We start from the raw sequence: 576,716 nt of genomic DNA, 5'->3' as shown, positions 1-576,716 counted from the left end.
GAAGGTTCACGGTCTTAGAAAACAAGACTTAGAAAATCAATCCATACTGTGACTGACACCACTGCTTCTCAGTAACAAGAAGTGGAACTATTTGTGTATTCAATTCCTCAGTCAGGTCCCCCCTGTGATGAAAACAGCTACTCATAAACATCCGTTTAGAATTCTAATGATTATTGTTATTATTTAGATTACACATTATAATTGGCTTTCCTGCCTGACCAGAGAGGTCCATCAGCTTGCCACCACGTGGAGCTCATGTTGAGTAGATCTTCATAAATATTCTAATATTCACCGTTTTAAAACCTTATTCTGATGAAACACTGGAACCAAACAGAATTAGCTGATTACCTCAATCCAAATAAGGTCATATTCAGGAAGCAAAAACCAGATCAAGGTACGATGATTGCTCTGATCTTTTAAATGCGAAATCTTCTTTTTAAGGCATGTTGTCATGTTTCACACTTGAAAACAATACCTCAGCTGGGAATCTCATTTTTTTTTCTTTTTTTTTAAGAATTTGTTTATTGAAGCTATTCATGAAAAAAAAATTCAAATTTTTGGAAAATATGAATGTAATGAGGAAGAAATGAGTCGGGAAATCGGATTAATTCTTTGCATTCTTTGCAATTCTTTGCAGTATAGTGTGCAATTTGTGAAAGTTCATGACGGTGAGCAGAGGAGGTTGAGCTGTCAGAGATGAAAGTGCTGCATCTCACTGTGGGGCTGTCAGCCTGTTACCAGATGTCACTTCATCTTCTCTCGCCCACATGGTTTCCAGCCTCCACCGGACCGCTGCCACATACACACACCTGTTAACACATTAAAACTGCAGAGGGCGAGATGAATATATAGAGAAAGAAAATGGAATGGAAAGTAACAGTAGGACAGAGCGAGATGGAGTGGCAGAATAATCAAAAACAGACACCCCACTGTATTTGAATTCCGACTTAAATGCAATGTATCGTGTATAAAATGAGTTCCTCAGTGCAACAATATAGTCTCACTGTTCTGATCACTCTATTCCCCAGAGGACGCTAAAACAAAAAATCCACTCGCACAGACTGCTTTCCCTCAATTATTCATTTCATGCTTGCGGATGCTGTAAAGTTGCCATGAATCTCCTGGAAAACCTGAAGATAATTCTCAATAAAAGTAAAAAAAATCGGTTGAAACAGTGTTCCCTGAGCAGCGGAGGGAAGTGTAATTTGAAACAGATTTAGGAAGTCTTTGATTTTATGTCAAGATAAACAGGAATTTGACATAAAACAGTGCACCGTACTGGCCTATTTGTCTGTTGGCCTATACTCACAACAATTCAGTTCAGTTCAATTGAGTCATTCTTTATTATTCCCTGAAGGGAAATTGTATTGCTGCAGTGATAATTATTATTACAGATATGCTATTGTTATAGAGGGGCAACTAAATTAATTAGAACTCAGCTGACAAACGTGTAGAAAGCTGAAGCGTAGCAGAGAGGAAGGTGCGGTAGATGTCTTCAGAGGTTGCGACCGGTGGGTTGGGGTGTTGTTTTTGTCGCTTGGCAACGACTTAGCTGATGAGTACACATGCAGCGTTGACAGGTAACACAGCTGAACTCCCGCTGAAGAAAACATGGACAGAAAGCACAGTCAGCTGCTCCAATACGTTAAGAATTTTCCTGTTGCCATTTTTATGCATCATAACGGTTGAAAAAAAACAAACAAAAAAAAGGGCTGTTTTTTTCTGGATTTGACTCTTCACACAGATGACTCACATGATATCCAGTATGTGTCCTTATTTAATGATTAATACCCCAACTACTGATAATCATAGACATAATGCATCGGTATATTATGAGCACCTGCTTTATGCTATCTGGGGTTATGGGGGTGTGAATCCCATCATAGCCGAGACTGGACAATAAGCTGGCTACACTCTGGTTAGGTTATCAGCCCATCTGTGGGGGGGGGGGCAAAGGGTAAACCGTGCAGAAAGACCTCGTCCTTATTGAGTTAAAATGAGCTTTTTGTTGCTATCAGTTACAGCATTAGACTAAGCTGAAAGCAAGGAGAATTTAAGCTAATATAAACTTCTTTATTTTGAAACATTTCACTTCCTTATTTTACTCCCGTCTCCCAAAGACAGACACCTGTTTGCAGCTACAGTTCCAGCTACATTTAGCTTTTAGCTATAAACTGAAGTCAACAGTGTCAAATTTGTGTAACTTGCATCAGCCAGTTTAAATGTAGCCTGTTGAAGTTTTGGATCCACAACAATCTGGATATGTTTGCATGGAGATCAAAAAGAGAGACAACAGGTTATGAAGTATTTTGTGTTTGACTGCAAAGAGAGAGGCTGAGGGCGCATATAGTCATAGTTGAAGACAGGAAAGGAGCATAGAGAGGGAGAGTACTGATCAAGAACTGAGTCAGATATGGAAATGGTAATTTTGCTCATATTTAAGCAGGCTGTGAAGTCAGAATGTAAGAGCAATCTTACAGTAAACACAAAATCAGCAGTAAGCTTAAATCCAATCATACCTGATTGTTTTGTTTTTTTTCTTTTATTTCCTGTCTAAAACTATATCTTGATGTCGACTGATGTGGAGTTAAAATCGATAGAGGAGTCTCAAAGAAATAAGAAGAAGAAAAGAGAGAGCTTTAGGAGGGTCTCTCAACCTTCGTGCGTCAATCTTTTTCCTATTTATAGAGGCTTTGTAGTTTGCTCCTCAGCTTTGAGCTGGCTCTCTTAGCCCGTCATTGTCTCTCTAACTATCTCTCAAGGTGTGCGACTGTCTCTCTCACACTCCCTCTTTTAAATTTCTATCCTTGTTAACACAAAGAGTGAGAGGAGAGATTCTGTCCATCAGGTCCTCTCCTCTCCTCTCCTCTCCTCTCCTCTCCTCTCCTCTCCTCTCCTGCTCCTTCTCTACCAAACTGACTCACAAACAAGGAAACGCACGAGGCATTTGTGCACTTGGCTTAGAGTCTGCCAAAAAAATGAAGGGCAGAAATAGACCGAGAGAAAGGAAACTAAATGGAAACCTCTCGGGTATATTTGTGGAATTGTAGAGCCTTGGATGCTGACAGCCCTTTATATAGCTTTCATTCTTCTGTCTTGCCAAAGGAGCGGTTTATATTCTGAGGCAGGCTCTGTGTGGGGGGACTAAATCAATTCCAAATTATTGCTCCTCTCAATAACTGATGGCCATGTCTGGGCGGAGGAGAAATGATTAATGATGATACTATGGACAATGTGAGTAAGACACACACTGAGACATTATCGGCTGTGTGCCGGCAGACACACACACACACACACACACACACATACACACGCACACACACTCTCATACACACTGAAGATCTGTGTGTCTGTTGTAACTGGCAGTGATTACTAAAGGGACAGAGACATCACTGCTCACTTTTGTGATCATGAGTAGTGTTGGGAGTGTGTGTGTGTGTGTGTGTGTGGGTTGGAATAAAATCAATAAGGAGGTGAGAGAAGTTGGAAATCATAGGTCAGAACACATTACAATCAAGATACGGTGTGTAGGCTGTAATTAGAATGCCTTCACAGTACTGTGACAGCTCATGTGCGACCCGGGAGGAAAACACCTCTGAAGTAGCTTTTACTGTTTCAATTTTCAGCGGATTGAAGCGTAAAACTTATTTCGCAGACATACAGTAGTTGATTAAAGTTGACTGATGAAATTTGTTGTCAGATATCAGAGTTCTAGCTGTTGTAATAGGCAGTATTTGTTGGACACTATTCTTGTCACGCCCATGGACTCTCGTTTTTAGTTTCATGTTTTAGGTTATGTTTTTGTTTTCAGTCCAGGTTTAGTTTTTAGTCATGTTTTAGTTTCCCTGCACTCAGTTCATTAGTTTCACTCACTTCACCTGTGTTATTTCCCTCAGCTGCACTCACTCTCCAATCACTCTCACTCCCTATTTAGTTTCCAGTCTCCCCCCTTAGTTTGCCGGATCTTCGTTGCCATTCATGCCTGCCTTGTCGTCTCACCCATGCTACCAGTTTTGTCCAAAGTTAAGTACTTATTTATTCCATGCCATGTCCTTTTGTTTGTTTTGTTCATAGCTATGTTTTTCTCCGGCTCAGCTGCGTTTTATGTTGATACTTTGTTTTTTTTGTATAATAAACCAAGCCTTTGTTTTTGAAAGTCCGCATCCGTGTCCTCCATCCTCACCCACTTCTGACAATTCTCAAGCAAAAAAAAGAAAAAAAACAATATATTATGTTTATAATAATTGTTTCCTCAAACAGGTAATTGAAAATAATACACACCATGATGTCCGGGTTCTTGGGATTTTTCTTTTTTTCCGCTCCATTTGTTTTCTTTTTTGCGTTCGTTAAATTTCTGATTATTGATTCTATCATCTCCAGTTATTTTCCATCTCTCTTCATTTCTTGTTGTCTCAGCCCCCCTTGTTTCTAATAAAGGAGGGAGGGGGCTTGTGTACAACAGCAGCTCTCTGGGTGTACATAGGTAGAGGGATGTCTTTAAACCAAATGCTAGCATCAGCTTACTAACAAAATCCTAAAGATAGCAGGTTTGTTACCTTACTTTCACCCTTGGTCTTCATATTTACTTTCTTTACCCCAATACTGTACTTTTCTACTCATCAGAATACTTGCTTTCAGAATGATCATGATCAGGCTGGTGGAGATGAACAATCTGAGCAGGTTAGGCTTTTGTCTTCACAGAACAAATTATTTGAAAATGGAAAATAAAATAGCACTCTTTTAGGCTGTGTAATGAGGACTTTAAACCTCTGTGGTTTGATTGGCGCATTTCATTGCACACCATCCCTGAGTTGGTCAGTTTTCAATGCGAGCATTCAGTCGTCTGAAAATATAAATCCAGCTACTATTGAAAAATAAGAAGGTCTTCTTACGGTTATTTAGGTACAGACGGGGGTCCGGTCGAATAGTCCTATTTTGCTTAAGAACCTTCCTAACTGAGTGAAATGACCTGAAAGTATTTGAACAGCAGCCAAAATAAGAGCTGTTGAATTCTCTAAAAGCTAAGGAAAGGAGCTTCTGCATGGTTGATTTTTCTAAGTCCTTAGAAATGTTTTCCACCCGTGATGCTTTTTTCTTCAAGGTCGAGGAAAAAAGCTTCGGAAACTATGATAGGAGGTCATTTTTTTTTACTCTTTGATCAGACCCTAGAAATCTCACTGTACTTGTTATCTGCATGAACAAACAGTTCATGGTTCAGGCTTAATAAAAAAAGTTTCAACATGTCGGACAGTTTTTTTTTTTTTTTTTTTTAAAACTCCCAACATTAATTAAATGATGTGTATTCATCTTAAAACTGAATATTTGAACTTTTTACAATAACAATTGCTTTGTGCATTAAAAGTTTTGATGCCACCCTACACCTTCGTCTTATTTAGTATTCACTGATATTTGACTATGGAAATCACCCTGGTCTCTTTCCCACTACTCAGCTGGCTTAAGCTGCCACCTCAGACCCAGACTCTGCAGCTCGACCCCGTCAGTAAACTGTTATCAATGCGTTTCTAATGGTAAATAAACCCTGTGCCCAACCACCAACTCTAAAAAGCCTGAGCCTAGAAGTTGGCAGGGTTGGTTCCTGTGGTTTGTTATGCCACACTGGTACATTGCAGTGGAAATGTTACTCCATGGCATTGCCTGCTTGTTTTGCTCATGGTATGCCAGATGGACATGCCGACAGAGTCCAAAACTTTTCTATTTGTGGGGAAAATGTATGCATTCCTCTGTCTGCTGAGGATGCACAGAGTGTGTAGGCCAATCTTGCCAGCTGACATCACTTTTCAACAGATAATAAACTTCCAGCTTTATGACATTTAACCTCTTGTATTGGCATTCATTGACTTTCGTAGAAGATAAAATGCACAGAAGCCATCGAATGCTAACTTCAACTACTATAGCTGAAAGGAAGGGATTTCGTTGGTTTTCCACGTCAGCGTTATCGGTGTCAGGTGTCACCTTGGCTTTTGCTTCTGCAATAAGTCGACACAGCACTCGTCGTGTGGAGGCGTACCCCACTCAGGAGGTTGAGTGATTGTCCATGTTTACACGGCACATTGCGTTGCTCAAAGGAATCCTGCGGAACAACAAAGCCAATAAGAAGCTGAATTTCTACCAGATTATACTGACAGCTTTATGTCGTTTTCTCTTTTTGATAGTTATGCCATTCCATGTATAAATGCAGTTAGCTACTGGACACCAAAGTAACTCCAACGCAGTGTCGCAGCACTTTGTCAAATAGCCACACACCAAATGTTGGGTGGGATGAAAATACACACAAGACTGTCAAGCTTACAACCGAGTTTGACTATTATAGTGTATTTATCAAAATATGCTTTTACTGAATGACTGGCTGCCGAGTCTAGTCGCCTTGGTGAAACACACAAAATATGTTGGATGCATGAGCCACATAATAATTAGAATTATGTGACATCCCACATAATTATATTTCCTTGAGAAAATACAATTAATTTATGTATTTTTGTATGTAGTTTTGGCTGAAAAATATATCTGAACTTTTTTTTTTCTCTACAACGTGGGTGTTTAAAGTTTTTCTTTTGGTTTACTTATTTGTTTATTGCCTCAGAGCATAAAAGGGGCTAACGTGCAGATATACACCTCGGCTTATTTGCCTGTGCTGCGTTTTCGTTTAAGAAAAGTTAACTACTAATTTGCCTCAAAATAGCAGATAGCAACAGCTTCTGTTTTAGCTATTTGTGTGATGGTTTTAGGCCTGAAACCCTATCAGCGATAACAGGAAGCAACTATTGTCCTAGTGCGTCTCTTATAAAAGACAGGCAAGATACATGAAAGGCAAGACGAAGTACAGTCTTAAATCACTACTTGTACTCGCATGTATTTATCTCAGCCTTCTAACTGACCAGCGCACACACAGAACATCCAAAAAGATGGCTCCAAATAACTACTTGCACTCATACATTTAGGCAGAAATGTATCAACACACTTAGTCACAAATCTTACATCTTCATACAAAGGGCTACTGTCACACTCACAGCCCAAATAGCTGTTTTCTGTTGTTGGTCATTCATCCCAAAACATACACTTACCCACGCTGACAAAGACTTCTATCTTTTATTATCTTGCCGTACAACAAAGCTCAAATTCATGTGTGCTTTCTGTCTCACTCATAATCTTCCTCGTAGCACTCAGGCTGCACCCTGGGGAGCCATCTCAAAACAGTAAGCGCAGCCCCGTGCAGGCATAAAGTGTGCCGCTTCATGGTGCGCTCACACACACGCACACACACACCCTCACACTCCCTGATGCACTTGATAGCTGGTGATAGTAGCCATTGTGAGAGGCAATGCTCCCCATCTCTGTGTTGTGTTTTTATTACATTAGTTGCTGCGATTTTATCCCCTTCTGTCTCTTTCTTCAGTCCCTCACTTCTCTCCTTTATATTGCTCCATTTCTTTATCTGTCGATCTTCATCCCTGTTCCTCTGTCCTTCCCACTCTTTCGCTTGTGGTTTAGTGCTTGCCGTGTTTACTCTCCAAAGCAGTTTCAGAAACCAGGGGAAATTATACCTTTAACCTGGGCCGAGTTTCTCTCCAAATTATGGACACTGATTTGTGTCTTCTTTATTTGTTCAACAGAGCCTGAGGCTCAGTGCAGCTCAACACTGCCATCCAGTGATGGTTTAATCCACTGATGTGTAACAGGAAAAATGAGAGCATATTTTTGCTTTTTGTTATGCATGTGTGGACGTCTTATTTCACAGTTTGAGACACAGACAGTGATGATTGCACGATTGTCTCCACTTGTTTCTGTATGATAAGAGGCTGTTGCAGAGAGAGTATTGAAGCATGAGGGAGATTAACTGTTATATGTGTCATAATCGTGGCCGACATTGTGAATGCGGCTGGTAAAAAGAAAATAGATAAATAAGTCAGAGTTAGTACATTTGTGTAAAAAGCTCAAGGTGACTGAGTCACGGGTCTTTCTGTCCCTCTCTCTGTGGCTGTTTACGTTACTCTGGGCAGAGCGTTGTGCAGCACAGTGGCGGCCCGCGGCTGGTTTGATGAAGGAATGCCCCAGCCATCTGCTGCACATTAGAATTAGACCTCCTGCCCAATTCAATTAGCAGCCCAAAGCTAGTGCCACTGATTGTGCAGAGGGAGAACGAGTACAAGTCAGCCACTGGTCCACCGTGGAGGGTGGACTAGGCAGAGGGGATGCGGTGGACAAGGAGTGAAAAAAACAGAATACAAAACAAATCAAATATTTCTGAAGAAATTCCTGTTAGAAATGAACCACGAGTGAAAGTTATTTGACAAGTCGATAGAAACTGAAAGATGAATGCCTGCTGGTGCACTTGCCTAAGGTCATGCCAGATGTTTATCACCCCAGGGCTAACCCCATACGGGATCATGATGAAAAAACTGCTCCCAAATTCTCAGGGACTTTGAAGCTTCATGCTTTTTAATCTCGCAAATCACGTCTGCTATAACTGGACCCAAGCATTGGTGCAGATTTCTGCCAACGGTTGGAGTAAAATAAAAGGAATGGACTAGACTGATGAGGGAAAATGTACCCGCAGATAAACATCTCTTTCACCTTCACAACATTTAAACATCAGGCAGAACAAAATGAGTGTGGTGCATGTGGTTTTTACCCAGTATTTTGAAAAATATGAAATAAAGAAAAAAAGGGACATTCGCATGTTAGGATATGCCAGGGTAAATAGTTACTGGCCTTCTAAAAACCCAGAAGATCGGTTAATATGACGATGTCATGAGTTGGACATCTATTATAATCAGTGATTCAAAGCTTTGTGATGCTTTTGATCAAAAATGTTTTTGAGCTTTTGTTGATTTGTCCTTCTTGGATAACAACAGATAATTGCAATGGCATCCTGCCGATGAATTACTCATGTTGTGAGGCAGAACATGAGGACTTTTCTAAAAGTATGTGTAGATGTGTGTATTCTTAGGTTCTGGATTAGGAATGTGTTGGGTTGTGGTGATGCTTAAGGTTGGAAAGAGTCCCCAAAACATTGATATAATTCAATTTAATGTCCTGCATATTTTTTAAACTGAAGCCCAACTGTGATGGGTCCTAACCATAAACTTAGGGTGAATTAGTGAATTAGACAAAAAGGGAATGAACAGGGGTCTCACACAAGACCTGAGCATAGCACAGAGATCCTGCAACTTATTCCTCCACCACCTCTACATCTTCATCATACAGTCTCTGTTGTATCACTGACATCTGCACACCAAGGCATTTATGCCTTATGTTCACGTCAGAGGATCAGAAGCATCGGGGTTATACACATTCATGGTTTACAGGCTGCATCTGGGTTGACTGTTCCCTGAAGTAATGGAAAAACTACTTTGTGTGTTAATGTTGGACGATCAGACATACAAACACACCTACATGTGATGGTAACAGTGGCTTACATAGCCACACAATATACTGTATACAACATGTGCAAATACACAAATGTAGGTGTACACAAACCTGTCTGTCTAATCTGGCTAATCTCCACAAAATCCGCATACATTTAGTTTGGGGAAAGCAGGACACAAGAACCCAGTGGAATATAGTTTCTCATCTGTTCAAGATGCTGTCAGATACTCTCAGAGCCCTTGGAGACATAATGCACAAAAACATTGACTCATATAAACAGTGTTCTGTGTGAATATGTTCCCAATTATCTGCTGCATATTTCTCTGATTTTTAACTCATGCCAGACTGGCATCTTTGGTAAAAGCAGACTTTAAAACAATTGCAGGATTGTATACTTTACTCACAAGCGAATATCGAGCACTGCAGCATAGGTCGCAAACATCATTTGCCATTTCTCGTTTTTGCCTCATATATTAGTCTGCAAGCTTGTGTGTGTTAGTATATTCGAATGTGCTTCTGCTTTGCGAGTTCAGGTAGGTCAACATGTCAACTCCCTTTTCTTTTTGTCTCTCACCTGTTCCTCACACCACAAAAAAGCCTCTCTACACCGTGTTGTGCTAGCATGCCCTCAGGCAGGTACCACACTAACAAAGACAAACTCACACATATAACAAATTTTCAAAAGTAACAAATACACAACAGGCAGGGAACCTCAAAATATATCATTACTCTTTAAAGACCACAGAAAAACCGACAAGAGGGATACGAAGCCCTATAAATGAGGCAGACCCCGAAAGGTTTGCTTTGGTGTTTTACTCTCATCAACAGAGTATTAGCAGATAATGCTGCAGCACACAGCTAGCCTTCCTGTGCGAGGGAACAGGCACACATAGACACAGACGGTGAACAGCATGGCAGTAATGACTGTTTCTCTTTTCTCTGTGAGCTCATGTGTGTGCAATTTCCATCTCCCCATTGTTTTGTCTGCAAGCTAGATTCCGCCATGACAACGGTATTATGGGTAAGCAGGCAAAGCCTTGGCCTGGTGTGCTTAAGTATCCAGATCGATATACGTATTACAATACTTGTGATTCATCAGTGTGTGTGTGTTTGTGTGAGGAAGTTAAAATCAGGACACACCAAGCTAAACATATGTGAAGAGAGGTCCACGTCAATAAGTTTGTGCCTATACTGTTGCTAAGGCTGCTCTCTCTCTCTCTCTCTCTCTCTCTCTCTCTCTCTCATATATATATATTTATGAATATATATATATATATGAATATAAATAATCTGAAATTGATAAAGCACTACATTTTGTAATTTTTCACATGAGCCAAAACCAGATGCTCTTATTATTTTGTAGCATCCATTTTTTTAACCTCTTTGCCCAGAAAATTAAGAGCATTCCACACTTTTTTTTTTTTCTCTTTTTGACATTCTAATCACGAGTGGCAAAATTGGACAGTCTCTTTAGAAGATACAATTGTGCCCACTGGGGTTTCATTATTTCACTGGCGGACAACTGCTACAACTTCACCACAAAACACCAACAAACCGAGAGCAAAATAACAAGTAGACAACCATAAGCATTGTGCAGTTTAATTTGATTAAGATAAAAGGTTAAAGAGGTTTACTCTGTTTACAATAACCTCCTAAAGGCAGCTTTGCTTTAATCATATCCCATAAGCAGTTTACAGCAGTTCGGACAATCTACTCTTTTCGGCAAGCTCGTGAGGATTGTTGTCTACTAGAGTTAGGATGTTTTCAAAACTAATGAATATACGGGTATAAAATGAATGAATGAACCAAGTCTTCATAGGCGATATGTGCAGTATATGTGTGCTTTTAAAACATAGGACACTGGACAGATAAATCAAGACGTTTCAGCCTCATCCATTCATGCTAAGCTGACATGTGAGGTCAAGTACTACATTGCTCGACCGCCATCTCACTCAAGGGCCTCTCTCCTCTTCCGCCCTTGCTCTCCCTTATTCTTCCTTATTCTCTTTGACTTTCCTCGACTGCCTTTTCATGCCTCTTGCTCTCTGGATCAGATTCAGACAATACGCACTTCATGCCACAGCAAAGCTAGCTTACATTCACTCCTGAGCCAGTAGTTGCTTTTTTTTTTTTTTTTTTTTTAAGGATTATTATTTTAATTTTATTTAAGTGTAACGCATATTTGCACACATATTGTACGCACAACTTTATTGTTTTTCATGCAGAAAACACACAAAGGGCAAAAGCAGGCCATTACTCACCACACACACACACACACTCAGCTCTACCACTGTGTCCTTTTTGCCCTGTCTAAAATGTATTGTTTAGGTAAATGAGTCAGTGCACCCAGCAGGGGAATCAGCATGAATAAGAACCTGAATGCATTACGCCATTACTCTTCTCTCACTTCCTCGTTGCCTCTCTCTGCCCCTCTCCCACTTTCTCTCTGTGTGGCCTCTGCCTCGCTCAGCACCCACAGTCCTTGAGAGCTCAAATTGACATTGGAGACCTGGTTATTAATATGTGGGTAGTGGATGCTTTTTTTTTTTTTGTGAGACTGCGTGTGTCTCTGCATGCACATGTAGGGGACAGTGACAGAGGGCTCTTGTCGGTCATGTGCACTTGATATTGTGAGATTCTGTTTTTGAGTGAAAGATGAAGATGTGTTTTGAATGCGAGCGTGCGTGCGTGCATGTGCCCCCATGCAGACAGACAGACTAGGGCTCTCTAATTAGAGTGAAGCAGTCTGACTCAGAACAGGAGGAGAGAATACAAGAAAGGTTGCCTTTCTGCACACCTGCTGAAAGCATTACACTGTGCTCGTGTGTGTCCTGCTGCCTGATTGTGCTCACATGTACGTGCCCTTGTGTACATCGCCGCTTGTATTTCAACCCTCCACCTGGGTACAGCTCACCCTCTCACTTCTCTTTGTTCCTTTTTCATTTCACCAGCTCCCTGCTTGTGTGTATGAGTGTTTGCCTGTGTGTGTGTGTGTGTGTGTGTGTGTGTGTGTGTGCGTGTGTGTGTGTGTGTGTGTGCGTGTGTCTGTGTGTGTGTGTGAAAGAGAGGGTGCATTCGTCAGGTGTCACCCAGTGAGTCTGATCCCCGCAGAAAGCTGCCCCTACTGTTGGCATAGCGACGGCTGCAGCACTGTGAGACACCGCTGCCATGGTTTCCAGGCACGCCAAGCAGGGGGCAGAGGACGGATGCTGCATTGCCTTGTTCACTTCCATCTTCGCTGAGTATGTGTATGTGTGTGTCTGTGAGAAGGTCCCCTTCCTCTTGCACGCCTCTCCGTAAAAATTTTCTCTGAAAATGTGCAGGGAGACATGTTCTTCATCTTTCTAGTTTACTTCACAGTGTGTTATTATGGGTTAGGAAGTGTGCATATGCATCTCTATTTGTCAGGTCTTTGTTGCAAGGCATAAACCATGTGTCTGTGTGTTTGCTAGCTGGTTTTATTTGTTTACCTACGAATGAATGTAAAAGCTATATTGTGCTCAGAGCCTTTGAGCTCTCCTCCGGGCAGTGGTAACCTATGAATATAATGAAATCTCTACATAGAGAAAATTCCATTAGAGTGTAAGAACCCTTTGTGTGTGTGTAACTGTCTTTTAGCATATGCAGAAATAATGCTCTATTATTGTATTGAATCAAAATCATCAGTAAACATGAGTTTAGGCTTCCAGGATATTCATTTTTTTCAATCAAACTTGTTTTCTGATAAATGTCAGACCGTATCTGAACATATTTTTGAAATCAGTTACAGGCTTAATTATTTACAGAGAGTAATAGAGACAGAACTGGATACCCGATCTACTGTCATGTATTTGAAGTTTTCCTTGACTGTAGAAAAAAAACAAAAAGAAAACCTATCAAAAATATTTGTGTTTTTTATATTGCTTTGTTATCTCCTACAGGGCTTTTAATGATGTTGTAATTGTGTAGCCTCCATCCACCCAGCACAGCACAGCCACCGTAATCTCAACAACATCGGAAAGGGTCACGAAACAAATTTTATTAATACTCATGGGAACTTTTTCTCCCTTCTTTTTTTTTGCATCCCACTCAGCATGACTTTAGAAGTAATCTTCTTGAGAGGGAGGATCTTTTGTGTCTCCTCCGCATTTTCTGTCTTTTGCAGAATAGGCTAGAATTGTCATTTGTTACCTTATTAGTGTCTCTTCTAGCAGAAGCCATTAGGTTTTTTTTACCGATTACTTTCTCCTACCTAAACCTAAATTGTGTTTTATATCCTGATCCAAGCCACGTAGTTTTGATACCTAAAACTTTCCACATCACTTCCAATCTATACTGTAAATTTTCAATGCCTAAATATAACCAAGTAGTATTTAATGTGTAAACCCAAGGATTCACATTTTGATAAACTATCCAATTACTTCATAATACCAAAACCTTATTACTTTTTAATACCTAACTATCTAGCTTGAATACCTAAACCTCACCAATGACCTACTTTTTGATGTCTAAACTTAACCACAAGGTTTAATGTCTAACAATTAACCCTAACCCTACCACACAACAATTACTTTGTATTGGCAGAACCTAAGCAAACAGCAACTTAAAAAAAGGCATAAGTTTAGAAATGATTATGCTGAGCGATTTCCTGCATGACAGTCGTGTGTGCAGTGGTGTCACGGAACCCCTCCAGCTTTCAACAATGAATTTTGTCTCATATCCTTTCACGAGAGAGCTTCACAAAATGCTGCGACACTGTATTAGTTTTTTGTGTACTGGAGCATAAAAAAGAAATGAGAAATCTGTATTCCAATATTGTTTAGAGATGAATATGGATACAGTTCTTCTATTCTTAAGCTGTATGACTGCACGACAGCTCATTTTCTGCAGGGACTGAAATTTGAAATGGCGCCTTTAAAAAAAAAATAAACAAGTGACCTGGTCGTCAGTGTGACTAATAATGGATGTTGCTAACCAAACGAGTTGCGTCTTTAAACCAGTGAGGAGCTTTTTGTGCTCGTTGGGTGGTGAAAGCTCCTGCCTAAAGCTATGGCAGCTGGCTTGAGGTTATCTGAGCCCTCCTGCTACCCTGGTGCCTGATAAATGTTTCTGTCACTCCCTTTCTATCGTTGGCTCTGTGGTTTTCATCGTCTCTTGCTCCCTCCCTACTGCTCTTTTCCCATTTACTGCTCATTTATACAACTTTTTTATTTGGCTGTGGAACTGTTGTCTAAATGAAATTCTTGTTCCCTGCAGCAATAAAATGCACCGTGTTCACGGCTCCCGTGCTTTCATATTTCAGTTTAAGCGCACGCATAATGTGCCTTATTTTCAGTTCAGATTTTAAGTTGTTGATGACAGTGATGCTGAAATACTGGGCTGTGATGTCTGTCAGAGGAGCCCGACTTTTTCCATCTAAAAGTCATTAGTGAACATTATTTGCTCATTTGATTTAGCAAGGGATTGTCTTCCCTTCTTCCCTGCTTTTTTATGCGGTTATGGGCAAGAGAGGCTTTCTCATCAACGTGCTTGGTGAACATGGTGCTCTGCTACAAGATTGCATGTGCTATAGATCCAAACTGCACTGCAGACATTAGTCTACAAAATATTAACACCTATTAGAATCAAGCTAACTGACTCTTGTCCTAAGAGATGAAGCGATCAACTGTGTTTTGGGGTATTTTTCAATTTAACTTTGCTCTATTCTTGGTTCATGCGACACCGGTACAGACTGAAACTAAAGTTTGTCAGTCTTATCTCTGTGATGGACATCTGGTTGCAATGTCTTTGCCTTCATTTTCTTCCTGACGTCCTTTCATAATTTGGTTTCCTTTTCTTTGTGCCTTTACTTCTGCCGCCCTACCTTAATCTCTGTCTGTCACTCTTCATCTCCCTTTCTTCTTTATTCTTCCAGAACATTTTCCAAGAAGAGGATGTCTGGAACCAGCTGCTCACAAGATAAGACTTTGATAACATTACCTTTGCTTGGAAAACCCATCGCGATTGTCACTTTGAAAGCCTTCAGAAGTCAGAAATAATAGTGAAAACTTTGACAAACACAAACACTAAATCCATACAAATGGCCTATTTGGAGATCAAGAAGTCCATATTCTCTTCAGTTTTAAAAAAGTTTATTTAGATTTGGATCAGATAATGCAGAACCACTGATATTTCTTTATTTATAATAAAGGAAAAGCATAATTTTTGGTGAACCCTGTGCTTATAGATAAACATTAGTTGAAGGTTCCCACCTGAATGCTACATTTACTGAGTGTGCCAGAGGAAAAGGACTGCTCATCTTTGTCAATTTTAGCCTTTATCATCAGATTGAATCAGATATTCAGGAACAGCAAGTCTGTGCCATCTCAGCATGAGGACTCAGAGTGTACATAAGCACATAATATTCACCTCATAGATGACATTTATTTAGCTTTCATCAGAGGAGAACTTTTGATGCGCTGGCACATTCACATCTGAAAAAAAGGGTTCCTCGAGGACATATGTGACCTGTATTTAACTGATCCTCACTCACCTCTTGCTGATCAACGAAGATACACAGCAAGACAATAACCCCTGCATAAATTTTCACAATCATCTGTCATTTGATGATGTTTATCTGATGTGTGGGATCATAAGAATGAGCAGTCCAGAGCCATGCCAAAGCATGTAATTGATCCATCAGCCCACCACAGGACACTATGTCACATATGTGTTTCACCAAGACATGAAAACTGTTAAGGCACAACTTTTAAAGACACATCAAAATTCATGCATGGAAACCTGACAAGTGAAAGAAAGCACTCCAGAGAAAAAAGGACGAAATAGACGGTTTGAAATGATTCTGATTATTTCAAAGGAGGCGAAAGATCAGTTAAAACTCCTATTTCACACCAAGGCAAGGCAAATTGTGGCATTAGACACGTTTGTGTTACTCTAGAAAAGCCCTAACCCCATACTAACCCTAACCCTAACCCTATAAAAGCAGTAAAGCATAGTTATCTATTAATGCATTGGACTTTCCAGTAAAGTTGTTCTCATTCACTTATTTTTCTATTTTTTTGGCTGAATATTTTATGCTAGAAGTTTGTGAACGGGAGTCCAAGAGACGGTAGTTTCACAAAATGTCTATTTATTTATGCTGTCTTTTGTCAAACTTTTTCTGTCTCTTGCTAACTTTTTCTATCCAGCTTAAATTACAGTATTTTTCATCTTTGTTGTCACTCTCCCGTTGTGCTATTAACAGTTATTGTGGCTTTTTGTGGCACATCTTCATCCTCCCAACACTGAATATGCACCACAAAGTGTTGCTTTGTGCTTTGTCTCCATAGCAATTAAGAAAAACCAAGATTTTGAATTATGGAAACTCACACCATATACTGTATTTTGAATCAAGAAGGAAAGCAAATTACAGGCCTGAAGCTTTTCTAAAAAGGGAAAAAGGGAAAGGCTCAGTTTGAAATTACCATTGCAAGACTCTAGCATATATCTGATCTTCATTATCACTTCCCTTTCGCTCATGTTTCGATGCTATTTAAAGGTTCACAGGTTTCAGTTTGCGATGTCAGTAAAAGCTGGCCAGGGCAAGTTGGAATGACACTGAATTACAGAAGTTTGAGAGGGTGGAAGTTAATTGGGTGAAAGAATCATCTGACGAACGAAAGTGTAATAGATTAGGAGCAAATAAATGTTAATAAACAGCCGGGGAAAAAAGCAAGAATTGTAGAAAAGCTGCAATTTTCTATATCTCTGAAACCTTAAACAATCTCTGCATGACTTTCCACCGCTGCTTTTTAATTAAAATTAAAAGCTGAAGTCAGTGGTGTGATGGAAGTAGAGGCTGCAGATAAACTGAGTTTACACATTCAGCAGGTCTGTGCAGTGGAAAACTAAAGCACTAACGCAGTGTCTCTGCCTAACATTTGTTATCCACCTTATCAACTTTTCTGGCTTCAACACCCATTACATCGTTGGCCTGTTTAACAGCAGCCAGAGATGAGTTTTTGAGTCGGAGCACAGCCGATGAAAATATGCTCCACTCCTTTCATTGCTTTAACTTCCAAAGGTAAAGGACTGCTAAGCTTAGACTGTCGCTTTATTCATTCAGTCTGATATTACACTCGCGGGCAGAAGATTCGATTTTGTCTCCACCTTTCTCCAGTGACATGTCTTCAGCCTCTTTCAGGCAAAACTGAGTCTGTGTCAGCCAGCGTACCCTTCGTACACTGAAAGTGATTTTAAAGTGAATAACCATCAGCTTTGTGAGAATATCTGTTACCTGCATAGATCATTTGAAGGTTAATAAGCAATAATAGATGAGAAGGTAACCAGATATAAGAGAAGAGTCCATAATAAGGCAAAGATGTCCATGTTTAATGAAAGGTTGTTCCACCTCAGGGCATTATTTTTGTAGTCACAACCTCCAAGAAAAGATGGAAGATGTGTTCCTAACCTCACATGATGAATTACTGAGGCAATCAAGAAGATATCTATGAAAGCATTTGACACAACTTTAACCCTCAGATTAATGTGGCCACATGTTATAGTTCCGTCAAGTTATATCTCCCAAGGTGGAGATACATTATCACGGATGGTTTTTTTCTGCTCGTCTGTCAGTAATATTTCAGTAAAACTACCATCCTGAGTTACATGAAAGTTAGTGTCTGGGTGGAACATTTAACCCCTATTGCCGCATATATGCTACAAACCGTTTGACTCAATCGACCAGCTGAGATGGCATCTTTATTCCCCCAATGCCGGTTAGTCCATATCCACTACGGACCTAGGAACCTTTGACAAGCACTTGTTTCTAGTGGGGCCGCAAAGTGACGGACTTATTTCCTGTTGCAGATTTATATAAATAAATGTGTAAAAAAAAAAAAAAAGGGTGAATAAAAAAAATATTGTTTTTTCACTGTTATATTACTGTTTTGTTGTTATCTTATTATTGACCATCATGCCTGGTGTTGCAAATAAGCAACATACCAAATTACATACCAAACATGCCAAATTGACTCCAAATTGACCAGGATGCCTGTTGTCGCAAATTTGCAACATACCAAAATTTCTATTTATTTTTTGTGCAAAGGTGAAATTAATAATCTCAGCATTATTTACCATCTACTTAAAGGCTAAAACACACACAAAACATTTTTTTTTTATATACAGCTATATAAATTCAGGCGTTAAGGGGTTAAAAAATAAGAACCCCATTCACGTCTGGAGTGGATCCTGATCGCTTTGCAAAAGAGGCTACTGGCCTCGGCAGGATAGTCCCCTCCAGTTTTTTCCCCATTGCACCTTTTCATGGCAAAAGAAGCAAACTGAGTTATGATGTGATTAACATTATACCGTTGACATACGGAAAATAGTTACTTAAAATACATTTAAACATGTCAGTCTGATTGAAATCCTATGAAATCGCACACATAGATATTTTGAATAGTTGAATTTTCTACTCTGCATGTAAACTTTGTGACTGTCTTACATCCGATCAACACTCTTACGTCATCTAGTTAGGCACACGTTTTGGCCAGTGATTTATTTGCAACAGGCTACAGAATCAGCTCTCTTGACTGTTTAACTCAATCCAACATGTATCCTTTCTCTTTATTCTTACCATTTTCCTCATTGCAGAACAGTACTAAAGACATCAAACTGTGAAATATTTGTTTATGAGCAAAAAGCATAAACGAGGCCGAAAGGGCCCGTTGTTTTGATTACACCATTGCGCACTCCTCCGCCAGCTGAGCGTTTGTTGGCAGCTTTTCCTCCACTTTATGATCCAGATCATCTCAAACCATCTCTAGTTTGTTTAGGTCCGGTGAATGTTGAGGCCAAGTGTTCTGATGCAGCTCTCCGTCACTTCGTTGTTTGGATAAATAGCTCTCATGCAGATTGGAAGTGGGTTATTGGTCATCGCTCTCTTGTACAACAATTGACGGTTCCACTAAGTGCAAATGAGATGTTGCCGTGGGCCACAGCAATAGCTGGTTAGGTGTTGCCTTGAATTTTAACCAGCAAAGCCCCGTACACATCGCAGCATCACCACCACGCTTTTCATGGCAACTACCTGTTATTCTATACACACCCACAACAACTGCTGGAATATGTCGATTTAGACCCTGAAAGCAAAAGTTCAAATTCACACAAGTTAAATGTCTCTTCCTTATTCTTCCTTCTCCCTTCTACACAACACCGAATCATAGAATTACATATCAGCTACGTCAGAAACTTCCATTAGAAGAGCTGTGGTCAGTCTTTGATAATAGATCTTTTTTTTGTTTTTTGTTTTTTTGTGGTAAACCTGTGAGTCTGAATTTGGCTAAAATGACCTGGGTAACACTGAGCAGCTTGTCATCACTCTCTTTATTCGCCGACAGGAGTCACTGACTGGTATTCAATTCAATCGATGCAAGCAACAGCCAGCACATCAGTCTGTCACATGCATGTCAATTAATTAACCCTGTTTGTTTGTGTCACTAGAGCTTTTCAAAGCTCTTAGTTTGACAGGCAAACAGACATCATCAATCACCATTACAGCTTTGTCTTTTCCTTTTTGTGTGTGTGTGTGTGTGTAGCTCTCTCACCCATTCTGAAGACCCATTACGGATTTTAACTGGGATTAGCTGTGATGAGTGTTGGGTATGTTTTACGGATGCTTTAGTCTTATCGGAGCAATCAACACCCCTGCTTTGCATGTATTCACCGTTGAAAGGATTTGCATCAGTTCGACAGCTGCACTTTGTACAATATTGAAGTATTCAAAATATCTGTTTATACTTGGCAGCCAACCACAGTGCTTTACTCGTCACTGGCACAGGTAGAAAATGAGGATGATGATATAGCGGATGACTGAAGATGCATAATTAATCATGAAAGTTAATAATAACTGATGATTATGACAGTTACAATTATGTAAATTATCTAAACCTGAAACAGCTGAATTAGTCATGCATAAGTTTATGATCAGGTGTTCTGTGCCGTCCAGTCCTTTTTATACCATTTATTTCTCATGTGTTCAGTCTTATTTAAATTCATGCGTAAGAGCTACTGTGACACATCAGTGTAGCTGCGCACGTGTCAGAAATGTGTCATATTTCAGTTCTCTTTTGCTTAGAAGAACTCCTAAAATAAAAGTGAAGTGTTTCTATTCTTGAATTAAAATGCAAGTTTCTGAAACAATGTTTTACATCTCTTGGAGGTTGTTTGAAAGTTTTTTTCTTGGTTCTTAAGCAATTCTTTTTGGTTGTTTATTTCTCTTTCTGGTTATTCTATGTGGACTCATTGTCTTGTGCAATTTTGCGGTTGTTTAGATTGTGTTTGTTTTCATTTTGTGTTTAATTATGGTAATTTTGTATGTCTTTGTAGCCCTTTAGTGGCTTGGTGGTTGTTTTGTGTTTTTTTTTTGTTTGTTTGTTTCTTTGGTGAAATGATAAATTCTTCCAAAACAAATATATCTATTAATTGCCTCTTAATGTGCATTCAACCTGCTGGCTTTTTATACATGACAAACCTGAGAAAACAACCCTATCAACTCACAGGGGTCACATGTGCCATAGCTAATGACTTTAGCAACACATTATAGGCTTTTTCTCTCAATATTTTTACTAATTGACCACATGTGCCTTAATTATGCTATCACAGGGCAGTCGGTGGCGTAGTGGGTTAAGCAGCCGCCCCATGAACAGATGCTACGGTCCTCGCTGCAGCTGGCCCCGGTTCGAGTCCCGCACCGGACGGCCCTTTGCTGCGTGTCTTCCCCATCTCTCTGCCCTCTGCTTCCTGTCTCTCTCCAACTGTCTATTGATTAAAGGCATAAAAAAAAGCCCAAAAAACAAACAAAAAAAAAAATTATGCTATCACAACTTACAATTCTGCCGCTAAGAGTTGCTTTAGTGTTTGAGAAGAGTCAGATTGAAGCTGCAGGCAAGCTTTGGAAATAGAAAGCGCAAATTTATATATTCACAGATCCACACATGTACTAAATGAAGTAAAAGTCCGGAATTACATCTAAGCCATGGCAGTATTACTTTTGTGGCAAAAAACTTTTTAAACTCATCTCAGATCATAAATATTTAGTAGTTATACATTTTTAAAGTTAGTTTCTGGAAAGGAACTTTAAACCACAGAATTGGAGATTCGTGTTTGTTTTATTTATAAGCCCTTTTTCACATGTTGGTTGCGATTTATCTGCACAGAAGACATTCTCATTAACTCACTTTTGTTCCTCCTTGGTAATTCACACACGCAAGATGTTAGCGGCTCAGCCGTGCATTGGTGTGTGTGCGTACACATGTCCAGCCGGATTCGCAGAATCGGCCGACTAACGACGGCACCATTGGTTATACATATAGAATGGCGTATACGGCAATGCCGTCATGCCCTCACACATGTAGTCTATTTTGCCTCTTACCGTCTGGTGTATTAGCAGGGATCATCTTCAGCCCCGACTTACTGTCACACATAAGATGACGCAAAACAAAGATGCATCAGTCCCAACTTGAAAGGCGTATGTGAAAAGGCCTACTGAGGATTCTCCAGCCTTCCTGGACATGCCTTGGATCCTTGTCTAAATAATTCAGGAGTAGCAGGACAACTGTCATACCACCGCCAAACATGAATATCAGTGAGAAGAGACTTAAACTTGTTGACATTATTTATAGATAGATATTATTTACACAATTTGAACATTTGTCGGTATTGTCATTGCATGTTAAAATTACTGGCCCTTTGAGAGTGCAATTATGTGTTAAATGTGGTGTAAAATAGATGTTGATGCGTTACTACTTGCTGGATAAACGGAAATGTTGTGCCAATGTGATTCTGTGCAACAAAAAAACTGATTTGGCTCCCCATTTACTGTGCTGGAACAAATCTATGAGAGTATAAGCCTGTTTATCCAGCTGGCCTGCTGGTGGTAAGCTAGTGACAAAGAGTTGTCATATCTTGAAGAGCAGAGTGAAATAGTGCCGGTGCTCAGTAACAAGGCCTTGACTGTACAGTGGATGTATCTGTTAAAAGAATTCTGCCTGCGTGCTATTTTTACCCTGTACACAGCTATGAATATGCGCTGATTTCTAAAGTGTATCTTCTTGAATTATCACTGCCTTAATGAAACATTCCCACTTCTTTTATGTGAAGGGCTCAGGCAATCAGCAGATGAGATTGAGTTCTTCTACACTGATAGAGATGCAGTATCATCTAATCAAACTCATGGATTCAATTAGAAATTCCCTGCTTGCCTTTTCATGTAAAAGTTACAGACTTGGAAACTTCTTTAGAGATTTACATACTGTTCTTGAATACATTTCGAACTGGGTTTCGAACACACATTTTGTGCACTTTCATTCTCCAAATCAAAAATTGCTGCTGTTTAGTACTTAACAGGAAACGCAAACCCCATTACTGGATCGACTGGAGCTACGGCTGATCGATGTTCAGCTGTGTTGATCCCTCTGTTTCCCTGCAGATTTCCAGCTTTTCTTTAAGCAGTAAGCACTGGTCCAGGATCAGTATCAATGTGGGGTTTGGTGCAGGGCCAAGTTTTGAGAGGATTAATGGGGGGTGTGTATTTGTGTGTCTGTGTGTATCTGAATGTACGTGTGATGATTACCACCGACACATGATTCTGGCTTACCACTGACTCACCGGGGAGCTCTTGCTACTTTGTGTGTGTGTTGTAATGTGTGAGATACAGAACTGTGTACTTGTGTGCAGGCAGGTTTGCTTGGGGATTGATGAGAAGAGGTGATGGTGGTGTGTGCATCGTCGAACCAACATGGGTTTAACAAGGTCGTAATTTTGTCCAGCAGCTGAACATGAACCTATGTTTCTTTCCCTGGAGACCTCAGCAAAATGTACCACTGCCACCCCCACACACACAAACAATACTTCCTTTTCAAACTTCTTCAAACTTTAGTACAGTCTCTGTATTAATAACAGTCACACAGGGATGAGAACACCGACACGAATATATTAGGTTTATTAGGTTTCTTCTTGTCATGGTTGATTTGAGACAGTCCTCCTCCCTAAAATGTCCCCATGGGTTGTTTGTTCACAGAGGCAATAATGGCCTATAATTATATAATTGCATTGAATGAATATGTAATCTCTTGGTGTTTTTTTTTTTTAACCAAACCAAGAACTTCCTATTCCTACGTAAGAGAAATTTGTGGCTTGTTAAGCGAAACACTTCGGTGTGGGAATGCTCATACGAGTCGTATTTCCTTCCAGCTGCATGTAGGTGCAGTAGTTTTAGAGCATGCCATTATTGCTTGCACAACCCCAATTCCAAAAAAGGTTGGGCCCTGTGTGAGATGTAAGTAAGAACATAATAGATTGATAGACAATAGAACATGGGAAACATATCAGCAGATCTAATTTGTTATTAAAATTTCAAATTCATGGCGGCACCACATCTTAAAAAGTCTCTCAGAATTAAAAAATGGACAGATTTTCAGAATTCTACAACGGTGTTGTGTAGCGATTGCAGTTCCTCAATGAAAAATGCAAATACTGATTATCCAGTCATCTACAGTACGTTTTACGTTCAAAATTTCCGGGGGACATCTCTGTGTGAAAGGGACAAAGCAGAAAATCTTAAAATACTGCCTTTGGGCAGCTCTGCATTAAAAACAGACATGATTCTGTCATGGAAACCACAGTGTTGGCTCAGGAACACTTCAAGAAATCATTGTCTGTGAATACGGTGCATCGTTCCATCCACAAATGCAGGTTAAAGAAGATGATTCCATATATAAACATGATCCAGAAGTGCTGCCATCTTCTCTGGAATCGACTGAGGCAAAAAGGAAAACTGTTCTGTGGTCAGACTCGTTGAAATTTGATATTTTATTTGGAAATCATGGACGCTGCACCTTCCCGGTCCACCAGACTAAAGATCAGTGGGACCATCCAGCTTGTTATTAGCATTCACTTCAAAAGTCGATTCTCTCACGATATGTGGGTGCATTAGTGCTTTTAAAACTGACAGCATGCACATCTGGAAAGTTTTTTCACAATGTTTACAGGTTTTAGGCATCATTTAAAAAAATGACAAATTCAAGATGAGTAAATATTTTTCGACATTTGACATGTTTATTTTATATTTATTGTGGATAAAATATTGGTTTATGAGATTTGCAAATCATTGCAAAGTGTCTTTTCTGTTTTGGAAATGGGGTTGTATTTAAAAATCTATTTAAGATGACCAAATGAACAATTTGATTGTTTAGATTAGTTACTAAATATGTGATGGTAGTGGATCATTAGCTAAGACTTACAGTATACAAAATCCACAAAAAAAAATATCCCCGAAGCCTGAGTTATACTAATTATCCCTATTTTAAGTCTTGTAAGTTCCTTCTAAGTTCTTAACTTAAATTTGGTAGATTTTGTTCAGTATGAAGTTTTGAAATTCGTTTGGAGGTCACTTGGATATGGTTATGATACACCACAAGCTGTCAAACACACTCACGTTTAATACACACACCCACCTCTGAGTTGCCAGCTGTTGACAAGCTCAGAATATAGTCTCTGTCAACAGAAAAAGTCATTTTGATGCAGGAGACTGCTGTCCAAGGACTGGCCTACTTCAGCAGGCTTTGGCCTGGTTAGGGAGATATCTGACTACACTTTGAACTGGAAAAGAGCGAAGGTGGATTTGCCTCCCACAAGCCCATCATCTGCGCTCCCTAGTATGACAGCCACGCTGTGTATGGGTGTGCATGTGTGCATGTTCTGTGTGTCTGTGCCCCGTAAGCTGCGTGGAGCAGGTTTTGATGAGAGCAAAGTGACACTGTGGCCCAGGAGTCCTGAGCACTGATTGAAATGTGTGCCAGCGATGGTTGTTTCTTTTCACTTTTTCTTTCACGCACAATGTTCCCTGGCTCTCTTCAGGTATGCATGCAAATAAACACTGTGCATATTTAATGACGAAAAACAGTGTTTAAAAAATAGAATAACATATTCACCTGATCATTTGTTGAACATAGAATCCTACTTCCACATGTAGTTGCAAGTATTTCCAGATTCAGCTTTTGAAATGAGTATCTTACCAATCTCTGATGTGACGGCCCGAGCTCATAACAAAATATGAAATAGCTACTGTATGTTCGTATTTTTGGCAGTTTTCTCAAACGGCCTTTGAAAGCCTAAAGCAGCATATGAGCCTATCTTGTGCCAGAAAATCAGGTCTTTATCCTTATACACAACAGCTTAACATATTCATAGTACCGTCAAATGGATGATAATATATTATGGAAAACTAACAACAAAAAAACTAAATTTAAAAAATGCATATTCTTCACTGTTTTAGTTCATTCATATTTTTGCATGGTGCACCATTTGTATATACTTCGCTGTCACTTGCGGAAGTTAAGGGTTCAGAGTTAAGCATACATGGTTTGGGTCGCACATTTAACCTCTACAGACTATAATAGAGCGTTACCATTTCTAACCAAAGACTGTGACACTATTACATCGTAGACATGTGGACTAATATACCTATTACGCATTTTCTGGTGAGACTGGGCTTGATATGAGTAGTAGAATCTAAGTGTACATACGTTATATGTCAAGTAGGGCATGTATCCACTATAAACACAAACAGCATGAACACTCAGGCTGCCAAGAACAGGGCTTACACAGCAGACCGTGACTTCCTGGGTGGATGCCCACATAGACTGCACAGATTGACACACAGTTCACATACCCATTATGCTCCTCCTGCTGCAGTGCAAGCTGGCTGAAGTGATGCATGATTTGAGACCAGTCTTTGAAGTCCACTGAGGCAGGGAATGGGAAGTGATGGATTTATGTGTCATGACATCCTTTACTGGCACACTGCCCTTTTCAGTAACCCCGGCTCATCTCAGGTCACACTGCAAATTCTAATCACATATTTTCATAGATGGCAACCTAGTATTATTCATCCTTCTCCTTCTATTCTTTATTTCTGTTAATTCTGTTACTTTTTTGTCCCTACTAGTATTAATGATGATGATGATAGTAATAATAATAATAATCATGATGGTAAAAAATAAAAGTCTTATCTAGAGTTAATGGGGTGAGCAGGAATGACCTGTAACGTTCTTTGTTGTGACCGAGCTGAAGAAGCCTCTAACTGAACCCACTTTCCTTACTGCTATGTTATGTTGAGTTTGTGCTGCATTTCGCATTATTTTTAGTAACTTGTGCAGCTCCCGTTTTTGCATAATCAGTTCCAGGGGCTTAGAGCCATCCTTTGTTCAGCTTCCATGAGTCAGAATCTGATGCTGTTGCCCCAACAGTTGGCTCCAAAGCAGATTGCACTCCAGCACAGACTTATACAAGATATTTGAAAGATTTTGCAGCAGCATTTTACTGCATATATTGAAGTATCTTTCTCAAGAAGTAGAGTCTGCTTTGTCCCTATATCTAATCAGCCTCAGGCCCCATCCACACGTAGCCGGGTATCTGCTAAAACGAATATATTTTTCTACGTTTGGACCTGTCATCCACATGAAAACGCATAAAAACGCATCGTAAACGAATGTTTTTAAAAACTCCGGGCAAAGTGAAGATTTTTGAAAACTCCGTTTATGCAGCTGCGTGTAGACAGAGATAACCGGGGTTTTGCGTTTTCGAACGTCACAATATGCGCCAAAACAACAACAAATCTGCTTTAAAGTCTAAAGTGCGACCTTTGTTTACTGAAGAAGCATGGATGCCTTGAGAACTGTGGTGGTTATTATTGTGCAGGCGCTGTTTACTGCCTTGATTTTACACGCCCAAGTCGTAGGCTACTCCCAGAGGAATGGCGTGACAATTTCTCATGTCCCGGTGTCCTCACTCCTCTCGCTGTCGGAATTATTACGTCCTCATATCGAGGGGCAGTCCACTGTCATGCGATCACCTAGTGTGCTCAAAAAAGTTGCATGCACACTTTATTATTTAGCTGACTAGGGCAGATTGCGCAAAACAGCAAATGCATTTGGGTTGTCAAGACAGGTGAAAACGCAGATGTTCGGTTATGTGTGGAAGGTGTTTTTTTCGAAAACGAGGTAATGTGGATACAGATTATTTTATAAACGGAGGGGGGGAAACATTCGGTTTTAAAAAATACCAGGCTACGTGTGTACATAGCTTCAGTGTTCCATTCCCAGTTCAGTCTGTTGCACAGTATATGAGAACACCCAGGTATTTGTAGTCTTCCACCACCTTAGCCTCTTTCCCAGGATGGAAATAGTGTTTAGCTGATTCCTGGTCCTCCTAAAATCAACAATCATCTCCTTTGTCTTGTTTACATTGAAGATGAGGGGATTGTCCCCACACCATGCGACAGAGTGGTCAGCCAGTTCCCTGTAGTCAGCCACTTATCACCAAACAGTACAGTCACCTGTGATGCTCTTGTGCTGCTGCCCACACTCTCAGGCATACAACCTCTGAGTCTCACAAACTGTGGTCTCTTTTTGAAGTACAATAGTCAATAATCCAGGCAATTTTGGAGAAATCCAGCTCCATTTTTAGGAGCTTCTCACGTAACAGTACAGAATGAATTGCATTTAAAAGACTGGAGAAATAAAAGAACACGATCCTCGGAGTGCTGCCTGGTTTGCCCGGATGAGGGTGGACTCATTGAAGCAGTTAGATGATGGCATCTATAACCGCAACGCAAGGGCATTAAGCAAACTGTCGTGGATCTTAAAAGGTGTTCACTTGCCCACTGAGGTGAGTCAATAACATTCCCTCCACAATTTTCAGAATGTGGGGTGTTAGGGCAGCTGGTCTGTAGTCATAATGGAAAGATGGATACGATTTTAAAGGTGCCAGAACAAGGCTGTTTTCTTCTGACTCAGGCTGACAGTGTAGAGTTGTGACAGGGAAGTTATGGGAAAAGTGAGGGTGTAAGGTCTTTTTTAGCTGGAGGCAGGTGAAGAAAGTACTGAGTGTTGTTCTGAACTGAACCTGTGATCTTTTTCATCCCTGACCACACATCTTTCACATTATTTTTGTGGAGCTTTTTTGTTCCGTACACCTTCTTTCTCTCTCTTATCTTCCCTTTCAACAGTTTCCGTACCTCATCAATAACCCACTGTCTCCCTCCCAAAAGGCTGTCTTCTTTATGTTCAACAGCTTTTCCAGGTCACTTGTGATCCAGGGCTTGTTATTGTGTAAACATGTCATTGTCCTTATGGGGATGATGGCTGCAGCCAGAGAGAGCACATTTATCCTATCTTAGCCTCTCTACATTGGCTCCCTGTTAAATTTAGGATATTATTTAGGATTGTTTTTCTCACATGCAAAGCCCTTAACGATCTAGTTCTTTACTACTTAGAATATGTCATTGTTCCATAGCGACCCATGAGCTCAGAGCTCTTGCGTTTTTTATTAGTCCCAGAATTTCCAAGACCAGAATGGGAGGCAAAATCTTTAGTTTTCAGGCTCCCCTTCTGTGGAACAAGCTCCCAGTTTAGGTCTGGGATTCAAACTCACTTTCTGCTTTTAGATCTGTCAGGTCTTTTAGGTCTATTTTACATTTCACGTTCAATAAAGACGGTGACTTTGAAAAGGGAGTTGAGAGAGCAGAAGCAGAGCCTAGACAACAGCCCACCAAACATTATGGTTAATCTACTTTGAAAATGGAACTTTGAATTTTCAAGTTCCCAATAAGAAAAATCAACTAGAACGTTAAGCTTAATTGCTGATTTATAAAGTGCAAGGAACTTTACCAGCCCTGACTGCAATTTGGCTGCCCTGCAATAAAAAAGTGGTGCTTGTAACATTGACAAACTGTTTATCAGTACTTTAACTAATTTGTCTCATGAAATCAGCTGCACTAATAGTGCCGTCTAACCACAGTGAACATATTTCTCAGCTAGTATGCACAAAATACAGTATGAAGTATCGTTATCAACTCGTTTGCTAATAACAGCAAGCATAGTCAGGGAGCAAATCCTGTTGGTTTTTCCACTTGCTGTTGGAACACCCAAACTGTGACTATGTTGACCCAGATCCAACTTCCAAGGCAAATATAAGCAGCATGTAGTATACTTTTGCTGATCAGTTAATGAGGGAATGTAACTCAACCCAATTTACCAATAAAGTACACTTTTATCTACTTACCTGGCCACTGCTGGGTCTTTGCATTGTGTTGAGAAGACATAATCCTCTTGCTTATGATATATGTTACTGAAAAAGTTTAACACTAAACCTTTCACTTACACTGCCAAGAAGTTTGACCCAGCCTGAACGGTGTGTTCAGACATTTCTTAATCCATGTTTCTTTTGGTCACTGTCCAAATTCCGTTTGAATGTGGTAAGAGTTCAGTTGATAAATGTAGAGCACCCCCTTCCTATCATCATGACAAATTGACCTCATCAAGTCAACACTTGTGAGAAAATCTTCAAGATTAATCTTCTTTAGATACCAACCAATATATGCAATATATCATTTTTACTCTACCTTTGGACCTGAATTTGCACTCTGTCACACTCCCTCCAGCTTCATATTCGAACTAACCTGAACCTACAACATGATCCAAAGCGCTCTGGTGGTCCCAGCCTGACAGACCCAGCAGGAACACATTGTCGTCAAGGGGCAGATATGCTTCACAGAAGTCTCCAACTAGACATTACTCTCTTTTGACATCGTGAACTGAACTTGGGGCAAAAACAGCACTGGGAGAGTAACAGGGCACAGTAGCCACTGAGAATGCACTCAGCCTACTGCTGAGGGCACAGCTTTGTCTGCACTGTCACAAGGACCAGATGGCTTTGAGCACAGTCCTAAAGCTTCACTCTTTCTTCTCAGCGAAATCTATCCATACTGCTGGCAAAGTTTGAGTCACAGTGTCAGCTAATATACTGGGAAAAGTTTATCTCCATATCATACAGGATTGCCAGTGAAGCCACATCCTACTGTAAACGTACCTGAAACACAGAAAAAGATTAAGAGCTCACCAGCTGTTGTCCAATACCCAGCTCTTATTATTGCCCTATCACACAGTCTAAGTTAATCAAATCATTCGGACACACGGAAAAAGCTCTCGCAGGGGATTGGTGCTAGCAGCAGACAAATTTACATCTTTATTCTGACCTTCGAATCTCCAGTCAGACCTTCTGCAACATAACAGAACTCTGCTGGGAAACAGATTTGCCTCCACAAACACACAACCATGCACACTTCCTGGTACAGAGAGTCAAAGAGATAGTGACAGAAGATGAAGGCTTGGTAACAGGAAAATGTGTGCCTAATGCCCCACAGGGGAGCTAGCTGTGATCAAAAATTTATCAAAGGGAGGATAAAACTTGAAACAGCACACTTGAAACGATCTCATCAGTTTGTACCTGATCATAAAATCTTTTCTTTTTATTTTATTTTTTTATTTATTTATTTTTTTTACTTCTTTGGAAGGTATTGCAACAATGAAGGACAGTCGTGGGTTGTCACTTTCCCCGATTTTACACCATAAGATTTGCCATTGTTTAAAAGCCCATCATCTTTCAAAGTATTCATGCCAGCTGCTGTCAGCTTTCTCTCTGCAGGGCTGCCCTAATGGCTGTGTAGTTTAGGATGAACTTGCAAGCAGTTGCTGTCGGTGCTTTCACAGCAATGTAAAGAAATGTCATCTCTCTTTTTGTGCCCCATCTGTCTACACATCGAAACAAATATAAGTGAACCAACCCCTTTAAAGCTCATGGTAGCTGGACTAACTTCTCTCCTGCCCTTTCACATGACCCAAGACTTGTTCAAACAACGGGAGTTCAATTCTGTTTGACTCTGCTCTTGTCTTTCCTTCTGCCCTCATAGAAGCTACTGTGCTGAACTTTGCTAAGAGGACGGCTCTCTTTTGGCAAACTGAATTACAGTACTGTAGGTCAGCAGTTTGCTTGAGTATTCCAACTCAACCAAAGTGATTTACTGTTCTTTGGACAGCAAAGTACAAAAAAAGTTTAGCTCCCTTTAGAGAAGGTAGATGCCAAATAAGACACAGTTCAGACATTATCTTAATATTCATTGCAGCACTAAAATAAACATAAATATCCCTTGCCAACGCTAAATTTGGAATGCACAGAGGAGTTGCACAATACTTAAACACCACCGCTGTCACTGCATCTGCCATTTAACGTGTTTCTGTCTCCTTGCCTGTCTGTCAACATGGCGGCTCTTCAGCTTGCAATGAGTTGGGAACTTGTCTCCGCATGCCCATGAGCCTCTGCCTCTGTTTATAAACGCAGGTCATAACAGATAGATGAATAGTTGTGCATTAACACATGCAGAGCACACACTGGCTAAATTATTTATGCAGCTGTAGTAGTTGTTCCTCATCTCTGCTTCTTCTTCATCTGTCGGTGCTGTGAAAAGCAGATGGTGTATTTTGAAGTTGCAGCCATGTGTGAAGATGGATGGATGGATGGATGGATGGTTGGATGGATGGATGGATGAGATGTGGTCTCAGACCATACATTTCTGTCCTTTTATCTGTCATGTCTCTCAGGTGTCTGTGTGTTTTTCTTTTTTTTAATTATTTTTTTAACAAGCGATCATTTTTGTACATGTTTATGAATATGCATCCTCATAAATGTACCTGTGAAAGTGTGTGTGTGTTTGCTTGCCTGGGTTTGTGCATCTAGATTCAGACAAAGACCCAGCCAGAGTCCATTGGCTGGGCAGGAGTGCGTGCAGCGTAGTAATGAGAGCGTCATTAGTTTGACTGGGAGGCTCCTCCACTATTAGCTAATGGATTCTCAGCCATCTGCTCTTACAAGCTCCACTAGTTACTCATTTCCACCCCGATCGGAGTTTGCAGGGATGTCTTTCCTCTCTCAGCGTGGAGGCTCCAGAAGTAGCCAAGCCCTTCCAGCTGCATGCTTCAACTCCTGTCGGTTTGTCTGGCTAACTGTTAAGCAGTCATCTGTCTGTTTCCATAGTTGCTTTTGATCCTCAGGCAGCACCTTTGCTATGTCTTTTTTCAATCGATCAAGATTTTCCGACATCTTCTCCTGACGAGACTGCGTATGAATTTTTAACAGATGATAATTTAAGCCTCATGTTTTTTTTAAAATAGCACAGAGACATGCAATATATCAAAAGCTGAAACTGAGAAAAGGTTTTAAATATATTTTTAGAATGAGATACCATACCGGCAAAAAAAAAAAAAAATTGAAATGAAAAGAGAAATCACTAACTTTCTCAACTAATTCGGTTTACTGGCTAAACCACACAGAGACAAACAACCATGCATACTCACTGCTAGGGTCAAATACAATCAACCCTTGGACGGTGGGAGAAAGACAGAATAACCGTAGAGAACCAACACATTCACAATGTTTTTTTGGGAGGGGGGTTTTAGACTTAGTTATATTTGTGCTGTTCTGCCATTTCTTTAAGTAGTCTTCAGGAATTGTTTTCCAGTCTTCTTAAAGGTAATATCACAGCTCTTCTTTGATGTCGGCTGCCTTTTGTTCCGTTCTCTGTCCAGATGATCCCACGCTACTTCAATAATGTTGAGGTCCGGGCTCTGGGGAGGATTCATCCCTCCATAAGACCTGTTGCCACTGATTTTCAGTCCACTTCTTGTATCGTTCGGCATACCTCAGCCTTTTCTCCCTTTTTCCCTTCCTTAAGATCGGCTTCTTGACAGCCACCCTTCCATGGAGACCATTTCTGATGAGGCTTCAGTGAACTGTTGATGGATCAACTGAAGATCTGGATGCATCTCCTGGGTCTTTGCAGGATTCATCTCCTATTTCTTGAGATCATCACTTTCAGTTACAGCTCATCTGCAGTACATTCATTTAAACAGACATGAATTCTCTAAAGAAAGCATTAACAAAAAAGTATACATGAACAAGACCACAAAAACAGCTGCCTATAGGAAAAAGCTTGTTGAAGATGGAATGAGTCAAAGTGGAAACCGCCCAGTGATGTAGTTATTATTTAAATGGTTCTTTAATCATTGGCAGCACCACGATATACACACATCCGTACTTAAGAGGAGATGAACCCTTTCAGTATCAATATTGTCATTCCACAGTTAAACACCCAGCATCTGTGATGGTATTTAAGTCCATTGGTGCACATGGCATGAATAACTTGGACATCTTTGAAGACACCATTAACGCTGTTTTGGGGCAACATATGCCACCCTTATGTTGTCTTTTATGGGGGATGTTTGTCTTTTTTTCCAGCTAAAATAAACAAAACGGATAATTTTATAATGATTCATAGTAAAACAGTTTTGGGGCCAGACTGAACTGCCAGCACTCTCAGTGTTTGGCTCTTTATTAAATGAAAAGACATGACAAAGAAGGCCTTGAACTGTTGAGCACCTGAAATCCTTCGGTCAAGCAGGAAAATATTTAGCTTTCCAGAACAACATAAGCTGCTCCCCTCAGATAAGATCTCTATGAATAAGATTACATCCCCGTGAGCTGTTTGTTTTTTGTTTTTTGAAAAATTGCCCTCACTTAACCTTTCTTTGTCTGACATTGAGAAAGTACCCCAGGGTTACCGTGAGCAAGACCAAGTGTGCTTGAAATGTCTATTATAATGAATACATTCAGGAAAGCTGTAGGAAAGAGCAGTTGTGCAAAGGTAAAGAAAGTGGCAATGCACCCAAAAAAGCCTTTTTAAAACAGGGGGAAACGACATGCTACAGGAAGAGACGATGTGTGACCTATCTTGTCAGCTTCACAGGGAGCTGACCCGTTTCTTCCTCTCAGGCTGGAACCAGAAATAGGTTGTGGGCCCATCACTGGTGGGTCTCCACAGGACGTGAGCTGTAATAGATTTTAAACAGAATGGCTCCCAGGGCAAGATAATAAACTTACCACCCCTGATCCATTTGGAAAATGTGCATGAAAAATCGGTCTATTTACCTGATTTGTGCCACTTACACTACTCCACTCTGTTCACTCTCTTCTGTGCTTTTAGTCAGTTGCTAAGTGGCTTTTATGCAAGTTAGGTTTATTTGCATCAGCTCAGTCCAACTGTATGAACCATTTACCTGAAAAGAATGTGAGAAAATGTACAATTAGCTCTATTAAAGCTCCAGTTTTTTTTTTTTGCTCTCACCACTACAGGGCAGACGAGCTCAAATTAGGAACTCCTGATGTCAACAAATTCTCTTTTAAATTCAGCTCCAACCGAACCGTAACATTACTCTGAGCGAAATTTCTGATGACATGCGTCGCCTTTAAGTTTGTTTGTTTCATTTGCAAACGGAGGAAATTTCAGATGATTTTCATTTTGTCATATTTACTTTCTGAGAGACTTCGTTGCGTTCTAAAGCTTGTATTTCACCCAAAACCACGACCTCTGAGTAGCTTTGGTGTCTAACGCAAACAGTGGGCTTCATTTCTCCAAATCTAGCCAAAAAGACATTGAAAAGAAAGCAAAGAATGGTCTCAGATGGGCTATTATCCAGCAGATGCTCCAGTAGTCTGGGTCTGGGGAATTTTAGATCCACTTCTTTAGCTTTCCAAAATGTTAAATAAGAAGTTGAGAAACGTGGTGATTATATGTTAGTTTTTTCTTTGTTTGTTTTAAACCAAGGTAACACTGTTTTACTCTGGCCAGCTGGATTGTATTGACACATGGTAGATGGTCAATTGAAGACGGTATCATGCAATCCAGATCTTCAACATGACACATGAATATTCAGTATATGAGCAGCCAATCTGTCACGCTGGCTGGTCAGTCATGAGCTCAGTGTAAATGTGTCTGTTTGATTAATAGTGTCTATTTGTTTCTATCAGCCTGTATTCCCAGTCCCCCCAGTTCCTCCCTCTCTTTCTTTATCTCTTATACTGTCCATCCATTTCACATTTACCATGAATATCACAACATCTGTCGTCGAGGGGCCTTTCCAAGAAATTACACATTATCACCATTCGCTTTGACACAGACGTGTTGGAGCATTTATCACACCTATCAGGATGCGTCATCAACACATGATCTCATCCTTTGTCTCTGGAGGGGGGTGGGGGGGGCTGCATCTCATGCAGAACACACATACATGCACGCAGCACAGACTGCCAAACATCTCGACGCATGTGTCAAGTTTATGGCACACTCTCACACATGCATTGGCTTCCACACGTTTCCTGCAGATAGAACAAATCTTCTCTCTCCTGGGTTTCTCAGCCTGCTGGTTTAGCATGGCTCCCTTGGGCACAGTCGAATGCCATCCCATTTAATTGAATGGATCTCATCATTTGCACTGGGCCTTCTTCTCTCTAATCAGTTTTAAGAGCTCCTTTGCTTTCCGCCACCCTCACGCTTGAAGGGAATGTCGCGCTGCGTGCGTGTGTTTCAAACAGATTGGGTGAGTTAAGCGAGGAGGATAAAAGCACCAATGCGAATCATCTTGTTGACACAAAGTCTAAGAAAGTAAGTGACAGAGAGATGAGAAAGTGGCACACCCTGACAGGCAAAGAGTGACAAAAAAAACACCTCTAAGTGTTGTTGCAGTCAAGGGAAGGGTTTTGCAGTTTTCCCTGAATTAAAGGGGCCTAACTGTAGACGATTTTTGCTGTTCAGTATAGGATAGGATATCAGTTGCAGCATCTTAGTTCCTACAGGACAGGAATGTTTGCTGAACAGTATCTTGTGGTTTCTGTAGAGTGTTGTGGCTCAATTTCTCCATTTTCTGGGATATTATATTTCTAGTCTTTAAAGTTTGAACCTGCCGGAGACTTTCTTTGTGGAGTTTACATGTTCCCCTTGTTCCTGTCTGGGTTGCCTCGAGGGTACTACGGTCTGCTTCCCCAGTCCAAAGTCATGCAGTGTTAGGCTAATTGGACTTAGTCGTAGACGTGCATGATTGTCTGTCTCTCTGTGTTAGCCCTGTGATGGACTGGCAAACCCTCCACGTTGTACCCCACCCAAAAGGCTGTAGCTTATTATTGAATGTTCCCGTTCTATGAACCATGCAAGATTCATGGCCCTCGAGTTCTGACAAGTACATAAAGTTGGATCACTGTCAAAGATACTGTAAATATGATCCACATACATCAGCAGGATGCTTGGTTTTATCTGGTGGGATGCTCTACCGCTTGTTTCACGGCGATAAAAAGAATAAAAAAGAACCTGCTAACTCAGACTGGGATCAAGTCATTTAACACATTCAGACGTTGAGCAGCATTTGCATGGTTGTGAATTATCGATGTGTCATTTTCAAGACCGATGAATTGTGACCTTTTTTCTTTTTAATACGAGGGCAAAGTCTGTTTCTGCTTTCTTTAGAGGCTGAGATAATGTTTTTAGACTGTCCAGAGGCTTTGTGGAATGAAGTCATGGGCCTGAATGAGGTCGGATTACTTTCCTTCTCTGCTTTGTTTAGTTTAAAATTCAAGAAAATGCATCGCTTAAGTATTTTCTGACTGAACTACTTCAGGTAAGCTTTTTTATTTTTCAATGCTTTTTTTTCTTCCTTCCCTCACTTCACTATCGACTCTCTACCCTTTTCTTCAGTGCTATAACATTCACATGTTGTATGCAGATCCATCTTTACCCTGATGTATTTTTCTCTCTGAGGGCCCACGGTCAAGTCACAGACTGGCACGCTCGGCTGGAGGACGTGATGGTGACACTTTACAGAGTTTCAGTGTTTTAAATAGACCCTTGAGATAATGCACAGACATATGCATACAAATATAAAGCCTCAGACTCTTCTGAACTGAGTTAACACATCACATAGCAGACAGGAATGGTAGCACTAATTGCCACTGCTTACTGATGCTTTCTAGTGGCAGTATGCCTGTGACGAAGCAGCAGACGTTTGATGTTACCCCAACTGGCTGCTGATACAGAGTCATCACATCCACTATAGCTTAACTCTCTTTATTCCCACATGGCCATCTTCACAGTCTCCTCTTTCTCTTTCTAACTATTTGTCACTCTTCGCTAACTCCATATGCTGTGTTATGAAGAGGAAATTGGGTGGGAATGTATGGGAAAAAACCTAAAGATAGGAAGATTAACCTCCTTTTTTATGGATATGCATGTGCGCGTGTAAATCTACTATCCACGCCAAAATAAGCTCCCATCTCTCTAAGCATATTATGTTTCGCCAGCTTAACCTCTACCTACATCTTCACCTTATCTTATTCCTCCCTTTTATCTTCGAGCCTTTTATAAGGACTCTTTGCCCTTGCTTTGTCATTCCACGCTTGAGAAGTGCATCACTACATATGCACAGGGATCGTGTGCGTGTGTGCGATGTTCCCTTTGGTTCCCGCAATAATTCTGTATGCTTTTAGCTTGTTCTAGCTTCCCAGTGTGACTCAGCCTCACATGTCTATTTGTGTCTTTCTCCATCTCTGCCTTTTCCACGTCTTCGTCTTGGATGGCCTCATTTGTTTTCATTCTACAACCATTTTTTTTATGCTGCCTATTCTCTCTGTTCTACTTGTTCTCCCACTCCACATTGTCCATTTTACGTTCTCCCCTCTTGCTCCTTTGTCTGTCCCTCCATCTTTGTTGTGTATTTTAACTCCTTATCTCACTTTCTCCCTATTCCGTGCTCTCTTTCTCCCCTCCCCTCTTCCATGCCTGCCATCTCTTCTTTCATTTTCTGACTCAACACCTTGCTTTCTGCATGTCTATTTCTGGTGCCTATCTTTCTCTCCCCATGCCAGCATCACCTCCCCCTGGTTCTCATTATCTGTCTCCCTCTCTTCCTCTCTCTTGTCTCTGTCTCTGCTTAGATTCCTTCTATTCCCGAACCTATACCACCCACATGTGCATGTGTGCTCGCATAAATCTGCACAAACATATACCTGCGCATACACACGCACACTAACACACGCATATAAAGATGCATTCTTAGACAAGTCATTTTCTTCGTTTTCAACCGCTGGGAACATGACAAACACCCTTAAACTGCTTGTTAAAAAGAAAAGTCATGGCAATATCACAACAAGATCGCCAGAGATGGCCTCACCCCCTCCCTTAAACTCATTTCTAGGACTTCTCCTGATAGAGCTGCTGGCAGCGATGGCTCATTATACAAAAAGCGATTTCTATTAGCAGCATCTATCAACTCTTAAGTATCATATTATACCCTCCCTTTTGATATGAAATCCTCATGCAACTGCAGATATAATAAAGAAAGAGATCCGAGGAACGAACAACATGCCAGTAAAGTAAAGCATCTCTTTCCTAAAATGTCTTTTCTTAAATCGAACTTTGGGAGCAGACAGTGGAAAGATAAAAATAAATTAATCAGTGATGTGAAAAACTAAACTGTGTTGTTGAGACTAAGCCTTTAATGCTTTTTTTTCCCCTATTGCTGCTCTTGATCTTCTTTTTAACTCATATTTCTTCTCAGTAATGATCCCACTTAATGCAGTTTGCAGGGGGGGGAAAAAACAGAGCAGATGCTCTTTAGGAAAAAAAAGCTTTTCAATTCTAACACATTCTACTTTTTGTTATTCTGCTACTTAACAAATGCACCAGTCTTCAGTATTTTGTGAAAATGTATCCACACCTTCGCCTCCTTTCGCTCTCTGTTTGCCCTCCATTTTGTCGAAACAGTGTTACTCTGCCATTGTTTTTTGTCCCTTAAAGTCAATCATAAACTCTCCTGATTTAGAAAAAATGGTGCATATGTTCCTTGAAGCAGTACGTTGAGTGACATCACTTATGATTTCTGCCACTGGAATGTACTACAACCTGCTCAGCAGGACGTTGGCAGGACTTCACTGATGTCCGTAACAAGTTGCTGTTGACTCTTGCTGCGACAGTCTGAATGAGATGTAAATAAGGCTTCCTGGGAACATCCCCTTTTGGTCTTCTGTCACCTGTCCGTGTAGGGGAGGATCAGGACTCTGGGTTTCATGTGACATGCATGTTGCGCCTGTCCACATACATAAACTGGTTTTTCAGTCGGTGCGAATCAAAATCCAAAACAATACAAAGCCAGCTATTTCTAAAGTAACCCGAAAGATAAATGCATCTGTGCTTGTGGCTGTGTGTATGGTTCAGTGGGTTTGACTGCTGTGTGGGAGAGCAGGGTTTGATCTTTGGGTATGCGTGTATCTTTGGAGAGTAGATAAGGGAATATATTTCAATGTCACGACATTGAGTGTCGCTCAAGTAACGTCCTCGAATCTAAAAGGGAACCGTGCACAGTGAGGTCTGGCAGATGTTCTGAGGGGGTGTTTTTCGAGCACGTACAAGGGAGCTTTTCTGTTTGCTTGGATAGAATCTGCCAGGAAGAAGCGTTTGTATCTTTCTTCTAATCAACCTGCATCTATAGAACTGCTTTTATGAACTAACTACTACAGTCGATCGTGTAATCGAATGCATTAAAACAATTGGTTGTTTTAACAGAAGTAGTAGTTTCACTGCTGCTCGTCAGTGAAAAGCAAACTAACACATCACTGACATACAGTTTGAACTAATCCACTAAGTGCTGATGTGGTTTTGGTGGCTGTTTTTGATGGTGTTTATTTTTAAAGCCATGTACTCAGACAGGGGTTTGGATCAATCAGCTAATTCCAAAGTTATTTCGCTATAGCCTGATACAAATGTTGCTACTTAGCATATTCATGAGATCACCCCATCATATTTACACTCCTTGTTTCTGTCCTAATCTGGTCACATATACTGTATCTCAATGCCCCTGAATTGCAAATAAAGCTGTTCTCATTTTTCTCTTTCTGTCGTCAGAAGCACCCATTTAAAACTACAAGTTAAACCCTTAATTTGAAGGCATTTTTAAGGTGAATGTGCTGCTCTTATAGCCAGTATTTTTGGAACTGCAGCCCCATCTGACAAAAGAACTTCCACCCAAGTTAGACAGTTGCTGTCCTCACATTTCAGCTATATTTAAATGGAAAGTAATAATTCAGACAGAGAGTTAGAAAGGGCAAAGCATTCTCCAGTACATGCTGCAGCCCCCCTGACAACTAAGGCTTCAGTGCACACGTGCGAGCATCTCACAGACGCTGCTGCAGCTTTTCTTTGCAGCTGAGTGAGCAGAGTGGAAAGCTGAGAGAGATGTTCCTGCAGCGGGAGAGAGACCTTGCTCTTGTGGGGCAAGATTGAAGATGTTGCTCTGAAAAAAACACTTGATTTGTCACTTGTTGCTTTTTTGAGGGGAGAAAAAGGTCATTGAGGGGTGTCACTTCCTGCGGGCTGCTGTGAGTGCCACATGCTCAGGGTGAGTCGTGCAGGTGCCACTCCAAACTATGCTTCCCCAATCTTTTACCCTCTGTTGGCATAGAAAACCCAAATGCCATGCCATTCACACCTGATTACTGCACTTCTCCACTGCTACTGTTTACTATCTCATGTGCTGTGCTGGCAGTCCAGTTTGTAAGCACTTTCAGTGGAAATAAGCGAAAGCCACCTAAAAATATTGCTTGATGTTCCTATATGTTGACACATGCCTATTGGCTTAAGCGTGATTTCGTCACGTTGCGTTTGCATTCTGCCTTGTGGCAGGCTTTTTCATCTGTTTGCTCCCATGTTTTTCTCTGTACTCACGTGATGTGATCTCTGCTGAATTTCCAATGCGCATTGATCTTGAAACTACTGAAAAGTAGCCAACGTGAGGTTATACAGTAGCAGTTACGCTGCTACCATGTGTAAATTCTGTTGTGCAAAGAGTTCAGAGGACCGGTTTATTAGGTCTTATTAAAAAAATAATAATAATAATTCCTACACGGTGGGAGATTTGTTGGGAACTTGATGTAAACACAATGCATCAGCGTGTGCAATGCAAATCAAGTGAATTATGTAATAGATGTAATTGGTTTTGTCCTTGCAGCCTTATCAGCATAAGTTTTATTTTAATAACTGCCTTGACTCTGTGGATGTGATAGTGAAGTTAGATTTGACAGATTAGACAAGTTTGCGTCACTAATTTCTATTCAAATTGAGACGATATGAGTTTGAAAAGATTAATGATTAACATTGCAAAATTGCATCTGGCCTGGCAAAGATCACTGGCTGTCAGGCACTGACAGGCATCTCCTCAGATATGACATAATCTTCCAGTTATGCCCTGAGATGAAGGGAATTCCTGCATTCAGAATTCAGCAGCCAGACTCCTAACTGGTACCAGAAAAAGACAAAGTGTCAACCTCTGTTCTTGCATCGCTCCACTGACTCCCGATTAGGTAAAGAATTGATTTTGGATGTTTTTAAAGCTTTCCACGGGCTGGTACCTGAGTATATTTCTGAACTCCTCTGCCCTTGCTCTAGCTTCAGACCTCTTAGATCCTCTGAAAAACTGCTTTTAGCTGTTCTCAGGTCGAGGTTAGTTAATAAGGGAGGTAATGCCTTTGCAGTGGCTGTAGAGCAGTTAAATGTGCCCTCACTATTGACAGTTTTGCAACACAGCTGAAGACATAATTGTTTTCCTGGGCCCTAATTGCATTTAACACTCTTAGTATTTTATTGTTTTGTTTCTTACTTTCTTTTTTCTTTTTACATGATTTTAATTAGTCACTGCTTATCTGTTTAGTTTTTCTGCGGTTGTTATGAATGTGCTTTATAGATAAATTTGACTCTCCATTTACCTCCTCGAAATGTGTTTCCAGTCAGGGCAACTAGCTCTTCTGCTAAATGAAAAGCACTAGCACTGTAGCCCACCCCACCACTCTCTGGCAACACTACGGAACCTGTGTTTGTTTGCATCAATCCGGTAAGTGAAAATGTGTCTGATTCACATTTTCTTTTTTGCGGCATTTCAAAAGATCACCTCAGATTTGTTTCACTAGTGAATGGAAACCCGGCTACAGGCAGATATTTCATCCTATAATCTATCAAGATTTTTGAAAGTGCCAGCCTTTTACCTGACAGTTACCACAGCCTTTTTTCCCTGCTGGTTCTGGGAAACAAACCATCTGCTGCCCTCACTTTTCAACACTTATCTTTGTTCTACTTGATCCTTGAATAGATTCCCGGTGGCTGAATTACATTACAATAAATCTTGAAAAGAGCAAGACCTTTCCACCCGTGAAATGGTTTTTTAAAGCTCAGGTTGCACAGGTACTAGCGGAAACAACTGTTCTAAAAAAAAAAACAATCCCCCTTTTACATTTTTAAACTCCAGTCAAACTTGTCTATTCTATTTCATGTTTTGTTTCATACCGAGATGGTTAACAGAAATATTAGAGCGACTGTGAAAATGATTGAAAATGTAGAGAACAAAACACTGTGGCAGGTCCCTTACTGTGTAATCAAACAAATTTACACAGCCTTTATAGCCTTTCACAGTGTAATGAGCGCATCTAAAATTATCATCAAGAGAATGCAATTTGCTTTATTTTGCTATTCAGGCCAGGATTACAATTTCTTTTTGGCAGTAGACCCACAGGGATTTTTTTATCACTAATATAGTCTTTTGTTCAGGAAAAAAAGAAAAAAGATAAAAGTTCAGGCAGAAACAGCAAGTTACCGGTTAAACAGCATATTCTTGTAAAGCTAATAAGCTGTGCAGCTTCTGTTATTATTGATTCATTTTATCCAGCAAACGATATTGCACCTCCAGTATGATTTATATATGGTTTATACTCTACTTTATACTGAAAAGTTTGTCATTCTGTACACTTGCCGCTAACCGTACAAACAATATACTGGTAAAAAAAAATGTGTCACCGTCTCCATATTCGCAAAACCGGCTTGGAGACGACAAGATTGTCATCTTGCTGAGTGAAATGCTGGTGGTACTGGTTTTGGGTAGATCGTACAAAGCTTAATGGCAGGAAAAACCTTCCAAGGCCAAAGCTACAAACAAAGCAGACAGGCCTTGTCATCAGGAGTCTTGACAAAGATGCTGACACACATAAATCAGCAACTAGCTGATGAAAGATGAGCAAGCAGACAAAGAGCCAGTTTGCCTTAAGTGGTTGGTTGAAACCAAAAGAGAACTAGAAGAGTGTGAATATTAGGCATGGAATGCTCCCACTTCTCTATAGCACTTGGATGATGTGCAATTTTGGCACAAAAACTTTGATGGCGTATAAGTTTCTCAGTGTGGTGTCGACATCTTGTTGCACTGCCCTCAAGTGACCACAAAAAAAGTGATAAAGCATAAAACTGACAAAAACTTTGCTTGTCAGACCAACTTTACCTCGTCACCTGGTCTCACATCTTAGGCTTTGCTTTTTATGTGCCCCATCAAGGCCTAGATTGTACAGGAGTTTGAGGAACTGAAGAACGAAAAACAACCAACATGGAGACGGTAAAGGAGGTTTGTATGTGATTGATGCTGACATCATGACAGAAAAAGCAACAGTTGCAGTATTTAGGATGGTATTCAAGAACATGCTTGATATCTGGTCACATTTGCCCCCACACTACCTTGATCTCCCAACCTCCATATTGGGTCTTGCGTGCACGTAGTATTGATGTCTGAGGACATACAAATCCAAAGCTCCCAAAAAATGCGGGTTCCTTGACGTAACCAACATAAAGTCGTGAACATTTAATGAAAAGCAACTATATTCTCACTCTCACCTCCGTGGTTGGGATATATAGACATACTTTGTTGTTTGAACAGGACATTAACAGGTCAGTTCAGGAAAGCCAGAAAAAAAAAGAAAAAATAATCATCTTCTTCATCCAGTGCAGAAAAGAAAGAGGATAAGTGCCTCTGTGTGTTGCACAGTTCAAACAGAGATGTGGTCGCACTGCTTTATCGTGAGAAGAGAATATAAGGTAACATTTTGGAGACACAGAGAGGGAGAGAAGGTATAGAGCTCCTTCAAAACATCGAGAGATTTATGTGATGAAAAGAGACGGACAGAGTGATAGATTGAGACAGAAGTGGTATGTCGACTGAAATTGAAAGTGGAGTATCTGTAGCACTTTGGAAAATACACACTCCCCCCTATCAGACAATCTGGTTGACTGCATTTGTGTGAGTAGGTGTGTGTGGGGGGCATCTCTCCTCCACCTGTGTCTTGTTGCCCATCAGAGCTATCTGCCTCCTCCTGCCCCCCTCTCCCTGTTTAGCCCTCACACATCATTACCTGGAAGCCCCACAGTTTTTTTTTTCCCAGAGTCCTTCCTTTCTTCAAAGCCTCTTATCCTGCACAAAAGCATTCCTCCCCACTGGACAGAGGGGGGAGTTGCAGGTTGATGAGTCAGAGGCAGGTGCCTGATAGCCAGCCAGCAACCTGATGAAATTTCTCATCCACTACACCCAGTGTTTTCTTCCCATCCACCACTTCTGTCTCTGGTTTACTGAGGTCCAGTGCTGCTCACTGGAGATATCAGGACCCAAAGAGTAAAGCCAACCCCCCCCGAACTCTCTTCCTCTCTTCCTCTGCTGCTCTTCTAATCATTCTAGTCCGTCTCCTCTTTTTTTCTGTCCCTGTCATTCTTCATTCCTTTCTATAAATGCACCTGAACATTCGTCTTTCCCTTTTTTTCTTTTCACTTGATCCTCCCTCTCTGCAGGCGTTTACCCAGAATCCTCAACCAGCACACCCACCACTTTCACCACTCACAAAACGTAAAAGAAAAACAGAATTTGGAGCAGCCAAATGTTCCCTCTTACTCTTGCCCGTGCTTACACAGATGCACACGGGCTCATAAATGCATGAGCTCAGAGAGGACAAAGCTGTGCTTGTTTATATGCCTTGCTCCTTTTTCATGTTCCTGTTTTTTCATCCAGCATTCGTCTTGTGTGGTTCACCTTCGGGACAGCAGCTCTAATCTGTTCTCTCCTTTTTCAGTTTGTTTGGTAGAGTTCCTTTGAGCTCCTATCAGATTGGTTTGCTATAGCCTGCACTTTGAACCTGGCTGTTGTTGAATGTGTTTTCTTTGTGTTTGCCCCCTTTTTGCTGTGGCAGTCTCGTGCCCGTGGTGACACGGTTCACAACTGCAAACATAGAGAAGCGCATGTATAAACAACTGCTGTATGAGCTCTGTCTGCCACTACCACAATTTCCATTAACCTTTTTTGTTATTCCTCTCCTTTTCCGTACGCTGTGCTCATCATCTGAGCCCTCTCCTGCCATTTTCTGTTGTAGTTTTTGCTACAATATTGATCAGCCTCGAAGTTCTCAGTGCTTGACAGCCATCAATATACTTCTATTTGATTTAGGAAAGTTTGGCCTTCTTTTCTGATGAGATTATGATTATCTAATACATATCTGATATGATATCATGATGTAATTATCAAATTAAGATATCATGATACTGCACGTCAGTCTGATGCGGAAGCTCGGGTCATATTGTGTCTCTCTTTTAGTCTTGAGAATTTCTACATTTTTTCTACTGTTTTTCAATTAAAACAAAAACCTTTTCTGATAAATTTCTCCATGCTGGTTTGGATTCTGTGGTATTTAACAGATTTGTGTTGTGGTCATTTTTAACATTTACTATGGTAAGAAAGCTGTTGGAGCTGCTGGTGCAGTGCTAATTGAGGTTTCCAAAGCCCAAGCAAGCATCTTCAAATCCAGATGAGTCGAAGAGGAGACCTCTAGGATGTAGGGCAGGACAGAAACAGAGAGCAAGGAGGAAGAAAACTGAATCACTTTTTCAAGTTTCTCTTCCTCAAACAATATTGTTATGGTGTGAAAAGTTTGCCATTCTGTACACATGCGTGCTATATAGAAATCCAAAATAGCTTCAAAGAGACATCTTCTCTCGCTGTTTATATATCACCAATTACAGCTTTGTCGCAGTATGCCCCCCTGCAGTTATCTCATTCTGCACATCTTTATTAGCTCATATTAGATTATAAAACTCAAGCCAGTGACAGTTCATTACACTTCAAAGTCTCTTATAGTCTAATAATACTACTGTTCAATAATAATGCAAGACAAGATTAAAAAAAATAGAAATAAAGAAATTGTACTCGTGCACCAAATTCTCGTTTTAAATCAATTCTCTCAGATTCAGCTGAATGTCTTAACAATTTTGTCAAGGTGTGATGAAGTCAATTTTATAAATATATATGATAAATACTTTATACATAATGCAGCACGATGGATGCGCTGAAGCCCCTAGAGGATGGCATGAACTGAACAATTGGAAGAAAACAGGAGCCCAAGGACCAGAGGGAGGATTTGGCCCATAAGCACCTCGAATTTCTTTGTCATGAAAATTAATTTTCTTGGTCTCTCGGTTTCTTGGCAGACAAAGGTGTACAGCATTGACAAAGAGCTGACAATAACGAAGCAGAAAAGCATACGCATTTTTAGCTTAGTTATTGTCAAAATGCTGTTTCCAGCTTCCTGTGCCACAAGGCCCAAACAGTGGGAGAATCCTGCACGAGTGCACATCGTGGTCAAGTGAGAACCCGCTCAGCGTTATGATATTCACTCATGCACACACACAACCCAGAAATCTCTTTTCAATCAATTCTCAAGAACAAATGAAAACACGCCGTAGCTCCTGTGCACACATACACACATGAACGCATCCATTTTGCTCTGCATCCATTCACCGCACTCATCCGCTCAGCACCACTCATGTCTTCCCTCTTTTCCTCTGTTCCATTTCCCCACCTCTAATTGCTCCACCAGTTTCTCTTCCTTCAAATTCATTGCCTTTCATGCCTTCCATCTCTTATCGCAGTGACTCGATATTTATCTCTGCACTGTTGTCTCCCTGATCACCTGTTCCCCTCCGCCTGCTCCCAGCTGTGTTTGTACATCGGAGCTTGTGCACTGAGATGAGATGGCTCTAACAGCTGAGACACAGCCACCAATCTATCTATAAATCAATCACGCTATCACCTGCTGGCACTTCTGTATTTGTGTTTGTGTGTGTGCTTGTATTCATTGGCAAGCCTTTCATTTGCCTCTATTTTTCCTTAATGTCTTCTCTTACCCTTCTAGTCAGCTCTAACTAGAGTTTGTGGAGTAGTTTAGTCTCTTTACAGCAGTGTGCCATCCACTTTGCTCTTGCATGTCTTCCTATGTGAACATACGTGCCAGTGCATGAGAAGACGTATTAGTATATAGATACATGTGTGAGTATGATTGCATGTGCCTTCTTGAGTGCTTCTCCCTTCAGATGGACTTGTTCATTCCCCCACTGTCACTCTTATTTGTCGAAAGGCTCAATCCCAAAAGGCCTCTAACAGTTTTACTTGTCAAATGTTTGTTTGCATTTCCTCTCTGTCTATCCCCGCTGTGCGGTTGGTCTTATTCCCGTTGGAAGTTGCCGTGATTCACTGCTTGGTTTGCAGTGAAGCAAAGTGCAAATGCTGATGTGAGGGGACAAACAAAGCAAGACTAAAGTAATATGACATGGATAAAATACATGGACAGTGGGTGGGGTGGTTCAAGGCTTTTTGCACAGTTTTGTATGAGTTGCTTCAAGGCGTCTAAGTTAAGATTCACCTTCTGATCTTTTTGTTTTGGACTGAGTCTCTGCCGCTCCAATGCAACACTGAGTGTTTGGGTGGAGTCAAATACTGCACCTTTAAAGCCAAATCAGACTGTGTGGTGGCGAGGTACCATGACCCATGTAGCCATACGGTGTTCAGCGCACGTCTTCTGTTTAAAGAACAGAACCATCTAAAAAAAGTGCATTGTGTGGTTTGCAGACATGCAGGTATTGAGGAAAGCTGAGTGATTAAACTCGTCTGTTCTTTTTCTGGTGCCGTGCAATATCAAAGGTGTTACAGGATTCATTTTGCGCGTTGACAATTTATTCTATTGGGATTCTTTGGTCTGCAACATCTTAGTTTATCAGGATTTTTGACTTTGGACGCAATTGTTCTGTTTTAATATTTCACACTGTGGTTATGACAACTTTTTAGATGAGGAGTTATTTGGACATGACAGAATGGAAGCCTGACAAGTATGGAAGTGTCGCCACATGTTTCAGAGTGCATGCAGTTTGTCAAAGTGACTGGATATTGTGTAGAAATTATTTTATTCCAAAGGATTTCCAAAGAAAGCAAATTAAAGCTGGTGTAGTTTCTTTCTTGTGAGAACAAAGCACAAAGACTATAGCCAGGATTAATAGCGTAATACATAAAGAGCTGGGACATTTAAGTGGCTTGATACATTTCGTTGACAGCTTGGCTCACATTAGAAATGGAACAAACTGACAGCCAAACAAATCACCAGCATGTTTGTGTATTTTGCATGATTAAATGATGGAAGGAGTATTAAATCAAACTTAGCTTGCCTCGCAGACTCACTGGCTTGAAGACACTTTTTTCTCAACACAGTAATGATTTCTTCGCATGAGTGAGCTTTTAATGTTTAAAACACAACTACGCAGCCTCATTGCTGTGTCGGTCAACATCTGCTGTCATCCTTCTTCAGACCAACAGACAGCAGTGATCGCAAACCACCACCGAAGCTCTCGCTCGGGTGGATGAATATCATGTTCTGTTTGTACTTAGTCAAAATAGTGACATTATTCCTTGTTTGTAATATTTAGTTTTCATTTGTATTCTATACATAACTAGAAAAATGCACCACATCTATACAGCAGTTTTCCAGTCTTGTTGACCACTCAAACTGCTTTATATTACACACCAGTCACACCTTCAAACATACAATCAGGCAGCTCGTTTCTGTATTGATTGAGCTGATGACTGGCTTTACCTTCTGAGCCACAGTCATCCATATTGTCTCCTCACTGTCCTCTGCTCGGTGTTTTCAGATAATACTGTCACTCTGGAGCCCTAATCCGGTGCATTTTAAAGAGAAGTGCATGATCGCTGCTGGAGAGCTGTTGTGACCTTGAAATCTTTGTTTGGTGCCAAGAAAGCCAAAAAAACGTCTATTTCAGTCAGGACCGAGCAGTGAACCTATAGTAACCCTTTAAAATAGCTGATATTTGACATTATGGCTCTGCTCTGGGGCCTCCCTGGCCCTTAATTGTCACTTTGAGACACAAAGCTGCTTGATGCAATCCAGCTGTGTATTGCCAGGTATGCTGTCGTGGCAGTAACTGACCCACTGGCTTTTCTAATATTCAAGAGTGATGGGATACGTGAGTTTACAGTGATGGTTCATCAACCCATACCAGATAACGAGGTTGGTGATGCAGGGGGTGGTCACCTGACTCCCAGCATGGCACTCATGTTTGAGTCCAGCCTTGGCTTTTTTCCCTCTTCCTTATTTTCCTTTATTTCAGTCTTTACTTTGAATTCCTTTGACATATTACTAAACCCTGGATTAAGCTTAGGCAATAATAGTACTTGGTTAAGGTCAGAAAAACATTGTGGTTTGGCTTACAATGCACAATAAATCAATCTTATTACAGATCTTATTACCATAGCAACATATCCCTCAACTTTTACATCAACAGCTTGGAAGACTCCGCATGTACAGAAGTAATGATTGGTGTGAATGCTGCACATCTAAAACCACCACAAAGGGCTCCTGAAAGAAAGTCAATATGTGACTAGAGGGAGAATAAAGAAGTGGGTTTAGTGGGAAAAAAAGTTTGGAGGGGGTTGATGAGGATGGGAGTGGGATCTTAAGTTAGGCTTTGGAAGAATGATGATGGCAGACAAGGAAATAAATGGGGACACGTGGAGTGTTGGGAGTTTCTTGGAAAGTTTGAGTGGAATGAAGACATTGAAGAGTGGAAGGGTGGAAGAAGGGAAAAGTTGAGAATGATGGAGGGGGAAGAGAGGGAAGATGGGGGTACAGGCTGGGGAGTAGGGAGTAAACAGCCATGAGGGATGCCTTTGTGTTGTGTGGTCTGGACCAGTACCATCATCATTTTGTCTTCCTTTCCCTCTTCCTTGGCCTCTCCTCTGCTGTCTTTTGTGTTTCTTCTGATGAAGTCAAAGATTGAAACTGGTCCACTCATCATCTCAGTGGTCATTATCCTTATTCACCCACTTGTACTTCTTGTTCAGCTTCTCAGCGCTCCATGTCCCGACGCAGCGGTCTAGAGCCAAACATCTGCTTTTCCACTTTAGTTTGCTATTCTTCAGCACAACCATCTCTGTCTTTTTCCCATATTACCTCCCCCAGCTTCTCCCCCCTTCCCTTTGTAGTCCTCTACAGGCCCTTGAAGCTGTGACTGTGTTCTTGCAGCATTGTGAAGTTCTTCTGTATATCCCTGATAACTTTTTGTCAGAGACATCGAGGTGGATGCTACATCCTGCTTAAACATGTTAAAACGTTGCACTGCTGATTTTTCAATTTTGTGTTTCCTCAGAGAATTGCACGCCTCACACTGTTCAGGTCAGTGGATGCATTGTTCATAGCCCACATCTCAGTAGAGGTTTGCGTGCAGGGCAAGTATTTCTCCCTCCTCTGTATAATCTGACTGTGTAGGTTGGCTTTTTCTGCTCCTGGCTGTTTATTTTTACTCCTCTCTTTTGGTCAAGCCAACTGCAGCTTCTGCTCACCTGTGGGGAGCAGCTGCAGAAGTGTCACTGATGGTTTTCTGTACTCTGACAATGTCTTTGGTATAGTGACTATTCTTTGTCCTAAACTCAAAGGAAATAACTATATCAATAAAGAAAATTTTAGATGTTTTTAGAGGGAAGGAGCTAGATTTTAATAGGGAAATTACATTGGGGTTTTTTTTCATGGAACTATCTATTTTTTAACTTTTTAAATGTCTGTGAACTTTGAGCAGAGGAGCAGAACCGTTTCTAAATGTCATGAGGCTGTGACACTCGTAATTATATTCACATGTCTTAATTTGCTGATTAGCAACATGTTCTTTTGTGTGCTATTCTGAGCTAAATTGCGCTGATCCTTGTGGACTGCTTTGGACATTATTGAAATGAGCTGTTTGGGCCTGTGGTCGTAGATCAGTGCAGTTTTTGGAGGGAACCCAAATGGATACTCCCATAGGCGCTGGTTGTGATTTTTTTTGACCACATGTAAATTTGCCCAGATAGTTCATAGGCATGTGTTTTTAATCGAGTCTGTATTCCATGATGGTAACCTCATTCAAACGCCATTTTCTGTTGTTGGAAACTTAGAGAAAAGTCAAACTTTTTGTGGTTAATAAGAGCAGAAAGAATGAAGAGACAGTTTTCCACTTGTTGTCATACAGTTCTTTTTTTCATGTATTGTGAATGTTTTTTGTTGCAGCAGAAATCTGCATACAACAGAGCCTCGTTAAATCTCGTGAACTTTTACTTTTCTCTCCATTTGCAAGGCCTCCGGATTCATACTGCAGCTGTACTGTAGACAGATCTTCTCAAATGTTCATACTAAAAGAAAACAAGCTTGTCACACTTTGCTAAGTAGAACCATGTTTAGTTTCACAGAAGATTGCTGGGGACAACTGAAGTTACTGTCACTCAATGCTTTTGATTCATGCATTTCTCATACAGGGTAGCTATCAAATAAACGTGGAAGGAAAACAACTCACTATAGTCATATACAGACACAACAGGCTGAGCATAATATGTTACTTTCTTGCTGACTATATGCTGACAAACTGAATTTCTCTTTGGGCAGGTTCCCACGATATGTGTAAACCAAAGAAAACACACAAGAAAATGGTCTTCTTTTGAAGATAAGATGTGAAAAGACTGCTTCTAAGCTCCCAAGCAAGTATCTGTCTGCCCTTGTGTGCCTGACCCCAGGTGGTCCATGTGTACATGTGTGAGTGTGAGCACCTAACAACACGTATACACTCTGCCAGACACCTGCTGCCTGGTCTGTTTCACGCTCACTTCTGCCATGCATTATTGCATTTATACACTTAGTTTCTAAATTCTCTCACAAACAGTAATTTAGAAGAAGTTTGTATAAGTAATCCTAGACTTTCTATTCTATTTCACCCATTCTTCTCACATCTCCAAATCCCCCCACCTCCCCCCTTCCCTCACCCCGCTATCTCTTTTCCCTTTTTCTCATTACACTTTACATCTCTCTTTCATTCTCCCATCCATGTTACCCCCTCGTCCTTTCATCTGTCTCTGTCTCTATTCTGTGCCTTCATCTCATATCTTCTCTGTCTTTCCCTCTCCTGTCCAGATTTTATCCCTCCCCTCTCATCCCTCTTGTGTCATCTCATCCCACTTTACGTTCACCATTTCAACCATTTCCCAATCTGTCAGTTTAGTGATTTTTACTGACTGTTTTTTAGGGACTATTTTCTCTAAACAGTGCACAAAAATGTCCCTTTCAACTTTCCTACTGCCATTTATGCCTTAAAAATGTTACTTTTTGTACAATTTGGCTAAAAACAGCCAGATCTTGTGGAGCTGGAAAGAGGAAAAAAGAAAAAGAGGGTAGACCATACAGGGAGTAATTGTAAGAATAAAACAGGCTTTAAGAAGAAGGGAGATTTGTCTGGAAGGAGCCAGTGAACCTGACCTGTTTTTTTTTTTTTTTAAAAGGTTCAGTTTAGACAACACGCATGCGCCTCCATGGCCTCCAGCTACACAGACCCCACACCCTTCCTGGGCCCACAGTTTCCCTGTCACACCTCTTCATCGTCATCCTTAACTTCAGTCATGGATCTCAACACAACCTCGTCATCTCCCCCCACATCAGACACCCTGAGACCTCCTCTGCCTCCCCTACCAGACTGTCTGTCTCCAGCAGTCAGGTGGCCGAACGGCTATGTGGGTTTCGACAGTTCCTGTTTGACCTTTGCCTGAATCAGGAGAAAGATGCAGTGCTGTTGAAGACATTTTGTCTTGTTCTGGTACCCAAATAAACTTACCCCTCAGAGACCACAGACAGATGCCCAAATATCCAAGATCATGAAAGTCCTGGAGAGACTCGGATCACCTTTTGCTTAGTGTGTGTGTGTGTGTGTGTGTGTGTGTGTGTGTGTGTGTGTGTGTGTGTGTGTGTGTGTGTGTGTGTGTGTGTGTGTGTGTGTGTGTATTACTTTTGTGGTTGTGCACAACTGGTTAGAGTAGAGCTCGGCAGTTTTATCACATTGAATATCACTTTCATCTGTTCGATTTTTCGGTGCCAGGTGCACAGCGCTTAGTGCACAGGTAGGAGGCAAGGCGCACATGTGTGGGAGGTTCATTCAAATGAGGCATCATAGAGTGAGTTGTTAGTATTTTAAGGAAATGTGTCTTAGATTGTGGTGAGAAGAGATAATGTTATGATGTTAAAAACTGGATTTGCAGATGTCTGAGTGAAAAGCAACCAGAAGAGAGTATGAAGTAGTTACTTTCATAAGCATGCACACTTGCGCTGTGAATGTGTTGCACAGTATTTGCCATTGTATTCACACATTTGCACACTCATTGATCTTCCAGACTTTTTACTACAGGAGAAAGCTGACTGAAAAATCCAGGAGTTTGGAAGCGATCGTTGCAGACATCTGTGTTCCCACACAGACTCATCCAGAACAGAACATTTCTGGAATATTCCATGGTTTTGTACTGAAGTGCGGAGCTAACATGGTGATCAAAAAAAGGCTTTTTTTAAGTAGGACAGAGCAACACTGTAAAAGGTTTTAAGATTTTTAAATTTATCTTCAGCGTCGCTCTTGCAATACCATCTCCTTATATATTCACCATGTCCATTAAACAGCACGTACACGTGAACATAAACTACCTTTTGCGCAGGCTGCCGCACACCTCTCACTTGTCAGCTAAACAACACTTTGGACAAGCTGTCCTCTCTCCCAGCGTGAGACGCAGCCATGCAAAGATCACAGAGTACTTATGCATGTGTCACTTTTCTCGATGTGAGTGTGAGTGCATCTGCTTCCATCCAGCCTCATGGCGTCTGAATAACCTCCATCTCGGCTTCTCTACAATTAGAGGGAAAATAACGTGTTGCTCCAAGGCACTGCAATTAGGCTGAGTCACATCAGTGCCGGACAGCTCTGATGGAGGGCTATTAGAGAGCCAGAGAGGATGGAGGCACTCCTCACCCTCCACCTTAACCACCATTGCCATCAACCCCATCCCATCCCACACCACAACCCCAACCACATGGCTTCTCAAGCCTTTTCCTCAACATCCGTCACCATTACCACCAAATTTCATTATCCACCAAAGAGGAAACTTCTGCTTGCAGGAATCGTTCAAACCCGGCAGCTGTCTGCCTGCCATTTTTCCCTCCTCTCTTCTCTGCATCTGTCTCATTTCCTGCCACAGACTCATATATATTTCGGGATAAGTGCTCTCCATGAATCTTACACCTGCGTTCTCTCTTGTCTTTCATCGCCTTTTCCAACTTTCTATCCCTCACCCACTCTTTCCCTCTGTTCATCTGCACATCTATTCATCTTCCTCTCTACCCTCTGTGAGTGCTTCACTCTTTCTTCCTTCCAATTCTCGCACTTCTTTTAATAGCCCAATTTCTCTTATTCTCCCCTTATCTTCTCCAATTTGATGCATTTCACCTGGCTTGAATAATTTGCCTCCACCACTGCTCCTCCTCCTTCCTTACTCTTATACACCAATTTTATGTTCTCCAAAACCTCCATTTGTCCCTGAAAATGAGTGTTTTGTGTTCTGTCCTCTCTGGACCCTGTAAATATTATTAGTTACCGAACCTTTTTTTTTTTTAATAAGCACAGGGAGAGACCTGTCCTTTGGTAATCACTGTTCTTGTTCTGCTATAATTAATTACTCTCAGGTGGTAACATGTTAGTGTGACAAAAACCCAGATGAAAAATGTTTTTTTTGTGATTTTGAATTCATATAGCATGAGCTAAAATAGTCTTCTGATTTGCAATTCATGTATGCAAATATTGCTTTTAAAGGAAAGCCTTACTGCTTTTAATTGTTCATCTACAAGTATAACAGGCAAAAAAGAGCAAATGTAGAGAAAATTTTAATAAGTGCAAGGTTTGGTGTTAATTAACACGTTTGTCGGTGACTCGGCTGTAAAGTGCACAAACGGAGGAGGTTAATCAAATCATCATACAGTAAATAGAGTTATATTCATCTTAATTCCCTCTTGGGCTGCTGAAAATAAGTTATTAATTCAAGCAGATAAACACCTGTTTGATGACAGCTGTAAAGCACTTAGTCGTGTTGAAAAGGAGGTGGAAAAGCAAACATTAGGTCCTTCGATAGTGACCACGGATAATGGTGATATACATGAGTAACATCGTAAGGAAAAATAGCTCTTTCAATCATTTATTGAAAAACAAAACTAATAGATGAAATATGTTTATGAGAAATTCTTTGGTGGATTTGCTGGTGTGCTTTGGATCATCATCCTTAACTGTCCAACATCTCATTTCAGAGAGATGGCCCCATATCCTCTTCAAGCACTCGGTGATACTGTATGTTGGATAATTTATATTTGAATTGATGCCTGCAAGCTATGCAGTCCCTGAGACAGTAAAACACCACAAGCTATTCCAGGGCCGCCACCACGCTTCACAGCTGGGATGATATATTCGTCTCAGAAAAAGATGTTCTTGTTCTATATCAGACATCCCAACTATTTCTGAAATAAAACCATTCTGTCTTTGATTGGTCATCTGTCTGTCCAGTGCACATCTTTAAAGAACGCCTGATCTTTACCTCTATGTTCAAATCTTAGCTTTAGCTTTAATCTTCTTTTTGAAGACTTTTCCAAGCTTTTTCTATCTTGGCATCACCTCACCCATGTATACATTCATATTGCGCAGGTTAAACTTGAAAACAAGTCCCATACGTGGGAGTCGGATGTTTATCCATCCCCTCCAACTTCCCGTGGTTTTTGGTGCTTATTGAAAAGCCAGCACTGTAGAATGAGGTTATCCTAGCACTTCTTATTTTCTCGTCCTTTTTCTCTATCACACACATTTACACAGAGATGGACTTGTGAAGTCAACATGGAATTTGATTTCTTGCCCAAGAACACTTTGGGAAGCCGTGAATCAAACCAGCAAACTTCTGATTGGTAGACAACTGCTCATTCGTCTGAGGTGCAATCGGAGGAAGTACTATGTGCAATGAAAACTGACTTGAGGGCTCTTCACCGAGCGTGTGACAAGTGTGGAATTGATAAGGATGAAGACTTTGTATAATTAAACATCTGAGTAAACACAAATGATTTTCACAGCTGCATTTCAAGTAATCACATTGGTCCAAACAACAATCACTGAGACATCAAAACCTTTTTTTAAAAACAGCTTTAAGAAACCTTTCTTGTAGAATTTTTTTTTACTAATCCAGTGCATCTTCCATGTTCACTCTCAGATGAACAAATACTGTTATTTTTGATCCACACCTCTCATTATCTTTTGCCATATGCAGCCGTTAATTATTCCGAAACACGAATAGATGTTGATATGTAAGGAAAACTCTTTAGCTCTTTGAATTCACTAACCTTTGCACTTAGTTCTCTTCTCTCAACTCTCATCTTCTGAAAACAAGCACCATTCACAGGCCAAGTTTAAACAGCAGGTGCAACTGGTTGCTTGGTAACACAATGAAAAACACGTTTTTTTCTCTCCCAGTCTCTCACTCTGAGTCTCCATCAACGGTCCAGACCACTTCTGATCAGCAGGTCAGGGTGGAGAGCCAAACAGAAAAGAGAACCAGCGGTGTGTTCGTGCCAGCGGGTGGGAAACACCAGCTGTGCTCTCTGGATGACATTAACTTCACCCGCACCTGACAACGTAATCAGGTGGTGGAGACCGCCATGGACAGAAAGCGATATTTGTTGAGGCAGAAGACTATTTAGTTCAGATACAAAACAACTCAACAAAATAGGAGAGTTTAAGTGCTTTCACCTCCGTTTGTGTTTGATCCATAATTAATGTTCTTATGCTTGAGGGTGTACTAATTGTATACAAGAGTTTCATGTTATGAAATATCTTTCCCTCCGTGTGCTAATGGAGCTACTAATAATGTTTACAATTGTAGTAATTGTTGTCGAGTGCAGGTGTGTGCAAATAAAAACGTGCCTTAGTTGTTGGAATATATTTTTTCCAGGCATGCACGGGGCCACCTGGTGGAGGGAGGACTCATCTATCTGGACATTACAGCTTTTGGAGCAGATGGGAGTGCCCTTGCTCATGTAACTCCTGCTGACTCTTCTCTCCTGCACTCTGAGGTATCGACACTCAGTCCATCTCACTTAAGGTTCCACTTTTTCCCTTTTGAGCTCAATTAGGCCAATTTTAGCCCTATTTTGCGAATAGCCATAATTTCTCTGAATGTCAGTATGCATTACACTCATTACATTACACGTAAAGTGATGGCCTTGAAAGTTCTTAAGTGCACTTTGATAGAATATTACATTACAGTCTTACAAAGCATTACATTTTAAAACTTTTCTTTTATATTTTTTCCCTATATGTGGATCGTTAATCAGCAAGTTAGACTCTTAGCAGTTCACTAGAACTCCTGATGGGGAGAAAAAAAACACATGAAACCTGCAGTTATTAACAAGAGCTTGGCACTTTAATCACTGCAGGGTTTCAGAGGATGATAATTACAGTTAATTTTATTTCTATTATTACTAATATTAGTGGGTGTAGGAGCAGTGGTAACAAAATAGCTCACAGCCACAGCCTTTCAAACTGAGCTGTAATTGGGAGGCTTCATTTTCTTCAAGGGTTCAGATCTCATTCTGCATCGAATCAAAAATACTAATTATATCATTCTGCCATTACATTGCTTTTCCTCTATTGTGTCCTAAAAACTATTCGTCCCAACAAACAGTACACAGGTTTTTGTAATTCTGGTAATTGTAACTGTCCCATTTAATTAGTAGAGGCTAATGTTCATTTTAACAACCCTTTTATTATCTGCACCCCCTGTCCTTCTTTTACCCTCATTCACCTACTGTTTCAATGTCTCTGTGCATTTCACCATGGTTACACCGGGTAATGTCCTTGTTCCTCTTATCTGACATTTCATACTCCTCCATCACCCTTTACCATCCGCCTTTCCATCTCGCCACACAGGAATTACCCTGATTATGATTATAGCTGTGATGGTAATGATAACCGCTGCAAAATTGCGCTGTCTTGCTCATATCCAACACCCTGGAGATTATGATTGACTGAAAGGCTGCTGGCAAATGTTTCTCCCATCTCGTTTTTTTCTGCTTTCCTCAATCTCTCTTTGTTTCTCTCTTTCTTGCTTTTTTTTTGTGGTATTTGGCTTTTTGTACTTTTGTTCTCTGTCCACTGATTTGTCTCTCCCTTCCCAGCTCACCTTTTGTCTCTTTTCAGTCTTTTTCAATTTTCTGCCTGTCTTTCATCTCTGCTCTTATGCTCTTTTCAACCTTTCCTGGTCCATCTTACCTCCACCACTCGTCTCCAGCTCTCTCTTTTTTTCTTTTTCAGCCCTTATTTGTTCTCTTCTTCTCTCCAGCCTGCTTACTCCTCTGCCACAGAGGAACAAGATTAATTTGCTTTCTGCATTCAGGCAATGATTAGAGTAACCTTGCTACTTGAATAGATGAAGTGGACAACATGAAATGGCTGTGTTTGGCTGTGAAATGGCTGTGTTTTTTTCGGGGGAGAAATATATATATATTTGTCCTTTCTTATTCATGTTCAGTTCTTTGTTTCCTTCTCTAATTTCCAGAACAACATTGGAATCTTTGCATTACTTTAACAATGATACAAATGAATATACACAAGATGTTCCAGATGTGTAATACCTCAATGAACCCAAAATTAGGGAGTTTAGAAGAAGAGGGAAATCTGCTGAAGATGACCTGATTCACACCGACTTTTAATAGTATTACTCTTTCCCATCTTCATTTTTTTAATTGGGATTAACCACCTCTTTAACCTCAGATAAACTATCTCACACAGTCCTAAATGACAATTGAGATACAGTCACATGTATTTGATAATGTGCAGTGCAAATTCTGTGCAGTGTCTTACAAATGTCAAATTAAAAACAAAAACCAATCTTGTAATTTAGCTTCCACCCAATCCCAAAGTTATTTTGACTGTGTGAAATTATTTCAATCTTTGTAACCCTGAACCTTGAGGAAAATTGCCATAAAGGAAAAAACACACCATTTCAGTAATCACAGCAATTTATTTAGACTGTTTTTTAAAACTACGCTGTAATTCTTCTTCTTTTTGTCTGACATACTTCCAAAATAAACCATAGTTATCCTGAGCTTTGCTATTTTGGTTTCTAAGCTCAACTTCCTTTAATGCTACAGTTTATTGACATCAGAGCAGCCGGTGATTTTGTGTCTACCATAGCAGTATAAAAATTATTTACGCCGGGGTCAGACCTCATAAGCTAGGGGTCATCGTAAGCTTGGAGACAGAGGTGTGGCAAGAGGCGCCATGCTAAAAACAAATCCTGACCAGTGGGCTCTTAGCCCTTAAACTCTGATTGCTTTGCCTCAGCTAACTTTGTACTAATCTTTTTTTCTGCCTCCCCTTCCTTCAGGTAGATAAGCAGTCATAGATGGTATAGAAAAAACTATTTCTTGGCAGCATTACTTAATTTTCCTCTAATGCTGTTACCCTTAATGAACATTATATCAAACTGATTGGCCTAACCATATGAACAGGCCACCTACCACTGGCCTCATAGTTTCTGAAATTAAACCCTAACTTGAAAGTCTGTTCTTGATCCCACTCTTGATGACTTTGATCCAACCTCCCCTTTTTCCCCCCTAAAATCCCTGGAAAAAGAAATGCTGCATATCTACTATGAGATGATTTGCACAGAAAATATCTTGTCTAAGAGTTTTGGTCAGGATTCAGAGCACAACGCAGCACAGGAACGGCACAGGTGAAAGGGACCGATGATCTTCTCATGACCCAAAATGTTTGACTTATGTCCTGTTAGACATCAGTGCTGAATTGGACCACTGATTGCAACATCCTATAACACAGACTAGATCATACTATTGGGATTACAGGAAAAGGATTATGCTGGTTCAATCATATTTATAATAAAAAGATTCCAATGTGTTCATATCAATGAGTCTTCTGCTGAGACCAAAGTTACTTGTGGAGTTCCACAGAGCTATGTTCAGGTGCTGGTACTTATAGTTCGGATCTTCTCTTTCATGTGATTTGTGTCTGTATTTATTATTTTTTTCTTTTTAAAGTATTATTTTTTTAAATGAAAATTGCTTCCATGATTATTGTTGTAAATTGGTCCGAACTGATTGTACTTTTTTGTTTCATTAAACATTGATTGAATGAAAAAGTCTTTGCCATTTTTCTATATCAAGATGGAAGGCGCAAGATATCTGGGATTCTAACAACTCAATAACCACACACATAGAGCCAAGCAAATTAAGAGGAAAAATGTATGTATGACCTATATGTTCAGAATTGAGTTTTTCTCACATGTCTACAACACAAGGTTATGGTGTGGCAGAGTATGATATGATACTCTAAAAGTAAATTAATCGGACAAATAAAACAAGAAATTAGTCTAAACTGTTTTTATGAAGCTCTCATAGTCATCGTTTCATTTGAGGGTAGCAGACAAATGCTAATAACCACATGACAACCTGTTGAGTCTTACCAGAAAATGTGTTATAGGTACATCTGTCCTCATCTCCAACATGTGTCACAATCCATGGTTAGAAATTGTAAGATGGCAGCGGATCCTTAGTGTGCTGCATACACGACAATGTCTATGATGGGAATCCACTACCCAAAATAATAAGATTGAAGTGAGAGCGTAGTAGAAAAGTGAAAGGACTTTGGAAAGGGGTGTGTGCGATGGGTGGACACCAACTTCGTCCCTTCCACCTATTTATTAACATTTGTAACCACATCAACAGTCTACGGTGTCATTGATGTCACGACAGCTACATAATCGTGTAGTAAGACGTCTCCTTATTTAATTAAGGAAAAGACTCAGGATAAAAAAGATAGTCATACAATTTGAAAGATTTATATGAAAGACAACAACAACATTGAAAATAGAGAAATCTCCATATTAATACCCTCATTCGTGTGAACAAAGCTTAAACATAGATTAACCACCATGTTTTTTTGTACCATTGATTCCTTTTGTGCATTCTTTCTGGAAAAAATTTCAAGTTAAATCACAACAGGTGAACTCGGAATGTACAAAATAGTGCAGTACATTGAACTAACATGTTTAGATTGTAATGTTAACCAATTTAGTTTAAGAAATACAATGCACATTTTTATCAAGTGTAGTTTAGTTAGTGTGTGAACATCAGTTTCAGAGTAAAAACTACCTAAAACCAAAAACATAGTGACCTGGCTGCATTCATGAATAAGTGACCATTTTCTTCTGAACCTTCCTCACTGTATTCTACTTCTCCTGCTTCCTCTCTTGTCTTTCCGCTCTTTCTGCTCTTTCTTCATGCTTGTCCCTCCAGACCTGTGATGATATCAGTTGAATATTTGAATATCAGTGCCTTGTCAGTAGTCCCATTTATCTTTGCTTGTAATCTTCTGCTTTCACGTCATCTGTCCTAGTTCAATAACACAGAAATCTTGATATGAGCACGATATTCTTTGGAGGATTTTCACATAATGGTGTTGTTGATCGGATTATAAAGAACGCAGCAGCCTTTGATTCACATTTCCACAAACAAATCTGATGACTAAATTTAACAACTCAATAAAAAGTACTATATTTCCCCCATAGTTATAGACCGCTGTGTCACGACAAAGGCCAATGAGAGTAAAAATATAGAAAGTTTATGTGAAATGTATACTTTAGGATGTTTTTTTTTTGGGTCTGGTTGAATGGATATTGAACCTCTGTTATCTCATTTGAATTAGTGTTTGTGTGTGTGTAAATACAAACTATTGAATTACCATCGTATCATCAAACAGACTAAATATTTCATGCATTGAACAGGTGTTTTGCACACTTGGTAGAAATTTGCAGTGTTGCTTCTATGGTCATCCTTTCTTTCTCCTTTAGCTGTTACATGGGCACTGATGAGCTTTACCACACTCTTTTTTTTTTGGTTGTCAGTGACAGCAGTGATAAAGATTTTTAGTCTGGTTTGTCGCCGTTGGTCTGGAAGTGACAAGGTGACACAGGTCTCTTGGGCATTTTCTCACGATGGCATGTTATTTATGGTGTCTATTTTTCACTGTTTTTTTTCCCTTTTTTTATTTTCGTCATCCTAATTAAGTGCTAATGTTGTGAGAATTAACTTCAGACAACATCTGGCAAGATATTACTGCAAAAATAGACTTTTTTTAGGGATCGATCCGAAACAGGTTTACAGAGGAGGCGAACAGCTTTTTGCTCTAATTAAAGTGAACTCTATTCCCCAGACTACCGAATGAAGTGTTGTCAGGCTGTCTCCCTGTGTATCTCAAGATGATGTCTGACTGGTGTTCCCATGCAGCAATGATTATAGTTCTGCGAGCAGTTCACCCATTGCATGTTCTAAAAAAGAAAGTCATTAAAGGATTTATGAAGCTGCTCTTGCTGCCTTTTGCAATCAGGCCCATGCAACGAAACCTTGCCACCCTTATTCACTATTTCAGAGGTTTTTGTCCTCATACAGTTGTTAACTTTATTATAGAGCAAAATTGGATTTTATATTTATACTTGTTTGTTTGAACACTTTTCCAAATGAGGTTTTTGTACATCCTGCAGCATCAAAATTGGTTAATTAAGGTCATGCTTCGGCCTTTTTGGGCCTTTTTCAGGTCTCTTGTGAGAAGAACGTTGTTTCAGGGATATCAACGGGATAATTTTCCACCCATTTTCTTGTTGCACAGATGTGAGGCAGTGGCTCTCCCATGAGATTCTCTCAATGAAGCCCCTTTTGCACATGCACTGCGTTTCATTTATGTGGTCGCAACTGAACATGACAGTGTCATGTTTGAATTCTCCTCATCATGCTTGGGGGTTAATTTGACATATAATCAGCTCTGATGGATCATGTTAATATCTCAATACAGTAAAGCACCGTGGTTTTATTAACAGTAATCAACTGCAGGACAGATCATATTTCATCATATATTCATCCATATAAACAGAAAAGTAACCAATGTGTGACTGTATGTCATTAATGTTATGCAGCTCTTGTGTGGAAAAGACTTGCCAATGGTACCAAAAGATATGCACAACTACAAAATGCACCCGTATGAAACGGAACCAAAAATCTACACTTGTGTCTAATTTTACAGCACTATTACAAAGGATACATTGAATGAAAACATCACCCTTCTGGCATCATATGTTTTTGTCATGTTATGTCATGGATAAAGATGAAGATAAGAATAAAATGTGATCTGATAAACTTTCCAAGGGCTAAAAATGAATACAGCACATTTATAACAAAGTGAACATATGCTATCACAAAAGGAAAACATGTAATAGCTAACCGATGTTTTAAAAAAGGGAACATACTTCTCAGTATTTGATATCTTGTTTGATCGATGCAATAAATTAGTTCTTACTTTGGTAGCAGCACATCGAACACAGATTTAAGAGCATATGATGTATCATTCAAAATTTCCAGTGCTGCCAATTGCACAGATATTCCTTTCTTTTATTTTATTTCTTAAGCTTAATGTATATGACACGTGGGATTTATTCTCCAAAATATCACGGTTCAGAGGAGAATCCAGAAATTCCTAGAAAAACAGAAGTAATCACATCAGGCCAGTAGGTGGCAGTAATGTCTCCATTAATGACACCAAAAGAAATACAAGACAAGAACAATCTGAGCATTAATTTTAGCGCGCTGAATCTTCTTTGGCGGTGACTTCTATACCAAAACAATGGTGGCTATTTTTGTTTACCTGGATAATTTAGCCTCAGCCTTTCTAGAGGGCGGCCCCAAGTGAACTTATGAAACCAAAATATTTAATGAGAGCCAGACATCTGTGGGTGACTGCAAGGTTGTACAGCGCTGGAAACATACTTTTAGCCCAAGAAAAGCTAGCCAGAAATTCACACCCACAACATGTGCATTCAATTAATTTTTTTTCCTATTCATTTTTATTTATATAGCGCCAAATACAACAAATGTCATCTCAAGGCACTTAAATAATAAAGTCCAATTCAAGCCAATTGGAATTCAATTCATTGTAATCATAATTATTTACAAAATAATCCAATTCATTCATATAGAGCCAATTCAAAAACAATTTCCTAGCTAAGGAAACCAACAGATTGCACCGAAACTTGTCTTCAGTCCTGAGCGTGCCTGAGGTGACTGTGGAAAGGAACGACTCCCTTTTAACAGGAAGAAACCTCTGGCAGAACCAGACTCAGGAAGGGTGGCCATCCGCCTCCACCAGCTGGGGTTTGAGAAGACAGAAAAGAGGGGAAAAAACACTGTAACACCATTCAAAGGATACCTGTTGGAATAGGGAAACACAAGTTAATGACCACAATAATGTCACATGTACATAATATCATTTGAGAAATTAAACGGGGGAAAAAGAGAGCAAAGTGAGGAAAGGTGTGACAGATGAGGCCCCCCAGCAGTCTAGGCCTATAGCAGCTTAACTTAGCTTAGCTTTCAGGATCACCTGAGCCATCCCTAACTATAAGGTTTATCAAAAAGGAAAGTTTTAAGCCTGGTCTTAAAAGTGGAAAGGGTGTCTGCTTCCCAGATATTTACTGGCAGCTTATTCCACAAGAGAGGGGCCTGATAACTGAAGGCTCTGCCTCCCATTCTACTTTTAGAAACTCTGGGAACCTCAAATAAACCTTCAGTTTGGGAGCGAAGTGCTCTGTTAGGAAAATATCTTAGAATGAGATCTTTAAGATATGATGGAGCTCGGTCATTAAGAGCTTTATATGTGAGGAGAAGATTGCATACAAGAATAGTGACCAAGTAGGCTGAGACGTCACTGAGCCTCCAAAACGCCTGTTTGGTTTGTACTGAAGGATACACTAAAGATAGAGTTAGAAAATGGAGGCAAACCTAGGATGAAGTATCGAGCATTACACCGGTCAACAAACCGTTTAATTTCGGAGTGCTAAAATGATCTGGAAAAAGTTTGTAAATGAAATATACTTCCACTCCATGAGGGATTTCATCAATGCTACCCGTTCCTTTTAAAGAGCCACCATTTTTAATTTGCTTAAACAAACATGTGATTCGGTTTTAATCCCATAGAGTCAGTTTGATATGCACCTCCAAGCAGAATGTAGAGAATAATAATACATTTAATCAGAAAGTAAGGAAAGGGTGTTTGGTTTTGGAAACCAGTAAAGTTGGCACACTTTTGTGGTTTGACATTTCTGCTACGGTTGAAATCGCATACACGGGAAACTGGTCTATCTTTCTTTCTGTTGTTGATTTTACAATTTGTTTTGTACATAACTTGCTACTAATTTATTACTGTGATGCTCACAGACACTATGATGAATGGGGCAATGGATTTTGGTTTAATAAGTGGCTGAAGTCAATCGATTTTGATATTTCAAATGACAGATTGATGAACAAGGCAGATTGCGTCTATGGATGCGTTTATGTGTGTTATTTCTCAGTGTACCTATGAGATGGTTTGTTCTATTAATTCTGTGTAAAAGGACTTACTGGAAAGAATGGGTCTTTTTTAGAGCTCTACAATGTGCTGCACTCCTCTAACGGGACACGTTTTTTGCACATATTTGAAAATAATATCTAAAAAGCTCATGTATGTTGTCTCCCCACACACTGCGCAGCAAATGCCCTGAAGCATCAACCCACAGCATCAGCTCCACACCAAACATTTGGGCCAGTCAATCCTGCACATTACCAACAATCAATGTAAGAGGTCCTCATCCACTGTGCTCTGATCTGTCTTTGCTGTGTTTGCCGTTTCTCGGTTTTATGAATCAGGCCCAGTTTGAAATTCTTTTAGGAACACAGCATGCGGTGTAGCTAAAAGCCACCCTGCAGCTGGAGGAGAAAAAGCTTCTCTGCACCAAACTCCACTCTCTGCACACTGCTGTCAGCCTACCACTTTGCCACATGCTATTGCAAATCAATACTAGTACATTACTATAGAAGCAACATGGATCGCCACACCACTCATGGCTTTTGTGTATACGATTGTATATTTGTTTTTTTCTTCAAGTGCGTGAATGGGCTTTCATTAGAGCTGATGACACTCCTTCAAAAAGGAATTGTTTTTGAAGGCAGAATGTCAGACAGAAAATATAAAGTATGTAAAAGCTAATCAGGTAAATTAACGATCGTTCAGCTTTTATATTGTCAACAAGAACCTTCCATCAGGTCTGCAACAGTCCAACCATACAAGCCTCCAATCATAACGTGAAAGATGGACAATTATGTGTCAAAGGGATCCATTTGGAAAATACCAGTCCAGTCTAGCAACAAAATGTGTCAAAGCCTGTTTGTCCTCCTGTCCATAATGTCACCGTGTCAGAGTAAAGGTCCAGAAATTGGGAAATGGAAACATTTTTCAGATTTATTAATATTACACCTCGATCATGTTTTTATTTATATCTCGACCTTACCTTGTATTTTTTCCTGCCTAAGCAATCGTTGCTGACTGCAAGTAGACAGAAAATTGTAAAGCTGTTGAATAATATCGGGTCAGATGGGACTAGAACTTGGAAGACAGTCAATGCTATAATGCCAACAACCGCATCATCCTGCCTCCTTATAAGTGTTTTGAAACATCTTATGGTTGTGCAATATCACATTTGTGACAGTTTCACGTAACCGTTAAATTTTTAAGGATAATGGGGGGCAAAATATTATAATTTTACCATTTCTGAGCCTTTATTGTGAAACTGCTATGTTTTGTGCTGCTTAAAGTCAAGTTTATCTATAAAGCACTTTTAAAACAGCTGCGGTTCACCAAAGCAGGGTGTATGGAGAATAGCAATTTAAGTAGCACAGATATGAAATAAAAGATAAGAGCTTTAAAACAATACGAATAAATAAAAGCAATTTAAAAAAAAGAACGGATCTATACAGTGGACCAAGCCCGTTCAACGCCTTAGAAACCAATAAGAAAACCTTAAGAGCCATCTTAAGACACACTGTGGACCAACATATCTTTTACGCTTTCTGGTGTGAGACTGCTATTAAAATGGTTCTTAATGTGTGCAAATATTATTTTCTTCCATGTTTGTGTAGCCGTGCGTCTGCATCCCCTCGGCAATACATACTGTTACACATTCAAAAAAATCACGAGGCTGTCTACTGAGGAAATTGATTTACTCTCTAAGAAATTAGAATGAGGGAAACTGGAACCAAAGAGGGAAATGAAACAAGATTAGATTGAGCTGTGGGCTCTTGTAGCTTTCACCAGTCAGACTCCTGTTAAAAACCGGGGCTCTGTTTGCACATTAAAGCTGCTGTTTCTCCACCAAGACGGACAGAAAAATAGAAACATACCTGCTAAAAGCAAGCGGAACCATTAAAATAATTATAGAGCAGAAGGAAATAGACTGCACCACAGACTGTATGAAATAAGTTCCTTTTGCACATAATCTCTGTGAATTATATCTCTGTGACTGCACGAACATTAAATATGAATGGTCTCAGATGGCCACCCCTTTGTTGCTGATCTCCAATGAATGGAGCACTTTACAAAGATGCCATTTGTCACAGTTATTTGGTATCATTTGGAATTTGCTCCCCTGCTAAAAGTAACTCCCATCCAGCTGGATCTTTTTTCAGGACCCTAATGCGAACAAAATGAACTCGAAGGCATAAGCAATTCTTATTTGTTGATCTCAAGGTAATAATTAAAGCTATTTTCATTCAGTGTTACTTCACCCTGGAATTGATAACCGATCTCCATAAACCAATATCAGCATTTTGAGATTGAGAATGTGCAACCTGTGAGGCGTTTGGGTGCAATCAGGTAAACATCACATGGAGGGCAAAATATTCAGAATACACAGGCCAAAGTAAATTATTGAAATCATTGGCTAATCATTTTCAACCAGTCATTTAGCTTCTTGGTAGTTTTGAAAATGAAATGACACTGCACCCAGTCACTAGCGCACAGGTACACAGAGTCCTCACCCTGAAAACAGGATACACACAAAATTAAAGGTTCTGTCTGGAACCAAAAATGGTTACACCAAGTGATGGCGTTGAAGAACCACTTTTAATGCCACATTAGAACCATTAAGCGAGATGCTCTTTGAAGTGGTCCTCCAAAGAAGTTTAGCAAAAATGAAAAACCATTTTCAAGAAAGTTCTTTGAGAACTCAACTGATTGAATAAGGAAACCTCAGTCAAATGGTTCTTTGGAAAACTCAAACTAACTGTATGAAATAAAAAGGTTCTTTATGCTTTTTTAAAAAAAATAATTTTCTATTTATCCTTGAAACATTTTTAAGGAAGTGCATTGCCATCATTTTTGACTGTTTATTGACTTTATGCTTCCGTTGCATTGAATGCTACAAAATAAAAGGTCAACACACCCCAACAGGCTCATTTACATTAGACTCGTTTACAGTGAAGAATCACCTCATTCAAACAAAAGCCACTGGAGTACCCAGCTGCACTAATCATAAAATTAATGTCCAAAGCCCTCAAATATAATTTTTCAAATACAATACGATGGATCTGCTCAAAGGCCTATTTAAAAGACAACGGATGCAATTTGTGCTTAATTACTGCTTCAATTATTCCGTTGAAAAAAGGATAAAGAGATTTGGATTCTGACTTACTGACCTTAATTACCATTATGAATAATTATCCCTACCTTTCTACAGTTAGATCCTCTCATCCTTTTCAGTCAGATTTTTTCCTTCAGAAGTCAAGAGGCAGCTGCAAATGAAGTATCTGTAAAGAGACATTTTAGTCAGTAGTTTTTGGAGATAAGCTAGTGATTCTGTGATAACTGAAAGTATGCAGATTGTGTTTTTCTCACCGCTTTATTTCTTTGACTCTCTTGTCTTTGGTTCGTGTTGCTTTCAACTTCTTTTGACCTAAAACGTGTGACACCTCAGGTCCTCGCCACTCAAACAACCCTGGAAACGGATTCTTTCTTCACTTGTTCGGTGGAAACGGCTATTGTGACTATTGTGTTCCATTTTCTTGTGTGTGAAGGAGCTGAGTGGTGAAGACCACCAATTATATGCTACAAATATGCAATAAAAGCATCACATTGTCGGTCATTAATTCTGCGATTTGAAAGGCAGATCTGACTTGCAGTCTGCTCTGTGACCACTTGATAAGTTTCATCAAGTCATAAAGCCTGTGTTTAACTGTTGCTGGTTTCATAGAGAGTAATAAATTAAAAAGAGCTAAGCCATGTAAGGTGCCGATGGCCATGGTGAAACTACATTTGACTGATTCGTCAGCTTTAAGCCCCGCAGCTTGTGTCTGGAAGCCGGGATCTCTTCAAATCACAAACTGACTGACACTTTTACTTCATGTAACTTGTGACTTTTTGTTGGAGTCTGCAAGGAAAGGCAGTGTGGTGGAGAATGACTCATCGTTCAGCTCCCTGATCGAGCAAGTCGGGAGGAACCTGCGCATTGGGCTCTATTTGATCCCAGAGGGAGAACCTTTCAGGTAGAATCTTTTTCTTGCTGCTCATTGTGTCCCATATTAGCTGTTATATCATATTTTCCTCCCCTTTCCCCTTCTGCTCTTCTTTTTCGAGAATCTGTGCTTTCTCTTATTTTGCACCTCTCTAACCTGCAGTCCTCAATGAGTGCATTAACACAGATGAATAGCCGTGCTTGTACAACTGCAATTAGGGCAGAAAATTTCCTCTGCTAATGTGTTTTGGCTTGGTACTCACCATGAATGTACACCAGCTTTCAAGCCTTCGAAACACGGGATTTTGTGAGGGGGCACTGTATGATTCACACTGTAGAGCTTCTAGGCTAAAGTGCTGCAGCATTTAATGGTGCTCAGTTTCTCTGTTGTGTGTGTAAATTGATGTCTTAGCAGGAGAGGGTTTCATGCAGGTTTTGTGTCTTTATGACACATTTTGGATACAGTCCAGGCTTTCAGGGTCCATCCATCCATTTTCTATACCCACTTAATCTGATTCAGAGTCCCGGGGAGGGGGGCAATCCCAGCTACCATTGGGCAACAGGCAGCAGGTTACACCTTGGACAGATCGCAGACACAAACAACCTTGGACACTCACTCTCAAACCTTGGGTCAATTTAGAGTCATCAATTAACCTAACATGCATGTTTTTGGGTGGAGGGAGGAAGCAAACTCTACACAGAAAGGCCCCAGTCGGGATTTGAACCAGGAACCATCTTACTGTGAGGAAACAGTGATTACCTTCATACCACCATGAAGCCTGGCTTTCAGTTGTTTTGTTTTTTGTTGTCATGGGTTGTAAATATGATGTCTGGCTTCGCATGTCATATCCCTGTGACATTTTGATAAGAGCACGCTTCAGATTTTTTCCTTGCAAATTGTTTGCAAAGCTGACACCAATTTAAAGGTACTACATCATTCCTGTGAGGCCCATTGTGCTATGTCTTGTTCATTTTTTAATCTTAGTTTGTTTCCTTTGATTATTTCTCTGTTTCTGTTTAAGTCTGTATTTGCCACATGGCGGGATTGGCAAACAGTCGCCGTCAGCTCTCTGTATGGCGGTGGATTACTATAAATCTCTCGTTTTACTTTGACTTTGACCCGTACTTTTTGTATCATGTTTTGCTCGCCAACAAAAAAAAAAAAGGGTATAAGAAGGACAAATCTAAACCAAATTTGGCTGTGCCCTTGGAGGAAGATGAGAGAGAGGAGAGGAGAACTGGGGTCAATGATGAGGTCACAGAAATAAGATGAGGCCCAGACTACTCGGGTTTATGCTGTTTCCTCTTTTTCTCTCTATGCCATGGCCAGACCAGGCCATAAGGATGGTGTATGCAGTATTTATGCCTTTGAAACACCCTTAATATTTTAGTTCAATGTAATAATATCATTTTAATTATGTAAAAAAAAGATTAAATGGATAGACACAAGAGTTCTTACATCCCTTGGCCCATGTAATTATTCCCTGCAGTAGCTTTCAGAAGCTCCTCAATATTATGTTGAGGACATCGGGTCGTGTCTCACCATGAATCACCATGTTAATGGCAGATTGACGCTTGGTGTGTGGAGTGAACAAGGTCTAGCAAGCTGGGTGATGCTGTAGCTAAAACCCGGGGCTCTCTGTAATTGGAAATGACAGGCTCGATGCTATATCAGAATGGGTCAATTGTCTGCAGCACACATTTTTCTTCCTTCATTCTCATCGCCGTCTCCCAGACATGCATATGTGCACTTTCTTTCTCACAAAACACCTCATTGCTTCTGTCTTTTTCAGTTATACACACACACACACAGACATGGTCTGGTTGTAATTAGTGGCACAGGGTAATGGTCACACATTATGCCTCTAATTGGGCTGGCAGGCACCATTACCCAGGGCTAATCACCATTCTCTGGGTGACGAGGCATCCTGAACCTCTGACCACGAGCTGCTCGCAGGATCTGTATCACATCGCCAGAGCTCAGCGAGCCCTACTACACCAATTAACCAGCCTAACTCACTGACTCAAACGGAACTGTATTCGACAGACTCTTCTTAACTGTTTTTATTCGTGGTGCTATTGAGCTATTTTTGTTTTTAAATCTTGAAAGTATCCTTGAATAGTACCCGGTCAGCTTCACCACCTCTGATCACTTCTAAGTGTGCCACAAAGACGTCCTGCTGATGTCCAAAGCTTTCGTCAGCATGTTGCGCTGGTATCTCCCAGCTGAGCGCCACTAAAGTCTGCTCATCTTTGCTCTCTGACAAAATGGGGCCTTTAAAAGCCCGATGAATTACATCTGGCCCACCAGAGCCTTTAGGCCCGCCAACCTGTGAGAGGAGCAGGAAGAGGATTCCAGTCTGGAATGAAGGCAGTAACCTGAACATAGCTGAACAGGAACAGAGAGCTTTATTTAGCTTTCCACATCAGGAGGCTTTCATTTTCATGCCCATTAAACATGACCTGAGTTTAATTGCATTTGCAAGCTTCTCGACCAGACCTCATTTCACATTTGGGGTTTTGCAGCTCTATTCCACAATGGTTGATTTAGCTTGGGCTGCTGCAATATCAGAAACAGCTGCATTCCCTTTGTTGTTCTCATTATTTCATTTGCTTGATTTTAATATTTTTGGATGCTTTTTGGAAAATGTATATTCGTGCAAACATCAATGTTCATTGATCGGTCACTTAGAAACAATTTTGTGACTTTCTATTCATTACTACTTAAGTGCCAACCTGATTAAAGTTAGTTGAGAAGTTTGTAGGGTCTTCTGTCCCAGCATGGGTTCATCTGTGAAATAATAATAATTTTCTTCGACATACAGAGCCCTCTCCATGGTGCAGGGGTAGGTGATAAATTGATTCTGAAGTAACTATGCTAATGTAACTGTTCTTCAACTATGTCTCTGGGCTTCCTGCAGCATATTATGACGGAGGTGAGCAATATTGCCTGAAAGAAAAGCAGCCTTGTCTAAAGTCAGAGGTAATTATTTCACGTTTATGATCTGTAACATTAACCTTCAGGGGGAAACAGCAGAGACACTTTATCACACGGTGAAGGCCATGCTATTAATGAGCGAAGCCACAGTCATAAAGTAACCAAACTGCTTAATGTATGAGACCTGATTTAGCTCAGAAGATGGTCATGATTGATCAAATATGTGTTCATGCAATAGAAATCATCTCTGCTGAATGCAATGATGAGAGTTAAAAACAGGGACTGTAATGGATGACTCCAGACAGTAGTGTTAAAGCGAGAAAAATTAAAAATAAAAAATTCTCGGAAGCCGTGTTTTTTGAGACTTAGAAAACAGATCATAAACCTTATGTCTAATTAAAATGCTTTCCAAACATCTTCAAGATGTGTTTTCTTGACCTTTTCAGCTCCTTACAGCTGTGGTTATTGTATATTTATCAACATAAGTCTTGGCTCTCGAGTCTAACACAGTTCACACTTTTCTCATATCCTCCCACCACGCATCCATCATTCATGCCAGATTGAACTATTTTTTCATCCCTGACTTTATTTTTTCAACGAGGCAACCAGCGAAAAATCTATAAACTGTTGTAATAAACATCCCGAGAACTATCTCGCAAGAAAGAGGTGACATATGAAATCAGGATTTTAGTAGAGCAAAGCAACTGTCTGTAAACACTTCAATGCTTTTGGGCGCTAAAGTCAAATTTAAGGGGAAACATCCTCTGGAGTGAATGCTCTCACAGACTCTTAACCATAGACTGTTAAACTGGGCTTTCGGTTTAAGATCAGAATGTCCGCGACCTCCCCGTGTTTACACCGTCACGCCAATATAGCACTGTTGCTATTTTCGCTAACTTGACTTACGTATTTCTATGTAAATTAAGTTTCACACCTCTGATCACCTCAGAACACTCAACCAACCCCAACACCAGCTTTAGTAGTTTTGGACCTCAAGTTGACCCATATTTTAAAAATACTTGTGTTTACATATACTTAGCCTTCATGGGTTGCTTTTAAGTAACAATACTTATTTCACCAACCGACAACAGAAAGAGTAAAATATGTAAATGAGAGCAGCTTTATAAGGAAGTGAGCTGTGTTGATATGCAGTATATGTGAGCATGGGAATTAGTAAACCGATATAAGGAGTAGCAGGCCCAAAGGAGTGTACAAATGCTAACTTTCACTGCTGACATAAGTATGTACACACAATGACTATTCGATCTCCGCTGCACATAAAATCATGTTACAACACGTTAAAAAACCAAACTAATGTTTAGTAGTGGTGTTCAGCATCCAGCCAAACTAGCTCGTGGCACCAACTGCTTTTTCACAGGAGTATATAAAAAAAAAAATGCAATTCAGACAGAATTATTCAATTTCAGAAGTGCACACAGATAATGAGCCTTGTGTTGACCAAATTACTATGAAACCAATGATGTGTTGCCAAATACTAACATTTGAAAGCCTGAACAATTTAGTGACACCTCGCAAGTTGGTTCCTTGAATTTTTAAGGTGTAAAACCCTGGCTGTTAAAATCCATTATTTTGAGACTGCCATTACTTGCGGTTAAATGGTGGGAATGCTCAGCCATGTCAGTTAAAGGCAGCATGCTCACTCATAATAAAAAGACTTGTCAGAGTTTGGCTGAAAAGCCATGGAATGAAAATGCGTTTGACAGTGATTCAACACGAGCTTGGCCATGTCTGTGAGTCTTTGTCACATCTTTGTGGGGAATCTTTTTAGCATTTTGAAAGATAAGTCTTACAGATACAATCACAAATGACAAAATGATTTCCCTGCAGTTATTGTTGCGGACAAGTAGATGTCCTTTTCAGAGGTCAAAGCAGACAAAATGTTAAGATCATCCATCAGAATTTTTAATCTCTAAACGTCTGACTTTTCCATTACTAGGAAAAAAGTCTACTCTGTCATCATCCATCCACAGACTTTCTGTCTTTTCCTTTCTTACGGAGTCTCTGAATTAAAAGGACATGACATAGATCAAGTTCCATGGCTACCCCCTGCACTGATCGAGGCAGTGATCCGGGCCATCGTGGTCTTCCAGGGCAAAGGGCCCACTTGGGCAGAGGCCAAAAGCCAGCTATGAAAGAGGCAGCGGCAGCGCAGGATGAAGGGATGAATAAGGGAGGGAAATTGAAGGGTAGATGCAGGGAGACAGAGTCATTTGAACTTAACAGAAAGCAGCTTGGGAGTATGGCAAAGAAATACAGAGAAAACAAGAGAACCACAAACCGATTGTGAACCGTCGCAGCACGAACTGAGAGGGGGAAGTAAAACTACTGTTTTCTTTGTAGTGGCATCTGAAAAGCCATCAGACAGTATTTTTAACCTGGGGTTTATCTGATCAAATTAGTGCTGCATTGAACTCCACATCTAGGCAGGTTTTTGATGCATTGAAAGTGTCAAGAGTTGAAGCTCAGAATGTTTCACTGTACAGCAAAGAGGCAGTTTTATTTACTGCTTTCATTCGAGGTACAGAGACATGTATTAAATATTGTTAATTCCAGTCCATGCGGCTACCAGCCGGTTACTTTTATCTGTTTGTCTCCCAGTCTGTCAAAAATCTTCTTTTCTACCCCCTTGCTTGTGCATTTTGGATAGTCGCTGGAGAAAAGTCACAGTAAAGATGCTGGGTTTCAAAGTCACTTATGTACAAAGATATCACCATGAGCTTCTCTTCTAATTAGAAGTAGAGGAGTGGTTTGTGGAAAACAATTTTTCTCAAGTGCTGTAAAGTATAATGAAGTTCATTTGCAAACAGGTGAAATGTCTCCCTTCAGACTCACTGAGCTCATTTTTTCAACTCGATTATCACAGTCCTGTAGCAACAGAGCTGCTGGACAGAAAGAAACACTGTAGAAGGGCATAAGACAGAAAATAGAAAGCAGTGGGGTGGTTTGTGGGGATCTTATAGAAGGCCACAAAACAATGAAAGATTTCTTGCTTTATGAGAACTGCTTAAATTAGGAAAAATAATTAAACTGGTAGATATAACAGAGAGTGGCACAGATTTTCCAGTCTTCACTGCTGTGTGTGTGTGTGTGTGTGTGTGTGTGTGTGTGTGTGTGTGTGTGTGTGTGCGTGTGTGTGTGTGTGAGCGCGCCCTTGAAGTTTTTGCTGTTGAATTGAATCCAGTAAACAAAGACAATGACCTTCCCAAACTAAAATTGTGAAAGGCGAGAACAGCCAGACCATGCACTCTGACGTATTCTCCATTGAGTCATCGGTCAATACATTTATGGAGAGATTTATAAAGATTTATAGACTAAGTTTATCTCTAGCCCTGTTTGCAGATGCATGGAAAGGCACATTTAAAGAATTAAAAAGGGCATCCACTGTTGGGGTTTGACTTTGGTCCTCTTGCTAGGGCTGAACGATCTATCGTTTTCGACCGAAAATCGCGATCTCAGACAACACGATTTTGCGATCGTCAAAGCTGCGGTTTTTTTTTTGGTGCATAATTTTTTTTTTTTTTTGAAAACATGCCGTCGGCAGGTTTTCAAAATTCCGAGTCTAAAGTCGGAAAATTCGAACTGATACAACTTTCAGGTCCCTCCCCCAACCTCTAACAAGCTCCGAATCGCCCCCCAAACCCCTCCCCCTCTGTGGACGAGGTTGTGCACGTGAGTTCACACCAGTGTGAGCGCACACAAGCTGGGGCAGACTCACGCTCAGCAGCGTGTGCACAAGCTGTGATTGACAGGTAGGATTCCTCCACCCTAACTTGATTGGTTAAAAACAGCCGGGAGCGCTCGATTTTTGCAAGCACGATTACAGGCTTCAGAGGGAGCTACAGATTTCGTTATTTTTCCTAAACAGACTATTTAATATTCTACTTCCAGAATCCCATGACAGTTCAAGCTAATATGACTAAAAAAAAGTTGCCGACCGCAGCTATTTTTTCGGGCTTTTTATGCCTTTAATGTTAGGACAGTTTGAGAGAGACAGGAAGCAGGGGGCAGAAATAGGGGAAAGACACGCAGCACAGGGCCGCCCGGTGCGGGAGTCGAACCGGGGCCAGCCGCATTGAATTAATTTACACTGAAACTTGATTTAAAGAAAATAAATCGTGGTTGAAATCGAAATCGCAATCTCTGCCAGAAAAATCGCAATTTCAATTTTTTCTTAAAATCGTTCAGCCCTACCTCTTGCTGTTCTTTTTTACAGACTTCACTCGTGTCAAGAATAGAAAATAAAGCCTTAAAGGATAAGATCGGTTTTTTGACATTGGGCCCTTGATTTCACATTATAACATGATGTTCTACTCACCCCTGCTTGTTGTTGGTCATTTGGAGCTGTTCCGAAGATATTCGCGAGGCGTCTGGCTGCTCTCTTGAGATATTCGGCCATGAAACGGTTTCCTATGGGCAAGCTTATACAGGCACAAACTATGCTGTTTATAATTTATTAATTACTCTACACTAGCACTGATAACGTGGAGGTGCGTCGCTTACTTAAAAAAATCCGGGTTACTGTAATTTTGAATTTTTGTCGTAAAGTGGGTGTTACTGACGTCATCGTCGTGCTACTGCCACAGACAGCCCACAGACCTGCTGCCTATTTATTCATTCGGCTAAAATTCAAAATTAGTAACCCGGATTTTTTTAAGTAAGCGACGCACCTCCACGTTATCAGTGCTAGTGTACAGTAATTAATAAATTATAAACAGCATAGTTTGTGCCTGTATAAGCTTGCCCATAGGAAACCGTTTCATGGCCGAATATCTCAAGAGAGCAGCCAGACGCCTCGCGAATATCTTCGGAACAGCTCCAAATGACCAACAACAAGCAGGGGTGAGTAGAACATCATGTTATAATGTGAAATCAAGGGCCCAATGTCAAAAAAACGATCTTATCCTTTAAAGAGCCCTTTGCACACTCATTTACCAGTACTTCATTTCATTTTTTATAAGAGTAGGTTTATATGCTCTATTCTTCATACTGTTCTTTGCTGTTGCACCTCTTGTCACCTTCTGTGTAAAATGCTTTGTTGTAGCTCCTGTCTGTGTAAGGTCATCCTCCTGAAAGGCCCAGTCTGCTCCGACTGGTCCGACGATTGGTCAAAAATGGTGGCAGGACAGACACATATTCTTTTAGACGTGTGACACACCATTCATTATTTTTAGACGTGTCATTCTGTGTCAAATCTATTTGGCCCTTTTTGAACTGTTTAGATAACCCGCAAACATCTGGCTGTTGTGTGCCGTGGGAAAGGGTTTAAATGGCAATCAATCCAGTGACAAATGACTCAGCGGTAGTCAAGGGTATTTATTGGCACAGGCTTCGATAGGCAGTGTACACAACACCTGGGTGCACACGTAGCCCATAGCAGAATTTATTACGCAGAACATGTTCAGTGTCTTGCTCATGATGATGTTCAGCTGCCATATGTCGCTGCATGATGATGTTGTTCTGCAGTGTCTTTCATGATAACCTATACATGTTGATTTGATTGCTTATAATTATGAAGAGGGGTAGAGGAAGGAAGGCGATTACAAGAGACCACAGGAATCCACATCTGTCTAATGTAATGTTAGACATTTCTTAAATTTTTCTATTATGCTCACTCTCAAATAGTTATGGTTGGGAGTAAAATTTTTAAAAAAAAGGTGTTTCAAATTAACATACATGGTTATGTGTAGATGTTCCTAAATACATTGTTTGGGGTAGAAAAATATACAAGGTTAGGGCTTAAATGTTAAATCCCTTTCTGGGAAAGTGACGCCCTCCGTATACCCTGACTCATGATCCACATGATATAAATGCTTGATTTTGGTCCCTTTTTTGAAAGGTATCTTTAGGATTGGCTGAGTGGTGGAAAGGAGGAAGCTTAGACTCAAAACGTCTCCTGTGTTTGATTTAATATTTGTTTCAGTAGTAAAGAAATGTGTGCTTTTCTGAATGTATGTGCTGTAGAGGAAAAATCCATCACCAACACTAGGCCCCCGGCTATGGGACTTCAGTACTTGCTGCTTTTTCAGGAGGCTGTACCCCAGAGTTTAAACCAGTGAGACACACAAAATGACGACCGAAAGGATAGCCTGGAGCCTTCTCTCTTAGGATGCTTGAATTATTGAGGAAAACCCAGTTCTCCCATATTACAGTCAAATGCATATCATATTGAGCTAAACACATCACTGTGAGAATGTGCATTTATCTTTTTACCCTGAATGTGGGACATCTCCTGAAAAACTGTTATTATGTTGAGTGATTTTATGTATGTACGGATGATCTAAGGAACACTCAATACATGCATTAAATAAAGTCCCCAAAAAGTTCTGATGTTCCCCCCTTTGGATGGTGAAAGAATCGGACATTTTTCGAGGGACTAAAGGGGGAACCTTCGCTGGAGGTTCGATTTACATCTCATTCCAAACATTTCACCAAGACCAAACAACAAGTTATGGACATCAGTAAATCCCTGTCAACGTCCTGCTGAGAACGTTGGTAACAAGAACTAAGAACAGACGTTGCAAATGTCCAGGGAACCTCCCTTGTTCGCTGGGTTATGGATGAAAATAAACTGTTTTGTTGGGAAAATCTCAATAAGAGTTTAAGATGAGTTTCCTCCATTTTGGTAATTTTGTTTTGATTATTTCTGATGTCGATTGTGGCCACCATATCTTAACCTTGTAGCACCCACAGTTGCATATATGCAACAAGCTTTTTATTTATTTACATTATATTTTTATTTATATTTTTATTTACATTACATTATTTGATTTTTTTAAATTTACATACATTATTTACATTCATGTGTAATATTTTTTTACATTACGTTTTATGTGCCGACAGTTATCACAGCAATCATTTTCTTGGGTCAGTGAATTACACTCTGCTTTGCGGTGGTCTGTTCTAGTTCGTTCTGGTCTCGTTTTGGTGTGGTCTGCTTTGTCCACCTTTCACAGCGGTAATGGGAGGTCAGGTCTCCAAATTGTATTATTATGATTATTTTTTTTGCATTTTTGTATTAGCTTCATGTGCACATTTTTGATTTACATTACATTTTTATTTACATTACATTTTTTGCATTTTATATGTGCTTCACTTTTTCACAACAAAGATCTGTGAAATCTGTTTGATTTGTTGTTGAATGGAAAGTTTATGATGGTTGCGTTCCGCACTTTGTATTAAGAATGTTCAATAAAGGTCTATTATATACATTTATTGTGGTAGCAGCAGTTACTGGTGAACTTTCACTATACCTTTTTTGCCAAACGATCTGCAGAGAATGACTTGGTTTTGTGAACAAAATTAATCAGGAAAGGCCACAGTTGCAAATATGCAACATTGCCTAAAAATAGCCCAATTCCAAAAATATTGGTTTATTCCCACCCAAAAAGATGCAAGAAGAGCCAAAATGATTTTTTTTCAATGATTACTCATATTCTTGGGTGCTACAAGGTTAAAATGTTTCACATTAGTCAGAAGGCAAGAATCTATAGACGCTTGTGTATAAAGAGATACCCACTGACCTTGGGGCTTCATCAGCCCTTTAAATGGTAATATTCATGTACATATTACACATTTTCTTGTGAGACTGAGCTGTACCCACCCTAAGTTTCTGTGAGGGTGGGTTCTCTCTGAAACTGAAAGCCAAACACTCGCGGGCAAAAGAAAACTAATTTGACCTGGTTGCTTCTTCTCAGTCCTGCTGGGTAGGTTGATTTATTTATCTATTTTTGTTTCAGTCAAAGTAATGAATTAGTCTGATAATTTCAGAAGTCATTCTCTGAAATGATGGTCCAACAGAGCCTGCAGGATGCAGTGTAATGCCATGCATTAATGTTGCTGTAGGCTTGTCTCCCGGAAGGTAGTAGTGCTTAATATCTTAATATCACTCCGTTTATGTGTGTGTTGGGTATGGAGGATAAACATGCTGCTACTGGTAAAGGGAAAGTAGCTCAGCTTGTTTTAGTCAGTGTTTATGGTTTTTTAAGTGCGGGCAAGTTATACATAGAAGCCACTTAAATTTTAACAAGATGGTAGCTATGACTTCACCAGCTGAGGAATGAATGAATTAATAATCTAAGTTACAAGGAATAAATAAGAAGTGCAAGTTGAGAAGGCAACCTAAATGTCAGAGAGAGGGGGCGTTCTTTCTAGCGAGCACTCAACACCCTAATGCAAGATTTTGTCTTCCTATTTTAGCTTCTGGTGAGGATTGTATAAATGATATTGATGAGCTAATGTGTTGTAAGTTCATTAAGTGTTCACAGACCAGGGTTTGTCTTCCTAAACAGCAGGACCTTTGTGTTACGCTGCAGCCGAAAATGTGCTTTCACTCTAGTTTTTAAATTTCACTTTGTGTTGCATGATGCTGCTACAATGTTCGTGTTGAACTAGTATGTGTGAGTTAGTGAGCAACAAATGGAAAAATATTTCCAGAGTGCTTCGAGGGGGGAGTGGAAACTCTTGCCGATTCAGTCCGTTGACATGATGTTGCACTTTAGGCAGTCACCCGTGTTGCCTTCCATGTCCATCGACCTCCCGTGGTTTTTCACTACACTTTCCTCTTTTCCTCTTAAAAGCAGCTAAGCCCGAAGCATTAACAGGTTGTGGAAAGTGATCAGTGTATTGAAAACATGTTGCCCAACATGAGAACACAGGTCCAGGATTTTGTAATGAAAACCAGATTATCTTGAATTGTTATCAGCCGTGACTCTGGGGCGAAGTGCATTATGGTTATCTATGAGGAAGTCTATTTATATTTGAAGTGATTTATTTTGACTGGATATCAGATAAGACGTCAGTTGAGGAAAGTCGGGCAGAGCTACAAAGAGAGTTTAGAGCAGTTAAGATATCCTTCCTGTTTTCCAAAAGTACTCTGACTTCTGTTTTTCTACAACTGAAGCAAAGTCTTTGTAAAGTTAACTTTTTTCATGTCCTCTCCTCTTTTCTTGCAAGGAGAAGTTGGCTCATTTAGATATTCAGAATGGTCCATAGAATTGATTGAAGGTTTTCAAGGTTTTTTCTTTATAGCCAAAAAATAAATACATAAATAGGTGAATAAGAATGTGATTTACAATTGCCTTTTGGCATTTCTTCTAAATTATAGATTGTGAGGATTTCTTATGACTTTAAGTGCTTTATGCTCCTTACCCAATGAGAAAGCTGGCTTCAACTGATACATGTGCTATCAAAAAGAGTTAGGCTAAAGGAGAATGAGCATATAAGTCACCTCGCTATTTTTCCATTGTGTCACTCCTTTTTTAAAAAGCCCTGTGTCTCCACAGGACACCTTCGCTCCCTTTCTCATTGCTTTCCCCTGGTCAGTTTCTTCCCAGTGTGTGCCATACAGTCACTTTCTTCCTCTTTGGTCTCTCTGACCTTTTACTTCCTCCCTCTCTTCAGCTTCATTGCTCTGGCTTCATTCAGCTGCCAGTTCACAGTGTAGCCACAGCGTGACATTCAGGGACAATTGAATTGTGGCACTTATAGATTGCGGCTGCAGCATTTCAGAGTGACGTGTTTGTCTGATGGCAGAGTCATCTGTTTGTTCACATTTGCCAGTAATCAATAACACTCTGTTTCTTTGTTCGACCATTTACTCATCCATTATGGTAAGAAGGACTTTTATGAGTAAAACTTAAATCAGATTAAATAAAAGCACTGCGTGCACAGAATTAAAGTTAATACCTAAATCAAAGAGTGCAAAGATGGCAGGAGAATGAAACAAGGGTAAAAACTGTACAGGCAGTTAAATTACTAAAAATATGTTACATTTCATCATACTTGATTTATTTCTTAATCCTATGATTTTATACATTCTCTATACGTTCTTTAATCTTTTTCTTTTTCTTTTTTAAATAAAATTAAGTATACTTTCAGTCAGGTGAAAAGTACAAGTGCACCCTCCTTTACAGAGGTTATATGTATCAAGACATATTGTAAAGGTCCATTAGACGTCAACAGGTCCTAAGATTATGTTAATAGATCCTAAAAGATGAACAGCAGCACATATTAAACATATTAAACTGTGCCATTTTTTATTCAACTACATTGATGCAAAAGGCATAAGCAGTTTGTGAAAAAGTCCACTGTTACAGCTTCCATAGAAATTAAGAGTAAGTGGCATCCAGGTGCTGCTAATCAAAAGCATTTGATTAATTGATCATCAGCAAGTGTGAGTACCTCTAGAAAGGCAAGTGTTTTGACACTTTGGTGGTCTGAAGCATTCAGGTGGGTGTTCAACACAATGCGAAATAGGGGAAGACATCAGCACTGATCTCGGAGAAGCAGTTGCTGCTGCCCATTAATCTGAGAAGATTTTAAAAAAAAATGTGTAGTTTGTCATTCTACAGTTAGAATGAATGAATCACTGACTCCTGGAATAATAACTTTTGGAGATATGAGACCGGAGTGGTGATCTTTGGTCTCGATACACAGCACCACCTCTGGTGAAAACCAAACACAGTCTATCAGCACAAACACCTGATGCCAACTGTCAAGCACGGTGGTGGAGGGCTGATGATTTGGGCTTGTTTTGCAGTCATAGGACCTGGACAGCATGCAGTCCATGCAGTGACTTCAGCCATGAACACCTCTGTGTACCAAGGTATTCTGGAGTCAAATGTGAGGCCATCTGTCTGAGAGCGGAAGCTTGGCTGATATTGAGTCATACAACAGGATGATTATCCCAAACACAGCAGCAAATTTACAAGTAATGTCTGAAAAAAAAAAATTCAATATGTTGCAATTACCCAGTCAAAGCCCAGACCTCAACCTGATTGATATTTCGTAGAGACCTTAAAGATAGTTGTGCATTAACAAATGCATGTAAACCTAAATTAACTATAGCGTCGTTGTAAAAAAACAGTGGGCCAAAACTGATTTTGTCATAAAGACAACAAATACTTCCACAAGTTATTTAATCATAAGGCGTACTTGTTTTTTACCCACCCTGCTTCTGCATTTCAGCTTAGTTTTTTTGTTAAGTATATAATAACACATTGTAATATGTCACGTATTGTTCATCTACGGTCTTAAAAAAAATGTTTATTATTAACATTTTGTAATAGTTAGAGCCTTAGAATATGAAGGTGTGCTTCATTTGTACTTCTATCATATTTAAGGTAACGCAGGTGTATTTCCAATACAAGAGCAACATGAGAACTGCAGACGCCCTCAGAATCAGCCGATACCTGATGTTGTGGTTGTGGTTGTGTCATTTTCATTGCATTGGACACCTACATACCTCATTCATTTTCACACCAGCTGAACGATTTATTTTTTCATCTGTCTTTTTTGGTTTTTAAAAGATCCTTTTTGTCCCATTTAGTGCTGACACGGTTTCAGTTGCAAAGATCATGTATGGTTTTTAGAAACATCTCCAAAATCTGCGGTTGCCATTTCATTTTTCTACAAAAACAGTTATGTATTATCTCAGCTTTTTGTTTGATGTCCTCTTTGTCACACAGCGAGGGTGTACAGCACTTTAAAAGCCAACCCCCCCCCCCAAAAACCACAATCTTTTTCCAACCCCTACAAAGTTGTTTTAATGCAAAACCAATCAGTTATAAAGAACAAAACCAAAAAACCCAAAATGCTCTCATGTGGTACAAAAGTCTGTTCTGTCCAAGACAAAACAAAGTGAAACAAATGCAGTTCTTAAAGTGGAGACAAACTGGAGTTTTATTTCACCCTGTAAATGTGAAACCAGCCCAGATTGGATTTTTTTCTAACTTAATCTGGTTGACTCAAACACAACTCCCATATAAATTTGAATGATGCCTTTTTAGTGAGCTGTATGATGGTTACTATTTGCTTTATATCAAATGTTGAAGGAATTTCAATATTGTGCTCATAGAGTGTCCAAATAAAGATTCATTTTGAAAAGCTGGTTTAAAATAGCATTGTGATGAACTTGCTGTGAATTTTAAATGACAACATGATGATGACATACCATTTTATGGTAGATGCCATATGATCATCGACATGAATTCCCAGGATATGTGTGATGTGGGTCAAGCTTCATATTTAAGGACATGTGGCATTCCTGAAGCTTGTCAATTCAAAGCAGGGTCAGGAAATGTAAATGAAATAATAAAAGAATATGAATCATGATGATATCAGCGTTCTTAATATATTGCTAACGATTGGTCAGAGCTGTATCTGCTCTTTTGTAGGAACATTAATCAAAAACGGGGAAAAGATCAACTAAAGAGAGGCTGGCCTGACAGAAAGGTCAGCATGTAAGGAGTTAGAATGAAAGTAAGAAAGAGTGAAAAGACAAATGTGAGGGGAGACGCAGGGGGAAGTAAGGGAGACAAAAGAAATCATGGGGGAGATGTGGACTGGCCGAAGATAAAGAGAGTTTTCTAGTGATTACAACAATACCAGCAGAGGCCAGAGACAAATAGGGAAGGGAGAGGTGAGGAGGATTAATTTTGATTAATTGTGGACACAGTGTTAAATGGCACAATATAAAACAGTAACAGCCATAAAACTTGGTCAATTTTTACACAAAATGAAAATGCACGAAAAGTCACAAGCTGAGTTTTCAAAGTGTTAACCTTTACAGGGTTTTGTAGAAGTGCACTGTGAAGGTGGAGACCTGACTGGAGCAGTGAGTAATTTCCACTGCAGCAATGCTGACGGATGGACTGAAGGAACCTTATTTCAGCCTATAAATATTTTATTCTCAGATCCTCCAAACTATTAGCTGCTTCCCCTTTGTTCCTCTCCTCTGTCTTCACACCTTTCTTTCACCTCGTTCAACCTTTTCCAAGCTCTCTACTGGGACCAAATTTAGAACAGCTTTGCTTTTGTTCTTTGTCAGCGTTTTCATAAAGTTACTGAAACAAAGCTTTGCCAGTTCCAGCCTGAACCTGGATCTGTATAAACAAACCCAAGCAGGGCTGGCGTGGGACCAAGCCTGGGAGTTTTGCTTGCAAGACAACCCAACTTCTTCCAGTTTTAGGGAAATTGGATGAGTTCATCATCATCTCTGTTGTTATCCTGTAGTTCTGTTTTGTTTTAAGTTGTTAAAATGGCAACTTATACACATTAGCATAAATTCCTCTAAAAGCCGTTTCGGTCCAAAATGATTCCAGTGCTGGTTAATGGCTGTTACTGAACTACTGATGAAACAACCTATTATTTATTGAGATTATGTTAAGATTTCAAAGAAGCACATGATATTTATACACGTGAATGTTTTCCAAATTTATATAAATTTATATAAACAGCTATGACCTGTGGGGTTCCCCAGGGGTCAATCCTGGGACCCCTATTGTTCAATCTGTACATGCTTCCATTCGGCCAGCCAATGTGCAGCTATAATGTGTCCTACCACAACTATGCAGATGAAACTCAGATCTACGTGTCACTGACGGCAGGAGAACACGGGCCTGTAGATACATTGTGTCACTGCATCGAACAGATCAGTGTGTGGATGCAAAACAATTTTCTCCAGCTAAACTGAAATCATTGTCTGTGGCCTACAGAAACAAAGAGAAAGTGTTATCAGTCACCTTGAGACTCTTTCTCTAAAACCTAATAATCGGATTAGAAATCTAGGGGGACTCTGAACTTTAACAGCCACATTAAATAGATAACATCAACAGCTTTTTACCATCTAAAAAACAAATTCACAACTAAAATAGTAGTACATACAGATTTTTCCGAAATATCGTTTGCAGTATGCACAATGCAAACTATATCAAAATCTGCAGCATGCAAATATACTCATATGGTGGAAGATTTGGAAAAATTCTCCATTATGCATCTAACCGTGTCACCACAGTGATCTCAGTAACTGAAGTACTGGCAGACAGACTTCTCTTGCATCATGAGCAAAAGGTGATGATAATAACACAAATACACTATAGTTGATTATGAAATTTGTATGTTTAAAATGTGTTGGATTGTAATAATGTTTTTGTTTAGAGAGCATATCGATAGTACCGAGCTAATAATCTGTCAGTAGTTGTCTTCGGATGCATTTGGTGTCGGTGAGAGTGAATGGTCCACATCACGTACTGTTGTGGTGTAACTGTAACGTGTTTGTCATAAAGAAACAAGTCCTTCCAGTACACCACAGCAGTAACTGCATCCTAATGCAATAAAAGTGTAAAACGAGCTCTAACACCATGGAAATAAAGTTCACAGCTCCTTCAGATTCTGAGGTGAAGCGTAAACTGCTTTTCACCATGAATGAATGCAAAACAAGCAAATGGAGATTGATTGTGATAAATATGATTTGTTACACAACACCAGCTGGAAACCACTGTCTTCATACATCAATTTAACAATCATGTAGACATGTGCTGCTTTCTTAAGAAGATGACTAAACCTTAACTTAAAAAAAATAGGAGGAAGTCTGACTTATTAGCAAATATTTTATGAACACAAATAACACAGAATTATTCATTGCTGCATCTAATAGGCTTGGCTCTGCAGTGCAGAGATGACAACACACCGGGAGCAGAAACCTCTGCTGTCTGCCTGTTTCGGAAGTTATTAGCATCTGGTTTTTAGGCTGGTTTTGCTGGTCCGCTTCCTCATCTGGAGCAGTCTACTCCCACACCTGTCTCCACAAACTCATCACTGAAATGAGGTGTTTCTGGAGGAAGGCCCGGGTGGACACTTGGCACAAATGTAAATATTACCCACAGGAACCAAGACAGCTTTTATATGAACCATGAATTTGTTCAGTTGTGTTTTTAAAAATCTGAAAATATTCTTCCTTTTGCCCAATTTCATCCAATTTCTTCTCATTTCTTTGTCTTCAGATCTACACGGGAGAAGAAGATTCTACTCCTCTGGGTTTCCGTCATCCTAAGTGTCCTTTCCACCACATGCCGGGCCTATTCACTGTATTCTGATGAACATTTGAAATATTTAAGATATGTATTTATGTATATACTTTTCAGGTGGTCAGGTCTAGGTTCAGCAACGTTGTGTGCCCAAAAATTAAGATCAGCTGACTACCTGAATATACTGAATGACCAGGTTTTTCCATTAATAGATTTTTTTCCCTCCCTGATGGCACAGGTATAGTCAAAGAAGACATTGTCAGAATACATCAGGCTCAAATAGTGAGAAAATGGTTCAGGGAGCATGAAACATCTTTATCACACATGGGCTGGCCACCACAGAGTCCATACCTTAACCCCATTGGGAATCTTTGGGATGTGCCAAAGAAGGCTCTCTGCTCGATCCAACTCTGCCATCATCAATACTCGAGAAAAAGATAATGCATCTCTGAACAGAAATAAATGCTGTGAGGTTGCTCAAGCTCGTCCAGGTGATGCCATGAAAGCTCAAAGCTAAGATATGAGTGCGTATGACCGTTGGATTGAGGTGTTGGACTTCAGATGTTTTCTAATATTCCCAAATATTCTGAAGTTTTAATTTTTTCTTTTCTGGAGGGAGCTTAAAAGATTGTTCACTTGGTTCAGGTTGAGCCAATCTGTTTGCGTTTCTTTCACCTGAGTAACGTCTAATTTATCAGGCTAACGGAGTGCTGTGCGTCAGCGCAGTGACAGAAAGCATTACGTCCCGTTTGAGTTGTTCAATGGCATGATCAAGCAATTGTCAAGAGATGAATATTAACAGTGCGACTGGACCAGCATAATGCATCAACATGAGCAGAAATGCGACCAGTCAGCAACTTTCATGAAAAGTTGTGCAGTTTTGTTGAAGCTTCGAAAACATTACTCTTTAAAAAGCAACTGAACCGTTGGGAGGAACTCCTCAACTCTCACTACCTTTGCAGTGCAGTAATGCATCAAACGGCTGGTAAGTTATGTTCCTTTCAGCTGTCTGGAGGATCTGCTCTGATCTCAGGTCACTCTCTTACGTGAATTCATATTTATCTTACGTTAAGTGTTTGAACCAACCCTTATTACACCCTTTCACATGAGAGAAGCCTGTTCAACTGTTACCTACTGAAAGATTTCTCATTACTTACACAACTAAATGTTCTTGTATGTGGCACATAATAAGCAGTACATACTGTGTACTGCTTATTATGTGAAGTATGTTGTTTTGAACACAGCCGGTGTCGATGCTGATGCTTTTACACGTACTGCTACGTTTTTCAATGTTAATGCTTTTGGTCGACCCTTTTTAGGACTGAAGTATTTTATTCAGTCATTAAAAATCTACTGAGGGTGTTTCAAGCATCTGGTAATCCTTAGCCACTGAGTAAAAAAAAAACTAGGACAGTGCTCCAGAGCTGTAAACCCTGCGCAACCCTCACCTCTCCATCCACTTCCTTCACACGGTAACTTTGAGACAGAAACCTTTGCTTGGTTATCAGGTTTGCATTGTTGGAGGATCTTATTGTTTCACCCCTTTGGAATATTCTGCACCCCTTGTATGTATAAAGCCGAGGTGAAGACAGATGTGAGGGTGTATGTTTGTCCTCGTGTCATCATTATGCTTTTTCCGGCGGCTGAAAAGTTTTGCTTTATTATCATTCTGAGAGTTGAGAATAACTGTATCCTTTTTTCTGTTTGATTTTGAAAACATTCCCCTGCTGTGTGTATGTATTATGTTCGTGTGATGATGAATACACGTCTTCTCCTCTGCTTTTTTCTGACAACTGAGAGGATCTATTCACAGCTGCTTCAATGAGGAGCGAGTGTGTGGGTTTGTGGATATCTGTCACTCAGCTCCCGTTGCTTTATTCCATCAGTCTGAATTAGATTTGGCAAAGTTGAGCTTAATATTCTTGTGATCACAGGAGGATTTTGCTGCTGCTGCAAAAAGTCTTTTCTCTTTAGTTTACAGCAGACTCTATCTTTATCTCGTCTTAATGATATCGAGATTCATGACTTGTTTTAACTTGGTGAGTTTGACAAAGAAGTTCCCTGTTAAGTTTCCTTTCTCAAAACATTCATTAAGTCTTTCTGTCCTATCTATACATTTCTTTCTACTATGTACCTTTCTCATATTTTCTCTCCCCGCAGCACTTTTTTCATCCACTTATCCATCCATTTCTCTTTCTTATTTTACAACAGTCTGCCTATCATTCTGCAATAAGCTGGAAGAGATGTTGGCTGATGGTTTTTCTCTCTGCATCAGAAATGCTTCTCCTTGTGCGTCATCTCCTTCAGCTTCAACAGCCTCAGCTCTCGCTTTGTGGAACTGCCTGCTCTCCACTTCTCGACAAGCTGTGAGTGTCAGCTGTTATCCCATCAGTCCCTGTTTCTGCTTCTGTCTTGTTGTTTTACGCCATCCATTTGGCTGTGTCTCTTTCTCTCTGTCTCTGCTTCTGGCTGTCTGGCTCAGCCCTCCCACCCACGCATTCTCCTCAATAGCCACCGTTTGATTGACTCTGGTAGCTGAAATGCCTATCAGAGACTGAGGCAATGGCGCAGCGCTGTGACCGCTGTAATAGTCTATTGTTAAGGTTTTGTTGAGAACTCTTATCAACTTTCCGTTACACAAATGTTTCATACGTCACTTGAAAATTCATTTTTCTTTGAAAAGTACCATCACAGGCTCACCAGTCGAGCTGCAGAACTCCTGATCGGTGCTCTGCCTCCCGGAGAGTACCCCACAGAGTCCCTGCTGCAGGTGACTCAGGCCTCTGACATGAGCAAACATTTAATTCCTTCAGAGTTCAGAGGTTTGTGTCAACACCTTTGCTCTACCTTAAACCCCGGAGTCTTACTAGCCTTTTTAGATGCAGTTTTGCATGATGTTTTTGGGTTGTCCATCCTTCTCAGTCTTCAGCATCACAGGAACTGCTTATCAAATTTGGCACAAACTCTGTAGAATGAACAAAAGGTTTGTTTTTTTATTCTCAGGTCAGGCCACTGCGACCCCCACAAAACCAACAAATCCTTCAATTGAAATGAGCATATTGGATGTTTGTTTATACCCTGAAATATGACTCCAAATGGCCTCCTGTAAAGAACCACCATTACAGGGTGCAGGAGGGAGATACAAATCAGTTGAGTGTTTCTACACTGGAGCAGACGTCATTCTCAGGTTTATCATTTAACCAACCATGAAATCTTCAGAAGAAGGAAGGAACCAGTCACCTTCATGTGGCGGGAGATCGAGACCAACATATGACAACTACAACACTTTACTAAGACAAATTTGCTTTGGTTTAATAGCATCATTTGGTCAATCAAAACTACTTTTTTAGGGATAGAAAACGAACATAGTTAGGACTAAGATACATTATTTTTACCAACTGACAGTCACCATTGAGAATGCCATTTTTTCACTTCACATGCCGTTCATCCGTTGGTTGCGAATTCTACTAACGTCATTATAGATTTCTTTTTTTCTGCCGGCTCGATTTGGGGAGGAAGAATTTCCACAAAACAATAAAAAAAAATGTTTAATGTCATTCAAGAATCCATTCTCTAACTATAAAAGAATTTCTCAAAACTGTCTATTTGAATTAAAGGATAAAGTGAGAAAGCGATGACATTTTAAAATCCAAAACTTTAACAGCAAACTTCACTGTTACATCACCTTAAAAAAAAAAATAGAATCACATTCTGCACCATAACTCAGGTACAGATTAATGTTAAGTGCAGCTTGACTGGTTGGCAGAGGCATATGGCTGCAAAGTGGCAATTCTAGCTTCTTGCAAGTGTATCTTTTAGGCTAAAGTCATTTATACATAACAAAATGTTTTATAAATATTTGATTGATTTGGCTTGTTTTCGACAAATCTCACAGTCCCTGTATCAACCCACTGTTCCCCTGCTCCCTTGTGCTCATCAGCATGATTTGCAGCTATTTATTTTAACAGTGGAGACCTGACTGTCACTTTCTATGGTTTGTTGCTTTTCTGACACGCCTTTCTGTAACTGGGGAAATGCCACCGTTGTACATCAAGCAATTTGTTTATTTGGGGAAGTCAGTTTTTATTGTCTTTGCTTTGATTCATTTTCCTCTCTCCATTTCCTCCCTTTTCTTTGTCTCAGATGCATTACATTTGGAGTAGGCTGTGTACGAGTAGCAAAGGCCCAAATGTCAGCATCTCGACTGCTGCTGCATGAGAAAAATTGACTCATGACTGTATCCAAACTGTATTTTCTAACAAGGCAACATCCGAAATAAATCATTTTATGCTCATTTAGGAAGACACAATTCTGCTCAATGTTTGCACACAAACACAGTTTGGGTTTTGTCTTACACCTTACACACACACACTGTACCTAATCATAACTGGTTTATACTCCTCGTGTGTAGTGTTTTGGCAGAGGATGTGCAAACATAGCTCTTTTGATTCTTTTCATCACTTTAAAGCTACACTTGAAATGCCTGGATGTATGAAACAAGACTTCTGCACTCTGTAATATATTTGAACATCATGGACTTAATTATTTGGATTAATTCATTAGATCTCTCATTAAGCTGCTAAAAACATGCAAAAGAATGGATGGGAGATCTTATGGCTCTGTTGCTCTGTATTGTAATTGCAAAATCCAGGGTTCATTTACTGCGGGGGACCTTTGTTGAATGATAAAACTATCGAGCCTCTCAGATTTCCAATCTTAGACAGCACTGTTACAATCGAATGATGGGAAATTCCCAAAAAATGAATGAACAAAACTCATTGAAAGCACAATTACAATGAATTTATCAAGCTTTATGAAATTCTTTATAATTGGGTACAGTCACAGTTTTGGCTCAGGAGAACGGATTGTGCAGTAATCTGAAGGCCAGCTGTTTGCTCTCAAGCTTCTCACAGTCCTGTAACAGGACGTTTGGAGGTGGGGGACCCAAACCCAAAGACGCAGACAGGCGACAGCTGGATGAGAAATGAAATGGACTTTATATCAAACGACAACCAAAAGAAGCACCGCTGTGGCAGGGAGTTGAAATGCAGAAATCCTAAACACAGAGACGAGCGAGGCAGGAACTTAACACAACAATAAACAATGACTACGATCTGGCATTGAGCAAAGCATACCTTGCAGAACTGAAACCGAGTGAAGATAAAACTAATACAATGCAGGTGTGAAGAAATCTATAACTGAACCCAAGTATGAAACAAAGACAGGAAGCAAACTGAGTGGAAAACACACCCAGGGGGTGGCCAAGGGTGGCTATGGCCGCCATTTACTTCAAATTGTGTTGGGTTGACATTCCACTACCACAACTAATGGTGAAGACTTTTAAAAGGCTGCTCATATACTTATAGAGCTAGAGTTTCATCAAAAAACTAATTTGTCCTTCAACCAATCAAACCTTTTTTTTTTTTTACTGTTTCTATACAAGTTGAATGTAGCAGAAAGTGCTTTGAAGTAGAAAAGCTAAAAAACTATAAAGGAAGCACTAAAAACATCTGCAATCTTCTCTCCCCAACCCCACCCTGTCCAACTTCCAACCCACTTCCAAGCAAGTAAAACCAGGTAAAAGTCACAGATTAATAGAAAAATAACATTTGAGCCGGTCAATGCGTATCTGTTGATGTCTTATGTGCTTTGAATAGAAGATCATATTCTTGCTTTTATCAATATTTCAGAAAGCATGACATCTGAAACTGCTCCTGCTCTCAGTTGACCGACCGAGGGTTGCATAAACACAGTCTACTTCGACATGGCAGTCATGTCTGCATATGTAAGTGAGCAGGACCATGAAATTAACTTTGTACCCTACAGCTATGTGCCACACAATGAAAGAAAAAAAACAAAGATTATGAGTCATCAGTTTCTGTGCTATCAGAATGAGAATAATTGTCTCAGCTTGGCCAGATTTTTAATTTTCTATTTTTGACTTGTTTATTTTTTGCACCTTGTGCTGCCCCACTTGGACTTGCACGTTTTCGCCAGAGGGTGGCAGTATTGCGACAAAAACAACGTAAACAAAGGTCAATCTGCAGCCGAAACGTAGCGGTGCGAGTAAAGAGTAAAGAGAACATATGCCTGTGAGTATTGTGAATATGTAGTGGTGTATGTTGCCGTTATTGCTGTTTCTATAAGTTGACAGCTCTTTTATACTTTTGTTGTTATGACGATGCTAATTCGTTAGCCCGTTTATGGGGTTTTACATTATTAGTTAGCATTAAGCTAGCGGACTTTATTTGTTATTATAATGGAAGTGAAATGCTGTTCAAGCTGTTGAATATACATAGAGATGCATAACAATATGTACACAAAAATGTGATACTATAATACTTTTCTTTTGTTGTATGTATTTCAGTTTTACAGTAACCTTCAATTGGAGGTAATAAACCTTTGAAGAAAACAACTTTGCCTCTCATTGGAGAACTGTTCACTATCTGCCAAACTAACACAATCAACCTACGTTCAGGGAGGGCAGAATAGTAAAAAGGCATCTTCTCATCACACTCGGCTGAAATCGGATTGCTACACAGCAAGTGTTTAAAGCATCAAAGAAGACATCTCAATCATGGCAACTCCTGCAGATGATAACAAAGAGTATACAATGGAGACAAGGTCAAAAGTATCCAGTTCTCTGCACTCCAGTCAAGTCACCTCATCATCTGTCGCTGTTGCCAGGGCACGAGCAAAGGCTGAGGCTGCACGAGTGAAACTTTCCTTTGCACACAAGGAAGCAAACATCTTGAAGAAACAAGCTGAACAGCTCAAAAAGAAAGCTGAGTTAGATGCAGATCTGCATGTGCTCAAATCAGAGAAAGAAGCGGCGGCAGCACAAGCTGAGGCTCAAGCTTGGGAAGACTCCGCACAGGAAGCCGGAGACCCACCACAGCCACAACTTGTCGAGATGCCACAGATTGATCCAGCCCAACGCACTCAAGAGTATGTGCAGCAACACGCAGAATTGAATTCTGGTCTGCAAGCTCATCATGACGACCATCCAGATCCTCCATCTGCATCAGCACCACAGCCAGCCATAGACAACACTAAAGCAACTACAGACTACAAAGACCCGAGCGGTTACCAGGGCAGTGAGCACAGCAAGGAAGAGTTTAAACCTTTGCCATTCCTATCATCTGACCCAAGACGGAAGGTTGGAGTGAGCATGTCACAACACCAGTATGCTGTAAGTCCCAAGCGAGAGTTTGACAGTAGGAATTATGGTCCTTATGTAAAAAAGTCTATCAATGACAGCCAGCTTTATCATCCTGGGCACAACGTATCTACACCAAGACCTCATAATGTCCATCCTACAGACACCTCAGACCTGGCAAAATATTTGATGAGAAGAGAGATGGTCAGTTCTGGGTTGCTGAAATTTGATGATCAACCCGAAAATTACTGGGCATGGAAAACCTCTTTTCAGTCTGCAGTCTGGGATCTGCATCTGTTACCACAAGAAGAGTTGGACCTGCTTGCAAAATGGCTTGGACCACAATCTGCTGCTCAAGCAAGAAGAATCAGAGCAGCGTACGTCCACAACCCTGGGGAGGGTCTCAACATGGTGTGGCAGCGACTGGAGGAATGTTTCGGTGCACCAGAAATCATAGAGCATGCACTGTTAAAGAGAGTTGAAGACTTTCCTAAGTTGACAAACAAAGACAACCAACGTCTGAGAGACCTAGGAGATCTTCTTCTGGAGCTACAAGCAGCAAAACAGAACGGCTATCTGCCCGGCCTGTCTCATCTAGATACAGCACACGGGGTCAACCCTATTCTGTCAAAACTCACCTACAACCTGCAGGAGAAGTGGGTTACTGTGGCTTCAAGATACAAGAGAGACCATGGTGTGCCCTATCCTCCATTCACATACTTCGTCAGCTTCATCAGGGAAGAAGCCAAGATTCGCAATGACCCTAGCTTTGCCTGTGTTACAACCTTCAGCCTGAGAACAGAAAAACCAGCAGCTCCAAAGCAGAAATGTCAGTTGCCAATCTCTGTCAGGAAAACGGATGTGTCATCACCAGGGGGAGCTAGTCAAGATACTCCCACTGACAAGAGCATCATGGACCCTGATAAACAGTGTCCACTACATTGTAAACCGCATCCACTGAGAAAGTGTCGTCTGTTCAGAAGTAAGAGTCTGGAAGAAAGAAGATCTCTCCTGAAAGACAAACATATCTGTTTTAGATGCTGTTCTTCTATTAACCACATGGCTAGAGACTGCAATGTGCCAATAAAGTGCAGAGAATGTGAAAGTGAAACACATACCACAGCACTTCATCCTGAACCTCTCATTTTGAAGTGGAAAGGTTCTGCTGCTTCAGAAGATCATGGCGGGGAGCAAAGGGAACTAGCAGCCATGGATGTGACATCAAAGTGTACTGAAATATGTGGAAATTTAACTGGCTCCAGATCATGTTCTAAAATATGTCTGGTGAGAGTGTATCCTGATGGACAGTCAGAAAGGGCAGTCAAAATGTACGCTGTGCTTGATGAACAAAGCAACCGCTCACTTGCAAAGACAGACTTTTTCAACCTTTTCAGTATTGATGGACACTTAGAACCATATACCTTGAAGACATGTTCAGGAGTCATGGATGTGACAGGGAGACGAGCAAACAACTTCATCATCGAGTCCTTGGATGGCATGACACGGCTCTCCCTTCCCACTCTCATCGAATGTGACATGATACCTGATGATAGAGCCGAAATCCCAGCTCCTGAAGTTGCTGTCCACTATTCCCATCTCAAGCCAGTAGCAGGCAAAATCCCGGAAATCGATCCACAAGCAGAAATACTCATCCTCCTTGGCAGAGACATTCTCAGTGTACACAAGGTCAGGGAGCAGCACAATGGACTTCACAATGAACCATACGCTCAACGTCTGGACCTGGGGTGGGTCATTGTTGGTGAGGTGTGTCTGGGAGCCGCACATAAGACATTTCAAACCACTGTCTACAAGACCAACATTCTACACAATGGACGAGCTTCACTTTTGGGTCCATGCACCAACACCATTCAGGTTAAAGAGAGGCTCAGCTGTCACACTCCAAGCCTGAATCTTCAGGGCTCTGTGTCTAATCTAGTCAGAGAGACTGATGATCTTGGGTGCCAAGTATTTCAGAAAACAGAACACGACGACAACCTTGACCTGTCAATTGAAGATAGGATTTTTCTGAAAACGCTGGATCAACAAACTTACAAGGATGAAGCAAACACGTGGGTTGCCCCCTTACCTTTTCGATCACCACGGAACCGTCTTCCAAACAACCGACCTCAAGCTGAGAAGCGTCTGTCATCTGTGAGGCGCAATCTAGATAAGAAACCTCAGATGAAAATAGATTTCATCAGCTTCATGCAAAAGATATTTGATGCCAATCAAGCAGAGCCAGCTCCACAGCTAACAGAAGGCCAGGAATGTTGGTACCTACCCTTATTCGGCGTTTACCATCCACGTAAGCCAGAACAGATAAGAGTAGTGTTCGATTCCAGTGCTAAACATGAAGGACTTTCTCTTAATGATGTGCTCCTTTGTGGTCCTGATCTGAACAACACCCTTCTCGGGGTCCTGATCCGTTTTCGCAAAGAACCAGTTGCAGTTACTGCTGATGTGCAGCAGATGTTTTATTGCTTCACAGTATGCGAGGAACATAGAGATTTTTTAAGGTTCTTGTGGTATGAAGACAATGATCTGCAGAAACCAGTGAAAGAGTTTCGCATGACGGTTCATGTATTTGGCAACAGTCCGTCGCCAGCGGTTGCTATTTACTGCCTACGACGAGCTGCTTCAGAGTCAACGGAGTCCACTCCTGAGGCAAGAGAGTTTGTCATGCGCAACTTTTACGTGGATGATGCACTTGCATCGTTTCCCACTGAAACAGATGCTATTAAGGTCTTGCAGTCATCTCAAGAAATGCTAGCTGAGTCAAACATCAGACTACACAAGATAGCATCCAACAGCAGCAGTGTCATGCAAGCATTCCCCACAGAAGACTGGGCCAAAGGTGTTAAAGACTTCGATTTTGGAGGAGAATCACCGTCCCTACAAAGAAGCCTAGGTCTCAGCTGGAACCTAGTGACAGACAGCTTCACCTTCTGTGTTTCTTCAGAAGAGAAACCTTTGACAAAAAGGGGCATTCTCTCCACAGTGAACAGTCTATTTGATCCCTTAGGGTTTGTGGCACCAGTTACTGTGGGGGGAAGGAACATAATGAGAGAGCTTTCTGTTGAACAATATGACTGGGATGCTCCACTTCCAACAGCAAAACAAGAACAATGGAAACTCTGGAGGAACTCCATGAAAGAGCTGGAGCAGCTTGATATCCCAAGACCTTATGTTCCTGTTTCATTAGCTACACAGACTCAGTACAGAGAACTTTGTGTGTTTTCAGATGCCTCTGACATTGCTATAGCAGCTGTAGCTTACTTGAGAACTGTCTCCATGACAGGAGAGTGTCACGTGGGCTTCGTCATGGGAAAGTCCAAACTGACACCGCGTCCTGCACATACAGTTCCTCGTCTCGAACTCTGTGCTGCCGTTTTGGCAGTGGAGATGGTAGACTTCATCAAGGGTGAAATGGACATTGATATTCACTCAGTGAAGTTCTACACAGATAGTAAAATTGTGCTAGGTTACATTAACAACACGTCACGCCGATTCTATGTCTATGTCTCCAACAGAATCACACGAATCAGGAAGTCTTCTCATCCACATCAGTGGCATTACATCAACACTGAACAAAACCCTGCTGACCACGGGACTCGGCCACTAGCTGCTACAGACCTCAAGGGCACCAACTGGTTTTCTGGGCCATCGTTTCTGTCAAAGCCACAGCAAGAGAACACTGCTCCTAACAACAACTTTGAGCTGATACATCCAGACCAAGATCAAGAAATCCGTCCTGAGGTTACAGCCATCAGTACAAAGGTGACATTAGTGCCAAATGTGCTTGGGGCACAGAGGTTCGAAAGGTTCTCCTCGTGGAAGTCACTGGTACGGGCTATTTCCAGATTGATCAAAAGAGTCAGGAGCAAGGTAAAGGTTCCTGATAGTGATGGCAGTAGAGAAGAGGAGAGTGTACAAGCAACAGTTGTGATCATCAGGTCAACACAGCAAGAGGTCTTCTTTAAGGAGATAGAACATCTTATCAAAGGTGATCCAATCCCAAGACAAAGCCCTCTTGTGAGGCTGTCTCCATTTCTGGACCAAGAAGGACTACTGAGAGTTGGGGGTCGCACATCCTCAGCAGACATGTGCTTTGATGATAAACATCCTTTGATCATTCCAAAGACTCACACAGCCACACTGTTGGTGAGACATTATCATGATCAAGTTGCACATCAGGGACGCCATTTTACAGAAGGCGCCTTGAGGTCAGCCGGACTATGGCTAATTGGGGGAAAGAGACTTGTTTCTACTGTTATACACAAATGTGTCACTTGCAAAAGACTCAGAGGTAAACTAGAGGAACAGAAAATGTCGGAGTTGCCAGCAAACAGACTGTCAGTGTCACCACCTTTCACACATGTTGGAGTGGACGTCTTTGGCCCATGGACAGTGACCTCTCGAAGAACAAGAGGAGGCCACGCAGAGAGCAAGCGGTGGGCAGTCATATTTACCTGTTTGAGCACCAGGGCGGTGCATATTGAAGTCCTGGAAAACATGACTACAGCAAGCTTTATCAACGGTCTCAGACGGTTCACAGCAATCAGAGGACCCATTAAAACACTCCGATCAGATCGGGGAACGAATTTTATTGGGGCATGTAAGGAACTCAACCTTGACACAGAAGATCCTGATCTGAAGACACACCTCCATGATAGCAAATGTACCTGGATCTTTAATCCTCCTCACTCCTCTCATATGGGTGGAGTGTGGGAGAGAATGATAGGGATCGCTCGACGCATTCTGGATGCTCTTCTCCTTAAAACCAACACATCCCACTTGACACATGAGGTGCTCACTACTTTGATGGCAGAAGTCACCGCCATCATGAACTCAAGACCACTGGTTCCAGTATCTTCTGACTCTGAAGCTCCAGCAGTTCTTACTCCATCTATGTTGCTGACACAAAAAGCAGAAACTCTGTCTGCACCCGAAGGTGATTTTGATGTAAATGACCTCTCTATTAAGCACTGGAGAAAGGTTCAAGGCCTTGCCGACGCCTTTTGGAAGAGGTGGAGACAAGAATACTTGGTAACGCTTCAACCAAGGAAAAAGTGGCATACTGACAGATGCAACCTGCAAGTAGGCGATGTTGTCCTACTGAAAGATTCCCAAGCCAGAAGAACTGAGTGGCCCACTGGACTAATTGTCAAGACTGTACCCAGCCAAGATGGTAGAGTACGCAAGGTGGAAGTGAGGGTAGTTAAGCAAGGTGTTCCTAAGGTGTATTTGCGACCTATCTCAGAGATTATATTACTTTTTCCTAAAGGTAATGTGTAGTGGTATAAAGCATTATACCAGGCGGGGAGTGTGCTGCCCCACTTGGACTTGCACGTTTTCGCCAGAGGGTGGCAGTATTGCGACAAAAACAACGTAAACAAAGGTCAATCTGCAGCCGAAACGTAGCGGTGCGAGTAAAGAGTAAAGAGAACATATGCCTGTGAGTATTGTGAATATGTAGTGGTGTATGTTGCCGTTATTGCTGTTTCTATAAGTTGACAGCTCTTTTATACTTTTGTTGTTATGACGATGCTAATTCGTTAGCCCGTTTATGGGGTTTTACATTATTAGTTAGCATTAAGCTAGCGGACTTTATTTGTTATTATAATGGAAGTGAAATGCTGTTCAAGCTGTTGAATATACATAGAGATGCATAACAATATGTACACAAAAATGTGATACTATAATACTTTTCTTTTGTTGTATGTATTTCAGTTTTACAGTAACCTTCAATTGGAGGTAATAAACCTTTGAAGAAAACAACTTTGCCTCTCATTGGAGAACTGTTCACTATCTGCCAAACTAACACAATCAACCTACGTTCAGGGAGGGCAGAATACACCTCCACTGGAAAATTCTTGAGAAGGTTTAACAGGGTTCATATACTTTATAACAAACCTTTGGACATAGTGGATATTAAAGGTGTTTTTGCTTTTAAGACTGATTAATTAGATTGATGTTTGAGTAGAGAATATTTCTTGACTGCCATTCTGTCCAGGGAGTACCTTGCTTCTATGCTGGTGGCAGCTGGGATAAGCTGCAGCCCCTCCCTGACCCTGAACAAGATAAGGTGGGTATAAAAAAGAAATTAATGAAGAGTATTACTGAGATTTGAGTGGACTTTGATCAAGAGAGGCATTATCACATCAGTTCATTTGGGATTTTCCTTGTATATGAAACCATAGATTCTGGCAATGTTAGCATGTATCATCAGCTTATCTTTTTCATTCCCAGATGTTTGGGTTGCTCCTTGCCAGCAACTACCTTTCTTTCTCATGGATGTCTGATTTGGACAAGCACAAACTTCACAATCAGACCTTGAGTTCTCTCCTCTGTGCAACAGAAACTTTCTCACCGCCATACTGCAGGCGGTCTAGCAGCAGATGTGGAAAAACCACACATCTTTGCAATTATGTGTTCGCATTGTCTCAAGGCCCAAATTAAAAACTCATATAAACATAAGAACACATTCACAGCAATACAAAACAGAATTCCCATTTGCCCCTATATGCCCCCCAGGGAGTGAAAACCATCATGAATGACCTTCCCCATAGGTTATTTTATTTTTATTTTTTTTCCCCGTCCACACAGCATCCTTCTGGAAATGACTATATTTCAACAGATGGTTTGGAACATTGTCTATGGCTTCAATGTGTCTGACTTTGAGATCAAAGCCTCACTTTATACTCAAGGAAACCATAGCAGCTTTTTGCCAAATCTGCCATCAAATGGGCAGCCGTCAGTCCACAGGACAAGTTGACAATAAAAACGACCGAATGATGCAGGGAAGTTGTGGATTTTGTTATGGCACTGATAAGTGAATTGAATTTACATGGTGGATTTCTTTTTTCTCATTAGTAGTCTAGTCTACACCACAAATATAGGCTGAGCTCAAACAGAAAGGTCCTTTCATATTCTGTCAGACTAAAGGCCAATTAGACTAATGGATAATGACGATCTAACTCAAATACTTGAGACTGAACATACTCATGGCCTTTGTTGAAATGTCTTTCTTTCCACTTCCATCCCTTCTGTCACTGTCTGCACTTTGCAGAAGAGAAAATTCACTCACCCTTGGTGTGTTGTGTTACATTACAAATGTACACTACTACACACTTTTTTACAGACAAGTAACAAATGAAGACAAACAACGTGATGAAGTGTCATAGAAAGATATTGGGGCACCATGTGCCATGCAAGCAGCATTAATTTGCTCTGGCATTGATTCTACAAGTGTCTGGAACTCTATTAAGGAGATGGAGCGTCATTCTGAAAAAAAGATATTCCCTCATTTGGTGTAGAGCTCTGACTGGACTGGCATATCGATCCAAAATCTAGCACAGGTGTTCAGTTTGGTTGAGATCTGGTGACTGTGAAGGCCACCTAATAGGATTGACATCATTTTCACACTCATTGTTACTGACCCCATGCACCCTATGGATTGGCGAATGGTCATCCTGGAAGAACCAACTCACAGCATAGGATGATGGTGATCGCTGTGAGCAGCTCTGTATTGATTTGAAGTGACCCTGCATTTCGGTGACTAACAGATCCAAACATTGCTGCCAAAATGCCCCCTTACAGCATAACAGAGCCACTGTATCTCCTCCATGGTGGGGGTCTAGGGTTCAGGTTTTTCCTTTCACATGCCACCTCTTCTGTACAGTATGATTCATTGCTTATTGTAGACTAGCATATTGTAATCTTTATGCATTTGTGGTTCGATAATATATGCCTTTTCAGGACAGTAAATAGGAGCAGACATGTGGACGGTCACGTGAGCTGCACCTTTAAGCAATGCAGTAATATTATAAAGGTTCTGCCTTACAGTGCTCTGCTTTAGATTAATCTAAACGTGTATTTGGGTCTTAAAGCTTAGAGTCCACTGATATATATTTTTTTTTTCGTGGAAAGCGCACTGCGGCTGCACCTTAATGACAGAGGCCATTTCAGTCCCCCCGCTGTGACCATCATGGTCACAGAGTGCTAGCACCACCAAGTGGACAATGAGATAATTGCAGCCTTGGAACTGCAGTCGGTGGAGCTCTGACGAACAGTGAGGGTCAGTTAATCACTCGTAAAAACACACAGAGAGACTCACGTCCACCTGCCTAACTTGTAACATTTCTAAACACTAATTCAGAGAAGATTAAGGCAGCTGGGGCACGCCAGTTAAAATACTGCCACTTATTTTAGAGTGAGCTGAAGATGTGAAGCCATATGAATAAATCCGCTTGGTAAAAACATTTACCTAAGCCCACCATTATATATTAGTGGATGCAAGTACTTAGTAATTTTGATTACTTTTTAAAAGTAACATTGCGGTTAACTTTATTAGTATTTTTGAATGTTTCAGTTCTGCTGCATATATTTCTATCAGGGCAAACTATGATTAGGTAGATTATGAGGATGCTCATCCTTATAATTCCCAAGTGGTTTTCTTCTACAAGCAACTATGAAAGTTGGAAGTTCTGATTTAGTATTTTATTGATAGGTAATTAAGAGGTAGTGTTACGATTTTTAAGCAAATGTGTATTAAAGTTACAGTCAATTTCAAAATATTTGAAAGTTTTTCCTTGTGCCACATGCTGTCAGCAAAGGTAAAATAAGATTGATGGAGCCTCAGATTTCTTACGTTAGCTGACAGCACTGATGGATGGGACACACCAAGGTCAGCTTATTCAAATAAAAGTAAACTCTTCTACTCCTCTACTCTTCATTTTAAATTCAACTTTTTTTTTGTACAATCTAACTTTTTTTCTTTTCAATCACTGTGGAATTTTGGCAGGACAGACCAATTAAAATGACAGAATTAAGATCACAGAATGCTGTCAAACAGAAACTGTGTGTTTGTGCATGTCTTTTCATCCCCTGTGAAGCAGGAGAAAAAATAATCCAAAACTTGGAGATGATCTGATCAGGTTTGGTAAGGTTCCTTTAGCTGCATCTCGTGTATCACAGCTGTGAAAGAAGGTACCACACTAGAGCTTCTCTACACGCATAATCACACATACTGCAGCTGCTCAGAGCTTTGACATGTTCCTCTGACATCATGTTCGAAAACTGACAACTTTCAAGGCTACTTAATTCACTCTTTCCCAAACCCCAACATATTCTCACTCCTACCAGCTGTTCCCTCAGTCTCTGCCTCCTTTGTCTCTCACCTCATAAAGTGGGCAGACATAGACTAGAATGAAGAAGCGCTTGAATCAATGATACTGAAACTGCTGCTCTTTGGAGGATGTATCTCGCATTAAAACGGGACTCAAGGAGCCACCGCGGAGCCAGGATTAAAACAGAAAGGAAACAATTCTTTCTAATTTTTCATCTACAATTAAACCTCTCTATTCTTAGTATTTTCTATTTTTTATGTTTTTTTTCCACATTCGACATACTGTCTGTTTACTGCTCTTTAAGAACTAGTTTCTCATGTGTTGCACCGCAGGTTATACAGCATGTTGTTCATCTGTATTCTAATCAGAAAGCTGGCTGTCTTTGTACTTCGAAATATGGTTTGTTATTAAAGGTGGATTTATCAATCACTCTGCTTGGCGGCACGGACACACATTTATTGTCCTTGTTATACACAAACACACACACACACAGATGGGGCTTTGGCAGCATTCCAGCTGTGATCCTTAAAAAAAAACAAAAAAAAAAAACCACCCCTTTCTGCTTCATTATCACTGGACCTTTCCTTACAGTGTGCAAGCTACACAGGGTGCTGTCAGGCTGGGTCGAGGAGGTTGAAAAGATTTTGCCTCCAAGTGAGTGTGTGGATGTGTGAGTCCACTGAGCTCGGGTTGCCCAGGGCCATTCTTGTTTATGTTCAAATGTCTGTTTCTGGCCTCATTATGCCTGAAAACGTGCATTCAGACACACGTGTATGTTTGTCAGCGTGTATCTGTGAGTGGCTTTTCATGAGGTGGGGCATACCTTGGCCCTCAGTGGCTGAACAAAGCCAGTGTCTGTGGACTAATCGTGGTGTAATAAGCAAAGTATATCTTCCAAGGCCTACTCTACTTTCCTAAAAAAGACCCTGAGCTCATTGTGCTCTAGCCAGCAGCTTATTACTGCCTAATGTACTGTGTGTGCATTTTCGTGTGAGTCTGTGTGTGTTGTTTGTACTTTTATTGAGATATTGGATTGCTATTAGGGCTGCTGCCTCCAGCTGGGCTTCTTTATTCTATTGACTATTTGTAAGCTGAACAACTCTGTTTCTCTGGTTCTTCGCTCATCTACACTCCTTTTATTCTCGTTTAAGTAAGTGATGGTGTATATCTTCTGCCTCATCTGGTCTGAACAGGCCATCTGTCCTGCTTATTTATCCCTTCCATCCCTTTCATTTCCAACCCTCCTTGGCAAGGCAGCCTTTCATTAGTTATGAGATCACAAACTCATGGTTTTTCATTTTGGCCTGCCTTCCAATCTGTCTCCAGTCATTTTGCATCTGTGTTCCACACAAGACATTGTTTGGTATGTCACCCCACTATACGTTTGAATGGCATCCCTAGATGCTTTCATTCCTCTATTTCACACAAAGCTTATCGCCTACTCTGTCAACATTCAAATTGTATTTGAGCAGAAAAACTAAGAAGGCCATCAGACATTGTTGAGAAAAATGCTTCTGTTATTGGTCACTTTCACTATTCAAACCACAGAGGGATGTTTCTTTGTGTTTTCCTACAGGATTAAATTTTTTTTTTTATTATTACTTAATCTATTCAAGTCTGGACTTCTGTATGAATATAGAAGTTTGAGTTTTGAGTGAGTTTGGAGGGTTGTGCACCTTTTAGTCCAAAGATGTACAGGTACACTCTCATTTTACGTGGGTATCAAATGGGAGTGAAATACTGTACAATGATATCCTCCAACAAGTTTTAGTGGTAGGCTTAATTTGCTGAGATGATTGTGTTCCTGTTGCGTGAAGAATGAAAAACACAGGCGCCTACCAACCCCTCTGCTTGTTTTATTGTAACAATAACAGAAATAAGAAATAACCTGGAAGCGATATCATGTGAGATCATAAACATACAGCTTTTCCTAGATTCAGAATGTACCATGTGATACCAAACAAACTCGCAATATTACCTGCAGAAAAGAAGAATTCATTCATTTTTTTCCCAGCGCCTCTTTTATCTATTCCTGATTTGACAGCTAGAAAGTTTAGGCACATCCATGCAAATAATGAAGGTGAAGGTAAAGGATATTTTTATGCTAATATGCATTTCTCCTGAGCTGAAAAAGAGACGGAATAAAAATGAGCCTGTTCAAACAAATCATTTCTAATGAAGCTTCACAGACAAGAAGTCTGGAGTCAGTCAGCATTGTGTGAGAGAAGGCCTGTACTTCCCCGCTGGAAAGGACTCTACACTCCTGTGAGGGACGGAGAGACAAACAAGAGAAGAAAGTGAGCCGGGAGGAAGACAGATTCAGTAATGCGAGAGGGAAGCCATTGGGGAAGGAGTGGGTGAGTTCAAGGTTGTATTCAGACTTAAAGATTGTCCCCCCTGAAAGACCATACACAGACTTCCTCAGGGTTTTGTCTATGTGGTCTCTGGTCTGAGATTGAAGCGAGGAGGGGTATAACAATATCCTGGATTCAAATTCAGATAAGCTTATTCTGGTTGGGAGAAAAATATCCTACTTGGGAGGCTGGAAGCTTTAGCTGAAATAACCTGAATATGGAAATATTTTACAATCCCAAATTAGGAAAATGTGTGATTATATGGAAAATGCAAATAAATAGCACTGATACCACTTCAATGACATCAAACATAATTCAGAAATTCTCTACCTTGTCATTTCAGATTCTAGTTAGATTTTTCATCAGAATCAGTCAAACCTGCAGGTTTTACATCACCACATTCATGACAAAAAACATGTTTCCATCGTCTGCACACGAAACCCCAGACTGCTGCAGATACACCTGCACATACTCAATTTGTCTTATTTTGCTTCCTTGTACAACTGAGTACAACCTAAGAAAAAGGTAAGACAGTATCGATAATGTATAAATTGCAGGTATTCTTACATATACTTTAACTTTAATATCATAACAGTGTGTTCTGTGTCATACATCATTTTTTGTATTTTACGCCTGCAGCACGTTCCAAAAGAACTCGGGGACGGGGTCAATTGAGACCAGCAATAGGGTAAATAAAAAAAAGAAGGAAAAAAAAAAAGAATTTTCTCAAACGGGATGTCAACAGGTGATTGTAATCATGGTTTGGTGTGAAAGCAGTATTTATGTGTCTTTGAGAAACTAAAAAAAAGGCAGAAGAGCTCCATTTAGTCAACAAATAAGAGGAAAATCATTGAAATATCTACAAACAATGTTTCTCAGAAAAGACAGGAAAGGATTTTTACATTTCTCCCCCTTCAGTGCATGATATCATCAAATGATTCTGTGCATATAGGACAAGACTGCCAGCCTGAACTGGACACCTGTGATCTTCAGTCCCTCAGATGGCACTGAAGCAATAAGTGTTATTCATCAATGGTTTATATAACCACATGAGCAATGGATTCCTATGGAAAACCTTTGTCAAGCACTACAACACATAGTTACATTCATAAATGCCACGTAAAACTCAGGGCTCAGAAGATTCTGGGATAGACCATTACACAGCGGAGTTGTGTATTGTGGTCAGGCCAATCAGTTTAATTACTGAAACAGCACTCGTAAATAAGTTTTACAACAACTTAAAACAGCCTGTTGGTGTGCCAGTGAAAGCCATAATAAAGCTTATTTATGAGTTCTGACTGTTTCAGTCATCACGTTTTTTTTATTTTAATTTTTTTTACTGTTGTTTAACAGACTGATCGGTGTTCAAGATAATTTTTTGGAAGAAATGGATGCTGTAGGTCCATACCAGAGATGAAAAAGACCATCCAGTAACACGTCCAAAAGCCAGGCTCTGTGATAGTATGACTTTTTATCAGTGTTCTTGGTAAGGCTAATTTATACTTCTGTGATGGCAGCATTATTGCAGAAAAATTCATTGCGATTTTACAGCAACGCATGACCACAGCTTATCTAGGAACGGCCATACATTTTCAACATTTCAATGGTATTTAATGTTGAGCCACATTCTGCATACATAATTTACCAAGGCATGGATGAGGACCAAGAGGGATACAGGCACTGGACTGACCTGTTTTTAGTAAATGTGTTGCAGTTGAAACGCACTCTATGTGCAGTGAAATAAAAGGTAATGCGAAGTAACAGCAAATTATAAAATCTTTGCATTTTACAAACTGTTCTGCCCCAACTTTTTTCAGATTTTTTGGGGTTGTAAGCTATTTATTTTTTATCATGATTTTTATGAATTTGGTCCGTGCAGTTAGTTAGTTATTCTTTCAATGGAGGGCAACCTAGTATGACTTTCCTTTGACTCGTTGTCTACATTAATGCCATTGCATATTTATGCCGAATAAGCTTAAGGTTTTTAAATGTTTGAGTTCAGAAAATAATTTCAAATGACTTATTAATGCATCATTTACCTTGTAGCCTACACCGTTACGTGTGTTATACAACAAGTGTCAAATCCCCTTCCTTCTAAACTTGAAAATGTCAACGTAATGTAAGCTAGCGCACTCGAATATTGTTTTAAAAAAAACCTGAAAATCACCACAAACTCCACCATCAAAAGCCACATCGCACATGCTTGGTGTGCTCGTGAGCGTGAGCGCTCGTGAGCGACCTGCCCAACTTCTTCTGCCCAGAGTGGTGTAAAAAGAGAGCAGCGATGGTAGCGACACTCCCTCAATGTGGAAGTCACGTGGGTCACGGAGACGCCAATAGTTCCAAACAAGGGGCGCAGCTCCGTTGATCTCAATTGCTCGTTAAAAGTTAAGTTAATGAAATAACAGCATTTTAAACATTTTTTTACATTTCTAAGCATTAGCTATCTGAGGTATACTCTTAGACAAAGTTATTTTTACATTTGGTTTGCATGAAATGTCGATATTGATGTTAAAAATGTAATGGATTTATGGACCTAGCTGAAAGCTGGTATTGGAGGCAAACGTGAGGTAATTAACTGATAATGTCACTAAAGTCTTTTAACTTTTTATTGTCAGGTGACATTATGTAAAGTTGTTTTGATTGTTAGGTTTTAAAACATTACCAAAATACTATATAGGCCTATAGTAATAATACATTTAATACATTTTTGGTATTTCTGACGTATTTTCTCCAGTAAATTGATGAAATTACAAAAAAATTTGGCATTGTGAGGCATTAGCTGACTGGTCTTTAATTAAGGAAGTTTTTTCAGCATGACTTTGCAGCTGTGATGATGAATTTATGAATTTCTCTGTTGTCAGGGAGGTCAGCAGATGTGGTGGTCGCTGCTGTCATGGATCAACCCTCATTAGGACTTCAACACATTTCTAAAATGTCCAAACCCTTAAATTTGATCAAATACAGTTCATTGTTGCAGATTAATCTACCCAACAGTATAAATAGCAGTAAAATAACTTCTTTATTAAGGCTTGTTTTACATTTTCAATGAAGACATTTTATAATAAAATGTTTGGTTGAAATCTGGTTGTTTTTTTGCACAACTGACACTTTTATTTTGTTATTTAATATGGTTTTAAACAGAAAAAAGTTTTTAGATTCATATTTTAATCAATTAGTTCATATTTTACAATAGTTTTCTGGCTTGAAGCACAACAAACAGGGTTACGGATGTTTGTTTCACATGTATTCAGTTCACATGAGATTTATAGAAAAATGATGTCTTCTACAGAAAAGAAGAATTGATCCCGGCTCATCAGTCAAAGCACTTTATTGGTCGCCGCTAGGGCTGTCACGTGGTTCATGTAAGCCTCAATAGTTCCAAACTTCACAGCGCTGTCAGTCAGTTTGAACGGGTTTTAGCGGAACGGAGCACAACTTTAACAACTTTCGGTAAATATTGACCAATAAAGTGCATTGATCACTTAACTGACGATGTATTTTATCTACGTTTTTCTTTTTTGGAGCAGCAGAGACACATTTTTCACTGTTTTAAATCGTTGTCACAATTGACATCACCTCTGATCTTGTTTGACATCACAAAAGTTTATATAGGCCTGACATTTTTGCTGCTTTTTCACAGTTCGTCAGGAGTTTATCTGAAGAAACACGTCGAGTTTTTGAAGCATCTTTGCAAGTCACAGCCAACGGTTTTCACATCGCCTAACGAAACAACACTTAATTACTACCTTAAATAGTAATTTTGACAAGCACTTAGAAACAACACTTACTTATTATCTTAAAAAGTCATTTTGATTTTAAGTACTTAAAGATAAGCAAAATGAGTCGAACCAAGAAATCATCTCCTCCACTTCAGTGGTGTGACATGGTAGACGACGATTTGCCCGAGGGTTTCTACACATGTACCATTACTTTTGGCAGTGGCGAAAGTAATGAGGAACCCACCAACCTGTTGGAAAAACAACCATCCCAGGTCCCCGAGGATTCCCCGTCTCCTCTAACATCAAATGACGAAGTGGAAGAATCATCCCAGGTCCCTGCTCCAGCTGTGCCTCCTCACGTCTTGGAGGTCCAGCTCCTGCAGGATCATCACCAGGCCTCCGTAGTTCGTCGGGTCAAGTGGAAGTTACCAGTTTCACAAACCGAGGAGATTCCATCTGACGCCTCTGCTGCCGACCAAGATTACGGATCGGAGAAATTCCACAACTCTTACCAGCAGAAGAATGACAAGATAAACTAGCTCTACCATCGGATGGATATTCTAAAGACAAAGCTGATGAAGAAAAACTTCTTTCTAACAAGAGAGACAGACAGAAGAGTCGCAGCAGAGAGCGTCCTCTCCCTGACCGAGGAAAAGCTAAACAACCTGGAAAACTCTTTGACCTGTGAGCGTCATCTCCGGCAGAAGTGCGAGCAGGAGCTCAAACAGTGCAACCAAGTTATTGCAGAACTGAGTGAACCTTTAAAACCAGCAGTAACAGAAACTGAATACCAGGCAGTTCTGAAGGAGGTCGAAAACCTGAAAGAACAACTGAAAGAACAGACTGCCGCCAACATTAATCTGGCCTCCAAACTAACAACACAGGAGGAGGCAACAAAGACTCAAGAGAAGAAGGTGGCAGATCTCATGAAGGCTTTTATTCAATCTTTCATCATCAAGCCAGAAGAACAAAGAGAGCTGGACATCATCCCACAACTCCATTTAGATCAGATCATTGTTCCACCAAAGATCGCAACTGTAAAAGAGTTGGCTTCACAAGAAGTATTGAATCTAGAAGTGGAGGAAGTTACCAAAACAGAACCACAAAAGATCCCTGACGAACCAAAGGAGAACGTTACATCAAAGAAGTGTCAGCGCAAGAACACGAAGACGCCAAAAACCATTCTAAAGAGCGAACAGCCTGAAGGCATCCAAGAACCACAAGACACAGAGGACATTCCATCACCCATCGATGTCTAGGAAACAAAGATCTCCGCACCCGTGGAGGAGGAAACAGAACCAGAAACGGCCTCTGCAGACACACAGGAAGTGGTTCCATTAGACTTGGCTCATCAGGCTGGATCGGACACGGTGCCAGAACTGGTGAGTCAAGTCGAAGTGGAATTAGTCCAACAGTCAAAAGATGTCTCAGAGCCGCCCAAAGGAAATGTTTCCACTGAAAAACCAAATCCAAGAAAGACTTGTCATCGTCACTGAAATGGAACCAGCCTCTAAACATCCAGAGGACTGTGAAACATCAGCAGCCTTACATCCCACAGAAGACACAGCAGTTCCAGAACAACTCGTGGACCAATGTGAGCCCTCAGAAGAAAGAGCAGAGGTGCCTTCAGCGTGGAGGAAGTTAAAGAAATACATGACGCCAAAACACCGCCGCCAGTACAAAGAGAAAACCATCGAGAGAGAAAGACACAGCAGCGTTTAGAACTCACACACAAGCCTCGTCAACAGCTTGTCAACCTCAAATGAATATAAAACCTTCTCCATACATCAGATTATATCATCAATAAAATATGATTCAAATTCATATAACTTTTGTTCATCTGTATCTTTTCATCCTGAACAACTGCACTGCCTGAAAGCATCAGTGCATTGTTCTCACAGCTGTTAACAGCATTAATGTTAAAGAGGGAGAGCCAAGAAAAAGAAACGGAACAGATAAGAAAGAAACAATCAGAGAAAACAATGAAAAATCACCTGCTACACCTGTGAAAACCAAACAGAAAACAATCCACGGCTTTTGTGGGGAATCAAGCCTTAGAGCCACCAGGAGCGGCAGAAGAGCAGAGAACAAACACACAAACAAAAAGGCACAAGCAGCAGGAATCACATATAACACATCTGTGGATATAGATTACCTCAAACCACAGGACAACGCAACTGCTTAGCAAGCATGCTACTGGGCTAAGATTAAGATCTGATTTATTGGTCATGTATACATACAGAATTTGTCCTCTGCTTTTAACCCATCCAGGTTGGCACATGTTGACACACACACACAGAGACAGATGCCAACCTGGAGCAGTGGGCAGCCATGAAGCGCCTGGGGAGCATGGTGCCTTGCTCAAGGGCACCTCAGCTGTGACAAGGAGGCGGACTGACACCCCTCCAGCTATCAGTTCCACCAATCCTTGAATGGTGAGAGTGGGAATTGAACTACCAACCTTGGACAACTATTGGACAACCGACTCTAACCACTGAGCCACGGCCGCACACTAATGAATGTGTGTGTGAGTGTGTGTGCATGAACATGCGATATACATGGCACAGGTCCCACATGATATCCGTGCTTAATTATGAGTGTATAATAGGGTCACAAGCACAGAACCCGGGAAGCCCACTGCAGGGACCCAGAGGACTGCAGAGGAAGGCAAGGCATCTTTTTTTATATAAAGCAACTCAATGTGCTTTACATAAAGACAAGGCATTTAAAATAACAGCATAAAGCAGCATAAAAACAAGCATTTAAAGAGAAAAAATAGAATAAAAATCAGTTAAAAGCCATCAAAGAAGAGGGGAAAAAGAAAAATATAAACTCAACCATAAGCACACAGTATTTTAGTAATGTTTTAAAACCTAACAATCAAAACAACTTTACAGACAACTTTACATAATGTCACCTGATAATAAAAAGTTACTGGACTTGAGTGAAATTATCACGTTAATTAGGTACCTCACGTTAGCCTCCGTTACTAGCTTTCAGTTAGGTCCATAAATCCATTACATTTTTAACATCAACATCGACATTTCATGCAAATCAAATGAACAAATAACTTTGTCTAAGAGTATACTTCAGATAGCTAATGCTTAGAAATGTAAAAAAAAAAAAAAAACGTTTAAAATGCTGGCGACTCCCTGACCCACGTGACTTCCGCATTCCTTTCTTTCAATAGAAGTCTATGGGAGTGTCGCCCATGTCGCCACTCTCTGAACGCACCCAGAGTGGTGTCTCTGAACGCACTGTTACACCACTCTGGCCTTGTCCTGTAGGGTTACCCAGACAACCAACCGTTACCATAGCGACATATACACGGAGCGGTAGGTTTGACTAAACTGCTGTAGTTTGACTGTGTGAAAACATGATGATTTGCTAGCTTCCAAACCCTGCCATTGCTGCTTTCAGCTCGCCTGAAACACCAAATAGTCATTTACATCCCATCTAACGTTAAGGTAAAATAAAACCAACAGTATTTTGCTAATTCGATAACTGCTCCATACTTGCAAAGCTACAAAAACTTAAAAAAATTTGGACGAAAAGAACGATGCTTTAAAGCCGAAAACTAAAAGTATCGTTGTAGTTTAAAACGTTATAGTTCAAAATTATAACCTGGTGTCTCCTGTCACAGTATCAGTAGCTACAAAGAAAGAAGAGATCTTGGAGGCTAAGACTGTGAAAGAAATGGAGGAGGAAGAGGAAAGCACAATGGCCATCCGGCAGGTAAATTTGTCAGTCACAGCAATTTTTATTTTTGTCTTTAAATTTGACCACTCCTATTTTCTCGTGCGTCTCTCGTCTCTCTTTGGACCCATCTTTTCATATTCCTATCTGTTGGTAGTTGTTTATCGATTGTGTGGCTATTTCTGGTGTGACTGAGGAGTCATGGAAGTCAGAAGAAAATATCAAGTCCCTGGATCAATTTATCATGGACATCTCTATCACATCTGTGGTAGTTTATGTGCACATCTCAAAGGGGCTTCGGGTGGAATACAGTATGCCTTTACAGGTATTTACCTCTTCAGTTCAGTAATTTTATCATTTAGCCTAGTCTAGGTTGTGATCCTTAAATAAAGAGATTTCTACTACCTTTTTCTTTATTCATGTGGGTTATTTTGTAATTTAATGTGATGTAAAGGCTGGATATTTGTTGATTTACCCCAGTTTGTGAAATATAGATAAATGAAAATACCCAGACTGCAATGCTTAGCTGTTTCGTCTATTGTCTGATCAATTGGAGTGCTCTCCTCTACTTTTTTATGTTCTGCTGATTAATTTCCCACTGTACATCACTTTTCCCCCTTTCTCTTCACCACTGCATCAAAATATTTATTTTATAGGAGAAGGTGGTTGAGGATCTTTACTATTTTACCCGCATACCAGGGGCCATAATAACCGAAGAAACGTTTGATGGAGCCGTAAATTTCGGCAAAGTGAGAGGCGATTCCCTCCAGAGGCTGCTTCACGATATGACCTGTTTGCATGCCCCCCCAATTGCTCTCCTTGCATACAAGGAGCATAACATCAAGGATGACGATACCAAAAGCATGCACTTCTTCATTGCCTCCATAACAGGTTGGTGCCTCAGAGGAAAGGAGATAATTTGGTTAGCCATTTCTGCACCTAGATATATTACACTAGCATTAGTTGTTAAGAAAGACTTCTCACTGTCTCTTCGTCATCAGGTATTACTGTGTAATATTTTACACAATTCTATTCTTGAACAGATGACTTGTGTCAAAAGTCAGGCAAAACAGTTCTATACATCCCAGTGGAAGCCCTACGGTTCAGTCCTGAGGAGGCCAGCAAGGACAAGAAGCTGGTCAAGAGAATGGAGAGTAAGTTTGAAAAGCTGTTTATGTGTGTATGTATAGAGGGATCTCTCGTATTTGTTTCCACCTGTACTTCCTCTTCCCTCCACTCTGTTATTCTACCCTCTTTTAGTCATCATGATCCACTGGACTGATCAGATCAAGGAGATTCTGAATGCCCAAGAAATGGTAGAGATGAAAGACAACTGCGGTCCGCTGCAGGAGATAGCCTTCTGGAAGAGTCGCTCGACCAAGCTGTCTGACATCAGCCAGCAGCTACAAAAGCCACAAGTCAAGCACATCCAGAACATCTTGCTACAAGCTAAATCTCTGTATGTGCAGCGGTTTTGCCAACTGGCCAAGGAAATACAGGTATTGTAACGTTGCTCAGTTTTGTCTTTGCAAAGGTGTAATACAAATAATATTTTATTAGAATTAAAGAACAGAACTGAGTATTGGAGCCCCCAAAATAGACATTTACTGATTGATGGTGTACACACAATGCAAAACTGGACTGTTCATAACCAGTGCTGTTCTAACTACAAGTATTTTAGCAAGACAGTCAGAAAATGTTGACATAATATCTTTTGCTAACATGACTGAATTGTTTAAATAGAACTAATAATCAGGCCTGTTCTCATTTGACCTCAGTGTGTTTGTGTGGTGCCCAGGAATGCTCTCTGCAGGCCCAGTCCAACCTGACCTTCCTGTCCATACTGAGGGAGCCCTGTGAAGAGCTTTCCCAGCTCGAGCCAGGACAGATTGCCTCAAAGCTGCGGCACATTGTCATTCTCATTCGCATCATCTGGGTCAACTCCCCCCATTATAACACCACTGAGAGAATCACTGGGCTCTTCTGCCAGGTACCTGGATATTAATGGTTCCAAGCATGGTGGGGTGTGTGCTTGATCTAGGTTTCTTTACTTGACCGGATATTTGTCCATCCCTTTGTTACTTTATTACAATTTCAAATCCTGTTCATATACACACGCTGACAGCTGCTTTTGTGACCATTGGACAGTCAATTGCCTCATGTTGATGTTGTTTTTTTAATAGAAGTCTGACCTTGTTTTGCTCCCTCACCTCCGGCAAAGCTAAATTTAAGGAATTTTTTAAATCAAGAAAGAGGACAAATAAACTTGAATTAGACACCCATCACTTAAATGAACAGATGTTTGTGTTCTTCGACGTTTCAGATGAGTTACAACATCATCCACTTGTGCACACAAAAGATTTCTCTGGACAGGATTTTCAAGGACTTTCAGTTATCAAGCAAGCAAGTCCTCCACGACTGTATGCAGTGCTGCCTGTCCTGGAAGGAAATGTATAAGCATGTCTCACAGCTTCATCATAAGTAAGAGAAATTGAACCAGAATGCAATATTTTTTTATTTTAAATGTTGGAATTCACTACTTTAGATGTATAAAACTGAATATGTATTAGTGATGGCAAAGTTAAAGTCAGACTGGCCAAAATTTTCAATTAAGAAACAGACTGACAAACAACCTAAATTTACCACCTGGATTTAACAAGGTAAAGAGGTAAGAGGCTGCAGCGATGCAGTGATTAATGTGTTTTTGCTGTCGGAAAAGTTATTTAACCCTAACTGATGCAGTGAGTAGCTTCTCATGCAAAGAAAACAGCTAAGGAGAGGCACCATACACGTGCAGTAGTTTGCTGTGTGTGTGCTGTTGTGTTTTTCCCGCTGAACTGTGCAGCTGTAGGATTTTTTTTCCCGGTTCAATAAAAGTGAAAAGACATCTTGAACATTTGTGCTTCCCATCCCCACCTGCTGTCAGTGTAACAGCTTTTCTGTGATTCTCCCCTATCAGGTATTCTCACAAAGGTTGGGTCCTGGACCAAACAAGGTTCTTTGTGGTGATTGATACTTTTATTAAGAGGCTCAGAGATCTGCTTGAGGTGAATATTTCTCTCAATAACATATACAGACTGAAGGACAAAGTAGCATTTTTATACTATATTTGTGATGTTTGATGTCAGGATGTTGAAATTCATGTCAGTCAGGTGACCCCCTCCCCTCTCTCTCCCATTGGACAGCTGCTGGAGCTATTACAATTATTTCATGTAATAAGGTAGTACTGTATGCTGACAATAATTAATTTTTTTTTTTGTTGTTCCCAATAAATCAACCCTGCTATGCAAAAGAACAGTACCTGAAGACAGTTTACAAAGATGGTGTCTCCATCTTTCAGGAGCTCCTCTGTAACCAAATCTGTTTCATGAAAGAGGTTAGGTTGCTGTGAAATGGCTGCTGTATTCTCAAAGCGTCCTCGGCTTCTCTGAAATTATCAGTCGTCCTTAATTGTTAGTATTGCTTAATTTAATGAAGTATCTCACATGAGCACAATGGCCCTTACTGTTGCTGTTGACCAGATCTCTTTGTGGATAAGGTTCTCTCTCCAAGCATCAGTGGGATATGATGCCAAAAAGAGTTCACACTGTCATCTATTATCCGTTGATACAGATTGTTTTGATTTATCTCAGGTTTGTGACTGCCAGCAACAGTTTGCCCGCTGGGAGGATGGTCAGAAGAGAGATCTGCCTTGCTTTAGAGGTTGTAAGGGACCAGGGTTCACTCGCACATTACTGGAGATTGAGGGCAACTTCCACCATAGGCTGCAGAACCTGCGTTCGGTTGACAAGGCCATCCTTGATATCAAAGATATCACATGGAACAATGAATTCAACAGGTCGATCTTCTGCTTTTAACACTTTGAGATCACAGCTAAAAATGATAGTATGTATCCATTTAGCATAGATACAATTTTGCTGAGCTAAAGATATTAATTTTGTCTATTTTTGATGGAATCAATGTCGAGCTTCTGTGCACCGATTAGATGACACAAGCAGGAAGTCAGATATTCACAGTTAATCTGGTCAGTTTTCAAAACATTAAAAGTCAGTGACTCGCAGGAAACAAATGAGAAACACAGGGTGTTGTGACGACACATATGTTTTGTTTTTTTTAGGGACAAACCCTCAAAGAAAAAGGCATGAAAATGTTTTAGTAATTAGATATCATTAAAGAGAAAGCCACGCTCACAAAATGCTTAATAATAGGAAAGATTTTCTGAAGTAATCTGTACAGTTACTGTTTCGTGTACCTACTTTTTTAAAGTATATGCTCAGATTTTAGATACTTTTTTAGCATTCATTTATATTTTTCTCTGCTCCTGTGGATCTTAGTGTAGGTGTGTTGACACGTGTCTGGACTGATGATGTCGCGTGATTTTGTGGTATTCATCAACTGTTTTTGTGTGTGTGTGTGTGTGTGTGTGTGTGTGTGTGTGTGTGTGTGTGTATGTGTGTGCTCATGTCTGGGTTTATACAGGTTTGGTACATTTGTGAAAGATTTGGAAATGAGGATACAGAACCTGATCATTTCTGTTTTTGATACCGTGAATACAGTTCAGGAAGGAATTTGGCTTCTGCACGTTTTTCAGCCTATGTCTTCTCGTGAGGTGTCTCATAAACACACACACACACATACATCTTTTACTACATAGCAGTTCCTGTATCGTTGGCTTGGTTATAGGTTATCCTTGCTAAAGTGTATCACATTTGAGAGCCTCCAGATTTCTTTCATGTTTCCATCAGTGCAAAGCCTAATTAACCTGTTCCTTCTTCTTTTTGGCTGCTAAACTTTCATCTCTCTTGTTGTGTTTCATGTGATGTCCTCCATCACAGGCCATTAAGCGCTTCTTAGAAGGGAAGGCAGAGGACGTGTACGCCATATTCAATAGAGAGCTCAAAATGGTAAACAAGGTGCTGAACGAGAGGAAACAGTCTTCTCCTGAACATATACCAAAGATTATAAGCCAGACCTTTTGGGCAAGGGCTCTAAAGCATCGTTTAGAAAGTCCCATGGAGGTAAGTCCATCAGGCTGTGCATAATCTAATACTTTTTAATTGGTACAACACATGGACTGATTAATGCCATCACATGGCCATTATGAAAAGTAAGGAGCCCTCCCTGTTGACCTGTTTGCTTGACTTCTTTGTCTTTTTTTCCCCTCCAGGCGCTTCAGAATGCATCCTTTATGCCAAACTCTCCCACCCGCAAACATGTAGTTTCTGCCTCTGTTCAGACAGTCCAAATTTTGGATGAGATTGTTCGGACAAACTTCAATGAGTGGAGTCAGAAGTTGGACAGACAGTTGCTAAAGAAACTGGAGCAGCCACTCCTGGTCCGCTGCAAGGACACGCCGGCTAAGCTGGATATCAATTTTGACAAGTGAGTCAACGCCAGCAAACAAAAAAAACAAAAGATACCAGTCTTTTTTGGCTATGAGTTGTTTGCTTCCTGGTTGGTGTTGTGTTATCTGTGCAGCAACATCAAATGATAAATAAACTTTACCATCAGTTAATTACAAATACATGCACATGCTATAAATACAGAAATGCTTTTGCAGAGAAAGTTCATGTAGCTTTCTCAGTTTTTTTTGGGACATTTTTTACATCCAATATTATTATAAAATGCTTTTGAAATGATACGGTTACCATGTTTGTCATATTCTAATCATGTGCATGTTATCCTTTTTTTTCCCCAGATGATTTTAGATCTATGTGGCTTGTTCAAACTAATTCTGACCACTCAGCGCACATTTTAAGCAAACTGCAAAACACTAAACAACACTGAAAAGCGCCTACATTTCTATCATCTATCTGGTTTTTCCTCCACTTCACCTAACTTTAATTGATTGTGGATTAGATTAGATTTGCATGAACCAATCACTGGCAAGCAAAGCTGGAGAAGGTTTTGACATTTTTTCTTCACTTGGCACTATTTGGCTTATTGGTACAGAGCAGAGCAGAATTGTCCACCTCAAAGGTCCGTGGCACGTACTCATTTTCATGATTTCCTCTTCTTTTTTTTTTAATGTGTTTTCTCGTCCAGATACCTGTTGAGTTTGTTTTCGGAGATACATTACTGGGTTCGACTGAAGTATGAGATCCCCCATTGTGTATCTGACATGTACCAGAGCAGGGAGGACATCAGGGTCCTCAGAGAGAGAGTGCTGCTGCTCAGCAGGAACTACAACAGGTCTGACACACAATTCATTTTTGCATCTATTAGCTGACATTACAGAATACAAATAATCACAAGCCAACTCAGCATTGTCATCACTTGTTAGATAATCTTGCCAGTTCCAGTACTGTTCATTGAGAAAACCAAACACAAATACAGTTGTGTACTCTTTGTGTATGTGTTGTTTGTATACGTTTCAGGATTTTTGGGATGTTGTCTCCTGATGAGTTGGGTCTGTTTCGGGAGCAAGTTTATTTCATTGATAAGAAGATTCGACCAGGTCTGAGCAAACTCCTGTGGTTGACTAAAGTAGCTTCAAACCTCTTCATCAATGACTGTCTCCTGCACGTTGACAAGGTTGAGACACACACTTCATCACTTACAAATCCTGCCATTTGAGTTGTATGGAATAATGAGTACAGTTTTGATGGAAGTATGAACAGGACTAACTGCGACCTATTTTGGGGGGCAGTAATAAAACCTCTTCTCACTGAGCATCTCTTCGTGTCCCCCTCCACTCTCCTCATAATGACACTCCAGGTTCAGTTGACAGTTGATGGTTACAAAGTCTCCAATCTATCCATCTCTAACCTCTGCCGGAAGATTAGTGAAACGTTGCTGGTAAAATTAGATGGCAAGACTGTGTACAGGTAACAACAGCTTTGTGATTTCTCCTTTGTTGCATGGTGTGACCATACTGTAAATGCAAAAATAATCAACCGAGTAATTATTATTATTTACTGTGTCATGAGCTGATACTTCTGACATGTTTCGTATATTTAGCATTCATTGCATGTCATTTGTGTAACAGTAATTAAGTGGGTGAAGTATTTTTCATTTAATTTTACACCTCACATCACTGTACTTTAGGAACTTGGAGTTTGAGGATGACCAGAGGGCTCACCAGCAGAGCTGTACCCAAATACTGCGCTCGGCACACCAGGATATTGTGGATATCATGACCCAGATCCACAGCATCTTTGCTAATGATGGCGCTGAGGTCTGAGCTGTGTTTTTCTGTCTTTAAAGATTGTTGGTGCACAAAGAAAACTGTAATCTGGTACTTCTATACAACACATTATTTTAGATTTATTAGCTGTGATATGATGTTGGGCATGGAAAATTGTGACAGTCGGTTAGATGAAGTTCCTTTGGTAGTTTCCAACTTTTAAAAAAAAAAAAAATCTGGTGTAGAAAGATTTAGTCCACTTTTTGCTTTTAAATGATAGTACATCTGAAATTTCCACGACTGCTTTGTGTGTAAATGTATGCTCTTGTGTTTAAGGTCCAAGAACACTGGGTCACCTACGTAGAGAAGGTGGACCAAATGGTAGAGGAATCTCTCAGAAGTAACATCAGGGACTCCGTGAAGAAGCTATTAAGAGCCATCAATGGTGATGGCAAGACATCACCCACCCCCTTGTTTAAAGTCCTTGTAGCACTGCACCAGACACCTACCCAAACTGCACCAAAGGTACCACCAACCCCTTTTCAGCAAATTTGACCATATAATGATGATTTGTCGACTTCATGTCTAGACGTGTCCATGTAGATTAGAGTGTTTGAAAGGCACAGTTTTATCACATGAACTTGCATTTGTTTCGCTGATCTACAAAAACATGGAACTGGCTCCATTCTATTAGGATACACCTTCATTAATACTGTCAATTTGCTGCAATCAACTGTACAAGTGTGTTTTAAACTGAGATTTTCTCATTGACAGGGCAACACTCGCTGTTTTAAAATAGAGCGCCACATGTCCTGATCAGACAGCAAAGAACAGACACAAACATAGGCACATGCAGGGCTCTTTTCCAATTGTTATCAGACTGAAACAAGCACAAATCTTTGGTTCTCTCATTTGCTCTTTTTTCGCCATCTCCTCTGTTTAAAAAGTAAAAAACAACTATTATTATATCTGTTTTGCAGGTGGAGCTCATCCCTACTCTGAGCAACCTCGTTCAGACAGTGAACATTTTGCCTCAACTCGTCAGTGCCATCTCAGAATTTAAACGACTCCCTGAACTTATGTCTTGCAAAGGGTCTGAGAGGAATCCCATACACATCAGCATAGGTTGGAGCTTCTTCTTAAAATGTTCATGAGTTATGTACAGTATGTGAACATGCCTGTCTGCCTCCACTTTTATATCCGGTGTCACACTGGTTCTTTTTGACCCTTCAGAGCAAGACGAGGGGATAAAAAAGACTCAGGCTGCAGTGAAGGCAGGGATGATGGCCAATGCCAGCCAGCTGAAGGCCTATTTGAAGAGCTGGGACAAATACTGTGCCATTTGGGTGATGAACAAGGACTCCTTCATACAACACTACGAGACACAGAACAAACCAGCATCTTTATTCGATGAAGACATACAAAGGTACATCGTTCTTCATCATAAAAAACTAATCTGGTCCTTACCAGACTTTAAAATTAGGTACAACTCAGATCAATGAAGGTACATATGTTTACACTGTGTCATTATTTATTTAACAAAAACTGGGCTAGATGGAGAAGCAGAGTGGGAAAAACTAAGTACACCTTTACTGTTCCCATAGGATTTAGGGGGGTAAGTAGCAGCCAGGTGCTGCTAATCAAATGCACTTGATTACATAACCATTAGCAAGAGCGAGCACCTCTATAAAAGTAGAAATGTTGACAGTTTGCTTGTCTGCAGTATTCTGGTGTGTGTTAACACAATGCCAAGGGGCAAAAACATCCACAATTATGTTAGTCGTTGCTGCCCATTAATCTGGGCCCATTTCCAAACAATTTGGAGTCAGGTTTCCCAGGAGTGGATGTCCCAGCAAGCTCACGCAGAGGTGAGACTGTGCTATGCCCAGATAAATTAAATAGCTACATGTCTAACACTGCAGGCCTTAATTAGCAAGTTAAATGGTAAAGTTCACGATACTACAATTAGAAAAAGACTGAACAAGTGTGGCTTGTTTCGATTCTTGCGACATAAAACTTAATTTTGGCAACACATTCTTTAAAAGAATGTTGAATACAACCATAAATCACACATGCACATTAATCTGTTGTAATGTACATCCTCTGATTCTTTCTCAGATACTCCGAGAATGCCAAAAGTGTTCAAGAGGAAGAGACATTGTTTAACATCCAGTTTGTGAGGCTGGACTGTTCACCACTCAAGTCCTCCTTGGTGCAACACTGCATTGAGTGGCAAACCAAGTTCACACAGCTTCTTAGTCAGATTGCCAGCACCCAGCTAAAAGAACTTTATGACTCCATGCAAGACAATGCCAACAGGTGAGGCGTAAAGTTCAGGAACATTATTTTGTGATGATTTCATTTTTCTATTGTCTTTTATTCTGTAACTCTGTAGACACTTTCTTGAAAAGACGATAACTCACAAATGGATTTCATGATCTGAATCACTTTTAGCAACACCGCTGTTGAAGAAATGCTTCAGTTGACTGGAACCAATTGGCAATAATCAACAGATGACAAACTCTATGTTAGGCAGGATGCTGGATTTAGTTTGACAGTTATATTAACTTCTAAACAGTTATGACACAACATCAATACACATCAATAACTTCTTCTTCATATCATATAAGATACATATAAGATGTATAATATATTACCAATACTGTTCTCTCTCAACAAGTTTTAGCATGTACAAGAGATGATCTTTTTACAAGATCAAAGGGATTGATTTAGCTTACACTTTAATTGCTGATGGATGAAAAAGATGATGGGAAATCTAGAAAAGATATGCAAAACTTTTTGCACTGCAGATGGTCTTGCTCATTGTTGTGTCAATTTCTGTGTCTATGTCCAGGCTGAGACAGCCTCCCCAGACACTGACGGGGCTTGGTGAGAGCCTGAAGCTTTTGGGGACTCTCCAGGACAATTTGGCTAAGACAGAAGCTCAGATTCCTCTTATCCATGAACAGTTTGCTATACTGGACAAGTATGAAGTCCTGGTGGAAAAGAACGTAAGTGCCTTGTTCAAGGTCCAAGTATATAAAGTATATAATGGACAGTGGCCTTAAGTGCAGACCCCAAACTTTAATTTGGAGGTATTAATAAAAGGGATTTGGAATAACAGGTCTTTAATATAAAGAACATATGGGTTTCCTTCTTTGTGATACTTTGTCAGGATTTTTCTGCAGCTGTCTTCAGTTGTTGGTTGTTTGTCCTCAGCAAGTAAAATGCTGCTTGATTGACTCGGCCATGGCGTAATTTTCCACCTCTTTACGTTTAAGAGCTTCTGGGTTGCCTTTTTTCAATTTGGTTCGGATTATTGTCGGTCTGTAAAGCTCCACCCAATCATCTTTATTACACTCCATATAATCTGACACTATATCCCATCTTCTTTTTGTTTCTGCTTGCTCTCTTTTGGATTTGTTTCGCTTATACAGCCGAAGGATGACCTGTTTAATTGGCATTAAGAACTCCTTTGACTGGTTGTGTTAGACGTTGTAGATGTTCACCTGATGAAGACTTACGAAAAGGAATGACCCACATTCCTCCTTTAAACAGAAGGCCTTTTCACTCACGCCTTTAAAGCCAAGACTGATGCACCTTTGTTGTGCATTGGTGTCTTGTGTGAAAGACACAGAGATGGCATGGTGGGTCTAAGTTGACCCGCCGCAGAAATGCCTCTGAGCCAGAAGGGGAGGAAGAAACAAAGGGATCCACAGATGGAAAAATTGTTATTTTTGAGATTAACTGTGAATGTGAATAACCTCAAAAAAGGAGAGATTCTTCCCTTTGATCATGTCTTTATAATCGAACTGTAACTTGAATATATTTTGGTAAACTGCTAAAATAACTAAAACCACCAGTGTAAAAAATGTTAACGTGTTTATATTTTGGGTGAGCATCAAAAGGTTTTACAGTGTAGCAGCCCTTTTTGGTCAGAATTCGCTGTGACACCTTGAATCCACACAGCCACTCTATGGCAGCAGTCCATCTGGGATATTTGTGTGGCAGCATTTATGCAGCATCATAATCATGCAACATAATCCATTTGCATTTTCAGAAGCAGATCAGTATAATTTGGCAGAAATTGACAGCCATTTTTCATTGTGAAACAATTGTAGATTAATTGCTCTCCTGGTGTTTGCATAGCTAAAATGTCTATCAAGTGTGACAGAGGGAGAAATATTCAATTTTCACACTTGATTTAAATACAAGTGGCTGGAGTCAGCAAAAACGCATCTCTTCTTATCAAGGCCACGTTGTTAAATTCTTTCCTTGAAGTGAGATAATGAAAAATGTCGTGTTTTATGCACCTTGTGGGTTACTGTATTTATCTGCACATGAATGAACATTCAGAAAACTGAATTATTTCTTACCATCATCTCGATCCTGTCTGTCTCATTTGGTTTGCGCACAGGTTGAAGAAATGCGTGAGGGGCTGGATGAGGAGTGGGTGTGGTTCCAGCAAGTGTTGATTGACAGTGACATTATGCTGCAGAAACACAAGGAACAGTTCAAGAACAATCTCATCCTCTCCTCTGAGGAGTTCAAGAAGAAGATTGAGAGCACTGTGCAGGAGTTCAGCACCGGAGGTCTCACACACTCAGCTCTTACTCACTCTTTCAAACACTCACCATCATGGATTGTGCCCTTTACCGTTCCCCTCAGTGTTGTCTGCTCTTTAATGAATGAATTGTGAATGATTTATATGAAGCCTCTTTGGGAAGGACACAACCTTTAAAAAGATATTCATTGTGTAATTTGTCTTCTTTTCGTTTTTGAGTGTAGACATGCCGGTGTGTCTTTGTTTACTTGTCTTTCATTTTTGCATTTGCACATCCAGGTCCATTTCACAGTACTCTGGGGACTGACTTGGCCTTGAAACGAATAGCAGAACATTGCAGACAACTCGAGACCCTAAAACAGGAGGAGAACACCATCATGGATGGGCTGGGCTTCTTCAAAATTGAACAGCCCCCCTCCAAAATGATCCAGATGCTGGAAAAGGTCTGAAGCAACATTAGGAACATAGTCCTTCCATGCTGTAGCACATTGAACTCTTATCCAATGGGGGTTACTGTGGAAATTGTTGCTCAGCTCATATGATAGATGGTGATAGCAACTTGTACTTACAGCAGAAAGCCTAAAAAGCCAGATTGAACTCTAGTATGCTGTGATGGAATCATTTTGATTGCATGTCCCTTCCTGTATCTCTATGTGCTGTGCAGGACATAGATCAACTGCAACAGGTTTGGGAAATCACGCAGGAATGGAATGGCAATTGGAACGACTGGAAGAGTGGTCAGCTTGCTACGCTTCAGACGGATATAATGGAGAGCACAGCTCAGGACATGTTCAAAAAACTCCACATACTCCAGAGAGATCTCAAGGTCAGTTTTGCCCTATGTGACTCAATCAAAAATCTGCAGATTATGGCTTTCTACTACAATGCTAGTCATGGTTTGCCGGTTAGAAAAAACATTTGCACAAAATATAATCTGTATAGTGCAATATTTAGCAATACTTTGGTTATGGTCTGTGTTGCGAATTTAGTGAATGTAGCAATTTGATATGGATACGTAGCAAATTATTACTTTCATACCAACAAACACCACTTTTACATTAACAGCTACATGTACAAATGCAGGTGATAATATCACGAAATGCTCCAGTGCCTAATAATAATGACCCCGGCAGCAATCGAATTTACTTTACACAAAAGTGAGAACGTTGCCTTTGATTGTTTGCAGGATAAGAATTGGGCCATCGTGGACTTTTCCAAGAGGAAGGTTGACCAGTTAAAGCAGATGATCCCTCTTATTGCTGATCTGAGGAACCCGGCCTTAAGAGACAGGTACTGACTGACTTGGAATCACACTATGTGTCTCTGTTTACTGTTATTTTGCAGTAGATACTCTACACGTCACAAGACAACAACATGTCAGTCAAACAGATAGATAGATAGATAGATAGATAGATAGATAGATAGATAGATAGATAGATAGATAAATAATAACGCACAAATATAGATAGATAGATAGATAGATAGATAGATAGATAGATAGATAGATAGATAGATAGATAGATAATAACGCACAAATACAGATAGATAGATAGATAGATAGATAGATAATAACGCACAAATACAGATAGATAGATAGATAGATAGATAGATAGATAGATAGATAGATAGATAGATAGATAGATAATAACGCACAAATACGTGGCCTAAATGCTTTTTTTCCAAACAGTGCCTGTAACACGGCTGGTAAAAAAAAAAGACAGTAGCCTACCTGGAAAAGTCATTGATTGCCTTCTTCATCTTCCTCCTGCGCACTAAAACCGCCAAAGTCATCTTCTTCAGTGTCTGATTTGAACAGCCTCAGAATTAGACCACCGTGAACTATCCGTTAATTCTATTGGTCTAATGTTACGAGGCAAAATGTTTTTGCGAGGTGCTGTTGTTTTCCCTTTCCTCCCCCTGACTGCTGGGGATGGGTGCTGAGGAGATTGGTAGGGGAGCAGGGTGGTTTGGAGACACATTATCAATACAGTCAAACCTGTTGAAGAAGTGGTTAAACTGGTCTGCTCTCTCTGTGTCTCCCTGTGCGGTGCTGCGGCTCTTCTTACAGCCTGTGACGGTGTTCATCCCCTCCCAGACCTCTTTTAGGTTGTTTTGTTGGAGTTTCTGCTCCACCTTTCTGCTCTTATAATGCACTTATGATAGTAATGTGGTTTGATCTTAGCTTATGTCCTCCAAATATTATTCATGCAAACTTTACAGTTCCTTACCACCTATATTTAACGAAATTCAATCACCAAAGAAAATTACACCCCAAACAATTTAAGAACATATATATGTTGTATGTATTTTTTCTTTTCTTTAATTTCTTATTATATTAATCTGGTGTTGTGACAGGCCGACTACATGTCTTATGTTTGAAAAAGGATTAAGTCACATGTGCCTTTATCATTTTCCAGAGCTTATTTCCCAGTGGACCATCCAGACCTTTGCTGTATTTAGTCCTCTGCCTTCAAAAATTGTCTCTCATTTCAATACATGAGCTTTGCTCATAAAGACAAACTGAAAACTGAAATGAAAATCCATCTCATTTGCTTTGTCCTGTCTATCTCGTCAATTTGCACTGCCAAAAAAATGTATTAGTCGTGGCTTCCTGGACGCACTCTTCTTGTAACATAAATGTAAATAGACAGAATTAGGTCTGACACTACTCCACATAACAACTGAGAGGAAGCTGTAAAAAGAAAAACAAAAAAAAAGAAACTTGAGGACTGTGGGGATTTTAAAAAGAGGCATGTTGAGAAAGATGGCAACTGATAAAAAGAGAGTAATTACTTTCTGGTCGTTATCAAACATAGCTAAGTTCCCAGGGTCTCAGACTTGAACGTGATTCAGCCGAAGATGAACAGCCAGAAAGTGTCGGTTGGCTTCTTTCCCTCTAGTACAACCTCCATCTTTCTCCTCTAAGCACCATCTGTTAGTTTACCAGTGATTCTCTGACAATTCACAGTGAAACATCTGTAATGCCCAGATATCTTTATATTCATATGTAAGCAACTACCCTAGTTTTCTTTACTTTCCTTGGCAGGAAAAGAACACACCACTTTAGTGCATTAGTGATACCATAGAGCCATGCTTTCCTTCAGTAAGCAGTGCCAAAGCCTCCATGATGCAGTTTTTAAATCTGTACAAACAGTGTGTGAAGCTATAAAGCAGTTTAACTGTGTTTTTCAAGTTTGCTGTTGTTACTTCAAAGTTGTCTTAGAGCTTTGATTTTACAGTAAACATGACACTGGCAGATTATAAATGATGTGGTATTTTATTATAGATACAATATGTGTGATTTGCTTTGCTATTTGTCACCTGGCAGACACTAGTATTTTGCACTTACTTTTTTTCTTCCAATGATTAGCAGGGTTGCTTCAGAGTAAGACTAACCAGACTTTCAAATGTCACCTTCTTCCAGACACTGGAAGCAGATCTGTGAGGAGCTGCAGAGCTCTTTTGAGCCAACCAGCGCTGAATTTACCCTGGAAAAGATCATAACTCTGGGCCTGGACGATTATGCTGAAAAAATATCCGAGATTTCTGGAGCCGCCAGCAAGGAACTGTCCATTGAACAGGTCCAGTATTTTACTTGTTTGTGCTTTCCCTCGTTGGGCAGTTTTGTTACTTACCTGACCCCGTGCATTCTTGTGTCTGGCTGAGGAATTTGGTTTGCCAAATCAGAAGCTTGAGACTTAATAGCTTGAACAGCAGCCATGCCTGCAGCTCAGCCTTCGCCCTCTTCATGCTGCCAGCAGTCTCTCTCCACTCCTTCACTCTACATCACAATATTCACAGAGGTTATAGCAGTGCAGTTTTTATGGCCAAGTTTATGCATATAAAAGCATGGAGCAATTAGCACATACGATTATCATGTAATTAGTAGCCGATTTACTTAATCAGCTGGATATTGCTCCGTTAGAAACTGGGACTGCTTTCTAAGAATTGTGAGCAAATGGGAGCCTAAAAAAATCCTGCCGTTATCACAATGTGATAACACAGAGTGGTCGTTCATGGCAAAGTAAACGTGAGCGTATTTGCAATTGACAGATTTACAATGTCATGGCAAGTGTCAAGAACATTATGAACTTTCTGTTTAGGCTTGACATCTGATGCCTCGTTTCGAGGTACCTGCGTGTTTTGGCGTGCGAGTCAACCGACAAAACTGCATCTTCTTTTTTTCCCACTACAGAATTAGCTTTGAGTATATAAGAGAGACCTCACTGAATACAAGAAAGCTGGAAAAATTAAGTAGCTTACAGTCAAAATGTTTGACTGTTTTCTTAACACATTTAGGAGAAACTTTAGACGATAATGTCTTGTGATAACATCAACGAAAAGAAATGCATTTCGTTAGGTTGAAAATTAGGGGACATAACCTGATCTATAATGTAAATAATCTACATAATCCACACATTAAGTGTAAACTAGGCGTTACAGTCTCAGTATTGTATTTGTATCTTGGGTCTTTTTGGGTTTTTTTTTGGTAGGAATTTATTAAGGAAAGTGTTTCATAGAGTTTCTAAACTTCACCCTGATCGTCAACTCACAAAAATGCACACATTTTTAAGGGAGTCTGGGGACCTTCATTGGCACGCACTATGTGTAAAATATCGCTCACTGTTGTAACCCTTCATATCCTTGGTGGGGACTTCATATCCTCACTGTAGAATACAAAGGAGGAGTCCCCACTTTTCTGAAATGAGACACTCTGGCTGCATCGATATTTGATGCTTGCAGACTGTGGTTTGTGGAGTAAACCAAATGTACACATGAATGTGTTTTTTTTTTTTTTTTAAGGAAGTGCTATCTGTTGGTGACAGCAGCAATTACACCCCGGGTGAAAGGGAAAACCTTTTCTATGAGTCTCAGTAAACAGATATAGAGCGCACAAAATTACTGGAAGAAAGAGACATCTTCAGACTGAAGATTAATTTCAGTGAAAAAGTTGTCCTCCTTTCACCCTTTTGCAGGTCCCTCTTCTCATTGCACAGCAGCTTATCTCAGGAAAAGGTGTTTGAGTATTAGATTCTTTTCCACTTGCACTTGTCATCCGATGTTAAAATGTTCACTGCAAGCGTAATGGTCTTTGAGCCACAGGTGTGTTTATATCTATTCCAAGAATAGTTGCCAACAACCTCATCATGTCCCAGTCCCCCAAGGTAATCTGCAACAGTTTCTCCCAAGTGCTTCTTGACATGTTGTTGCCACAATTTGGATAAGTGCAAGCCTTTACCCCTCTTACGCTTTCAGTTGTCCAACTGTGTAATGTTACTTATAACCCCGGACAGTTCTATCTGCTCACATTCATACGTAGACTGTTTACTTCCTGCTACAACCCACCTCCCACAACATGTCAAAGTGGGTTCTTTTGTCCTTAAGGATCTGCTTTTTCAGAGTGTCGTCAGCCCCAACCCTAACCCTGCGTTTGATATTCCAGGGTCTGAACAACATTACCCAGACCTGGGAGGAAACATTCCTGGACATAGAGCCCTACAAAAATGAAGGCCACTTCCGGCTGAGGTGAGACGGCCAGTCTTTAATGCAGTGTTATTTACAGGTTATAACTGTATCCCATACAGAGATTTAAATTTCACTTTGAATCTATATGTCTTTACCTGCATCCCTTGAGCCCACAGTTATTTACTGTCATCCAGTCCGAGACATGTTCCCATTACTGGAACTATTTTCTGAGTGTAGAGAAGTTACAGTCAGTGAAAGTATGTTCCTGTACATTAAAAGGGAGCTGTGTTCACTTTTTTTCCCCACACTTTTTTGTTAGCATGTGCCTTTGAGTGTATTCTCGTCTGTGCAGCTTGGAGCAGAAGCAGATTAGTATTTGCCACTTCTACACACATTTGACTTGGGTCTGAATGTTGATTTAACACTTTACCACTGCACTCAATAGCCAGATTGGTTGTTTGACTGATTGAAAGAAGGCTTTAGTTTTTTCACAACATTAAAAAGGGAAAAAGATCCAGCATTTTGCATTCTTCTTGTCAACCTTCAAAGCACTTGCCACTTTTTCTCTGGCAATACTTTGAGCAAATATCAAGATAAGCAGCCAGTTTCTGCTGAGCATCGTACTAAGAGCGGTCTTAGAAATATGGATTCAGACAGCTGACATGAATTAAGACAGCCAGCAATAAAACTTTTGAACCAATTCTGTAAACTACTGGGCAGGGAGTAAGATTAACTTACCCCAGGATTCCACCAAATGCGGCTCATTAATGTCTCATCAGTGACAATCTGCCTCTGGTGTTACCCCTGGTGTCATATGAAGCCACGTGGAGACTGGAACAAAACCACATCCCTGACGAAATCATTGTCGAGCCTTGCTTAGTCGCTGCACTGAATAAAAACACAACACAATAAAGCTAAAAAAAAAAGATGGCATTTATTCCAGAAGGGATGCAAGTTTGTAATAAAAGTACAGGTTTACGTGATAAACATGGAATTTTTCACCACTAACATCTAATTCAAGCTAATGGTCACTGGTCACTGGTCATGTTTTCCCGCCCTCTCTCTTTCTCTTCCAGAGGCACTGAGGAAGTTTTCCAGACACTGGACGACAACCAGATTTTTTTATCTACAATGAAGGCATCGCGGTTTGTTAAAGCTTTTGAGACGGACGTGGATCGGTGGGAACGACAGCTGTCCCATGTGCTGGAAGTCATTGAAATGGTCCTTACTGTGCAACGCAACTGGATTTATTTGGAGGTACATGAATCACACACACACACTGAAATAGTACTAAATTCACGAGTTAGTGTTTCTTGTTGTTGTTGTTGTTTGATAACTACTGTGTCTGAATATTTAAGATAATGAAAATTGAAATGTATGTTTACCATATATTACTGTCTGCATGTAAAGGAAACGCATGTGGCTGAATGTGTTTTTTTTTTCTGCTTTTAAGCCATCTTGTATTGGCTTTTTCACTTATGTTTGTAGCCTGTCATAGAGTATGTCCTTCTTCTTTCTCTAATTTGATATTTTCCATCACTTCAGAACATTTTCCAAGGAAAGGATATCAGAGATCAGCTTCCTCATGAGTGTAAAGAGTTTGAAGGCATTAGTGCTAACTGGAAAACCATCATGGACCGTATGCACAAGAATAACAACGCCTTGAAGGGAACGCACCATCCCGGTATGACAACCTATTTGACGTTTCTTTAAAGAACCTCACTACACATTCGGACCCTAAAATAAATATTTGAAACGTGTCTCATATTTCATCTGCATCCTTCATGCTAGATGCAACTTTTAATTCAAAAAAAGATATGCAATGTAGATAGCAAGTAAACAGACAAAAGGCTTCTTAGTAATCCAATGACATTAAAAGATAATATTTTCAGCAGTCTATGACCAACTCATCCATGTTTCAGGCTTACTTGAGACGATGTCGGAGATGAGTGAGAGACTGGAGGAAATCCTGAAGGCCTTGGACATGTATCTCGAAACCAAGAGGCAGATCTTCCCGAGATTCTATTTCCTTTCCAATGATGATGTGCTGGAGATCTTGGGACAGTCACAGAACCCAGAAGCCATGCAGCCTCACTTGAAAAAGTGTTTTGACAACATCAAGAGCCTGAAAATTGTGAAGGCAGGAAACTTAGATAAAGCCCATAATAATCAGAAAACCACTCGCAGAGACATATTATGTGATCACTGCCCAGTGCTGCTATGATCGATAAGGAAATTGAACTTAGAAAATGAAATAATTCACTCTTATGTGACTGTTGTTTCTTTACCACAATCTCTTGGCTTTGACAGTTATTTTAATCTGTTAGGACTAATTGGATACAAAATACAAGAACGCCAAGATTTAGGCTGTGTTTCATGTATGGAAATTCATTCGTCAGGCGTGTACGGAAAGCTTTTTGATGCAAATTAGCGTAGATTAATGTTTGATAAACAAAGCTTCCACTGTGTTACGTTTGTATTTTATAGTTGGGCATTAAACGAAGAGCTGACGGGATGTTCTCTGCTGACGGAGAGTTTATTACTTTTCAAGCGGCAGTGCCACTGGACAAAGTCGTCGAGGTACAGCTTTAAAATTACATCAATTTCTTTTGGAGATGAATGTGACTGAGCTTATGATATTACTGGTGTTGATGAACACAGTACAACTAATAATTATAGGGGAATGTGCGCACCATTTTGCTTTGTGTGACTTTAGGTTTGGCTGTGTGATATCGAGAGGACGATGCGTAGCACACTGAAGATGTGTCTGAACGACTGCCTTGCCGCTCTGAAGAAGTTAACAGGCCCAAGAGACAAATGGGTTAGACAGTGGCCAGGACAGGTACGCTTATCTTTAGCTTTTCTCTCTTAAACTGCCCATCCTTCTTTTTTATCCTCAGACATATGATATCTTATTGGTTGAATGTCACTGATGCAGTGACATGATTGTGACTTATAGTTGACAGAGTGGATTTTAAAACCACTTTGTTATCTGCATCAATTATTTTGGTCTGTCCTCTGTGCAGAGCCTTGTATACGACACAGTACTTTTGCAATATCTTCCTTTACACTATAGAGTACCCTATCTTTCAGTTGTTAGGTCTTTGTGTGTCAGGGCATAATAAAAACTTGTCCTTACCTTACAATGATGTAAATGCACCCTCAGATGAACAATAACAGATGAAATTTGACACTTTGTCATTATTTATTTAACAAAAACTGAACCAAAATGAGAAGCAACGTGGGAAAAACTTAGAACACCCCTCCATTCAGTCATTTGTACAACTGCCAATGGCAGCCGTCACATCATTGCAGAAGAATTCTGGCCCACTCTTCTTTAAAGCATTGCTTCAGTGCTTTGAGGTTCTCATGTATACCTCTCTTATGGTCTTAAGCTTCTCCAAAAGCTTGAGGTCTGGCCTTTCTGACACCAAGGTTATTTTTTGTGCTTGGGATCATTGCACTGTTTCATGATCAAATCATGGCCGAGCTGAAGCAGTTGGACATATGGCCTCTCATTAAACTAGAATGCTTTGGTACACACAGGAGTTTATGGTCAACGCAATGCAAAGCCAAAACCATCATTCTTCCACCTCCACCCTGCTCAACAGTTGGTATGAGGTGTTTGGTTTTCATTTAACATGATGCTGCACACTAGGACCAGACATCTGGGGCATTGTTCCAGAAGTCTTGTGGTTTGTTCAGATAAATTCTACCATTTAACATGCTAACTGAGGTTTGAAGTGTCTGATATTTCAGTTTCACTGAGCATTGTACAGTCTGACCTTGGGGGGAATTTGCTGGATTGTCCACTCCAGGAAAGATTAGCAGCTTGAATGTTTTCCACTTGTGGATATTTTTTTTTTCACCGTAGAGTAATGAACTCCAAATAGTTTGATGAGCAGCAGCAGGTGCTTTTCTAAGGTCATGAATGTCGTTCTTGCTCACACACAACAAATTCGCAAACTGCCAAGCCTTCTGCTTTTATAGAGGTGCTCACACTTGCTTATGCTCAATTAATCCAGAGCATTTGTTTAGCAGCACCTGGCTCCTACATACTGTTTTAATTTCTTTGAAAGCAGTAAAGATGTGCTTTGTTTTTTTGCATGCTGGTTCTGCATCGTGTGCTATTTTTTTAGTAGTAGGTAAAGGTAAACACACAGTGTAATATGTAATTTAGTATTGTTCATCTGAAGTTGCACTTGCCGGATTTTTAGACCTTATGAGGACCAGATGGTTTTTACTATGTTCTGATATGCAAAACCTTTTAATGACAACAGGCTGTACTGATTTCATAGAATCACTGTAACTCCTCATTTAGCTTACAGATAAAGTTTTTTCCTGAATTTCTACTCTTCCTTTTTCAGATGATCATCACAGCCAGTCAGATCAAGTGGACCTCTGATATCACTAAATCCCTAATCATTGGCAAGGAAAGAGCTGACAAGTCCTCCCTGAAGTCAATGAAGAAAAAACAGGTTTTGTGTGAACTTGCCATCGGGATTTGCTGAGACACCCACATGTTCATCAAAATGTTTGTCTATTAAAGTCAAAGTTATTGATCAGGCTTCTGCTAAACTCTTCTGCATTTCCTGCTACTATTTTTGCCAGATCTCTATGCTTAAATGCTACTCAGAGATCATCCGTGACAATCTGCCCAAAGTCCTGCGTCTGAAGATCGTGGGACTTGTCACAATAGAAGTTCATGCTCGGGATGTCATTGATAAGCTTGCCAAGGCTGGATGCAATGATGTCAATGCCTTCGAATGGCTCTGCCAGCTGCGACTATACTGGGAGAAGGATAAGGTAAGATGGTAGGCAACCTGTGATAGGACACGTGGGTTTTCATTACTGTCCGAAACAGCTGTACTGAACGTTTCTTCCATGTTTCAGGCGCTCTTTAGATTTAGATTTCTTCATTTAGAGCTACTCTAAAACTACTTTATTACCTTCAAATTTTGAGTTTGGTTGGTCCAACAGCTCCCCTTGCCTGATTATTCAAACTGAGAGTGTGACTCTGCTGAAGGTCAGACACTAACGACTCAAATACTTCGCACAACCTAAACTAAAAAAAAACAGAATATCTTTTTTATAGATCATACAAACAAAGTTTAACCTTTAGTCTTGATGCGTAATATTGTAGAAAGCATGTTTTATATCTGATGCTCTCATTAGCTTATTTATTACACTTTTTAACATGAATAATATTGTCAAAAGGCCAAGTATCAGTCAAATAACTGCTAAATTATTTAGCTTGGTTTCAGATTGTTTGTTTATTTTTGTAGAGTATGAATTCAACAATAGTTACACTAGTTTGGTGTTTCCCTGAACAGGTTCACTGTCATAGGAAGTGGAAATCCAATTATCACCAGTGGCAGGTGGTACACAGAAAGGGAAAGAGTAAGAAATTATTGGAAAGATACATTTCATATCAATAGGAATTATAGTTAATAATCAGTGTAACACTGAGGTGTAATTAGACCAGCAGCTGCTGGTGTCTGCTAGTCTGGGGCGCCCACGTCAGATCAGCTGGATCCACCACCTGTACTGGCATTACACAGATTGTCCACATTATTAATCTACCTCTACTTACCATCTGAGGTCAGCAAGAGATCAGCTTAGTACTGCTGTGGTAAGTCAAACAGAGACCAAGACAACATGCATTTAACTTCTCCGTTTCATCTCCCCGCAGGAAGATAATGACTGCATTATCCGACAGACCAACACACATTTCAAGTATGGCTACGAGTACCTGGGTAACTCGGGACGCCTCGTCATCACCCCGCTCACTGACAGGTCATGATCAATTAGTGCATTATCTGATAGCAGTCAAGTTATTTTGTAAACATTCATTTCTTGATTTGTATTTTTGAATGTGTAATTGCAATGCTAGTTTTGATCTGGTGACACAAACATTCTCGAGACTGTGGACAGGTTCGTACTTTGATTAGGATCTCATTTATTAAAATGTGAACTGAATCCCACCGGAGCAGAAGGAAGATTGTAATAGTGTTTTACTTAAATATAACTGCTACATGACTCCTTTTTTCAAGTTAGTGTGTTTATTAATAGTTAATGTTAATGTTTGCTATAGTTTTGGTTCACTTTGGTTCGCTTTGCATACATTTACTTCTATGATCAGCATAAAGACCAGAGTCATGCCTTATATTTCTATTTTGTGTAGTTATAAAGCTAAACATATAACAGTTATGCAATCTTTTCCTTTAATTAAATTTTTTTTGTGCTGTATTTAGATTTTTTTCGTTGATATCGCTTAAATTCCCCAAAAATTCCAGTCTTGTTTGCATCCATACAGTGAGTGAAGTTAGTCATGTCAGTTGCTGCCTCTACCCAGGTGTTACATGACCTTGACCACAGCACTCCATCTCCACCGAGGAGGCTCTCCTAAAGGCCCTGCTGGTACGGGGAAGACAGAGACCGTTAAGGATTTGGGCAAAGCTCTGGGAACGTACGTCATCGTTGTCAACTGCTCTGAAGGACTGGATTACAAATCAATGGGACGCATGTACTCAGGCCTGGCACAGGTGGGGAGGATTTCAACCACAGCTACACTACCTCTGTGTACCTCATTGTTGGGTAAAACAGTGGTTTAAAGATGACATGAAAAGCATTTTGTATCATGTAAAAACACTGAAACAAGGCATTTATTTTTTTCTGGGCATTTAAAATGATAATAATGTCAACCCACATGTGAAGTGGTATATCGGTAGTTCTCATACATCGAGCACTATAAGTTGTTTATCAGATCCAGACGCATACCCGGGCGGATGTAAAAGCATTCAAGTGTACTTTATTTATTGCATTGTGTATTTTAAGTTAAAACACTATCTTTGAACTAAAACTTTGTCTGTGATAGGTAAGACGTTCGGTAACCTTTTTTGACTGGATCAGTTGATAATGCACATGTTTTTACCAAGTCCATGAATAAAACACATGGCAAAATGAATAATATCTTTGATACGGAAAAGCTGCATGCATACATTTTTTTTTTTTTTTTTTTTAAGGCTGGACAACGGTTAAAATTTTTAATCTAATTAATCACATGATTTCCCTGATTAATCGCATTTCCAAATCCAAAAATGAATTCAAAAGTAGTGTATAGCTTTTAGCATTTAGTTTTATTTTAAATGTGCTGCCATATACATGAAAGTGCCATAACATGTGTTGTGCAAACACACTTTTAACATCAGCATTTTTATGTAGTTTTTATGTAGAAGCCTCGCTCCACTGTCTGTTTCGTTAAATGACTTGCTGCTATCAGTTGTGTGTTTTGCCTTTAAGTGATATTTTAGACTGGAACTACTACGGTGAGAAGACAATTCAACTTGTCAGTGTTTACTGATGACTTTGGTTCTGTTGACCCCGCTGTCTGGAAAAACTTTAAAATGAAAATGGCCAAGTAAAAGTTCCGTACCCTTCTCCATGTTTGGTGGATATGCCAATTACTTTCTTTTCCGGTTCCGTAGTAGACAGCAACAGACTTTTACAAAATAAAATAAATAATAAAACCTGCGCTAATGCGCGATAAAATATTTATCGGCGTTAACAGCTCACTGGCATCAGGCATTTTTCCCAAGTCACTAAAGACAGCTGCCATTAAGCCACTCCTAAAGAAGAGAACTCTAGACACCTCTAGGATGAACAACTATAGACCTGTCTCTAATCTCTCTTTTATATCTAAGAGTATTGAGAAAGTTGTATTTAACCAGCTCAACGACTTTCTGAATGAAAGTGGAAGTCTTGATAACTTTCAATCAGGCTTCAGACGTCATCACAGCACTGAAACAGCTCTGGTCAAAGTGTTAAACAACATTAGGTTGAATACTGATTCTGGTAATGTTTCAGTCCTGGTTCTGTTGGACCTCAGCGCTGCGTTTGATACTGTAGATCACAGAATCCTGTTGCACAGGCTGGAAAACTGGGTTGGACTTTCTGGAGCGGTCCTTAACTGGTTCAGGTCCTACTTAGAAGGCCGGAGTTATTTTGTTACAATTGGCAGCTATGAATCTGAGCGAGTGGCCATGACTTGTGGAGTCCCCCAGGGGTCAATTCTTGGACCTCTTCTGTTTGACTTGTACATGCTCCCTTTGGGTCAGATATTGCAGAACTTTAACATCAATTATCACAGTTATGCAGACGATACACAACTTTAATGTGTCTCTGTCACCGGACGACTGCAGCCCAGCAGACGTACTGTGTCAGTGTCTGGAGGAAGTAAACACCTGGATGAGAGAGAATTTTCTACAATTAAATGAAGACAAAACTGAGATCATTCTGTTTGGGAGCAAAGAGAAGAGGGTCAGCGTTGGTAAATATCTTGAGACTCGGGACCTTACAATCACTGACCAAGTTCGTAACCTCAGAGTGTTGATAGACTCAGATCTGACTTTCAGCAGCCACATCAAAGCTGTCACCAAGGCAGCTTTTTACCACCTCAGAAACATCAACAGAATTAAAGGTTTCCTCTCCCAAAAAGACCAGGAGAAACTCATCCATGCATTCATCTCCAGTAGACTCCATTACTGTAATGCTCTTTTAACTGGACTTCCCAAAAAGAGCATTAAACATCTGCAGCTCATCCAGAACGCTGCTGCTAGAGTTTTAACCCGGACTAAGAGATCTGAACACATCACACCAGTTTTAAAATCTTTACACTGGCTTCCAGTCAGTCACAGAATAGATTATAAAAGTCTGCTGATGGTTTACAAATCCCAGAACGGTTTAGGCCCAAAATACATCTGTGATATCTTCAGAGAATATAAACCCAGCAGAGTTCTTATATCCAAGGACTCAGGTCAGCTGGTCCAGTCCAGAGTCCAGACTAAACATGGAGAAGCAGCATTTAGCTGTTATGCTGCAAATAAGTGGAACAAACTGCCAGTGGAGATTAAACTTTCACCAAATGTAGACATTTTTAAATCCAGGTTAAAGACATTTCTGTTCTCATGTGTCTGCATGCTATCTTTTAACTTATCTAGACTGTTGCTTGTTTTTAAATTAATTTAAATTATTTTATTTGTTTCTCTTTATATTCTTTTATGTATTTTAATGCTTCTTCCACTCCCTCCTGCAATGCTTTTATTTTATGTAAAGCACTTTGAATTGTTTTGTACATGAAATGTGCTATATAAATAAATTTGATTTGATTTGATTTGATAAATAATTAGCGTGTTAACGCGATAATAACGAGTTAACTCGCCCAGCCCTAATTTTTTTTTCTAGAATCTCACTTTTTAAATGTAATCTGTCAGTGTGTTTTTTTTCCGTCTCGAACAGACAGGAGCGTGGGGGTGCTTCGATGAGTTCAACCGTATCAACATTGAAGTGTTGTCAGTGGTCGCCCAGCAGATCCTTTCCATTCTTTCGGCCCTCTCAGCTGCAGAGCCTTGGTTCCATTTTGGAGGACTGAACATACGTCTCGTTCCAACATGTGGCATCTTTATCACCATGAATCCTGGTACATCAGAATAGCTGTGCAAATGTAGTCATAGTCAAAGCACTTTATGTCACCAAATGTTTGAGATTAATCTGCATAACAAGAATAGACAAAAGAGAAGAGATCAATACTGTATTGCAAAGTTAGAGACATTTTGGAATACATTGATAAATTCCTCTGTGTTTTACTCAAGGGTATGCTGGTCGCACTGAGCTTCCTGACAACCTCAAGTCCATGTTCAGACCCATCTCCATGGTGGTGCCGGATTCTACTCTAATTGCTGAAATCCTGCTGTTTGGAGAGGGCTTCGACAACTGCAAGGTGCTGACACTGGATGGACATTTTGTACTGACTGTGTGTTGTTCAGTGCAACTTTCCCCTAATGTGAGACGGCCGGTTGCTGGTTGTAGGTGTGACAGTTGGAAACAATCTTGTGATTTCTCTGTTTATTTATCAGCAGAGACTTAATTGGGAGTCCCAAGTTAGGGTTACAGGACAACTTCATTTATCATAGGAAGTGTTATTCACTGGACTGTGAGATGAAAACTGTTCACAGTGTATTGATTGTCAATAGTCCTGTGGCAAAATGAAGGCTAAGGTGGAGTAACTGTCTGAACTCAGTGCTGTTCTCCTGTCTGTCTCTCAGGAAGTGACACACAAACTACCAGGTGATGTGTCAGTAAGGATCGATTCACACTTTTTTAGTCGGCCTGGGTCATTTTATTTCAAAGTGTGTGAAATCACTTGGTCAGTGGCAAAGTAGATGACTGTGCCCTCCCAGTTTGGAAATAGCACAGAGAGTACCAGTCAGATTGCTGTGTGATGCTCACATCTGTTTATAAAGTCAAAGAGATAAGAGATGATTCTCTTTGTTTGTTCTGTAGAAGATCGTTTCTAAAGCTGAGCAGTGAGCTAGTTACTAAATCTGCAGCAGGTGGAGCTGAGCTACAGTTACCTTGGCCTCTGACTATGAGATAACCTCTTTTCAACTGTATATATCCTACCTCTCAGCAGCAAGGTTGTGTCTTTATCTCAGTTTCAACCAATTCTGACTATATCTGGATTTTTTACCCTGTACACAGTTCTGAATACACACTGATTTTAAGTTTATCTTGCTTCATCGTAACAGCTTGCTTCATCGTAACAGCTTTAATGAAACATCCTAACTTGTTTTTGTTCAGGCAAAATGAGATTGCGTTCTGATCATGATCTAAATAAATCTAAAATGGATTTGATCATTGCTTGTTTTACTAAAGTAGTTTGTGACCACAACATTTAACACACCTGTGACTATGTGCTTAGATTTAACCCGACACAGGATGATCATTCGAATGGGGGTGACAGAGATAGTGAGCATTTAACCCATTTAGGCCTAAGACGCCTGGAAAAGAATGCCTGTAAAACCTATGGGCGATTTCAGAAAGACCCCCTAAAACCTGAAGTTTTTCTGGAAATTCAGCAATTGTGTCAACGCCTACTAAATGATTGATTTCTCAGCCTCTGTAGTAGATAGAAACAAAATTCAAAAGGTATTTGAGAGCTTACACCTGTGGCTTTCTTTGGAAATTGAGTTTATTTACATACACCTTCACGAAAATAGAAAATGTAAAAAGTAAAGTGCAGGAACAGCACTATTTTCAATTAAAAAAACAGTAATAAAATAAAATAAAAAGTAAAGTAAACAGCGCTATTTTCAATTAGAAAACAATAATAAAATTAAATTAAATTAAATTTCATTTTATATTTAAATTATTTATTTATCTATTTATTTTATCGCCAGTAATCTCTTCGTACTGGCAGCACAAGGAGTCCCATGCCTATACACATTCCAATAAACGTTTTCATCTCCGGCACAGTTACGTGTGACCACCTTGCCATCTTTGCTCGAGCTGGAGTCTGAAGTAGCTGGTCACTGTATCCATTCGTCTCGGAAACGAGATGCGCCCAAAGCTCCTCAGTAAAAATATGATTAAATGCCTGCAACGGTGTGGCATCTGCAGGTAAAGGACGACTTTCACCCCTGGTGTGCGGTTGAAATCTCTCCGTCGATTACGGTGGTAATTCTCAGTCTTCCACTCACATTCAAACCCTTCAAAATCATCCTCAAACATATGTGCTGGCCATAAATCTCCATCAATTGGGTCAGCACGTTCTTCAGCATCATCAAAGCCAAGAAACTCCTCACAATCACTCCCATCTGAAATGTCTTCCCACTGAAAGTCCTCCGTGCTTGGTTCGATGAAACTTAACTTAACTTTTTTTTTTTTTTCTCTATGTAACTTAACATCAAAACAATGACACGAGGAACATGACGACACTCTCACGTGTCTATTATAATGCATTTAATTGGCGCAGAGGTCAATAATTGGTGCAAAACAACCTTATACATGAAAAAAGACGTGTACGCTTTCCCGGCCTTAAAGGTAGAATAACGCAACAGCGCCCCCGGCTTTAAAGGTAGAAATGCGAATGCTTTCCCGGCCTCAATGGGTTAATGGGCAGGATTGACACAGAGTGATGAGAGGACGGGATGATGATCTGTGGAATTCTGAGCAGAATGTGTTTACAAAGATCTGAACACTTACCATGAACTACATTGACTTGAACTTGACTTTGCTAACAGGCTTATTTCTACTGTAAATTGTAATAAATTGTAATCTTTCTTCCCCTTTTCTCTCTCTCTCTCTCTCTGTGTCTTTGTTGCTTCCTTCATTGTGCTTATAGCTTCTGGCTAAAAAGGTTTTCACACTGTACTCTCTGGCAGTGCAACAGCTATCTAAACAGGACCACTATGACTTTGGCCTTCGGGCTCTCACCTCTTTGCTTCGCTATGCTGGAAGGAAGCGCCGCTCTTCTCCCAATTTTCCTGATGAGGAGGTAGGTCCCATTTTCCCTTTTACTGTCTCTCTCTTGTTTAACACACAAATATCAACACGAATGAAAGTACTAGACGGTGTTCATATATTCCTAGAAGGGATTAAAATCTTCACAGTTTTTTTAGGTTTTTCATAAAAGCAATTGTCAGGTGTCCATATGAAGACTGAAACAGGTTTGTACTGCTTCCTTCTTGTTCTTCCTGTTTAAATGAACTATTAAGATATTACTTTCTCATATTCTTCCAATGTGTCTGAATGGGGACAAATCCACTGTAACAGCCCAAGTCATTTAGATGAAGTAGGCATCTCTCAAAGATGGTCTTTTAAATGTGACGTTGCTGTTACATCACTCAGCAGTTTAACATATTGCAACCTGGGGCTTCTAAAACTTGAGAGTTTTCTGGAAAACTTCAAAGTTATTGAACAAAAACTTTCACTTTTCAGCCTCAGCCAGGTTAAACCTTCCTAAATTGTAACTTACTGTCCTTTGCCTGATGATTATTTAAATATTTTTTACAAAATGATCAAAATAGTCTATTTTGATAAAACCACTCATGTGTGACGTCAGGTCCTATTAATTAATCAATGACTCTGGAGGATCTTTAACTTCCTTCCTCAGTTCAACTAAGCGATCCTGAATCATGAATGACTCCGCCTTTGCATCTTTGCTCTCAGATCCTTCTAATGGCTATGAAGGACATGAACATTGCTAAGCTGACTGCCACTGACCTCCCACTGTTCAATGGGATCACCCAGGACTTGTTCCCTGCTGTGGAAACACCCATTATAGACAATTGCAAGGTAAGTTGATTAAGGCAAGTGGGTTGAGATTAGCATTCTTGTAGAATCGTGATGTTTGATGTGATTGCATGACATTGTTTCCTCTTGCTTTTATATGCAAAGCAACCAGAAGATCATTTTCTCAGCAAGTAAACCAAAAGACTGCTTCCAGACAAAATCATAGCTGGAGTATATGCTACCTGAGTATCTTCAGTAAAGTTGTATAGGTCTCATTGATTAGGCTGGAATTCCTCTTTGCTTTATCTCATAGAATTGGTTTCAGTCATCTGTTCTGATAGCCTCCTCAGGTCATTCATTTTGTTTTCCATGTGAAGAGGAGACACCTTTCTGTTTCCACCCTTCCTGCTCTATGGCCCAACCCACTTCATCATTTCTTTGTGTACATTAATTGAGTTAGATGTGTTGAATTGTCAAACTGCTGCATGAATACAGCAACATTAACGCTAAGTCTGTCACATTGAACACATATTAAACTATGGTAATGCTTACAATAAGAATAAGTACAATAAGTAGAATAAAACAGCGAAAGACAGTTATTGGTCAACGAAGAATTCCTAAGCCAACTTACCCTGGAACATTATGATCAGGGGACTCTTCATTTTCACTAATTACGGCATCACCAAACACTTGACTGTTTTCTTCTGCTGTTCTTTGATTGCAGTTAAAGGACGCCATAGAGGTGGAGCTTCGGCAGAGCAGTTTGCAGGTGACTCCTTTTGCAATGACCAAAGTCATCCAACTTTATGAGACCAAAAACTCTCGACACTCGTCCATGCTGGTGGGCAAGACAGGGAGTGCTAAGAGTGTTACCTGGAGGACTCTGCAGAAAACTCTCACTGCCCTGCACCACAAGAAAGAGCCGGGCTTTCAGCTGGTTCAGGTGTGTGTGGAAGGAAAAGAAGACTGTGTTGTATTTCGCCCAATAATATTGCTTTAATCCAGATGAATTATTATTTTTTTATTTACAGAAAGATGTTCCATTCAAATCATCTGTTTTTAATTTGAAACATAGCTGACCAGCTGTAATTATGAGCTGGAGCTGTTATGCCCTTGTTGTTGTCCTTTGTGCCTCTGCGCCTGTCGCACAACAGGTGTATCCTCTGAACCCGAAGTCAATGAGCCTGGGAGAGCTGTATGGAGAAAATGACCTTTCTACTAATGAGTGGACTGATGGAGCGCTGTCCTCCCTCATGAGATCAGCTTGTGCAGGTACCACTATCCAAATGAATAAATGAATGAATAAATAGATAAGCACACCCTGAAGGGATGATCGTACCTCTGCCCATATACACTCCATTGTCATGCCTCGACTCCATGTGAAGTGGATCTACATTTATGTACTGCCAAAGGCCATTCTTTCAGTTATGCTGCTGCAGCCGCTTGCTTGGGATTTACTGATTTCCAAGCAGATATGGATTCCACTTATCATGATGGCAGCAGACCCACAGTAATCTATTTGCCCTCATTGTAATCCTTCTTTTAAATTCTAACTTAACAAGCAAAAACCCTGGGCAGAAAAGTGAGATGGACGGCCACTGGCCCTTTTTCGGCATGCTTTTAGGTTTTATTAAAGTTATCAGGAGAGTGCTTGCATACAGCACTTGCTTTGTTTATTTGTGTGTGTGTGTGTGTGTGTGTGTGTGTGTGTGTGTGTGTGTGTGTGTGTGTGTGTGCGTGCATGTATCATACTTAAGTCGTTTTTTGAGGCATAAATCTCCAAGTTGAAAGTCATTGTTTATCTATTTTTTTTGTCTTAAAAATGCATCAGGCACAATGTTGAATTTGAAACTATATGAGTTTTTCACGCATGTCATCCCTCCACCTTTAAGATGAGAAGCCAGATGAGAAGTGGATTGTGTTCGATGGGCCTGTTGACACACTGTGGATTGAGAGTATGAACTCTGTTATGGATGACAACAAGGTGCTCACACTCATAAATGGAGAGAGAATCTCCATGCCCGAGCAGGTGAGAACTGAGTAGGAAACCACAAAAAGGTCCACAAACCACATTCTGACTTCATGAGATGAAAAGCGCAGACGATGATAGTAGCAAAACAGCATGTAATGGCTCCATTCTATTTGAGTGATCCAGGGAATAGACAATGGGCCTCATGCAAGAAGCGTTCGTACGCACAGATTTGTTCTTAAATCGTCCGTACGAGTGATTTAAGAGAATTTGCGCATTCACCAATCTTTTCGTATTTTACGTTTTCTTTCAGGTACGAACAGAATTTACGAGTGATCCAGAGCTGTCGTAGGAGTTTCGTAAAATAGTCCGCTGTTATTCAAATCACGTTTGCTTGACTAATGGATTGTATATTTAATTACTTTGAAGAAAACATAAATAAATATATACATTATACCCAACAATGATGCTGACATTATTCTGTTTGACTTCAAATATGCACTAATCGAAGGTTAATTTGAATCTGTATATAACGGGAAGCGTAACCAGCGGCTGACTTGCGACTTTTGGATGCCTCAGCGCGTCAGGCTCTTGGAAGAGAGCGTGTGGAGACAGACGAATGGCTGAGATCGCGATTCAGATTGCCAAGGACTGTGCTGCTGCAAATATGCAGCTTAATTGCTAGAGCCACAACTCCAGAGAGAAACACGCCGATCAAACCCAATTCCACCACACGTCCAGGACCTCACCACCCTTGGATTTTTGGCCACGGGAACCTTTCAGAGGGAGATTGGAGACAGATCGGGGGTGTCCCAGTCCTCTGTGAGTCGTGCGCTCCCCTTGGTCATCAAAGCTCTCATCAGTTTATCAACCATGGTACATCAAATTCCCATAAACCGCTGTCCAACAAGTGCAAATTAAGAGGGACTTTCATGCCGTGGCTGGACTGCCAATCATAATTGGAGCACGAGACATATACGCATCAAAACACCCGTGCCGTTGTGGAGCGCACTGCTGAAGGCCAGGTGGGTGTGTCTCGATACAGCTGGGGGGCAAAATAGCCCAGAGGAGGCATGCCAGATTTGCGCAATATTGCCATGAACGAGGGTCTCCTACAACCTGAACCAGCCCAGGCAGACAAGAAGCTGTGGTGCCAGAAGACCCCCCTCATGGACCACCCCATCAAAGTGCCATCATGATGAGGCAACAACTGATTGCACGGCTTTAGTTGCAGTCATCGATCGCCTGCCCATGGCAAGACGTTTTTTTTTAAGCCATTTTCATATCAAACCATTTATTTTTTTATTTCGCTGACATGGTATTAACAGCACTCGTAATTGCTTCCAATTTCTTCACTTTAGCAGGTCCCGTCCACTGCTGACACTGCTAAAAATGACAGATTTTCCTTTTTGGATCTCTGAAAGCAGAACTTTAATCTCAGAGCCCGTATTCTCAGCACTCAACACTTCCTGGCACAGGAGAGAGGAAGCACAGCCTTATATGGTATCATTTAGGGCGTGGAGTATGCAAATCTACTATCCTCGTGCACGTGAACTTAAGATACGCACAGGTGTGATTCATCATTTACGCAGGTCGTTTACACACTTTTTCCGAAGTTAAGAGCGCTTGTTGAATCTGACGTGGCGTGTTCGTACGAGACCTTCTTACGAAAAAAGTAAGAGAAATTTAGAATAAAAATACGAAAATGTTCTTGCATGAGGCCCAATGACTGCAATTTCTCTTGCTCAGTGTCAACTGAAAGTTCTTCAAAGGAAACAAACTGTGGCTTTGTGGAATCTGTCCAAAGAAATCAGACAATGAAAAGTACAGAAACAGGAAGGGATTAGTTGAATAAAGCCTACAAAACTATTGAGCTAAAGAAAACAATTGTTTCCTCCAGACACTGTGACAATGACTATGAGAGTGTATGAGTTATATAGATTGTTTTGTCATAGGTGTCGCTTCTGTTTGAAGTGGAGAACCTGGCACAGGCCTCTCCAGCTACAGTGTCTCGCTGTGGAATGGTCTACAATGATTACACTGATCTTGGATGGAAGCCTTTTGTTCAGTCCTGGCTGGACAAGCGACACAAAGTACAGTAAAGTCACTTGTATTATGTCATAGTCTTCTTTTAAGAGCATACTTATTCCAGAAACACGGGACGATTTGTTCTTTTCTGGCACTGTTCTATCCAGATTTGTTGACCTAACCCTCTGTGTGTTTATTTCGCAATAGGCTGAAGTGGAGCATTTAAAGCCTTTGTTGGAGAAATATTTAGAGAGCACACTGAACTTTAAGAAGACCAACTGTAAGGAGCTGATCCCCGTCACTGAACTCAACAGCGTCGCCTCTCTGTGCCGCCTTTATGACTCCCTGGCTACACCCAAAAGTGGGGTATGTGAAGTGCAGTCTTTCACCTCTTTTTCAAGTCGCAGTCCCATTTACTTGTGATTCATTGATATCATTGAGGTCTGGCCCTCCTTGACAATGAGGTCACAACACAACCATATGGTAAAGATAACATTCAAAAATAGCTTAAGACTTTTCTATCTGTTACGTCCAGCACAAGATATTGTCACCATGTAAGCAATTTCAATGTGATAAGGAACAGAGTCATTGTTTCTGTTTCTTCAGGTGAATACTTCAGACACAGAAAACTTGGGTAGAGTTGTTGAACTCTGGTTCATCTTTTCCCTCATCTGGTCCATCTGTGCCTCTGTTGACGAGGTCGGACGCAAAAAGATGGACAAGTTCCTGCGAGAGTTTGACAGCACCTTCCCCGCCAGGGTTTGTTGTGCATGTTGTTTGTTTGCAAATCGGTCACATACAAGTTGATTTTATTCTTTTCTGAAAGAAATATAGAAATAACATAAGCCGTTTATGTATCCTTAGCAGCTACAGGGTAGTCTGTCCATATAAGTAAGGTTCTATATATTCTAGATGGCTGCCAAAGCTTATTGTCATTTGAAATCCTGACAAGAAGATTCCTGTCACATTCTTGTCGCTGGTGATTGCTTGGTGTCAGGCACCATTATCATTGTCTGTCTCAGCCAGCTTACACATATAAGTCCTTCATGTCTGCACTCATTCAGCACCTTTCAATCTCAAGTAGGATCTCCAAAGAAAAAACCTGCTCTGCTGCCATTTTTGCGTGAACAGGTGCTGTGAAACAAGGGCATCACTCGTGAAACACTTTTTACAGCCAAAGATCTAACCGCCAACGTAGTGAATGGTGGATCACCCACTCACGTGATTTAAAAAATGTGATTTGTTGGTATTTGTCTTCAAAATTTCATGACACTACAAGAGTTTCGAAAGTTAGAGTCTCAGCTAAGCTGATTTTCTGCCACATTACTCTTTAACTTCCACACAGAGACGCCTGTTTTTGAGCAATCATTGCGCTCAGCATTCAACCTCAACATTCAGCATTAAAGCATTCAGCAATAAAATGATGCATCGATTGGTTAAAGACTTGCAAGCCTGGTTCGATATATCTTTGTTGTTGTTGTTTTTTTACTTTACAGGAATAATACCCATCACACCTCCCACCCTCGATAAGCAAAACTGTATCATTGCAGGAAGCTAAAATCACTGAAGTTTTTATCTAAACTCTTTCAGGACACAATTTATGAGTACTATGTGGACCCAAAGAATAAGACCTGGGCTTCTTTTGAAGATAAGCTGCCTAAAGGCTGGTGCTACAATGCTACGTGAGTATGCTTGTGGTCCTCTGTACCTTAAGTCAGCTGTTGTAAGCATGCATGTCGAAGCATGTTGGTGTTTTATCCATTACACTCACAAATTCAGTAGGTTTGCTTCACTTTTTAATTAGATATGTGATGTCAGATGTAACTTTATGTCATATACCATCAGTATCTACACTACAGCTGTATCTCTGTCCTGCAGCTCTCCATTCTATAAGATTATGGTTCCTACGGTGGACACAGTTCGCTATAACTTATTGGTTAAGGCTCTGGTGTTGAGTCAGTACCCAGTACTGCTCACTGGGCCAGTGGGCACTGGCAAAACCTCTGTGGCGCAGAGTGTCCTGCAGGGGCTGGATAATAAGTGGGCCGCCCTCACTATCAACATGTCTTCACAGGTTAGTGAACTCCTCGTCTGCCATTTACAGTTTTTACTGGCAGATGCGCAGGCTGCAGTAACAAACACCTCACCCACATATTGTGATCCACCATCACTGACAGCATGCGATGCTTCACATGCACCCACCTTAACATGGCTGATTGCAGGTATTAAGGAGTGATCATGCCTGTTTGCGTGTGTGTGTGTGTGTGTGTGTGTGTGTGTGTGTGTGTGTGTGCATCTGCCTCCCATCTACCAAATAGTTGTTAATAGGCTCCATATCAGCTTCACTAGAATTTTAGTAAAAGTCATGCATTACTCTGAGACCCCACTGTTGGCCACATTATTACCATGCATCTCTCATGAAGGGCTACAAGAGAGCATGAAATGATGGCGGTACTCATCTCCACCACACATCTGCACAGCTATCATCATTTTTAGTGTGCACCCTCTTTCCCTCCTTCTTAACATCTGTCACTGTTAGCGCCCATCTTTCCCAGGCTTGTTCAAGAGAGCTTCTAACCTGACACCCCTTCCCTTCCATTTTAATTTATATTAAAGTGAGCTTCCTCAGTATGGGCAAATATGCACAAACACATGTTTAATTAAACCCAAGAAATAGCTTTTCAATGCAAATTAAAACGCAAATACTGATTGGGAAACGATGCACTCATTTATTTTTTTTTTTTTTGGAGCATTGTCATATCATTGCACAACAGTGTATGTTCTGTATATTCAGTCGGCTTTTGAGATTGATTGATTTTGCTGCATAAACAAATGTTGTGTTTTCTCAGTATAAACACACCTTTTTAACCTCTCACCTGTTGGCAGCTCTCGTCCCAGGAGCACATCAGGTGCTCTCTGCTGTCAGCCAAATCTAACGATATTACCAGCCGGCACAGCGTCTTCTGGTGGCAAAAGAAGCAACGCCATATTGTCGATGTGTTTTTAATATTGTTTTAGAAAACAAGAGAAATATTTTCGAGCTTTTTTTTTTTTTTTAATGTCTCCGTCCAGACGACTTCCGCTAACATCCAGGCCATCGTAGAGAGCCGAACGGAAAAGAGAACCAAAGGCGTGTTTGTGCCAGCGGGTGGGAAGAAGCTGCTGTGCTTTCTAGATGATTTCAACATGCCAGCCCATGACCTTTTTGGGTCCCAGCCACCGCTGGAGCTGCTGCGCTTCTGGATTGACTACGGCTTCTGGTATGACCGCCAGAAACAGACCCTGAAGTTTGTGAAGGTGAGAGAAAAAATGTTGCTGAAAACAGGAGCAGAATCCGTGTCGGAATGTCTGAGATTTGACATTTTTCCTGATTTTTTTTAGTTTCCTGCGTAAAGTCACCTCTAAACTGTGTGAATATTGCAGTTCTGTTTAATTTTACGGGCGTGTGTGTTACTGTCAAACTGTCCGTTTTCTGTTTTTTGTGGTGCATCTACATCAGGACATGTTCCTGCTGGCATCCATGGGACCTCCTGGTGGAGGAAGGACTCAGATCTCTGCCCGCTTACAGAGTCGATTCAACCTCATCAATATGACCTTTCCAAATGTAAGTCATGCTCTGTATATTTACTCTCCTCTCTACAAATAGAAAAGGGTGAACAACTCTTCAGATTTTTAGATGGTGGTGTTTACAAAAGCAGACTGAATGGTTTCAGCAAGCTTGTTTTTCATTTTCTGTCTCATACCTCCTACTGTTACCCAACTGATTCTGTTTGTTATAGCAATATCTTTAAATTGTCAGGTGGGTTATTATCTCCTGTTCACCATTCATCAACCACTTTCCGATGTCTGATTATAGTTTTACTGACGCAAAATTACACTCTTTTCAAGTTCCCAACAGAGACAAAATCTGTTTGAATTAGATTTGTTTTATTATATTTGACATATTTGTTCTTTCCTTGCTTTTAACGTGCATTGTTCATTTCCTGCCCGACCACTCTCTGTTTTCATTAGTTTTCGATTTCCTTTGTGACTCTATAGCACTCATGGTTTTCAGTGACTGTTGTCCCCTCCTCCGTGCCTTTCTCATCCCGTCTGTCGTCTCTGTTGCCGCAGAAGAACATACATTTGCTTTGGAAAATGGCTTCAGCCGGTTGGCATTCAACATGTAAACACTTGACTTTGAGTTTCTTTTCCTCTTGTCGAGTTGAAGTGGGAAACACGAAATGGAATTGTTACTTTCCATTTTCTTATTTTCTCCGAAGCACTGCAGAAAGTCATCGTGTTTTATTAACATGCCGCTACGAAGGGGTTCAGGAGATGTTCCAAGCTTGATTAAATGTATTTTTCTCTTTATGCAGGAGTCCCAGATCAAGTGCATCTACAGTACAATGATCAACCAAAAGCTGCAGGGGTTTAAGGAGGAGGTGAAGCCCATTGGAAAGACTTTGACTCAGGCCACCTTAGACCTGTATTATGCTGTCACTGCTTCTTTTCTTCCCACTCCTGCCAAGATACACTACCTCTTCAACCTCAGAGACATCTCCAAGGTACGGAAAGAGCAAACAGTATGAGACAATAAACTCACCGAAGCCAACATTGGAAATTCAAGAGTTTGGCATCATTTAGCTTTGATGAGTAACTTCAAAGTAACTTGAAATGATCACTTTATGTCTTATCTGTCTTTTTTCTTTTTTTTTTAACTTCCTCTAGGTGTTTCAAGGTCTGCTAAGAGCTCACCCAGACTTCCATGAAACTCAAAATGATATCACAAGACTATGGATCCATGAGTGCTTTAGGTAACCAAATACAAATTTTTTCACCTCATCTTACTGTCATATAGCATGCTTAGAGCTATGGTAAGTACATATATACATATCTATCATACATACATGTTTTCTTCTATATACAGATAGATGGATTGAATGTTTTTTACTCTGCTTGTATGTATGTACAGGTGCTTCCGTCTTGCAGAGTGTCTAATATTCTGGTAAAATCATTGGTTGATTTCAGGGTTTTTTCAGATCGGCTTATAAATCACAGTGACATGAGTGCCTTCGTTGCTTTGCTGGAGGAAAAACTGGCCTCAGTATTTGACCTCAGCTTCTGCAACATCTGTCCAAACAAACAGCCACCAATATTCGGTATTTGCATTTACTGTAGTCAGACATACATCCACTCAGCGATGCATCGCATTAAGCCTGCATCGCATTAATGAGCGTAAAATACTCCCACAGATAGTTTACCATTCTGTATTTATCTTTACATGGGTCAGGTGATTTCCTGAATGATGCCTCTGTCTATGAGGACCTACAGGACATGAAGGTTCTGAAGAAGTACATGGAGACGCAGCTCGAGGATTACAACCTGATGCCTGGAGTAGTTCCCATGAGCCTTGTGCTCTTCCGAGACGCCATCGAACACAGTATATCTGAACACAAAACTCACTTCCACACATGCTCTTGCTCACGCAGTTAAACCCAAATTGGAAGGCAAAGTTTGATTTATAGTCATAATTTGACTCGTATTTTTCCTGGAAATGAACATGAACATCTGAACAACGAGGTTGAAATTGAAATTCTATTTCAATGTCTTTCCTACTTTATTAAAAAAAGAATGCCATGGCCACATTTTTCATATCTACTCTTAGTAATCAGTGGAAAAGGCAGACTTTGCTATTACAGCACTAATATTGTTCTTGTAATCACTAACAGGCTTCTCTCCACTCAGATTTTGGGCCAATCTCTTACTTCAATGATTTTCCAGGTCTTTGAGGTTGGATGATTTCCTTGCCATCTCTCTGGGCTTTGTTTTTTCCTCCACTAATTCTTATCAGGATGAACATCTGGACTGTGTCCTGAGAATCTCCAAGTAGTAATGCTACTTTCTGATAACAATTTCTCGGCCACTTTGTCTGAAATTTCCCGATTATTCCCTTATTGGAAGGTAACAGACACTCCAACAGATGCTACTCAGGGCTGTCTCTGTAAATATGAACAAAGGAGGACTCACATCCTTGGCAGAGGCGTGCAGAAGCTTGCATAATAACACAGGCAAAAGATGCTGGTCATCAATTCTGTGATTCGATGGAGCTGCTTAGACACAGGACTTGGCAACGTCATCGGTGTGATTAATTGGATGACGGGAGAATAATGCTTTTGGTTTTGTTTACTTTCTTATTGCTCCTTAGTTTTAGCCAGTGGAACAGGCAATCTCATCCAAGTAAAGGGCATCATGATAAAAGAGGGTGATATTAAGGTTCTAGAGATAAACATCTGGCAGTCTGGAGGAAAACTTTGGCCATCGGCAGCATTGCCCAAATAATAAATGGCCTTAAGCATACAGCCAAAGTGGTCAAGAATCGAAAGACAGTATCACATGAAAAATGTATTTCCTGAATCCCATCCAGAATCCAGCATCTGTGGAGGGAACTGAGTTATGTCAAGGGAGGCCTCCAACCCCACAGACCAGAGGCCAGATGCATAAAAAAGTTTTAAGACTAAAACTGTATGTGGGTACATTGGTAAAAAATGAGCACATGGATCATTTTCAGCAGTTTGACAAAGTTGTGCTTGCATACAGTTCTCTTTTGTCATTCTCAGTCAGTGCGTAACTATACACACGTACATGATCCTCACTTCCATTCCCTTTTTTCATTCTTTCTGAATGGATGGACAGTCCCCTAATTATTCTTCTGCATATAGAAATATTGTGTGCACAAAAACTAAACGAGCATGATCATGAAAAAAAACAGCAAAGAGGTGCGGTTTTATCATTATAAAGCTGAGACATGCATCAATCAGATGGAGAGAATTAATCTGTTGGTCTCAGGACTCTTTTCTTGAAAAGAATAAACAGAAGTCAGAGGAAAGGACCAAGGACAAGAAGAAAAAAATGATTGGGTTTAAAAAATAGACGGGATTGGGGCTATGGGCAGAGGGCTGGCAACTTTTGCTTAATTTTCACATAAACCCAGTGCCTCTACAGTGTAGAGTTTATCGTGAAGGAGGTGGGAGACGGATACAAATGGAGCATGGTTTATTGGCTGTTTTCTAAAGTCTTTTTGGCCTCCTATTAAAACCTCATTAGCAAGGTCTTCCACAGCCATTAATCAGGACCATGATGCACAGCTGCAGTTATTTATACCACCCATAATTAGATCATTTGTATATTATGACAATTAATGATAAGAAACAAAACCAGGAAAAATCACTATCCTGCTATTATTGGGAAATAGTTTTTATGGTCAATTCTGTTGTTTGTTTGTTTTTGTTTTTTTCAGTTTCCACCCGGAAAAAGTTTTTTGCATAGCCTAAAAAATGTGTGAGGTGTGGATATTCTCACCGTGCGCTGTTGCCTTATAAATACCAGTTTTTCTGTAGGAAACGACATACACATGGCTTTCCTGTGTGGATGCATCATTTATGCATCTGGCCCCCGGAGATCAGCTGAAGCTCTGTGTAAAAATCATATTAATATTCATTATTTATAAAAGGATTGTAAAACAATCCGAGTGTTGATTAGAAAAAGAAAACGTTTTGTCGTGTTGTACAGGATACAGTTCAGATGTACTTTTTTGATTGACTGACCTGTCCAGGGTGTACTTTGTCTGAATAGGATTTAGTGAGTATGGAAAATTAATGTAATATTTTTGTGTTCTCTCTGCAGTAACCCGCGTTGTACGTGTGATCAGTCAGCTCAGAGGCAACATGCTTCTGATTGGTATCGGGGGCTCTGGTAGAACGAGCCTGTCTAAGATGGCGGCCTTCATCTGTGAGTACCACGTATTCCAGGTGGAAGTCACCAAGCAGTACCGCAAACAGGAGTTCAGAGAAGGTGAGATCAACCACTCCTTTCGCAGATATTTAAGGGAAAATACTTTTTTTGTCGGGAGAATAAACGAGGAAGTCCCACCCTCGTTCAGCTGCATTCACAATTTGTCCGTCTCTCCTTTCAGACATCAAGAAGCTTTACCGTTTGGCTGGTGTGGACAACAAGCCCACAGTGTTCCTGTTCAATGACACCCAGATTGTAGATGAATCCTTCCTAGAGGACATCAACAACATCCTGAGTTCTGGAGAGGTGCCTAACCTTTACAAGCAGGATGAGTTTGTTGAGGTTGGTATTGTCTTCAAATATTGCTGGCCTCTTGTCTGTCCATCTCTCTAACTCAAGCATCTATCTCTATTGTCATGCTCAGTTTAATTGAGTGTTGTTTAAATGAAAGAATCGTGATATGAGTTCAGTCTGTTAAAATCAACTGAAACTCTGACTTGATGCATGTGCTGTCACTGTTATCTGTCTGTGTGTAGGTGTGCAATGGCCTGTCAGAGTCTGCCAGGAAAGACAATGTGATGGAGACTCCCCACTCCCTGTTCAGCTACCTGATCGAGCGAGTCAGAAACAACCTGCACATAGTACTCTGTATGAGCCCTGTAGGAGAACCATTCAGGTATATTTTATGGATGACTGGCAGCATCTTGGGAACTATGCACTGTGATTCACAAAGGTGGAAAAACTGCAAAATTTCAGGGGTTCTATTTTACAAAGTACAACAAATGAACTGAAAATGTTTGTATTTTACGTTTAAATAGGAGCATTCCCATCTCAGCGTCCATCGTGTGTTTATGATTATTCAGACTTGTTTATATTCAATTCATTAGGAATGAGAGCGCGGGGACAAAAAAGCCTGTTGCTGCCGTTCCGATCCGTGGAAGTTGACACAACCAGGGCAAATGCTGTTGTTGTAATGACAAACACAATATCCCTTTGAAACTAAATATCAGTCACTGAATGTTTGCAGATGAATGAACAGAAATTTGCTGGTGGTCTAAAGTTGATATTCTGTACTTCACAATACGGTGATGTAGCCATTTAATTAGACCACCGTCCTTGCTTGATTATACATTTACTTGACTGAGTGTTGATTTTCGACACCACGATGGACTGTGTGGAAAAAAACAAAATTCTGCTTCTAGCTTTCTCAGTGAGAGATCATCATACATAAAAATATGACCATTAGGTTATTTCAGTGGTTATTTTGTCTGATGGCAGTGTTGTTATAATATCTGGATTTTATCAGAGTAGAACAATGCTTTGAGCTGCTGTAAGTTGACATGTTGTCTCAATGGGCTGATTTTTCAAGCACAATTTCTGAAAAATTTGTGTGCGTTAGTCTGGTTATGAAGCTTGATTTCAAACTAACACGCGTTTACATCATTTTTAAAAGTCCAGTTTTAGTCGGGCTAACACACTTTGTTTGTTTTTCTGGAGTCATCATGAGCAGATAACATTCAGCAAGCACCTGACTTTAGCACAGATGACTTTGGTGCATAATCATGTATTAATTCTTCTTGTTGACTGTTCTCCAAACCATCAGTCAAACATACTTTAAGTTCTTTGGGTAGAAAGAAATCTGACTAAAAACTTCATGACTCAGGAACCGCATCCTTCAGTACCCTGCGATGGTCAACTGCACCACCATTGACTGGTTCTGTGAATGGCCTAAAGATGCCCTACTGGAGGTAGCTGAGAGGTACCTGGATGGACTGGAGCTGGGCTCGTTGGAGGGGGTGAGACATGAATTCTTAACTGTTAAATCTGTAAGGATCAACCTGATGCGTCAGATCGACCTTTTCACATGTCCTGCATCACATTGTAGATCCAGACAAAGGTTGCCAGTATCTTTGTGACCACACACCAGTCAGTGGAACAGGTCTCCCAAAGGATGAAGTTGGAGCTGAAGAGATATAACTACGTAACACCCACCAACTACCTGGAGCTGGTATCTGGCTACAAGAAGTAGGCACCTTTTCCACTCCCTCCTTCACTTATTGTTGCTCCACTGTTCTTCACTTTCCACACACCATCTTGGAATGCTTCACTTGTGTATACTGGAAACACTAAGAAGCACTAAGCTGACCCTGGTATAAATCCGAAGTGCGTACACAGTGTACATGCATACATTGTGAGTACTTTAGATATTTTGGGCTGCATGCATCAGCATAGAGATAAACCAGAACAAGCAAGATTCTTGTGTGTAAACATTTCCTGATAATCCCTGTCTGTCTGTCCGTTACATCCACTACATGCCTGTTTCTGTTCCAGTCAGCTTCTGAATGATCCTTTGTGTGCATCTATCCAGGCTGTTGGCGGAGAAACGTGGTGAGTTGGGGGAGCAGGTGAGCAAGCTGCGTAATGGCCTTTTTAAAATCAGTGACACGCGGGAGAAAGTGGAGGCCATGTCTGTAGAACTCGAGGAGGCCAAGAAGCAGGTGGCCGAGTTCCAGATACAGTGTGACCAGTACTTGTCCGTCATTTTACAACAAACGAGAGAGGCTGGTGAGCAGCAGAGGGTAAGTGCCGTTGACCAGCACACAAATAGCTTTGGAAAACTGTGTGGTCGTTGTGCAACGGGAAAGACGCCAGTGGTGTATATTTTCCTGTGTTTGTGCTCAGATGGTGAGTGCTCATGGTGAGAAAATTGGGGCAGAAGAGTTAGAGTGTAAAGCCATGGCTGAGAATGCGCAGAGAGAGCTGGACAAAGCCATGCCTGCCCTGGAAGAGGCCTTGAAGGTAGATCTTTGTCCTGCTCTAATCTTGGAAGCTTCAGTCATGTTTGTAACCTGTCTCTAATTTCTAACATCCACACATTGTTTACTCCTTCTTGTCAGGCTCTGGAGTCTCTGAATAAGAAGGATATGACGGAGATCAAGTCGTATGGCCGTCCTCCAACACTGGTGGAGACGGTGATGCATGCGGTCATGACTCTTCTGGGTAAAGAGCCTACGTGGGCGGAGGCCAAGAGACAGCTGGGTGAGAGGTAGCAGTAGTCCAGAATTTTAACTTAGGATGATGTGTTCTGAAAATGAATACATTAATGATGAAGTAATACAGATTGTGTACAGTTTCGCTAAAAGAGAAACGGGTAACTAGGACAAAAGGGGACTGCGTATGACAGATGCCACTTGATTAATGCCAAAGAAAATCACACTTTCTCTGTTATCTTTTCCCTTCTTTTCCCATGTTGACTGTTATTTGTTGCTAGAATTCTCAGGGCTCTGATATATCAACACTTTGCACCCGTTGCAGTCCAGACAGTGTTTGACAAAAGTCACAGTGCTAAATTTGCGCAAAATGTAAGGAAGAGAATATTGATACGAGTCACCGCAAATTATTTCGCTGCCGTTTCTGACCTTATTTACTGCCGAAAAAAGAGCATGTCTCGAATTTTGTGCCCGACATGGCTGAGATTGCTGCACTGATGAGGCAGAGCGGTTGTACAGCAACTGGAGTGCCAGAGGAAAACAAGACATGTTTTATGTGGATGAAGTCAAAAACAACCTGGAATCTCTAATTAGAAGGAGTCTTGCAATACTCAATGCACCAAAAGTTGTTGCAGCTCTCCTTTTTTCCATTTGCTTTTAATTTCTACACCATAGAATCTATCATTATCCACATTTTCACTGGCATTGTCCGGAAGTACAGAGGAAAAACAGTGTAACATTGCCAATATTACTCTCTTGGTTTTCAAAAACTTTTATTCCAAAGGGCAATTTGTATCGAAATGGAAACTTTTATGTTTCAACTTAATCAGACTTCAATATGATCTTCAAATGTTTCTGGCAGGTGAGGCCAACTTCATCAAAACATTGATCAATTTTGACAAGGATAATATATCAGATCGTGTTTTGAAGAAGATTGGGAATTACTGCAGACAAGCTGACTTCCAGGCAGAAATCATTGGGAAAGTGTCACTAGCTGCCAAGTCCCTCTGTATGTGGGTCAGAGCCATGGAGGTAAGGGAGGGGCTGCCGGCTCCAAACATGCAATCACATGCACCCAAACAACTGCACATGCATACAAATATGAGTAGTCACCACAAAACATCAAGAATACATCGGTTCGTAATTCATTATTGCTGAATAGTTGGTGATTTTGTGAATGAAGATTGAGGACATTGGTAAAATGTAAATAAATGCACAAACCCATAATGGGCTGCATACACTATGTGTATTATTGGGGCATTAGTACACCATAAGTACAGTAATAAAAAAAGATTTGACAAAAACATGCACCAGGCACATAACAGTGAGACCATCATTTATAATTAACTGTATGAATGAGAAAATAAAAGGCAATGATATAGCCGTGATTGTGTATTGTTTCTCTCCAGGTGTACGGTCGTATCCACAGGGAGGTAGAGCCAAAGCGGGCCCTACTGAACGCTGCCACGACCCAGCTGGCAGAAAAACAGGCGGCGCTGGCTGAGGCCCAGTCTAAACTACGTGAGGTATGAGGCTTAGGGCTTTTAGTAACACCCTGCTAAATGTTAACGCATAAACTCATCTGACAGAAGTACTGTGTGTGAGCAGGTGGCGGAGAAACTGGATCAGTTGAAAAAACAGCATAGCGAGAAACTGGCCATGAAGGACAGTTTGAGACAGAAATCAGATGACATGGAGGTGAAACTGGACCGAGCTGGCAAACTGGTGACGGGACTTGCTGGAGAGAGGGTTCGCTGGGAGGAGCGAGTTGCTGTGAGCCGGACACACACACACACACACACCTACACACACACACACACACACACGCGTTTGTTTCTATATCCCATAAAGAAACTCACATGCCGCAATGCATTTCCTGGTCCTTTAGCCTAACCTTAACACTGAATGGCTCACCACAGCTCAAATTACTTCATTTGAACCTGAATTCTAAAGCCATGCCTTAACGCTCGAAAAAATTTCGGACCACCGAAGGCAGCAACTTGGTCCTGAATGTGACCGTAGGTCCAGATCAGTTGGTGTCCTTTTAGCTTTTGGTCCTCATCGTGACACATACATATGACACATGAAGGGATAAAAAAAAAAAAAAATGACCGGAAAAGTGAATTCAGGGAAAGGGACTACTTTGAACACTTTTGCTGCATGAGGTCAATTTCGACAGCCTCTATTGTGTCATTTTAGGAAAACATTTAGTGTGTCAGCTGTTAAAAGAGACCAGAATCAAGCATGTGGTTTTAGATCTGCTCAGTTCACTTTGGGTTTGCCATGGAAATGCAATTCATGCAAATATCCCTAAAAAGGGAAGGTGTAATGTATAATCCTGCATATAAACCCCTTCTCTAACTATATTTTCTTCAACAGGCACTTTGAGCCACACCATTATGATCTCTGCCAAATAAAGTGGAAGACATTAATCATCCAACTAAACATTGCTGCAGACCAATTATAACGCTGTTGGTCATTTTTAAAAGTACTCAGAAAATAAATTGAATTTATTATTGAAGAGTAAATAAGGTTAATTTGTCACTTCAATGGACAACAGACAAACATATTAACCTGAAAGCTGGGCCCTTCGAGTTACCATTTTCTTGTACACTCTCATTCTACCACACGTCCATATTCATGTGATCTGGGTTTCTGTGCTTCAGGGTCTTGAAGAAAACATGGGATACCTTGTGGGAGACTGTTTGCTGGCAGCGTCTTTCCTGTCCTACATGGGACCCTTCCTGTCCAATTATAGAGAAGAGCTGCTGGCCATCTGGATGAAAGAGGTCCGACACACACGCCGAAGAAACACATGAATACCGATCTTTGGTTCATTGTTAAACAAAAAAGTTTGACTTCTGCTAACTCTCACTCTTTTAGCAAGCCTTCTGAAATGACTAGCAGAAATAAAAGATTGCATGTTCACAGTTGCCTTTCAAATAAAACCTGTCTTTTTCATGTCTCGCCACCTATTTGCCCTTCTTCAGGTTCGGGATTCACAAATCCCATGCTCACCAGGATTCAGTTTTGCTGTTTTTCTGTCCAAAGCAACAGCGGTGAGAGACTGGAATATTCAGGGCCTGCCCTCTGATGCGTTCTCTACTGAAAACGGAGTCGTCATCACCCGTGGAAACCGGTCAGCGCACAGAAAGCATTCTGGACCCCAGCGAAGCTTGAAGCTTGAAATGCTTTTGGGGATTTTTGGTGTTTCTGTGTTTAGATTTGGTGGTAGGTCATTTTGAAAACATGTTGCATGCCGTAAATACAAGCTGACTTGATTTCTGTCATCCTCCTTCTCAAGATGGCCACTGATAGTTGACCCTCAAGGCCAAGCTCTGAAGTGGATCAAAAATATGGAATCGGAGAAGGTAAGAGCTAGACTACAGCAGTGTCTTCTCTGCCTCTGTTCCCTTCTGCGACTCCAACCACTTAGGGCAGATGGTCGCCCTGAGTCTGCTGATGACACACCATGTGCTTGCAGATGGGGGAATTACTGGCTTCTCTCTATGATACTGTTGGGGTTTCATCCTCCTGTGTAGTTATGATCCTGTGCTCTACAGATTAAATCTAACTGAATGTATTTTTCAGATTAGACCTTTTGGAGAAATGATTTTTTATTTAACAATGCTCTCATAGTTTTGTTACAAAGTCTCTCTACTAAGGCCTTACCGGATTTATATACAATGTACATTCACTGCCGTAGGAACGTCCACTCTCATTTATTTCTATTTATTACTGCATAAGCCACCCAAGACGCTTTTCCCTTTTTCGATCTAACCTTTTACTTTAGTCAGTGCATCACATCTCTTGTCAAACTTGCAATTCATCAGTCCAGAGTCCAGGCACCATCACTGCCTGCCTGTGCCTCCCAATAAATAAATTGACGTAACTATTAAAAGCAGTCTTGAAGGTCTAATTGAAGTGGATTAAATTAATCTCTAGATTTTGTGTGGTTAGATTAGGGGCTATTTGTTTGCGATTGTGTCTTTATTTCGTCTCTTCCCTGCCACACGTCCAGGGTCTGAAGGTAGTAGACCTTCAAATGCCAGATTACCTGCGGGTGCTGGAAAATGCCATCCAGTTTGGGAATCCTGTGTTGCTGCAGAATGTCCAGGAGGAATTGGATCCTTCTCTCAACCCAATTCTCAACAAGTCCCTGACACGGATAGGTCTGAGACACATGCACAAACAAACACAGGCAAATTAAGTTTTATTCAGTCACTACGTGGGTGTGCTTGAATCCACTGTGTGCATGGGTCTGTTTTTGTGTTTACTTTGCCAGGTGGCAGGCTGCTGTTAAAACTCGGTGATAAGGAGTTGGAATACAATCCAGAGTTCAGGTTCTACATCACCACCAAACAGTCCAACCCCCACTACACACCAGAGATTTCCTCAAAGACCACCATAGTCAACTTTGCTGTCAAGGAGCAGGTGCGTGTGCACGTGTTTATGATAGAAAATGCATTTTCTGTGATTTTTCCGGTGTTTTTTCTGATGATACTGTTCTTTTCGTGACTCTATTTTTTTGTGCTGATACAATATGTCAGTTAATTGGGATTCATGCACATTTTGTGCAGGGTCTGGAGGCCCAGCTGCTGGGAATTGTGGTACGTAAGGAGCGTCCAGAGCTGGAACAGCAGAAGGACTCTTTGGTGATCAGCATTGCTGCTGGCAAGAAAAGCCTGCAGGACCTGGAGGATGAGATCCTCAGGTTGTCCAGCCAACCATTTGAGACACTGTGACCTTTTTCATTTTTCATGAAAAAAATGTCATTCATCAATATTTCCTTTACACAGTAGGCAAAAATTTAGTTTGAGTCATAGTAGCAGCAGTTGAAGTTGTGTTTTCCCACTTCCTGATTGTGGAGAAATCCTTTTAAAAAGCAGCGGTGATCATAGTAGAGCCATTTGCAAGAGAGCCACTCATTAAAGTGTCGCCAAAATACATACGCAAATTATTTCCCAAGGTGACATTTGATGTCACGGATCAGTGTTTTGCCAATAAGTTCTTAAGATAGGAGACTCTTGTTTAAAAGCCTACCCAGCCTTAAATCTCATTTAGCAGCCTTACAGACCACAAGCGTTTCACATCATCTTATTATGCTAATTGTTTATTAGTCGCCCACAGCGCACACTTTAAACACCAGCTTCTTCTTTCTGTTACGACCTGGTAACATTAATGGTCACACAGAGGAAGGTAGTAGCAAAAGATCATGAGCAATGGACATCACAAGCCCTCTTCACCCTACTATGTTCACTTCAGCCATCTTGTCTTTGAAACATCGAACAATCTTTCGTAAGGTCTTCCTTTAAGGTCGTTTTTTAATCGATTCCCGTTTTAAATTTCTGAAACACATTTTTCTTGGCTGAGTTTGTTACGTTTACTGTCTTAGGCTCTGTTTGCGGGGTTTCGCTGGAGTTAACCCTTTTTTTTTCAAATGCGGTTATTTGCTCTAATAGGCTGCTGAATGAGGCGACTGGCTCGCTGCTTGATGATGTGCAGCTGGTAAACACCCTGCAGACGTCTAAAGTGACAGCCACAGAAGTTTCAGAGCAGCTGGAGAGCAGTGAACAGACTGAGCTCAAGATCGACTCAGCAAGAGAGGTTAGATGTGGAGATGAGGCGATAAAGGCATCGGGGATTTTTTTTTTTTTTTCCTTTCTCGAGGTTGACCCATTTATAGTAGGATCTGCCTGGTACCAACTATGATTAAAATGAACGCATTGATGTTGATAGATCCGTACGTGACAAAAATAAATAAATAAAAAGAATAAGTGGTTCAACAGCAGGTTTAGGGTGGAAGGATGGTCAAGGACTAAAGAATAAAAGCATCTTCTCTCAACAGGCTTACCGTCCATGCGCCCAACGAGCCTCCATTCTCTTCTTCATTCTAAACGACATGGGCTGCATCGACCCCATGTACCAGTTCTCACTGGATGCTTACATCAACCTGTTTATCCTGAGCATCGAAAAGAGCAAACACAGCTACAAGCTGGAGGAACGGATTGCCAACCTCAATGACTACCACACATATTCTGTGTACAGGTACGTACTGAGAGAAGACTTTTTAATCTCAGTTTGCGTGTGGCCTTTGTTTTGTAAGACTATTTTTGATCATTTAAAAGTGAGCATTTTCCAAATAATAAAACTAAATAAAAGTTAGTACATCAGGTAACAGGACTGTTATACTTATAAATTTAGTATACCCAACTGAAAAACTTCATTCTTCAAAGTTGCCGTTGCTAACTCAGTGTGGTTCTGGCTGTGATGTGTTGTCTGCTGCAGGTACACATGTCGTGGTCTGTTTGAGGTTCACAAGCTGCTCTTCAGCTTCCAGATGTGTGCCAAGATCCTGGAAGTGGCTGGCAAACTCAACATGGATGAGTACAGCTTCTTCCTTCGAGGAGGACTTGTAAGATGCATAGATTGCATGCAGACATCACACTTATGCATCGTTTGATTTAAGATGGTCCCAACAGGACAAACCTTTTATTTTCAAAGGCTTGGAACATCATCAGTCATAAGACTCAATTTCTTAATATTCCTGGAACAGGCCTGATTCTGTATGATTGATGTGTGAGCAGTTCAGACTTCTATTCTATTCTGCTGGAAATGGAAGGATAGTCTTAATAGTGGCTAATTGATGGTTTTTTAGGTACTTGATAAGGAAGATCAGATGGATAACCCATGTGCCAGCTGGCTGGCGGACTCCAGCTGGGATAACATCACAGAGCTGGATAAACTGCCCAACTTCCATGGCATTGTGACCTCCTTTGAACAGTATCCTCGAGACTGGAATCTTTGGTTCAAGAGCTCTGAGCCCGAGAACGCCACACTCCCAGGTGTGCTCATCCCTCCGCATTTTTAGACACTTTTTGTGACTGCAGAGCACATATCAGTGTCTTTAAACAACGTCTATTTTTTGATATTTCTGAAAAGAGTTTGACTCTCAGTGTTCCCAAATTGTAATTGCTTCTAAATTATGCTATTTGTTCACCACCCTTTTTTAATGATTTTACTGGGGGGTGTGTGACTGTACTTTTTTTTTTCTTTTTTAAACCTTTCTCCTTCTGTCTTTCTATCTTGCATCCTTTTTATATCCAATCTGCCCTCCTTCACCCCTGAATTCCATGGTTATTTCCTCCCTCCCCGTTTTTCTTCTTCTAGGTGACTTGGAGAATAACTGTAATGATATCCAGAAGATGCTGATAGTGCGTTCGCTACGCCAGGACCGTGTCTCTTGTTGCATCACCTCCTTCATTATTAACCACCTCGGCTCTTGCTTCGTAGAGCCACCAGTTCTCGACATGAAATCAGTGAGTGTCAGCCGTTATCCTTTTTATTCCTATTGTTTCTTCCATTCTGAGTATTTCATTTGAGTGTTTGAGTGATACAATTCATCTATATTTATGAGTATATGTATATATACTTGATCTATTTTTATTCTTGTCTACAACTCAGTTAACTGACGTTCGACAGGGATTTTTTATTTTTTTTGGCCCATCTTCTCTTTTTTTCTCCTTACTCCCTCTTGTCTTCTCCTAAGGTTGTGGAGGAATCCACCTGCTGTACTCCTCTGATCTTCGTTCTGTCCCCTGGAGTGGATCCCACAGGTGCCCTGTTGCAGCTGGCCGAGGCCTCCGGCATGAGCAAACACTTCCATGCTCTCTCTCTGGGCCAAGGACAGGCACCCATTGCCAAGAACATGATAGAGGAGGGAGTCAAGAACGGTGCGGGACCAATCGCTGTCTTAGTTTCAATTAACCAGTTGTGGAATAATTATATTATTCCTTTCTTTAATGGTCACTACATGAGCATTTTAACACTCAAACACAGCTGCACATGATATACAAACAAGTTATATATACCACCTTATCAAAGTACTTTTTTCACTGCCTAGGTCATTGGGTGTTCCTCGCCAACTGCCACCTCTCCCTTTCATGGATGCCTGACCTGGACAAGGTCATTAAGGAGCTGTCGGTTCAGAATTCCCATCCAAAATTTAGACTCTGGCTCAGTTCTTCGCCACATCCCGAGTTTCCCATCACCATCCTGCAGGCTGGCATCAAGATGACAACCGAACCACCAAAGGTACATGAGATCTTATGCACGTAGTTGTGTGGTTCTACAGGGATGCATGTATATAATGTACATACCAAAGAAATCCTCATTTTTAGAGATTTGATTTCGAGTTTATTTGCTAACCCATATTTTACTCACACGTGCAACACTCCTCAGTGGTCATAACGCTGCTCACCCTGTTGTCTCCAGGGTGTGAAAGCCAACATGAAGCGTCTGTACCAGCTGGTGACAGAAGCTCAGTTCTGCCGCTGCTCGAGACCCTCGCTCTACAGGAGGCTCCTCTTCTCCCTCTGCTTTTTTCACAGCATCCTGCTGGAAAGGAAGAAGTTTCGGCAGATGGGTTGGAACATTGTCTACGGCTTCAACGATTCTGACTTTGAGGTTTGGGCCTCATCTGATACAGAAAGAAACAGTGGCATCTGCTAGAAAGCTAACAGAAACACTGCTATGATTTAATCCAGTCAACACACTGGTGGTGACAACTGCTGAATTACATTGAGATGTTGTTCCTTCAATGTTTGGACACAGTGTGGGATGAAAAACTATTGACTGGTTAGAATGTGTGAGTGATGTTCTTACTATTCCACTCCAAATTACAAATGGAATCATTTTATAACTTGTTTGAGTGATGGCTGTTTATACTAATGAATAATGACAGTTTAGTTTATTGTGCTAATAACAGTATTCCATTGTGTCAGACTACAATATCAGCAACAATCAACAGTTAACAAAATGCAAGTGACGCTATCCCACAGGGATTCAGTTCAGTTGAGTCAATTAATATTGTAATTTAATGCCTTTCTAGGTGAGTGAGAGCCTCCTCTGTTTGTACCTGGATAAATATGAGGAGATTCCCTGGGATGCGCTCAAGTACCTTATTGCTGGTGTCATCTACGGCGGTCATGTCACAGACGACTGCGACAGACGTCTTCTAACCACATACATCAACGACTACTTCTGTGAGGCTGCCATAAACCAACCCTTCTTTAAGTAAGTTGTGTAAAATATATGCCACATCTTATTTGGCTACAATTTGTGGATGCACTGACAATTCCTATACTTGAAACTAATAATTTTGGGAATTTGGGTTTTCGTAAACCTGAAAAAGTTTTTTTTATAAATGTATATGTGAAAGGGTTTAGGTATTTCTAAGCATAAATTCATGCAATTCACTTGAAAATAAATCATTTTTCTTCTGGTGGAGACAACCTGTGGCTTGCTGAAGCTCATTGCTGTTCACAGAGTGCTAGCACCACCAAGAGGACAGTTTGAGTATTACCACAAGCGCGCCAGACTTCTTGACACTGAACTTGAGGCATGTCAATATGCCCTTTGTTTTAATTGCTTTCGCACATCTTTTGTTAAATCCCTCATTTTAAACCAACCGCTCTCAGAAATACAGGGAGAGATTTCCGACATTTAATGAATATGTTTTTTAGGCAGAATGACTCTTGGGACAGATGTTGTCAGCTGTCTTGATGAGCAGTGAGTGTCTATCAGGAGAAAGACAACATTACCACTTCATGCAGCTGGGCTCAACAAAGTGTTATCCTCAGTGCACAAACACTTGAGTTTATTATTGTTCTTTGTAGTCAAAAGGTTTTTGTATTGCTGCTCTTGAATCTTATTTGGTGAGATGAAAGAAATCTCTTCTGGGAAATTAAATTGCAGGAATAAAAAAGGCTCTTTAAGACTTATTTTTTGAAGTGAAGTGTTTTTGATTGTAACGGAACTAATGAACAACTGTAACACAATATGTTCTGTTGTTTTATTTAATCATGTTATGTAATTGCACACTTGTGTTTCCGATAACTCACTTTCATCCCTCTTCTTCTTGTCAGGTTATCAAGCCTACCCTCCTATTTTATCCCCCATGATGGTCCCCAGTCCACCTATAAGGAGCAGATCAACATGCTGCCACCCACCGAGCATCCTGAGGTGTTTGGTCAGCACCCCAATGCCGATATCGCGAGCCAGATAGCGGAGACCAGGACGCTGTTTGACACCCTGCTCTCCCTGCAGCCTCAGGTCACCAGCACCCCTACTGCGGGTGCCGGGCCCAGTAGAGAGGACACGGTGAGGATGTGGAGAGTTGTTCCACAGTTCATTACAGGAGATGCTGGAAATTTGCCACTTTTTTTTTTTTTTCTTGACTGCAGTATGAATCAGGAAGAAGAAACCACTACATTGTCTTTGGGTTTAGAGATGGTCTAGATTTTGTTTTTCATCAAAGAACACACAGCCGACAGTGTATCAAGCAAACCAAGTATAAAACTATAAAACTATAAAACTAACACTGAGGCAGCCACAGACAGCAGTAGCTGCTCTGGAGAGTCAGTGACCGCAGGTGCTGCTGCTAATGAAGCTGATGGACCTACCAGACACCCACTGTTGCAATCAGCAACACCTTCTTAAAAAGTTGGGCTCAGCTGTCAAATAATGGTACATTATACAAAGTTTTAAGATATTCCGGAGACCTTCCTCCCATCTCCCACAGTGCAGTTTGAACATATTTAGGTTTTCCTCTAACTTAAGTTATTCACAGTTCATTTGATTAAAGCCCTGATGGGTATCCAAATAATGAGTATGCAATTTCCCATTTTTAGATTAATAAGGTATTATTTCATTCAACTCAGTTTAATGAAGAACAACCCATCTTTCCATAATTCTCTCTCTTTACAAGACTGTGAGCCTGTGGTCATCACAATGTGGAGCTGACACGGAGATCACGCTCTGGGTTTCAAGGGTTGTCACAGTTAATGCAGTGATCATGTTTTAACGTAATCTCACTTTAACGCCGCCACAAAGAAACTTTATACTTACAGTCCTCACTCCATTTTAATGTACAGCGTTATCGCACCGCACTTCAATCAGAAAGAACAAATGGCTCAGTGCCCAGTACTGAATAAGGGTTTTTACTGTAGCCGAGCTCAGAACTGATAACTTTCTACCGGACCGATGCTGTAAGTCACGAAGAGATGCAGAGAGAAATGGGCTTTATTTCTGTTGTAAGACACTGAACACTTTATACAACATTCTGAAAATAGTTCTCCTGGAGCCTAACTAGACACTTAAAGGCTGATTATGAGTTTTAGAATTGTCGTAAGTATGTCATTTTCACTTCTCCGGAACAATCCATTCACAATAAGGCTATTTTCTTCAAGAGCAAAGCTTAGCCACCGGTGGTATGTTTGTGGGAGTTTATTAGCATTTACTATTTTTTTTATTTGTGTAAACAGATTGTATGATGAAATACATTTGCAGTTAATAACAATTAATTATAAACATGAATGCAATTGGTTGTAATAGAAAAAAGATGCTTTCCAGACAGGCCCTGTTGAAAGCCAGTAAAACAGTCTATGTGGAAGAACTCCAAATTTACGGATACTGAGAGAACACTTATATGTGATGCAGGATAAACGGCAATGAAGCAGAAGCCAGGCACATAATTTAAGCCTCTCTCCATTACGGAGGGAATGTTGGACATAAAATTGTTGTGGCATATGACATGGGCGTGGCGGTGCTTAATGAAAAATTCACCGCTCGTGTCTTTTATTTATTGCAGAGAAAAACTGACAAAAGTGGCATCAAATGGTCTGAATTGAAATGACACGACACAACCGTCTGTGTTCTTACACTTTCAGGGGACAATGATTGACAGTGGGTCTAAAAAAAATTCCGTTGATTGATTGCCGTCATGACAAATTGTGGATCCACAAGTGTTCCAGTTATTCTGCTTGACTGTTTACTTTCAACTGAGAAAGATTACAACATCTTATATCCCGTAGAGTTAGACAACGTCTGTGGTCTTGGCAAACATTGATGTTGTCATCCTGGTCTTTGTATGCTCGTGTTCTTGGAAAAAGTGCAGGTCACGTGTGAAGGTAGTCCAGTCAGCCACCACTCGGTCTGGTTATTCTCAATTTGTCAGTGATGAAAGAGGCTATACTTAATGAAAAGCTCAATTATGACCCCATGCAAAAAGTACTACAAGCAGTTTGTTTTGTATGTAGTCACATATTGTTGTAATTGCTTGAGGGGGAGCCCATATATTACATGTTGACCAGGAGGTCCCGACTTCAATGATCTGCATATCATTTTAGCAATTGATTTATTAGTAATAATTGAATGATTTTGCATTGTCTGTCCTACTAAGATGTCAAAATAATGGAAAGATAGACTAAGCTGAATATTCCAGGAAAAACTACAAACGTCTGTGTCAACTATCACAAACATGTCCCGCTAGAAGTGTATGACAGTGTATTTCCCTGGAGAACCACTGCCCTCTGTTTATATCTTTTCTATTTTCTCTCTGCTTGGGACGTCCTTTGGCCGCAGCCTTTGGGCAGCGGGTGTGTAGACTCCAGCCAGTGACACTGCACAGGTGTAGGCTCAGTAACAACATCATATCTCCGTTTCCTCCTGCTCATCTCTGCTGTCTGTGCTTGTGCTAATCTCTCTTACACTCACACACACAGGCTCATAGTTATTTATATATTTAAACCAAAGAAAGAGATTTGGCTCCACTTTATATGAAATGTGTTCATATAAATTTTGAGAAGTGCTACATGTACAAGTAGTAAAAGAAATGCATTAGGAGGAAGAAGTATGCATTGTAAATGATCTAAAAATCCTTAGACAGCTCTATTTTGTACTTTAGTTCAGTACTTGAGTGAAAATAGTCAGTTATATTCCACCACTGGGATTTGTTTCCTCGTCATACCCCTGGACCCTACTACTTTTCTAAGGTTCGGGATTTTATGCCACATGCCGCCAGCTCCCACTGTGCTGCCTATGATTTTCTACCCCAACACTTTTTTGGTGTATCAATTCGATCCAGTGCTCATGTTGAGGCGTGCTATCTGTCAGCCCAGCTGTTTTTTTTAGATTTACTCAGATTATAATCGTTCTGTTTTGAAGTCGGAGGGGAAGAAAACCCTGGCTCAAACAATCAGCATGTTTTATTCTCATCTCCCATATGCACTGTAGTTTGGATTCTGGTTTTCTTCCTTCTTGTTTGGATTGGTGCAGCTCTTTCTTTTTCACCACTGTGTGTAACGTGACACGGATAGTTTGTAATTTAATACATATTTGGAATGGCCAGCCACATTTGCTTGTTATTTCCCTGCAGTCCTCAGACATCCATGTGGTTACTTAACATTGGCTAACAGTCATCAGTGTAACAAGATAATGATCTGGGAATTTGGGGCATACTGTTGTAAAGTATTATGAAAGGCCTGAAGAAAGACTTTTCGAGTCATGTGAAAAGGTACTGTAATAGTGCAGATATTTTTTAGAGATACTTGCGGTTGCGTTTTTTTCTGTAGTATATTGAGAGTGTGTGTGTTTACTTTTTAGTATCACAAGTCGTAGCCAATGTAGGTGAACCGGTCACATCTGCTTTTCTAGGTCTTGGAGCTGTTCGCTGATGTCCGTGGGAAAATCCCAGCGTTGATTGACTACGAGGGCACCAGGCTCCTCCTTCAGCACGACCCTTCACCTCTCAACGTGGTTTTGCTGCAAGAGATCCAGAGATACAATTCTCTACTGGACACCATTGTGTATGTACTTTGCGTGCTGCCATGTTTGTGCTTGTGGTGTACCTTTATGTTGGACTGCAGTTTCAAATTAGGTCAAATTCTTGCTTGACAACAGTTGAACACAAATGAATGTCAGTAATCGTTTTACTGCCAGATAGACGCACACCTGTATGATTAGGTCTTCTTTTAGGAATTTTAACCATGAGAGAACAATTTTACAATGAAGCAAAAATATAAATGACAACGCTGACTTATTGGTCTGTTATTTGAATATGGTTCAGGTCATCTATGCACCTTTTTCATGTGAAAATGTTTACAAGATCATGCTGTTTAAAAAGTCATTTTAGAATTAGAAAGTGTGTAAAATCCACCCATTATTGTTCAACCAACGGGTGAAATGGAAAATGAACTTTCTGAAAGGAAGGTATAACAAATGTTTCTGCTTTTGCCGTTTGTTGTTGTCGCTGCGTTCGTGTGTTAGTTCATCTTTGGTGGAGCTGGAGAGGGGGATTAAAGGCTTTGTGGTGATGTCATCAAGCATGGAGGAGACCTTCAACTGCATCTATGACGCCCGGGTGCCACCACTTTGGGAGAAGGTGCGAACACACAAAGCATCTGCTATTTTGTACAAAACCTTGAGTTCATTTAAAACATTTTATATTTTGCAGTTGCACTTGTCCACTGGTTATCTTTTCAATCATTTACAATTCCTCACTTGTTTAACATATTGGTGTGCCTGCACTTATCATGTGTAATGATTATTCCACTGGTGGTGCAGTTGCAGTATGCACGATGGTTTTCTTAGAGAACGCATCTGCTGCTCTCTTTTTATCTTTCTTTTTAAAAAGAAATCGACAGCAAACAAACAAGAGTAAAGAAGTGCGGTAAGGATCAGTTTTATTGAGATGCCCGGTACTGGAATTGAGAAGACTGTGTTTAAAGATTAAACAAAAGCCTTGACAAGGTAACAAAGCCAATGTGCTCCAAGGTAAAGAGTAAAACAAATATAGGCCTCAAAGGTTTGGCTGCAGTGTATTGTGTGATAAAGCAGAGTGTCCAAGCGCTAATATCACTGCCAAGCTGCTATGTTAATTTTTCCTTTGATTATTCTGACTTCATTTGCATCTAAACCTTTCTCTGCAGCAGCTACAATAGATTGTCATGGTGTGCTGGCACTGAACAGAGGCCATTCATATTTGCAGTCCAGAGTCTTGCATATTAATCTTTGTGATTATGATCTGATCAACACTAATCTAGTTGTCCTCCATGAGCCATTACAACAGCTGCACGCATGTCTCTGTGCTCGCTCACTGATCTGTTATTAAAGGTGTATTTATACATGACCCTGCCTGACTACACAGACACACGCTTATTGTTCAGGTCTCTCCAACCACACACACACACACACACACACACACACACACACACATTCTGTGATGGCACTCTGGCAGCATTCCAGCTGTGTCCAAATCCTCCTCTGTGGCTTCATTATCACCGGAGCCCTCTTTACAGTGGAGCGAGAACACAGGGTGCTGTCATCTTGGGTCAAAGGCTTGAATAGATTCTGGCTACATATGAAAGTGTGTGTGTGTTAGTATGTATCTATGAGTCAGTGGGGGTCACAGCAGTTTGTGTTTATATTGAAGTGTCTTTCTTACTTTGGTTGTACCGTATGCTGGTGCTTACAATTGTATGTTTGTGGGTTTTTTTCCTGTATGTGTGTGTGTGTGTACTTCAATGAGATGGAGCATATCTTGGCCCTCAGTGGCTGAACAAAGGCAGTGTCTGTGGGCTAATCGTAGTGTAATAAGCAAAGTAAACCTTCCAAGGCCTGCTCCACTTTCTTAATAAGACCCTGAGCTCATTGTGCTGAGGCCGGAGGCTTATTACTGCTCAATCTACCGTGTGTGTGTGTGTGTGTGTGTGTGTAGCAATTTCCTTTTATAGGAATATTGAATCGCCATTAAGGCTGCTGCCTCCAGCTGAGCGTCTCTATTGTTCTGACCACTTGTAAACTGGACAGCTCATTCTTTTCTTTTTTTTCCAATCTTTCTCTGGCTTTTATTCATCTCTTGATCTTTTCAAATTTGCAGTGTCTTGCTCTTTTTCTCTTTTTGTGCACTTTTGTGTCACTCGTTGCCACCTTCATCTCCCTGTGCCTGTATCTTATCCTTTTATAAATGCTGTAGTATTACCTCCATTGGGCTCTCTTGTTTCTCTCTGGCTCTTCATGCCTCATCTGGTCCAAGCAACGGCAGCGGCCCCTCATTCACTCTCTGTCCTGCTTATTTATCCCTCCATCTCTTCATCCCTCTCTTCCCCGCCCCTCCTTGGCATGGCAGCCTGTCATTAGTTCTGAGCTCACAGACTCATGGCTTTAATATTGCCCCGCCTGCCTCTTTGCCTCCTGCCATTTTGTGTCTGTTTTCTTCTGAAGACTTGTGGGTAGAAGAAATGCAAAATTTTATGAGCTAACTGTATTTTTTCAGTAAATGTTACAAGCATGTTTTGATTGATTTTCCAAGCCTGCAGCCCTCACTGTGCAAAACATCGAGTTTGTGTGTGAATGCGTGGGTCCGGATTGTTTTCAAAGCAGACAGCTGAAAGTATTGCACATGTACAGATGAAATATGTTTGATTTAATCATCATCACTCAGACAGAGTTGGATTTAATAGAATCAGAGCTACCGGGTTCTCTTAATAAATCTGTATTTTTAAAAGTCTGTGGCAAAGGATCAGTGTAGCCCTTTCTGTCTCACACAATAGTTATTAGCAAACTTTTACTGAAATGATTTGGAACCTAAAGCTGTGTTATTTTCCCTGACAAATGGTCTTTTAAAGAAAGGGTTGGATTGTTGAAGCATGGCATATCATGGCATGGTGTAAAGTGTGTCCTTAAAAAAGTTGAGAAAACTGGACAAATGGAGAAGTTGGAGGCCTAAAACACTATCTACTGCAGATTAACCGTATCTGAAAGGGATGTCCTTATGAAATAGGAAAAATTCCAACAAAGACACAGGTACCTGAGAGATTCATCTGGAGGTTCAGTTGATCCATCAACTGTTAGCTCGAGCCTCATCAGAAATGGTCTCTGTGGATGGGTGGCAGTCGAGAAGCCATTCTTAAGGAAGGGAAACAGGGAGAAAAGGCTGTGGTATGCCAAATGACACATGAAGTGCACTGGAAATCAGTGGCTCTGACCTCAAGATTTTTGAAGCAGTGTGGGATCATCTTGACAGAGAACGGAACAAAAGGCTGCCAACAACCAAATAGGAGCTTTGGAATGTCCTTCAAGAAGCCTGGAAAACTATTCCTGAAGACTACTAAAGAAATGACAAGAAAGCTTTAAGGGTTCAGGCTGGGTTGACGAATAAAGGTGGTTAAATCATATATTGACTTTCAACCCTGTTGAAGTCTGTTATTGCCTGCATTACCTGCATTATATACTGCATTTACCTTTATGATTACACGTTACAGTAAATAACGGTGCCTATTTCCTGTTTTTATAGCCATATATAAAGAAATGAATGGAGGTTTAACATTTTTGCACAATATTGTATCATGATTTATTTCTAAAAAGTATTTTGATAGCAAAAGAAAATCAACCACAACATGATTTCATGTGCAACATGAAATCATGCACCTTAGTGCAGCACGTGCCACAAGATAAAAGTTCTAACACTCTCACCTGTTTTGAGTCTTCTTCAGTGTTAACATAACAGTGAATGGAAAAAAAAGAGACAAATGTACAAGCATACTAGATGGTAACAACGCTGACACCTTGACACTGTATTTTCACACAGGTTTCACACAATCATTCCTGTGTTAATTTGAGTGCTGACAAGAGGCAGTGCGACAGCATTATGCTGAACTTGTTCCCATTATGAGTAGCTGCCAGCAGTTGGAATCATGAAGTGACTGCAGAGCTGTCGTGTCTCTTTCTCCTTCTCTTTGTCCTCTAGGCATACCCTTCTCTGAAGCCCCTGGCAGCATGGACCAGAGATCTTTGCCAGCGAGTCACTCAGTTTGCACGTTGGGCAGAGACGGCCCAGCCCCCCATCTTGTTTTGGTTGTCCGGCTTCACCTTTCCCAATGGTTTCCTCACCGCTGTGCTGCAGTCCTCTGCTCGCCAACACAACGTGAGAGCGCACGCAGACAGCGTGACTGTATTGTTATCATCTTGATTTGACATTTGCAGATATATATTTTTGTGTTTATCCACGAGGTTTCATAAAGTCTGTGCATGTTAATGATATGATTTTCCACCTGAGTATTAAAAAGGAAATATAAATATGTAAAGAGGACACACATTCTAAGATTTGGAGGCATGTTGGTTTTCAGAAATACTCTGCTGTAACCCCCTGTAGGGGTTTGGCTAAAGAAGCCTGTTGAACACTTCTTACTCTTTCATGTACAGACAGTTAATTAATCTCCACTTCCTGCAGTCAGTTACTTCACAGCGCTCAGTGTTGGGTGTTCAGACCTTGACTAATTTGACTGATAAGTCATTTCATGTCAAGTCAAAGTGACGTTTTTTTTTCCCATGCAAAATCATCAGTACCAGCTTGAAAGTCACATAGGAAGAGGTCTTGTGTGTGACAAAACCCAAAAGGCCTCTGTGGAACAATGCATAACCCTAACTAACCTATGCTTTACAGTAGGTAATAAATAAAGAGAAGAATAAGTAAAAACAAATAAAAACAATAAATAATAGACCCATAATTCCTCATAACCTTTTTTCCCATGACATACAGATATCTTTCATGATATACACTTTTATTTCACCAGGTAAAAAAGTCCAAAAATTGGAAGGAAGCCCCCACCCCCCCAGATTTATTCATGGATGTCTGTGCACTTGTAAAAATAACTTTTTGAACATTGTTGGTGACATCCATTTGTTGTGTGTGCTTGCAGATATCAGTGGACACACTGTCCTGGGAGTTTAGCGTGTCGACCGTTGATGACGGCAACCTCCTTTCCCCGCCCAAGGTGACTCCCTGTACACTCCTTCCTATTACCATAGTGATTTTCATAAACCTGCCATCAGACCACTTCTTCAGAGCCATTTGCTTTCAGGTGTCAGTGCTGCTTTCCATCCATTTTTCATTTTTCATTTCTACTCTGTGTTTTGTCCCCTGAAAAATGGATTTTCAATGAAAGCAGCAATCTGCTTCGCTCCTTTCAATGTCACACCCCATCATATCTCTTGTCTGTATAATCTCAGTGCATTCTGTTTTTCTTTTTACTCATTTCATTTTTTTTACTTCAACCCCCCCCCCTTTTTTTTTCCTCGCCGCTACATCATTCTTCTCCTTTACCTCTACATTTTCCCTCTCTCATGCCCTCTACTTCTCTCACCATCATCTCTAGCTTCTCTTCTCCAGCCCTCCCCACTGTCCTCCATTTCTCTTCCGTCCATCTTTCGTCCTCCTACTTCCTACTATCCTCCCTAATCTGTTTATTTTTGCCCACCCCTCCTCTTTCTTTCTACATAAGTTTTCTTTTCCAAAGCCTTATACAAAAAGTCACCTCCAAGCAAGTGTTTGTTTGTTTTTTATTTGCTTGTCTGCTCTATACCTTTCCTCCCTGCCTCTTTCCCCTCCAGGATGGAGTGTTTATCAGAGGTTTGTACCTGGAGGGGGCTGGTTGGGACAAGAAGAACTCCTGTCTGCTGGAAGCTGAGCCCATGCAGATGGTCTGTCCCATTCCCACCATCCACTTTAAACCAGTGGAAAACCGCAAGAAAATGTCTAAGAGTGAGTTGTTTGGGACTTTTTTGTCAGGAAATTCTTTTTATCCTCCCACCAACTGTCTCCATTTTTTTTTTTTCTTACATGTTTCGACTGCAATTTTAATGTGAAATGATTCATCTGGGCTCTTGTTTTGTCTGTCTGATGTTTCCGTGTGGTTTTACTGACTCAACTCCATCTGTCTCACTTGTGTGTGTGTGTGTGTGTGTATAGGTATGTACCTGTGTCCGTGTTACTACTTCCCAGTGCGTGCTGGTAGGGCAGGCCAAGCTTCTTTTGTGGTTGGAGTTGAACTCAAATCTGGAGCTGTGACTCCCGACCACTGGATCAAGAGAGGGACTGCTCTTCTCTTGAGCCTGGACAGCTGAGGCTTTCAACAAACATGCTCATACACTGAGGACTTTTTTCAAGTGATATTTGTTTTTTTTCATCTGTCACTTTATATGTTTATCACATACTTTGTCATTCTTATATGTAGCCTTTGAGTTTTAAAGGACAGAACGCTTTAATGCACACTTCTGAATGAATGTGGTCTCACACAGTTCTGGTCGGTCTCTTCCTATTTTGCCTCCATTTTCTGGTGTGAGCTGACCCATGATGCACTCCTCTCTACAAACTTACATCAGTCTTTCCATGCTGACTCCCTTTTTACCCCACTCAAACACAGACACGCACCACCATCCACACACACGCACAGAGGGAAGAGCGTCCTACTTTGAAGAGATATGTTTTGCTGGAGTCTTCCTTGAAACATCTGTGACTGCTTGGTCATATAAATGTTTGAGTGTGAGCTCGTTCAACTCCAATTTCTGATGAGCTGCTACGAGTTGTCATCTATTTCATGTGAACACACCAGCTTTGATTGTGCACAAAATGCGCCGACACAATCGGAATAATGTACCAGTTTAGAGAAGCCTCAACTGTCAACATAAAGCTATAAGAAAAGAGTGATTAAGTACTTTTTAAAATTGGTCTCAAATTCAATATGTTCAGATCTTCATCAAAGCTACAGATGCATCCAAAGCATATAGACCCTCACTTTTGGTCGCTACAATTAGGTTTAGTGAGAATAAGATTGCTGATTGAAACTTGATGAATTCAGACTGTTCAGAGCTTGGAATTAGAGTTTCTGCTCCTTTGTGTCAAAAAGGCCAGTGAAGTAGGTTTAATGGCCTTCATTTGGAGATGTTTTTTCGGCTTGCTGTTTGGGAGGGAGGCCCCGGGGTAGACCTGGTATTTGGGAATACTTTTGGTTTACCCCAGGAGGAACTGGAAGGTGCTGTGAGGGAGAGAGACACTTGGAATACCAGGGTGAATTAGCCTATTGCCACTGCAAACCGACATCGGATAAGTGGAGGATGGATGGATGGATGGAAATACAGGCTAAAAGCAACACAGCCAAAGCTTTTAGAGGGAAGAGAGGCGAGCTGGTTTTCATTGTCGTTCTTGATTTAAATTCTCATAGAAGAGGACTTGATGCGCATTAGGGGAAATAGAAATAGCTTTTCAAATGATGTGACTCGCCAGCTGTTTCTGGTCGGAGCTGGCAAACAGTGAACTTAGATGACTGACCGGCATCTTCCCAGACATGATATAATATCCTAGAAATTCCTCGAGATGAACGTCATTTCTGAATAAGATCTCTCTCCATTTTTCTTTTGTGGTGCACAGCTGTTGTTGTTGTATTTTCTCCTCCCTGAGGTTCATCTCTAGTCAGGACAACGATGCGATTACAGCGACGGACAAACCAGTCAAATAGAAACATGTCAGACTCTCATTTCTTTTTGGCAGCTTTTCAAAAGATCACTTCAGATTTGCTTTGTTTAGTGACTGAGTGAATGGAAAGATTTGTTTTGATTTTCCTATTTTAATTGATACACTAATCTCTTATCCAGAACTTAACTTGCTCTGGAGAAGCTGTGGATGTGCATCACAAGTTATGGTGATTTGCTTTGGTAAAAACTGAAGCACCTCAGAAACCGTGGGTGAGACGTTACCTCCCAAAACCTATAATCCCTGGAGTCATGTCAGTGAGATAAGAGAGGAGTTGTGTGCTAGAGCTACTTTGACTTGTGAAAATGAAAGGTCCAAAGGAATTACTCTGGCTAGTTAGCATCTCAGTTCATGACTCCAGTTCATACATGTCATGGTTCATGGTTGCATCAAACAGGGTGCACAGTGTAACACTCCACAGCACCGCCGAGAAAAGTGCAAAACGTTTGATGGACGGGTGAAAGTAAGACTCAAGTGTTATTGAAAGAAACACAGCAGTGGATTAGGGGAAAGCTCGCCTTCATGGAGGCTGAGATGAATTCCCCGAGTGATCTCACAGGAATTTCCCAGCAATGACTCTTTACCAGGTGTGTTCAGTGAAGAAACAAGACTTTCACTGTGCATGTTTCTCTAAACATGCTGCATTTATCTGTACTTCTGATTTAGTCGAAGATTGGTTCTCTCAAAGGTTTGCATTCATTTCATTGTACATTTGCACGGGAATCAACATTATACCTCTTCGTTACTCAGAGAAGTTCATGATCACACAGCCACACAAACACAGATCAGAGTACATTCATTGAATGACGGTCTGTTTCTACTATTTTGCCATCGGTTTAGCTCTCTGCACAGAAACCTACTGTACGCAACCCTCATGCAAACGCTGCAGTTAATCAAGGTGAGCTGAAGGATATGTTTATGCTGATATGCATCTTTCCGAAGCCTGTAAGAAGAAGAACGCAGTGATTTAAGGAGAAGTGAACTCATTCACACAGATGAATCCTAATGAAGCTTCACAGACGAGACGTTTGGAGTCGCTCGGCCGGCGCCGTGATAGAGGAGGCCTGGACTTCCCCACTGGAGGGGACTGGGCCCAAACTCCAGAATAGGGAGGAGGAGAAGAACAAGAGAAGGACCCTGGAGAAAGTGAGGTGGAAGAAAGGAAGATCCAGTAATTAGAGAGGGGGAACCAGGGAGGGTAAGGGGGGGGGGTAGTTCAAGGTTGTATTCAGAAGTGAGGATTGTCCTCCTCTGAAAGACCAAACACAGACTTCCTCGGGGTTTAAGAGCCTCTTTATCAGGCCCAGGTCTATGTGTGTGTGTTTGTGTGTGTACTCTGGTGGTCTCTCGTTGGGTGGGAGACTGGAAGAGGAGGGGGGGTTGATTCAAATTCAAATAGGTGTATTCACTGGTCTGGTTGTGACAAATATTGGAGCTAATCTAAAATGAACTAGCATGTAAATGTGGTGTGGAACCTCTCTACATGTGTGATGTAGCTTGAACCGCTCCTGTGTGAATCTGTATTTCATGATAAGAAATTCATTTCCCGAGTGCTGGAAGCCAGCTCTGGATTCCCCATTTATAAAGGAAACCCCAAGCTTATCTTGAAGAGGCACAATTATAACCATTATAGGATAAACCAGAGGAAGTGCTTCATCACATTACACCATCTGTTGAACATAGACTTACTTGAATTAAATCGACATGAATGTGGAGTCTCCCCGACAGCACCTCACGCTCTCCGAGGAGCCAACTGAATCTCATCTGGCCTGAATGGGTTTGCCTTGTACTTTAATTTGATTTCCCAGCATGTCTGCGACCCACTTCTCAGTTTCTTGAAAAGTTTCGGGCACCTGGCAAGATTACCAGGAAGAAAAAAAAAGGGAGAAAAAAAGCACAACTTTTGGTTCTTCAAGTTGCTGTTGGCAACCTTAAGTACAGCAGCTCGACTCTTGAACCTGAGAGTTACACCAGGGGAAACATGGGCTCCAGCGCTCTCCATTGAGCAGGAGTTAATAATGGAATTTGGGCAAGTAGTACAGTGGGTTTGCCAGTGAGTATGGAGGCGGGGCAGTTAATGTCCGAGACTCTTCCACTGAAAATAAACCTGCTTGGGGGGGGGAGAGAGAGAAGGAGAGAGAAAGGGAGGGAGAGAGGGAGGAGGAAGGGAAAGAGCCTTTCAATGGGGACAGAAGGGAAAGAGTCTCCGTTTCAATAGAATAAAAACTGCGCAATTTCTTTGTGGACTCCCTGCTCGGATGGTGCCCGGAGAAATTCCTCCCTATAACACGAGTCGCTGTGATATTTTCTTCTTCTTTTTTTTTTTTTTTTGGAGGCGGGTGGGTCGCGGGGGTGATACGGGAGTCTGTGCCCATTGCTTACCCGCGCTGTCTTTTGGAGTCTGAAAGCTATAGCTTTCGTTTCATTTCTATATTTATTTATTTATTTTCAGAGCCAGCTCAGAGGAGGAAAAGAGCTGTGCAATCGTTTAAGGACGGCGATGTGACTGTGCAGATATGCAACATCAGTGATGGGCTCCGTCCGTCATGCCTTGCCCATGGGCGAACGCAAACACATTTTCTGTGCGCTGTGCGGCGCTGCCCCCGTCTCGAGATTTGCGCCTAAACGCGTTATAGATGTTGAATGGGGGCTCGTTTTTTTTTTTGGGAGAGGGCTTTTACGGGGGCTGCGTCATCCGCGGCTGGACACGGAGATGGACTGCTGTGCAGATTTTCCACTATTCCACTGTTTTAACAGCAAAGAGTCGGCTCGGCACCTCCCCGGTAGATGTTTGGATTTCATGGAAAAAGGTAGGGATAAGGCACGGTGTGACTCTATTACACATTATGGGCATGTGAGGCTGCACAACCTGTGTTCTCTCACTGCAACAGCGAAAACAACGTTACGTGTAGTATTTTTATGTCTGGGATCAGTCTTAAAAAGGACGCGATAACGTCCAAAAATACAAGAAAACTCACTGCTGGGGACAGGGGAGGTTTTTAATCAATTTTTTTTAAATGTTTTCCGTGATGGAGTGATTTAGTGGTTGGCCATTATATAATAGCTAATAATGGATAAGGCCAACTTTACATGAATAAAGGTTTAAGTTTAGTCACTGTAAAGGTTTATGGTTGTGTTTCTGACTGAGGTTTGGTCTTCTGTGCACAAATTATCACTAAAACTGGAGTTGGTGATGTCATGTTTTGCACGGTAAGGGAAGGGATAGTTTACGGGAAGGAAGGATCTGGAGTTGGTGATGTCGCAATCGTGTTGTGTTGATCTCGCTTAGCACATTTCTACGTGACCAAAAAGGCGATAAATCGCGTCTGTTGATGTGATGTGCAACCCTGGATCGTGATATCTTGATAATTGCAGATACAGCCGCTTTCCAGATGAAATGCGGGCTTGCTGATGTTGGAGGAAGGAGTGTCGCATTTTCTTTCTGAAATGTCATGTGGTGAAGTTGTGGCGGGTTCTTCACTATTTCCAGGAAGAGCGTTTGAATTTTCTTCCCCTGGATTTTTTTACTGTCTCCACCCCTCTGCTTGCTGTTGCCATAGCACTTTCGGCCTGTTGCCACTAGATGGCGACCCAAGACCGTGTGGACTGGTCAGTTTACTGTCTGTGTCCTCCCGTGCCTGTATAAAATAAAATGTTTTGTCCAAGAAGACTTTGTCAGAGTGGCTGCCACCCAGTGAATGTTTATTTATTCATGTATTTATATATTTATGTATGTATTTAATGGTGGTTTGCTAGGTTTTGGTTTTTTTTTTCTGGGTAGATTATGTGAATACAAAACACAGATCCAACGGTTTGGGTAAAGTGTTGGGTATATTTAAAGGCGGGGTAGGGGATCTTTTTCTGGAACATTTTTTTACATATTGCTTGAAATACTCTTCACACCCCCATTGCAACCAATTAATTAAAAGTTTTGACACAAATATGAAAATTTTTAGTGGCCTCTAGAACGTACAATCTAGGAAAAACACTATCCAATCATTGTGAACGGACCGTTCACAATGATTGGATTCTGATGCCGTCTATCAAACTGCAATCTGCTCCTCCCTCCCCCTCCTCCCCCCCCCCCTGTGCGCGTACCCTGCTCCGTGAACGAACAAGTCCAGAAGCTTGGCAGGAAGCTAAATTAGAGCCAGCTTGGCTAGCACCTAGCATTATTAAACGTATAGTTAGCATCAGAGCTATAGAGTAATACATAAACTAAATACTTTTTTTTTTTTTTATAAACTTTATTGAAAAATTGGTCATTACAAATTCAAAAAACAGTTAGGTATTCATAGTATTACATTCATATATTGTTAAATTCAAAGAACATTACAATGCCAGGGGTCACAGTGTTCAAAATAATATATAAGCTTTGTTAAGTTAGTCCAGTAAAATATTATATAAAATGCATAGCTCAGTGGTCTTGATGGCTTTTTTGTTTGAAGAATATTGGATTGTTGTAAAGTATTGCTTGAGTTCCTTCTCAAAAATTAAAAATGATGGATTGTGATTAGAGAATTTGGATTTGTGTATGTGGTATTTTGCAAGTAGAGTAAGCAAGTTGATGAGGTAATAATGATCTTTGTTGATCGCAGGATAGGAGTGGAACCCAAACAGCACATTCACATATGAAAGAGACACATCAGACAAGACATTCAGGGAAATAAATGTACAAACATCTTGCCAGAAAGCACATGAAACAGGGCAGGACCAGAACAGATGATAAAGATCTTCTTCACATTGGTTGCAGAATGAACAGTCCACAGCAATGTCTTTTTTGTATCTACATAAAAATAATTTACAGGGATAAAATCTATCATTTTAAAAGAAACTTCTTTAATCTTGTTTGTAATCAGAAATTTAAAAGAAAGGCACCAGATTCTTTTCCAGTTCAAGTCTGAAGTAAGGCTATTCCAGTGAGAAACTACATTTGGAACAGAGATTAAGTCTTTTTGAAATAAAGCACGTATATTACAGTTGTTATTACTCTTCTTCGTAGAAAAGCAAATCTGACCAACAGTAGTGACAGCAGGGTCTAATTCCAAAAAAGACAGTTCAGATGTAATGGAGCTTTTAAGTAGCATAATCACACCAGACGGAACAGCGTCAAAAACAATAGCATATTCCTTTGGCGAAATGGGGATACTGTATTTGTTGAGAAATTCAGAGTAAGACATTAAAAAGCCATTAGAGTTGAGAAGCTGCTTGACTAAATAAATACCATGGTCAAACCAGTTTTCCAAAAATAAAGATTTTCTTTTGTATAATATATCTCTATTGTTCCAGATATAATATCTGTGAGGTGAGAAATTGTGCTTATAAATTAAAGTCCAAGAAAGAAGCATTTGTTTATGGAAATTAGAAAGCTTTAGAGGAATCTTTTCAATGCTGTAGTTGCAAAGTAAAATAAATTTAAGGCCACCAAGTTTAGAAAATAGGAAGTTTGGGATAAAGTTCCATGTTGAGGATGGGTTTTTAAGAAATTGTTTTATCCAATTTATTTTGAAGGTATTATTTAGGGTTGAAAAATCAAGAAAATTCATTCCACCGTGTTCATACGAGTTCCTTAGAACTGACTTCCTAATATAATGAATCCTATTTCTCCATACAAATTTACATAGCATATTATCAACTGCTTCAGTCATAAACTAAATACTAAATACGGCAACGATCGATGCTTGCTGTCAGAACAGCGCTCGTGCACCTCCGTGCTCGTTCATGTACTCTAGAGGCGTGCCTTCGGGGGGAAAGTGAAGAAAAGGGTTGGGACTTTTTACCTGTGTATTTTCAAAATGCAGCTTCGCTGGACTCAAAATCCAGGATCTCCTACCCTACCTTTAATAATATTCCTCAATATTTTACTTATTAAAGCCACTATTAAAGATGTGCGCATGCCACACACTCACCTCAACTGTTGTCGACACAAAGTATGTATCTTAAATTTCCGAGTGTGTCGTTGATGTCCCACAATGCAGAGCACGAGGAGCAGCTCAGCTGCAAAACATTAAAAACTAATTATGGACATTTGTCACCATTTCTGAAAACGTTTAATAGCAGTTTTATTCGTACAGTTTTTATAACGTCCACGGGAACGTCTTCTTTACTTTCTTTTTTGTGTAGTGTGGCACAATTTGTGGCTGCATTTATTGAATATTTAATTTAATTTCATTTATTGAGTCCTCATACTGGGAACGACTGGTGTGTCAGCACGTATTGAAGAGTGGGGAGAAATGCATCTTCAGGTAGGGCTGAATAGTTATAGTCCAAATGTAATTGTGTCAAAGTGAGGTGTAGTGTCAGCTGTAACATATTGACCACCAGACTAAAATTGAGTTTGTCATCCTCATGTTGTCAAAACAGCTTTAGCCAGTCAAGTTGCAGACAAGAACCTCTGAGGGAGTCCTGCAGTCTCTGGTAATGGGAAGTTGGCAATAGGCCCTTTGGGCTCTGTGGGTTGTGGAGTGGGGTCTTTGTGGACTGGGCTTGCTTCTCTAAGACGCCTTCAGATTGATATCAAAGGAGTTTGGAGGCCGTGTGAACTCTTTATTCTGTTGTGCCCACTGCTATCCTTCTGTGGGTGGCTGCCACTGTAGGGGAGTGTCCATGTGAATGAATGTTAGGGTGCAGGTTTTCTCCAGCAGAGAAATGGATTGTAGCAAGCAGTGGTGTTTTACCGTGCATCTGTGTTTCATTACAAATTCAAACCTTACTCACTTATCATGGAACGAATATCACTGAAACCAGTGGCGCTCACAGAAGTCGGTATATTCCTAATTTCTATCCCCGATTTAAGTGTTCCGTCAAGCAAAGAATAAGCACCCTGTGTTATAAACATTGGCATGTAAGAATGCTCTGCAATAGTTGGCCCAAAATGGCCAGTAGTATTTGCACATAGTCACACATTTTCTGCTGCTTAAAGGAGTAAGTTTCAGTGTGAAATGAGTGCCTCAACCTAGGAGAAAAGATAAACTAACAAGCAGTATGTTGCTAAATGTGTTGCACTTCATAGGGGACTTAGGAAGTGGCTCAACTCTATGAGAAGTGGGTTTACCCTGCACCAAAGCATGGACTGAAACCTTCTCTCTTATCTCTGTTTCTGTCTCAGGTCTATTGCTAAGCTCCCCCGAGAAGTTGTTTAAGTTAACAAATAACTACTATATCACTATAAGCTTTGAGTTTCAGGCTTTCACGCTGCAGCTCCAAAGTTTTTGAAACTGCAAGAGTTTGTTTCGCCCTCTAGAGGGCGATGTCCTCACAGCCCAACACTTCTCTGTGTTTCAGCTTTATGAACAGCAGCTCATCTCTGTCAGTGCAGTGCTGAGAAGATGCACTGTGAATACATGTGTCCTCAATATGACCTGTTACTTTTATTTTTCATCTGTCACTAAAAAGGTAAATGTATGTGTTTCCTATTCACAGAGACGGTGAGGAACATGGCCAGGCGTTGTTGTGCTGTGTTTGAAGAGCCACCAGTGCCGGACTGAAGTCATATTATTTCCTGTTTGCAAGAACTGGCAAACACATCACCAGTCCAACCTGACAAAATGTCATGTTGTCATCCGTTACATGGTAAAATGATAATGTTTGATATTTTAATGCTTAATTTTATTTTATTTTTTTATTATCCATCATCCAATACTTTACTTTTTTTTTTTTTTTTTTTTTTAATGCCACTTAATAGATTAACACAACATTTTCAATGGTGTATTTCCTCCAGGTTAACATCAACTACTGCCGTGTCAATTTATTAGATTGAAATGATTTAATTTCAGCTTAATAAGATTTCATTAGTAATTGGAAGTTTTTTTTTTTTTTTTTTTATGGAATCAACAACATGAACATTTGAAGGTTTCAGAAATAATGGTACCATTGCAAAGAACTAATGACAGGAGACAAATTGCTCAGATTCATATCAGCGCCGGTGTTTACGTGCTGACGTGTTTTACCTGCAGGGGAACCATCTGCATCTGTCTGCAAGCGCCCACCTGCTCAGGTAAGACCTTCTGACCCTTTATCTCAACTTTAAGCTGTCTGCACAAAGTCAGCGGTGACAAATGAGGCATGCATGACTTCACACTTCAGCCCAGCAGTACATTTATCTGAGCTTTCTGTAGAACAATGACATGTTTGCATAGCTCAAATATGTTGCAATGCCCAGCCAGTTGGAGTATTTTAAATGTACTTACTGTGTGATATTGTTCTTCAGCTTATGGTTTAGAAGCATTTCACTGAGAACACATGAACTGGTTGAGACATGTGAAACACTGCTGATCTCGGATCAAATCGCGTCTTAAGCCTTGCCCCTTTCATCTGTGTCGTTCTTCGTGCTTCAGCAAAGAAAAACCTACTGCAGGGATTTTTGACTCGGTTTTCCTTGAATGGAGGAAAATCCTCTTAAACTGCACCCATTAGTAAATTCCATTATTTGTGATCTTTATTTACCTTTTCTGTCTGTAATTGGCAGGCATTGGCTTGTACTTTTGAAGTATAGGGTGTGTTTGGGTTTAGAGGCCACTTCTGTTGCAAAGTATGTCCCCTATAAGCATGGACTGAACCAAAGTCGGTGTTAATGATTTGTTTTGTGGGCCCATATATTTAAAAGGCTTTCTTTTTGTTCTGGCCTGTTTTGGACTTTCTGAACCCGGTTAATAACTTGATATTTTTTAAATATATTTTTCTTAAGCTGCCAACTTGCCTATAATTTACTCTGTTGTTTTTAGTAACCTCCGTCCTTCTATAAAGGCTCTGCAGGTTTGATTAATGTCCTCTCAATTACTGAAATCTAGAATATAACAAAAGGGCTCTCAGTCTTTTGTAAATTTGCCTTATTTTTATATTTTGGTGGAGGGGTGAGCACCCTGACTGAGATGTACAGAAATTTAACCTAACACCAGCTCTGTTTGGTTTTGACACGCACACACTCTAACATATGTCTCAAACACCCCCACATTGTTCTCACTGTTTTGATCTGCCGCTTATGGACAAAGACACATTCTCTCTGATGCTTGTGTCTCCAAGGACCCCGCTAAGCCTCACACACCTGGGTTTTTCTAGCCAGCTTAGCTTTATTACATACATTTACAGCTGGCTGTGAATCAGATCAATTACACACATGAGCGCACGTGAAAATATCCATACAATCCTGCTCTAGAGCAAGGAACAATTCATAGTGGCAGCATCAACAATGGCCACCTGATTGGGATTCTGCAGACACACAAGCAGTTGTATTTATGCCATATTTTGGGTCAGCTACACTGAAACTTCCCATGTAATCAGTCTATCGTCTCTGTGCACCTTTAGTGAGACGTTACAGAGTAATTCTTCTGCAGTCTCTCCTTAAAATAAGCGTGCTCTGCCGGTCGCTGCTTTGTTTGGTGTGTTTTTCTTATTGGGAGATTGGAGAACGACCTGGTGGACTTTTGTGCAGATGATGATAAAATTCCCAACCTACAGGCCCTTTGCACAAATGTTGCGTAAACTGTGACTCTGCTTTAAGAGGACATTACCCTTGTCACAATTTATGTGCTCACTGACACCGTTTTTGTTATTTTAGATGTTTGCAAGGACATGTTCATTGGACCGAATCCGAACAGGCAGTGCATCCAGAATTAAATTGTCTGCTTCTGTCCTCTTCTTGTTGTTCCGATAAAGGCCTACCTTGGCCTCATTTGTCAAAAGAATGCTGTTGGCAGAGTCTAAAATAGCATCCCTATTCTTAAGGGTTATGGTTTGTACCTTGTGGTGAATCCTCTGTGTTTGTGCTCTTGAATCTTGAAATTATAAGCTCACCTCATGAAGAGTTTTTTTTTTTTTTTTTTTTCTTTTTTAAAACCTTGGCTGGATGTTGTAAAATGTTTTTTAAATTAATCAATTCATTTAGTTTTTGTTGTCAAGGAAAATATATGCCACTGTTGTCCTCTGAGGCCTCTTTATGTAGCATTTATTTGTTTTCATCTCAAAATGCGACGATCTGGAAGGTTTTAGTCCACATTTCTAGAAAAACATGGGTAAGGTTGAACAGTCAAAAATAAAATTGCCTTGTATCGTCTTTTTCTAAAGTTGTTTCCTTGACGAAGTTCAAAATAGTAATGAAATTAAGTGAAGATGATAAATGAGCAACACTTTGAAAGTTGCGACCGCATGGAGTTGTGGGATTCATTTATCTCTTCTCTTCCATTAAAGATGGTCCAGTGTTTTCTATTCTAAAGGAGATCATAAAGAAACCAAACAGGAGCTCCTTTCCTTAGAAATTAGAGTATTAAAACAGCTCTTATCATGACTGCTGCTTCGATTCTTCTGGGTCATTTCCCTCCTTAGCAGAGAAGACCATTTGACTGGATCCCATGACTTTGGGCAAATCCCAATTCCTTCCTTGGCCCGACCTAAGAGTGGGTGTGCCTTTTGCTTTGGGGATCAGAAAATGTTGGTCCAAAATCATGATTCCTTTGATAAAGGTAGGACATTACAGACCCCCTGCAGTTCGCCTACCGAGGGAACAGGTCAGCGGATGATGCCGTTAACATGGGACTGCACTACATCCTGCAACACCTCGACTCTGCAGGGACGTACGCCAGGATCCTGTTTGTCGACTTCAGTTCGGCGTTCAACACCATCGTCCCAGCCATCCTCCGCAACAAACTCACCCAGCTCACTGTGCCCTCCTCCACCTGTCAGTGGATTACAAACTTCCTGACTGACAGGAAGCAGCAGGTGAGGCTGAGGAGCATCACATCCAGCACCCGGACCATCAGCACAGGTGCCCCCCAGGGGTGTGTACTCTCCCCACTGCTCTTCTCCCTTTACACCAATGACTGCACCTCAAGAGACCCGTCTGTTAAACTCCTGAAGTTTGCAGATGACACAACAGTCATCGGCCTCATCCGGGACGGTGATGAGTCTGCATACAGACGGGAGGTTGAACGGCTGGTCTGCTGGTGTGGTCAGAACAATCTGGAGCTGAACACGCTAAAAACAGTGGAGATGACAGTGGACTTTAGGAGAAGCCCCCCCACTCTGCCACCCATCACCAACAACGCAGTGTCTGCTGTGGAATCCTTCAGGTTTCTGGGCCCCACAATCTCTCAGGACCTGAAGTGGGAGACCAACACGGTCACTACCATCAAAAAGGCACAGCAGAGGTTGTACTTCCTGCGGCAGCTCAGGAAGCTCAACCTACCTAAGGAGCTGCTGATCCAGTTTTACACTGCCATTGTTCAGTCTGTTCTCTGTTCATCCATCACCGTTTGGTTCGGATCAACCACCAAACAGGAAAAAAACAGACTGCAACGGACAATAAGGTCTGCAGAGAAGATTATTGGTGTCAGCCTGCCCTCCATCCAGGATCTGTACCTGTCCAGAGTCAGGAAACGGGCAGGTTACATCTCTGCAGACCCATCACACCCTGGACACAAACTGTTTAAACTCCTCCCTTCTGCAAGGCGCTACAGAACTCTGTACGCCAAAACAACAAGACACAGGAACAGTTTCTTCCCTCAGGCGTCTCTGTGTTAAACAGCTAAAACCGGACTTCAGTGTTTCATCCTTGCACCATGCACCAATTTGCACTTCTGATTTAATCTTGTTCTATGTCTATTTTTTTGTAATTGTTGCACTAAAGAGAGTGAGGTGTAACCGGAGTCAAATTCCTCGTGTGTGTCCACATACCTGGCAATAAAAAGCGATTCTGATTCTGATAAGTACACATCAATACTGGTAAGACGAACCTTAATTTCCTCCCAAAATGTAAAAAAAATCAGTGCATTAGTACACACACACACAGTGCTATTGGACTGTTTAATTTGAGGAGAAATTGTTGTGGCTCCCTGTTTTTATGTAATTATTTGCCCACTCTGAACTCCATTTTGTTCATAAAGAGGCTCTTAGCACCCCAGAACAACCAATGTTTCTCTGTGTGTAATAGCAGTGACTGATGCGCCTCATCCTCGCAGAGACATTTGATAATCCGGTCATTTGAAATGATGTTGTCAATGTGTAAATCTCATTTTGGTAACCCCTGTGGAGTGAAGACCTTGTACACCTTCTGTGATATTCAGGACCCTAGATTAGCAATCACTTCTGTAGTTGGTGCTTCTGTGAGTTTTGAAGCCGTACGTAAACGTGTGTTTATGGCAGGAAAACTCAGTGAAAATAACTTTTCACCCAGCTGTTACATTCAAATTACTGCTGATTGGAGCCAGAGCTGATAAATACCCACAACTACTGCAGAGTTGTAAGATGATGTAGAGTTTCCTTCTGAAGACAGAAGCAAGGTTGTTAGTAATAAAGGGGCATCGTTGAGGATGTTGTTAAAAAGGAAGGGTAGGAAACTGATTTCCGCAAAACGGAGAAGAAAGAATAGTGTAGAATCTTTAGATGTAATTTGGACTGCACAGTCTTGTCTTGACATATAATATGTTTTAGTAAACAGTTTTGAGGATGTAGCTGATTCAACATGCAAAGATGTTCTGAGGGCTTATCCTGTGAATAAACTTACTATACTTGAGGAGATACTTTTTATCATTGATGTCATTTATCAAACTTGTATATTAAACTTAACATTTGTTTCATTACTGTCAGTTTTGCCTGCAGCTACAGAATACACTTGATAACCAAAGTGACCGCCTGTGATTCAGGTTGTAATTGAGTGTCATGGCCTTGTCTACAGTCACAACATTATGTCACATTATTTTGTAAAAAGCTTCAGAAATGGTTCTTTATGTACCAAAAGACCTCATTTCAGTCATGTACCATAGATATTGTATGTCTGCATCTGATAGTAGTCTCTTTGTGTTGGTATAATTCCAGAAAATCACCTCTTAACACTAACAATAAATCTGAAACTATGTTCATGTCTGCATACTTGACTTGCAGAGCTTGGCACCACCTTTTATATCAGGGTTTTGATGTTGGCTGATTCTAGGCAAAGTAATTCCATATGGAGCACCTGGGACCAGTTTTGTCAGTCGGTTTATTTGGACAGAGATCTAGTTTAAGACACGGTAGATGAGTGACATATGTTCGGCTGCTGCTTTGCCGGGGTCTGGGAATCTACAATAAAAGCCACAATCCCACAGGCGTTGATGGAAGGCATAAGTCAAATTTAATGTTTCTGTTTAAAACAGGTGTGACATCGCTATTTTACTGATAAACCGCAGTGAATGGAGAGCATTGCAGTTCATCAGGCTTTGGGAAACGATCCAACTTACTAACTTAAGCAATAACTCTACTGAGCGGTCTACTTTTGATCTGTTCTGCAATCAGGTGGTGGTCTAAGGGATTTGGAGAGGACATTAAGATTCTGCTTCTTTGTCTGCATCTTTTACCTCCTCGTTCTTTTAAATGCTGTGTAGACCATGTGCCATCCACATGTGGAGGAGGCTCAGACAAGGATTCTGCTTTCATAACATAAGTTTAAAAACTATTCTCTACCTGAGCCTCAGTCTGTTTGTAACTAAGTGTAGATTTTTCATTTAGCCACATGTCCTTTCTGTTTTCTCTTTCTTCATGCTCTTACCTGAAGTTCCATAAAACCCTATTTTTAAAGGAAAGTAAAACTCAGAACCTGTGAATGAAAAGGGAAAACATTATTTTGCTTCAGATGAGAACAGATTTGAAGGCAGGATATGAAGAAAGATTTAGAAAGAGAGTTGGCGAGAGCTGAGTCAGGATGCCCGGGGGTTGGACGGCAGGAAGCAGTGGGTGAGGAGGAGGACAGGAAGCAAAGGGAGGGGGAGAGACTCCTCTTCATCGCCCTCCTCCTTTTCCTCCTCATCTTTCTCCGTCATCATCAGCAGTGTCATTCAGGGAGGAGTGGTGTAGGGAGGAAAGAAGGAGAGGTGGAGCTGACATCATCCACTTCCTGGAGGTCCATGAGGGTGTATTGCAACATTCTTCACATCTAAGATTTTTAACGATCACATTTCCACCGTCAAAGGACTTCAAGGCTTTTAAACAACAGCTGGCAGAGAAACGGTCTGTGAAAAGACATTCGGAGCTTAAAAACGAAGCAGAATTAACTGAGAGAAAGGAATAGATGGCAAACAGTTCAACGTTGAGATGAGATGAAACAAAGGGGGGTGTGCAGACTCTGCTCTTTTGTCTTTTAGGTTATGTAACTTTGATACCAGATGAGAGGTTACTGAGTTTGTGCTGTCATGTGAGCGCTCCTCATTGGCTGTAGTTATTTGTTCATATGTAGAGGGTGACAGAAAGCAAAGAGGAAGATGCAGCTTTGTACATACTTGGATGTCTGTGGCTGTGGAATGTTTTCTGTTGCAGTGTACACCTGTTTCAAAGAGATAATGCCTGAAATCATCTTTGTGGCAACAAATAAAGCCAATGACACCCCCCCCCCCCCCCCCCAACTGTGAAATCATCTGTGACCTGTCAAGAAACATCACATCTCTTTGGTAATGTTACACAGCATAGGTATGACAGGCTCTTGTAATAATTTCCTTATCGTTAAGGCTCATTTTGGACATTTATAGTGGTTTCAGAATTAATCATAATGGTCTGCTTGTTATATTCCAGAAACACTTTTGGAACTAGATGAATACTACTCATTGCTTACTTCTCAGGCATGCAGAGGGCTCATTAATTGTCTAATCTGTGCCTCCTTGGTTCCTCTCTCCTCTGTTCTCTGCCTGCGACCTGGAAATTGCTTTCACCAAAGCATTTCTGATGTATGTCTACGTTTTTCTAAAATGTCACTGGAGCAGAGAAGAGAGAGGTTTGTCAGAGGAGCTCCGAGAGCGGATGCCCTGGTGTGCCTTTTCAAAGGGGTACTGTTAATCTTAGGCTATGAATGTACATTTATATGTTGCTGCACAACCTTTGCTGCTCATCTTACAGAGATGATGAATGCCATGCCATGATGAAATCTTTTGATATTTGTTCCATTCCTTTTACCTCGCCGCCTCTGCCTACAAAAATGCTGGATATGTTTATTCATTTATTAAAGGCAAAACCAAGAGTACTGAATCATTCAGCATACGCTGAGCGACGAGCAACATTAACAGACTTATGATACATAAATGCCTGTGTTAATTTTGATGCTGCTTGTAAGCACGTTTGCCTGTAGAGATGAGCTGCCATGGCAACTGTGATCCAGCGTTGGAAAAGGTTTCTAGTGTCACTTTCATGTTCACAAAGGCATCTTGAACGTTGGCCTTGGGTTTTTCTCCCACTGTAGCTAAAATATTAAGGAAGTCATAATGCCCATGTTTCAGAATAAATGAAGGTTTCTTAGTTTTATTTTCTGATTAAACTGATTCCCAAACTACCTGGCTGCCACAAAGTGATCAGCTATAATTGACCTCAAATATCTTGATCTATTTTGATATTGATTTTCTTTCCTGCTGTACGTAGAGTTATAATATAGAGTTATGTAGAGCTATGTGTAATGTAGAGAATTGCCTGAATAGAGAGGGTCCATGAACTTGTGTTTTTGGTTTCCTTTGAAGTGGAAGAAGACTTAGCTGCTGCTTCAGTTTCTGTTGTGAGAACTTGACTGGGGGGGGGGGGGGAAGAAGATGAGAACTAGGAATAAGACGTGGCTAAAATGCTTACACAGGCTTTAGTATATGGAGGATGTGCATTTCAGTTCAAGAAAAAGTGTAAATCTCATCAAATCCGAGCTTCTCCTAAACCAAATCCCTTTCTAGAACAAATCTGCTGCTATCCTCCCTTCAAAGTTTTTTTTTTTTTTTTTTTTTTTTCAAAGAAAAGAAAAAATCTCAGCAGCTATAAGCCGTCTTGTGTTGTGCTCCCTCACCCTTGGACCCCCCTTCCCACCATCACTCCCAGTCTTTCTCCTCCAGCTCCTGTTCTGGCTTTCTGCCTCTCAGGTTTCTCCCCACCCCCAGCCCTCTACTACCCTCGTGGCCCCCCTTTGACCCCCTGTTACCCCACATCTACCCCCTCACCCTCCCTCTCCCCAGGGCAAGCCCACAGCTCCCAGTCCTTTGTGCTTTTCTTCTCCTCCCTCCTCTCTCCACCTCCACCTCCCCCGCTGCCTTTGTGTGGGAGAGGCCAACGAAGGGAAAAGAGAGGAATTGAGGCAGGCAGCAGAGGAGGAGAGAGACAGGAGTCAGGACACAGAGGGATCCCTTAGACCAGACATGAAACTGGAGCTCGAAGCCTTTTATTTTTACATGCTTTTATTTGACTCGTACGGAGAGCTGCACCTTCACTCTGCAGAAATGTTGACAGTCTTCTGTCCCATCCATAAACATCTGTAATGCTCAGAGAAAAGTATCCCACTATCTTAAGTATTTCAATGAATTGGAGGAGTGTATGATTCTCACGTACACCATGTTGATGTAGTGGGTGTAGCAGCATGTTGGTGGAGAACAGCTCCTGTGATCCATCTGTGTCTGAGGCGGGCTGTAGTCACTCAGTGATTGTCATGGTCTGACACACAGTACCACAGTACACGGTGATTGTACACGGTGATTGTACTGGTCTCAGACACAGTACACAGGGATTGTACTTGTCTCTGACACAGTACACGGTGATTGTACTGGTCTCACACACTGCACGGTGATTGTACTGGTCTCACACACAGTACACGGTGATTGTACTGGTCTCACACACAGTACACGGTGATTGTACTGGTCTCTGACACAGTACACGGGGATTGTACTGGTCTCTGACACAGTACACGGGGATTGTACTGGTCTCTGACACAGTACACGGTGATTGTACTGGTCTCACACACAGTACACGGTGATTGTACTGGTCTCACACACAGTACACAGTGATTGTACTGGTCTCTGACACAGTACACAGTGATTGTACTGGTCTCTGACACAGTACACGGTGATTGTACTGGTCTCACACACAGTACACGGTGATTGTACTGGTCTCTGACACAGTACACGGTGATTGTACTGGTCTCACACACAGTACACGGTGATTTAAAACTACTGTAGATTCAGGAAAATAAAGTTGAACTGTAAACAAACAGCTTACATTAACAGTGAAGATGCAGAGGTGAAACTCAAGCTTTTGCCGGTGGCGATGACTGGTTTAATGAAAGTGTGAGATGGAAGAATAAAAAACACCTTAAATGTGTTCTCTTACAGGTTCTTCTAATTTAAGCAGATCCAGGTTTAGCTGTGCTCAGGAGAATCAAATTGTATCCTTCAAGGTTAAACACAGTAATTAAGTAATAATTAAATATAGTATAAAGTGAGGTCTATTTACTTCATGTCTCTATCAGCTTTGTCTTGATGCGGCTGAAGATGTAGATCAGTACATATAAAAATGGAAATGTCTCACTCTACATTGGGATGATGGAGATCAGGGTAAGTTTTCATTAAACTGACATGACACATTTTACATTTACATGTCTGAAAGTAACACCTTTTCCAAAACAACGTAAAGAAATACATGACTGACTACAATATTAAGTGACTGTTGTCACTTGATCATGATCACATACCACCAGTGACCTAACTCCATTTGATTGTTTAAATCGTGTTTTTTTTTTTTTTTTTTTTTTTTTTTTAAGGCTAGAAAGCCCCTTGCCCCAAGCTTCTTGAATTAAGTTTTAAATCCTCATACTCTGGCTAGAATACTAAGGTCAACCAACCAGAAATCTGCTATAAAATCCATCTGAACTGATGATTATGACTTTGTAGAGAGTGCCTCTAATTAGTGAAACATCTTAAAGGTAATTTATGGTTGAGTGACGGGAATTTATTCATTCTAACCGGTCGTAAGGGCCCCCTGGTCCCTCTTTGGCAAACCACGTACAGCCCTAATATTTCTAACTTGGTGTGCAGACTACAAAAGCAGCTGGATCAACCAGCTGTTCAGAAATGCAACATACCAGTCTAAGAACATGAGGAGCAGCAGACCAACATGTATGCTTTGAGGAGATTGGTTGTTGTCCACACCTCCGTAATGTACTGCAGACTGGTTACATGCACATATACAGGACAATTTAGATAAGCTGACCCAAAATGTTGTATTAATAGGACTGCGTGTATGTCTGCAGCGTCCTCGTTGGTTTGCACACACAGACCAAATCTTATCACTTAATGTAAGATCTGACCTTAACTTGTAAGGAGTTTGTTTTCACTGCCATTTAATTCTAGTAGAACAAGATGTCTCCTAGTGAAGTGTCTTCTCATTTTTTTTAAATTTATTTTTAAATTTTAATTGGAATCTTTTGTGCTTTACTTTGTTTTATGGAAAGTTATTTTGCTGCTTTTGTTTTTTGCTGTACGGCACCTTAAAAATGAGTAGAACTGACAAAGTCTTGTATGCGTTTAGTTCTCTGTGGTGGCTGACAATTCACAAAAATCCTATAAATCAAAGTTATTGCGATAATATAGCAGATGATAAGATATTGATTGCACATTGCCAAGACTTTCTACACAGGCAAATGAGCATGTGTAATGCATGTGCAATGCATGTGCAACACACTGACTAGAGACCCGCTTATAAAACATGTCAGTGATGAGCACAGTCCTCTGCAAGCTTTAGCTGCTCACATGCACTGTATGATGTGCACAGATTCTCCACACTAGCCATTATATACATATCACTAACAAGTCATGTAGTGCAGGGGTCCCCAACCTTTTCAGCACCAAGGACCGGTTTGGTTCTGCAATTTGTTCCTGCGGCCCGGTCGAGGGGGGGGTTACTTTTCTTTTTTTTTTTTTTTGTACTTTACGTTCAACAGACATTACATTTAGCAGACGCTTTTACAAATTAGGATAATCAGGATATGATGACAGACAGACAGTCATCATTGAAAAAAATAAACGTGCACAATCGGCCTCCTATAATGCAATCTATGCAGTTTCCAAGTATAGAATCTAGCGAGTGAAATGAAAGAATTCCCGATTTCCATGTCTTTTTTTTTTTTTTTCCCAATTCACGGCCCGGTTTGGAATGTCTTGCGGACCGGTACCGGTCCGCGACCCGGTGATTGGGGACCCCTGATGTAGTGAATCTACATCTACAGGATATACTGTTGATCATTTTCTATGTGTAATCTGTATGTAGTATGTTTGTCCAAAAAGGACTCAATAGGGGGCAGTAAAGAGTAGTGCTAACATCAATACATTGTAAGGGTACAGTATACTGTACCACAGAGGGGTACTTGTGTACTAACAGCTTATACTTCACTTTGCCTGTTTGCATTGTGGAAAATGTATAATAAAGTTTAGGAGGCAGTTTTAATTCATGTTAATGAAGTGCTGTATGTTGATCACTCATGTAACATGAAGCACCTGTGTACATATGGATATACATTTCTGATTGGCAAACTGAAACCTACCCAAATTATGTTTGGTATGATTTTTATCTTCTCATTTTAAAAATGTATGTTTTGTGGGGGTTAATTAGGATCTGAGAGTTGTGTCTAAAGTCACCCAGTACCCCTACAAACACTTTCAAACCTGATGAACTCAGAGGTGCCAGGGGTCATTGAGTTTGGATAGTGGAAGTGGGCCATTAGGTTGCTAAGAGGGCTTTAATGTTTGTCTGTTCATGTTAGACAAACAAGGTGTCCAGACGCTAAAGACCTCATTCTCCCACTGACCTACCTAAATGTCTTACAGAGCTGTTGGCAGATAAACAGCGGCAAATCTTCCTGTAGGCACATGTGGGACTAAAACCAATGAGAAATGTGCGTGAGAGGGCAAGGCAGGCGTGTGAATGTTGAGATGAAAGTGCCAATAAGGTTGTCTTGGTATGTGTATAAGCAAGCCATTGTGCATTAATGTCCAAAGACCCACGGCACTGCACATGCATATTTAAAACCCAAGCAACAGAAAGGTAGGCCACGCTTGGTGTACTTGCTGTTGTGTGTGTGCCTGCTTATCTGCGCAAGCGTGCGTGTGTATGTATGTGTGAAATCCACTTGCTAAGAGTGCATGCTCAGTGGGAGAGTGTGTTCCTGGAAAGCCAGTTGCCACGCCTGTTATCAAGCTAACTCGATTAGAGGAGCTTCTGCTGCCATGCCCCCCTGCTCTGAGCTGCAACACACAGTGCACAAGCCCTATTTTAGATTTGATTAAACCAACTAAAATAACATGCACAGAATTTCCAGTCAATGCGGTATCTTAACCATTTCACTTGTCCCAATGAAGTTCCATCAGTAGTATGTATATCTCATTAAATTGGTGGAAGTTGCTTGAGATGAAAGCCTCTCGCACATTTGATCCAAATAGATTTAGGGGAGTTATGAGGACTGGGGAGATCCCTGAAGGACAGCAAACCTTTAAAGGCTCTTCTCAGGGTTGCATTCACACCACAGACAGAAACGCTAAATTGACTAAACAGGTGGTAGATGATTCAAAATTCTGTAACTTCTGCCTCACATTGGCTCGATAAATTCCATTCTTCTGTGCTTTTAAACCAGTGTTCAAGGTTTTGTAACAGGGGGTGTTGTATGTTCAACAAGTCACATTACACCAAATATTAGGCATCGCAGAATGTTCTCCTACTCTAAAGTATGAGTTAAAATATTAGAAAGCTTTATTATCATTATATATGGTCTATGAACTATGATTGGCCACTTTTCCTGTGGTTCAGACACAAAAGAAATATTTTCTGCCTCCATTAGTCTTAGACTGGTTTTCTGTGCATCATCACAGGGGTGCATGTGAAACTAGGGGGCAGACAGTAGTGCTGATCATGAGTTATATGTCAGAGCCAGGCTCATAGGCTGAAATGACAAGTCAGTAAACTGAACCAACTATATTTAAAAGGAAAAAAAGTAATATTCTAAGGGGATCACAGCCATTTGCCAAGAGCAGGAGATGGTAGAGGATCCAGGCCAGTAAAAAGGTTGGGCTACGGCCCCGCTAGTCCCAAAGGCAGCAAAATCTGGGCAGACACTTTGTCTCAAAACTCTGATTCAGTTTAATAAGACTAAATCTCTTGTAACAACACTGAAGAGATGGATATATGCATCTAAGCATTATAATGCATGCAGATTTTCTTTTGTAAAAGGACTGGGCTTCTCAGTGACACGTTAACCTTTTTTTTGGTCATTTCTCAGCATATTTGTTCAAAATTGTATTGATATAATCAGTGGTCCAAGCTAACTCTGTAATTAGTGCCAGTCACTGTAACGCACTGAGCTGCTGTCACGTGTACTTGTCTTGTACAGTATTTTTGAAGCAGGTTTAATTTAAATTAAATTTGAGAACTTGAGGAGGATAGTTTTACTTATAGAGTCCTCTGAAGCTTAACAATACCACTAAGCTGACGACATGGTCAAAGAGGGAGAGCAGAAACCAACGTCAGCAACAGTTTATAAAGTTTAAGAAAGCACTTCCACTCGGCTTTCCATTAGTAAAGTGTCAAGTCAAAATTAACATCCAGGTGGGGTTTGTTTTTCCTTTTGGTAAAAGTCGACACAGCGATGGCACTGGTAACATTTACATATCGCTTTCGACATGGTTCAAATCTAAACTTCATGTCGTTACGCTAACACACAGGCAAGCTGGTCAATCTGGGAATGATCTGCTTTTCAGAGGAATGGTACAGATTGCACATCGCGTCATCAGTGGCCCGAGGTGGTCCATAAGTAGGAATGGGTGATAAATCTATTTTTATTGACAAATCAAAGGAAAATTGATTTTCTCTTCAACTCCACTTTGTGACAGATAAAAGGTGCCTCTTTTATACAGTTGCGGTGAAGTTTGATCATAGTTATGTTTACAAATTGAAATGTTTAGGAGTGCACTGTCAGAGATCTGAGCATTTTGAGGGATATTTTCAAAATGGGAAAGCTCATTTCCCTGAAACATTTGGGACATTGTTTGAAGTAGTATAAAGTTTGTTAAGTCTGTTTCTGTTTAGTTTAAAATGGCAGGTTCTGCCTTTTTCTTTTTTCTTTTTAAACAAGCATATTTCATTATTTATCCACCAGCCCCAACAAAAACTGCACTTGTTGCTTTCGGTGCAATAAAACCTCAGTGGGTCAGAAACCTTAACAAATCCATGATTTTATGAGATGCTCAACATAAAAAAAAAAAATATATATATATATATATATATATATATATATATATTTATTTTTTTATTGATACCATTCACACTTATCAGGCAGTATGACATATCTGGGCATTTAAAGACTTATTCACTTTAGGGATATATTCAGTTTATTTAATTCAGAATTCAGTTCACCAATCATTCAGAGAGTAACATAAAAACACGAAGACGTGATTTCAGACTTCAGGAACATCTGGCATGTAGCCCTTTAAATCCATTGAACCCAGTGTGGCCTCCATAATTGCATCCTAACGTTTACTTTAATCAGCCAGTAATAGAAAACAGCACTTTGCTACTGTTGTACCAATTAACCACAGCAGAAATGTCAAACAGTGAGCCTTTCATGTGAGGTGTTGACCTTTCATAGTGATCATACTAATCATTGATCCCTAAGATAAACACAAAGTACCATAAAACACATTATTGTCTCTCCCGCAGCCTTCCTATGGACAGCCAATGTAATTATGCCCCGGGGTAATTGGCTGACTAATTACTGCTGGGTGGATACATACATTGCCTAGCGTCAAACTCAAAGGGAAGCTCTGCTATTTCTTTTAATTACTAGCTGTTGGGTTTGACAGCTGACCCTGAGTGCTGCTTTTGGAGCCGATGGGTGAGTTTGGTTTGTGGGGGCTGAGAGGATACTGGAACCAAACATCCCTTCCAGTGTGGTCACTCCAACAATGGCCCAGATGGATCGCTTTTGTCATTGCACACATACATACCCACAGCAAGATGAGCAGACACACTTCTCTTGTTGTCCTCTGTGCACTGGCTTTTTAGGCAGCAGACCCATTCATCATGTGCCTGTGTGCAGAGGAGCTGCTATTCATTGTCTCCCCTCCTGCTTATTCTCCAGGAGCCGGCCTGTCTCATGCTCTATATCTCTACCTCTTATTACTTCTCTCTTTGTCTTTCTGCCCCACTCCATCTCTCTTCCTCCCGTTTTTATATCTTTCTTTCCCTCCCTTGCTCACAGCCTCTAAATATCTTGCCTCACTGAGACAACAAAGAGGATGTAGCCAGTTATCTCCTCTTTGACTGTCTGCATGTGTGTTTCAGAAATGTAAAGTACAATATTGAGGACTCACCCAACACTTATCAGTTATTAATTATAGTAATGGCAGATCAAACTCATAAGAACACACACACACATGTAAAATTAATGTTTTTCTTTCTTGCTCTGTTTTTGAGTAATTCTATAACCTTTATTCATGAAAACCTCCAACATCAAACAACATGTTAATGTGTTTGGCATCATAAGTAACTGCAAAGTATTATACACCTCTACTACTTGAATAGTTTTTTTTTTTTTTTTTTTTTTTTTAAAGTCCTACTGGCTTTTGTATAAGGTGCAATTCAATGTCAAGTGATGATTCTTTTGTAGTCATGGGCATTTATCCACTCCTCATGCAGTGATGGAAACACGACGCTTGGATGGATGCACTCATTTTCTCAGATACCCCCTTTCAACCAAAGCAGTTCCAGTGCGGGTGTTAGAGCCAGTTCAAACGTGCTTCTTGCCAAGAACTGGTTTGATTTTCCACAGCCGCCACAGAGCCACGTCATTACATCACTTTGAACGTCTCTTCAGTACATGTTTGACCCTCCCTCCTGTGTGACTGACCAGTAAATCCTGACAAAAACTCATTCATTTGCACACACCGTCTGTTTTCTAAGAAGCTTTTTAACCAAGAGTAAGTTAAACTTCTGATTCCATACTTCTTCAACCAGAAACACTCAACAGCATCTGTTATTTTTGCGAGTTCCTCCAAAAGACATCCACTTTGGTGTGATAAACCTTTATGTTGTCACCATTATGCATAGAAGGTTGTGGTAGAAATAAGGTAAAAAAATAAACTCTAGACTTCAACCACTGTTTGCCTAAGCATCCCATAATCGTAATCAGTCCTCTTAGCTTCATGAAGTTGTCAACTTAATCTAAACTCTAGTTATTTACCCAACGTGAACCAAGGGCTGCTCAAACTACTTTCTCAAACTATATGGAAAGAACTTTTTTACTACATACTTTTTATCTTTTACCTGTATGTTACTTTCCACTCGTACTTCCATGTTCAAATGAAAAAATGGTACAGATTTTCAACACAAGAACCAGTACTCCACTCGACTGCCTATCCGTAATATATCAGAAAAGGTTGACCAAACTGGAAGCTCATTCTCCTGAAAATCTCAGATCCTTTTCATGTTAAAACGCCTCACAAGGGGCATCGTATCAAAGGATGTCACTAAGTGTTGGTCTACAGGGACAACGAGCTATGCTGTTTAATTTTTAGGACTATTTGCATCCATACTTTAATGTAGCTGCATAATGATGAGTTTGTTTACCATTATTTGAATTGTGATGTATAAAACAACGAATAAATGCGCACAGCACCCTCTCCAAAACTTGAGAATGAATGTGAGGGAGGACGGTGAGGATGGTTTAGTTTGATTTGATGATGTAAACCGAAGGAGGAATAGCTCCGCGTGTGTTTGAAACACTTTGGCCTATGTAGTGACATATTTACAGATGTGGAGATGCAGCAGTTAGCTGAGTTAGCTTGTTATGACCATGTGAGTTTTGTTTTCATCTCTGGAGCTTTCAGACTCATTGCTTCTGCCTGAGCTGAGGTTGGCCAGCTTTGTACTGTTGGTACAGTATGGTGTGTATGCGCACGTACACTACACAGGACACATCCAGGGCCAAGAGGAGGGTTGTGTTGCCATGGTGAAAAAGAAATCCAAAATGCAGAGCTGCAAGGAAACATCTGATTGGCTTAAGGGCAATGCATGGGATTGTGATGCATGCTGTCAGCTGGCCAATGGGACACAGGCTGAGCCAGGGCTGTTGCTAAGGGGAGTAGCTTGGAACAGAGTCAGCTGGGTTTTCTCTCTTGCTTTCTCTCCTGCTGCTCGCTCTGCCTTTGCCCTCATTGACTCCTTCTCCCTCTCCTCCCCACATCCCCATCGCTCTCTCCCAACATTTCTTTCTGCACTTCTACATGTGCAAAAGGGGAAAGAGCACATGTTGAAAAATTCACTGAATATTTCATGCAGTTTGTTGTTTGGGGCTGAGCCCATATCCATAGAAACACTGCACAAAAAGTGGAATGTGTGTTTGCACGCTTGTGTGGAAGTTTGCGTGTCCATGTGTGTTTATTTTTTGTTTTCAGTCTGGGTTTTTGTTTCTCTGTGACTCTTTGTGTTGATCAAGCTTATTCTGTTTCATGTCTCTCTGTTTTTTTGTTTTTTTGTTTTTGAAGAGGTAATATGTTTTTATGTACGTTTTTATTGTCTGTTGGTTAATGTCGAGAGCCTCTCCAGGGGCTCTCCAGCTGAACTGGGCTGAACACGAGCCAGGCCGCTTTGGGTGCACACCTGCTGTAAGATATGATTGGAACCCCTTTATCACCACATTACCCTCATCCTCTCACTACCTAATTTAAGCTGCTGGGTCATATGAATTATCGACTTCAAATTATATTGTTTGAAAATACAGTATTTGCTTCAGTAGCAGTTAGGGATAAGGCCAGGGGCCAGATGCATAAATGATCCACACACACACAAAGTATCATGGGCATTTTCCTACATACAAACTAGTATTTATAAAGGAAGAGTGTGTGGGGAGACTGTGCGCACTGAACACATTATTCAGGCCATGAGAGCACATGTGAGCAATTTAAGCCTTGAAAATTTCACACATTGTTTTTTTTTTTTTTTTTTTTTTTTTAAATTAATATATATTAATCGGAATAATTTTTTTTCGTTTTTGTTCTTGGTTGTATTGGTGTTGTTGTTCTAGCTTTGCATTGTTGTGGAAAATACCTACTTTTGATGGAGTGAAATGAAGTTTGAATAATAGATTGGTGCACTTTGGCCTTGCATAACTTGAACTAACTTTGAACCAGGCTGCATTTGACCTACGCATAGAATCATCTCCAAGGACTATGCACTCGTACTGTTTACAGTGTGGTAGAAAAAAATAATTATAGTTTAAGCCTGAGTAAAAACGGACTTAAAATTAATATAAACACATTAGTATGATCAGAATTATACAAAATTAATCTTCTCCAAACTAGACTAATGCACCCAGATAATTCATCACTTCTGCATGTATACACTCAGCTAGACTTAAATGGGCCAGGGCTCTCTGTACAGGCCCCAAGTCCCCTTCATATTGTACTAACAGAAAAGCTTAAGTGAATATTAATCCAGCCAAAATTTTAACTGTAGCGTCATCTCATAAAATTAGCATTCAAGTAACTGAACCGACATCTGCGCAGTGAATTTAGCTATACTTACATGTACAATGGTCTTCGACAGAGAAATTTGGAGGTGGCAGAATGTCTCGAACGTCTTTACACGGTCACGGGGCTGTTCTTCTTCAGTTGTTTTGTTCTGTTCGTGATTCAAGAACTGACAATACCAAATAAAACAGATTTCATCTGCTTCAACGCTGTCTTAATTTCAGATTAGTTCAAATTCCACTTTTTCTTTGCTGTTGTTTTGTCATGTCTGTTTAGCTTTGGTGCAACGCAGATGGTTAATTCTGGGATTGCCTACATGACTAAATCAGGCTTGTGCGTGTGTGTATTGTTTCAATATGATTGATATTTATAAGAGAAATCATACATACACACAGCTTTATAAATGTGGCATGTACATCCCCTGTGTCTGTGCTTTCACTCAGTTTTAGTCATGGATTTCCTGTTTTATCTGCTTCGTGGTCAGTGTTCAGGTTTTTGATTGACTCAATGTAAGATAAAGAATGAAATATTAAAAAAATCTGCATAATGCAAAACAAAAAAAATCCATTTTCGTGCCTCTTTATGATGGTATCATAAATATGTAATACAGGGCGATGTGATGGCATGTCAGCGACATGTTTCAGCTCCTTCCTTACAGCTTTATCTGCTTCAGTTGCCATGCCAACTCTTGTACATCCAAGGTGGAAGTTAATGCTCTTTTGTTGATCTTATTGTCGATTTTCATGCAGCCTGAAGAAAAGCCACGTGGCGCATACACATCAGTAAGTGGTGTATTTTATCTGGGTTTGTAGGTCGATCAATGAGAGGGGGTCACATGCTATAATTTGAACTCTTTTGTGTCATAAATGGAAAATATCTATGCTGATGGAAGGAAAATAAGTCTGGGCTTTTTGTCCCTCGTTTTCCCACCTTCATACATAAATCCACATCCGTGCGGTCTGGGCACTGGGCAAGTGTGTTAACGACACGCACTGTGAGCAAGAGTAGGCTGAAGTATTGTGTGCGCACTCATGAGAATGTGGGTTAGTATCAGCACACAGTCATAGAGTTGTCATCATTATTTGCGTATTTAAAAAGTTGCTGGCTGAGTTGTATGTCCAACTTTATTTGTAGAGCTTTTGATCTGCGCATCTTGTCCTCCAGGCAGTGCAGAGTGTAGTTTAACATAAAAATCAAATCAAGATGAATTATATGAAAAGATGGTTGATGATCAAACTGTGCCAGAATGTCTCAGCAGCACAAAGAATACTCTTGTTTTTGGATAAGTAGGAATATTGAACGTCACCCCACAGAAACGGAAACAAAGCATCCACTCTGTCTACACATTTTTCTGTCTCTCCCCCTCCTCTTTCCTTCCTCCTCTCATTTCCTCCTTCCACACTTCCTGTTTCCTGACTCTCATCCTCTCTTTGTTCACATTTCTCTCACACATCAGGCTCATTTTTCACTTTCCTCTGTCCTTTTATTGCCTTTTTCATTTGACTTTTTTAGCTTTGTTTATGCGTAATGGATCTATTCTGTCGACGATTGCCAGGGGAATCTGTGAAATGAGGCTTCCTACTTATGAATCAAACTCTACTCGACTCGACTGCCTTTGAAATGACATAACACACTCACACACATGGTCAAACCACAGCCCCAAATCGTTCATTCATAACCTCACCATCACTTATTCAGAATAAGGGATTGAGGATGAAGAGAGGCACTTACTTCACTTGAAAACAATGCAATTATAAGCTTTATTAGTCCTGTTAGAAGTGTCTGTCTTTGTGTGTTTGTGTAAAGATGAGATCAAAAGCAGGAGCCCCATCTGGCTCTTAGCTCTCCCACTGGTTTCATTTGGGTTATCATCACAGCACTCTTAGTAATACTGCATGAGTGTATGTGTGTTTGCGCTGTACTGTACGTGTGTGTTTCCTTCACATGAAATTAATGTAGAAGGTTCTTTGAAATAGAATCAAAATATGAAAAAGAAGCAGAAATGAGAACATTTGGGCATACTTTGTGTGACACTCATGAGTGTTTTCCACCTCTGGAACAATGGAAAACATTACACCCGTGTGCTTGAGAGTTTCCTTGCGTGCACTTGTGCAGTCTGTGGGACTTATTGAAAGAGAAAAAAGCAGTCTGTCGCTGTGGAGGAGGTTAAAAATAGCAGTAACACACATACATTTACTCACACATTCAGCGTGTAACTCAGAGAGAGAAAAACAAAAAAGTAACAGTGTGGCTGAGCCCAGTCACTCTTCCCTCTTCTGTTTTTTTTTATGCTGGGCTTTGTTTTATCTCCAACTCAAACAGAGATACACAGTGAGGAAAAAAAAAAAAAAGACCAAAATAAGTGTGAGCAAAATAAATGGAGAAGTTTTCAAATGAAAGCACTTATGAATCAAGACATCAAAACCGTACGTCACCCTACTGCCACACGCACGTGCAGATTCAGACAGCACATATTAACATATAAGTGGAAGGCTTTAGATGATGGAATTTAAGTAATGGCTCTCTGCTTCACAAACAAAGCTTTAGACAGACTCATGAAATGTAAAAGTTCAGAAGGAAGAGGGGGGAAAAAAAGTAATGTGAAGCAGGTTAACACGGTTAAAAACAGAACACACTTACTGCCAAAGTTTCCAACAGCACTGCTGATGAACAGAGAAGTCAGAGAGGTGGTGTATTGATGGAGAGGTAGAATTTCTATGTCATGAAAGATGAGGACGAGGAGAAGGATAAAAGAGAAGCAGAAAGCAGAGAGGATTATTCGGTTCTGGATAATGTTGGCTTTGAAGGTGCAGAAATGGGGCAGATAAAAATGGAAAAATGGGACAATAACCAAGTTTTTCCTTTGTATTTGATCACATGCACAATCTGTTTATTTCCTCATTTCATTCTATTGCTTTCCCCTCTCTGCTTTTCTCCTCCACTGCCATTTAGCTATTTTTGTCTGGATGCATGTGAAAATACCAAGCTACATCTCACAGTAGCATTGTAGATTGTGGACCCCCCTTCCAAATTAGCCTCAGCAGGGGGAGGGGGAAGAAAAACCTCTTTATCTGAGTGCAGAAAGGCTTCCTCCCTTTGATCCTCTCCTGAAACTATGATTATTACTAACTGAGCTGAACACAACTGAGACAAGGAGAGAAGTAAATACAGCTGTGCAGGTGAAAGCTTCCTGTGTTATCTGAGTAGCTGCAATGTTCAGTTTGGAAATAATGAAGGGCAGCTGTTCACACAGAAGCCTGCATTTGATAAAACACTTTACTCGTGGAGACAGAAGAACACTGTCACCCTTTAAAAAAACGAAAAAAAAACCTCAAATATTTTGGTTGAGAGAAAAACGCTAGAGTAGCTGTCATGAAACTTCTTGTGATTCCTTAAACAGCAGCTGAGAAAAAAGTCGCAGCACAAAATCTGTTCTTAAGCTGAGAAACAGAATCTGCCTATGAAGATCGTGCAAACAACTTCTTAAGTTGTCCGACATATGAGAACAACTATTCTGCCTGTATGATAAAATGTAACATGATGGTAAGGGACCGCTCGCTGTTCAAGTCAAATCATTTCTAAAACTGAATAGAACACAGAGAGACTCTGAATCCACTTGAGGGTGGTGGACAAGGGAGAGAGTTGGAGCCGCATGACGGAGAGCCAGAACAAAACTCTCTGCATTGAGTTTAAGCCTTTTAGGGGTGGACTGAGACTGGGAGTTGGGGTACGGGGTCCTGACAGAGAGTCTCAGTGATACCCCCACACATTGTAGTCTAACAATCGTGTGCACTTTACATCTACTGGTGTTGTTGTCTCAAACCAAACATGAAAAGCAGAACACGAACAGTATGAGAAAAAGCATAACCACGTTTCAGCTCTATTGTCGCTCTAGCTGCCACGTTTCTGCAACCATAGTCCTCAAATCTAACACTACAAACTACACTATAAACTACAAAAAGGCCCACAACACAAGTAAGGTTAATTCCTGATTTTAAAATTTCTGCTGTTCCTAGTCAGGACTTTCTCCTCCAAGCTGAACATGGATTTGTAATAGTTTCCCTCTCCAGTACACAGCCAAGCTGGCAACCATTGAGAGTTGAAAATGTTAAAACCTCAACTCTGACTGTCATGGGTACTCCTTACTGAAAAGAATTAAAATGTCATAGCACAAAAGCATGTTTCTATAAATACAAATGTAAAACGACTGACAGCCTTTTAATACTCGCACAAAACATCTACTTGTATCTTAGTCTGTTTTATGTCCAGCAACACACAAACTGGTGCTGCCTCAAATCTCTCGAGCCCCTGCTGGTCAGCTCAGCGGTGATCAGGCCGTCTGTCACATCTCTGCGTCTCCTCACATGTTTCTGTTTTGTACAGTGCATTGCGTCACTCTGCCTATGTATTTGGACGCATGAGAGGGAAAAAGACAATGTTTCTCATAACAATTTGAGATGCAGGAAGACCAAACAAGCTTCTCATCAAATCTCAGTTCCCTGTTTCTGTTTCTTGTAATCACAGACTTGTCACGCTGACACCCTTTGCCTCTTGAAGGACACGGCAAACACGTATGGTAGATGAGCCAAAAGCCTTTTTTTTTTTTTTTTTTTTACTTCCGCATGTGTAAACATTAGATTCTTGGTAAAGGAAGTGGTTGTTTAAAGGAGGGCAAATTTGTCTCAGAATTACAACAGGAAGCAGCGAGTTTTGATATTTGTCAGCTTCTGCTGAATACTATTCTGTTCCTAAGAAGTTTCCGCTCGTCTTAAGGTTTCTTTTCTTATTCAATGAGAAAGTCTGTGCATTCATAGTTACTGGACAGTATCCAGGAAACCATTTAAATTTCAATCTAAAAGCTAAAGTTTAGTGTAAAATTGGTTTGCTTGTATTGCAAAACTGTCTCCTCTCACCTTTTTTTTCCTTCCCTTGTCTTTTCCGATCTCCGTTTCTGTTTTCCATCGCTAGGATATGACCTCTTGGCCAGTGACCTCATCAATGTGGGGCTCATTTGGGGGAAGGGTGGGGTCAGTGATGTGTGTCGTCTGTGTTTGTGTGAGCCTGAAGCCATTGGGCCTAAGCATAGTTCGATTAAGAGGTCGTATGGGCCCCCTATCTTCCGCCATCTTAGGTTTCCGGCTATTGAGTGCTTCCTCACATCTTGTGTGTGTGTGTGTTTTGTGTGTGTGCGTGCCTGCACTCTTCTTCTTGTGGCAGTTGTGCAGGTGGACAAGACAATCAGTGATTCTCATCTCTGGCTCTCCCACTGTATAAATCTCTTTCTGTCTGAGTGTTTACTCCCCCTCCACCCTTCCCCTCCATTCAGTTTCTTCATCGTCCTCCACCCCCCTATCCGGTCTCTGCCCTCTCATCCTTACATTCCGTCCCATCATCCCAGTCTTCCTCTGGTCAGGTGAGACAGAGGTGAGGAGGAGGAGTATTGGACTCACTGTCTGGAGCCAGGGGTAATCTTATATCTCAACAGAGGCAGACAGGGAGAAGAAGGGCTGGTCGTAACTTGAGCCTCTGTGATTGTACATTCAACACAGAGGTCATTTTTGCAGACACTGGATATGAATATACACACACATGCCCTCATACAGTCACAGTCCACCCTGTGCCAGAATATGCATACATTTATCAAGCATATGGTTGAAAAGCATCTGTTCTTCTTTGCTATCGGTAATGTAGGCCCATGCGACGTTGGCGTTACAGTTGTCCTCCTAATAGAGAAGCTTTAAGTTCATAAATAGTTCAAGTTATTTGAACTATTTATTACTGAATTTGAGAATTTGTTGTTAACAGTAAAACGGAGAGCAATAGTTTAAACTTGTCATAATGTGCTGCAGTGAATGCTCCATGATTTGAACTTGAAGTTAGCTGTTGATAAAGATGAGAAAGCTGTTTATTCTCTTAGTCGGGCCTGTATCATGACATCATCCTGAAGGAGATATTTTCAGACCCAAGTGGCACAAACAAGGAAAAAAGTGCTTTCATAAACAGAAAAGGTATTTCTTTGCATAATTCTCCTTTAGGCACCTGCTGCGGCCTCAAAAAGGTGGCAAAACAGATGGCAGCTTTTAGTTTTCATGAAATGTTCATGGTACCAGAGGTAGCACCTCTTCCCAAAGAATAAGTACTCACGATTCTGTTCTCAAGCTGTTGCGACACTGAGATTGTAGACTGAACCAGTCACAGTAGTTCAATGCCTCTGATCAGTTTGAGGGGTTGGACCCATAAATATTTATAAGGTTCATCAACAGCACTGCTGGTTCCCCTTTGTTTTCAGATAGAATCCTCCTTTGGCATTAACACCCATTCCACATTTGTTCGTAGTGGAGTGAATAATTCATTAAAAACAAGCAAAAGACACTGCAGAAAAACACAGGTCAGAAGGAATGAAAACAAATTTGGAGTCAGAAAGTGTCTGTTCTCGAGTTTAAAAGAAAGTGAGACTGATAGACTGGAGGTTTTACTGATTATGTTTTTGTGAACACTGAAGCGAGTGTTCTGAGTGGCTGCAGGGCTGAACGCTACAATTGCTTTCAACAGAAGTCTTATTCAGTTCAGACTTTAAACTTGACATTTCAGGGTAATAAAAAAGTTTTTTTTAAAAAGCCAAAGAACGTGGCCCAGTTTCTCAGAATTACCCCGGTCTGTCCTGATGTTCTCGCATCTCGTTGACCTGTTCAACATACCAACCTATTTCTCTGATATACAAGCTATTTAGAACTGAACTATCCAATGCTGCTATGGAGGAGCAGGTATTCAATTAGTGTACATGCTTGATTATAATGCTCTCTGACATTTTGCAGTCTGAACGATTAATCTGGAAAATGCTCTTTTAAAGCCATGGCATGCTATCCAATTTGCATGTAAACCATTTACTGCATCAGCCAAGTGGTTGTGTGCGGATGACGCAACATACATTTTACACTATTGCAATAAGTGTGGGTTATGACATCACATAAAGATGGGGGAACTAAAGATGGGCCAAAACATAGATTGTACATTTAAACAATAAATGTCAAAATGTCTTGAGGGTGACCTTTTTAATTAAGTTGGTATCCAGCTGTGGTCTGTAATTCAAAGCTTTAAATCTTGGTATCATATGTAGCCGTTACTGTGATGTTTGTATAATCCAGGCTCAGGTTGGAGCACAGACAGCTTTGTAGCCCCACAGCAACATCGTCAGGGAGAATGAGTCCTCGCCAGTCTGAGGAGACCAGATGTGTCAAGTGGTTGAGCTTGTGACACAATGGGCCCCCCGGGGCAAGTTGAAGTGCCTCAGGAGGCCTGGACTTGGGATCTTTCCACCACCCATCAACCCCCCTGTCCTTCACTGGCCGGGGCTTTTCCTGGGCAGTGTGGCACAGTGTGTGGCCTGGCCCCGGGCCAGAGCAGCAAGCCAGTCTGCCTCTGCCAGCCACCCTCGTCTGAGACCAAAGACAAAGCTGGGATACGGCCAGACTCACCACAATATGTTTATCTCTTCATCATTCTCCTCTTTCTCCTACGAGCCTCATGTCTTTTGCTTCTCATTTTGTTCGTGGTCATTCTGTCCCCTTTTCTGTCCTTTTCATCGCAGCAACTTGGACACACTTTTTCTATTCCGGTCACTTTTTTTCTTGTCTTTCATCTCTCATGCTGAGCTATCTATCTCACTCTATCTGAACTGCTTCTAATCTCTCGCCATCGGTGGTACACAAATCATTTCACACATACTTGCATGGCCAGAGTCATTGTCGTTACACCTGCACATATGTTTGGGCCAGTGGGCACACTTGAACCCCCAACATCCATTCGTCCAAAAAACACTCAAGCAAACAGGTATCTGCCCTCACACAGATTCACTCACAACTTTTTATCCCGCTGCACATTCTCCTGAGACACTCACACATATAAACAATCATATAGCCACTCTTCCCACACCCACACATACACCACCTCCCTACCTCTGTGGTGTGTGTGATATAGTTTGCCTGTCATCCTGTCGCTGTGTGTGGGCTCCACATCAAACCAGCTGCTTAACCAATAAAGGTTAGCGCTAGCCACCAGGCTGAGACCAGCTAGCGTGTATCACTCTGCGAGGGTGTTTGTGTGCGAGCACTTCATCCTCTACAACCACCCACGGTTCTGACTCTCATAACTCTGGTTGACTTAAGTACTTTATAGGCAGATGTTTGATTTTTTTTTTTTTTTTTTTTTTTTTTTTTTTTTTTTTCTCCTAGTTGCTCTCCACACACAGCAGTGATTTTCAGTTTTCATTTACCTCTTTCTTATCTTTCCCATTTGACTTGGCTCTTACTCCCTTTATCCTCAATTATTTTTCTTTTGGTTCTGTTTCTCATAACTTTGTAACTGGCCATCATTCTGCTGTGTCATGAGTCTGAACCACAAACTTTACACCTCACATGAAAGAACACACAAAAACGCACAAACCACCACCACCACATTGGTTCGTCTGTGTTTGAGGGGACCGATTTATTTTTTATTTTTTTTAATTTTATTTCTTTTGGGATGTTTTAAATAGCTCTTCAGTCTATTAACATAATATATTTTTGCTTAAAATTTTCAAATCTTTGATCATGGCCAGACAGATGGCCCACACATTGGCACCATATGTATATGATTATAGTTGCACAGATCAATGCAAATGCAGGAATAATTCATATTGGTAAGAGTCTCAAACACATGGATTTAAATAGCCAAGGTTTCAGGTTTAACAAACCCCAGAAACCAATCACATGACCCGAGGAACTGGTAAAACCAGGGGTTAAATTGGGCTTAACCCCTGCATATATATTTTATCATTGTGGGACACTTAATTTCACACATCTTCAGTAATATCTATCTATCTGTCTATCTATCTATATTCTGTCTGTTTGTCTTTATATTTAAAATGTTAAATCCACGTGTTTACCTTTAACTGTATTTTTTAAATCTACTCACTTAGTTATTCACAGTAACAGACATTTTGTGTTCAAGTTTAAGTCTACCTCTGTATGCATTTCATTATCACTATTTGAACAGTTTCACATCTCCCTCTTCTTTATAATAGTCAGATATTTAATCAAGACCTCAAGAAATTGTGTCAGCTTGTGAGGAGGAAAATAAGTCATGATACGCCTCCTTTAAAAATGAAGAAAATAGAGGAATTGGTGTTTGTGGATGCTTTTGTTACTTGAGGGTACACGTTTGATAGATGGAGGGTCATTCTTGTTATTTGAATTGAGGTTGGTGAAGGCAGGTGTGTTTAAGCGTTTCTCTCCTGTCCGTCAGCCTTCAGTCAGTCGAGGCAGATAGCCTCCCTCCTTCAGTCTGGTTCTGCTGAAGGTCTCCTCCTGTTAAAAGGGATTTCTCCTCTTTGCTGTCATCTACCACCTCGTGTACGTTCAGGACATGGATTCAATGTTGTGTTTTCCTTAGTTTGGTTATTTTGCTACATTTATAATGAATTTGTTATCTGAATTGGAATAAACAGTAATTAAACTATAATGAATTGGATTGAGTTAGATTATAATAACATTGTTACATTTTAGTCTTGCTTTTATTGATCTTGACTGTAAAGTTGACTTGCGTTATGAAATGCAGCTAAATTGAATATAATTAGAATACGAGAATAAACCTTGATGTAGTTTTTTCCCGAAAGGTAATGATCAAGAAAAGGTCTACAGAGTGACACAAAAGTTACTTGTTTTCACTTTGTCTGGTAATTTCGCTGATAGATGGAGATGTAGTCAGTTGCTTAATGGTGTGCGGACATGATTTGAGTTGGTTACAAACCCCAACTGGATGCTAGTAAATATTACAAACTGTTACTTTAAGTAATATAATTATGTAAGAGTTTTGGCAGGGGCTGCTTTGTGGACATCTTCAGGTCCACCCTCTGCTCGTCTGGCTGCCAAAGCCAAAGATGGCCACGACCAAATATTACACTCGATTCTTGGTTTGTTGTCTGCCAAGAGTCAAGTTTGTGGGGTCTATCTTTTATTTACGCTCTATCAGTAATTACTCCAGTTAACGTTTAAAGCTTTGATTTAATTTGGACTACCTTTGTGAACTGAACATTGCTGCAATACAGCATACATGTCACATTGGCTTGCAGATAAGAACTTGACACATTAAAACAGAGGCCCACAGCTTCTTGGTGGTCTCTTGTAGAATTACATTATAGTTGAAATGTGTCATGTCATAACATGGGTTTTGTTCTGTCTCTTTTTTTTGTTTTATTTTTATTTACTCAGGGGCATGTTGACCCGTTGTAGACTGATAATGCCTGTGTTATTAATGAATGATGCGTCAGTGTTAGGGGAGGTAATCTTTTTCATTCTATGCCGTGTTTGAAGTTTTCCCTTCTTTGGCTCCAAACTTTCACATCAAACACCGAGGTCACCCTCCCTCTCGTCGTCTTTGCATCCTCCTCCTCCTCATGATCTGGTGAGACTAGCACAGGGGTGTCCTGCTGATAAAGTGGAGGCAAGTCAGACTAGATACGCTGATGTCCCACATGCACACAAAACACATGAGAGCACAGGCAAATAATGAGTATGTCTGGAAAACAATGTGTGTCTGTGTGTGTGGCTGTGCAGCCAGTTGTTTCATCATCACTCTGCAATTAAGTTTGACACACAGGGTTATTTTTACCCACAACTCACGACATGACTCGCAAGTTACTACACACCAAACAGAGACATGCACACCATAAAGATTTCCACCGAGATGCATGTGGTGCTGAGAACATCTCGCACACTTTTCCACCACCAAACTGACAAAGATTTGTGTTTACCTTTGTTGCTAGTGTGTGTGTGTGTGTGTGTGTGTGTGTGTGTGTGTGTGTGTTTGTATCACATGCCTGATTTGCAGACGCTGAACAGCTGCACATGGTTTGTGTTTGTGTATCGGACAGCGTTTGTGTCTCTCCTGTGTGAAGTCATGGTGACACCCCACACCTCCACCCCCTAAGCTATCAAAGCACGGCCCAAATCACATGCCGCCACATTCACTACACATACTACTCCTTTTGTGCTGTGGTCTAAGAGGAGCCAGATGCCAAGTAACACATGCACATGCTTGTATGCTGTGTATTAGTGTGTCTTTTTTTCATTATATGGACGTGTTTCCTTTGTTCCTGGTGTTTCTCTGCACACGTTTCTGGTCTTGTGAGGAGGCTGCATGTCAGCGTACTGTACAAGAGAAAAGTTGTGTGTGCGTCTCCTGGTTACGGAGCTTGTTGTTTTGTCTAAATCTCCTCTCTCTTTTTGTTTTGGCATGCTGACTCCGCTGATGTGGAGCATTTAATGGGGTGTGTATGTGTTGCAGATCTGGCAACATTTAATGGGGTCTGTGTGCTTTCTGGGCTCAGATACACGGCCCACTCAGCCAACAAGTCTCTGAACAAACACTGTGTATGCGTCTGCTGCGATACCACTTTAACAAGTCATTATAGTATATATGTTGGCAGAGGTATTCTAGAAAAGTATTTGTTGTATAGTGTTCTATAGGTGGACTGAATGGATGAGTGAGTGTGTGCTTGTGCACACACACGTGTACAATATGTATTGACCTTGTCTCTCATTGCCAGTTCCCAGAAGGTTGATGAATAAATAAAGCCATGACGCCTTCCCAGTGAGCCTGTGTCTGCTGCTGGCAAGACAGAATGACACCTACACACACACACACATACAAAGCTATCTTCTCTCTGTTTGCAAGGCCATATTTGCACAGTGGGATAATGTTGGTTTTCTGTAACACTCTGACCCAATATCCAGCCCTTCTTTGCTGCTGCATTCATGCATATTCTAGATTTGTGTGTTGAAGCATGTAGCAAACAAGGCCCGGCTACTCAGCCACTCTTGGAGCTTGGTATATAAATAATTTAGCTGCGCAAAATAATGCTTTTTTTTCCTCTCAACATAAACTGTATTTTAAAAATCTGAGATAAAACCAAGATTTGGTTTTACCACCCAAAGTTTGTACACTTTTGGTGATCTCATACAAGCAAACATCACCAACACCCACTCTGCTTGCTCAGTTCAGGTTCGCTGCCAAATCACAACAAAAGTAACATCAGGGAGCTTTTTGCACCAAGAAACCACAGAGTCGACATGCACATTCTCACACACAGCAGTGGGAGCGGTCAGTAAGTTGAAATGACCTCTTGGGTCAAAAGAGTTAGAGCTGAGTGGGGTTAAAGGTCAAGCTGGACAGTCAGGCCCCTGCACGTGCCTAGAACAGATGTCCTAGCAACAAGGCAGAGGTGTGGGGTTAGAAATCCATTACGAAAGAAATTAATTTATGTGGTAAGAGACACACACAAAGTCCTCTTGTATGCACAGATTTAGACTATGCAACACATGCTTCAAAATATTCAACACAGATGTGGAATTTTGCCTTTTTAGTTTGATTCAGGGATATTGAGTCATTCCACCAGCTGCATTTTTGTTACATTCGATCCTTTAATTAGTAAAACAAAAACACTCATTTGTAGCACAGAATTACCCACAATCCACTCACATGACATGCCATAATGTGCTGCTTTTTCTGAATTTTGTAAACTATAACATCTTTAAATTGGTTTGACTCTTTTTACTATCTAATTTTTGCACTGCCTAGTTTACGCTGCGTGAAGTGCCACTTTAATCTGCAGGACCGCTCCTTGATTACTTCATCCGAACATTCAGCGGTATCTCCTCCTGAGTCATGACTCGGTCGACTTTAGTCATCTGTATACTTGTAACTTGTTATGATCTTAGTAATGACTCGCGTTTGTCTGAAGACTTCTGTCTACATCATCTCACCTACACGGGCACGGTCCATGAGCGTAGACACTGGCACATCTCCAACTAAGATCACTGCAACTCATAATAATGGCTGCCATGAACCCAAGTGAGCCGAGGCCTTATCAGGAAGCATAAATGTCAAAGGTGTTGGTTACACTCGTTCATGGAGTGTTTATAACATCTCTTCATGTGTCAGAATCACTTGATATCCCAACAAAGACATTTTTTATCTTAGTTAGGCTTCATCAACAATTGATTTTTTTTCCCAGAGTAAAAAGTTTAAACACTTGTACTTTATCCGCATTGTCTTTTACACTTTGGGAACTCGGACATGGTGTTCATAAAGGTTTTGTTTCTCATTCAAAAAGAAAGTTACCACATGCAGTTGGTGAAAATTGGACAACTTTGATGTGGGCTTACGGCTTTAAGATCACAGTGATTTAAGTAAGCTATAAATTCTTTCATGCCCTGTCTGAGTCCCTGTCTGAGACTCGCACACACATTACCAACTTGTCCCTTTTTTAAGATCAGGGCTGCACACATCAAAGCCAGACATGCACTTCACTCATGTCCATGTCATGTTTGATAAACACCATCTGTAATTTTTCCTGTAATGTGCGCCCTTGCCAGTCTAACTTCAGTGAACTGTGACTGCATGGCTCAAGCTGTAATTTAATGTAATCAGAAAAGGCTACAGCAGAACTAAACCTATGTACATTTATTATATTACGTGCTCATCTTGTTTAAAAAAGACTGAAGTTACTTGTTTCTATGGTACAGGGAGATTTATTTAGTCAAACAAGAAACTACATTTTATTCTCTCCTGCCTTGCAAAAGAGGTGAATTAAAATGTGTTGGATGGCGTCAACCATCAACTTTTAATATCTCACTTTCTGTCCTGACCAAGGTCAACATTTCTTACCTGCTTGTTTGGATTCTAGATTTGAATTATTACCCTCATTGTGCTCGCAGCTACAACTCTTCTCTCTCTTGTCTGCCACTTTTTCTCTCCAATTAGCATACACACAGGTCGACTTCAGCTTTACTTTGTCTCTAACGTCTTTTCATTATTGATTTATGAAGCAGTAAAATGTGAGAATAGTCACACTTCCTCATTCTTGTTTTCTTCACAACCCTGAATACGACACACAGACAGAGCCTGGGATGTTTCTACACATGCATAATTTTAACTTAACTTAACCGTGGGTTTTTTTAACACCATATGTGTGTGTGAGAACGAAGTAGAGAACTGATAAGACGGTGGAAAATGTTGTGCAGAATTAGTGTTGAACTTGGGTATGTTGCATGGCAGTTTCTTAAATAACACCTCTGCCTGCTCTCTCTTATATCTCCATTAACGTTTGTGGCCAAATCGTCTGTCTAAAGTCTAAATAAGCTTTAAGCAACACTTCACGTTGTGACACAGCAAGATGTGAGCTACAACTCATTATTTATTAAAAAAAAAAGGCTCCTTTACGTTTTTTATTGTGAAACATTTAATGCTGTTGATCAACATAGCAATTATAAATCAGGTTATCATAACAGACATTTGACATGTTATAGCAGGAAATGCACAGGTGTATTAATGATGACTATTTTATTTTGTGGTAACGCCCTGTTGTTGTGCACATTGATTATTTCTGCTTGGGGCATCAATATACTTGATGTTTAAACTCAAGCTCAAGGAGCTAAAAGACGTCCATTGTTGGCAAAATTGTTCACATACTGTACCCCTACACTTCCTCTACAGCAGGGGTCTTCAATGTTTTTCAGGCCAGGGACCCCCAAACTGATGGAGAGTTGGAGCAGGGACCCCCCTACTATATGGCATACAATTGTGTTTTATATTTAACGGGGCCTAGTGCCATGTATAAACATAGCTACTCTGTTATTGTACATTCAATACTAAGCTATTCAAATAATACACAGGTTAATATATTCATGTTTTTATTTTAAACATGTGCAAGGTACAGGGTGGCCGTGCCACTGCCATTTATAAACAAACATCTTGCAAACAACACTGAGCTATTCAAATAATCCACAGATTTTAACTTTAAACATGCATGTAGATGGGACAATGAATCCTCAAACCATCTGTGGATAGCACACGTTTACTTTGCACACAATTTGTGAGAAAAAACTGTTTGGAAAAAAAAATTAAAAATAAAAAGTTAAAAATCGTCTAATCCACCAAAGATTTCGCGACCCCCCCCCCCCCCTGCAGTACCTCCGCGGACCCCCTGTTGAAGACCTCTGCTCTACAGGTCACCTCCATATTACATCTTGTATACATGTACCGTTCATTTCTGAGGACTTGCACAAACGGTGCACCACACCAATCCAGAATATGTGAAGTAGCCAATCATCATGGCCATGGAGATGCGCATTCAGTCTGTGCAGAAATATGAGGCGCAGCTTGAATGACTGTAAAAGTTTGCTCTCCGTAGTTTGCTCTCCGTATAAATTGTCTTAACTGCTTGTATAGTTACACAAGCTATGTGTGCCTCAAAGCAACACTGTCCTTCCTCTTGGATGTGGTGATCCCAGGAGTGTTAGGTGAGGGAATCAAAATCCCTTTTTACCAAATGTCATATATGTTCCCCACTTTCTTCTCGCTCTTAGATTCCCTTTAATTTCAGGTATTTTACTGAATCAGAGATCCCTTCTTCACTGTCAATTATAGAGCACTTTGTCACATTAAAACACCAGATTTGAGGACCAGACACATGTGTGATTCTACTCTAAACATTTGGGGTAAAGATTAAAAGGTCGGCACCCAGGATTTACAGGATGGACCTGAAGCCACGTTGATCTTGCATCACTTTTCTTGTATTTTTTTTTTCATCTTCCTCACCGTTTTGTTATCTTGAGAATTTATTGCTGTGCACTGCAGGTTAAGTAAGGTGACAATAGGATTGAGTGGGCGGCGGTTTGGCGACAGAGTCGCGGTTTGGTGACTGTTTGCATGTGCTTTTGTGTTCACTTCAGAAAGCCTCTATAAGTTCCATGATTTGCCCTCATAATTAAAGGTGTGTTTAATTTCTACTTGATGTTATCACAGTTGATTTCACTATATGATCTTGATATGATTGACCTCTTTGTGTGTTGCATAAGACAGCAACTTTGTGCAGCTGTTCTGGTTGCTGTAGTGCCTCTTGGCAGGTTTTACTCGGGTTGTACACATTTGAGAGTACAGTACCACAGTAAGTCCACGTGTCCCTACAACTGTTTCATTCCTTCACCACAGTGCAGGACCATACCACAAGATTAAATGACATGTCATCTAAAAATAGTAGCTAAATTCAGTTGCCCTTCCCCACTCCGGCCGGACAACCTCCACCCCTCATCGCGGACCTCTCCACCCCATCATGAAATGCATGCGGCTCCCACTATACATTCCACTCAGAGGAATGAGCCAACTCCCCTGTAAATTACAGACAGGGGGCTGGTGATTGTTTCCAGCCAAACAAAGGCAGCTCGCAAACAGGAGTGGAGCAGCCTCCAACTGCTGGATAGTTGGGCTTTTCAGCAAAGGGGCCTGGAGGGAAGCTGCTGCTGTGTCACCATGTTGGAGCGCCTCAAGGCTCTTTCCCGGGGCTCCTCTTTGTTACCCCTCTCTTTCTCTGTTGTAAATGTGTAGCTGTACATGTGCCCGTTTGTGGGCCCTCAGGCCATGTTCTCAGGCAGATCAGGGGAGCTGTTGTGAGTTAGCCCAGCTGTCTGTATCTACCGACATGCCTCTGTTCCATAGAGGAGGTAAAGGAAAGGGGGGGGGGGGTTGTTACGACAGAGGGATCGAGTGAATTCCTTGACATGCGCAAAACATGTCCACAGGGGAAACTTCAAGCCCTCCTCCCCCTCTTCTCAGCTCTCATGTAGTTTAAGCAATGGGATAATCTGTGGAGGAATTCCACATGGAAGGTATCCAGGGATTATCTAAAAAAACAGGAAGAAAAAAAAAAGGTAGATGATGGAATTTTTAAGGGTTTATCTGAAATTTTTTCTTGGGTTTTCTGCTTTGAGATGTAAATTGGTGACAGCAGCATGACAAGCGAGGTGATAATTGTCTAAACAATACATCTATCAACTGAACACAGATGTGCTGGACCCTGACACATTAATGGAGCTCTTTCAGGGCTGCAGTGAACCTCTATGAGACCAGTTCAGATAGAAATGCTCTTGATTTAACAACTGTGAATATCCTTTTTTGGTTTTTTTTTGTTATCAGCGAAGAAAAAGCCATAAGTTTCCTCTTACAATTTTAGGACATCTTTAAGTCTTCTGACTGTGGCAGATCCACAGAAAATGCCCTGACAATTTTAGTTACAAGAGCCTGTAGTCATTATGGACTGTTGAAGGGACTAAACTAGTAATCTTAATTGTCATTTTGAGGTCTGGGAAATTATTATCATACATTTCTCAATTATTTTTGGACAATTTTTAACAATAGCTTTAACAATGTTAAGAACATCTAATTGATTATTAATGGAGTTGTCCTAAATTAAACTGAGACCAAATGTATCCCCCAGTAAAACTCTGTTTTCCAGTGAAATGATAAATGTCTACATGGCCTCTCGTATATGCCACAGAAAACATGAAGTTCTGTGGTTACTGTAAATAGGCTGCAGACTAGCAACAGAATAGTGTTTAAAGTGTTGTTACATTATCTGTGCATGGCTGTGTTTTTGTAAACAAGCTGCATCTTCAGGGCTTAGCTTCTGTCCTACATAACTGGTCGATAAACAGGCTTTAGTTTTGATTATATGATGTACAATATTGCACCTTCTTACATCATGCTGGTATCTTGTTTATGCATTTTGTCAGGCCATGTGTGTTCATACATTACTGCTTTGCCTGGCTTGTGTGCGTCCTGTGTATGGATGTGTGAGGGTATTATGACTGTGGGTGTATGTCTGGCAAATGTTATCGCTGCCACTCTGTGCCTTTGGTCAGTACATTGGGCTCTGTTTGCCTTGTTTTAGTGTCTGCATGTGTTTGTGTCTATTTACATATATAAAGTGAGGATCCCATATATATCCTTACTGTGGTCAATTATTAAAACAAACTTATGCTGGAATATCCTTTGTTTCCTTCAGATCTCACTTCTGGAAAAAAAAATGTTTTCAATGTGTTTATTTGAATTCTGAGACACAAATAAATGTGTCACGTCTGATTTTAATGTTCATTTAGATAATCTTATTTTCTTTCTATGAATGTGGTGCAAAATTAAAGTAACACCCGTAGGCCAAATGTTTCTAAATATCTGTTTTGTTTTTTTTTCCTCATTCCCAAAGCCAGGTTTACTGCAACATTAGAGCTTATATTAAGGGTTTTTGTAGCAAATCCATGCCCATGTTTCAGGAAGATGTTAATCAAATACAGTTGGGTGTAATGTTCTGTGACCAAGTGGTGTACATGCAACCCTACAAAAGTTGAACAAAAGACAACAGAAGTTTCCAGCTGCGCGAAGAGCCCCCTCAAAGCGCAGCGTTCTATGACATGTCTTTATCACAGACATATTTTGAGTAATTTTTAATATCTGTGTTGTGTTTGCTTTTCAGATCAAGCATTGGCCCACCCACTCACAGCCCGTACACACCCAGTGTGTGTTCAGTAGGGGCAGGTAAGAAGAATAAGCTTCTCTGTTTGTGTGTGAGTGTGAGGCAGAGGGTGTGTTTCTCCTCTAATAGATTATCGATGCACTGCTGGGTTGGTTGGCTACAGTGGAAATGGGCCTGGACTCTCCTGAGGAAACAAGATATCTCCAATACACACACTCCACACAGCTAACACACACATACACTTGTTACAAATGCAGAGACAATGTGACTTGGTGAAAAAGGACTCATGTGTGAGACTTTAAAGCACATTTTGCACACTCAAGCACACACTTATGTACAATTAGACACACCACACACACACCTGCTGGGCTTTCAGAGGAGGCTGAGCTCCATTCTGTCTGTATGTGAAGATGAAAGGAGGAGAAGAGCTGAGATGGGCAGGAGGGAGATGGAGGAGGAGGGAGGAGAAGATTGAGGAGAAGAGACAGGCAGGGAGGTAGAGGACAAAGAAAGAGAGCAAATAAAGAGTAAGAGGAGGAGCATACGAAGAGTGACAGCCAACTCTTCCACCTCTCCTCCCTTCTTCTCTTCCACTCTCCTTTGTGAACAGATGGGTGTAGGTACCAGAGTCTAATGAAAGCCAAAACAGAAAAAAATGGGACAGACACTTAGAAACACACTGGCAGTCACTCATGGCCACACACACACACACACTTTTAGTCTACCAGACGGATGCACTACTTTGCAGTCATTGTTGCTCCATATATCCTTATTCTCTTCTACTGTTATATGTGCATGTGTGTATATGGGTGTGTGTGTGTAATGGACATGGATCTGTCAGGTCATACAGGCTGAGCAATGATGGCATTCTACGCACACAAATTTTGAAAATCAGAACTGATCCTTGTTGATGTCTCTCCTGAACAGAGATACACACAGTGAGTGGGAAAGTGAGTGAGGGAGAGGCTCCAAGCAGATGATGAATGAAGATGAGAGAAGAAAGAGATTAGATAAGATGAAGAAAAAGGAGGATGTGAGGGATATAAAAATAAAAAAAATCTGTCAAACCTGTGAGCCCTGTGGGTTTTTGCTCACAGAAGGATAAGGGCGAATGGAGGTATGCTAGAGATTTTAAATGTCCTGGTGTCAGTGAGTTCACCGCTATGTGCTGAATTCATGTTATATTGCGACACACTTCTGCTTGTGCTCACAACTGATGAAATTCGTGTCATATGGTGCTGCATCTTTAAAGCTACACCTGGGACCTTTTTGCGTTGTTAACTTCTAATGAAATTGATGATGCAACAGTTTGACACTATGGATATATCATACTGTTGTATGATGGATTCATCAAACTGCACATCGCACACTTATTTATACCAAACACGGTGACTACAACAGAGCCAGCATTTAACAAAGGTGCCATCCAAAACCTGGATGTTGCTCAGAAGAAACAAAGCTGTCATCATCATCTAGTTTTAGATTTTTTTTTTTTTTTCTTAAGAACAAAAATACAAGCACTGTATCGTGGTTATGATTTTTAAATCAAATTTGTAGTTGATCATTTCATAGCTATGACATTATGATTTGATGCATCAGATGAAAGACGGCCTGCGTGCTCAGTGTTGGCAGATAGCATAGCTGGATTTTTCATAAAACTGCCTTTAAAGAGCAGCAGAGTTTTAATCCACAAGTGTGTGAAGGTAGAATTTAACTTATTTGGTCAATGTAAACACATATTTGTCCCATATTGTTGCGAAAAGTAAGGTTGATTGTGAAATGAGCATGACATGGCCATTTTCCCACATGAAAGCTGGAGAATTTCCAAAGAATCCAAATTTTCTTCATCGTCAAGTACATTTGCGCATACAAGGAATTTGCTGTATTGTTTTCATGCAAAAACCATACACGCATGCAGATAAAAAGTGAGAAGGGACAAGTAAAGAGATGAAGGGAAAGAAATGATAAAATGAAAGCAGATTTCTCCGCTGTTGCTGTTAACGCACAGAAATGTGCTCCCTCTCCTGAAATACTCTGGAGTTGGTCCTAGGTACAGTGCACAGGTTATGATTCAAAATGTACACAGTACAAAGAATGCACTGTTCTTTGTGTGCAGTACGTCAACAATGGCAGCTGATATTCCCTACCCCTGTGCAATGGTCATTGTTTTGTGATGATATCAGTGCTACACATATTTAAAATAGTGAGTAGAACGAATCGTAAGTCAAGATGACGAAGCAATCATTCTTATCAGCACACATATTCACTGTAAATGCTCCATACGATTTGCTGCTGTATTCACACATGGTCTCAATTATCATAGACCGTGGTAGCTGGCTGAATATTCAATGCAAGCAGTCCAGAGGTAATTTAGAAGACATTTGGTTTGCAGCCCTTCCGGAACAAGTCTCGAAACTTCGAGGGCTGCAGTACGTGTGAGAAAATAGTTTATGTGTCTGTAGTTTGCTTTCTTAGCACACCTTGTCTACTCAGATAGCACATTTACTGGAGCAGCAGCTATAGCTGCTGTGGTTTATCATGTTAATTATGTACAGTACCTAACTAAGTACCTTCTGCTGGGTTTTCAAAGCTCTTTATTCAGAGACAGTAGTTACACGTGCAAAAGGGAGAAAAAATAGACATATAGCTTAGAAATACACTTTGGGTTGTGTCTGTGTGTATATAGCACGCACGAGGCCAGCAGTGAGGCGTGTGTGTCACTTGTGCTTTGCTTAACTGCTTTGTAAAAGCTGTATATTTGTATTCGCGCCACAATCTTTCTTTTACGATACAGCCTGCAGTCTATTAACACAACTATGTATGTATGACTAGAAAAGTAAAGACATGAAAGTTGCTCAGTTGGAACTTGACAGGTCGCATATAGTTGTGAATATCCACATCATGCAGCCAGTGTGTATGCCTCAGTCTGTTCACATAGGAGCCAAAATTAAAATCATTATATTCTTAACATGGCATGCAACAAGTATGAAGCCACCTGACAGATGAGCCTTTATACCATCTGTATTGTTTAAACTACTATCGACTCATAGGTTTAGCTGAAACTCTTTAGGTATTGACACAGTGTCCCCTGATCTTCTCCTATTGGGAAAACTGCAAGGATTCTCTCACAACTGATCAGTTTTCCTGGACATGTTGGGCCAAGCCACCACTGATTGCTTTGTAGCACCCCATGATGCCAAAATGCCAAGTGTGCACGTTTTTGCAAATTTCGTCTTTGGTCAGACTGACAGTTGATGTCTCACTCGCACGTCTGGAAAATATAAACCTTTTTTTACCGTAGCTTTGCTACGTGACAAAAAAGACTTGAGACTAACATCCTGACATCTTGTCCTCTTGAGTTTGAAAAGCAACCAGCTGAGTATTCAGGAAGTTGCTGATCTAGACAAAGATGATATGTGTCACATAGCATTCTGCAAAACCACAACTTGTCAGTTTTACTCGTCTTCAGTAAGCAAGAAGGCAAGAATTCCTGTAAGACTCAAACCCTAGTCCAACATCCACAGAGACATGTGCATCTGTCTCCATAGGACGGTGCTATGGGTGATTGTCCACGTGTTGCTCCTGTCTCTGGCACATTTGCATCTGTATATATTTCTTTTGGGGGGGGGGAATGAATCCCTGATCAAAAATTTTCAGTGTTTAAACTCAACTCCTTGAAATATTGCAATACGAGCATATGAACAACTTCTCTTGAATGAGATTTGCAGTTGAATCAAGAGCAGAAGAGAAAGAGAGGATATGATATTTGATGGATGTGAAAACGGAGAGGGGGGGTCTGAGGAGATGGGCCCTAAACCAGTGTTAATTGAACACAGCTGTACCTCGTTAAACATTAATTGGCAATTAATCAGCTCACCCGCACCTCTCAGTTGAATATATTTTTTAAAAGGCGTGAGAGAGGGGGAATAAAGTTAATTATTTACAGAAATACAAGGACAGCCTGTTTCCCTCTCCCTGCTTGTTCTCTCCTCCACCTTCTTCATCCTCCATGTGCCTCATTCAGCCCATTAATCTGGTTTTGTGCCTTTATCTTCACTTCCTTCCCCTCATCTGTCTCTAGTTCATCTAGAGATGGCAAAAGAGCGAGTGAAAGAGAGATGTGACAAAAAGGAGGAAGTGCCAAAGGGTGAAAGATGGAGGAGAAAGAAGAGGTCCTGTTACTCCTGGAATACAGGAATCTTGGGGAACAGTGTGCGTGCGGCTCCACCTGTGCTCATTCTTTGCCCTGTTTGAGGTATCGGACTGGAAAATAAAATAAATGTGTATCTCAATCCCTGCGGCTAATGTGAGGCACTGCAGATATTAAAGATGTGTATGAAACACCCAAAGAGACTAATTTCAATCCAAGCTTACTTCCTGATTTTCAGATGGTCGGTGAGTGCATGAAAGGTGCATGCTCTGCTTCACAGAATTACAAATGCTGTCAGATGAAGCGCCTGTTCCCGAATTCCAACCATGTAAGGGTGTGAGTAGAAAAGATGTTTAGATGTTGATCTGACAAACACCTAAAACATAAACTGGGGTATCAAATTTATTCACTCTAGAGACAGTTTCCAAACCCATTAAAACTATTAAACTTTATGGCAAGCATATGCGTTCACAGGCACTTTCTGTTCCGACTATAAAGAGTGTGAAGTCGCATTGCGTGTTTGCTCTGTAAACCCAGTCTGTCCTGCAGATCTAGTGTGACGGGCTGCTCTGCCCTGTACTGCAGGCCCTTATATAACTACACTGATTTCAGCAACAACGATAACCTGCAGTGAACTCACTGACACACATTCTTTTTCTCGCGCCTCCCCTCGGTCTGCCAGTGGTTCCCCATCCTGGCTCACATTTACTTCTTTCTCCCCACATTTAGGCTGTTTTCATTTCGCTCGATTAAATGCTTTCTTAAACGCTTTGTTTTCCTCTGTCTCTTCTCATTATCTGACGCTGCTTCCTTTCTCTTTGCTCTCTTTATTCGTGTCATTTTGGCTGCAGCCCAAAATTCCCAGCTATTACTCACTCTTTCTCCACTTGTACTTCTATTTCTCTGTTGTTCACTGTCCTCTGTCAGTTGCCATCTATCTTCTCTCACTGTCTGAGTCTTTCTCTCCGTCTAGGATTAAATATTACAAATGCTGTTTTATATTGGCCAGAGGCCAAATCTACCCAGCAATAAATCAATACAGATATAGAATTATGTAACATGCCACCATGTTGACTGGCCTTCTCTCCTCTGTCCCTCCCGGTCTCCTCCTCCACACCTTATCCCATGCCACCGGCTCGACTTGTTTCACTTCCCTTTATTCACTTTTTCACTCATTTAAACATACAAGTGTCTTGGCATTAAGTTTAATTTTGCCATGAAAGGCATATTATACATACAGGCACTCGGATCTTCAGCTGTAATCAGTCATGACCTGTTGAAAATGACAGAACAATTGCTAAACATCAGTGTAAATGTAAAACGAATAATGAAAGCTTAAATAAAAGTCTTTGTATAATTTAGGGTTTTATTCTTCGTACTGATTGATTTGTTCTTTTTTAATGCTTGATAAGAGTAAATCTAGAACCCCGGGTAGTACGGTAGAAATGTAATATAATGAAATGACCTATGGGCTGGTGTTTGGAGTTAGTGAGCTCAAACCTCAATTGGAGACGGAAGTTATTGCCTAGCGGTGCTTCAGAGAGGAAATCCTTGTCTGAATCTTGGGTGAAATTTATCCGGGACAAACTGCATGGTTTCAGTTGGTTTACAGCTCGCTGCTTAACAGGCAGTGATAAAGCAGTAAAGGTAGGGTTAGCTGCAGTGATTATGCTTCCCTTTCACAACCATTCAGTGTTGGTTAGCTGCACCAAACTGCACATGCTAGCCGTTTTTTTGCTCTTCTCACGCAGAAGTGTGTCAATAGTTATAAGATCCTTTGCTGTATCCCAGTATGATACAATATTTAGGTTTTTCATGTGTATTAGGCCTAATCTCTTTTCACTCTTTGCCCAAGGATTTACATACCAGGATTGCTGGTATTGAAGATTTTTTTTTCTCTCTAATTTTCTGCAGAAAACCTCTTAAGAATGCCTAAAACCAAAACAGTTGAAAGGTTATTGTAGTACCTTCCTGTTGTAGTAGGTCACAGTTACTGAATGTAACTCCGCTTCTGCATTGGCTGGTTAACGTGTTCCTGCCGGCAATGGGAAAAGATTTCATCAACTTGTAATGGACAGTGTACCACACTGGTGACGAAACAAAAGAACATTCATCTACACACCGATTTTAATCTAAATGGGTATATGAGACCTGCTCATTTACATCAAATTGCTTTTTAATGTAAATAGAGTCGGTGACAACTGATGACGTAATGGCTTGTTGCAGTGTCCCATTTTTTGAAGGCAAATATTTCTCATTTAATTGAGCCTCAGAGGTCAAGATGTTCAAAACCAAGGGGTTAGGTTAACACGAAGAACGTGGATAAAGTAAAATGAGTCTCTAATGAGTGTACATTCAAACCATCTTGACCATCTGGACAAAATGTTTTTGAATTAAATTTTCATTGATTAGCAGAAGCCTGAAATTAACCAAAGGTGTTCACAAGTTATTGTTTTTATTATTATTACCATTACAAATATGCCAGTTGTTTCATGGGTGCATCTGGTCTTAATCTGTTATATGAGTCTATGCTATAAAATAATTAAATAATCCAGCAAGCATAAAATTGTGAAAATTGTTTTTTTACTTCTGTAGAGTATGAAAAATGTGGGGATACAGTTTATTCTGAGGTTAAAGTGTTTTTACTCTTGATTAAATAACATAATTACCAGATGACAACCAGTGGGGGGGGGGGCAGTGTCTGTAGGAGTCAGAGGGTGCACTAATGGGGCTTACATTTCCTTTATACTATACCCCGGTCAGAGTGTGCAGCTGTATGTTTTTTTTTGTTTTGTTTTTTTTCAGTGAGCATGCTGCAGTTTCCATACCATCACCCAACCCCACCTACCCTGTCACCCCACTTCCTCTCTCCCAGCTTTCCGACTGTACTTTCTCTCTCTCCATTCTGGAATTTCATCTTCCTTGCATGTGGCCAGTGCTCAGAAAGGACGTGTTATGTGTGCGTGCCCAGTTGTCTTGAGTGTGTATATGTATGTCTGAACGGGAGCTTTTTGAAAAAGATTGATGCATGAAGTATGCATGCACTGTTGTCAGCAACATGCCATTGACAGCATGCTACTTAGTTCTTTCTCCCAACCTGAACTTATCTGAACGTAGCTTTATTACCAGCGTTGGGTTCAGTACAGATCACACCAACTCGTTTATTAAAGCTGCCCAAATGATTATTTGATAGACTTTCTAAATGCAATTTTTTAATAACTTTGGTTGTTGTCTGATTCACTCATTTTTATTTCCACTGTTATCAAGTGGTTTCCTCAACAACAAAAAAACCCGGTAAGAATCGATGATGCAATGACTTTCATCCTCAGAGTCCCCCCCCATTTATTTTATATGGATGACTCAGTCCAATTTCTGTTGTCCCGTTGTACCAAAATACTTCTTTCGTGTCATTATTCAACATGCAGTGCTCTCTAAATGACCTCTCCTCTTGAATTCCCTCGCTTTCTAAAATAGGCCACCAGAGACCACAGAAGCATCTTTTCTCTGCTGGTAGCATCATAATCATGGAGCCTGTATCTGGCCCGTCATCGTGGAAAGAAATGTGCTGCACTTGATGTTTTCCTAAATCGGACTAAAGAAGTATTTGTATCTGTAAACAAAGGCGAAAAAACACAAGTGTTCTGTCATGTAAGACAACAGAAAGTCAATAAAGTTTTCGAGCAATTCATTATGGTGTTCTCAGCTTATTCTCTTTGCCGTTAGCGTGGTGGTGATGCTACTACTAAAGATCATTCCATTAGCAAGTAGATATTAATATATGTGAAATGTAATTTTGTCCAGTCAGCTTTCAAGTATCATTCTCCAGCTACATTCACTTGTACAAAAATGGCCATTTACTGCTTCAAATTGACCAAAAAATGTCGACAACCTATTTGTGAACTTGCGTCCTCAAATTAAAAGTTTTCAAACAAGTTGTGACATCGCATCTTCATCATTCTGTTGAAGCGATGGCACTCACTTTGGTCATCTTTCTGTTCATACTCCTCATGCTTCATTTAGACTTGCCTGTGAATGTGCTAAGCACCCCGTGGTTGTGTAAAATAAAGCAACGATGGATGGAAACGGTTGAAAATATCACTTTTTTTAGGTGTTTTTTAAGTTTAAGCCTCTTGAAGTGTTTGAACATGAGGGTTTAATCACACCGCAGTGTAGCTGGTATCAACTCAAGAAAAAAATAAATATATATACTGGTATATATTTTATTTATTTCTTTTTTTGGGGGGCAGGCTTTTATGTCTTTAATGGACAGGACATTTGAAGAGAGACAGGAAGCGGGAGGCAGAGAGAGGGGGAATGACATGCAGCAAAGGGCCGCCCGATGCTGGACTCGAACCGAGGCCACCTGCAGCGAGGACTGTAGCCTCTGTACATGGGGCACCTGCTCAACCCACTACGCCACCGACCACCCCTATTTTTTACTCCAATTATTTTTTTTACTTAAGTTCACCTGAGGTAATTTTCATTGCTCTCTCTAAGGCCTTTTAAGAGTTACAGTTTTCTCATAAAAACAACATTGTGTTAAAACAGCTGTGGCTGGGAGCAATTCAAAAAGTGATGTATGTAAGGTTAGACGAGAGCAGATGGTTAAAAATCTTTAGAACATCTTTCTATAATCTTTTTGGCTGGAGGCTAGAGCTAATAGTTTTAAGGAGAGAAATTTACGAACACAATCTGTTGGATTCCTCTGAATGGTTGATGATGTCGAACTAACTCACCACTATTGTGCATGCCGGTCCTGTTAATGTGACTGCAGAAATTTGCACTTGTGCTGTGTGAAGCATATATGTTGCAAAGTTTGCTCTGGTCAGATTGCTGTCTCAAAGCGATTTAATGGAAAGCAGTGTATGTGTGAAAGGTGCTTCTGGGTTTTACCTTCAAATAAGATCTAACTAAACTTTTGATGTGGTTACAACTAGCCTGGTCATCTTACTGCTCAAGTTTCTTGCCGGTTATGACATTGCTGTAGCAATGTTGGTTTTTTTTACCCATTGCAGAAATGGCTTTGATTGTGCATAATGCAGTCATATTGATGTATATGACGTAGAAAATAGGTCAAGTTTTGACAAACTGAAATGATCTGTGTTAGGCTAAAAAAAAAAAAAAAAAACAGGAAGTGGACAGAGCTCACAAAGTAAAAACAGCAGAATAGCAATCATGTAATCTAATTGAATTGATTTAATTAGAAACATAAATTAGATAACTAAATTCAATCAAAACACTAACACTAACTCAGTGAATCCAGGAAAATGGGCAAATGTCATCCAGCGGTTATATTGTATGAGATCTGGGTACCGAACCTGGAAGCCATTGTTCTCACCACACCACATGTAATGTGAGCCGGTCTTTATGCTGAAGCTTCATCACCAGCTTCACAGATCTGTCAGGTGTGAATATGTTGATGTAGTACATTCATATCTGCAAGACAAGACACGATGCAGAGTTTTATAACCTTGGTTATCTGCATCTGTATTGATTTTTATTTTTCTAATCATCCGTGTGCCTACTGTGGGTCAAAGCGTTTCTCCATCAGGCTTACATCACACTAATGAAGAGGAGAAATCGAGGTAGAGAGTGAACAGAGGCTCCTTCTGCTCTCCAATCCCATCTGTTTGACTCAGAGGGAGGGAGGAGAGAGGGGTGGCAGACGAATGAGAACAAGGCCAGATCAGGCGGAGGGAGGGATGGGGGGTGGGGGGTGGAAAGGGGGGAGGTGCTGTTTAGAGAAAGGCAGGGAATGAAAAAAGAATCAGAGGGAGGCAGGCTGGGGGGTTGGGCTTGTGTATGTGAGAGAGGGGGAGAGAAAGAAGCAGCAAGCGAATGTGTTGTATATGTCTGTGTTTGTGCGCGTGTGTGCGCTCGCTCTGTTCCTTTGCTTTCTTTGTTTGACTACTGAGTGGGGAAAAAAAAGCAAGACAGAATATAGAGAGATTGAGAGAGGATGAGGAAGAGAAGCAGAGGAGGAGAAGAAGAGGATCTAAAACGAGAGTCACTTATTTTTTAGAGAGAAGAAGAGAGACAAAGAGGATTTCTATTTTGGTGTGTTTTTCCCCCTCATTTCTTCCTTGCAGGCTGTAGAATAAGAAAAATATATACAACAACAAAATCAAGAGTCCTGCATGCTTTTGACAACAGTGTCATTTTCTGGAGCAGTGAGTGTTTTGTGTGCTGGCTCAGTGAGTGTGTGTGCTGAGGAGGTGGGGGGAGGCAGTCCGTGCAGTTTAAAGGGAAACACAAGGCACACACAAAGCTGGGAGCGCAGGCGGAAGGCAGGCAGGCAGGCAGGCAGGCAGCAGGGAAAGGAAAGGAGAGGAAAGGGAAGGTTGTGGGAATCTGCTGAGCTGGCTGACGCTCTAATCAACAAGCCTCTTTTGGATTTTACGCCATCAAGCCGGCCCCGAGTCTCCCTGTGTGCTCAGCCTGAGCCTGGCCACGGTAAGACAAGCTACCTGTCCTCAAGCCTCTCAGCTGTTTGACCGCTACAGCTCTGCAGACAAAAGCAGAAAGTTGCTCTGTGTGTGTGTGCGTGCGTGTGTGTGTGTGTGTGTGTGTGTGTACATGTGCAGATGGAGAGGAGCTAAGCTAAAGGCTGAAGCTAAGGCTAAAAGGCGTGAGGAATGCAGCACAAAGGGAGCTTGTGTGCTCCAGCTGGGGCTCTGTGTGTGTATATGTGTGTGTGTCTTTGTGGACAGGCTTGAATGTTTATGTATCGGGGCTACCCGAAGTTTTGCATGTGAAGGATACTCAGAAATACACAGTTAAAGACATTTTAGACATCTTGTGGAAGAAAATTTGTTCTGTTTCAGCTGTTTGTGGAGACACTGAAAGCTCTTATTCTCCGATAGTCATTAAATAGTGACTCCTGCTCCTTTCCATAAAAAGCAAAAATTATTATTTGGAAACCAAACACAAATTAGGACTTTTTTGGGACTTCTGTTTTTCCTCTCTGTCATCCTCTGTATTCATTCCCTACGGATTTAAATGCCTGTTTGAACAAAACGGTCTCCCTATATTTCCTCTGCTCATCTCTTCTTTCAATCCTCCTTTTCTACACATATTACTCTTCTCTCTTTATCTCTCCTTCATTAGATAAGCAGGTGACTGCACTGAACATGAGTCTTGTGACTTTACTGCCCAAGCATTAAGTGAATGTTTATCTGCTGCACACACACACACAGATACTGGCTCCCATTAGCCTTTTACACACCATAAGTTAAACACAGAGAGCCCGGTAAAGCAAACTGTGTGCTCTCCTGTCCAGTGTGTTGTGATCAGAGGGGGGCTTCCGACTTGTTCAGTAGTCTTGTCTGTGGTTAGCACTCGTTTTGTAAATGTCTGGGTGTGTGTGAGACATATTAAAGAACTCATAAGAGCCGGCTCTCTGTGTGTGCATGCTCCTCCCTGTGCGTGTGTGTGAGAAACTCAACACTTGTGCCGGCGTCTGCCTGAAGCTAATATTGGTGTCAGTATGTGACTGTACGTGCACGTGTGTGTGTGTGTGTGTGTGTGTGTGTGTGTGTGTGTGTGTGTGTACGTGTGTTGGTCCCTGTCCTAATTAAGTCCGTCCCCCTTGTGTTAGAACCAATACAAACATTCCTAGAATAAAAGCCCCAGTAGAAAGACGTCTCACACGTACTACTGTAAACTGATCCCTACAGTACTCCCACACACACGTGAGCGCCCGGCCTGCACATGCGCACACCTATTTGCACACACAAGGCGAAATCCATGTCACTACTCCATTGGTTACCCCCACCCTTCCTGTTTCCTCCAGGGAGTTTCCACCTTTCTGTTTTTTCATTAGTTCACTACCAGAGGAGGTAGAGCATCTCCTACTCTCGAAAATCTTGCTTTCCAGTTTTTCTTTTTTGTTTGTGGATTCTTTTTTCTTTTTTGTTACTCCACCACTTCCTGTCCAGATGCGATTATCCAAAAGTGGTGTGCCAGGCACGGTTCAGCCGGGGTCGCCTGCTGTGGACTGGAATACATCATAGCTGTGCACTGTCTATCTGACATAGCCTTGCCCAATTAGGAATCGCTGCATACAGGACATAGCCAGCGGTAATGCTGCATTAATCTGTTTATACTGCGCTGCTGCTTCCCATGCAGAATACAGAGCACAGTATATCACCACAGAATATGAAAGAGCATTATAGTGTATATTGTATTATGGTGTGGCAGAACTGATGGGACTACTCTTTGATAAATGTCTTTTATGCTTGATGAAGTGAAGTACTTAAGGCTGAGTTATACCTCTTTTAACTGCGCTTGCGTCTTGCGCTTGTGTTAATGGCTCGAGACGTTTATGCTTCATTTTGCTTTGTCGGCTGTTGCGTGTGCTGCGTGGCGATTCACCGCCAGGACAGTAGGTGGAGCGGGTTTTTTCGATGACAAGCCTACTACGATGAAAGGAAATTCACCGCCAGGACCTCTTCGGCAAGTCTCTCTTCGAGTGGATTCATGCTTCTTCTTCTTCTTGTAAATAGCTGGTATTTTGTCAGATTTTCAACACCTTGGGAGTCTAAACGACTACTTTCTCGCTTGAAAATGTTTCAAATGTTGCTAAAGTTATATATTTACAGAGTTTATAGCTTAAGGGAAATCAGCTTTTCAGGCTGGCTGATTTCAGCTCGGGCAGGAGTAAAGTGCACTGTGTGTAAACGCTCTGCATACTGTCAGATCGATGAGTATGCCGTTTTCAAGTAGTAGGCGGTTTCGAACACAGCCAGTGGCTTGCGCTTGCGTCTTGCGTGAAGTTTAGAAAATTGAGGTGACACACGCAAGCACGCAAGGGGGGGCTTGCGTTGCGTCTTGCGTCACCGACTATAAATCAGGCTTTACAGTATGACATGTGTTGCAGTGGAAAAACACAAAAATTGTGCTGGATTATGAAAGAATTACTGAAGAACTGGTCATTTTGTGGTGTTTTTACTTTTTTATTTTTAAGTCAGAAACGGACTATAATAAGGAACTTATCAAAGACTCACAAAATAATAACACACCCTCTGCACATCAAAAGTATGTTTCTGGAAATCATCGATGTTCATAATGTCTCTTTTCCAGAAAAGCCTGAGGTCTCTCCTATATAATGGTTGTGTTTCCATCGAAGTTAAGTTTAGCCTAAGAAAGAGTTGAGAAAAATGGGGGGTGCTTGAAGTTGATTTTACATTTTTTGAGAGTTTATGTGGATGACGACTGAATTTGTCATGATCAGCTCTACACGACTACAGAAAAAGCATAACTGAGACTGAACTAAAGACCAACTAAATGATTATCTCTGCACATTTAGTAGAACAGATTTCCTGAAGACTTGTTTATTTCAGCCCATACAACTTTATCTGTACTGCCTCATGCTGACGACACTATGCAGCCCAGTCTAATCGCTCCATATCAGTTATTAGGAATAAGCTGATAGGCATTTTCTTTGAAGATGCAAGCAAAAGTTTGCTTTAAATTCACTTGAACCCTGGGTGGATAGGCGGCTAACGCCACTGTTTGTGACAAACATGCAGGCCTGCTTTTCCTGCTTAAATCTGACAAAATTGTGAGTAACATCAAAGAACAGGGGAAACCAAAAAAATAATCAAGTCACAAGAAACTGTAACCACGGTGTCCAAAGATGAAACTAAAATATCTCCACAGAGGAATTGATTTCTGGTCTCCAACAAACCTATACCACCACCATCCAGCTGACCTCAAATGTTTCAGTGTTTATTTGTTCATAAGGCTCACACGTGTGCAAACTTAATGTCAATATGAGTCTTAAGTCTATCTGTTTAAACATAGAATGATAAACTAAAATATTAATATAACATCACGAACACGTGTCGTTTGTGCGTTTTTTGAGTTTTTTTTTTTCCCTTCATCTGTCTGCATTGACCAGTGCATTTACGATACAATGTCACACAGCATGAAAATAACTTTCTGACAAACAAAAACAGTACTTATCTGCTACAGTAGCAACTAATAATGTGGCCAGACAAATTTCATTTTTCCCATGAGGTCTGTTTTTCTTTTCCTCCGTAGGCTACAGTTTCGCATAGTCATTAGTTGGGGAGGGGCTGACCCTGCCCAGCTGTAGAACATGTCCTCTTTGCCACTGCAGACATAATATGGAGATGTGAACTGTGAAGACGCTTTAAAGTCAATTTATGGTCGGTGACGCAAGACGCAACGTAAGACACAACGCAAGCCCTTGCGCGGTTGCAAGCCCCCCCTTGCGTGCTTGCGTGTGTCATTTATCACATCCGGCGGCGTGTTCATCTTCTGGTTTCATCCCCTAATAAAAGACCGCTGTTTTCAAACGCCAAGGTAGAAAGCGAAGAAGAAGCATGAATCCACTCGAAGAGAGACTTTCTGAGACTTGTTTCTTTCATCGTAGTAGGCTTCTCTAAGGTTGTCATTGAAAAAACCCGCTGCTCCACCTACTGTCCTGGTGGTGAATCTCCACGCAGCACACGCAACCGCCAACAAAGCAAAATGAAGCATAAACGTCTCGAGCCATTAACGCAAGACGCAAGCGCAAGGGCAGTTAAAAGAGGTATAAATTAAGCTTTATTCTGCAGCTTGGTGTTCAACAGCAAGCCATTTCCTGAACTGAAAGCCATCAGGATGCCACCCAAACCCCCCACACCCTCCCGGGTCTAGCAGCCACCATGCTTCTGTGCTCCTCTGCAGATGTGCACATGCAGATGAGATGGAGTGTCGTGATTGAATTTGTGTCTGCATGTGTGCTGCACCTCTCTATACTCTATACTCTCTATGCCCCATGGCAGGCAGCCCCCCCCCCCCAAAAAAAAAAAAAACAACTGAAGGGGGAGATTGTGCATTCATTGGAATGGAGGCTGAGGTGGCTGGGGGGATGATGAGGAGAAGGGTGATTGAGTGTGCTGCCTTGAGAAGAAAAAGGGGGGCAGAAAGAAGAGAGAAAAGGAGAGGGGGAGGGGAGGTTTGCCTTGTGTTTAAAAACAGGGTGGAAAGGGGGAGAGGAGCAGACAGGCAGGAGAGGAGGTTTAGGGGTGGAGGTGAGGGGAGGATGGCTGGGTGACTGGCGCCATGGCTGGGTTGTGTCTGTGGTGAGGGGGCTGAAGCTGAACTAATAACCGCTCATGTTCAGCAAACAATCTGAGACACACTGATGCAAATAAACAAATGTTTGTTACATTATAACAATTCAATGAACAGCCACTTGGACTTGTACAGCTCTGATGACTGGTGTCATGTGGGGCAAATAGCATGACACTCATTAAGTGATGGGCACTACATCTGTATTGAAAGCTTTGGTGGTTGTTTTAAATGGTGAGGAAAGTAGATATGTGTGTTTTTTACAGTATTTGCAAGTAACTTTATAACTGGGTGTATAATAACATGACTGTTGCACTTTGCTTTTGTTGAAATGTGATGATTTGTTTTAAAGAAATAGATGATTATCCTGCTATTGAAGGGAATCTCTTACTGAGATGCATATGTGTAGTGGGTGGTGCAAGCTGGTTTTATTTCGTATCCAAAGCAAGATGCAGTGTGGTGTATTGAGTAGATGATACATTAGACTCTGATAGGATCCTGAATCAATTTCTAATCCTAATAGAAGACTGTGTTTCCTATTTCATTTGGTCTGCTCTGATGCTTTATCTGTGATTGCTCCAAAGAAAGACTAAGGCATGGGTGGTTAATTCAATTATGCAGGGTCAAAGGGCTCAAGCAGATTAGCTTTGGCCTTGGAGCTAATATCTACCAGAGTTACTATCCTGTGTAGGTAGCTGTATATGATTAGCTGAGAGCAAGACAAAGAGAGCATCAGAGATGTGATGAAAGACAGAGGCAGAGAAGCCAGGCAGCTGCACTGCAGTCTGACTCTACTCGTTTTCAGGAACACGAGTTAGAGTTTTGGAAAAGGAAGAGGACTGGAGATTAAGAGAAGTCTGAGAGAAAAATTGCCATACTGAGACACTTTGAACACACAGTGGCAGAGGTAGTATGCTGAGTGTGCACATGGCTTCTTTGTTTGATGGAGAGGGGTTGGGGTTTGTTGATTTTAAGCTAATGGCTTCCAGTCATCTCAGTCAGGAGTGACTTGTGTGTCTACTACTGGACGTGGACAAGCTATCGGCTTAGCAGCCTGAGAGAAGAGAAATCCATCACATGCACAATCCCACATACTGATGAGCACACACATACTGTGATTGGCCTCAGTACTACCAACCTTTTTGAGTGAAAGATACAGATGTGTATGGATGCACACGTCTTCACTGCATGGATGCTTTTATTGCTGTTTTTCAAAGGTCACCAGTGGAGGTGTGTAAGTTTACAACGTTGCTTACATAATGTGTTTAAAAGGCCGCAGATTCTGAGAATCTGTCATCATGATGGTAAAGAATGCCGAGTTCTTTCGAGCTCATGGTAAAAGGGGACGACATGAGGAAGCTGATGGATTGTGTGTTTTTACTGAACAGTCTTTGCTTCAATTTTTTTTACATGCACATTTAATGATGTTAATATTCCAGACAGAAGGGAGTGTTTATTTCCTTTTGTACTTTTTAGTTGTTTTCATAATTGTAGCTTGCACTATTAGTGTATCTGCTTTGCAGCTTCTTCTGCCGTTAAACTCTGAGTAAGAACAGCGTGTCTGAAATCTAGACCACAAGAAATAGAATCTGTAATCGTAGCGCACAAACGCACATTCACTTAAGCACACACCAGTGCTTTTACTGCACTCTGTAATTGCATGCAGCAAATACACGCCGCGTCTTTGAAGGTTTCTGCTTTTGGGCCATTCTCTTTCGTTTTCTTTGTATCTGTTTATTTGTGGCGTTCTTGCCACAAGTGATGTGGCCCAGCACTGCTTAGCATTGTGTGTGCACCTGAGGTTTCCTATATTCTTGTGCCTGCATCAGAGTTTTGGGAATGTCTGGGAGCTTATGTGCTCTGCAATAGATGTGGCTCAGGTTGTATTTTGGACTTGTGTTGCCAGTAGAAGTGAAACAGTCTTCAGTCCTGCCTTATCTCTTTTGATTGACTGGTTTGACATTCTTGATAATGCTTAGATAATAAACTAAAAGAAGCAGTTTAGATCTTTGCGACAAAAAGTATATTGTACTGTTGTTAAATGCACACACACTGTGTTACAAGGATGGTTCTGTCATTAGTCCATTCATGTTTTAAATGTTACTGGCAGTATGCTAAGAACCCTTGTGCTCTTCAGTGTCTCGTTAATCTCTTTGTATGTCGTATGCAAAACTGCATTCTGCAGACTAAACCCCCTGTTTGTAAAATTCAAACAGCTGCAGAGTTGCATGTGCAGCAAAACCACAGTACAAACACATTCAACTCTGGACTGAGTCCTCAAATCAGCTTATGGACGTTTGCTAACGATACATGCAAAACACACACACTGGTCCTCTGTCCTTGAATGCACACAGACACACACATCGGCTATAACCTGTGTGTGACCCCACAGTGTCCTCCATCGATCAGCTGATTGACAGTGATGCATTAAGCTGATTATGTTTCTAAGGATACGCAGGTTCGATTAGTAGAGAATAGCAGGAAGTTGATGGTATGCATGTTTGTTTCTAGAGGGTCTGACAGCTGGAATTAACTGATCAGCAAGAAGGGAAAGTTGTGCTTTGTCGATTGTTATGTTGAAAGTCTCTTCTACTCCCACTTTCCCTCCCTGCCTTTCTTTTCTTTTCCTTCCAAATTCTTCCTATGTTCTCCTTTTGACCTGCTCTAGCCTTCTCTTCAGAGTATTACATCGCCTGTCACTTTAACCCAGTTCCACACTGAACCCTGACCCCTCTCAATTGTGTAACATCTGTGATAACTGTGCTTTCACGTGTCACACAATGTGTCTTGCTCCATTTTTTTTTTCTCCCCACAAGTCTCAGCTGAGCCACATAGAGTTTTTGACTTGAGCTTACCAAAAACTCCTGATATCAGCTTTTTCTATGTAGTGTATTTGTAATTCTGCTTAATTCTGCTCACTGCGTGTAAATAAGAGTGTGAGAAATCAAAGCTGTCTGTCTGGGAGTATTCACAAGGATATCTGTGTCTCTGCAGTGTGTCTGGAGGGCAGCGGGTACACTGTGGTCTTTATGGGTCTGAGTGTGTGTTTGCCCCCAGTCATGTAACAAGATCTGTGTCGAGGGGTCCTCCATGCCTCCGTGGTCTGTCTGCACCCACGTTCCCCTTCCCCCACCCATTCACTGCAGTCTTTCCTTTCTGTCTACCTCTTTTCCTGTATCTCACCCCTCTGTCCTTCATTTGACTGAGCCTTTATCTAGTAGTTCTTTTGCAGTTAAGGTCTTAAAATATATCTGTCTAAGCTCTCAACCCTTATGACCTTCTCTCACACACACTGGATTTTAATTTGAGAGATCTGTGGAGGGAGCATTAGATATGTGTGTTTGGGGGGCTGATGTCATAATGGATTGCCTCTGTATCCCTTGTTTGGCTTTGATAGATATCTGGAATTGTACTGCAAGCTGGCTCTACTGTAGTGTGCACTGATGAGGTATGGTGTAGATTTTCTGTCTGTGTGTGTTGGGTGGGGCAGGGTGATGAAGGAGGTCACGAGACAGACCGAGTCTGTCCCACAGGATTTCTATCACTGATGTATAGAATTACAAGCTTCACTGTGTGTATCTTCACTCAGTCAGATGGTCAATGTTGCCTCTTTTTCTTCATCCTGCTGTTTTCACTACACTGAACACAGAACAGCTGAACATCTGCCCTGCTTGGCAAAGATTAAAATGGTGTGACTCACACATTATTTTCTGTATTAGCCAGCAACTGTCGGCTAGACATGATATAAAATTCCAAATATTCCCAGTTAAAAAAGTAATTCTTACAGTAGAGCGCTCTCTGTTTTCCTTTTGTGGATGTCCACCACCGTTGATGGTTTTTTTTTCCTTGAGGTTTGTTTCTAGTTATGACAACTACCTCTTTTACTGAATTACAACCACTAGCAATGTAGCCTATACCGCAACTATGGTGACACCATGCAGCCTAGTTTATTCACCTCAAACCACTTGATATAAACATGCTCAACTCACATTTGTTTTTGCAGCTTTTCAAAAGATTGCTCAGATTTGCTTTGCTTGTGAATGGAAACCCAGTTTAGGATTCTAAATATATTCAGAGGCGCAGAGAGTTCCAAGTTCAGGCGGCCATGTGGCTTTGGGAGTTGAGGAACTTTAAATAAAAACACAGCTGAGAACTTACAAACTCCTACACTCACAGACTGATGGCCAATGTGTAGGTGGTTATAATAGTTATTGACCAAGCTGAAGTCATCCACCTTCCTACTGCCACAAACCTTCCTCCCAGAAGTTCCAGTGTGTGTTTGCCACTCCTTTTTGGAAGTTTGAAATCAATCTGGAGCTTATAATGTTGTGTGATGTTTGGGCTGTGTGTTTGCTGTTTCCAGGAGCTATGTATGTGTTTGTGTGTCCAGTACTCTGTTGCCATATGGCAGCCTTGTCAGCCTACAGTGCAAACACAGCTAGCTGCCTCCCGTGGTTGCATGGGTGAACAGCAGTCTCCCTGCAGATACTAAAAGCCCTAATAGGAGGATCACATTCACCACCAGCACATTAATAAGGCTGCGAGGCACACTGGGATTCTTGGTATGTTTGTAAGGTGCATCAGTGTCAAAGTTGCAATCTGATATCCTGACTATTAGTGATGTTAAACTGGTGATTATTAAGTCTCTTAGCAGCTGCTTGTGTCCATAGCTGCAGGCAGCTGATAAGAAAACAAAGAGTGACGTTTCTGTTAAAATAGTGTTTCAAGTGTGATCATTCTGATTACAATTATCACAGTGTGAGCCGTTGAGACCCTTATTCATGCAGAAATCTACGCTTGTGTTTTTCTGTTTATAAAGTCTATTTCACACACTATAATATGTTACTACTGGAATGACTTTTTGATAAAGGCTATTTATCAAAGGCACATGTGCTCGTCTGAACCAGAGACACAAAGAGGAAGAAGAGAAGAGAGAGCAGGTCCTGAACGCTGCACATCATAAATAAAATGTCAAACACTGGTGCATGCTAGCCAGTGCTCAGAGTAGCATGAAATCTGCTCTCACCCCCTCCTTCCTTATCTCCCCTCCCTATCACTCTCCCTGCCTCACTCTTTGTGTGTGTATGTGTGTGCAGGGTAATTGAGGTGTGTGACCTTGCTGTGGGCCTGGCAGGTGTACGGCAAGGGATGAGATGAATGGGGGAGAGTGAGGGGATGGATGGAGAGCTCTGCTATTATACATAGGCCAACTCGTAGCCTCCCTTCCTGTGCATAGATGTACATGTTTGGTGTGTCTGGCATCCTGCAGTGGGAAACGAAGAAGTAATTGTGTGTGTGTGTGTGTGTGGGTGGGTGGAAGTACGGTGCTCTTCTGTAAGGTCCTCTGCAAACGACTTGGAAATCAGATCATGTGTGTGTGGGTGTATGTGTTATTGAGCAGAGAGATGGCATGCATTATGTTCTATATACTGCAGGGTGTGTATCTGAATCTGCTTTGGATTAGAATGGTTGCACCATTTTTAAACATCACTGTAAAAATGTAACATCTAAGTCTAATGACAATAAACAAAAGGGGCAGAGGGTGGAGAGGATGAGCAGATTCTGTTTCATAATGTTTCTGTTACAATCATCAGACTACATTTTACATGCATCATGTTGTTTCCTGCCACAGTGATGTTATTTGGTGTGCCAACATGTCCCTGCCTGATGTTTTTCTCTTTGAAGAGGATAAACATGTCAGGGGTAATTTTTTCTTGACTCCTTGTCTCATATGGGATTCAGACTTTACAGCAGCCTCTTTCTTTTTTGTTAGGTGAAGCGCTTTTTCTGTCATAATTTCACCTGGTGATGCATGAAAGTATTTCTCCCTTCAAATACAAAAGTATTCCAGTAAGCTGTTTTACATAAAAGAAAAAAAAAAGATCACATATCTTGGTCAAAAAGAGTGCCAAAATCTATGTTTTACTGACATGTAGACATGACTTAGATGCCCTTCCTGCAAATTTTACCAAAACTAAAATGCTTTTTCAATTAAACTTTGTAAAACAAAAACATCTATGGCTCTGACAGGTTTACTATAGGACCATGTCATTATCTGCACCACTGCCTATAAACAAGCTCCAGTTTTTGCTCTCTTACCACAAACATTGTATCCTGGGATGTGGCTGCATCAAATATTTTAGACTACAGGATTTGTCAACCACTATTATGAGAAAGCATCTGTGAGTACACAAGAGGAGTAAAACACATCTACAAAAATGTAGTGCTGGTGTGCAAAGTGAATGTGATCAGAAATGTAATTAATACGTTCATGAAAAAGGTAAATTCTGTGATTCCAGAGCTTCTGTGTCAAACTGCACTGTGTACCACCTCATCACCTGTTTATAAAGAGTTACATAGTTAATGTTAAAAGGTACAGCACACAAGTCATGTCAACTTATTTTAGTAAACCTCCAAAACGAAATGAGGAATGTGTAAATGAACCTGATTATGGTTAACCCTTTAAAAATAAACTCTAAGCTGTCCTTTGCTTCAGCCATCTGCACCAAACATAGTGTAATGTAAATGAATATACGACACAGTGCCCATCATCATCTGCTCCACAGAATAATGTGGAAACATCAGAGTCGATGATCTCTCCCTCACCCAGCCTTTCCTCTTCCTCTCTGCACAGTAGCACAGTGCATCTGTGTCAAGTCACTGGGTTCTTGTGTCCCAGAGTAACCCTCACACCCTCCCATACCAGAGCAACCTCTCCCTCCCTCTCTCTGTCCTTATGTGTCTCAGACTGTCAACCCCGATCTCTTCATCTTCTTTCCCTCCCCCACCTCTTCTCTCACCTTTCTGCTTTCTCCTAAAGAAATCTCCCCCTCTTGCATGTATGTCTCATCCTCTTTTCTCTATATTTAATGTCACTCTTTTAGTACCTCTCCCTTTCTCTCACTCCATCATGCAGCAGTAACACACACACATCGCTGCACACTCTCATGAAGCATACACAAACATAAAACTGTCTCTGTGCATATATTAATAGATTCAAGCTCCTGAGCTGACTGCTGCATGCATAATCTATCTGCACATACAGAATGTGAACAGACACTTAAGAGGGTTTATGTATGAGGCCTTAGGCTCCTCCCTCAAGAGACAGGTGTGGACGAGATTGAGTTCCACCTCATTTCCTCTGCTCAGCGCAGCTGGTCAAGGACACATTTATGCACACAAACGGAGGCATGTTCAACACATGGTTACACATATGCACGGAGAGATGCACACGTCTCAGATAAAGCCACAAGGCGCAAAAAGGATCAAAGACAGCGTTAGCATAAAGTAAGCGTGAATGTTCAGGAGACAGCGTGCGCTTGGATTCCTGTAGAAGGGGATTACAGCTATGATTAACACGATTGGCAGACTATATCCATGGTAACGCCGACAGATTTGTGGTCTCAGTATTAAGTAGCTTGAGCCCCTCCCACTGCATGCTTGATTCATACTTTTAATGTCACACACTCACACGCAGTACAATAGTCACCATCAAACTACAGCTGTCTTAGAGTATTTAACTTTGATCAATGTATCAAAAGGAAAACTTATGATCACGGCATACTCATGAAAAGGCATGTTTAACAATACTCTACGCTGACCTCAGCAGGACTGGTTTGATGTTATGAGCTGGTCATTACATTCAAGAAGTGTACAGTGTCCAGCATTAGTTAGATTTAAATCTTCAAATATCAAAATGCAGTCGGATTTATTTTATTTTTTTTAAAAAGCAAAGTATCTCTTTCTTTTTTTTCCCCACCAAAGCTGTTCAGAGCCAGAGCGTAACTTGGAGCCAGTATTTTCTGTTTTGACTGCCAAAACACCGGCTCCAGCATTGAGAAACCGGTGCTCCAGTCACAACAACTCTCTGCTGGGCCAGAGCAAAGACCAACTAGACCAGTTAATGTGTTGGGACTTTTGTGTATAAAAATCTAGAGCCAATGCTGCATTTACTCTGCTAATTTCACGGGAGAATAATGAAATACTGAGCAACTCGGATGTAAAGTTGAAGCAAAAGTAGAAGCCTTGGAGCTCAGTGTTCCACTCATTTACCAGCACAGAGAGGCTTTGTCAGAATGCAGAGAGTGTTCACAAACACAAACTGTTGTTTAAAACTGTATCTATAAACTAGACCAGTGATATTAAGACATGACTTTCCAAGAAAAACTAGACGAACACTAATGTGAAGATAGACTGCACCTCTGAAGAAACTTAAAATACACCAAGAGGGAAGTTTAAATGTGGGGGGAAATCAATCCAGTTCTACGCTGGTTCTCTAGCACCAGCACAAAGTGGAACCACTTTGGTGAAAAAGATGTATCCTAATCAAATGTGGTTGTTACGGCCACCAGGGCACAACATATTTGGAGGACACGAGACAAGATTGAGGGTACAAAAATATATATTTTATTTATTAAACTCTCCGGAACTTTTAGTTCTTGATTCAGCTGCTTTTGATTTTCTGTGAAGAAAAAGAGAGTTAACTTCCCTCAGTTTTCCCGTGCCCCAAAAAAAGAAAGAAGAAACACAACCCCAAAAGTATTAACAAAAGTTGGACCTGGTGAGCCGATCAAACATAACAAAACGGTACAGCAGGGGGCCAACCCTATACAGGGCCGTCGAAGCCCCTACTAGTACCGGACTAAAGCAAAAAGGAACCTAATGCAAAAGAAAGATCGAAACCAGGACAACCGGTCCCACCAGGCCAAAATCATAACTAGAAAACGAACAAACAAAGACTAACCAAAAATACCGCATGACAGGCTGGATACGTCAGCTGCGGCCTACCGCGACTGGACGAGCGCGCACCGCCTCAAGGCGCGTTCCCGTTGGTAATGGAGCGAGCGGAAGCGAGCGGCAAGGTGCAAGTGGAATCTCTCGACATGTCGAAACCCAGCCTATTTATAGGCGGACCAACAGCGCCTCCAATGAACGTAAACTAATTAATTACCAAAATACTTACTAATGTGCCCAAAGCACATAACAGTGGTTAACAAAAAACAAACAAACTGCAGAATCAACCACCACACTTTTCTCCAGTTTGGATGGAAATGACACATCAGTGGCATCAGGTTATGTACTCTGAGTGTGAAATGTTTCCCTTCTGTGCCATGAAATAGATTTTATATAAACCCACCTCCTAAAGCGTGCAGCGACTGCCTTCTATTCTACTTTCTTTGACAGTGATGTGTTATAATAGAGGAGTGGTGCACTGTAATTTATTTATTATTATTATTTTAATTAGATTTTGTGTGTGTGTGTGTGTGTGTGTGTGTGTGTGCACCCCATCTGCTGTGGCCCCTGCCCAGTGCAGGAAGTGTGGGCTCACGGTGTCTGGAGCGCAGCCAGTCAGACTCACTCTGCTTTAAATACCCCGATTTTAAAACATTTCCTTTAAGAACGCAGTCTATAGGAAGAGATTTCAAGTTCAGCCACAGGAGCGGAGGGGGTAGCGGGGCACGTCATGTGTGTATATATCATGAGGCTGTATGCTTACTCAATCGTGAAAGTGATTGATTGTCATATTGCAAGTACATATGTGTTTTTGTGTGTGTGTGGTCCTGTTGATGGTATGATCCCCCATGTGGGAATCACGTGTGACCCAGTCAGATAAAGAGGTCTTTGTGAGCAGATGCAGGAGATGCAGTTCATGTCAAACACACCCTACTGAACTTCCCATACTATACTTCCCATCCCATATACTTGCAAACACACCACCTTTATTACATTTGTTTGCAAATGACAAATTGCATGTATAGCCTTTTATATCAAATAGGTATGAAATCATTGTGGTTTGGAGTAAACACAAACCCAGCAGTATGATTAGAAAGACCTGAGTCAGTCTTTTTGGTATGTGACAGTTAAATTAAATGGTATTGTGCAACTGGATAGTACAGTTTAACACCTCTGCTCAGGTATGTGGGCTTGGCAGGGCTTGTTTGACCACTCTGCTCACAGACACACACACACACACACAAAGCTCCAGAGACTCTAAAACTCTAAAGCTTGATTTCTTCTTCTGCTTTAAATGTACAAAGAACCTTTGCTGTAGTCTACACAAGTGACTGTGTCCCACCAACAAAATGATAGTTAGCTTGGGTTTCTGATTATGATGTTGGTTTTTATTTATTTCTTTAATGCATAGCCCATGTTGGAGCCGCTAATTTTTTACCAATAATAATATTTACTGAGTTTATTGCAGTGCAGGATGAAATGGTGTGCACAACCGTTTAACCAACTGGCATGGATAACAACACACTGGTGGATCACAGCTGTTAGTGCTGTTAGGTGTATCTGATGTGCAGAACTGAGGGAGCAAACAAATATTTTCCTCCACATTGCTCTAGTTTTCATGAGATGGAGAGATCTACAAGCTCCTTATGGGTTTAATTTCCAGTCAGCATGTTTACATGACTAATACAATAATTTCATTAGTCGTATAAATATCTGAGTAAGGGGAGTCTTTATACACACTTGTTGAATTATTCTGTTTGTTCGACTAAAGCCAGACTTTTCAAATACATGTAAGCATGTTAGTCCAACTGGAATCGTACCAAATCAAATTACTCAAAGTCAGACTAACCCACCTAGATCATTTGGTTTTGAGTCAAATTACTCCTGTGAGTATACATCCAGTCTGACCCAAACTGACTGAGGTGCTCTACAAATGCTCCCCAAAAGTTACAGAAGAAGCTGGTAAGAGCAGAAAATTACCACTGTTTGTAAAACTTACAGCAACTACAAAAGGTACAGAGCTCTAAAGATGTCTTAGTCACAGCAACAATTTGCCATCTGATCAACAGTCTGCCAATTGTTATGATTTATGAAGTCAAAGACCGTATAAGTATATAATGGAAAAAGCTCCAATACTAACAATCTGAAAGAGGCATATTGCTTTCTGTTATAGTGAGTCGGACATACTTCAGTCAATAAGTCCATTCTCATTCAATTTACTGAACCCCTGTTCTTTTACACTGGGACTAGAAATCCACGGAAATGGTCTAGTCGAGCTTTAACTGCTGCTTGACTTAATTATGCTTAATTGAGCGTGTAAACGTACTGAGGAGATTTGGCTCTGTAACGTTTGAACTGGGATTCTGAGTACTAAACCCAGAGGTCTTCTAAGGTCATTCTGTGTTGATGCTACACTTAGCTTTGCTGACGCATGTCTAACTGTTGTGGCTTTCTGTGTCAAAAATATGCTAAACACGATCAAAAAAGTCTCATATGTGTTTAATAACAATATCAGAGAAGTGTTTTGCTGTAGAGGGAAACTGAGTTAAAAAGAAAAGAAACTGTCCAGTGATTCTCACACATGCTTTGTCATTCTTCGTTGTCACACTTCTTTATTTCTCTGGTTAATTCTGCAGCGGTTGTCCTTCATGTGGTTCAAGCCAACATTCAGCCAGTCAGCAACACCCAGAGGCGGTGCATCCCTTGTTAAAGGACAGCACCCAGGCACATCTCCGTTGCCTCCATGCTCGTTAAAGTCCAGTAACCCTGCACTATGCAATTGGACTCGAACACCATAAATCAGTCCTCACTCCCGTTTCATCTCGGGTAATGACACCCGATGAGTTTTTTTTTAGAAAGTTATTTCGCATTGAGATATTATCACAGTCCCAACACTCATCACCTTTCAGGAAAATATCACTTTCTTTTCTTCCTTTTGTCAAGTGTTTATTTTCTTTGGATGCCTCTGGCCACGTTTCTCCGAGTGTTTGTGTGAAGCGAGTTCAGGCACGCCAGCTACCTGCACTCTACGTTGTAATATTGTTGTTTTCAAGCTACCAGCAATGTGTCAGCATACACATTTAAAATTTAAGCTGAACTGCTTACAGTTAAACTGTAACGTTCATGTTGGGGCCCTCGGTGATCAGTACAAACCAGAACTATTGAGTTTTCCGGAAGTTTGCTCAAAAGATTTACTCTGTAAAATCTCCTTAAACTGAAGTTCTCTGCATAGATAGAAACTGAAGAACAATTTCATTGGGTTCTTCTTGCTTAATTAACACATCCCCAGTACAGTGCTTTCTAATTGTTTCTTCTCCCTGGTACATTACATGCTGTCGTTTGGGACAAAGCTCACTGGTTTCAGGGTTTGACGACAAAGCCACGGTTTATTTTGAAGCACTGCGTCACAAAACTGTACCAGCGTCAACTGCTGTGGCTTTGAATGCCGCCTGCAGCTGTGTGGGACACACTCTGCTCAGCTGCTGTGGAGCAGTGTGCCTGTTTGTTTCAGCCTGAGAAAGAGAAGAAAGAGAAGGAGCAGTGAGGAGAAGAACAGCGCAGTGTTAAAAGGGTTATATTCATTAAGCCCCAATTTACACACGCTTGCTCAAACAGCTCTCAAACACAAACTCTTTTTCTCTCTGACACACACGCATATAATCATGCTGTTCTGTTCACAGCTCTTGACTTTGGCAGCAGCCACTGTCGGGCTGCTTTCATTAGCGTCTGTCTAGACGCGATTTATTACCAACTGCTCATTCCTGTCCTCTCTCCTTCTCTCTGTCTCCCTATTTGTCTCATTGTGGGCTCAATTGTGCTGGATTTCAGTTTTGAAGCTCGAGTCGGTGCCTCTGTCTGACACCCTGCTCTTTATGTGGGTGTAATGCTCCTGCTTGTGCCCAAAGAGGAAGTCTGTCTGTCTATCTCGTCTGTCACTTCATCTATCCATCCGTTTCTTGCATGCGTGTGCACACGCGTGTGGGAGTGGGAGTGGGTGCGATGGTTTGCGAGTCAGGCTTGGTTTTGACCATGACCTTTTACTGAAGCCATGTGATAGAAGTTCACTGAGCTAAATATCCCCAACCACAGTCAACCTGACACTCCTCCTCACTGTCTGTAGCTATGCCAGCTCTGGCCTCACAAACACATGCATGTTTACTGTCAAATGAGACAGAAAGCAGACTTTCTGCTTCTCTCATGCATGCACACAAAAATGTGCACCACCCAGTTTAAAGCCAGTTTACCAGGCTTTGCTGGAGATGTCATGTTCTGTATTCGCCATGTTGGTTTAATTGTAGCAGATCTGACTGCTAAAAAAACTATCTGAGTCTGAATAACTCTGTGTAGAAGAGGGGGTATGATGGAGGACACAAACAACAAAAAAGGTAAATTGTGAAATATTTCAACCAAGCAACTGGGTGAGAAAATCTGTAAATGTGAGCCACCGACCTCTTCCAAATGTCCTGATCTCACACACACCTTCAGGATGTGGTGTGGGAGCATACCTGGAGGTTTGTAGTTGTTAAAACAAGACTTCCACACTCATGATTGTGCCTTGATGCGCTAATGCCAGCAACACTCACTTACACCTGCCTGCAGGCTGGTGATTTAAACTGATTAACTGCCCTTAAACACACAACATTAGGCACAGCAGACCAATGGACAAGGCAAAGAGAGACACACACACACGCAGACAGTGAATCGAGACAGACACCCTGTCATTTTCAACCACTCCTGCAGCAACCCTGTGATATGTATGCATGATGCTGTGTGCAGGTATGAGGATTGTTGCCCTAACATGAAGAGACCTACTGAATCTCCTGTGACTCAGGGCTGGGGCAGCCCAAGCACAGCTATTTTCCTCACGCCATGCAGGCTCACACATGTTGAGTGATTAGTGTGGTAGCTGAATGTGTTAATGTGGTTTTATTGTCTTCAACGTAATTATAAGCTGTAAGATGAAAAGAACCAAAGGTGTTAGGTGTGTGTGTGCGCACATATATCGCACGTAGCATATGTTTATATGTGCAAGTGTTCAGTATACTGTGTGTATGTATAGTTTATAATAAAGTATATAGTTGTGTAAAATGATATGTATGACTATATTTTCTTTACTATAATATTGCATGAAAATAAAAACTGCTGTTTGTGGAATGAACCATCTTTATGAATGGTGCAGGTACAAATCCTCAAAGTCTACACTCTGTGCTTTTTGACCCCAGGAACCCTTTTACAGTTCTCATAAACACTGGAGGCAGTTCCCCTTTGTTTTTGTGTCTGCACCACAGGAACCGCGGCCAGTTGTTGTTCATAGAACTGCTTTCGTGGGTTCTGTTTTTAGTCCCCCGTTTAGAGCAGGAGTTTTCCTTTCATAAGTAGAACCATCTGTACGGTGACTGGTCAAAACAACCCGTGAAGATTAGCCCAGATAACTTAGGGGTGCGGCGATTGGTTGAAAGTGTAGGCACAACACCTGAACCCACCGTAAATTCTTTCTGCTTACTAATATAAACTGCTGCCTGCTGCACCTGATATGTCTTCGGGTTATTCAGCTTTTCCTGGATTTTGTGTAATTTTCTTCCTTTCTCGTCCACTCCAGAGCTGAGCCGACAAACAGAAAAGAAAAAAACTAAGATCCCTTGTTCTCTTACCCTGTCTCTGTCACATCTTTTCACTCTCCTTATCTCCCTCAGACTATCTTAAGTTTCTCTGACTTCTTTGCCTTTTGTCTGCCAGAAGACCTTCCAGTCCAACTTCTCCTACAGTCTCTTTCTGCCTCTTCATCTCCTCTGCTCTCCACCTCCGAACAGACTCTTTGTTGCTCCACCCTCTCTGTTCTGGTTAATGTCAAAGGGAGATGCTCCCACTGGTTAACCTTTACAGACAAAAGATAAACACCTTTCTTTATCTTCCTCTCACTCCACCTTTCAGTATTGCTCACCTGCACTCTTTTATTTAATATTTATCTCCCTGCTTTTTGTGCAAATACATATGAATTTTTTTATGTTTTCTTATACCTCGCCAAACTTCTTCAAAACGCTAAATCTCTTTTTCACATCCTTCCCCCATCTTCTCTCCCCGCACTCCTGATATCAATCAAAGTGAAAATATAATGTCAAAGCGTGTCATGAAACAATATGTTTTGCGCTTACAGCAAATCAGCCTCCAACTCACATGCACACATTTAATTGCTTTGGTGTGTCTTCTTTCATGGCACTCAAAAAGCAACCACATTTTTTGTCACCCACCTCCACGCACACACACAGCTGTGACCCTTCAGGGAGTGTGAACTCTGACCTCGGGTTCAAAGGTTTTGGGCCTGAAACCACCAGGCTGCAAGATCAGTGAAGGCTGAGCCAGCTATTTCAGCCTCATATTGACACAACAAGCGTACACTGTGCACAAGCTGCTGTACACACTGTATTGCTTGTGTGTGTGTTCAGCAGGGAAGCATATGGAGGTCGCCATGTGTGGGCGTGTTTTACGGTGCAGCCCTGCAGGTAGAATATAAGACAGAGAGGAAGAAAGACAGGAGAGATGGAGAGTAGAAAAAATGGACTACAGGGTTCACTAACATGTTCAGCGGCAAGAAATAATGCATGGCTTTGGGAGATCGTTCACTTTGCAGTTGCATGCATTTTTTTTTTTTTTTTTTTTTTTTGCACTGACCCAGCTCAACAAGACAGTTTGAGATAAAGTTTGTGCAGATTTGTATCTACAGGTGAAAGTTCAAGGGAATATGATAAGAGACGTGGTGACATTTACCCGGCAACATGTCAACCACAACCATTTGTTAAAAGGGCATTTTCACTGCACGTGTGTGTATGGGTGTACAAGAAAAAATGTGTGTGTGTGTGTGTGTGTGTGTGTGTTAATTTGTTCCTGTTTCAACATTTCTGCGACGCATGTGTGGTGCATTCATGTGCAGCCGTGTCTGCTTTAGTGTTTAAGAGCAATGCAGGTGCTGTGTACTCTCAGGGTGTGTGTCGGGGGTGGAGAGGTACACCAGAACGCCACCTGTTCCAGATCATGTGGCCCAGCACTGACACTGTGACTCACTAAACAGGTGGCACATGAGGAACACACACACAGATGGCCACAACACTGGTCCAGGCTCTTCTGTGCATGATACACACACTGGTTTTCGCAAGCTACACCACATGACATACCAACATCATTATGATCACAGAGAGTCAGCAAACGTCACACATGCATAATGAAACGAGCCACCAGAGGAAAAATGAGCTCTGGTTCAGGAGAGCAAGCTGGGGATCCTCTAACATTCAATGGCTGCAGCTTCAACTCACACAAGACTGTCACACCTGTGTTTGAGCTAGTTTTAACTGAACTACTCTGAGTTCAGTTTATCACACAATGATGGGTTAGAATTTGTTTTTGTTTTTTTAGTGGTTGCTGATCATGAAATGCAAGAGAATCGCTTCAACCCCTGTTGTTTCTGACGCCTGTTGACTGATCTCTGTTTTTTTTTATGTTTTGGCTTTAGGAGGTAGGAGGTGTCATGGTGGCCTAAAGCTCCTGAAAGAGAGGGGACTACTTTACTACGATCTCCAGGTAAGGCTCAGTTTGTGAGATTTCAGATGGTATTGTTTCTTGTCATCTTTCTCCGTCATCACTTTTCTGCTAAATGAATATTATTGTCATATATGGGTGTATGTTTTTAGCAGCCAACATTAAGAACGACTGCTTCTATGGTAAATATTTCACCTTTGTTTTTGTAACAGTCACTATCAGTGCTGTATGATGAAAAATGGGAATGTTTTACTTTCAACCTGTAAAACAATTAATAAATATGCCAACTAGAAGTCGGATTTCCTTGTCAGGATATAACAAATTAGATTAAACAAAGTACGGGTAGAACATGATTAGCTCAGTTATTTCTTGGGTGAGATGAACTGGGTGAGATGAACTATGTAAAATGTAAAATTATTTTTTTATTATATGTTCGGTTTAAAGTTGTAAAATGTGACTCTAAAGCTGCTTGGATTGGCATTACATTTTAAAATGTCTTTTAGATTGGATTTGATATCACACTGCCAGCCTTGATTATATCATTTATACTTCACACCACTTTTGGCCAACAGTGAGATCAAAAAAAAAAAATCCTTAATAATAAACCTCTATCCGTAAACATATTACTATGATGTGTGCATCATCAAATTACTGTGAAACTGCTATTTCTAACATTGTCAGGAAATCCTGCTGCTTTCTGTTGGACTGTGTCAGTCAGGTTCAGCTTCAGAGTTGCTGTGAGCTCATTTGAATTCAACAAAATAATCTGATGAATGTTTACACTCTTCAATATGTGCTAAAATGGTAGCTTGCACCAAAACATACTACCAAGCTGGGGCACATAGATATTTTTGGTTTTAGAGAGTGAAATTGAGCCGATTAGACAATCTGTTGGAAATGTAATGTGTTCCTTTTTGAGCTCCTGTTACTTTGGGATAGTGAGTATATCAAACTGAACTGGAGTGTTACGCTTATCATAGAGCCACAGTCGGGATTAGCTGCTTGTTTGGGGAACTACAGAGAAAGCTGGGGCTCCCTATGAGTGCCTCTCTCCTTGAATAAGGGTCTTAATTATCGGAGCTGCAGCGCTCCATTCAAATAGCTACATGGCTGCTACATGTGGGTGTGCTGAGCCAGTCTGCCTGACTGTGTGGTTCTGTCTCCTCATGGTGGGTGTGCGTGAGTATGATAGTGGAGGTGATTATTATCGTGTCTGTCGGTCTCTCGGTGTACCCAGTCTGACTCATGTTATGCCACATGTACGCACACACACAGGCCCACACACACAATCCTACATATCAGAGGCGGAGAAGTACCATCTGTACCAGGGACACAGTCTCCTACGTCTGCGCATGCTGACACGCACAAACACACATTCTGACTGACATTCAGATTTTCTTTCTTGTAATGTTCTGTCTGGACCTCATCTGTATTATATTGTGTTTATTTTTTAAATCTGTGTGTGTGGAGCTGGTATGACAGGAATTTCTGGGGCTCGCCACCATGAGAGAGCTGCTGCGTACTATATATTTGGAGTGTGAGAACTGAGCTGTCCTTGTCTCTGATCTCTTTAATTACACACACAGTCCCCACCACACACGCCTGCATGTCTTCCACACACATGAATACGGGATTGTTTAGCCATGCACAAAGCTGTAAGAACTTAAACACACAGTGCTTCACTTTTTGTCTCCATCACCCTTCCTGCCACACACAAGTTTACATTTGGGACCCCCGGGACAGGCTGTAATGCCTTGGCTTCCCTTGTTGTGGGAGGGGAATGATGGGAGCTCAGCTCAGATGTATACATTTAATTTTCTGAGACTTTTCTGAAATACATCATGGTGCATTTATGAAAGAAACAGCTGGAGGAAGCTTGTGAGTGTATGGGCTGCGCGTGTGGCACACTGGGGTCCCACCCATGCCCACATCAATCAGCACATCTCTTCCTGTTCACTTTGCAGAGCTAATAGCCTCTCACCGCACTCTCAATTACACACACAAAACTGGACAAAGTCACACTCGTAATGGAAGATTTAATCTCACACACAGGAAGCCTATGAGAACACAGTATGGCGTATGATCTGGATAAACTGAATTCCTCACACACACCAGCAGAGTGACCTGCGGTATATTAGCAGAAATAGTGCTGTGAATCTATTTTTGAGAGCAATACAGAAATAGATGAGCCACTGGACTGAATATATGAGATGAATGAATGTGAACAGTGAGCAGTAGATGCTACCGCCTATACAGAATGTTTTAGTTTACTACTCTATAGTGGATAAGTAAGGAGCAATTAAGGCTGTAATAGCTTCCAGATGAAGTGATAAAATGTATCAGCAGCTGACTTATAATATTCATACAGATAATTACAACATTGAGGATGCAGCTGAAACTGTTTATGATACCATCTGGAACTTTAATTCCCTAATTTTACACTATATACCACATTTTGGTGTGCTGTAGCTATCATCTGTAGAGCAGAGCCTTGCTTAACTTTTGTAGACCCATTTGCAGCTTGAAAGGCTTTCCATGCTCAATATACACTACAGTATCTACAGTATGGGAGCCGTTGTACAGCTCACTTCTCAACATAAAGAGAAAACATTCATAAAGATGCTCACTGTGCTGTGTCCCCCTCTTTCTCAACACAAACCTCATTCTTGCACTTTCAGTGTTGCTTGACAATAGATCCACTCTGGTGGCACGCACAGCACATGCCATGCACTCACTTCACCGTGGTCTTGAATGTATCGCATACACACTCCTCTTCTTGCTGCACAAGAAATACTTCATTCATCTGAAAATATACCATGAGTATCGTGAAATGAGAGAACAGACTGATGGCATCATTGATTTGTGCTGAGGCAGAGAGAGGTTACATAACATTCAGATTTTATTGTTTGTGCTTTTATAGCTGTTCTGGCCATAAATAAACTGCATGTGTGTGTATCCTGGAGTTATTGCCTCAGGATCATCTATGACACACTCCCGTCCTCCCTGGAGCGTCTAATTTTGCCTCCTGTTCTCCTGCTGAGGCAGTGCTTTCTAAATATAACCTCTACACACATGTGTGTTTTGGTGCGTGACACATTCTGTTGGTCGTACCAATGTGGCTCTTTGGCATTATTACAGAGTACATGATGGTTATTTTGGCAAGACAGAGCTGGAACAAATGTTTCCGGCCTTAAAGAGACCCATTTTTGTTCTTCAAAGGTTTGTTTACCTTACACAGGATGTTAGCCATCTGCTTTTGAGAACATGCCAAATATTCTCATACTTCTGTCCACACAGTCATGTTTATGTCACCCACTGACCAGGGCCAAGAGATTTATAAGCCTCGTAAATCGGAGTTTTATATGTCAGCCAAGCCATGAGTACTGCATTGTAATAATGTTACATATATATTACCAATCCATCAGACCCTGTCTACCAATGCACGCTGTCTGCTACAGACAGTGGGAAAACAAAATTTACATGCTGCATTCACATAATATTTTGTTTACAATCTAGGCACAGACCTCATATCTTCCAACAAATTGAATGAACATTTCAAGGACTATCTGAGCATATGTCTAATACTGTCGGCTAAAGGCAGAATTACCTCTGTTAAACAGAGAGGTTTTATGAACATTAACATCCAGTAACTGGTCAATTTTTTTGGTGGCTAATTCTTTGTAGAGAAGTTTGAAGCTATTCATGAAATCGACTTTCGGATGGCCGAGCAGACCTTGGCAACATCAGTACATTTATAGGTAGTGTACAAGGTAGGTAGCCACAAGGCCCTTTAATTGAATCTCTATACATGTTGGCATAACAGAAAAAATAATGAACTATTGTGTTAGTCCAACCAGAACTGGACTTTTAAAATGCATCCTTGTAAACATGTTAGTCAAACTGAAATGGGACAAAATCAGGCTTCTCAGAACCAGGCACACACACACGCACGGATAATGCAGTTGGTATGAAGTCGTTCCTGCATGTATCCATTCAACTGTTCTGAGATGGGCCAAAGCAGACAACTCAGCTGGACAGCTTTACAGCTCTGTATATTTAATAACTGCTTTATGCTTTACTCTCACTGAATGAGATCAACTCCTACTGACTTCTTCCTTTTACTTAAGGGTCAAAGCCCAGGATTGAAACTGTGGAGCTGGCACAGAATGGGAGTAATTCAACTTTCAATTGTGCATTATCGAACCCTGATCAAAGTCAGACTGATGTGATGACTGATTTATATGCATTCAAAAAGTCTGCTTTTTGTTGAATAAACAGCATAATGCGTTTATTTGATTATTGTGACCTTCCTGACTCAGGTCCTCATACAGAATAAAACAATTAGTGTTAGTCGTGTAAACGGGCTGTCGAGTAACAAAATATTGCAAACATTCTTACTGATTAATTAAATCTAATTAATTTACAAATAGTAATTAAAGCTTAAAATAGATCCAACAGATTTATTTATTTTTTATCATTGACTGCAACTCAGAAGCAACTCTCTCTCTCAGCACCTCTGCTATTAAACAAGATGACTGAACAGAGGGTGGAAAATTGATTTTTAAAATGAAATATGGGTATAAACCTGTAGATTTGGTCAAATGAATCGTACATTAAATGTAATCTAAATGTCTGTGGGATTTATTAAGAATAGACTTTGAAATGTTTCACAATCTTCTTGTGAGTTTGTTGCTCATTTGATTCATTTCTGAATGTTCAAGCTGCCTTAAAATGTGTCTTAAGTTTCAGCTTCCTGAACCTATTTGTATGTCATTCTCTCAACCCACAGAGTTAGAAATCAGCTCTATGGGATCTAATGCCTACCTTTGTTATTTTATAGTATTTAATTTGAATGTGTTTTGTCTGTGTTGCCGGTCCTGGGATCTATTTATAGTACACTACATGGATCCATAACCCTGTGATACTGTCTCTGTCTTCCTGCGGTAATATGAAGTCAGGAGGTAATGCTCTTCCTCATCCAAAAATAGAGGCACGGAAATAAGCGCTTGGCAGTGCTTGAGTCCAACAGTCGGTCACGACTCTGCCTTAGAAAAAAACAAAACTCTGGTCTGGAAGCGTCGTAATGATTAAACCACGAGGAGCAGCTCCGGTACCGGGAGTCGGACTCGGTGCCAGCTTGCTGTAAAGGGAATTCCGGTGACGTCATGTGCGTGCGCGCGAGCGCTTCCTTTTTAAACAGCGCTGCCTCTGTTTGTGAGAGCAGAGAAAAAGAGGAGCTCACCACAGAGAGCTGAAGGGACCTGCCGGAGCGGAGCTGACGCGGCGCCGCAGAGACAGAAACCAAACGGAATAAAAAGCAGAATAAAGAGGAACCAGTCTGTCACGCACCCCACAAAGGCTCTCAGCCGCCTGGACGCTCCAGTTTCAGGGTTACGAGAGGAAGCGACAGAGACCAACAAGGATTACAGGCTGTGGGCTACTCTCAGCCGGTTGGCAGGAATTTCTGTGCATACCCGGAGCTCCTAACTTGGGAATACAAAGCGACTAAAAGCTACTGCGGACTTTGAAGACTTGGATATTTATCTCAAGCTGGGATTTTTTTTTCTGTCATCATTTTTATTGGAACTATTTTTAAGCGTTACGTGAACGGTGAGTAGGCTACTATGGAGCTGAACTTTTAAAAGTCCAGCCGGCTTTGTTTTGGTTGTAATCAGAGGTGCTACTGAAAGAAAAGTTTAGAAATGATACGCTCGTGGATTTCATGACTATTACAGTTTAAGTACAGCTGTTGATTGTGTTTATAAGTGAGAGAGGCTGACTATGATTGAATTATCGTAATCGGTTAAAGCGCAGCGGTTGTAATCGATGAGGTGGGGGAATTTGTTTAGTTTTTCTCGTCCTAACCACAGGTGACTCTTTGATCCCACGCTTCTATGTCCCGTTTCGGCGAACTGCCTTTCTCAAATCCACGATTGATCATCTTTACAGGACTTGTTTAATCATGCCGTGCACGTGGATCAGAGTCATTTCTGTAGTCTCGGTTTGATTTGAAGGGTTGATTTCACTACTGTGTGGAAAATGCCCCAGAACAGTACCCAAACATTGAAGGGGTTGTTTCAGTTCCAGCTGTTCCAGAGCGTCTCAGTATTTAAACATGCAGCTCAGAGTGACACTGGGCAGAGCACAAAGTACTTGTCATGATACATCATTTCATGAATGTAAATGTTCCAATACCCATCTTTTTTGGGGCACCCGGATCCTCATTTGGCAGCTTTGGCCAATTAAAATTCCTCATCATCCAATGAGCAGAGAGGGGAAGGAGAACTAGAGGACATTAGGATAAAATTGCCTGTGTAAGGAGATCTCACGCCATTGTGTGTGAGTGGGAGTGGACGGCTCTGGTGGACTAAGTGGGGGGTGGGAAGAATCACTGAGGTCGCAGCCTTATAAAGGGAATGGATATCTGCTACCCCCATCAACCCTCAGTCAATCCCTACACATACAAAGAGTTGGAATGAAAGGAAGTGATTTGCATCCCCTCTTTGGGGGGGATGGGCGGTGTTTTGGTGCTGTCTCTGGTTTTCGGGGCTTAAGTCTTGACCACCTCGTATTGTTTGGTCAACGAGATCTGTTGCCCAATTGTCACCTTTTAATGGAAATACCGGTCCAGAGTGACTCTTACTTATATAAGGGCTTGTATCTGAAACCAAATCTTTGGAGTCATCTTTGTTTGCGCAACTTCTTACCAGAACAGCGTGATATAGGTACAAACCTATCTTTAAGGTCATGTATCTCAGTGCGCCGCTGATAGTTGGCTCGAAATGACGCGTAAGGAACAGCCAAGAGGTTGTAGTCACGTTGTTTTTATGTGATTAAGAAGTTGATTCAACAGTTTCCCATCAGTGTCCCCCCCCACACTGGTCAGCAGACGTGCAGATGAGTGTTTTGGGGTGGGGGCTCGTAAGATATTTAATTGCCCGCAATAAATGAGCTCGGGTCAGAGAGAGCGGAGTGTGCTGGCATGCAGTCTTAACAAAACAAAGAAGAAGCCCTTTGAAGGTCCGCTTCCGATCACTCAGATCGATTGGCGTGGAAAACAGCAGCGCGTTTTGTTTCTTCTGATGTCGGAGGTTGTAAAAGTTAAGTTTTAAAATCGCACCACACACACACACACACACACTTTGGCAATGTGTGTGCTGCCTCTGCTCTACTCCGCCCCCGTTTGTCCCGTGATCTCAATAGGAGCGTGTGTGTGTAATTGTGTGAATGAACAATCGCCGCCCATTTTACTACGAGCGATGACGAACTTGGAGAAATATTAAAGAGATAGACGCGCGCCAGTAAGCAGAGGAGATGACGTTCGACAATTGTGAAAGTCCCAAAACTTGAGTAAGCAGACAAAGACAGTTTACCAATCCTACTCCTCACCCTTTCTTTTCCCTCATGTAGCTTTGATAAGGATGTTAAGTTTGTTCTCAGCAAACCAAGAATGACTTTCGTCTAATTTAGATTTTGTGCGTCTGGCCGGCCTGAGAAATGGGTCAGTAGGCTAGCTGAAGTGCTTACTCATCTACTTTGACAGATGATTGTGATGACATAAGTGTGTGTTTGTGTGAAGGGGGGTTCTGTTTCTCCACTGCTTTTGCTTCCTGTCACAAAAAAAAACAAATAAAGCCCAGTGTCTGTTTCAAAGTGAAACAGGTTAGGGAGGTGATAGTACTTCATGTTGTGATTTGTCACACGCACAGTCACAGCCTTTCTATTAAAGGGTGTCGTTTCTTTGCAGCGGGGGAGGCAAATTACAACACTCCTGACACACTCCGAAAAGTCGGCCATTAAAACACAAGTTCTTCTATGTGTTGGCTGACATGATTGCTGGAAAATAGTTGAGGAATTTCACATCACTTTAACGTCAGCAAAGACTGAGCATTTTAAAGGGGCATCATCATAGCTATTTCTGGTCCTCTCCATGTGTATGACACACTGAGCACAGCAGCGCAGTAGGATCTTTAGTGGCAGCACACTAAGCTTTTGAAGACTGCAGCATGGAGGCTTTTTTGGTTTGTTTGAGTCCAGTCGGAGGCGAAAATTCAGTTAACTAGGTGTGGAATTCCTCCATGTCTTGTGAGACAGCCTGCTGTAAATTCAGCTCTTTGAAACTGGGGGACATCTGTTAGGATGTCCACCGTATTAAAGACGTTGCTCCAGTACATCTGACCACTGTGTAGGTCGAGAGCAATGAATCAATGGATCTGCTGGGTTCTGTTATAAGGCCAGCATTGGTGAACCATAGACAGTCATTACAATAAACACTGATCATAAGAACAGCTGTGGTCTCACTCAAGGTTGTGTTGCACTACGGTTTGAAAAAAAACATCATCAGTATAGTGCAAGAGGCAGTGCTTTATGTGACAGCCAGGACAGGTAAAAAGCTCAAACTTTTAGATTTTTTTTTTCTTTAACTGATTCAACATTGACAGAGACAGGAATCCTCAGTGAGACGTATACTGTTAGAGGAAGGTCGTGTTTATATTAAACTTGTTAACCCAAGAGAGAGTGAAGAGAAGTTTTTCCTCAGATTTCAGTTTTTCTGGCTCTTTGCCACTGATGATGCCACAGTGGAAGGGTGTGTGTGTATATGTGACTCACACATAAAATTACACAAGCACTCACACTTTGGAAGGAATTAGTTTCCTTCCTTTCCTCGCCTCACCTAACTTAACCTCCTGTGACTCCTTTTACCCACTTTGACCACGTATGTTGGATAAATGATAACTGTGCCAGCAGGTTCATGAACAAACTGCCTGCAGAATCAGCAGCAGCAGTATTTGAGGAATCTCTAAACATGCCTTGGATGTTACTAAACTGAAAGCACAAACTGTGCAGTCATAACAAGGTGGCTCTGTCTGCGTCACAGCTGTTCTGATGAGCGAAAATGGTATTTTATCAAAACAACTGTGCGTAATGAAACCCACATTACAAACAGCACCGAACTGATCATCTGTACACATGCTGTCATTATCTCAGACACACACATTCCTGTTATTGGCTCTCAAAGCCTGCTGATGAGGCATAATGTGGGTTCAGGGAGGAAGAGGAAGGGTTGGTGTGTGAGGTCAGCCTGCTCTGTGTGGCAGTAAACATGTCCTCTCATAAACTTCATGATGAATTCTTCCTGATGTCTGTCTCTGCCTTAGTTTAATAGCTGTTGGTAAAGACACGCTTGTTCCCTTGGCAACTGTTACCAAGGAAGCAGTCTAGTCATGTTCAGTTTATTTCTGAGATAGTCTGAGTTGATGTGTAGACTGCGAGCAGCTGGAGAAAAAAAGAGCAGTAAGAGGGAGGGAAATTTTTCGTTTGTGATGTTGAGGCCGGTTTTTCCAATGAATAGTGGGCAACGTTTTCTCCTGAGATTTTCTTTTTACCGCAAACGAGCAGATAAGAGAAGCAGAAAGAAACGCTTGGGGGCTTTTTTAACCGCTCAAGTGTGGAAATCGGCTGGTGATGATCAAGCCACTGTTAGTTGTCAATAAGACGCCCACGTGCTCTCAGATTTTCGATCAGGATTGATATGTTTCGCTTTCTCTAGAATCTGAATCCAAGTGTTTTGAGTCATTCTTTTTTTCAGACACTGAAGTCGGTGTTGAATCTGTAAAGAAAACCGAACTCATCTTTTTTTTCTGAAACATAGTTTCTGTGAAAGTGTCGCACAAAGCAGCTGGGAGGGGGAGGAGTCTTCCAGCACAAACATACTCACTCATTCTGCCATCATACTTTACCACCCACTTTTACCAGAAGCAAAGAGAGAACAAGCAAGGATCCCAGTCAGGTTTTGCTGAAGAGGCTTGTGTGAGTCATGAGTTGAGCACATGTGCCATTCACACAAAAATTACTTTTTTTTACATCAGCAAAGACTCATATTAGTCACACCAGATTACCTTTTTAGTAAAAGCAATAAACAGACATGCTAAAACACAAACATTTCATATCTTCAACAGGAAATGTCAGTCTTGAAATTTCCCCGGTGCCTGACTTTCTCTCTGACACACACACACACCCACAACACTGAGGGAGGCCTACTTCCTGTGGTTGTGACGACAGTTTCCTGTGCACCCCCCCGATCTCAGTTCCCCATTTTCTGTAACGTCACTCACAAGTGCAACTGATCTCTTCAATGGGTGTGTACGTGAGAGTCAAAAAGAGATACAGCACACTGACCCATTTGTGTTGACAGTTACATCCCAGATGTAATGGTGGTGGGTGTAAGAGACAAAAGGGGCCTAATGTTTTTGTGTTTTTTTTGCCAGCACCCCCTCTCCTCCTGTGTGTTCCCTTTCTTTTTTCACTAAGAGCTGGAAATGTACTCTGCTGCTTGTCTGTAGGTCACTGAAATCAACTCTCATCTCCAAAATGTAGTCAGAGCAGTTTTTGTGAGCAACAAAATCATTGGGAAAAAAAATGGTGGCAAGTCAAACGGCAGGCTGATGGGCCAATCACCAAAAGATGAAATGAGACACTGTTTAGTTACTGCTAACCTCAAGCTTGTTGTTGAATTGTTACGACAGTTAAAATGCAAAACAACTTGAATACACCAGCGCTTATATGTGAAGGGTTTTCCTCCACCTGTGCTGTACTGCCCTGCTTTAGGGTTTCAGGCCTGAATGCATTGCAGATGTTTTCTCACTTGTTGCTTACATTGTATCAATGTTTTTTAACTTAAAAAACATACAAATCAATCTTTTCTGCCTCAACAATTACATTCTATTCATATTATTAAATTCCATATTGTCATCAGTCAAATTAAAGAAATCGCTGGTGTCAGTTTTTGCTGTTCTTTGGGTTTTCTGACAACTCAAACCTATTCTATGCTTCCTGTTTACGCTGACATGAGCACACCCAGTGTCTGTGGATGTTCAATGAATGTGAATGGGGATCATTTCTAAAACAGTTGTCTGGGCAGAGTTTTCATTCCAAAACAGGCTAAACCTTAAAAGGTCTGTGTCTGATTAGGTCATCTCTGTGTCACCTCGCTGTGGTGGGTGGTGTTGATGAAATGGATGGAACAATGTTTGCTTATTTTATCCTCAGCTGCCCTGTGTGTGCTGGCCTGCACAACATCTTCTGATTTTCTGCTTGTGTTTGAGGATGCAGACCTGATTAAGATAGCCTGCATCAATGGCTGGGAAAGGCATGCGCTGACATTCATGAACATGCAAACAAAAAAAAATCCAAGTACATGCAGGCTCGGAGGGACAAAAGCAGCGGGGGAGTGCGGATGCAGGGACTGGCTCTTCCTCTGTGTGTGAGAAATGCTTGGCGTTTCCTCCAGAACACAATCTCTATCTGGAGCTGATTATGTAATGACCAAATAGAGTAGAAAGCGTGAGTGAGGACAGAACAATCAAGAGAGAGGCACTGAGACAACCATGCATGGCCTTTCCGCTTCCCAGAACTCTCCTCTCTCTAGTATCTGACATGTTTCTTCTCCTGACCCGGTCTGCTCATTTATCAGACAAGCCCTGCAGTGACATTACTCGGACTGGAACACCCTCCAGAGGTGTGGCATTACCCTTTAAAGCCCAGTACCTTAAATTCCCCCATCCTAACTCATTGTTCATATGGCCGCTTCAATATTTATCATCTTTTTCTCCTTTCCCCTGGCAGTGCAGATCAACATTACAAGCCAACAAAAACTCACATCTCTGTCTCAGGAAACATGCCAATGTGGAAAAATCTGTCATCTGAATAAGAGAAGGCCACGCAGTTACAGTAAACCTTTGGACATGATTATTGTATCACAACCTGGAAAAGGTGGAATCAAAGCGACATTTTTTTCAGTGTATGGCTTCTCTCAGTGTGGTGGTCTGGCTTGGGACCAGGCCAGCAGGGGATGGTGAGGCTGAAAACTTAGTCTGACGTTGTCTTTTTTAACCATTTCTTCTTTCTGCTTCCCCAAGGTAGTGACTGGGCAAGCTCCTGACTTTGATTTGTGAGTCATCCGGGATTACTTTAGGTGTATTTTTTTGCATGTTTGTGTGTATGAAGATTTAGCAGAGCTCCTTTATCTTCTCCTTAGCCACTTGGTTGAAGTGTCGGAGAACAGTTGGCTCAGCATCTTTTCCCCTCTCCTCGCCAGCTGATAGTTGCTGATGCTGGGACAATTACGAACTTGTGTAACTACGACGATGAGGGCGTTGACAGGAACAGCTCTCAAATGTCAGGTGTCATTAGGGGGGGAATTTCTCTTGAACTCTGAGGGGACTTTTGATCGAACGATACATTTTATCATCTATTAGAATAATTGATTATAAAATCTGTGTGTTTTTTCACTGCAGTGTGATGGAAGGAAAAATGTCACTTTTTTTTTGTGTCAAAGTGAAAAACAGACGATCAAATTGAAAATGTAAGAATTCTGATAACTTCTCTTTAACTTGCGGTTGAGTAATTTGATTCCTCTGGGCCATGAAACCCCCACAGAGCTCATCATATCCTGTTTGTATATCTAAACACACTTACACAATAGACCTATGCGGCGTGCTGTAAAAAAAAAAAAAAAAAGAAGCTGAAATTACATCACATAGTTTGAGAAATTCCCATCATCACATCAGCAGTGATGTAGAAACACGCCCACAGTCACCTGACAGTAAGCAGTATCCCAGAAGGGTGGAGTTTAAGGCCAACGCTTTCGGGTAAACCCTCTTCAGGGCGCTGAGTCATCAGGGGTTCCCCAAAAAAAAAAAAAAAAAGAACTGTTACGCTCACATTTCTCCTCTCAAATACCATATTCTTACCCTTTGTGTATCACATTTGATCGTATCATCAACACGGTCGACTGTCTGTTCACACGATCTGGTTTCAGAGGAGTTTCTCACACTGTGCTGCGAGTGTAGCTGTGAGCAATGTAACAGCAAGACAGCAACTGGGATAGATGATGGTTGGTCACAGCAGACATAAACACACACCCTCTATAAAAGTGGTAATTATAACCTCGCCTCTGTGTCCCCGTTTGCACTTACTAGTTTAGTCTCTTGCTTGATTTCTCTTGCTTTATATGTTCACAATCTTCTTTTTGTGATAGAAATTTTTCTGTCGCTCCGTTTTATTGTCATTTCCCCAGTGCTACTCTTTTGTGTGATATGGTTAGCTTGGTCTCAAAAGCTCTTCCTGTTACAGGGAAATCTTGTTTGTGTGTCTGCTCGCCTGTTAAGCTGAACAGTCAGTCTCACCATTGTGTTGGTGTGAGAAGAGAATGAGTCTGAGTGAACAAGTGCCCCCTTGGCTCCCATTGTGTCAGCCTCCCGGCTGATTTACCCCTCTGCCTCTGGTTCACTCTCAGGTTTTCTACACTGCTCTGCAACCAGGAGGGGGCTGGTAGTGATGATTTGTTGTCTCTTGTTTGGGAAGAGAAGCAGCGGGATAAGAGGCTCTCAGATCATACTGAAAGAAAAGACCACCTTTAGCTCTAACTGAATCATATGCTTTGAGACACTAACTCTGGAGTATTGTTAAGCATGGCTCAATGTTGTATTTATGACAGCTTGACAACGAAGGTTCTCTCTGTTTTTCAGGACTGACGAGACCCCAGGGAGATGATTGGCAGCTGAAGCTTAGACTTAACACAACTGTGAATCAATAACTCGGTGCTACTCTAAAAGGTACGCTCAGCATGAGTGTGTTTGTATCATTTTCTTCTTAAGCATGTTGAGTGCAGTCTTGGCAGTCAACACCAGCCTATCTTCACATAGCAGCAGCGCTTGGTGGATCCTTGTGAGGTGCAAGGGAAGAGATAGAAAGGGTGGTGTATGTATTTGTCAGAGTACGGAAACTCTTTACATGCATAAAGTGTATGGAAACTGAAATCTGCACCACAGAGCTTTAAATAGAAAGATTCAGAGTTGGTGGGAGGAAGAAAGGAAGAGAAGAGGAACTGGTGGGAGGAAGTTCTGCGTATGTCCAGAACTAATTTAGGAATACTCGTGGAAGAGTGCTGCATTCTGCCAAGTGAATCATAACCTCTCTGTGTGCATGTCTGTTATTCTCCAACGGATGCAACAGTTCTCAGTGAGTGTTATTTTTCTACACATTAGGGGCTTTGATTCGTTGAACTTGGTAATTATGTTACACTCCAAAATACTTAACACAGAGAAAATGTATGATAGTGAAAGATATAGGATTTGTGTCGGTTTTGGAGAGCATGAAAAAAGTTCAAGTTTTCAGTCATGTTACTTGTTTGTAGGTTGATGAAAATGTAGATCGTGTCCAGTGTAACAGAAAGCGGGGACAGGAGAGTTATCCATCAGCTTTTAATGTTTTCCCCTCAGCCATTTTCCTTTGTGTTGTCTCAGTGTGTGTGGGTGTTTTCATGGCACCGCTCCCACTCTCCACTCCACCTCCCTCCATCCATCCAGTCCTTACCTCTTCTCCATCTCTTCTCCTTAATCTATCCTTCCATCCTGTTCAGACCGTCTGTCGCTGCTACCCCCCTCTTCCTCTCCATCACGCCTGCTGTAATGAGATTAAACCTTCGTGTATTCACTGAACACACACACTTTAAACCCACCCCACAGAGTGGTGCAGCACACGCGCATGATCATCTACTTAAAAAGGGCAGTTTTCGCTTACATGCACCAGCACTAGCCTGACACAACCATGCAGCTTGGATTGCTTCCAACACTGCACACTCTTGGCAGGTGACCAAAGCCTCTCACTCTTAGTCTTCCCCTCTGTCTCTTGTTATCAGGAGGCTGATGCTAAAGGATTACAGTAACGCCAGGTCTGTCCCCATAGGTGAGCTTCCCACTGAGCCATCGGGGCCTCAGATATAATCCTATTCTGTACAATTTAACGTACTGTTGCCTCCTAGAGGCTGCAGAATGCAAAGCAGCCAGCATCATAATGTAAAACTTAAAGTAAATTTAACTTTCTTGGGGGAAATTAAGAATTACATGAACATTAACATTCAGTCTGCCTTTGTAGTTCATTTTTCTGCCCCATATTCTACTTAAACCTATGCTGACACAACCACCACACATGCTAGCCTATTTAATAGGAGCCCGTTGTTATTTGTGGACTTTTCAGTCTTTATTACACTAGTTTTCATTTAAGCTTTTTTTTTTGTCTTCTTCTCTGTAGCCAGTTGGCTTTTAGGTTCTTGGTGCATAAAACAGGAGACACTGCAGATCTCCTCAGTGTTGGAGTGAGGCCCTCTCTGTGCTGCAGTGGAGGGCTTCACAGATACAGCTAGTCTGGTAAGTAAGAACTTTTATCTACAAATCCGCTGTTTGGACCTGTAATTTTACATTTTAATAGCAATTTAAAAACATTAAAATATTGCCGGATTAAATCTTGCGCTTGTAAACACAAAAGTAGCTTTAGGTGATTGTCATCCTTTCAAATCATGTATTATTTTCTCCTAATTTTGCACTTTGAGTCCTTGTGTTTTTGTTTTCTCTGTCAGTGTGTTAATGATGTGACCACATTACTAACTTACAGGCTGGATGCATCACGCAGTAGAGCAGTTTGGTGGGCGAGGCACACGGGATTCCTTCCCTCTGGACGGACTCAACCGGGGCCCATGGCCTCCCGTGAGCGGCCGCGCCTGGCAGCCACCTGCCAGGTCTGTAGTCATGACAACATTCACACAATAATTCACAAACTTCTTTGTTAACTGTAATCCATCAGATATAACCTGTACCTTTGTGCTCAAAATAGTATTTTACTGCTAGGCTAACTAAAGCTCAGGATTCTTTTTCTACAGTTGGTGTTAAAACTGTGATAAAATAGTTCCCAACTTTATACGGTGTGCTGTCTCTGTTCCTCATCAGATGTTCACCTGCAATGAACCAACACCAGCTACTTCCCCATCTACTTCCTGGACCTATGGGTGGATTGAACCCTCACAGTAAATATTTCAGTAATGGGTAAGTCGTGCACCAAATCATCACTTGAGTTTAGAATGAACTTGAATAAATTTACCGGTTTTAACTGCTGGTGTGATTTTACTGTTTTTCCTTTATTCACTGTTATATTGTTTAACCCATATGTTTTTACGTTCAGGCCAATGCGAGGAGGTGAAAAGCTTGAGCACCCACAGGCAATGTTACCAGGAATGCAGAGGGAGCAGCAGAGACCTCCCCCTCATCATCTTCATCCTCCACCTCCTCACAGAGCATGGGAGCAGCTAGGCCACCTGTATGAATCCCATCTTCCCCCTCAAGGACATCCAGTTTTGTCCCCACCCAATGAGCACTCACTGCGTCTCCATAATGGAGGCTATGCAGGCTGCAGTGGACCTTCCCCTAACCCACATCTTCTTCCTAGCAGACCAAACCCCCTGCTGAAGGTGAGGAAAGAAGCTAAAGATGATTTCATTTTAGGTTTTTGCTTTGAGAAAGAAACGGCTGTTCACTGTTTTTGTTTTACTGTCTGCGTTAGTTTGGGGGTCCTCAGGAGCAGCACGATCCCCGGGGTACACCATTGCTGGGAGATGAAATGTGGGCTCAGGTGCACCAGGTAGGAGCCTCTCTAATTGGCTTTAACGTTGTTTCATCATCCATATAGAAATATGAAAATCCCTATTCAGACTGTCATTTGTGCTACAATCGGACTAGTGGACACTTCAGTAAAAGCTGCTGTTGGAGCTTTTTCAGAATATTTCAACCGAGATTGTTTAATTTTCCTGTCCACAGCAGAGGGCCTACCAAGGGAAGATGCTTGGAGGTCAGTTGAAGAGACCAGGCCCTCCACTGGGAGAGCACTCAGTGATTCAACACACTCCTCCGCCATCCCTGCACATACCCTCTCGTCCTGTGGCCGAGGACTGTCCCAGCCCCAGCAAGAGGATAAAGAGTTCAGATCAGGTATAACAAAGCCTCAAACATGATTTCATCTGATACAAAAAGAGAGAGAGAGAGAGAGTTTCAGTGAGTGTTAATTTAGGTCTCCAGTGCTTTCCTTTTTTTTTTTTTTTTTCCCCACTTTTGTCATACTTGTTACCAAGATCTTTGAGTGTTAAATATAGCACTGTTCCACTACCTGCGCAGGTATCCCATCCTGGGCTTCAGCGTTTCTCTGGTGCTGGCCAGTCTTTGCTGTCTCAGCAGCAGTCATCAGTTCATCATCCTCCTCCAAAACCTAATTTCTGGAACCCTATTCACAAGGACAACGGCGTTCCCTGGCAGCCCCAGACCTCCAACCGAAAGAACCCACAGTCACAGGAGTTTCAGGTCTGCAGGGTGACATAAATATGCCTTCATTTTCATACTTGATGATAAACGTATAAAGGCCATAGGTAAATATGTCACTATTGAATGCAATAAGTGGGGAAACCTTTATTGGATTAATTGGTGCCATAAAGATGATCATATTGCATTTTATTTTTTACTATAAAAAACTTCAGACTGATTTAATTTTTCCTATTTTGTAAAGTGAAATGTTGATTGAATCCTCTTTTTTTTCTTTTTATATTTTTCATAGGAAAACAACAAACATGGAATGGGCAGCTACACCCCAAAGTCTTCGTCTGCCTCCTCCAGTCCTTCCAATCACTCCAATTCACCGACCTCTTCTCCAGGAGGCAACAACCAGAGATGTGGCCCTCAGTTACAGAAAGATGTATTACAACATCAGGCGCCATCAATGAACCATCATTCCTCTCACTCCTCCTACCCAAGTCCCAGCTCCAGACTGGAGCTTGCTCCACCCTGCCAGGGCATGGAGCCTCGTGGTCTTCACAACCAGAGGGGCCCTCTTAGTGGGGGCCAAGGTGGCAACCTGGCTACCTCTCATACAGCATCTACTCCAACCAGGGGAGATGGTCATGTAAAACTCCACTCGTCACCAGCAAACGCTTCTGCAACCAGCAACAAGAACAACAGCAGCAGTGTGCCTTACAGCCACTTCCAGCCTCACCCAGGGCTGGGGCACCAGGGTCGTCGTCCTCCGCCTGCCAGCAGCACATCAGTACCTCAGCAACAGCAAAGTAGTCCCCATGAGGCCTGGAGACACCAGAGCAGGCCCAGCAGTCACTCCCTGGTGAGTCCAATTCATTCATGCAGCAGTTCCTTTCTTGTATATTTGTTCTAATGCAGCTTCTGAGAGTTCCAACTCTGTTGAAATAAGGAAGCAGATGACTGTTAATACAGCTGTAGTTTGGTACATCGCAGTGATGTGAACATTATGTGTTTCTTAGGACTCGGGCATCTACAGAACTCCGGGTCTGCTACCGCAGAGCCACAATCAGGTCGTAGACAGTCGGCTCTCAGGTCCCTCCAAGCATCACCATCACATCAGCCCTCCTCTGCCCCCCACCAACTCCACGCGAACACCTGTCATTACATCCAACCCTCCCATGTCGCAATCGTTCTGTGCTGCTGGCCGCTATAGTAACAGCACCGTTTCCATGGTGACCACATCACCCTCTGCTGGCTGCTCTGTGAACCATGGCAGAAGTAACAACAGCTGGCAAAGAGTAATAGAGCAAGCATCCCAAAACTCTATCAACACGGTCACCAGCCCCAAATCTCAAATGAGCGCTTTGCTGCAGCCAGGTTGTCAGAGAGACCAAGCTCCCACTATCAGACAGTCGCAACCACAGGAGCGGCACAGACCTCAACACCAGGGATCCACAAAGTCCCAGCCTATGAAAGGCAAGATGTCATACTATCCTCAGGCTGAAATGGAGCAACCAACTCCTCCATTTTCCTCATCATCTTTGTTCTCCTCGGGGCATCAGAGGACAGGGGACAGTGTAATTACAAGTAGAGTTTCAAACCCACTTTCTAGCTCTCGTACATACTGCCCACCTTCCCTGTCTTCTGTCAGCTCTGCTCCTGAAACATCCAGTCAGGCCCTCTCCTCCAGACTGGGTCATCAGCAAGCCTCTGCCTCAACACCGATGTACTGTAAACCTCAGACTCATCCACGAGCTCCAAACTCTGTTCCTCAGTCCATCGAAGAGGCTCTTGACAAGCTTGATGCAGAACTGGAGGGACACATGCAAGCTGAGGAGAGGAGGAAGAGGGACAGAGAGGAGCAGGAGAAAAAAATAAGAGAACAGGAAAAACAAAAGAGAGAGTGGGAAATGAGGAAAGAGCAGGAAAAGAAAGATGAGGAGAGGAAAAGAAGAGAAATGGAGAGACAGGAGGAGGAGAAGAAACGAAGAGAATGGGAGAAGCAAGAACAGGAGAAGAAGAGAAGAGAAATGGAGAGTTTGGAGAGGGAGAGAAAAAGGAGAGAATGGGAGAGGCAGGAGGAGGCGAGGAAAAAAATTGAATGGGAGAAGGAGCAGGAAAGGAAGAGACGAGAGTGGGAGAGGCAAGAGGAGGAGAGGAGGAGGAAAGAAGCAGAGAGACGGGAGAGAAAGAGGAGAGAACTGGAGAGGGAGGAAGAAGTAAAGAAGAAACTAACAGAGTTGGAGAGGAAGGAGGAGGAAAAAAGGACTAAGCGAAATAGAGATGACAAACTGAGCAGTGAAAAAGGAAAAGAGCAGACTGCAATTGAAAATCTAGAAAGACTGTTCTCTGGCAACAGCTCTGCGGCACCCCCACCCCTCTCTGCTGTTGCTGCACCTTTCTCAGGCCCACCATCCTCCAGCTCCCAGACTTCTCCTCCCTACCCCTGGCTCAGCCGTGGTGGTGTACTCCCCGGGTCGTCCGGCCAGATACCCGCCACCAGCACTCCTGCAGAGAGGCTGCGGCCACCTCCTCTCACACCCCAAACTGAGTATGCCCGAGAAAAGCAGAGGCAGAGGGAGATGTGGAGCAGCAATGGCGGATTGACATTCAATACCCCATCAACACACAATACCTCAGGGATGAACCAGCCGGTATACCCCAATAAGCCCCCGGCAATGCAAGCAGCACCCAACCAATCCAAAGACTTAGCTAAGGAGAGAGATGGCAGCCAACACTCTCACCCTACTTTGGCACTTAGAGAGCCCCCCAAACTCTATCAGGCTTTTTCTAAAGATACCCTTCCACCACAACATTTATCCTCCATCTCCACCAGGGGAAGCCACAACAAGCAAGTGACAGAGAGCAGTTTGGAAAATGTCAGCAGCGACTCTGACAGTGCTCAGTTTGAGGAGGAATCATCTGAGTTGTCCACAATGCTTCCTGATGGTCTGGCTAACATAATGGCGATGCTGGATGAATCAATCAAAAAAGAGGAGGAAATGTACAACAGTGAAAAGAATGGTTCTACTGTTCTCTTTGACAACTTTGCTCCTAGTAAAGAGCCAACGAAAAGCTACCTGTGTGCCCCAGACCTAATTCCAGCAACAAAGCATCAGCCCAACCAGGAAGACTTTGGATTGAATGCGAGCCCCCCTGTGCTCAGCCGCCAAGGCTCTCTGGCTTCCCCTTGCAGCCGAACATCATCTCTCAATGAGGAGGATGAGGACTTCTTTAAAGCTTCTCCAAAACTTCCTCTGAGCACTAAGCCGTCCATGGACATGGGAGTAGGGAACACCAATTATCGCCACAGTGACTTGGCTAAACTTTATGGTCTTCCTGAGCAGACTAAAAGTGAGGCTGATGAGGAATCAGACGAGGACTCAGAGGCCCCATCTTGTTCTCCACCACCCCAAAGACCTCACCTCCATCAAACGGGGGTAAACAGTATGTTTAAGTCACTAGCATCGGTCTTGGAGAGCCAGAAGTATGCATACAGAGGTGGACCTTTTGGGAGACCACCCCCATCAGCTCTGGTTGGAGTCAAATATTCGTCCTCATTGTCACTGGGCCCCGATATTTGCCGCCAGCAGCAGGGCAGTTCTCCCACTTCAGATTCAACAAATCCACCATTCAGTCCCACTGTCCCTTCCCTGAAGTCTTCCCCTCGTTCGTCCCTGGAAGACAAAAAACTGAAAATAGAGGACAGTGATGTCTGGACAGATGATGGAGAAACAGATGAAACAAAGAAATATATTCCAACCTTAAAGCCCATTAAGTTAATCAAAGAGGACCAAGAGTTGACAACCATCTCCGAGTCTTCTCTGAAAGAGTTGGGCAAGAGCTGTGAGGTCATGCTTAGTCGGCAGTCACTTGATCAACCTGACAGCCATGGCAAACCCATGGATCCACTCAAGCCTAAGAGAGTAAAGGAGCACAAAGAGAAGGAAAAGAGGAGGAAGCATGGCCACAGCAGCAGGAGGCATGATGACAAGAAAGAGAGGAAGAAGCATAGAGACAAGAGAGATGACCTTTCCTCTTCATCTTCATCATCCACCCATTCCAGTTCAAGCCACAAGCGGCACAAGGAAGGCAAGAGCCATAAAGAGAAAAAGGATCGCCGAATCCTTGGCGACCTCAATCTCCAAAAGGACAGAAGTCATCATGAGATAGATAAGAAAAAGCGAAAAGATGCATCTGGTGCCAGCTCTACCAGTGAAGGGGAGCATGCAGAATGGACATCGAGTTCTGGAGAAAGATCTTCTGAACATAAAAATGGCCATGATTCTGGTTCATCATTAGGTTCCACAGACTTCTTGAAATTAAAGGCGCTTACAGATGGGCCACCCAAGGAGCTGAAGATTCGCCTGATCAAAGTAGAGAGTGGAGACAGAGAGACATTCATCGCCTCTGAGGTTGAGGAGAAGAGGATTCCACTGGAGGAAATCAGCATCAAGAACAGTGCATGTGAAATTATTCGGTCCTGCAAGTAAGTGGACTGGAGCAGTTTTAAGAAAATGGTTGTCATGTAAAAGTTTAATCGTTTTTTATATCATCAACAGAGGTCTTTAATTACCACAAATTATGTAGATATACACTAAGGTATTAAACAAAACTGTATACTGTATCTAATACAATATACCTTCTTCTTTTTATTCCAGGGGTGCTCGAATTAAAGGGAAATTCAAAGAATCTTACCTGCTGCCAGCCTTCTCCTTAAAACCCATCATAACCCCGGATGAACCCATTCCCAGAGAGAAACTCAATCCTCCCACACCCAGCATCTATGTATGTCACCACCTTTCTGACACACCTGACATGTAACATAATTCTAGTAATGTTAATTCAATTCATGATACCACCAAATTAAGTGTAACACATTAACAGGGAAAAAATGGTCAGCCACATTAATGCATGCACTGCCCTCTTGTGGTGCGTTGCAATGCATGCAGAAGTTAAAACAATGGCTGTGCACTGACGAGTCTTTTCTTCTTTAAAGTTGGAGAGTAAGAGGGATGCTTTCTCCCCGGTGCTGCTGCAGTTCTGTACAGACCCCAAGAATCCCGTTACTGTCATCAGAGGACTGGCTGGATCTCTTCGACTGAGTATGTTTACACTTAGTTACACACAAGTTGTAAGCTGTCCTGTCATTTATGGATAAAGAAAATACCGTTGCTCATCGATTACTCATCTTTTAGACCTGTAAATAAATACATTTTCCCTCTCAATCTTTTCAGACTTGGGGCTGTTTTCTACCAAGTCTCTTGTTGAAGCGAATGCAGAGCAGGCGGTGGAGGTGAGAACACAAGTCCAGCAGCCTGCTGATGAGAACTGGGACCCCAGTGGCACAGGTCAGACATGGCCCTGTGAAAGCAGCCGCTCCTACACCACCATTGCCAAGTACGCCCAATACCAAGCCTCAAGCTTCCAGGAGAGTCTGCAGGTAGAAAAACAAGACTGATTACTTTTTCATCCATTTTTTTTTTTTAACATGACAGTATTTCAAGGCTTCCGTGTTTATGCATTTCGATAAATACGTTATCTGTGTCTTCAGGAAGAGAAAGGCAGTGATGAGGAGGATGATGAAGATGAGAAGAAGCCACCCGCTAATGCTGATACTAACAAGGACAGCTCTAAAGAAAGTAGCAAGTGAGTATGATGTTAACAGCAAAATATTTATAAGAACTCTAAGCTTTGTTCAAATATTTGAATGTTTTTTTTTTCCTCTGCTTTTCTTTTAGTGGTGAGCAGAAAGCAATTGGGAAGATCATTAAATTTGGCACCAATATTGACCTCTCCGACCCCAAGAGGTGAGCATCTTCATCACATATTTCTTAATACATTGATGACTGATGAAGCAAAATATCAAAGTAATATTTCATATTTGCTGTCTGTGCTCAGGTGGAAGCCCCAACTTCAGGAGCTGCAGAAACTTCCAGCATTTATGCGTGTAGCATCCAGCGGAAACATGCTGAGCCACGTTGGACACACCATCTTAGGCATGAACACTGTCCAGCTTTACATGAAGGTTCCAGGGAGCCGAACACCAGGTAACAGACACTGACCTTTGGGTGGGATACACCTTAGCTTAACAATATATGCATAAGCTGCTCATGACATAATATTCTGTCTTTACTTAACAGGTCACCAAGAGAACAATAATTTTTGTTCAGTAAACATCAACATTGGCCCGGGAGACTGCGAGTGGTTCTCTGTGCATGAAAACTACTGGGGGGCAATCAATGACTTTTGTGAAAAGTGAGTAGATGGGGACCTTTACATTTTAAGCATTTCAGTACCAGATTTAGATAATTAAGTGCTGAAAGTGCACCAGTCAGATGGATTAAAGATATGTCTTCCTCTTATGTGCTCAGGCATGGAGTGGACTATTTGACAGGGTCCTGGTGGCCGGTTTTAGAGGACCTCTACAATGCTAACATTCCAGTGTACCGCTTCATCCAGCGGCCTGGAGACTTGGTGTGGATCAATGCGGGTACCGTTCACTGGGTTCAGGCTGTCGGCTGGTGCAACAACATTGCCTGGAATGTTGGACCGGTCAATGGTAAAGAGTACACCATGTGATGGCCAAATATTGATTACTTCAGCAACAGTTTTTTCCTCATTCAGAGTTGCTCCATGTGTATCTGCAGGTTACCAGTATCAAGTAGCCTTGGAGAGATTTGAGTGGAACGAAGTGAAGAAGGTCAAGTCCATTGTTCCCATGATTCATGTGTCCTGGAATGTGGCCCGCACTCTGAAAATCACTGACCCCGACACCTACAAGTTGATCAAGTAAGAACCATTTCCAATTTATCAGCCAAGCAAGGCCTAAAAATGAATCCAACCTCCTTTAAAGCTTTATTCATGTGTTTAATGAAAAAGCTCAATTGATGGTGGCACAAACTATTGCTAAATGACATTTCTAGACTGTGCATCAACATTTCATTCCAAATGTATTAACGATGGTCTCTACCTTCTTGCCAGACACTGCCTGCTGCAGTCCATGAAGCACATCCAGATCCTTCGGGACCAATTGGTGGCTGAAGGCAAAAAGATTTCCTATCAGAGTCGGGTTAAAGATGAGCCTGCATACTACTGCAACGAGTGTGATGTGAGTATCCATCAGCCACCCACCAGTATACCAACAGGAGCTCATCTAATAATGTACTGGATTTAGTTACAAATACACAATAAACCAGCACCTAAGTGTCATATGCTACTTCCCTGCTACCTGGAAAAACATGGTAACATAAGCTGCATTTCTACTAAAAGGACCCCAGTAGTTCCTTTTATTTCTATCTCAAGCTCATCTCAGGCTCCTAACCCTACCGTCTCTGCTGATTGGCACAACTTGGTTATTCATACAAAGATTGACCATAAGATGATGGAAATTGGGAAGTTGTATTTCTGAGTGTCACTTTCCTAACCAGGGCCATAATATCTTAATGGTGCTTTATTTAATCTCCTGTTGATTCAATTTTTGGAGTATTAAGGTTGTGTGTCGTTCATGTTAACCTCTTCTCTACTGGTCGCTGAGATGAGGAAAACTTAGACCCACCTACAGTTTCCAGAACTAAGTGTTCTTATACTGATCATGGCTCACAGCTAAACTAACCATTACGGTTTCTGGCACCATCACACATATGAATAAAGCATTGATTGTATTCAGATATCTCCTAATATAATCAAAGCTTATAAAGAAAAAACTGACAGTTGTTAGCAGTAAATTCATTCATTTGCTGTGATATCGGCTGTGAAAATGTAACCTTTCTCTCCTGTCACAGGTGGAGGTGTTCAATTTGCTGTTTGTGACAAGTGAGAGCAGCAGCAGGAAGACATACGTGGTTCACTGTGAGGACTGCGCACGACGGCGCAGCCCCAACCTGAACAACGTGGTGGTGCTGGAGCAGTACAGCATAGAGGAGCTCATTAACACATACGATTCCTTCAGCCTGGTAAATGACAAACATTTACCTCTCCCGCCTTTATCCCATTATCCCGCCTTGCCTGAAGCTTGTTTAGAATACAGCAGTTACCAGTAGTTCCTTCCATTAAACGAGTGCATTTCTTGTCTCACCAGACCTCCGCCTCCCGGTGACAGAGCTCCCCGCCTGCATCTCCTCAGCCATAACCAAAACTCCTGCAAGCAGGACAAAAAGACAGTTTTCACTTTGGTTTTCAACTTACTCTTTCATTATTTACCACCATCATATTTGCTACTGCTAAGACTTGCCGAACAGCCAGTTGAATATGTTTACTCATTAATACTGTTTACAAAAAGAAAAACCAAGCCGCCAATAAAATACCAGTTTACTCTCAGATGGTGCTTTCTAGCAGAAACCCAAGAGAAGAGGCAGCAGGTGCTGCCATTGAACAAACTGGAGAGGGTAGTTGGTTTCAATGGCGTGTTTTTGTTGTCTTGAATACTGAAATTTGTACATGCTGTTTGAAATTTTTGTGGGGTGCTGTCTTTTTTAAAATAATTTATTGTTTTTGTTTTTTTTTCTAAACTAGATCAGCCTAGATATATACCACATTGGCCTTGTATTTAGAAAAGAGAGAAAATGAAAATACTAATAATAGAGATATGAACATTTTTCTAAAGCATTAAGAATTTAAAAAAAATACAATTGTTTGAAATGCTTCAAAAGATACGGGTTTTAGCAACTGGTTGGTTGTTTTTTTGGGGGGGGGTTGTTTGTTTTTCAGAAGCTTGTATCTGTTGTAAATCTTGTTTTTATGAATTCTACTTTTATTTCCTCTGGAGATTGCTATTCAATTGTCACAGATCAGGTTTTTTTGTTAATTTCTTCCCTCTGTATGAACTATTTCTAGAAAAAAGAAAACTCATTGTCATCTGGTGTGTGTGTTGTACTTTGTTTCAATATGCAGATGCTTTTCCTGGATTTTATTTTTTTTTCTCTCTTCACATTGTACAATTAATTTAAAATGTTTTCTCTATTTATTGGATATTGATGTTCTCCTTTTTTATAGTGTTGTACAATTTAGCTTTCGTTTCCTTTCCTTTTCATGGTGACTGATTGCTCTGTGGGACTGGAGGCTGCTGTGTTCCTGGTGCTTGCCTCTCAACTCCTGCATTTTCTCTCATGATATATATTAAATTAAATCTTTATCTTGAATATAACATCACCTTTCCTGTAGGCGATAGACACACTGCTCACGTAGAGAAGATGACTAACGGAATGCTGTTTGTATGCTCATTAAGGAAAAAACAACTACTTTTTCCAAAGTTTTTTTTTTTTTTTTTTACTATGTAGGGGGCTTTTAGATGAGATTTTTATGATATCTGTTAAATATGATAACGGGATAGATGGTGCTAAATGTTCTCTTTGAACAACTTTTTTCTTTTCGTCCTCTTTAAATAAGAATTCTATTTTTTCCTGTTGCAATATTACCTTACACCTTTCCTTCTCTTTGTGGTCATTTATTTATAACTGCACTGTTTAGAGAATTCACACGGACATACTTGCAGACACACACACACACCAAACTGAGCCAGACATGTCTTAAACACTTGTGAATTTGTGTGACATTACTATGACTATTAATAAACGCTTTTGATAAATCCAGAAGAGAAAAGTTGTACATTTCTGTCTTGGTTTTTAACAACTCATCTGCTACTTTAGAAATAGGAAGATCCACTTCTTTGATGCTGGAGAACAAAGTTAGACCAAGCTGAATCCTTATTCATCACACAGCTCTCACCTGATCGTTCATTCATTAAGAATAAGTTATTTTTTAATTTGATACTATCGAAAGCAAGTAAAATTTTAACACAGCAAATATTTCAACACAGAAAATTCCTAAATGCAAAATTGCAAAAAAAAAATCCAGGGATACGATTTGGAGATGAGGCTGAAAACTAAGTGATATTATGGGAGAAATAAACACCAGAAATCTCTACCTGGTTTCAGAAGCACTTCTAAAAACTATTGGTAGAAACTATCCGGTGCTCTAACAAAACACAGCAACAACCTTTGTCATTTAAAAACTGGTCAAGCTCATAAGATTTGTGAAATTTAGCCACATTTTCAAATCAAATTTGTACACATTAAAAGTAGCTGCTAAGCACAGAAGTCATTTTGGAAAATTATTGAAAATGTAGACCACCCGACTATAAATAGTCACTATAAATGCCTTATTAGGAAACCATATCCCAACATCATATTTGCAATCTGTTCATGCGACATCCAAACCTTCAGTATTCTGTGCGCATCACAATAAGCGTCTCCAGCCTTTGTGAGGGTTAACAGTAGGGTCAGTTACACAAGAGCAGCCAAGAAGCTTGTAAACAATTGATTGAACCTGTTTCAAGGTTTTTATCTGCTTACAATCATCTGGCTGCAACTCTCATCCAATTTATACAATGAAGCCAATATACAGCCAACTCAAACATGTCACAGTCCACCCCGAATCCACACTACACCCCTACCGCAAGTCATATCCTTCTGCTGCGGCAAATGTTTTGCAGAGCTTTGTTATTCACGTCCTTAGCTTGAGCGTGTCGTTGGTTACATGTGTGGAAAAAAAAAAAAAAACTGTGTAAATTGATAAAAGAAAGTTTCCATGTGGAAACTAAGGAAGGAGATTGTACAAAACTTCCTCGATAGCAGAGCAGGAAAAAGCAGGGAACAGTAACAAAACTGCCAGACCTCAGTTTCCTCGCTGATAATTCAACAGCAAGTGAAACTTCTGAGCATTGTGCAAGGAGAGCAGAGCACTTAAATTTAGGAGCCATATTTCCACCTGCACACTGTTCTGTCCCAGTGCATAAAAACGCAGCCTCCTCCATTCTACATTAGTGACGTTTGCTGCATTTTGTGATTAAGTGAAAGAGGTTTTTTTTCATGAACACTATACGTCTCACAATCCTTGTGTTTCTGGATGCGTGTAAAAGTTAAATGAGGGTTACAATAACTATACCCATCGGACTTAAACGCTCTAATGCAAGATGACAGATTTTTGGCAGGTCAACATGCTTTCGGGTTAAGTTAGAGGCCACAGGGCCAGCAGAGGGACAGAGCTTTACCGGACAGGCGTAAGGAAATCCTGCCTCAAAACACACAGGAAGACCACCTCCGTCCGTCTATCTGTCCACCCTGCTGCAGGCAGGTGGTGATAAGAGTTCATGTTCATCTCAATGCCAAGACAAAACACTTCAGCTGTCCAGTCACCACCCTGTGCTGCAATCATGATCGTCAAAACTTTGAAGTTTGTTTATACTGCTCTTACTGGGCATGAGAGCAAAAACTGCGTAGCAGCTGTTTCATCTGCTGTGACAGAGATCTGTGTAAGATTTAACCACACTGTTTCCAGTGGTCCCTTTTATGTCTTCAGGTTTTACTGGATAACGGCGGTCAGCGTTGGGACCGAAGAAGGGCTGAAAGTAAGTAAACATTTCAAGCTCAAAGCAGAGGAAAAAGGGTGGAAAATCAGGATCAGACAAGACTAATTATTGAGCTCATGCTCTGATCTTTTATCATTCGACTCATTACTGCGCTCCACAATCTCTTGCTTTTCTGCTCAGTTTTTTCTCTGCAGGATGATCTCCTGATAATGCACATAAATGTCCGTAGACAGCCGTCTCTTGCATGGCTTCACATCCTTTATCTCTTTGCCATGTAACTTCATTACGCGTCTACAAATCATCTAAAACTGGATGTTTTACTTTGGTAAAAGTCCATTTTTTTCTTAGTTTCCAGACTGCTAAAACCACTGACAAAAGGAACAAACTACTTTAACAGTAGCTTTAACACTGTTTGCTTTCACCAATAGTTTAATATACATAGTTTCGCGCTCACCTCTGGCTTACTTTTCACCAAGTCAGCAAAACGATTACATCAAACACCAGGTAGACGTCTCCAACGATGCAAGCAATGCAGATCACAGATTCAGGATCATTTTCTGTGGGAAAAAAACAGTCCTGCAGCTTGTTGTCTTGCATGGTAACATTACGCTAGCACAAAAACAATCATTTGGCAGAAAAAACATGAAACACATTGAAACTAGCCTACTGTAAGTACTATTGAAAGCCTCCACACAAACTTTAAGTCTGAATTTGAGGATGAGCTAACGTCTGAAATCTAACTGAAACGATAAAAAACAAAGAAACACTTGGTTCATCTGATGGGTTGAACTTAGCTGGTGACTTTGATATATGGATACTTTATCCATTCAGCTGCTCAGTCATATTTCATTTTTTTTTTTCCAGTCATATTTCAAAAGTACCCGTCTTTTTCTAAAGTATTCCTTCAGATAGTTTGTAAAAGCAAATATATCTTTCATAGTTTCCAATAGGATGATGATGATGATGATGGATGATCATGAATATATTAATAATACACAGTAAATTTCAGTCTAGTGAAAGAAAACCTGCTGCCATCTTAAAGCACACACACACACTCATGGTTAAATGAAGGATAAACTCTAACTGATCCATTGCTTTTAAAGTTTGCTTTAGTAATAAATTCCTCTCCATCAAGAATTCCTTCAGAAATGTTGCATTCTTACTACTATTACTACTCAAGTATTCTGCCTCTTCTCCTCAACTTTTAAGACGCACCAAAAGTTTGTCTCTGCTGCCCTTCCCCCTCATTTTCTGCTCTCCTGAACCTCAACTTATCAGGCCAGCCGCCTCACGCTGACCCCCAACACACAACACCCAGCCCCCACTGCAACAGGGAGAGGGTACTGGGGGTGTAGCATGTCCTGGATAGGAGAGGTGGAATGCGTGCGGTGAGAGGAGTTGCTGGAGAGAGGCAGGGGGGCCGATAAGTCTGGTGGGTGGAGTGAAAGTGGGATGGATGCAGGGGAGCGCAGGAGGAGGGTAAAGGCAGTACTGTGGTCTGTATCTGACGGGGGGAGCAAGCGGGTGGGGGGATAAAAAGAGGAGGGCAGACAGAAGTTTGACATACTTAAAACAAAGACCTTAGCAATTGTGAGTTTCATTATATCCAGCAGCTAAGGAAAGAGCATCACTGGAAACAGCATTAAGAGCTGATCCAACTGAAGTTACATGTGGAAAAGAAAACAGAAAATAGCAAACTTCTCAAGCTTTACTGATACTGGGAAATTGGAGAGAAGAAACAGCAAGAGAGGAGAGCTGCAGGAAGCCAGCATACCATCACTGAACAGATAAGGCTTTCAGGAGGGAAGCCGCACAGGAACATCACCTCTAAACTTCACACGGGAAGAGAGACGTGGAAAAAGAGCAGCTGATAAAAAAGAAGGAGATTACCTATGTGTGGTGGACTGACTGACTGATCTGAGGTAGTCCTGGAAAGAAGTGAAAAAAAAAGCAGCAACAATCTGGAGGACGAACAGCAAGAGGTACACCGGGCCCCACAGCACAACGTGAGTAGAAGAGCAGCTGCATCACCCAAATCAGAAAATGACACAATGACAAAGTCATTTTCATTGATCTAATTACATGTGAAAAATAGGACAAAAATATCTTATCTATAATTATTTACTGATGTGCAATCTAAATTCTGAGAAAGAGACTTATTAGAGCTGCTTAGTTCCAGACTATGGAGTAACAGAAAGAAAGAACAATAGAAAAGCCCCCTGAAGCACTGAAGCATGATAACTCTGTCAGAGCTCAGCATGATGGCATACACACCATGACAGAGACGCTTAAATTCAGTCAAAACATGTACACTACGAGGCATTACGTAGTCATTTAATTACATTTCATTACACTTTTCAGCACAATATTCCAATATTTAGAATTCCTCATGAACGTGCAGCATGCTGTTCAAGGAAATTCTGTTCAGATAATAATAAGCAAGTAGTAAGTAAAGGAGTAAAACGGGTGGAGTGGCTGGATGTATTTTCGGTAAGCGGCACAATGAGTCACCTCACACACATGCATGAGCACATGCACACTTTCCTGCCAGTCCTTCCTCTGTGACCTTGCACCTCACAACAACACTCGGGACAACAATGGGAGACAGATGTGAAAAGTAAACAACAGCATCATAAGTGTTCAGTCTTCCACAGTCACCGTGAGTGTAAATAGAAGACGAGGCTTTAACATTATTCATTTAACTTCAGCTTCAGCTTTAATTTTAGCCAATAAATGCCCAGAGCATTGTAGGACGCTGTGGACATTACGTTTTATGATTGCAGCTGCCATGAACACATTTTCTATGTTAATATTAATTCTCTGGCATTAGGTAACTTCACACAAGCTACACCTGATTCTACACGCAGCACACACACCAGTACAGGCTTACTTTTGGTCTTAAGAAGAAACAGATTCTTGTGCATCTGAGCATTCTTGCACTGTACTTCAGCAAAACTCTTTACTGACGAGATTTTGCATCTTTGCAATATTGAACAACAAGCATAACCCAATCAGATGCTAAATGTTATGTAACTAAAGATAAATATTGACTGCAGCGTTGACAAGGATGTGCCGGTGAGGATATTTCACCTCGGCTGTCCTCTGCCCGTCTCATGACCTCTGAAAGTGGAGGATATCCTGCACCAGACACAGCTGCTAACCACAAAAACCATCCAAAGAAAGCATGAATATGAACCACAGACCCTCAGATTAAAACTACGTGTACATGAAAGAAGTTCCCACACTGAACTTTTGTGCATTTATCTGAGATTTTCTGTTAAATACATTATTGTAAAGCTGTTTTTTTAATTGGCTATAAGTAATATTTCAACGAAAACATGAAAATCTTTCAACTTTGTAGTTTTTTCATAGACCTTAAACGATTATAAGTAAAAATCTATTTTCATATGATTAATTGCATGGTCTGATTAAACACTGGCGTACAGATTGGACGCATCTCAAACTAATTACTACGTACATGATCACAACACCAAAGCATAACAACAAACACACATGCAAACAACACCCACGTCCAGACTTTGATGCAAGTTAGTCTTCATCTCTCTACGATACAAACTACATACAGCAATTATGGGCCCCTTTCCTTTTGCCAATCAGCTTGCTGATAATCATCACCTCTCATGCAGCATCACACAAAGCTAGCTTCCTGAAAGATAAAACATCTACCCTCTTCCTGAACCCAAGGTCACGAATCCTTCGAAGATTGGAGATTGATTATTTTCAAATGCATTATTTTTTCTTTTTATGACACCCGACTGCCCACGCTGTTAATGGTTTCAAACATTTGCGATAACTCTCACCGTCCCCGTGTGTGTGATTTAGTTCACTATGAGTATGACCGGTACTCTAGAGAAGGGGGCCCACCATCAAACCTTGGACCTCTCTGAGGAACTGCCTCCTCATCTCCACCATCACCACGCCAACCACCACCACCTCCACCACTCCAACTCTCTGGCCTCCACCACTGCTGTGGGTGGAGGCAGAGAAACACCTTTGCGTGTGGTCATACCTCCTCCGTATTCTGCGGCTGAAAGCGGCGGCGGAGGAAGCGAGGCTCCTCTCGAGCTGCGAGGCTCACTTGACTGCTGGGCCTGCTCTGTGCTGGTGACGGCACAGAACCTGGTGATTGCTGCCATCAACGCCTGCCTCGCTGGAGTGGTGTTCGGCATCATCTTGACACCAGCCATTGTCATGGTCGTGTTTGGCTTCCTCTGTCACTCTACGGTAAGAAATGGGGAGACGTGGGAGGGGATGGATGAGTCTGTGAAAGCACTGAATTGATGTTGAAAGATTTATTTCTCTTCACTCTTGCTCATAGTTACTTGTACAATATATATCTCTGTTTTACATTAGCTTTCCATTTATCCTGTTGGTGCAACATGTGCACATGGAAATCTTTTACAAACTCTTCTGCTTTGTGCTGCACTGTGTGTTACAGAAGAAAAAAAAGATGAGGCATAGGGAGATAACTGTATCCGTCTTTTAAAGAAACATCTAAAAGGTCCTAATCTCATAACTTTGATCAAGAAGTTTGAAATATTTGTGTTTGGGGCTTAGGGTGGAGCTTGGGTTCATCACTGATGAGAGGTTTCGTAATCAGATGAATCGTTCACTCAGACATCAGGGAGACGGGTATCGGGAGTCTAAGGAGCCAGGCACTCAGGCACAAAACTTTAAAGACCGCTTTTGAGCTTCTTTGGGATTAAAGATCAGTTGGAAATAGACATTATTAAAAAGATCTATAAATGCATGTGTCGACAATAAGAAAAGCATAGATTTCAACATCATGCCAACCTTAAATAAGTAAAAAATAAAAGAAGGTGTTTGACCTGTGAGGCACTAGGCATCAAACCAAAACCAGACCCAACACTCATCATGGGTCAGAGAGTTTAATACTTACCACTGGTAACTCTGTAGGGCGACAGCCTCCTTAATGACCTGAGAGACAACTCTCTCTGTTCTCATGCTCTCTCACAATTAGACCTCATGTGACAGCAGCTTAGAGGAGGATTAACCAGGCCCTGGCAGGATAAAAAAAAAAAAAAAAAAGAGGGAGAAAGAAAGAGAAATGAAAAACGGTGAGAAAAACAATTACAGATAGAGAGTTGGGATAAATGTTTAGAGATGTTCAAACTCATCAAAAACCACAAAAGATGTTTTTTCATCTACACCACATACAGTACATTATACACACAAAACAAGTTTCTTCTTAAAAAGAGCTTTTTCAGTAAAAACCTGCCTATGATCTGGAGCCACTCAGGAGCCCTCACTAAGTTGAAAATAACATGGACATACTTGAGGCTTATCTTGTGTAACTCCTACTCTCAGAGATACCCTGAATCCTCCCCGTATTACTCTCTGTATGTATGTATTATGGTCGTTCCCCTTATTGCTACCACACATTTTTTCCCAAAAAGTTTCGCCATACCACAACTGTGAACACTTTGCAGATATACAGTTCTGTCTGGAAATATTTGAACAATGAGACTCTGGTTTTCTACTCCTCCACGATGAGTCTGAAATATTTGAAGTGAATTCTTTGCGTAGCACAGTCCCTTATTTTGAGAAGCTGAAATGTAAACTGGTAAAATAATAATAAACTTGCTGACTCCTTTGTTGCAGCTGTTCAGTTGTTTGTGGGTCTTTAGTTTTGTTCCCAGTTGGTGAACAGCAGCTTGATGGGATGGCTGATTGACACTGCATTAGAAAACTCTTCTCTTCCTTCAATATCTTCTGAGTTTCTACGCAGCGCGTTTCTGTTCATGGTCCATCTGTCCTGTGAAACTGCATTTAGCTCAATCTGAGCAGGCAGTATGTCCCTACACACTCAAAAATTCATTCGACTGCTCCCGTCTTCGGCCACTTTCAGTAAACACAACTGACTCAGTGCCAGTGAAGTCATGCATGCTCATGCCAGCACATTTCCTCCTGTTGTACAGCTGATGTGGGGAATATGAGCTGTTCCATACTTAATTTATCTGTCATTCCCGTAAAGCTTGATTTAATCTGGTCCTTCTGTTCTTGAGGTTTATGAACACTTTGGACCCGTCCTTCACTTGGCTGGTTGATGTAAATGAGCTTTTATTTGAGAAAGACAGAAAAAGAAAGTGGCCCCCTCTGGTTATACACCAACTGATCAACGTTTCTGCCCTGCCTTCCTCCCAGGCAGCACTCATTTTTACCAAGCTCAGCAGTTTGTTCTTTTTTTTCTCCCTCAGAAAGTAGCAAACTTTGGATTTGGCCCCTAAAAATGTTCTAACTATCTTTCTGATGGATTCGTTTTGTATTTTCAGCCTTCGAGTGGCTTTTTTCACTTGCAGATGCAACATTTGGAATCAACTCTAGACCTTTTAACTGCTGAATTGATGACGGGACAAAAGAAGAGCTCACAACTTTCCATGAAATCTCTTCTGAATCAACTGTCCCACTCCCTTTGGGACACAGAAACAACCAATACAACACAATGCCAAACATAAAATTATGTATATGTCACGTTTTTCCATCGTACCGTCCTTGCTGCTGTAACACTGAATTTCCCCACTGTGGGACTAATAAAGAACTATCTTATCTTACTTTAAATTTAAACATTTCAATTCCTGAATCCATCCTCCAGTTTGGATGTTAATATCAAAGTTCACGGACTGAATTTTTTCCTATTCATTATATAATGTCAACTTAAATTTGTTTTGCTAAGCTGCAAGTTACAAATTGTATTAGGTTTAATTTACGAAGATAACTATTTCCATGGAGATAAATGAGATTTCTTGTTTAACATGTTCCATCTCAACATGTCTTTGCTATAACAGATGTTTTTCTTCCCATACATTTTTACTCTCTGCACTTTGCTTGTGCACTGAAATGCTCACTTCATCTTGCACAAGGCGATAAGAGTGATTCAGTCCTGCTGTCTCTTCGATCCTCTCCCACATTCAGATCCTGATCCCTTCACCTCTTCTCCCACTCCCTTCGCTATCGCTCAGCAACAAGTGTTCTGACATGCATCATGTACCGTTCAGCATCACTGAATGCAGAGATGGTAATGATTTGCAGTTCATTTTAGTAAAACTCGGTTTATTTTTGTAAACACGAGTCTTAGTGGACTTTTTATGCAAGCGTGCGTTTATATGTGTGCGTGAGTGTTATATTTCATACCAACTGATGTCAGTCCTCCCCTCATGCACACATTCCACACAGTGTACATCATCTCCTGCTCTCCTCTGATCTTTCGTGCACTGCATCTAATCGGATTATGACAGATCACAGTGGGTTTTAATTTGTGCCACAAATGTTTTCTGTTTTTATCTCAGCTTGTGTTGTACTGATTAACAAACATACCTCCTATTTCTTCAGGTGCGCCCCCACGGGACGACCCCCTACTGCTCAGACCTGCTGACTGATGGAGGCTGCGTGGCTTTGCTGGTGGTGGGCTTCCTCTTGGTCACACCTCTGCTGGTCCTTGCACTGGCCGCGTATTGTCGCCTGGCCCGACACCTCCAGCTGGGCCTGTGCTTCATCCCATACAGCCGCGCCGTGTACAAGAACCTTCCAGCCACCCAGCATCGCGGCCTGGGCACCGGCTGCTGCGGTGGTCGTGATGGAGCCGATGGCAGCGGGAAGGGAAAAGTCTGGGTGTGAGACAAGGGAGGGATGGGCAAGAGGATGGGAGAAAAAAAAGGTTGAGGAAGAACTTTTGATTGAATATATAAAGGGAAGGAAAGAAGAGAGCAGGAGTGGGGTTTGAACAGGATGACTAAGAAAATGCAGGGGCCGTAAATAACAGTAACACCAGAAAATGTAGGAAGTTGTAAATGTCAATTACTACAGCAACCAGCTGTACATCCTGAGAGGAAAGTTTCATTGTTAATGACTAATGAATTACTCCCATGGCTTCACGTCAAAGCAGCAGATTGATTGGTGCGGGAGGTGGGTTAGATTTGTGTGTGTGGGAGGGGTGTATGAAAGGTATTTCTGTTGGAATTACTCCAGGGAGTAGATAGGCTGTTCCTCGAACTTTTTCTCTTCAGCAGCATTCCAATTACAGTCTGGTGTTTAAGTACGAAGCAGAGAAGTCAAGTTATAAAGCACGTATTTTCAAAATGTATCCCAAAATGCAAAATTGTTTTGTGTAGATGAAGCAGCATGTTCACATTGACAAATCAAAGCAGAGGGGACTTTCAGTCTCATTCCACTTACTTAAGTTGTCAAAAATGTATTACGACAGAGCCAAATTTAACTTTCTTGAATAAATGGCAGGAAAGAGGAAATCTAAAAATAACACATTGTATAGACACAAAACAGAATTGTTTCTTATCACATTTATATTGTCATGAAAAACATTTACTCATCAGGTGTAGCTCTATGTTTAACTGTAATTACAATCTCTTGCGTTATTTCCTTTTTTATAAATAAAGTTTCTGGAGTTTTTTTTGGAATTCGTCCGTCATGTATCACCACGAGTTGGGTTGGACCTAATCTACAACCAGGTGTAGGCAACAATAAAATATTGTTTGTAATTTCCCAGCTGAGGAATGAACAAAGAGGCCCTGCTCGCAAACGAGTGTACATGAAGTTCAAAAACACTTCCGACTCCACTTGACAGCACAACCTCCCTGTGGGAACAGTAACTACGGCTAAACAATGCTTCATGAGAAATCCGGTCTGACACATGATTATAGTGGAATTCACTCCCTGATTATGCCTTCATTTATAAATACATTTTATGTGAAGACACTTGCACAAACAAAAAGTTAACAGCAGTCTATGTGACAGTGTAACTTTTGTCTCCATCAAGTGGTTAAAAAGCAGAACTACACCAAAAAAACAACAACATTTGAACTGTCTTCATATAAAAGCATAATAAAAAAATCACACAAAGCTCTCTTTATTATTATTTACCACTACCGAATCTTCATTCTTTTTTACCCGACAAGCAAAAGCAGCATGCACGGTAAAGTTTTAAGTGGTACTTGTGATTGTAACTGTGCATTGCAGTGCTTGTTAAAGGTTTCCCACAGTAATCCATTGCCCATGTGGTTACACCAGCTACTGGTGAATGATGGTTCTTGGTACAGTGCCAGGTGAGGGATCAGAGATCACAGGTGTCCAGCGCTTAGGTTTTGGCTGCGACATCATGACGCAGGAGAGACTAATGTTTGGCCATTATGAACGCTCTCAGTGACCTTATGGATGAAAGCGATGTCTCGACCCTGCTTAAAATGTTCATCAGTAGGTCAACTGAGAGAAGGTCCACTTTTGGAAATGCATGAAAGCCCTGAGTCATGAGCGCAGACTTTTCTATTTTTCATTTGTGGTGTATTTTATCTGCTATGCCTGGATACTGAATAAACGACACATTCAAGGATACAAATAATGCTGTAATGTTCCTTAAATGGCTTGATTTAGTTATCAGAGTTTCATTTTATTAACAATAAAGATGTTGAGTTCCTCCATTCTAGTTCTCTTATAACTGCATGCTATTATAAAATAACTTCTAATCAAATCCTTAATCATTGATAAGTGTGCGTATAAATATGAATTAATTTTTGGCGCTCAAGTCGTGACTGTCGTCTTTCATTCATACATCTCTCCTGCAGCCATTCTGCCGGCCTCGTCATAATGTGAAAAGCAACTTCCTCTTAAGATGATCTCGGAGAAAAACAAGCTTCTTCCAAGCAGCCGAATTCCCCTCAAAACTTTTGGTGACAATAGCAGTTCTCTCGAGTGGCTGTGCGTGTGTGTGTGTGTGTGTGTGTGTGTGTGTGTGTGTGTGTGTGTGTGTGTGTGTGTGTGTGTGTGTGTGTGTGCATGCAGTGCGCATGAGCGTGCGCTTGTGTTTAGGTCGGGGGTGGGGGGGACAAAAGAAATCGCGCTATATATGAGTTGTAATGCACTGCTATATATGCTTCACAGTGTGTGGTTGGCTCAGATTTCGAGACTGTCTATTAGACGGGTGTTTTTTTGTTGTTGTTTTTTTTTGCCCTCCCTGGTAAGAATCTGAAACTCCGCCTATGTTTGGGACTCGTAGAGAATCTTCATTTCATGAATTATTGTTTCTGATCTTTATTTAATTAATTCCGATGTATGACAAGGCTGATGGCAGGTTCTGGTTCCACTCAAGTATGTCTTTAAAAATTTGAAACCAACAACTCAAATGAAGAGATGACAGCTTCTGGACGGACAAACAGCAGAGTGGAAGGATATCTCAGACCCTCCAAAAATCATCCACCCAACAGCACCCCCAGCTGGTGCCCCTGCAGCCGTGCGCTTCCATCCCACCACCTCCATGTTTTATCAGTCTGAGCTATCTGCCCATCACTTTAACTTTCTCACACAAATTATACTTTCATTGTTGGTCTCCAACCGTGAAAGAAATGATTTAAATGCTGCCTGAACTTAAATCTATCACTTACTTATAAATTAAATACAACCATAGAAAACCATTTCACATAATGAAATGGATCCCTTTCTAAACCACAAAATATATGATAAGCTAACATGGCTTCTTTTAACTTATTGAAAACACAAGTCACAGAAAGCTAACAATCTGCAAGACTTTTGGACTTAAACACAATCAACATCCAAGAAACAAGCTTATTCCTCTTCAGACACCATATCCTTCACTCACATTCCTGAGTGTCACAGCAGAATAATAAAGTTTCCAAAGCGCAGACAAACTGTTAAACCTAAACATTTCAAACGAGGAAAGCAACAACAGTATATTTAAACACAGTAATTAACAGTACACGTGCATTACTACGAGTTACACTGTGCACGTCTCCGGCTCGGTCTGTTCCTGTTGATGAGAAAGCAGCATCTGCTGCTAACTTACAGCTACACTGTTTCCCTCTGGAAACAATTCAGTCTTATTTACACAGCACCAAATGTCATCTCAACACACAAATAATATACTTCAATTCATTGAAATCTTTCACACAGAGCTAATTCAAAAACTATTTCCTAACTAAGGAAACCAACAAATTCTCAAACTTCTCTTCAGTCCAATCCTCCATCCTGAGCGCAGAGCAGCTGGGGGCCGAGAGGACAGGACAGGGGGCACCAGGCCAGTTATACCTGCTGAAAAAGAGGAACTCTGTTAGAAAAATATCCAACTGTGACATCTTTAAGACATGATGGAGCTCGGTCATTAAGAGCTTTATATGCAAGGACAACAATCTTAAATTCCATTCTGAATTTAACAGGGAACCAATGAAAAGAAGCTAAAACTGGAGAAATCTCAGCCCAATAATAAACAATCAATAAATGGATGGATGGATGGTCCAGTGTGTGGGTGGAAAATAAATAAATAAATCACCTTCAGCCTCTAACATAATGAAATTAAAACTGACGGCTTGGTGAAATCACGAAGGACTGAATAATGAGGAAGAGGAAGCTGAGTTTGGTGGTGGAAGTCTACATTTTAAGATAGATAGATAGATAGATAGATAGATAGATAGATAGATAGATAGATAGATAGATAGATAGATAGATAGATAGATAGATAGATAGATAGATAGATAGCTGCATGGTGGTGTGGTGGTTAGCACTGTTGCCTCACAGCAAGAAGGTTCCAGGTTCAACTCCCAGATGGGGCCTTTCTGTGTGGAGTTTGCATGTTCTCCCCATGTATGCGTGGGTTCTCTCCGGGTACTCCGGCTTCCTCCCACTGTCCAAAAAACATGCATGTTAGGTTCATTGGTGACTTTAAATTGTCCTTGTGTGAGCGTGTGTGGTTGTTTGTCTCTGTGTGGCCCTGCGATGGACTGGCGGCCTGTCCAGGGTGTACCCCGCCTCTCGCCCATTGACTGCTGGGATAGCCTCCAGCCCCCCCGCGACCCAACCAACGGATTCAGCGGTATAGATGATGGATAGATAGATAGATCAGAGTATGGGCTTATTGTCAGAGAGGGAACACAGCTTACTACAATGAAAAGATGTAAAGTAGGACCAGTTTCAAACCTGTACAGTAACTGGTAAAAACCTTTAAGGATGAAACTTCTCATAAAGATTGTTGTACTTTGTCAGTTTGAAGGTTTTACTGAAAGCATTGTTGTCCCGCTGTGTCTGAAATGGAGTGAAATCTGTTATAAAGTCATTTTGTTAAAATGACGAAGGCACCAGCTGCAGTCCACAGATTCAGTCTTTATACTGTGCACAAAAATGGTATGTAAAGAAAAGCTAGAGACATTACAACTGACTGACACTTCCGGTGGTACCTTTCAAAATAAAATGATATTAACAGACGTAATATAAAGCTATTTGATCTGATAACAGCGGAGACTTGTTTTATTTACGAGTGACTGAATGTAAATAAATACTGTTTAGATGTTGTCCATGAACTGAACTGTCAGATTAAAAAATGTCTTCGGAGAAGGCGAGCAGTCCTTCCAGATCTGAGCGTATGACGGATTTACGTTTGATGAGTTTGGTCCATCTCAAGAGGAGCTGCTGAGGTTTCATATGAATCACTTCCCGTTAGCTTTGGTACATTTGGTCTGCAGACCTGCCTGTGCTCATATTAACTCGACAAATGTACTCGTATTAAACTGTTTCTGTCTTGTTCTCTGATGTCTGCAACAAACAAGTGGAATTAAACCAGTGGCGTCAATTCAGCCAAAGCTAATGGCAAGGTCACTATAGTGAGTCACATGATTACAGTATCAATCAATAAATATACATGCCCAGCAAATAATCACCACAAAAGTCTGCTATGTAGCTTATCTGTGTGCAAATGCAGTTTCACTCACATAGCCGCTAATATAAGAATGGACTCGTCTCCGTCTCCCTGTTAGCATTAGCATTAGTATTAGGTTCGGGTGTATCTCGTCGCGCAACAAAGAAGCCGCAAAGAATTGTGGGAGTTGGGGATATCCCAGGCAGAAAGCGAACGGCTTACATTGAGATATCGCGGTAAGAGTGGAGTGCTACAACTACACCAGTTCGTAAAATGGTTCGTGGGTGTTGTGTGAAGGATTGCCATAATCGGTCTCACGACGGCCATGGAAAGCTTTTACAGAACCGGAGATTTTATTCTTTTCCAACGTGGAAACAAACTCAAGGAGCCCATGTGTCACAGGTGACAAAGAGGCGTCGGATGGCTTGGGTGGCAGCTGTAAGGAGGACTACCATAACCTTCAACAACGTGTCAAAAAACATGTTTGTTTGCTCCAGACATTTTCATACTGGTAAGATCTGTAATATATTTTAAAATAATAGAAATAGTTTTAATCAGAATGTGCTTAAATGTGTCTGACGGCTTCGTAAACATCCGTTAGCGTTAGCACCAGGATACTGCTAATCGGCATAGAGACGTGATATTTTTTTAGTAAACATAGCCTACCTGGGTAAACTATCAAGTTTTTTTGACTTGCTGGGTCGTTGGTTTGTCGAAATATTTTTTGTTTGTTTGGTTGGCAGAGGCGACAACATTAAGTAGGCTACAGTAGCATGTAAACATGACTCAACACCTCAGCATTTCAGAAAAACTAAGCATTAGTGTGGTTTAACATGAATGGCCCAAATGGCACTTAATGTAATGATCTTTGCCTGGCTATATCTTAAATTAGTTCTTACACTTTGGCTTATTTGTGGGTTTGAACCTCTATTATTTAAACAACTGTGTGACTCAATTGCAGATAATTACTCATTCATTTTCAACCAGCTTCACATCCTGACAATATCTTTGTATGTGTTTTGTAGGTAAACCCTCGTATGAAATGATGGAGTGTGACCCAGACTGGGCACCATCCCTACATCTTGGTCACACGGAGGCTGGTGTGGATACTGAACGTTACCGCCGCAGAATGAATCGACAGCTACCTCCTGAATGTAGGCATACACCATCTACTGAAACAGCATCTACTGAAACACCTGCTTCACCTCCTCCCCCTTCCAATGAAGATGATGGCGATGACACCTCTGATACATTGTCGTCAAGTGTGGATATGGACCAAGGCGAGCAGGAGTGCAGTTTTTGTTGCCAGAGGCATGCAGAAATAAACCGGTTACTCGCTGAGAACCAGCATCTGAAGGAAGAGTTGTCAAAAAAAAATATGACTGAAAGTTTTCTTGAAGATGAGGAGAAGGTGAACTATTACACTGGTATCCCATGTCTTGCATTATGGCCTGAATCCCGCCTTCACTACCTGGTCCTCCTTCCTCGCCGCTGGGGCAACATTGGACCCATCATCACTTGCCCTTTTTTTGGTGATAAATAAATCTAAAGTTTTCTGCTTCCTTTTCATATTTTACATTAATTAGCAAACAACAAATCCCGCTAATAACATCAGCTTTGACCTCTAGGCTCCGTCATCTCGTGGGAGGGAGGGGAGGGAGGGGAGGGAGGGCTGGGAGGGCTGGGAGATACCACATTTCAAAAGGCAAGGCAAGGCAATTTTATTTATAGAGCAGAATTCATACACAGGGCAATTCAAAGTGCTTCACAGCTACATAAAATCACAAGAAGGCAATAAAATCATCAAAAAGAAATTAAAAATAAAATAAAGAAATTAAAAACCCATTAAAATAATCATTAATTAATTAAAAAGCAAAGAGTGCAGATAAAATACTTTCAGGTGTCATATGCACAGCTAAATAGAACTGTTTTCAGCCTGGATTTAAACATTGTCAGAGTTGAGGCCTGTCTCACATCTTCTGGAAGGCTGTTCCAGATTTTAGGAGCATAAAACTGAAACGCAGCCTCACCTTGTTTAGTCCTGACTCTGGGCACCATCAGGAGACCCCTCCCTGAGGTTCTCAGAGCCCGAGTTGGTTCATATGGCTTTAACATGTCAGAGATGTACTTTGGCGCTTGACCATGAAGAGACTTGTACACAAGCAGAGCTGTTTTAAAGTCTATTCTCTGAGCGACAGGAAGCCAGTGCAGAGACCTGAGCACTGGACTAATATGGTCGTATTTCCTGGTTCGAGTCAGGACTCGAGCAGCAGCGTTCTGGATGTACTGCAGCTGTCTTACAGCCCGTTTAGAGCCCAGTGAACAGGCCATTACAGCATAACCTGCTGGAGACAAATGCATGGATCAGTCTCTCTAAGTCTGGTTTAGACACTATTCCTTTGATTCTGGCAATGTTTTTTAGATGGTAAAAAGCTGCTGATGTTACAGATTTAATGTGGCTGTTAAAGTTCAGGTCTGAGTCCAATATTACCCCGAGATTTCTAACTTGATAGTTAGGTTTTAGAGAGAGAGTCTCGAGGTGACTGATAACACTTTCTCTTTGTTTCTGTGGGCCACAGACAATGATTTCAGTTTTGTCTGAGTTTAGCTGGAGAAAATTGTTTTGCATCCACACACTGATCTGTTCGATGCAGCGACACAATGTATCTACAGGCCCGTGTTCTCCTGCCATCAGTGACACGTAGATCTGAGTGTCATCTGCATAGTTGTGGTAGGACACATTATAGCTGCGTATTAGCTGGCCTAGTGGAAGCATGTACAGATTGAACAATACAGGTCCCAGGATTGACCCCTGAGGAACCCAACAGGTCATAGCCATTTGGTCTGAGACACAGTTACAGATTTCTACAAAATATTTCCTGTCCTCCAGATAGGACTTGAACCAGTTTAAAGCACGACCAGAGATTCCCACCCAGTCTTCTAACCTCTGTAATAAGATCGCATGGTCAACTGTGTCAAAGGCAGCACTCAGGTCCAGCAGAACTAAGACTGTGACTCTACTTGCATCTGTGTTCAGGCAGATATCGTTTGTCACCTTGATCAGAGCTGTCTCAGTGCTGTGGTGGGGCCTAAAGCCTGATTGGAAAGTATCAAAAGCATTGTTAGACAGGAGAAAGTCACTAAGCTGTTGGTATACAACTTTTTCTAGGACTTTGCCTAAGAATGGCAGGTTTGATATGGGCCGGTAGTTGCTCAGTACTGTGGCATCAAGATACTTAGGTGAAGTTAGTTTTAAGTTGGATATTCGACAGACATTCGCAAGCAAGCCACTCCAACATTTCAAGTGCACCCGTATTGCAGACTTTACAGTAAACACACGGAGAGGACGACTGCAGCGTGTTCCAACTTCCTGTTTTCAAAATAAAATAAAAAGGAAAAAAAAAATTATATTTAAAGCAGAGATGAGCGACTGTGTATAAAGTTATTGAAAATTATGGACAGACCTGAATTGTAAAAATAAAAGGTGTATCTCATGTAGCAAGTGTAGTTAGATGACCCCACACTGATTTGGAGTCAATTGATGACATGACCTGGAAGCTATTGAGCAAAAATGCTAATATTTACATATAAAAATTCATTAAAAATATGAACAGATCTAAAATGTAAAAAGAAAAGGCGTATCTCATGCAGCCAGTGTAGTTACATGATCCCAAACTGATTTGGAGTCAATTGATCACATTACCTGGAAGCTATTGAGCAAAAAGACTAATATTTACATATAAAAATTCATTAAAAATATGAACAGATCTAAAATGTAAAAATAAAAGGCGTATCTCATGCAGCCAGTGTAGTTACATGACCCCAAACTGATTTGGAGTCAATTGAGCAAAAATGCTAATATTTACATATAAAAATTCATTAAAAATATGAACAGATCTAAAATGTAAAAATAAAAGGCGTATCTCATGCAGCCAGTGTAGTTACAAGACCTCACACTGATTTGGAGTCAATTGATCACATGACCTGGAAGCTATTGAGCAAAACTGCTAATATTTACATATAAAAATTCATTAAAAATATGAACAGATCTAAAATGTAAAAATAAAAGGCGTATCTCATGTAGCAAGTGTAGTTACATGATCCCAAGCTGATTTGGAGTCAATTGATCACATTACCTGGAAGCTATTGAGCAAAAATGTTAATATTTACATATAAAAATTCATTAAAAATATGAACAGATCTAAAATATAAAAATAAAAGGTGTATCTCATGTAGCAAGTGTAGTTACATGATCCCAAGCTGATTTGGAGTCAATTGATCACATTACCTGGAAGCTATTGAGCAAAAATGGCCGTTTTCATTTGGAAACTAAAACCGGGAGCTCCGTCGACAAAGCTGTGGAGCCAGATAAAGGCCACAAAAATGCAATAATTGACGATTGTAGATGAGGAAGACGCCTCGTGTGTTTTCATTAATGCAGTTTTTTTGAGATAATTCCTTTTTACTAGTGCACTTTCCTAACATGGGCTGTTGTTCCCTCTTGACAAACATCCACAATTCATAATAGTCTTTGCCGAAACTCGGGATTGTACCAGGGACCTTCAGATCTTCAGTCTTATGCTCTCCCAGCTGAGCTATTTTGGCTACACAGGGCTAAACTGGCCGTTTTCATTTGGAAACTAAAACCGGAGCGCGCTCCTTGGAGCTTAGGCGACAAAGCTGTGGAGCCAGATAAAGGCCACAAAAATGCAATAATTGACTATTGTAGATGAGGAAGAAGCCTTGTGTGTTTTCATTAATGCAGGTTTTTTTAGATAATTCCTTTTTACCAGTTCACTTTCCTACCAGCCTCGTGTGTTTTCATTGATCAAGGTTTTTTGAGATAATTTGTTTTTAACAGTTCACTTTCCAAACATGGGCTGTTGTTCCCTCTTGAAAAACATCCACAATTCATAATAGTCTTTGCCGAAACTCGGGATAGAACCAGGGACCTTCAGATCTTCAGTCTGACGCTCTCCCAGCTGAGCTATTTCAGCTACACAGGGCTAAACTGGCCGTTTTCATTTGGAAACCAAAACCGGGAGCTCGCTCCGTGGAGCTTAGGCGACAAAGCTGTGGAGCCAGATAAAGGCCACAAAAATTCAATAATTGACTGTTGTAGATGAGGAAGAAGCCTTGTGTGTTTTCATTAATGCAGTTTTTTTTAGATAATTCCTTTTTACCAGTTCACTTTCCTAACATGGGCTGTGTTTCCCTCTTGACAAACATCCACAATTCATAGTAGTCTTTGCCGAAACCCGAGATTGAACCAGGGACCTTCAGATCTTCAGTCTTATGCTCTCCCAGCTGAGCTATTTTGGCTACACAGGGCTAAACTGGCCGTTTTCATTTGGAAACTAAAACCGGAGCACGCTCCTTGGAGCTTAGGCGACAAAGCTGTGGAGCCAGATAAAGGCCACAAAAATTCATTAATTGACTGTTGTAGATGAGGAAGAAGCCTCGTGTGTTTTCATTAATGCAGTTTTTTTTAGATAATTCCTTTTTACCGGTTCACTTTCCTAACATGGGCTGTTGTTCCCTCTTGACAAACATCCACAATTCATAGTAGTCTTTGCCGAAACCCTGGATTGAACCAGGGACCTTCAGATCTTCAGTCTGAGCTATTTCGGCTACACAGGGCCAAAATGGCCGTTTTCATTTGGAAACCAAAACCGGGAGCTCGCTCCTTGGAGCTTTGGCGACAAAGCTGTGGAGCCAGATAAAGGCCACAAAAATTCAATAATTGACTGTTGTAGATGAGGAAGAAGCCTCGTGTGTTTTCATTAATGCAGGTTTTTTTAGATAATTCCTTTTTACCAGTTCACTTTCCTACCAGCCTCGTATGTTTTCATTGATCTCGGTTTTTTGAGATAATTCCTTTTTACCAGTTCACTTTCCTAACATGGGCTGTGTTTCCCTCTTGACAAACATCCACAATTCATAGTAGTCTTTGCCAAAACCCAAGATTGAACCAGGGACCTTCAGATCTTCAGTCTGATGCTCTCCCAACTGAGCTATTTCAGCTACACAGGGCTAAAATGATCGTTTTCATTTGGAAACCAAAACCGGGAGCTCGCTCCGTGGAGCTCAGGCGACAAAGCTGTGGAGCCAGATAAAGGCCACAAAAATTCATTAATTGACTGTTGTAGATGAGGAAGAAGCCTCGTGTGTTTTCATTAATGCAGTTTTTTTTAGATAATTTCTTTTTACCGGTTCACTTTCCTAACATGGGCTGTTGTTCCCTCTTGACAAACATCCACAATTCATGATAGTCTTTGCCGAAACCCTGGATTGAACCAGGGACTTTCAGATCTTCAGTCTGATGCTCTCCCAACTGAGCTATTTCGGCTACACAGGGCCAAAATGACCGTTTTCATTTGGAAACTAAAACCAGGAGCTCGCTCCGTGGAGCTCAGGCGACAAAGCTGTGGAGCCAGATAAAGGCCACAAAAATTCAATAATTGACTGTTGTAGATGAGGAAGAAGCCTCGTGTGTTTTCATTAATGCAGGTTTTTTTAGATAATTCCTTTTTACCAGTTCACTTTCCTAACATGGGCTGTGTTTCCCTCTTGACAAACATCCACAATTCATAGTAGTCTTTGCCGAAACCCGGGATTGAACCAGGGACCTTCAGATCTTCAGTCTGAGCTATTTCGGCTACACAGGGCCAAAATGGCCGTTTTCATTTGACAACTAAAACCGGAGCGCGCTCCGTGGAGCTTTGGCGACAAAGCTGTGGAGCCAGATAAAGGCCAGAAAAATTCAATAATTGACTGTTGTAGATGAGGAAGAAGCCTCGTGTGTTTTCATTAATGCAGTTTTTTTTAGATAATTCCTTTTTACCAGTTCACTTTCCTAACATGGGCTGTGTTTCCCTCTTGACAAACATCCACAATTCATAGTAGTCTTTGCCGAAACCCGGGATTGAACCAGGGACCTTCAGATCTTCAGTCTGATGCTCTCCCAACTGAGCTATTTCGGCTACACAGGGCTAAAATGATCGTTTTCATTTGGAAACCAAAACCGGGAGCTCGCTCCGTGGAGCTCAGGCGACAAAGCTGTGGAGCCAGATAAAGGCCAGAAAAATTCAATAATTGACTGTTGTAGATGAGGAAGAAGCCTCGTGTGTTTTCATTAATGCAGGTTTTTTTAGATAATTCCTTTTTACCAGTTCACTTTCCTAACATGGGCTGTGTTTCCCTCTTGACAAACATCCACAATTCATAGTAGACTTTGCCGAAACCCTGGATTGAACCAGGGACCTTCAGATCTTCAGTCTGATGCTCTCCCAGCTGAGCTATTTTGGCTACACAGGGCTAAACTGGCCGTTTTCATTTGGAAACTAAAACCGGAGCGCGCTCCTTGGAGCTTAGGCGACAAAGCTGTGGAGCCAGATAAAGGCCAGAAAAATTCAATAATTGACTGTTGTAGATGAGGAAGAAGCCTTGTGTGTTTTCATTAATGCAGTTTTTTTTAGATAATTCCTTTTTACCAGTTCACTTTCCTACCAGCCTCGTATGTTTTCATTGATCTCGGTTTTTTGAGATAATTCCTTTTTACCAGTTCACTTTCCTAACATGGGCTGTGTTTCCCTCTTGACAAACATCCACAATTCATAGTAGTCTTTGCCAAAACCCGAGATTGAACCAGGGACCTTCAGATCTTCAGTCTGATGCTCTCCCAACTGAGCTATTTCGGCTACACAGGGCTAAAATGATCGTTTTCATTTGGAAACCAAAACCGGGAACTCGCTCCGTGGAGCTCAGGCGACGAAGCTGTGGAGCCAGATAAAGGCCAGAAAAATTCAATAATTGACTGTTGTAGATGAGGAAGAAGCCTCGTGTGTTTTCATTAATGCAGGTTTTTTTAGATAATTCCTTTTTACCAGTTCACTTTCCTACCAGCCTCGTATGTTTTCATTGATCTCGGTTTTATGAGATAATTCCTTTTTACCAGTTCACTTTCCTAACATGGGCTGTGTTTCCCTCTTGACAAACATCCACAATTCATAGTAGTCTTTGCCGAAACCCGGGATTGAACCAGGGACCTTCAGATCTTCAGTCTGAGCTATTTCGGCTACACAGGGCCAAAATGGCCGTTTTCATTTGACAACTAAAACCGGAGCGCGCTCCGTGGAGCTTTGGCGACAAAGCTGTGGAGCCAGATAAAGGCCAGAAAAATTCAATAATTGACTGTTGTAGATGAGGAAGAAGCCTCGTGTGTTTTCATTAATGCAGTTTTTTTTAGATAATTCCTTTTTACCAGTTCACTTTCCTAACATGGGCTGTGTTTCCCTCTTGACAAACATCCACAATTCATAGTAGACTTTGCCGAAACCCTGGATTGAACCAGGGACCTTCAGATCTTCAGTCTGATGCTCTCCCAGCTGAGCTATTTTGGCTACACAGGGCTAAACTGGCCGTTTTCATTTGGAAACTAAAACCGGAGCGCGCTCCTTGGAGCTTAGGCGACAAAGCTGTGGAGCCAGATAAAGGCCAGAAAAATTCAATAATTGACTGTTGTAGATGAGGAAGAAGCCTTGTGTGTTTTCATTAATGCAGTTTTTTTTAGATAATTCCTTTTTACCAGTTCACTTTCCTACCAGCCTCGTATGTTTTCATTGATCTCGGTTTTTTGAGATAATTCCTTTTTACCAGTTCACTTTCCTAACATGGGCTGTGTTTCCCTCTTGACAAACATCCACAATTCATAGTAGTCTTTGCCAAAACCCGAGATTGAACCAGGGACCTTCAGATCTTCAGTCTGATGCTCTCCCAACTGAGCTATTTCGGCTACACAGGGCTAAAATGATCGTTTTCATTTGGAAACCAAAACCGGGAACTCGCTCCGTGGAGCTCAGGCGACGAAGCTGTGGAGCCAGATAAAGGCCAGAAAAATTCAATAATTGACTGTTGTAGATGAGGAAGAAGCCTCGTGTGTTTTCATTAATGCAGGTTTTTTTAGATAATTCCTTTTTACCAGTTCACTTTCCTACCAGCCTCGTATGTTTTCATTGATCTCGGTTTTATGAGATAATTCCTTTTTACCAGTTCACTTTCCTAACATGGGCTGTGTTTCCCTCTTGACAAACATCCACAATTCATAGTAGTCTTTGCCGAAACCCGGGATTGAACCAGGGACCTTCAGATCTTCAGTCTGAGCTATTTCGGCTACACAGGGCCAAAATGGCCGTTTTCATTTGACAACTAAAACCGGAGCGCGCTCCGTGGAGCTTTGGCGACAAAGCTGGGGAGCCAGATAAAGGCCAGAAAAATTCAATAATTGACTGTTGTAGATGAGGAAGAAGCCTCGTGTGTTTTCATTAATGCAGTTTTTTTTAGATAATTCCTTTTTACCAGTTCACTTTCCTAACATGGGCTGTGTTTCCCTCTTGACAAACATCCACAATTCATAGTAGTCTTTGCCGAAACCCAGGATTGAACCAGGGACCTTCAGATCTTCAGTCTGATGCTCTCCCAACTGAGCTATTTCGGCTACACAGGGCTAAAATGATCGTTTTCATTTGGAAACCAAAACCGGGAGCTCGCTCCGTGGAGCTCAGGCGACAAAGCTGTGGAGCCAGATAAAGGCCAGAAAAATTCAATAATTGACTGTTGTAGATGAGGAAGAAGCCTCGTGTGTTTTCATTAATGCAGGTTTTTTTAGATAATTCCTTTTTACCAGTTCACTTTCCTACCAGCGTCGTGTGTTTTCATTGATCTAGGTTTTTTGAGATAATTCCTTTTTACCAGTTCACTTTCCTAACATGGGCTGTGTTTCCCTCTTGACAAACATCCACAATTCATAGTAGACTTTGCCGAAACCCTGGATTGAACCAGGGACCTTCAGATCTTCAGTCTGATGCTCTCCCAGCTGAGCTATTTTGGCTACACAGGGCTAAACTGGCCGTTTTCATTTGGAAACTAAAACCGGAGCGCGCTCCTTGGAGCTTAGGCGACAAAGCTGTGGAGCCAGATAAAGGCCAGAAAAATTCAATAATTGACTGTTGTAGATGAGGAAGAAGCCTCGTGTGTTTTCATTAATGCAGGTTTTTTTAGATAATTCCTTTTTACCAGTTCACTTTCCTACCAGCCTCGTATGTTTTCATTGATCTCGGTTTTATGAGATAATTCCTTTTTACCAGTTCACTTTCCTAACATGGGCTGTGTTTCCCTCTTGACAAACATCCACAATTCATAGTAGTCTTTGCCGAAACCCGGGATTGAACCAGGGACCTTCAGATCTTCAGTCTGAGCTATTTCGGCTACACAGGGCCAAAATGGCCGTTTTCATTTGACAACTAAAACCGGAGCGCGCTCCGTGGAGCTTTGGCGACAAAGCTGTGGAGCCAGATAAAGGCCAGAAAAATTCAATAATTGACTGTTGTAGATGAGGAAGAAGCCTCGTGTGTTTTCATTAATGCAGTTTTTTTTAGATAATTCCTTTTTACCAGTTCACTTTCCTAACATGGGCTGTGTTTCCCTCTTGACAAACATCCACAATTCATAGTAGACTTTGCCGAAACCCTGGATTGAACCAGGGACCTTCAGATCTTCAGTCTGATGCTCTCCCAGCTGAGCTATTTTGGCTACACAGGGCTAAACTGGCCGTTTTCATTTGGAAACTAAAACCGGAGCGCGCTCCTTGGAGCTTAGGCGACAAAGCTGTGGAGCCAGATAAAGGCCAGAAAAATTCAATAATTGACTGTTGTAGATGAGGAAGAAGCCTCGTGTGTTTTCATTAATGCAGTTTTTTTTAGATAATTCCTTTTTACCAGTTCACTTTCCTACCAGCGTCGTGTGTTTTCATTGATCTAGGTTTTTTGAGATAATTCCTTTTTACCAGTTCACTTTCCTAACATGGGCTGTGTTTCCCTCTTGACAAACATCCACAATTCATAGTAGTCTTTGCCGAAACCCGGGATTGAACCAGGGACCTTCAGATCTTCAGTCTGAGCTATTTCGGCTACACAGGGCCAAAATGGCCGTTTTCATTTGACAACTAAAACCGGAGCGCGCTCCGTGGAGCTTTGGCGACAAAGCTGTGGAGCCAGATAAAGGCCAGAAAAATTCAATAATTGACTGTTGTAGATGAGGAAGAAGCCTCGTGTGTTTTCATTAATGCAGTTTTTTTTAGATAATTCCTTTTTACCAGTTCACTTTCCTAACATGGGCTGTGTTTCCCTCTTGACAAACATCCACAATTCATAGTAGACTTTGCCGAAACCCTGGATTGAACCAGGGACCTTCAGATCTTCAGTCTGATGCTCTCCCAGCTGAGCTATTTTGGCTACACAGGGCTAAACTGGCCGTTTTCATTTGGAAACTAAAACCGGAGCGCGCTCCTTGGAGCTTAGGCGACAAAGCTGTGGAGCCAGATAAAGGCCAGAAAAATTCAATAATTGACTGTTGTAGATGAGGAAGAAGCCTCGTGTGTTTTCATTAATGCAGTTTTTTTTAGATAATTCCTTTTTACCAGTTCACTTTCCTACCAGCGTCGTGTGTTTTCATTGATCTAGGTTTTTTGAGATAATTCCTTTTTACCAGTTCACTTTCCTAACATGGGCTGTGTTTCCCTCTTGACAAACATCCACAATTCATAGTAGTCTTTGCCGAAACCCGGGATTGAACCAGGGACCTTCAGATCTTCAGTCTGAGCTATTTCGGCTACACAGGGCCAAAATGGCCGTTTTCATTTGACAACTAAAACCGGAGCGCGCTCCGTGGAGCTTTGGCGACAAAGCTGTGGAGCCAGATAAAGGCCAGAAAAATTCAATAATTGACTGTTGTAGATGAGGAAGAAGCCTCGTGTGTTTTCATTAATGCAGTTTTTTTTAGATAATTCCTTTTTACCAGTTCACTTTCCTAACATGGGCTGTGTTTCCCTCTTGACAAACATCCACAATTCATAGTAGTCTTTGCCAAAACCCGAGATAGAACCAGGGACCTTCAGATCTTCAGTCTGAGCTATTTCGGCTACACAGGGCCAAAATGATCGTTTTCATTTGGAAACCAAAACCGGGAACTCGCTCCGTGGAGCTCAGGCGACGAAGCTGTGGAGCCAGATAAAGGCCAGAAAAATTCAATAATTGACTGTTGTAGATGAGGAAGAAGCCTCGTGTGTTTTCATTAATGCAGGTTTTTTTAGATAATTCCTTTTTACCAGTTCACTTTCCTACCAGCGTCGTGTGTTTTCATTGATCTAGGTTTTTTGAGATAATTCCTTTTTACCAGTTCACTTTCCTAACATGGGCTGTGTTTCCCTCTTGACAAACATCCACAATTCATAGTAGTCTTTGCCAAAACCCGAGATAGAACCAGGGACCTTCAGATCTTCAGTCTGATGCTCTCCCAACTGAGCTATTTCGGCTACACAGGGCCAAAATGATCGTTTTCATTTGGAAACCAAAACCGGGAACTCGCTCCGTGGAGCTCAGGCGACGAAGCTGTGGAGCCAGATAAAGGCCAGAAAAATTCAATAATTGACTGTTGTAGATGAGGAAGAAGCCTCGTGTGTTTTCATTAATGCAGGTTTTTTTAGATAATTCCTTTTTACCAGTTCACTTTCCTACCAGCCTCGTATGTTTTCATTGATCTCGGTTTTATGAGATAATTCCTTTTTACCAGTTCACTTTCCTAACATGGGCTGTGTTTCCCTCTTGACAAACATCCACAATTCATAGTAGTCTTTGCCGAAACCCGGGATTGAACCAGGGACCTTCAGATCTTCAGTCTGAGCTATTTCGGCTACACAGGGCCAAAATGGCCGTTTTCATTTGACAACTAAAACCGGAGCGCGCTCCGTGGAGCTTTGGCGACAAAGCTGTGGAGCCAGATAAAGGCCAGAAAAATTCAATAATTGACTGTTGTAGATGAGGAAGAAGCCTCGTGTGTTTTCATTAATGCAGTTTTTTTTAGATAATTCCTTTTTACCAGTTCACTTTCCTAACATGGGCTATGTTTCCCTCTTGACAAACATCCACAATTCATAGTAGTCTTTGCCGAAACCCGGGATTGAACCAGGGACCTTCAGATCTTCAGTCTGATGCTCTCCCAACTGAGCTATTTCGGCTACACAGGGCTAAAATGATCGTTTTCATTTGGAAACCAAAACCGGGAGCTCGCTCCGTGGAGCTCAGGCGACAAAGCTGTGGAGCCAGATAAAGGCCAGAAAAATTCAATAATTGACTGTTGTAGATGAGGAAGAAGCCTCGTGTGTTTTCATTAATGCAGTTTTTTTTAGATAATTCCTTTTTACCAGTTCACTTTCCTACCAGCGTCGTGTGTTTTCATTGATCTAGGTTTTTTGAGATAATTCCTTTTTACCAGTTCACTTTCCTAACATGGGCTGTGTTTCCCTCTTGACAAACATCCACAATTCATAGTAGACTTTGCCGAAACCCTGGATTGAACCAGGGACCTTCAGATCTTCAGTCTGATGCTCTCCCAGCTGAGCTATTTTGGCTACACAGGGCTAAACTGGCCGTTTTCATTTGGAAACTAAAACCGGAGCGCGCTCCTTGGAGCTTAGGCGACAAAGCTGTGGAGCCAGATAAAGGCCAGAAAAATTCAATAATTGACTGTTGTAGATGAGGAAGAAGCCTCGTGTGTTTTCATTAATGCAGGTTTTTTTAGATAATTCCTTTTTACCAGTTCACTTTCCTACCAGCCTCGTATGTTTTCATTGATCTCGGTTTTATGAGATAATTCCTTTTTACCAGTTCACTTTCCTAACATGGGCTGTGTTTCCCTCTTGACAAACATCCACAATTCATAGTAGTCTTTGCCGAAACCCGGGATTGAACCAGGGACCTTCAGATCTTCAGTCTGAGCTATTTCGGCTACACAGGGCCAAAATGGCCGTTTTCATTTGACAACTAAAACCGGAGCGCGCTCCGTGGAGCTTTGGCGACAAAGCTGTGGAGCCAGATAAAGGCCAGAAAAATTCAATAATTGACTGTTGTAGATGAGGAAGAAGCCTCGTGTGTTTTCATTAATGCAGTTTTTTTTAGATAATTCCTTTTTACCAGTTCACTTTCCTAACATGGGCTGTGTTTCCCTCTTGACAAACATCCACAATTCATAGTAGTCTTTGCCGAAACCCGGGATTGAACCAGGGACCTTCAGATCTTCAGTCTGATGCTCTCCCAACTGAGCTATTTCGGCTACACAGGGCTAAAATGATCGTTTTCATTTGGAAACCAAAACCGGGAGCTCGCTCCGTGGAGCTCAGGCGACGAAGCTGTGGAGCCAGATAAAGGCCAGAAAAATTCAATAATTGACTGTTGTAGATGAGGAAGAAGCCTCGTGTGTTTTCATTAATGCAGGTTTTTTTAGATAATTCCTTTTTACCAGTTCACTTTCCTACCAGCCTCGTATGTTTTCATTGATCTCGGTTTTATGAGATAATTCCTTTTTACCAGTTCACTTTCCTAACATGGGCTGTGTTTCCCTCTTGACAAACATCCACAATTCATAGTAGTCTTTGCCGAAACCCGGGATTGAACCAGGGACCTTCAGATCTTCAGTCTGAGCTATTTCGGCTACACAGGGCCAAAATGGCCGTTTTCATTTGACAACTAAAACCGGAGCGCGCTCCGTGGAGCTTTGGCGACAAAGCTGTGGAGCCAGATAAAGGCCAGAAAAATTCAATAATTGACTGTTGTAGATGAGGAAGAAGCCTCGTGTGTTTTCATTAATGCAGTTTTTTTTAGATAATTCCTTTTTACCAGTTCACTTTCCTAACATGGGCTGTGTTTCCCTCTTGACAAACATCCACAATTCATAGTAGTCTTTGCCGAAACCCTGGATTGAACCAGGGACCTTCAGATCTTCAGTCTGATGCTCTCCCAACTGAGCTATTTCGGCTACACAGGGCTAAAATGATCGTTTTCATTTGGAAACCAAAACCGGGAGCTCGCTCCGTGGAGCTCAGGCGACAAAGCTGTGGAGCCAGATAAAGGCCAGAAAAATTCAATAATTGACTGTTGTAGATGAGGAAGAAGCCTCGTGTGTTTTCATTAATGCAGGTTTTTTTAGATAATTCCTTTTTACCAGTTCACTTTCCTACCAGCCTCGTATGTTTTCATTGATCTCGGTTTTTTGAGATAATTCCTTTTTACCAGTTCACTTTCCTAACATGGGCTGTGTTTCCCTCTTGACAAACATCCACAATTCATAGTAGTCTTTGCCAAAACCCGAGATTGAACCAGGGACCTTCAGATCTTCAGTCTGAGCTATTTCGGCTACACAGGGCCAAAATGGCCGTTTTCATTTGACAACTAAAACCGGAGCGCGCTCCGTGGAGCTTTGGCGACAAAGCTGTGGAGCCAGATAAAGGCCAGAAAAATTCAATAATTGACTGTTGTAGATGAGGAAGAAGCCTCGTGTGTTTTCATTAATGCAGTTTTTTTTAGATAATTCCTTTTTACCAGTTCACTTTCCTACCAGCGTCGTGTGTTTTCATTGATCTAGGTTTTTTGAGATAATTCCTTTTTACCAGTTCACTTTCCTAACATGGGCTGTGTTTCCCTCTTGACAAACATCCACAATTCATAGTAGTCTTTGCCGAAACCCGGGATTGAACCAGGGACCTTCAGATCTTCAGTCTGAGCTATTTCGGCTACACAGGGCCAAAATGGCCGTTTTCATTTGACAACTAAAACCGGAGCGCGCTCCGTGGAGCTTTGGCGACAAAGCTGTGGAGCCAGATAAAGGCCAGAAAAATTCAATAATTGACTGTTGTAGATGAGGAAGAAGCCTCGTGTGTTTTCATTAATGCAGTTTTTTTTAGATAATTCCTTTTTACCAGTTCACTTTCCTAACATGGGCTGTGTTTCCCTCTTGACAAACATCCACAATTCATAGTAGTCTTTGCCGAAACCCGGGATTGAACCAGGGACCTTCAGATCTTCAGTCTGATGCTCTCCCAACTGAGCTATTTCGGCTACACAGGGCTAAAATGATCGTTTTCATTTGGAAACCAAAACCGGGAGCTCGCTCCGTGGAGCTCAGGCGACAAAGCTGTGGAGCCAGATAAAGGCCAGAAAAATTCAATAATTGACTGTTGTAGATGAGGAAGAAGCCTCGTGTGTTTTCATTAATGCAGTTTTTTTTAGATAATTCCTTTTTACCAGTTCACTTTCCTACCAGCGTCGTGTGTTTTCATTGATCTAGGTTTTTTGAGATAATTCCTTTTTACCAGTTCACTTTCCTAACATGGGCTGTGTTTCCCTCTTGACAAACATCCACAATTCATAGTAGACTTTGCCGAAACCCTGGATTGAACCAGGGACCTTCAGATCTTCAGTCTGATGCTCTCCCAGCTGAGCTATTTTGGCTACACAGGGCTAAACTGGCCGTTTTCATTTGGAAACTAAAACCGGAGCGCGCTCCTTGGAGCTTAGGCGACAAAGCTGTGGAGCCAGATAAAGGCCAGAAAAATTCAATAATTGACTGTTGTAGATGAGGAAGAAGCCTCGTGTGTTTTCATTAATGCAGGTTTTTTTAGATAATTCCTTTTTACCAGTTCACTTTCCTACCAGCCTCGTATGTTTTCATTGATCTCGGTTTTATGAGATAATTCCTTTTTACCAGTTCACTTTCCTAACATGGGCTGTGTTTCCCTCTTGACAAACATCCACAATTCATAGTAGTCTTTGCCGAAACCCGGGATTGAACCAGGGACCTTCAGATCTTCAGTCTGAGCTATTTCGGCTACACAGGGCTAAAATGATCGTTTTCATTTGGAAACCAAAACCGGGAGCTCGCTCCGTGGAGCTCAGGCGACAAAGCTGTGGAGCCAGATAAAGGCCAGAAAAATTCAATAATTGACTGTTGTAGATGAGGAAGAAGCCTCGTGTGTTTTCATTAATGCAGGTTTTTTTAGATAATTCCTTTTTACCAGTTCACTTTCCTACCAGCCTCGTATGTTTTCATTGATCTCGGTTTTTTGAGATAATTCCTTTTTACCAGTTCACTTTCCTAACATGGGCTGTGTTTCCCTCTTGACAAACATCCACAATTCATAGTAGTCTTTGCCAAAACCCGAGATTGAACCAGGGACCTTCAGATCTTCAGTCTGAGCTATTTCGGCTACACAGGGCCAAAATGGCCGTTTTCATTTGACAACTAAAACCGGAGCGCGCTCCGTGGAGCTTTGGCGACAAAGCTGTGGAGCCAGATAAAGGCCAGAAAAATTCAATAATTGACTGTTGTAGATGAGGAAGAAGCCTCGTGTGTTTTCATTAATGCAGTTTTTTTTAGATAATTCCTTTTTACCAGTTCACTTTCCTACCAGCGTCGTGTGTTTTCATTGATCTAGGTTTTTTGAGATAATTCCTTTTTACCAGTTCACTTTCCTAACATGGGCTGTGTTTCCCTCTTGACAAACATCCACAATTCATAGTAGTCTTTGCCGAAACCCGGGATTGAACCAGGGACCTTCAGATCTTCAGTCTGAGCTATTTCGGCTACACAGGGCCAAAATGGCCGTTTTCATTTGACAACTAAAACCGGAGCGCGCTCCGTGGAGCTTTGGCGACAAAGCTGTGGAGCCAGATAAAGGCCAGAAAAATTCAATAATTGACTGTTGTAGATGAGGAAGAAGCCTCGTGTGTTTTCATTAATGCAGTTTTTTTTAGATAATTCCTTTTTACCAGTTCACTTTCCTAACATGGGCTGTGTTTCCCTCTTGACAAACATCCACAATTCATAGTAGTCTTTGCCGAAACCCGGGATTGAACCAGGGACCTTCAGATCTTCAGTCTGATGCTCTCCCAACTGAGCTATTTCGGCTACACAGGGCTAAAATGATCGTTTTCATTTGGAAACCAAAACCGGGAGCTCGCTCCGTGGAGCTCAGGCGACAAAGCTGTGGAGCCAGATAAAGGCCAGAAAAATTCAATAATTGACTGTTGTAGATGAGGAAGAAGCCTCGTGTGTTTTCATTAATGCAGTTTTTTTTAGATAATTCCTTTTTACCAGTTCACTTTCCTACCAGCGTCGTGTGTTTTCATTGATCTAGGTTTTTTGAGATAATTCCTTTTTACCAGTTCACTTTCCTAACATGGGCTGTGTTTCCCTCTTGACAAACATCCACAATTCATAGTAGACTTTGCCGAAACCCTGGATTGAACCAGGGACCTTCAGATCTTCAGTCTGATGCTCTCCCAGCTGAGCTATTTTGGCTACACAGGGCTAAACTGGCCGTTTTCATTTGGAAACTAAAACCGGAGCGCGCTCCTTGGAGCTTAGGCGACAAAGCTGTGGAGCCAGATAAAGGCCAGAAAAATTCAATAATTGACTGTTGTAGATGAGGAAGAAGCCTCGTGTGTTTTCATTAATGCAGGTTTTTTTAGATAATTCCTTTTTACCAGTTCACTTTCCTACCAGCCTCGTATGTTTTCATTGATCTCGGTTTTATGAGATAATTCCTTTTTACCAGTTCACTTTCCTAACATGGGCTGTGTTTCCCTCTTGACAAACATCCACAATTCATAGTAGTCTTTGCCGAAACCCGGGATTGAACCAGGGACCTTCAGATCTTCAGTCTGAGCTATTTCGGCTACACAGGGCCAAAATGGCCGTTTTCATTTGACAACTAAAACCGGAGCGCGCTCCGTGGAGCTTTGGCGACAAAGCTGTGGAGCCAGATAAAGGCCAGAAAAATTCAATAATTGACTGTTGTAGATGAGGAAGAAGCCTCGTGTGTTTTCATTAATGCAGTTTTTTTTAGATAATTCCTTTTTACCAGTTCACTTTCCTAACATGGGCTGTGTTTCCCTCTTGACAAACATCCACAATTCATAGTAGTCTTTGCCGAAACCCTGGATTGAACCAGGGACCTTCAGATCTTCAGTCTGATGCTCTCCCAACTGAGCTATTTCGGCTACACAGGGCTAAAATGATCGTTTTCATTTGGAAACCAAAACCGGGAGCTCGCTCCGTGGAGCTCAGGCGACAAAGCTGTGGAGCCAGATAAAGGCCAGAAAAATTCAATAATTGACTGTTGTAGATGAGGAAGAAGCCTCGTGTGTTTTCATTAATGCAGGTTTTTTTAGATAATTCCTTTTTACCAGTTCACTTTCCTACCAGCCTCGTATGTTTTCATTGATCTCGGTTTTTTGAGGTAATTCCTTTTTACCAGTTCACTTTCCTAACATGGGCTGTGTTTCCCTCTTGACAAACATCCACAATTCATAGTAGTCTTTGCCGAAACCCGGGATTGAACCAGGGACCTTCAGATCTTCAGTCTGAGCTATTTCGGCTACACAGGGCCAAAATGGCCGTTTTCATTTGACAACTAAAACCGGAGCGCGCTCCGTGGAGCTTTGGCGACAAAGCTGTGGAGCCAGATAAAGGCCAGAAAAATTCAATAATTGACTGTTGTAGATGAGGAAGAAGCCTCGTGTGTTTTCATTAATGCAGTTTTTTTTAGATAATTCCTTTTTACCAGTTCACTTTCCTACCAGCGTCGTGTGTTTTCATTGATCTAGGTTTTTTGAGATAATTCCTTTTTACCAGTTCACTTTCCTAACATGGGCTGTGTTTCCCTCTTGACAAACATCCACAATTCATAGTAGACTTTGCCGAAACCCTGGATTGAACCAGGGACCTTCAGATCTTCAGTCTGATGCTCTCCCAGCTGAGCTATTTTGGCTACACAGGACTAAACTGGCCGTTTTCATGTGGAAACTAAAACCGGAGCGCGCTCCTTGGAGCTTAGGCGACAAAGCTGTGGAGCCAGATAAAGGCCAGAAAAATTCAATAATTGACTGTTGTAGATGAGGAAGAAGCCTTGTGTGTTTTCATTAATGCAGTTTTTTTTAGATAATTCCTTTTTACCAGTTCACTTTCCTAACATGGGCTGTGTTTCCCTCTTGACAAACATCCACAATTCATAGTAGTCTTTGCCGAAACCCTGGATTGAACCAGGGACCTTCAGATCTTCAGTCTGAGCTATTTCGGCTACACAGGGCCAAAATGGCCGTTTTCATTTGACAACTAAAACCGGAGCGCGCTCCGTGGAGCTTTGGCGACAAAGCTGTGGAGCCAGATAAAGGCCAGAAAAATTCAATAATTGACTGTTGTAGATGAGGAAGAAGCCTCGTGTGTTTTCATTAATGCAGTTTTTTTTAGATAATTCCTTTTTACCAGTTCACTTTCCTAACATGGGCTGTGTTTCCCTCTTGACAAACATCCACAATTCATAGTAGACTTTGCCGAAACCCTGGATTGAACCAGGGACCTTCAGATCTTCAGTCTGATGCTCTCCCAGCTGAGCTATTTTGGCTACACAGGGCTAAACTGGCCGTTTTCATTTGGAAACTAAAACCGGAGCGCGCTCCTTGGAGCTTAGGCGACAAAGCTGTGGAGCCAGATAAAGGCCAGAAAAATTCAATAATTGACTGTTGTAGATGAGGAAGAAGCCTTGTGTGTTTTCATTAATGCAGTTTTTTTTAGATAATTCCTTTTTACCAGTTCACTTTCCTACCAGCCTCGTATGTTTTCATTGATCTCGGTTTTATGAGATAATTCCTTTTTACCAGTTCACTTTCCTAACATGGGCTGTGTTTCCCTCTTGACAAACATCCACAATTCATAGTAGTCTTTGCCGAAACCCGGGATTGAACCAGGGACCTTCAGATCTTCAGTCTGATGCTCTCCCAACTGAGCTATTTCGGCTACACAGGGCCAAAATGACCGTTTTTTATTCGTAATATTAACAAAATGACTTTGTTACAGATTTCACTCCATTTCAGACACAGCGGGACAACAATGCTTTCAGTAAAACCTTCAAACTGACAAAGTACAACAATCTTTACGAAAAGTTTCATCCTTAAAGGTTTCTACCAGTTACTGTGCAGGTTTGAAACTGGTCCTACTTTACATGTTTTCATTGTAGAAGCTCTGTTCCCTCTCTGACAGAAAGCCTATACTCTATCTATCTATCTATCTATCTATCTATCTATCTATCTATCTATCTATCTATCTATCTATCTTCACTGAGTAATGATAAGAAATGTAAGCAGTGATAAAACTCCAGCATTCAGAATCTTAACTAAATATGACAGTGTGGCCACCAGAGGGAAGTATAGAGACAGCTGCACAGGACTTAAACATATGATCTCTGAGGACCAACGCAGTTTATTGACCCTCTGAGTTATGTCACTGCTTGCTTGTGCTGCTCTCTTGGCATTTTTTACCTGAGACTGATGACTGCAGACACTATCTTTTAGTCTTCCAACATGTTTCCTGTGAAGCAGCTTTGCCCATCAACTGTCTTTGGTCTGTTCAGGTGCTCGGTGTTAGGTTGGGACTGTTCTGTCTCATGCTCTGTATCCAAATAAAGTCTCTGACAACACACATCTGACTGAATATTTCTTGGATGTGGCTGCTCACTCTGACCACACTCCACATTATAACCAAACATGGAAACGTTGGGATGTGGACATCGACGTGCGGCCTTTAACAATAAAGATGCCGTGTTCATCCCTTCTATTTCTCTTATAACTGCATGCTATTATAAAATAACTTAAAATCAAATCTTTAATCATTGATAAGTGTGAGTGCTTCCCCTGCCCCTCCCAACAAAAAACCCCCTCTCAGAAAATAGTTCTGACATCCATGCTTCTGTGTCAAAAGGATACCAAATGTTTGCTGTCTCATAAATAAAAACACACACTTTGTAGCTGAAAGAAAAGAAAAATGATTAATTGCATCATGAAATGACACAAGGTAAGAGCTCGTCTTTTATACACATTTTGCCATTGATCACAGGAGTCACGATGTAATTGCTTTGAATAGGTTTCATGGTCCCAAAGTATCTCAAGTGAGAATGTAATCCTGACTGATCCTGGATCGTATGCTGAAATCTATTTTTTGTCCAAATGATCAATCATTTGAGTTTGTTTACACAAATCTTGTCTCATTAAAAATCCAAACAGACACATAAAGCTACAGTTAGAGGCATGAGAAACCAAACGTCTTCAAGGTCAGGTCAGTCACACACTGCTGCGCCACGTTTTGCTTTCTGATTGTTGGCTGCACGTTTAGCGAGGTGATCACCTCTTAATCCTCTCTGAAGACCGGAGGTCAGGAGGAGGAGGAGGGAAAAGAGAAAGGACAGGATACTTTGAAGCCATTCACCACACAAGCAGAGCGCCACACAAGAAAGACAAGAGAGGCTCGACTTCCTCTCGTTTTCCAACCATTTAGGGGATAGAGAGACAGCAAGGTAAGCAAATTTAAATGACATCGGTGGTAGCTGGGAAATCAGGAAATATTGTTATAGGGTTTTGTAAGTAACGCATTTAGAACTATTGTTTGGTGTATGTACAGTGAGCTTTTGTTTATCCACAGAATGTCCAAAGCGGGAGAGAGGACAGCTTCAACTACTTCTGCTGACTCAGTCGACAGGTACATTTAGGCCCAATCTCAGTTTCCTCCCATGACCCTATCATATGGCCCCTACTTCAACGGACAGTTTTTACTTCATCAGTTTTGCAGGAAACAGATTTCCCATTTTTTGCAGATCAAGAAGGGGCGGTCATCCAGCCCTTAGACTGGTTTGTTGAGGGACATAAATGACTAAATGATCCCTTCTTCTTGATAAAAAATCAAAATCAAAAACAGAAAAGGAGCATCTATACCTGGAAAATAAAAGAGTAGTGCCAAAGGGAGGAGTTGATACTTTTATTTCCTCTTTTTTACTTTCTAATAAAGAAGTGTGAACTATGCTTTACGGCTTGTTTTCCCACGTTTTAGCAAATCTGGGTCAGCTACAGCCTCCCCATCAGGTTCAGTTTCAGAGGCGCCAAGGAAGTCATCAAAGAAGTCCAAGAAAAGTGCAGAGAGCATGACCAAAGTCTACAACTCCGTGCTCAACAGTGTTTTTGGAGCTGTAAGTAGCTGACACCCATGTACTGATTTAACCGCCAAACTGCACAGCTGGACTGGGCGAAGGTGTCCTGTGACATCCGACCTGAAACTGCCCAGGTCTAACAATAAATCAATCGATATTTTTGGTGTCATTAGTTGGCTAATTCTTTCTCTCATGTCAGATCTTAACATGTCAGGTAAAAATAGCTGAATCTATTATCGTGAAGCGTCCTCCTTACACAACCTAATGTGAAAAAATACAATTTCTACAATGAAAGTACAGTGGATGCTCACTAACATTTGTAACTTTGTCATAGCGTTATAAATTCACGCGGTGTGGTGGCATGCAGGCTTGTTTTCTGGAGCTGCAGAAACTAAGACTGATGTGTGTGCAGTATTAGTGACTCAGTAGTCGGGGCTTAATGTCACATTTCATTAGGTTTATCCAAATGAGCAGCACCGCAAGGCCCCTTGTTTGTTCATTTATTTAGCATATATTTCACATGTTGCCTTGCACAGGTGCACAGAAGTTGCACAGAAGAAGACTTCTGTTGTGTGTTCTATTATCAAATGATATTCCACTTTGGATATTAAAAAGCAGCATGTGTTTGATTTCTGTTTCTGTAGGAGAGAGAACTGGCTCAGGGGGAAATAGATGGTAAGTCTTATTTGCAGCAGCTTGACATTTACAGTACTGTGCAAAAGTCTTCAACCATCCTTTATTATATGTTCACAGAGCAACAGGAAAAATGGGCAGCAACTTATCAAAGTATGATTCATAAATGTAAATGTAATATAGAAGGCAATGGTATAAGCACCTTTATTCTCCAACACTTAGACAAGCTTTCCTTTCTTGAAGTAGTCTTCAGGAATAGTTCTCCAGGCTTCTTGAAGGACATCCCACAGCTCTCCTTCAGATGTCAGGTGCCTTTTGTCACATTCTCTGTCAAGATGATCCCACACTGCTTCAATAATGTTGAGATCCGGGGAGGACTCGTCCTTCTATAAGACCTGTTGCCACTGATTTTCAGTCCACTTCTTGTGTCATTTGGCATACCTCAGTAGACGGATCAATTGAAGGTCCAGATGCATCTCTCGTGTCGGTCAAACTCTTTATCTGTGGTATTTTTCGTAGTTGAAACAAAAGAAACTGGGACAAAAATAAAAGAGGGCTAGCTCAAGACTTTGCACAGTGCTGTATATCAATGTGATGATGATGATGACTATTGATATTTTATCATGAATAGCAAGTGATGTTAGAAAGTCCAACAACAATAATTTCAATGCTGGGATGCTGCATCGAACAAGAATGTAACCATGCATAGGCTTTTAAATGCAACTTACTTTTCATTTATTGTAGTTTTTTATCATTTGAATCTCTTTTCATTCCCTTTCTGTCCACATTCATGAAAGCAGAACCCAGCAACTGACTCTACAAAGTTAACCAAGTTTAAGAGATCTTTCCTCTGCACGACTATTACGTTTCACCATGACATGTTGGAACATGAGATTCAGGATAGTAATTTAACAAGATGAACAACTCCAGGTGCTGTAATCTCCTTTTGACCCTTTGACCCATCTTCACAGAGTTGCAAGAGGCCTTCAAGGAGTTTGACTATGACCAGGATGGCTACCTGAACTACAAGGATGTGGCTGAATGCATGAGGACCATGGGATACATGCCCACTGAAATGGAGCTGCTGGAGATAGTACAACAGATCAAGATGAGAAGTATGTGTGATGAGAGCAGATATTAAATCTATAATGATATCTAATTCAGATGTTTCTGTCTTTTTAAATCATCGTTTTTTTTACATCACTTACAATTGTTTGCGAACCCTATAAAACACATGCTTGAACTCTGAACTGTGGTAGAGTGTAGCAGCTAGCGTAGGAACTTTAAAGAATATCTGGAATTAAATACAAATAACAAGATCATTATGCACTGAAAAAGGAAAGAAACAATGTTTATGTTCATGTTTACATTGGTCTGGTTGTTGTTGTTTTTTTACCACTGAGCTTCTTTTTTCTACACAGTGGGTGGGTTAATGGACTTTGAGGACTTTACTGAACTAATGGCACCCCGGATGATGGGAGAGACTGTTGACATGCTGGGACTCAAGGAGCTCAAGTCGGCCTTTGTGCAGGTCAGCTGCTTCATAATCATGCAATCAAATTAGAGAAAGTGGAGAGGAAGGATCAGTCAGAGGATTCATATTTATCTTAGCTCAAACATAACACTTACATACTTAAGATAAGGATGAACGGCTACCACATATTTTACAAGAAATACCTGTTGGAATTTAAGATACGATGGCAAATCCTTAAAAATCAGATGTACTGGACAGTCATGTTTTCTATTTGTCAAAGTTTGACATCGATGGAGATGGAAAGATCAACCAGGAGGAGTTGAAGGAGGCACTTAAGACCCTGCTGGGGGAGAAGCTGAAGAAGGGAGAGCTGGAGGAGATGTTAAAGGAGCTGGACATTAATGCCGATGGCAACATTGACTTTGAAGGTGGGAGTTGAGGCACAAGCATGTTTACTCTGCTGTCAGCTTGAGAAATGTGCATGCCTCATGGTGTTGGTTATGGAGCTTTGCTGTGGGATACCACAGGGATCAGTTTTTGGACAGATACCTTTTAATCTGTGCGTGCTACTCCTGGGCAGTATCGTCAGGAGACATGACGTGTTCTTCCACAGCTGTGCTGATGACATTCAGCTTTGTATGACCATGTCTCCTGATGAAGCTGAATTTTATATATTAAAGCCTGAGTGTCACAGAACCTTTAAACAGAGGTATTGGTTCAAAGGCTCAGAAAAAGAAATTGAGACCAAAATTGAGTAAATAAGGATACTTACCCAACCCCAAAAATCTAGAGTCTATCTTTAATGCACGCCTCAAACACCAGCAGGCCGGCAGGTAATTATCTAAAAATACACTAAGTCGGCTTCAAACTTAACTAAAAATTCTACTTTAGCGCGCCGGCTAAGATCAAGAGCAGAGCAGATGTTTTCCCCATTTTTAAGTCTTTTCAATGGTTAGTTGTCAGTTTTCGACCCTTTCGAAAGTACTTACCGATGGCTGATGCCTAGTGTTCAATGCAAATATATGGCACTCAAACAGGAGCGCTTATCTTTGACTTACAGTCTTCGGATCAACTCAGCACTGACTCGGCGTTTTGTCCTCTGCCTCCTTGTTTTCAGAGTTTGTGATGATGCTCTCAATTCACTGAGCACCGGGAAGGACGGCGACGTGGAGTAACCATTACTTACCCGAAATCTAGACAGAACTGTAAACGCGTTGTACTTTGTTTCCAGTTTCAGTCAACTTGAAACAGCGAGTGGATTCAAAGGTCTCAGGCAAAACAAATACAGCTACAAATAAGTGGTCACAATTTGCAAACTTATGTTTGTAATGTAAGTATAAACTTCCACCACACTGTCTAACTATCCATGTAACTGTATGCATAATGAGCTTTTCATTTGAACTGTAAGGCCCGAGTGTTATTTTGACAGATTCATAGACTTTTTGCTATGTTATCTCATTTAGATAGTACTGAACAATTTTGCTATTTTAATAAAGAAATCAGAATCAGTTGGGTGTATGTGTTGACTGTAGCAACACGACAAGATTACAAGAGACAGAATGGACAGATTATGTCAACCTCTCAGACTTTATTCCAAAATCATCTGTTTTATTATTCATATATGGTCATTGTTAAACAAGATGGGAATAATAACGCAGCTACCAGCATCTAGAGAATAAAATTTAAATATAAATAAAATGTAAGTTGTTAACAATGCAGCTTTGAGCTTTGTCAGATCTATACTCATTATAACTGAAGATGCATTTGCACACCCAAAAACCATCGTGTATCAAGTAAAGTCACATCTCAGAATCAAATCCCAAATCAGACCAACAGCGGATGCTGATAAGCGAAATTTATCCAAAAGCTTAAACTACTGGTAACTTAGTCCGTTTTATCATTATAACATCAGATTTTCATTTCAAGATGATGTGCAACATGCAGCTGAAGTAATCTGCTGAACTTACAGTTGTCTCGTTGTCGGACAGGAAACAGGAAAAAAAGAAAAGAAAAAAAAACGAGGAGGAGGAAGAATTCAATCTGCCAAAAAGCAAAAAACTGGAATCAAGGGTTTGACATGTAGAGAGGAGATGCACGAGGCGCCCACATCACAGGAGTCAGGATGTGGGTTCCAGCACGTGCAGTTTCACTGATATGTTACGATTTCTGCCCACCAAAAAAACACGCACAAAACACGCAAAAAAAATAAAAATGAAAAATCACATTTATCTTGTTCACAGCTGGTTATATATTAATTCAATCATTTGATTAATTGGAAAGTCTTAAACCATTAACCATGAATACAGAGCTAAGATTTATTGCTGAAAACAACTGATGTCGGGATAGACAAATAAAATCAATTTCTGTCTCAGGCAATAGTCAAAGTTCATAACTCTGCACAAATCCAGGGACGTCTGTGTCTTCTTTGTCAATGATTTTTGACAAATTGACGGGAAATACACTATTAAACAACTTCCTTTTTGACTTTACTCATCTCCCTGACTCTGAGAACGTTGAATTTCTCCTCTTCTTTGGGGAACGTCTGCTCTAACTTTTGTAAACTTTGCCACACTGAGAAATACCATCCAAAAGCAGACTGTAAACGAAAGCATGGTGCTCACATGTGCTGGGATTCAAACTCTCCCATATTGGCGCACTTTGACACAGGATGCACACGCAGTACTTTAGGATGCTGCTTTGCATTAAAGCCTGCACCAAACGGTTTTAGGAAAGAATGCTGTATCATTTGCACAGCGTTGTGAGACTATCAGGCTCATTGTCAACAGCTTTTTTTCACTATAAAGATGTGTGGAGCAGGTAAGAGCATCACCACAATGTAGTAAATGGGTATTTTGTCCAATGGTCACGCTGAAGTAACTCTAACAACATCACAACATCCTTTCATGTACACTCCATAACACAACAGTGGCTTGAACGCCTTTTGATCTCGTCTTTATGTCAGTGTCACTCTACATGATATCAAACCCTTTTAATTTCCCCTTTCAGTGACGTCTCTAATGTGTTTAATTTTCTTCATTTAGTCCCACTAAATAGTAGATAGATAAAGACAGATAAGTTTCCTCTATTTTGTCTATCCACAACTCACTGTGTCTTCACTGATCACCGGGACAAGTGCTCGGCAACCAACACTCCTCGGTGATCCTTTACTGTCTACAGCTCGTTGCTCGGCTCATCTGCGAACTCAGCCATGATGTCATGCATCCAGATGTCTCTTTCTTCCTGTGAAGTGTCCACCAGGAAGACTGTCAACTTCCTGTCCCATGGGTTTGTGGCTTCCTGCACAGTCTCCAGCTGGGCCACGAGAGGTTTCTTCTCCACGTGGTTCCTGAACACGATGGAGGCTTCCTCTGACCACTGCCTCGGCTTCACTCCTGTGGGTGGAGGTGAAGAAGAACAAATGAGCAAATGACCAACTTGAACAACAAGACTATTATATTATAATATTGAACATCAGATGAAAAAACACCCCATCAATCTAGAAAAGGATAACAAGGCCATTTTCAAACAATTTGGTGTCCATCATTCTACAGGGAGGAAGATTATTCACAAGTGGAAAACATTTGAGACAGCTTGCTAGCTTTCCAGGAGAGGAAGTTGCCGCAAGTTCCCCACAAGTTCAGATCACGCAACGCTAAGAGCAACTGCAAAAAAACATGTTAAATGTTAAAGTTCAAGACATTAGAGAAAGACTGAACATGTATGGCTTGTTTAGAAGGGTTGCCAAGAGAAAGCCTCTTCTCTCTAAAAACATGGCAGCACAGCTTAAGTTTGTAAAGTTGCATCCGAACAAATCCCAAGACTTCTGGAACAAGACCAAAGTGGAGATGTTTGGTCATCATGCTCAGCCGCACATCTCGGAGAAGTTGATGCTGCAGTTAAAGTCCAGACCTCAACCTGGTTGAAATGCTGTGGTGAGACCTTAAGAAAGCTGTGCATAAATGACGCTGCAAAGGTCAATTAAATGAAGTGACGTTTTAAAGAAGAGTGGACCAAGGTTCCCCCACATAGATCTGAGAGACTGATAACATCAAACAATAACTTGACGTTATTGGAGCTTAAAGTGCTTCCACAAGCTATTAAATCATGGAGTGTTCTTAGTTTTTCGCACACTGCTTCTACATATTGGCTTATTTTTTTGTGAAACAAATAATGACAAGTTGTAGTATGTCATGTATTGTCTACTCACCAGCCAGCTGAGCAGTGATTCCCTGGAAAGGCAGCTGTCTGAACTCCTTGATCAGAGGTCTGAGCTGGCTGCAGCTGATCAGCTCATGTTTACCGTAGTCCAACTCATATACAGACACCAACCCATTGCTCAGAACTCCCTTGACTAACACTCGATGCCAACTGGAGAGTCAAAAACGGAAAAGTACATGTATTAGGACAGAGAACATCTGGTTCTCTATCAGATGGTATTCCTGAGAGCAGAATCCCGTGCAGTTGGAGGTCGTAACATATTTCCAAACCAGTGATTTCTTTTTAATGAGACAAAGCCACTGCTTAACTCACTTGTTCTCTACTTTAGCAGCATATATATGATTCTTCTCTATGTTGAGTGGTTTCTCCTCAGTTTTATTGTAGTAGAGTATCATCTCTCCCATCAGCACCACCAGCTTATACATATCTCTCCAGGGCTGCAGCACAAAGTGGCCTGGATGACACGCCAGTGACACGTATACATCGATGTTGTTTCCTGAGAGTAAAAGAAAAATGTGGCTTATTCTATAAGAGTTCTTACAAAACCAGAGCCCTGAGGAGTAGAGCAATCAAGTGCAATACTTATGTAATCCAAAAAAAAAAAGAAAAAGATACATAATAGCAGCGAGTTTTTCATGAAAGCATATATTTCCCCCTCATTACCAATTGGGGGCAGCTCTAGTAGTGGTGGAAGTTGGAGAGAGGGTGAAGGGGGTGACGGTGATTCTGGTGGGCTGGTGGTTGTGCTCCCTCCTCTTCCTCTTCCTCCTCCTCCTCCTCCTCCTCCTCTGGGTCCTGACAGGGTCTTCTTGGGATGAGGTTTGGCTGGAACAGAGGCTGATTTTGTACTGCTATTAGCTGAGTCACTGGTGCTGGAGGTCTTGAAGAGTGAAGCATTTGTCGAAATCTTGGTTGGGCTGTGAAATTAGATTAGTTGCAAATCTTATTTTTTGACCCTTCAATTGTTCGCTTTACTTCTGAGAATCTACAGACTACAGCTGTTTAATATATGAGCCATAAAGCAGAGACATAACAAAGTGAAAAAGCAGCAGCAACCTGTGGCTCGTTAGGAAGACGTCTGGTTGCTGTTTGAAAAGGTCCGACTGGGCCATCTGATGGTTGAGGCTGTGGGCTGGGTCATGGAAGTTCTTGTCGGTGAACAAGTGAACGTAGATGCAGCGCTTAGTTTCATCGACCTTGGCAACCTTGGGATTGTGAAAGCACAAAAGGAAGCACAAACATGATGGGAACAAATTGGAGAGGTAAATGATTATGAGAAGAGTGGCAATAATAGTGGTAAGAAATTTAACCAAACTCCACTTGGTATATAAGTTTATGGGGATTTAGAGAAGAAATGTGCACACGATCAGGCATGTACATGTGGATGTTTCTTTCTATGCGTCCTTTTTTGGCTATGCCTTTTGTCAGTATGATAGCTGTGCAGTCTTTTCTACATCATGCCTCTAAAGATGATGCTGTTTACCTTCATGCTACAGTCAGTGGTGTTGAGCACTTTCTCTCGAAGCCACTGGACAGCATCCGGAGTCCAGGATCCAACACTGACAGCCAGGTCTGCTAGACAGCACTTCACAACCTGAACACAAGTTGTTAGTGTGTCATTTTGTGCATCGTCTACCCACATTTTTAACAGGAGCACTATGTGTTGTGAGACTAATTTGTAAAGGCATTTGACCTTGTTTCTTGCTTCTCCTGACTGCTTTTCATTGTCTGCCCAGTAAAGACATTGACGCTGACCTGTGGTGGGATAGCCATGAGGTCACGGAGGAATGGCGGTGGGATCTCTCTCAGCTCGAACACCTCTACAGACGCTTGGACACCGACATCAATAAACAGGATGTCCAACACTCTGCTGCCGTGCAGGTTGGTGATCTGAAGACAGAAACGAGAGGATCATATATTTATTAAGAGTTAAGACATGCCATCATGACCACATCAGCAGACAAAGCTGCGTCAGATCTGACTTTACCACAAAGGTATTATACTCTGTAGCTCTTTTACTGATTACAAAATTAAATCAAGGGCTTAACAGTGTTGCTGATTCGCATAAAGATTAAACTGCCAGGCGGTGAGTTGTGTTAGCGAATAATTCAATACTGTGGATGCTAATACACTTTGTTACATCTGTCTTTCTGATCTAAATTCAAAGAGGGACCTCCACCCGCCTCTATTGTGCACATGTGGCTTTATTTCTTGTGTCAGGTTGACATTTGTTGTATATTTCACAGTTTGTGCTACAGGGATCATTTCTCTTACCTCTACACGGGACCATTTGCCTTTATAGCGGGCCAGGCATCCCTTCCCACAAAAGGGTCTGGATACTAGGAACTCTGATGTTACCTGAAACAAAGTAGATTTCATAGCCGGGTGTAATAAAAAACTGTCATTCCTAAATGTGTCTGTACTTCCTTTAGATCTGTTTCATATATGTTTTTATATATAATTGATGTTTGCATATACACTGTCTTAAAGTTAGAAAATTACATGCACTGCTGAAGCAGCTCTACCCATGTTAAAAAGAGCATTTGCGACTCCACACCGTTTACCTAAACACTGACGTAAAATGTTAATGCTTTAAAGGACAGCATCCGCTTCACCATACTGCAAACAGATTAAATGCCTTGGCAATGTCTTAACCCCAGATTAACGACCTAATCTCAATCTGTCCACGACGCCACCCAAGCAGCAGCACCACACCAATATATTCGAGATGAATGGATCAGACTTCATCTAAACTAATGAACTCGTGTTGATGTTGTGCTTAATTTAACATTCTGGTCTGAAGCTACTAAGGAAAGCTTTTGGTCCGATGAGTCAAATCAACATTCACATAAGGCAGGGAGGGTCTTTTTCTATTATTCGTATCCAACGAGGAATAATTTCAAAATATACAGATGTACAAACATGTGCTTTTGCAAAGATAAGTGTGACTAACGTGTTAAAGTTTATTCAAGGTTTTGAACAGTCCAAAAAGTATGAGTTTTGTTTAAAGTTACTGTACTCCAGCTATAATATTACATGTTTGTCCATTTTCTACTGAATACAATGTCCTATATGACATCCTGTATTTCAAATGTGAATTCAAAAGAACGATAAATCCTTTTAGCTGTGGTTTTACACATTTCTATGACTACAGTAATTGCTCTACAATGAGTGTGATGATTTCACATGTTAAAAGCTCAAGTGCTTTCAATAATCTTTTAAAGAAAAACTCTAAATAAGACTAAAAGGTGATGTTTACCTGTGAATGGAAGTACGTCTCTACATTCTCCAGTATCTCACTCATATTGGCGAGTCCTCTGGAGGGGAGCTGACAGTAAATTGTCCCATCTGAGCAAACACTGCTGACAGTCACATTCATATAAGCGCTGTTTACCTGACGATAGATAAAAGTTTAGTTTGCCGTGCACTCATCCGCCTACATGTACGCAAACTCACACAAACTGCCCCATACCTGTAATGAGCTTGCTAATGTCTTGTCCTGCAGGGCTTTCATGCAGGCAGCATTGATGTTCACATCATCATCCTGAGAGGTGTCATACAGGACGACTCGAGGTGTCTGCGTTCTCTCTAAGATCTCAGCCAATAGGATCCTTCCACTTGCCATCGCCTCAAACCTTTTCAGCACTGCCAGCTCCTGACAGAACGGCTCCAGGCCTGCAGACCACAGATGGGTACAAAGCAGTTGTAAAACTTTTTTTTCCCCAATTCTAGCTCCTTTCTCTTCCAAATAACTTTTCTTTTTTTGTATCATTTTGGTGACCAATGATTTAATAATGACTCACCTGCCAGTTTACATTTGGTTGCCTGGAAAGGTAACTTGAAAAACTTCTCATGCAGCTCAAACACTTTGCTTTTACTGATCATCTCTGAGAAGCCGTGATCCACATAGTATACCTGCAAAGCCAAAACCCAAGGTCACAGGTTGATTATCGGGGCCAAAAAGAATTCACGACAAAGATATTGTCGTAGAATAGAAAGAAAACTTAGATTAATTCTTTGCTGTTTTTATTTTTTTATCTCCTTATTTTTGACAACTGAATTACAGTCAAAATAGAAGGTGAGAAACTTAAAGAGACATAAGAACACATTGTATTTAAAAGAATCATCATGTGTATTTGATATTTCAATCTCTTAATATCACAGTATTTTCTCTTTTTCCTCTCATCTTTGTTCATTAATAGTTGGTGATTTCTCACCTTGACTTTGTCAGTCCTGACCTCGATGACCTGTGCTCTCAGAATCTCCTCCTCCTCCTCAGCCCTGACAGCAACAAGTTGGCCTGAGGAAAGAGATGACAGAGGAGTTGGGCTGCTTTGGTCCAAGCCATAAAACTCCCTCATCTCATCCTCCATGGACTCCTGTGCCTGGGAGTAACCCTCCCCAATGTACCTGACAGAGGAGGAGAAGCAGGCAGTAAGAGATATCTGATCTGTCAACTGTAAACAGCACATTCACACTTGCAGAGTCCTTTCCTACCTGAGTACAACTCCATTGGTATTCGTGGCCTCGACCACCAGCACTGAGGGGTACTCCTCTTTTGGGATCTGCAGAGAAGGCACCGCCTGGTTACTGAGCCTCCTCCCCAGCTCCTTCCTCAACCTTAGCTCATCCTCACTGGTCGAGGAGCCTCTCCTGTTACAGTTCTCATCCTCCCCACCTCCAGCTTTGCTTCGTCTGTACAGGATAGCCCTCTTTGGGTTGTCAGGCATCGGGTAGTCGATGGTGCAGATATCCGAGAGCAAGTCAAGGTTCTCCAGGACATGTCCAGGCAGTTTAGTCTGGCAAATAAGCAAAATAAAAATGCTATCATCAAGTGCATCTGCTGTGTGGATGTTAGAGCATCAAAGTGGTACTGACTTTGTAGGTGTCCTGGAAGAGCTTGGGTAGCGCATGGGCCCACAGACCATTGGAGTACTTCACCAGCAGCTCCTCCAGTTTCTGCTTCAGGTCAGGACTAAGAGTTGCAGGGGAGGAGGGAGGGCTGGGTGACAAGGAGGATGACGGTGGAGACTGAGGAGATCGAGATCCAGAGCGAGTCAGATGAGTACTGGGGGGTCTCTGTTGGGCAGGGGACTGTGAAGGTTTGTCTGCCGGGGTGTTTGAAGTCGGGACAGTTTTAGACGTTGGGTTCAAGATGGGTGAAGGAGAAGAGGTGGTGGTCTGTTCCTTGGCGGGGTAGAGAAGCAGCTCGGATGAGTTACTGCTGCCGGTTTTCTCTATCTAGAAGAATAAACAGAACAGAATTTATGATATAAACCATTTTGTGCCTTTACTGACTTTAATTAACCCCCTCTGAAGCGCAATAATTACTTGTTATGAAAGTGTTACATATGTGCAACAAAGAGTAATAACCTAAAACCCCTCTAACGGCTATGTGAGTTTTTTGGCTCTGTTGATGTTTCTAAAACATTTCCATTTACAATTATCATTATTTTACTTTGGCCCATTAACATTTGTGCCGAATGTCAAGTGTAGCTGAGGCTGAAGGGAAAGTCTTTTGTTTCGTTGATACTTGAGTGAAGCAAGGACAAAAAATTTTTTATATGACAGTAATGGTGAAGTTAAGAATCACAAACTCAAAAAGATTCATCTTCTATCAATCATTAATGTCTAAACAACAATCTCTGACAATTTCCTCAAATGCATGTTCAAATAATTCCCCACTGACTCCATTAAATGTCCGCTCTTTATATCAAACATCAAAACTCAAGATCTATTAAACATTTAATTTAAAGCCTCTCTGTCTTTGGTTTTGTGTATTAATATTTTCAAACTGTCAACCTTTATGCATTTGATGATTTGACTTCTTGATTTGTTGGCTTGTTGCCATAATATCTTATTTTCTCATCTGACCCAGACTGTCGATTCTAAATGTATTTTGTTCTTAAGTTTAAGTATAAAACGTACCGATATATCATGCATGCATGTCATGTTGCGTTCATTGTATCTGTCACAGAGACACTGAAAACATCAAAGCATGACAAATAGAGAATCAGGATGAGTACATACAGTGCAGATGTGAGTCCAGGTCTCCAGGTCTTTGATTGCCTCAGTTGGCAGGTCCTGTTTGTACAGGTCTCTGTAGATCTGAGGCAGTTTAGACACCCAGAACCCATTGCTGTACTTTCCCAAGATCTCTCTGATGCGACCCTGAACCTGCTGAGGGTTGTAAGGTTTTCCTTTCACCGAACCAAAGCTCTCATTCAAATTCAAGGGTGCTGGAATACAAAAAGAACAGGAGAAATAAGATTGAACACACATATTAAGGATATTGCTGCCTTGTATTTACTCTGGAAGTGTTACAAGTTACTTGGCCTGGCTTTTTCTTCAAAAATTCAGAGTTTTCTTTTTTTAAATCAGGAAAAAAAAGTTAGAAGAATAAAGACAAGTCCCAGTGCTGCGCAAAGGTGTTCCACCTCCTTTCTGCTTTCCAAAAGCTTCCAGTAGCTGAAGATCGGTCTGACATCACTGTGGTGGAATTTTGAGCCGTTTTCCTTTTCAGAGCTAATGTTATGCAGCCACACTAGATGGTTTGTGAGCATCAACTCTTTTCAGATGATGCCAGAGCATCTTGGTGGGTTTGACTAGGCCTCTAAAAAACTAGAATTTGAATGACTCTAGGCTTTCCTTTAGTGTGCAGGGGAATATTTGTCTTCCTGCATAACTTACCTGTGGTGCTTGAGCTTCAACTCTCAATTTGATGACCTGATACTCCTGAAGTTTTTTTCTCAGACTATTTTTCATGTTTTCCAACAATTAAGATAAGTTCTCCTGAAGCAGTAAATCATCCCCACAGCAGTACCCTGCCAATATCATGTCTTTTTGTGGAATCCTGCATTTGGTTTACACCAAGTATAATTGGACCCCTGTCTTTCAGACTCTTCAGTTTTACACTCATTAGTCTGTTGAGGATTCTCAAAAAAGCTTTGAGGGACATCAAAGTGTGTTGAGGTAAGATTCAAACAAGATTTCATGTACTTTGTGGCTCCACTTTTCCATGGATACTGTTTTTTAACCAAAGTCTTTAAAGTAAAGTGGAGCCATGAACTATTTGGTTTATTGGGGAAAAAAAGCCTGCAGGTCCTTGGATGTTTTCCTCTGAACTTTTCTGACTTCCTGGACAGGCTGTTGCTGTGCACTGGTGGGAATATTGTAAAGTTGGGCCCTTCTGGGAAGGTTCACTGTTGTTCAAAGTCTTCTCGGTTTGTAGAAAAATGTGTCTGACTGTGGATCTGTGGTGTCCCACAGCAGTAGAAATGGGTTTGTAACCCTTCTTTAACAGACTCAATCACCTTCTTTCGAGACATTTCATAAAACTTTGGGATTCTGAAAATGATCTACTTGACTCAATAACATTAGTAGAAATACTCTGTCTTGGATAGTTTCTGAACAGTTCTCTTATAAATATGATGTGATGTCATCCTCAGTTAGTGTCTTTACATTAGAAATAGGCTTAAATCCTTTTATATCAAAGCTGAACAGTCTGTCAGATCCTGAAATAAACATGAGTGGAGAAGCTGGGGCCTTCAACAAGTGTGCATCAGATGAATGCAGTTTATTACAGGCCAGTGCTTTTCCCCAGACTATACAGACCAAAGGCCGTCATCAAAAAAGAAGCAGGACCTTAGGAAACACATTATTTGCTTTAAAGGCTATGGATGTGTTTGTTCAAGCAAAGGCTGACTGGAGAGGGGTGAAAGGATACAGAACCAGCTGAAATGAAGTTACTGTCTGTTTTCTTTACACAAAACAAAACCCTGAATGTAAGTAAGTCAGAAAGGAACAGGACATGATATTACAGCATGAAACTGGAAAACTGTAAATTCCTTTAAAGAGACCAGCAGTAACGTGATTCTTGACAATGCGTCTGCTTGTTCACAGGACTAAAAGCTGCAGAAAATATAATTTTTAGACTAATTTAAAGAGAGATAAAAAGCCTGTCCTACTTACGACTAGTCGGTTGGGAGTTTCTGGAAAGGTGAGCGTGCACCTCCTTTTGAAACCGTGATGGGAGGGTCATCCTCTTGTCTGGCCTGGACACAAGAGAACGAAACAGAGAGGCAAATCACTCTCTACAGGTTCTTAAGGCAAGGCAAGAAAAGAAAAGAAATTGTTAAAGATAGAGCAGGGAACCTTTTTCTTGGTTGTTTAGAACATTTCCGTACATCTTTTCGTAAAGCTGAACTTGTAAGGCATACGTTTTAGGTGGATATGGCTCATATGTGGAAATGATAAAATCATTCCAAACATATAACCATTCAAAGTTAAATCATCTTTCTTGATTTGTTCTGAACACCACAACTAACATCTAACTAACTTACATTTTTTTAAAGCAGTCACAGTTATTATTAGAATTTTTTTCAAATCTTGTTACTTTTTGTTTTCTTAAAATTTATGTCAACTGCAGGTGCTTTCACAGAGGGGTTCATGTCCCTGTAGTCCTTTACTTCCATTAAAGGAATCAGGTGCTACACAAAGGAGTTTTCTGACAACTGAAAACAACCCTACATGGGAGGTTATGCTATGAAAGCAAGGCCACTTTGTGAGGCGTAACTGTCTTATTTCCACCTTTCTAAATCAGTTATCGTGTGTTTAATCTCCATCAAAGCTCAAAAAAGTCTGTAGATGTCAAATAAAAATAAAAAAAACACTCACACCTAAGCACAACCTTAAAGCTGCAGTCTGCAGGATTTGTTGTTGTCTTACGTAAAGTCCTAATTTTTGGCATTTTAAGAGTTTACATGATCTATCAGAACGCTTGAAGTTGAAAACGGTGACCTCCGTAGTCGCAAAATGCAAGAAATGCTTATTTTTTAACCGAAAAATAAAAAGTTATTCAACTTCCTGTCCCGCCCCATCAAAACACATGAGAACTCGTGCACGTAGACGTGCACGCCAGATGCGCTTACACGACTCCTCATTCATCAACTCACCTGTCATTTGCGATCATGGAAGACACAGTAAGTAGACTAGCCCGTAATGAAGTTCAATAGTCTAGATAAATAAGCGTGGGGACGAGCCTACCTTGTATCGCGCGTGCACAATCGGTGATTGACAGGCAGCAGAGCCCAGCTCGTAACCTGATTGGTTACCTTTTACCGGTCCGGTCTGCAATTTTGTAAACAAACCTGCTGGCTTTGGAGGGACCTAGCGGGACATATAGGGGACCTAGAGAACTCATTTTTTTGTACTGGGGTATTTAATGTACTACTTTCAGAATCCCCGGACAGTTCCAGGCATTATGCTTGAAAAAGAGTTGCAGACTGCAGCTTTAAAGGCAGGTGCCACAAAGACAATTCCTGTGGCTCCAGCTTAAATTCAGTATTTCCTCTTTTTTTAAGGCCAATTTGTCAGGAGACTACACTGCCTTAAGCTTGTGGTACTTCAGGAAGTAGTGGAAACAGAACAATTTTGGTATTTAGCAACGGTTTCATTTATTTAAAAAAAAATAACCCTCAGGAGTTCCAAACAAATCTGGTGAAAAAGCAGCTTAAGTCTCTAAGATTAGGACTATTCTTGTTTGAATGTCAGGTCTAAACTTTTTGATTGAGGTAAAATGATTCACTGGAACCTTGTTTTGATTATTACACATTTATTAACAAAGGAACCACTGACTTGCATAGCTCTGCCACTCCACCCCATCTTCTAGAGGTAACATCTCCCTGAGTGTCTCAACTGTTATTGTAAGTCGCTTTGGATAAAAGCGTCTGCAAAATGACTGTAATGTAATGTAATGTAATGTAATGTAATGTAATGTGTCTTGGAAACTGTCCAACAACAACGCTGAAAAAACTCCTCTACCCACTTTCTGTTGTGAGATTGTTTCAATAAAGATTAGGACATCAAAATGTAAATTAATATTGGGCTTTGGTTGCAGTGTTTACCACACACACACAACCACACACACAAATGATGATGACGCTGGCCTGTCCAGTGGAAGATCTGAAGGGACACAGAGAGATGTGCTGATTCATTCTGTATCGGTTTAGAAGAGTTAATCTACCAGAGAATAGAGGAGGGATTAAAGAGGGCTAACGTCCCCCCTGAGCTGGGCTTGTGTCTCCTGCCAATAGACCAGGATCCCCGCCCTGTTTCCCCATTGTGCTACAGAGGGCCAGCAGCACACTGGACATGCATAGTGACACAGACAGGGAACTGATGTCAGTTGTTTTCACAGTGAATGGATGAGGAGAGCAGTAAATGGATAGAAGCTGGTGAATCAGTCAGTGAGATCAGCCCAATTAATCTTGATTTATTCAAATTAAGTAAGCAGTTGTTATCTAACAATAACTTGGTATCTTGGAGGCTATCAAACAATTAGCTTCTTTAATAATGAATAATACATTTTAGGGTTGTAGTGAATGATGGGAGCAGTATGAAAACTAATGAATGGCATAGATTTTAGATTTTATTTTTTTTTTTAGCATCATTGATGAGCCAAAAGGAGAAAGTACAGAGTGAATGATGGACAGAGTGCAGACAGACAGAACCAGAATCATCTAGAAAATGCATCATCAGCCGAGTGCTGAATGAGCAAAGCAGGGAGGCAGTTTCTACTCAAAAACCACCCAGAGTTCAACCAGGCTCCCATTCAGCTCAAAAAGAAAGAAAACAGTGGTCCACTGATCCTTCCCCAACCTGGGTCCCTAATGCAATATGGAAGTCTGACTGGTGACTTCCATAAATGATGGTCCTATAAAATCCAACAAATATGTAGAAGCAATGTTTCAGTACCGTGATGTGAAGTTAGGCAGGTCTTTTTCTAGCCATGTGTAGCTGAATCTAGAAAATTTGGACATAGTTCACCAAAAAGTAACTTCTTTCACATGGGCTTGTCGGTTATTATTATTTCTTTATTAGTTAAGCAGGTGAAAGGTTTGACGTATTCCAAGTGAGAAGTGGAAGTTGCTGCAGTGAATCCTCAACATGCACTCAAAGGAGCTTTTGATGCAAAGGAAACAGGCCCCCGTTAAGCACAAAAAAATATGACACATATCTATAGAAGAGTTAGCGTCACCGAATCATGTTTGGTATTTTGATAAAAACAAAACAAAAAAACACTGGTGAGCTCAACAAGAACATCGTAATGTATAGAACTTTAACTTGAATATATGTTGGTAAACAGCTAAAATGACAAAACTGGGTTGTTTAAAAATATTCCCAGACCAAACTGTCTCCATCTACTTTCACGCCACCTGCCTCACTCACTTGTCTGCAGGTTGGCCCCCTTTTCTGTTGGGTGTGTTCTGATTGGACAGCTTGTTTGGATGCCCACCACTCTTGCCGTCAGACTGGCCATCCCTTATGTCTCTCGCCTGTCTAAAGTCTCCATGTCCAGCCCCACGGCCAACTCTACCCCCGCCTCGCCCTCTGTGTTTTGGCTGCCTCAGAGAGGTTTGAGGTTTGGCTGTAAAGAAAGAAAGACACAGAGAACAGGTGAGAGAAATAAAACTGAAACATGGACACATAATTAACACAATCATGAGCACACATTTTCAAAAACACACCACTTGACTCAGCTAACCCTGGTGCTGATGCAGTTTGTCTGTCTACAGGGTACAGTGGTACATATCTGGAGACATTGTAGCACCAGTCAGCAGCAGAATACTGCAAATTACAGACAGCATCGTTTTACAATTTCTTGGATTTGGAGTCAGTTTAAATTCCTAACTGGATTGTTAGATGGCAATCTTCAACCAACAGCTTCAATGTGTAAAATAATAAAGATAATCGGTCAGAAGTGGCTGGCTCCTTGGTGTAATTCACAGATGTGTGCTTAAAAGCAGACTATAAGAAAGCTGGAAGGAAAATGGCTTCCACTTATTAAGAAGAATCTCAATTAGTCTGGAGAGATAGTTTAATAACATATAAGAAAGATTATTATTCATTACTGATAGAAGAGAATAAGAACAATCCCAGATTTCTTTTCAGCACTGTAGCCAGGCTGACAGAGTTTGAGCTCTGTTGTGCCATGTATTCCTTTAACTCTCAGTAGTGATGACTTAGTGAGCTTTTTCACCAACAAAATTGTTTCTATCAGACAAAACAATTCAAGGAATCCTTCCTACTGTTTTCACTAATGTATTATGAAGTACAGCAGCTTTAGAAATATCTTTGGAACCCGATTTGTACTTTGACTGTCTCTCTCTGTCACACCGCGGTGAGGTGGTTTTATTTTGGGGTTGGTTTTTGTCTTGTGATTTCCTGTTTTATTTTGAAGAATAACTCCCCTCTCGTTTCAGGTCACTTGCCCTTCCTCATGTGTCACATGTTGGAGTGTCTTCCCTGATTCCTGATTGTGTCCACCTGTTCCCCATTACCCTCATGTGTCTTATAGTCTGCGTCTCCCTTTGTCTTGTTGCCAGTGTGTTTCGTTCTATCGTTCATGCCAGGCCTTTTCATAGCTCACAGCCACAGAAGTTATTTGTTATAGAAGAAGCTCATTGTTATAGCCTCCAACCCTTTAGGAGTGTTTTTTGTTCTTTGCGCTTTAGCCATAAAAAAACAGCCTCCAGTTTTTAAGGAGAGATTTTCAGTTTTCTTACAGACCCTGTTCTTCCTCCATCTGGAGCGATTTTTTGTTATAACTTTTTCATAGCCCCCTTTGTTTATTTATTAAAAAATAAATTTGTTTGAACTACGCTACTCTCTGCATCTGAGTCCTCCCATTCCTTGGTCCTTGTCAGTACACACTGGCCAGAATGGACTCAGCAGAGACTCAGCAGGTAGCAGCAGTTCTGCAGGACCAGGATTCCCGCCTCAGCAGGCAAGAGGGTTTCCAGTCAGCCATGGCCGCGCACATGACCGCTTTAGCTAATCAGGTCCAGGCCTTGACTGATCTTATCGCTAAGACCACCGTTTCCCCCCCCACTCCTGACGTGCCAGCAGCCACCTCCCCGGCCCCTGCAGTGCACGTTGTCGGGACGGGAATAAAATTGGCTCCTCCGGAGCGGTTTTCCGGAGAGATGGGTCTGTGCAAACCGTTTCTAATTGACTGCTCCATTCATTTTGAGCACATGCCACAAGCCTTTCCTACGGACAGATCTAAAATCGCCTTCATAATCTCGCACTTATCTGGCAGAGCTAGGTTATGGGCTACGGCTGAGTGGGCCCGGGACTCCCCGCTCTGCCGCTCTGTGGCAGACTTCAAGGGTGCTCTGTTGCGGACCTTCGAACCGGTTTCGGACGATCGGGAGAAGGCTCGCGAGTTAAGTGGAGTGAGACAGGGCAAAGACTCGGTTTGTGATTACGCCATTCGCTTCCGCACCATGGCGGCGGAGAGCGGTTGGAACTCTACAGCTCTATATGATGTGTTTTTGAAGGGGCTGGCTACATCTATCCAGGATCGACTGGTTTCGTCGGATCTGCCCCCGGACTTGGACTCGCTTATTGCGCTCGCCATACGGACCGACAACCGTCTTCATGAGCTCCATCAGCGGCGAGGGATTCGCCCGACGTCTGTGGAGATGGATACACGTCTTCAAGCGCCGGCGGGGCCGAGCTACCCGCATTCGCCACCGAGCCGACAATATCACTCGCCGGCGTCAGAAGTGGAGGAGCCGATGCAACTCGGTACAGCTCGACTCACACCGGAGGAGAGACGGCGACGGCAGCAGGAGGGTCGTTGTTATTACTGCGGGCAGTCAGGTCACCGAGTTCTAGAATGCCCGACTAAGAGGACTTCGATGGTGAGTCGCTTCACGGCCGCTGTCCCCGGTTCACGAAGACTTTCACCTGTTAAGGTAAAACACCACTCTTTCACCACAGTACTTGGGGCTCTCATAGACTCGGGGGCAGATGAAAGCATGATGGACTGGGGGTTAGCGGAGAAGATCGGGCTCAGAACTGAACTTTTAAGCAAGCCCATCCAGGCCAGAGCTCTCAATGGTCAAAGACTCTTCACTATTACTCACATCACAGAGCCTCTTGAACTTCACATCAACGGACATACAGAGCGCCTGAGATTTTATGTATTTAAGGCGCCTACACATTCATTGATTTTTGGGATTCCCATGGCTGCTCTGCCACAACCCCCATGTTAATTGGAAGACCGGGTCTATTTTGGGGTGGGGAAAAGATTGTGCAGGGCGATGTATAAGCACCCCAGCTCAGGGGGAGGACGGTAGAATAATTAATCTTGTTTCTGTTGACCCCAACGCAGACTCCGATTACCCGGACCTGAGTTCAGTGCCTCCCTGCTATCACCACGTCAAAGAAGTGTTCAGCAAATCCAAAGCGACATCCCTCCCGCCACACAGACCATATGACTGCGTCATAGACTTAATCCCCGGCTCCACCATCCCCAAGGGACGTTTGTACTCTGTTTCCGGCCCTGAGAGACAGGCCATGAAAGACTATATTCAGACCTCCCTGAAGGCGGGGCTCATCCGTCCCTCATCTTCTCCAGCTGGCGCAGGGTTCTTTTTTGTGGGGAAGAAGGACGGGTCGTTAAGACCATGTATTGACTATAGTCCGCTGAACACCATCACTGTAAAGAACCGATATCCTCTGCCGCTCATGTCGTCTGTTTTTGACCAGCTTCAGCAAGCTAAGGTGTTCACCAAGTTAGATCTCCGCAATGCCTACCATCTGGTTAGAATCAGGGAAGGGGATGAGTGGAAAACAGGTTTTAACACTCCAAGCGGCCACTATGAGTACCTGGTAATGCCGTTTGGCCTCACTAATGCCCCAGGAGTTTTTCAGGCCATGATTAATGACGTCCTCAGAGACTTTTTAGATCATTTTGTATATGTATATTTGGATGACATTCTAATCTATTCTCCAGATCTAGACACGCATAAGACCCATGTGACCAAAGTACTTGAAAGACTTTTAGAGCACAAATTATATGTCAAGGCTGAAAAGAGTGAATTTCACGCCGACACCATCTCCTTCCTGGGCTTCATCGTAGCCCCTGGAAGAGTGCAGATGGACCCGGCTAAAGTTAGCGCTGTGGCAGAGTGGCCCACACCTGATAGCCGCAAAAAAGTTCAGCAGTTCCTTGGCTTTGCTAACTTTTACAGGCGGTTCATCAGAGGCTTCAGCGCCACAGCAGCTCCGCTCCATGCTCTCACTTCCCCCAAGGTGCCCTTCCATTGGTCCACAGAGGCAGAGTCGGCATTCCAGAACCTCAAGCGACGCTTCACCACGGCTCCTATACTCACCATGCCCGATCCACAGAGACAATTCGTGGTGGAGGTGGACGCCTCCAACGAGGGGATCGGGGCAGTTTTATCTCAGAGATCCGAGCTGGATGGAAAGATGCATCCATGTGCTTTCCTGTCTCGGCGGCTGTCCTCGGCGGAACGAAATTATGACGTTGGCAACCGTGAGCTCCTCGCTGTGAAGGTGGCACTGGAGGAGTGGCGTCACTGGTTGGAGGGGGCCAGTCAGCCATTCATTGTCTGGACGGACCACAAGAACTTGGAATATATCAGTAAAGCCAAAAGACTCAATTCTCGCCAGGCCAGGTGGGCGCTTTTTTTTAACCGTTTTTCCTTTTCTCTCTCCTACAGGCCGGGGTCCCGGAATGTCAAGCCCGACGCCCTGTCACGACTCTTCGACCCCGAGCCTGTTGCCAAGGAACCTGAACCCATCCTTCCACGGTCCTGTGTGGTTGGAGCGGTCTCCTGGCAGATAGAAAAGGAGGTTAAGCAGGCTAATGGTGAGGCTCCGTCACCTAGTGGGTGCCCAGAAAATCGTCTCTTTGTCCCGGTAGAGTTGCGCCCACAGGTGATCCATTGGGCCCACACCTCGCTGCTTTCCTGCCACCCGGGGGTTCGGCGGACCATGTTTGCCATCTCCCGGAGGTTCTGGTGGCCATCCATGGAGCCGGAGGTCCGGGAGTACGTGGAGGCTTGCTCGGTCTGCGCCCGCAACAAGACTTCCACCAGATCACGCATGGGACTGCTGCATCCACTCCCCATTCCCTCCAGACCATGGGCAGACATCTCCTTGGACTTCGTCACGGGGCTCCCGGTGTCTCAAGGTAACTCTGTGGTCCTCACGGTGGTGGACAGGTTCTCAAAGATGGCCAGGTTTATTGCCCTGCCTAAGCTCCCCTCTGCCAAGGAAACAGCAGAGGTCATGATCAACCACGTCTTCAGAGTTCACGGTTTTCCTAAGGACATTGTCTCAGACCGGGGGCCCCAGTTTGTGTCCCAGTTCTGGAGGGAATTCTGCCGGCTCATCGGTGCCACAGCCAGCCTGACTTCAGGGTACCATCCGGAATCAAACGGCCAGACCGAGCGTCTCAACCAGCAACTGGAAACCGGCCTCCGGTGCCTGGTGTCCCAGAACCCATCCACATGGAGCAAACACCTGGTCTGGGTAGAGTATGCTCACAATTCCCTGCCTACCTCAGCTACTGGTTTCTCCCCTTTTATGTGTGTCTTCGGCTATCAGCCACCTGTCTTCACAGACAACGAGCCAGAGGCGTCAGTACCATCCGTCCAGGCTCTGATCCGCCGGTGCCGCCGCATCTGGGCAGCCGCTCGTCAGGTGCTCATCCGCCAGGGAGATAGGATGAAGAGGGCAGCTGACCGCAGGAGAAGACCCGCTCCCAACTACCAGCCGGGCCAGAGAGTATGGCTTTCGGCCAAGGACCTCAACCTCAAGGTTCCCTCCAAGAAATTAGCTCCTCGGTTCGTGGGCCCCTTCCCCATCTCACGGGTGGTCGGCCCGGCTGCGGTCCGCCTTCGTCTGCCCCGATCTCTCCGCGTCCACCCCACCTTTCATGTAAGCCAAGTCAAACCAGTTAAGGAAAGCACCCTGGTTCCAGCACCCACGCCTCCTCCACCCCCAGAAGTGATGGATGGCGGCCCCGTTTACAAGGTGAAGCAGCTGCTGGCAGTACGTAACCGGGGCCGAGGAAGACAGTTTTTAGTTGACTGGGAGGGGTATGGTCCAGAGGAAAGACAATGGGTTCCGTCACGCCACATTATGGATCACAGCCTCATAGATGACTTTTATAGGGATCACCCTGATCAGCCTGGGCCGTCAGGAGTCGGCCCTAGAGGGAGGGGTACTGTCACACCGCGGTGAGGTGGTTTTATTTTGGGGTTGGTTTTTGTCTTGTGATTTCCTGTTTTATTTTGAAGAATAACTCCCCTCTCGTTTCAGGTCACTTGCCCTTCCTCATGTGTCACATGTTGGAGTGTCTTCCCTGATTCCTGATTGTGTCCACCTGTTCCCCATTACCCTCATGTGTCTTATAGTCTGCGTCTCCCTTTGTCTTGTTGCCAGTGTGTTTCGTTCTATCGTTCATGCCAGGCCTTTTCATAGCTCACAGCCACAGAAGTTATTTGTTATAGAAGAAGCTCATTGTTATAGCCTCCAACCCTTTAGGAGTGTTTTTTGTTCTTTGCGCTTTAGCCATAAAAAAACAGCCTCCAGTTTTTAAGGAGAGATTTTCAGTTTTCTTACAGACCCTGTTCTTCCTCCATCTGGAGCGATTTTTTGTTATAACTTTTTCATAGCCCCCTTTGTTTATTTATTAAAAAATAAATTTGTTTGAACTACGCTACTCTCTGCATCTGAGTCCTCCCATTCCTTGGTCCTTGTCACTCTCCAGTTGAGCTCTCCGAGCTAACAACAACAATAGCTTAATCTAAACCATCATCTCTTATTTTAGGCTCAATCCCAACCCAACCAGTTTGTTCAAGGAGGTTTTCTCCAACAAAAAACCTCAATCTATCTCATAGAGTCATGGAGTTCCACAGGGTTCTGTGCTTGGACCAAAACGTTTCACTTTATACATGCTTCCATTAGGTAACACTACACAGCATTGGATAAATTTCCATTGCTATGCTGATTATATTTAGCTGTACTTATCTATGAAACCAGATTAAACCAATCACTTGGTTAGACTACAAGTACAGTTAGTCTTGATTGGATTTCCTTGGCATCTAGTGCTATAGTGAGGGACTTGGGAGTTATTTTTGACCAGAATTTTTTAATTTGACACACATATAAAAAGGTTTCCAGGACTGTTTTTTTTCACCTTTGTAATTTTGCCAAAATTAGTAACATCCTGTCTCAGAGTGATGCAGAAAAACTAGTCCATGTATTTGTTCCGTCAAGATTGGAATTCTGATGAGAACTAGCAGGAAAGATCATATTTCTCCAGTTTTAGCTTCTCTTTTTTGGCTCACTGTTTAATTCAATTTCAATTGTTTATTCTATCCCAGAGTTTCTAAAAGTAGAAAGGGAGGCAGAACCGACAGTTATCAGGTCCCTCTCTGTGGAACCAGCAGCCAAAATATGATCAGTACAGCCCAGTTTCAAAACAATTGGGACGCAACAAAACACAATGCCTGGCAAATCTCATAAACCATAATCTTATTCACAACATAACTTAAAACGTATCAAATGTTGAAAGGGAGACATTTCTCTATTTCATAAAAAAATTTAAAGAAAAAGAAACTCTCCTCTTTAATTTGATGGCAGAAAAATGTCTAAAAAAGTTGGGATAGAGGCCACAAAAGCTAAAGTAAGGGCTTCCAAAGACACAGCTGGAGGAAAATGTTGCAGCTAATTAGGTTAATTGGAAACAGGTCAGTAAGATGAGTGGGTATATAGAGAAAAAAACTCAGACAGGCAGAGTCTCTCAGAAGTAAAAAGACAGATTGAGGTTCAGCAATCTGGAAAATACAATGTGTCAAATTGTGAAAAAAAAATCTTAATAATGTTACTCAAGGTTAAATTTCTAGGACTACATAATACCATCAGAACATTTAAAAGAATCAGGAGAAATCTCTGTGTGCAAGGGACATGGCGGAAAATCAATACTGGATACCCTTAATCGCCAGGCCCTCATAGGGCACTTCATTAAAAACTGGCATGACTATCATCGATGCATGGGCTCAGGAAGACTTCCAGAAATCAGTGTCTGTGAACACTGTTCACTGCAGGTTAATGCTCTGTCATGTAAAGAATTCTTTAGGTCAAACACATTTAAAATGCACAGAAGCAAAGTGTTTTGTTGTCAACATTTGCTCCCATTCAGATTACTCTATAATCTCTTTCAGGGAAGGCTTTGCATATTTCAGCAAGACAACGCTAAACCACATACTGCATCTATTACAACAGCAGGGTGTCTTAGTAGAAGAGTCCGGGTCCTGGAGTAACCTAATTCAAGTCCAGACCTTTCACCAACTAAAAACATTTGGCTCATCATTGTAGGACTGTTGCGCAGCTACAATCCAATAAGACAAGAATGGGACGACATTCCTCTCCCAAAGGTCCAGTTACTCCTCAGCTCACAGATGTTTACAGACTGTTGTTAAAAGAAGAGGGGACACTACAAAGTGGTTTCAATCCAAACAAACCAGGCCTTGCATCAATATGAAGTTACATCGTTCGATCTCAGCATGACGTCACATATCTGTTGCATTACATCAACACTACGCCTTTACTCATTTCTACTCCCACACTTTGTCTTTTTTCAGTTCTTCCTCCCACAGAGTCTAACCTATCTCCACTCTTTTCTCAATCTCATTTCTTCCAGAACTTTCTCATGCTTTCACATCCACTCTGTTCTCACCAAATCTTCTTTTCACTGCAAGTAACAAAACAAGCTACCACCATAAGCCTCAAAAGTCGTCACACTGACAATTACGGCTACAGTCACTGGCAGTCAATCAACACCCCAACACACACATTAGATCAACTCAGCCAGCATGAGCATGAAATTAAAGGGAAAGACAAGCACTGGTGCACACAGTAAAAGCAGACGCCACATCACCTCACCGGCATGGACACACAGTCTCTGGTCTGTCTCAGCCTGAATATCAATAACCCGTTAGCCCAGGCAGAGAGGAGAGTGTGAGAGAGAGGTTGATTTGTGAATCAGCTGCTCTTCGCTACAGGCTCTTTTATAGCATTACACTGCAATACCCCACTCTCCCTCGCTCTCTCCGACTTCCTCCTCCCTCCTTACCGTTTCACCATCCCTCTGTCTTTATTCTCCTCCAACTGCTTCACTGCTCCTCCTCTCTCCTCTCCTCTCCTCCCTGCACTGCCAACCCCACCTCCTCTGACTCTGAGAATATTCTGCAGCATCACTGTCTAGCAGCAGTGCATGCGCTACAAAGAGAGAAACAATAAAGTTGTGTGCACGTTTCTGCTTTTGTATGTGTGTGCACATGTATAGTTGAGGGTTATATTGCAAATTAAGTCAGAAAACGATGAATAAAGGCTCAGAGATGTGTGGGAATGCACAGGAAGAGTGTATGTGAGCCGACATCTTTGTACACTTGATGCACCTGTGAAGCTCTGTACACTGTGCATCCAGAAGGATGCACAGTGTGTGATGTGTGTGATATTCTGAGTGCCTAAAAGTAGAAGCAGGTCTCAGCAGAGCAACAGTAAAGGAGGCCAGTTATTCATCCACAATCTGTCAAGCTGCACCACACAAAGCATTTGCTAAAGTTGCAGTGTCACAGCACTAATTCAGGCACAGGACCCTGGTTCTAATTCCCTCTGCTGCTGCTGTAGCACCAGTATGTGGAAAAAAGCTGCGGAAAAATATCAAGGACTCAGGTAGTTGTTTGAAGAAATTGGTCTAAGTGTTAAGTTATGGTAAAATAAAAAACACACTAAACGCACAGAAAGCATTATGCATTGAATATGAAGACATTAGGGTTTTAATTAGAGGTACATATAGCCATAGGCGCTTTTGCTGAATTCAAGTGTTTGGAGAAAACACTGTCATTACGTTCTTTTAGGGCAGCACCTGATTTTTGGGCTGATTTGTCTGAAATATGCTACACTTGGACTATTGTTTCATTATCAAATACATTCCTTATTTTCAAACTATCATTTTAAGCTTGCCAAAGGGGGAGAGGCCTACATTTAGAATACTCGCTGCAAAGTAAACCATGCAAGCAGCACCTAATCCTCTTATCTCATTTCAAAATTTACACACAGACACACACACACAGTTCCTCCACCCCACTCCTGCATTTGCATCTCAGCCTCTCCCAACAGAGAGAAGGAGAGGACAGACACGAGAAGAGAGGCGTGAAGGGGACATGCATTTAACAAATGAGGCCTTTGCCTCAGAGCCTGTTTTAAACATCAACTAAATATGATCTGACACAACTGCATCATCTAATAATTGTTAGGTTTTTGTCTGTCACTTTATTTACTTATTTTGAACCATGTTTTCACACGGAGAATTTTCATGACACACACCTTGCAGAAATCATAGGTGCCAAAAAACAAACACCCCCAAAGGAGACGCTGGTGTATCCTCGTTAATCGCTCCTCCGATTAGCCTCCTCTTTCCACCTTCTCTCCTCTGGGTGCATTTCAGGACTTGAGAAATCTTACAAAGTATTTTGCTGTGATGATTTGTCGGTCGCAAAAAGAAACACGGGGGAGAGAGGAGACGAACAAGGCTGAAATTCGAAAACATGAGATGAGGCTCAAACTGTAGCAGTTTCTATGTCCTCTCTCTTTGTTTGCCTTTGTGTTGAAAAGCTATGGAATATGATTTAGTCAGGCTGTATGGATAAACAATAGATGCAAAGTTTAATAATACAAATAATATATTTTCTGTCTTTACTAAAGATTTTCTAGCTTCTAAAGATTCAATGTGCTGCTGGAAAATATTAGTTGACCTTTGGACAGATCAAAGCTTCTTAGTCAGTAAAGCGAGCACATTTTCTAGTAGCTTTAGCTGAAACCTGCAAAATGTTCAAGACAAATTTTGCACCATCCTTCCTAACAGAAACCTTCAGCTCAGCCACACTGTCAGGATACACAGTGGTAAACGACTCTACTGAAGTAAGGATCCACCTCGAGGCAGAGCATTAACAGCACAGCAAAGGGTTTACATACTTTTTCTTGCCACTCTAGTTTACCTGTATTCTACTTAAATCTGAGCAGCGCCTGCAGTTCACTTAATCCAATAACAAACTAATTTAAAGCCAACTTGTGATTCCGTAAACATAAACCAAAAACATCCCCGTGGTTTCCCCAGAGGCAGCTGCTAAAACTGTTTATTGAATGACTGCCAGATATGCGCAGCTTATTGGATTGGAGACAATATGTCCCATCAGGTCACAAATTTCCTTCAAGGGACAAAACTAATCTATATAAAAAAAACTTTTACAAGTACTTGTACTGAGTTGCAGTGACAGTTCCCTCTAAAAAGAAAACACAAAAACGCCCCCCCCCCCCCCCCCCCCCCCCCCCCCCCCCCCCCCCCCCCCCCCCCCCCCCCCCCCCCCCCCCCCCCCCCAGCAAACCAGATCCACCAGATCCCCTGACTAAAGGGGGTTAAAAAACACAGACCTGTCCTGCGTTCTGTGTCTCTATTTCTATTCATTCATTCAAGTGCTTCCTTCAACTCGTCACCCTCTTGCATGCGTGTATAGCGTAAAGGTAGATTAAGGCTTGGACACAACAATTTGGATGCCCAGATCTCACCATTTAGGACAAGTTGGGCAGCCGGTTTGACCCTCATCTGGGTGTTGACCAGGTGGGGTCGGCCTGTCTTCTTTGAGCTTCGTTGACGGGCCACCACCTTGGCTATATGGGCTGTTTCAGTGGCACCAGAGACAAAATAGACCACCTAGAAAGATAAAATACAATAGGTGTGCGGACATAAAGCACGCTTCATTAAAAGTAAAGATTAATAATTTGGTGTCAGAAGTGTTCTGAATATTGTTAAGACATTCATGTGCTGCTGGTGTGTGGAGACTGTCACAGGATGATGATGGACAGTCAATTTGAGTTCATTCAACCGACTTGAGGGGGTTGTTGTACACCATAACTGATTCTAGTAGATTTTCCAATAATAATAACCTACAAATAACCAACCTGCTGTCATCTTTTCTAGACATACTAGATTAGAATAAGGTGGTCTGTGGTAAAACTAAAACAGAAAAAGTCCTGTTTCTACGCTCGGTATATTGCACAGAATGAGCAAAATCAGAGAAAATAAATAAGTAATGTATAAAAGAATTATAAAACACAAAATAAACTTATATAAAAACATAAAGGGAAGTTTAAAGAAGACACACCTCTCCGGACCGGCTGCGCTCCATGCGGACCACAGAGGGCATGCTGGCTAGCAGTGCTTCCAGGTGATTGTGTCCCATCTGTTTATGTGGTATATGCTCTCCACTCAGCTCCTTGTACTCCGACTGCAGACGTGACAGAGACACTCCACCTTTGTTGGCGTGCAGGATGGCCCGCAGCATCTTCCTCACCAGCTCCACATCAGCCATCTTGAAAAAAATAAATGAGACAGAAGAGCATCCATGAACAAGCAAGCAAATAAAACTGCTTTTTCTTACAAACTCACCTAGATAAAATTCTAAATCTTTAAAGGTAAAGCAGGAAAGTCTGAGAGCTGATGATGATGATGCAAATCCTTTCAAGTTTGTAATCGTTGGACAGATTGAGTTTACCCTGTGGGCCAGTGACAGACTGGTTAGGCAAGTTGTTATAAAGAGCTGATCAGATTTCAGAGTCAGGCTAAATTCCTGTTGTAGAATACAGCTAAAATAATGAATACCAGTCCAGCATTCTGAGCAAGTTTTATATTCCTCGTTACTTTTAGCTTATTGCAGCTTCTGTCTATGAACACACACATGCCACTTAATGTTTCTCAAGAGAATGAAAAGCAAGTTTTGATATATCAATCCACTCATCTGCTTACTGTTCTCCCTTTTTTTAAGCACCAAATAGTATTGTAGGCCCCGAAGCCATTCTGTCGAAGCTATTTCATTCAATCTTTGTACAGAGAAACACTTTCATTTTCATGCTTGTCCAAACTTTCCAGCTGATCCAAACGTCCCTAAGTTGAAACCTGTTTTTTTTTTGTTTTTTGTTTTTTTTATGAACTTCGCGTAAAGACATACTCAAGATTTCACCGAATACTTGGAATGACAGAAAAACAATAAATCTACATTTTGGTGGACATAGAGACACACCCTAAACAAACAGCCTCAGCTTCAGAGGTCTGGCCAGCATAATGCAGTAAATAACAAGTGTGAAACCCACTGGGCCAAAGTTAATAAACTGGAAATACGCAGAAATGTACACTGCAGGGAGAAACCTTAGGCGACGCTTTCGTTTAAATAAATTTGAATCATAAGCAGGCTTCTCTATTAGGACTTAGACTACTGTACAAAAATCCTAATATCAAACATATGAAGTGAACTTAGCAGATATACCCTGCTGACTGTCTCGAAATAACATGATCTATATGCCACTTGTTGATATGGGTACTTTTTGCAGCGCAGACACCATACGGGACAGGGAAACTATGGATGACGTAACGTGTCACTCAGATTCCACACCCTCCATCGGGACCAAACTATTAAGGTCTAACTTCCCTCGCATTTGATCCTTTTCCGAACAAAACAGGACTTAAATGCAATAGAAAAATAAAAATGACATTGGCCAAACGTACCAGACTTTGAACACAGTCTGTTCAGGCAACAGTACTGCGCGCGACATCGACTTAAATCCTCCTACCTCAGGGCAGTGGCTAGTTAAGTTAGCCAATAAAAGGTATCACATAAAACGGAAACAAATAAATACCGCCTTTACAATACAACCACCCCTACACATCAAATAGCTTATCAGATATATTTTGAAAGTCACAGCCGGAAGTATACTTCAAAGTCCTCGCAAGCTTTAACGCTTTCGAGCCATCGCAGTCGGCATTAAACAGGCAAAATACAGACCCGGCAAAAGTTTTCCAGTTGGGAATTATTTAAATCTCTCTATGAGTCGAAATAAAAATAACAAAAATATTCTACCTTGTTGTGAACGCACGAGACGGGGAAGTCGGGACCCGGTCCAGTCACTGGTAGTGCTGTCACCGCCACGGGGCTGCTGAGCTGCGGCCGGAGCTCTGTCCCCTGCGTGTCTGCCAGCCGGTCCAGGCACAGCCTCTCCTCCGAACCCTGATTGGCTGGCTGTGAATGGGCCTCTGGCTAATAACACGTCAATATGCATCCCGCATAGATTCCAAGGGGCCACATCAACTAACCACAAAGAAATTTGTACTTTTTCAGTGTTAATAGAAGACTATACACTTTCTTAATTCCGATTCATTCATTTGAAAAAGAAGGAATACCAAACAAGCTCTAAATGCTTTTTCCAACATTCCTTTCCTCGGAAAATATTTAAACTACGGAGTATAACTTGGTAACATTGGTGAAATATGTACATTGTAATTCTAAATGAAGACAAAAACAAAACTAATTTATGTTATTTTCCCTTAATAACGACTTATCTAAAAAGCTACTGGCTAATTGGTTGATCTGCTAATCAGTTTAATACCAATATATCAAAGTTAAAGTGATATTAACTCTAAGTTGCTTTTTGCTTTGCATACAAAGCATTGTAGAACATAGAAAATATCAAGCCCCAAACATGTCTTTCAAAGAAAATGATACCGAAAACTAATAATACACTCATAATCGAAAGAGAAAATACTTAAAACTACTTGGTTCTAAAGAGTGTAGGTGACCTTTGGGGGCGCTAGATTTCACTTTTCTTCTTCGTGTGTTTGGTAAATCAGACTCCCGGAAGTGACCTGTCAAAACCCAAAACCCGGAGAAGCCTACCGGATTAACAAGCTAGGTATCCAAAAGTGACAACAACAGAGGATTAGTGTTTGCATGAACACATCAAAGAGTTACATTTTAAGATAAAAAATTCTGTGTATGCCAGGTAAGCTACATTACAAAATACTAAACATGTGCATTAGATTTTTAAAAGCGCTTTTGTGTCTCACTTCAACTTGCTAACGTTGTAAATCCACTTATTTAGTTTTAACATCAGCTGTAAAACTAATAACTTTCACTAACAAACACATTATTTAGTGTTACTGGTAGTACTTCTGTGTTAATGTAGCGTGAGTTAACGATGCTGCAATTGTAAAACAAGATAGTGTTTCATGACATTATTCTCTATAGTAATGCACTAGCCAAAGCTGGCTAACATTTACAGCTATTTGTTGCAAACTACTTTTCTACAAATGCGGTATACCAAACGTCTTTTAAGATACAATAAAATTGTATCTTTAATTTCTGTTATATAACAACCGACCTTATTAATTAACGAACAAAGCTGAGAAAAATTCAGAATGTTTATCACCGTATGCCAATTGGTGAATGATTAGATGATTGACAGGTCTTATCATTAAAATGAGTTCAAGACTGAATGAGGTTGATAACTAATAAATTAGAAAATTAAGAGATTATGTATCAAATAATGAGCCAACAAGCACAGCATTTTCTCTGTACATCAATAGGTTTCCGCTAATTGTCATGTAGGCTAAGCAAAGCAAAATAAATGGAGACGTGCACATTTTTCTTCCTTGTCAAAAAAATCACGTTTGCATCCATCTGTCGTTCCTGCTGAAAACATTTCGATCAAAATTTCTCAGTTTAAGTCCGCTGTGACGTTTTATGTTGCACCACAAAGACCACGCCCTGAAATCCAACTCAGCTGCTCCACTCTTTTCTTTGGGAAAGAGGAAGAGATGAGGAAGTAGAGAAAAATTGGCATTTGAGCCTTCTTTCTGTACGGTATATTAGCTTTTAATAATGGCTTTGAGCAGACGACACTCTTATACTCCCAGGGTGAGTAACATGGACACTTAACATTGAACAATGTTTAATTTAAAGCATCAATGTACATTTTGATTTAGGCATTTGATGAGTATGATAACGAATTGTATTATAATAATAAAACGTTAAAAAGAGTTTCTTGCACTCACCGTACAGTGGATGTAGGAGACACCTCTGTGTTGTTTTTTTTTATCTACATCAGACTAAAATGTATGATTATAATTTAGCTGTATAATATCCTGTATATAAGATAAAGCTACTCACCTCGTATTTAACCCATCGGCAAGCTTTTTTCCAACTCAGTAATCCAAAGCAATGTTTATTAATCTTCAATATAAGAAATGCAATAAACCTTTTCTATCTGATTTTCTGCTGGATGGTTTAAAACTGCGAGGCAGTGTGAATCCACGTGTCCCTACAGCCCCAAATAAGGAATAGACTCTTATTGCAGTCCTAGTTCCTACTGAATGAGCATCTTTGTCTGAGATGTTAGGACATCTACTGTGTCCCAGGACATATGACTGGCTATGTGAGTGCACTTCTGTGCTCTGCACCCTGAGGACAATCTTGTTATTAAATATTTTTGACTCATAAGACCAAGCTGGGGATAATTATGCAGTATCACTATTAACTTTGGTCTTTTGCAGATTTGATCAAATTTTTAAAAATTGGTGAAAACTCTTTCCATACATGCTTTTATCAGACCGTGTCTGTTAGACCAAGTTTAACACAGAGAAGGACACCATGTCAAAGGAATCCTTGAGTATAAACAATAAATTCTCTGCTATGTAATGACCTTGCTTTTCTACACTACTGTTGGTCCTTCACTTTTACCCATTATTCCCACAGGAATGAACTCTTTAATGAACTTTTTTGCTTTTCTCCCTATGCTTCTACACCTTTTCCCCTTTATCTGTGGTCATCATATCCTCCAGCTGACCAGCCCATTGATCAGCAAAATGAGCAGCACTGGAACAGTGGAGAGTAGTAAACCTCCAAAAGTAGGTCACATTTTCAGGCACCAGAAACGAGGGGGAAAAAAACTTAATGGATATTAATCAATGAATTTCCATCAGTGGGTGTATAATTCTGACTCACAGCCTCTTCTCTTGTCCTTTCTCAGATTGGCTCCACAGTAGAGGTGACGGGTAAGGGGCAGCGAGGCACTGTCGCCTACATTGGCGCTACCCTCTTTGCCTCAGGTAAATGGGTGGGTGTCATACTGGATGAGCCTAAGGGCAAGAATGATGGAACTGTGCAGGGGAAGCGCTACTTCACCTGTGAGGAGAATCATGGAATATTTGTCAGACAGTCTCAGGTTAGTGTCATAAATACCATATGTTTTTATGTAATGACCAATGGTCACAAGGATTTGAGGATGACACTATTTAGCTGACAACAATTTTTGTAGTTGTAAACATGCAAACAGAGGATGATATTATGGGTTATATTTCTCATACCGCCTTTATACACCGATTACTGTTAGAAGCGATATTAGATGTAGTATCACATAGTACTTTCAGTATTTCCTCATAATTGCATCCTGACATTAAATATTTGTTCCTGTTTTTGTCATGTTGACCTGAATGAATTTATACGTCACTCTGAGCAGATCCAGGTGGTGGAGGATGGCTCCGGTGCCACGTCACCAGATACTCCAGAGTCTAACCTCACAAAGATACTCAAACAAAAAGGTGAGCAGCCACAGGACCACAGGTGTCAGTGACAGTAATGTTTCTGACTCATCAAAGTAATAGCCAATATTAAGAGTAGATAATAAATATTAATTTGTCTTTTACAGAGATCCCAGAGACTCCCAAAACAACCAAGCAGGTAAGGAATTGTATCTTGGATCTCAGTTTTTTGTCGACAGTTTACTAATGTTGTTGGTTTTGAAGATGGATGGCTTTCTGTAAATCATTGTGTGTTCTGAAAATATAACCAATAAGGCATGTCCATATATTCACCGCTTTTAACTTATTGTGGGCAATTTGACTTCGACTTTTCATTATTGTTTTTCTGAATAACTTTTTCAGACATCTGTGAACATTAAGAAGGTAGAAACATTTAAATTAAGCACGTTGCTTTGCCTGGGTTGCTGCTAATCACACTAATGTGAAGCCTCATCTTTTGCATTAAAGGTGTTATTTATTTTAGGCGTCTGGCATTTGCACGGGACATAAAGTCATTACTTGTCTTTTAAGTTTTTATTTCTGCTGTATTTCCTCCTGGTCTTTCCACTCCATTTCCTTTACATGTATATTAAGGTGAAAGCATCTTGTATATTTAGTGGCCTAAAAAAACTGAAGTCAATCATTCCTTGTGGTCTTTGTTTTTTCTCTATGATTTTAATCTTTGCACAAATTTACATTTTAATCTGCCCTTTCCTTTGAAACAGTGCTATATGATGCATGCAGCCCTGAATGTTCTGATAAGTCAGTATAAACTAACAGTGATTAATATGCTTCTGACATGCTGCTAATCTTTTACTGTACTTCATCGGTGGATGTGTGCGTGCGTGTATCCTTGCTTGCGCGTGTGTGTGTGTTCATCCTTCTTTCTCCAACTCACCTCCTTCCCCTCCTCCAGTCCTCTACCCGTCGCTCTGCAAAGGTGAGCTTGTCTACAGCAGACAGGACAGCAGAGGTCAAAGGGCATGTTGTGTTTTTTGGGGAGGGGGATTCCAAGTTTCTTTTAAATTTTTTTAATGTTTAACAGAAAGTATGTTCTTAAACTAAAGTAGAGAATAAGAAACAGGTTTTGGTACATTCATTTGATAAATTCAGTATTGAGATTTAAATGATTTTATGCATTCTTGACTTTTAAGGAGCCATTTATGCATATTTTTTTTTTTTTTAAAGTTGTTACTCCAGGTGTCTGGGTATTTAATATGGAGTAAAACTCCACGACACTTAAGTGCCTAGTCTCAAGTAGGTTCACATCAATATTGTTTGGAGCTTCTGTAAGATTCAGCTGTGGCCAAACTGTATCAGAATAGTTTCCTAAAATTGCAAACATAATGGTAGAAAAAGGAGCTTTTGGATGACTAACAGTAGGAAATCTTAAGATGTTGGAAGTAAAACCCCACACAGCAAGCTAAAAATGTTCCTGTGGAATGTTTTTATCTATTTTTATAACAAAAAAGCTACAGCCCAATTCTCAGAGTATACAGAATCTTTTTCAATAACATACAAAAAGAAGCAGCTATGAACTGATGAAATATAACTCTTTTCTCTTTGCTCATAAATTAAAAGCACTATGATCTCCATTATCCTTTAAGTTGGATGAACATAAAATCATTTTAATCTTTAAAAGTTGAATTTATGTCTTGTTTGGTAAATTTCTTTTTTTTTAAATTTAAAGCTTTTATTTACTTTTAAAGGTAATAGAACTTCTCAGCCATTGTACAGATGCCAAATATATTATGAGCCTAATCAAAACAGGCTAGTATAACTGACCTTATAGTTATAAGTGTCAATAAATACATAGTACTACCAGCTTATGGCTATTAGCATGTTACTAACCAGCCCTAAAGCAGTCTCTATGATCAGTGGCAGATGAGTACACCACGACTCGCACCAGCTACCTCCCTCCCCTCGCTTTTGGTACGTTCCTCCGGACGCTTCAGCCTGTCACTCAGGGTACGCTCGTGTCAGAGCTTCTCATGTCAAATCACAAGGTGTGGTGTGAGAACTGTTAAATCTGTTGTCCGATTTGGCACAGGTGCACTGTAGTCTGTGAGGACAGGTGGAACACTGAAAGGTGAAGTCACAGCAAATCAAGAAACTTGTCACAAAAGATTCTAAATGTAATCCAGCAGTCTTCACTGGGTTTATCCAGGGTGCATGCTCACTTTGAAGGAAGCTCCTGTTTTGACAGTTGGATTATTTACTTTAAATATATTTAAAATATTGAGCACCATACAATCTCCTTTTTTCCGTCGGTTTCATCAGCCTTTTCCTTTCATCCTTCTCTGAAACCCACTTGCATTTGTCAACAGGCGTCTCGTGAGAGTCTATCATCCTCACTGTCTGGAGATGTCAGTGAGGTGAGCCTGACCTCCCAGCAGGGTGCACTCGGGGCCCCCATCATGCCTCAGCCCAGTGGGTCACCAGGAACCACAGCTGCGTCGGTCCCGGCTACTCCAAGCAAGGTAGGTCACTGATTATCGGAATTACACTGTAACCCCATTTTAATTTTTCTAACCTTATTTGTCATGTTCAGAATTTTCTTCCATTACATCCACATTTATATTTTTTGACTAGGTGGAACCTGCCATATCCAAGCAGGTAGAGTTTTCTAACAGCTACATGCATGCTGAAGCCCCCTGGCATGACTTAACTGACAAACTCAACATCAGATGGAAAAAATTACTCTCTGCACACAATCATTATACTTTACAATGGTTTTGAAATGTCATCACTGTCAATTTCATGGTGATTATGCATGGTTTCACTTTCTGGGACACTGAAAAGATGTATTCTACAGATTTCATCTTGGCACTTTGGGGAAATGAATTAATCTTCGTTACTGCTTTTTTATGTTTGTGCAGATGTGATATATGCAGAGGTTAAAATTTTCGAGGCTCTTTAGTGGTGTGACCTAATTAGTTTCCTTACTTTTCATTTACACCATAAAATAAGTCTGAAATTGAACGAAGTCAAGTTAATGCTCGAAAGTTGCTAATCCTTACTCTGTATCTTCTCGGTTCTCTCCCTCCCGCCACTCACCCATCCTTCTCAGGAGGAAGAGTCGCTGCGGGCTCAAGTCAAGGACCTGGAGGAGAAGCTGGAGACTTTGAAGATGAAGCGAACAGAGGACAAGGCCAAGCTGAAAGAGCTGGAGAAGCACAAGATCCAGCTGGAACAGCTGCAGGAGTGGAAGACCAAAATGCAGGAGCAGCAGGCCGAGCTGCAGAAAAACCTCAAAGAAGCCAAGAAGGTAATTGGAGAAGAAGTTTTATTAATTTCATATTATTACAATGTGCTGTGACAAAAATAACTAAACAAAATTTCACAGAATGACTGATGTTCCAAGCTTGCAATAATAAAAGAATAGGCTCTTTAATCCTCATGCTTGTCTTTTCAATATTTTTTTTGTACCTTCCCACTCCACAGGAAGCCCGGGAGGCCCAGGAGGCAAAAGACCGCTACATGGAAGAGATGGCAGACACAGCAGACGCCATAGAGATGGCCACACTGGACAAAGAGATGGCTGAGGAACGAGCAGAGTCACTGCAAGTTGAGGTGGACTCACTGAAAGAGAAAGTGGAGGAGCTCTCTATGGACCTGGAGATCCTCAGGCACGAGATTTCAGAAAAAGGTGTGTGAGAGAAGAGATAAACAGCACTGCGGCTCAATGGCCTCTGTATATTTCTCAAATTCACAGAGTTTCTTCTGTGGTTTTACTTTGTTTCTTCTTATTTGTTCCACTCACATACTTTCTCATCATTCTTTAAAGCTGCAGTCTGCAGGATTTGTTGTTGTCATACGTAAAGTCCTACTTTTTGGCATTTTAAGAGTTTACATGATCTATCAGAACGCTTGAAGTTGAAAACGGTGACCTCCGTAGTCGCAAAATGCAAGAAATGCTTATTTTTTAACCGAAAAATAAAAAGTTATTCAACTTCCTGTCCCGCCCCATTAAAACACATGAGAACTCGTGCACGTAGACGTGCACGCCAGATGCGCTTACACGACTCCTCATTCATCAACTCACCTGTCATTTGCGATCATGGAAGACACAGTAAGTAGACTAGCCCGTAAAGAAGTTCAATAGTCTAGATAAATAAGCGTGGGGACGAGCCTACCTTGTATCGCGCGTGCACAATCGGTGATTGACAGGCAGCAGAGCCCAGCTCGTAACCTGATCGGTTACCTTTTACCGGTCTGGTCTGCAATTTTGTAAACAAACCTGCTGGCTTTGGAGGGACCTAGCGGGACATATAGGGGACCTAGAGAACTCATTTTTTTTTTGTATTGGGGTATTTAATGTACTACTTTCAGAATCCCCGGACAGTTCCAGGCATTATGCTTGAAAAAGAGTTGCAGACTGCAGCTTTAACTGAGCTTCTTTACCGTGTTTCCTCTCTTCTCTAATGCAGGTTCAGATGGAGCTGCCTCCAGTTATCAAGTCAAACAGCTGGAGGAGCAGAACAGCAGACTGAAGGAGGCTCTGGTTAGGTATGTGGAAATGGCTCTCAAAAGCTCCTCTTAACTAAAGGAATACTTTTTTTTTTTTTTTTTTTTTTTAAAGATTAGGCTTCTTGTTAACTCCCATATGTCACAAACAAACTTTATTTTATGTCCAGCAAACATCATCTTGCGTGAAGTTCAGTCAGCAAAGACAAGCCATGTGAAAACATAAAAAAAAAGAATTGCTCCCCTCTTTGCTCGCAGGATGCGTGATCTGTCTACCTCAGAGAAACAAGAACATGTGAAGTTACAGAAGCAGATGGAGAAGAAGAACATCGAGCTGGAGACTCTGAGGACTCAGAAAGAAAAACTGCAAGTGGAGGTCAAGCAGGGGGAGGCCACAATCGATGAACTGAAGGAGCAGGTAAAGTCAGGGAGACACGAAGAAGAATGGAGCATGTATACATAATCAGAAAGGGAATGCTTTTGAGTCTCTGTTGGTGCTTTTTAATAGTGAAATAGTAGTGAGACACACACACATAAAAACAGATAAAATATAATCAAGTAACAGAAAATATTCAGACTTGTGCATTCATTATGAACATTGCTAATTGTATTTAATTTCTACATGTAACAGGTGGATGCTGCTCTTGGGTCAGAAGAGATGGTGGAGACCCTTACGGAGAGGAACCTCGACCTGGAGGAGAAAGTCAGAGAGCTGAGAGAAACTGTCACCGATTTGGTCAGTTCAGCTGCATTTACAGTTTATGTTCATAACAGAGGTTTATAGTTTTTTTAAACAGGCTCCCCTCTATTTTATGTAATCACCCTGTCGAAACTCCTTAGATTTATTGATGCCTGTAAAGTTTAAGATTGTGTTGATCATAGAAAACTTCTTGCTAAACTGAGTAAAGAGGCGTGACAGAAATAGAAATTCTGTCATGAGAATCCATGAGAATTAAATGGATTGATAGTGTTTTAGCCACATTTGAGCTCAGCACTGAAGTCGCAAAAGAAAGGATTGTGGCCTCCGTTCTTAATATGTATATTAAGGATTTGTTTCCACAGCTACAAGCCCGACCTACCGGCTGCATGGGTAGCATTATATTGCTGAACCTTGTTAGACATGTAAATGCTCTTTTTGTCTCAACAAAGCACTGGTCTCCTGCAGCTCCTTGCTGTTTGCTCTCAACATGATGAAACAAGCTTCCTGACATTAAATTGTCTGAAAATAATCTTAGTGTCAGCAGTGAGGTATAATATCTCAGATATTTTCTTACAGAACAAATGACAAATGAGGAGTTCCAGCTGCTTGATGTATACAAAATCAGACATGCTCCCATGCAAGTTTAGTGTATGTACAGATGGAATCTGTAAATCTATAAATTGCGAAAAGGTTGAAAAGACAAAATACAAGCGGCTGAAAAGGATGCATAAAGGAAAATGAAAATTTGACTATGATCAGACAATCATTTGACCCATTTTTCCTGTATCAATAGGAAGCCATCAATGAGATGAATGACGAGCTCCAGGAGAACGCTAGAGAGACAGAAATGGAACTGAGGGAGCAGGTGGACATGAGTGCAGCGAAGGTCAGAGAGGCAGAAAAAAAGGTGGAAGCTGCTCAGGAGACTGTAGCTGATTACCAACATACCATCAACAAGTACAGAGAACTCACCACCTCACTTCAGGTGAGTAGATGGAAGGGAAAAGATGCCTTTGTTGGGATTGGGGTGGGGTGAATGCTGTGATATTCTATAATCTTTTTCTCTTTGTACATCAGGAGGCCAACAGGGAGCTGATCAATCAGCAGAGTGCAAATGCAGAACAAGTTCAGCAACCACCCGCAGAGCTGTTTGACTTCAAGATCAAGTTTGCAGAGACCAAGGCTTATGCCAAGGTAGTAGATTTGCATAATTGTGTTTACCAGCTTCGTTGTTGGCTTTCATTTTTGTTTGAAACCAATCACTCTGTGTCTCCAGGCCATTGAGATGGAGCTGAGGAAAATGGAAGTGGCTCAAGCGAACAGGCAGGTGTCCCTCCTCACCTCCTTCATGCCAGACTCCTTCCTCCGTCACGGTGGAGATCACGACTGTATTCTGGTGCTGCTGCTTATTCCTCGGCTCATCTGCAAGGTATGGGACAGTGCGACACTCCTACTGAATTGTACTCTGTGTTTTTAGGAACTCATGTGTTTTTTGCCATCTTGCTTGAAGGCTGAGCTGATCAGTAAACAGGCCCAGGAGAAGTTTGACTTGAACGGGAATCTGGTCCAGGGAACGGGGCTCAGAGGACCTCCAGGAGAACAACGCAGTTTTGCATCGGGACTGGTGTACTCCCTCAGCCTGCTGCAAGCCACCCTGCACAAATACGAGCAGTAAGAACTTCAGCTAAATCACTGATTGTTAGAAACATGATAATATATATATATGGTGAAATTAAATATTTTTATGAATAATTCTGTTTGTTTCTGTTCCTTTCCTCTGCTCCAACCTTGCCTCTAGGGCTCTGAGTTCCTGTAGTGTGGAGGTTTTTAAGCGCATGGGTACGCTTTACTCTGAAATGAGCTTTCATGAGCGCTCTTTGGATTATTTCATTGACCTGCTGCATAAAGACCAACTCGATGAGACTGTACAGGTGGAACTCCTGACAAAGGCCATAAAATACTATCAGGTAACAAAAGAGTGTGTTTGTTCAAATAATTTAGAGTTCTGCTTTCCAAACACACAGGCTCCATCAAAAACACTGATTTGCATTGCCTTAGGGAAAAGAGTCAAATCCAATTTTTTAATGTTGTGATTTAAAATCCTCCAGTATGTGCTATTAATGGGGACCATGAAACTCTTCTTGTACAGATGAGAAACCTTTATTCTTATGGCTTTATAATGATGAAATTCTAAATAATAGCTTCTAAGCCTTTAAATAGAGCTGGTAACAACCTTTACGTAGTGGCATCAATAGCCTTCGTTTGGGTGTAGTTCCCAGCACACAATAGTTCCCTTTTAGTACAATTGGATTATTAAATCCTGGGTGAAAAGTACCAAGTATGGCCACTAGGTGTCTCAACAAAATTTAGAAAAGAAAGAAAATAAATTGCCTTCAATGGCACTAGAATACATTCATCAGCACCACTACCACAGATCAGTTGGTGTATATAAAACAAATTGTCTGCAATGATCACTTTAGTCTATCACCACCCTGAAAGCTATCTGTACTGCTGTTGTGAATATTATAAAATTGAATTGAACCTGGAACCCTCTTGCTGTGAGGCGACAGTGCTAACCTGTGGAACTAGTATTAATGAAAAATACATTCTGTATGTGCCCGAGAGAAATATGTAAAAAAAAAATTGTTATCAAATTGAGTATTTTTCTTAAATGTATAGCATCTTGTGATTTTATTTATTTTCTTCTACAGCAACTGTACAGTGTTCATCTGGCTGATCAAACTGAGGACTGCACAGTGCAGCTGGCTGACCATATCAAGGTACTTCAAGTTTGTTTAGCAGTGGAATTTAATTTAGTTTTAACACAGACTGTTAATACAAGCCTAACAAAATTGAGTTTTTTTTTTTCCATAGTCTAAAAATAGTTTTAAAAGCCTGAGATATGACTTTTTTTTTTTTTAATTCAGAAAAGGAGTAAAATACATCTATATTAGACACTTTTCAAACACAATCGGTAGAGGATATAGTTCTGTGTTTTTATTTTTTTTTTTAACTGACTTCTGCCACACTCTCATTTCAGTTTACCCAGAGTGCCCTGGACTGTATGGGAGTGGAGGTAACTCGTCTGCGGGCCTTCCTGGCAGCAGGACAGGAGAGTTCTGGTCTTGCCGTTCTTCTGAAGGACCTTGACACTTCCTGCTCTGATATCAGACAGTTCTGTAAGAAGATCCGCCGTCGTATGCCAGGAACAGACGTAGCAGGAGTCCCTGCTGCTCTCAATTTTGGACCACAGGTATTAAAAACAAGCATGTATGATGAGTGATGGATTTTTGTGTGAATAACTGAGACGGCTTTAAGTTATTACTGACCCTTTAATCACGTGTAGAAAAATAAGTGGACTGCAGGATGTTTGACTGGCTTGTCACGTGTCACCCGGCAGGTGTCAGAGACACTGACGGAATGCAGGCGACAGCTGACCCGTGTAGTCGCTGTACTCCAGGAAGTGGCTGCAGCCGGAGCTCAGATGATAGCTCCACTAGCAGAACAGGAGGGTCTCAATGCTCTCAAACTGGAGGATATTGCATGCAAAGCTGTGGAACAGGTAGTCATGTTCACATCAACAAATGACTTCTTGGTGGAGATTTTAACACTGAGAAGAAGGTATTTTTCTTTTCAGTTACAATTGAGAACTAGTAGTCACCGGTGCTCCAACCAAACTCAGTGCATTGCAGTAATTTATTTTTATAATTTTTTTTGCAATTGCTGCTTTTCAGGTAATATAAGTAGATAACAAATGCTGTCAGACATATAAGCTTTCACAAAACTTGGTCTTGTGTTCTCAGCATCAGCGGCTGTACTGTGTTGTTGATTTGGATGTAGAAATTGAGCGCACCTTACCTTTTCTCCAAGGTATATGGCTCCCATGGCGTGAATGGTCCAGAGTTTCTGAGACAGTCCTGCAGTTCTGTCATCATTACCATGAACAAGATGGCTACAGCCATGCAGGAAGGAGAGTATGATGCTGAAAAACCACAAGGAAAGGTATTTGTATGCCTTTATTGCAAAAAAATTATGTATAACATAATTAGAATGTTAAAATCCCACATATTTCTGCTCTAAATCTCACCCACTGATCAATTCTTTTCTTTAGACTCCTCCCGTTGAGATGAGAGCATCCACTGTCAGGGCTGAGATGACTGATGCAGAGGGTCTAGGCCTCAAACTAGAAGACAGAGAAACTGTCATCAAGGAGCTCAAGAAGTCCCTCAAGATTAAGGTAACAAACAGAAGAAACTTAAAAAAATTTATTTCATTAGTGGTGTTGCATAAGTCTGCCCGTTTGAAACAAGACAGCTGAAACGACCGCTGTGGCTGTACATATTCCCAGGGTGAGGAGCTGAGCGAGGCCCATGTCCGCCTGAGCCTCTTGGAGAAGAAGCTCGACACCTCCACTAAAGATGCTGATGAACGGGTGGAGAAGATTCAGACTAAACTGGATGAGAACCTTGCCCTACTTAAGAAGAAAGAAAAGTGAGAATGATAAAGCAGCAGATTTAACTTCTTTTTTTACTCATTTATTTTACCCTCTTACTCACACTTCTTGTGCCTCATCTGCAGGGAGTTTGAGGAGACAATGGATGCTCTGCAGGCTGATATCGATCAGCTGGAGGCCGAGAAAGCAGAGCTGAAACAACGCATCAATAACCAGTCGAAGATGACCATTGAAGGCCTGAGAGGCCCACCTGCCTCGGGAATAGCCTCCATTGTTCATGGATCTGCAGGAGGTGAAATAGGGATGGACGTTTTAAATGTCGACATTTTATATCCGTCACTGTGATCAAATATTGTTAGCATTCTTTCTCTTACTCCAACAGGTCTGCCTCCCTCCATGGCTGGGCCAATGCAGGTGGTGGACTCTCCTCTCCTTAAGCAGCAGGTTGAGGCGCAGAGACTGGGTATCAAGTACCTCAAAAATGAAAACAACAGGCTCAAGGTACACTGGATGGAAGTTATTACATTCTTAAAGTTTGCAAGCTGTCAAGACCTTGTTCATATTGACATACGTTGTATGTATTTAACTTACAGGCTGAGAAGATGAGGGCACAGCTCGCCTCCCTGCCTCTACTCTGCCCTCCAAAACTCCCACAAGTGTCCAGAGAAAGCTCCATGCCTCCAGAGGGGCTAAACACAGGCATCTATCGCAGGACAGACCAACTGCTGGCTACCCTGCTCAAGCTCAGTGCAGAGGTGAAAGTGGTGGATATTACTGGGAAGACGACAGGTGTGTGCACACATTTTTATTTTAGCATAAATTCTTCCCATTAGCGATTTCAGTTTTGTAGGCGTGTGTGCGTCTGTTACCAGTTGTTACACCTGGCCCAACTTTCTCTTGTATTTTTTTAGTCAGTGCCAGCGCTCAGCTGCTGGAACAAACAGCTCGACTGAAGAATCTCGGCGACGCTCTGGACAAACTGAAGGTAAAACTTCACCTCGTGCATCATAGTAAGTTGAGAGCAACATCAACGCAGTAATGAACATGTTTTCTGTTCCAGGGGGAGGTAGCTGAACATGTTGTTTCATATCAGCCTGGAGCAAAGGCTTCCTCTGACTTTGCCACATTCCCAATGTCCTCCTTTGTTAAGGTACCATTGTACACTACATACACAATGTCTGACAGGACTTTCTCAAGTCAAACAAAAATGCTGCATGTAAAAACTGTCAAATGCATCTTTGTGTTTTCTTCAGGCCAAGGAAGAGAAGCAAGGAGGCACAGTGTTTGTAGGTCGTGTTTCCATTCCATGCACTCGTGGCCAGGAACAAGTCCACCGCCTCGTCCTATCACAGCAGCAGCTGGAGAAAGTGCACCGTCTCCTCATGGCCTAAAAATCAAGTTGCTCCTCCACCTTCCCATTCCAACTGACACCTAAACATTCTCCCCCTTCTCTATTTAGCTTTTTGAAAGACTAAAAGTATTCTCAGGAAACTGTCCTGTCCATTGCAATGTTCACGCACTAACACTATTTACTAACGGCAGTGCCATTATAGAAATGAAATTGATTTGTTCATTTTTCCTGAATGTCACATAAGGATGTCATGATTACAGTTGATGCACCAACTTTGACAACTCTTCTATATTTAAAAAAATATAATTTGATCAATCGATTGAATTATCCCTTTGTATCTTTTGTATTTGTAGTAAGATAATAAAAGTAGATACCGGTAGTTCACGTTAACATTCAAGGATTTCTGCTTGTTGACAAACAAGTTAAGCATACCAGCTTTAAACTTTATTAGAAACAAGACACAGAACAAGCTAATTGTAGAAACAGGGTTATGTGATTAAATGTAGCACATCTGTGATAACTGCCATGGTAAACATTCAGTTTTTAAGCCACTAACAAATGGACAATCTCTTTGATCAAGGCCAAGAAAAAACAAAACTGCCATATTCAACTTGTGCAGTTTTGACAACTTTAACGTTTAAAGGGTGACTTAAAATTTGTCAAAAGTTCAGTCTTCAAATTTAATTTAAAGCACCACCTGACAAAACAATGCTGCACAGTTAAAAATTCAAAAAAAAAAAAAAAAAAAAAAAAGAAAAATCAAACTACTACAAAAACAAGTGTACAGAATAAGAAATGTGCTTCTACGTTTCAATAGGAGCTGGAATATGATCATCTGAAGCTAAAATAACCACTTCAACTTCAGTAGTAGCCATGATGCGCATACTGATCTGTTCTGTGATGGGTGTAGGGGGCATAGTGGTGTCTTCTGGGCCGGCTCCTCATCACATGTTGATGGTGGTGCTCTCTGTAGGGCTCGAAGTGGTGGGGAGGCCTGTAGTCAAAACCTGTGGGACAGATTGCCCGTGTTAAAGACACCAGCCTTTTTATATTGAAAAACACATTCAGTCACTACACTCACAGTATGTCAAAACAATATTTAAATTAAATGGGGATCAATTTAGCACTACATTAAATTTATTTTGACATGGATTATTTATTTTTTAACTCCCCCCTAAAAGTACACGGGTAAAGTGAAATCTGCCTTGGATGGTCCGAAGATCCATATTTTAGCACAGGTATGTCAGCATGCAGACTGCGCTCTTACCAGTTCTAGCTTGTCTGTGTTTATACTGATGTCTGTAGTCTGGCATGAGAAGCTGAGGTTGGACAGGAAATCTGAAATGTCTTGGAGCCTGGTGGCGATGTGACTGTTCTCTTGGGTTGTTGTCTTCAAAGTCTAAGTAGCCAAAAGACAAGGAATCACTGGAGAAATCTTCTTTGTAGCCATCATAATTTACTGTTGCTGGGTGCAACACTGAAAGACGGGCAAGAAGGGACGGGGATGGCAGAAAAATAAACATTTAAGAACAGGTGAACAGTACAAGATGATATCAAAGTGTGCCGACACATGTTAATGTTTTTTTAAAAAAAAAAAAGGAAATTTGCCTTGTGGCTAATTTCACTACATAAAAGTAACTTGTTGAAGTAATACTTTTTTTTGTGGAGATGTCCAATCAAAGTTACAGAAAAAAGGTAATTAAACAAAAACTGAGAAAAACTATGTCCATGTCACTCTTTGATTCCACTGCGTGTACCTCTGCAACATTCCGTCTCAACAAACCTGTATCCTGCCCTCCACACAGCTTCATATTACACCAGCAGTATTTCAGAAGTACATTTGGTCTACCTGGCTTTACAAGAAGCACTCTGTCAGGGAGAAACACACATTTCTGTAGCATCTAATTACTACCCGACTCAGCTTCTGGTTGTAAAACGCTTGTTTGTATCACTAGTTTTGTTGATGCAGAGATGTGACCGGATTCCTTCTGACATCACCATCGGCTGAAGTGGTCTTCGGTGGTTTGATTCCCTGCTTCACTCGACCACATGTCGAAGTGTCTTAGAGCATGACTGAACCCATTGCCTCCAATGCGTAAATGGCTGCATGAATGTGTGTAATTGAGAAAAAGCACTGCATCGCCTGCAACACTGAATAGACCAGTAGTCAGCTGGACTAGAAGTAATTTTATCATCTCATCTGCTCTGTGCAGCTGGATATGCCCTCTGTTAAAAATATATATATATTTTTAGCAGAGCAGAGACACTTTTGGCACTAGATAAAACTTAATGTCTTACCAGCAGGTCTAGGAGCAGTGTTTCTGGCTGGCAGCTGATCAGGAACTTCTGTGCTCGAAAAGAACAATCGGCGTCAAATTAAACACAAATACATATTACAGTAGAATAGAGAAGATTCACACAAGCGTGGCAAACACAACCATCCCCAGTAAGTCCTATTTTACAAGTAGAATGCATTGCATTCTATGCATCTGTGTGCACACAAAGCCTTTATCCTCACCAACAGCAATCAGTGGACAGGGCAATATCACACCCCAGGCTTGTGCGATATGCTGTAACAACAGAGAGGTTATCCTCCGATGGGCAATGGCGTTCCAGTGGACTCCATCTGTTGTTCGATGGTGCAGGGAGAAGCGGAACTGGAAGTGAAGGTCCAACACATCCCTCTGATAAGCATCAGCCAGAGTTCCACTGTAGAAGTTGGCTTCAATCACATCGTAACGCAGCTGCGGAGCTTTGTGCGCAATCTGGGGTCAATGAGGAAGAGATGAGAAAGCTTTGAGACACAGCAGCAGTAGTCAAGAGATATGGAGAATTTAGCCTCAAATTCAATTTTATTTATAGTGCCAAATTACAACAAATGCCATCTCAAGGCCCTTCAAAGATATAATCCAATTCAAGCCAATTAGAATCCAATTCATTGTAATACAAATCATAATTAGTCCAATTAATACATACAAAGCCAAATAAAGAAAAGTAGCATAGCCAACGAAACCAAGAGAATACACCGAAACTGGAAAGAACAAAACTCCCTTCTAACAGGAAGAAACCTCTGGCAGAACCAGACTCAGGAGGTGTGGACATCCCCCTCGACCGGCCTTAAAAACTAGAACATGCAGAACAAAAATTGTCTGTCGTCTATATGCCTCCAACTTATATCTATAAGAAATGATCAGTTATCCCATCAGGTTTGGATGGTACAACTGTTGAAGGGAAAGAAAAAAAAAGTCTACATATAAATCTCTTTTTGAAATTTGTCTCAAATTTCTAAAGTTATTCAGCTTTGACATCAGCTGACTTGGGCGACAGCCTGAGTTAAAAACAACCGATCTCTCGCAGTTTAATACACACAACCCCAGTAAGAGTGTAGGAGACACTTTATGATCAGAACTGTGTCCAGGCATGATGCAGTTGGTTGTGGATTATATACCTCAGGCACCAGAAAGCCACCTTTCATCCTCTCTCCTAGGGGCATGGTGAGGTTCCATATAACCAATGTTTCCTCGGGCAGAATCCTACTCAGTGCGTCAAAGAATCTGTGAAGCTTCTCCTTGTAGTCATCAATCCAGCTGGAACTGTATCTACAAAAGCTCACACATAAAACACATATGAACAAACTTACTTTGCACAAATCAATTAAACAGGATCTTAAAGGTAATTCAGTGATACATGAATTATGACACATACACAATTATTTTTTATAAATTGACAAATGAACGATAGTAGTGAATAGGTAGGGGAAAAAAAAATACATGACAACAACCACTTCTGCTTCTGAGTGATCCAAACTGGTCTCCAAGCCTTAAACCCTTTAATTTAGAATAGTAAGTATCTATAAAAACGTAACTTGTTGGCAGCTACGGTTTGATAATGTAGTTCACAAAAACGTCTCACTGCTCAGGCTCATCTTGGAATAGTTGTGTTGTAGAGGATCCATTTCAGCTTCTGCTACAATAACTGTAGCTTTAAACTGCAGTCTGAGTTACCAGAGTGATGTAAAGAAACATAAAATGAAGATACTGAAGCATTTTTGTGCTTAGAATACAAAAATGTATTTATTTTTTTAAATCTTTTTTGTTATACTTGTGTTTGAAAGCTGCCATTTAAAGAGAAGCTTATATGGTCTTTGTCCTGATTTATTGTGATACATCATTTCTAATTTCGTCATGATAAAATGTTTGCAAAAACATTTATTTTCTCATGTGTCTAGGCAAGGCAAGTTTATTTGTATAGCACAATTCAACTACAAGGCGATTCAAAGTGCTTTACAGAGACATTAAAACAGTAGAAATAAAAAGCATGATTTAAATTTTAAACAAAAAAGAAAGAAATAAGAACAATATAAAAATCAGTAGTTAAAATGTGATTAAGTTTTGAGGGTCTATGCATTAAATTTGCACGCTTGTTTTTAAATGAATTTAAATTATTTTATTTGTTTCTCTTTATATTCTTTTATGCATTTTTAATGCTTACACTCCCTGCTGCAATGCTTTTATTTTGTGTGAAGCACTTTGTACATTTTTTGTACATGAAATGTGCTATCCAAATAAATTTGTTCTGTAATTTTTTTTATTTTTTCTAGTGTATTCGAATAAAAGTATTAATCTCACAGCTATTTTTGTAGGCATGTGTGTCACTCCAGTTTTAATGCCTCTACACTGGCTTAGTATTTAAAGAGTTGATTTCAAAATACTGCCGTTAGCTCTTGAAGCTTTAAATGGTTTAGAGCCAAAACACATTTCAGATCCTCGCTATTAACCTTCCAGGAAACCTTAGGTAATCCGAAACAGATGTTCCTTCTGTCCCGATTTAGAACTAAACGTAAGTTTTTATGCACCATATATGTGGAACAAACTCCCAGAAAGCTGAGGGTCTGCTGCAACGCTTTTCAAATCAGATCTCAAGACTTCCCTGTTTGCTGCTGCTTCTAACTGACAAAATTAAAGAAACCTCTCTGTGATATGTCACAACTAACGGATTTATTTGCAACAGATGAACAGAGCCTGGAGAGTATGCAGCCTTACATGGTGAAGATCAGGAGGGAGGCAAATTTACACATCATTGGATGTTGGCTGATTTCTTAAACAGGTCATAGAGGCCTAAAGCAGCACATGGGCTGATTCCTGATATAGTGTTGGGGCCAAATCCCCATTTTTATGTCCATCATGAAGCCTGCACCCACCTTGAAATATCCCAAACACAGGAGTTGACAATGATTACATCTGGTTTTATGCCATGGCGGAAGTCATCTATGATGCTCTGCATGTATTGAGAGAAGATGCGCGTCACGAAGTAAAAGCGGACCAGGTGGTGATCGGACTGGAACTGCCGGACTTCTCTGTACTCAATCCCATTGTTCATTTCATTCAGACAACCTCCTTCCACCAAGCAGTCCTGTTCGAAGCTCATCTCACCCTAAAGGGATAAGATATGTGCAGATTAGGAACAAGCAGAGAGAAGAGCATCATTTTAGAGCACCAGTTTGACACTTGCCCTGGTGTAAAAAAAGACACATACTTAAAAGAAAGTATGTCCACCTGGTGTATGGTAATGCTTGCCTTTGTCTTAAGTTGTCTTAAGCTGAGATACTTGTCTTTTTGTAGCAATACAACAAGGTCCTTGTAAACAGACCGCTGAACTGAGGAGGAAGCACACAGTAGATGGGTCAGTCTTGCTGCACTCAAACTTGTGGAGTAAAAACAATACAAGGTTTAACCATCATTTAAAGAGGGTGAATTGGACCGTTACTCACTGGAGTCACCCAACACCACAACCAACTTATTATGGAGCAGCTTGCTGGCATGCTGGTGGTTCACGCTCTTCATCGTCTCTTTCTGTTAATTACAAAAACTTCGGTTGTTTCTCATATACTGTGAATATATGAGTACATTTACCAATGAAATAAACCAGACGACGTCGAAAAGCTCGGTTCTTCCAAGAGGAAGAACATGAAATCTGTTTGTTAGCCACAGTTTTCTACCAAGTTTTCATTAACGACCCCATACTTAGCAAAAATTGGAATTGTTCGTTTAAGTGACAAAATGTGAAAGGTACTTACCATTGTTTTACCTTAAGGGGGAAAAAAAATGTTGAATTGTTTTACAGTTTAAACCAACTTGACGCTACCCGTCACAAAATGACCGCTTTCTTTCTTTCTGATGATGATGTCTTGTTATTTTTCAATTAGGCTAACATTAGCTGACTTGACGCGAGATCAAACATTCAACTCACGTTTAGCTTAAAAACCAAAGCCCACGATTGGTGTCAACAGCTGGCTACTTTTAAATGTGTTAAAAGTTAAAGCGACTGAGGACATTTCCCCTTGAAAATTCAATTTGAAGATAAATTGCCTAATTCTTCCGTTAGGACGCAGGTGTCGGCAATGTAATGATGCTTTTAAAGAGTGTTGGATAATTTGCTCACACGCTGGTTTCCTCTGTTGAGGCTACTTCAATACTTCAATTTATATATATATATGCCACTTATATATATATATATATCAGATTCGATTTTTATCGATATATATGTTTATATATATCGACCAAAATCATCCTTACATGAAAATACACCTATGAACCAGTGCTGTCGACACGTGACAGACAACCTAGCAAAGAACCGAATTTGAATTGTGGATTGTGTGGATTTTTTGGCACTTTGTTTCTTGCGGCCTGTCACAAAGACACATATTTTGTTCACAAACAAATGCTAAAGATAACAATGTTTAACAGACATAGAGTAGAATAGCCAAATAGTTATTAACAGAAAACCTAGAATAGTGCAGTAAGTCACTAAAAAAAGTGAGAAAACACGTGGTATCTGAAAGTAAGTTCAGAGCCCAGCAAGAATGGAAAGATATTTTGTTTTTTATTTTAGATTTTATCTGCTTAGTTCTCTAATACTTCTGTCATAATAAGAAGAGTTGATGCTCTAAAATGGCCCTTTGCAGGTTTTTTCAGGAAGTGGCATCCAGTTGAAAATTAGCACAGATTAAAACACACAAACAAAAAAAAGAATCTCAGTTTCAACATTAGACTTGTTTGTGCCGGTTTAAATGTTTGGAAGTTCATTATTTCATCTTTTTATTTACATTTTAAGCAGTGGCCCATTTTTCCTTGGAGACTGAGTTTGTGATATAATATAAGCTAAAGTGAATGAATGACAAAAAAACACCGATCTTGTTGGAGGAAGAAAAATCTGAGAAAATGTAGATACATTCTGTATAAATTAGGAGAATGAAAGAACTATAAATAATTGTGCAATCACTATAACAAATTTTCTCACCAAATCACTTTGTGATACTCAGGGCTCTCAAGTTTTCAAGTTTGCTTGGAGTGAGATTCGGGCGGGGCAGGGGCCGGGCCGTGTGCGCGGCGGGGTTTCTTTCGTTTTTTTTGGGGGGGGGGGGGCTGGTCCCTTGCAGCATCCCATCGCCATAAACTAGCTACTTAAAGAACAAAGAAATTGTTTTATTTATACCAAAATCACAAATCTTCACTTTTACACTAAATTCTGCTATATTTGAAAATAAATTGTTTTAGGTAGGCCTATGCAAAGTCTTAACAAAAAAAAAAAATGTATGTCTTGTTGTAAGTGTTTATGGCAGATTTTGATGCTTGATGACTGATATTGGGGGCTCCCATTTAAAGCACAGCCATTTCCCCAGTCATGATGGATGACAGAGTTCCATTCAGAAACAAAGTGTTCCTGGTCTTGGTTTTATTGAGCCCCACCATGGAAAAAACCCTCTCTGCATCAGCATTTCAGTGTGGCAGAACTAATACCAGTTTGGCAATTGTAGATAGCCTTATTGGGAATCTGCTCATACCAGTCACCTTTGAAAAAAATTAACCACGGAAGCCTAATTACACTCCTACATATTTTTCAGTTTTCATTAAAGCTATGGTAGGTAATCCTAGAGAGCTAGCAAGAGAGCTAGCAAGATTCGAAAGTGTCCCCTCCTCTAAGCTCCACCCCCCCCCTCCCCATTCCGTCAGTGCTTCATCCAAAGCCGGTAGAACCGCATGCGCACACGGAGCAGGGAGCCGACAGAGGGGGGCGTAGGCAGAAAGCAGAGGCATCTGATTGGTTTTTGTAGGCGCTCCAATCCGAGATCAGCGGGACGCTGATCTCGGATTGGTCAGCTTTTTCTCAGTCCTGCAGCTGCCACAGAGGTCTGATTATTTTCGTCCCTTTTTCTAAATACATCTTGTATAGATTTCTCTCAGGACAGACGGACCATTTCACCCAGTATTACAAAATGTGTTTCTGAACAGGATTACCAACCATGCCTTTAAGTTGCTCATGTCAAAGGGTGTGTACTGAATATTTAGGTCTACTACTCCAACGAACACTTTAATCTTTTAAAGAGAGTAGGAAAACTATAGTAACTAATAAAAGATTCAAATAAATGAAGATATGACTTGCTGATGATCCTGACGGTTCTCTTCCACCTCCAGCTCGTCTACAACGAGCTTGCTTGCAGCTGAACGCTATTTCAGACCTCACCCGGCAACAAGAAATTCTCTTTTCTGATTGGCTGAGAAATTCTATTTTGTGATTTGCCGATGAGTTGCTAAATCAAGACGGCTGTACCAGAGCTATAGTTCTGAGCTGTTCGAGCGCACAGTAACCTGCCATTGACTCGTTTAAAGTAGGCCTATCGGCCATTAGAATTTCTGTGCGACGAAGTTGATCATTTCTCAGCGTGAGAAATGGCATGTGTGGCGTGTGAGCGTGTGAACTTGTTGAAATGCGTGTGTCTCACGCTCAATGCGTGAGACTTGAGCAAGAGAGCCCTGGATACTGATACTGCTGTTATTGGTTATTGATTGTCTTTTTTCATTTATAATTTACTTTTTCTATGCTGCTTTCTGCTGTCCTTTCTGCAGTTATGTGATCATTTTTCTGCTGTGGGACAAATTAAGAATTTCTTTATCCTTTTAACTTCAGAAAATAAAAACCTGCAAAATAAAGAGCAGTTTATTGTGTCTTTCAAAATCACCCTTTATTTTTCTGCTTTTCATAATGTTGAAGGGACTACAAAAGAAGATAAAGGCTTCTCCTCTCCATTGATTAACACTTTCATATGTTTTACAATCAGTAAAAGTCACTGTCATCATCATAATCTAGCACTTGTATCTGATCCCCTGTCTTTTCTTGCTCTTGTTCTTCCTCCTGTTCTTCCTCCTCTGCCTCGTCGTCTTCTTCATCTGTCTTGTCCACTGTCTTACTCTCATCTTTCTGGTGAAACTCCTGGTAAATCCCAGTCAGTGCTTTCGCTGCCTCAAGTGACACTTTCAGATTTCCAATCACCTCTTTGTCTTCATCCACACTCACAACTGGAGAGAAGTGAGTCACAGACACAGAAATCATATAAAAAATCTAAGAAAATCTTCACTTATACCGAGATATTCATTGGTTGTTATGTGGTATCATATCGTCTGTTTCGTTTGAACAAATTTTCCCTCAATATGGCCACAGAGAAGCCAGTAAATCCCACAAATACAACACCTACCATCAATTTGTTGTTCAGTGACATCATTTCCTGTTAGAAGCAGTTCCTGTAGGTCCAGGAAAGCATGTCCAATGTCCACACACTCTTCATCATCGTCCATTGGCTCGCTGACGACTGTAAACTTCAACCTGCGATGACACACACCAACATACACACTTTCATTTTGTGGCTTGACACACAAGGTATCTAGGAAGACCTCAGATATAACAGGATGCATTCACTCATATTTAAACACATATGATTACATTAGATGACACTACCTGCCCTGGTTGGGATCCGTGCCCTCCAACATTGTGTAAAGATACTGCCTGAGTGGAGCTGACTGAGAGCCATCCACATAAATCACTGATAGGAAGAAAGAAAGAGATTATGGAGTTTATTCAGGATGGTGAGTGCTAAAACTTGATAATCACAAAGCTCCCAAGCTCCCACCTCGTGTAAAGTTGTAGTGAACCTCCTCCCCCTTTTTGGGCTTGCGTAGGGACATGGGTGTTTCTGTTGTCTCCATGGGGACACCCAGCAGTCGATACTCCACATACACTCGCTGTACTGACTTGTCCAGAGCCACACGTGAGGATGGTTCAAATGTCAGAGACAGAATCTCAACTCTGAGCTTGTCGCCCTGAAACAAAGAAACATTAATTTCCTTTATATCCTCATGTCTGACCTGCATTCATACATTTTCATCTTTCATACATGGATTTTTCCTACCTTCCTCATTTTTCGTTTTGCTGGTATGATTATGATGTCACTTTGTGAAGAGCTGGACTCTGAAGATTCACGGGCTTCACTGTCTCCTGTAGCTGCAGTATAGTCAAAAAATGAGAAGAGAAGAATTTAAAGGTTGAAACTCAGTCAGAATGTGACAGCTTCCCTTTTTTAAGTTGTAATTTGTAAAGGTGTTCAGGTTTGACATTTTTTTCTTTCCACATCTAAACAATGGCAGAATGAATCTCCGAATGACGTATGTTCATAATTACCACTCTCACTCCTTTCCTCTTCCTCCCCCTCTTCAACCCCTGACACCTGATCCACAGAGGGAAGGTCCTGAAAAGAAGAAGAAAAAGTATTGGTATACATAATGTCTTTTCATGCAAAATTACACCATCTATCCTTTGCACGGCATTGTTTTGACTTAAAAGAACTCTACCACACATAGTTTATAGAAAGCGAGGAAGCTAACCTGAGTACCGACATTGCTGACAGAGCTCCCCCTTGACAGTGTAGTGGGTGATTGTCTGGAAGATGTTCCTGCTGAAGATCTTTAAAAGGAATATGTGTAAAATCAAGATGTTTTCATCATTTTATCTGGATTTATCTTGAAAAATATTTCAAGTGAATAATGACCATACAGGGGTGGTATGACACAATCATTTAATGTTTAGTTTACGTTGAAGTTAAAGGTTTAAAGTAAAAAAATTTTGCAGTCCAAAGCCCTGTGAAGATCCGCTTTTTTTCTGACTCGCATAACATAATTTTTGTCAAAATGTAGAAAGCAGTATTGATTTCTAAGTAACAAAAACTTTTCTTCTGCATCTTACTTTGCAGTTTTCCAGTGAGAAACTGTGGACAGTCTTGGCTCAGGTGTCAGATGAGGGGTTCTCTTTTGAAGTACCGGCGACCTCTTGGTGGATCTCCTCCCGTTTGTTGACGGACGAGTGTCCAACGGTTTCACCGGGGCAATTTGCTCTGAGCGTACATCCTTTGAGCTTTTCTGTTTGACGGGTGGAGGTCGAGGCTGTAAGCAGACGAATATGTAGGTGCATAAACCGTGTGTAATGAAAATGCTTTTTCACACTTAATTGAGCTCGAAACCTTACCCAGCCTATTGTCTCATTCGGCAAAGCTGTAGGTTCTCTAGGTTCAGGTTTCTGAGTCTGTAGTTCAGCCATAGAAGAAAAGGTTTTAAGTATGGAAGCAGGGAGTGTCTTTGAATGTAGAAGTATCATACACACCAGTATTTACACATGAGCAGCTCAGCTCTTCAGAGCATTATTTCCATATGTTTTGACTCAACAGAATACGATAATGTCACCTTCACTCTGGGCTTAGCTATGGGCCTCCGTGACGCTTCCTCTCTTCTTCTCTCCTCGATCTCTGTGCTTTCCATCGCTGTGCCAGGCTCGTCCACTTCCCTCACCTGGCTAACCTGGGAAGCATCCATTGGAGGATGAAAGGGGTACTTCCATTTAACCATGACTCTAACCATGCCTCGAGGCCCACCAGCTGGATCCCTCAGAACATAATCACCTGGAAGGACAGAGGAAAACATTTCCAAATGTAATGATTCAAAACTGCAGTTAGTAATGTTTCCTAGGGATCAGTTTACGCTTTAGTTAGAACATTTCTACATATTTTGAGTTGTTCCAAGAAAATGAGCTTTGGATATTTGATGTGACTGTGAAATTAAAATGCTAGCTTCCACTCCTTCATTATGCAGATGAGTCTTCTAGTTGGTCTACTTTTTACTCGCCCTCACCTCTGATCTCTCTGCCTGTAGCCAGAGCTCGCAGTGGGATGGGGGTCTTAGCCAGGTAGGCTGGTGGTATCTGGTCATCACTGTCATCAAAGACATACACCCACAGACTGCTGGACCTGGCAAAAGTACAGTTAAAATATGTTATAACTGAGAACTTGATAAGCTCCGTGTGACACAATAAAATCAAAATTTTGAACTAGGATACCTGAGGTAGTGCATCACATCACTAGTTACTGCTAGAGGGTAGCTGGTGACATCATTGAAAACCGGATCAGCAGAGCACTGTATGGTTTGAGAAACATGAGGTGGGAGGTCGTAGAACCTGTATGTCAGGTAGGCATCAGGAAGGAGTCCCGGCCAGCGGGCATTAAGGCCCACGCAGCGCTCCAGTATCACCACCAACTCATTGGGGATCCCACAACCATAGTCATGGAACTCCTGCAACATGACATATATGCAAGTCCTGTTTATGCTTAAAATCAGATAGCCTTATTTCAAAGTCTCTATTAAGTCAAATTATATGTGTGAGTGTTTTAATATGTATTTATTTGGTATGCATCACCTTTCCAACATTATCTGGCCTAACAATCAACACGCTTACATGATAAATACATGATAAAAAACAGGAATCAAAAAGACAGATTGTAGAAAGTTTAAATGACATTAAATAAGTTTGACTATGTTTGTTGAGTTTGTATTGATGTGTTTGGCCACATTCACAATGGTGAAGGAATGTTTTGCACATCTAATTATTGCGTTTATGAATATGCTTAAGAAATCTCTTTCCTCAAACCATGTTGCTTCCCATCCTGCTGTAATCTGCTTGTGTAGGAGCTAATTAATTACTACAAAGAAGTTCATGGGAAAAGTATTCAAAGGGAATTCTATAGTTTATCCAGACTAACCTTGCCTACAGAAATACACCAGCTGGAGGTAACTCAAACTGTAATTACAGGCATTACCACTTGAGAAAATAAGAGACATTTGCAATTCTGTGTTAGGTACACAGACGATCAGGGAAGTCAGCATTCGAAAATGCTGTAAGAATTACAAGCATTTAAAAAATATATTTGTATGTACCGTCATTCTATCCCTGTCTATGATGGACCAAGTCAACCCATAAACAAAACTGTTGGAAGATCTATAAAAGCAGAGCTAAACCATCTATTCCATGGCACAAAATCTTCACAATCCATCCTTGGTTTTCCGTGAATGAAGAAACACTGAAATACTTAAATGAAACTGATGAGGCACTAACCTCTTCACTAACCACGCATTAGTTGGCTAAAAATTCCACTAAAAGCCCAAATGTTGAAAACTTGTCCTTTTTGCAGTTTTACCTCATGACTGCTGTCTTGCCAGCCAATTGAGATCTGCACAGGACTCCGGTGTGCCATGGTTCTTCTTTCAGCTCCACTTTCAGTCATAGAGTCAACGGCTTCTGCAGGAGGGAACAGGCGAACCCAGAAATCCACAACACCAACAATTTCAGCCTCGTGTCCTGAGAGAAAGACAGAATCGATTCAAAGAGAAAGGAAGAAACGTTTGAAATACATATACTGGTGCAACAATATTTCTCAAACTAGTGGAGATAACCACACTCTCTCTCTATACACCATTATTCACCTGTGACAGTGACACACCCACTGATTCTCTCTCCTCTCCTCTCCATGGCACCCATGAGCAACATGTGTCCACTTCCATGGGTGACAAACCTGACTCCTCCTAATGCCTGGTGGAGCTCCACTCTAACCCTTGATCCCTGACCTCCCAGCCTGCCCAGATCTCTAACCGTCAGAGCATAGCGAGATGTAAAGCCATAGTTGGGTTGGCTCCCTGACACAAGAGGAGTAGAGTGCATCTCAAAGTCCAACAGGCAGTAGGTGCAGAAGGTCACAATGTTGTAATTTTTCTCTGTTTCTGAATGGATGTTGGCCATAATCCGGAGGCCTGCTGGGGTGAAGGTGGCTGCCTGGAGTTACAAAAACAACAATCTCTCAATCATATTCCTGGGGAAACAGCTTATTCAGGACATTAGAGGTTTATTCTTTTTTACTCTTTTGACCTTAAGGTGGATCTCCAACAGTGACTCTCCAGCCTTCAGCTGAGAGAAGGACAGGTCATCTTCAATGGGCTGTACCACTTCCAAATCTCCAGCTGGCCAGGTGTACTGTACAGGAATGGTTCGATTGTAGTTCCTGGGGCTGTACGCCAACTCTTTCAGCTGGACTTAAGATACAGAGAAGGGCAAAAAACATTTTGAGATTCTGTAAGTCACACAGCATATGGAGCAGATATGGACTCTGTTGTCATACCTTGCAAAGTGTTGATCTGTAGAGCTCTTTTTGCCAAAAGTTTGTCTTTCTCTGCCATCCTCCTCCTGCTCTCCTCCCTCTCTTTTTCCTCTCTCTTATTTACTGCATTCAGCTCTTCCTTGGGGAGGAGATATAATTTGTGTTAGAGACATATTAGTTCACATTGATGGAAGAAGGGTTAAATTGGTAGATTTCAGCAGGTTTCTGTGCCATGTGTGCAGCTAAAGTTTGTGTGTACCTGCAGGTCTGTAGTGATTTTGTGCTCCAGCAGCAGCAGGTTTCTGGTTTTCTGTAGCTCCAGCACTGTTTCAGCATGTGATGCCTGGATGTTAACCAGCTCACGTGTGGGATCTTCCACCATCCTGTCTGTCAAGAGGAAGTGTAGCCCCTCCCTGCTCTCCTGCTGCATCCTAAAAGCCTATAATTTGAGGGGCAACATGACACAAAGTTTAAAGACACTATATTTAGTCTATTTGGTGTAAGCAATAGAAAGAGGTACAAACCTTGATCTGCACAAGAGTTTCACTGAGCTCCTCAACACTCATATCAAACTCCTGGAAAAGAGGAGATCTGTGTCATGACGTGTGCTACAACATAATATGGCAAAGAGAGAGAAGACCTTATTATCATTTGTAAATTTCAGACCTTGGGGACTGAGTCCAGTCTGTCCTTCAGAGTGGAGACTTGTTCTCTGTACTGGACAACGTCCCGTTCCAGGTGCTCTTGTTTGTCTCTCATCAACACAAAAATCTCTAAATGTAATAAATGTTGAGTTTTATATTGTTATTGTAAAATCTGGTTACTTTAGACAATCTGGGGAGTCTTGTGTTACCATAAGGGCTATGGTGAAAATCCAAATCCAAATTAAAAGTATCTTTACGCGAGACTCTGTACCTTGCTCTTCCTGCCTCTGCTCCTCCAGCGTCTCCTTCTCGTGCCTCAGTTTCTCCTTCTCCAGCTCCAGTCGGCTTCTTTCCTCCCTCTCTGCTTGCAGCATTTCCTCTAATCTCTGAATGTCCATTCTACGGATGCTTTCCACCACCATCTCCCTGCTTTGCTCCACTTCTCTATGTTTTTGCACCTGGCCATCTTGATCGCTCTGCGCAGATAAAGTACTAAGAAACAGAAAAGGCATCACCACCTGACCGTAACTATCTGAAAGGACCACGGGTGTTTTTGGATGTCAACATCTTTATCGGTTAGAGTAGCGCTCCACAACTTAGAAGACGTTTTCTTGAGTCTTTTTTTAACACCCACCTCTTCAGTAGAGTGTCATAGTTTTCTTTGATTAGATCTCTCTCTCCCTCCATGTCTGACATCCTCTCCTGGAGCTAAAAGGGAAAAAGTTGAATTAAAAAAACAGACTTTTGTATAAAAACGCATGCCTACACCTGTTGTCTAAGGTTTTGTCCATTATGTGGGATTTACAGATAAAGATACAGGTGCAATTGGGGTACCTTGTCCAGGGTCTGTTGAGACAGATTGATGGTTGTGAGCTGTCCTTCTAGTGACAGAGCTCTCTGTCTCTCCTGTTTGAGTTGTTCAGTCAACTCCTCCACTTTCTCCAGCAGAGCTCCTTGGCTTTCCCTGAGTGACCTCTGAGTCTGAGGCAAACACACCACACAGTCAAAATTACTGTGAGGACAAACACAGGAAGTCGAGTCTGAAATATCCACTGGACTGGAAATACCAGAATGTTTACCTCCTCTAGCTGATTTTCATATGCCTAGAAAGAAAAATAAATTGAAAGTGTTTATATAAACAGAGGATTGATGAATTGCAGAGGGACTGTCTGAGAGACAAAGACGTCTCACCTCTTGTAGGTCTGTGAACTTCTCCTGGGTGACTCTCAGGGCAGCAGTCTTGTCTGAAAGTTGTTTTTGAAGACGGATCAGATCCACATTCTCTCTAATAGTTGTTCTGAGAGAAAGAATAGGTTTTACGATGTTTAATAGTTCATTTGGTGTTATGTTATTGTTCTAAAGGTAGTCAACCCATTCTCAGGGCAATACGTGAAATAGTCGGGTATACTTCATCTACAAGCCAGATGCAAATTTTACTGTTTTTTTTCATATATATTGCAACTGCACACCAGAATAACTCAGTACTAGAACTCAGTGTCACAGCTTTTCATCCAGCGGTCAATATCCAGCCCAAAACAAAAGTTTTGTAGTGACTATTTTATTTTCATTCAAATTTTGCATTCATCAGTCACTTTGAAAATCGAGCTGGATGATACAAAAAAGTTTAAAAGATAAAAAAAACTTTTTATTGTGTTCATCAGCACAGAGACAAAGAGTATTATGTGAGACTGGGCTGATGCAGAAGTAAGGTATAGTGGAAAAAGTATGTCTTTCTTAAAATGATTGGATGCATTTTGGCTGTATCAGCAGTTCACTATGCTAGTAAAAAGAATGTTAACAGTGTACTCCAAAAAGTAGGAAGTGTACAAGAAGTTACTTGATGACAGTTTTAAGTCTGTGTGTGCCTACAGTTGTAGAGGTGTTAATAACAAGATATGTAACAGTCACATCAGGAAAATATTTGCTGTAGCCACCTGTGTCTGTCAGCCTGTTGGTTCCTCAGCTCTCTAACCGTCCCCTCGATCTCTTCTTCTCTTTCTCTCAGTGTGTCTCTGAGTGCCTGAGCAGTCAGTTCCAGTTCTGTCATCCTCAACTGGCCTGTCATGCTGGATCTTCTGGATGGAAGATATATGGTGAGATCATAAAGAGGGTGGTGTTTTGTTTTTTTTATATGGACAATCAAGAAAGATGTTACAAATGTGTTATAACTGAGATGGAGCTTTCGCATCCATAGGCTGATATTTAGTCACAGACTTCATAGGTCTGGATGTTTTTCAGTCTTTTTATGTTTCCCACTTACAATCTCTCCATTTCTGTCCTGGTGTCCTCCAGTGTGAGGCCGTATCGAGGTGGTGCAGTCTGGGCAGCCCTCCTGACTCCACCCTCCCCTTCCACATTTTTACCTATCAACATAAATATGGAGAAAGAAAAGTTCAAAGATGCATCAGCCGTGTGCTAGATTTCTTGAACATTGCTTACTTACACTCTGCTTAAAACTCACTTTTGCTGTACTTGTATGGAGTGCGAGCCCCCAGGTCCATGATGTGCTGCTTGGCCAGGCTGAGTTTGTTCTGTAGCGCTCCTTTCTGGCTCTCCAGCATTGCCACTCGGGCCTCCAGCTCCTGTATGGTGTCCTCCATGTCCCTGTCCTTCATACTACTAGATCCAGGACAGGCCTGACGAAGACGCACGAGCCTCGTGGACATCCTGGGGTAAAGCAAAAGTACTGAACTGGCCATAGTGGGCATAGAAAGAACTTTTCCTCTGCCGCAAAATGGTAATATATCTGCACAAATGACATTTTTGTGGATTAAAACAGACCTGGGTGTCCTATCTCCTCTAGATAAGATGTAAAAGATATGTCTGTCTTTGCCCAGTTGTCTGGTGTCAGGTGCAGAGGGAGTGTGTCAATGTTTTTGTGTGGAAGCTTGTACTACCTGCGCAGCCTGTGCTCCTGAGTTCGTGTATGTTGTCTCAGCACGCTGTTTTCCTCCTGCAGTCGGAGACACAGATCCTCCAGGTGCTCCCTGGGAAATCGAAACAACCGCTGAGGGTCTGTTAGGGAGAAAAAGCACAGGTTTGTGACGATTTATATTAAGAACACTGTAAAACCCAAGTGACCTTTTAACTTAAACTATAACAGTTTGAGCTGAAATATGCTCGGAATAGTTATTACCTTTTGTCTTCGCAGCATGATGCTTCCTCCATGGCTTGACATCACGCAGGGTATCTGGGAAAACCGCAACTAGGTGATGTTTTGGGGCATTTGTGTTCATAATTCCCATTCCATCTACAGAGTAGTCTAAACCTCCACCCTCATTATTACTATCTATTCTTGATTTTAACTCAAGCTGAAGCTTCTTGCCTTTCCGGAAAACATTTGCTCTTTATGGGTTTTTTTTAAAAGATCTAAAATGTTTTGGACACAACCTTAGTTGAGACTCTTTTGAGATGTGTCACTGGCATCAAATTCAAGGTGAGCAACTATTGTTGATGAGATAGTAAAATGTGTCACTTTCAATGTTTGATGTGTTTTCAGTGTTCTGCTGCATATACAATATAGTATTATGATATTTGCCAATCATTGCATTCTGTCATTATTTACATTTTAAAGTGTGCCAGCTTTCTTGGCATTGGGATCAAAATTACTAAAAACTATTACTTATAAACCACTATCAAAAGATACATCAAATATTAATCAAGCAATCATTAATAAAACTTAATTTGACATTCTGTGACTGAAAAAAATACTAAAAAACAAAGAAATCTGCAAGTGAACTCTTTGCTTTTTCTCTTTCCAGCTCTCAGCTGCCAAATTTTTAAAAATGTAATCAAAATTAGATTAGACAACTCTCGGCAGTGTAACTCTTAACTTAGCTTGGTTATGTGAAATCTATCATTACCTAACCTTGTTTTTTATTAGTCAACACAAACCTGGGACAGTTGGCATCAGTCCCCCTCTCATCAGTCCCACATCTCTGACCGGGAGGTCCTCGGCTGTTTCGTCCATCACTGGTGACATCACACTTCTATACTCAACCTCAGGCAATGTGGGTGAGATAAAGTTATATCAGTGGCTTTTGATCCTTCTGCAAAAAAAAGAAATAACTTGATCTCTTGAATTTGACTTGTTTGTGTTATCATACAGCCTTTCCTGGTATGCGAACTGCTCATTATTTACCCTGACATTAAATTGCCTTTAAAGATGGCAGATAACTGTTAAACAAAAGAGGTGGAAATCATTCGAAACAGATTGCTAGTCATGTGCAATTTGTTATGTGTGCATTTCTGATGCATTCAGGCATAAGCTTTGAAAACTGTTTTAACAAAATTATTTGACTCACCTTTGTCTGTAGGCCATCCAATATCTGCTGAAGAAATGTGTTATGCTACTGCTTTAGCTTACAGGCTCTCAACGTATGGTTGTCTCCACCCTCTGACTGGATGACAGCAGTTTTAATCCTTCTTCAGCTATTCCTCCTTCATTCTTTCCCAGCATAGTTTAAAATGAGTCTTTATAGGTATAATTCCCAACTGAAATTCTTGAAATCCACAATCATTAATTGCTATTTGAAATAACTTTGTTTGTGTAAAAGAATCAAGTTCAGTAACATATGAGCTTAAAGTGTTTGCATGTAATACCCCCCTTCCAAGATTCTGAGCTGTAGTCTGTCCATGTGCTCCATCTGCCTTGAGGCTAATCTTATTTCTCTGCTAATCAGATCAGCAACTGTCAGGTTGTTCAATCTAAGATGTGCGCTGGAGTCAGTTCTATGGGCAGCATGAAATCTGTAGAATAGCTCATATTGGAGTGAGGCAGGTCTATGATCTGTGTAACTTTTTAAGTGAGCTTAAATAAGGGGAAATGGGTGATGAGAGGTGACAGAGGATGCGAGGGAATTCAAAAACAGGATAATCTGTGTGTGTAAACTACTACGGTAGAAAATAAAATTTAACCATCAAACTACAGCACCATTGTTTGACACCACTGAATAAGTATTTATTGAAAAATAATGGACATTTATTGTGATGTATGTAGTTTAATTTTGAAATGTATGCATTTACGATTTAAAATACCTTTCAATTAATTGTTTCAGAATAAACCATAACATTGCTTGCTACCGTTGGTTTATTTTAAACATTTCATTTGAAAAAAAATGTTGTACATCATTATTTTTGGCCTTTATGACTGATAGAAATGAAATGATATACTTTTTTGTTATAAAAAAACAGTAAACACAGGGAGCATTTTTATGAAACACAATAAAAGAAACACAGGATATTTCATTTATTAAATCATATAGTGATGCCATCTAAATCCCTGCCTCCATCCATTCCATCGACAGGGTGGATAATGAGAGGTGATTTGTTGCTGCCATTGTCATTCATATCCGGGTTAAAAAAAGGAAACATGGCCTCAGTGAAGTGGAGCTCTTTAAATGAATAGATGTGTGTCTTGGCTTCAGCGTCGTAAAAAGAAACCGCTCCATCCTCATAATCTAAAAGCACCCCAATGACATGCGGCTTCTGAGAGAGCCAGAGCAGCTCCGCCTGGCCTGCACATGCCCGGTACTCACTACCCTTCCTCAAACACACAGTCCAATAACCCTCATCTGGGCTCAGCGTGACCACACCTTTCCTGCTGATGGACTCTCGAGCGACACCTAAGTCCCATGCTGTCTTGTCTCCGACGTCAACCTCCCAGTAATGCCTGCCAGTGGTGAAACCCTGCAAAGCAAGATGGTATCAGGTAACTGTTCAGTTCTCAGAGAGTGAATCAGAAAGACTTCCACATTCCTTCAAGAATATATAGAAAATACACGTGTACTTACCCTGAGAGCAAGGACACATGGTGCTGTGTCAAAACGTGCAGGTATGTCCGGCAGGTTTTGTTCAATGTCTCCATCCTGTACTTGTCTCCCATCCTCTGAAAGAACCAGCCAGGGGTTGGCTGTCCTCGGGTCCAGACGGACATCAACTGGTAGACAGAAAGAGTTTACAGTATATGAATCTTCATCATCCTTTCATTCCTAAAATGATATCATATTTTGGTTCCATTGTTCCACCACCCTGGACAGGATAGCGTGGAAAACTAAAGTAAAACTCTGTGTTATAAAAGCTAGAAATATACCACTAACATGCCAGCAACCAGTAAATAAACAGATCACCAAAGTAGAAAAGTAGCCGTTAATTCTGGTGCTTAACCTATTTTATATTTACTCATCAATGGATCACATTTTTCACCCCCTTTCAGTGGATTTTTACATTATTCTCTCATTTTTAGTACCTAATCATAGAGCATGTTATGAAGTTTGAGGTAAATTACAGAATTTTCTATGACAACAGAGCAAAAGATCAAATAAGATCAGTGACAGATCCAGAAAGATGTGAGAGACAATAAAACTGTACCTGCATATCCTTGGATCTTCTCATGTTCTAGAAGTTACCAAGAACACATGATCAAAATCAAACAAGCCAAATGGATCTGTATTAATTCAATTCAACTCAGTTTTATTTATATAGCGCCAAATACAACAAATATCATCTCAAGGCACTTATTATCAGCAACCAGGATATTACATTAAAGTAGCTATATTGCCATACAATGAAAATCCTTCTAGACCTCGTATGGAAAGCTTCGTCAGTTCTGATTGCAGCTGCTTTTGAACGTTGGCCATCGCTCTCCTCATGGCACCCATACATGCGTCTGAATAGACAAAGATGTCTGAGCACGCTTTGGCAGATGGAGCAGAATGCACAGCTGGAAACCTCTGACACAAAGATAAACACAAAATAAAAGAAATGTGATCATCTTCATCCACAGACTAGCAAACTCAACTTTAGCATCCTTTACATGATGCTAAGTGGCTGAGCTTTTGTTGAGAAAAACACTGACATATAAAACCTACAAAACGGGAACTGCTCTTTGTGTTTTAGAATTTATAAGTGATAATTCTTTTCTTTTAGACTGTCCATCTTGCTTCATTAAACTCCTGACCTGCACAACATGAAGGTGGTCCTCTGTGTGGAAAAGCTGCTCCATCTCACTGCTCTTCTTCTGAAGCTCTGTGATTTCCTGCTCCAGTTCTGCGACGAACCTCTCCGCCCTCTGCTCTGCTGCTGCCTGCTTTCTCTGGATCATCTCCACCAGCTCCACTTGACTTCTCTCCATGGTACGACACAAAGCAGAGAAAACCTCTACGCTTTCCTCAATGTCCCTCTTTGAGTTTTCCTGTGAGTATTGAGCAACGAACAAACGTCATTTGATTAACTGGAATCAATAATAACAAAACAAGTGGTCTCCTGAGAAGAAAAGGTTTAAGTATTTTGATATGTAGAGAGTGTGTTACATGCTTAAATTTGCACAGAGGAAATAGCCGTTTAAATCGTTGTAGGATCTAACATCAACTCACTTTGCTAAGTTCAACGTTATGTTTAATCTCCTTCACTTTCTGCTGTCTGTCCTGGATCATCTGCTGAACATCGATGTCAATTCTTTTTATCTGGGCCTTAATGCCAGAGCAGAATAGAAAAAAAAACCATAAAAGTTTCCACAGCAGTAATGTGATAAAGCAAGTGAAGAAGAGTTTTGGACCTCACCTTCATCTCCTGGCTCTCTCGCTCCACTGGGACAGTGTCGTGAGACCGGTGGTCTGTTTCAGTGCACAGAACACAAACACACCTCCGGTCATTTCTGCAGAACAGCTCCAAGAGCCTATGGTGCTGTTTACAGATCCTGTTGTGCAGCATTGCCACAGGTTCAATCAGCTTGTGAATCTTCAGGGTGGAAACTCTCAGGTGAGGCTCCAGGTGAATCTCACAGTACGAGGTCAAGCATATGAGGCAGGACTTTAGGGCCTTAGTTTGCTCTCCCACACATACATCGCAGCATATTGTTTTTCCCTCCACTGACGTCACGTCGTTCTGCCTTCTGATTCGAATCTGCTGAGACATTTCTTTAGCAAAAGAATTTTCACAAAGCTCTGGGCGTCCCTCAAACTCTGTTTGACATCTAGGGCAGCTGATGGCAAGATTGTCATCCCAGTGCGATGTGATGCAGGTGAAGCAGAAGCTGTGGCCGCAGGGGATGGAGACGGGCTCTAAGAAAACATCCTGACAGATACAGCACTGAAACTGCACCTCTGAAAGAAGAACACTGGGGGAAGCCATGACCTCAGGACTACAGGAGGAACATCAGTATTAAAAAAAAAAAGAAAATTTCTTTTATAGTCTGAATCATTTACAGAGGGCATACATTGTTGGTCAGATTAAACATTACATTTATAATTACAGTACTGTTTAAAAGTCTGTAGCCACCCCTCAATTCTTTATATATTGCCGGGAAAACAGGAAACAGGTGCAGCAATTTCTTGAAACCTGTGAAAACATAAGAATAGGTACAGCATATAAAGCAAAATTAGTTTATACAATTCAACATGCTTGAAAGTCAATATTAGCACCGCCTGAACCCTCTTAGAGAAGCTGTCATGTCATTTTATACTTTACTCGTTTTACGTTTTTTTTTTTTTTTTTTTTTTTTTTTTTTTACAGTGCTCAACCTTCTGTTGTGCACCCAAAATTTTGTTGTACCCTGGTGTGCAATGACAATAAATTAAAAAAGCAGCCAATATCTAAAGAAAAACTTCAAAAGACTTTCAGAAAGCCTGTACAATTATGGCTCAAGACCACTTTAAAAGATCACAAGAAAGTCTGGCTCCTTTGACACATAATATAAAGCAATGAGGGGTGGATTAAAACGTTTGGACAGACCTGTATAAAAAAATTCATCCAACAAAAATTAGATAAAATTCACCATAGGAATTTTCTTATTTTTCTAATGTAGGCAATGTAAGCACTTCTATTACAGTCAGACACATATGATCATTAGCTTGAAGCTATTCAAAAGTGTCCTGTGATCAAAGTCCAGCTGCATGAATCAACCTCTCACTCTCTGTCAGTTCAGCTTGGTATTTTCCGACCATGTTTCAAACAGAGCTACAACACTGTAGTACTTCCTCTTTTCTTTTCCTTCCAGTGTAATTCAGCATTCTATAAATATTTGAGTACACAACACAGTAACACACAATTCTCACATGGGAATAACAACTAAAGGCTTCACATATTTGTCCCCTTCTACATTACTTTGTACCTGTGCAGTACAACATATTGCAGACACATTGACACTATTGTATTTGTTCAATCCAAATGCTAAAACGTACCCAGCTTTCAGTCTCAGTCTTCCTTTTCCTGAATGTGAGAGATGACCTCAGAGGGAGCAAAGGCAAATACTGGCATTGTGGCTGTGAAGCCAAAGTCCTCCCATTCAGCTGGTACCACTCCCTCTGGGATTCTTTTTGCATGTTGTTCACCAGTGGGAGGAGTAAAGTCTGGATCAGTTGCAGTACTGGATTTGTTTTGTGTAGTATGTCTTTGTGCTCTATTTGTATCATAGCTGTTGGCCTGAGCAACACAGAAGAAGCTGATATTCACTTCAGCACTCTTAGAGACTTTATTTCAAACAGATAAAATACATTTAAATAACCTGATACAAAATAAATTTAAATAATGAAAGGAAGAACGCTCAACACAGTCTTACATAATTTGTAGATCAAGCTTTATTAGAGAATGATTCGTTTTACTGATGCAGATAGATAAAGAACACAAAATGATGTATGAATATATTTAAAACTCTGACTTCCTCCTCTCTTGTCATGGCTTCAGAGATTTACTCTTCACGGAAAACTGAGACCAAATCCCCTTTGATCTGAAAAACTGGATTTATGGAAAAAGAAAAGAGGCCACACAAGAACACACAATGTAAATGTTAGCACCAGCTGATAATATGTACATTTTCTGAATTAAAAGTAAATGCAATTAAACTGTGGACAATGATTGAAAAATAGATTGAAATCAGAGTCTCACCTCTGCCACCACCTCTTGTATCTCTGATTCAGACAGTGTACCAAGAGACTTTAATGTCATTCTCAATCCCACTACAAAATCTGTTGACACAATATACAAAATGTTATACTCAATAATAATATAATAAATGTTACAATAATAAAAATCTATACTTAGAAATTAAAAGATTTGTAGCTTCAGCAAAAGAAGATATATGCATCTGAATCCACAGATATTAATTACACTTTACACCTCCATTAAACTGTAAAGTTGAGTCTCTACGATGACGTGAACATCATGAATAGTAGCCAAGTTTCTGCTTTTGGCATCAACTAAACCATACCAAAAACATAACTGATGCTGGAATTGATGAAAATTAAAAAAAAAAATAATCCAAATACCGATTTAAGACAAGATTATTCTATTTATTTATTGTCCCCTCTAAAGGATGACAATGTTGAGTAATAAGTCCATTTACTCACTTGGCCCTTTGGTTGTAGGTGGAATTAGTTTTGGTGAGATGGAGTTTGTTGACATGAAAAGAGGACAGTGTAAGGATTAATCCACATTTTGTTCATAACCTGCCATTTGTTAAACATACGTAAAAGGTAGTGATGGTAATAAAGTGAACAAAGTCAATATAGTTTTTTATTAAAGAAGAAACTAAAGTATAATAGTGTAAAACTAGAGTATAGTTTGCATTTTAAGCTGATAATAGAAAACTAACAACTTATTTCCCTGAATTACTAATACTAAAACTAACCCATTGGGAAAAGCTGAATTGTCTTTTCACATCAATACATACGTGTATAAAGTCAAACATCTTACCAGTAGCTGCAGTGATGCTGATTCCACTGCTTCTGACGTTCTCAAACACAGAGAAGAGAGTGAATGTGTATTTAGTTCTTGCAATTAAAGATGACACTGTGTGAGTTACTGCTCCATTTCCATCTGGTGCACTGATGTTTGTCTCTGTACCATTACACTGGAGAACAAAGCTGACATTGTTGTTCACTTTATTCCACTGCAGAGTGATACTGGTCTTATTTTGTGCTGATGGTCTGAAGCTTTGAGTATTTATTGGAGCTAGTTGAGAAAAACAGAGTAAAGAGCAATGTTATAAATATGGCTCACAAGTGTTAAGCTGCATCATTTCTACTGAACATTATATTCAGCATCATGTTCGGGAGAGAGGTCATTATAAAAAGCTGTATACATATAGAAGGTGATCATAAAATGAAAACCACAGCTCCCTCCAAAAACATAGTGAATGGTCAATTTATTTGAATCACTTGGATCAGTAAAAAACCCCAATATGTTTTGACAAATTTTTACGTGAGCTAATTGTATTTAAAAAGAGCTTGTTGTTGCTGTTTACAGCTGCTGTTGATGATAAAATGGTTGCAGTTAACTAGAATGACCTGATGAGTGACAGGAACATTTAAAAAAATCTAATTAATGAAAACTTTATCCAAAGAACTGTCTTTAAAATGTATCAAACATAACAAGAGTTTTTTTTATTGTCCACAGAGGAAACACAACAGTCAGATATACCTGGTTCATAAAACACTGATCACATTAAACTTCTCACCAGTAACAGCTGTAAGTTGTAGTCCACTGCTTCTGACGTTCTCAAACACAGAGAAGAGAGTGAATGTGTATTTAGTTCCAGCAGTGAGAGATGAGACTGTGTGAGCTACTGCTCCATCTCCATCTGGTGCACTGATGTTTGTCTCTGCACCATTAAACTGGAGAACAAAGCTGACATTGTTGTTCACTTGATTCCACTGCAGAGTGATACTGGTCTCATTTTGTGCTGATGGTCTGAAGCTTTGAGTATTTATTGGAGCTGGGAGAGAAAATTGAGAAATTAACAATTTAATAAACATGGTATTTAAGAGCTGAAAAATAAACATTTGTATTCCACATATAACTGATATTTGTGCTTTGGAAATAATTCAGTATTAAACTCATATTAGATCAATCAACAGAATGCATGTACGTGACTCTGTTTAAAAATGTATCTTGAGACGTTTGTGACAGTTTGAGTGTTGTTGCTGAGTATAGATATTTACTGACTGATAGTTTCCATTATTTTAAGATTAGAAAAATGCAAACATTCATTTACCCATGTTCCTACAAGATAATTGGAACTGAAAAAAACATTTTATTATTGGCAACTGCTGTTATTCATTGAAAGTGCTGCTACTACAGTGTAACTAAAATGCGTTTTTAAGTTGAAAGCACAATTTGCAGCTTAATTTTAAAACCACTCTTTAATTAAAGAACATCTCAGGACTTGAAAAGAGATATAATGTTTTATTTATGTCTCAATAGCAGATACAACATTGTACAGATATAGTTGGTTCATAAAACACTGATCACATTAAACTTCTCACCAGTGACGGCTGTAAGTTGTAGTCCACTGCTTCTGACGTTCTCAAACACAGAGAAGAGAGTGAATGTGTATTTAGTTCCAGCAGTGAGAGATGAGACTGTGTGAGTTACTGCTCCATCTCCATCTGGTGCACTGATGTTTGTCTCTGCACCATTAAACTGGAGAACAAAGCTGACATTGTTGTTCACTTGATTCCACTGCAGAGTGATACTGGTCTCATTTTGTGCTGATGGTCTGAAGCTTTGAGTATTTATTGGAGCTGGGAGAGAAAATTGAGAAATTAACAATTTAATAAACATGGTATTTAAGAGCTGAAAAATAAACATTTGTATTCCACATATAACTGATATTTGTGCTTTGGAAATAATTCAGTATTAAACTCATATTAGATCAATCAACAGAATGCATGTACGTGACTCTGTTTAAAAATGTATCTTGAGACGTTTGTGACAGTTTGAGTGTTGTTGCTGAGTATAGATATTTACTGACTGATAGTTTACATTATTTTAAGATTAGAAAAATGCAAACATTCATTTACCCATGTTCCTACAAGATAATTGGAACTGAAAAAAACATTTTATTATTGGCAACTGCTGTTATTCATTGAAAGTGCTGCTACTACAGTGTAACTAAAATGCGTTTTTAAGTTGAAAGCACAATTTGCAGCTTAATTTTAAAACCACTCTTTAATTAAAGAACATCTCAGGACTTGAAAAGAGATATAATGTTTTATTTATGTCTCAATAGCAGATACAACATTGTACAGATATAGTTGGTTCATAAAACACTGATCACATTAAACTTCTCACCAGTGACGGCTGTAAGTTGTAGTCCACTGCTTCTGACGTTCTCAAACACAGAGAAGAGAGTGAATGTGTATTTACTTCCAGCAGTGAGAGATGAGACTGTGTGAGTTACTGCTCCATCTCCATCTGGTGCACTGATGTTTGTCTCTGCACCATTAAACTGGAGAACAAAGCTGACATTGTTGTTCACTTGGTTCCACTGCAGAGTGATACTGGTCTCATCTTGTGATGATGGTCTGAAGCTTTGAGTATTAATTGGAGCTGGGAGAGAAAAGTGTAAAAGTGATTATCTTTGAAAATATGGGACTCAAAGTTTTGAAGCTGCACCATTTCTGGTACACACTACATCAGCATTGTGCTCAGGCAAAGGTCAATATAAAACCCCTAGTGGCTGATCATGCAGTTGAAACAACAAACCACAATAAATTTAGTGAGAAAGGCGCTTGAGGGAGGATCAGAAAAAGTATGACATGCTTGTGCTAATATTTCTTTGTGTTTACTGATGCTAATGAGAGCTTTTTTTTCAATTTGTAACTGCTGTTGATGATAAAAAGGCAGCAGTTAATGAGACAAGATTTGGTAAAATAATTCTTTGTCAACTTTTTGATGAAAGAACTGCATCTAAACTGCATAATACATTACAATGTTGATGTTACGGTACAAACAGAATGCAACTAAGCACAGATATTCATGTTTGAAAATGCGCTTATTATCAATTATATCTCACCAGTAACAGCTGTAAGTTGTAGTCCACTGCTTCTGACGTTCTCAAACACAGAGAAGAGAGTGAATGTGTATTTAGTTCCAGCAGTGAGAGATGACACTGTGTGAGTTACTGCTCCATCTCCATCTGGTGCACTGATGTTTGTCTCTGTACCATTAAACTGGAGAACAAAGCTGACATTGTTGTTCACTTTATTCCACTGCAGAGTGATACTGGTCTCATTTTGTGCTGATGGTCTGAAGCTTTGAGTATTTATTGGAGCTGGGAGAGAAAATTGAGCAATTAACAATTTAATAAACATGGTATTTAACAGCTGAAATATCAACATTTCTTTTTCAAACATCACTAATGATTTTGCTTTGGAAGTAATTCAGTATTAAACTCATATTAGATCAATCAACAGAATGCATGTACGTGAATCTGTATAAAAATGTATCTTGAGACGTTTGTGACAGTTTGAGTGTTGTTGCTGAGTATAGATATTTACTGACTGAAAGTTTCCATTATTGAAAGATCAGAAAAATGCAAACATTCATTTACCCATGTTCCTACAAGTTAATTGGATCTGATAAAAACATTTTATCATCGGTAACTGCTGTTATTTGTTGAAAGTGCTGCTACTAAGGTGTATCTTGAAGTGGAAGGCCCAATTTAAAGCTTGATTTTAAAACCACTCTTTAATTAAAGAACATTTAAGGACTTGAAAAGAGATTATAATGTTTAATTCATGTCCCAATAGCAAATTCAACATTGTACAGATATTTTTGGTTCATAAAACACTGATGATATGAAACTTCTCACCAGTGGCAGCTGTAAGTTGTAGTCCACTGCTTCTGACGTTCTCAAACACAGAGAAGAGAGTGAATGTGTATTTAGTTCCAGCAGTGAGAGATGAGACTGTGTGAGTTACTGCTCCATCTCCATCTGGTGCACTGATGTTTGTCTCTGCACCATTAAACTGGAGAACAAAGCTGACATTGTTGTTCACTTGATTCCACTGCAGAGTGATACTGGTCTCATTTTGTGCTGATGGTCTGAAGCTTTGAGTATTTATTGGAGCTGGGAGAGAAAATTGAGCAATTAACAATTTAATAAACATGGTGCATCAAATCTTTATCATCAAAATTTCTATTGCACATGTCACTGATGATTGAGCTTTGAAGAGAAGTCAGTATTACAGTTATAATTCATGAGAAAACAGAATGCATGTACATGGATCTGTATAAACATCTATCTCAAAACATTTATGACTGTTTGAGTGTTGTTGCTGAGTATAAATATTTACTGACTGATAGTTTCCATTATTTTAAGATTAGAAAAATGCAAACATGCATTTACCCATGTTCCTCCAAGTTAATTGGAACTGATAAAAGCATTTTATTATTGGCAACTGCTGTGATTTGTTTAAAGTGCTGCTACTACAGTGTAACTAAAATGCACTTTTGAGTGGAAGGAACAATTTGCTGCATAATTTTAAAACCACTCTTTAATTAAAGAACATCTCAGGACTTGAAAAGAGATTATAATGTTTAATTTATGTCTCAATAGCAGATACAACATTGTACAGATATACTTGGTTCATAAAACACTGATGATATGAAACTTCTCACCAGTGACGGCTGTAAGTTGTAGTCCACTGCTTCTGACGTTCTCAAACACAGAGAAGAGAGTGAATGTGTATTTAGTTCCAGCAGTGAGAGATGAGACTGTGTGAGTTACTGCTCCATCTCCATCTGCTGCACTGATGTTTGTCTCTGCACCATTAAACTGGAGAACAAAGCTGACATTGTTGTTCACTTGATTCCACTGCAGAGTGATACTGGTCTCATTTTGACTTGATTTTCTGAAGCCTTGTGCGTTTTGAGGAGCTGACAAAAAAAATTGAGAATTGAGTCATTTCTTTCTGATTGTTATACAGTACAGAGTAATGCGTCTTTCAACACTTTAAGAGTGGTTTGATTGGAAACATGAAGCCTTTAAAGTCAGACAATTAGACTGTTCATAGGGAGATTTACCTAAAATTTATCGACAGAAACGTTATAAATATTCATTATATATATTATCTCACCAGTCACTGCAGTAATACTGATTCCACTGCTTCTGACGTTCTCAAACACAGAGAAGAGAGTGAATGTGTATTTAGTCCCAGCAGTGAGAGATGAGACTGTGAAAGTTACTGTTCCATTTCCATTTGGTGCCTCTATGTTCAAAGTGGTACCATTAAACTGGAGAACAAAGCTGACATTGTTGTTCACTTGATTCCACTGCATAGTGATACTGGTCTCATCTTGTGCTGATGGTCTGAAGCTTTGAGTATTTATTGGAGCTGGGAGAGAAAATTGAGCAATTAACAATTTAATAAACATGGTATCTAACAGCTGAAACATCAACATTTCTATTTCAAACATCATGATGATTTTGCTTTGGAAGTAATTCAGTATTAAACTCATATTAGATCAATCAACAGAATGCATGTACGTGAATCTGTATAAAAATGTATCTTGAGACGTTTGTGACAGTTTGAGTGTTGTTGCTGAGTATAGATATTTACTGACTGATAGTTTCCATTATTTTAAGATTAGAAAAATGCAAACATTCATTTACCCATGTTCCTACAAGATAATTGGAACTGAAAAAAGCATTTTATCAATGGCAACTGCTGTAATTCATTGAAAGTGCTGCTACTACAGTGTAACTAAAATGCGTTTTTAAGTTGAAAGCACAATTTGCAGCTTAATTTTAAAACCACTCTTTAATTAAAGAACATCTCAGGACTTGAAAAGAGATATAATGTTTAATTTAAGTCTCAATAGCAGATACAACATTGTACAGATATACTTGGTTCATAAAACACTGATGATATGAAACTTCTCACCAGTGACGGCTGTAAGTTGTAGTCCACTGCTTCTGACGTTCTCAAACACAGAGAAGAGAGTGAATGTGTATTTACTTCCAGCAGTGAGAGATGAGACTGTGTGAGTTACTGCTCCATCTCCATCTGGTGCACTGATGTTTGTCTCTGCACCATTAAACTGGAGAACAAAGCTGACATTGTTGTTCACTTGGTTCCACTGCAGAGTGATACTGGTCTCATCTTGTGATGATGGTCTGAAGCTTTGAGTATTAATTGGAGCTGGGAGAGAAAAGTGTAAAAGTGATTATCTTTGAAAATATGGGACTCAAAGTTTTGAAGCTGCACCATTTCTGGTACACACTACATCAGCATTGTGCTCAGGCAAAGGTCAATATAAAACCCCTAGTGGCTGATCATGCAGTTGAAACAACAAACCACAATAAATTTAGTGAGAAAGGCGCTTGAGGGAGGATCAGAAAAAGTATGACATGCTTGTGCTAATATTTCTTTGTGTTTACTGATGCTAATGAGAGCTTTTTTTTCAATTTGTAACTGCTGTTGATGATAAAAAGGCAGCAGTTAATGAGACAAGATTTGGTAAAATAATTCTTTGTCAACTTTTTGATGAAAGAACTGCATCTAAACTGCATAATACATTACAATGTTGATGTTACGGTACAAACAGAATGCAACTAAGCACAGATATTCATGTTTGAAAATGCGCTTATTATCAATTATATCTCACCAGTAACAGCTGTAAGTTGTAGTCCACTGCTTCTGACGTTCTCAAACACAGAGAAGAGAGTGAATGTGTATTTAGTTCCAGCAGTGAGAGATGACACTGTGTGAGTTACTGCTCCATCTCCATCTGGTGCACTGATGTTTGTCTCTGTACCATTAAACTGGAGAACAAAGCTGACATTGTTGTTCACTTTATTCCACTGCAGAGTGATACTGGTCTCATTTTGTGCTGATGGTCTGAAGCTTTGAGTATTTATTGGAGCTGGGAGAGAAAATTGAGCAATTAACAATTTAATAAACATGGTATTTAACAGCTGAAATATCAACATTTCTTTTTCAAACATCACTAATGATTTTGCTTTGGAAGTAATTCAGTATTAAACTCATATTAGATCAATCAACAGAATGCATGTACGTGAATCTGTATAAAAATGTATCTTGAGACGTTTGTGACAGTTTGAGTGTTGTTGCTGAGTATAGATATTTACTGACTGAAAGTTTCCATTATTGAAAGATCAGAAAAATGCAAACATTCATTTACCCATGTTCCTACAAGTTAATTGGATCTGATAAAAACATTTTATCATCGGTAACTGCTGTTATTTGTTGAAAGTGCTGCTACTAAGGTGTATCTTGAAGTGGAAGGCCCAATTTAAAGCTTGATTTTAAAACCACTCTTTAATTAAAGAACATTTAAGGACTTGAAAAGAGATTATAATGTTTAATTCATGTCCCAATAGCAAATTCAACATTGTACAGATATTTTTGGTTCATAAAACACTGATGATATGAAACTTCTCACCAGTGGCAGCTGTAAGTTGTAGTCCACTGCTTCTGACGTTCTCAAACACAGAGAAGAGAGTGAATGTGTATTTAGTTCCAGCAGTGAGAGATGAGACTGTGTGAGTTACTGCTCCATCTCCATCTGGTGCACTGATGTTTGTCTCTGCACCATTAAACTGGAGAACAAAGCTGACATTGTTGTTCACTTGATTCCACTGCAGAGTGATACTGGTCTCATTTTGTGCTGATGGTCTGAAGCTTTGAGTATTTATTGGAGCTGGGAGAGAAAATTGAGCAATTAACAATTTAATAAACATGGTGCATCAAATCTTTATCATCAAAATTTCTATTGCACATGTCACTGATGATTGAGCTTTGAAGAGAAGTCAGTATTACAGTTATAATTCATGAGAAAACAGAATGCATGTACATGGATCTGTATAAACATCTATCTCAAAACATTTATGACTGTTTGAGTGTTGTTGCTGAGTATAAATATTTACTGACTGATAGTTTCCATTATTTTAAGATTAGAAAAATGCAAACATGCATTTACCCATGTTCCTCCAAGTTAATTGGAACTGATAAAAGCATTTTATTATTGGCAACTGCTGTGATTTGTTTAAAGTGCTGCTACTACAGTGTAACTAAAATGCACTTTTGAGTGGAAGGAACAATTTGCTGCATAATTTTAAAACCACTCTTTAATTAAAGAACATCTCAGGACTTGAAAAGAGATTATAATGTTTAATTTATGTCTCAATAGCAGATACAACATTGTACAGATATACTTGGTTCATAAAACACTGATGATATGAAACTTCTCACCAGTGACGGCTGTAAGTTGTAGTCCACTGCTTCTGACGTTCTCAAACACAGAGAAGAGAGTGAATGTGTATTTAGTTCCAGCAGTGAGAGATGAGACTGTGTGAGTTACTGCTCCATCTCCATCTGCTGCACTGATGTTTGTCTCTGCACCATTAAACTGGAGAACAAAGCTGACATTGTTGTTCACTTGATTCCACTGCAGAGTGATACTGGTCTCATTTTGACTTGATTTTCTGAAGCCTTGTGCGTTTTGAGGAGCTGACAAAAAAAATTGAGAATTGAGTCATTTCTTTCTGATTGTTATACAGTACAGAGTAATGCGTCTTTCAACACTTTAAGAGTGGTTTGATTGGAAACATGAAGCCTTTAAAGTCAGACAATTAGACTGTTCATAGGGAGATTTACCTAAAATTTATCGACAGAAACGTTATAAATATTCATTATATATATTATCTCACCAGTCACTGCAGTAATACTGATTCCACTGCTTCTGACGTTCTCAAACACAGAGAAGAGAGTGAATGTGTATTTAGTCCCAGCAGTGAGAGATGAGACTGTGAAAGTTACTGTTCCATTTCCATTTGGTGCCTCTATGTTCAAAGTGGTACCATTAAACTGGAGAACAAAGCTGACATTGTTGTTCACTTGATTCCACTGCATAGTGATACTGGTCTCATCTTGTGCTGATGGTCTGAAGCTTTGAGTATTTATTGGAGCTGGGAGAGAAAATTGAGCAATTAACAATTTAATAAACATGGTATCTAACAGCTGAAACATCAACATTTCTATTTCAAACATCATGATGATTTTGCTTTGGAAGTAATTCAGTATTAAACTCATATTAGATCAATCAACAGAATGCATGTACGTGAATCTGTATAAAAATGTATCTTGAGACGTTTGTGACAGTTTGAGTGTTGTTGCTGAGTATAGATATTTACTGACTGATAGTTTCCATTATTTTAAGATTAGAAAAATGCAAACATTCATTTACCCATGTTCCTACAAGATAATTGGAACTGAAAAAAGCATTTTATCAATGGCAACTGCTGTAATTCATTGAAAGTGCTGCTACTACAGTGTAACTAAAATGCGTTTTTAAGTTGAAAGCACAATTTGCAGCTTAATTTTAAAACCACTCTTTAATTAAAGAACATCTCAGGACTTGAAAAGAGATATAATGTTTAATTTAAGTCTCAATAGCAGATTCAACATTGTACAGATATACTTGGTTCATAAAACACTGATGATATGAAACTTCTCACCAGTGACGGCTGTAAGTTGTAGTCCACTGCTTCTGACGTTCTCAAACACAGAGAAGAGAGTGAATGTGTATTTAGTTCCAGCAGTGAGAGATGAGACTGTGTGAGTTACTGCTCCATCTCCATCTGGTGCACTGATGTTTGTCTCTGTACCATTAAACTGGAGAACAAAACTGACATTGTTGTTCACTTGGTTCCACTGCAGAGTGATACTGGTCTCATCTTGTGCTGATGGTCTGAAGCTTTGAGTATTAATTGGAGCTGGGAGAGAAAAGTGTCAAAGTTATTATCTTTAAAAATATGGGACTCAAAGTTTTGAAGCTGTACAATTTCTGGTACACACTACATCAGCATTGTTTTACCTGAAAGTATTTTATCTGCACTCTTCATTTTTAAATGAATTAATAAATGATTATTTTGAATGGGTTTTTAATTTTTAATTATTTTATTTTTTTAAATGATTTTATTGCCTTCTTGTGATGTATGTAGCTGTAAAACACTTTGAATTACCTTGTGTACGAATTGTGCTCTATAAATAAAATTGCCTTGCCATTGTGCTCAGGCAAAGGTGAATATAAAACCCCTAGTGGCTGATCATGCAGTTGAAACAACAAACTACAATAAATTTAGTGGCAAAGGCGCTTTTTGGAGGATCAGAAATAGTATGACATAATATTTCTTTGTGTTTACTGATGCTAATGAGAGCTTTTTGTTTCAATTTGTAACTGCTGTTGATGATAGAAAGGCAGCAGTTAATGAGACAAGATTTGATAAAATAATTCTTTGTCAACGTTTTGATGAAAGAACTGCATCTAAACTGCATAACACATTACAATGTTGATGTTACGGTACAAAAAGAATGCAACTATGCGCAGATATTCATGTTTGAAAATACGCTTATTATCAATTATATCTCACCAGTAACAGCTATAAGTTGTAGTCCACTGCTTCTGACGTTCTCAAACACAGAGAAGAGAGTGAATGTGTATTTAGTTCCAGCAGTGAGAGATGAGACTGTGTGAGTTACTGCTCCATCTCCATCTGGTGCACTGATGTTTGTCTCTGTACCATTAAACTGGAGAACAAAGCTGACATTGTTGTTCACTTTATTCCACTGCAGAGTGATACTGGTCTCATTTTGTGCTGATGGTCTGAAGCTTTCTGTGTTTTGAGGAGCTGAGACAGAAAAGGAGATCAGGGGTATGACGCTATATCAAAACTTCATTATTTAAAAACATAATAGTTTGTAGATTTGGTTGTAACAACACATAACTGTCAGAAAATAGAAGTTGACAGACAGAGTATTTAAAGTTGATCATAAGCTTTTCATTTACAGATATCACTGATCATCCATTTAAAAAGACAGCTATCTCCAAAAGTAAACTAATTAGGTCCGAAATACTGAGACCAACTGAATACACATTAGATCTTGTTCAGCAAACAGTCTTCACAAAAGAGTGGAGGACATTATAATCACTCTGCTCAACGTGATTTTAAGACGTTGTACACAACATCACTTATTTTCAAGGTATTTCGAAAAGTTTGTTCTCGGGTTGTAACCTATTTTTGTTTTAAGAAATTACTTATTTGATGGGATTGGCTAACCTTTTTTATACATGTCCTGACATGTGGAACCAGAGCACTTTCATAATTTTCAGTTTTAAATCAATTTATTGTTTTTACAGTTTTAACTTTTTTGTAATTAATTACAGCATACAGCTACATTCATTTAAATCCCCGTAGCACAAGATGGCCCCGAACTGAATACTTTAAGCACGTAAAAAAGGGGGGAAAACTGTCATAGCACCCAGATATTTTACTTAATCCTTTTGTCATTAACACATGGGCACATTTGTATCCTGTCCAATAATAGAACTCTTTTGACTGATAGACCAATAGCTTTTTTTTTTTTTACCTAAGAGCCTCCAGGGATACCAACAAATGCTTCACAGACTTCATAGCAAACTGAGTGCAAGATTTCTAATGTAAATCAGAGGAGGCTGTTTTTAAGTTGACCGTATGTTAGCAAAAATGTCACAGCAAAATGTGAAGATAAGCCTTACAGTGCTCACAGTGGCACAGTTATGTCTATAGGATTGCACTTTTTCCTTAAATGATGATGGTTTGAGAATTTTTTTAATTACATTTTCAGTCTCAGTGAGGTATAATGTTGCACTTTGGATCACGATAAAAGCCTCAACTGCCACTTAGAGCTCACAGCTGATAGACATCTGATAAACATCCATTTCCCTCATTTCAGTTGTTATACAGATTCTGCTTAAACTTTTAGGCAGTAAGCGGGGACAAAGGTTGGGCAATCAGATTAATGAAGTGAGACATCTTACCAGTTTTAGTTGTGATAATGACTCCACTGCTTCTGACGTTCTCAAACAAAGAGAAGAGAGTGAATGTGTATTTAGTTCCAGCAGTGAGAGATGAGACTGTGTGAGTTACTGCTCCATCTCCATCTGGTCCAATGATGTATGTCTCAGTACTATTAAACTGGAGAAGAAAGCTGACATTGTTGTTCACATGATTCCACTGCAGAGTGATGCTGGTCTCATCTTGTGCTGATGGTCTGAAGCTTTCTGTGTTTTGAGGAGCTGAGACAGAAAAGGAATAGGTTTATTCATCCCATTAAATCATGATCCTTGGCTATTGAAACACTATGTTCCAGCATAATGCTGTTCATAATTGTACCTGGTACCAAGCCACCTTTGGACAAAGGTTGATAAGCAACTTTATAGTCATATCAATAGACCTACGACCGCATGTCGTGGACACTTTTGACTTAAGAGTTGTCAACCAATCACCAACTGGTGGTGAGTTGGATACGTTGGTGGAGAAGTCTGATGGACAGACCTGGTAGTCCCAAAGGGGTAGTGATGGTGAACTGGGAATGTCTAGAGGAGGCCCGTATTCATGAGATCTTCAACTCACACTACCAGCAGAATTGTTCTCAGCTACCTATGGAGGATGGGGACATGGAATCTGAATGGACCATGTTCAAGACCTCCCTTGTGGATGTAGATTCCAAGAGCTGTGGCCTAAAGGATGTCGATGCCTGCTGTGGCAGTAACCCGAGGACCTGTTGGTGGACGCCAGGGAGCGAAGCCATCAAGCTGCTCGTGCGCGTTCATGTACTCTAGAGGCGTGCCTTCGGGGGGAAAGTGAAGAAAAATGTTGGGACTTTTTACCTGTGTATTTTCAAAATGCAGCTTCGCTGGACTCAAAATCCAGGATCTCCTATCCTACCTTTAGTTGTATCGGGGGTAAACTGAAGCAGCTGACAGGTACTGACTGGCTAAAAGGGATGCAGCATTGGTGGTTACTGAACGTAAAACCCAGGCGTGGGATGAACTTGCCGAGGCCATGGAGAAGGACTTTCAGGTAGCCTCAAGAATATATATGCAAATAATTTGGCGGTCCATCCCAGGTTGTGTGTGGCCTGGGTGGAGAACTGCTGACAGTTGCTGAGAATATTGTCAGGTGGTGGATGATCTTCTCAATCTGGTCAGTACGTCCTTCATTGAGGACGAAGCATCTAAGGATTTGGGGAAGACTCGTCCATCATCTTGGGAGAAATGGCCAAAGTAGTTAAAAAAAACTTCCCCGCATTAAGATGCAGGGAAGAGAGGAGATACACTGAGATGCTGAAGGCCCTGGACATGGTGGGGTTGTCTTGGCTGACACGTCTCTTCAATATCACATGGAAGTCTGGGAGAACGTCTGTGGAGTGAAGGACCAAGGTGGTGGTTCTCATTTTTAAGATGGGGGAGGGGAGAGTGTGCCCTAAATACAAGGGGATAACATGACGCAGCCTCCTTGGGAAACTTTAAAAAAGGGGTGATGGGATTGACTATCCAGTCTATAAGCATTTTGTGGACTAGAAGAGGGCTTACAACCGTTTCCCTCCTGGAGCTGTTGCCTCTAAAACCCGACCTCAGATAAGTGGAAGGTAATGGATGCATGGATGGATAGATGGATATTTTCAAATTAGGTGATATATGGAAGTACGAATGATGGTGGTCTGAGGTAATATTCTGGGAGTCATAGCAATTAAGTTAGTTATCTTACCAGTAGCTGCAGTGATGCTGACTCCACTGCTTCTGACGTTCTCAAAGACATAGAAGAGAGTGAATGTGTATTTAGTTCCAGCAGTGAGAGATGAGACTGTGTGAGTTACTGCTCCATCTCCATCTGGTGCACTGATGTTTGTCTCTGCACCATTAAACTGGAGAACAAAGCTGACATTGTTGTTCACTTTATTCCACTGCAGAGTGATACTGGTCTCATCTTGACTTGATTTTCTGAAGCCTTGTGCGTTTTGAGGAGCTGACAAAAAAAATTGAGAATTGAGTCATTTCTTTCTGATTGTTATACAGTACAGAGTAATGCGTCTTTCAACACTTTAAGATTGGTTTGATTGGAAACATGAAGCCTTTAAAGTCAGACAATTAGACTGTTCATAGGGAGATTTAACTAAAATTTATCGACAGAAACGTTATAAATATTCATTATATATATATTATCTCACCAGTCACTGCAGTAATACTGATTCCACTGCTTCTGATGTTCTCAAACACAGAGAAGAGAGTGAATGTGTATTTAGTCCCAGCAGTGAGAGATGAGACTGTGAAAGTTACTGTTCCATTTCCATTTGGTGCCTCTATGTTCAAAGTGGTACCATTAAACTGGAGAACAAAGCTGACATTGTTGTTCACTTGATTCCACTGCAGAGTGATACTGGTCTCATCTTGTGCTGATGGTCTGAAGCTTTGAGCATTTATTGGAGCTGGGAGAGAAAATTGAGCAATTAACAATTTAATAAACATGGTGCATCAAATCTTTATCATCAAAATTTCTATTGCACATGTCACTGATGATTGAGCTTTGAAGAGAAGTCAGTATTACAGTTATAATACATGAGAAAACAGAATGCATGTACATGGATCTGTATAAACATCTATCTCAAAACATTTATGACTGTTTGAGTGTTGTTGCTGAGTATAGATATTTACTCACTGATAGTTTCCATTATTTTAAGATTAGAAAAATGCAAACATGCTTTTACCCATGTTCCTCCAAGTTAATTGGAACTGATAAAAGCATTTTATTATTGGCAACTGCTGTGATTTCTTTAAAGTGCTGCTACTACAGTGTAACTAAAATGCACTTTTGAGTGGAAGGAACAATTTGCTGCATAATTTTAAAACCACTCTTTAATTAAAGAACATCTCAGGACTTGAAAAGAGATTATAATGTTTAATTTATGTCTCAATCGCAGATACAACATTGTACAGATATACTTGGTTCATAAAACACTGATGATATGAAACTTCTCACCAGTGACGGCTGTAAGTTGTAGTCCACTGCTTCTGACGTTCTCAAACACAGAGAAGAGAGTGAATGTGTATTTAGTTCCAGCAGTGAGAGATGAGACTGTGTGAGTTACTGCTCCATCTCCATCTGGTGCACTGATGTTTGTCTCTGTACCATTAAACTGGAGAACAAAGCTGACATTGTTGTTCACTTGATTCCACTGCAGAGTGATACTGGTCTCATCTTGTGCTGATGGTCTGAAGCTTTGAGTATTTATTGGAGCTGGGAGAGAAAATTGAGCAATTAACAATTTAATAAACATGGTATTTAAAAGCTGAATAATCAACATTTCTATTTCAAACATCATGATGATTTTGCTTTGGAAGTAATTCAGTATTAAACTCATATTAGATCATTCAACAGAATGCATGTACGTGAATCTGTATAAAAATGTATCTTGAGACGTTTGTGACAGTTTGAGTGTTGTTGCTGAGTATAGATATTTACTGACTGATAGTTTCCATTATTGAAAGATCAGAAAAATGCAAACATTCATTTACCCATGTTCCTACAAGATAATTGGAACTGATAAAAACATTTTATCATCGGCAACTTCTGTTATTTGTTGAAAGTGCTGCTACTAAGGTGTAACTAAAATGCATTTTGAAGTGGAAGGCCCAATTTGAAGCTTGATTTTAAAACCACTCTTTAATTAAAGAACATTTAAGGACTTGAAAAGAGATTATAATGTTTAATTTATGTCCCAATAGCAGATACAACATTGTACAGATATTTTTGGTTCATAAAACACTGATGATATGAAACTTCTCACCAGTGGCAGCTGTAAGTTGTAGTCCACTGCTTCTGACGTTCTCAAACACAGAGAAGAGAGTGAATGTGTATTTAGTTCCAGCAGTGAGAGATGAGACTGTGTGAGTTACTGCTCCATCTCCATCTGGTGCACTGATGTTTGTCTCTGCACCATTAAACTGAAGAACAAAGCTGATATTGTTGTTCACTTGATTCCACTGCAGAGTGATACTGGTCTCATCTTGTGCTGATGGTCTGAAGCTTTGAGCATTTATTGGAGCTGGGAGAGATAATTGAGCAATTAACAATTTAATAAACATGGTATTTAACAGCTGAAATATCAACATTTCTATTCCACATATAACTGATATTTGTGCTTTGGAAATAATTCAGTATTAAACTCATATTAGATCAATCAACAGAATGCATGTATGTGAATTTGTTTAAAAATGTATCTTGAGACGTTTGTGACAGTTTGAGTGTTGTTGCTGAGTATAGATATTTACTGACTAATAGTTTCCATTATTTTAAGATTAGAAAAATGCAAACATTCATTTACCCATGTTCCTACAAGATAATTGGAACTGAAAAAAGCATTTTATCAATGGCAACTGCTGTAATTCATTGAAAGTGCTGCTACTACAGTGTAACAAAAATGCGTTTTTAAGTTGAAAGCACAATTTGCTGCATAATTTTAAAACTACTCTTTAATTAAAGAACATCTCAGGACTTGAAAAGAGATATAATGTTTAATTTATGTCTCAATAGCAGATACAACATTGTACAGATATACTTGGTTCATAAAACACTGATGATATGAAACTTCTCACCAGTGACGGCTGTAAGTTGTAGTCCACTGCTTCTGACGTTCTCAAACACAGAGAAGAGAGTGAATGTGTATTTAGTTCCAGCAGTGAGAGATGAGACTGTGTGAGTTACTGCTCCATCTCCATCTGGTGCACTGATGTTTGTCTCTGCACCATTAAACTGGAGAACAAAGCTGACATTGTTGTTCACTTGGTTCCACTGCAGAGTGATACTGGTCTCATCTTGTGCTGATGGTCTGAAGCTTTGAGTATTAATTGGAGCTGGGAGAGAAAAGTGTCAAAGTGATTATCTTTGAAAATATGGGACTCAAAGTTTTGAAGCTGCACAATTTCTGGTACACACTACATCAGCATTGTATTACCTGAAAGTATTTTATCTGCACTCTTCATTTTTAAATGAATTAATAAATGATTATTTTGAATGGGTTTTTAATTTTTAATTATTTTATTTTTTTAAATGATTTTATTGCCTTCTTGTGATGTATGTAGCTGTAAAACACTTTGAATTACCTTGTGTACGAATTATGCTCTATAAATAAAATTGCCCTGCCATTGTGCTCACGCAAAGGTCAATATGAAACCCCTAGTGGCTGATCATGCAGTTGAAACAACAAACTACAATAAATTTAGTGGCAAAGGCGCTTTTTGGAGGATCAGAAAAAGTAGTAAATGCTTGTGCTAATATTTCTTTGTGTTTACTGATGCTAATGAGAGCTTTTTGTTTCAATTTGTAACTGCTGTTGATGATAGAAAGGCAGCAGTTAATGAGACAAGATTTGATAAAATAATTCTTTGTCAACGTTTTGATGAAAGAACTGCATCTAAACTGCATAACACATTACAATGTTGATGTTACGGTACAAACAGAATGCAACTATGCGCAGATATTCATGTTTGAAAATGCGCTTATTATCAATTATATCTCACCAGTGACAGCTGTAAGTTGTAGTCCACTGCTTCTGACGTTCTCAAACACAGAGAAGAGAGTGAATGTGTATTTAGTTCCAGCAGTGAGAGATGAGACTGTGTGAGTTACTGCTCCATCTCCATCTGGTGTACTGATGTTTGTCTCTACACCATTAAACTGGAGAACAAAGCTGACATTGTTGTTCACTTTATTCCACTGCAGAGTGATACTGGTCTCATCTTGTGCTGATGGTCTGAACCTTTCTGAATTTATTGGAGCTGGGAGAGAAAATTGAGCAATTAACAATTTAATAAACATGATATTTAATAGCTGAAACATCAACATTTGTATTCCACATATAACTGAAGATTTTATTTTGGAAATAATTCAGTATTAAACTCATATTACATCAATCAACTGAATGCATGTACGTGAATCTGTATGAAAATGTATCTTGAGACGTTTGTGACAGTTTGAGTGTTGTTGCTGAGTATAAATATTTACTGACTGATAGTTTCCATTATTGTAAGATTAGAAAAACGCAAACATGCTTTTACCCATGTTCCTACAAGATAATTGGAAGTGATAAAAGCATTTTATCATCGGCAACTGCTGTTATTCGTTTAAAGTGCTGCTACTACATTGCAACTAAAATGCGTTTTTAAGTGGAAGGCCCAATTTGAAGCTTGATTTTAAAACCACTCTTTAATTAAAGAACATCTCAGGACTTGAAAAGAGATATAATGTTTAATTCATGTCTCAATAACAGATACAACATTGTACAGATATACTTGGTTCATAAAACACTGATGATATGAAACTTCTCACCAGTGGCAGCTGTAAGTTGTAGTCCACTGCTTCTGACGTTCTCAAACACAGAGAAGAGAGTGAATGTGTATTTAGTTCCAGCAGTGAGAGATGAGACTGTGTGAGTTACTGCTCCATCTCCATCTGGTGCACTGATGTTTGTCTCTGTACCATTAAACTGGAGAACAAAGCTGACATTGTTGTTCACTTTATTCCACTGCAGAGTGATACTGGTCTCATTTTGTGCTGATGGTCTGAAGCTTTCTGTATTTTGAGGAGCTGAGACAGAAAAGGAGATCAGGGGTATGACGCTATATCAAAACTTCATTATTTGAAAACATAATAGTTCGTAGATTTGGTTGTAACAACACATAACTGTCAGAAAATAGAAGTTGACAGACAGAGTATTTAAAGTTGATCATAAGCTTTTCATTTACAGATATCACTGATCATCCATTTAAAAAGACAGCTATCTCCAAAAGTAAACTTATTAGGTCTGAAATACTGAGACCAACTGAATACACATTAGATCTTGTTCAGCAAACAGTCTTCACAAAAGAGTGGAGGACACCATAATCACTCTGCTCAACGTGATTTTAAGACGTTGTACACAACATCACTTATTTTCAAGGTATTTCGAGAAGTTTGTTCTCGGGTTGTAACCTATTTTTGTTTTAAGAAATTACTTATTTGATGGGATTGGCTAACCTGTTTTATATATGTCCTGACATGTGGAACCAGAGCACTTTCATAATTTTCAGTTTTAAATCAATTTATTGTTTTTACAGTTTTAACTTTTTTATCATTACAGCATACAGCTACATTAATTTAAATCCCCGTAGCACAAGATGGCCCCGAACTGAATACTTTAAGCACGTAAAAAAGGGGGGAAAACTGTCATAGCACCCAGATATTTTACTTAATCCTTTTGTCATTAACACATGCGCACATTTGTATCCTGTCCAATAATAGAACTCTTTTGACTGATAGACCAATAGCTTTTTTTTTTTACCTAAGAGCCTCCAGGGATACCAACAAATGCTTCACAGACTTCATAGCAAACTGAGTGCAAGATTTCTAATGTAAATCAGAGGAGGCTGTTTTTAAGTTGACCGTATGTTAACAAAAATGTCACAGCAAAATGTGAAGATAAGCCTTACAGTGCTCACAGTGGCACAGTTATGTCTATAGGATTACACTTTTTCCTTAAATGGTGATGGTTTGAGAATTTTTCTTATTACATTTTCAGTCTCAGTGAGGTATAATGTTGCACTTTGGATCACGATAAAAGCCTCAACTGCCACTTAGAGCTCACAGCTGATAGACATCTGATAAACATCCATTTCCCTCATTTCAGTTGTTATACAGATTCTGCTTAAACTTTTAGGCAGTAAGCAGGGGACAAAGGTTGGGTAATCAGATTAATGCAGTGAGACATCTTACCAGTTTTAGTTGTGATAATGACTCCACTGCTTCTGACGTTCTCAAACACAGAGAAGAGAGTGAATGTGTATTTAGTTCCAGCAGTGAGAGATGAGACTGTGTGAGTTACTGCTCCATCTCCATCTGGTCCAATGATGTATGTCTCAGTACTATTAAACTGGAGAAGAAAGCTGACATTGTTGTTCACTTGCTTCCACTGCAGAGTGATGCTGGTCTCATTTTGTGCTGATGGTCTGAAGCTTTCTGTATTTTGAGGAGCTGAGACAGAAAAGGAATAGGTTTATTCATCCCATTTAATCATGAACCTTGGCTATTGAAACACTATGTTCCAGCATAATGCTGTTCATATTTGTACCTGGGACCAAGCCACCTTTGGACAAAGGTTGATAAGCAACTTTATAGTCATATCAATAGACCTACGACCGCATGTCGTGGACACTTTTGACTGAAGAGTTGTCAACCAATCACCAACTGGTGGTGAGTTGGATACGTTGGTGGAGAAGTCTGATGGACAGACCTGGTAGTCCCAAAGGGGTAGTGATGGTGAACTGGGAATGTCTAGAGGAGGCCCGTATTCATGAGATCTTCAACTCACACTACCAGCAGAATTGTTCTCAGCTACCTATGGAGGATGGGGACATGGAATCTGAATGGACCATGTTCAAGACCTCCCTTGTGGATGTAGATTCCAAGAGCTGTGGCCTAAAGGATGTCGATGCCTGCTGTGGCAGTAACCCGAGGATCTGTTGGTGGACGCCAGGGAGAGAAGCCATCAAGCTGAAAAAGGAGTTCTTAGAGGCTTAGTTGTATCGGGGGTAAACTGAAGCAGCTGACAGGTACTGACTGGCTGAAAGGGATGCAGCATTTGTGGTTACTGAATGTAAAACCCAGGCGTAAGAGGAATTTGCTGAGGCCATGGAGAAGGACTTTCAGGTAGCCTCAAGAATATATATGCAAATAATTTGGCGGTCCATCCCAGGTTGTGTGTGGCCTGGGTGGAGAACTGCTGACAGTTGCAGAGAATATTGTCAGGTGGTGGATGATCTTCTCAATCTGGTCAGTACATCCTTCATTGAGGACGAAGCGTCTAAGGATTTGGGGAAGACTCGTCCATCATCTTGGGAGAAATGGCCAAAGTAGTTAAAAAAAACTTCCCTGCATTAAGATGCAGGGAAGAGAGGAGATACACTGAGATGCTGAAGGCCCTGGACATGGTGGGGTTGTCTTGGCTGACACGCCTCTTCAATATCACATTGAAGTCTGGGAGAACGTCTGTGGAGTGAAGGACCAAGGTGGTGGTTCTCATTTTTAAGATGGGGGAGGGGAGAGTGTGCCCTAAATACAAGGGGATAACATGACGCAGCCTCCTTGGGAAACTTTAAAAAAGGGGTGATGGGATTGACTATCCAGTCTATAAGCATTTTGTGGACTAGAAGAGGGCTTACAACCGTTTCCCTCCTGGAGCTGTTGCCTCTAAAACCCGACCTCAGATAAGTGGAAGGTAATGGATGGATGGATGGATAGATGGATATTTTTAAATTAGGTGATATATGGAAGTACGAATGATGGTGGTCTGAGGTAATATTCTGGGAGTCATAGCAATTAAGTTAGTTATCTTACCAGTAGCTGCAGTGGTGCTGACTCCACTGCTTCTGACGTTCTCAAAGACATAGAAGAGAGTGAATGTGTATTTAGTTCCAGCAGTGAGAGATGAGACTGTGTGAGTTACTGCTCCATCTCCATCTGGTGCACTGATGTTTGTCTCTGTACCGTTAAACTGGAGAACAAAGCTGACATTGTTGTTCACTTTATTCCACTGCAGAGTGATACTGGTCTCATCTTGACTTGATTTTCTGAAGCCTTGTGCGTTTTGAGGAGCTGACAAAAAAAATTGAGAATTGAGTCATTTCTTTCTGATTGTTATACAGTACAGAGTAATGCGTCTTTCAACACTTTAAGAGTGGTTTAATTGGAAACATGAAGCCTTTAAAGTCAGACAATTAGACTGTTCATAGGGAGATTTAACTAAAATTTATCGACAGAAACGTTATAAATATTCATTATATATATATTATCTCACCAGTCACTGCAGTAATACTGATTCCACTGCTTCTGATGTTCTCAAACACAGAGAAGAGAGTGAATGTGTATTTAGTCCCAGCAGTGAGAGATGAGACTGTGAAAGTTACTGTTCCATTTCCATTTGGTGCCTCTATGTTCAAAGTGGTACCATTAAACTGGAGAACAAAGCTGACATTGATGTTCACTTTATTCCACTGCAGAGTGATACTGGTCTCATCTTGTGCTGATGGTCTGAAGCTTTGAGCATTTATTGGAGCTGGGAGAGAAAATTGAGCAATTAACAATTTAATAAACATGGTGCATCAAATCTTTATCATCAAAATTTCTATTGCACATGTCACTGATGATTGAGCTTTGAAGAGAAGTCAGTATTACAGTTATAATACATGAGAAAACAGAATGCATGTACATGGATCTGTATAAACATCTATCTCAAAACATTTATGACAGTTTGAGTGTTGTTGCTGAGTATAAATATTTACTGAATGATAGTTTCCATTATTTTAAGATTAGAAAAATGCAAACATGCTTTTACCCATGTTCCTCCAAGATAATTGGAACTGATAAAAGCATTTTATTATTGGCAACTGCTGTTATTCATTGAAAGTGCTGCTACTACAGTGTAACTAAAATGCACTTTTGAGTGGAAGGAACAATTTGCTGCATAATTTTAAAACTACTCTTTAATGAAAGAACATCTCAGGACTTGAAAAGAGATTGTAATGTTTAATTGATGTCTCAATCGCAGATTCAACATTGTAAAGATATACTTGGTTCATAAAACACTGATGATATGAAACTTCTCACCAGTGACGGCTGTAAGTTGTAGTCCACTGCTTCTGACGTTCTCAAACACAGAGAAGAGAGTGAATGTGTATTTAGTTCCAGCAGTGAGAGATGAGACTGTGTGAGTTACTGCTCCATCTCCATCTGGTGCACTGATGTTTGTCTCTGTACCATTAAACTGGAGAACAAAGCTGACATTGTTGTTCACTTGATTCCACTGCAGAGTGATACTGGTCTCATTTTGTGCTGATGGTCTGAAGCTTTGAGTATTTATTGGAGCTGGGAGAGAAAAGTGTCAAAGTGATTATCTTTAAAAATATGGGACTCAAAGTTTTGAAGCTGCTATTTTTTTTAAATGATTTTATTGCCTTCTTGTGATGTATGTAGCTGTAAAACACTTTGAATTACCTTGTGTACGAATTATGCTCTATAAATAAAATTGCCCTGCCATTGTGCTCAGGCAAATGTCAATATGAAACCCCTAGTGGCTGATCATGCAATTGAAACAACAAACCACGATAAATTTAGTGAGAAAGGCACTTGAGGGAGGATCAGAAAAAGTATGACATGCTTGTGCTAATATTTCTTTGTGTTTACTGATGCTAATGAGAGCTTTTTGTTTCAATTTGCAACTGCTGTTGATGATAGAAAGGCAGCAGTTAATGAGACAAGATTTGGTACAATAATTCTTCGTCAACATTTTGATGAAAGAACTGCATCTAAACTGCATAACACATTACAATGTTGATGTTACGGTACAAACAGAATGCAACTATGCGCAGATATTCATGTTTGAAAATACGCTTATTATCATTTATATCTCACCAGTAACAGCTGTAAGTTGTAGTCCACTGCTTCTGACGTTCTCAAACACAGAGAAGAGAGTGAATGTGTATTTAGTTCCAGCAGTGAGAGATGAGACTGTGTGAGTTACTGCTCCATCTCCATCTGGTGCACTGATGTTTGTCTCTGCACCATTAAGCTGGAGAACAAAGCTGACATTGTTGTTCACTTGATTCCACTGCAGAGTGATACTGGTCTCATTTTGTGCTGATGGTCTGAAGCTTTGAGTATTTATTGGAGCTGGGAGAGAAAATTGAGCAATTAACAATTTAATAAACATGGTATTTAACAGCTGAAATATCAACATTTCTATTTCAAGCATTATGATGATTTTGATTTGGAAGTAATTCAGTATTAAACTCATATTAGATCATTCAACAGAATGCATGTACGTGAATCTGTTTAAAAATGTATCTTGAGACGTTTGTGACAGTTTGAGTGTTGTTGCTGAGTATAGATATTTACTGACTAATAGTTTCCATTATTTTAAGATTAGAAAAATGCAAACATTAATTTACCCATGTTCCTACAAGATAATTGGAACTGAAAAAAGCATTTTATCAATGGCAACTACTGTTATTCATTGAAAGTGCTGCTACTACAGTGTAACTAAAATGCACTTTTGAGTGGAAGGAACAATTTGCTGCATAATTTTAAAACCACTCTTTAATTAAAGAACATCTCAGGACTTGAAAAGAAATTATAATGTTTAATTTATGTCCCAATAGCAGATTCAACATTGTACAGATATAGTTGGTTCATAAAACACTGATGATATGAAACTTCTCACCAGTGACGGCTGTAAGTTGTAGTCCACTGCTTCTGACGTTCTCAAACACAGAGAAGAGAGTGAATGTGTATTTAGTTCCAGCAGTGAGAGATGAGACTGTGTGAGTTACTGCTCCATCTCCATCTGGTGCACTGATGTTTGTCTCTGTACCATTAAGCTGGAGAACAAAGCTGACATTGTTGTTCACTTTATTCCACTGCAGAGTGATACTGGTCTCATCTTGACTTGATTTTCTGAAGACTTGTGCGTTTTGAGGAGCTGACAAAAAAAATTGAGAATTGAGTCATTTCTTTCTGATTGTTATACAGTACAGAGTAATGCGTCTTTCAACACTTTAAGAGTGGTTTGATTGGAAACATGAAGCCTTTAAAGTCAGACAATTAGACTGTTCATAGGGAGATTTACCTAAAATTTATCGACAGAAACGTTATAAATATTCATTATATATATTATCTCACCAGTCTCTGCAGTAACACTGATTCCACTGCTTCTGACGTTCTCAAACACAGAGAAGAGAGTGAATGTGTATTTAGTCCCAGCAGTGAGAGATGAGACTGTGAAAGTTACTGTTCCATTTCCGTTTGGTGCCTCTATGTTCAAAGTGGTACCATTAAACTGGAGAACAAAGCTGACATTGTTGTTCACTTGATTCCACTGCAGAGTGATACTGGTCTCATTTTGTGCTGATGGTCTGAAGCTTTGAGTATTTATTGGAGCTGGGAGAGAAAAGTGTCAAAGTGATTATCTTTAAAAATATGGGACTCAAAGTTTTGAAGCTGCTATTTTTTTTAAATGATTTTATTGCCTTCTTGTGATGTATGTAGCTGTAAAACACTTTGAATTACCTTGTGTACGAATTATGCTCTATAAATAAAATTGCCTTGCCATTGTGCTCAGGCAAATGTCAATATGAAACCCCTAGTGGCTGATCATGCAATTGAAACAACAAACCACGATAAATTTAGTGAGAAAGGCACTTGAGGGAGGATCAGAAAAAGTACGACATGCTTGTGCTAATATTTCTTTGTGTTTACTGATGCTAAAGAGAGCTTTTTGTTTCAATTTGCAACTGCTGTTGATGATAGAAAGGCAGCAGTTAATGAGACAAGATTTGGTACAATAATTCTTCGTCAACATTTTGATGAAAGAACTGCATCTAAACTGCATAACACATTACAATGTTGATGTTACGGTACAAACAGAATGCAACTATGCGCAGATATTCATGTTTGAAAATACGCTTATTATCAATTATATCTCACCAGTGGCAGCTGTAAGTTGTAGTCCACTGCTTCTGACGTTCTCAAACACAGAGAAGAGAGTGAATGTGTATTTAGTTCCAGCAGTGAGAGATGAGACTGTGTGAGTTACTGCTCCATCTCCATCTGGTGCACTGATGTTTGTCTCTGCACCGTTAAACTGGAGAACAAAGCTGACATTGTTGTTCACTTGATTCCACTGCAGAGTGATACTGGTCTCATTTTGTGCTGATGGTCTGAAGCTTTGAGTATTTATTGGAGCTGGGAGAGAAAATTGAGCAATTAACAATTTAATAAACATGGTATTTAACAGCTGAAATATCAACATTTCTATTTCAAACATTATGATGATTTTGATTTGGAAGTAATTCAGTATTAAACTCATATTAGATCATTCAACAGAATGCATGTACGTGAATCTGTTTAAAAATGCATCTTGAGACGTTTGTGACAGTTTGAGTGTTGTTGCTGAGTATAGATATTTACTGACTGATAGTTTCCATTATTTTAAGATTAGAAAAATGCAAACATTAATTTACCCATGTTCCTACAAGATAATTGGAACTGAAAAAAGCATTTTATCAATGGCAACTACTGTTATTCATTGAAAGTGCTGCTACTACAGTGTAACTAAAATGCACTTTTGAGTGGAAGGAACAATTTGCTGCATAATTTTAAAACCACTCTTTAATTAAAGAACATCTCAGGACTTGAAAAGAGATTATAATGTTTAATTTATGTCTCAATAGCAGATTCAACATTGTACAGATATAGTTGGTTCATAAAACACTGATGATATGAAACTTCTCACCAGTGACGGCTGTAAGTTGTAGTCCACTGCTTCTGATGTTCTCAAACACAGAGAAGAGAGTGAATGTGTATTTAGTTCCAGCAGTGAGAGATGAGACTGTGTGAGTTACTGCTCCATCTCCATCTGGTGCACTGATGTTTGTCTCTGCACCATTAAGCTGGAGAACAAAGCTGACGTTGTTCACTTGATTCCACTGCAGAGTGATACTGGTCTCATTTTGTGCTGATGGTCTGAAGCTTTGAGTATTTATTGGAGCTGGGAGAGAAAATTGAGCAATTAACAATTTAATAAACATGGTATTTAACAGCTGAAATATCAACATTTCTATTTCAAGCATTATGATGATTTTGATTTGGAAGTAATTCAGTATTAAACTCATATGAGATCATTCAACAGAATGCATGTACGTGAATCTGTTTAAAAATGTATCTTGAGACGTTTGTGACAGTTTGAGTGTTGTTGCTGAGTATAGATATTTACTGACTAATAGTTTCCATTATTTTAAGATTAGAAAAATGCAAACATTAATTTACCCATGTTCCTACAAGATAATTGGAACTGAAAAAAGCATTTTATCAATGGCAACTACTGTTATTCATTGAAAGTGCTGCTACTACAGTGTAACTAAAATGCACTTTTGAGTGGAAGGAACAATTTGCTGCATAATTTTAAAACTACTCTTTAATTAAAGAACATCTCAGGACTTGAAAAGAGATATTATGTTTAATTTATGTCTCAATAGCAGATTCAACATTGTACAGATATAGTTGGTTCATAAAACACTGATGATATGAAACTTCTCACCAGTGACGGCTGTAAGTTGTAGTCCACTGCTTCTGACGTTCTCAAACACAGAGAAGAGAGTGAATGTGTATTTAGTTCCAGCAGTGAGAGATGAGACTGTGTGAGTTACTGTTCCATCTCCATCTGGTGCACTGATGTTTGTCTCTGTACCATTAAGCTGGAGAACAAAGCTGACATTGTTGTTCACTTTATTCCACTGCAGAGTGATACTGGTCTCATTTTGTGCTGATGGTCTGAAGCTTTGAGTATTAATTGGAGCTGGGAGAGAAAAATGTCAAAGTGATTATCTTTAAAAATATGGGACTCAAAGTTTTGAAGCTGCTATTTTTTTTAAATGATTTTATTGCCTTCTTGTGATGTATGTAGCTGTAAAACACTTTGAATTACCTTGTGTACGAATTATGCTCTATAAATAAAATTGCCTTGCCATTGTGCTCAGGCAAATGTCAATATGAAACCCCTAGTGGCTGATCATGCAATTGAAACAACAAACCACGATAAATTTAGTGAGAAAGGCGCTTGTGGGAGGATCAGAAAAAGTATGACATGCTTGTGCTAATATTTCTTTGTGTTTACTGATGCTAATGAGAGCTTTTTGTTTCAATTTGCAACTGCTGTTGATGATAGAAAGGCAGCAGTTAATGAGACAAGATTTGGTACAATAATTCTTCGTCAACATTTTGATGAAAGAACTGCATCTAAACTGCATAACACATTACAATGTTGATGTTACGGTACAAACAGAATGCAACTATGCGCAGATATTCATGTTTGAAAATACGCTTATTATCATTTATATCTCACCAGTAACAGCTGTAAGTTGTAGTCCACTGCTTCTGACGTTCTCAAACACAGAGAAGAGAGTGAATGTGTATTTAGTTCCAGCAGTGAGAGATGACACTGTGTGAGTTACTGCTCCATCTCCATCTGGTGCACTGATGTTTGTCTCTGTACCATTAAACTGGAGAACAAAGCTGACATTGTTGTTCACTTGATTCCACTGCAGAGTGATACTGGTCTCATTTTGTGCTGATGGTCTGAAGCTTTGAGTTTTTATTGGAGCTGGGAGAGAACATTGAGCAATTAACAATTTAATAAACATGGTATTTAACAGCTGAAATATCAACATTTCTATTTCAAACATTATGATGATTTTGCTTTGGAAGTAATTCAGTATTAAACTCATATTAGATCAATCAACAGAATGCATGTACGTGAATCTGTTTAAAAATGTATCTTGAGACGTTTGTGACAGTTTGAGTGTTGTTGCTGAGTATAGATATTTACTGACTAATAGTTTCCATTATTTTAAGATTAGAAAAATGCAAACATTAATTTACCCATGTTCCTACAAGATAATTGGAACTGAAAAAAGCATTTTATCAATGGCAACTACTGTTATTCATTGAAAGTGCTGCTACTACAGTGTAACTAAAATGCACTTTTGAGTGGAAGGAAATATTTGCTGCATAATTTTAAAACTACTCTTTAATTAAAGAACATCTCAGGACTTGAAAAGAGATATTATGTTTAATTTATGTCTCAATAGCAGATTCAACATTGTACAGATATACTTGGTTCATAAAACACTGATGATATGAAACTTCTCACCAGTGACGGCTGTAAGTTGTAGTCCACTGCTTCTGACGTTCTCAAACACAGAGAAGAGAGTGAATGTGTATTTAGTTCCAGCAGTGAGAGATGAGACTGTGTGAGTTACTGCTCCATCTCCATCTGGTGCACTGATGTTTGTCTCTGCACCATTAAACTGGAGAACAAAGCTGACATTGTTGTTCACTTTATTCCACTGCAGAGTGATACTGGTCTCATCTTGACTTGATTTTCTGAAGCCTTGTGCGTTTTGAGGAGCTGACAAAAAAAATTGAGAATTGAGTCATTTCTTTCTGATTGTTATACAGTACAGAGTAATGCGTCTTTCAACACTTTAAGAGTGGTTTGATTGGAAACATGAAGCCTTTAAAGTCAGACAATTAGACTGTTCATAGGGAGATTTACCTAAAATTTATCGACAGAAACGTTATAAATATTCATTATATATATTATCTCACCAGTCACTGCAGTAATACTGATTCCACTGCTTCTGACGTTCTCAAACACAGAGAAGAGAGTGAATGTGTATTTAGTCCCAGCAGTGAGCGATGAGACTGTGAAAGTTACTGTTCCATTTCCATTTGGTGCCTCTATGTTCAAAGTGGTACCATTAAACTGGAGAACAAAGCTGACATTGTTGTTCACTTGATTCCACTGCAGAGTGATACTGGTCTCATTTTGTGCTGATGGTCTGAAGCTTTGAGTATTAATTGGAGCTGGGAGAGAAAAGTGTCAAAGTGATTATCTTTAAAAATATGGGACTCAAAGTTTTGAAGCTGCTATTTTTTTTAAATGATTTTATTGCCTTCTTGTGATGTATGTAGCTGTAAAACACTTTGAATTACCTTGTGTACGAATTATGCTCTATAAATAAAATTGCCTTGCCATTGTGCTCAGGCAAATGTCAATATGAAACCCCTAGTGGCTGATCATGCAATTGAAACAACAAACCACGATAAATTTAGTGAGAAAGGCGCTTGTGGGAGGATCAGAAAAAGTATGACATGCTTGTGCTAATATTTCTTTGTGTTTACTGATGCTAATGAGAGCTTTTTGTTTCAATTTGCAACTGCTGTTGATGATAGAAAGGCAGCAGTTAATGAGACAAGATTTGGTACAATAATTCTTCGTCAACATTTTGATGAAAGAACTGCATCTAAACTGCATAACACATTACAATGTTGATGTTACGGTACAAACAGAATGCAACTATGCGCAGATATTCATGTTTGAAAATACGCTTATTATCATTTATATCTCACCAGTAACAGCTGTAAGTTGTAGTCCACTGCTTCTGACGTTCTCAAACACAGAGAAGAGAGTGAATGTGTATTTAGTTCCAGCAGTGAGAGATGACACTGTGTGAGTTACTGCTCCATCTCCATCTGGTGCACTGATGTTTGTCTCTGTACCATTAAACTGGAGAACAAAGCTGACATTGTTGTTCACTTGATTCCACTGCAAAGTGATACTGGTCTCATTTTGTGCTGATGGTCTGAAGCTTTGAGTATTTATTGGAGCTGGGAGAGAAAATTGAGCAATTAACAATTTAATAAACATGGTATTTAACAGCTGAAATATCAACATTTCTATTTCAAACATTATGATGATTTTGCTTTGGAAGTAATTCAGTATTAAACTCATATTAGATCAATCAACAGAATGCATGTACGTGACTCTGTTTAAAAATGTATCTTGAGACGTTTGTGACAGTTTGAGTGTTGTTGCTGAGTATAGATATTTACTGACTAATAGTTTCCATTATTTTAAGATTAGAAAAATGCAAACATTCATTTACCCATGTTCCTACAAGATAATTAGAACTGAAAAAAGCATTTTATCAATGGCAACTACTGTTATTCATTGAAAGTGCTGCTACTACAGTGTAACTAAAATGCACTTTTGAGTGGAAGGAACAATTTGCTGCATAATTTTAAAACTACTCTTTAATTAAAGAACATCTCAGGACTTGAAAAGAGATATTATGTTTAATTTATGTCTCAATAGCAGATTCAACATTGTACAGATATAGTTGGTTCATAAAACACTGATGATATGAAACTTCTCACCAGTGACGGCTGTAAGTTGTAGTCCACTGCTTCTGACGTTCTCAAACACAGAGAAGAGAGTGAATGTGTATTTAGTTCCAGCAGTGAGAGATGAGACTGTGTGAGTTACTGCTCCATCTCCATCTGGTGCACTGATGTTTGTCTCTGTACCATTAAACTGGAGAACAAAGCTGACATTGTTGTTCACTTTATTCCACTGCAGAGTGATACTGGTCTCATTTTGTGCTGATGGTCTGAAGCTTTGAGTATTAATTGGAGCTGGGAGAGAAAAATGTCAAAGTGATTATCTTTAAAAATATGGGACTCAAAGTTTTGAAGCTGCTATTTTTTTTAAATGATTTTATTGCCTTCTTGTGATGTATGTAGCTGTAAAACACTTTGAATTACCTTGTGTACGAATTATGCTCTATAAATAAAATTGCCTTGCCATTGTGCTCAGGCAAATGTCAATATGAAACCCCTAGTGGCTGATCATGCAATTGAAACAACAAACCACGATAAATTTAGTGAGAAAGGCGCTTGTGGGAGGATCAGAAAAAGTATGACATGCTTGTGCTAATATTTCTTTGTGTTTACTGATGCTAATGAGAGCTTTTTGTTTCAATTTGCAACTGCTGTTGATGATAGAAAGGCAGCAGTTAATGAGACAAGATTTGGTACAATAATTCTTCGTCAACATTTTGATGAAAGAACTGCATCTAAACTGCATAACACATTACAATGTTGATGTTACGGTACAAACAGAATGCAACTATGCGCAGATATTCATGTTTGAAAATACGCTTATTATCATTTATATCTCACCAGTAACAGCTGTAAGTTGTAGTCCACTGCTTCTGACGTTCTCAAACACAGAGAAGAGAGTGAATGTGTATTTAGTTCCAGCAGTGAGAGATGAGACTGTGTGAGTTACTGCTCCATCTCCATCTGGTGCACTGATGTTTGTCTCTGTACCATTAAACTGGAGAACAAAGCTGACATTGTTGTTCACTTGATTCCACTGCAGAGTGATACTGGTCTCATTTTGTGCTGATGGTCTGAAGCTTTGAGTATTTATTGGAGCTGGGAGAGAAAATTGAGCAATTAACAATTTAATAAACATGGTATTTAACAGCTGAAATATCAACATTTCTATTTCAAACATTATGATGATTTTGCTTTGGAATTAATTCAGTATTAAACTCATATTAGATCAATCAACAGAATGCATGTACGTGAATCTGTTTAAAAATGTATCTTGAGACGTTTGTGACAGTTTGAGTGTTGTTGCTGAGTATAGATATTTACTGACTAATAGTTTCCATTATTTTAAGATTAGAAAAATGCAAACATTAATTTACCCATGTTCCTACAAGATAATTGGAACTGAAAAAAGCATTTTATCAATGGCAACTACTGTTATTCATTGAAAGTGCTGCTACTACAGTGTAACTAAAATGCACTTTTGAGTGGAAGGAACAATTTGCTGCATAATTTTAAAACTACTCTTTAATTAAAGAACATCTCAGGACTTGAAAAGAGATATTATGTTTAATTTATGTCTCAATAGCAGATTCAACATTGTACAGATATAGTTGGTTCATAAAACACTGATGATATGAAACTTCTCACCAGTGACGGCTGTAAGTTGTAGTCCACTGCTTCTGACGTTCTCAAACACAGAGAAGAGAGTGAATGTGTATTTAGTTCCAGCAGTGAGAGATGACACTGTGTGAGTTACTGCTCCATCTCCATCTGGTGCACTGATGTTTGTCTCTGTACCATTAAGCTGGAGAACAAAGCTGACATTGTTGTTCACTTTATTCCACTGCAGAGTGATACTGGTCTCATTTTGTGCTGATGGTCTGAAGCTTTGAGTATTAATTGGAGCTGGGAGAGAAAAATGTCAAAGTGATTATCTTTAAAAATATGGGACTCAAAGTTTTGAAGCTGCTATTTTTTTTAAATGATTTTATTGCCTTCTTGTGATGTATGTAGCTGTAAAACACTTTGAATTACCTTGTGTACGAATTATGCTCTATAAATAAAATTGCCTTGCCATTGTGCTCAGGCAAATGTCAATATGAAACCCCTAGTGGCTGATCATGCAATTGAAACAACAAACCACGATAAATTTAGTGAGAAAGGCACTTGAGGGAGGATCAGAAAAAGTACGACATGCTTGTGCTAATATTTCTTTGTGTTTACTGATGCTAAAGAGAGCTTTTTTTTTCAATTTGCAACTGCTGTTGATGATAGAAAGGCAGCAGTTAATGAGACAAGATTTGGTACAATAATTCTTCGTCAACATTTTGATGAAAGAACTGCATCTAAACTGCATAACACATTACAATGTTGATGTTACGGTACAAACAGAATGCAACTATGCGCAGATATTCATGTTTGAAAATACGCTTATTATCATTTATATCTCACCAGTAACAGCTGTAAGTTGTAGTCCACTGCTTCTGACGTTCTCAAACACAGAGAAGAGAGTGAATGTGTATTTAGTTCCAGCAGTGAGAGATGAGACTGTGTGAGTTACTGCTCCATCTTCATCTGGTGCACTGATGTTTGTCTCTGTACCATTAAACTGGAGAACAAAGCTGACATTGTTGTTCACTTGATTCCACTGCAGAGTGATACTGGTCTCATTTTGTGCTGATGGTCTGAAGCTTTGAGTATTTATTGGAGCTGGGAGAGAAAATTGAGCAATTAACAATTTAATAAACATGGTATTTAACAGCTGAAATATCAACATTTCTATTTCAAACATTATGATGATTTTGCTTTGGAAGTAATTCAGTATTAAACTCATATTAGATCAATCAACAGAATGCATGTACGTGAATCTGTTTAAAAATGTATCTTGAGACGTTTGTGACAGTTTGAGTGTTGTTGCTGAGTATAGATATTTACTGACTGATAGTTTCCATTATTTTAAGATTAGAAAAATGCAAACATTAATTTACCCATGTTCCTACAAGATAATTGGAACTGAAAAAAGCATTTTATCAATGGCAACTACTGTTATTCATTGAAAGTGCTGCTACTACAGTGTAACTAAAATGCACTTTTGAGTGGAAGGAACAATTTGCTGCATAATTTTAAAACTACTCTTTAATTAAAGAACATCTCAGGACTTGAAAAGAGATATTATGTTTAATTTATGTCTCAATAGCAGATTCAACATTGTACAGATATAGTTGGTTCATAAAACACTGATGATATGAAACTTCTCACCAGTGACGGCTGTAAGTTGTAGTCCACTGCTTCTGACGTTCTCAAACACAGAGAAGAGAGTGAATGTGTATTTAGTTCCAGCAGTGAGAGATGAGACTGTGTGAGTTACTGCTCCATCTCCATCTGGTGCACTGATGTTTGTCTCTGTACCATTAAGCTGGAGAACAAAGCTGACATTGTTGTTCACTTTATTCCACTGCAGAGTGATACTGGTCTCATCTTGACTTGATTTTCTGAAGCCTTGTGCGTTTTGAGGAGCTGACAAAAAAAATTGAGAATTGAGTCATTTCTTTCTGATTGTTATACAGTACAGAGTAATGCGTCTTTCAACACTTTAAGAGTGGTTTGATTGGAAACATGAAGCCTTTAAAGTCAGACAATTAGACTGTTCATAGGGAGATTTACCTAAAATTTATCGACAGAAACGTTATAAATATTCATTATATATATTATCTCACCAGTCACTGCAGTAATACTGATTCCACTGCTTCTGACGTTCTCAAACACAGAGAAGAGAGTGAATGTGTATTTAGTCCCAGCAGTGAGAGATGAGACTGTGAAAGTTACTGTTCCATTTCCGTTTGGTGCCTCTATGTTCAAAGTGGTACCATTAAACTGGAGAACAAAGCTGACATTGTTGTTCACTTGATTCCACTGCAGAGTGATACTGGTCTCATTTTGTGCTGATGGTCTGAAGCTTTGAGTATTAATTGGAGCTGGGAGAGAAAAGTGTCAAAGTGATTATCTTTAAAAATATGGGACTCAAAGTTTTGAAGCTGCTATTTTTTTTTAATGATTTTATTGCCTTCTTGTGATGTATGTAGCTGTAAAACACTTTGAATTACCTTGTGTACGAATTATGCTCTATAAATAAAATTGCCTTGCCATTGTGCTCAGGCAAATGTCAATATGAAACCCCTAGTGGCTGATCATGCAATTGAAACAACAAACCACGATAAATTTAGTGAGAAAGGCACTTGAGGGAGGATCAGAAAAAGTACGACATGCTTGTGCTAATATTTCTTTGTGTTTACTGATGCTAAAGAGAGCTTTTTTTTTCAATTTGCAACTGCTGTTGATGATAGAAAGGCAGCAGTTAATGAGACAAGATTTGGTACAATAATTCTTCGTCAACATTTTGATGAAAGAACTGCATCTAAACTGCATAACACATTACAATGTTGATGTTACGGTACAAACAGAATGCAACTATGCGCAGATATTCATGTTTGAAAATACGCTTATTATCATTTATATCTCACCAGTAACAGCTGTAAGTTGTAGTCCACTGCTTCTGACGTTCTCAAACACAGAGAAGAGAGTGAATGTGTATTTAGTTCCAGCAGTGAGAGATGAGACTGTGTGAGTTACTGCTCCATCTCCATCTGGTGCACTGATGTTTGTCTCTGTACCATTAAACTGGAGAACAAAGCTGACATTGTTGTTCACTTGATTCCACTGCAGAGTGATACTGGTCTCATTTTGTGCTGATGGTCTGAAGCTTTGAGTATTTATTGGAGCTGGGAGAGAAAATTGAGCAATTAACAATTTAATAAACATGGTATTTAACAGCTGAAATATCAACATTTCTATTTCAAACATTATGATGATTTTGCTTTGGAAGTAATTCAGTATTAAACTCATATTAGATCAATCAACAGAATGCATGTACGTGAATCTGTTTAAAAATGTATCTTGAGACGTTTGTGACAGTTTGAGTGTTGTTGCTGAGTATAGATATTTACTGACTGATAGTTTCCATTATTTTAAGATTAGAAAAATGCAAACATTAATTTACCCATGTTCCTACAAGATAATTGGAACTGAAAAAAGCATTTTATCAATGGCAACTACTGTTATTCATTGAAAGTGCTGCTACTACAGTGTAACTAAAATGCACTTTTGAGTGGAAGGAACAATTTGCTGCATAATTTTAAAACTACTCTTTAATTAAAGAACATCTCAGGACTTGAAAAGTGATATTATGTTTAATTTATGTCTCAATAGCAGATTCAACATTGTACAGATATAGTTGGTTCATAAAACACTGATGATATGAAACTTCTCACCAGTGACGGCTGTAAGTTGTAGTCCACTGCTTCTGACGTTCTCAAACACAGAGAAGAGAGTGAATGTGTATTTAGTTCCAGCAGTGAGAGATGAGACTGTGTGAGTTACTGCTCCATCTCCATCTGGTGCACTGATGTTTGTCTCTGTACCATTAAGCTGGAGAACAAAGCTGACATTGTTGTTCACTTTATTCCACTGCAGAGTGATACTGGTCTCATCTTGACTTGATTTTCTGAAGCCTTGTGCGTTTTGAGGAGCTGACAAAAAAAATTGAGAATTGAGTCATTTCTTTCTGATTGTTATACAGTACAGAGTAATGCGTCTTTCAACACTTTAAGAGTGGTTTGATTGGAAACATGAAGCCTTTAAAGTCAGACAATTAGACTGTTCATAGGGAGATTTACCTAAAATTTATCGACAGAAACGTTATAAATATTCATTATATATATTATCTCACCAGTCACTGCAGTAATACTGATTCCACTGCTTCTGACGTTCTCAAACACAGAGAAGAGAGTGAATGTGTATTTAGTCCCAGCAGTGAGAGATGAGACTGTGAAAGTTACTGTTCCATTTCCGTTTGGTGCCTCTATGTTCAAAGTGGTACCATTAAACTGGAGAACAAAGCTGACATTGTAGTTCACTTGATTCCACTGCAGAGTGATACTGGTCTCATTTTGTGCTGATGGTCTGAAGCTTTGAGTATTAATTGGAGCTGGGAGAGAAAAGTGTCAAAGTGATTATCTTTAAAAATATGGGACTCAAAGTTTTGAAGCTGCTATTTTTTTTAAATGATTTTATTGCCTTCTTGTGATGTATGTAGCTGTAAAACACTTTGAATTACCTTGTGTACGAATTATGCTCTATAAATAAAATTGCCTTGCCATTGTGCTCAGGCAAATGTCAATATGAAACCCCTAGTGGCTGATCATGCAATTGAAACAACAAACCACAATAAATTTAGTGAGAAAGGCACTTGAGGGAGGATCAGAAAAAGTATGACATGCTTGTGCTAATATTTCTTTGTGTTTACTGATGCTAAAGAGAGCTTTTTGTTTCAATTTGCAACTGCTGTTGATGATAGAAAGGCAGCAGTTAATGAGACAAGATTTGGTACAATAATTCTTCGTCAACATTTTGATGAAAGAACTGCATCTAAACTGCATAACACATTACAATGTTGATGTTACGGTACAAACAGAATGCAACTATGCGCAGATATTCATGTTTGAAAATACGCTTATTATCATTTATATCTCACCAGTAACAGCTGTAAGTTGTAGTCCACTGCTTCTGACGTTCTCAAACACAGAGAAGAGAGTGAATGTGTATTTAGTTCCAGCAGTGAGAGATGAGACTGTGTGAGTTACTGCTCCATCTCCATCTGGTGCACTGATGTTTGTCTCTGTACCATTAAACTGGAGAACAAAGCTGACATTGTTGTTCACTTGATTCCACTGCAGAGTGATACTGGTCTCATTTTGTGCTGATGGTCTGAAGCTTTGAGTATTTATTGGAGCTGGGAGAGAAAATTGAGCAATTAACAATTTAATAAACATGGTATTTAACAGCTGAAATATCAACATTTCTATTTCAAACATTATGATGATTTTGCTTTGGAAGTAATTCAGTATTAAACTCATATTAGATCAATCAACAGAATGCATGTACGTGAATCTGTTTAAAAATGTATCTTGAGACGTTTGTGACAGTTTGAGTGTTGTTGCTGAGTATAGATATTTACTGACTGATAGTTTCCATTATTTTAAGATTAGAAAAATGCAAACATTAATTTACCCATGTTCCTACAAGATAATTGGAACTGAAAAAAGCATTTTATCAATGGCAACTACTGTTATTCATTGAAAGTGCTGCTACTACAGTGTAACTAAAATGCACTTTTGAGTGGAAGGAACAATTTGCTGCATAATTTTAAAACTACTCTTTAATTAAAGAACATCTCAGGACTTGAAAAGTGATATTATGTTTAATTTATGTCTCAATAGCAGATTCAACATTGTACAGATATAGTTGGTTCATAAAACACTGATGATATGAAACTTCTCACCAGTGACGGCTGTAAGTTGTAGTCCACTGCTTCTGACGTTCTCAAACACAGAGAAGAGAGTGAATGTGTATTTAGTTCCAGCAGTGAGAGATGAGACTGTGTGAGTTACTGCTCCATCTCCATCTGGTGCACTGATGTTTGTCTCTGTACCATTAAGCTGGAGAACAAAGCTGACATTGTTGTTCACTTTATTCCACTGCAGAGTGATACTGGTCTCATCTTGACTTGATTTTCTGAAGCCTTGTGCGTTTTGAGGAGCTGACAAAAAAAATTGAGAATTGAGTCATTTCTTTCTGATTGTTATACAGTACAGAGTAATGCGTCTTTCAACACTTTAAGAGTGGTTTGATTGGAAACATGAAGCCTTTAAAGTCAGACAATTAGACTGTTCATAGGGAGATTTACCTAAAATTTATCGACAGAAACGTTATAAATATTCATTATATATATTATCTCACCAGTCACTGCAGTAATACTGATTCCACTGCTTCTGACGTTCTCAAACACAGAGAAGAGAGTGAATGTGTATTTAGTCCCAGCAGTGAGAGATGAGACTGTGAAAGTTACTGTTCCATTTCCGTTTGGTGCCTCTATGTTCAAAGTGGTACCATTAAACTGGAGAACAAAGCTGACATTGTAGTTCACTTGATTCCACTGCAGAGTGATACTGGTCTCATTTTGTGCTGATGGTCTGAAGCTTTGAGTATTAATTGGAGCTGGGAGAGAAAAGTGTCAAAGTGATTATCTTTAAAAATATGGGACTCAAAGTTTTGAAGCTGCTATTTTTTTTAAATGATTTTATTGCCTTCTTGTGATGTATGTAGCTGTAAAACACTTTGAATTACCTTGTGTACGAATTATGCTCTATAAATAAAATTGCCTTGCCATTGTGCTCAGGCAAATGTCAATATGAAACCCCTAGTGGCTGATCATGCAATTGAAACAACAAACCACAATAAATTTAGTGAGAAAGGCACTTGAGGGAGGATCAGAAAAAGTATGACATGCTTGTGCTAATATTTCTTTGTGTTTACTGATGCTAAAGAGAGCTTTTTGTTTCAATTTGCAACTGCTGTTGATGATAGAAAGGCAGCAGTTAATGAGACAAGATTTGGTACAATAATTCTTCGTCAACATTTTGATGAAAGAACTGCATCTAAACTGCATAACACATTACAATGTTGATGTTACGGTACAAACAGAATGCAACTATGCGCAGATATTCATGTTTGAAAATACGCTTATTATCATTTATATCTCACCAGTAACAGCTGTAAGTTGTAGTCCACTGCTTCTGACGTTCTCAAACACAGAGAAGAGAGTGAATGTGTATTTAGTTCCAGCAGTGAGAGATGAGACTGTGTGAGTTACTGCTCCATCTCCATCTGGTGCACTGATGTTTGTCTCTGTACCATTAAACTGGAGAACAAAGCTGACATTGTTGTTCACTTGATTCCACTGCAGAGTGATACTGGTCTCATTTTGTGCTGATGGTCTGAAGCTTTGAGTATTTATTGGAGCTGGGAGAGAAAATTGAGCAATTAACAATTTAATAAACATGGTATTTAACAGCTGAAATATCAACATTTCTATTTCAAACATTATGATGATTTTGCTTTGGAAGTAATTCAGTATTAAACTCATATTAGATCAATCAACAGAATGCATGTACGTGAATCTGTTTAAAAATGTATCTTGAGACGTTTGTGACAGTTTGAGTGTTGTTGCTGAGTATAGATATTAACTGACTAATAGTTTCCATTATTTTAAGATTAGAAAAATGCAAACATTAATTTACCCATGTTCCTACAAGATAATTGGAACTGAAAAAATCATTTTATCAATGGCAACTACTGTTATTCATTGAAAGTGCTGCTACTACAGTGTAACTAAAATGCACTTTTGAGTGGAAGGAACAATTTGCTGCATAATTTTAAAACCACTCTTTAATTAAAGAACATCTCAGGACTTGAAAAGAGATTATAATGTTTAATTTATGTCTCAATAGCAGATTCAACATTGTACAGATATAGTTGGTTCATAAAACACTGATGATATGAAACTTCTCACCAGTGACGGCTGTAAGTTGTAGTCCACTGCTTCTGACGTTCTCAAACACAGAGAAGAGAGTGAATGTGTATTTAGTTCCAGCAGTGAGAGATGAGACTGTGTGAGTTACTGCTCCATCTCCATCTGGTGCACTGATGTTTGTCTCTGCACCATTAAGCTGGAGAACAAAGCTGACATTGTTGTTCACTTTATTCCACTGCAGAGTGATACTGGTCTCATCTTGACTTGATTTTCTGAAGCCTTGTGCGTTTTGAGGAGCTGACAAAAAAAATTGAGAATTGAGTCATTTCTTTCTGATTGTTATACAGTACAGAGTAATGCGTCTTTCAACACTTTATGAGTGGTTTGATTGGAAACATGAAGCCTTTAAAGTCAGACAATTAGACTGTTCATAGGGAGATTTACCTAAAATTTATCGACAGAAACGTTATAAATATTCATTATATATATTATCTCACCAGTCACTGCAGTAATACTGATTCCACTGCTTCTGACGTTCTCAAACACAGAGAAGAGAGTGAATGTGTATTTAGTCCCAGCAGTGAGAGATGAGACTGTGAAAGTTACTGTTCCATTTCCGTTTGGTGCCTCTATGTTCAAAGTGGTACCATTAAACTGGAGAACAAAGCTGACATTGTTGTTCACTTTATTCCACTGCAGAGTGATACTGGTCTCATTTTGTGCTGATGGTCTGAAGCTTTGAGTATTTATTGGAGCTGGGAGAGAAAAGTGTCAAAGTGATTATCTTTAAAAATATGGGACTCAAAGTTTTGAAGCTGCTATTTTTTTTAAATGATTTTATTGCCTTCTTGTGATGTATGTAGCTGTAAAACACTTTGAATTACCTTGTGTACGAATTATGCTCTATAAATAAAATTGCCTTGCCATTGTGCTCAGGCAAATGTCAATATGAAACCCCTAGTGGCTGATCATGCAATTGAAACAACAAACCACGATAAATTTAGTGAGAAAGGCACTTGAGGGAGGATCAGAAAAAGTACGACATGCTTGTGCTAATATTTCTTTGTGTTTACTGATGCTAAAGAGAGCTTTTTGTTTCAATTTGCAACTGCTGTTGATGATAGAAAGGCAGCAGTTAATGAGACAAGATTTGGTACAATAATTCTTCGTCAACATTTTGATGAAAGAACTGCATCTAAACTGCATAACACATTACAATGTTGATGTTACGGTACAAACAGAATGCAACTATGCGCAGATATTCATGTTTGAAAATACGCTTATTATCATTTATATCTCACCAGTAACAGCTGTAAGTTGTAGTCCACTGCTTCTGACGTTCTCAAACACAGAGAAGAGAGTGAATGTGTATTTAGTTCCAGCAGTGAGAGATGACACTGTGTGAGTTACTGCTCCATCTCCATCTGGTGCACTGATGTTTGTCTCTGTACCATTAAACTGGAGAACAAAGCTGACATTGTTGTTCACTTGATTCCACTGCAGAGTGATACTGGTCTCATTTTGTGCTGATGGTCTGAAGCTTTGAGTATTTATTGGAGCTGGGAGAGAAAATTGAGCAATTAACAATTTAATAAACATGGTATTTAACAGCTGAAATATCAACATTTCTATTTCAAACATTATGATGATTTTGCTTTGGAATTAATTCAGTATTAAACTCATATTAGATCAATCAACAGAATGCATGTACGTGAATCTGTTTAAAAATGTATCTTGAGACGTTTGTGACAGTTTGAGTGTTGTTGCTGAGTATAGATATTTACTGACTAATAGTTTCCATTATTTTAAGATTAGAAAAATGCAAACATTAATTTACCCATGTTCCTACAAGATAATTGGAACTGAAAAAAGCATTTTATCAATGGCAACTACTGTTATTCATTGAAAGTGCTGCTACTACAGTGTAACTAAAATGCACTTTTGAGTGGAAGGAACAATTTGCTGCATAATTTTAAAACTACTCTTTAATTAAAGAACATCTCAGGACTTGAAAAGAGATATTATGTTTAATTTATGTCTCAATAGCAGATTCAACATTGTACAGATATAGTTGGTTCATAAAACACTGATGATATGAAACTTCTCACCAGTGACGGCTGTAAGTTGTAGTCCACTGCTTCTGACGTTCTCAAACACAGAGAAGAGAGTGAATGTGTATTTAGTTCCAGCAGTGAGAGATGAGACTGTGTGAGTTACTGCTCCATCTCCATCTGGTGCACTGATGTTTGTCTCTGCACCATTAAGCTGGAGAACAAAGCTGACATTGTTGTTCACTTTATTCCACTGCAGAGTGATACTGGTCTCATCTTGACTTGATTTTCTGAAGCCTTGTGCGTTTTGAGGAGCTGACAAAAAAAATTGAGAATTGAGTCATTTCTTTCTGATTGTTATACAGTACAGAGTAATGCGTCTTTCAACACTTTAAGAGTGGTTTGATTGGAAACATGAAGCCTTTAAAGTCAGACAATTAGACTGTTCATAGGGAGATTTACCTAAAATTTATCGACAGAAACGTTATAAATATTCATTATATATATTATCTCACCAGTCACTGTAGTAATACTGATTCCACTGCTTCTGACGTTCTCAAACACAGAGAAGAGAGTGAATGTGTATTTAGTCCCAGCAGTGAGAGATGAGACTGTGAAAGTTACTGTTCCATTTCCATTTGGTGCCTCTATGTTCAAAGTGGTACCATTAAACTGGAGAACAAAGCTGACATTGTTGTTCACTTGATTCCACTGCAGAGTGATACTGGTCTCATTTTGTGCTGATGGTCTGAAGCTTTGAGAATTAATTGGAGCTGGGAGAGAAAAATGTCAAAGTGATTATCTTTAAAAATATGGGACTCAAAGTTTTGAAGCTGCTATTTTTTTTAAATGATTTTATTGCCTTCTTGTGATGTATGTAGCTGTAAAACACTTTGAATTACCTTGTGTACGAATTATGCTCTATAAATAAAATTGCCTTGCCATTGTGCTCAGGCAAATGTCAATATGAAACCCCTAGTGGCTGATCATGCAATTGAAACAACAAACCACGATAAATTTAGTGAGAAAGGAGCTTGTGGGAGGATCAGAAAAAGTATGACATGCTTGTGCTAATATTTCTTTGTGTTTACTGATGCTAATGAGAGCTTTTTGTTTCAATTTGCAACTGCTGTTGATGATAGAAAGGCAGCAGTTAATGAGACAAGATTTGGTACAATAATTCTTCGTCAACATTTTGATGAAAGAACTGCATCTAAACTGCATAACACATTACAATGTTGATGTTACGGTACAAACAGAATGCAACTATGCGCAGATATTCATGTTTGAAAATACGCTTATTATCATTTATATCTCACCAGTAACAGCTGTAAGTTGTAGTCCACTGCTTCTGACGTTCTCAAACACAGAGAAGAGAGTGAATGTGTATTTAGTTCCAGCAGTGAGAGATGACACTGTGTGAGTTACTGCTCCATCTCCATCTGGTGCACTGATGTTTGTCTCTGTACCATTAAACTGGAGAACAAAGCTGACATTGTTGTTCACTTGATTCCACTGCAGAGTGATACTGGTCTCATTTTGTGCTGATGGTCTGAAGCTTTGAGTATTTATTGGAGCTGGGAGAGAAAATTGAGCAATTAACAATTTAATAAACATGGTATTTAACAGCTGAAATATCAACATTTCTATTTCAAACATTATGATGATTTTGCTTTGGAAGTAATTCAGTATTAAACTCATATTAGATCAATCAACAGAATGCATGTACGTGACTCTGTTTAAAAATGTATCTTGAGACGTTTGTGACAGTTTGAGTGTTGTTGCTGAGTATAGATATTTACTGACTAATAGTTTCCATTATTTTAAGATTAGAAAAATGCAAACATTCATTTACCCATGTTCCTACAAGATAATTAGAACTGAAAAAAGCATTTTATCAATGGCAACTACTGTTATTCATTGAAAGTGCTGCTACTACAGTGTAAATAAAATGCACTTTTGAGTGGAAGGAACAATTTGCTGCATAATTTTAAAACTACTCTTTAATTAAAGAACATCTCAGGACTTGAAAAGAGATATTATGTTTAATTTATGTCTCAATAGCAGATTCAACATTGTACAGATATAGTTGGTTCATAAAACACTGATGATATGAAACTTCTCACCAGTGACGGCTGTAAGTTGTAGTCCACTGCTTCTGACGTTCTCAAACACAGAGAAGAGAGTGAATGTGTATTTAGTTCCAGCAGTGAGAGATGAGACTGTGTGAGTTACTGCTCCATCTCCATCTGGTGCACTGATGTTTGTCTCTGTACCATTAAGCTGGAGAACAAAGCTGACATTGTTGTTCACTTTATTCCACTGCAGAGTGATACTGGTCTCATTTTGTGCTGATGGTCTGAAGCTTTGAGTATTAATTGGAGCTGGGAGAGAAAAATGTCAAAGTGATTATCTTTAAAAATATGGGACTCAAAGTTTTGAAGCTGCTATTTTTTTTAAATGATTTTATTGCCTTCTTGTAATGTATGTAGCTGTAAAACACTTTGAATTACCTTGTGTACGAATTATGCTCTATAAATAAAATTGCCTTGCCATTGTGCTCAGGCAAATGTCAATATGAAACCCCTAGTGGCTGATCATGCAATTGAAACAACAAACCACGATAAATTTAGTGAGAAAGGCGCTTGTGGGAGGATCAGAAAAAGTATGACATGCTTGTGCTAATATTTCTTTGTGTTTACTGATGCTAATGAGAGCTTTTTGTTTCAATTTGCAACTGCTGTTGATGATAGAAAGGCAGCAGTTAATGAGACAAGATTTGGTACAATAATTCTTCGTCAACATTTTGATGAAAGAACTGCATCTAAACTGCATAACACATTACAATGTTGATGTTACGGTACAAACAGAATGCAACTATGCGCAGATATTCATGTTTGAAAATACGCTTATTATCATTTATATCTCACCAGTAACAGCTGTAAGTTGTAGTCCACTGCTTCTGACGTTCTCAAACACAGAGAAGAGAGTGAATGTGTATTTAGTTCCAGCAGTGAGAGATGAGACTGTGTGAGTTACTGCTCCATCTCCATCTGGTGCACTGATGTTTGTCTCTGTACCATTAAACTGGAGAACAAAGCTGACATTGTTGTTCACTTGATTCCACTGCAGAGTGATACTGGTCTCATTTTGTGCTGATGGTCTGAAGCTTTGAGTATTTATTGGAGCTGGGAGAGAAAATTGAGCAATTAACAATTTAATAAACATGGTATTTAACAGCTGAAATATCAACATTTCTATTTCAAACATTATGATGATTTTGCTTTGGAAGTAATTCAGTATTAAACTCATATTAGATCAATCAACAGAATGCATGTACGTGAATCTGTTTAAAAATGTATCTTGAGACGTTTGTGACAGTTTGAGTGTTGTTGCTGAGTATAGATATTTACTGACTAATAGTTTCCATTATTTTAAGATTAGAAAAATGCAAACATTAATTTACCCATGTTCCTACAAGATAATTGGAACTGAAAAAAGCATTTTATCAATGGCAACTACTGTTATTCATTGAAAGTGCTGCTACTACAGTGTAACTAAAATGCACTTTTGAGTGGAAGGAACAATTTGCTGCATAATTTTAAAACTACTCTTTAATTAAAGAACATCTCAGGACTTGAAAAGAGATATTATGTTTAATTTATGTCTCAATAGCAGATTCAACATTGTACAGATATAGTTGGTTCATAAAACACTGATGATATGAAACTTCTCACCAGTGACGGCTGTAAGTTGTAGTCCACTGCTTCTGACGTTCTCAAACACAGAGAAGAGAGTGAATGTGTATTTAGTTCCAGCAGTGAGAGATGAGACTGTGTGAGTTACTGCTCCATCTCCATCTGGTGCACTGATGTTTGTCTCTGTACCATTAAGCTGGAGAACAAAGCTGACATTGTTGTTCACTTTATTCCACTGCAGAGTGATACTGGTCTCATCTTGACTTGATTTTCTGAAGCCTTGTGCGTTTTGAGGAGCTGACAAAAAAAATTGAGAATTGAGTCATTTCTTTCTGATTGTTATACAGTACAGAGTAATGCGTCTTTCAACACTTTAAGAGTGGTTTGATTGGAAACATGAAGCCTTTAAAGTCAGACAATTAGACTGTTCATAGGGAGATTTACCTAAAATTTATCGACAGAAACGTTATAAATATTCATTATATATATTATCTCACCAGTCACTGCAGTAATACTGATTCCACTGCTTCTGACGTTCTCAAACACAGAGAAGAGAGTGAATGTGTATTTAGTCCCAGCAGTGAGAGATGAGACTGTGAAAGTTACTGTTCCATTTCCGTTTGGTGCCTCTATGTTCAAAGTGGTACCATTAAACTGGAGAACAAAGCTGACATTGTTGTTCACTTGATTCCACTGCAGAGTGATACTGGTCTCATTTTGTGCTGATGGTCTGAAGCTTTGAGTATTAATTGGAGCTGGGAGAGAAAAGTGTCAAAGTGATTATCTTTAAAAATATGGGACTCAAAGTTTTGAAGCTGCTATTTTTTTTAAATGATTTTATTGCCTTCTTGTGATGTATGTAGCTGTAAAACACTTTGAATTACCTTGTGTACGAATTATGCTCTATAAATAAAATTGCCTTGCCATTGTGCTCAGGCAAATGTCAATATGAAACCCCTAGTGGCTGATCATGCAATTGAAACAACAAACCACGATAAATTTAGTGAGAAAGGCACTTGAGGGAGGATCAGAAAAAGTATGACATGCTTGTGCTAATATTTCTTTGTGTTTACTGATGCTAAAGAGAGCTTTTTGTTTCAATTTGCAACTGCTGTTGATGATAGAAAGGCAGCAGTTAATGAGACAAGATTTGGTACAATAATTCTTCGTCAACATTTTGATGAAAGAACTGCATCTAAACTGCATAACACATTACAATGTTGATGTTACGGTACAAACAGAATGCAACTATGCGCAGATATTCATGTTTGAAAATACGCTTATTATCATTTATATCTCACCAGTAACAGCTGTAAGTTGTAGTCCACTGCTTCTGACGTTCTCAAACACAGAGAAGAGAGTGAATGTGTATTTAGTTCCAGCAGTGAGAGATGAGACTGTGTGAGTTACTGCTCCATCTCCATCTGGTGCACTGATGTTTGTCTCTGTACCATTAAACTGGAGAACAAAGCTGACATTGTTGTTCACTTGATTCCACTGCAGAGTGATACTGGTCTCATTTTGTGCTGATGGTCTGAAGCTTTGAGTATTTATTGGAGCTGGGAGAGAACATTGAGCAATTAACAATTTAATAAACATGGTATTTAACAGCTGAAATATCAACATTTCTATTTCAAACATTATGATGATTTTGCTTTGGAAGTAATTCAGTATTAAACTCATATTAGATCAATCAACAGAATGCATGTACGTGAATCTGTTTAAAAATGTATCTTGAGACGTTTGTGACAGTTTGAGTGTTGTTGCTGAGTATAGATATTTACTGACTAATAGTTTCCATTATTTTAAGATTAGAAAAATGCAAACATTAATTTACCCATGTTCCTACAAGATAATTGGAACTGAAAAAATCATTTTATCAATGGCAACTACTGTTATTCATTGAAAGTGCTGCTACTACAGTGTAACTAAAATGCACTTTTGAGTGGAAGGAACAATTTGCTGCATAATTTTAAAACCACTCTTTAATTAAAGAACATCTCAGGACTTGAAAAGAGATATTATGTTTAATTTATTTCTCAATAGCAGATTCAACATTGTACAGATATAGTTGGTTCATAAAACACTGATGATATGAAACTTCTCACCAGTGACGGCTGTAAGTTGTAGTCCACTGCTTCTGACGTTCTCAAACACAGAGAAGAGAGTGAATGTGTATTTAGTTCCAGCAGTGAGAGATGAGACTGTGTGAGTTACTGCTCCATCTCCATCTGGTGCACTGATGTTTGTCTCTGTACCATTAAGCTGGAGAACAAAGCTGACATTGTTGTTCACTTTATTCCACTGCAGAGTGATACTGGTCTCATCTTGACTTGATTTTCTGAAGCCTTGTGCGTTTTGAGGAGCTGACAAAAAAAATTGAGAATTGAGTCATTTCTTTCTGATTGTTATACAGTACAGAGTAATGCGTCTTTCAACACTTTAAGAGTGGTTTGATTGGAAACATGAAGCCTTTAAAGTCAGACAATTAGACTGTTCATAGGGAGATTTACCTAAAATTTATCGACAGAAACGTTATAAATATTCATTATATATATTATCTCACCAGTCACTGTAGTAATACTGATTCCACTGCTTCTGACGTTCTCAAACACAGAGAAGAGAGTGAATGTGTATTTAGTCCCAGCAGTGAGAGATGAGACTGTGAAAGTTACTGTTCCATTTCCATTTGGTGCCTCTATGTTCAAAGTGGTACCATTAAACTGGAGAACAAAGCTGACATTGTTGTTCACTTGATTCCACTGCAGAGTGATACTGGTCTCATTTTGTGCTGATGGTCTGAAGCTTTGAGAATTAATTGGAGCTGGGAGAGAAAAATGTCAAAGTGATTATCTTTAAAAATATGGGACTCAAAGTTTTGAAGCTGCTATTTTTTTTAAATGATTTTATTGCCTTCTTGTGATGTATGTAGCTGTAAAACACTTTGAATTACCTTGTGTACGAATTATGCTCTATAAATAAAATTGCCTTGCCATTGTGCTCAGGCAAATGTCAATATGAAACCCCTAGTGGCTGATCATGCAATTGAAACAACAAACCACGATAAATTTAGTGAGAAAGGCGCTTGTGGGAGGATCAGAAAAAGTATGACATGCTTGTGCTAATATTTCTTTGTGTTTACTGATGCTAATGAGAGCTTTTTGTTTCAATTTGCAACTGCTGTTGATGATAGAAAGGCAGCAGTTAATGAGACAAGATTTGGTACAATAATTCTTCGTCAACATTTTGATGAAAGAACTGCATCTAAACTGCATAACACATTACAATGTTGATGTTACGGTACAAACAGAATGCAACTATGCGCAGATATTCATGTTTGAAAATACGCTTATTATCATTTATATCTCACCAGTAACAGCTGTAAGTTGTAGTCCACTGCTTCTGACGTTCTCAAACACAGAGAAGAGAGTGAATGTGTATTTAGTTCCAGCAGTGAGAGATGACACTGTGTGAGTTACTGCTCCATCTCCATCTGGTGCACTGATGTTTGTCTCTGTACCATTAAACTGGAGAACAAAGCTGACATTGTTGTTCACTTGATTCCACTGCAGAGTGATACTGGTCTCATTTTGTGCTGATGGTCTGAAGCTTTGAATATTTATTGGAGCTGGGAGAGAAAATTGAGCAATTAACAATTTAATAAACATGGTATTTAACAGCTGAAATATCAACATTTCTATTTCAAACATTATGATGATTTTGCTTTGGAAGTAATTCAGTATTAAACTCATATTAGATCAATCAACAGAATGCATGTACGTGAATCTGTTTAAAAATGTATCTTGAGACGTTTGTGACAGTTTGAGTGTTGTTGCTGAGTATAGATATTTACTGACTGATAGTTTCCATTATTTTAAGATTAGAAAAATGCAAACATTAATTTACCCATGTTCCTACAAGATAATTGGAACTGAAAAAAGCATTTTATCAATGGCAACTACTGTTATTCATTGAAAGTGCTGCTACTACAGTGTAACTAAAATGCACTTTTGAGTGGAAGGAACAATTTGCTGCATAATTTTAAAACTACTCTTTAATTAAAGAACATCTCAGGACTTGAAAAGAGATATTATGTTTAATTTATGTCTCAATAGCAGATTCAACATTGTACAGATATAGTTGGTTCATAAAACACTGATGATATGAAACTTCTCACCAGTGACGGCTGTAAGTTGTAGTCCACTGCTTCTGACGTTCTCAAACACAGAGAAGAGAGTGAATGTGTATTTAGTTCCAGCAGTGAGAGATGAGACTGTGTGAGTTACTGCTCCATCTCCATCTGGTGCACTGATGTTTGTCTCTGTACCATTAAGCTGGAGAACAAAGCTGACATTGTTGTTCACTTTATTCCACTGCAGAGTGATACTGGTCTCATTTTGTGCTGATGGTCTGAAGCTTTGAGTATTAATTGGAGCTGGGAGAGAAAAATGTCAAAGTGATTATCTTTAAAAATATGGGACTCAAAGTTTTGAAGCTGCTATTTTTTTTAAATGATTTTATTGCCTTCTTGTGATGTATGTAGCTGTAAAACACTTTGAATTACCTTGTGTACGAATTATGCTCTATAAATAAAATTGCCTTGCCATTGTGCTCAGGCAAATGTCAATATGAAACCCCTAGTGGCTGATCATGCAATTGAAACAACAAACCACGATAAATTTAGTGAGAAAGGCGCTTGTGGGAGGATCAGAAAAAGTATGACATGCTTGTGCTAATATTTCTTTGTGTTTACTGATGCTAATGAGAGCTTTTTGTTTCAATTTGCAACTGCTGTTGATGATAGAAAGGCAGCAGTTAATGAGACAAGATTTGGTACAATAATTCTTCGTCAACATTTTGATGAAAGAACTGCATCTAAACTGCATAACACATTACAATGTTGATGTTACGGTACAAACAGAATGCAACTATGCGCAGATATTCATGTTTGAAAATACGCTTATTATCATTTATATCTCACCAGTAACAGCTGTAAGTTGTAGTCCACTGCTTCTGACGTTCTCAAACACAGAGAAGAGAGTGAATGTGTATTTAGTTCCAGCAGTGAGAGATGACACTGTGTGAGTTACTGCTCCATCTCCATCTGGTGCACTGATGTTTGTCTCTGTACCATTAAACTGGAGAACAAAGCTGACATTGTTGTTCACTTGATTCCACTGCAGAGTGATACTGGTCTCATTTTGTGCTGATGGTCTGAAGCTTTGAGTATTTATTGGAGCTGGGAGAGAACATTGAGCAATTAACAATTTAATAAACATGGTATTTAACAGCTGAAATATCAACATTTCTATTTCAAACATTATGATGATTTTGCTTTGGAAGTAATTCAGTATTAAACTCATATTAGATCAATCAACAGAATGCATGTACGTGAATCTGTTTAAAAATGTATCTTGAGACGTTTGTGACAGTTTGAGTGTTGTTGCTGAGTATAGATATTTACTGACTAATAGTTTCCATTATTTTAAGATTAGAAAAATGCAAACATTAATTTACCCATGTTCCTACAATATAATTGGAACTGAAAAAAGCATTTTATCAATGGCAACTACTGTTATTCATTGAAAGTGCTGCTACTAGAGTGTAACTATAATGCACTTTTGAGTGGAAGGAACAATTTGCTGCATAATTTTAAAACTACTCTTTAATTAAAGAACATCTCAGGACTTGAAAAGAGATATTATGTTTAATTTATGTCTCAATAGCAGATTCAACATTGTACAGATATAGTTGGTTCATAAAACACTGATGATATGAAACTTCTCACCAGTGACGGCTGTAAGTTGTAGTCCACTGCTTCTGACGTTCTCAAACACAGAGAAGAGAGTGAATGTGTATTTAGTTCCAGCAGTGAGAGATGAGACTGTGTGAGTTACTGCTCCATCTCCATCTGGTGCACTGATGTTTGTCTCTGTACCATTAAGCTGGAGAACAAAGCTGACATTGTTGTTCACTTTATTCCACTGCAGAGTGATACTGGTCTCATCTTGACTTGATTTTCTGAAGCCTTGTGCGTTTTGAGGAGCTGACAAAAAAAATTGAGAATTGAGTCATTTCTTTCTGATTGTTATACAGTACAGAGTAATGCGTCTTTCAACACTTTAAGAGTGGTTTGATTGGAAACATGAAGCCTTTAAAGTCAGACAATTAGACTGTTCATAGGGAGATTTACCTAAAATTTATCGACAGAAACGTTATAAATATTCATTATATATATTATCTCACCAGTCACTGTAGTAATACTGATTCCACTGCTTCTGACGTTCTCAAACACAGAGAAGAGAGTGAATGTGTATTTAGTCCCAGCAGTGAGAGATGAGACTGTGAAAGTTACTGTTCCATTTCCATTTGGTGCCTCTATGTTCAAAGTGGTACCATTAAACTGGAGAACAAAGCTGACATTGTTGTTCACTTGATTCCACTGCAGAGTGATACTGGTCTCATTTTGTGCTGATGGTCTGAAGCTTTGAGAATTAATTGGAGCTGGGAGAGAAAAATGTCAAAGTGATTATCTTTAAAAATATGGGACTCAAAGTTTTGAAGCTGCTATTTTTTTTAAATGATTTTATTGCCTTCTTGTGATGTATGTAGCTGTAAAACACTTTGAATTACCTTGTGTACGAATTATGCTCTATAAATAAAATTGCCTTGCCATTGTGCTCAGGCAAATGTCAATATGAAACCCCTAGTGGCTGATCATGCAATTGAAACAACAAACCACGATAAATTTAGTGAGAAAGGCGCTTGTGGGAGGATCAGAAAAAGTATGACATGCTTGTGCTAATATTTCTTTGTGTTTACTGATGCTAATGAGAGCTTTTTGTTTCAATTTGCAACTGCTGTTGATGATAGAAAGGCAGCAGTTAATGAGACAAGATTTGGTACAATAATTCTTCGTCAACATTTTGATGAAAGAACTGCATCTAAACTGCATAACACATTACAATGTTGATGTTACGGTACAAACAGAATGCAACTATGCGCAGATATTCATGTTTGAAAATACGCTTATTATCATTTATATCTCACCAGTAACAGCTGTAAGTTGTAGTCCACTGCTTCTGACGTTCTCAAACACAGAGAAGAGAGTGAATGTGTATTTAGTTCCAGCAGTGAGAGATGAGACTGTGTGAGTTACTGCTCCATCTCCATCTGGTGCACTGATGTTTGTCTCTGTACCATTAAACTGGAGAACAAAGCTGACATTGTTGTTCACTTGATTCCACTGCAGAGTGATACTGGTCTCATTTTGTGCTGATGGTCTGAAGCTTTGAGTATTTATTGGAGCTGGGAGAGAAAATTGAGCAATTAACAATTTAATAAACATGGTATTTAACAGCTGAAATATCAACATTTCTATTTCAAACATTATGATGATTTTGCTTTGGAAGTAATTCAGTATTAAACTCATATTAGATCAATCAACAGAATGCATGTACGTGACTCTGTTTAAAAATGTATCTTGAGACGTTTGTGACAGTTTGAGTGTTGTTGCTGAGTATAGATATTTACTGACTAATAGTTTCCATTATTTTAAGATTAGAAAAATGCAAACATTCATTTACCCATGTTCCTACAAGATAATTGGAACTGAAAAAAGCATTTTATCAATGGCAACTACTGTTATTCATTGAAAGTGCTGCTACTACAGTGTAACTAAAATGCACTTTTGAGTGGAAGGAACAATTTGCTGCATAATTTTAAAACTACTCTTTAATTAAAGAACATCTCAGGACTTGAAAAGAGATATTATGTTTAATTTATGTCTCAATAGCAGATTCAACATTGTACAGATATAGTTGGTTCATAAAACACTGATGATATGAAACTTCTCACCAGTGACGGCTGTAAGTTGTAGTCCACTGCTTCTGACGTTCTCAAACACAGAGAAGAGAGTGAATGTGTATTTAGTTCCAGCAGTGAGAGATGAGACTGTGTGAGTTACTGCTCCATCTCCATCTGGTGCACTGATGTTTGTCTCTGTACCATTAAGCTGGAGAACAAAGCTGACATTGTTGTTCACTTTATTCCACTGCAGAGTGATACTGGTCTCATTTTGTGCTGATGGTCTGAAGCTTTGAGTATTAATTGGAGCTGGGAGAGAAAAATGTCAAAGTGATTATCTTTAAAAATATGGGACTCAAAGTTTTGAAGCTGCTATTTTTTTTAAATGATTTTATTGCCTTCTTGTGATGTATGTAGCTGTAAAACACTTTGAATTACCTTGTGTACGAATTATGCTCTATAAATAAAATTGCCTTGCCATTGTGCTCAGGCAAATGTCAATATGAAACCCCTAGTGGCTGATCATGCAATTGAAACAACAAACCACGATAAATTTAGTGAGAAAGGCGCTTGTGGGAGGATCAGAAAAAGTATGACATGCTTGTGCTAATATTTCTTTGTGTTTACTGATGCTAATGAGAGCTTTTTGTTTCAATTTGCAACTGCTGTTGATGATAGAAAGGCAGCAGTTAATGAGACAAGATTTGGTACAATAATTCTTCGTCAACATTTTGATGAAAGAACTGCATCTAAACTGCATAACACATTACAATGTTGATGTTACGGTACAAACAGAATGCAACTATGCGCAGATATTCATGTTTGAAAATACGCTTATTATCATTTATATCTCACCAGTAACAGCTGTAAGTTGTAGTCCACTGCTTCTGACGTTCTCAAACACAGAGAAGAGAGTGAATGTGTATTTAGTTCCAGCAGTGAGAGATGACACTGTGTGAGTTACTGCTCCATCTCCATCTGGTGCACTGATGTTTGTCTCTGTACCGTTAAACTGGAGAACAAAGCTGACATTGTTGTTCACTTGATTCCACTGCAGAGTGATACTGGTCTCATTTTGTGCTGATGGTCTGAAGCTTTGAGTATTTATTGGAGCTGGGAGAGAACATTGAGCAATTAACAATTTAATAAACATGGTATTTAACAGCTGAAATATCAACATTTCTATTTCAAACATTATGATGATTTTGCTTTGGAAGTAATTCAGTATTAAACTCATATTAGATCAATCAACAGAATGCATGTACGTGAATCTGTTTAAAAATGTATCTTGAGACGTTTGTGACAGTTTGAGTGTTGTTGCTGAGTATAGATATTTACTGACTAATAGTTTCCATTATTTTAAGATTAGAAAAATGCAAACATTAATTTACCCATGTTCCTACAATATAATTGGAACTGAAAAAAGCATTTTATCAATGGCAACTACTGTTATTCATTGAAAGTGCTGCTACTAGAGTGTAACTATAATGCACTTTTGAGTGGAAGGAACAATTTGCTGCATAATTTTAAAACTACTCTTTAATTAAAGAACATCTCAGGACTTGAAAAGAGATATTATGTTTAATTTATGTCTCAATAGCAGATTCAACATTGTACAGATATAGTTGGTTCATAAAACACTGATGATATGAAACTTCTCACCAGTGACGGCTGTAAGTTGTAGTCCACTGCTTCTGACGTTCTCAAACACAGAGAAGAGAGTGAATGTGTATTTAGTTCCAGCAGTGAGAGATGAGACTGTGTGAGTTACTGCTCCATCTCCATCTGGTGCACTGATGTTTGTCTCTGTACCATTAAGCTGGAGAACAAAGCTGACATTGTTGTTCACTTTATTCCACTGCAGAGTGATACTGGTCTCATTTTGTGCTGATGGTCTGAAGCTTTGAGTATTAATTGGAGCTGGGAGAGAAAAATGTCAAAGTGATTATCTTTAAAAATATGGGACTCAAAGTTTTGAAGCTGCTATTTTTTTTAAATGATTTTATTGCCTTCTTGTGATGTATGTAGCTGTAAAACACTTTGAATTACCTTGTGTACGAATTATGCTCTATAAATAAAATTGCCTTGCCATTGTGCTCAGGCAAATGTCAATATGAAACCCCTAGTGGCTGATCATGCAATTGAAACAACAAACCACGATAAATTTAGTGAGAAAGGCGCTTGTGGGAGGATCAGAAAAAGTATGACATGCTTGTGCTAATATTTCTTTGTGTTTACTGATGCTAATGAGAGCTTTTTGTTTCAATTTGCAACTGCTGTTGATGATAGAAAGGCAGCAGTTAATGAGACAAGATTTGGTACAATAATTCTTCGTCAACATTTTGATGAAAGAACTGCATCTAAACTGCATAACACATTACAATGTTGATGTTACGGTACAAACAGAATGCAACTATGCGCAGATATTCATGTTTGAAAATACGCTTATTATCATTTATATCTCACCAGTAACAGCTGTAAGTTGTAGTCCACTGCTTCTGACGTTCTCAAACACAGAGAAGAGAGTGAATGTGTATTTAGTTCCAGCAGTGAGAGATGACACTGTGTGAGTTACTGCTCCATCTCCATCTGGTGCACTGATGTTTGTCTCTGTACCATTAAGCTGGAGAACAAAGCTGACATTGTTGTTCACTTTATTCCACTGCAGAGTGATACTGGTCTCATCTTGACTTGATTTTCTGAAGCCTTGTGCGTTTTGAGGAGCTGACAAAAAAAATTGAGAATTGAGTCATTTCTTTCTGATTGTTATACAGTACAGAGTAATGCGTCTTTCAACACTTTAAGAGTGGTTTGATTGGAAACATGAAGCCTTTAAAGTCAGACAATTAGACTGTTCATAGGGAGATTTACCTAAAATTTATCGACAGAAACGTTATAAATATTCATTATATATATTATCTCACCAGTCACTGCAGTAATACTGATTCCACTGCTTCTGACGTTCTCAAACACAGAGAAGAGAGTGAATGTGTATTTAGTCCCAGCAGTGAGAGATGAGACTGTGAAAGTTACTGTTCCATTTCCGTTTGGTGCCTCTATGTTCAAAGTGGTACCATTAAGCTGGAGAACAAAGCTGACATTGTTGTTCACTTTATTCCACTGCAGAGTGATACTGGTCTCATTTTGTGCTGATGGTCTGAAGCTTTGAGAATTAATTGGAGCTGGGAGAGAAAAGTGTCAAAGTGATTATCTTTAAAAATATGGGACTCAAAGTTTTGAAGCTGCTATTTTTATTAAATGATTTTATTGCCTTCTTGTGATGTATGTAGCTGTAAAACACTTTGAATTACCTTGTGTACGAATTATGCTCTATAAATAAAATTGCCTTGCCATTGTGCTCAGGCAAATGTCAATATGAAACCCCTAGTGGCTGATCATGCAATTGAAACAACAAACCACGATAAATTTAGTGAGAAAGGCACTTGAGGGAGGATCAGAAAAAGTACGACATGCTTGTGCTAATATTTCTTTGTGTTTACTGATGCTAAAGAGAGCTTTTTTTTTCAATTTGCAACTGCTGTTGATGATAGAAAGGCAGCAGTTAATGAGACAAGATTTGGTACAATAATTCTTCGTCAACATTTTGATGAAAGAACTGCATCTAAACTGCATAACACATTACAATGTTGATGTTACGGTACAAACAGAATGCAACTATGCGCAGATATTCATGTTTGAAAATACGCTTATTATCATTTATATCTCACCAGTAACAGCTGTAAGTTGTAGTCCACTGCTTCTGACGTTCTCAAACACAGAGAAGAGAGTGAATGTGTATTTAGTTCCAGCAGTGAGAGATGAGACTGTGTGAGTTACTGCTCCATCTCCATCTGGTGCACTGATGTTTGTCTCTGCACCGTTAAACTGGAGAACAAAGCTGACATTGCTGTTCACTTGATTCCACTGCAGAGTGATACTGGTCTCATTTTGTGCTGATGGTCTGAAGCTTTGAGTATTAATTGGAGCTGGGAGAGAAAAGTGTCAAAGTGATTATCTTTAAAAATATGGGACTCAAAGTTTTGAAGCTGCTATTTTTTTTAAATGATTTTATTGCCTTCTTGTGATGTATGTAGCTGTAAAACACTTTGAATTACTTTGTGTACGAATTATGCTCTATAAATAAAATTGCCTTGCCATTGTGCTCAGGCAAATGTCAATATGAAACCCCTAGTGGCTGATCATGCAATTGAAACAACAAACCACGATAAATTTAGTGAGAAAGGCACTTGAGGGAGGATCAGAAAAAGTATGACATGCTTGTGCTAATATTTCTTTGTGTTTACTGATGCTAAAGAGAGCTTTTTATTTCAATTTGTAACTGCTGTTGATGATAGAAAGGCAGCAGTTAATGAGACAAGATTTGGTAACATAATTCTTCGTCAACTTTTTGATGAAAGAACTGCATCTAAACTGTATAACACATTACAATGTTGATGTTACGGTACAAACAGAATGCAACTATGCACAGATATTCTTTTTTTAAAATGCGCTTATTATCATTTATATCTCACCAGTAACAGCTGTAAGTTGTAGTCCACTGCTTCTGACGTTCTCAAACACAGAGAAGAGAGTGAATGTGTATTTAGTTCCAGCAGTGAGAGATGAGACTGTGTGAGTTACTGCTCCATCTCCATCTGGTGCACTGATGTTTGTCTCTGTACCATTAAACTGGAGAACAAAGCTGACATTGTTGTTCACTTTATTCCACTGCAGAGTGATACTGGTCTCATCTTGTGCTGATGGTCTGAAGCTTTGAGTATTTATTGGAGCTGGGAGAGAAAAGTGTAAAAGTGATTATCTTTGAAAATATGGGACTCAAAGTTTTGAAGCTGCACCATTTCTGGTACACACTAAATCAGCATTGTATTACCTGAAAGTATTTTATCTGGACTCTTCACTTTTAAATGAATTAATAAATGATTATTTTGAATGGGTTTTTTATTTTATATTATTTTTTTTAAATGATTTTATTGCCTTCTTGTGATGTATGTAGCTGTAAAACACTTTGAATTACCTTGTGTACGAATTATGCTCTATAAATAAAATTGCCTTGCCATTGTGCTCAGGCAAAGGTCAATATAAAACCCCTAGTGGCTGATCATGCAATTGAAACAACAAACAACAATAAATTTTGTGATAAAGGCACTTGAGGGAGGATCAGAAAAAGTATGACATGCTTGTGCTAATATTTCTTTGTGTTTACTGATACTAATGAGAGCTTTTTGTTTCAATTTGTAACTGCTGTTGATGATAGAAAGGCAGCAGTTAATGAGACAAGATTTGGTACAATAATTCTTCGTCAACATTTTGATGAAAGAACTGCATCTAAACTGCATAACACATTACAATGTTGATGTTACGGTACAAACAGAATGCAACTATGCGCAGATATTCATGTTTGAAAATACGCTTATTATCAATTATATCTCACCAGTGGCAGCTGTAAGTTGTAGTCCACTGCTTCTGACGTTCTCAAACACAGAGAAGAGAGTGAATTTGTATTTAGTTCCAGCAGTGAGAGATGACACTGTGTGAGTTACTGCTCCATCTCCATCTGGTGCACTGATGTTTGTCTCTGCACCGTTAAACTGGAGAACAAAGCTGACATTGTTGTTCACTTGATTCCACTGCAGAGTGATACTGGTCTCATTTTGTGCTGATGGTCTGAAGCTTTGAGTATTTATTGGAGCTGGAGAGATAATTGAGCAATTAACAATTTAATAAACATGGTATTTAACAGCTGAAATATCAACATTTCTATTTCAAACATTATGATGATTTTGCTTTGGAAGTAATTCAGTATTAAACTCATATTAGATCAATCAACAGAATGCATGTACGTGACTCTGTTTAAAAATGTATCTTGAGACGTTTGTGACAGTTTGAGTGTTGTTGCTGAGTATAGATATTTACTGACTGATAGTTTCCATTATTTTAAGATTAGAAAAATGCAAACATTAATTTACCCATGTTCCTACAAGATAATTGGAACTGAAAAAAGCATTTTATCAATGGCAACTGCTGTTATTCATTGAAAGTGCTGCTACTACAGTGTAACTAAAATGCACTTTTGAGTGGAAGGAACAATTTGCTGCATAATTTTAAAACTACTCTTTAATTAAAGAACATCTCAGGACTTCAAAAGAGATATTATGTTTAATTTATGTCCCAATAGCAGATTCAACATTGTACAGATATACTTGGTTCATAAAACACTGATGATATGAAACTTCTCACCAGTGGCAGCTGTAAGTTGTAGTCCACTGCTTCTGACGTTCTCAAACACAGAGAAGAGAGTGAATGTGTATTTAGTTCCAGCAGTGAGAGATGAGACTGTGTGAGTTACTGCTCCATCTCCATCTGGTGCACTGATGTTTGTCTCTGCACCATTAAGCTGGAGAACAAAGCTGACATTGTTGTTCACTTGATTCCACTGCAGAGTGATACTGGTCTCATCTTGTGCTGATGGTCTGAAGCTTTGAGTATTTATTGGAGCTGGGAGAGAAAAGTGTCAAAGTTATTATCTTTAAAAATATGGGACTCAAAGTTTTGAAGCCGCACCATTTCTGGTACACACTACATCAGCATTGTATTACCTGAAAGTATTTTATCTGTACTCTTCACTTTTTAAATTAATTAATAAATGATTATTTTGAATGGGTTTTTTATTTTATATTATTTTTTTTAAATGATTTTATTGCCTTCTTGTGATGTATGTAGCTGTAAAACACTTTGAATTACCTTGTCTACGAATTGTGCTCTATAAATAAAATTGCCTTGCCCTGCCATTGTGCTCAGGCAAAGGTCAATATAAATCCCCTAGTGGCTGATCATGCAATTGAAACAACAAACCACAATAAATTTAGTGAGAAAGGCGCTTGAGGGAGGATCAGAAATAGTATGACATGCTTGTGCTAATATTTCTTTGTGTTTACTGATGCTAATGAGAGCTTTTTGTTTCAATTTGTAACTGCTGTTGATGATAGAAAGGCAGCAGTTAATGAGACAAGATTTGGTAACATAATTCTTCGTCAACTTTTTGATGAAAGAACTGCATCTAAACTGTATAACACATTACAATGTTGATGTTACAGTACCCACAGAATGCAACTATGCACAGATATTCATTTTTTAAATTGCGCTTATTATCAATTATATCTCACCAGTGGCAGCTGTAAGTTGTAGTCCACTGCTTCTGACGTTCTCAAACAAAGAGAAGAGAGTGAATGTGTATTTACTTCCAGCAGTGAGAGATGAGACTGTGTGAGTTACTGCTCCATCTCCATCTGGTGCACTGATGTTTGTCTCTGTACCATTAAACTGGAGAACAAAGCTGACATTGTTGTTCACTTGATTCCACTGCAGAGTGATACTGGTCTCATTTTGTGCTGATGGTCTGAAGCTTTGAGTATTAATTGGAGCTGGGAGAGAAAAGTGTAAAAGTGATTATCTTTAAAAAGATGGGACTCAAAGTTTTGAAGCTGCACCATTTCTGGTACACACTACATCAGCATTGTATTACCTGAAAGTATTTTATCTGTTTTTTTATTTTATATTATTTTATTTTTTTAAATGATTTTATTGCCTTCTTGTGATGTATGTAGCTGTAAAACACTTTGAATTATCTTGTGTACGAATTATGCTCTATAAATAAAATTGCCTTGCCATTGTGCTCAGGCAAAGGTCAATATAAAACCCCTAGTGGCTGATCATAAAGTTGATACAACAAACCACAATAAATTTAGTGAGAAAGGCGCTTGTGGGAGGATCAGAAATAGTATGACATGCTTGTGCTAATATTTCTTTGTGTTTACTGATGCTAAAGAGAGCTTTTTGTTTCAATTTGTAACTGCTGTTGATGATAGAAAGGCAGCAGTTAATGAGACAAGATTTGGTACAATAATTCTTCGTCAACATTTTGATGAAAGAACTGCATCTAAACTGCATAACACATTACAATGTTGATGTTACGGTACAAACAGAATGCAACTATGCGCAGATATTCATGTTTGAAAATACGCTTATTATCAATTATATCTCACCAGTAACAGCTGTAAGTTGTAGTCCACTGCTTCTGACGTTCTCAAACACAGAGAAGAGAGTGAATGTGTATTTAGTTCCAGCAGTGAGAGATGAGACTGTGTGAGTTACTGCTCCATCTCCATCTGGTGCACTGATGTTTGTCTCTGCACCGTTAAACTGGAGAACAAAGCTGACATTGCTGTTCACTTGATTCCACTGCAGAGTGATACTGGTCTCATTTTGTGCTGATGGTCTGAAGCTTTGAGTATTTATTGGAGCTGGGAGAGAAAATTGAGCAATTAACAATTTAATAAACATGGTATTTAACAGCTGAAATATCAACATTTCTATTTCAAACATTATGATGATTTTGCTTTGGAAGTAATTCAGTATTAAACTCATATTAGATCAATCAACAGAATGCATGTACGTGAATCTGTTTAAAAATGTATCTTGAGACGTTTGTGACAGTTTGAGTGTTGTTGCTGAGTATAGATATTTACTGACTGATAGTTTCCATTATTTTAAGATTAGAAAAATGCAAACATTCATTTACCCATGTTCCTACAAGATAATTGGAACTGAAAAAAGCATTTTATCAATGGCAACTGCTGTAATTCATTGAAAGTGCTGCTACTACAGTGTAACTAAAATGCACTTTTGAGTGGAAGGAACAATTTGCTGCATAATTTTAAAACTACTCTTTAATTAAAGAACATCTCAGGACTTGAAAAGAGATATAATGTTTAATTTATGTCCCAATAGCAGATTCAACATTGTACAGATATAGTTGGTTCATAAAACACTGATGATATGAAACTTCTCACCAGTGACGGCTGTAAGTTGTAGTCCACTGCTTCTGACGTTCTCAAACACAGAGAAGAGAGTGAATGTGTATTTAGTTACAGCAGTGAGAGATGAGACTGTGTGAGTTACTGCTCCATCTCCATCTGGTGCACTGATGTTTGTCTCTGCACCATTAAACTGGAGAACAAAGCTGACATTGTTGTTCACTTGATTCCACTGCAGAGTGATACTGGTCTCATTTTGTGCTGATGGTCTGAAGCTTTGAGTATTAATTGGAGCTGGGAGAGAAAAGTGTAAAAGTTATTATCTTTAAAAATATGGGACTCAAAGTTTTGAAGCTGCACCATTTCTGGTACACACTACATAAGCATTGTATTACCTGAAAGCATTTCATCTGTTTTTTATTTTATATTATTTTGTTTTTTAAATGATTTTATTGCCTTCTTGTGATGTATGTAGCTGTAAAACACTTTGAATTACCTTGTGTACGAATTATGCTCTATAAATAAAATTGCCTTGCCTTGCCATTGTGCTCAGGCAAAGGTCAATATAAAACCTATAGTGGCTGATCATGCAATTGAAACAACAAACCACAATAAATTTTGTGAGAAAGGCGCTTGAGGGAGGATCAGAAATAGTATGACATGCTTGTGCTAATATTTCTTTGTGTTTACTGATGCTAAAGAGAGCTTTTTGTTTCAATTTGCAACTGCTGTTGATGATAGAAAGGCAGCAGTTAATGAGACAAGATTTGGTAACATAATTCTTCGTCAACTTTTTGATGAAAGAACTGCATCTAAACTGCATAACACATTACAATGTTGATGTTACAGTACCCACAGAATGCAACTATGCACAGATATTCATTTTTTAAAATGCGCTTATTATCAATTATATCTCACCAGTGGCAGCTGTAAGTGTGAGTCCACTGCTTCTGACGTTCTCAAACACAGAGAAGAGAGTGAATGTGTATTTAGTTCCAGCAGTGAGAGATGAGACTGTGTGAGTTACTGCTCCATCTCCATCTGGTGCACTGATGTTTGTCTCTGTACCATTAAACTGGAGAACAAAGCTGACATTGTTGTTCACTTGATTCCACTGCAGAGTGATACTGGTCTCATTTTGTGCTGATGGTCTGAAGCTTTGAGTATTTATTGGAGCTGGGAGAGAAAATTGAGCAAATAACAATTTAATAAACATTACTTAATAGCTGAAACATCAACATTTCTATTTCAAACATCATGAGGATTTTGCTTTTTAAAGTAATTCAGTATTAAACTCATATTAGATCAATCAACAGAATGCATGTACGTGAATCTGTTTAAAAATGTATCTTGAAACGTTTGTGACAGTTTGAGTGTTGTTGCTGAGTATAGATATTTACTGACTGATAGTTTCCATTATTTTAAGATTAGAAAAATGCAAACATTCATTTACCCATGTTCCTACAAGATAATTGGAACTGAAAAAAGCATTTTATCAATGGCAACTGCTGTAATTCATTGAAAGTGCTGCTAACTAAAATGCACTTTTGAGTGGAAGGAACAATTTGCTGCATAATTTTAAAACTACTCTTTAATTAAAGAACATCTCAGGACTTGAAAAGAGATATAATGTTTAATTTATGTCTCAATAGCAGATTCAACATTGTACAGATATACTTGGTTCATAAAACACTGATGATATGAAACTTCTCACCAGTGACGGCTGTAAGTTGTAGTCCACTGCTTCTGACGTTCTCAAACACAGAGAAGAGAGTGAATGTGTATTTAGTTCCAGCAGTGAGAGATGAGACTGTGTGAGTTACTGCTCCATCTCCATCTGGTGCACTGATGTTTGTCTCTGTACCATTAAACTGGAGAACAAAGCTGACATTGTTGTTCACTTGATTCCACTGCAGAGTGATACTGGTCTCATTTTGTGCTGATGGTCTGAAGCTTTCTGCATTCGGTGGAACTGAAATAAAGAGGCTAACTTATTGTATACGCCAGAAATCACATTAAAATTATTACAACTTTGAGATAGAGCATGAGTTTATAACATCAGATTTAGTGACACCTGACTTTGAAAATGCAAATGACCATCAAATTTCTCACCTTTCCTACAAACATGTGGGAGAAATACTTGCAACACAGTAAGGTACACAATTTTTTTCTTAGTAACCAGGGAACAAATGAGGAACATAGAAGGAATTAACTAGCAGTGAACCAGTATTTAATGACAGACTTGTAAACCAATCATATGGAAAACTAATGAATATTCAAAGTCAGCATTTCAACAATCTCATGGCTATCTCATCAGGAAAGTCGGGATATTTCATCAATAACCAATAAATACTTCCCTAACAATTCCTAAAGGATACGTCAAGGAGTTACCAGAACAGATTGGGATAAAAATGAATCATTAGGTAACGATTAATTAATGAACAGGTTTCAACTAATCATATGACTACTTTCACGTACCGTGTCTTTGTGTCAGTATGATATAGAACTATACTATATTAAAAGGGATAGAGAATCAAAATCGTCTTTTTCACGTTTCTGGTGTTAGTCCTGAGTCTCCCTGCTGTGGGGAGTACACACGAAGTGCCAGCAAGTGTCAGAACTTCTGTTTCAAGTACTCCCCCTTTTTGAATATCCCCCAGAAAAAGTGCCAATCCGTTTTTGTGAAAAAGTGATGTCACTTTTTCAGCAATCACCCCCCCACACCCAAATCCACAGCCACCCCGTTTCGGACATGCCCCTTCGGCGAGAAACAGAAACAGGTGTGCCTTCCAAGGCTGTGAAAGCGGACTACGATCGTTACATATTCTTCCCCCGGAAAGCGATGTTCGCGATCAATGGCTTTTATTTATTTTTAACAGCCCAGTACATACAACCGCCGACTTTTCCTTTGCTCTGCGCATTTCACGGAGTACAGTTTCACAAACCTTGCACGACTCCGAGGAGGCTTCAGTCGGAATTTTGCTCATAAGAGGGTCAGTTCCGACAGGGACAGACACAGACTGCAGCGAGCTGTGCGCTCCGCTGAGAAGGTGATCGGCTGCAGCCTCCCATCTTTCCATGACCTGCACGTCTCCAGGACTATGGGGCGAGCAGGTTGGATCACAGCTGACCCTTCTCTATTTGCTCCACTCCCCTCGGGCAGGAGGCTTCGGTCCATTCGGACCAGAACCTCCCGTCACAAAAACTGTTTTTTCCCCCTTGCAGTTGGACTTATGAACACTTCATAATCACCTCATAACCTGCCCAGTCACTTTACCATCATTAAAATTGCACTAATGAAGCTGCACTGTTGTTGCTCTGTATATTGGATACTGTGTATTGTTGTACACACCTTGTACATTTTATATTCATATATTTTTATTCTTTATTTTTATATCCTATGTTACATGTTTGCACCTTACGCCGCAGCAAATTCCTAGTTAGTGAAAACTAACTTGAGAGCAAGGGCAGCCAATCAAGCAACGGCAACCGAATAGCGCCAACACCTGCATTTCATAATGAGGTTGCCAGATAAGCTCTGAAACGACGCCAATAAGGGCAAACAACGCATTCTAAACCCAGCATAGTAACAGAGCTGTTTCAGAGAGCCTTTTAGGGAGGTTCTGAGCCATTACAGACCCAACCAATTTTTTTTGGGCTACATATCACGTCACAGAACAAGGATTAATGCCCCATTCAACCATTCTCTATCACCAAAATTCTTATGAAGAGGCAGGTCTATAAGATCATTTGAAATATATCAATTTACTAATCATAACTTAGTGATTCATTTATATCCAACTCTGTTTTCTGGTAACTCCTCGATATCTACTCTATAGCCCTCTTTCAGGAATTATTAATGGAGTACTTAGTAACTATTAATAAACTATCCAGTCATACCTGATAAGACCGTCACTTGAATTTGGTAAACAGACACTAATAATTAGTTTCTTCAGTTAGTTCTTCATCTGTTTCTCATTTGTGCCCAAATGACTAAGAAAAATGTTGTGTACCTTATTGCACTTGAAGGGGAACTGCGGTATTTTCAACATTAAGCCTCTTTTCTGAGTCGTCTGCTATGTTTTAGAACCCCCCTCACCGCTTGTTTGATGTTTACTGCTGTCTCCGGTATTTGCCTAATTTTGATTCTTCTCAACCTGCTTCAGAATGGCAAGTCATGCGCATGTCTAGAAAGGTCCGTAAAAGCACCATAAACGTCCGTTTTCAAAATAATCAACTCACCGGAGTGGTTACTGGTTTGCACTGGTAATCCATATCAAATTTCGTGGCGAAAAGTTGCTTCTGTCGTGTTTTATTGTGCTTTTACGGACCTTTCTAGACATGCGCATGACTTGCCATTCTGAAGCAGGTTGAGAAGAATCAAAATTAGGCAAATACCGGAGACAGTAGTAAACATCAAAAAAGCGGTGAGGGGGGTTCTAAAACATTGCAGACGACTCAGAAAAGAGGCTTAATGTTGAAAATACCGCAGTTCCCCTTTGTATTACCAAAATAGAAAAGGTGATCCTGAGACTTTGGTGTCTTTCTATTTTCCATCTATAGCAATCCTGACATTTTATATAAATTTGTTATATATTTGAAATTTGACCTTTAAATGAATAATTCAAAGTACTTAAGAACCCAAAGCTTATTTTTCACGACAACATTTTGTACCGTTTTATGAATGGACAACATTTTTGGACCAAAAATATCGTTGTTGTAAATAAACAGCATGTAGGATGTTCAGACGGAATAAAAAGACACTGAGAATCATTATCAATGTTTATCTTTCTTTGTCTTTTCCATGTACATCGTCTCACTAATGTAAGCTGTTGACATTTTCTCACAAAAAATTTTAGATGTCAATTTTTTGCAATCTTTGCAATAAAAATCAGGTTATTCCTATTTTAAACCACTTCAATACAACAATGAACATCTTTGTATTATGTGAGGATAGAAATTAGACACATTACTTGGTCTGGAGCAGATGAACGGTAAACTCTGGGTACAGTCTTCATCTGACCAACTCCCTGAGTCAGCAAATGATGCAGCGACACATTCATGTTGTCCATTGTTTGGCTCAGTGGCAGCCCAGTGTTGAAACAGAGAGTTGCTGCCATCAGACCACTCTGTTTGCCGATACAGACCGATCCACACAAAGTTTCCTCCTGAAAGGTTTGTGATGATGGCATTTTCTGTTTGATTTCGTATACTGAGTGGAAAGGAGAAGCGTGTCAGTATGAAGAAAAACACAAACAAGTCCAATGTTTACTTTAATGTCACAATAGTTAAAATGAAAACTAAATCAGTTTGATTATTTAAGGATCCTGCACAAATTTAACTTGTACTTTGGAGTGTAAAATTTTTTTCATAATAATATTGTTGTATTTATCTCCAACATAAGTCTGTAGTTCAGCAAGCTCTGAATTAGATTAATTAATAATTGGAGGTAAAACATCCGTAAAAAAAGGGGAGTAACAATATTCTTTTCTTGGTTTTTCTATGTGCTTCCATTCTGTTTTTCTTTGTGTTCTTGAGTTGTTGGTTTAAATTAGGATTTATTCTGTTTGTCTTTTTGTTTTTAGTTACTCTCATGGTAAATAGCCACTTCCCCATTAGTTCCCCTCAGTATATGTACTCCTTTGTTAAGTTCACTCTTTGTCAGATCCTGTCTGTTACCGTAGTCTAAATTTTCTTGGTAGTCTGTTCATCATTTGTCTCCTTCGCCTTCTGGTTTGTTTTGTATTTAGTCTTTCAGCTTTCGCAGTTTTGTTCATGGTTTTCCGGCTCGGCCGCACTTTTGGTTTCTGTTTCTTTAACAAACTTCAAATTAAGTTTCTGCCTCCACTCTGCTGCTCTGCATTTGGGTCCACTTCTCCACCACCACCAATCGTAACAGTTTAAGGGTTAAAACAATTAATTATCATCTGCATTATGTGCTTGGAACTACAACAATGACTACAATTAGAAACATATTCATCCCCATTTCTCCATCCTTTTACTTTAAGTAGCCTTTGTACTTTAAACAATCTAAAAAATGTATTAATTCACCAACAATTATGATACTAGTGCCACAGCTTAAAGTGTCATATACAATTTAAGACAGAAATACAAAACTTGAGTTGAAAATAGAAATAATTACAAAACAACACACAAGCAATTTCAAATGTTAAAAAGGGAAAAGTTGCAAGAAGTTGAAGGAAATAATAAAAGGAAATAAAAAGGGTCCTTTAATCTAATGATTTCACTGTCAGATGAGCAAGATTTCATGAACAGAATGCGTCAAAACTTGGGTTTATTGCTCAATGGCATGAACTATCTTTCATTAATGTTAACTGTACCTGGCTAGATCAACATAATTCTCCCTGCAGAATGTCTGAGCTTCAGTCCAAGTCAATAATAAGGATTGATTGATGACAAATGATGGTGAGCCATCTACTGTACCTGTAAAGATATCAACAGGCAGAAAAAAACAGCAACGGGATGGACTAAGAGATATGAATCAATGAGATGAAAAATGTCAGGAAAAAGATAAATATGAAGAAAATGATGAATGAAGGTGTTACATCTTGTGCTTTGAAAACTCACCGTTATAGCACACAAAGCGATGTGCCACATTGCAGTCGAAGTCATCCCATTTTCCAAAGTATGGACTCCCACTTATAAGTCTGACACAGTATTGTTTTTCACCAAGATTGTTTGGCTGACCACCTGCCGTATACCAGTTTCTGAATGTTGTTTCTCCTTCACCATAGAAGCTGCTGTCATTTAAGGACCATTTCCAGCTGTTTAACAAGTCATCGTGCAGACCTATCCAAGCCTTCCCTGTTTAGAAATATGTAAAAGAGCTCCAGTGAAATGTGACACTGCGTTGCAACAATCAGCATTATATTCCTTGGTTTTCTATGATCATGATAAGGTTTTCAAAAAAAGTGGATGTCCCCAGGCAGATGTTTGAGAATATTATACATAAATCCACTGTTAAAAACTCACCTGTAAAGTTAAATGTGGTGTTAAGAACAGCATAGACGTCAGCAATGTTTTCTATGGTGGCCAGGTCAGTGTAATCACGCCTGCAGACACTCTGAGCATCTGTCCAGTTCAGCTCCGTACTCAAAAAGTAATACTGACGAGTCTGGGCAACGGCAACACTGAGCAGTGCTCCTGGAAAATAAAGAAAGAAAAGAAATGCACTTTCCCCACTCAGTTCTTTTCGTCAATTCCCCCCTTTGTGTGCTTTTGTAATGACTAAACAGCCTCATGCAAAAGCAGAATCTTTATGAAGATGTGCTCAACTTTCATTCTCATTCATCAACTGATGATGTTCCTTTTTTCTAATTGCAAAAAAAGTTGCCAAATTCATACCTCCCACAATCTTTATTTCTTTATCTTTTGACTTGGATGTATTTAATAACATACATTTTGAAGGCTCCAAACTGATGTCTTGAATATTCTCTAGAAGTTAGTTCCCTGATCTAGGCTTACCCATTTGTTCTTTCTTTGAATTTCTGAGGCTAATTTAAGTTGTATTAACTTATATGATTGATTATACAACTTAAGTCTTATCAACATAACCTGATGGGCCCTGTATGACTATGAAAAATCCTCTTATTCTACAGAAAACATTTACGACAGACAAACATTTTATTTGTTTTCTGAGTTAACCTCTGTCTAAGTTTCTCTCTGTGTAAAAGGAAATCAGTGTATTCACTTCTCATTATAGACCACTTAAGTTGTTGCTTTGAATGAAAAAAAATCCCAAAACAATAAAATAAGGAGTGAAAAAGCAACTTACCTGAGAACACAAAGTAAATCAGCTTATAATCCATGAGTTACACCTTTAAAAAGATCAATAACCTTAATTAATACATTAAAAATGTTCAAACTTCAACCTTGTAATTTACTTTAACCAATCAAATCTCTGACCTGACACACATGGATAAGAACCAATTTGCAAATGCTCAATAAAAATCCCTCTAAATGTGGTAGCAGTAGAACATACATACCATTATATCTTTACTTCTTCCTCACTGAAAATACAGCACTTCTACTTCCACTGGGAATCAGTTCATTTGTGCTGCAAAGATTTTGTCTGAACTTGTCTGACAAGGTCACTGTTTAGAAATCAGGAAGTAGCAGCATAAATATTTTTCTGTCGCCATCTTTCTCGCTCACTGCTTTCACAGACAGGTAGGAGGTTTTGATAAAACAAAAAAGCAGCCTGTTTCCTTATCCCCATTTCTCACGCAAGGTGTGTCATATGTGCTTGAAAATGACTTGACTAAACTGAAATTGTTTGTCTGTGAACCTGTAGTTAGTTTCTATATGTATATTTAGTTAGTTACTATATAGTTAGACAACTTTAGAATGTCATAGTTCTATATTCTATATTAATTATGTTCAACATTTTATATCAAATATTGTATTATATTATACATAAATATGTCATATCATACAATGATATCACATTGTTACATGGTACTACATATAAGCTGAATGGTTCTCGAATAGCTCTGGACAAATTGTGTCTTTCTTTGCATCTTCTTGAGATTTTATAATGAGCCATTTACAGTGAAAACACATTTTCTAAACATTTTCTGTGCTGGTTTGGGTCGTGCACTGCTGAAGTGATCTTCTGCTGGTCACTGCCATTTTTTTGCTTCTGTTATTAACCACAATGATGGCAACGGGGGAGTAGTTTGTATGTGGGAGCTGCTGATTAGCTTCCAAAGCCCAAGTAATACCTCTAATAAGACCCCAAATCCAGATGAGTTGAAGAGGAGGCGTAGTGGATGCACAGCAGGAACGTAATTAAAATTTTAAAGCAGTTTTTCCCTTAATCATGATGGGGAGTATTAGATCACTGGTGAATAAATTTGAAGAGGTTGGAACACAGACGAATTTACTTAATAAGTTAATGAACATGAAGAACAACACTGACCACCCTTAACATAATGTCCTGATGAAACAATAGAGTGTAATCAGTATGAGGCTACTTCGGTTACAATGTAACATAGAGAGAGTAAGGAGTCATTCCTGCCAGCAGCAATAACAATTCATAATGATAGCTGATAAAGATACAAAAAATTAGTGCAACATTATAATTTCTATTTGCAATAAACAGTGTATTTTTTTTTATTTGAATTTAATTTGATTTATTTTAAGACTATACAGACAAAGACTGCAGGCGGTAAGGTAACGCCTTTTCTCAAAAACAGAGAAGATATCTAAAGCATGTGCATCCAATCTTTGATGCAAGCGTTTACTGGAAATTCCACATTCTCCTGCCAAATTACATACTTACTGGCAATGTCAGGTGCAGACGGCAGTTAATGATTCTATGTGAAGTTTTCTTGCTTCCCTTGCTTTCTAGCTCCCTCCTGGTCCCTCTGAACATGTTTGTTGGCTCAGCACAAAGTTCTTCTTGGCTGAAGACCCTGGTCCCATTTAAAGTAATTATCTTTTGGATTACTGCCACCCTTTTCTGAAATGATAAATATTAGGAGTTTTGTTGCAAATGATGCATACTGCGAGAACTATTAAATTGCTATGTTTTCATTGTATCATGCCTGGTTTAATCAAATCAACATTTCAAATCAAATTACTTTGTAACTTCCCCTTAAGCTTTTCAGTTGATGTCTATTTAGGTCCATAACCTCTCATCTATTTCTGCTTTTGCATAATTTCAAGCATAGCACAGCTCCTAAAGGAAGTTTGCCAACTGAGATTAACTGCCAGGCATACCTCATGGTGGTTACTGAAAGTAAATCAATACACAGTTTGTTTTGCAAAAACTCTAGTCCTATATTTTTCCCAATTCTTAACCTTTTGACATTAGCATTTTTTTAAGCTAAGGAGCTGAGATTGAACAGACAAAAAACAAAATTAAAAAAAAAAGTTTAATTACAGGGCTGGCAGAGGAAAATACTTCATGAAGAAGCTTATTGTGAACTTTGTCTTCTAACAACATGAAAGAGAGTTCGGTATTTGGCTACCCAACCTGTTGGACAGCCAGTCATTTGTTCCTTTGTGACTCATTAATGAGATAAGCAGCCTGGTAGTTAAACCAGAATGTCAGGGGCTGTTCGTTAACTCTTTCGGTGCCATTGACATCTATAGACGTCAATTTAAAAAAAAAACGCTGACTGCCAAAGACGTCTATAGACGGGCTGGGGGACAATCTAGTGGAGTTCGTCACTAAATCTTAGGCTTGTAAACACTAAACAGAGAATATACTGGCAAAATTACCCGCAAGGTCGCAGCAGTGCCACTTTGCACAAAAAAAGAAGAAACGTGTTTTCTCCGTTTTTTGGGTCAAACAGCTGTTTTTGGTGAAACCAACCTATGTTCTACTGTCTATTACTAAAGGACTGAAAATGGTAGAAACAAACTTTTTTTTCCTGATGAAAGAAGAGAGTCTACTCTTTCGTTTGGTAATTTTGGTGTGTACATAGTCATAAGACACACTTTTCTGTGGGTCTTGGAAAATCAATCAAAATACTGTAAAACACTTGGCAGTATGGGTCTCTCTGAAATGAAAATGGCTGGCAGCAAATGAGTTAAGGGAGGCAGTACATGCTTATATTCAATAAACATAAATAAAAAGTTTCCATGCAATGGGACTGTGGTTGGGGAGAAGAGTGGACAAAGCTGTGGGTCTTTATTCCAGCAAGAGGACAGAGACCTAGACTGTTCTAAACTTTACATGTGAAATGTATTCAAATGAACGGAACTGAGTAATACTTTATTAATCACAAAATGGGAAATTCAATTTTACAGCATAAAGAATCAAAACAGTAATAAGTCATCAGTCATTGTAAAAGAATCTCATGAGGGGTTATCGTCCATCCTGCTGGGTTTGATGATTTTGCAAAATTTAGCAACGTGACGCAGTGGTAATACTTTACCACTATTGTTTCCTGTAAGGCTCCATATTTTTTATAATTTGTCGAAACTGTGTGTAGCACAGGATTTGGACAACGTACCCCTCCTCTTTTACACCCTGGCTCTGAAGACACTGCTGCCGTGTTTGGCTTTTCCAGGGGTCAACATGTACAAAAGTAAGAAAGCCGAGACGGCCCTAAAGAAGCAACAGGCTGCGAGGAGGAGGCTGGCCCAAAATCCCCAGGAGCTGATCGACAACTTGAAGGAAGACAGAAGAGGCAGGTATGACACTGCATTTGATTTTTTTTTTTTTGTTATTGCATAAGTTATTGTATTTCATTGTGATATTGTGAAACGAATATACTTTTGTTGTTTTCTCCAGAGAAACGTGTCGCTGACCAGAGCCACTTTCTCCGAATGCGGGTCAGATTTCTGATTCAGAAACAGCTGGTGTTTATGTTCCAGTACTGTAAGTAAAGCAAAAAGCCACACGGACCCCTAAATGGAGACTTTTGTTTATTTTTTTTTTTTTTACTTTTAAGAGGATTTGACCAATGAGACCCTCAGCATCAAATTGTCAGACATCCTCTGCTTGAAAAGACTTGAACAAACATCACTTTGTCAACGACACAGAAGATTTTCTGTCTAGGAATGCAGCATTGTATTTGCTGTGTGAAGTACTTTGTCATTTGTGAGATAGCTTTGTGTCTATTTTTGTAGTTGGATTAAAAGTTTCCTTTCACATGCAACAGTGTCATCATTCATTTTCTGTTGTAACTTGAGGAAAATCTTTAAACCTCTAGTATGTGAAGTGTCAGAAGGAGTATAGGGACTCCACCTTTGACTCCACCGTCTGGATCGATAGCATCGGGCTCCCAGATGAGTATAAAGCTAGAAACCAAATAGCAGCAGGTTTTGAATCAATTTTCTCATGGCCTGTGATTAATAAAAAATTGGATTGGGTTAATTATCTTTATTACAATCAGCAGAGATTTATTAATGATACTTATGATTTACTTGAATGTTTGGCTGAACAATTGGCACCAACATGTCTTCTGACATGGCAGAATAGGTTAGCCTTAGACATGTGAGCATGGAGGTGTTTGTGCCCTTATGGAGGATAGTTGCTTTGTTGAAAAGTCAGGTGTGGTTGGTTTTCTTTGAGGATAGTTTGTTTGTATGTTTGGGAAATGGAAAGTGTTGATTTTTTTCACTTATATTGGGTTAACCAAATTAGCACTGGGCGGTCGCTGCATTACTCCTGAGGGGTGTTCCTCAAAGCTGGATTAAGGCCTGACTTATCTCGATAATTCTGGCTCATTTAAGAGTTCCGTTCCACCAACGTGGCTTATTGGAATGGCCGCTGAGTAATCTTGGTAACTTATGCCGCTGAACTAGACTGCTGTTGGGCAGGCTAACCATAGACATAAAGACATTTTTCACACATAAAGACATATAGACATTCTTTATATGTCTGAGGCTAACGTTAAAGCTTAGCTGTGTCTCAAAAAATGTTCGACCGGCTGAAACAGACTCCCGAAAGAAAGTTCCACCTGGTAGAATTCCGCACTCCCGTAACTCGTGTCTTGTATAAAAAACAAAACAAAATAAAATTGTGGTTATCATATCACTACTTTCACTGTTTTTCGAAAAATCAATAAATCAATCCATCAGTGCCAGTGCAACTAAAGAAACGCAACTATACAAGTACTGAACATGAAATTAAATGAAAAAGAACATGGCATTCATTAAAACTAATTGATACCTTATTCATCTCCGTCCCACATTTCACTAACACCCGACCTACACCCACCCAGGACCAGACTCAGAAAAATGGGGGACAGGTCCTTTCAGGCTGCTGCTCCACATTTACAGTAGCCGATAACATAAAACAACCTACTGGCTGACATATTTGCATAAAGTTCATCATCTCCCTCAGGCTTCCCCAATGTTATCGGTGCACTAGACTGTACCGATGTACGCATCCAGGCCCCTGCTGGACCTGTGGAGGCTGACTACGTAAACCAAAATTTTCCCGTAGCCTAAATGTACAGGTACGTATTGGTGATAATTGTCCATAGACTCTGAACTGGATGACTCATTTCGAAAAACACCACATTTGAGTGATGCTGAGCAATGTTACATTAATGCCCTGTGAAACCTCATCATTGACTCCTATCCCCCATACATACAGATGATCTGTGATGGAGGTAATTTAATTTCCAATATTGAGGCTAAATGGCCGGGATCAGATCATGATTCTAGGATCTTCCGAGCATCCTCACTGGCACAGAGGTTTGCACAAGGCACGAGAATTTTACTTACCCGAAGGAGTGTACTTTTGAAGTAAGGTGTATATGGCATTGGTAATCTAATGAGAGGTCAGGTGTAGAGGTCATTTTAAGGAATTTAAAGTGCTCGTCATACTTTATTATAGATAGCCATATAAGGTACATATTGGATCAAATTGCCAAGTCTCAATACATGTATATCCAGCCAACATTTCTCTTATTCTGCGGGAGAGTAAAATGGTGTCCTGCTTGGAGACAGAAGCTATGCATGCTGGCCGTACCTCCTCACGCCATATCCTGATCCAGGAACAAGGGTGGAGAGCTGCCTGTGCTCATATTAACTCTACAAATGTTGTACTCGTATTAAACTCACTGTTGTTTCTGTTTTGTTCTCTGATGTTTGCAACAAATAAGTGTCATTAAACTGAAGTTCAACGGCAGACACAGGATTTAAGAAAGAGTATTTGCTCAGGCTGTTGGAGCTGTCAGCTGTCGAAGCTCATTTTCATGCTTAACTCTCAAAGTAAAGAGCAAAGTTCTTTCAGATCAGATAGTTCAGAATGCTAGAAAGAAGCTTGGTGTTGCAGAGTTTTCGGGTTCAAATCTTCCCAAGGTGCAGATGTTTTAGGAAAGGAAAAGCAGAGTCGTTATGACTGAGAGCCTTCCTGTAATTTTGTCAAAGCGATCTTGAGATCGACCTCATCAAACGTAAATCCGTCATACACTCAGTGTCAGGATCCGTGTTTTTGGTTACCTTGTTCTCTCCTGTGTTTTTGGTTTTCCCTTAATTTGCCCCAGATGTTTTGAGTTCCCCTGATTACCCTCATGTGTATTTAAAGGACAAGACCGTTTTTTGACATTGGGCCCTTGATTTCACATTATAACATGATGTTCTACTCACCCCTGCTTGTTGTTGAACATTTGGAGCTGTTCCGACGATATTCGAGAGGCGTCTGGCTGCTCTCTTGAGATATTCGGCCATGAAACGGTTTCCTATGGGCAATGTTATATAGGCACAAATTATGCTGTTTATAATTTATTAATTACTGTACACTAGCACTGATAACGTGGAGGTGCGTCGCTTACTTAAAAAAATCCGGGTTACTGTAAATTTGAATTTTTGTCGTAAAGTGGGTGTTACTGACGTCATCGTCGTGCTACTACCACAGACCTGCTGCCTATTTATTCATTCGGCTAAAATTCAAAATTACAGTAACCCGGATTTTTTTAAGTAAGCGACGCACCTCCACGTTATCAGTGCTAGTGTACAGTAATTAATAAATTATAAACAGCATAGTTTGTGCCTGTATAACGTTGCCCATAGGAAACCGTTTCATGGCCGAATATCTCAAGAGAGCAGCCAGACGCCTCTCGAATATCTTCGGAACAGCTCCAAATATTCAACAACAAGCAGGGGTGAGTGGAACATCATGTTATAATGTGAAATCAAGGGCCCAATGTCAAAAAAATGGTCTTGTCCTTTAAGTTCAGTTCTGTCCCTTGTTCCCGGTCGGATTCTTGTATGTCTCCCAGTGCTTTAGTTCTGTGTATGTTTTCTCCCTGTCTTTGGATTATTGAGAATAAACACATTCCTTATCTACAACGAGGAATTCCTGTTTGCATTTGGATCCTACTCACCCACAGTTCCTGACACTCAGATCTGGAAGGACAGCTCGCCTTCTCCGAAAACATTTTTAAATCTGACAGTTCAGTTCATGGACAACATCTTAGCAGTGTTTATTTACATTCAGTCACTCGTAAATAAAACAAGTCTCCGCAGTTATCAGATCAAATAGCTTTATATTACGTCTGTTAATATAATTTTATTTTGAAAGGTACCACCGGAAGTGCCAGTCATTTGTAATATCTCTAGCATTACCTTTTCTGTAGATACCATTTGTGGTCACTAGAGGGCAGAAACGCCCTGCTCACAGTAAAAAGACTGAATCTGTGGACTGCAGCTGGTTGCCTTCGTCATATTAACAAAATGACTTTGTAACAGATTTCACTCCATTTCAGACACAGCGGGACAACAATGCTTTCAGTAAAACCTTCAAACTGACAAAGTACAACAATCTTTACGAAAAGTTTCATCCTTAAAGGTTTTCACCAGTTACTGTACAGGTTTGAAATCTATCTCTCTATCTCTCTATATCTATATAATGATAAGAAATGTAAGCTGTAGTAGAACTCCAGCATTCAGAATCTTAACTAAATATGACAATGTTGTTAAAATATTAATATGACTGCTCTCTTCCATCATAAAACCTCATTTGATAAAGATTTCCCACATTTCAATGTTCATACTGACGTTCAGGATGTAGTTACAGCTTATGGCCACAAGAGGGAAGTATAGAGACAGATGCAAAGAGATTGTCAAGCTAGCAGATACGTAATTAGATATATTTTCCGGTAAGGACATAAATATAAAAGCCTCCCAAATAATTATAAGCGCTTCTTTTAAAATCCTATATTTATGTATATAATAACGTACTTTTCTTAAGAAATGTACTATTTTTTGTATATAAGATATTCCCAGTTCACATATTTGATGTTGCTTGTTTTGTTTTTACTTGGAGTCTTCATTTTGAGACATGAATCTTGAACTGCGGTCGCGCTATCGACACTTGAAAATCGAGTGCCCGTCTACATCGCGTCGTGTGAGAGGTTTCACGGTGCAATCAGTGCACCCCGTAAACTCATAAATCTATATCGAAGTTGCTTTTTCTTCTTATTTTCATTTGTTGGAATACATACATCTTTCATTACTTTGTTGTTGTTTTACTACATTCTTTTTAATGATTAAAACAAAATGATAGAACAAAATTATTGAAGCACATTCAGAATCAAACTCATTTCTGCATAGGCAGATTAAAAAAATTAATTTAGAACCAAATCAAAATGTTCTCTGTTGACTCCACCAGATTCTTGATCTACATGTCCCCAGCTACCTCTGTGGGGATTTTCAAGTTATTTCACTGCATCATTTTCTAATAATCTAATGCTGAAATCATGCCCAATGCATGATGTATATGGCCAGATTAAAATATTCATAAAAACAAAAATTCAAATTGTTTTCTGAGAAATTGTTTTCATGTAGAACAAGAATCTGGTCGAGTTTGCAGCAAACAATTTGATTAGTTTTTTCTTACTTTTACTTTTTTAATCTGGCCATATACATCCTGCATCCTTCATCTCGACCTTGCTCCACTTCCTTATAGCTCAACAGAACAAACATCCATCATTTCTGAGGAGCTGGGTGGAATGAAAAATACCCACATGTACAGTCGTATAATGCTAGAATTGGATTATATTTTGTACATCATTTCAATTGAAATATAATGACTGACTGTTGAAAAGCTACTTATCTTGAAATTTGATTGATCCAAAGCATTTTGCAATTAAGTTACCACAGTCGGCCCAATCAATGCTTCCATAAGTGTTGATTGGTCTTAAAAATTAGAAGGAGTTTAAACTGACTAACTCATGATAAGCATGTGCTGTGTTCTGAATACCTCAAGTTTTTTAATGTTTTCTGAGGTAAAATATTTGGCAAAATGGACAACAATAGTAAATCTAAACTTTGACTTAGTAACGGACATTTGCACTTGTTCTGACACAGAAAAGTCTGGAGAGGAAATCAAAGAGAGCGACATTTCTGTGAACAGTGTGGAGGTGCTTAGGTAACACGGTCAGACATAACTTTAGGAAAAGCTGCATAAAATACAATGTTTTTATACTATTGTTATGAAGTTCAGGCGAGGACCCGCAGGCAATGTAATACCCTCTGCACTCAGGGACAATACTGGTTACAATGTAGGGGATGATATTCCTGCAAAATTTATGGTTTGACTATTAAAAAGATTTTTTTCATTCATCTTCCATCCTCATGGAGAATTTGGCGATTCTTTGGCTTCCTCTATAGTTTTGGGGATGTAACATCACTGTCATAAAAACAAACACAGTGAGAGCGTTGCAAATGTACAGCCATGCACATGAAAGTTTTGTCATGTTGAAGAGGCCACATAGACACCACTGAAAGCCCATATAATGCCAACTGACCGAAAAGCAAAGCGGTGTGGTGCGGGGCTGGAAATCAAAGTCTTGAACTGTGGTATCTCAGCCCCTGGGCCACCCTCATATATGGATTACAAAAGTCAACATCCTTCATTACAAGTCGGTAGCACATAGTTTTAGGGTCTGCCAACTTCTCTAGTGTTGCTTTAACTTATTAATGGTGGACTGGAACCCATCCCTGCTACCATCAGGTGAGGGAATGAAACAGATCAAACTGAAAAATAAATCAACGTGACGGGACGGCAGACGTTTCGGTGCAGTGGGTATTGCATGACACCTCCGCTTTCAGTTCCTCCAGTCAGTTGAGAAAAAAGGGCTTGTTAATCAATTGTATAATCACAAACCATCTTCTGACATTCTGAATAAAATGACATAAATTGAGAATCTTATTCTCCACACACACTCTCTCTCACATTTTACAACACCTGCGTATCCTCGACACAGCCATATAAGTATATTTTTGGGGTGCAAAGCTTAGTAAATAGGTTGCAGTAATTCAATTAAATACTCTCCTCTCTGCATTTTTCTCTCTTGAGGGGAAAATTCCATAAAAGCATAAAGCAACAGGAGCAAGGATCACTGTTTCACAGCTTCTAAGCACAATCCTACAACTATGGCTTCTTAATAAAAAAAATTTAAATCTCCAAAAATGTATTTGCACAAGGTACACAGTCACTGTTGATATGAACCTAAATGTTCTAAAGTAAAAATAGTTGAACCTGGATTATCTTACCAGTAGCTGCACTGATGCTGACCCTGTTGTTAAGCTGTTGTTTTAATGTGTCACTAACAGCAGGCCTGGGGGCAGACTCAAGACTCGCTGGAGAGAATATCTGTTGGCTGGCTCGGACGGTCTCACTGTCCCAGCTGAATGAGGTGGCTGTGGAGAGGGTGCTGTTGCCCTTGTGACCAGGTCTTGTGGCAGAAAATATTCAAATAGAAGAATTCTGCTTTACAAATTTTCATATTTCTCAATTAGATTCTATTTTTGGCTTGTGCAAAAATGTCCACATTCTCTTAAATTCTCTTGCATTTGATATTTTTGATATTTTTTTTTTGTAAATAATTGTAATGATTGGTTGGGCTTATTTTGATGTTTGGTTTATTATTGGAGACAGTTAAGTAGCAGTCAAATTTGTTATAGTAGCAGTAATAGTCTGGAATCGGATTTTTGACAAGAAAAACGAACAAAACAAAAAAAATATTAATGTTCCAATAATCCCACAGCGTCCTCTTCAGAGCTCCAAGTTTGTTCATTTTAATATACCTGAGATGCCACATTCCCAATGATGATGTAAAAAGAAAGAGGAAGGACCTTTGGAACTAATAAGGCTTATTGGCAAAAGGTGAGTAACATGAGTGGATGTAAAAAGAGCACCAGCAGGAGTGTTTCAGAGATGGGCAGAGGTTCAGCAATCTGCAATTAATGTGCCAACAAATTGTGAAGATATTCTTCAGAGTAATGTTCCTCAACTTTAAATTGAGAAGATGCTGATGTTTTCCATCATCAAAAAAAAAAAAAAAAATACAGCCTCTTACTTGCAGCACCCGAAGCAAGACTCTTGCCTCTGTTCTTGCCTCTAGGTGCATTTTAGAATTAATTTTCAGGTCACATGAGTCAGGCAGGAAGTTGGAGAAATGAGTAGAGGAGGAACCAATGAAGTAATGACAAAAGCCTACTGTACCCTTCACTTAGTCTTGTGTAAAGTTTGTAAAATATTATTTTTGCCTTTTTAAATCTTCTTCATTAATTCTTTTTTCTGTTGCAGATAATAAATATTTGCCCAGATTTCCATATTCATGGTCTTGAATGTCCTAGGATTCTGTTTATCACAACCATGGTACCATATTTATCAGTCGGTTTCCCATTTATTTACATCAGTTTGATAGGTGGTTTACATTCCGAGATTACTATTATTATATAGATGGATTTAATGCATTGGACCAGAGTACCAAAATAACCTGCATGACTCTAACCAAAAATGAAAGACTAATTAAAATTTAAGAAAAAGATGCAAGCCAGAATAACGAAACAAAAAGCTACAATCCACAAGTTTAACCTTTGAAAGTATTCCTAATCTACCCATACTGAAATGCTTAAAGGCGGGGTAGGGGATCTTTTTCTGGAACATTTTTTTACATATTGCTTGAAATACTCTTCACACCCCCATTGCAACCAATTAATTAAAAGTTTTGACACAAATATGAAAAGTTTTAGTGGCCTCTAGAACGTACAATCTAGGAAAAACAGTATCCAATCATTGTGAACGGACCGTTCACAATGATTGGATACTGATGCCGTCTATCAAACTGCAATCTGCTCCTCCCTCTCTCTCCTTCTCCCTGTGCGCGTACCCTGCTCCGTGAACGTCCAGAAGCTTGGCAGGAAGCTAAACTAGAGCCAGCTTGGCTAGCACCTAGCATTATTAAACGTATAGTTAGCATAAACTAAATACTAAATACTAAATATGGCAACGATCGATGCTTGCTGTCAGAACAGCGCTCGTGCACCTCCGTGCTCGTTCATGTACTCTAGAGGCGTGCCTTCGGGGGAAAAGTGAAGAAAAGGGTTGGGACTTTTTACCTGTGTATTTTCAAAATGCAGCTTCGCTGGACTCAAAATCCAGGATCTCCTACCCTACCTTTAAACTTTAATGTACCTCATCAGCTCATTTCACATATGCATGGACCAACATTAAAGTGTCCACGACAAGTCTCTATAAAACATAATAGTTATAGATTGTACTTACCAATATATCTTCATTTGCCTTCTTGAAAATAAAGCACTACAACAGGCTCTGAGTTGTTCAAGTTAAGAAAAAAACATTTCAGGAAGTACAAACACCGTTTCTTGTGTTGATATAGTGTGAAGGAATGAGGATATGCTCAAACCCAACTTGCGTCACTTGGAATAGATTTGCTGTTCTTTGTCATGCATCACAGGATAGAGCTAAACAATTAAAAAAGTGGTTCATAGCATTTTAAATTTGTCCCATCACAAATTTGATAGACAAGGGTTCCATTGGTATCCTTCTTACTCAGTTTAGAACAATATTTAGCTGACATGTTCTGAGAGAGGTGATTAGATTGTGTAAATGGAGATGAGTTGATATGACATACGAAGCTGATGGTGAGATGTCAAAAGGTGACTGAGGACATGTAATGGAAAATGAAAGGCAACAGACATCAGTAAATCTACAGACAAGACACAAACTCCAATGAAAGACTGGACTATGACTCAATGGAGCAAGTACTACTGTAAGTAACCATGAAACAGCTTTCACTACATGGCACTACAAAGTTACAATTTATAACATCAAAAATTCTAAACCATGACAGTCAAAGGACACAGTTGTATGTTTTTATTTTTATTCTCATGTTTGATTTCTTGATTGAAAGAAGAGGAGCTGAATAAAATAGGAAGATATAGGCCTTTTAAAAAAAATTACACTGGCTGATGACAAAGACAACATAGAAAATAAGATCAACTCTTTAACGAGAAAAAAACAAACTAAAACAAACTTGACAAAAGTCCCCGAACAAAAACTAGGTTGGTTTAAACCAGAATATTTTAGGGTGGTGTTAAATTTTAAAGGAGTAAAGTCTCAACCAGATGCCATGCTCAATTTGACCAGGAAGTAAATCATTTCTTTGTAAATCATTTCTTTTGTTGCCAACATCATGAGAAAACTTTACAGGCTGACAGAATATGTACAGTGATCACCCAAAACATTAAAACCACAGACTTAATAATAAGTTACCCTCGTGCCACAAGAGCAGCTTCGACCTGTTGGGAAATATATGTGAGGCTTGGCTTTGCACGAGGAAGATCATCTAAATCCTGGATGTTCCAAGATTGGGCCACAATGGAGGAAATTTGTACTGGTGTATCTGAAAGATGCTTGATCAGATTCTGCTCTGAGGTAGGACCACCTCCAAACTTCTTTGGGAAGCTGTTGCCATGAATGCTTGGTTTGCAACAACACACGTGAGGCAAAGCAACATCCACCACAGTGATTCCCTTATTTTCCCAATGGAACGATGGTAAATTAGTTTTCCTCCATTTTCCTTATTGGTTCAACAGAGATAATCTTCAGAGAAAACAACTGTGGTGACAGTCCATATTGCTTGAAGAGCTGGAATAAAAAGCCAAGAGAAACTTTACATTAGTACTGGGGAAAAGAATGATCTATTCTTTGGATTAAAAGTAGATATAAACGAGTCAGTACAGGGTTAAAAATGAACTCAAAGAATAATTAGTCTCACCTCTAGCAACTCCTTCTCTAAGTTTAGTTTTGACAGCTCAGTAGATAATTGCAATTTCATGTTCATTCGAAGAACATAATCTGTTGACACAAGTAAACAGTAAACAGCCAGTTTAAACAATACACTTATAATGTTACAATAGTTGAATAGTAAATACAATAACTTATATTGAAGATAATTTTAAATTTAACAAAGATATAAATGTATAAATCTTTATCAAATAAGATATTATCCTATTTTCTCTACATAATACCTGATTAGATTAAGAAGAAAATTAGAAATAGAAACCCAAATTATGTGAAAAAACTCAAAATACAATCAGGATCTGAATTAACAACAAGGGGATGAAATTTATTTCATTGTGTATTTAAACTCTACTCAGCAATGAATGTAACAAATGCATTTACTTACTTGGTCCTGTGGTTGATGAAGTTTTGGTAATGTTTGTTTACATGGGGAAAAAATAGAAATTATGAATAATTGTGCATGATCTAAAAAGTTTAAATTTCAGATGTGTCAATTTCACGAGAATCTGACTTAAAGCTGTTGTTGCATCATACCAGAAGAGACAATCAAACAGAAAATATTTAGGAAGTCTAAACAAAAAAACAACAACATTTGAGCGAATACTGATGAAGAACCCTATCATTTATTGAGTCAGTTTGGTGACATGGTACAGTAACCTATCTTTGAAGGACAAGAACATACTGAGACAAATTGGGAAATAGTCAGGGAAGATGATTGGCAAACCACAGCTTAACCTCGAGTCTCTGTATACAAGAGAGTTGTAGAGGATGACCAGCTCCATCTTAACCCACTGGAGTTGACACCAGCGCGTCCAAATCACATGACTAATTTAATATGAGGAAGCAGCAAGACCCAGTTTCAACTTGTGTTGAAACTGCAGACTTCCAACTACATACCAGTTTTAATTACAGGGATGATGGCGCCGGTGTGCTTACCTGGCCGCCTGATGCTCCTACAATGTTGTGTGTTTTTGGTGTTCATAACCCTTATCAGTAGCTACACAGTTCAGGTCTCTGCTGGTGTACAATCGCCAATTTCTTTTAGATCTTCTGTCATGAGCCACTCATGTAGTGTGCGCATGCGCCTAATGTTGTTACAATGAATCTAATGCGCGTGCCACAGAGGATATGACAGTTGGATATGACAGTTGATATGTCAGTTGAAGATCTGCTACTGTGACGGGCAGTCGTGATATTTGATCAGAGTAAATACCGCTAACCAGAGAAGTTGTCCTCCCATGTTTACCCGGTTCATACAAGTTCTACATGGTGTCAGAAGTGAAAACGTAAAATGGCAAAGTTTCATCCACCAGAAAGTCTGGATTTCACTCGACCGGAGCAGTGGCCGGAGTGGCGTCAAAGATTTCAAAGATACCGGCTAGCTACAAAGATGAATTACGAAAGCGGTGCCGTGCAGGTGAGCACTTTGTTATACGCCCTGGGCAGAGAGGCCGAACAAGTTTTTAATACCTTCGTCTTTGAAGAAGAGGAGGATGAGGACGATTATGATACAGTTTTAGCGAAACTAAACTCGTACTTCATACCGAAAGTGAACGTTATTCATGAACGTGCCCGTTTCTATCTAAGGGGACAGAAACACTCGGAATCGGCAGAAGAATATATACGGACTCTGTATGAATTGGCAGAAACTTGTCAGTTTGGATCAGTCAAATTTGAGAATATCCGTGACAAGCTGGTCATAGGGATCCTCGATAAAGAATTATCCGAAAAACTGCAACTGACAGCCGACCTAACACTGGAAATGGCCGTTGAAATGGTGCGGCAATCGGAGCAAATCAAGGGTCAAGTTAGCCAGCAGGCTACAGTTAGCTCCTCAGAGGCTAGCTACCTCAGCGAAGTTGCTAGGAGACAATCTCGAGCTCAGAACCATCACTCTGGCTCGAGGGGGTGTAAAAAATGTTTTAGGTGTGGCAAAGACTACCACACACAGGCACAGTGTAAAGCGGTGAACGCTACGTGTAGAAATTGCCAAAAAGTTGGGCATTTCGCAACCGTATGCCGGTCAGCCAAACTCAACGAGCTTGTTAACATGGGGGCAGAGTACGAGGCAAGCGGAGACAATGGGCACTTTCTCGGCGAAATCAAAGCCGCCTGTACCGTTACCGACTCCACCACCCCATGGACTGTAAAGCTGCGAATAAGTCAGACCCGAGTAGAGTTTAAGATCGACACAGGGGCCGACACTACCGTCATATCGGAAGACACATATCGCCGATTAAAACCCAGACCAGCGTTAGCCAACAACACCACATCCCTCCAGAGCCCGGGAGGCAGACTGGATTGCTTAGGAATGTTCAACACGACAGTGAAGTACTCGGGCCAGCTGTACAAATTCAGCATTCATGTTATTAGAACACAGGGAAGTAACTTGCTGGGGCGCAATGTAGCAGAGGCGATGGGGCTGGTGAAGAGGCTAAATGAGGTACAGAGCACGTTTGACACAGAGCTGGGCTTACTCAAAGTAAAACCCGTGAAAATCCACCTAAAAGAGAACGCTATTCCCTACAGCGTGAGCATTGCTAGGCGGGTGTCTGCTCCTCTTTTCCCCAAAGTCAGGGCTGAGCTGAAGAGGATGGTGCAGTGTGGCGTCATTGAGGAGGTCAAGGAGCCGACGGAGTGGTGCGCACCTATGGTCCCGGTTCCCAAAAAGAATGGCGAGGTGAGAATCTGCGTCGACCTCAAACGCCTGAACACCGCAGTTAAGAGGGAAAGGTATGTCCTGCCCACCGTAGATGACATCCTACCGAGGCTGGCAGACTCTCGGGTGTTCTCCCTTCTAGATGCCGCCAGTGGGTTTTGGCAGATACCACTGGACCAAGAGACGGCGATGCTCACCACCTTCATCACACCCATGGGAAGATACTACTTCAAGCGGCTCCCTTTTGGAATCTCCAGCGCCTCCGAGATATTCCAAAGGGAGATGTCGGTGCTGTTCCGCGACCTGGCGGGCGTTGAGGTATTCATGGACGATATCCTTGTCCATGGTGCTGACGAGGGCCAACATGAGGAGCGACTGCAGGCAGCCCTACGCATCCTGAAGGACGCAGGCCTAAAGCTCAATGAGGACAAGTGTCGCCTGCGCCAGAGACAGCTGACATACCAGGGGCACTGCATCGATCAGGAGGGCATTCGACCCGATCCATCAAAGGTCAGTGCCATCATGGAGATGAAAGCGCCGAGCGACGTGCCCGAGCTGCGGAGGTTCCTGGGTATGGTTCAGTACCTGGGCAGGTACCTGCCGAGCCTGTCAGCGACAGCAAAACCCCTCAACGACCTGCTGAAGAACAACGCTGTGTGGTCCTGGGACACAGCCCAAGCCGAGGCCTTCAGCAAGGTAAAGAGACTCGTTTGCACAGCACCCACACTGTCATTCTATGACATCAACAAGCCAACAATAGTGAGCGCTGATGCCAGCAGCTATGGGCTAGGCGCCGTGCTGCTGCAGAGGCATGATGATGGACTAAAACCAGTAGCATTCTGTTCTCGGACACTAACTGACTCTGAGACGCGCTATGCGCAAATAGAGAAAGAGTGCCTGGCAGCTGTTTGGGCATGTGAGAGGTTCTCTCAGTATCTGTATGGCCTAGAGAGTTTCACAGTGCACACAGACCACAAGCCATTAGTTCCACTGGTCAACAACAAAGATCTCGACACAGTTCCTCTGCGATGCCAACGCTTACTCATGCGTATGATGAAGTACAACCCCACAGCAGAATATGTACCTGGTAAAACACTGACTGTAGCAGACACACTTTCCAGACAACCGTTACCAGCAGTACAAAGTGAAGTGTCAGAACTGATCTGTGATGTGACAGCTTTTGAAAATGCAGCACACACCGCCTGGCCAGTATCCCCATCGAAACTGGAGCGGATCAAGCAGGAGACGAGCACGGACTACGAACTCCAGGTGGTCAGCAACCTGGTGGCGCAAGGCTGGCCAGCCCACGTGAGTAGTGTTCCAGTCCAAGCCAAAGCTTACCACCAGTGGGGAAACAGCTTGTCTGTCTCAAAAGGACTGGTGCTGTACGGTGAGCGCATAGTCATCCCGCACAGCCTGAGACACGACATTCTCAACCGTCTGCACGATGGGCACCAGGGCATCACCAAGTGCAAAGAGAGAGCGCGCATGAGTGTGTGGTGGCCCGGTCTGGAGAGAGAGCTCCAGGACCTCGTGACAAAATGCCCAGAATGCCTGCAGATCAGACCAACACAGAGGAAGGAGCCTCTGATCACGACTGAGCTGCCGTCCAGGCCGTGGCAGAAGATCGCTGCAGACATATGTGAGTACGACAAACAGAACTATTTAGTTGTGATTGACTATTTTTCTCGTTTCCTGGAGATCGCCCACTTGCCTGACATGAGCAGCCAGACCACCTGTGCCCGTCTGAAGAACATCTTCGCGCGGTGGGGGTGTCCAGATGAGCTGTACACAGACAACGGAGGTCAATTCGTGAGCAGAGAATTCAAATCCTTCACTGACACTTATGACTTCACACACCACACTTCCAGTCCTCACTACCCACAGTCCAACGGTGAGGCTGAGAGAGCTGTACAGACAGCCAAAAAGATCATGCGGCAGGCTGACCCATTCCTTGCTCTCATGAGCTACAGAGCAACACCCTTGCAAGCCACTGGTGCCAGCCCCGCACAGCTGATGCTGGGCCGCCAGATCAAAACGACTGTGCCTGCTCTCGACACAGTCCTCTCCCCAAAGTGGCCTGACTTGGAAGCAGTCAAGCAAGCCGACGCCAGAGCCAAGGAGGGCTACAAGCGTGCATTCGACAGGCGTCACGGCGCCCGTGCACTTCCACCTCTCACCCCGGGGGCGAGCGTGGCGGTGAAACTGGACAACGAGTCTGGTTGGACAACAACCGGCATGGTCCACAGCATCCACCCTGCGCCTAGGTCCTACCTGGTGCAGACCGACAGGGGAGTCCTGCGTCGCAACAGACGTCATCTACGCCCAACATTCGACACAGCTCAGCGGCATGGTGAAGACAACGTGCAGCTGAGCAGTCAGCCAGGTGAGGCAGAGGGCACGCAGGCGTGCCACACAGAGACTGTTCCTGAACAGCATGTTCCTGCAGAAAACACCCCAACTCGAGTGACTTCCAGAGGCAGAGTCATTCATACACCCGCAAGACTGAAAGACTTTGTGTTAGATCGACCATAGTTTGCCACATGGAGCAGAATAACCTCCGGCAACTATGCAGGTTACTGGGTAGTCCACCCCATGACCTTAGATTACCTGTGTAATATATATATATATATATATATATAAAAAAAAAAATGATATCTTTGATATTTATTGTATGTTGTATCGCATGAAAAGTTAAGTATATAGTAGCCTATGTCCAATGTGCCTTATGATAGAGTAAGAAATATTTAAAAACAATGAAATGCTTGGCTTATATTTAAAGTGTTGAAATCACTTAGATTGTTTCAGATATGCATTTGCGTAATGTGTGTATATGTATGCTTGAAAGAGACCTGTCTGTCAGTGTGCCTGGGTATAATAATTAATAGTCAGTTAAACAATTTTGTTTCATTTCTGTGTTGAGCCCAGCCATTGCCTTCGTCTCAAAAAGGGGAAACAAACAAAAACTGGCAAACAAAACGTTTATTCTGAGGGATTTCTTCCACTCTCGTGGCCTGGATTTTCTCTGCGTGACAGAGACTTGGATCGTTGCCGGTGAGTGCAGCCCTCTGGTCGAACTTCTACCGGCTGGCTGTTCTTATTTTAACTCCCCGCGGATGTCGGGCCGTGGAGGAGGAACGGCGACTGTTTTTAAGGATGCTTTTAAATGTAAGCAGTGCGCCGTCTCGTCCTCCTTTTCCAGTTTTGAGGCAAATTTCTTTGAGGTGGATCGTTCCGATCCGGTGCTGTGTGCCGTCATCTACCGGCCCCCCAAATACAATAAGGACTTTTTAAATGACTTCTCTGGTCTGCTGGCTGAAATTATGCCCAAGTATGACCGTGTTCTCCTTGTGGGGGATTTTTAACATCCATGTGTGTTGTCCTGACAAGCCGTTGGTGAAAGACTTTTTAAGCCTCATTGACTCTTTTAATTTGGTGCAGTGTGTGGCTGGTCCCACACACGAACATGGACACACGTTAGACCTTGTCCTCTCTCATGGTTTGTCTGTGTCTAACCTGGAAATCTGTGACAATGTGTTTTCTGACCATTTGCCTGTGCTGTTTGAAGCTGCCTTTTCTCGCGCTGCAGTTAAATCTGGCGCTCCTGCTCGGAGCCGTCGGATTTTTAACCCTGTCACTGCTGGTCTGTTCTCCTCTGCTTTTAACCAGCTGTGTGTCCCCTCTGTCTCAATATCTGCAAATACGGAGGAGCTCAGTTCTCGGTTTCACTCCTCCTGTCGGACCATACTGGACTCTGTGGCGCCATTTAAAACTGTGCAGCCCAAAGCTAAATCTGAGCCCTGGTTTAATGGGATAACTCGCGCAGCTAGACAGGAGTGCCGAAAAGGTGAACGCAGGTGGAAGAAGGACAAGCTTCAGATTTCCCACCAAATCCTAAAAGACTGTTGGCGCTGCTACCAGAGCACTGTAAAAGAGGCCAGAAGGGAATACCTTTCTGACCTTATCGACTCTAATCGTCACAACCCCCGTGTACTATTTAAAACAGTTGAATCTGTTCTTAACCCCCCCCAGCCTGGATGCACAGAGGTATCCCCTGAAATGTGCAATAGCTTCCTGCACTTTTTTATGGACAAGGTTACTATTGCAAGGTCTCTCATCTCCACTCCTGCTTCTGACCCCTCTGACCCTGCTCCTTGCTCGGCTGTGTTTGACTTGTTTGAGCCTGTGTCTCTGAAGGCCTTAGAGGATGTGGTTGGCCAGATTAAGCCATCAGGTTCTCCCTGTGACACTGTCCCGCCTCACTTTTTTAAAGAAGTCTTCCCTAGTATCGGGCAGTCGGTTCTGGACATTATTAACAGCAGTCTGTCTTCTGGTGTTGTCCCCCAAAGTTTTAAACATGCTGTGGTGTAACCCCTGCTTAAGAAACCCAGCCTTGATCCTGGTGTGCTTGACAATTTTAGACCCATCTCCAAGCTTCCTTTTATTTCAAAGATTTTGGAAAAAGTTGTTTATACTCAACTTAAATCATTCCTGGATGAGCATGATGTCCAAGAGGTCTTCCAGTCTGGTTTTAAAACACTGCATAGCACAGAGTCAGCTTTATTAAGAGTTTTTAATGACATCCTCCTGGCGAATGACTCTGGAGACTATGTGACTCTTATCCTCCTGGACTTAACTGCGGCCTTCGATACGGTGGACCACAACATTTTGGTGCTTCGGTTGCAGCACCTAGTGGGCATCTCTGGTATCGCCCTGGACTGGTTCAAGTCCTATCTGGCAGACAGAACCATGTGCGTGAGCCTTGGTGCTTCAGAGTCCCGCTCTGCTCCGCTGTCATATGGGGTTCCGCAGGGTTCAATTTTAGGGCCCCTGCTTTTTTCTCTGTACTTGCTGCCCCTGGGTTCCATCCTGAGAAAGCATGGTATCTCTTTCCATTGCTATGCTGATGACAGCCAGATCTATGTGCCCCTAAAGAAGAAAAATGCTTTCTCTCTGAAACCACTTCTGTTATGTCTTGAAGACATTAAAGTCTGGATGTCCTTAAACTTTGAGGCAGTAATCCACGCCTTCATCACATCACGGCTGGATTACTGCAATGCACTTTATCTTGGAGTCAGCCAGTCCTCCCTCACACGTCTCCAGTTGGTCCAAAACGCTGCCGCTCGCCTCCTAACTGGAACACGTAAGAGGGAGCACATCACTCCCATTTTAGCCTCCCTCCACTGGCTGCCTGTGCATTTTAGAGTCCATTTTAAGATTCTTTTATTTGTTTTTAAATCTTTAAATGAGCTGCTCCATCCGTATGCTCCTGCCCGATGCCTCAGGTCAGCTGATCAGCTGCTCCTGGAGGTACCGAGGGCCAAGCGGAAGCTCAGAGGAGACAGAGCCTTTTCCACTGCCGGTCCGAAACTGTGGAACGACCTCCCGTTTCACATTAGACAGGCCCCTTCACTGCCCATTTTTAAAACCCGTCTTAAGACCCATTTTTACTCCCTGGCTTTTAACCCAGCATGAGACTCTGTTTCTAGTATTGTTTTATTGTTTTTATTATTTTAATATTGTTGTTGTTTATTTTTGTTTTTACATTGTTCTTGTGTTTTAAGCCTTGTTTTATTTTGTGTTGTACAGCACTTTGTTTCAGCTACGGCTGTGTTAAAAGGCTATATAATAAAGTTGATGAATTACTTGTGTTAACTGTGATGATAGGTCACGTAAAACCAGAGTTATGATAAATAATTCCCGCTATGCTTTTTCCTGAATATTGTCATCACGTTTGGAGTGCATTTAGTGCAGGAAGAAACAGTAAAAACAGAAGCAGGAAAGTGCTCGCTGGGGTTTTCACAGTGAAAATTCAATTTTTTTTCCTGCTCAGATTCTATGTTTTTTGTGTGATTGTAGGTCTAATGTGTAAATACACATAAGATGACTGTTTTAAACAGTTTTTAAGGTTAAAATATAAGGGTAAACTCCAAAGTAGTCAAAAACAGCCAATTATACCCCATGACCCCAGAGGGTTAAATGAAGACCATGGGGAAATGTCTTCTTCCCTCTGGATGGAGGTTTATGGTACCTTTTGCAGGACAAAGCATTACAGAAACAGCTTTGTCCCAGCTGCTATTGTTCATCTGGATAAGATTTAGCCAACTCATATATTTATTTATTTTCAATGGCAAATCTATTTACTGCAGTATTTTTAGGTTTTTGGTCTTTTCTATTGTCGTAGTATTAGCCTGAAGGTTTGAAGTTGGGGTTTTAGTAAAGTCCAGAGAGTTCTCCTTTCTCCCTTTTATTTTTTTTACCATGTCTATGTACATTTTGTTCAGTGTTTGTTTCTGACATAGATAACAATGGTAGCCCGCTCTATTTAACTGCTAAAAAATCTATCTAAGGGTTTCAATAAAGGAACTTGCCTTGAAATGAACAGCAGTTAGGTCTGTTAAACAAAATACATTTTACCTGTTATTGCAGTGATGTTGACTCCACTACTTCTGACGTTCTCAAACACAGAGAAGAGAGTGAATGTGTATTTAGTTCCAGCAGTGAGAGATGAGACTGTGTGAGTTACTGCTCCATTTCCATCTGGTGCACTGATGCTCGTCTCTGTACCATTAAACTGGAGAACAAATCTGTCATTGTTGTTCACTTGATTCCACTGCAGAGTGATACTGGTCTCATCTTGTGCTGATGGTCTGAAGCTTTCTGTGTTTTGAGGAGCTGACACAGAGAAAGAAGCAGTTTATTCATCCCATTAAATCATGATCCTTGCCTATTGAAACACTATGTTCCAGCATAATGCTGTTCATAATTGTACCTGGTACCAAGCCACCTTTGGACAAAGGTTGATGATTAACTTTATAGTCGTATCAATAGACCTACGACCGCATGTCTTGGACACTTGGCTGAAGAGTTGGGTAGATTTGTCAACCAATCACCACCTGGTGGTGAGTTGGATATGTTGGTGGGGAAGACTGATGGACAGACCTGGTAATCCCAAATGGGTATTGATGGTGAACTGGGAATGTCTAGAGGAGGCCCGTATTCATGAGATCTTCAACTCACACTTCCAACAGAATTGTTCTCATCTACCTATGGAGGATGGGGACATGGAATCTGAATGGAACATTTTCAAGACCTCCCTTGTGGATGTAGATTCCAAGAGCTGTGGCCTAAAGGATGTCGATGCCTGCTGTGGCAGTAACCCGAGGACCTGTTGGTGGACGCCAGGGAGAGAAGCCATCAAGCTGAAGAAGGAGTCCTTAGAGGCTTAGTTGTATCGGGGGTCAACTGAAACAGCTGACAGGTACTGACTGGCTAAAAGAGATGCAGCATTGGTTTTTACTTAACGTAAAACCCAGGCGTAGGAGGAATTTGGCGAGGCCATGGAGAAGGACTTTCAGGTAGCCTCAAGAATGTATATGCAAATAGTTTGGCGGTCCATCCCAGGTTGTTTTTGGCCTGGGTGGAGAACTGTTGACAGTTGCTGAGAATATTGTTAGGTGGTGGATGATCTTCTCAATCCGGTCAGTACGTCCTTCATTGAGGATGCAACGTCTGAGGATTTGGGGAAGACTCGTCCATCATCTTGGGAGAAATAGCCAAAGTAGTTAAAAAAAACTTCCCCGCATTAAGATGCAAAGAGTTGAGGAGATTCACTCTTAGATGCAGAAGGCTCTAGACATGGTGGGGCTGTCTTGGCTGACACGTCTCTTCAATATCACATGGAAGTCTGTGACAGCGTCTGTGGAGTGAAGGACCAAGGTGGTGGTTCTCATTTTTGAGATAGGGGAAGGGAGAGTGTGCTTTAAATACAGGGGGATAACACGACGCAGCCTCCCTGGGAAACTTTACAAAAGGGGTGATGGAGAGGAGGCTCCGATTGATTATCTGACGAGAGTTTCAGGGGAAGCAGTGTGGTTTTCACCCAGGTTGTGGAACAGTGGACCAGAGCATTACCCTCGCAGGGTGACGGAAGGGGTCATGGGAGTTTGACTATCCAATCTATCAGCATTTTGAGGATGAGGAGAGGGCTTACAACCGTTTCCCTCCTGGAACTGTTGCCTCTGCAACCGGACCTCAGATAAGCGGAAGATAATGGATGGGTGGATGGGTGGATGGCTGGCTATTCTAAAATTAGGTGATATATAGAAGCACGAATGATGGTGGTCTGAGGTAATATTCTGAGCGTAATTGTAGTTAAGTTAGTTATCTTACCAGTAGCTGCAGTGATGCTGACTCCACTGCTTCTGACGTTCTCAAACACAGAGAAGAGAGTGAATGTGTATTTAGTTCCAGCAGTGAGAAATGAGACTGTGTGAGTTACTGCTCCATCTCCATCTGGTGCACTGATGTTTGTCTCTGCACCATTAAACTGGAGAACAAAGCTGACATTGTTGTTCACTTGATTCCACTGCAGAGTGATACTGGTCTCATCTTGTTCTGATTTTCTGAAGCCTTGTGCGTTTTGAGGAGCTGACAAAAAATGAGAATTGAGTCATTTCTTTCTGATTGTTATACAGTACAGAGTAATGCGTCTTGCAACACTTTAAGAGTAGTCTGATTGGGAAATACGAAGGCTTTAAAGTCAGATAATTTAACTCTTGATAGGGAAATATAACTAAAATTCATTGACAAAAAAGTTATATATATTATATATATTTATTATCAATTATATCTCACCAGTGACAGCTGTAAGTTGTAGTCCACTGCTTTTGATGTTCTCAAACACACAGAAGAGAGTGAACTTGTAATTAGTTCCAGCAGTGAGAGATGAGACTGTGTGAGTTACTGCTCCATCTCCATCTGGTGCACTGATGTTTGTCTCTGTACCATTAAACTGGAGAACAAAGCGGACATTGTTGCTCACTCGATTCCACTGCAGAGTGATACTGGTCTCATCTTGTGCTGATGGTCTGAAGCTTTCTGTGTTTTGAGGGGCTGACACAGAAAAGGAATAGGTTTAATCATCCCATTAATTCATGATCCTTGACTATTAAAACTATCGCCTTTTACAGATACATGTTCCAAATTTTGTTGACAGTAAATGTAAAGTGCCATTACAAACACTATGTTCCAGCATAAAGTTGTTCATAATTGTACCTGGTACCAAGCCACCTTTGGCCAAAGGTTGATAATCAACTTTGAAGTTGTATAATTAGACCTACAACCGCATGTCTTGGACACTTGGCTGAAGAGTTGGGTAGATTTGTCAACCAATCACCACCTGTTGGTGAGTTGGATACGTTGGTGGGGAAGACTGATGGACAGGCCTGGTAATCCCAAATGGGTAGTGATGGTGAACTGGGAACGTCTAGAGGAGGCCCATATTCATGAGATCTTCAACTCACACTTCCAACAGAATTGTTCTCATCTACCAATGGAGGATGGGGACATGGAATCTGAATGGACCATGTTCAAGACCTTCCTTGTGGATGTAGCTTCCAAGAGCTGTGGCCTAAAGGATGTTGATGCCTGCTATGGAGGTAACCCGAGGACCTGTTGGTGGATGCCAGGGATGAGAGAAGCCATCAAGCTGAAGAAGGAGTCCTTTGATGCTTAGTTGTATCGGGGGTCAACTGAAACAGCTGACAGGTACTGAGTGGCTAAAAGAGATATAGCATTGTTTTTTACTAAACGTAAAACCCAGGCGTGGGAGGAATTTGGCGAGGCCATGAAGAAGGACTTTCAGGTAGCCTCGAGAATGTATATGCAAATAATTTGGCGGTCCATCCCAGGTTGTGTTTGGCCTGGGTGGAGAACTGCTGAGAATATTGTACGGTGGTGGATGATCTTCTCAATCCGGTCAGTACGTCCTTCATTGAGGATGCAACGTCTGAGGATTTGGGGAAGACTCGTCCATCATCTTGGGAGAAATGGCCAAAGTAGTTAAAAAAAACTTCCCCGCATTAGGATGCAAAGAGTTGAGGAGATTCAATCTTAGATGCAGAAGGCTCTAGACATGGTGGGGCTGTCTTGGCTGACACGTCTCTTCAATAGCACATAGAAGTCTGCGACAGCGTCTGTGGAGTGGCAGACCAAGGTGGTGGTTCTCATTTTTGAGATGGGGGAAGGGAGAGTGTGCTTTAAATACAGGGGGATAACACGACGTAGCCTCCCTGGGAAACTTTACAAAAGGGGTGATGGAGAGGAGGCTCCGATTGATTATCTGACGAGAGTTTCGAGGGAAGCAGTGTGGTTTTCACCCAGGTTGTGGAACAGTGGACCAGAGCATTATCCTCGCAGGGTGACGGAAGGGGTCATGGGAGTTTGACTATCCAATCTATCAGCATTTTGAGGATGAGGAGAGGGCTTACACCCGTTTCCCTCCTGGAGCTGTTGCCTCTGCAACCGGACCTAAGATAAGCGGAAGATAATGGATGGATAGATGGCTCGCTATTCTAAAATTAGGTGATATATAGAAGCATGAATGATGGTGATCTGAGGTAATATTCTGAGCGTGATTGCAGTTAAGTTAGTTATCTTACCAGTAGCTGCAGTGATGCTGACTCCACTGCTTCTGACGTTCTCAAACACAGAGAAGAGAGTGAATGTGTATTTAGTTCCAGCAGTGAGAGATGAGACTGTGTGAGTTACTGCTCCATCTCCATCTGGTGAACTGATGTTTGTCTCTGCACCATTAAGCTGGAGAACAAAGCTGACATTGTTGTTCACTTGATTCCACTGCAGAGTGATTCTGGTCTCATCTTGTTCTGATTTTCTGAAGCCTTGTGCGTTTTGAGGAGCTGACAAAAAAATGAGAATTGAGTAATTTCTTTCTGATTGTTATACAGTACACAGTAATGCGTCTTGCAACACTTTAAGAGTAGTCTGATTAGGAAATACGAAGGCTTTAAAGTCAGATAATTTAACTCTTGATAGGGAAATATCACTAAAATTCATTGACAAAAAAGTTATAAATATTATATATATTTATTATCAATTGCATCTCACCAGTGACAGCTGTAAGTTGTAGTCCACTGCTTCTGATGTTCTCAAACACAGAGAAGAGAGTGAACGTGTATTTAGTTCCAGCAGTGAGAGATGAGACTGTGTGAGTTACTGCTCCATCTCCATCTGGCGCACTGATTTTTGTCTCTGCACCATTAAACTGGAGAACAAAGCTGACATTGTTGTTCACTTGATTCCACTGCAGAGTGATACTGGTCTCATCTTGTGTTGATGGTCTGAAGCTTTCTGTGTTTTGAGGCGCTGACACAGAAAAGGAATAGGTTTAATCATCCCATTAACTCATGATCCTTGGCTTTTAAAACTATCGCCTTTTACAGATACATTTTCAAAATTTTGTTGACAGTAAAGGTAAAGTGCCATTACAAACACTATGTTCCAGCATAACGTTGTTCATAATTGTACCTGGTACCAAGCCACCTTTGGCCAAAGGTTGATAATCAACTTTGAAGTTGTATAATTAGACCTACGACCACATGTCTTGGACACTTGGCTGAAGAGTTGGGTAGATTTGTCAACCAATCAACACCTGGTGGTGAGTTGGATACGTTGGTGGAGAAGACTGATGGACAGACCTGGTAGTCCCAAAGGGGTAGTGATGGTGAACTGGGAATGTCTAGAGGAGGCCCGTATTCATGAGATCTTCATCCCACACTTCCAGCAGAATTGTTCACATCTACCAATGGAGGATGGGGACATGGAATCTGAATGGACCATGTTCAAGACCTCCCTTGTGGATGTAGCTTCCAAGAGTTGTGGCCTGAATGATGTTGATGCCTGCTGTGGCAGTAACCCGAGGACCTGTTGGTGGACGCCAGGGAGAGAAGCCATCAAGCTGAAGAAGGAGTCCTTTGATGCTTAGTTGTATCGGGGGTCAACTGAAGCAGCTGATAGGTACTGAGTGGCTAAAAGAGATGCAGCATTGGTTTTTACTGAACGTAAAACCCAGGCGTGGGAGGAATTTGGCGAGGCCATGGAGAAGGACTTTCAGGTAGCCTCAAGAATATATATGCAAATAATTTGGAGGTCCATCACAGGTTGTGTGTGGCCTGGGTGGAGAACTGTTGACAGTTGCTGAGAATATTGTCAGGTGGTGGATGATCTTCTCAATCTGTTCAGTAAGTTCTTCATTGAGGACGCAACGTCTGAGGATTTGGGGAAGACTCGTCCATCATCTTAGGAGAGATGGCCAAAGTAGTTAAAAAAAACTTCCCCGCATTAAGATGCAAAGAGTTGAGGAGATTCACTCTGAGATGCAGAAGGCTCTAGACATGGTGGGGCTGTCTTGGCTGACACGTCTCTTCAATATCACATGGAAGTCAGCGTCTGTGGAGTGGCAGACCAAGGTGGTGGTTCTCATTTTTGAGATGGGGGAAGGGAGAGTGTGCTTTTAATACAAGGGGATAACACGACGCAGCCTCCCTGGGAAACTTTACAAAAGGGGTGATGGAGAGGAGGCTCCGATTGATTATCTGACGAGAGTTTCGGGGAAAGCAGTGTGGTTTTCACCCAGGTTGTGGAACAGTGGACCAGAGCATTACCCTCGCAGGGTGACGGAAGGGGTCATGGGAGTTTGACTATACAATCTATCTGCATTTTGAAGACGAGGAGAGGGCTTCGAACCATTTCCCTCTTGGAGCTGTTGCCTCTGCAACCGGACCTCAGATAAGCGGAAGATAATGGATGGATGCATGGATGGGTAGATATTCTCAAATTAGGTGATATATAGAAGCACGAATGATGTTGGTCTGAGGTAATATTCTGAGCATAATTGCAGTTAAGTTGGATATCTTACCAGTAGCTGCATTGATATTGACTCCACTGCTTCTGACGTTCTCAAACACAGAGAAAAGAGTGAATGTGTATTTAGTTCCAGCAGTGAGAGATGAGACTGTGTGAGTTACTGCTCCATCTCCATCTGGTGAACTGATGTTTGTCTCTGCACCATTAAGCTGGAGAACAAAGCTGACATTGTTTTTCACTTTATTCCACTGCAGAGTGATACTGGTCTCATCTTGTCCTGATTTTCTGAAGCCTTGTGCGTTTTGAGGAGCTGACAAAAAAAAATGAGAATTGAGTCATTTCTTTCTGATTGTTATACAGTACAGAGTAATGCATCTTGCAACACTTTAAGATTTGTCTGATTGGGAAATACGAAGGCTTTAAAGTCAGATAACTAACTGTTGGTAAGGACATATAACTAAATTTCATTTACAAAAACGTTAGAAATATTATATATATTTATTATCAATTGCATCTCACCAGTGACAGCTGTAAGTTGTAGTCCACTGCTTCTGATGTTCTCAAACACACAGAAGAGAGTGAACGTGTATTTAGTTCCAGCAGTGAGAGATGAGACTGTGTGAGTTACTGCTCCATCTCCATCTGGTGCACTGATGTTTGTCTCTGCACCATTAAGCTGGAGAACAAAGCTGACATTGTTTTTCACTTTATTCCACTGCAGAGTGATACTAGTCTCATCTTGTCCTGATAGTCTGAAGCTTTCTGTGTTTTGAGGAGCTGAGACAGAAAAGGAGATCAGGGGTATGACGCTATATCTAAACTTGATTGTTGGAAAACATAATAGTTTGTAGATTTGGTTGTAACAACACATAACTGCCAGAAAATAGAAGTTGACAGACAGAGTATTTAAAGTTGATCATAAGCTTTTCATTTACACAGAGCCGGCCCAAGGCACATGCCAACTACGCGGTCGCTTAGGGCCCCCACGCCACCAGGGGGCCTCAGAGAGCACCGAGACGTTGTGATAAAAAAGTAAATATATACATGAAATTAAAATAACATTGAATAATTTAAACGAAATTGTATTACACCAGAAAAAAAAATTAATTTTGACAAAATACTAATACTAGGTTAATTTATGCCTCCTGTTGGCTGCTGCCACCGTTGGGCAAAATTATTTAAAGCGATACTCCGGAGTAGATTCCACCTGGGGTCTTTTGAACCGTGATATCCAGTCAAGTAGCCCACCCGCAGTTTTTTCGATATTGGCTGAACATCAGCTGAGTTACTGAGTTATCCCGAATAGCTTCGTACAAGGGTTAATGGATCCTGGCAGTATCTCCAAAATTACCACACTAAAATCACATGCCATGACACCAAACTTCTACAGTAGTACAAATATGGTCTGTACTCACAAAACGATGCATTTGGAAGTTTGAAAATAGTCCAGGAGTTTATTATTATCAACACAAGCCTGATAGCTTTTCTGCTGCTAAAGCTGCGTCGACGTCACTTCTGGGAGCTGGGAGCTTCAAAGTAAGATGAGGGTTGATCTACTACTGTAGACAACAAAGCAAGGCTGCTCAATTTCTTCATTGATAAAATAATTTCACAACTCTACAACATAAAAATTCATAAAAAAACATGTAGAATATAGCATATACTTTGTTGTCAATTGACCCCTCTCTGGTACTTCTAGGTAGGCAGAAAAATCCTGGTAGTTCTAGTGTTAATGGAGTCCGTTGTTCAAGAAACCAACTTGTACAGTGTGCAACTAAATCCAGCCAAGCCACTTAACCTTACAGTTGATGAGCTTGAACAGTTCCTTGGTACAGTAATGTATATGTCCCTCTTCCGCCTCCCAGCAACCTGAATGTATTGGAGCCGCAGTACACGTGTTGCCCAAGTTGCTGATGTGATGTCCCTTACGCGGTGGGAGACCATCAATCTCCATTTCAACGATAACAACAGCCACCCTACACGAGGGATGCCCAATTTTGATGAGCTGTACAAGATTCGCCCTCTCCTCGATCATATCCTGCCCAAGTTGAGAGAAATTCCAATGCAGGAGATGCTGTGTGTCGATGAGCAGATGGTACCTTTTAAAGGGAAACGCAGAATTAAGCAGTACCTACCCAGTAAGCCAAAGAAGTGGGGGTACAAACTTCTACTTCTTTGTGGATCCAATGGCATTTCATACAATTTGGAGGTGTATGTGGGAAAAGCTGTACATCCACCTGAATTGGCAGATATAGGGGCAAGTGGGAATGTGGTGCTTTGTTTAGCCGAACCAATCCCAAGACATCAAAATTTCAAGATGTTTTTCGACAACTGGTTTACCTCCGTCAAACTAATGCATGTGTTGGCGCAGCCAGGCATCCATTGTGTGGGCACGGTGCGCCTAAACTGCTTGCCAGGCAGTTGTATGGTGAAGGAAGAGGATCTGAAAAAGGCTGGCCGTGGGTCCTTCCAAGAAAAAAAAAATGGCATTAGTTGGCTCCACTGAGTTGTATGCCGTGAGGTGGTACGACAACAGGCCTGTTACCCTCCTCAGTACGTACCAAGGAGCTCAGCCCATGTCCCAGGTTGACCGATGGGACAAACGGCAACAAAAAGTAATTCAAGTGGCATGTCCTGCAGTTGTGTCAACATACAACTAACACATGGGGGGTGTTGATTTGCTTGATTCCGTTGTACCGCATACATATCAGGTAAAAAAAATGGTATCACCGCCTCGTCTTTCATTTGGTTGACTTGGTGGTGGTGACAGGCTGGCTACTCTATCGTCTGGATTGCATAGAGAGCGGGATGGCAAGAGGTGACCACATGGCCCTTTATGCCTTTAAATCCCAGATGGCACAAAGTCTGTGCCAATTTGAGAATGAGGGGAAAAAGAGAGGGTGACCCAGTGGAGTCACACACCAATGTGAGGAGAAGAAGAGGAGGCAGGGACCAACAGTGTCATGGTTTTCTCTGGTTTGTCAGACCCAAATGCAGGAAACTCTCAAGAGTTCGGATAGTTTGAAGTGTTTATTTTAAAAGTGAGGAAAATTGTTTTTCATGGAGTGGATCTTTCCAGGAAGTGAATTCAGTCAGGGGTTGGCACCACAGCGGCTGCAGAACAGGGAACTGGGACTGAAACAGATACACAGGTGAGTCTGGAGAAGGTTTTCTGAGCAGGATGAAGATGTCTGGAGACTTAAAGTTTCTTAGATGCGGATCCACTTTGGGGGGGGTAGATAAACACTGAGGGGTTTCTGGAGGTTGAGGGTTTGAATCCAGAGGGGTGTTCCAGAGCACGGTGGAGAGCGGACAGGGTTTGATCAGGAGCAGTAAGGAGAGCAAGGCTGCCAGTAGTTAATCAGGTCCAGGTCTTGGGAGAGTCTTCAGGTTTGTGTACTGGATACAAAGGTCCGAGCTTGGTTTCAGGAAACAGGAAAACCTTGGAAGCAAAAAACACAACAAGTAAGTTTTCAAGGTATCTCGATGGGTCTGTGAAAAGGTATTTCACAGGCTTGAAGTACCACTTATGGCAACAATCAGGCGCCGAAGGACTGACAGCGATCTCCTTAAATGCTCCTCCTTGATGATGGTAAGTTACTGCAGGTGTGCCTCGTCAGATGCCAGCCTCAGCCACCGTGCTCCTGACTACCACCTGGTGGAAGGAAAAATAACCACCACACTCCCAGAACCCCAACAGTACCCCCCTCTCAACGACCGCCTCCTGGCGGCCCAGACGAAGTGGATGGAAGAGAAGCCTCATAGTCGGTAATTAAGGAGGGGTCACAAATGAATGAACGGGGCACCCAGGACCGTAACCCTCCCAATCGACGAGGTACTGCCAGCCCCGACCCCGCCGATGGGAGTTCACGATCCGTCGGACCGAATACACTGGGTGCCCCTCAAAGACCCGGGCGGGAGGAGGGGGTTCGGCTGGAGGGCAAAGGAGACTGGTCTGGACGGGTTTAATTTGGGAAACATGAAAAGATGGATGGATACGGAGTGCAGGGGGCAAACGGAGACGAACCGCAGCGGGACTGATGACTGATTCTATTTCATAAGGACCAATATAGCGAGGGGCAAGTTTCCTGGAAACGGACTTGAAAGGGATGTCACGTGAGGACAGCCAAACCTTTTGTCCCGAGGAATAGTGAGGCGCTGGGACTCGTCTTCGGTCAGCGAAGCGACGATTCTGTTCTGTGGTGCGTTGTAATGTGGTGATGGTATTCTTCCAGACATTTTTGCAGCGACGGATGTGATGATGCACAGAGGTTACTGAAAAGTCCTTTTCTTCAGATGGGAAAAGTGGCGGTTGGTATCCAATAGAGATTTCAAACGGTGATAGACCGGTAGCTGAGGAAACATGCAAGTTGTGGGCATATTCTACCCATGATAGGTATTTGTTCCAATCAGACGGGTTGTTGTGGGAAAGGCATCGAAGGGTGGACTCCAGCTCTTGATTCATTCTTTCGGATTGTCCGTTAGACTGGGGATGGTAACCAGAAGTGAGAGAAGATTTAGCACCAAGAGCAAAACAAAACTGTTTCCATACCTGGGAAATGAACTGTGGGCCTCGATCAGATAGGATTTCCTGAGGAATGCCATGAAGACGGAATACATGACCGTAATACATGTTTCATGAGGAGCTGGGCAGTCTGGAAGGCAGATGGCAGTTTCCTGAGGGAGATGAGGTGACAGGCTTTAGAGAAACGGTCAATTATGGTGAGAATAGTGGTCATGCTCTGGGATAACGGAAGTCCTGTGACAAAATCGACAGCGATGTGAGACCATGGTCGTTTGGGAATGGGTAGTGGTTGTAATAAACCTGCTGGAGGACGGTGAGAAGGCTTGTGGCAAGCACACACGGGGCAAGCCGCTACGTACTCCTTGACGTCTTTGTGTAAAGATGGCCACCAATATTTTCGTGAGATGAGGGATATAGTACGACTGGAGCCTGGGTGAGCTGAGAACTTGGAACTATGAGACCAGTGTATCAATTTAGAGCGGGCAGCAGAAGGTACGTACGTTCTCTTAGGTGGGCCATTACCGGGATCAGGTTCAGACTGGAGTGCTTTCTGTATCATGTTTTCGATCTCCCAGGTTAGATAACCGATGGTACAAGTAGGGGGAAGGATGGGAGCAGAAACCTTGTTGGAGTCATCTGGAGAATACTGATGAGACAGAGCATCGGGTTTGGTATTCTTTGATCCTGGGCGATAAGATATTGAAAAGTTGAAACACAAAGACCAACGGGACTGACGTGAGTTCAAACGTTTAGCTGACTGAAGATAGGATAAGTTTTTATGATCCGTCCAGACCAGAATGGGATGTTCAGCACCCTCCAGCCAATGACGCCATTCCTCTAGTGCTGATTTAATAGCTAGGAGTTCGCGGTCGCCCACATCATAGTTCTTTTCTGCAGAAGACAACTTGGTAGAGAAAAAAGCACATGGATGCAATTTTCCGTCAGGGTCAGATCGTTGGGACAGGACTGCCCCAACTCCAGTGTCTGAAGCATTCACCTCCAAAACGAACTGTTTTAATGGGTCGGGTTGGATTAGGATGGGTGCGTGGGCGAATTTTTGTTTTAATGTGGAGAAGGCCAAGTTTGCTTCTGTGGTCCAAGTGAACGGTACTTTGGTAGAGGTTAGTGCTGTTAGGTGGGCGACGGTTTGACTGTAATTTTTGATGAATCGCCGATAGAAATTGGCAAAGCCAAGAAACCTTTGTAATTGTTTACGTGACTCTGGGACGGGCCAATCCACAACTGCTCTGATCTTTTCAGGGTCTGATCGAACCTGTCCGCTCTCGAGAATGTAACCCAGGAAGGAGACGGAGGACTTGTGGAACTCACACTTCTCGGCTTTGGCATATAGTCGATTTTCGAGCAGGCGTTTTAAAACTTGGCGAACGTGGTTCCGATGTTCGGACATGGTCTTCGAGTAGACAAGTATATCATCTAGATATACAAAAACGAAAACATTCAGGAAATCTCGGAGGACATCATTGACTAAGGCTTGGAAAACGGCGGGTGCATTAGAAAGGCCAAATGGCATAACTTGGTACTCAAAGTGTCCCAGGGGAGTCTTGAAGGCAGTCTTCCATTCGTCCCCTTGGCGGATACGGACGAGATGGTAAGCATTTCGCAGGTCAAGTTTTGTGAAAATGGTTGCGCCTTGGACGTGTTAAAAAGCTGAGGACAACAGAGGTAATGGGTATTTGTTCTTAACAGTGATTAGATTTAGTCCTCTATAGTCTATGCATGGTCTGAGTGATCCATCTTTTTTACTTACAAAAAAAAAACCCGGCTCCTAGTGGGGAGGATGAGTGTCGAATGAGTCCAGCAGCTAGTGATTCATTTATATATTTCTCCATAGCTTGACGTTCAGGGCGCGAGATGTTATACAGTCTGCTAGAGGGTAGTGGAGCTCCTGGGAGGAGATCAACAGCGCAGTCGAATGGCCTGTGAGGTGGAAGAGATAAGGCTCGGTATTTACTGAATACTTGACTTAGATCATGGTATTCCTCTGGGACGGAAGCCAAATTACTGGGGTCCACCTCCTCCTGGACGGCCGGAGACTGGTTGGATGGAACTGCTGACTGCAAATAGGTAGAGAGACAGTTAGTGGACCATGATTGGATACTTAACCTAGCCCAATCAAGGTGGGGATTATGCATTTGGAGCCAATTGAATCCTAGAATTATGGATGGATCAGAAGTGGGAAGTGACGAAGAAGGAGATCATTTCATGATGATTACCTGAAATAATTAGCTGGACTAGTTTGGTTTGGTGAGTGATTCTGGGTAACTCTTTCCCATCTAGGGCTGAGATTTTCAGAGGTGTAGGGAGTCTGAAAGTTTCTATCCTAGCTTGTTCCACCAAAGTCTTATCTATAAGATTCTGCTCGCAACCAGAGGCAATAAGGGCGGTGAGATGTAGTGAGTCTTTGTCTAATTGGATGACGGCCGGGAGTTTAAGTCGGGGAGATGAAGTCGGGAATTTTTGGCCCGTCAAGTTACCCATATCTACTGACGGGCCCTCTCTTTTGGGCGGATGGGGCATGAAGCAATGTAATGTCCAATTTCGCCACAGTAAAGACACAGATTTGAGTTCCTTCGTCTTTGTCGTTCTTCTGGAGTTAATTGGGTTCTACCTAATTGCATGGGTTCTGAGCCAAGGGATGAAACTAATGGACTAGTGGTCTTGGAGAAGGAAGATAACTTAGCTGGTCCAAAATTCTGTTTCTCGCCCCTCTGCTTCCTTCTTTCACGTAGGCGATTATCTATTTTTGTGGTTAGGGAAATCAAATCATTTAGTGTCTTGGGTTCCTCAAGGACAGTCAATTCGTCCTTCAAAGAATCATTGAGCGACTGGAAGAAGGCTGTCTTTAGGGCTCGGGTGTCCCATCCGGATGCTGCTGCGAGAGTGCGAAACGCTACGGAGAATTCAGCCACTGATTTGGAGCCTTGTTTTAAGTTCCATAATTTTCTGGAAACTGAGGTCTCGTCTGATTCCTCGGAAAAGGTGAGTTTAAACTCATCTATAAACTCTTGAAAAGAGCAGCCGAAGCGGGTCGGATTTTGAAACCGAGCCTCGGCCCATTTTAAAGCTTCTCCAGAAAGAAGACCCAAAATATGGGCGATCTTGGACTCATCGGTCGGAAATGACTGCGGTGATCTATTAAAAACAAGAGAGTATTGAAAAAGGAATCCACCACAACTAACCTCCCCAGAGAACTTTTCCGAGTTGGGAGAGGTGACGTCACGGGAAACCACTTGTTGAACAGCTGGTGGAATGAATGGTTGAGCAGAGGCGCCGTCTACTGGTAAAGCTGACTGTTTAGGCTGCAAGTTTTGAATCAAACCAGTTAGTCGTTCCAGACGTTGATCAACGGTTCTGCAGTGATCGTGTAGAGCATGAAGCATATTGTCATGTGACTGAATTTGTCGGTGCTGTTCTGTTAAGGTTCTATTGAGAGCCTCTGCTGGGTCTGGATGGCCTGATTGTTCTGTCATGGTTTTCTCTGGTTTGTCAGACCCAAATGCAGGAAACTCTCAAGAGTTTGGATAGTTTGAAGTGTTTATTTTAAAAGTGAGGAAAATTGTTTTTCATGGAGTGGATCTTTCCAGGAAGTGAATTCAGTCAGGGGTTGGCACCACAGCAGCTGCAGGAATAACTGGGACTGAAACAGATACACAGGTGAGTCTGGAGAAGGTTTTCTGAGCAGGATGAAGATGTCTGGAGACTTAAAGCTGCAGTAGGCAAGTTTTCAAAATTACGAGTCTAAAGTCGGAAAATTCGAACTGATACAACTTTCAGGTCCCTCCCCCAACCTCTAACAAGCTCCGAATCGCCCCCCAAACCCCTCCCCCTCTGTGGACGAGGTTGTGCACGTGAGTTCACACCAGTGTGAGCGCACACAAGCTGGGGCAGACTCACGCTCAGCAGCGTGTGCACAAGCTGTGATTGACAGGTAGGATTCCTCCACCCTAACTTGATTGGTTAAAAACAGCCGGGAGCGCTCGGTTTTTGCAAGCATGATTTCAGGCTTCAGAGGGAGCTACAGATTTCGTTATTTTTCCTAAACAGCCTATTTAATATTCTACTTCCAGAATCCCATGACAGTTCAAGCTAATATGACTAAAAAAAAGTTGCCTACTGCCGCTTTAAAGTTTCTTAGATGCGGATCCACTTTGGGGGGGTAGATAAACACTGAGGGGTTTCTGGAGGTTGAGGGTTTGAATCCAGAGGGGTGTTCCAGAGCACGGTGGAGAGCGGACAGGGTTCGATCGGGAGCAGTAAGGAGAGCAAGGCTGCCAGTAGTTAATCAGGTCCAGGTCTTGGGAGAGTCTTCAGGTTTGTGTACTGGATACAAAGGTCCGAGCTTGGTTTCAGAAAACAGAAAAACCTTGGAAGCAAAAAACACAACAAGTAAGTTTTCAAGGTATCTCGACGGGTTTGTGAAAAGGTATTTCACAGGCTTGAAGTACCACTTATGGCAACAATCAGGCGCCAAAGGACTGACAGCGATCTCCTTAAATGCTCCTCCTTGATGATGGTAAGTTACTGCAGGTGTGCCTCGTCAGATGCCAGCCTCAGCCACCGTGCTCCTGACTACCACCTGGTGGAAGGAAAAATAACCACCACACTCCCAGAACCCCAACAAACAGCTCCCATCCCCAACCAAGATGTCCGCTTGGACAAAATGTCCACTTGGACAAAATGTCCCACTGGCCAGTGATGTCTGAGAAAAAGGGAAGATGCAGGGTTCCTGGGTGCACAGGAACACCCGGAAAGTGCAAGGTACACCTCTGCTTAACGATTCAAAGCTATTGCTTCATTAAATTTCACACAGAATGAGATGAAAATAGAGCTACATGAGGAACTATTCAGTTTATCATGTCATAATGTGTTAAAAATGTTCTGTTTGACAGTTCTGTTTGTTCAGTATGTAAAGTGTTAAAAAATAAAAAGTAAATACTTCTTTGTTGCCATTCTCTATTGTTCTGTTAATGGGATGTTCCCCATGTCATTTTATACCATTAACGCACAACGTTGCCTTTTGGCAACAGAAAAATATCTGGTGAGGGGGGGTTCAAAAAAATATATATATATTTTTTTCAATATAATACACCAAAATGAACCAAGAAATGCCCTGCAGTATTTTTTTTCATGCAAAACCAGATTGTGTGCAGTAGACTGCACACAATCTGGATAACTTACTTAAGATTACTTATTTGATGGGATTGGCTAACCTTTTTTATACATGTCCTGACATGTGGAACCAGAGCACTTTCATCATTTTACAGTTTTAAATCAATTTATTGTTTTTACAGTTTTAACTTTTTTTTCATTACAGCATACAGCTACATCCATTTTAATCCCCGTAGCACAAGATGGCCCCGAACTGAATACTTTAAGCACGTAAAAAAGGGGGGAAAACTGTCATAGCACCCAGATTTTTTACTTCATCCTTTTTTCATTAACACATGGGCGCATTTGTATCCTGTCCAACAATAGAACTCTTTTGACTGATAGACCAATACCTTTTTTTTTTTTTTTTTACCTAGGAGCCTCCAGGGATACCAACAAATGCTTCATAGACTTCATAGCAAACTGAGTGCAAGATTTCTAATGTAAATCAGAGGAGGCTGTTTTTAAGTTGACTGTATGTTAGCAAAAATGTCACAGCAAAATGTGAAGATAAGCCTTACAGTGCTCACAGTGGCACAGTTATGTCTATAGGATTGCACTTTTTCCTTAAATGATGATGGTTTGAGAATTTTTTTATTACATTTTCAGTCTCAGTGAGGTATAATGTTGCACTTTGGATCACCATAAAAGCCTCAACTGCCACTTAGAGCTCACAGCTGATAGACATCTGATAAACATCCATTTCCCTCATTTCAGTTGTTATACAGATTCTGCTTAAACTTTTAGGCAGTAAGCAGGGGACAAAGGATGGGCAGTCAGATTAATGAAGTGAGACATCTTACCAGTTTTAGTTGTGATAATGACTCCACTGCTTCTGACGTTCTCAAACAAAGAGAAGAGAGTGAATGTGTATTTAGTTCCAGCAGTGAGAGATGAGACTGTGTGAGTTACTGCTCCATCTCCATCTGGTGCAATGATGTATGTCTCAGTACTATTAAACTGGAGAAGAAAGCTGACATTGTTGTTCACTTGATTCCACTGCAGAGTGATGCTGGTCTCATCTTGTGCTGATGGTCTGAAGCTTTCTGTGTTTTGAGGAGCTGAGACAGAAAAGGAATAGGTTTATTCATCCCATTAAATCATGATCCTTGGCTATTGAAACACTATGTTCCAGCATAATGCTGTTCATAATTGTACCTGGTACCAAGCCACCTTTGGACAAAGGTTGATAATTAACTTTATAGTCGTATCAATAGACCTACGACCGCATGTCTTGGACACTTGGCTGAAGAGTTGGGTAGATTTGTCAACCAATCACCACCTGGTGGGGAGTTGGATACGTTGGTGAGGAAGACTGATGGACAGACCTAGTAATCCCAAAGGGGTAGTGATGGTGAACTGGGAATGTCTAGAGGAGGCCCGTATTCATGAGATCTTCAACTCACACTACCAGCAGAATTGTTCTCATCTACCTATGGAGGATGGGGACATGGAATCTGAATGGACCATGTTCAAGACCTTCCTTGTGGATGTAGCTTCCAAGAGCTGTGGCCTGAAGGATGTCGATGCCTGATGTGGAGGTAACCCGAGGATCTGTTGGTGGACGCCAGGGATGAGAGAAGCCATCAAGCTGAAGAAGGAGTTCTTAGAGGCTTAGTTGTATCGGGGGTCAACTGAAGCAGCTGACAGGTAACCTGACTCACGTCATCTGGCTGCGTTCACCAACTACACGCGGGGGCGTTCCCTTTCCTCACACAACCATCTGAGGAGCCTGGGAGTCATATGTGTTTCGTCCGATTAGAAAATAATCAGAGCCAATCATTAATCGCTGGGTGGGACTTTGGATTAATGGGCGGCGTTATGGCCGCGTTATGGCCGCCCATTCATGCTCCAGAGGGCGGGAGTCAGGTAAGCTCTGAGCTACGTCACGGGTTGAGTCATTGGGAGTGGCTGAAGTGGCGTGTCAGTCAAGATGACGGACAGATTCTTCATCCAATCACATGCACGAGTTTTAGAAAAAATAGCCCCATTTGAAATCATGTCGGTTGTGGGCTCGTCCCAGATGGTATGCGAATACCAGAGGGCGGGAGTCAGGTAAGCTGACAGGTACTGAGTGGCTAAAAGGGATGTAGCATTGGTGGTTATTCAACGTAAAACCCAGGCGTAGGAGGAATTTGCCGAGGCCATGGAGAAGGACTTTCAGGTAGCCTCAAGAATGTATATGCAAATAATTTGGCGGTCCATCCCAGGTTGTGTTTGGCCTGGGTGGAGAACTGCTGAGAATATTGTCAAGTGGTGGATGGTCTTCTCAATCTGGTCAGTACGTCCTTCATTGAGGACGAAACGTCTAAGGATTTGGGGAAGACTCGTCCATCATCTTGGGAGAAATGGCCAAAGTAGTTAAAAAAAACTTCCCCGCAAAAAGATGCAAAGAGTTGAGGAGATTAACTCTGAGATCCTGAAGGCCCTGGACATGGTGGGGCTGTCTTGGCTGACATGCCTCTTCAATATCACATGGAAGTCAGAGTCTGTGGAGTGGCAGACCAAGGTGGTGGTTCTCATTTTTGAGATGGGGGAGGGGAGAGTGTGCTCTAAATACAAGGGGATAACACGACGCAGCCTACTTGGGAAACTTTACAAAAGGGGTGATGGAGAGGAGGCTCCGATTGATTATCTGACGAGAGTTTCAGGGGAAGCAGTGTGGTTTTCACCCAGGTTGTGGAACAGTGGACCAGAGCATTACCCTCGCAGGGTGACGGAAGGGGTCATGGGAGTTTGACTATCCAATCTATAAGCATTTTGTGGACTAGAAGAGGGCTTACAAACCGTTTCCCTCCTGGAGCTGTTGCCTATAAAACCTGACCTCAGATAAGCGGAAGGTAATGGATGGATAGATGGATATTTTCAAATTAGGTGATATATAGAAGTACAAATGATGGTGGTCTGAGGTAATATTCTGGGAGTCATAGCAGTTAAGTTAGTTATCTTACCAGTTGCTGCAGTGGTGCTGACTCCACTACTTCTGACATTTTCAAAGACATAGAAGAGAGTGAATGTGTATTTAGTTCCAGCAGTGAGAGATGAGACTGTGTGAGTTACTGCTCCATCTCCATCTGGTGCACTGATGTTTGTCTCTGCACCATTAAACTGGAGAACAAAGCTGACATTGTTGTTCACTTTATTCCACTGCAGAGTGATACTGGTCTCATCTTGACTTGATTTTCTGAAGCCTTGTGCGTTTTGAGGAGCTGACAAAAAAAATGAGAATTGAGTCATTTCTTTCTGATTGTTATGTACACAGTAATGCGTCTTGCAACACTTTAAAAGTACTATGATTAGGAAAAAAAAAGGCTTTAAAGTCAGACAATTAGAGTGTTGATAGGGAGATTTAACTAAAATTTATTGACAGAAACGTTATAAATATTCATTATTTATGTTATCTCACCAGTCACTGCAGTAATACTGATTCCACTGCTTCTGACGTTCTCAAACACAGAGAAGAGAGTGAATGTGTATTTAGTTCCAGCAGTGAGAGATGAGACTGTGAAAGTTACCGTTCCATTTCCATTTGGTGCCTCTATGTTCAAAGTGGTACCATTAAACTGGAGAACAAAGTTGACATTGATGTTCACTTGATTCCACTGCAGAGTGATACTGGTCTCATCTTGTGCTGATGGTCTGAAGCTTTGAGCATTTATTGGAGCTGGGAGAGAAAATTGGGCAATTAACAATTTAATAAACATGGTGCATAAAAGCTTTAACATCAAAATTTCTATTGCACATGTCACTGATGATTGAGCTTTGACGAGAAGTCAGTATTACAGTTGTAATACATGAGAAAACAGAATGCATGTACATGAATCTGTATAAACATCAATCTCAAAACATTTGTGACTGTTTGAGTGTTGTTGCTGAGTATAGATATTTACTCACTGATAGTTTCCATTATTGTAAAATCAGACAAATACAAACATGCTTTTACTCATGTTTCTTCAAGATTATTGGAACTGATAAAAAGCATTTTATCATTGGAAACTACGGTTATTCATTGAAAGTGCTGCTACTACAGTGTAACTAAAATGCGTTTTTAAGTGGAAGGAACAATTTGCAGCTTAATTTTAAAACCACTCTTTAACTAAAGAACATCTCAGGATTTGAAAAGAGATCATAATGTTTAATTTTTGTCTGAATAGCAGATACAACATTGTACAGATATACATGGTTCAAAATACAATGATCACATTAAACTTCTCACCAGTGACAGCTGTAAGTTGTAGTCCACTGCTTCTGACGTTCTCAAACACAGAGAAGAGTTTGAATGTGTATTTAGTTCCAGCAGTGAGAGATGACACTGTGTGAGTTACTGCTCCATCTCCATCTGGTCCAATGATGTATGTCTCAGTACTATTAAACTGGAGAACAAAGCTGACATTGTTGTTCACTTGATTCCACTGCAGAGTGATGCTGGTCTCATCTTGTGCTGATGGTCTGAAGCTTTCTGTGTTTTGAGGGGCTGAGACAGAAAAGCAATAGGTTTATTCATCCCATTAAATCATGATCCTTCCCTATTGAAACACTATGTTCCAGCATAATGCTGTTCATAATTGTACCTTGTACCAAGCCACCTTTGGACAAAGGTTGAAAATCAACTTTATAGTCGTATCAATAGACCTACGACCGCATGTCGTGGACACTTGGCTCAAGAGTTATCAACCAATCACCAACTGGTGGTGAGTTGGATACGTTGGTGGAGAAGACTGATGGACAGACCTGGTAGTCCCAAAGGGGTAGTGATGGTGAACTGGGAATGTCTAGAGGAGGCCCGTATTCATGAGATCTTCAACTAAAACTTCCAGCAGAATTGTTCTCATCTACCAATAGAGGATGGGGACATGGAATCTGAATGGACCATGTTCAAGACCTCCCTTGTGGATGTAGATTCCAAGAGCTGTGGCCTAAAGGATGTCGATGCCTGCTGTGGCAGTAACCCGAGGATCTGTTGGTGGACGCCAGGGATGAGAGAAGCCATCAAGCTGAAGAAGGAGTTCTTAGAGGCTTAGTTGTATCGGGGGTCAACTGAAGCAGCTGACAGGTACTGACTGGCTAAAAGAGATGCAGCATTGGTTTTTACTGAATGTAAAACCCAGGCGTGGGAGGAATTTGCCGAGGCCATGGAGAAGGACTTTCAGGTAGCCTCGAGAATGTAATGCAAATAGTTTGGCGGTCCATCCCAGGTTGTGTTTGGCCTGGGTGGAGAACTGCTGACAGTTGCTGAGAATATTGTCAAGTGATGGATGATCTTCTCAATCTGGTCAGTACGTCCTTCATTGAGGACGAAACGTCTAAGGATTTGGGGAAGACTCGTCCATCATCTTGGGAGAAATGGCCAAAGTAGTTAAAAAAAACTTTCCCCCATTAAGATGCAGAGAGGAGAGGAGATACACTGAGATGCTGAAGGCCCTGGACATGGTGGGGCTGTCTTGGCTGACACGCCTCTTCAATATCACATGGAAGTCTGGGAGAACGTCTGTGGAGTGAAGGACCAAGGTGGTGGTTCTCATTTTTAAGATGGGGGAGGGGAGAGTGTGCTTTAAATACAAGGGGATAACACGACGCAACTTTTAAAAAAGAGGTGATGAGATTGACTATCCAGTCTATAAGCATTTTGTGGACTAGAAGAGGGCGTACAACCGTTTCCCTCCTGGAGCTGTTGCCTCTATAACCCGACCTCAGATAAGCGGAAGGTAATGGATGGATGGATGGATAGATGGATATTTTCAAATTAGGTGATATATAGAAGTACGAATAATGGTGGTCTGAGCTAATAATCTGGGAGTCATAGCAATTAAGTTAGTTATCTTACCAGTAGCTGCAGTGGTGCTGACTCCACTGCTTCTGACGTTCTCAAACACAGAGAAGAGAGTGAATGTGTATTTAGTTCCAGCAGTGAGAGATGAGACTGTGTGAGTTACTGCTCTATCTCCATCTGGTGCACTGATGTTTGTCTCTGTACCATTATACTGGAGAACAAAGCTGACATTGTTGTTCACTTGATTCCACTGCAGAGTGATACTGGTCTCATCTTGTACTGATGGTCTGAAGCTTTCTGTGTTTTGAGGAGCTGCAAAAGAAAAGGAAAAGGTCAGAAATGTGGTTCCAGTCAGCCTTATAATAAAAAAAACTAAACAATCTTTCATTGTTGTATCTAATTTGTAATCTAATGCTGTCAACAAGAAACAAATGTTCAGAACTACTGTCTGCATCATGAAGAAGGATATTGAAGACTCAGTTACATCACAGCACTTCTTTTTTGACAAGAGATGTGTTCAGAAATCATGAGTTACTGAACTCTAAAGAACTTTTGAGTTCTGTGATTTTGCTCTTTGCAAACAATATTTTCCTAATTTGAATGTTCATAGTTTCATTGTCTGCTTCTGCTACAACAGTTTCCGTTCTTAAATGTAAAGAAGAAAAGAAACAAAGTAAAAAAATGGACTATTTTTGATTTATTACAACACATATTGCTGCATCAATTGCTTTCACCTTCGGTTCTAAACATTTCAGGTTAGCTTCTGTCACTCTAAGAACCTTCTCCTGAATGGCTGAGTCGGATCTGATTGGTCATCTGACTGGTCAGAAATGGTGGAGTGAAGTAGCTGTTTTTTCTTTATTTGATGCTTGTAAAACTAGCTAATGGGCAGGGGTTATGTTCATGATTGATGGTGATGTCATGACAAATACTTGTTTATTTTGCATTGGAGCACGATGAAAAAAATGATGTGTGAAGAACTGCTAAAGTATAATGATGAAATGAGACAACATACCAGTGGCAGCTGTAAGTTGTAGTCCACTGCTTCTGACGTTCTCAAACACAGAGAAGAGAGTGAATGTGTATTTAGTTCCAGCAGTGAGAGATGAGACTGTGTGAGTTACTGCTCCATCTCCATCTGGTGCACTGATGTTTGTCTCTGTACCATTAAACTGGAGAACAAAGCTGACATTGTTGTTCACTTGATTCCACTGCAGAGTGATACTGGTCTCATCTTGTGCTGATGGTCTGAAGCTTTGAGTATTTATTGGAGCTGGGAGAGAAAAGTGTCAAAGTGATTATCTTTAAAAATATGGGACTCAAAGTTTTGAAGCTGCACCATTTCTGGTACACACTACATCAACAGTGTGCTCAGGCAAAGGTCCATATAAAACCCCTAGTGGCTGATCATGCAGTTGAAACAACAAACCACGATAAATTTTGTGATAAAGGCGCTTGTGGGAGGATCAGAAAAAGTATGACATGCTTGTGCTAATATTTCTTTGTGTTTACTGATGCTAATGAGAGCTTTTTTTTCAATTTGTAACTGCTGTTGATGATAAAAAGGCAGCAGTTAATGAGGGAAAAATTGGTAAAATAATTCTTTGTCAACTTTTTGATGAAAGAACTGCATCTAAACTGCATAATACATTTCAATGTTGATGTTACGATACACACAGAATGCAACTATGCACAGATATTCATTTTCTAAAATGCGCTTATTATCAATTATATCTCACCAGTGACAGCTATAAGTTGTAGTCCACTGCTTCTGACGTTCTCAAACACAGAGAAGAGAGTGAATGTGTATTTAGTTCCAGCAGTGAGAGATGAGACTGTGTGAGTTACTGCTCCATCTCCATCTGGTGCACTGATGTTTGTCTCTGCACCATTAAACTGGAGAACAAAGCTGACATTGCTGTTCACTTGATTCCACTGCAGAGTGATACTGGTCTCATTTTGTGCTGATGGTCTGAAGCTTTGAGTATTTATTGGAGCTAGTTGAGAAAAACAGAGTAAAGAGCAATGTTATAAATATGGCTCACAAGTGTTAAGCTGCATCATTTCTACTGAACATTATATTCAGCATCATGTTCGGGAGAGAGGTCATTATAAAAAGCAATATACATATAGAAGGTGATCATAAAATGAAAACCACAGCTCCCCCTCCAAAAACATAGTGAATGGTCAATTTATTTGAATCACTTGGACCAGTAATAAACTACAATATGTTTTGACTAATCTTCATTTGAGCTCATTTTAATTAAAAATAGCTTGTTGTTGCTGTTTACAGCTGCTGTTGATGATAAAATGGTTGCAGTTAACTTGAATGACCTGATGAGTGACAGGAACATTTAGAAAAATCAAATGAATCAAAACTTTATCCAAAGAACTGTCTTTAAAATGTATAAAACATAACAGAGTTTATTTTATTGTCCACACAGGAAACACAACAGTCAGATATACTTGGTTCATAAAACACTGATCACATTAAACTTCTCACCAGTGACAGCTGTAAGTTGTAGTCCACTGCTTCTGACGTTCTCAAACACAGAGAAGAGAGTGAATGTGTATTTAGTTCCAGCAGTGAGAGATGAGACTGTGTGAGTTACTGCTCCATCTCCATCTGGTGCACTGATGTTTGTCTCTGCACCATTAAGCTGGAGAACAAAGCTGACATTGTTGTTCACTTGATTCCACTGCAGAGTGATACTGGTCTCATCTTGTGCTGATGGTCTGATGCTTTCTGTGTTTTGAGGACCTGCAAAAGAAAAGGAGAAGGTCAGAAATGTGGTTCCAGTCAGCCTTATAACGAAAACAACTAAACAATCTTTAATTTTTGCATCTAATTGTGTCAACAAGAAACAAATGTTCAGAACTGTCTGCATCATGAAGAAGGATATTGAAGACTCAGTTACATCACAGCACTTCTTTTTGATAAGAAGATGTGTTCAGAAATCACGAGTTTCTGAACTCTAAAGGACCTTTGAGTTCTGTGATTTTGCTCTTTGCAAACAATATTTTCCTAATTTGAATGTTCATAGTTTCATTGTCTGCTTCTGCTTCAACAGTTTCCGTTCTTAAATGTAAAGAAGAAAAGAAACAAAGTAAAAAAATTGACTATTTTTGATTTATTACAACACATATTGCTGCATCAATTGCTTTCACCTTCGGTTCTAAACATTTCAGGTTAGCTTCTGTCACTCTAAGAACCTTCTCCTGAATGGCTGAGTCGGATCTGATTGGTCATCTGACTGGTCAGAAATGGTGGAGTGAAGTAGCTGTTTTTTCTTTATTTGATGCTTGTAAAACTTGCTCATAGGCAGGGGTTATGTTCATGATGGATGATGATGTCATGACAGATGCTTTTTTATTTTGCATTGGGACACGAAGAAATAAATGATGTGTGAAGAGTTGCTAAAGTCTATAATGATGATATGAGACAACATACCAGTGACAGCTGTAAGCTGTAGTCCACTGCTTCTGACGTTCTCAAACACAGAGAAGAGAGTGAATGTGTATTTAGTTCCAGCAGTGAGAGGTGAGACTGTGTGAGTTACTGCTCCATCTCCATCTGGTGCACTGATGTTTGTCTCTGTACCATTAAACTGGAGAACAAAGCTGACATTGTTGTTCACTTGATTCCACTGCAGAGTGATACTGGTCTCATCCAGTATCACTCAGGAGAAATTATTCTTTTCTCCTGATGGTTTGAAGCTGTCCGTTTTGGGCGGAACTGATCCGTAAAGAGAACAAGACATTACATCAAATAACAAAAACTGTTTGATATGTCATGCAGTGTGCGCCATTATGCAGAATTTAGTGACATCTGGCTGTGATTTTACAACCAAACTGAAAATCTTCCTTTCCCTTTCAAACATGTGGGAGAAATATTTTTGCTTTTGTTTTATTTAAATCGCACCATAATTTGAATCTACAGCATGTTATGTACGCAAAATCTATATTTTCTTTCATTTTGTTCATAACAGTAATGTCCAGATAGAGAATTTTTAAACATGCTTTTTCACTTAAAATATTGAACTGTTAATTCACAGTATTTAGCAGTAAATATATGCGAATTCCTTTTTTTTTTTCTTACTATTTCAAATGCAACGATTATCCCTTTTGAAGTGTGAGAGAGGGTAAATTAGACACATTACGTTGTCTGTAACAGATGAATGGTAAACTCTGGGTACAGCTTTCATCCAACCATCTTCCTGAGTCATCGAACGCTGCAGCAGCACACCGCTCCTGATCCATGTTTGGCCTTCCGGCTGCCCAGTGTCGAAAAAGAGAAGTGCTGCCATCGGACCACAGTTTTTCCCGATATAGACCGATCCATGGTGAGGTATTACCTATTAGGTTCACGATTATACTCTCATCTGCTGAATTCCGTATACTGTGGGGGAAATTGAGCAGCATAACAATAATATCAAGGTTAACTTAAGAGAAGCAAAACAAAGAAAGTACACTCCATACTTTGGTGTGACTTTTATGGTTGTTTGGAAATATTATATAGTGTTGCATGCAGGTATCTAAGGTTTTGATGGATACATTAAACCGACACTAGAATAACTCATAAAAACATATACAATCTTATGTGTATTGCACAGTGCTGCATTATGTGGGAGTATTCATTCATGTCAACTGTACCTGGCAAGATCTATATAGTTCTCCCTGCAGAATCTCTGAGCATCAGTCCAATTCAATATGTTTGGATTGAAAATAAAGGATGGTGAGCCATTTACTATACCTGTAAAGACACAGTACACAGACACAGGCTGAACTTAGTAACAGTTAAAAACAGGTTACTGCAATGCCAGATGAACTGATGCTGAAAAAAGGAGATCTGATTACAGAATTTGTGATTTGCAGTCAGTGGAATAAAATCTCATGCATATAATATCTGTATAACCAAGCTTTATGTCTCTGGAAATGTCATGGAAACTAAAAATGAGATCATTTGAAAATTATTCATTTCTCAATTTTTGCCGCCTAAAAACTTACCTTTATAGCACACGAAAGGTCGTAGGTCACTGCACTCACGGTCATCCCATTTGAAAGTGGTTCCAGAAAAGAGAAGTAATCTAACACAGTGCTGCTGTCCACCAAGATTGTTAGGTGAGTTTGGATACCAGTTTCTAAAAGCTGTCTCTCCTTCACCATAGAAGCTGCTGTCATTCAGGGACCATTTCCAGCTGTTCACCTGTTCATCATAGAGACCGATCCAAGCCTTGCCTGTTCAAAAAGAAGTTTGCTCCTAAAAGAACTGCAGTAACACCTGTTCTCAAATGCAGATGACTTCAGAATGTCTTTCAAAACCTCAGATGTTACTTGGTAGTTGTGTCACTGAATATTTCATGCTTCTAATTCCGCAATTAAGAACTCACCTGCATAGTTTGATGTGGTTTGAAGAACAGCATTCACATCAGCAATGTTTTCTATGGTGGCCAGGTCAGTGAAGTCTTGCCTGCAGACCCTCTGAGCACTCGTCCAGGTCAGCTGCGTGCTCACAAAGTAGTACTGACGAGACTGGGCAACGGCAACACTGAGCAGTGCTCCTGAAATAAAACGAATTCCAGTTTTTGGATTATCATTAATCATTAATCATTTTATGTGAAGAGGTACTGTGAACAAGGAGGGTTCATGGACAAAGTCTTTTCCTCATGTATGAGATTTTTGTGTTCAAACTTCCTGGTACGTGCAGGTAGTCTCACAAGAACAGTGAAGAGCTAGAAGGACGGTGCTATTATTTATGTATGTTGTTACACTTTGGAATCTAATTATGCTTATCATGTATTCACAAGGACAATCTTCCACTGAAAACTAAAAACAACAAAAAAAACAACAAGCCAGAATAATTAAACAAAAAGCACCAACCTGTAAGCACAACGATGATCAGCCTATAATCCATGATTTCAACCTTTGGAAAGATGCACATTGTTCATGATTTAATACTGAAATTCAACTTTAAAGTAACTTATCTAATAAAATCTTATTTTACAGCCAATACATGTATAATGCATAATACTAATCCTTATCAAGCGTGGCAAATACTGTATGAATTGCACTTACCAGTCTTACAGCATGAAGAAGCCACAGTAACAGCTAATGTGAGCCTCTGCACTTCAGCTGGTTTGATGGTGCCCAGCTGCTTGTGTGTGGTATAAATAATTACTGACGACAGGCTGGTGACACAAAGACTGCCATTCAGGAACCAGGAAGTTTAACAGTTTAATATCTGGGTTTTTTATACTGTTCTGGTAGGCTGAGAAGGTAATGTGGTCCAACTTGTTTTACTTTGAGTTCATGAAAAGCATAGATCTGCATCATTTCTCTTTTACAATAAATGGCTTTCAGGGGTCCCACTTACACTTTACCTTCACACTTGTTGATGTCATTAATTCCCTTTCATGCTACTTTAATCTTTGAAAATTGAATGTGCTTCTTTTATTAAGCATGCTTAAATGGAGGAATACCTCTTTACTATAATATGTTTTTTTAAATCCATCAAGCTATTTCTTTATTCTGTTCAGTTTGGCATAATTAAATCATTTCAACCTATGGTAGAAGTTGTGATTAATTTGCATTACAGCATGCTCTGAGCTTTGACAGTTGGATTAAGTGGGTATAGAAATTGGACACTGTGGGTACTCCACATTGGGCAGTAAATTTACACATTTCGGACAGTAAAGTCTGTTTGAGAGAGGAGTCATCAATGTAAAAAAAAATATCTTAGACAGAATAGGTAGTCTCAGGTGTCACCTTTTCCTTCCATTCCTTATTATTTTGGTTGGCATGGGGCTTGATGAGCATGAAGGCTGAGAATATATAAACCCTTTGGTTCAGCTTGAGCAAGTTCAGCCACTGCACGTGTTGGAGTTTGTTTATATTGTAAAACAATTTATGTCTGTTTTATTGTGCTTGAGGAACAAAACAAAACAAATTAGAAAAAATAAATAGATAAAATGCAATGCAGTTGACTCTCCTCCACTCTGGCAGTTTCACAACCTTTGGCACACACTCATGCACGCACACATTGTTTTGTTGAGAGGGAAGTTGCTCACAGATTTCAGGAGATTTCCCTGGCAGTTTCATACATGACTTTTATCCAAGTGACTTTTACCTGTGGAGGACCTTTCCGTCCTCCACAGGTGGACTTTGTTATCTGTTAAATTAAATATACAATTCTTTGAGACTTGTTTCAAAGAATAAATCCCTTGTGCTGTTATCGTTGTGTCCAGCAGTACCAAAAAAATTAATCTTAGAGCATGAATTCATAGATTATGTTTCTGTGACAGTTTCTCATGTTGCTGTTAGACCAGGTGGTGATAAAACATTCTGCTCTATTCCCCCTGCTTAAATGATCAGACACACACTGTTTCTGGGTAAGTTGGACTCTTTTTACTCGTAGTGCGCATTGCTCAGAAACAATTATAAGAGCTTTTTAAGTCACTATGGTCATGATGAATTATGATGCTCATTATAATTAGTTTTTGCAATCCTGCTTCCTCAAGTCAACTGGGAATGCCCCGGACAAACAACATTCTTCACAGAAAGAAGGTGTCTATAACATATGTGGTGATTACTTGAAAGGCCTAAAGGAATGACTCAGACATTCCTTAATCATAACTCAGACATGATCCATGAAGCTACTCTACACAAACAAAGTTATCTCAAAGATCAGTGAATACGATACATTTGAACAAAATCAGGCTGAAACCAAAGGATCATTGAGTGCGATTGCGCACATGCTCGCTCACGTGCACACAATCACACACAAACCATACACTTGTCTCACTTGCAAGAGGCCACTGCGCTTGTGCAGTTTAGAAGACGCTTGAGGTGGCATTCTAGGCTCCGGGAAAAATCTGAAATAAGAGGGGGACAGGCTTTAAAGTGAGCGAGCTAGCGTTTTCTTTTTATGTGAAAGCATTTATCATCGCTGAGCAATGAGTCAACTAATTCAGCATTTTTTTCATGGACGTCAAAGTACTCTATCCGTTCTTTCAATGCTTTTTCTGAAAAGGAACAAAAGTATTTTCAGTGATTGTGAGACTTTCACTATACTAATCATAGGCTACACAATACAATATTTGCAATAAGGTTGTTTTTCTATTTGATATAGTACAATTACAAAAACTACAACTACAATTTCTAATCATAAAACTACTTAATGTAATTATATATGTGTGTCTTGGGTGTGCACCTGTTAACTGCTCTTGGTTTGGGTATATTCCTCATGGCAGCTGGGATAGGATCCAGCCCCCTTTGCGACTCCGAACTGGATTAAGCGGGTATTAAAAAAAAAAGGTGGATTCTTTGCAATAATTATGTTTGTGCTTGATGACAAGATCTTCCCGTGAGCACTTGAATGCATCGCGGGAGCATCGGCTCTCTAACGGAGGAGGAGGAAGAGGTGGAAGCAGACCGATGAGAGGCATGAAGAATATTTGCGAGATCTAAGGTGGTAGACGGGGGGAAGCATCTCGCCCCCCCCCCCCCTCGCTCGTTAGAGGACGACTGGAAGCGGAGGGAGGCAGCGGTAATGACTGAGAGCAGCATGGAGGAGAAGAACCAGTTTCTTTGCGGGGTGGTGGAAGGTGAGAGCGACCGACTTCATAACTCACCCCCGGACAGATCGCGATTTATTTCTTACCTCGAAGGCACTGATTTCGAATATAGACCACAGTCTGACCCTTATTTGAAAGCGACCGTTGTGTCACCCACTGTAAAATGGGCGTGGGTGTGGTGATAAATATATTTATGAAGAATCAGACAGGAAAAGGTTGGATGAAAAGGTCTGTGTGAGAGAGGATGTTGTGGGGCTCAGCCATGCTTGAAGTGGAGATCAAAGAGCAGGCGGTGAAAGGCTATGGATGCCTTGTGGTTTAGAGGCTATAGACTAATGGAAGTTCTGGATATTATCAGGTAGGAATGATGATGAAGGTGCTGGTAACGGTGAGACTGAAGACTGCAATAAGGTTGGAATGACATGACAGTATGAATGATGGAGATGCTTTGAAGAATGTCAGAAAGAAGGATGTGCACATGGAGGAGGAGGGCAGTTTTTGATGACCTTTACTAAAATTAGGCCTGTCAACAGTTCTGATTTTTAAGATGATGATGGGGATAATTGTGATGATGAAGAGGAAAAAGGGTTTCCATAACACCGGAAGTGGTAATAATGTTAATGACACCACAGGTTGTTACTGTAAAAAAGAAAAGGAAAAAAAAAGCACACATGATGATTACAGCAGAAAATGTAAATACTGGAAAACATGGAGGGTTGTTTGTCGTGACAGAAATATCCCCTTTTCCATTATCGCCACATGCAACTACACAAACATATTCATTTCTGCTGGGATATGAGTGGAAACGCAATGAAACACGGTTGCCTCAAGTGCTACATATACAAGTCGCCAATAAAAAGCGAAGTTGTTTACTACAAAAGGAATATAACTAGTGAGTTCATTTTCACTAACTAGTTTTGCACCATCATTATCTGCGTTTCCCACAACAAGTCAATGCAGAAAATATTTGCAAATTTCAAATGTGTGACTTTTTAGAGCTCAGCAGTCACATTTTCATCCATTTTTCAATTAAGTAGACATGATGCAGGTGACTAACGCTAATAGCCAGAGTTTTTTCTGTCATCTGATGAAGAAACTCATGTCATTTTTAGATGTTTGTTGGTAAAAAAAAAACAAAGATAAAATTGTGCCACCTCACCAGCACATTTACCTGAATTATAAATTGTCACAATTGCTGATTAAGTGGATTTCTCCTTTCAACCCCTTTGCATCTTGGCAAAATTGGCATCACACACGCTTTATTGTGTATTCTTATACTTCCCATGGGGCTCTCTTTCTCAGCCCCAATTACTACCAGCAGAGGTAGTAATTGGGTTTGCTTAATTGGGGAATGCTCCACATGACATGCACACACAGGTAGACATGTCATACACAAAATGATAATACATTTTTAAAAACTCCCCCGTAGACATATAGGAGAAAGCAGTCCAGAATATATGTGACTAAATTCCTTTTCTGACCCACTTACTGTACACAGATATTTGCACACACACACGCATACTGCAGACTTACTCAAAAACACTGAAGGACTGAGAGGGACACTGGAGATGCTCCCGTTTCCAAGAATAGAAAATGATGATGGAGAGTGGAGCCGCAAATGAATTATGCCTCTGCCAAACACAGCAGGGATGTAGCCACGTAAATGGAAGATCTGGTATAATTTTGTGCTGCTAAACATGCAGCACCATGACCAGCATCTGATACAGAACGGATTTAACTATACAAAAAAAACCAAAAAAAAAACAGTATTAGTAGATTTGATGAACATTTAATGTAAACTCACATTGAGGTTAATAATTTCTAACCAGCAAGTAAACACTTAGTGGCATTAAGTGCAAAGTAAAAGTAAATTTTTTGGGCTTGTGTAACATACTTGCTTGCTTGTACTGGTCAAAAAACAAGAATTTCAACACGAAGGATTTATTTTTCTTGCAGAATTTAATTGCAAAGAGAAGTTTTAGGTAGAAATCCCTCATGAAGCTGTAGATCATTAGAGTTGCTAACCTGTCAGCTGTTATAAAGATGTGGATTGTTAGCTTCACCACCTGCCTCTGCAATGTTAAAGATGCTGGCGTGCACTCATTTTAAATTTTATTTCTCTCCAGGTTTTTATGGGAGGCCATGGTCTATGGATCAGAGGAAAGTTCTCTTCCAATGGTAAGCCTTGTGCCTTTCCAGTGTTTGTTTGCAAGTCAGCATGAAACTGTTGTGTATGTACGGTCTGTCCACTGAGGTGTCAGGGCATACATCTCATTCAGAGGCCATGTTTTTCCGTTGTTCTAATGCTCCACGTGAGTATTTTGAGCTCAGGATGATCGGACATCATGTCACTGAGCGAAACACAGTTTCATGCCTCTGTTTCAGTGCCAAGCATACATGAGAGAAGTCACTGACGCAGAATGACTCCACACAAAGGGCACGCTCATCCTCAGACCTGAGGCTCAGCCATGGACGACAGCTGTGGCACAATGGAGGCCGGCGCTGCATTCTGACACAGCCAAAGGATAGAAAATGAAAATGAAGGCCTGACCATGATCCTAGGAATATTGGTTTAAGCCACGGTAGAACAGCTGCTCCTGTACATTCACTTCATACTAAAATATCATTTATGTGCCCTGTTACATTGAAGCACAGTTTACTTGGTCTGAAGCTCTGTATTCAGCTACATTTTTCGATGCAAACCACAGAACCATTCAGCACACGTGGGGAGTGATACAAGTATAGCTCCCTCAACAGGGTCCTTTTCAGAGTTGAGACCAAAGCATCCTGTCAACAGAACGGATGTATGAAAGACACTTAAACATATAAAAGCACATTTCAAGCAAATTAAATATCATGTAATACAGTGCAGAAGTCCTCAGCCTCCCTCACTTCTTTATATTTAGCTTCCAAGCAGTCAGACTTTGCTTACTGTGACATTGGCTTTGGATATTTTGCTCATTTTCAATCCAGTACTTGTACTTGAACATTTTCAGAGGATTGTTTTTGTTTTCTTAAGCCACATACCACTGACCCATGCAATCATGCAATTGTTAAAAAAAAACTCATGGGATGAATTAGTGTTGTATTTAGACAGAAAACTTAGCAAATAATCTATCTTAAATTGTATCTTTGGGGACCTTGTTACTAGCAGCCTTTCAAAAAGACAAATAATTAGTTGTCTTTACTTTAGTTGCATATATGAAATCTGCAAATATAACACAATTTGACGAACACAAAATTGTATTTTTGCACAAACAAGGCGATTCCCAAAGAGCTATTAGCTCTTCTTGGCATGATGAGCAGGCCGAAAAAGAACAGTAAAGACCTGAGAGATGCATCTGGCCCTTAAGTTGATCCATCTACTCTTCACTTAGGCCTCATCAGAGATGGTCCCGATGGAAGGATGGCTGTCAAGAAGCCCTTCTTAAGGAAGGGAAACAGGGAGAAAAGGCTGAGGTAGTTGCAACAGGTCTCATGGAGGGATGAATCCTCCCCAGAGCCCGGACCTCAACATTATTGAAGCAGTGTGGGATCATCTTGACAGAGTATCGAACAAACGCAGCCGACATCCAAAGAAGAGCTTTGAAATGCCATTCAAGGAGCCTGGAGAACTATTCCTGAAGACTGCTTAAAGAAATTATAAGAAAGCTTGTCTAAGAGGGTTCAGGCTGTGTTGGAGAATAAAGGAGGTCGTACTGAATATGGACTTTCAAGCTTGTAAAAATTGTACAAACTGTTTTTGCCCCATAAACTATATTTCCATTTATGTTTGCACACATTTTCCTGGCAATATATAAAGAAAATAGGGGTGGCTCTGGACCTTTGCGCAGTACTCTATATGGTGTGGTTCCTCAACTCGGTGATAACGGAAGCAGGGTCAGGATTCAAGTTCTTTAGAATCTCAACTATGAAATGCAAGTACTCTCGTTTGTAGATGTAACATGTTGTGGTAAAGTCAGTGACAGTTTTATCAGCTCAAAGTGATTGGCAGGCTGTTCCAATATGACACAGCTCTCCATCTAAAAAAAAATCATTCAAAGTGACAATTGAAAGAAAGCAACTTTGTTAAATCATGAAACACGAGCACAACAGCAGAGGGACAGCAGTGTTTCAAATGTACAGTAAATTGATGCAATAATAAAGGATACAGCATTTACTCCACATGTGTATTCATTACCCCCATGTGTGTGCTTTGTAGCTGGTAGGGAAACGGTTCATTTTGCATGGTACAGTGATATAATTTGTAAGTGCACCAACTTAAATTTCTGTTGGGAGCTGGGACACATGTTTGTAGTTCAGCGGCTAATAGTGAGAGCTGTCAGCATCCTTAGAGAGTGTGCTTCTGCTTTCCTTTGCTCTTAAATGTAACAGCAAAAACATTAACTGCCTTCTTTTCTGCCTGAACTTTCTAATTAAGACACACAATAAGCAATAGTGATAAAGTTGCTGAAATGTGGCCTGAAACGTCTACCGGTTTTCAGGTAACATGTGCTGTGTCCTGCACTTTAACAGCAAACAGGCAAACGATACTTTCCTAAGTAGACAATAACTGGCTTTATGGAAATTAATTTGGCTTCCAAAGCTTTGGCAGCAGCTGAGTGTGTGGGATCCAGATTGATTAATAGAAGTGTTTTTTTTGGGACTCCAGTGTGGGGTGCAGGCACAGTTCATATGCTGAGTGTTGCAAAAGTTTGGCAGCAGGTGCCATGGAGTGTCTAAGTGTGCGTGTGTTTGTGACTGCATGTTTTAGGTGGGTAGCGTGCCGCTCTGTGGAGGTGACTTATGTGCCATCTGCTCAGGAAATGGAAGGCAGAGAGAGAGAGAGAGAGAGAGAGAGAGAGACAGAACTCTGCCGTCCCACAAATGACCAGAAAGACAAGAGCAGGGCGAGAGATGGGGAAACATTCATGTTGGTAGATGTGTGTTTGAATGGCTGCCGATGCAGATATTGTTTCATTCCTGCTACTACGCACTATTTATAATTCAGGAGCTCATTTCCTGTATTTGAGGCAGCCTTGGTGTCTCAAGACCAATACAGTGGATCTATTTTCTTGCAGCTTGTTATTTTTCTGTTTTCTCCCTCTTTTGTCATCTCCTCAAACTCAGTTCCCCTCACTGTCCAGGACCCTGCCCAACAAAGTTATGGCTTCAATATATAGAACAAATGCGGCACTCTCACAGCACATGATTTAAAATGTTTTCAAACTCATCAAACTCATTCAGTGACCATTTTTACCCTATGGATGAAGAAATTGCTCCTTTCTTCTTCTTCTTCTTCTTCTTCTTCTTCTTCTTCTGTATTTTCAGCCTTGGCTAAAACATTTAGGGTTCAAAGTCAGTTTCTACCTTCAGGCCATAACACTGATTAACACTTCCAAGCCATTGCCTCTCTCTTGTCCCCTTCCTCTTCTCATATAATCAATGTGAGAACTGAAGAAGTTTTTAACGTTTCTGTCCTCATCCCTTGAAGTCTACCTTTGTATAAATGAAAATATATTATTAGTTAATATGTCCCTATGAGCACCTTATGAGTCCCATTTGTTTTAGTAGGTTGTTACTGTTGAAGGCAGTGAGTGGAGAGTGGAGACACAGGCAAACAAGAACTTAATTGTACTGATTACTTATTTATTGCTGCATCTGACAGTAAAGGCTTTTGATGGTTTGATTTTTGACCTTAAATGACTTAAACCTGCCTTTTGTAACAAGTTTCCTCCCTTTACCTCTACCTTTCATGTCTTTCTTCACCAGGATGCAGTGTTGGGGTTTGAACACCTACTTATACGGTCCAAAAGATGACCTGAAACACAGACTGCTGTGGAGAGAAGTCTATTCTCCTGAAGAGGAGGGCAAGTCTCAGCCACAAAAATAAACAACTTAACATGCAATTAAAAAATATTCTGTGTTTTTTCTGTAATGCAGTTTTAAATACAACATTTATTAAGGTACCGCATTGCAATTAACAGTATGTTTTACTCTAAGAGTTTTTGGCCACTCTTGTTCATACCATCTCATTAGAATTCCAATATTTTTATCCTTCTCCTCCCTCACAGGTCAGTTGCGTACTCTCATAGTAGAAGCCCAGTCTAGAGGCCTCCAGTTTGTCTACGCACTCTCTCCTGGTCAGGACATTGTGTTTTCTTCCTCATGTGACTTAACACTACTCAAACGCAAGCTAAGACAGGTTTGTTACGACACATGGATAATATGTAACAAACATGTTACTGTTCCTTTAGTCTCTCATTCTCATCATTCTCTTCTCTTTCTCTGTCAGGTATCAGACCTGGGTTGTCAGGCATTTGCCATTTTGTTTGATGACATCGATCACTCCATGTGTCAAGCTGACAGCGAGGCCTTCACTTCATTTGCCCACGCTCAGGTCACAGTAACCAATGAGATTTATCGATTCTTGGGGGAGCCGCCTGTCTTCCTCTTCTGCCCTACAGGTAGGACTGGAGTCAGGATTTCCTACATTTTGACCATGCAGTTTTTGACTATGTGGAACATTGTTTCTTCCGTCTCCATAGAGTACTGCGGCTCTCTGTGCTCTCCCAGTGTATCCAAGTCTCCCTACCTGCAAACTGTTGGAGAGGACCTACTGCCCAATATAACAGTCGTATGGACCGGTAAGACAAAAATACTGTCTTTATTACAACTGTATCATGTGGTTGTCTTCTTACAGTACAGCCATAAACCAGAATGTTCAAATATGGAGGGAGATCTTTATTTCATCTACAGTTTGTTGGCTAGTAACAGTTCTCACATACACCTCCTCCTCGAACCAGAAAACGACTAAGTGCACATCCACCTACACGCATATGGAAGTACAGTAGAAACACATACACACATTTTCGCCCACTTCCTTTTAGTTCATGTCGTGAATTTCATCGCTCATCTCTATATTTCTACAGCAGAAACGGTTTTACAGTTGTACCATGAAATAAATGTTTTCTCAGTTTTATATTACTGGATATTTAAAACACACCCTGCATTTGGCACAGAGCTGTTTCATCCTGTCATGCTGCTTACATAAAGCAGATAAAATCATTTAGCGCAATGTGTCACCACTGTGGTATTTGCTTTGTCAGTGAGACGTGTCCAAGGCACGAGGAAGTTTTGTCATGCCATCTGTAGTTTTCAAGCGAGTGTGTAATCATTTTGTTAATCCTGTTTGTCTCCTACAGCAGTCTTTTTGTACTAATCCCAGAGTAGCAGTTCTACACTAACTTTTAAAGCAAATCGGATTTGGTGATCTTCACATTTTGAGGGGTGATTGATTTGTTAAACTTTTTGGTGATTGATTTGATTCCTTTTGGAATTTTGGAAGACACAGAAGTAGATATGAATGCAGACAATTTTATTTTTTATTGTCAAATCTTCGGGAATTGTACTGACCACCCTTTTCCCTGCACAGGCAGTAAGGTCATTTCCAGAAAACTGTCTGTAGACTGCCTCGCTGAGGTGGAGTCTGTCCTCCAGCGCCCCCCGCTCATCTGGGACAACTTGCACGCTAATGACTACGACTCCAGACGTCTGTTCTTGGGGCCTTTCAAGGGTCGAGAGCCTCAGCTGAGGAGACACCTGAGAGGCCTCCTGCTCAATCCCAACTGCGAGTTTGAAGCCAACTACATCCCACTGCACACACTGGGAAGCTGGTACAGAACAGGAAAAGAGGAGATGAAAGGTGAGGGGTTCAACAGATGGAGCGCAGGTGGAAGTAGGAAATAGCAATAATGAGACAGGAGATGTCCTCAGTTAAATTAATATTAACTCCCCCAGACCACATCCATGTTCAGTTTACTTTATTACCTAATAAGCTGGTGTTGCAACAAATGCTTATATATATTCAAAAGAATGAAAGCTTCATCTGCTGTCCTAGAAAAGTTCCACATTAAGCTGATAGCTGCCATTACACATACTGTTGTTCAAATATTTCCTTAATACTGACCCCCACAGTTTCATCTATGTTCTGCTACTTCCATTGCAACTCACTGTTAAAAGATCATGGTTTTAAGATAAGATCTTTTCACCAGCCAGTTTCACTTAAAGTTGTCAGTTAAATATGATCCCAAAGTTGTGTATTTGAATTATTTTGAAAACTTTTACCATGACTGTAGGGGTGTGACTGATCTGCATTACTCTAATTTTATGTTTGGTTCAATTTTTAATCGCATTCCTTTTGCTGTGACAGTGAAATGCATGCAAACAGAGACAGAGAAAGAAAGAGGGCACGAGGGAATTGAATGGAAAATTGTAGGTACAGAGATGCACTGTAGCGTGTGATGTTCTGCTGGCTGGGTGGGGAGAGAGGCGGTGATGTAGGAGTAATTTCACAGAGTGATGAGGGAAGAAATGAGAAGAGAGCAAAGTCCCTTTTGGGGGAGAAACCAAGTCGTGGGATGGATGACGGACAGGCTTTAAAAAGAAGATAAGACAAGAGATGGAGGCCTTGCTACGGCCTGTAATGTGGATAGAAATGTAAGAAGAATTCCATTATTTACATGAAAGTTTGCTGTGCAGCCTTATCGTGTATTTTACCCTTAATGTAGGCATCAGAGACAGTTTTATTCAAAGTGACTTAGTCTGGTTCTCTCGTCAGAGAGAGTCTATGAATATAAATTAGCAGAAGACATTCACAGATGGTATACTAAAATGTTGAATGTACTCCAGATGAGGAGTGCGAGTACTGTCCTGAAAGAGCTCTGTCTGCTGCACTACATGACTGGATGGAAGAACTCAATCAGCCTCTACAAGCAGGTAACAATTACAAGGCACCATAAATATATGCTTCTGCTCCTGTATATGTGTGTCTAAGTTGGCTTCACTGGGAAGGTAGACCAGTTAGATTTTACTAATCATGAATTGGATCATTTTCAGCGTACTATTTTGAATGAAGCCAACTATAAATTCTAGTGATTCCATTGTTATATTTGAACCATTATTATAGGTCGACAGAGATCAAGGACAGACCAGCGTGTTACTGTTCCAGCATCGCTGTGCAAAACCCCCGACTGTCCTTCCACCTTCAGGGGGAACTCTGCTGTGGCCAAACTCCCAGTTTTCCCACTGAATTCCAGCTCTCCGCCCTCCTCGCCCACTATGGTTAAGAGGGAGAAGGAGGGACAAGAGGGGGACAAAAAGAGGTCAAACCAGCCTAGCCAACCCAGTCAGCAGCCTCCAGGATCCAGGCCTGGAGCACCTGTAGTTGGAGGCCGGGGGCAGAGAGCACAGGGTCGGGGGTACTGTGGTGGGAAGGGAGTGCTGAGTGAGTCCCAGGTGCGGTTGCTGGTTGGTCTTCATTATCTCCCCCATGAGCATGGCCCATCAGCCCAGAAAGTGTTGCAGGATCTGACCTGGCTGAAAACAAACTGTCACCTGGTCAGTGCCAACAGCAAGAAGGCACAGCCTCAGAAGGTCCGTGAGAATTTTATGTTGCCGTGGTTAAGTATGAACTGTGGAGGTCATAACTGATGCTATTAACCTAGTATATTTAATCATGTTGTTAGGTTGATGAGTGGCGCGGGCGGGCCTCCAGGTTTCTGTCTCTGTGTGAGGACATAGCCCAGCTCCACTGCAGTGTGGTTGGTGGGGCAAACAGGGCTGTCCTCTACGACCTTTACCCTTATGTGTGGGACCTGAGGAACACAGCTCTGCTGGCGAAGGCCTTCATCTGCTGGCTGGGTAAGAACACAAAGAGCTCCACACAATAGGCAGGAAAAATATGCAGGAATGCAGAATTTTTATATTGTGTTACTTTTGATCATTGTTGCTTCTTAATTATCTATGCCACAATACAATGTAATGATGATGCAATTGGTTAAATTTGAATACTGTATTGGTTTACTAGAGTACAGTAATATATATAGGGTTAAATCACTTATAAACTATGATTTTTTTAATTTGATCTGGTTGCCTATGTTCAACGTTATCCCAGATTTGAATGGATGTTCAAGCTTTGAGCCCTTCAATTTAGTGGAATATTATATAGTTTCATTAATACAATGCAATGCCGTATGCTGCTACTAATATACTCGTATGATGGACAAACTAGTAACGGGGTAGTATTAGAATACCATGTGCACTTTTCCTAGATTTTAGAATTAGTACAGGATAGTACAGTACAGTACAGTAATGTTCTATAGTAGTGCAGTACATTAATACTATGTAATTAAATAGATTACAATGTTTTTTAGATGCATAACACAATGTACTACTAGTATAACATCCTATGGTATGGCCATTATGTGGTATACAAATATTATGTATTAATAATAAAACATTGTGGAACATTAACGCTAAACTGTAATAATTCCATACTGTAGTCTGATATATCTAAAATAACTTGACATACCCCTGCTCATTCTACAATATACAGTGTTACAGTATATGTTCTGCTGGCATAGAACATAGTATGAACTCCAGAGCAGTTGAAATACCAGAAGCATGCTATGTTAGGCTGTGTCGTTCAGTTTCTTTTTCCTCTAGCAATGTTCTGTACCAAAATACCTCAAACTACTTATGTAACGTGAGATTGGAGAGACTGAAATGGTTCTGTATGCAAGTGTGGAGTTATTGTTTTACTTGAATGACACTCTTCTCCATTGTTACTCTCTACCCCACACACTACCTACCTCACTCAGACGGGCGAGTGTTAAGTGACAGCTCCGCCCTCGGCTCCTGGAGGAACTGCTTTCACTGTGAGTGGGCATGAAGTTTTTTCTCCCCCATCTATCCCTGAAAGAACATTCTCCTTACTTCACCGCATTAATTCCGTGGAGCTGTTGGGATAATGGGGAAATAAGGGTCATAGTTAAGCGTTAGATAATTATGAGAATAGCATGAAAACTGAAAAAAGTTCATTTCTGCCAACGTGTCTTGAGAAGCTTCAATGCCATAAACCTTTTAAAGCTAAGGGATAAATTCCAATACACAGCGACAACATGATGTTCTTATCTGTGGTAGGGTGTGGGAAGACCACAGGAGCAGACCTGCTGGGAGTGGACTCAGAGCCATGGGTGTTCAAGGGCGGAGTGTCCGGGGAGGTGCAGGTACCCTGTGTGAAAAACCGTTTAAGATACATTTCTTTTTTGCACGTCTACCTGCTTGTATTCTTTGGAATAATATGCAACTTAGTTTTGTAAAGTTGAATCCTTCAATCTGTGTAATGTGTGTGTTTTTTTTTTATGTGCTGGACAGATGCTTCTGCCAATCGGCAGCTGCAGTGAACTTTTCACTCATCCTCCTCCTCTCTTCCCTACCTCTCGTCTCTACAACATCAGACCCTACCACAGTAAAGACAAGGTAGGAGAAGTCTGAAGCAAGTTAGAGATGGTTGCTTTTGACAGTCACTGTAAAAAAATGCTGAATTTTTAGTGATGTGTGGGCAGGTAGAGCTTTATCGGATGGTTCGCCAGTTTCACCTGAGGACTCAGGGCGGCCAGGAGTCCAGCATAGCTCACCCAGATGTCGTAGGGGACAGGTTTGTCAGCACAGGCATATGGGTTGAAGATAACAAAACTTCTAGATTGGATGGGTTTCCCTCTTAACAGACTGATTTGTGAACCACACTGTATACACATATTCTTAGAATGTAATACCTATTCTCTTGTCCCAGATGTCTTGGCCCATGCCTGGCGTTGAGCCCAGAGTACAGCTTTATCCTTGAAGATGAGCTTGGCGTTTGTGGCTGTGTGCTGGGCATCGTAGATGTTCGCTCCTTTGCCAAGCGTTGCCAAGCCAGCTGGATACCTGCCATGAGGGACAAATACCCACCCAAAGGGAACAACACAAACCCCAAAACACAGGTGAATGAGTGAGCAATATACAAACAACATGTGTCATGTACAGGCACAACCAAACACCAGGTAAAGTTATGCACTTGAATGATTGTACATGTCAGTACCTGCAGTCAAGCCATCTGGGCCCCTCTGCCAAAGATTAATAACCCACTGGGAAGATGGGTACAGACAAAAACAACAAACCAAAAGACACAAAAACTCCTATGCAGGCACTGGATGATGAGGTAATGCTAGTTTAGGGTTAAACGTTTAAGCAATTTAGCTGTTGCTTCTTGTGCAACAGTGAGCAGTTTTCAACATGCAACCTTGCCAAGCAGTCAAGTCACACTGCACTGACAGTCCTTTTCCATCACAGCAGTAATGTGACATGTTATGACCTTCAGCTACTATTAAATCTTGTCTGTTTTTAAGCCCTTCCGTGCCCAACCAGTGAAACGTTTTGAACCGTCTCATTCCTGATGTATGTCTGAACTTCATCTATGAAGAGTCTTTTTTTTTTTTTCAAACATTAGCTTGCTGCTGTCAAGTTGCTGTGCTTGTTGGTGCCCACTGGATGTGTTTACCCAGCCAACTTATAACTTCATTGGCTCAGCTGGTAATGATCTGCATTAGCAACATTACTTCAAACCATAAAAGTCAGCAAAGACTCAATCTTGTTAATATCAATTTCCTTAATGTTAAAAGCTCTGAGGTGGATATCTAAGAGGAGATATAGCAAAGATTGAGAAATTTGTCAGTCATTAAAGTAGACCCAAGAATGGAGTGTCTTATATTTCAGCATCTTTGTTGAAAAAGGGACACAGTGTCACAGCTCATCATGACAAACTATTCAGCTGTCTTCGGCAAAAAGCCAAACAGAACTGGTGGTGATTAACAGATATAGTCAACTTCTGACATCTATGTAGGATGGAGCTCACTGCCTGAAGCGTCACACTGACTTTCATGCTTTGGATGACTGCCATTCTCATTGCTGCCGGGCACGAAAGGTTTTCCACCTTAAAGATTTTTGCATCAAGTGACGGGAAAAAATGAAGAACGTTTTTTTTTCTGCTTTTATTTCCTTGTACAAGTGGGAAAGACTCCCTTCGCTTTTACTTTCCTGTTGTTCTTTCCTGTTGGGCTGCATGTTTAGCTGTCATACTGCATATGAATTAGAAACTTGATAGCAGTGAGCAAACTATTATCTGCAACCAGTTTGCTTTACTGGAAGAAAAAACTGTCAGTTTCTTCTACTAGAGATAGAAATACAGCGGTGCGTATCTCCAAATAAAAGCGTTCTATCCAGAGGAGGACAGGTAGCGAATATATGATTATGAGAAATGTTATTTTTCTCTTGTCATGGAATTTAGTTGCAGATTACCCCGGTTTGATAAGTTTTTACTGGGCTTACATAAATGTGGCTCAAGAGTAGCATCCCACAGCAGGTGTGGGAAACTACAGTATAGAACTATTTAGTGTATAAAGATACACTATCCACAAACGTCTTCCAGATATGAGTCCATCTATATGTCCATCTTTCAAAGTCCTTTGCGATCTTCACATATCACAACTGCTTTCACACTTGTGTTTGTGCTCTTTGCTACCACCTCTTCTTTTATCTGATTGTTTTTCCATCGTATTTTATTTTCTGATTCTGTTACCATCTGTTCTTTTATGTTATGTTAATTCTTTCCTATGCCTACCTGTTTTTATGTTTCATCCTCTTAAGTTTCTTTCCTTTCCCCCGGTCTACTTGTGCGTTTTCCTAAAGCACTTTCTAACTAACCGTCTAACTGGTTTTGATAAGTGGTACACATATAAATGTATTAATATCAGCCATGGTCTCTCTGCATTCCTCTGTGTAGGACTTGATCCAGTTAATGGAGGAGGACCAGGGTGAGTACCCAGACTCTCTCCTCTATCACTTCCCCTCTCAGCTGCGATTGGACGCCCTGCCTGAGCTGGTGGACATCAGTGTCAGCCGAACCCTGCTCACCACTCTCCTCACTGCACTCAAGGCCAATGGTAAGCACAGATCCAGTTTGTGCGTTTGTCATTTCTATGTGAGGAGTGAGGGAATGCACTACTATGAAACCGCCATCTGTGTCACCCTTACCACTCGACAAAAATGTATTGGCAGAATCTGACATTTAAAAAAAAAATTAAAAAGATTTATCCTGCATCCTGCTGGGAAGAAGCTGTGTCATAATACCACCCAACTCTGATACGTATAGCTGTTTAAATGTTGTAAAACATTCATTCTTCATTCATCATCATGAATGCTGAAGTTCTGTTGTTAAATATTCCATGACCTGCCACTTAAGGATGGATCCAGAAATAGTTCTATGCATGTTTTTGTGCCATAAAATCAATTTAACAGTATTGGAAAAGAGCTTGTGAATGTCTTTTTTGAGTTGGATTTTTGTATGTATGTGTGTAGGTTCTCAGGGTGTGTTCTGTGAGGTGCAGCCTACAGACCGTCAGAGGCTGGAATTCTTGACAAAACTGGGCTTCCTGGAGATCCTCAGAGGGGAGGCCAGGAGCAGAGAGGGCGTGGTGCTGGGAAGGCTGCTCTGAATATAAAAAACACTTATAGCAGTCACACAAACAGTCATATAATTGCATACTTAAGCCCCTTTCAGACATGAGATATTCAGCATTTATGGCTTCATCAATCTTTCAAAGCAACAACCCTCAGTCATTTATATATGGGTCACATTTATGTTATTGTTTCTCATTGGTTCACTTAGACATACCTTGGACAGTTTGTAAAAGAGGTACAACAGGAGTTTTCTCACAATACTTTGTCCTGTTGCAGCAAAATTCATATCAGCATGTCTCATCCATTCAATTTATTGCTTTTCTGCAAGTTTATGCTTTCGATCACTCAGTGTTATAAATTCCTATGATTGGTGTTTATGTTTGGTAAAGGCTTTCATTGCACTCTGAGGGGAAAAAGGTAGGTGCTACTCTGAATAATTGTAGGAAAATCAAGGATTAGGAAGTTTTGAACAACACTGATATGCATTTAACAATGTGATCGGTCAGGCTTCTCTGAAAAGCAAACAATTTGCTAGATTAAGACCAATTACTACTGCCCATCTTTTAATGTCTAATAAATATGTCTAATAAAGTTCAATTTAATTGGAAAGCAGATTAAAAAACAATGATGTTGACCAAACGGCATAACAATCAAATTGAAGTTAGACTACAAAAAGGCAATAAGAGACAATAAAATATAAACATAATAAGTTGGAAAAAAATTTAAAAAAAAACATCCATCCATCCATCCATCCATCCATTATCTTCCGCTGGTCTGGGGATCGGGTCGCGGGGGCAGCAGCTTAAGCAAAGAGACCCAGACGTCCCTGTCCCCGGCCACTTCCTCCAGCTCTTCTTGGGGGACCCCGAGGCATTCCCAGGCCAGCCGAGAAACATAGTCTCTCCAACGTGTCCTGGGTCTTCCCCAGGGCCTCCTCCCAGTGGGACGGGCCCGGAACACCTCACCGGGGAGGCGTCCAGGAGGCATTCTCACCAGATGCCCGAGCCACCTCATCTGACTCCTCTCGATGCGGAGGAGCAGCGGTTCTACTCCGAGCCCCTCCCGGATGACCGAGCTTCTCACCCTATCTCTAAGGGAGAGCCCAGACACCCTGCGGAGGAAACTCATTTCGGCCGCTTGTATTCGCGATCTCGTTCTTTCGGTCACTACCCACAGCTCGTGACCATAGGTGAGGATAGGAACATAGATTGACCGGTAAATCGAGAGCTTCGCCTTCTGGCTCAGCTCCTTCTTCACCACGACGGGCCGGTGCAGAGCCCGCATCACTGCAGACGCCGCACCGATCCGTCTGTCAATCTCCTGTTCCATTCGTCCCTCACTCGTGAACAAGACCCCGAGATACTTGAACTCCTCCACTTGGGGAAGGATCTCATTCCCGACCCGGAGAGAGCAAAAAAAAAACAATTAAATTCAATAGCAGCACATAAATATCTATTTGGGTGTCGTACTCGTCTTGAGTGGAAACCAAAGAAGAGGGAGTCTTGAGCAGCGGTTTGAATATAGCTAAAGGCTGAGCGGTACGTACTGTATTTGGAAAGAAACTTCTGAAGATCCAGGCTGCAACTCAAGCAGTTCAGTTTTAGGTTGTATTGAAAGTGATATTTAAACTGTATTAGATTCAGATCCTGTAAGACTGTAGGAAAGCACTTGGTGCTCATTCAGATGTGACATTATTCAGCTGTCTTCACAAAAATAGAAAGTAGTGCATGTCTGCAAGGGGGCTATATATATATATATATGTATATATATATATATATATATATATATATATATATACACACACATGTATGTATATGACTAACAACAACAAAAACTTGCACTCAACCTGATACACAAAGGCACTTGCACACAGAAAATGTTCTAAACACAGTGTGTACAGTGTGTTCCAGAGATGACGAAGCTTTGCAAGAGAGGTAACATTTTTGAGAGACAGTTTTGGATTCCTTTGAGTCTGTGTGACAGTAATTGAGGGGTTTGGAAAACACAAATCAAGCTTTGAGTTGAAATCTTTTGAAAAGCTATTTCAACTCCTCCGGTTTTGTACTACAAGAGCTCTTCAAATGTCAAGGAAGAAAAGAGCAGAATAGTTTGAGAAGGGAGCAGAGCTCCGGATCACAGGATTTCTTTTATCAATAGATAATGAATTATTTAAGAAATCAGTGTTTTTATAAGCAATAAAAGATAGTACACTAAGAAACTTTTCATGGAATGGACATTTTAAGATTTTCTGGTCGAGTTCAATCTCTCTGCACTAATTCACAAGATTATGATATTATGATATTATGATATTTGCGAAACCCAAAGTGAACTGGCTTGGGAAAAGAAGTATATTTTATATTACAAGGAGCAGCAGCAGCTCTATTTGACCAATATTTGACCAATCCTTACAAGCCAGTGAGCTAATGTTTTAAACTTTCCTGATTTATGACCTACCTCCACTGAAAAAAATCCTTTGGATGTTATGTCCCAGAAAGTTTATATTCCACACACAGTAATTTGCTGGATGCTAGTGTGCGGATAGTGGTTTTGAATTTAAATCAATTTACTTTTTTACTTTAATACTTTAAGTTTTACTTTTAATAATCCACAAAGGGGATTTCCGTTCTGCAATATAAATTATTAGGGAGAAATAACCAAATATATTATATCACAAAAAAATCTGTTGAGAGACTGTTTTCAATTTGTAAGTGTACCAAAGAAAGAGGCTTGGTTAACATCGGGAGTGATCAGGATGAATGCATCAGGGTGTGCAGCACTGGCAGGTGATGCATGCAAACCCTGTCAGTGGATAACAAGGAAACTCGCACAGCAAAACAATATTTGCTTTGTAGAGATTCTTCTTCTCCAGATTTGCAGTGCTGTTAACAAGCAATGTGCTGTTAACAGTGGCATATGGAAAGTCCAGATAGTTGCCGCTATCAAATTTCATTGAACAAGTATTACTGCATTCTCAATGTTACTCTTGTGGCCTTATCAGTCCTCCAAGCTCCTTCATTGTTTCTACCAATGATCTCACTTTCCCTATGATGATTAAGTAAAGAAATTGTTTAAACTTCCTCTCTCATCAGCTGTTATGCTCCTGACTTTTGTCCTAGATGTCTCCTCTTCAACTCGTCTAAATTTGTTGTCTTATTCCAGGCATTATTTGGGCTTTGGAAAGCTCAGTCAGCTGCACACATCTACACAACCTTCCCGTTAGCATTGTTACTCATCACAACAGATACTAAAAAGTGTCAGAATTATCAGCAGAAATCACGAATGCCACTGCCCTGTTTGAAGTCAATGCTTGGCTGGTGGTTGCTTAATACTGAGAGAGACTCATTTCTGTGTCAAATCAATCTAAACTGAATAAAATAATCCTTTCGTGAAAATGACCCAAGTAAAGCTCCTATGGTCAATCTTGTGCTCTGCTCCCTCTGTCTCATAAATTATATTTTTGTCTGTTCTTTCTTCCTTGTTAGGAAGTTAGGGTTAGGGTTGTAGATAGGATAGTTGTTTTCTAGCCTGTCTTGTTAGTCACATTAGTCATGTTGTCTGGCAACATGTGGTCTGATGTTTATTACTGTTTACACTGTTTGGTTTAGATGAATGTTTACATGCATGAAGAACAAAACAAATGTGTGGCTGCTCAGAGAGTACAATTATGTATATAATGATATAAGCAGATATAATTCTAGTTGTATGCTCTAAATTGACAACACAAATGAACATTTCTATTGGATATTTTTTATCCATTATTGTAATAAAGATTTAGGGACATACAAGAAAATGTATGCATGCTTAAATTATTCAGAAAAACAGCATAAAAAAGCTATAACTTCCACACTTGCTGTTCCTGAAGTCTACGCTTGGTTCAGTTGGTTAGAACAGACATCTCCATTTCATTTCACTTCACTTAGACAGCTGTTTTATACTGTAAACATTGCTAGAATGTACTGCTGTATACATAAATGGGAACCTTGTGTAATGTGTATGCATGAGTGATCATGTTTAATATATGAGCAAGGACAGCTATGTCATTCTGCCTTCATTCTGAAATCTGATGAATACACGTAACCTTTCACACCCTGATACACACAAACACCCACATACGCACTCACACTCAATCATGCAAAATTAAGCACAACAGCACTCGTAATCGAACCGTCAACTACATGTATGTAGGGCTATGAATGTTTCTTTTCAATTCAGCTGAAAGATACACAACAAATGTCTGTGCAAATATCTATATTTATAATTTTGATTTTGATTTTTTTATTGTTACAGTTGATCAGTCACAGACTGAAAGGCACTTTTTTTTTTACAATTCTTCCTGTTAACAATGTCATTCACATTATCTGTGAGGTGCTTTGTGATTTAAAAAAGAAAATTCTGGATATGGAAATTGTGTAGACAAAAATAAAGCACCAAAATACGTAGAAATGCATGATGGGAACAGAAGCTTTCAAAAAGATGTTATTGTTTGTTGCTACACCTGTACGGAAAAAAAAAAAGTTGTTTTGAGGTGTTTTTTTGGCTTTACTTTGATGACAATTTAAAAATGTATGCGTGAATGAAAGCAAGCGTGCGTTTTGAAACAGGGTAAATGAGCATATGTGAAAAATCTACACAGGCAACATGAAGCACTGTGAAAAAAGTATAATGAACCACAACTTTTTCATTTAAGGCCATTTATAAGAAGCATGACATTACAATTGAAATGAAACTCAATAACAACTGCCTTTAATCTGCAGGCATGAGCAGCTGATCACTCTGTCCATTTGAAGAAGACACTTCCAGTCTTCTTTTCTCACTGTCTGCCTGCATAGAGCTACATGTACAATCTGTGTTTACAGTAGTTTTAGGGGAGTGCAATGTAGCGATTCTATGCAGGACAACGATGAAGTTAAAAAAGATATGCTGTAGAATAAGTCTGGGTTTTTATTAACGATAACAGTAAAACTGTCATTTTAAAACAATAGTTATGTTTAACTAACTGAAGGATTTTCATGCTTATTAAAAGAAGTTTTCTTTCCCTTTAAATGACCCGTTTGTTTGGCTTTATTTTATGTGTCACAGTGAGAGACAAATGATAAAAAATAAATACAGCAAAATTTGAATCGAGAAATATACACATTTAATAGAAATTGTGAATTGAGATGTTTTGTGATTTGCATGAACGATTGTTTGCTAAAGATATACTGCCACCCTGTGGACAAACTAGGCAGTGAGGCCCTCCTCAAAGTGTGCAGCATCTTTTTCATTCATTTGTAATTCTACAATGAAATAGGAGAGAATTGTAAGGAAAAGATTGTATAAATTATACAAACATATTTATGTTTGGTCCAGTCCATTTATATCTTCTTTTTAAAGCACCGATACAGTACTCCGTATGTGTGTATGTGTGTCCTCACACTACACATCTGTGCTCTCCCTGTCTTCCGTGTTCCCAGCTTCCCATTGGCCTTGGGAGCGCAGGTTGCGTTCAGGGGCCATCACTTGACCAATGGGGATGCGGTATGCTGCTAAACTGCCAGTCAACAGCAACATAAGCGTGGCTATTAGAGTAGCTGCCCAACTGCATGCTGGGAGGCCCACCTAGGCAGGGAGAGAGGATGCTTAATAATGAATGAGATCGAGGTGAGACAAAATGTCCAAGCACACTGTGAGTATGTGCTTATTTTCTATTCATCTGTGCTTGTAGCATTAGCCAACTTTTTCTGTTTTGTTTTTTAAAAATATAAAAGACTTCCCCATTACCACCTATTTTAACATAACAGGCATTTAAGTAGGGTGGTGGAACTTTGTCTGTGTTATAATCTGGGGTAAATCTCTACAAGGACTGACCCAGCACATGAGCACATGAGCTTGACATGCATCATGTGACAAATGTTAAACACACAGTAAGTGAGTAGCTCTCTTCTAAATGCAGAAAATACTTCTGCAAAAAAAAAGGAGGGATGGTGAAGCAAATCAGCTGAGGACAGCAGGTAATGCAGACACAGTAAGTAAGTAAGTATCGAGGTACTGTATGTTGATAAGCTCATAAGAACTAACACAATCAATTAAATAGACCGTGGATGTGTGTGATTAAATGGTAAATAGAGCATGTGACTGTCACATGACTTTAACGGCTTCCTGAATAATATCTGAACTGTTGCCAAATATTGTGTGTACTATAACCTCTGACATATCTCACTAATATATGATGATGATTACCATTAATCTGCAATATTAATCAATCGAAATTTACCTATGCTTAGAGCGATTTATTCTACATAAATCTAAAAACAATGAGGATTGGAGAAAAAGGTATAATGCTACAATCAACATTAGTTTATTCAAAGGCCAATTAATGTGGTAAACAACCTAAAAAAAAGTGTGTGTAGCCTACTTACAGTTCCCAGCAAATTGCTCAGGGCAATGTCAGCGTATGCAGAGAGAAAAGCTGCGGGCAGATGACAAAAGATTAGGTTAAAAACTGAACATTACCACACATTTACTCCAGCTTGCTGATGTTCTTGCTGTACAAGAGCAGCTAACTGCACTCTCTCGTGATAACAGTGGAAACCCTCATTAAAGCCAATTTACCTAATGTGATCAGAATAGCTCTCTGCCAAGCTGGTCAGTGCTAATGTCCATGATCCTCCAGCTGTAATTTGTTTCTGTCCTCATGAGTGAAAACACAGGTAGGAAGGTACTATGGAAAGCAGGTCTAAGCAGATTCAATCGACCTTTAAAGTGACAAATCGACATAATTACTCTGTCTATGTAATTACAGGAAATAGGCACAAAAGGAGCGTGCAAAAAGAGATCTAAAACGAAGGGAAATGGTTTAGATCAAAAGAAAGATGAGAGGGGAACTATGTTTGAATGAGTGGGGTTATGAATTAGGATGTAGAGTAGAAGTAATGGGCAATAAAAAATTATTCATGACAGGAAAGAGGAAATTAGTGAAGGAACAATTCTCTTTCATAGGAGAAAGAAGTCTGAATAAGCTGATTTGCTAATTACCAACATATAAAAGTGTCTGGGAAAATTCCGTTTAATCAAGGCACAATTTCTATCTGGGGTCATCAACATGTACATGCCACACTGTTTATAAAAGAGACATTTTTTACCTTAAGAGGGCATGATTCAGCAATCAGCTCGTTTCAGTCGAACAATGATTCGTTGAGAAGAGCAGTGATGCACTAAGAAACATTTTGATGACTCAGACAAACAAGAGGCCCCCCTCATACAAGGAGATGACACTGTGCCTGTAAAATGTCTGGATTTTGCTGTATAGGGAAGACAATTTATCTTGTTTGTCTAGTTTCTGATCATCTCTGGATTTTTCCAGCACTGAGGGTGTACCCTAACAAGGAAGAAGCACTGAAGTCGCCAGTCCCTTCATTAAATCTGAAAATAAAAGTGAAAAAGATTGAAACCTCATAGTACTCAGAGATTTAAGGCAAATAAAGCTTAAAATAACATGTTACTGAATAAAAAGTAAAGGTGAAAGCTTATAAAAGAATGTGGGTTTGAGCATTTCTATCAAATATAAGCTAGTATGGAATATTTGAAACAAACTGCAGCGCATATGAGGGCTTCAGCACCACGGACAGAGACAATTGGGACATTACAACCGTTAGCCATGGACAGAAAATATAGAAATTACTTTTCCTTAATCTGCCCAGTATACCAGAGGCAAAACTGTTTAGATTTATTTTTAAGACATTAATTAAAAAAAATATTTAACTGAATAACAGAAAATTTTATTTAAAAAAGGCCAAATTAGACTAGAATGGAACACTGGACAGTGTTAGTATTTCTAGCAATTTAATTAAACTTTCGGTAAATTAAGCTACAAAATTTTCATGTTATGTCACATTTGAGACAGAAAATAAGATGTTTCTACACGCATTTGCGTGTGCATTTGTGTCACCGCTGGCAATGGCAAGGAGGTGGATCCTCCAGCTGAAGGTGAAGAAGAGTCCTCCAACAACCATGCAGCCCAGAGCTCCATTAAACCCCGACAGACCCGAGTACAGTGAAACATGACGCACTGCCATGGATAAACCTGACACATACAGAGAGTGTGGGGGGGGGGGGGGGATAAGGATGAATGCAAAAGCAGTGAGTCACAGCTGTTGACAGGTCTGTGAATATGAAAGGCAGAAACACACAATAGCAAAAACACACACACACAGATATAACAATTCTTGATGAAACTGAAAAACTAAACTTGTCCATGTGGTGGTGCTAGACACACACTGTTGTATGGTTGCCCTGGGTGCTTAATTCATGTGTAACCTAAAAAAAGAGGTTTTACTTTTAAATTTTTGTTTGTTCTGCAACAAGCCTGTATGTAAAATCAGAATTGCTGACATGAGAACTTTTGTGCACAACCAAGCAGAAACTTCTATTAGATTCCTTTAATGTCTCACAATTTGCCATGTCATTTAATCAATAAAATCTGATTTTAGATTTCATAACATTAAATAGTCAGCATTTAAATCTTTAGGATAGCTGCTGTGATTGACTTTTTCATTGTAACTTTTTAGTCCGGATTTTATTATGCGGCCTCTCTGCAGGCTATTGATGATGCAAGTAGGTGCACAGCACATCAATGCCTCATCTCTGACTCATATCCATACCCGACAAACAACCCATTGAAACTATAGGTAGACTGCACAGGGGCATGCCAACCTTGATAGATCTCAGCAAGGCCAGCGGGACCTCATGGCCTTTAGCACCAGCTTAGGTGTGTCTCTCAACCCACACATGATGGAGGATAAAGTTACATCAGAAAGCAGTTGGGGTAAGCAGGGTGCACAGACCAACAAGTTTCACTTTGAGGTTGAACATGATACTGAACATTCCTCTGAAATGTTCAGGAAAAGCAAATGTTGCCAAGTGTAAAATGCCAAAAGAACACAATTTTGGTTTACTCGGTTAATTTCTTATTTTTCTCAAACTTAATCTCTTTCACTGCTTCCTCATCTCAGAAGAGGTCAGAGTGACTCTGGAGAAACCTCCGCTTTTCATCATTATCGTTTTTCATTTTGTTTCAGAATTACAACGTGATAGTTATCCAATGTTGCACCACTTTCTCCCAATTTTAAGTGTTTGCCAATTAGAATGAGGTTTTTCGTTAATCAAATTATTGGACGAATTAAAATTTTGATGTAGGGTGTAGACTAATAATCATGGCATATTCACATCCTAAGGGGCATGTTTGTCACATCCACATTTCATGGCAATCCATCACTCTGCTGGTAACAACCAATGTGAAACCCATTAAGGCACTTGAGAAAATGTCAGACAAACACTTAAGTCACGAAGATACATTATTTGAGGACCACAAATGTGAGGAATTTTATGACTGTCCATTCAGTTATTAGTGATATCTTTCAGCCTGGTCCAAAGTAGTGGACTAGTCAACATCAGTATCCTAAGAACAGTGCCACAGTTTCACTCAAACCCCTGCTGACAGCAATATTCTGACATAAACTTGGTCAAGACCATGCTCTGACTAAGACGTTGCAATTCAAATGGTATTTTCTGTTTACCTTGACCAAAATAAAGTCATATTTGGAGAAACCAATAATTCAAGGTATGCCAAATGTTATTTGCATTGAATTAAATTTATTAGACCTTCACCACAAGGTCTGCTTATCATGAGTGATGAGCTTGTTTGATCCTGTCACAAGATCTGAAAACTGCAGTTCCATCGGAATTTAGTGCAGAACAGGAAGGCTCTGGCAAAAAAAATTTGTGGCAAGAGAGAAATCAGCGTGTACAACAGTTCCGTATTTTAAGGGATATGGATGTAACTAAGATTTTGTACAGCACATTTCCCTATTTACACAGGCGGGTGTAATGCTGGCATGAGTGATTACTGTAAATGGAAATATGAATAGAATATTCTATATGCAAATCATGTAAACATAATTGAAATATTGTCCATATTAGATTAAGGACTATGGAATGCTGCAATGCACGCCCACATAGCAACTGTTCAAGAATTTTTGCAACAAGCTGCACCTTTGATCAGTTATTGCTTACTGACTGCTTCACTGACAGAAACCATAACATCATAAAAAAATGACTCAAAACTGTGTGCAGAGGAGCGACCCTTTGACCGTCTATGAGCTCTTGTTACATTTATTTTGTGCACATGTGCACTATTAGCCTGATGGAATAGGCGTGTGTTGTTCTATGACATTGCCATTAGCGTCATTGGTTATTGCAAACCCTATGTTATGAAAAAGCCTTTTCAAAACCCATTAAGAACTCTCAAATGCCTGACCATGGATGCTGACCAAAGATAAAAAATTAAATACATACAACAATCTGCACTGCATCCTTCCTTGAAGACAACTACAGTTTTTTTTCAGACAGGTGTTCATTTTGGAAGCTCTCCTATAAATAATAAATCTTAGGCAGGGCTGTGATTGATTTTCTTCCTATCAGGGGAATGGGAGCTGCAGTTCAGTAGTCTGTTCCTGAAGCAGACTGACCACACCCCTGTGCTTCCTCTTAATGCTGTGTGTCTGCTGGCCTACTCTGCCATCCATTCCCCTCCAGCTCCGTTTGTTTATCCTCCTTTACAGCCACCTTATTAGGCAGTTCATTACATAGTGATTGTCTCCTCCTCTATCATCCTTTTCATTGTAAACATTTTGTTTTTCACCACCATTACTTCCCTATTTGGCTTTCCTTCATTGCACTCCCTTTTTCTTTTGGTCTCCTCCACACATAAGGTATCATTAAAGACTAATGCCAGTGCTGGAAGAAGCACCAGAGGATACTAAAATCTTTACTGTTTTTTCTTTTTGTGTCGATGAGTGTGCATGCTGGCCACCACCGAGTGAGGTGTTGTCTGTTCTAGCAGAATGAGTCTGAGTGCTGTTATCAAATGAAATGCACAATGTCGCCTCTCTTTTCCACTTTCCTGCATCATTTGTTTTCCACTGGCTGCTCACTGAATGGGAATGAAAGTATAAAACTCTGGAATGAACATTTGAAATAAACTCTAAATATTAATATCATTGTTATTTCCCCAATGTGGGTGTATAATTGCTAACCTTTTTGCCTTTGCTCTTCATTCAGCTGGTGAATCCATCATAGTGTCCTTTAATGTCTTTGTGGGGTAAAACTGTTTGTGGATACAGATAAATGGATTGCTCTGTATGTGGGCTCATTTGTTAACACTGTGCTTGTGTCAGCTGCACCTGATGTAGAGGACACAGTCTGCACATGCAGCATATTAAGTTCTCTACTACAATGCATGCATAATGACTTTGTATTTTCACCTACATCTGTCCAACATGTAACCTCATTTCCAATTCAAGAAAATTGCTTATTTGAAAATGATCTCATGAAATGAGGTAATTAAGAATGCTCTTTTAGAAGTTAGATTTTTTGACGGCTTGAAATCTCTGTTTAACCTCCCACACAGAGTAGTCAGCACGTTAAACTGGGAAGACTAGTCCATGGCAGCATGAGTCTGTAGGGTGCTGGGACACAGAGAGGATTTGAGATGTTTGCAAACACACTCAAAATCAAAATCCTATTTTTGCTAATGTTCACCTAGCATAAGACTAATGCAATGTAAAAATGCTCAATAGTTAATATGATAACTGTTATTAATTAGTGCTGAACACAAAGTGCAGCTGAGACTGATGAGAATTTCATTTGCCAAATTTATTAAATTTGACCTCAGACTGAGACAATTGCCAAATGCTACAAATATGCTACATTAATATACGGTTCAATGTAATCAATTCAGTCTTTTAGAGTGAATACTTAATCATGCCTCATGCTGTGTGTGGATCAGCCTTTCCTGCAATTACCAGAAGTCTGACCCATAGACTGTAACAAAGAGACTCTTTAAAAAAAAAAAAAAAAACACATGGACATTTTTCTTCAGTCTAGTCTGACTCAAGATCTTTAATGTACATTATGAAAATAAATCCTGCTAGAAGCTGAAACTAAATTAGATAAGTGGGTGTTAGACCTTGTCATGCCCTCTCCAGTTTGCCTCAAGTAGATATGGTCATAAAGATCAGAAGAAAAACGCATATCTATTTCCAAACATGTGTTCCTTCCAGTTTCTTCTGACCTGAGATTTTTTCTCAGTGGCAAATACATTATATTTCATACGTTTGAATTTATGATATAAAAGCATAGTAAACTATGAACTCTAGTTGACTTCTCCTATCTCAGAAAAAAATGTTTCATAGTGAGATCAAAAACAGGAGAACAGAGAAACTATCCCTTTTCCTACGTAATGAATGCAGCAGGAGGTAGAGAGGAACTGGCCTACATACAGCCCCTGATCTTCTCCCTTGGAAACCCCTCATGGGAATAGTATACACAATTGTGCTTTGAGTCACAGCTCTAAATATGGCCTCACACTCCATGTATCTCTTCTCTCACATGACCGACTGATGACATTGTTTGCCTGTTATTAAATAGGCATTATGAGGTGACAAGAGTATTGTTCAAAAAGCTACATCACCCCACCCCCAACCTCATTTTCATATATAATAAAATCCACGCAAACAATTTCTACCTTTTTCAATCGTCTTGGTTTTTATCATAACCAACAATGAAGTCCACTTTTAAAAGTATGGGTCAACAAATTGATTTCATTCTGAAGTGGTCTAACCCAGGCTGCTCATCTGTCTGGTTGATAATTATGGATGTAACAGCTAAAGTAAAGACAAATGCTCGATGCTAAAAAGTCAGCAAATGCTAAAACTTTAAGTTTGAATTGCTATATAGTTTATATATATTTCAAATTACCAACACATGCTTTCGGAAAAAAATATTGTTAGTTATATTTGCAAATTATCTAGTTAGCTGGCCATACTTATGTTTGTTCCTATTGTATGTTATAGCAGATAAAGTTTGCACAATAAAATGACTCCATATCTTATTTCCGATCCTGTTGTTTCTTATTGAGTGTTTTGCTTTTTTTTTATATAATATAAGACTCTTAAGATACTGAATTTCTCCTGATATAGAGTAGGTCTATACACCAACTGGTACAACTTTTAAAGACAAACAACTGGACAGGCTGGGAGCAGGTCGTTTAGGCCATTGGCGTTTAGGCCGCAGTCGTTTAGGCTCCCCTGCAGTCGTTTAGGCCAACATAGGAGTCGTTTAGGCCAGGCTACCTGCAGCTGAAATCTTTATTATTGTACATTCGTTAATATTTGAAGTGGGCGTTTTATTTTGAAGACGGTTTGTGCAGTTCCTCTTCCTTTCTTCACGTTCACCACTCGACATGTTTACACCGGTGCGGCAGTCACTGACGATGTATCTTCATACTGATGTGAAATGAATGTGTAATGTTACCTTTCTGATAGTGTTTTCTTGCTCCTGGTGTGTATTTGCACTCTTTAAAATGTCCGTTTCTGCTCGTTAGCATGATCGCGATTTAGCATTGTTTAGCTAACCGAATTTGTATTATACAGCATTATTGTCCAATGAATGTGGCAATGCGGATGATTATTTCCACAATTTTATGAATTTATAAATCACCATTTATTAAATAAAAAAAACGTTTCCACACTAAAGTTGGTTATTAAATAATTTACCATAGTTATGTAGGCTACCCAGACAGACCAGTAGAGCTGACTTATATCTTATAATAACGAATGTACAGTAATAAAGATTTCAGCTGCTCAGGTAGCCTAAACGACTGCAGGGGGGCCTAAACGACTGCGGCCTAAACGCCAATGGCCTAAACGACCTGTATCCGACAGGCTTCTTGTGATTGGTTCCATTTTCTAGTGAATTTTCTGATTAGAAATTGTTGCCCGGGACAGTCTTTCGTGAATATTTATCAGTATTAGTTACAGTTGAGGCTGACAACAGTAATAGAGACACAGAAACACATACAAGGACACAAACAGAGTCTAACATTATCTTTCATGAAATTAAAAATTAAACCAGAATAGCGGATACAGGTCGTTTAGGCCATTGGCGTTTAGGCCGCAGTCGTTTAGGCCAGGGTACCTGAGCAGTAGCCTGACTACGTCATACTCACGATTCTAGTCAGAATGTGAGTCTGATACCGCTCAATAGAGATTTGAGTATGGGGCGTGTTTCAACCGAACCAGGAGAAAAAATGCCTCTTCGCTCAATTGGATAGACCTACAACCAATCAGAGCAACGTAGTATGTGACGTAGATTAAGCAACACACACATTTGTTGTAGGAAGGACGGCAAAAACATCTTTTCTATCGATAAAAGCCTTTATCGCGTTCCTCTGTTCGTCTTTCAAAATGAATGCAATGTGGAGATCCTGTAGAACAGACTCGATGGCAGAATCTACACGCCCTAGCTCTCCAGCGGCAGCCGTGTTCAGCTCTTTAGTGACGTAGTCGATAATGTCCCTGTTGATCATCTGTCCATCATCGTATAAAGCCCGCCCTGGCAATCTGATTGGTCCGACCAATTCTTGGTCGGGCATAATGATTTCCCAACTGAGCAGAGCCAGACCGAACTTCCCGACCAAAACTTTTATGGGCGGGGCTAAGTTCGGCTGGCACCCAGGCTACCTGAGCAGCTGAAATCTTTATTATTGTACGAATGTACAATGCACAATATTATTGTACATTCGTTATTATAAGATATAAGTCAGCTCTACTGGTCTGTCTGGGTAGCCTACATATCTATGGTAAATTATTTAATAACCAACTTTAGTGTGGAAACGTTTTTTTTATTTAATAAATGGTGATTTATAAATTCATAAAATTGTGGAAATAATCATCCGCATTGCCACATTCATTGGACAATAATGCTGTAATTTATTTTAATTCTCACAAACCGCGCGAATCTAACGGGCTTCTAAATAATTACAGCATTATTGTCCAACGAATGTGGCAATGCGGATGCTTACGATGACAATTCGATGCTTATCTTATAAATCACTATTTTAATTCTCACAAGCCGCGCAAATCTAACGGGCTTCTAAATAATTACAGCAGTATTGTCCAATGAATGTGGCAATGCAGATGATTATTTCCACAATTTTATGAATTTATAAATCACCATTTATTAAATAAAAAAAAACGTTTCCACACTAAAGTTGGTTATTAGATAATTTACCATAGATATGTAGGCTACCCAGACAGACCAGTAGAGCTGACTTATATCTTATAATAACAAATGTACAATAATAAAGATTTCAGCTGCTCAGGTAGCCTGGCCTAAACGACTGCAGGGGGGCCTAAACGACTGCTCCCTGTGGCCTAAACGACTCCTCTGTTGGCCTAAATGACTGCAGGGGGGCCTAAACGACTGCGGCCTAAACGCCAATGGCCTAAACGACCTGCTCCCTCTTTGGCTACAGAAGTGGAATGATTCCACTACATAGAACTACAAAGTACGAGAAAAGTTTAAAAAATGGATTGCTGGATTAAAGGGAACTGAAAGGCTGAATGACAAAGAGGTGCTATTTAAATTCTGATGTTGTGACGGCTGCAGCAAGACATTAGGCGTCAATAACAGAAATGTACATGAGTCAGAAAGATGTACACCTTGTACAATGATTTTTTCACAATCATATTTGTTGCTACACATTCTGTGTCAAAGATCACGCTGATCCTCACTATTTGCTGATAAACAGAATGAAATGCAGATCTCGTGGTCGACCTTCTGTCGTGTGATTAAGCGCACACAACTGTACTTTCACTTTACTTTTATTTTACACTGTGTTTTAAGCCGTGTTTTAGTTATATTTATGCAACACTTTCTTGGAGTTTTAGGTTAAAAATCAAACATTACAACATATATCTAAACATAATGAACAACTTATGTTGCCATCACCTAACCAAGTAGTAACAGACAACACAAATAAAACAACCATTCTTACAGGAAGGAGGAGGGCACTTCCTCCCCATATCTATGTGCATGATAAAATGTGATACTCTCCATATAAGGGGTTTTAATCGTTTTGATAATGGAAAAGCCACATCAGACTTTGGAAAAACTCAAACAGTTTCTATTTAATTAAATGGTTCTGATGTCCACGGGTTTGTACATGTGTTTGTGTCTGAGCTCACTCCCACTTTTCTGTTTCTTATGGGGTGACTCATAGCCTCCAACACATTTACACACACACACACACACACCAGTATTTTAGGACATTGTGTTGAAGTTGTAGCAGTATATGGAGACACAGAGCCACACAGAGCCGTTGTAGCCTATTGAGGTAATACCTGCGATTCCACCAATGTTTCACAATGTGCTTTGAATGCACCCAGATAACAAAAACTTTGCAATGTTTCTATATCTGATGCAAGGCTAGTCAATCTACTCTCAGCAGTCAAGCAGTGCAATCATAAACAGGACAAGCATGGAAAATGTGTCGTTTCTTCAATAGTATACCCAACCTTTGCAGACTTCTCATCACATCTCAAAATCTTGTTATAGGACACCAAAACACTTTATTACACAAATGTTTTTACAGACTGAATAATACTTGCCATTGTTAGTAAACTGATTTGTGTGGCACATTAGATGAAAATTACACGATGTAAAGTGAAATGTTGATAAAGTGATCCTTAAAACACGCAAACCGAGTCTGATTTTAGGGACATATGTCTTATCACAAAGAAAAATATAATTTAACAGTGTCCCATATTGTATTAAACTACCACACATTCTATAAAAGAAGAAATTGATGCTTTACTCTCAGTCCTTCCACTGGGACACGGCACACAAAGTTTGAGACAAACCTGCTAATGTTCCAACTGCTGATCCCAGCAGAGCATGGATGGCCAGCAGCGGGGAGTACAGCACAACGGCTCCCAGGATGAGAAGGGAAGGTCCAAGGGCTCCACAGGCAAAGATCTGACCCACACCAAGAGGGATACCGTGCATCACCTGGGCAAACAAAGATATTTGGGAAGATTTATGAGAATTGCTTACTCTTGCATGCGGACATTTTTTACATAACTTTATATACGAGGAGTATGTCCCAAGAGAAGGATGACACTCACAAAAACAAAATGACAAGATGCGTTTAGTCTAAATAAGCTATTCATTTCTCATTCTGCTTAAAGGCCTACAGAAAGGTGCATTTTTTGCACAAAACTGAAATAGCAGATCGATTCCTTATATACCATGGAATTTTTTTATGATTTTAAAATAATTGTAGGCCCCTGGATAGTCCTGATTAGGCCCAATAAACTATCACCATATTTGACTTGAATTTGGCAAACCAGAAGTAGCAGACGACAGGTGCGTGACGTCATGAGTGCCAGCTGCTGGAACGACCCCCAACAATCAACAGCAGTTTGCCAGACCTGGATAGCTTCTTCACGGCAAATTTCGATCCGAATATTGTTGATGACAATGAAGAAGACAATGAAGAGCCTGAAGAAGAAACCGAGGAGGGATTGGGGCTAGAACCATACAGGTTCGAGCCAGCCATTGCCAGTGACAGTGGGTCCGAGTCCGAGTCCGAGAGCAGTGGGGACGATGATGGTGATCATGGTGATTTTGGTCGTCTTCAGAATGCCGATTGGTGAGCATACACTGTGTTTGGTCTAGGCCACGAGTCAGAAAAGCAGCTTGTAATTGTGCAGCTATTTCCACCGCTGTATACACAGCTGGACTGTTTGGCACCAAAGCAGGAGGAACAAAAAAAGGTCACCGGTAATAAAACATAACAATCCATTAGGCTGCAACAAAGAGACAGAATCCCATAACGCCCTCCTCTCCATCTCTGATAGATAACACCACTGTTGCTACATTTGCGGCACTGAAACCTTGTCCAAACACAAGTATACTCCCACTCACTTTCGTGCTTGGAAGTTCCCCATGTGTGCCGCGGGGCGCCGGGGCGTCGGGGCGTCGGGGCTCTGCCGGCTGATTTCAGAGCAACCATCCCGGGGTGTGTCCGCTCTCCGCCAGGTGGATTCCCCCTGAGTGTCTGCACCGCAGGGAGCTGAACACGGCGGGATGCGCTCATGCTGATTTCACCAGAGAGGAGGCAGGCGAACAGGGAGACACAGACACAAGTTCCGACCGCAGGTCTCTCTGCTTCCTCTGTCCCCGGTGGTGTGAGCTGCTGGTGCTGAGGGCAACACACGCACCCACAGCACTTCGTACATCTACTCGCAATAAAAACTGCACTGAACCCAACGTTTTATTGCCTTCACCACTCAACAAGCATACTACAATAGCGGCAGCCAGGAAAAGCCATGGCACTTGTGACGTCGCTCGGAAGCCACGCCCCCAGTCTGGAATTCCAGGAAGGATTTCCAAGCGGCAAATTCAAAATCGCAAATTTCATGCGTTTATGAAATGTTTTGGTGTAGGGTCCAATGATCATTTTTGTTCCTCTGTGTATGTATTATCATTATGTATTGGGTGTAGTGTCAGCTTTCTGTAGGCCTTTAAAGATTTATACATATACACACTGACAAACGCTGTTGGTAGTCAGAAGAGAAGAGTTTCCATGGCGACATGTTAGTCGCGCCTGCCTGCCACTGATATTTACAAGTCATAAATGGTTTTTAATTTAGTCGCTGCCTCACAACTCCGTGTGGGTACGTGCCTCTGTGTGTTTATGTGTGTTTGTGTGCGATTAAATATGCCGTTATGGTCGTGCAGCCATGCTCAGCAGAGAGAGCGAAGCTGAAGACATTAAATATAAATAGGACAGACGTCATCCCCATCTCTGGAGAGAAGCAGAGGAGACATGAGGGGAGGAAAGATGGAAGGAGGTAATGGAGAAGGGTGGAATAAAAGGAAGGAGGAGAGGAATAGAAGAATAAAATGGGGTGAAAGGGGAAAACAGAGGGAGGAAACAGAAAGGAGAGTTAAAGGCAAGGATGAGTTTGCATCTCTTGGATCGTTTCTTTTGTGTGGTGACAACCAATTTTTATTGTCATTTAAAAATATTCCACAGGGAAAAGTTAAAGATTAATATGCTATACACAACGTGCTTACTTCCAAAAGGTCACACAAAAGTTTTACAATGTCAGTATGATCAAAATCTCACATAGAATTGGCAGGAAAAACAGCACACACCTGTAAAGATTCTTTAAAAGGTGGTCGAGATGGAGGCATATTTTACTAGTGAATCAATGATAAAGTCTTTTAGTATGTTTATGCTGCATTGTGATAATGCAGTGTGACTTTATGCCATTTTTCGAATATGGTCACATATTGTTCACTGTAAACTTTGGAAAAGAAGAAGAAAGCAAGATGAAAAAGGTCAAACAAAACTGCAGAAAATGAGAAAATGATGGAGAGTTGTATAGCATCTCTCTCTTGAATGCATTTTAGGTTAATCCTGAAATTTCCCCCGAAAGCCAAATATCCAAATAATAACTTTTTTGTGATATATATATATATATATATATATATAGTAATTGCATTTCTAATAGTTATATGATAATATTGTCATTAATTAGGAATCAGTTGCTTTCTGGTTGCTACATACCTCAACATATTGGGTATTTCACCATAAGCTCAAACACAAGTGTGCAGGAAAAGGAGATCAGAAACAGCAGTTGACAGCAGTCTCGCCACCATTGCTAACCAGTGCCACAAATCAGTATATGTTACTTCTGTCATGTAAGATCCCGTCAGAAAAGATATCAGACAAAACACTGCACTGGATAGAAATTAACCTAGCAATGTGGAAGCTGATCAACAGAGCCAAAGAGGGACAATGCCACTTACCTGCTGACCCCACTTTGCAACTACCATCATAAAAAAAGAGAGAATATATACTAAAAAAAAAAAAGATAAATAAAATAGAAGTGAGCAGAATGGAATATATCATGCACGCAGAATGATCGTATCCATGAGGTATAATTGTCGGCAATTTGTCATAGAAGGAGAGTGCAGAGATGAGCAACCATCTTCATATCTGATATTGCTGTAAGGTTAATAATGTGACCTTTTTGGCCCTGACAATTGTGCAGAGAAAATCTGATATCATGACAGCTCTAATTAGCAGAAAAGAGAAACAGATTGAGTGAGGTGAGAAAGCGACACCGAGATAAAAAGAAGGATTTATGTTTTTCAGACCTTATAATGAACAGAACAAACAGGGCATCTAACAGGGAAGGAGCAGCATTTGTAAAGCGAGAGACAGACTGTTGGAGTGAAAGAGGAATTATATAAATAAGAACATGTTAAATAATAAAAAGAAAAAGTATTGAGCGAAGGGAAAGGCAGACTTTTTGACATGAAGGTAGGAACACAGAGAAAAAACATCTCAGAAGTTGGAGCTGAAACTTGAGGAAAGTGATTTACTGTAAGGAACAACCTTTGCCACAGGGTGTGATGCTTCTTAATAAGATTGTGTGTAAATCTCATATTCTTGATATTCAGCACACCTAACAGTGCTGAGAGGGTTTAGGCAGCATGGCTAATCTAACATCACAGTGAGTTTGTAGATCATCCTGAACAGCAATACACACGAGGCAATGAGGTAAACAAATCTAATTGTTTTAGGGTTTTTTTTGTTCCATAGCAGAAGGCCTGCTCACAGGTTAGATTAGATTACGTCAGCCTTTAGCATTATATTTCCAATGAAGAAATTGCAAAGTAATGACTTTCTAAAAGAAAAACAGCTGCGGAATGGCATTATGTATAGATCCTGTGCAGCTTTACTTAATAAAACAAAGCATGTTGAATATTAAAAAGGCCCAATGTGCAGTTTTTATTCAATAAAACTCCCCCTATAAAACTTCTGCATATCAGCTCAGTTAGCAATAACAGAGAGGCCAGTTACTCTAGTTACCATTTAAAACAATTGGCAGAGGGTAACTACAACTGTTGGGGTATATTCTCAGCGGTTCGCCATGCGTGTCCTTTTACTCACGGTATGTACCTATTCACCCATTGTTAACATGAAAGTTTTAGTTAATACGACTTTGATTTAGAAATTATATTGGATACAAACTGTGAGTTGTGTTGTCAAAATACTTGATTTGCAATTTGAAAATGACAATTTACTGAATAGATAATCTATTTCTATACATATCTAAATATTTCTATACAACTTACATCTCGACCATATTTGTTATTTTGTTGTTTACATAAGCAGCATAATAGCCAATCTGTGAGTGATGCATAAACACATATGTAAAGAGATTAGTTTATTTTTTATTTTTTTAAATGTATACTGTATTGCAGCCAGTGCTCCAATCACCTGGACACAAGTTCGGGATCTCTTTCAATATGTAGAAACTGCATAAAATTTCATGAGCACCTTATCTTGCCCTCTAAACTGAACACATAGTTTAAACAGTTTGTGCTGAATGTAATTTGCCAACAAGAGCTCCACCAATGACTGTTGCTAAGTAACAGACAGACCGGCCTGATTTATGGATATTGAGCCCTTATCAGTCACATGTGGGTTTCTGTCTCTTTCTATTTAATTTTTTGTTATATGTGTTATTTATTGCTGGAAATTGGATCATACTTTGTGGATATTTGTGAAAAGGGTACAAGGAAACACTTCATAACACCATAACTATATGTCTTTCCCAGCAAAATTAATCTGCTTGATACTCACTCCTCTGGCTTTTCCTGAATGAGAAGCTTTTCCTCATGTAGTTTTCATTTAGATGAAGCCAGCACCATTAAACTGTCTAGAGTTTTGTCTACTGCATTCTGAGAAGGACAGAGGAGATGGTGTGATGGATCTTTAAATGTATTGGAAGGTATCATTAAAGGGACACTATGTAATAAATTAAAGGGACACTATGTAATAAATTAAGTCATTTATTAGCTCAAATCAACATATTCATTCATAAGTTAGTCCTCATTGGTGTAAAATGATCTCTGTCAAAAATCTCACTTATCCTCCTGAGTGAAGAATAACTTGTCTGTATCTACATAGAGCAGGTAAGCTCTATGGAGGCTGCCATGTCCTTCTGGTCTATGAAAAACGACGAAGTGCCGAGAGGGACATAAAGCACTTCGAATCGCGATTTCCCCACCAGGCCTACAAGCGGAAATGACGTCATTGTGACGTCATTTCCGCCAAATGGCTTATTACAGCCGCTAATGCTAAATATATTTTATTCCTTGGCACATATGTCTTTGTGTTCATTAGCTTTCTTTTTGTAAGTGCATCATCTTCTTCTTTTTATTATTATTCCTATGCTCCCCCTGGCTATCTTCTTTTTGGCGTTATGCTCACATTTGTAAACTGTTATTTTGTTGATTTACTAATAAAGTTTAAAAAAAAAAAATGCTAAATAGATTTTATCTCGTAAATGATCCCACTAATAATGCATTGATTGTTACCAAACTTCTGCCGTAGTATACATAGGCTCTTAATTCACAAAACGAGACATTAGAAAGTTTGTAAGTTTACCGGGAGTTTATTTACCGCTGCTAATGCTCCTATTGCTAACGCTGCTAATGCTAACGCTACGTCGACGTCACTTCCGGTAACTCCCGGAATATGACTAATTGCATTGCTTGCACACCAAAGGAGATGTTCTGTTATCTGACATGTTATCTGTCATCTGTATTTATAGTGTTGTTGTATGTGTGTTATTATGTAATCCTTTGTACTGTGTGTCTTGATTTCTTTTTGTTTGTATGGACCTTGAGTCTGAAGCTATAGCTTCTTGAATCTTGACACATTCCGCTTGCCGTAGTTCAAGAAGTTGCAGCGCACATTTGAAAACGCTAGAGAGCAAATTCATTCAACTTTGCAAACTAAAATTGCACCACTAGATGGGGGAAGAAATTACATAATGTCCCTTTAAGCATGAATGGCACATTAATGAAATGTTTTCAAGGCATTCTTTCAGTGTACCATCTCCCCAACACATTACGCACAACCTAACTGCATGGTTAATTGTAAGGTAATTGCTGTCCTACCCTAAGGTTCAAGAGATAGTTTATTTGCTGTAATTTTACAGGTAAACTTAATTTATCATAGGATTTAATTGTATTAGTCAGGTTAAGCCTAATTTAGGGAATATATTAATCACAGAAAACCACATTGACCAATGCATTATATTTTAAAAGCACCATATACTCCTGGAAAACCATCATGGAAGAATCAACACCTCCCTAAAGAAGTTTAAAGAAACAATCATAGCCTCCATGAAGTAGAGAGTTATTGCTTGGAAGTTGATTTTGCTCTACCAAAGTGGACTTGATAGAATAGCCCCAGAGTTTAGATAAAGGACATAAAAGGGTGGGCATGCCGGGTGTATAATACAGCATTGGCACGGGTATGGTTTATCAATTAATGGGACTGAGTCACTGTCAGTTACTGTATAACATCAAGCCCTTGCATACATAAGCTCAGCCACTAGTAGAAGTTAAGTTTCCGAAACATTTCTGTCGCACACAGTGCTCAAACAAAGAAATTCTGAGGGGGACATTGACAAAACCACCACACATTATATCAGAACCTGGTCATATGATATTACATTGACAAAATAACATGATGCCAAATTATTTTCATTTCTATCTTCTTTTCATGGCTCTCTGCCCCAGCATGAAATTCTCTTTTTGACTTAAAGGTCAAACTGAATCTAGCGTCAGCCTTTCCAACTCCAACCTCTCCCACAAACTTCTAGTAAGTTTTAAATATAATTAAAAATCAGATTTCATGTTGGTTTGGGCACAAGGCCAGTGAAATCCAAGGTTTATCATTCTCATCAGTCCACAAGGGCTCACTGAGTCTCTGTGGCTAACCGAGTGCAGCCCAAATATCTTGTAACCATAGAGAATGATCCACCAGCTATGGATGTGCCTGGATTTATCTCCATTCAGAAAAACAACAAATCAGACCAAGAGGAGCTACGTGGACACTTTTTTTTAGGAGAGATTTAAAAGCAGTATCACTGTTATCCATCACTGTACAACATAGACCGATTGCATGCTCATGAAGAGAAAGCTCATGAAGAGAAAAGTACAGCTGACCTAAGGGGTAGTATGTATAGGACCTTGTGCCTATTGGAAAACAGTCCAATAGCATTTTGTTCAAGTGTTTTTATGTATTGATTGTTAGAGTTAACTGGCAAAAGGTCTGTGTTTGGAGGTCAAAGTGGTATGGATATTTAGTTGCACACAACTGTCAAGAAGGAAATTAAAATTCAGCATTTTGTAAAGCAGAAAGGGGATAATTCTGGCCTACAATTCCTTTCACCTGCAACCTGGAACGCTAGATTAACATCATACAATCCTACTAACTGTGATTTGTGTGGAAAAATGGCACAAGGGTGAGAATGAGCAGCATTCGCTCTCACTTTTGCGCCTTTTGGTTCCCTTTGTAGACTACAAACCTAAAATCTAATAAAAAAATAAAGTAATATTCTTATGATATATTTTATATTAATAGGATCTTTATACTGTATGAATTGTAACAATGTGATAATGTTGCATTAGATTCATTATCTTAGTGTGGTCAGATTCTCAGTGCAGCACAGTTGTCTTTTCCAAAGTCATTGTGAATTTCCCCTGCCATCTTTCCTTGTATCTCATGGCGTTTTCCAACACAGTTAAGGAAAAGGGCTTCAGAAAAGATGACAGATGTTACATAAAAAAAAAAAAAAAACTATTCTACTGTACCCTCATTTTACTTTTACTTTCTGTTTGGTTAGATTTAGCCATTAAGAACATCGTGATTACTGTACAAAAAACATAGTGTTCACATTAACCCATTATGACCAGCAGCAATGTACATGTTGCATCAACATTTCCAAGCAACAATTTCAAATGATCGTTTAAGTTGTTTGTGCTTAACCCTAAATATGGTTCATAAAGAATTCCTGTGAAATGGTATTTGTTCGTGTAGGAACATACAGCCAGTAATTAATTGATGATGATTAATTAAAACACAAAATGAATGACTTCTAGTGTTTGTCAGTGCATTTGCATGTGAATTGTAAAAAAAAAAAAGGATGCAAAAGTTTAATGTCAACCAGGAAGTGACAAGAAGTTTCCTCATATTGTGTTGACGAGGGTAACAGTAACAACAGTGTTGTGAAAAGAACATATTTAAGACCTGAAATGTTAGTTGCTTAGTTGCCCCCCCCCCCCCAATTAATTTTTGGCCTCTTAAAAGACATTCAAATATTTAAAAGCTTCTTTTCATAATGCAACCGTACCATCGTGAACACCGTTTTTTCATTTGGATGCAGTTGGTCCGATGACGACTAGAGGTCAATTATTCTGTGGACATTAACATAATTACTGGCAACATTTGCCTGTGTGAACAAACACCTAATCGGCCTATTTTGGGAATGCGGGCAGTCTCTTTTCAAGACACACCATCTATTAACTGTAATCAAAAATACTGATAAACATTTGAGCAAAGTCACTAATTTGCTATATAAGCTAAGGGTTTAACATTTCACATGCTTTGAATTTCATATTTCTAGCTTTTTTTTAGGCTGAGAAAAAAATTTACATACATCCCTTTGCAAGTCGTACTGGTTGTCAAGAAACAATACACAATTTATGCCCATCAGCACAAATTCAGCACAAAGATTTTAGTTTTGCAACTATTTCAGTGTAAGTGGGTGATGTTTTCACCCGACTCTACTCTGAAGTCATTGTTTGAAACCTTTTGTTGGATTTCTGCTAATAAAGAAATTATTAAACACTGGAACTTTAATCTGTCTGAAAAGCCGAAGTTTTCTCAACTTTCATTTATTTAGACAAACACGAGAACATTGTGGCCCCGTTTTGCTCCCTTGTGTTGGCGAATCCTCACCTGTACTGCATTGAGCTCTGTGACGTTGGGCCCCAGCATCCCGGGCGGTGTTGCTGGATGATGTGGAAAATAGGGGTTGTTTTCACCAGTACAAAGGAGATAGAGGATGATAATGATGTTGAAGGGAAACACAGCAGCAGGCAAGTCCCAGTGGCCCAGTAATGTGGAGAGCCCACTGAACAGAAAGACACTAGAGAAAGGAAAGTGGAGGAATGGATGAGTACTCATACTGACATGGACATATAGCATTTACATAGCTTACATTTAACACATTCTATATGTTTACACAAACTAACTACAAAAGGAAATTATTTAATTTTAAAAAATTTTTGTGTTTGTCAGCTTTCTTGCAGCTCATTTGCATTAGATATTTACAAAACACTAAAAAGGCACTTCTAAAATCACACATATAGTGTACTGCAGATTGTTTGATTTATTACTGATTTGCAATTTGTGAAAAATACCCATTAAAATTTACAATGACCAGTTGTAACGTTCTAAAGTAAAAAGAAAACATTTGCATGCGTGTACTCTGGCTTGGGCAGGTGTCTCCTTCACAAGGAACCACTTCACATTTGTTCTTTTACAAGAGGACACAAAAAGCAATTGCAATGAACCACTTAAACCTGAACTCTAAAGGTGGCTGGTAAGAATTTTTTTTGGCAAATTGTTTTAAGAGGGGAATATCCTGCGCTGCTAATCGATCCCAGTAATTTGGAAGGTGATCCATTTAAGTGATTTAGTTAAGCTTTAGTATAAACAATGCGCGCATGTTTCTTACCACGTAGCTGAACCGAGACAAACAGGGAGCAACAGCCACCAGTACCAGTCCCCAGCCGAGCTGAACACTCCCATCAGCAGAGACACCAACATGCCATTAAAACCATGAAGACCCCCTGCCACCTCAGCACTGCACACAAACACACAACAGAAGGATTGACACATCAGAACTACTTCTAGCTTCGACAGACGGGCATCATACTTGACCAGCAATAGGCTAATAAATCTAAGGGAAACCATAACAATGCTTTTTTTTCCCTCACAAACAAAACGCTCATTACTATACCTGTTCATGGATCCTCGTAAAAAAAACCTTATACTGTGAAGGTAAATGTATTCAACACTTGAGAGCATCACAAGGCCCAGTTTTAGCTGGAAACATTTTCAAAACCTATGAGGTTGAACATTAACTTATTTCACAGTGTGTGGCATGAACTTTGGATAAGTTAAAAGATGGGAATTTTTAATAAATAGATGTAAATGGGGCTATGAGTCCGAGATCTCTTCTTTTCATGAATTTCAAGTAAATCCTTAAATTCATTGACTTAAATCATTTTTCATCCTTAGTACATCCACCTGTCCTGTCCTACGATGACAGCTGTTAGTGTAGACGCCAGTACACCCAGAGTTCCCAGCAGGCCCTGCCAGGGGGAAGCCCAGTACAGGGCAGCCAGAATGAGAGTCCCACTCAGCGGGTTGTTGGCTAGAATCACCCTGGTCACCCCTCTCAGCCCCCACACAGCCAGCTGCAGCACAAACCACTTGTCTGTGAAACAAGAGAGAGAGAAAAAAAAGGAAAAAAAATAATACTGAACAGCAAAATGTTAAGATGTTATAAAACTGAAGCTATAAAATGCAAATGCTGTTGCTGCAAAAAACGTTTTTCTCAGATGGATTTACGGAAGCTAATTTGGGCTTTTGTAAAATAACCAAGATGGGATTTTAATGATGATTATGTTTTGTGTTGGAGGAAGAGTGCAGCAGTCTTCCCTGTGGGAGTTGTGTGATGAATACATTTGCATATTTTAATGGTGATGTAAGCATATCTGAGTCATCTGCTTATGATAATGGTCATTTCAAACCTGCCAAGTCTTTGGGAATTCTAAGTTTTACGAATAATCACAAAGAGAAGATTTAGATCTTATTTCTAGTCACAATATTTTGTATTTTACGCGTGGTTTTAAAGTTATATGTAAGATTGAAGAATATCCGATGGTAGTATTGAGTAGTTTCCTACCTTGCATGTACTTATCAAAGTGCTCCATGTCTCCAGTGCACAAAAGCACACTGTTCAGCACACGCCGACTGAAACTGGCACGAGTCCTGCTGACCTCCTCCACCTCTGTTTTGGTTTCCATCCACATGCTGCAGCTGCAGAACCTCACCACTCCAAATGTGATGAAAATATTGTATTGATGCTGGAAAGTTCTTTAAAGTTCCTTTCACGCCTTTGTTAGTTCTTCTGCTCCTTCCTCTCCTTCCTTCTGGCTCATCCCCTCTCCTCCTCTCCCCCTTCCTTCTCCGCTGAGGTTTAAGGGGGTGACTTATAAACTAGTGGGTAATGTATTCACTCAGCCTTCTGTGCCAGAGAAGAACAAAGGTCAACCCCATCAGTTGTGGTTAAAGAGAAGAAAATCAGTCCGTTGCATGCTCCTCGTAGGTTGTTGCATTTCCCAATCACCTTGTTCCATCTGTCCTCTCTTTCCCGTTTGTTCTGTCAGCCCCACTGTGACATCTCACCTACTGTTTGTCCATTTAAGCTACTCATCCACTTTTTATTGCACCGTGTGGATGAATGTTTGTTTTTCCTTCATTTGTAAAGCCATTAGAGGGTGTTGTGTTATCTCACGTTTTTCCAAATCTATGGTGTAATGGTGTAATCTATAACCCAGATATCTTTGCTACTTTGCCTTTACTAAAAAATTTAATAAATAAATAACCTGTCTGAAAGTTATGATTGTATCTTCTCAGAGAAACTTTTGACAGTTTTGACATGTTTCTGTCTGTTATGTTTCTACATTTTACAGCAATCTCACTTTGTCGAAAGTCTGTGTTGTGTTTGCATGCATTAGGTGTTGTGAAAAAGAAAGTAAACCCTGTGTGAATTCGGAGGTTTTACCAATCGGGACATAATTAAAAATCCTCTGGTCCTTCTCAGGTAAATATAACCTCAGATGAACAACACAGCATACAATAAGACACGTATATATATTTTTGTTGTTACAAAAAACTAATCCAAAATTTGGACCCAGTGTGAGAAAAAGTAAGTGCACTCTTAGACCATCTACAAACTTTTTTGAGAAAACATTTATGACAGTTGCCAATCTCCCCAGGAGTGGGTGTCAGCAAATTCACCCAAAACCAGACAGTCTAATACAAAGAAAATAATATTAAAAAAGAAAACACAAGCAAGAGCTACATCTCAGATTCTACAGGCCTCAGTTAGCATGTTAAGTGTTACAGTTCATGACAGTAAAATTAGAGAAAGACCAAACAAGTACGGCATGTTTGGAGGCTGTACGAGCATGTACATGGCAGCACAGATTTGGTTTGTAAAATGGCATCTGAACAAAGCACAAGACTTCTGGAACAGTATCCTCTGGACAAATGAGACCAAACTGGAAGTGCTTGGTCATAATGCACAGCACCACATTTAGAGAGAACCAAACACAGCATATCTGCACAATCACCGAATACCAACTGTCAAGCATAACGGTGGGGGGCTGATGATTTGGGCTAGTTTTGCAGCCATACGACCTGGACACCTACTACGATCTCCTCCATTTACCAAAGCATAGGTACACAATCAAGTATGAGAATCTATCTGACAGCTAAGGCTTGGCCAAAATGGAAACATGCAACATTAAGATGATATTAAGTACAGAAGCAAATCTACAGCAGAAAGTCTGAAAAAGAAAAGAAACAAGTTGCTGCAAAGACCCAGTAAAAGTCAAGACCTCAACATGATTGAAATGCTGGTCGGACCTGACGAGAGCTGTGTTTAAATAAATGCCTGAAAACTTCATTGAACTGAAGCAACGTTGTGCCAAAGAACAGGCCAAAAATTCCACTCCAATGACGTGACAGACCGAGATCATCATACAAAGAAAGGATTATTTCAACTCAACGCTGCTGAAGGTGGTTCTACAAGCAGCTCAATCACAGGATGCACTTAGTTTTTCACACACTGCTGCTGCATTTTGGCTTAGATTTTTATTTATCAAGCAATTTCATGGTGGAATATGCCGTGTTGTTCATCTGAGGTTATCATTTTGAATGTGTGTTAATCTACAACTATAAATCACATTTTCACAATTTTGGACCAGCATGTTTTTTTGTACCATGTCACTTTGAATGATGTCAATTTAGTAATTAAAAGAAAAAGAAAGATTTCATGTAAAAGCATGAGCTCAAGAAGCTATGAAAACATTGTTGACATACATCCTTTAGAGAGCAAAAAGTGGAGCAAGTGAAGGCAATAACATGTCAGATACCATCACTAAAGAGAATCTTTTCCCCCCTTTTAACTCAGAATAGCAGGGGTCCAAACGCTTTGTTTTTGCAGGTGGGGACTGCTGTGCCATTCAAGAAGCCAATCGTTTTCTCCGTCTCTTGGCCCCCCGTCCTCCACTCCTTCCATCTCTTACTTGCCTCAATAAATACATCCACCTCCTCCTGTCTTTCTGTTCTCCTCAGCTCATTCCATCAATCACAGAATAAGGAGCACAGAAAAGGAGTTGCAGATGGATACGCACCTATGGTTTTATTTAAAAGGTTAACAGACACATGCAGTCCTGTCTATACCACATTAGGGAGGACCAGCATATGTGCAATACATATTTTGTGAGTGCAGTCAGTTTTAAGATCATTCTAGCAAAGGCCACAGGTCAATGGCTGCGTAATCTCAAAACATTCGTCTTCACTAATGTGTTACTAGTATGTTTTACAGTAACTGAATTCTGACCACAGTGATCGGAGCAGAAGTAAAGACCTTTGTCCTAAAGGAAAATCAACTTCAACATCACTGCTCATAAGTTTATACAAGATCTCTTTTACTTCCTAATGTGCGCTGGCCTATAATTGTTGTATTAGGGTATGCATGGAGCTGTAGCTCACTATAAAGCTCCAGTATAAAGCCAAGAGAGCTGCAGATTAGGATGAGAATTCACATTCAGGCTAAGACTAGCAATCTTTTTCACCTTGTTGTCCGAGTAAAATAATGACTGGGAATGTTTCAGTTATCATCACAGTTTACGGACAACAACAAATGTTATATCACAGCATTTTGCAGCATCTAGCTGATTTTATTGCCCCAAGATACTCCTTCAGAAAAACACATACAGTCTAAAAAGTTTTGAACAAAATCTTTAATTTGGTGCTTTGACAGGCTGCTTTTTTTCTCAAAACTGCAGACATATCAGGACAAAGAGAGAACCATGGCACTACTAGTCAGAGCCAGAGAGGCCATGCTCCTAAAATGACACAGACAGTTGTAGACTTGCACAAACTAGCACACATAAAAAGTGATGCAGGGGTGATCAGTGGAAAACGGAGTTCATGTGACACCTTTATGAAGGACACAGCAGGATCAAAATGACAATAAAATTCACTTTAAAAATATGATATAATGACAGCATTTTAGGAAAAAAAAAATATTCAATACAGTTTTGTTTATATAGGGCCAAATCACAACAAATGTCATCTCAGGGCACTTCAAAGATACAGTCCAAAATACCCCTGCTCACACTAAAGCACATGGTTTTTAATGTCGTGGGTGAGGGTTTACCAATCAACCAAACAGGACTAATGTCACATAATTGACCAATAAAATATCAACACAGTACAAATACAAGCAATTATTAGGAATATCAAAAGGATACAATATAGCAAGCATGATGCCATTAACCCCAGGGAGGCCTAAAAATAACAAAAGCAAGTTTTGATCAGGTTACAGAAACTCCCCAAAGCCAGTAAAATATCTAATAAGTGACGTGGCTGAATCTAATCTCTAAAGCAAATTAAACAAGGCCTAAAAACTATATCAGAAATTGAGAAGCTGAAATTACAGCCCATCTGGTTTTAGAGATGCAATATTCATCCTTTATCATGTTGCGTAGCCTCAAAAAGTTCCTACAGCCCAGCACTGAAGGTCTAATAGTCTCTTATTATTAAAACGTTTTCAGGTAGTGCAACATCTGAGGCACTAAGTCTGCAGAGAACACTGTTGGGAAAGATAGTGAAGCGCAAACTGATAAGAGGGGGAACATAGAATGACCTTGTTGTCTGAAAGAGTAATTTAACATTGGGGGTGGGGGTAAGGAAAAAGAGCAGTTATTACACGCCGTTTCTATGGTGATCTGCATTTTTCTCTTGGTTTCTTTTTCTTCCTCTCTCTGTACATAGCCTATGTGCATACAAATTGACACTCACAGACTTCATTTCGCCACTTTATTTAGACATGAATCCATCCATCTTCTATATCCGCTTAATCCAATTTAGGGTTCTGGGGCGTGGAGGGTGTTGGACTGAAGCCTATCCCAGCTGCCAGTGGGCAGGAGGCTGTGATGATTGCAGACAGAGGACCCTTACAACAATGCAAACTCCTCACAGAAAGGATTCAAACCTTTTTGTTGTGAAGTAACAGTGCTGACCACATCAACACCATGCAGCTATTGACATGATTCCTGATAATTCAATCAGTTTCCACCAGTGTTTCAGAATCAAGTTCACAGTGATCCTGCTTTCTCTGTAAAACACTTAAACAGCCAAGTATGCAGTCACTGCCATTACAGCAAAAAGGCACAGCCTGCCTGGAAGAATTGAATTTTACATCAAGTTTTAGGCAGAAAAAGGCTGGCTATCTCACTCTTTTCAGAAAATAGTGAGACAATAATATATTTTACTTTCTTTTTGCATTCCACTGTGTTAAAACTAAAAGAAAATGGTCACTATAAAGTTGTGTGGGATAAAACTGTACAGCAGCTTTTGCAAATAGAGCAGTGAACCATTGGGGGGCAGGCTGAAAAGCAAAAATTAGGGTTTAGGGTTAAATTTAGGGTTAAAATGACAATACTATGACAATTCAGTCACCTCAGCATATACCTCAATGAGACTAAGAATCCCAGTAGGAAGTGCAGTGCTGGTCTGTGTGGTACAGGATTTGAACAGTGCAAGATTAATGGAAAATGCGTCATAAATCAGGAGGTGCAGATGTATGGCTCTCACGTGCCTCTTTCCCTCACTGTCGAACCGAGTTTATGAACTCAGCACTTTGCCTTTTCTGATATCTAAATGGCTGTTCATATCCATTTTTTTGGGGTAGCTCATGTCATAATTAGGAATATTATTTAAGAAATACATTTGTTTTAGGTTTTGTTGGACCAATTAATCAAACAAAGGGAGCACTTTTTTTTCTTCCCCTCAGATCTTCAATTCTAAAGTATTTTCTTGGCACATCAAATCTGAAACCAAACTATAACCCTTAAAAATGAAAATCTTACGAACCAACAAACCTTCCATTATTTATCAACCCTGCCCATCAGTTCTATAAAGTTATTTGCCCTTTTCACATTTTCATAGTACACATATAGCTGCATCTCAATTAGTATTGAATTCTCAAGCATAACCAGCATGGAAATAACCTTTACCTCCTTACAGAATATGGAAGAAAAAAAACAAACACTGGAGGGTAATAAGATAGAGCAGGAGGAGCAGATTGTATGACTGATAGAGGGATCTTTCATGTTGCTCTGGTGAAACCCCTGAGGATGAGTTGAGCACCTCCCATTTCCTCTTATTTGCCTCCTGATAGCCGTCAACTGCTCCTTTTCTTTCTTTTGGAATGGAAAGGTTTATACAGTATGTATGTATAGTCCTACATAGATAGTGATACCTTGAAAATATGGGATTAACTGCTCAGAAACTCCAAATCCATTGTTAATACAGCATGATGCCCTGGCTGGGGAATGGTCAGTCATAACCTAAGGAGAACCATAAGAGAGCTATTATAGCTTTTATATACAACCTGGAAGCTTTCAAGTCTATAAAAACCAAAGTTACTTTTTCTAATTTTTTAATAAAAGCAGCAATAACAGACATTTAAATTTGGGCCATTATAGGGACAGTTACAAGCAAATAGTTGCTTACTCAGACTACAAAGCTAAGGTTATGAAGAATCTTTCAGCGGCAAACCTATGCCTACCTTAGCTAGTATAACAAAGTTGCATGTAAGATGGATGTATTATTTAGTCAAAACAGCATTTATTGAAAGTTAGGTTGCTTAACAATGATTACATTCAACCAACGCGAACAATAAAACTTCCACATATAAAGATGCTGCCGTACAATATATCAATATTCTCTGAGGCCTAAATATCTATTAAAATTTTGATAACAAGATAAGATGCCATGTTGGCTTCAAACATCTTTCTCCTCTCCATGTTTTAGTATTACCAGAACCATAATGCGTTGGACATGGGCGTAGCTTTTTACATAGAAAGATGGCCAACTTTGATGTAGGCAGAGTTAAAAGATCAATAGGCGACTCGGCTATTCAGCGGCCAAATGTCCCACTGTGTATACCAGCTGAATTAATTTCCCTGTAACTAACCAAACAGTAGTGCATATATGGTTTGGTTCATTACTACAAATAATCTCCTTCACATTGGCTTTTTTTCTTTATACAATATCAGTTTATCATTATACACATAATACTTGGAGCTGCTTTAATGGCAGTATAATTTTCTTTCATCAGTAACTTCCAATCCATTTTTCCCCTTTTACCTCATTGAAAGACATTTAGGATTTCTGTTTAATCTGAGCTGTGCTGTATGTATTGTTGGAAGTTGTTAGATTGAACAGATATGAGTGATTTTTGTTTTGTGTGTCGCCTGTCTGGAAAAGCAACATCAGTCGGTAGACTCAATGACTGAAATGTTTGAAAAATTGCAAACCTTAAGAATCTTAGATTTAGTTACTGAATGAAAAAGAAAAAATCATCTAAACCCCCCCCCCCCCCCCCCCCCCCCCCATTTTACTTTGTGCATATTAAAATACACATACAAACGACTTCTAAAATGTTTATTGCTTCATTTCTTAACAGATAATCTAAACGTGACATTATGAGTGTGAACAGTAAAAGCCCAGAAACCCAGTACTGGCACATGGCAATCCTGTTTCCAGTTACAGTAACAAGAACCCAATTTAGGCAGAATGAGGAGGGATTATAAACATAGTAACCCCTATTTTTATTCTACTATCCTTGAGTGCTACCTTGTTTGGCTCAGACAGAAATGAGGGCATCAGATAAATTAATCCAATCAAATTGATATACGACATAAAGGAATAGAGAACAAACAGAATGAAGGGGGCGAGTGACTGCTGAAGGTTTGTGACTCACCAGCTATGAATATCAGCTCCTGTATGGCAATGATGCCATACACCAGCTGTGTGTTGTACAGATGACTGCTTGGATTGGAAATGAACTATTACTTTAAAGTACGAGCAGGAAATCTATATCAAGGGAAGGTTCTTTAGGTACGATTTCTTGCAATTTATTATTTATCTTTACATTATACTTGGTTAATACTTCACATCTTATTCATGGTAATAAAAAAAAAGTTCTCAAGACTTACAACTACACACAAAAATCTCATGAAAATACTGACAATTTATTTTTTTATTTGTTCTTTTGATAGGGCAAAATAACTGTATTAAATGCCGGCATATATCTGCTCCAGAGGAGGAGGGGAAGCTAATTAAAAAAAAAAAGTGACACTTGATGTTAGATGTTTTAGGGGGAGGTTTCTTTGCAAGGCGGGTGCTCCTTTTTTTTTTTTTTTTATCTCTGTAGATATGTCTTTGGCATTGTAGGCATACAACATTTCACTTGAGGCTTGTTTTGAGATGGGAGCTGATTATTGGCTAAATTACAATAAGACTGAGCTGCTCCTAATTTTTTTTTTTTAAGTATTTTTTGGGGCTTTTTATGCCTTTATTAGATAGGACAGTGGAGAGAGACAGGAAGCAGGGGGCAGAGAGAGGGGGAACAACATGCACCAAATGGCCATCCGATGCGGGACTCGAACCGAGGCCAGCTGCAGTGAGGACTATAGCCTCTTGTACATGGGGTGGCTGCTCAACCCACTACGCCACGGACCACCCTGAGTTGCTCCTTATTTGAGCAAGCCTAATTATCCTTGGATATATGGCGGTGAATGAATCGAATCATAGGCACAAAGCATGTCATACTCCGGTACGATAGGTGGCGCTGTACCCATTTCCACTATTGTTAATAGAGCCACCTCCGGTTGACCGCTTCACCACCACCACCAACAACAACAACCTCAGGTATTCGAGAAAATGGCAAGATGATCAAAGAGCAAGATGAAGCTGTGTCCCTCTACATTTCGTTCGTGATGAGCTGCTTATTGCACAAACGCTTTCTTTCCGACGGCGGCGACGACGACAACAACATTAGTGTCGTCTCTTCCGACTCGAGCATGAAAAATCTCGAGCATGCGCAGAACGCAAAGTCTAATTCGCCATGTGCTTCACCGTCTACAAGCTCGTTTAATTTGACTTTCAGTCGAGTTATCTCGGGGTCTTAATCCGATCGCGAGTAATCCGATCCAATTTCTTGTCCAATTAAGGTGTCTACATGAACTTAATAACTCAGTCTCATTGTAATTTAGCCAATAATCCAATCCTTTCAGTCCCATGTAACCCCACTGACAAAATGGGGTTGTAGTTCTCAAAGGAAGTTTATTTAATGTTGGACCATGTAACACTTAACCCACAAAAAGATGATGATCAGTAACTTAAAACATTGTTTAAACTATGTAAACTATTTAGTGAAAATCCAGTCGATGCAACTTTCTGGCTTTGGCATTTAAAGAAGAATCTTTACTCAATATCAGTGGTTTTAGCTGGTTTTAGTCATGGGTTATCCCATGATGGCTTCAGTTACCATCTCCTATAACATGCCCTTGAACTCAACACCAAAGCCGCTCTGACCTGTGAAAACTTTTGGCCATGTCATTTCAGAGGTTTTTTTTGTATTTTTGTTTTTTCGGCTGATCTGTGTCAACAAGCATTGTGAGTTTGCGCCCTCACTACTTCAGTTTTCTCACTATACTGCAAAAAAAAATCATCATGCATGTCAATGTAACAAAAAACAAAGTCTACTTTCAATTTCTATTTGAAAGTTTGAGAGGTGGTGGAGAATTAAAACTATGGGCTTTTACCTGGAAGGTTGTGGTTTTAGTTAAGAAAGTAGGTTTTGTCCTGTAATCTATTCAACAAATATTCTGGAAATTAAATAATTAGTTGTGGCGTTTTAATGCTCCAAACGCTGTATGGTCTCTTTAGAAAGTTTACAAGAACATGCAAGCACAAACACAGTCAGAGTCTGAGAGTCAAGGTTTTCCAGTACGTCCAAGTTTCTATCATCTCCTTAAATCCTAACGAGCCTAATGCCTCCCTCTGATACTGGAGCGCAAACACCACCCAACTGGTTCTTGATGATTGGTAAGAACCATACTTAAGACTTGCTTCATCTCTGAGCATTTTCTGGAAATCATTGGACTTTTTCTAATGCAAAGACTGATTATCAGACAAGGCAAAGAAAAGTTGCTTTACCTCCCGTGTGACCTGCTCAGGTCCAGCTGTAAGAAGACATCTCGCTCCTTGAGGCTGATAGTATAGGGACCATCCCTCCTGGCACAACCAGTGACATGCTCTCCTAGCTGTCCATCTGCTCTATACTTTTTAGGATGGAGGTTTGGCAAATTAGTTAGTGCAGCAAAAGAGTCAAAGAAAACAATATGTATGACTATAAATATAAATCAAAAAAATATAATAGGTAAGTGGGGTAAGATGAGCTTCAAAATATGCACCCATCATTTCTATATTTAACTACTTAATTAAAAAAAAAAGTAAAAGCAGCAAGTTTTCCATCAATTTGTAGGCTTGATCTGTATATGTGCATATCTGCTCATCTAAACCCACTACTCCAAACAACACATTTCAAACCAAATCTAAACCAATCAATGTTTAGATTTTTTTTTATAATTTAAATTATTCTGTGGTTGCTACATCAGCAAATCCCAATAAATGATACAAAAACAATGTTTATCTTCCTAAGCCCTCAGTCTGACAAATATCTCATTTCCAGAAGCATTGGGCACTACAAATTTCTCTAGATTACTTTCCAACCCGTTTTCATGTTATTTTTTTTTCTGCAGGCACGTTGAGGCTTTCCCTGATGATTTTTCTCAGATGCCATGAAGATATGTTTTAATCTCACAGTGGTCTGCTTCAGACTTTTTTTTTTTTTTTTTTAGAGAGCCACGCGATTGAGATGAGCGACGCTTTTGTGTCAAACTGGTCGATAGCCCTATGTCTTCTCTCCAGCTGTAAAGCAATTAGGCTGCAAAACGGATAAAGGCAGGAGATTTTTGCAGAGGCTAAGTCTTAACGATCGTGCATGTGTTTCTTTATTATCCGATTGGCTGTGTTTGCATAGTTTGTCCTGCCACTGACACAACAATCATTACATAGGCTCTGCCTCCCCATACCGTGGTTTTATATGTTCTGTCTTGCACTTTATTATCTGGAGGTTATGCTGAATGTGGTTTAAACCTAAGCTGCATATGAATTTAAATTGCAACATTTAAAAGCGTTTTAATGCATTTGCTAACATAAGACTGCAAAGTGAGGAAAGCAAGGATTTATGAACGTGATCCATTTTTCTAAGTCCATATCACAATTCCTGTTAGTGTCTTAAGAGAAGACATGTTTAACATTTATGTGATGCAGTATCAGCCCATTCACACAACCTGTTGCATCGGTCTAACAAAAACATATCTGCACACAGTGTGATGTGTGCAGCACTGACCCTGCACCAATCCCACAGCAGAGGCAGTTCTTATTCCAGAACACCCCCCCCCCCCCCCCCAAATCAGGCTGACTTGCCCAAATCTGGAGAACAAGAAGTGGAGAGGGGGGAATTCATGGAGTCAGAGTGAGGCCTCAAAATAAACAAAAGCAGTACATTGGCCTTTGATTCAACTCCATTTCCTCCCACACAAGACTAAAAATTTAAATAACAGCTGACTGTAAAAATCTCAATAGGCTGAGCTGCTTTACTCTGCTTTTTTGTGCCTCAGCTGCCCAAGCTGAAGATATTTCTTGATTGCTTTGACTTTCATGCCAGTTTTGTTGTGGCACAAACAGCAGTGTGCAAGCAAACAGCCTCTTTAACACCAACTGTAGTGGCATGCTTCCACTGCCAATCCACTGAGCCTAGCACCGCTGAACTCCATAGAGCCTTTTATTTTTCAAGTGTTCCCTGAGCTGATCTGACCTCCGCAGGGATACAACTGCACTACAATCCGTAGACTGTGCATAGTAAACAGTGTGAGTCTTTAAGGATTAAGCAACAGTTATCAAATCCAATTTGTATAGCACATTTCATGTACAAACAATTCAAAGTGCTTTACATAAAATAAAAGCATTGCAGCAGGGAGTGGAAGAACCAATAAAATACAAAACAATAATATAAAGAGAAACAAATAAAATAATTTTAATTAATTTTAAAAACAAGCAACAATCTAGATAAGTTAAAAGATACCGTGCAGATTTCATGCATAGACACATGAGAAAAGAAATGTTTTTAACCTGGATATAAAAATGTCTACATTTGGTGAAAGTTTAATCTCCACTGGCAGTTTGTTCCACTTGTTTGCAGCATAACAGCTAAATGCTGCTTCTCCATGTTTAGTCTGGACTCTGGACTGGACCAGCTGACCTGAGTCCTTGGATATAAGAGCTCTGCTGGGTTTATATTCTCTGAACGTATCACAGATGTATTTTGGGCCTAAACCGTTCTGGGATTTGTAAGTTATGTATAATCATGAACAAAAAAAAACTACAGGTGCTGGTCAACGAATTAGAATAATTTGAAATAGTGCAATCAATAAATTCTTTGAATGCATTTTTCGTGCAGAAAGCAAATCAGGTGTTCACCGCACCTGTCCTACTCGTTAGACTAATCACAGAACTCGTTACCTGTAAAAAATTTGCTCAGCTGATCTTTCCAAAAGGCCCATTTAGGCCATTTAACTGTGACACTGTTGTTTTATTGAATTAGAATAATGGAGAAACCGTTTCATTGAATTAGAATAATTTTTATTATAATTAGAATCATCACTTTCTCAGTATTTTGTGGCTGCCCCCTTGGCTTGTATGACTGCCTGAAGTCTCCGCGGCATCGATTTGACCAGCTTGTCGCAAGTTTCCGCACTCACAGCTTCCCAGGCAGTGGCGATGTTCTGCTTCAGTTGGTCCAGCGTAGTAGGCTTTCTGTCGCGAATTTTCCGCTTGACGATGGCCCAAAGGTTTTCAATGACATTGAGGTCAGGCGAGTTGGCCGGCCATGCCAAAACTTCAAGCTGTTTTTTAGTGAACCAATCTTTGGTCGACTTTGCCGCATGAGCCGGTGCAAGATGCTGTTGAAATATGAAGTCTTCTTCGCCGAACTGTTCCTCAACAGTCGGAATCAGGAACGTTTCCAGAACATCTTGATACAGTATATCATCATGATATACTGTATCAAGATGTTCTGGAAACGTTCCTGATTCAATCCGCTGCCGGTCCGAAACTGTGGAACAACCTCCCATGGCACATAAGAAAAGCCCCTTTACTGCCCATTTTTAAAACTCGTCTTAAAACCCATTTTTATTCCCTGGCTTTTAACCCAGCATGAGACTCTGGTTCTGTTATTGTTTTTATTGTTGTTGTTGTTTATTGTTGTTTTTGCATTGTTCTTGTGTTTTATGCCTTGTATTTTGTGTTGTTCTCATGTACAGCACTTTGTTTCAGCCACCGCTGTGTTAAAGGCTTTATAAATAAAGTTGAGTTAAGTAAATTAAATGTATAAATTTGAATTAAATATTCAAAGTTAAATTATGATAATATGTTTCATATCATTATATATGCTCTTTATATGGATATTAGAAATCAGGCAGATTACAATAATGTCAGAAGGGCTCATACACACTTCCAACGTATATAACATTAAAACATTCCTTAAAATGTGCCCTTCTTTTAAAAAAAAAAAAAAAAAAAAAAAAAAAGAACATAAGATAGCTCCGATAAGAACTTTAAGTTTATTCGGTCACGCATTTATACATATTGGTAAGATTTTGTTTAAAAATCTATTGTGTATAATGACAGTAAATAGGCAAGATGTTGATGCCATTACACTTTGTGTAATGTTACACAATAAACCAGAAATGCTAAAGAAATTATTTAAAGACACAAATGTAAAAATAAGAAAATAAGATTAAACATACGCATAGCACAAGATTAGATTTGAATTGATAAATTACAATATTAATGAATTAAAAGTAAGGAAAAAGATACAGATACTGTATAGGTCCAAGAAGTGAATAGAGAAGCTGCAAAAGGAAACTAATATAGAAATGAAGCCAAATAAAGACATCAAAAATAATTACGTCAATTACTTAGAAAAACTGAAGTTATATACATAGTCAGATTAATGCAAAAATAATCAGGGTAAAATTAAAACATAATCAATCCCCATATTAAATTATATATTGCTACATTACCATTGTTGCAACTCACCACAATCAGTTCAACTCTGGGGTGCAGAGATGCTCCTCTGTAACATATCCAGGATAACACCATCTGTTAACAAGCAACTCAATATCCCTCATTTACTGTTACCTTTATGTCTGCAGGCTTTGTCTCCTCAAATAGTCTGAAAGCCAGATAGAGAGATGTTAGTTGTTCCTGCAGCTGTGTCTTAGTGAAACAAATAATTCTATTTCCCCAGTATTCCAGTTGCATCCTCATGAGAGCTTCAAAATCCTCCATTTCATCTGTCAGTGATCTTACATTTCTCATGAGAATCAAGGGAAGAATTATTTAGACATCTAGCGGCAGAAAGACCAGCACAAATCATTCCAGCCAGCAGCACAGAAAAATGTTTCAAAATTAGTCTTTTCACAGAAAAAGAAAAACAATAAACGAATGACACAAAATGACCAGAGCCAGAACAGAACTTATATTTGATTAAACCAGAAATGTAAAACTAAAGCAGATTTTATTAATCAATGCCTACATTTATTGCCGATATAATTTTGATGCATTTAGATTAAGTTGGGAAAGATTTCTGTGCTTATTTTTTTAATGCAATTAATCATGGAGACAGCAGAAGGTTAAGCAGGAGATTAAACAGAACTTGACCTTAAACATGGATAAAATGCATAATGCCCTGAGCACACACTGCCCAGGGTGGTCACACACGTATTATTCCTAAGGTCGTATTTAATAGTGAGTGCGTGAAGGTGTTTGCGTGTGGGTCAAACAGTGTCACCTGTTTGCATGCCACAGATGCAAGAAAAATAAAGGAGAAGAGGGTGACAATTGATGGAGGATGTATGATGTCTGGGGCGCCAGAACATGACCGGAGACTGATGTTGAGAAAGAGAGGTCAGAGATCACGGGTGTTTGTTTCCGTGCGTCTCTGCGACTGATGGCGATCCATGACTGCCCACCGCAGGGAATGTGGTGAGAAGTGCAGCAAGAAGAAAAGCTCTGGAAATATGATAGACCTACAGTGGAAGAGGAGAGGCCTTTCATGAGAATTGCTCAGAAAGTTGAGTAAAATCAATAAATAGAAATGGTGAAACAGAAGTGAAGAAAAGCTCAAAGTAAAAGAAGGGATGCGAGAGAGAGAGAGAGAGAGAGAGAGAGAGATCTGCCCTCTTCTGTTGCAGATAGACTATAAAAAGCACATAATTTAACTCACACAACCTTGGACTGTGTTTATGTGCACATTTGTTTAATCTCTGCACATCAGCCCTGTCGTGCCTCTGCAAGCAATTGAGGAAACAGCAGGTGATAAAAGAAAATTTAGTGTCAGACTGGAGATTTAATCCAAGAACTAAAATTCAGCTTTTTAGAAATAAAACCTTCAAAAAGGGAGTGATTGTGAATAACTCGATGGTATCCCCTGAGCATATTCACATATCTATCAATAATATCACAAATGCATTGAAATCAGTAGCCATGTTATGTTTTTATTTCCAAGGAAGTAACTGCCACATCAAGGGGATTAGTGTAGGTTACTTACTTATTTATTCTAGTTTTGTGTGTAAATTTTGCATTTAATGTGTCAGACTACAGCAGAGATTTAATGATAGTAGATATATTTCAGGAACAATAGTAGTCTTATTATCATACAATCAGATGGTAATGAAACAGCAGCTGTATAGACTCCCTTTAACTTACAGTTGGTTGTCTAATAATTCAGAAAACACCATATTTCCTGTCTTTGCCATTGGTATCATTGTCTTCTTTTTATTGTTCTAAAAAAAAAAAAAATGGCAGCAGCTGTTTTCTAAAATTTTGTAGCATATTCAGTTTTGTTGTGGTGGTTTGTCGAATACCATATTTAGCTAGCCACCTAGCGATAGCTGCACCTGTCACGGTGTTTACTGCTCGGAAGCAGAGGACTGCTCGGTCTGCTCTTCGGTCTGCACAGTTTACATTGGACGCATTGATATCAAGGGAGGCAAAAATAGCGCCAAGCGATGTGAGGTCTGACTTTTTCATGCAAAACGATTTTGTGATGCAAATGTATTACTCTTTTGAATGCATATTGTTTTGAGAAGCAAGACGCTTTATTTGTTTAGCCCCAGCCAACTAGCCGGACTACCTTCGTCAGCGCCAAAACTCAGCTGGAATTCGGCTCACAGGACGCAGCGGGGGGTAAGTCAATGTTCATAAATGATATTGCTATATGGGATGTCATACAGCTTCATGTCAAAAGAGGCAAACTATCCCTTTAAGGTTCAGTATATTGTCCCCAGCTGCCATAGTGATGATGTATTTGGAAATAAAGCATTTCGATGCCATTTGTACATACTTTATCCCAAGCGAAACATGACGTCCCATCGACAGGAACTGTTTAAATGATTGTTTAATTATCTGCTAATTCATTTTTACGGCTTGGAATTAAAGGGATTTGAGTCAATCCAGTGAGATCCCCATGTTTAGAAAAGTGACCAACATCAGAAAAGATAATGGTCACGTTTTTAATACCGTGACGCACGCTTTTTACTGTAACACTTAACAACACATCAGCAGTAATATTTGATCTTTAAACATGATTGTTTTCCCACAAGACATCCTCAACAGTCCTCGCGCTGCTTTCAGACTTTCATGGAACACTTCTGAGTGTACTACAGATGGCTCATTCCCCACTGAAATGTGTTCACACTCAAAAGGCCAAGTTGTCATTTATACTTTTGCTTTGTGTACAGAAAGAGGAAGTAGGGATTTTTCACCTCGTCTTGTTTCCTATCCTTGTGTCCGTCTCCCATTCTTTTTTTAGCAGGCACAAACCAACAGGGAAAGAAAGTGTATCAGGAGACTATCATTGTTATTACTCACTATTATGTTTTTAAAAGCTTTACTCCAATTCCTTTTGAAAAAATGTTTTTAAAAAAAATCCAACTTTCTTTATACACATTTGTTTTGTTTTATCCTCTCAAACCACTACACAAAATACCCAAAGTTACTATGAAAACAGGAGATATTACATCAGTACAGAGGATTACTAGAGGTACAAACTATTTGTTGCAGTCATGCCGGCCATTTCTTTCCATGCCCATTATCTCGTGCTGCCTCAACGCCTGCCTGACAGAGCGAGACTTCTCTGGTTTTCCGCCCCCTCTTTCCTCCCCACATCCATTTCCCAGCTCCAGCAATCGCCTGCCTACTGCCTAACACTTCTCCTCCATTTGTTACCCTCTCTGTGCTATTCTGCCTTTTTACCTTACAAGTAGTAAAGCGCTCTGTTGCCATGACAGCAAAGGTGAAGTTGAGGCAAGCGATCAGCGAACCGGTTTTTAACCTTTTGTGTGTGTCTAAATCACACAGACATGATATTAACTTGTTGTCTAAATAATTTGATGCCATTTTCTAGGAAAAGCACCTGTGGCCTTCTGAAAGTCTCTATGGCAACGTGCACAGATCCTCTACTTGAGGAATCTTTGGTTGTAAACCCCCAGGTTGTGTGTTGATTGGTTGGAGTGGTGAATGCCACAGTTCATCAGCTGCATCCTCCATCATGCTGTATTTTGTCTAGATTTTTCCACTGACGTAAACATGGTGCAGGAAGGCTGCATTACATTTTTCATGAATTTTGTTTGTTTAAGAGTTCATTTTCTAATCTAAAACCTATGAAGATCAAATGAAAAACAACATAACTTGACAATTTACCCTCAGATTATCCTTTTCATCTTTAAAAATCCTGCATGGATCTGCTTACATTGCCAAAAGAATTTTAAATTTATCTCTTTTTTACCTGAATCTGATATGCATAAATCTACCAAGGACATTCACAGAGAAGCAAATCAGTTGACTTAAAACTAACACTAATGTTAGCAAATGATTGAGATGTTCCTTAGTGGTAAAAATAATAAAAATTTGAAGACGTAAATAGTAGCACAATATTCACTCAGTTATTGGAATTACATACCTTAAAGGATGAAAGAGATGGCTTGTGGTGATTTAGGTCCCAAAACTGAATAAGATAGAGCTAGAGCAGGACAATAAAGGGTTAATTTCAAGAGCATTATATGTTAAGTGAAATTTAAAAGGTTGTAGCTTGGCTACCTGATTATGTAGACATGTCAAATTGCTGAAAAACAAGGAGAGTATTGGAAGATATTATGGATCGAAGTAATACAAATGACAATCAAGTAGCTCCAAAACTTTCTGTGGTAAAAAAATAAGGTCCCGGATACTGCCTGATGTGCACAATTAGCAAACTAGGACCTGGTGTGACTAAGGAACCGGAAGTAACTTCAAGAGAATGCACAAGGTGGTCAGTTCTAGAAAATAAAACAGGAAGTAAAGAGAAATAAGGAGCAAAGAGAAAACTGGTTTCAGAGTAAAACCTGAATATACCTATAGCACTGAGGATTAATTTAAGGAACAAGGTCAATACTAAGACAAAGAAACATGGAACGTGTTACAATGTTATAATCCCAAGACTGGGATTTGGGACTTCTTAAACAGGATAAGGCCATCTGTGTACTTTTAATTAATTTATCCATTCTAAACACCTATCTCAAGAACTAGATGTGTAAAGTAAATTACCCTTACATTAACATTGGGTCATTACTCAGCTTGTTGGATGCATTAGGCCAATCTGCAAGTAGAATAACATCAACTGATGGCAGAGGCTGAAAGTTTGCTGTTGAATCCTGGTTATGTCACATGGACTTTGTTGTGAAACTTACAAGATATATTTAAATTCAATTCTTTGACCATTTAATGCCATGTGAGCAATAATAAAATATATTGAATAAGTTATAGTTTAACGTGCTAAAATGTCTTTTCAAACATACCTTTTTTTCAATTCACCTAAATGATATTTGAAAGGTAACAATAAGGACTTTGTTTGCATTTGTATGAAAGAGTTTAGGCTCATACGAAGATGATGCGATAGAGGCTGAAATACTTTGATAATGTTCGGTTATATTACTGCCTCTCTGGGAAAATTAGTAAATGAAAAAAATAAAAGATAAAAGCAAATTCCGATTGGCAATTAGTCATCAGCCCAATTGTTATCTTTAGCATTAAGATTGCCTCAGAATTTCACAGTAGTTACATCGCCACTGTAAAATATGGCAGACAGTATTTTGAACAATATAGTCAGAGCCACTCTACTGAACATGAAATAACCACTTCTTAATTACTTCCTAAATCTTTTTCTGCTTTATCTTGAGCTGAATGAGTTTTTAAATCTGACATTTATGCAGATACAGCATATGTATGATTGGTCAATATCAGCCAGGCCTTATATCTTTTAGGCCTTAAAATACAATCCACACCAGGATACCCCAGAATCTGCAGACTTTCATTCCTGCCTAACACAAAAGCAGCTGATTAATTGCTCTGAGCAGGTCTGTTAGTCAGTGAGACTGTCTGCTAATGGGAGTGAAAGCTTGCAATTCCTCTAAATAGGACCAGCTGCCTGCCATGGATTAATGGTTTATTCAAATAAAAGTTCCATTCATCTGTCATCTTGTTAACTGTTGCAAAATAAATTCTTAGAGGTTAAAAAATTCCTTACTATTCTTTTCATCAAATTTTCTACTTTAAAGCACTACTATAAAGCGCATAATGCAATTCTCCCAAATGTCGCACTCATTTACTAATGTCAGCCCTTTTCTCTCAAATGGCACCAACTCCTAAAAAATGAACTTCTCTGTGCTCCCTCAACCTGATTAATAGTCTGTCCTCGGTCTCCAGATAATGAGGTAATTAGCATTTGTGTGCGTTATCCTGTGTGTTGTCATGTAAACAGCAGGACTGTAGCAGTTGGTCTTTCACTTCACTTCATGAGCGATGATCAGGGTTATTAGAAATATGATTTAAATCAGTTTTGGATTAAATATGTGAATGTCTATGTAAATGTCTCAGTGGAACTTTAATTGTCTTCTTGGGTGAAGGTCTTTTGCATGATGACTCATTCCTTCCATGCTCACAGTGCTCTGGGGACAGATTTCTTCACACAGACAGACTGATGGATGGTTTCACAGTGGGAGCACCCTGGAAAATTACAACTGCTGAAGGAGAGATAGATGAAATGGCCATGACTCAGTCTGGACCGAATCTTATCAAGGAGGAAGCGGAACACGGAAATAAACATTAATCTTTATTTCTTATGTCAAAAAAAAGACCTGTTATTCACTGTTACAACATGCAGGTTGTGCAGTGGAGATCACAAAGTTGTTGCATACATATAAAACAGAAGCCAGAAAGATCATTGATAACATATAAAAAAAAAACTTATGTCATGGTTATGGATGGATGGATGGATGGATGGATGGATGGATGGATGGATGGATGGATGGATATGCGTGTATGGCTGTAGAGTTCTGGTACTTTAATTTACGTTAGGATCACAAAACATCATATAGCTAAATATTAATGGGAAATAATTATTTCATGTAAAATTTGATAATCATAAGTATTCATAAGTATTTATGTTACCTTTAGAATGATTCAAATGGAGGAAATCCAAAATGGAAATACATATTTTGAATAAAAGAAGATAGATGAAGTACTCCCTTATACTGGCTCCAAAACATTACTGCCTCTGAACAAAAAAAAATAAGATAAACTTAATTGTTAATAATTCAGTATGGTATCACTGACAATATTCATTCCTTCAAGCAAATTTACTTTTGGTCAATTTTAGAATTATTACAGAAATACACAGTGAAGAAGCAGCTAAGATACAATTTGAGGAACCAAAAGCAGAACTCAGAGGCACATTGGCATTACTTAAGCAATGATTTATTTTGAATGGAAAGCATAAATTGGAGAGGTCACTGTTGTGACTGGCGGGCTGTGGAAAAGTGAAAGACTTGAGTTGGGGGCGGAAATGTGAAGCTGAAACTAAGCTGAGTGGGTTAGACATGCAAAATAGGAGGAAAACTATGGGAAGAGTTCAGCTTTGGGCACAGGAGA

At 40.4% G+C, this 576,716-nt stretch overlaps 17 protein-coding genes, 1 long non-coding RNA gene and 6 other non-coding genes across 35 annotated transcripts; 6 read left to right on the top strand and 18 right to left on the bottom strand.

Moving 5' to 3' along the window:
- The first annotated feature begins 111,102 nt into the window (after positions 1–111,102).
- Positions 111,103–178,120, top strand: dnah2 (dynein, axonemal, heavy chain 2). The gene is made up of 88 exons (XM_075450887.1): positions 111,103–111,274; positions 113,324–113,415; positions 113,534–113,701; positions 114,039–114,267; positions 114,420–114,530; positions 114,637–114,875; positions 115,175–115,366; positions 115,700–115,857; positions 116,336–116,423; positions 117,009–117,214; positions 117,856–117,985; positions 118,212–118,394; positions 118,544–118,758; positions 119,422–119,568; positions 119,754–119,910; positions 120,094–120,203; positions 120,424–120,553; positions 120,839–121,027; positions 121,483–121,627; positions 121,736–121,928; positions 122,621–122,821; positions 123,357–123,513; positions 124,920–125,094; positions 125,346–125,509; positions 125,731–125,892; positions 126,253–126,356; positions 128,491–128,647; positions 130,510–130,592; positions 131,609–131,789; positions 132,078–132,216; positions 132,455–132,672; positions 133,020–133,112; positions 133,249–133,374; positions 134,900–135,010; positions 135,144–135,338; positions 136,225–136,328; positions 136,888–137,077; positions 139,830–140,010; positions 140,183–140,310; positions 142,714–142,866; positions 143,541–143,666; positions 144,328–144,546; positions 144,758–144,875; positions 145,496–145,632; positions 147,528–147,665; positions 147,808–147,966; positions 148,207–148,359; positions 149,191–149,282; positions 149,479–149,674; positions 150,673–150,897; positions 151,100–151,204; positions 151,959–152,147; positions 152,311–152,396; positions 152,611–152,756; positions 152,873–153,022; positions 155,266–155,433; positions 155,555–155,715; positions 155,910–156,049; positions 157,037–157,169; positions 157,259–157,398; positions 157,742–157,952; positions 158,056–158,172; positions 158,271–158,412; positions 159,226–159,395; positions 159,773–159,889; positions 159,972–160,136; positions 161,030–161,152; positions 161,354–161,502; positions 161,668–161,734; positions 162,385–162,535; positions 162,649–162,797; positions 162,944–163,077; positions 163,826–163,970; positions 164,212–164,411; positions 164,652–164,778; positions 165,022–165,208; positions 165,534–165,682; positions 165,913–166,096; positions 166,267–166,457; positions 166,638–166,829; positions 167,254–167,438; positions 168,290–168,524; positions 171,858–172,009; positions 172,470–172,584; positions 175,951–176,127; positions 176,903–176,977; positions 177,594–177,744; positions 177,952–178,120. The coding sequence occupies exons 1-88, from the start codon at positions 111,103–111,105 to the stop codon at positions 178,104–178,106; spliced, it is 13,572 nt and encodes a 4,523-aa protein (XP_075307002.1). The 3' UTR covers positions 178,107–178,120.
- Positions 178,121–181,703: 3,583 nt separating this feature from the next.
- Positions 181,704–281,253, top strand: kdm6ba (lysine (K)-specific demethylase 6B, a). 7 transcript variants are annotated; one of them, XM_075451299.1, is made up of 27 exons: positions 181,704–182,321; positions 186,934–187,083; positions 187,467–187,507; positions 224,122–224,183; positions 255,591–255,658; positions 269,146–269,232; positions 270,710–270,825; positions 271,070–271,193; positions 271,402–271,497; positions 271,634–271,919; positions 272,012–272,089; positions 272,269–272,436; positions 272,620–272,802; positions 273,053–273,610; positions 273,768–277,237; positions 277,410–277,536; positions 277,748–277,853; positions 277,986–278,191; positions 278,303–278,397; positions 278,490–278,558; positions 278,650–278,798; positions 278,892–279,006; positions 279,123–279,310; positions 279,399–279,540; positions 279,733–279,859; positions 280,533–280,703; positions 280,829–281,253. In XM_075451299.1, the coding sequence occupies exons 8-27, from the start codon at positions 271,075–271,077 to the stop codon at positions 280,844–280,846; spliced, it is 6,471 nt and encodes a 2,156-aa protein (XP_075307414.1). In that variant the 5' UTR covers positions 181,704–182,321; positions 186,934–187,083; positions 187,467–187,507; positions 224,122–224,183; positions 255,591–255,658; positions 269,146–269,232; positions 270,710–270,825; positions 271,070–271,074; the 3' UTR covers positions 280,847–281,253. The 7 variants fall into 7 exon arrangements, with proteins under 7 accessions (XP_075307414.1, XP_075307408.1, XP_075307411.1 ...); XM_075451293.1 differs by having other exon boundaries at positions 272,266–272,436; XM_075451296.1 differs by lacking the exon at positions 269,146–269,232 and having other exon boundaries at positions 272,266–272,436.
- Positions 281,254–285,629: 4,376 nt separating this feature from the next.
- On the top strand, positions 285,630–293,011 carry tmem88b (transmembrane protein 88 b). Its single transcript, XM_075451363.1, has 3 exons — positions 285,630–286,122; positions 287,960–288,361; positions 291,488–293,011. Exons 2-3 carry the CDS (start codon positions 287,966–287,968, stop codon positions 291,770–291,772), a joined length of 681 nt encoding a protein of 226 aa, XP_075307478.1. The 5' UTR covers positions 285,630–286,122; positions 287,960–287,965; the 3' UTR covers positions 291,773–293,011.
- Positions 293,012–303,717: 10,706 nt separating this feature from the next.
- Positions 303,718–303,790, bottom strand: trnaf-gaa (transfer RNA phenylalanine (anticodon GAA)). The gene has a single exon. It is a non-coding gene; the product is annotated as a tRNA-Phe (tRNA).
- Positions 303,791–309,806: 6,016 nt separating this feature from the next.
- On the bottom strand, positions 309,807–309,879 carry trnaf-gaa (transfer RNA phenylalanine (anticodon GAA)). The gene has a single exon. It is a non-coding gene; the product is annotated as a tRNA-Phe (tRNA).
- A 1,021-nt stretch (positions 309,880–310,900) lies between these two features.
- Positions 310,901–310,973, bottom strand: trnaf-gaa (transfer RNA phenylalanine (anticodon GAA)). The gene has a single exon. It is a non-coding gene; the product is annotated as a tRNA-Phe (tRNA).
- Positions 310,974–312,681: 1,708 nt separating this feature from the next.
- trnaf-gaa (transfer RNA phenylalanine (anticodon GAA)) lies at positions 312,682–312,754 on the bottom strand. Its single transcript has one exon. It is a non-coding gene; the product is annotated as a tRNA-Phe (tRNA).
- A 1,776-nt stretch (positions 312,755–314,530) lies between these two features.
- On the bottom strand, positions 314,531–314,603 carry trnaf-gaa (transfer RNA phenylalanine (anticodon GAA)). The gene has a single exon. It is a non-coding gene; the product is annotated as a tRNA-Phe (tRNA).
- Positions 314,604–317,419: 2,816 nt separating this feature from the next.
- Positions 317,420–317,492, bottom strand: trnaf-gaa (transfer RNA phenylalanine (anticodon GAA)). The gene has a single exon. It is a non-coding gene; the product is annotated as a tRNA-Phe (tRNA).
- A 1,678-nt stretch (positions 317,493–319,170) lies between these two features.
- On the top strand, positions 319,171–322,924 carry LOC142369002 (calcium-binding protein 2). Its single transcript, XM_075451221.1, has 7 exons — positions 319,171–319,226; positions 319,575–319,710; positions 320,316–320,346; positions 321,276–321,419; positions 321,726–321,835; positions 322,059–322,206; positions 322,896–322,924. Exons 1-7 carry the CDS (start codon positions 319,171–319,173, stop codon positions 322,922–322,924), a joined length of 654 nt encoding a protein of 217 aa, XP_075307336.1.
- A 422-nt stretch (positions 322,925–323,346) lies between these two features.
- tdrd7b (tudor domain containing 7 b) lies at positions 323,347–350,948 on the bottom strand. Of its 2 annotated transcripts, none has more exons than XM_075451198.1 (20): positions 350,797–350,948; positions 349,048–349,254; positions 348,452–348,596; positions 337,226–337,424; positions 333,968–334,050; positions 332,027–332,235; positions 330,875–331,237; positions 330,494–330,795; positions 330,214–330,406; positions 329,800–329,911; positions 329,469–329,671; positions 329,256–329,390; positions 328,271–328,354; positions 327,752–327,886; positions 327,480–327,590; positions 327,053–327,201; positions 326,660–326,913; positions 326,309–326,492; positions 325,986–326,146; positions 323,347–325,170 (listed from the first exon to the last, which is right to left on the bottom strand). In XM_075451198.1, the coding sequence occupies exons 2-20, from the start codon at positions 349,252–349,254 to the stop codon at positions 324,950–324,952; spliced, it is 3,450 nt and encodes a 1,149-aa protein (XP_075307313.1). In that variant the 5' UTR covers positions 350,797–350,948; the 3' UTR covers positions 323,347–324,949. The 2 variants fall into 2 exon arrangements, with proteins under 2 accessions (XP_075307313.1, XP_075307314.1); XM_075451199.1 differs by lacking the exon at positions 350,797–350,948 and adding an exon at positions 350,445–350,514.
- Positions 350,949–351,571: 623 nt separating this feature from the next.
- LOC142369542 (dynactin subunit 1-like) lies at positions 351,572–366,838 on the top strand. 5 transcript variants are annotated; one of them, XM_075451899.1, is made up of 32 exons: positions 351,572–351,715; positions 353,553–353,618; positions 353,741–353,935; positions 354,230–354,311; positions 354,419–354,450; positions 354,654–354,674; positions 355,207–355,230; positions 356,169–356,258; positions 356,618–356,770; positions 356,883–356,906; positions 357,361–357,558; positions 357,735–357,939; positions 358,721–358,799; positions 359,016–359,175; positions 359,389–359,493; positions 360,251–360,442; positions 360,535–360,651; positions 360,734–360,886; positions 360,968–361,128; positions 361,256–361,424; positions 362,169–362,237; positions 362,498–362,710; positions 362,858–363,019; positions 363,328–363,459; positions 363,569–363,694; positions 363,806–363,948; positions 364,036–364,202; positions 364,293–364,411; positions 364,504–364,699; positions 364,822–364,895; positions 364,971–365,060; positions 365,164–366,838. In XM_075451899.1, the coding sequence occupies exons 2-32, from the start codon at positions 353,577–353,579 to the stop codon at positions 365,299–365,301; spliced, it is 3,831 nt and encodes a 1,276-aa protein (XP_075308014.1). In that variant the 5' UTR covers positions 351,572–351,715; positions 353,553–353,576; the 3' UTR covers positions 365,302–366,838. The 5 variants fall into 5 exon arrangements, with proteins under 5 accessions (XP_075308014.1, XP_075308011.1, XP_075308010.1 ...); XM_075451896.1 differs by lacking the exon at positions 356,169–356,258; XM_075451895.1 differs by lacking the exon at positions 356,169–356,258 and having other exon boundaries at positions 364,036–364,212; positions 364,294–364,411.
- Positions 366,206–371,104, bottom strand: fam113 (family with sequence similarity 113). Its single transcript, XM_075450886.1, has 8 exons — positions 371,032–371,104; positions 370,838–370,917; positions 370,462–370,694; positions 368,710–368,860; positions 367,780–368,026; positions 367,560–367,612; positions 366,529–366,660; positions 366,206–366,268 (listed from the first exon to the last, which is right to left on the bottom strand). Exons 1-8 carry the CDS (start codon positions 371,102–371,104, stop codon positions 366,206–366,208), a joined length of 1,032 nt encoding a protein of 343 aa, XP_075307001.1.
- Positions 371,105–374,375: 3,271 nt separating this feature from the next.
- rpgrip1 (RPGR interacting protein 1) lies at positions 374,376–384,192 on the bottom strand. The gene is made up of 29 exons (XM_075450885.1): positions 384,105–384,192; positions 383,347–383,400; positions 383,108–383,225; positions 382,672–382,877; positions 382,471–382,573; positions 382,145–382,285; positions 381,402–381,507; positions 381,290–381,313; positions 381,045–381,191; positions 380,845–380,918; positions 380,482–380,702; positions 380,233–380,339; positions 380,091–380,141; positions 379,826–380,005; positions 379,588–379,705; positions 379,338–379,501; positions 378,899–379,244; positions 378,613–378,773; positions 377,478–377,710; positions 377,273–377,388; positions 376,829–377,043; positions 376,335–376,531; positions 375,977–376,055; positions 375,774–375,840; positions 375,505–375,596; positions 375,226–375,415; positions 375,054–375,138; positions 374,794–374,921; positions 374,376–374,617 (listed from the first exon to the last, which is right to left on the bottom strand). Exons 1-29 carry the CDS (start codon positions 384,190–384,192, stop codon positions 374,376–374,378), a joined length of 4,053 nt encoding a protein of 1,350 aa, XP_075307000.1.
- A 1,097-nt stretch (positions 384,193–385,289) lies between these two features.
- LOC142368465 (E3 ubiquitin-protein ligase TRIM39-like) lies at positions 385,290–389,584 on the bottom strand. Its single transcript, XM_075450640.1, has 8 exons — positions 389,390–389,584; positions 387,771–388,547; positions 387,584–387,679; positions 387,169–387,402; positions 386,794–386,941; positions 386,580–386,606; positions 386,003–386,148; positions 385,290–385,898 (listed from the first exon to the last, which is right to left on the bottom strand). The coding sequence occupies exons 2-8, from the start codon at positions 388,338–388,340 to the stop codon at positions 385,467–385,469; spliced, it is 1,653 nt and encodes a 550-aa protein (XP_075306755.1). The 5' UTR covers positions 388,341–388,547; positions 389,390–389,584; the 3' UTR covers positions 385,290–385,466.
- Positions 389,585–389,767: 183 nt separating this feature from the next.
- LOC142369553 (uncharacterized) lies at positions 389,768–390,722 on the bottom strand. The gene is made up of 3 exons (XR_012767634.1): positions 390,554–390,722; positions 390,093–390,172; positions 389,768–389,942 (listed from the first exon to the last, which is right to left on the bottom strand). It is a non-coding gene; the product is annotated as an uncharacterized LOC142369553 (long non-coding RNA).
- Positions 390,723–399,173: 8,451 nt separating this feature from the next.
- On the bottom strand, positions 399,174–400,203 carry LOC142368688 (chitinase A1-like). The gene is made up of 3 exons (XM_075450884.1): positions 400,200–400,203; positions 399,664–399,921; positions 399,174–399,463 (listed from the first exon to the last, which is right to left on the bottom strand). Exons 1-3 carry the CDS (start codon positions 400,201–400,203, stop codon positions 399,174–399,176), a joined length of 552 nt encoding a protein of 183 aa, XP_075306999.1.
- A 235-nt stretch (positions 400,204–400,438) lies between these two features.
- LOC142368687 (fibronectin-like) lies at positions 400,439–504,625 on the bottom strand. Its single transcript, XM_075450883.1, has 17 exons — positions 504,618–504,625; positions 504,560–504,567; positions 504,198–504,455; positions 503,388–503,645; positions 502,933–503,190; positions 500,785–501,042; positions 410,584–410,841; positions 409,162–409,419; positions 408,354–408,611; positions 407,430–407,687; positions 406,622–406,879; positions 405,814–406,071; positions 405,005–405,262; positions 404,545–404,802; positions 402,813–403,070; positions 401,386–401,643; positions 400,439–400,728 (listed from the first exon to the last, which is right to left on the bottom strand). The coding sequence occupies exons 1-17, from the start codon at positions 504,623–504,625 to the stop codon at positions 400,439–400,441; spliced, it is 3,918 nt and encodes a 1,305-aa protein (XP_075306998.1).
- Positions 414,073–420,457, bottom strand: LOC142369422 (receptor-type tyrosine-protein phosphatase eta-like). Its single transcript, XM_075451785.1, has 11 exons — positions 420,450–420,457; positions 420,028–420,266; positions 419,570–419,827; positions 418,763–419,020; positions 417,959–418,216; positions 417,155–417,409; positions 416,347–416,604; positions 415,543–415,800; positions 415,085–415,342; positions 414,279–414,534; positions 414,073–414,133 (listed from the first exon to the last, which is right to left on the bottom strand). The coding sequence occupies exons 1-11, from the start codon at positions 420,455–420,457 to the stop codon at positions 414,073–414,075; spliced, it is 2,367 nt and encodes a 788-aa protein (XP_075307900.1).
- LOC142369420 (uncharacterized) lies at positions 420,628–440,688 on the bottom strand. The gene is made up of 30 exons (XM_075451784.1): positions 440,685–440,688; positions 440,149–440,406; positions 439,345–439,602; positions 438,887–439,144; positions 438,080–438,337; positions 437,276–437,533; positions 436,818–437,075; positions 436,011–436,268; positions 435,207–435,464; positions 434,400–434,657; positions 433,596–433,853; positions 433,138–433,395; positions 432,331–432,588; positions 431,527–431,784; positions 431,069–431,326; positions 430,261–430,518; positions 429,457–429,714; positions 428,999–429,256; positions 428,192–428,449; positions 427,388–427,645; positions 426,930–427,187; positions 426,123–426,380; positions 425,319–425,576; positions 424,861–425,118; positions 424,054–424,311; positions 423,250–423,507; positions 422,443–422,700; positions 421,639–421,896; positions 420,834–421,089; positions 420,628–420,688 (listed from the first exon to the last, which is right to left on the bottom strand). The coding sequence occupies exons 1-30, from the start codon at positions 440,686–440,688 to the stop codon at positions 420,628–420,630; spliced, it is 7,287 nt and encodes a 2,428-aa protein (XP_075307899.1).
- On the bottom strand, positions 440,924–486,670 carry LOC142369419 (fibronectin-like). The gene is made up of 24 exons (XM_075451783.1): positions 486,640–486,670; positions 486,259–486,516; positions 485,794–486,051; positions 484,039–484,296; positions 455,133–455,390; positions 454,337–454,594; positions 453,455–453,712; positions 452,835–452,905; positions 452,648–452,750; positions 451,769–452,026; positions 450,843–451,100; positions 450,037–450,294; positions 449,117–449,374; positions 448,313–448,570; positions 447,509–447,766; positions 447,051–447,308; positions 446,247–446,504; positions 445,440–445,697; positions 444,636–444,893; positions 443,829–444,086; positions 443,025–443,282; positions 442,567–442,824; positions 441,760–442,017; positions 440,924–441,213 (listed from the first exon to the last, which is right to left on the bottom strand). The coding sequence occupies exons 1-24, from the start codon at positions 486,668–486,670 to the stop codon at positions 440,924–440,926; spliced, it is 5,655 nt and encodes a 1,884-aa protein (XP_075307898.1).
- Positions 504,626–505,284: 659 nt separating the features above from the next.
- LOC142368685 (fibronectin-like) lies at positions 505,285–511,665 on the bottom strand. Its single transcript, XM_075450882.1, has 9 exons — positions 511,632–511,665; positions 511,142–511,312; positions 510,759–510,989; positions 509,203–509,430; positions 508,255–508,512; positions 507,491–507,748; positions 506,767–507,024; positions 505,806–506,063; positions 505,285–505,469 (listed from the first exon to the last, which is right to left on the bottom strand). The coding sequence occupies exons 1-9, from the start codon at positions 511,663–511,665 to the stop codon at positions 505,285–505,287; spliced, it is 1,881 nt and encodes a 626-aa protein (XP_075306997.1).
- A 2,471-nt stretch (positions 511,666–514,136) lies between these two features.
- On the top strand, positions 514,137–533,686 carry LOC142368852 (protein O-GlcNAcase). Its single transcript, XM_075451048.1, has 17 exons — positions 514,137–514,354; positions 516,451–516,502; positions 520,076–520,173; positions 520,378–520,508; positions 520,599–520,770; positions 520,852–520,950; positions 521,739–522,008; positions 522,995–523,081; positions 523,272–523,738; positions 523,831–524,005; positions 524,965–525,021; positions 525,287–525,372; positions 525,521–525,625; positions 525,712–525,803; positions 525,939–526,128; positions 527,967–528,126; positions 528,542–533,686. The coding sequence occupies exons 1-17, from the start codon at positions 514,300–514,302 to the stop codon at positions 528,676–528,678; spliced, it is 2,433 nt and encodes an 810-aa protein (XP_075307163.1). The 5' UTR covers positions 514,137–514,299; the 3' UTR covers positions 528,679–533,686.
- On the bottom strand, positions 532,886–556,628 carry LOC142368854 (urea transporter 2). Its single transcript, XM_075451049.1, has 8 exons — positions 556,378–556,628; positions 555,717–555,906; positions 555,142–555,270; positions 554,361–554,550; positions 545,383–545,530; positions 536,571–536,705; positions 535,042–535,091; positions 532,886–534,241 (listed from the first exon to the last, which is right to left on the bottom strand). Exons 1-8 carry the CDS (start codon positions 556,502–556,504, stop codon positions 534,059–534,061), a joined length of 1,152 nt encoding a protein of 383 aa, XP_075307164.1. The 5' UTR covers positions 556,505–556,628; the 3' UTR covers positions 532,886–534,058.
- Positions 556,629–576,716: the final 20,088 nt, after the last annotated feature.

This window comes from Odontesthes bonariensis, chromosome 19 (genome assembly GCF_027942865.1).
Source record: "Odontesthes bonariensis isolate fOdoBon6 chromosome 19, fOdoBon6.hap1, whole genome shotgun sequence".
NCBI lineage: Eukaryota > Metazoa > Chordata > Actinopteri > Atheriniformes > Atherinopsidae > Odontesthes > Odontesthes bonariensis.
Note: the sequence above shows the minus strand (reverse complement) of the source record. Positions and strands in the feature narration are given on the sequence as shown.

Excerpts from the sequence above, each read along its gene's own strand:
- tmem88b (XM_075451363.1), top strand. The coding sequence starts at position 287,966 with ATGAGTATGACCGGTACTCTAGAGAAGGGGGCCCACCATCAAACCTTG. Across the intron at positions 288,362-291,487 it reads GCTTCCTCTGTCACTCTACG|GTGCGCCCCCACGGGACGAC; the intron begins GTAAGAAATGGG and ends CTATTTCTTCAG.
- LOC142368852 (XM_075451048.1), top strand. The coding sequence starts at position 514,300 with ATGACTGAGAGCAGCATGGAGGAGAAGAACCAGTTTCTTTGCGGGGTG. Across the intron at positions 514,355-516,450 it reads TCTTTGCGGGGTGGTGGAAG|GTTTTTATGGGAGGCCATGG; the intron begins GTGAGAGCGACC and ends ATTTCTCTCCAG. Across the intron at positions 525,022-525,286 it reads CTGGAGGAACTGCTTTCACT|GGTGTGGGAAGACCACAGGA; the intron begins GTGAGTGGGCAT and ends TATCTGTGGTAG.
- rpgrip1 (XM_075450885.1), bottom strand. The coding sequence starts at position 384,192 with ATGTCACCAGTGATGGACGAAACAGCCGAGGACCTCCCGGTCAGAGAT. Across the intron at positions 383,401-384,104 it reads ACTGATGCCAACTGTCCCAG|ATACCCTGCGTGATGTCAAG; the intron begins GTTTGTGTTGAC and ends CGGTTTTCCCAG. Across the intron at positions 376,532-376,828 it reads TAGCTAAGCCCAGAGTGAAG|CCTCGACCTCCACCCGTCAA; the intron begins GTGACATTATCG and ends GTCTGCTTACAG.
- dnah2 (XM_075450887.1), top strand. The coding sequence starts at position 111,103 with ATGTCTCAGAGCCGCCCAAAGGAAATGTTTCCACTGAAAAACCAAATC. Across the intron at positions 120,204-120,423 it reads GATGGCAAGACTGTGTACAG|GAACTTGGAGTTTGAGGATG; the intron begins GTAACAACAGCT and ends ACTGTACTTTAG. Across the intron at positions 145,633-147,527 it reads GAATCTCCATGCCCGAGCAG|GTGTCGCTTCTGTTTGAAGT; the intron begins GTGAGAACTGAG and ends GTTTTGTCATAG.
- LOC142368685 (XM_075450882.1), bottom strand. The coding sequence starts at position 511,665 with ATGGATTATAGGCTGATCATCGTTGTGCTTACAG. Across the intron at positions 509,431-510,758 it reads ACCTTTCGTGTGCTATAAAG|TGATACTGGATGAGACCAGT; the intron begins GTAAGTTTTTAG and ends ATTTCTCCTGAG. Across the intron at positions 506,064-506,766 it reads ACAACTTACAGCTGCCACTG|CTCCTCAAAACACAGAAAGC; the intron begins GTATGTTGTCTC and ends TTTCTTTTGCAG.
- kdm6ba (XM_075451296.1), top strand. The coding sequence starts at position 271,075 with ATGCATCACGCAGTAGAGCAGTTTGGTGGGCGAGGCACACGGGATTCC. Across the intron at positions 271,920-272,011 it reads GACCAAACCCCCTGCTGAAG|TTTGGGGGTCCTCAGGAGCA; the intron begins GTGAGGAAAGAA and ends TGTCTGCGTTAG. Across the intron at positions 279,860-280,532 it reads ACTACTGCAACGAGTGTGAT|GTGGAGGTGTTCAATTTGCT; the intron begins GTGAGTATCCAT and ends CTCCTGTCACAG.
- LOC142368688 (XM_075450884.1), bottom strand. Across the intron at positions 399,464-399,663 it reads CAGTATTACTGCAGTGACTG|CTCCTCAAAACGCACAAGGC; the intron begins GTGAGATAATAT and ends TTTTTTTGTCAG.
- LOC142368854 (XM_075451049.1), bottom strand. The coding sequence starts at position 556,504 with ATGTGGATGGAAACCAAAACAGAGGTGGAGGAGGTCAGCAGGACTCGT. Across the intron at positions 554,551-555,141 it reads TGTCTCGGTTCAGCTACGTG|TGTCTTTCTGTTCAGTGGGC; the intron begins GTAAGAAACATG and ends TCCTTTCTCTAG. Across the intron at positions 535,092-536,570 it reads CCTCCTTGCCATTGCCAGCG|CTTTTCTCTCTGCATACGCT; the intron begins GTGACACAAATG and ends ATCTGCCCGCAG.
- LOC142368465 (XM_075450640.1), bottom strand. The coding sequence starts at position 388,340 with ATGGCTTCCCCCAGTGTTCTTCTTTCAGAGGTGCAGTTTCAGTGCTGT. Across the intron at positions 387,680-387,770 it reads GAGAGAGCCAGGAGATGAAG|GCCCAGATAAAAAGAATTGA; the intron begins GTGAGGTCCAAA and ends TCTGGCATTAAG. Across the intron at positions 386,607-386,793 it reads GACGAAGCTTTCCATACGAG|AACATGAGAAGATCCAAGGA; the intron begins GTCTAGAAGGAT and ends GGTAACTTCTAG.
- LOC142369422 (XM_075451785.1), bottom strand. Across the intron at positions 419,021-419,569 it reads ACAACTTACAGCCGTCACTG|CTCCAATAAAAACTCAAAGC; the intron begins GTGAGAAGTTTC and ends GTTCTCTCCCAG. Across the intron at positions 416,605-417,154 it reads ACAACTTACAGCCGTCACTG|CTCCAATAAATACTCAAAGC; the intron begins GTGAGAAGTTTC and ends TTTCTCTCCCAG.
- LOC142368687 (XM_075450883.1), bottom strand. Across the intron at positions 410,842-500,784 it reads CATTATCACAACTAAAACTG|CTCCTCAAAATACAGAAAGC; the intron begins GTAAGATGTCTC and ends TTTCTGTCTCAG. Across the intron at positions 401,644-402,812 it reads CATTATCACAACTAAAACTG|CTCCTCAAAACACAGAAAGC; the intron begins GTAAGATGTCTC and ends TTTCTGTCTCAG.
- fam113 (XM_075450886.1), bottom strand. The coding sequence starts at position 371,104 with ATGAAGAGCGTGAACCACCAGCATGCCAGCAAGCTGCTCCATAATAAG. Across the intron at positions 368,861-370,461 it reads TGTGTTTGGGATATTTCAAG|ATACAGTTCCAGCTGGATTG; the intron begins GTGGGTGCAGGC and ends GAGCTTTTGTAG. Across the intron at positions 367,613-367,779 it reads CTGTCCACTGATTGCTGTTG|CACAGAAGTTCCTGATCAGC; the intron begins GTGAGGATAAAG and ends GTTCTTTTCGAG.
- LOC142369419 (XM_075451783.1), bottom strand. The coding sequence starts at position 486,670 with ATGAACAACTTTATGCTGGAACATAGTGTTT. Across the intron at positions 486,517-486,639 it reads TATGCTGGAACATAGTGTTT|CCCCTCAAAACACAGAAAGC; the intron begins GTAATGGCACTT and ends TTTCTGTGTCAG. Across the intron at positions 452,027-452,647 it reads ACAACTTACAGCTGTTACTG|CTCCAATTAATACTCAAAGC; the intron begins GTGAGATATAAT and ends TTTCTCTCCCAG.
- LOC142369420 (XM_075451784.1), bottom strand. Across the intron at positions 437,534-438,079 it reads ACAACTTACAGCTGTTACTG|CTCCAATTAATACTCAAAGC; the intron begins GTGAGATATAAA and ends TTTCTCTCCCAG. Across the intron at positions 429,257-429,456 it reads CAGTATTACTGCAGTGACTG|CTCCTCAAAACGCACAAGGC; the intron begins GTGAGATAATAT and ends TTTTTTTGTCAG.
- LOC142369002 (XM_075451221.1), top strand. The coding sequence starts at position 319,171 with ATGTCCAAAGCGGGAGAGAGGACAGCTTCAACTACTTCTGCTGACTCA. Across the intron at positions 319,711-320,315 it reads TCAACAGTGTTTTTGGAGCT|GAGAGAGAACTGGCTCAGGG; the intron begins GTAAGTAGCTGA and ends CTGTTTCTGTAG. Across the intron at positions 320,347-321,275 it reads GGCTCAGGGGGAAATAGATG|AGTTGCAAGAGGCCTTCAAG; the intron begins GTAAGTCTTATT and ends CCATCTTCACAG.
- LOC142369542 (XM_075451899.1), top strand. The coding sequence starts at position 353,577 with ATGAGCAGCACTGGAACAGTGGAGAGTAGTAAACCTCCAAAA. Across the intron at positions 355,231-356,168 it reads CTACCCGTCGCTCTGCAAAG|TGGCAGATGAGTACACCACG; the intron begins GTGAGCTTGTCT and ends CTCTATGATCAG. Across the intron at positions 363,460-363,568 it reads CTGAAAAACCACAAGGAAAG|ACTCCTCCCGTTGAGATGAG; the intron begins GTATTTGTATGC and ends TCTTTTCTTTAG.
- tdrd7b (XM_075451198.1), bottom strand. The coding sequence starts at position 349,254 with ATGGCTGATGTGGAGCTGGTGAGGAAGATGCTGCGGGCCATCCTGCAC. Across the intron at positions 329,912-330,213 it reads TCAGGACTGACAAAGTCAAG|GTATACTATGTGGATCACGG; the intron begins GTGAGAAATCAC and ends TTGGCTTTGCAG. Across the intron at positions 327,591-327,751 it reads TCATGGCTATCCCACCACAG|GTTGTGAAGTGCTGTCTAGC; the intron begins GTCAGCGTCAAT and ends ACTTGTGTTCAG.